We start from the raw sequence: 576,716 nt of genomic DNA on the forward strand, positions 1-576,716 counted from the left end.
CGATCAAATTGATATGTTACAATTTTCAAAATCTGAAACTATGAGCAGAAGTACTGCTTTTCATGAGTATTTACATTCAAAAATCTGGTTCCAAAAATGAGCAAAAAAATTACGCTGAAACTTGTATTATATATACTATTCACTTATGTTTTTAAATATTTTGTTTCTATCATTTTCTATTTTTTTATGTTGGGATATTGATAGATAGAAAATCGACCAGTTTCTGTAGGAGTAATTCAATTTATTTATAACACTAATAATTCTATTACATGTAAGATATTAACATGTTTTAATGATTCTTAGCGTCTGTAGTCCACTATGGTTTCTATTGTGACGTTTGCAGTGTCTTTAGTTGAACAAGTCTTTTGCTGGAATATTTCCAAATAAGTATTAGGAATAGATACTGGAAACGAGTCAGCAGAACAAAACTTCATTGTTTTCCTGAAAGAAAAATAAACTTTATGTGTATTACTCAAATCAATTAAGTAATAATATTTGTCTCTTTCATAATTCTTAGTTAACAACTAAGGGCTGCGTGAAGGAAATAAAAGAATTTTTGGTCTCTCCGAGAGACCTTTAGTACTATTCCACTGTCATTTACACATCAGCTAAGGACCAATTCCACAGTGCCGGATCAGTATGGAATTCAAAACCATTATATAATTTACGTGCGTTCGGATACTATTACTATTATTATTATTGGTGCTTCTCGGTTTAAACCAGTTTAAACTTACTGACGCCTGACGGCCGTCTCTGGCAAGTGCAAATTATTGGCAGAGTTCTTCATATTTAAACAACTTTCTGACCACATAACAGGTCTCTAAATTTTATGTTTTTTTTCCTATTTTTTCCTATTTTCACTTTTACCATGCCCACAATAGCTCAAATGATATACGCGACGCAACATAATATAAGCACTTCGTGCAATTTAATGAACATTAAGAACTAACTACAAGTCATGGCATAATCGAAACTAAGTCATTACATAATTAAGAACTGAATTAATTTTATAAAGCTAAACAAACATATGTTCATTATATACAATTATTTATTTTTTTCTTCTGCTCTGTTCCTACACAATTTCAAGTAATTTCATTCTCACATTTCTACAATTACAAGTTGCAATCAATCCGTCATGAACGGGAACTATTTTTGGCCTGTTGTTGTGAAAAAGATTTATATTTCCTTAGACCAGATATTTGATTGTATCTTATCTGTATTATTTTCTTCTAGCTGAAACGTACAATTTCCTCGAAGATCTTTTGCTATGGTTTCGTTCATTTGATTCATAATTTGTGGTCATCTCTGTCACGGCTAGATAAGGTTGTGTAGCTATCATGTTTCTATCACATATTACGTGAAATAGATCGTTGGTTACTTTTCTGTTGGAGAAATATTGATGGATACTTTCAGTCTGTTCTTGGTGGAGTTTTGAAATATCTCTGAAACCAATGCATTATTCTTTTGTGGGGCTTGTCACTTTCTTTATTGTAGCTTTTGGTTTATATCATTCAAAAGTAACTCTATGGACCATGGAACTCGGAGGTTCAATGCCGCGCTCACAAAAGCTCTCCACTAACTTCTATCCTTAGCCTAATAGATCCAGTTTCTACTTTGTATTCCTATTTCTGCGAGATTCATCTTAATATTGTCCACCCGTCTGCGTCTAGATTTTCGTAATGGTCATTTTCCAATTGGTCATCCAGTTAAGATTTTGAAAGCGTTCCTACTTTCTTCCATCTTAGCTGCATGACCTGCAACCTGGGGCTAATAGACTTGACCCTAACAATGTTCGCTAAACAGTATATATTATGTAGTACATCGTTATGAAGTTTCCACCATTCAACATTCCCGTTCCTCTTCGTCTCAAATGTTCGTCTCAGGATCTTGTTTTCAAATACTTTCAGTCCACGTTCAGAATTCTGTCATTAAAGTCCTTATTATTTATGTTAAACTAATCAAATCATCCTCTGTCCATTTGGTTAACATAAAAGAAAATATAATTAGGGATACTGCAAATGTGTTGATGGTTTTAAATTTGCTAGAATTAGTAAGCTGCGTACTAAGCATCACCTTGAGTCTTGACTGTAAAACGTTCTGCAATGCATTCTGTTCTATGCCTTAAAGCTTCGTCCTTTCTAGGTACCTGTAGTGCTCTCGTTTTTAGTATTCTATTTTGTGCTGTTCATAATTTGGAAATCCTTCGATGTTTGCTATTTTCTGTTTTAGCGATCTACTGACTTACATTTTTTATTCCTATATCCATACAGTTTTCAGAGCTAAAAGATGTTACTATTTCTAGATCTCTGTGTACTTGCTTGAAGAATTGGCGTAATGTTTTATGTCAACGATATTTTACAATTAATGCCAAATCTTACAAGATTTGTTGCATGATTTTATCTTAAATTTCAGATACCCAAGGGGTGTACAAATGTACCCCATACATATGTTTTACTGTATATTGTAAAATTCTCTCAGTTTATGTAAGGTAGAGCAATTACTGTACACGGGAATTTGAACTTTCCCATCACCTTTTAGTATAATAAGATCTTCTTAAATACAGAAATGTATTACAATAAGTACTCCCTCTAATATTTTAGGTAAGATATGAAAGGTACCCAATGACCGACCGTCTTAGGGCTTTGTAGGTTAGGTTACTCTCTTTGACAGGGCGTCATGAGAGAGGATAAGTTTGTGTGATTAGGTGTCTCTCTCGGGAATCCAATGACCGAGTGTCTAAGGGCTTAAGGATAGGTATCTCCCAATCGACCAAGCGTCGTGAGAGGGTAAGGTAAACCCAATGGCCGGGCGCCTTAGGGCTTTAGGTGGTTTGATCAACTTGCATAGATTGATGCTTGTTGAGGCGTGTTTTATCCTAAACTGTGGGCTACCTTCGGTGATCTTCGTCGTGCCGACTGCTGCGCTTGTGGGCGACTCCTCTTCGATAGTGTCGTCTGCGTTGTATTTGTTTACTGTCAACACGTGTAGTACACATATGGTTACCGCATGATATGAAGACATGCGGAACCTTACACCCCCGTGCTCTTGGCGTAGAATAAAAATAAGCCACAGGATTATTTTTGCCACTATTGGGAATCTGCATATTGGTTGCAGTATACACTAGAAAATGCACTGAAGCACTTTAACACAAAATCAAAGTTAAAAGCACTGGTCCCTTACAGAACACTGTACAGAACACTATCACACACAAAAAAATAAAGTTGAAGTTGAAGAACTAACAGTTTGTCCTCTGACTTAAGCAGGATTCGTATACATTACTTCATCTCCCTCAAAGGAGAGGCTGTTGACGCTCTGGTGGTTATAATTAATAGATATCACTACGTCACTGATGGTAATGTCCATAATATATATTGTGAAGTTCGCATGTCATATGGTGCTATTATAGAAAAGTTTTATAATATCAGTCTAGGTGTTACTAGTGGATGACGGAAAATGGATGACGGAACATACTTATATAATGGTTAAAGTCATTGCTATGAAAAACGCACTCATTCCGGAAAAAAGTCCCTCAATTGAAAATCCTGATTTTCTGAACACTCTGTATATGTAGGTTAATATGTTAGTGACAGTTATGTGATTCGCAGCGGAGAAGCGAAAAAAAAATGTCGCTGGCCTTGTGAAGTTCATTCGTTCGAGGCGGAAAGAAAGATGCTGGCTTACAATTTTGTGCATTGAATGAAATTTTACGTATACAGGCAGTCTAAATGACAGAATGCAGTGAGGTGAGGAATTATAAGAGAGAAAGAAAGACAATAGACCAATGGCCATGGGGGCGATAATTCCCCCAGTAGGCAACATTTGCCACTATATTAGAAATGTTCCCTGGGGTTCTTAGAATAAATAAATAGTTGTTGGTCAACATATAAGTGTAACACGTGGGTCCTGGGGCCCTTAACCCCCTAGCACCCGTGTATATTTACAGGCATCGATGGGATCTTTTTAAATGACCGTAGATCAGACCGTTAGTGCAACACTGGAAAAAGTTTTACCTTGATCGATTTATAAGACTGCAAGCTTTCAGTTTACGTTATGAATGGGGCACTTCTGTGTACAGAGGAAAACTAATTCAGGGATATTTAAGAAAACTTCCTCTAAAATGTCCCTTTTCGCGATTCTTTTAGTTATTATGTGGCAACACTTCAAACTACGTGAACAATAAAATGTGTTCATCTGTCTCATTTCATCTTCAACTTACACTGAAAATTTCATCTTGATCCCTCAAATAGTAGCAAAGGAAATTTTTCTTATAATTTTCACATAGTTCATAATAATAGATTTTCATGAAAGTAAGAGTATGACTTTATGTCAATGTTCCGACCGTCAGTGCAACACTGCAACAAGTTATACCTCGATCCATTTGGAAGAATGTAGACTTTCAGTTTACGTAACGGACGAGACATTTCCGCTTACAAAGGAAAAACGCTAGGGATATTTAAGAAAATTTCCCTAAAACAGACCCTTCTCGCGATTATTTTAGTTATTACGTGGCAACACTGCAAACTACATGAATAATAAAAGGGATTTAGGTGTTCTGTTTTATGTTTAAATTAAACTGAAAATTTCGCCATTGTCCATCAAATAGCAACAGAGGAGATATGTATTTTATAGTTTTCACAGGGTTCATAATAATGGATTTTCATGGAAGTACAAGTATGACTTTGTGTTAATATACAGTTATTACGTGGCAGCACTGCAAACTACGTGAATAATAAAATGTATTTGTATGTCCTAACTTATGTTCAACTTAAACTAAACTTTCGTCTTGATCCATCAAATAGCAGGAGAGGAAATATGTATTTTAAAGTCTTCAAAATTTTCATAATAATCGATTTTCATGGAGGTATGAGTATGACCTTGTGTCAATGTTCAATTTTATTTTTCTGTAGAAAACAAGTGATACAAATTAATCTAGTTGATTTTCTCATTCGTTATATTATGACAGATTCCCAGTACTGAGAAATCCCCCAGGAAGGTTTTATAGTTTGTACGTCAATGATATAATAGAAAAAAATAAAAGCAATAATTTTACTGTTTTGCGGTTACATTGTGTTCCTTTGAAAATACCTGTTCTGCAATTCTGCAATGAATACACTTCCAAACATGTCTGCTGATATGTGAAGTTATCAAACAACTCGCGAAGTTATTGCGTATGGCACGTATTCTTATTACATGTGCACACAGATAATCGCACTTAATATAGTATTTAATATGTAGTTTTTTAATTGCCGTAATATTAAATAATGTGTTATATTCTTTGTGTTCTTGTCTGTCTGTAAGTTGATGATAGTAGCACATTTCCCTTAAATCCACGAGTTCTCAGTTATTCTGAAAAAAGAATGACAAACCAAGAGAAGCCAAGCAGACAGACTACAATTGCAACAAGAAAAAGGATTATTGCTGTGAAAAATGGAAAATTCTGTGTAATACACTACGCATAAAACGAAACCGACACGAGGACTACCAATGCCATAAAAATAAAACTTCCATAAGAACTTTCAAGCCAAAGTAATGCCGCAAGAGACTGACACTGCAAAACTACACAGCTTAACATCAAATTGCATTGAAATTCCTCCAGAATACAACTGAAACAAACACGGCCCATCCCTGAGTCTACCAAAGTTTCATAATATTACCACGAGTGTTAAGTCAGTCTGCTGAATCATGTATGGCGTATAATTGTACACTCTTAATGGTTAATTCACCATCTTTGGAGCGTACTGCTATACAGTAGTATGTAGGGGACATCCTGTTTTACGAGAAGCAGTGCGTATTTGGCCAGAAATAGAGCTAAAATTGGGATCGCGAAAAAAGGGTAAGGGTGTTTTATGGGAAACTCTAGTGACATATGTCACTAGAATAGCTGAACGTGTCATTAAAGGAACACCTATTCGATAGGAAGACGAATCACTACTGTTACTAATTCAAGAAGTGAATTTCATAGCAGCCTAAATGGGGTAGAACAACTTTTGCCAGATTGTCGAGCTGAATTTCTTCATGGAAGAAACATACCTAAAGATAAATTCATTGAAGGCACAGTCCGTGCAGGTATGTCAGTAAGTGTTTTAGTTAGTGAAGCAGTTTTATTGTTACTAAGACGTTTTTAGTTCACTATGAACAAGCGTCACATCTATCGTGGTTGCCCACGTCAAAATTGCTACATGCCAAGAGCTTAGACTTACTCGATCTCATTTCTTTTATATCTATCCTTTTAGCTGCAAGTAATACAGGCTCAGGTCTTCGGAAATCCCGTGTCGCCAAAGTTTTAACGCAAGATGTTTGTTCAGCTGCTTCAGGTGTACCATGGTTAATGCCAAAAAACATGCTCCTAGATATAACCGTCAGATATCTCAGAAGCAGAACAGAATTAATAATTCTGATGAACCGTACGTGCCACTGATTTTCATATTCACAAATATTAAATTATAAACAACATTGTATGATTGTGTAGCCGAAAGCGGTGATGACCTCCAGACATCAGTCATAAAAGATTCATTTGTGTTCTCCCAAATTTCATGTGATAATTTCGGAGGATTTGCATATCACTTCCAGTTAAAAGGTTAAATATATACTGCATGAGAGTTTAGGTAAATCTGAGCTCCTGGAACGTAGCACTGCCGCCGTGGGCGCCCACGAAGGAACTCACATTAGTAGTGGAGAAATGATCGAACTGGAACGTAAGAGAACAAACCAGGTCGCGCCTGATCCGAAGTACTCGATAGTTCAGTGTCACACGATACGCCATGATCCAAGTACTTTCCCACCATGGAAAATCGAACACCCCGCAATAAGGGGGTATTCGTTCCCTTTTATGAACACTTTTTAGGGGTGTATTCGTTCTCCTTTATGAGTACTTTTTTCAACCCCTATTTTAACATAGGACAATTACATAAGACTACGAACATAGCAGATCGACACCACATTTTCCAATAGCCTATTTAATATAACACATATTACATAAGACTATGTAACATAAAAGAGCTAATAAAAGATAATGGCAGACCCCTATTTTAACATAGCAGACCCCTATTTTAACATAGCAGAAATTACGCAGAGACTAAGAACGCCGCACTCCTATGTAACAGCAAAGACTACAAACATAATAAGGGGTGTACTCGTTCCCATTTACGATCACTTTTTCCAACCCCTATTTTAACATAACACTTCGTTCTCCTTTATGAGCCAATTTTAGGGCTGCACTCTTTCTCTTTTAAGAGCACTTTTCTCAACCCCTATTTTAAAGTAGAACAAACTACATAAGACTACGAACACAGCAGATCTAATAAACGAGTATGGCATATTTTGCATCCCTATTTTAATATAGCAAAAACTACATTAGGCTATGTAACATAGGAAAGTCTACTTAGATAACAGACAATAATGGGGGTGTACTCGTTTACTTTTATAAGCACTTTTTTCCACCGCTATTTTAACACAGGAAAAATGACATAAGACTGTGTGCACAGAGACTACGAACGCATACTTTAGCAGCACTCCTATGTAACAAGCAAAGACTACCAACATATGAGAGAATAATGGTGTGTAGTCGTTCCCATATGCAGCCACTCTTGCTCGACCAAAGCTATATTCATTCCTTCTGACCAATTTCGATCCCAAGTATAGCAACACTCGACATATCTTTAACCAAATCATCAAATACCTACCACGAGCCAGTATTCACCAGATTGTCTTTACCAGGGGTGGTGTTATTATCAAGTCCGAAGATGAAAATTTTGGTACAACACTTCGTAATAAGGCGAGTTACGAAATTTTCGGAAAAGCTGCACAATTATCGAAGCTTCCAGATAGAATCAAGCAAAATCCTCCACCTCCCAGAACACCCATGATGTCGGTTGTTATTAGAGGAGTGCTACCGGAAATAACTGGTGAAGAAGTGCTTGAGGAATTAAAGGCTGAGGGAATTGAGGTGTCGAAATGTATTCGTATCAAAAATACTAATGGAGCAACATACATGATACGAGTTCTGACCACTTCCCAAGCTGCCATTGATACCTTGTTACAAGAGGGCGCGTTTATCTTTAAAAAGCGTCATAGAGTAGAACCATCTCGTACTAATCTACCTCTTCCAGTCCGGTGCGAGCGGTGTCAAGTATACAATCAACATGTGACTGCTAAATGTCCAAATGTTGCAAAATGTGGATACTGTACTGGCAATCATGAGACCAAAGACTGTCCGAATACATTAAAACCTCCTCAATGTTCTACTTGTTCAAGTGATAAACATCCAACATATAGCTATAAATGTAAAGCTAAACCGCCAGCCAATCCGGATCATCCTGAGATGACCGTCCCGCTCCGTACCACAGATTCAACCGTGCCTGTATCGCAATCTATTACATCTCCATTAATTGTTGAAAACTTTCTTCGATACATTACCCTTATACTGCAAAATATCTTTCCTTTTCAACGTCAGCTTATTCTCGATCATGTCATTGCAGCAGCATCAGCTATCTTTCAAGTCAATCTGTATGCTACTTACTCCGGACCTTATGTTCATTTTCACATCGTACCCAAAGACACAGCAGTCTAACTCCATAACGTTGTATGTGAATATGGCTCTTACAATTCTTTTTATGAACATTCGCTCCTTAGCGTCACACCGTATACTATTTGAACAGTTACTGCTCGAGGAGAATGTCGATATCTTTCTACTGAATGAGACCGCGCTCAAACCAGCCACATATATCCGCTTTCCTCGCTATAACTTTCTTCGCTGTGACTATGCAGACAATAATGCACGAGCCCAAGGCGGTGCCGCAATCGGAATACGCCATAAAATCATTCATAGAGATCACTCCATTGCACTCCATTACCAGTTTCCAGAGCACTTAGTAACAACAGTTTACCTACCAAATCTTGCACTAACTGTGGCTACAATCTACGTCCGTCCCGGTCATGTCATTCCTCTTGAGTTTTTCACATATTTGTTTCAGCAATTTCGCCACCTATTAATACTGGCTGACATTAATATCCATAGTCGTTCTGTCCGAGATAAAGAACTTTTTCTCGACCATATATCACTTAATTTACATGGACATGTTCATCATTTACCAAAACATACGCGTCCAAGCAGCCAGACGACACCTGACGTTGTTATTAGCACGGCTTCAATTGTCGATAAATGCACCATACAAATTCTTGATTGTATAGGTAGCGACCACCTTCCGATCAAAGTGCTTGTCAACAATAAAAGACAACGAGCTGAACCAAGTTTAAGAACCATCAAGATATACGACAAGGCTAACTGGGATCAGTATCGCTCTGATATAGATGTCACTCTTGCTAATTTAGCACCACCTACAACGCAATTAGACCTTGAGAACGCCGTCCATAGCATTGTAGAGGCTATAACAAGTAGCGCTGACAAACATATACCTCAATACCACGGCAAGACATATCAGCCAATGTTACCTCCACAATACTTGGCTCTCGTTCGTAAATCTCGACATTACTTTCGGGAATACGAAAGAACACGAAACCCAGAGTATTTGACACAAGCCCGTAGATGGCAACGGACGGTACATAATTATATTATTGCTCACAAACGTCTTAACTGGAGCAAAACCTGCAATCAGCTGAATACAGAATCACACCCGACGAAATATTGGAAGAAGTTTCATCTTCTAACTGGTCAGAAAGTAAGTTCCACTTATCCTCTTCTACATAACGACCAGCCTTTACATACAGACAAAGAGAAAGCAGACGTTTTCGCCACCCATCTGCAGACAGTCTTTACGCCTCCTCCAAGCATTCACCGCCGCAGTCCCAACGTTTCAGAAGAAGCAATTAACAAATTACTACAGCCTTCCGTCCATCACACTTTAGACATCAATAATCCTTTGACTAGAGACATCACTTCTGGAGATATTCATTCCGTTATTAAGCGCAAACGTAGCACTGCTCCTGGCTTCGATCAAATATCTTATAGACTTCTTAAAGAATGTTCGGCAAACTTCTTCATTTTTCTGGCCACAGTATATACCTTTATACTCCGTACTGGATACTATCCTTCCGATTGGAAGGTTTCAAAAGTTTGCATGTTTCTTAAACCGAACAAACCGCCAGATTCTGTACAATCATATCGCCCCATCCAGCTTACTTCCACCCTGGGCAAAGTCTTTGAAAAAATACTAGTACTACGTTTACACCCCTATATCTCTGAACGTCAACTCTTGCCACTTCATCAGACTGGATTTAGACCTCATTACAGTATAAATGACCAACTATTACGCTTAACCACGATCCTTACTAATCAATATAATAAATCTCTTCCATCCTGTCTTATACTGATGGATCTTGAAAAGGCATTCGACCGGATTTGGCACTACGGATTGTTTTATAAACTGATTAAGTTGGGTCTCCCTCTTTCATATATGCGAGTAATATATTCATTCATACTTAACCGTATTGCCTATGTCAGCGTAAACAAGTCCTTATCTCATCCGGTCTTCCCACACACAGGGGTGCCGCAAGGCTCTAGTTTATCGCCTCTTTTATACATCTTATATGCTTCAGATTTGCCATCTCCAGCGCCGAACACTTATCTATTCCAATATGCTGACGATACAGCCTTCCTAACATTAGGAAAAACAATGCAACAAATTAACATAGATTTGCAGGCTACGATTACAGCTTTCCTTGACTGGTGTGACAAGTGGCGATTGTCAGTTAACGAAGACAAAACTCAGACACTAGTTGTTCTCCCCTCTAAGTGTCGTAGTAAAGTTCGACGTAACTCAAATTTATTGCAGATACGGGTAGGCGAACACATTCTTCATCCTTCCAAAACAGTCACCTATTTAGGTATCGTCTTTGACAAGAAACTACGATGGACACCCCAGCTTCAAAAACTTGCTACGAAGGCTAAAAACAGACTACAACTTCTGCGACGTCTTGTTGGTCAGAACTGGGGTTTAAACTCTAAGTTACTGCTTAATACCTACAAAGCCTTCATGAGAAGTGTACTCACTTTTGGTCACCTAGCATGGTGTTCAGCCCCACAGAAATTTTATAATAGACTCGAGATTTTAGAGAGACACGCCATTCGCTTAGCATATCGGATCAAACTCCCATACCATAATACTGATCTCTATGACAAAATTGACTTTCCTCCGCTCGTTCACCACATCGCCCACTTGCGTCAAAAGTTTATAGCCAAGAATCTCCAGGATCGGAAGGATATTTTTCTAGATACACTATTTACAGACTTACAGCAAGAATCTCCATATAAATACAATTATACACCACTCCGCGTCTTACTTTCAATATACCTTCGCAGTATTCCAGCAGATCATCATCATGCCGAATTCTTCCATCATCATCTCATTCACCAGCATATTCCTCATCTTTTTCCATTATAACACTGTATCTCCACACCACTAATAAGGGCTCTCCATATGTCTCTCATCAGTCCTGAGCCGCCCCAGGACAGAAGATTAACATGCATTTGTCTATTGTAACATAACTATAATGTGTTGTGGCGTCAAGAGCACCTCATTCATCACCTTCCATTAGTTTTCAATTTCTAATATAATGTATTTAAACCATACTCCGCATATTCCTCAATATTTGCTGCTGCACTATTTATTCTCACTGTTATTACACCTAAGTTATTGTTTTGTATGTGCACCTTTGTTCACTAGTTTAATATTATTGTTGTAACATTTGTTTAATATGTTGTTATCATCATTATTATTGTTTATGTATATTTCTTTCACAGCTCATTGACCACCTATAAATTAAAGAAAGAATAAATAATGATCACAAATCCCAGGCCAAAGAGAGAGGGCGAAACCCTCTAGTGGCTGATTGTAATAAACTCCTTGATACTCGTTTGGTATATTACAAAGAATGCTTTTCCACTAATTGATGCCCCTCAACTTCTGAATAAAGAAATAAAGTATTACTTGCACCTACTCACCTCAAAAAAAAAAATGTAGTCGTTCCCTTTTATCAACCCCCTACGCAACATAGCATAGAATACATAACACTGTAAACACAGAGACTACAAACAGCACTCCTATGTAACATAGAAAAAGATTATAAACACACCTCTGACATACCGCAACCCTTATATAACATAGTAGATATTACACAAGAAAGGCTACATAGCATTAGACTATGAGTACATTTTCCAACCCTATTTAACATAGCAGAGATTTGACCAGGTACAGTAAACTGTTTTATGACACATTTTTAGGGGTGTAGTCGTTCTCTTTTATGACCACTTTTTAAAACCCCTATTTTTACATAGGAGAAATTACACAGATACTACAAACACCTACTTTTGCAACCCTCTATGTATAAAAGAGTATGGAATATTTTTTAACCACTATTTAATGTAGCACAGATTACAAAGCCTATCTAATACAGCAGAGAATACGTGTATTCGTTCCCTTCTACCAACACCTACGTAACATAGCAGAAATTACACAAGGATTACTCTGGTACTTCATATCGTTGAGTTGATTTTAGTTTAGCGTCCCTTTCAGCAGCAAGGCTATATGAGACGTGGACCTACTGATTAATGTGGAATCCGAACCACATGACGGTACTTCATGTCCCAAAAGTACTGACAATCGAGGCCGAAGTCAAAAATTTAAGCCCTAATAACTGGCAAACAAAGAAACAAATTCAGGTGTGTATTCCACATTTGTTAATACGTTACCAACTGCTACATGCCCAAAAGTGCTAACTATTGAGGTCAAAGGTCAAATGTTTAAACCCTAATAACTCGCAAACAAAGCAACATATTGAGGTGCAGTTTCCACATTTACTAACAGGTCATCAGCTACTAAATGTCTCCAAAGTACTGTCGAGGTCAAAGTTAAAATATTTAACCCCTAATAACTCGTACAGGAAGCAAAATATTGAGGTGCTGTTCCCACATTTAGTAACAGGTCATCAACTGCTACGTGTCTCAAAAGTACTGACCATCGAGGTCAAAGGTCAAATATTTAAACCAGAATAACTCGTAAACGGAGCAACTTATTCAGATGCTGTTTCTACATTTAGAAATAGGTCATCAACTACTGCATGCCCCAAAAGTATTGACCACCGATTTCAAAGGCCAAATATTAAAAAAAGAATAACTCGAAAATGGAGTAACGTATTTAGGTCCCGTTTCCACATTTAGTAATAAGTCAGCAACTACTGCAAGTACAAAAAGTACTGACCATCAATGTCAAATGTCAAATATTTAACACTTAATAACTTGTACAGACAGCGACTGGCAAATTTGTGTGACTTATTCAATATTTGTGCCAACCGGAAGAAATGAAGAATGAATAAATTTGTGTGGTTTATTTATTTTTATATTCTTGACAGGAAAATCAAACAAACGTCATTTTAACTAACTGAGAATTTTATAACTTTTGTTTTGCGCAAATAAAGAAAGGAATAAATTTGTACCAACTAGAAAAAGTGTAGAAGAACCATTTTAACTAGGTGAGTATCCTATACCATTTTCTGCTACTCAAATAAACGAAGGGATAAATTTGACCTACTCCATTTTATACGAACCAGAAATGCCATTTTGACTACCTGACTATTTTATATCGTTTTATAATATTTAAACAAAACAAAGCTAATAATTAGTACTAAGTAAAAAAGCGCGAAAAAGCACTCAGTATTTATCTACCTTTTGTGCTACTCAAATAAAATGAAAGAATAAATATGGTTGTTCTACTTTTTTGTATCAACGAGAAAACAAAACGAAGAAGGACCATTTTAGCTACCTGAGTATTATTTAAATAAACAAAGGAGTAATAATTTTGTACCAATGAGAAATGACATTTTAAGTAGCTCAGAGTGTCTATACCATTTTGTGCTATTTAAACAAAACAATAGAATTAATTTGTACTAACCACAAAAAGCGAAGACGTTTCATTTTAACTAACTCAAAATTTTATATCATTTTGTAATACTCAAATAAACGAATGAGTAAATTTGTGTGACGTATTTAGTTGCAGAAAAATGAAAGAATTAACATTTTTTGCTATTCAGAAAACGAAAAAATGAATTTGGATGGACTATTTATTTTGTACTAACTAGAAAGAAAGCAAAGTTATGCCATTTTACCTAGCTCAATGTTTCTGTACCATTTTTTACTATTTAAACAAACGAAGGAATATATTTGAGTGGTCTATCTAATTTTGTACCAACAAGAAATGCCATTTGAACTAGTTGAGTATTTTAAACCATTTTGCACCATCTAAATTAAAAAAACAAATTTGTACTAACCAGAAAAAGCTAAAAAACCTCAGACGTTATGTATAACTATTGCACTGTTCAAATAAACGAAAGAACATATTTGGGTGTCCTACTTCTATAATAACGAGAAATGCCAGTTTAAAATACTCAGCATTTTATACAATTTTGTACTATTTAAATAAACAAAGGAATATATTTATCCTAACTAGAAAAAGCGGAAAAGGACCATTTTAACCTGCTTAGAAGTTCTAAACCATTTTGTACTATTTAAACAAACGTTGCGTAATTTTTGAGTGAGCTTTTCAATTTTGCAGCAAGAAGAAAAAAACTAAGAAGGACCATTTTAACTAACTCAGAATTTTATATCCTCTTCTAATGCTCAAATAAAAGAAGAAATAAATTTGGGTGGAGTATTTAGTTTCGTGCTAAGCCAAAAAGGAAAGAATTATCATTTTGCACTAATGACATAAACAAAGGAATAAATTTGTACTGACCAGGAAAGTCGAAGAATTATCATTTTAACTAGCTGAGCATGTTATAACTTTTTATGCTACTCAAAAAAAAAGAAGCAATAAATTTGAGTGGTGTATTCAACTTTGTATCAACGAGAAATGCCATTTTAAGTAGCAAAGAATGTCTATACTTTTTCTAGTATTTACAAAAACAAAGGAATAAATTTGTACTAACGATTTTAACTAACTCAAAATTTTATATCATTTTGCAATACTCAAATAAACGAAGGAATATATTTGTGTAACCTATTCAGTTTTGTAGCAAGCAGAAAGAGGAAAGAATTAACATTTTGTACTAATCAATTAAACGAAGGAATACATTTTGGAGAATATTTGGTTTTGTACCAACCACGAAAAAAAACGAAATAGGTCCATTTTAACTAGCTCAATATTGCTGTACCATTTTAACTAACTCAAACAAACGAAGGAATAAAGTTTAGTGGCTTAAGCAAAGAAGGTCTATGTTTACTAGCTCAGCATTTTGTACCTTTTTGTGCTATTCAAATAAGCGAAGGGTTAAATTTGAGTGACCTATTCAATTTTGTATTAAGCTAAAAAAAAATGCAGAATGAATAAATTTTGTTGGCTTCTTTAATTTTGTATTAACAATTAAAAAAGCAGAGAAACCCTATTTTAAACAGCTCAGTATTTATGTACATTTTGTACTACTCAAACGAAGAAATAAATTTTGATATTCTACTTTTTGTACCAATTAGAAAAAAACAAAGGAAGAGTATATTCTACCACTCAATGTGGAAACAGCACCTCAATATGTTGCTCCGTTCACGATTTATTCGAATTTAAATATTTGACCTTTGAACTAGATGGTCAGTACTTTCCGGACAGGTAGTAGTTGATGACCTATTACTAAATGTGGAAACAGGACCTCAATACGATACTCCGTTTGCGAGTTATTCGCATTTAGAATATTTCACCTTTAACCTGTATGGTCAATACTTTTGGTGCATGTATAAGTAATGACCTGTTACTAATGACCTGTTACTATTAAGCAACACCTTAATAGTAGGCGCCGTTTGCGAGTTATTGGGGTTTAAATATTTGAACTTTGACATATATGGTCAATACTTTTGGTACATGTAGCAGTGCATGACCTATTAATATCTGCGGAAGCACCACCTCAATTTCTTGCTCCGCTAGCGAGTTATTTGGATTTAAATATTTGACGTGTGACTTGTATGGTCAGTATTTTTGGAACGTGTTGCAGTTAATGACCTATTGCTAACTGTGGAAACACCACCTCAATATGTTACTTCGTTTACGAGTTATTAAGCTTTAAACACTTGACCTTTGGCCTCGATAGTCAGTACTTCTGAGACATGTAGTAATTGATGAACTGTTACTAAATGTGAAACCGCACCTCAATATGTTGCTTCGTTTAAGAGTTATTAGGGATTAAACATTTGATCTTTGAGCTCGATAGTCAGTAATTTTGAGACTTGTATTAGTTGGTGACGTATTACTAAATGTGGAAACAATATCTCAATCCGTTGCTTCGTTTACAAGTTATTCGAGTTTAACTATTTGAACTTTGACATCGATATTCAGTACTTTAGGGACATGCAGTAGTTGATGACTAAATGTGGAAAAAGTGCCTCAGTACGTGGCTCCGTTTACGATTTATTTAGGTTTAAATATTTGAGCTTTGACCTCGATGTTCAGTACTATTTAAATATGTATTAGTTGATGACGTGTTACTAAATGTGAAACCGCACCGCAATGTGTTGCTTCGTTTAGAAGTTATTAGGGTTTAAACACTTGACCTTTCACCCTGATATAAACTACTCTTTTGTACATGTTGTAGTTGATGACCTGTTACTAAATGTAGAAATAGCACCTTAATATGTTATGATCTATTCGAATTTAAATTTTTGACTTTGGCCTCGATGGTTTAAACTTTTGGGACATGGAGTACCAGATTATTGCTTGTGTAATTTCTGCTTGTTGCATAGGTGTTGATTGAAGGGAACTAATACACATATACTCTGCTGTATTATATAGGCTTGGTAATCTGTGCTACATTAAATAGCGGTTAAAACATAGGTCATACTTTTTTATACATTGAGGGTTGCAAAGATAGGTGTTTGTAGTATCTGTGTAATTTCTCCTATGTAAAAATAGAGGTTTTAAAAAGTGGTCATAAAAGAGAACGACTACACCCCTAAAAATGTGTCATAAAACAGTTTACTGTACATGGTCAAATCTCTGCTATGTTAAATAGGGTTGGAAAATTTACTCATAGTCTAATGCTATGTAGCCTTTCTTGTGTAATATCTATTATGCTATATAATGGTTGCGGTATGTCAGAGGTGTGTTTATAATCTTTCTCTATGTTACATAGGAGTGCTGTTCTTAGTCTCTGAGTTCACAGTGTTATGTATTCTATACAATGTTACGTATGGGTTGATAAAAGGAAACGAATAGACCCCATTATTCTCCGTTATGTTAGTAGTCTTTTCTTGTTACATAGAAGTGCTGCTAAAATATGCGTTCGTAGTCTCTGTGCTCATAGCGTTATGTCATATTTGCTTATGTCAAAAGTGCTCATAAAAGTGAACGAATACACCCTGGCTATTGATTCATATTCTCTGCTGTATTAAATAGGGTGTAATCTGTGCTATGTTAAATAGTGGTTATAAATAGCCCATACTCTTTTATCAGCTCTGTTATGTTCGTAGTATTTGTGCAATATCTGATTGGATTATGTGTTTATTGTATTGAGTATTTTCTGCTATGTTAAAATAGGGGTTGAAAAATGTGCTCATAAAAGACAACGAATACACCCCCATTATTGTCAGTTATCTTAGTAGCCTTTGCTATGTTACATACTCTTATGTAATTTTTGCTCTGTTAAAATAGGGATGCAAAATATGCCATACTCTTATATGAGCTCTGCTATGTTCGTAGTCTTATGTAATTTCTGCCATGTTAACATAGGGGTTGCAAAATAAGCCATACTCCTTTATTAACTCTGCTATGTTACATAGTCTTATGTAATTCCTGCTATATTAAAATAAGTTTTGAGAAAGGTGCTCTTGAAAGAGAACGAAAACCTCCCTAAAATGGTTCATGTAAGGGAATAGAATGTTTGCTAAAATAGGGGTTGCTAATAAGCTATACTCTTTTATTAGCTCTGCTATGTTACATAGTCTCATGTAATATGTGCTATGTTAAAATAGGGGTTGAAAAAATTGGTCTTACAAGAAAGCAAGTACACCCCTTATTATGTTTGTAGTCTTGCTCTGTTACATAGGAGTGTTGCGTTCTTAGTCTCTGTGTAATTTCTGCTATGTTAAAATAAGGCTTTAAAAATCAGCTGAACTCTTTTATTAGCTCTGCTATGCTACATAGGCGTCTGTAATATGTACTGTGTTAAATAGAAGGTTTGAAAATATTTTATGGATGTGCTATGTTAGTAGTCTCTGTGTAATTTCTGCTTGTTAAAATAGGGGTTGAGAAAAGTAGTCATAAAAGGAAACGAGTACACCCCTAGAAAGTGGCCATACAAGGGAAGGAATACACCCCCATTTCAGGGTGTTCCATTTTCCATGGTCGGGCGGGACGTGGGTCATGCGTATCGTGTGACACTGGACTATCGAGTACTTCGGTTCAGGCGGGACCTGGATAGTTCTCTTATGATCCAGATCGATCATTTCTGCACTACTCACACCAGTTGGTGGTGATTAAGAACAGCTTGTAGCAACAGTAAATCTGTTTCACTAACCAAAACCCCTTTTCCTTTTTTCGTGATCCCAATTTTAGCTCTATTTCTGGCCAAATACGCACTGCTCCTCGTGAAACAGGATGTCTCCTAGATACTGCTGCATAGCAGTACGCTCCAAAGATGGTGAATTAACCATTAAGAGTGTACAATTTTCCGCCACACATGATTCAGCAGACTGACTTAACACTCGTGGTAATATTATGAAACTTTGGTAGTCTCAGGGATGGGCCGTGTTTGTTTCAGTCGTATTCTGGAGGAATTTCAATGCAATTTGATGTTAAGATGTGCAGTTTTGCAATGTCAGTCTCTTGCAGCATCACTTTGGCTTGAAAATTCTTATGGAAGTTTTATTTTTATGGCATTGGTAGTCCTCGTGTCAGTTTCGTTTTTTGCGTAGTGTATTACACAGAATTTTCCATTTTTCACAACAATAATCTTTTTCTTGTTGAAATTGTCGTCTGTCTGCCTGGCTTCTTTTTGTTTGTCATTCGTTTCCAGAATAACTGAGAACTCGTTAATTTCAGGGCGCATGTGCTATTATTATCAACTTACAGACTGACAAGAACGCAAAGAATATAACAAATTAATTAATATTACGGCATTTAAAAATCTACATATTACGTACTATATTACGTGCGATTATCTTAGTGCACATGTAATAGGAATATATGCCCTACGCAATAACTTCGAGAGTTGTTTCATAATTTCACATATCAGCAGATATTTTTGGAAGTGTATCCATTGTAGAATAGCAGAACACCAAGTATTTTCCAAGGAACATAATCTAACCGCAAAACAGTAAAATTATTGCTTTGAAATTATTTATAATATAGCACGGACTAACAAGCAATAAAAATTTCCTGAAGGATTCCTCGGTACTGGGAGTCTGACATAATATAACGAAGAAAATCAACTAGAATAATTTGTATCACTTGTTCTCTATAGAAAAACAAAATGGAACATTAACACAAAATCATACTTATACTATCATGAAAATCAATTATTATGAAAAATTTGAAGACTATAAAATACATATTTCCTCTGCTGCTTTTTGATGGATCAAGACAAAAGTTTTAGTTTGACTTGAAAATAAAACATAATACATTAATACATTTTATTGTTCACGTAGTTTTTAGTGTTCCCACGTAATAACTAAAAGAATCATGACAAGCATATTTTTAAGGAAATTTTCTTAAATATCCTTCAAGTATTTTTCCTTTGTAAGCAGAAATACCTCGTCCGCTACTTAAACTGAAAGCCCACACTCTTCCACATCGATCGAGGTATAACGTATTCCAGTGTTGCAGTGAAGGTCGGAACATTGACATAGTCATACCCCTACTTTCATGAAAATCTATTATTATAAACTCTGTAAAAACTATCAAAAAATTCATTTGCTGCTATTTGATGAATCATGATGAAATTTTCAGTGGAACATGAACATGAAATGGGACACATAAATGCATTTTATTATTCAAGTAGTTTGTAGGGTTGCCACATAATAACTAAAAGAATCGCGAGAATGGAAGCTTTTAGGGGGAAAGTTTCTTAAATATCTCTCAATTAGTTTCCTCTGTACACAGAAATGTCCTTTCATAACGTAAGCTAAAAGCGTGCAGTCTTATAAATCTATTCAGGTTAACTTTTTCCAGTGTTGCACTAACGGTCTGATCTATGGTCATTTAAAGAGATCCTATCGATGTCTGTAAATATACACGGGTGCTAAAGGTTTAAGGCCCCAAGACCCAGATGTTGCACTTATATGTTGACCAACAACTATGTTTTTGATTCCAAGGGCCCTAAGGAACATTTCTAAATTAGTGGGAAAAGTTCCGAAGAGGGGTGATTGTCATCCTCTTTGCCCTTGGTCTACAAGGAATATGTTGCAATGTAAATACTAAGGTACGTACTGGATTTGGTCACTTCAAATAGTTAGCCTTATTATGTTACATACCTTGTGTTCTGCTGTTCAATGTTTTTTCTTTTCTTTCTTTTATTTTTGTGTTGTTGAAATATGAAGGTTGTGGGGCGCGTGTCGCTGGTTCGTATCTGCAGCAATCATGTTATTATTTTGTTTTCTTCTATCCTTCTCTTTTGTTTTCCTTTCTGCTGCGTTCTTCATTATCCCGTATTACATGTGTTCTTCGCCCTCATAATATGTTTTTTTTCTATCTATAGAGATGTTCTGTTCTCTCTCCCGGAAGGTGTTGGGCATGCGAAATCTTTAGAGATTATTTAGTTGTCAAAATATTGTGGGCGGTCCGCAGTACCAGTCGGTCCATGTGATGATTCACCTGCCCGTCAAAAGGGAAAGTAAATTAATACTTTATCTCCATTGTGGAAAGTTTTTTGCTTATGTTTCTTGTCAAAATATATCTTTTGTTGCTCATAAGCCTTTAGTAAATTTTGACTTACTTTTTTCTTAATTTTACAAGTTGGTCTCTTAGGAGCTGTAGCTGGAGAGCAGTCTGTAATTGGCATTCGCCGATTGTCCTTGGTTTGTACCCGAACTTTAAAAATAAACTTGATTTCTTCGTTCCTAAATAAACGAAGCTGTTCAAAACCAAAAGTGATGTGAGATTAAAGTTTTGGCCATGTCTCATGATTTTGTTGGACAAAAAAATTAAAGAATTCTGTAGATTTATTCATGACCTCAACTAATCCCAAATTCTGGTGATTAAAAATAGGGCAGAACTTAAATTCAAAATTATATATTTCTTCTAGTTTTTTAAGTTTCTTCGCTCTGTGTACTGGGTGTTTGTTCAGATTAAGGAAAGGAAAGGCGCCTAATTTTAAAATAATTTCTTCCAATAAGAATTGTTCAATTGTATCTGCCGTGATGCTGTTAAGAGCTTTTGTCACTATATTACGAGTGTTTGTTTTGATATGCAACTAAAACGTATATTGGTTTCCCTTCTTCGTGTGGATAAGGTCTTAAAACGTCCAACATCTGTCGTTCTCCCATATTGCCTGGCGGGTGGTAAAGGAGTTTTCCTTGAATACGCCACTGGTGTGCCTTTACTTAAAGTTATTACGCGTCCCGTGGGGTTTGAGATTAATAACGTAACATCATTAATCGATATTTGCATGGTCATTGACTCCAATTCATATCGTTCTAACAATGATTGGAGTAATGATGTAAAGTGCTGCGCCATGATTTTTCTTCGGAAGTGAAACAGGAAAGTAGAAATGTGATTTTGCTGGGATCGTAATTTTACTAATTGTGAATAAATTTGCGTTTCTCTGCAAGTACAAGGAACGAGTAGTTCCTTGCGACATTTCCTCAGTTTCTTTTTTTTTCTTGGGAAAAGTAGGCGTCCTAGGTTTTCTGTATAATGATATAGAACTATGCTCTAGGTCTATTTGACAAAGAAGACTAGTGAGAATGTCGTTCCCAAAAATTGGACTGAATTCTGCATCAATAATGCGGAAATAATGGTAAAAGTTAGTGGTGCCAATTTGAAATTTAATTAGAGCTATTTCCTTCAAAGTCAGATCTTTATTTTCGATGCCCTTGATACGAGTCTTAAATGGTATTAATTTGCAATTTGGAGGTACGTCTCGTCTGGACCATAAGCTAAGACTGAATCCAGTGTCTATTATTACTGGGAAACTGCTTGAATTTACTCTAATATTAAGTAATAATTTATTATTTTCTGTCCACAGTTTAATATGTTCTCGGCGATCGTTGTAGGTTGCCTGAGTAAAAAAATTGTCCTCCGTATCATTAAAAGTTTCCGCTACTGCCTGCTCTTTTTGAATGTGATGGCTTTTTAATTGTAGTCGTTTCTCTGTGGCTCACGCCGACTTTTTTTAAATGGCCCGCGAGTCTTGAGTTTGGCCTGCGAACCCACATAGGAGTTTCCCTGGTTGGAATTTTTTTCATTATCCATACATGAAGATGCGCCGTGGTTCTTATAACATATTGCACACACAGGTATTTTATCGCCTTTTACAAAATTTTTATTTTCCCTACCAACATTATTTCCTTTGTTGGTATTCTTTGCTCCCGCTTTCTGTACGTTTCCTTGACGAAGTTCCCTTTGTTATTACGTCTAACCAGGGGTGATATCGAAACTGCACCTTGAATTGGGAGACATTCTATTTATTTCCTGATAGGACTTCTCGAGCAAGTTCCAAAACAGGTGTTCGTTTCTTGCCCGGAAGTGACCCCGCCTTTGCAGGAGCTAAAATATATAGAATATTTTGACCTATTTTCTATAGCAGATGTACATAAAGTACGTTGCTACCCCTAAAAGTTGAAACCTATGCTAAAACGCCAAAACACCTGTTTCATCATTGTAAAAGCATAATTTAACGAAGTGAAAATATTTGCCCCAGGGTCTCCACAGGGTCCCAGGTGGGGTCCGGGTCTATCTCAAAATTTGCAATTGAAAAGAGGGGCAAGTAGCATATCGTTTGAAAGCTAGTGTTAAAAGAAAAACGATAACAGAAGTCTCACAGCTCTAATCAAACTCTGTGCAAAATGGCGGAAGATTCAAAATTTGAAAACAGTCTGCAGCTAACAGTGCATGGCCACCACTAGAATTCCAAACCTGTGATACAGGTGTCAAAATTCTAAAACACGTGTTTCATTATTTGAAAAGTGCTATTTATCGAAATGATAATGTTTACCTCAGGTTTCCCGCAGGGTACCAGGTGGGGTCCAACTCAAAATTGGCAATTGTAGACAAACACCGTGCTCGTGGGTTTCCTCGGCGTTCTCCCGTTTCCTCCCACTTTCTTCATTCCACCATTTCACTTATCTCTCATCATCACCGTCTTCTTTAGCCTAACCGGCATAAGCGTAGGACGTAAAACCTACAGATTTCATTTCAAAATTGGCAATTGAAAAGAGAGGCAAGTAGTATATCGTTTGAAAGCTAGTGTTAAAAAAAACGATAACAGAAGTTTCACAGCTCAATGCAAACTCTGTGTGAAATGGCGGAAGATTCAAAATTTGAAAACACTGCATGGCCACCACTAGAATTCCAAAACTGTGATACAGGTGTCAAAATTCGAAAACATGTGTTACAGTATTGAAAACGTGCAATTTATCTAAATGAAAATGTTTGCCCCAGAGCCCTCGTAGGGTCCCACGCGGAGTCTACATCGAAGTTTTCATTTGGAAAGGCTTCAAAAAGTATATCGTTTATATGATATCGTTCTTCAACTTTCCGACGACCCGCCTGGTAGAAGCAGTCTAGAAGATACGGCTCCGTCGAATGTTGTTTGCTGAAGCTTGGCTTATGTTCTGGTCTATTTGTGAGAGCCACGTAAGTCACACGCCACTGTCGTAGCTGCCGGGACTGTATCTTTGTTATACAGGTACACAGGTGTATGAGGGCCATATGCATGACAATCACTCTACGGCGTGATATTGAGGCTTGAGTGTCTCGTGGAGGGGTGCGGCCATGCTATTGTTCATGAAGAAGTGATAAAAGCACAGTGGTTGGAGTCACCAACTGCACTGAATAAAACTCTTCTCCATGCAGTGTTCGTCGTCCGGAATCGAACATGTCGAGAAAGCTGGATCCTTTGTGTGAAAACGGAAAGACAAGTCTCTCACTGACTGGTAACTAAAATCATCAGAAAGGTCGATGTATCCACATTTGCCGAAAGCCTACTTGATCATATCTTGGAATCTGGGTGATTTCAACTGATTTAGTGTTACCCCAATCAAGTGGGAACTGGAATACCGATTTGTCATGTCTAGCTTGTCTCCAAGTCCTTCATTCCGAACATGCTTGTGGGCACGCTTTACCATCATTTTTCTGTAAACAATATATCCCACATCGAATGGCTGTCAATAGGAAGTACAGCTTGGAGTGATTGTTCCTAGATGTAAGTCAGGACACTCTTGATACAAGTCCGGATCTCTCAAGATGGCTGCGTCGTCTTTCAACAAAAGACACAAAGTTCCAACGTCTCGAACAGGATATGGCACGTATTCCTTGAATATTGCCTTTGTCATAATTCTTGACTTGTTGGTTCTGATTATGACTTCAGAGATCTGAGGGATTTTACATTGGACCCTTGATCCAAATTTCCCGGATGGTTCGCGGAGCACAATGACAGTCAGGCCCACGAGCTTTCCTGATGCCGAAATCGCTTCCTGGACTGTGTAAGAATGTATCACTTTTGATTCGCATCTTACTTGAGTTTCGACATTGTTTACTCCACGTTGAGTTAGAGTTCGTGGTGTTAGTAATTCATAATTGAATCCATTTTGATCAAGATTTACAATTTGATCAAGATTGTAGTTATCCTCTTCAATCTTCCGGCTGATTTGTTGAATGTAGCTGTCAAATTTGTTTGAACGTTCCAGTGCTTTTGTTTTGGCTGCCATTGTCATGATTTTTGTGATTTTTCTGGAACCCCAGTTCATTTCTCTCATTAGTCGGCGGATCCAGAATCGGGATAGCTTGAAACCAGTAACCCCTAGCTTCCGCGATTGTTCCAAGGCTTCCACGGCAATGCCTTCTTCAGTGATCCTGAAAAAATGCGGAGCAGCGCGTTGATTTTTCTACCATGCTTTGACAGATTCTCGGAGTTCTGCTAGTTTGATCCGCTTGGATGCCTTGTCCAGGAATAGTTTCATCTGAATGATGTCACTTGTACAGATGTCAACTCTTGCTACACGTTTCTCATCCTTGAGTTTGCGACCACTGGATGCGTTGTTATAAGCTACTACACTATCCCGCAATTTCGTTTCACTCCATGATCTCCAAAATGCGGTTTCCTGAGAAGGATTTGGGTCCAGGTAGTCGTAATCAGGATCGCCTTCGGTACCCGAAGCAGTTCCTTGTTGACTTGATGTCGTGTCCAAGGGCTGGAATTGAGTATTATCTTCGAACGTAACATAATCGTCTACGGTTATTGTAATGTCATGGAGAACAGAGTTTGTCACCATCAACTTGATGAACTTGTGAACCTTCTTTGCAATCTAGAGAATCAATTTTCTAGGTGTAAGTCAACGATATTGCAAATTGACTAACACAACTTTTCATTCAAGCTAGTCATAGGCTATAAGTCTGGGTTGCTGGCTTTCTAAATTCGTCATTGCAAACGTTCAATGTATAGAAATGAAAACGTATGTCCTGGTGTCCCTATATGCGGGCAGCGGTCAAACTACACATTTTCAAATGGGTTAAGTAGTATTTTCTTTCAAAGTTTCTCAAAACAGACAGCGTATGGAACCAATCTTTCGTCTCTACGCCAATCCTGTGCAAAATGGTGAGGTGTTAACACTACGTCTACATGCTGAATCTTAAAGTTCATGACCACCTCTTACACCTAAAGCTTTGAAACAAACGTCGAACTATGTGGTTCTTCACATCAAAACGACACTTGTAAATGCAAAACAGCCACGTGGTCTAGAGGTTTCTAGATCGTTTCTACCAGACGAGCTGTCGGTAAGTTGTAGGGGGATACCTTTCAAACGATATGCTACGTGCCCCTCTTTTCAATTGCCAATTTTGAGTTGGACCCCACCTGGGACCCTACGGGAAACCTGAGGTAAACGTTATCATTTCGATAAATGGCACTTTTCAAATAATGAAACACGCGTTTTAGAATTTTGACACCTGTATCACAATTTTGGAATTCTAGTGGTGGCCATGCACTGTTAGCTGCAGACTGTTTTCAAATTTTGAATCTTCCGCCATTTCGCACAGAGTTTGATTAGAGCTGTGAGACTTCTGTTATCGTTTTTCTTTTAACACCAGCTTTCAAACGATATGCTACTTGCCCCTCTTTTCAATTGCAAATTTTGAGTTGGACCCGGATCCCACCTGGGACCTTGTGGAGACCCTGGGGCAAATATTTTCACTTCGTTAAATTATGCTTTTACAATGACGAAACAGGTGTTTTGGCGTTTTAGCATAGGTTTCAACTTTTAGGGGTAGCAACGTACTTTATGTACACCTGCTATAGAAAATAGGACAAAATGTAATATTTTAGCCCTGCAAAGGCGGGGTCACTTCCGGGCAAAAAACGAACACCTGTTTTGGAACTTGCTCGAGATATCCTATCAGGAAATATATAGAATGTCTCCCAATTCAAGGTGCAGTTTCGATATCATCCCTGGTAAGAGTAATCTTCATGGCATTCTGTGCTACCATTAATAATAATTTGGCCACTTGTGGGCTCAGTTTGGTCCGTGTGAGGAGGTTGTAAGGGCGGGTTTTGACTTCGCTGGGGTCCGGATTTAAAACTTCAGTCCGAATGAAAGTTGACTATTTAGGGGAAATATTCTGCAATGGAGGTGCAGAAGGTAAGGATTGCGAATAGAAAGAAGCAGGTTGGGTGTTATGCAGAGTAGAAATTGGCTGTTGTGCATAGGATTGCATTAACAAACTAGGATTCGTTTGGTTACGAAAGTCAGTAAAGGAAATGTTGAGGGGCGGTTAGGTTGGCCGATTAAAGAATGAATTGGCTGTTACAATTCCACACTGTTCTTCTTTTGCATGAAATCCTCAGCCTTTTTGAATTCGAGGAGCCGATCCTGCAACTGCTGGACTGTTCTGAAGATTCCAATGCTATCTTCTGTAAAAGGTTTCTTTGTAATCCAAATGAAAGATAATGAATCTTCTATCCCTCTGAAGGCGCTGGCATTAGCTGTCTAATGGCCCTTAATTTCCTTAAGAAATATTAATCGACCGACTCATTTTCGTTCTGCTGTATTGAAAGATTTCTAAATTCTGACTTGGACGAGACAATGAAATTAATTTAGTTTTAAGTTGATCGTAATCTAAGGTGTGAAATTGATTCTGATTTTGTAGTTGTAATACGAAATCGGGAGCTACGTCCTGTAAATACATTGGGAGAATTTATTTCTTCTTTTCGGGGGTTAATGTCTGGAGTAAAGCCAAATGATCAAATAAAATGAAAAATCGATCCGGATCATCTGTACTGTGACCTGAGTATCTAGATAGATGGGGAATATCAATAGGTATTCGGGATCCTAATTCTTCCATATTACTATCCAATTCTTTAGAACGAATCGATATACAGCTTAGAGTAATGAGAGTGCTAGAACAACATGGGTATTACTTTTATATAATCCTGTCTTAATAATACTAACACACTGTACTTTAAAAGTTGCTAAGTCCGTTCTGCCGTTAAGAAAAAAGCGTCCCGTAGAAAAGTCCTTTTTAAAATGTCTGTAAATAGACGCCGACGCATCTACCATGTAAAATTATCTCAGTTTATGTAAGGTAGAGCAACGACTACACGGGAATTTGAACTTTCCCATTACCTTTTACTATAATAAGATCTTCTTATATACAGAAATGTATTACAATAAGCACTCAGTCTAATATTTTAGGTAAGATATGAAAGGAACCCAATGACCGACCGTCTTAGGGCTTTGTAGGTGACGTTACTCTCTTTGACCGGGCGTCATGAGAGAGGATAAGTTTGTATGATTAGGTGTCTCTCTCGGTGACTGGGCGTCGTGAGAGAGAAAGGGAATCCAATGACCGAGCGTCTTAGGGCTTAAGGATAGGTATCTCCGAATTGACCAAGCGTCGTGAGAAGATAAGGTAAACCCAATAAACGGGCGCCTTAGAGCTTTAGGTGGTTTGATCAACTTGGATATATTGATGCTTGTTGAGGCGTGTTTTATCCTAAAGTGTCGGCTAGCTTCGGTGATCTCCGTCTTGCAGACTGTTGGCGATTGTGGGCGACTCATCTTAGGTACTGTCGTCTGCGTGGTATTTGTTTATTGTCAACACGTGTAGTACACATATTGTTATCGCATGATATGAAGACACACCCGGGAGATGAGTTACAAGATGTTATGCTACATGCACTCGGGAGTCACTAGCATTCTTTGCATTGTGGACCGGACTGTAAAGAAACTTATTTCCTCAGTAACAATTATACTGTAAGGTTATATACTTCCGTACGTGGCAAAAACTACACTTAGGTATATTTGTAAAACCCTTGGGTATCTATGTTACCATATTTGTTTGAAGTATTTTTGTTCAACGAAACATAGAATAAAGAACAGGTAAAATTAAAGCCTATTGGAATATAGCGTTGCAATATACGAAATTAATACATTTCTATAGCGTATAAACAAATTTTGGTTTCACTAACCTAACCTCCATAAACTTAACGTACACTAACAAAATCAACATTACCTAACAAAGCACAACCCACCATAAATTAACATACCGTATGTAAGAATAATATGGCAGAGTAATAAAAATATCCCGGGCCAGTTTTACTACCTTGTGTTTCTCATTGCTGGAATTATTTTAGAGGCAAGCTTTATTTGTTGGTTTATTAAGAGATGTAGGTTTCATATATGTAGTAATCGTTTACCTAAGTACGCTATTATGAATACTATGGCAGAGGGGTAAAATATCCCGGGACAAATTTACGGGAGAGTAAATATTTAAGGAGTATAACTGAACCGTTACACAGGCCCTGATTACACACAAGTACTATTGCTTAAATATACCTTAAATATGTCAATATTTTTCTTCTTTAAATAAACAAAGAAACACGTTCGTGTTCAATACCACCACTTTCAATTTTAATATAATATAATAAAAAATAAGTTGTAATTAAATCTTCATAATATATTGCTATAGAATCATACATATACTAATAGAGTTGCATCCCCTTCATTCAATACGTACAAAGTAGTTCATATTGTATACTGTTAGCTGTCATTACTTACGCATTCATAGTTGTTATGCTTTATTTTGTGCAAGTTTATTTTAAACTTACCAAAACTTGACTTTCTAAGTGCACGTGAAAGAAGAATGCATGAGCAGAATTATTATCTGTGCAGGCGATCAATCTGTGAACCATCGCATAATATGTGCAAATTTAGCGCACTATCATTCTTCCTTCCACTGTGCGGGAGCAAGTAAAGAATTCGGGTATCACAATACTGAGCCATGTTGTAAAGTTATAAATATTACTAATATATTTTTCCATCTATTAAAATGCCACCATTGCAATTAAGAGCGATTTCTTCTTTTTTTGTTTGTCCGTCATCCCGGTTAATTAAGAGCGTTTTTTTTTGTTAAGGAGGAAGAGACAGTATGGGTTCACTAGTAGAGTTGAAGTCTATGATAAAAGGATTTTCATCCTTCTGCCTCTCAGAGGGTTACGCCCTCTCATTGGCATGCGATTCTTATACAGAAAATAGGCGCAAGGAAAGTTAGGTGATGGGCTAGGAGATATTCTTTATTAACTGCTGAAGTGGAGCATCTATTAAAAGGGTTGTGTACTCATCGTCATTTATTTTAATTAATCGTTTTACAGTTATTTTAATTTATGCTGAAATATATAATACATAGTGCAACAATACCTGTAAATTTGAATAATTATATAATGCAGAAGAGAAAAGATGAAATTAATGCAAAAGAAGAAAAGAAAACTTAAACATGTTTAATTATAAGTGACGCAAATTCAAAAATATAGAATAGGTGCAACATGTGGCCAATGAAATTATGAGGAGTGAAAATGATAAATGACATGAAGTGGTAGCACGTCAAAAACATAAATGTGTTAATCAGACAGTTGAAGGGTTATATCTTCTGTCCCGGGGCGACTCGGGACTAATGAACACAGGGGACGCTCTTGTTAATGGTGAGGATCTTCGTGCAATAATGGAAAAAGATGAGGAATGTGATCGGCAATGAAATAAATGTCGTAGATTTCTCGTTCGTCCGGAGTCAAGTGTGTGCTGTTGATATATAGAGATATAAATATGTTTAATGGTGAAAGTATGAACCAGTAGGTGGAGTCCGTGAGAGCATCGTAGAGAAGAATGTCTAAAAAGAGCGGATGACGTGTGTATATGCATGAGTTGATATATCTGATACGGAGTTCTACAAGATGTTCTGTAATTTTCGGAAACGAGATATATTCATAGGTGAGCCATGTGGGATATGGTAGCTTAAGGCGATAAGCTAGACGAATAACATGCCTCTCCAATATGCAGAGCTTTTCGTAATAAGAAGCAGAAGCATTACACCAGGCAGTATGGCCATAAGTGACGATAGGACGGAGGAACGCCTTATAGGTGTGAAGAAAGACATCCGCTTTTAAGCCCCAAGTTGTTCCAGTGAGTCGGCGTAAGAGATTCAATTGATTTTTAGCCTTAGCAGTTAGCCTCTCCAGGTGGGCGTTCCAGGTGAGCTTAGAATCGAAGACCACGCATAAGTAGATGACAGTGGGTGTAGGATGTATAAGATATCCATCGATAGTGACTCGGAGAAGAGTTGGGTTCCTGTGAACTCTGGAACGTCTTTTAGGTTGTAAGAACACTACTGCTTGTGTTTTTTCTTCGTTGATAGTTAGATGCCACTTCTTGCACTAGGTGATGAAATTATTGAGTGTAGTTTGAAGAGCAGTATTAAGTTGATGTACAGTTTTGCCAAGAGCGAGGAAAGCCGTATCGTCGGCATATTGAAAAATGAATACAGAGTGAGTAGAAGGTATGTCGGAAGCATAAAGTATATACAATAAGGGGCTAAGTGCTGATCTCTGAGGAACTCCAGTAAACGGAAATACAGGCCAAAAGAGCACATTACCAACAGTGACATAAGTAATACGATTTGTAAGAAAAGAGTGGATGAGCCTCAAATAGCACATGGGAAGATTGAACGACTGAAGTTTTTGAATTAGTCCATAATGCCAAACCTTATCAAAAGCCTTTTCTAAATCCATGAGTATAAGACACGATGAGAATGCTTTGTTATACTGGTTTGTGATGATAGTACTAAGGCTAAGCAATTGGTCATTTATTGAGAAACGTGGTCTGAAGCCTGCTTGATGAATAGGTAGTATGTTACATGCTTCCAGGTATGAATGAAGCCGGCACACGAGAATTTTCTCTAGTAGCTTACTGAATACTGATATAAGTTGGATTGGTCTATAAGAGCTGACAGAATGTATAGGCTTATTTGGTTTATGAAACATGCAAACTTTTGATACTTTCCATTCCAATGGATAGATACCAGTTTGTAGGATAAAATTGTAGATTGCGACCAGGAGGACCAGCAGGGATTGTGGAGCTTCTTCAATATGACGGTAAGAGACATTATCAATTACTGGTGCTGCATTCCTTTTCCTCTTTAGTGCGGTTTGAAGTTCAGCAGGGGTGATAGGTGCTGTAAGAGGATGCTCCGGATCAATGACATGCTCTGTGGAAGGCTGCAGAGCAGGGATGCTAGATAGGTTTATCCGTTCCGAACGTGCGGAAGCGGCAGAAGGAGTAAACACAGTCTGTAACTAAGTAGGAAAGGCGTTCGCTTTATCTTGATCCGAAAAGAGAGGTGTGCCATGGTCAATGAGAGGGTAGGTAGTTTTGGTGTTCTTTCCAGCAAGTTGATTGAAACGCTTCCAATATCTAGAAGGATGTGCGTCCTCAGATAAGTTATTACATGTTTTAATCCAATTCCAACATTTATATGCATCCAGATAGTTTTTAACTGTGCGTTGCCAGTGACGGTGGTGCCGAAGAGACTCACGGTTGCCTGTTCAATAATAGTCGCGAAAATGTTGTCGCGCTTTCTGTGCAAGTGCAAGGTAGGTAGGAGTCAATTTCGGCTTATAAGGATGTACTTGATCTTCCGGAATGTGATGCTGAGAGCTGCGTTGTATTGCAGTAATGACAGTATTGAGACAAGAAGCGAGGTCAGTGTCATTACTAGGTGGTGTTACACTAGGAAGTGTATCCTCAATTTCTTATCGGAATTCAGGCCAATGAGCCTTATCATATCTCAGGACAGAGAGAGGCGCAAGTACAGGACGATTGGAAGCCCATGTGTTAACGTTAGTTTTACTGGATGATGGTCACTAAAAATAGAGTCGAGCACCTCAAGCTGGCATTTATTGATGAGATTCAGAGATGTAATAACAACATCTGGTGTAGTTTGGAGGTCTAGTGTGCTTAGGAAGAACATGAATATAGAGCTGAAGATGGTCAGTTATATACTCTTGAAATTAATCTTTTTCTCTAGCACTCCTACTATGGATGTTAATATCTGCCATGATAACGATATTGGAAAAGGTATTCGCTATATATCGGAAATATTCTAACGGTAAAGGTTGGCGTAGTCTAATATAGATTGTACTGAAATTTATAGTTATTGATGGGAAGTATATGGAACAAAGTAGGTACTCCGGGATATTATGGAAAGCTTGTGGGGTATGTCCTAATTAAATATATTGGAGAATGTCCTATTGCGACTCCACCTTGGCCACGAGCCATGTGGTCGTAATAATCGTGACGTAATAATAGATATCCAGGAATGCGAGCTAATATATTTGATTTTAATGCGGTTTCGTTTAGAGCAAATACAGTGATATGTTCCTCGAGTAACAGAGCTTCTAACAAACGTCTGTGTTGTAAAAATGATCGTATATTAACAAAGAGGAAACTAATCTCCATAATGAAATATATATATATATATATGAGTTTATACTGCAGGTTTCAGTAACCCAACATGGAAATGAACATAATTGTTGGAATAGGTGGCATGAAGATTTATGTGAAAAATTGAGTTTGCGGCAGATAAGATATGTTGAGTAATATGGACTCTCTGAAATGGAAAGATGTTTTGAAGTACTAAACTGATAAAGCGGAGAAAATCTACTGTGAGTGGAGGTAATATGGATTGATTAGGTTGAACTGTAGGGTCTGTCGTCTTTAATGGTACAGTTAATTCCGGACGTTTAGGTGTTGGTGCTGGTTTAGCTTTGCAACGGTAGCTGTACGTAGGATGAAGCCCACTACCACATGTGTTGCATTTAAGTGGTCCTTGTAGATTAGGACAAATTTTGGTGTCATGGAGCCCGGAGCAATAGCCGCATTTCGGTTGATTAGGACAGTTTGCTGTAGTGTGGCCATTGTATATCTGACACTTTTCGCAGCGAATCGGTAATGGTCCATTAGTCTTAGATGGTTCAACAAGATGTATTCGCTTATATATAGGTGCACCAAATCGAAGGAGGTAATCAATAGTGTCCTGTCGCTGAGATAGAGAGCGTACTAGATATGTCGGACCAATATTATTTCAAATGCGTATGCATTTATCAACTGGAATTCCTTCTGGTTTAAGTTCCTCCTGAATTTCCTCATCTGTTAGATCGGGTGAAACACCTTTAATTACAACAGATAGAAAAGGTTGCTTTCTAGGTGGCGGAGATTGTTTCTGTCTTTTATCTGTTAGCTTAGTAAGTTTAGCGTTCTTACCAAAGATTTCGTAAGAAGCTTTATTGCGTATAGTTATTCCAAAGTTTGGATCTTTCGATTTTAGTATGTAGCCATTTTTGGTTTTAACTATTTGAGCTAGAGTATACCGGACCCAAGGATCATACGTCATTATTTGGAGAAAGATCATTTATGGATTGGTGTATTTAGCGTCGTAATCAGTGAGAAGGAAGTGATAAAGTTCGATATGAGCTTGTGATGAAAGATTTGGAGACACCGTAGTAGAATTTTGTTGTGGATCGACCTCGATATCCATGGAAGACATTGGTGAATGGGACCGTATACGTTTCGCAGACTGAGTAGATTCGGTAGATGGATGACGATCTTTAGATATATTTGACAAAGGCTCGTTTCCCCATGAGAAATGCCGGGAGCGAGTGGATGGCGCGCGGTGTGCCGGTTGTGTTAGAGAAGTACTTGGATTAGAATGAATAGTTTGTGGTAAGCCACTATGTCGTCCGAGTCTCGATTGTCCAAGTGAGTTGCCAGAGTCCGCCATAGTGATGAAATATCCTAGGGCCGAAGCCCAAATGAGGATGAAGGTGAAAGGAAGTATGATAAGATGAGGTTTCAAAAACCAAGCTGCCCTCCGAAAGTGAAAACTTTCGTCAATCCTCTGAGTGCAGTACGTGTGCTTTGTTCACAAATGCGTATTGCAACACTTGATCCTCGCTCGCACATTAACTCACACAAGAGAGGTTAGGCCCCTTGATTCAGTATCTGATTTAGAGCGACTGAGTTCCAACCTATAGCTTCAGCTTTCAAACCTTTGATTTACGGTTATCTGTGATTTTACGTATATAGCAAAGACAAATATTTTTAAAAGGTGACCTTCAAAGAGATCTTTTTCACTGTTTATCCTTTTAAAATATTGTTCAAAGCCTTTGCATTTTAATAAGCCTTCTCCGAAACAAATGCAAATGACTTGTACTGCCATCTCTGGAGTTTTTAAAACTATATGTTTGTGGTAAATCCTTTCGACAGTGAGATCTCGGAAACTGCACGCTCTAGAAAGATGACGTTTCAACTGATCGATTTCAAATTTTGCGTACATTGTCCAGTGTTAACTCAATATTTAAAAAAAAACATGGATATTATTTATTTATTTCATTTTTAAGGGTACACTGGAAGTGTTGAAATTAACAGGTTGACTGCCAAAGTGATTTGAGGATACTGCTCCCAGGAGGTCATAAATTTCTTCTTACCTTTGGCTCAATTATGGAGAGTCATGTCACATTTTTGTAGCGATATTTTGCTTCTCCTGAAAATGTACCAATGGGAGCCGAGCACCATATGTCATGCTCATGGTCTCACAGTAATTTGTGACAATGAGCATCTTATATGATGCTCAAGAACCTGAATAGGTTGGTAATTTGTTATATCGAGCATGAGCATCATATATGGTGCTCACGGCCCCACAGAAAAATAAGGTGAGCACCACATATGATGGTCATGCCAGTCAACCTGTTAAAAAAAATTGAAGCATCATATCCTACCTACTATACATTCCAACTCCATAAAATTGTATATAGGGGCTGCGTATATCTCAGGTGTTTGTTTCATGGCCAAATTATAATGAAAAACGAAAGATAACCATTTCTCCAGTTTAACAGTAAGTTCAATCTTTACTGTTTGGAGTGTTTTGCCCAATGAACACCATATATCACTGACATTATAATTGATTGTATGTGTAATGTATTAGCTTATTCCAAAATGTATAAAACGATAATCATGCATGTTGTTCTGTATGGTTGCGAAATATAGTCTCTTACTCGGAACGAAGAAAATAGATTGAAAGTATTTGAGAACAAGATCCTGAGACGTATATTCGGACCCAAGAGAAACGGGAATAGGGAATGGCGGAATCTTCATAACGAGTAACTAAATAATTTATACGGTTTATCCAACATTGTTAGGGTCATCAAATCTAGGAGGCTCAGGTCGGCAGGTCATGTAGCCAGGATGAAAGGACGAACGCTTTCAAGATCTTAACTAGAAAATCAACCGGAAACGACCATTAGGAAGACGTAGACGCAGATGGGAGGATAATATTAAGATGGATCTCGCAGAAATAGGAATATAAAGTAGAAACTGGGTCCAATTGGCTAAGGATAGAAGTCAGTGGAGAGATTGTGTGAACGCGGCATTGAACCTCCGGGTTCCATAGGCCATTGAGTTACTTAATTTATGTATTTGCTTATTACACACTACATGCAAAAAGAAAAAAACACAGATCATACATGAGTTAAAAACTCCAGCCGGAACTAGGCTCAAATCTAGCAACCGGCACGAGATATTGAAAAAGTAATCGAAAAAATCTCGCCTTTACGGTATCTCTTGCCGATTTTTTTTTTTTTAACCAAGACTTCTTTCACTTGTGTCTGCAAAGGATCATGTACACATGTGAGGAATAACAAGGAAATTCATGCTCACATGTGAATGATGCGCTGTGTAGAGAGCGTAGTTTCAGCTAGTACACGCACACACACACACACATATATATATATATATATATATATATATATATATATATATATATATATATATATATATATATATATATATATATATATATATAAGTACTATTAAGCTATTTCATGTTTCAATCATCACGAGTCCCCGATTACAGTGTTTTGTTGAGTATTGGTCTGTGTGAGGCCTCAAGGACAAAGTTTACTCAGACTAATCTAATTCTGTTACAATCCTAGTATCTTCTTTCCAACTTATACTTCCTTGTTCGACACGTTCTTAAAATGTAGACCATGAAGTTTAACTTTGTTTTTAAATAAACTACAGTGTGTCGCACAGAAACAAGAACATTTGAAAATTTCTACAAAGTATTTTAACAACGTTCTTATCCAGGATTATAAGTAATTAATTTCATGGCGGATGAACTCCATCTGGACCACTTACAACCTATCAATATTTTCATTAAATATAATATTTTTAAGGTAAACGCATGATTCATTGCTTTATAGTAAGAGTGCTCTTAGTCATTTCATTGATACACGATTAATAAAAGGCAAAGCCCTACCCGTTGGTGTAGTGGCTAGTGCGTGTGATTTGGCGGACATAGTCTAGTGTTCGATTCCCTGTTGTAATAGTCCGTTACATGATTGTTCTCCAGTTGTGATTTGAGAAGGTAATTTGGAAAGAAGCCTAGTTGGAAGATATTTCATTAAAAAGAAAAAGAAACAAAAAATATCATAAGAACAAACTAAAGGGGAGTAAAATTTTAAATGATTGTATATTTCTAGAAAGAATTTATTTAAAAAAAAAAAGTTCTGTTTCTATGTTTTGCATTTCATTGTGATATAAAATTCGGAAACAAAATGTAAAGAGAAATAAAGGCAATAACGCGGAGATGCTGGCAACATTGTTTATGAGTTTTGGTGACGAAGCTTCTCCTTCGCTGTTATGACTTGGTTTCTTACTTCGGTGACGTGCGAAACAGCTAGGATTGCTTCCCTTGTATAGGTGTATGTTTTGGTTTCGCTTGGTTACCAGGTTGTGTTTGATAGTGTTGAGAGTTAATGGAGAAAAATAGTGATGAAGGTGAAGTGAGTTTGTTTAAAGGCATTCATACGGCGTGAAGTTTACATATTGATATTCCTTCCGTTTGAGTGAATTTGTGATAAGTTAATTGAAGGTTAACAAAGAGGGCTTCCAAACAAGTGATTTTGGGAGGGCAGTCGCGTGGTCATTAGTACGTACACTCTAAGGACTGTCTTAAGAAATGCTTCATCTGGAATTTGTGAATTTATTACTTTTTTCATATTAGTGAAAGTTTTAAAATTTGAATTTGGCTTAATGTTTAGTGCGGAGTTGGACGGCTCACTTCATCTTGGTTTTCGATACTATAATTCAGTCTAGAGCGGAAGTTTTATGCCACTGAGATGAGGAGATTTTAGTCTTTAGATAGAAAGGAAATATACGGAAAATGAGGCGGAAAGATAAACTTGGTAAATGTACCGTATTTATTTTCATTATTTACTGTAGTGGGTTCATTAAACCTAGGGCGTTGTTTGATTGTTCTTTGGTTGTGAACTATACGTTAGAAGGCAGGTGTGAGTAGAATCAGTATCCAAGAAATTATTTTTTAAAAATCAAGTGTTTTGGCTGCAGGTTAAACAAAAAAAAAAAAAAAAACATCCCCCACACAAATTGAAATTGAATTTTGTACTTGATCTTGGACCAATTGAATTTAGAAGATCTAATTTCTTCTTGTTGTATTAGTGTAATTTTTGATAATTTCTTTCTTTAGGTACTAGTTTCTTTTTAGTTGTATATGCTTGAACGTCATTGCCTTACTTATGAAATTTTAAAATTGATATTGTTTAATAGACGTTAAGAATTTACGTTAATATTATTTTTAGACTACGAAATTTTTAGAACATTGTCGCTTGCGAAGTTCTGTAGGCATCAAAATAAATCCTTGTAGATGGAGCGATAAATTGAATTTGATTGAGAGGACTAATGATATTGGGATTCTATATAATTTATAATTTATATATATATTGCTTATATAGTACTGAAGTGTTTGTGAAGAATGGTTAATGTTGATTTTGTTATATATTGTTGCTTCAGCTAAATATATATTTAACTAACACATAAGTACACATTCAGAGCCTGGTCTAGTTATTGTTGATTTTGTTATATATTGTTGTTTCAGTTGAATATGTATTTAACTAACGCATGAATAAATATTCAGAGCCCTATTTCAATATTTGTTTGTTAGTAAGATTGTTATCAGTTAAAGAAAATTGAAATTTGTTTATTTAGTTATAATATTATGTGTGTTTACTTCTGATCCTGATAAACGATTATTGGATTATTGAAGAATTTCCAAACAGGTTTGAGCCAAGTTGTCCGTATGTCCGTAGTCCTGTCTATGGTCTGATTTCTTTTTCAGACTGAGTCTAAGGTGACAGTCAAGATACGATCAAAAAAGGTCAACTTGGGCAAAATTGCAATCTAAGGTTCCTAACCAGTAATGAAGACTAGAGCATCCCGTGAGTACTATATCCAAAACCCGATATCACACGGGCAGGGGAACATGGAAAATTGCACTTGGCTAAATGCTCCAGATTAATTCAATTGAATAAACCAACATGGATGTTACAATTACCTTAAGCGTTCTGTAATGTTGTTTTGGTACATTAATAAAGGCTAGTGCAGCGTTTCCCAACCTTTTCCAACTTGCGGCACACTACGGGCGTAACTTGAATTCTCGCGGCACACTCATAGATATTATTATTATTATTATTATTATTATTATTATTATTATTATTATTATTATTATTATTATTATTATTATTATTATTATTTGCAAATATAAAATATCATGCTAATTTTTTTTCTGTTATTACTGATCTCCTCCTCACAGAGATGAAAGCTCGGTCACTGGTTTTCCCCTGTGCTAATTCATTATGATTATTTTTTTATTCTAATTTTAAAATAGAAAAAAATTGCAATGGAATACAGGACTCAGATTTTTAAAAATACGCTTTCTTTTTCGAAAACTGTATCCAACCTTTCACTAAGAGCGAAGATCACTAAATAACGAACGAACAAACAAATGTCTTGTACTTTTAACTTTGCTGTTTTAACCAAAACCGGTGCATATTATTGCAATCACACAGCTTGCGATTGCAAAGCCCACCTGTTGAACAATGTGTTGTTCTGTCATTCACGTGCGAATGAGTGTTATACGAACGTTCACTTGCTACCGTACAAGTGCTTCCATTTCTCGCTATTAGTATGACTCTCAATTGAAGTGTAACATAGCAGCTAACTGTAGAAATGTGTACTACCCGAAATACTGTTTGCTACTCAATAATAAATGTAGAATAATATATTACAATTACAGTAATTTTTTCCATGGTAGAAATTCATAGTAATTTGAAATACAAAAATATACCTTTTTTTCCTGTCTTGCAATTTGGTTGCTATAGAACTAATAATTTTGTTTCGATTTTCTCGCGGCACATCAGCGGTCCATTCCCGGCACACCAGTGTGCCGCGGCACACCGGTTGGGAAACGCTGGGCTAGTGATACTAACGTTGTAAGCTTCTTTTAATTTTCATAATTCTTAAATTGTTTTCACACTTCTGCAATGCGATTTTCGATGGTGTGAGTGTTAAATGTTTTGACGATGGCGGTTTTTGTTTTGCATACGCTATTAACCTTGCATGAGCCTACGCATTGAAAACCCATGACTGACCTTTGTGTATCATCTGTAGGATTCTCGATCCTGACGATAGCCTCACCACGCTTCAAGAAAAGGGAGCTGAAATAGTGAACAGTGCCAGTAAGGCTCACGGTAGTAACATTGTCGCCGCTGCACGTACGGTGGTTAATGTCTCTTGTCGCAACGTTACATTGATGAGTAAGTTATTGCGAGTGCCCTAAAAACGAATACATCATCGCCGATTGAAAAACATTGTCGGATGGATCCTTTCTCAGCAACAGTGACTGCCTGTTTTGCGGAACCCCTGTCTTATTTAATGAACGTCACATGTTGAATTCATAAAATGTGCGAGTGAAAACACAAGCATAGCTTCACAATATTTTACAGTGCTGCCATGAACGAAACTATATCTGGTCATATATTGTCTGAGGTTAAATTGAGTACTTCTCATGTTATCTTCATGTAGCAGATTGCGTCTATCACAGATCATGTAATATCAACTTTCGAACAGGTAAAGTAATGTCTGGAAAATACTTCGTCAATAATTAGTCAGCGTCAAAAATGTTTTGGACTTGCCGACACACAATTATGACCGAATCCGAGCATTTCAGCGCACTTGTAGTTATGTGGAAGAGAATGGTGCTGAGCAACTAACTGTGAGAATATCATCTTTCTTTATGGCGGTGTATTGAAACGATTTGAATATCTTCATTTTTCTGTCACTTTCTAACGTGTTATTAGCCTGACTATTTATTCATTCAGGTTCTAAAGTTACTACATCTTGTTGGTCACATCCATTGGCTACATTAACAAGCCTTTCATGATATGTGATAAACAAATTAATATAAGTGGTGATGATTTGATAATTAATAACCAGGGCCCGGATCTTGTTGACAAGTCAACTTTTTTCTGTTACGCATAGGACAAGGCAACTTCAAATAAAAACGTTATCCGTCAACTCAAGGTTCTAAAAGTGCATTGTTTTAGGGTCAACTTTTGGTCACTTTTTGCCTTTTTGAAGTTTCAGGTCATTTTTTTAATATTTTAAGGTAACTTTCAGGTCACTTATGTTCCTTTTAATCTTTTTTCTTCTACATAAGAAACTCTTAAAACGAACACTGGTTAGGGATTTGAAAAATAAGAAGTTTATCTTTTCCTGCTTTCTTTCTATTGGGGTGAAAAACTGCATTTCTAAAAAGCTAATGAACACTAAGCTGTAGCTGGTTGATTAGGGGTAAAGATTGGTAGGTGTCCAAGCAGATGGCTTTGGATTATTGACCACAAAGGATGTGATCACGAGAATAACTAACAGTGGATTAGAAGACTTACGGAAATGTTAAACAGTTTTTTTTAATCTATTATTCTCATGTATTCAGTCTACATTTGCGAACTTCTATTCTTTAAGTGTGCTTCTAGTTTCAATTCGTTAGTGAATTGACGCTTACAATACGTACAATGCCGTACAATGGACTGATCAATAGACCAACTAACTGAAACAAAACTTTTGAGAATGAATGAGAAATGGTAATTAAAATCCAATAGATATTCAAAAAATGACAATTTTTTACGGAATAAACGTTTTAAAAAAACGTAAATTTTAAGGTCAATTTTTGTGAATTTTAGGGTCATTTTACAGGAATTTTAGTGTCATATTATAGGTCACTTTTTAGAAAATTTTAGGTCAACAAGATCCGGGCCCTGTTAATAACCAACATTATATAGGAACAGAATTCCTTTACAAGGATAAGAAGAAATAAATCAACAAACTATGATGATCTAAAAAGTATTCACAAACAGCAATTGAGCTTAATACTACCTAGGTACGGTATATTTCGAAACAATAATCGAAATGCAAGAAAAACTAAATATCTAGTAGAAGTAATAAAAACAATGAAATTATAAACCTATCTGGGATGTGTATGTAAAACCGAATCTTGTACCAACACCAAGACGAAAACATGAAAGTCTGGACATAGAATAAATATATACAACGAATAACCAATAGAATGCATATGTATCGATGATGTGAGGTAACAATAAATCGACTGATTGTTATTGATGGAGAAGAAAACTAGAAATAGTATTTTTTATGATTAGAATGTGGGTATAATGAATATGGATAATTTTAAAGTCTCAAGATGTGTTCCTAAAGATTTAAAACGTACAGATTATTTGTTACAGACTAAACACATTACCACAACTATTTCGGAACAATGAAATGTATCGTAAAGAATTATCGAACAAGATTTTTAAATGAAAGGAACGCCTGGGGTACACATACCGGGCTATGAATTAATTTCTGCTAGACTATGAAATTTTTGAACCATTTACCAAGCTACAGGAAAGATTAAAACTAGATAATGATATTAGACAAAGCTTGTAAAGAAAATAATATATATTGCAGACAAAAACATCCAGCTTCTAAATATATTACAGATGAGAAATTGGAAAATACAGTACGAAGAAGAGTTGTCCAAAGATGCACTTATGAGCACAAAGGTAAAATGTTTTTTTTTTTTTTTAATTTATAATTTTCTAGATTTTATATGGATTGTTCGATTTTATGGAGTGTTTTCCTTAAAAGGTTTTAGTTTTATAATAAATATAAGTGCGAAACTGAGTAGATGTACATTTGCAATTCCCAAAGAAGTATTTAAAAAAATAAACATTTATTTTAACGAAGAAACAAACAAACAGAAAGAAACTAATCTAAAGATAAGGAATGTTTTGTCTCTTTGTGCATTACAAATTAGAAATTAAACAAAACGAAAGAAAAGTGTTGAGATTCACTATGAAGGTTTTACGTTTACTATTGCAAAACTTTAAGGTTTTATAGGAGCTCAAAGTTGTGTTGCTGGATGCGCTGTTGCAATTGCTGAAGCCATAGAACACGCAATAGAATAACGAAGAATTAGAAAAAGCAAAAGAGTCATAATACGGAAGTGTGAAGCAAGTAGGTGGAAACTTCCAAAAGCTTTGAAGCCAAACAATAAATAAATCAAACTCGTAAGTAGCTTTGATTCGTCAAACAACTAAAGATAAGAAATTTTAGAGGTGTATTTAGGAGTAGTGAATTGCCTAAACAACCAAAGACTAACGAATGTTGTATTGTTAATTTTGATACTCTAAAAATTTAGGAACGGAATGTATCTGCTATTGGCTAAAAGGAACTAGAAATGTGTTTGATTTACTCGGTGGCAATCTACCTAAATCTTTCATAAAAAATCTTGATCAAAGGAATATAGAATATAGTAGCAGGCGTAAATAACATTTTCATGTAGTGGTATGTGGATACTTATCTTTGGTAGTGTTAAAGTGTTTATGAATTGAAACAGTTTTTTTTCAGAAAACATTAGCAAAACTCAATAGATATAAAGGTATTTGAAAAATATAGTTAACTCCTAAATGGTTTAAATGTTTTATGAGTTTAGCCCATAAAAAGTGGAATGGAAACATATGTTATTTCTTATAATAAATACGGCCCAGATAGGCATATAAAGTACAATTGTTTAATACTAATCAAAAACAAACAAGAATTTAAACAGAAGACATATTCATTGAGTTTGATATTGACGTTGATGAAGGATTTATATATCCTTACTTTGCAGATATATATGTAAATTTTGAAATTTGAGGAACAGATACTGATGGAGAATATGCTGCTACTAATGATAAAACACCAAATATTAAATTCAATAATTTCTTAAATTAATGTGCATGGACAAACATATATTGTAAACCCTTCTGGTTTAACTTCAACATCTGTAAATACACGTGTGATTTAAAAACCAAAGCCAAATCACTATGCTAAATATTGATGGAAAGGAATTTCTTTGGGAAGAACAGATGAAGAAATATTATTTCTGTTAAGACTTTTTCTAGGATTTGTTCTGATTTTTATATATAAAATACACATTTAAAAGAAGTGGGTCCTTTTGTATTTCGTAAAGAAAGAAAACTTCTCGAAAAGAATCCTAATATTGTCCTATGAGTTTACGTGAATATTAGAGAACTCTTGAGAAGTTCTAATAGCACGGCCTGAAGATGATATGTACAGCTTTAATTCCGTTTAAAGGTGACAGGGTAGGTTTCAGAATTGAGTATGGGCAAAATAAAATGTAGAACAAAGCAGTCCAAACAACAAGGATCTGGCCGAAAATAACATTTCTAACATATTCCGCTTTCTTCTCTCCTACCTAAGACAAGAAGCTTTATCCAGTTCCTTGATAAAGTCCTAAGTTGCCTAATGGCTAGCGTGAGTCCTTGCCAAATGTGAACTTGGATTCAATTAACAGTGACGAAACACTGAAATCTGAATGTATTACGATGACTAAAATTGTATCTTAAACTGTAGTTCAAGCCTCAAATCTATATATGGTAGAAAAGGGCGCTGACAAGAAACGTTGAGAGATTAAGTTATATTTTAATTCCTTTGTAAATTATTTGGATAGCTTCGCCTAATCTAGGAACGCAAGGCTTCCAGTCAGTTTAGAAGTCAGATTTTCTGCATCCACAGTTCAAACGTACCTATGTAAATACAATTTTACATTATCTTACTACATTACCATAAATACTTTATTTATTTGTTGATTTGAAGTTTAGAGTTGCATCCAACACCAGCGCTATACGAGGGGTGGATATAAAACAACGTGAATTTCGAGGCACTGGAGCTCCTACTGGAAATCGAACCAAACAGTAACCATAGACTTCTCCACATTAAAATAGGTCTTAATATATCGTAAAATGTATTGTATCTGCAGACAAATGTCTTAATTTGGAGAGTTCTGTAGCTCAGTTGTAGGGTGGTTACGATGGCTCTGGAGTAAGAATTGCTGCTTCCATCCCAGATCATACGAGCTTCTTGTGCACGACATCGTCTTTTTGGATTTTCTCGGACAAAAATGATTTTAGGGAGTTTTTGGAGAGAGCGTTTACCTTCGTTGTATTGAGTCCCTTTTTCGACACTTTGCCAAGTAAGTTAGTGGTCAACAACATCGTGTCCGTGATTTTCATCGGAGTACTCCCGTTTCCTTCTCCATTTCCAATCCACCAATTCTTCCAACATAATTCACTTGGTTTATTCGTCTACATTAGCCTGAAGAACATAATCGTTGAACGTTAAGCTGAAAATTATCATTTCACTTTTTCCTTTAGCCTAGAAGGAATAATTGTGGGACGTAAATCTAGAAAATTTGATTTTTGCTCCTTCATTTACTTCAGTCATTTCTCTACTACATATAAGGAAAATCGTCAGTTAAAGATAGTAACTAAAAAATACTTCACATTTTTGTCTATCAACATATTGTCACTTTACCATTCACAAAGAAACGAAAGGAGAGTGATTTATCCGATGAAAAGTAACATTTTAGAAAGTTACTATCACAAAATAAAAAATATGGAGAACGAAATCTGAAATCTCTTATCCTAAATCTTAAAGTATGGAAACTTTACAGCCAGCTGCACGTTCCTGACAGGCTAAAAAGATTCAAATATAAAAAACTATGAAAGCTTGGCCTATACTGGAATACTCTTCCAAATTTTATTGTTCTATTTATTAATTGGTAAGAGCCTAGAAGTGAAGCTCATATGCTCTACGTTACTTTGCTTCTTCGTTAAAGAAAACATCTACAGGGTGTACAATATACAATGCAACCCGGAGATTGGGATAGTAGAACTTTCAAACCTGAAATGATACACAAATAATGGTTATACCAAAATGAAGCCTTGTTCGCGCATATATTTTTAAACTAGGAACTATGGATGTTCTGTAGTTAATTTTCAGTTTGTTTAGTTGAAGTAGCTTGGAAACTATGGAGCAGGAAAAAAAAATTTCCTTGCCATCGATAACAAATCGGATGAGGCCTCTCTAAGGGACAACTAAGGAAATCTTAGTTTTCATAACTTAACACTCTGAATTGGCAACTTTGCTGATGTTTCAGTGCATCAAAAGGTGTGTTAAGGCTCTCTCTACATTATGTAATTCCCGAAAACAATGAAAAACAAACTTTGAAACTATCATGATAAAACGTTTACTTACATGCACCCGGTAACACTACTACTATCCGAAATGAGTTACCAACTCGACAGCGGATGCTGGGGTGTCCTTTTTTTTTCGTTCAAACCATGGTTCACACGTTTCCCTACTTTGGCAGCAACTTTACAAAGATTAGAAATGTTAATGTTCTCAATGGCACTGCGAATGTTTATTTCCAGGTCTTGAATAGTTCGAGAATTGTCCTTTTGTACTTCTTGCTTTAAATAGCCCCATAGAAATGAATAGCAGTGTTGCCGGGTGCATGTAAATAAAAATTTTATCATGATATTTTGAAAGTTTATTTTTCATTGTTTTCAGGAATTGTATAATCTAGACACATCCTTAACACACCTTTCGAAGCAGTGAAACATCAGCAAAGTTGTCAATTCAGAATGTTAATTTATGAAAACTACGATTTCCCTAGTTCCCACTTACAGAGGCCTCATCTAATTAGTTATCGGTGGAAACGAAAAATATTTTTTCTGTTCCATAGTTTCCAAGCTACTCCAATTAAAGAAACTGAAAATTAAAAACATAACATCCATACGTATGAGATATAAGTCAATTTACGTTTTGCAAAAAAAAAAAAAAAAAAAAAAAAAAGATTTACACTTTCGGTTACATCTGGCAACACTGTGTGCTTCCTCGTGTACTTCAATCGTTGCGTCCTAGTTTAAAATTATATGCATGAACAAGGCTTCATTTTGGTATAACCATTATTTGTGTATCACTTCAGGTTCGAAAGTTCTACTGTCCCGAACTCCGGGTTGCATTGTATATTGTACACCCTGTAAAATATAGACAACTTGCATGTATACAATTATCGTGGTGATCTACGTGCAACTGAAATTAGATTTTAATTAATTTTTCAAAATGGGAGAAAAGCTGTCTATTTTTAGATTTGAGCACTTCTACTTGTGTACTTACGTAGTATGATTTTGTGACAATTAAACTCAACCTTGAACTATACTTCTCCAATTTAATTGAAAATGGTTAATGATGATACTGAACACGAACATGCCTTGTTATTTATTATTAGGACAAATAGAAAAATAGAACTTAAAATTAGGAAAAATTTGAGACTAAAGTATAGAGAAGGCCGAAGGCTCAGTCAGAAATACTGGTATTAGTAGAACATAATAGAGAATAAAGACTACAAACAAATAATACAATATATTTTTATGTATACCTACCCGTTAGGTAACGTCACTTGTATATTTGAAAGCGTAATCTGATTACCAGTTTCTGATTCGAATTTAGGCGACATCGACACAACTCGCTCAATTGGTGTGTATGATTCTATTTCAAAAGTGACACTTTTCTCAGGTTCAAAAAGCATCTTTGGTCTGTGAAAACAAAAAATAATACGTTGGTACAACATTTGACAATTTGTTCCACTTTTAGTGTATAAACTGTTAAATAATTAAAACAGATTTACGAGGTAAAGCGATGGATATACGGTATGGAATGAAATAACTGTTTTGTATTTGTCTCCAATATTCAGTGAATAAAATGTTAATGATAATGTTTTTACTTTCCTTTTATCACCAGTATGATTCTTTCGTTTTCATAATCAGAATCAATGGAGTAACTAGATTTCACGAAAGAAATCCTTGTTCTTTCCAGAGTAAAAGATGGATAGTGTAGCAGTCAATTTGTACAGCAAGAGTCTGTTTTTTTGAATTAGAGAACATGCACTTTTCTAAGTAAGAAGTTTGGATGATTATAAACAATTCACAAATCCCTGTTTCCCGTTATGCTAATATTAATACTCTTCTGGAATATTAGATTGAAGAAATCTTATTCCCATAATATCATTAGTTCCAGAAGAGTTTCTACCCTTGGGACAACAGTTTTGTTTCTTTTTTTTTTTTTTTTTTTTTTTGGATCATTTTCCAATCTCTCTCTCTCTCTTTTAACAAACATCTAGTTCTCGTTATATAATACCCCTATCTAAATACTGGAGATTATTTAAAAGTAAAGTAGAAGCGAAAAGAAATTTCACCAACGACTTATTTCACCAACGATAGTTCCCCTTTGCCTTTTTGTTGTTACCGGTGGTTTCTGATGTACCCACGAACCAGTCGATTTCTTTCTTCCCGAATGATTGTGAAACCTGGGCCTATTTCAGCTGTTGAGGTCTTTCTAGCACTTTTACTCTTTGTACTGCTATTTCAGCTGCTGCAACTGCTTCTGTTCTTCGTGCACCTGTTGCTTTTGCCCTGTCTGCTGCTTCTTCTTCTGTTCTTGTTTATGTTTTCACTGCTGCGTCTTGCTCTTTCTGTCTAGTCACTAGCAGTGTTGAATTCAGACATTTTCACCCGGGGGGGAATGTCAACTCCTCGGGGGGAGGGCTGTTTTTCTGTATTTTTGCAAGAAAGCAGCATACAGGTATTTAACAATTCCATTCACATGCACATCTTACCTAATATTGAGACTAATTGCTGATAAATATTCAATGTGAGATTATAATTTTTAAAAAATCGTTTAATTTTATCTAAAACATTCTGGCAAAATTATTTTAATATCTAATAAAGACTGGCAAAAATATTTTAGACCAAACTTTAACTGCTATTTACAGTAGCTATTTTTGTTATTATTTCCTATATTCAGTAGTTACTGTTTGTTGCTAATGTAGAAGTTTTTAAAAAGATTTAAATTAACTCAAATATTTTTTGTCTTAAAACAAACATACATAGGAATATCTTAATAAAAGGTATCATTCTTTCTCATACTTCTGATTCTAAATCAAACATATTAGCCTTGGGTTCTGCACTGCAATAGTGTATTTTACAAAATCTTCAGTAGGATTATTGCCGTGTCGTGGAAAATCAGCGCTTGGCGCGAGAGTATACGACGGCATCCCCGTATATATGACTGAGGTCGACAGACCAGCCGCGAAAGGTGAGAAAATTTTAAAAAGTAAACCCTGCTTTTCCTTACTTTTCAGCACTTTTTATTAATTTTTTCCTTTCATTTTATACAGTATACGTGCACATGCCCACATGTGCATATGTATCTGATTCCTCTTTTTCTCTTTCCTTCTTTTCTTTTCTTTTCCCTTCCGAATATTGCGTCCCTTACTTCGGCGCCCGGGGCCGTCGCCCCGCTTGCCCCTCCCCCATGGCACGGCACTGAGCAGGATCTTCATCACCTTCAATAGCAATCTTTCACTTATATACTACTATTATATTGATAAATTCTATATAAATCTTTAACCCAGGAGGGATAACTGTTCCTCCCTGATCCCTCTGAATGACACCCTCTGAATCTCACCCTTTAACTGACTTATTTTTAATTAAAGAGAGCTGTGTTTACTTTAACAATCGTAAAACACATTTAAGTCTGTTACTTCCGATGCGAGAAATGGAATTTAGGCGCTCTATTTCAAATAATGCAAGAACTGTTCATTTTCAAGAACTGGTCTGCTGACATCAGAGATCATATGGAATGATCGAAAGATCTTCCCTATCTTTCCTTTCCTATCTCAATCTGTGCTAGTGCTACCTACTAATATATAATATAGGGCGAGAGTAAAGTACCTACTAAAATATAAACCTTTCTTCAACAGTTAACAATGTCATGTTCTGCCAAACTCGGTCATAGCGTTAAGAAATACAAGTTTTATTGACTATTTGGCAGTAGCGGAGCGTAGTCTGTACAAGCACCGGTTGCAATGTTGCAATATCAAAGGTATGTAGGCACGCGCAAGTGTTCCCCTCCCCCAGCATTCTTGAGTCTTATCCAAAAAATATTCAGGAAATATGAAGAGGAAAGTCTTTTAAGCTCTATTTGTATACATGATTAAATTGTTTCTCTAATATTGATTTAATATATAAGCTATTTCCTTTTTTTCAAACAACCATTATCAATGTACGTTTATACACTATTTATATACAAAACCTCTACACTCATGTTATTGAACACGAGATAAATCGAATATATAGTATGTGCTGTAAGCCATGAATGATGGCGTTAATCCGAAAACAAGAAAAAAAGCATGAAAAGTGCATGCACTCAGTTAAACAAAATTATTTAATTATATAAACTATGCATTATTTTGGAATGGAAGGTCTTTCTTCGATCTTTTGGGCTTCAAATTTTTATATGACTTTATTGAAATCTGAAATGCTGCTCGCCAAGTTTCTCTGAATAGAAAGCATCGCTACCGCAAATATTTTCCCCTTTATTTTCTTTAGGGTCCAGAAACACCTCTCTCCTCCGGCAATATGCATTTTGTTAGCATTTCTTTGTATAAATATACGGTACAAAAAGTCCATTTTCAGAAACGACATATTTTTGTCTGTAAACAAGCATGAAATCTAAGATGTTTTCCTTCGAAAATGAAAAAAAAAATAATTTAACATTCCAGCAAATTAGGCTAAAGAAGAGAGATGAGTATTGGAAGTGAATCATTTGACATTAATTTATGCTCTCCGCCGGAAATCGAACACGGAATCATGTGCACGAAAGACACAGAGCTAGGAATTAGACCAGTAGTAAGACATTTTCTTCTTCGAGACTCGATCGACCCCCCCAGAATAGGATTTTTTAAAAAATAAAACTTATCCCAAGAATTTTCACCTTTGTATTATAAATGTTAAATAAAATCTATTGACTTCGAACGACCTCCCCCCCAAAAAACTTTCAGCTTGGATACGTCCCTGCTACCACCAGACTTTGCGAGTTTATGTTTTGTGAATAACTTCTTTCTTCCAAGCGTCTGTATCTCTCTCACCCTATCAATTGAGTCAAGCGCTGCTAAGCGGAGGAATTCGTAACTATTACAGAAGCTGACCAGTTGCGGAAGAAAGTGCAATCGCAAGAGAGCAATACGGGAAGATAGGAGCGATGCAAGAATAAATCCACTTCCCCATGTTAAGAGATGGGAGCTCGCTGCCATATGCTCAATGTTACTGCTGCCAGTGGTAACGTTCGCTGCCACTGGAAATGTAAATCTCTCTTTCTTTCCGTTTTTTAATTGACTTTTTTCAGAAATGCATCAATACTGTTTTGCGCTCAAGATCAAAGGTGTATTTTTTACTGATACACTACTTTAATACTTAAAAATATTTTTAGTGTTAAAAAAGTGTCCGGTTGCACAACCATGCAACATATAGTACCAGCCGCCGCTGCTATTTGGTATTCTATCTTATATGTTATATGTTTAATACTTATATAGAATGGGTCTGCGTCATTTATATGTATATTGAGAGATCGGATTTTGTCTGGTCGTGCACGGAAAGAAAAGCAAATAATTGGGTGAAGTAATTTCTACATTTTGTGGCTGAAATTTTTTGAGTTTCTCAGGGGGAAAGAATTTTCTTCGGGGGGAGATTCCCCCTGGCTACCCCCTGAATTCATCCCTGGTCACTAGTCTCCTTTCATACCAAAGTAGCTTGAGGAGAGTGTAGAAAATGCATCGCTTGTTGGCACTTGTATTTTAATCGTTGACGTTGAGGCCGATACAGACTCACACGTGACCAAACAGTGACAGGAGACGCTTGATTGACGCGGTCAAGCAAATCGACTAGAAATCGTTCTTTATAAACAAGCACTTCTACAAGTAACGTTATCTATCAAAAAAAGTGTCGAACTAAAACACGAACAGTACAATTTATTCAATAAATAAACTAAACTAAGATATCTTCTCACACAGACTGGCAAATTTACATAATTTCATTTTCATTATAATATCTTGATTCCTATGAAAGATGGGTGGTTGATATTGTATTTTTGGTAGATTGCCACCTTCCAAGTTGATAGTGTCACCAACTTATATAATACAAAATCATAAAGTTTGGAAGATGGAAACACTCAGGTGTTCGAAAATAAAATAAAACACTAGCAAAGGAAAACAAGGCAAAGGGGTTAACCAAATTGCTAGTATCAAAAGAAATTAAATTAATAACAAATGATGATTATGATTATACTTATGATTATAGCAAATATACATGAGGATATTAAGACATGTAAAGATATAAAGATAATTCAAAGTCATAACCATGAAATTTATACCATAACTGTGAATAAACTAGTAGTATAACATATATATTGGGGTGTATCCAAAAACCACTTTTTTCGAAATTGATTTTGAGAAAGAGCTTTTTGTATGTCTTTACCTTAACATCACATAAACAAAAGCTTAAGGCGATTGATGAAGTCCTTCAGGCGACGACTCTCATTTTCTTTAAAAAGTGATAATTTATAGCTTTTTTCACATGTTGTTTTTTTTAAAAAGCGGTAGTATCATTTCTATTTCTTTTCTTCCTCCCTTAACAGGTAGAAAAAATTATGTTCAAAAAATCATATCGTTCACGTGACTACTTGGCTCTAAAAATACGTTAAAGTGTGTTAAAACTTGAGAAAATTCCATATTATACCAAAATTTCATGTTAATGTTTTCTTCTTGTTCTAAGGTAAATATTACAAAAAAGGCAACGAAAGGCTGTCTGAAAGTATAAGTGACTGTATCACGCAGGATAAAACATCAATAATTCACTGGCGTTGAGGAAAGAAGTGATGTAGTAATGTTAAAGGTTGATGACGTCCTTGAGGTGAAGGCTTGGGTCTCGTTTTTTAAAAAAGATATAATTTGTAGCTTTTTCATATTTTTTGAAAAGGAAACACATAATATTTGTTCAGGAATAGGAATATGTTTTCTTGCTACCTTAGCACGTAGAAAAATCTCAGTGCGATAGGCCATATCGTTCAAGTGACGACTTGACAGTAAAAATATATTAAAATGTGATAAAAGTTCAGAAAATTCGATAATATACCAAAGATTCATTTCGACGTCTTCCTCTTCCTTTACGGTAACAATTACGAAAAACAAAGACAGTGAAAAGCTTTTTTAAAAATATCAATTTTTGCATCTCGCACGTGAAATTATTAGTAATCCATTGGCGGGAGGAAGGGAGTGATGTGGTAAAGTTAAAGGTTGAAGTGTACGCAAAGCGTATACAAATGATAAATCACTTTGTGTTTGTGTTTTATTTGTCGTTTTAATGTTTTTGGCATTAAATTTTCAAGGATTTTTTTTCGGCTCTTTGCTTCTTTCCAAAATGTAGTAATTGATGTAGAAATAATCCAGAACTCACTAAGAGAAGGTGACTTAAAGCGATTTCCACCCGCCAACCCTACGCCTTTATGAAGCTGGTAGATCACTGTTTAAGTCTCACTGTCTGCTAGTGTCTAGAATACCGGGCGTAAAAATGGAACTATTGACCTTTTGGAACACAGTTTGGGAAGAACACTACAGAGATTTGTTTGTACGCTTCACGTCAATGAGTTGCCCCTTAGACATTTGTTCGAGAGCTTCCATGGATAGAACAAAGTCCAAGTACATATTCTGGACCTATTGGAAGATAACTAGAACCCTTCGATAGGTTAAATGTTAACAAAATTTCATCAAATTGCTCTTGATTAGATAGACGAGTTTCAAGATTTGAACAACTTGGTCACCGACGAACAGTTCCTGTTCGATATTTGCAGAGCAATATCAGCAGGACTGCGTTCTACAGACCTAGAAAGAAAAAACGTTGGATAGATGCACAAAGCATGGTGGTTGAGAACTGGCCCAAATCCTGCACCTTACTGCATGTTTATAGACGACACCGATATAAACAAATACAACATCACTTCAATAGCTCTCTACATTATGAAAGTTTATGCTCCTATGTGATTTCCAATTAAAAGAAAACCATGTTGCACAGATGGGTCACGACAGCTTTGGGCTGTAATTTCATTATGTCAAGTAATGGCCAACTAAGCGAAAGAAGAGTGATCGATGCAGTTATATGTAGAAATGCATACTTCAGTCATCCGGAGAACCTTCTACTTGCTTTGATTAATAACAGCGAAGCTGATAAGCGACGATTCGTGTGGCGAAGAATTTCGAAGGCTCGAACATGTAGCACTTCAGCAACTGTTCGAGAATTTGAAGTCCCAAAGAATGTGACTTACATTCCACGTCCTATGCTAACATGGTTGACTGATGAGCAGTAAATCTGACAGAGCCCTTACATACCAAGCATTTGAGCTTAGAGGAGATAAAGGGGAATATTAAGACTGGAGCAATAGCATCTGATGAAATTGTTTTCCCTTTCACACATAGAACCTGGAGAGAATGATAAAATTAGTGACTAAAGCGGCATCTTCTGTTCGTTTACCGTAGACACGACCAGATTTCGTTCTGGCTACTTTGAATTACGGTAGCACATCCCAAACTTCTCCTCAAAGTCTGATTACAAGGCTAATCAGCAGTAGACACTAGACACTATAGACAGTGACACTTAGACATTGACCTACCAGCTTGATAAAGGCACGCGGGAGGGTGGCGGAATTTTTTTTTCTGCAACCTCCTCGTGGGGAGTTCTGGGATATTCCTACAAAAGACTTGCTTCTTGAAAATCTAATGCCAAAACACATTGAAACAACAAATGAAAATCAAGCACAAAAATGAATTAGAGTTGCTTAAGCTTTGCGTACACTTCAACCTTAAGATTTTGTTTACGTGATATTAACGTAAAGACACACAAAAATATACTTACCATAATTTCGAATAAATTTCAACTAAAATTAGAGACATTTTTTTTCTTGATCCACCCCAATATACACACATATACGTACATAGATAGATAGATAGATAGAGAGAGAGAGAGAGAGAGAGATGTTACGATATAATGTTAAAACATCTGGTTGAGTCATTATGAGATAGAGTAGAAGTGCAATTATGTGTAATTTGAGATATTTGTGTATAATATAATATTAGATGTAAGTTGTATATAGTTGAGCCTTTTAGAATTCTGATCCATTATATTATCTACTTAAATGTTGTTGCACTAGAATAATTTGGGCAGTAAGATTTATATACGCATAAAAATGTGATCAAATTGGGACATCTATTCAAAGTGGTGCAGAAACCCGAATTATTCACTATTCATGTTTCAAACATTATATGTTTCTTTTATATATTGTTTATTAAACTAACAATATATATATTTAATAAACCTTACTTACGATTCTGCTACCATCTGCCTTTGAGCACCATAAAGATTAATCTTTAATACTCCCTCCGTTGGGGTGAAACCATAGTATTCGTCATCTGTTCCGGTTTGTGCTGTTATTATGTACTTCAAAGGCTCTCCTAAAGAAGAATATAATAGTTATATTAATTTTGCATAAATTCTTTGCAGTGTAAAAATATATAAAATTTCAGGTGCGTATGAAATGGACAGAATTTAACAGGATACATAATACAATCCTTGGGAGAAAATTCTGCACACGCAGAAGAAGAACTCGATGTGGTCCATAATAAATTTCGGCGTCCTGAAAAATGTATGAAAAAGGCATGTTTTATCCCATTGGTGTATAACGGCAGATGCTAAAAGAAATTGGTATTAACCTCTTAACTGGGTAAACCGCGTTTAAGCGTCACGGAGAATCTAACTTTTGTTAGGGCAACCGCTTTTTGGCGTCGCGAAAACATCTTATCTTTTTCTAGCTGTTTATGCCGCTAATGAGCGTTGCATTCTGGAGAAATTTCTTGGCATGCATTGACCACATTCTCCTCTGGGTTTTCCTGCCATCTATTGAGCATATTTTCAGTGGGTAACTTGTTAGTCATTTGTCGAGAAAAATGGCTGCCTCTACACGTTCTGCTGCTGGTTCCTCTCGTAGAAAACGAGTTCGTGATGATGATATTGCACCTCTCCTAGAAGAATTACCAATCATAAGTGAAAGTTCAAGTGGCTCCGAAGAATATCAGTCTACTGACAGTAAGAGTGAAACAAAATTCGACAACGATGTGCCGGATAGTTATGTGCAAGTACCAACACAATGGGTAGAATTCGGTAGTGCGAAGCCACCGTTTGTTTGCAACGATCAAGGAAATTCATCTAGGAGAGGTGCAATATCATCATCACGAACTCGTTTCCTACGAGAGGAACCAGCAGCAGAACTTGTAGAGGCAGCCATTTTTCACGACAAATGACTAACAAGTTGCCCACTGAAAATACATGCTCAATAGATGGCAGGAAAACCCAGAGGACAATATGCTGAATGTATGTCAAGAAGTTTCCCCGGAATGGAACGCTCATACGCGGCATAAACAGCTAGAAAAAGATAAGATCTTTCAGCGACGCCAAAAAGCGGTTGCTCCAACAAAGGTTAGATTCTCCTTGATCCTACGCAAAGCAACTACTGAAAATTGACGAACTGACATGTTTGTGATGATGATGATTATTATTATTTTTTTTATTATATAATAAGTAAATTTTATTGGCTGGTTGCTACATATATTTTACAAAATAAATAATAAGGATAATGACAGTAACAATGATGGAAAATGCAACTAGTACTTTGTATATATATATATATATATATATATATATATATATATATATATATATATATATATATATAACTTCATAACTAAAAATAGCGAATAACTCCATCCTCCACATGTTTGGAAGTAACAGGAGAAAATATCACGAAGTTGACAAAATTTAGTTTATAAAACTTTTCAGTCGAAAGTGTTCATAAATTCAGGTGCATCTCAAATAAAAACCTTCTTCCATTTTTGGAGAAGGTGAAGGAACTTAAAATGCTGACCACATTACCTCTCCGTATTGCTAATCTAATACCCTGAAATAAAAATTGTGCATTTCTTGTATCTCTCGTCTTGAGATTTAATTTCGACCCAATTTCCTTTAGGAACTCCCTAGCTTCCCGATAAAAACTCCCATAGTTTCTGTAGCAAAGGCGATGAACATATGATCTTTTAATTTTGAATATTTGGTGTGTTTTCGTTTACAGGCTGTCTCAGCAGCATTTCCTGCCTCTTTACATGGCGAAGGTAAATGAGAAGGTGCAAAAGTGTCAACACATGTAACGTCCCATACCAGTCGTTGCCCCATTTTCCAAGGGGTTAATGTTACTCCATCTGGTCGTTTCCCATAATCTCGGGACATTACAGATGGTGCTAAAATACTTGGGATATCAATACTGGCAAGAGCTAGTCTTATTATATTATTCAGTTCTCCATGACGAGAAATTCGACCTCTACTCCTAGAACAGCTTAACGTATGTAAGCCTTTGTCATCAACCTGTTCTTGACATGTACATTTGAAACTATGGCAGATATTTAAACCGAGACGTAGAGCGACACAAATTTGAAGCGTGTTGTTGTCCGAGAAAGTTCCAATATTTTTTGACGGTGTTGCCTGTAACCATGCACCAGATTCTTTTCTTTGTAAGGATTTAAAACAGGCTATATCAGATGTATTTTCAAGGACCAATTCTTTATCAATTATTGCTGTTAATATAATTTTATCCCAATTCTGTTGTGAGTCCAACACGGCAGGAGTCTCATTATTGTATATACCATTCCATATCTCCAATCCCTCCGTCAGGTGATGAATTTCCACTTTGTCAACTGGAATGTTTAGTATGTTGGAGACAAGTGACCACTCCAAAAGATGAGGACAGGAAAGCTGGAAGGCTTAAATCAGAGACTTCTCTTACGCTTAAACCTCCTAAGCGAATTGGTAAGCTTGCTTGAGTCCATTGATTTTCACTCAAAGAATAATTGATGATAGACTGAAGTGCATATTTCAGGCAATTGTCAAGCTGAAGTACTTTGGAAGGCATGGACCATGTGGGAGTGGTGCGTAAAAAGTAGCTAAGTTTCGGTATTTCCAGGCAATGTTTAAGTAGAAAAAAGGCAATATGCGCTGGTAAAGTCTTCAGACGCTGAGTTATTGTTTTTAATCTATTTAAATGCTCATCAAAATTTTCCTCATAACCATCATCAAGGAGAGGTGTTCCCAAGAGAGTTAATTCACTTTTGAGTACCGTCCGTATCCCAGGTAGCAATTCTTGAAACTATTGTGTGGGTGGCCAGACTAAAAAGCATTGGATCAGCTGGATCACCTTGTTGACAGCCAACTTGTGATAAAATTGTTCGTTCACCAAAAAATAGGATTGAAGGTTGAGCATGGTTTGGGTGCAAAACCTCGCGGCCAGAACCTCGGGGCGACAACCTCGCGGACCAAAACCTCGCCTCCTAAAACCTCGCGGCCCAAAATCTCGCCAGGCCGAAACCTCGCCTGGCCAAAACCTCGCCGCCCAAAACCTCGCGGGACAAAATCTCGCCGGGCCAAACCTCGCGCCCCAAAATATCGCCATACCCAAAATCTCGCCTGACCAAAATGTAAATGTTCCAACAGATGATAAGGATGACGGTATAAAAGACGCTGTTTCAGAAGAAGTATCACGGGTATTTGACGAAGTCCCGCGATACGATATAAAAATTCTATTTCTGTATTAGAGGATTTCAATGTGAAGGTAGGGCGACAGGATGTTTTTAAACTGGTTATAGGGAAAGAAAGTCTGCATAAGGAAAGTAATGACAACTAACGAGGCTAGTTTCGTGAACTTTGGAACATCCAAAAACTTAAAATTTTAACAAAAATCTAATAATATTTATGAAAATGAATAATATATGAGTTTTTACGACGTCCCTTGATTATGTCCTATAGGTTAAAGGAGATGTAGATGGCCAGGATGAAGGAAAAGATCGAATAAAGAAAGTGGGAGGAAACGGGAATAACCCGAGAAAGCCCACGCACACGATGTTTTGTTTTGTAATGGGGAATTGCATATTAAGAAACACATTGGGTAAATTTCAAAGAAAAGTTTCATTCGCGGCGAGGTTTTGGCCCGGAGAGATTTTGAGTTGCGAGGTTTATTCCCGGCGAGATTTTGTGCGGCAAGGTTTTGGTCCGGCGAGATTTTGTGCCGCGAGGTTTTGGGCGGCGAGGTTTTGGTCACGCGAGGTTTTGGGAGGCGAGGTTTTGGCCACGCGAGGTTTTGGCCCTGCGAGATTTTGTCCCGCGAGGTTTTGGGCGGCGAGGTTTTGACCACGCGAGGTTTTGGCCCGGCGAGATTTTGTCCCGCGAGGTTTTGGCCGGCGAGATTTTGGGCGGCGATGTTTCGGCCGCGAGATTTTGTCCGTATCCCGGTTGAGCATAACTTTGCCAAAAGAATGAATATAATTGAGGCAGTACTTCTTTAACTTGTTGGAGCATGAGATCTCTTTCTACAGAATTGAAAGCATTTTTGAAATCAATCTTGAGAAAGACGTATTTTGAATTCTTATGTGCTTGTATGTAACTGCGGGTAGCATGTATAATAGCTTCGTTTCCTTTTTTAGTCTCAAATCAAAGTTGACGAGGTTGCAAATAAGAGGAGCATTTGGCATACACAGAGAAAACTGCTGCCTTAGATGCTAAACGTCTAAATGTACATCCAACAGCTATGGGTCTAAGTCCTCCATCCTTCTTTCGAAGCGCACATAAATTTGCACCAAAAAAATATTTGCATATTTCAAGATTGACATTTCCGCTCAGTATGAGGTTTATTAACTTTGTGATCTGCTCCAGCAGATATGATGCCGCATCACCTGCTGATCTGGAAATAAGATCTTTTAAGTGTTGAGGTGACAAACCATCAATTCCTGATGCAGAACCACTAGGGAAACTACAAATGGCTTTCGACACCATTACACGATCAACTATGATTTTAGGGTCAAGGTCGTTTGGAGGATCGGGTAAACTAAAATCCCTGGAAAGAGCTGGGTGTTTGGTTTTGAGATGGATATATGTTTCCTCGTTTATTGGAGCCAAAATATCATCAGAGCTTAAGAACCTTAGGGCTCCTCTGGTATCAAAGTCAGCAATTTTTGCTTCTATTTTTTCGCTAAGTTTAGAGTGTTTTTTTTTTCCTAGACGAGATAAATAATCTGTTGACACAGTTTCATCTAAATTGCGTTTAATAATCTGGGTAATGGATTTCGCGCTGCGATCCTTAGGGATTTTTAGATGAACAAACGAAAAGGTTAACAAATTTTTCCACGAGATGAAATCATTTCTATTTATGCATGTCTCTATTATAGATGCTAATCTCTTTGCGACTGCATTTCGAGCTCCTCTTGGAATTATCTTTATTAACCGTACGGTTGACTTTAATTTTGCAAGTTCTTTAACAAAGTCTTGCGTAGTAACTTCAGATTCAGTTATCACATGTTTTCTCGCCTTGTGTATCTTCACACCTTTCCTGGTTGGAAACCTTTTTAGACACTGAGGGCATGAAATTTCATCATTTTCCATTGAAATGGAGATATCTGTTAATGAATTTACTTGACTAATATTGTTTTCCATTTCTAAGGATTTTTTAAATATTTCCGTTACACTGGATTTCATTGTTAAAATATTTCGGATTTTAACGTTCAATAGGCCTATTTCGTTCATGTTGCTTTATTTAGATAACCATTAACCCAATTTTAAAACGGATTTCACCACTTTTACCTGGGAAACATCATGCACACCTACATACAGCTCAAGCACGTCAATCAAAGGAACTTCCTCACTTTCAGACAAAAACCACACAGAGCATATTCTACGTTTTAATAATGGCAACAATTCGGTAAGTAAATTCGGTAAGTAATGATTATTATTATTTTTATGATGATTCATGTGGGTTGTATTAGAGTAGGTTATATTAAATTAATATATAGTTAAAATTTAGTACTATTATTTGTTTCAAAGACTTTACAAAGCAATATTATAATATAAGTCTTCTATTCTTAAATTAAGCTTTAAAAATTCCAAACAGGCTATTGGCTTCAGGTGACAAATTACTCGCTTAAGAGGTTAAATGTCATTGAGGAAGAAATAACTCAGTGACTTAATGTCGAAAGCCGGGTGCTCACGATGCGTCGCAAAGATTTTATCAATGTAAGGACAGGGTTTCGGAGGCAATGTGTACTTATATTTACAAACTGACATGCAAGTAGTAGACAAAACGCCGATAAGCGATGAACCCTGCAAATGTTGTTCACGACGATCCGATGTATTTAGCTATGCTATAGCAGAAGAAGAGAAAATTTGCCAGCCTACACCCGAATGCCACAATCTCTAACAACAGTATATTCGAGAGGACTGAAAATGCAATGTGAAACACTATGAAAATGTGAAACCCTATTAAATCAGTCTTACCAGCCAGACTAGCCTCAGTGACACCATTGGTTGGCAGATATGTATGCCCAAATAAAAGCTTTCTAATTGCACTCTTGGCATTGCAGATAAATTGATACTTTAATGTATACTGGGATTTAAATTTTAATGTATAATTTAATGTGTACTGACCTCACGAGTACTTACTAAAATGTCAATAAAAAGAGCGCTCCGTACAAAACTCCGGTGCCTATCACCACGCAATGATTATAGGTAGAGATTAAATAATGGTCCGGGCGAGTTTTCCCCTTCACCAATTTTATTACAAAAACTTCTAAATACAAAATGTCTTTGATCTACAAGGAATAAGTAGTGTCTTTTCTTAATGACGAGATGAAGGGATATCAAAGTTTTGCCGGGTGCTTCTTCCGCTAACGGCAGCTTCCAGAACACTACCAGGTTTGGAGGTGAGGGTATGGATAACCCCCTCAGAACACGGCAGCCTCTCGAGGTTTCAGTTGAAAATGGGATCCCTAGTTCAGTGCGACATAGGGTTTATGAAGGGTGTACTCCTAGTCCAAGGTGGCCTCAGAGCAAGTGATGGTTAGATGATCAGTTGTGCGACTGAAACCAGGTCCTTTTATAGTCTCTCTTTTATTTGTCCTCTTCGGGTCCTTTCGTGAGGTTCGTTTCCTTTCGGCTTCCTTTGGTGTCTTCCGTGTTGACTTATCGTCTGGTTAATTGTTTGTAATCAATAATACATGTTGTATTGACATGTGCTTCTGTTATAATGTGGGTATCCTTACAATATCTATCTATCTATCTATCTATCTATCTATATATATATATATATATATATATATATATATATATATATATATATATATATATATATATATATATATATATATACATAATTCAAGATGTTCAATCAAATATACTACCGTTTATATTCTGTTAATATATCTTGGACTCTAACTTACTCACATTCCATAAATAAAGTACGTGGTACTTGTTTCCGTTGCTATTAATACAATGATATTTCACGCAAACTGTGAGGAGAGACAAGAATGCAGCGTAATTAAAGAGCTTTAATTTTGTGTGGAACATATTAGGATTGGGGTCTGTGACAACACAGCAGAGCAGTAAAGAGAAAAGCAAATTTTAAGATAGTTCCTGTGTTTTATGAAAGACATCAGAGAAAAAGACTTGTTATAATATAAGCCAACATGTAGTTGTATTCGTGATAATATTACAAGATGTGAGTAAGACGGTTGATCACTAGATAGAGAACAAAAATTCAAAAATTCGTTTAGTACTACAATAAAATTAGCTGTCTTGAACTCCATAAAGCTAAAACCTTCTTACTACATAAAATCCTGTAACAGATCTGAAATAACTTATCTCATACTTTGTACGTATATCTAAATTGATGAAGCAAAACAACGCGAGTTGTCATAGATATTTTTATTAAATGAACATTATTTATACAAAATAAGGTTGAAGAAAGCTTAAATGAACATCTAGTTAACTAAATAGGTAACTATAACTACGATCTGTATTATTATGTTAGATGTATAGTGTTGAAGGATAAACATAAGGGGAGATACATAACTAAGTCTTTATATAAGGTGATTTACGTATTCGAATCCGAATATAAGTAGAAAAAACATGTTAAAGAAAAATGAACCAGTAATTCATGGTAATTATGACGGTAATGGTTTTGTGAGTTGTAGGCTTTCTCTCATGTTTGTGTTTGTTATGTGTTGAGAGACTATTGTGCATAAGTAAATGGAACAACAAGGAATTGTGGGATAATAGTTCCATAGTATAAGAGTACAAAAGCAATTTTCTGGTATAGAAGTCTTACAAATGAAAGCTGTTTCAAAAGAGGTTTCTGTTGTGTAAGGTAAAACCTTTAAACATACCCAGAGATCAAAAATCAATGAATCATATCGAAAAGCTTTAAGAGAACAAAAGCATTGGAAGTGTATATTGGTAACTACTTGATACATTATAAATTTACAGGAGAAGAAACATTAAGATTAAAATATGGGAAAGAAACACTTGTGCATGAATATTTTTATTTATTTTAACATTTAAAGAGCTTTAGAAGCATAGACACACATTCATTAATCTAAAGTCTATTAAGGAAATTCAATACAAATGTTGATATTGATTTTAAAATCTCTAAGGATCTTAATATTACATTGAAAACGTTGTTAAAGAAATTACGATAGAATTGCCGTTTTCCATGAAATAAAAACATTATATTTCGTAATGTTATAGCTACAAAGATGAAGTTTTAGATTATAAGGTAAGCAATAAAAACTTTGTAGAATTAAAACACAAATATATGCACATCACGATTATTTATCGAAATAATTCATTACAAAATAATAATTAAATATATAAAACCAGCATTAGATGAGATTGTCAAAAATGTTAATATAGGTGGAATTGATGTAAAAGAAAATATTTTGGAGTCTTAAAGGAAAGAACGTTTAAGTCTATTTACAGAAATAAACTGTAAATTGATTCTGGCAATTGGAAAATAAAAATTTCAGATATTTCGTCTTTACAATAGTAAATTTACCTAATATTTACACATTTCTATATAAAGATTAAATAATGCATACGAAATAATACGTTGGTAAATACTTCTACACATGCTTCTAAAGGAAGTTCTAATTAAGATCTTTAATTTTCACTTTAACAAGAATGATATAATGTCGTTTCAACCAGCTATGGGAAGACCTTCATTATTTCTTGTTATGTATATAAAAAGAGTTTCTCACGATTTCCTATTAAATAAAGCAAAACGATGTATTGTGTTAAGTGTAGAAAGTCTATTGACACGAATAAAGATACCAGTTAAAATAAATGCGAAGAATGAAAGAGCAACGAAGAATTACTAAGATTCTTTGACACATGAAGAATTACAAATATACATTTTATAAATGTTATCTAGAACAAGGCAAAGTATTAGAGAGAACATTATGGAAGAGTACACTAACCTCATGAGTGATCTTTGCAAGGGTGAACGTTGTTATGAAAGGTATAGGTGACCTACAATAACATGATCTTGTTAAAACAAGCAGAGAAATAATAAATAATAAAAAAGTGTCTCGATAGTAATTAAAGTTTGAAGTTAATTGCTAACTGTATTCGACGTATTCTCTTAAGTGTGCATTTGGTGTTCCTACTAAACATAAGACGTATAGATGTTACAACGCATTTGAGGTGTTATTAAAGAGTAATTATCCTAACAATATACATAAAGACAAGAGAGTTCTCTAACAAAGATTTTGAGGGGGTAACTACGAACTATATATATTACATCACTAAAGAAGCTTCTATTGCAAAATGATTTTATAGAACACTTAAACTTCAACTAAAACTTAAAGTTCAACCGTTTTAACCCTTTTAGGATTTTTGGTAAATATCGTTACCGTGGCGTAGTATTTTTTGACCGCTTATTTAGATTCTATAACATGTATTTAATCCGGGGACTTTTATTGGTGAAGTCAAGGAAGTTCCAGAAAATACTCCAGATGCGTTTTGCAACTGGACGGTCAATTTGGGGGTGCCAAATGGAGGCGGAAGGGCCTGACACTTTTTTCTTTTTCTCTTAAGGCAAATATCAAAAGTTTTTAATGCCTTTACTTTTCAAAATATCAGATTGAAAATTTGCGTACGAATTGTACATACTTTTCGGTATTTCCCAATATTTTTGAAGTCCCTACATGGAGCAGGAGTCGGGCCCGAGGGGCACATTTGTTCCGAGAGGATGATTTTTTCAGAAAAATTATTGGTTTTCCTGATTTTTCCAGTTCAGGTGTATTATACGGACATGTGAGAAGTACTGTTGGAAAGGGCTTATTATACAGAAGAAAATGGCGTTTGAACCATGACCCTAGACCAAGTAACAACGACGCAATTCATTTTATAGTATTTATATTTTATAAGGCCCAGATTGAGGACCAGATTGAGGCCCAAAAATTTCGATGTTTTCCGAATTTTTCGGTTCAGGTGTATGGTGCGAACATGTGAGTGATATCCTTGAAAAGGGCTTGTTATGCTGAAGAAAACGACATTTAAGCCATGACTCCAAGTCAAATAGTAATGACGTAGTACATTTTCAACTACATATATATATATATATATATATATATATATATATATATATATATATATATATATATATATGGGGGAGTGAAAAATGAGTTACCTTCAGTCTTTCAAAAAATTCTCCCGACATTACTTTTCAAGATTCAAGATTGCAATTTTGCACACGTATTATGAACATAACAACGTATTTTTTTTTTTAATTCAGATCCGCACGTGAACTATACCTGGGCCACAGGGGCGCAAAAATTTCGATTTTTTTGGAAAGTCTCCTGCTTTTTCTCGATTTCCCCCTTTCCGGTGTATAATAGCGGCAAGTATTCTCTATCCTGAGAAAACGAGGTATGAACCATGATCCTACAATAAATAGAAAGGAAGCAGTACTTCCTTGAGTGAAAGTTCAAACTTTACCTCAATAAATGGAAATCGTAAAAGGGTTACTAACCGAGGAAACTCCAAATAATTGTTAATGCTACTAACATTGATTAGTGACTATAACAATAGAATTCATAGAACAATTTGGGTGCAGCTTAATAAAAAGAATTAGACAATATTGGATAGGAAATTTAAGAATGAACACGCACATGCTAAACCAAATTATGTGATACGTTCGTATAAGCAAATGCACAGTTAGTCTGGGAAACGATATACATGTAATTGGTCAACATAAGTTTTTGTCTTTAATGAGGTTACACATTCTAATCTACGTACAAATATAATAATACTTAAACAACGAAGAAGTAAAAGGTATTCGATTAATATGGTATTCAATCAATATGGTTAGATAAAGCATTACAAAGGGAAGTAGGCAAAGTGTAGGTTACGAATAATACTTAAGAGTAGAGATGGAAGGGCTCGAAAAAAACCGGCTTTTTTGAAAAAAAAACTCGGTTTTTTCTGCTTCGCTTTTTTGCTTGGGAAATTTTGGGCTTTTTTCAAAATTTTGCACTAAATTGATAAAGCACACTTTGTTTCGCTTCTCTACAGCACAAGAACTCATTTGAGTAGTGGTTGATGTAGATAATGATATAGAACCTCTAAAATAAACCATGAATTTGAAAAGATTTTTTTTAAAAAAAAGCCTTAACATATTTACATTATGAATTCCAAAAGATTAACCAATTTATATAAAATAATTTTTTAACTTCTTATACACAAAAATAAGTACTTTGTGTTAAAAAAAAAGATACACAAATAACTAGCAAAAATGTATGTAGTGTTTTTACTTCAAAATATCACACTCTCTTTTTGAAACAAAAAAATAAAAACAAGAGAGAAATACATTTATATGATAATCTTAAAGGCTGCACATCAAGAGCTTGGTTTCGGGTGGTTCTGCACATTCTTGAAATTTTTAAGTTTTAACTTTCATATACATTGTATGAATATTTCGAACAAATTTTTCATTAATTGATCACATACGTAATAATGTTAAGACATATGACGTGCTTGGAATCTGCAAAATATGTAAATTGCCGAATTCTATAATGCACTGACTGTTCTTTAAGCTTGTTCAGAATCGTGAAAGTACCAAATTTTCTGTTAATGGATCATATGCGTAATAGACTGTTCATCTGACCGTGCGGTTTCCTTGACTTATAACCACCATCACGGTTTACCCAGTCCTGAAGGTTTCTGAGTTTTTAACGACAGGAATTCACCATATCATTATGAAACTAGAAAAAAAATAACTATGGAATACATTTAAGAAGATTGGAAAGAATCAATCACTGTTCCAATTCACAAGAAAGGCGACAAAACTGAATGTAATAATTATCGAGGCATTTTTCTCTTAACATTCTATTAACAAGATTGATTCCATACCAGATGAAATTATTGGAGATTATCAGTGTGGATTTAGGGAAATCGATCAACTATCGATCAGATATTTACTATTCGATAAATACTCGAAACGAAATGGGAATATATTACCCAGTACATCAGCTTTTCATTGGTTTTAAAAATGTTTACGACTCGGGTAGGAGGCAAACATTGTACAACATTCTTACAGAATTCGGAATACCGAAAAAGCTAGTTTTAAATTGAAATGTGTTTAAATGAATCCCAGAGTAAAGTCCGAGCAGAAAAATTCTTGTCCATGAGCTTCCACGTCGAGAATGGCCTGAAACAAAGAGATGCGTTGTCGCCATTATTGTTCATCTTCGTTCCGGAGTACGCTATAAGGAAAATTAAAGATAGCAACCAGACCCTAGAGCTGAATAGTATTCACCAGGTTACGGCGTATGCTGATGATGAAAATTTAATAGCGGATGATAGGAGAACAATAGAAAGAAATGCAGAGTCCTTATTAAACGCTTGCAGCGACTTGAGTTTAGAAGTAAATGCTGAGAAAACTAAATACATGGAAGTTCACCGGGATCGTATTATGGCAAATTATGTAAGCGTTAAAATATAAAATAATATTTTCGACAAAGTGGATACTCTCAAATATCTGGGATCAATATCACCAGACCAAAATCATATCCACAAAGAAATTAAATATCGACTGAAATCAGGAAATTCGTGTTATTATTCAGTTCAAAGTATTTGGTCGTCACGATTTCTGTCGAGGAATTTAAAGTTTAAAATATATAAAACGATAATCATGCCTGTTGTGTTTTATGGTTGTGAAACATGGTCGAACGGGAATGACGGGACTTCATAACGAAGAACTGCATAATTTATACGGTTTACCGAACATCGTTACCGTCACAAAGTGTAAAAGGCTCAGGGAGGGGGGCAGATCATGCAGTCAGAATGGAAGAAGATAGGAACGCTTTCAGAGATTTAACTGGAAATCCAACCGGTAAACGTCCATCAGGAAGACTTACACCGGAGATGAGAGGAAAATATGAAATTGGATCTCGCAGAAATATGAATACAAAGTAAAAACTGGATCCAGTTGCTAAGGATTGAAAAGTAAGTGGAGAGCTTTTGTGAACGCGGCATTGAATCTTCGGATTCCATAGGCCATAGAGAGAGACAGAGAGAGAATATATTGAAGTTAAGCACAACTGCACAACAACCATGAGTGAGTGGTTAGCTTTTGCGCTTCTATCGTGAAGTCCGGGATTCAACCCCGCATTCGACCATTTTGACAAAAGTTTTACTAATTGTATCTGTGAATATAGAAGTAATGTATGTACTGTGAGTTCTGGCCGACTTCCTTTCTTACCGTTTTTAAATCGTTGTTATTACTAATTACCAGCAGTGACGGATGCGAAGGGGGTTAGGGTGGGGATGTTTTACGGTTGAAGCTTGTACCCCGAAATTACAGAATTTCTAAAACAAACGAAATAATTGTTATGCCTTTACTCCTAAACTTCAAGCTCTTCTCAAATAAAAATTAGGTATTTTTAGAAAAGCTAAACATTAATAAGAAAACTCCATCCCAAAATACTTTTCTAAATAAACTACTGATTATCAGTATAAAACGGTCTTCAAGGTTGTATCCGGAAGGTAATTGCTGAATATACAAACAAAATGAAAATGTTAGTTATGCTTGTACTCAGAAACACCCAAATAAAAATTAGGAAATTTTAGAAAAAACAAACAAAGCAGAGAAACACCTCCCAAAATACTTTTCAGAATCCGCTACTGATTATTTGTATAAAATGGTATTCAAGTTTGTATCCGGAAGATTAGTGCTAAATCATTGCACAGCTTCAGTATAACAAGAATGTCGAAGTACGCTTTAACAGATATACTGACAAACGTACGCTCTGACGGATATATTGAAAAACAAAAGTTTAACATGTGCTAGAAGCTAGAGTAGGCCTACTAATCTCTAGGAAATGAAACACGGATGACTAAAAAGAAATGATGTAGAAAAGAAAGAAATGTCGATAACTCAGAAGTTAAAATAAAGTTAAATATCTTCTATAGTTGCCCTCAAATACTACATACTTTATGTTTATTTTAATTCATAAAACGTGTGTTCCATCCATCATGATGGTGAATTCCAGAGCGAAGTATAGCGTTTAGCTCATGAAATCTTATTTAACTTTAGAGTATACTATAAGAAAGCTATTTAAATAGAAAAATCATGAAATTGAAAAAAGCCAAAATTTCCAAAATTCTCGTTTTTTTTTCAAAAAAGCCGGCTTTTTATGTGCAAAAAACCATCAATTCAAAAAAGCCGGCTTTTTTGCATCTCTACTTAAGAGTTTAATTATTCACATAATTCTTGGATAGACAACAAAAATGTAGAGTTTCAGTTCTGTGGTTTGCTTTCCATGCACGTAAAGCAAAATAATTTTTTTTCTGTAATAATAGAGGGTTGAGTTTTTTTTATGTTTTCTTTGAACAAATATATTAATACTACTCTATGGAAAAATGAAATTAAATCTTTGAGTTTTACGTCCCACGTTTATGCCGGTTAGGCTAAAGGAGACGGTGATGATGAGAGATGAGTGAAATGGTGGAATGAAGAAAGTGGGAGGAAACGGGAGAACCCCGAGAAAACCCACGAGCACGGTGTTTGTCCACCACAAAGTTCACTTGGCGTTGGCTGGGATCGACCCCAGGCACCAGAGGTGAACGCTCTACCACTGAGCCACCGCGCCCCCTGCTACTCTGTGGACTGTTTGGTGACTTAAGTATGCAAAGGAGAAGAATACCTGGCTACTTGGATGTTATCTACAAGTGGTGATAAACAATTTAACACTTAATGTGAAAGTAAGTAATTTAAAGAATTAATAATAAGCACTAAGAATAACTAATAACTAAGAATAAATAAGTTAAAGTTCTTTCCATCTGCTACAATTCCTGCTGATCTATATATGGTAGCATCAACTAAAGTAATGGATAGTAAATGTGAAGAATGTTATGGAATTAGAGGCACACACGAGGAAAAACTTCAAAGCTTTGAGGGCGCAGGACAACTGGTCGTATATTTGTTGGCAATACTGTTTTGATTGTTATTTCTTATGGTTTCTCCATAACAAGTAGGGACACACCTTGCTGAGACATTCAGTTTTCGCTTGGCAAAAGTTTGAATTGTTACTGCTGCCAACTGCCAACTTCGCGCAGTTAATCAGTTTCTCAACGCAAAATGTGGGAAACCGATTAAAATTTATCATGAATAGAGGGAAGTGAATGGTGATTCATCAGTGGGCATTTACAACGTCCATAAGTGGTGTAGACAGTTTCCAGCTGTTCATACCCCAGTAAGTAAGTACGTCTACAATAAGTCTAAGTTTACTCTTAGATTCCCTGATAGAATTAAGTTTAAAAATCACCTCTGTGTATGGCTTTCACAAGTGTAAATTTCAATTCATGCTCTCAGTCCCGATTGATTTGACGTATAAGTTTGTCGATGCTTAGACCTGACGAAAGAATGAAGGCTGTGCATGAATACTTGCGTATTAGACTTAGCTTTAGAGGTTCTCTCTGTGTATGCCTTGCGCAATTCTAAATTTTAAGCCACGCTTGACAGGTGTGTCAAGAAATTTGATGTATTATTGTCAAGTCTGAAAGAAGCTTGCAACCGAGAAACAAGCAAGTTTGCTTTAGCCTTGGTTAAGTCTGCAGCCATGTAAATGTAAACTTTCAAGCCGACAGACTTATCCTTGAAGGTTTGAAATAAGATTATTAAAAGTGTAGAATGCTATTAGGGACTTATGTTTACACTGATTTGTTGACAGTTTGCAGACAAAAAGGAAACATTTTTTATTCAATTATCGCGGGTAAGAAAGTGTTGGCACTTTACTTTACCCAAGCTCAGGATTTGAGTGGATTCACAAAAACCATCCTAAGTGCTGCAAAAATATTTGCTATTCCGCCAAGGATATCTTATGAGTTTCATACTAAGGGTAAAGATTTTACTGTTCTACAAATTGAAAATTTTGTGAAGAAATATAAGGACAAGGAAGAGTATACAACAACAGGATTATAACAAATAGAAGACACAATTCCGAACATAATGAGTTGAGCTCAAGACTATAAGGAAGATATTTTATCGGAAACAAAGAATTAAAACAAGATAGTAATGTTGGGTTTAGTTAGAAAGAACGATCTATTTACTTAAAACTACTCTATGAAATGTATTAGCAAGTACCAAGTTTCGCAAGAAAGTTCAATACACAGAAGGAAAGGTAACCAAAGATGAACGGTTTGCAATAATCTTAATAACACTGTTCGGCATAACAAAAAAAAAAAAAAACAAGAAGGTTAAAGTAAAATACGAAGGCATGAAGGAAGGAAGAACAATAACATTCAATTTCCTTTTTCTAGTAGTAGATGCGAAATAAACAGACTACAGAAATAGATATATCAGAATGAAATCTCTACAAATATAAATAAAATTGAGTGTATTATTTTGATTATTTTTCAAGAATTCTCTGAAATCACTTTTATAGTAAACGTGTACTTAATACTTTTAGTTATTCTATTGTGCGCTTGTTTCTGTTGTACTAAAGAAGAAACACCTCCTCAAGTTCTCTTCCAGGAGGCAATGTACCAAGAACTGACGAAACGTTGCGACGTTCGACCGCAATGGATATACGTTAGGGATGCTGAAGAATCTCTCCAGAAACGATAGATATGTTTCTGCATACCTCTGTGGTAAAATCCAGGCGTCTAGAACCCCATGCCCCACTGGTCTCGATGGCTATTGGAGCAAAAATATTATCGAGGAGGTTGTTGTATTTCTTTTCCTTTTCTGCTTCTCCACGTCTAGCAACTTCTCCAGCATTCATAACAGTCAATGGGAGGCTTGTATGGGCAAATGTGTCCGAACATGTAAAATCCCATATTAGTAATCTGGCTCTAATCCAAGGTACTAATGCTATGCCGTCGGGTCTTTACCATCGGAAAAATAACAGCCTGACTTCTCACGTATGGAAAGAATCTCTGCCGTCGTGAGGACTCCCAAAATGACGTCATTAATGTCCGGTGTTTCTGCCAATGCTCTTCATGCATGAGAGGCCATGTACGCCGCGTTGGGTAACTTTATCCCCAGCGATGTGGCTTAAAAATAGCTGAACCTAGTCTCAGAGCTACTGCGATTCGAAAGGTTTCATTAGACATGTGAAGACCAAATTGGGAGGAAGGTTACGCATTTAACCATGCCCCAGCAAGGAAGGATGACGCAGCAAGAAGTCTGGCTTTATCCTCTGGAACAGCAACGGATTGTAAAAGAAGTTCATGGAAGTGTGCTGCTATTTGTCTGTACCAAGATGCCTGACAACCTCTTTTGCTGATTTCTGGAAGGTCCGTATCTGTTATAATTATCCATTTGCTAGAGCCTTCTTGAACTATCCCATTTGGGACCAGGTGGTAACCTTGAGGAAAGAGAGCCCCGATTAAACGAAGAGACCAATGGTAGGACGCTAAAATGGTAGGAATCCTCATCAACGGTTCGTCGAATACCAAGGCCTCCTAATCCAACAGGTAAGGATGCTTGCATCCAAGAGTCGTTACTCAAGGAGCAGTTCAAAATTTCCTCCAGACCCATTTTGAGGATATGATCATATTTCTTCAGCAGTGGAGTCTCATTCCAAGATGGAAAGCACCATAGGAAGCAGTTTAGGCCAATGACGCACGGAGAAACAAAGCTGCGTGTGCTGAAACCGAGTCAAGGCGAGACAGAAAATATTGTAATTTGGATACTTTTTTTGATAGCACAGTTGTAAATGATTCGTTTGATGAGAGCAGCACTTAGAAGATAAGCATCCTGTTTAGTTAGGAGACGTATTCCTCGGACAATTTCTCCAAATCTTCTGAATAATTGGTCGGATGTGACTTCATCTGATCCAAGAAAACCAACTTCGCATTTTGAGAAATTGAAATGTAAACCAAGAGCTGATGCTTTCTCATTTATATGTGTTAACGTTGAAAGGACTGCCTCAGGTTTGTCAGCAATAGTCCCATCGTCCAAATACCAGATGTTTAGTTCAGTATTAATTGCATGTACTAAAGAATGTATTCGTATGGCAAAAAGTGCTTGGTTATAAACTATAAATGATTAGTTGACCAATAATATGAAGCAATAAAAAATGGAATTTGAAAGATATTTTATATAACAAACTGGTTATTATGAACTGAACACTGTCTTCAATCGAAAGCCCATAATAAATTAATTTGTAGTAAAAAAGAAATTTTATTGCATTCTTTCATATTAGTTGATTTATTTAACAAAGCTTTTACAGAAAAGGACAAAAGCTAAATTGTACTATTAAAATTTATTGGTATGGAATTGAGGTGATTGTTGATAAGTGGAAAAAATATCGCAAGTACTTTCTTGGAATCTGTCATCCGTAAGTTTTGCAACGATATATGAATCATGACTCTGTGATAATTACGTCAACAGATCCAACGACGTGATGGACTGCAATAGTTCTTCGAAACTGATATACAAAGCATTTTTATTGAAATTTTGTCTCGCTCTGTATTGCTACAATGTTTACCACTTTTCTATTACTGTCACAAGTGTATTGCCTACACTTTAGCTTTATTTTGTCAGTGTAAAGTGAATATTAGGGTTACCAGGACACCTAAATTTTATTTTTGTCATCTTTTTAAGGCTTTTTGTTTCTTCTTCTACGAATACGCTGGGAATTGCACTAGTGTTACCCCATTGGAATTAGTGTTCCACAAACATCCCAATGACGAATCAATCATTTCCTTTTCGTAATTAGGGTTCACCAGGGCCCCCAAGGTGAGAGTCTGTGATTTCTTTCAAATCCCTCCTCGGTGAATAAACGTTGAAACAGCATACTTTATGAGGCCTTCGCCTATTCCTAACTATATTGATTTAGACTTAAACATGATAGCGCTGAGGACGAGCCTAAGGCTTCTCTTTTAGTTCGACTTGGAGCAGTCTCTAAGTTAGGTCGAATGGCTTCTCACTCTCACTGCCTATGATATTCACATTTATTGCATATTCTGTCAGTTTTTCATTATAGTTTTGATTTCCATCACTGAATTATGTATACAGCGTAGGGTTCTCTTCGTGTCAATAAGAGTTTTCAATTTTACTACTTGGTATATTGATGAGGAAAGATACTACAATATTCTTGTAATAAATCTTCTTAGCCCCGTAAAAGGAAGAATATTGTATTCTGCATGATAATGCAAAACCGAACTTCAGGATATTAATAATATAATATGTCTATTAACTGAAACTTGATGATACAAGTGATACAATATGACAATATGATACAAGTAACAATGATGTATGTTACTTGTAAAATTCTGCATGTTTATGCATTTGGAGATAAAACAAGTTCTGATGAACTTTTGTTTTCTTTATATTTTCACTTTGGTTTGAAATAGAATGCTATTCGAATGTCAAACTGAAAAATTTTACATTAACGTTCTATTTAAGTCGTGAAGTTGTTCCTCAGATTGCTATCTTCTATTTCTCAATTTGAATCTTCTAATCTTCTGGTGAAATTTCCCACGCCACGGTGACTCCGTTGATGCAGGGTCAAACAAATTATTATCAACTTTCTCGAGAAGGACAAAAACTACATTGCGTTGAGATGGTAACTAGTGCAGTACTTTTGTGACATTAAAATATGCTAAATAGATACATATATGGTAAATGATAGGCACCGTACTTCCTACTGAACTGCAAACAATATTTTACCGTTTATGGTCAATGATGCGTGTTGCCTATAAAGGTGGCGAAAACGTCGACATTTTCAAAATCAGGTTTACAAGTACCATCTTGAGTCACTATGTAAAAAAAATAACTTAGAGGTCGTGGTAACGTTGTGTTTAGTAAAATTGCAAATAGGATCTCATAATAAACAAGATAAACGTGTGTTTAGACAGTATGGGAAAACTACATATGAACAAGAATAATGAAGTTAATCAAAATTAAGTCTGTGTAAGAAATAATTACAGAAATGATACTCACAACAGGCATATTTGGAAACAAAACAGTGGGAGTTGTCCAATCAACTACAATAAAAATCACAAAATTCGATTGTGAAATTATCACTTTAAAAACTCTCTGGTGGCCAAACATGAGATTGGCACTGGTTATTTAAAAGTTGTAGCATTTCGTTCAGCATATTGTTATGATTTGGGGCATACTGGGTGTAAGCGATGAAATTGTCGGGTATGACGATGGCAAAAAATGTGTAGCAAGTCTAAGTTTGTATTTTTCATAGAGTTTTCCGGCACCATTTCTCCGGATACCTATGAAAGTCTATTCCGAGACTTCTGAGCTTCCTCACTTAGCATTTCTATTGGGAGAGGAGCTACGGGTATAGCATATCCTCCAAGTGTGCGAAGACTTATCTAGGTGGCAAGACGACACGATATAACGGGAATAGAAGTCAGTTTCTTAATAATGTTCGTTTCGTTTGCCAGGGAGTAGATAGTAGCAGCTAATTCTAGCAAAAATCCTTCATTCAGAAACCACAGAAAATAGTAAATTGAAAATGAAACCTTTGACATGCTAGGAAAGTTTTAAAAATCTATAAATATGTAGAAAAGCATTTATTTTGAATATAACGTTGTAAAATTACACCCAGTGTCACACGAAGTGCCTCATCGGCCTGCCATTTGCCTTAAGAGGTTGCTATTGTTCTGGTTAACAATAACAATATTTAATATCTTATAACTATCAACATACTTAAGAGTAGCAGTTCCGTCACACTACCACACACGAAGAGCATTTTTAAAGGACGGTAAATTATCCACTTTCGACAATTGTTAATATATATATATATAGAGAGAGAGAGGAGATCTGTTTTTCATCCTGCCATCACTCGTTTATATATATACTGAATATAAACGAGTGATGCCAGGATGGAAAACAGATCTCCTCTATATAGAGTGAACATTTTCCTACTAAAACACTATAGGCGTTCGTTCATGTCATAGAGTTCATTTTTGCGGTTTTGTTCAGCTGTTTTGCTATTTCGACCACTGTGTGTCGTCGTGAAATGTAGTTTAAAAGATACAACCTCAACGTTTGAACATGTGATCAACTCGGAAAGAATTTACTCGGAAATTATTATTGTATGAAACTAGGGATGGTATCGAGACGAGACGAGACGAGACTTTGTGCAGTCTCGGTCTCGTCTCGGTCGATACATAACGGTCTCGGTCTCGTCTCGAGTAAAAAATCACTGTCTCGGTCTCGGTCTCGTCTCGGTTAACAGATGCTTGTCTCAATCTCGGTCTCGTCTCGAAAGTCTCGAAATAAATAGTGTGAAATTAAAATAGTGAAAGTATTATCCTCGTATAGTCCGTCGTTTCCGCTTATTTTTTTCTTTCACTTTGACTTAGAATTATGATATGGTGTACCTTTTCATAGCTAATTTGCTAGTGCTAATTCTTTCCATGTGTGTATTCCAGGTTCATTGATCAGTGGGTATATCACCCTAAACCCTAATGGTAACCCATATTTCACTTTGAGCAATAGACTTTGTCTCATATAGCCTCAGTACTGCCTATACAATTAAACTCTATTAAATTAACTTCAGTACTATACAGTAGTTTATTTCCTTCCTTTGAATCAGAATTGTTCAATTTCTCCTAACGCATAACGCAACACACAGCAGCACGAATGTAGGTCTATTAAATCGTACCGAAATTAAAATTTTACAATTTCTCATTTATTATTTAATACATTCTGCATTGACTGTCATTTTAAAAACAGGATATAACGTTCATTATCTTAACAAATAGGGTAAATTATTACTACAATATACGTATTTTGTTTCAAATTGATGAAATGCTTTATTACCGTTTCACATCTCCGTGTTTAATTGACACTTTATAACACGAACGTCCTGAACCTTATGGTGGGAGCTACTACACTCATCTTTGCTATGTGAGGTCTCGAGTTGGATCACAAAACAAGTTAGATTCAAAGTCCGATGTTTCGCATAGTTCGCATCTCATTTTAAGTGCATTCTGCTTCTTATACAAGTTCATAAGGTCCTAATGCATTACGTAAGCACATATCCAGTGCCGTAACATAAATTAATCTTTTTCCTGAGCTCTCAACGGTGCATGTAATCTTTATTCGAGAAAACTAGTCGTGCGTTCATTACGTTGAAATTTTAAATTGATTGAAAATTACTTGCGAAACTTGAACATATATTATATAAGTATATAGGTAATTCGAGTTACATGTATCTATTTTTTCTCATTCGCCAAAACAAGTGATTCTTAACTTTCTAGTTTTCTTTTGTATTAATTTTCGTAGTTTTGCTGCAACATGATGGATTGAATAGTCAAATATATTTTTTTTCGTTCTACGACTTTCATTAAATTTTGGATCCATTTTTACCCTACCTTACCTAGTAAAAGTTATATATATTCTTAGGCATACACTGGATAAAATGGGCTTCAATCCTACTTTCTTTACACTGGATAAAGCGGCAAACCATGGTTTAGCCCCTCTCTTGATCATATACTGGTCCGCGGCTGTATATATATCTGAACTTTAGAGGTAGACTATGCTGTCACTTTTTGGTCGAAATTGAGTTAACAATACTTTTTTAATAGACTATGTTCTTTCTAGTGGTGTAATAATGTAAGTCTGAAAGCATCTTACTACTTTGTAACTACTTAGTAAGTTTCAAAAACAGTACTATAGGTCTTAGTTGAGAAACCGGTTTTTCGCTTCTCTAAAATTACGAAATTATGACTTGGTTTAGTTTACCTCCGAGGTCCAGATATAATAAAATCATCACCATTATCATAATCAACCATTATCAATCCATTGCTGGATGAAGGTCTTTTCAAGTCTTCTCCAACAACTATCTAACTTAGGCAATTCTTTTCCAGGTTACTTCTCAGTGGTGCTTGATTTCTTCACACCTTCTTGTATGCGGAGGTTTCCTAGACTGTTTTTGTCTCGTGGTATCCAGTCTAGAATTGTTTTCATCCGTTGATCATAATTTCTTCTTGCAATGCGTGCAGCACATCTTCCAGCTCATAATAAATTATTCCATTGGCACCATCAGTATTCATTTCTATATATTTGGACTACAAATAGTTCGAATTCGCTACTTTCGGAGCACAGACACGCTACTTTTTAATCTTCGATTCTGGCAACACTGGCTGAATGATTTAAATCAACACAATGTGAGGACCCCCATTTGGTCTAGCGGCTAGCACGCTGATTTCGGTTCGCGTGGTCCCGAGTTCGATTTCCGGTAGGGGTAAAGTTGAACGACCGAAGTGGTTCGGATTCCACTATAATCATTATCTCCCTGTCTCCTTTAGCCGCCCTAGCATAACTGTGGGACGTTAAACTAAAACAAAACAAAACAAAAGTGAACACTGAGTATTACTAACTGTAAGTCCTTGAATAATTGCATATAGCTATATGGTATGGATCGAGTTTGAGGTGGTCGGTGGTCAAACTAAAACAAGTGAAATGTAATTAGGGTGTAATTAGAACTTTTAATTAAGCACGGTCTTAATATAAAGTGTGCACCAGGCTTAAGGCTTACGGGGAACAACTAGTGTTACTGAAAATTTATCAGTTACATTTAAATTCAATTACAAGTTGCATTTACATGTATTGCTGGAACGAAGACATGTAAACATTATGTCATTAACATTTTAGGTTTAGCTATATATATATAGGATGGCCCATTTTAATCTTTCCACGGAGATATCTCGAAAACGGTTGAACATAAATGAACCGAACAAAACCTCAAATAGGAAATGCCATGGGGCACACCGAATGGTGTTATCGCGGCGCCTCCCGGGGCCGCCCTTCATGGGGTCCCAGGGCCAAACTTTAAAATTAAGACATGTAAACATTAAGACATTAACATTATAAGTAGCTGTGACTATGAAAAACGTCGTCTTTTGAAAGCATTCTTGCACCATAAAACAAATTACGAGAAATTCTAAAATATTTTGCAGTTTATCTACGTTATTTGCATATATTTAGAAAAAATATTTAGCAATATATTTAAGTGGGCAACACTGCTTAAAATAATGTAACTGCGACTTGTAATTAAAACCAAAGCAAAGGAAAGCAATAATCATTATAAAAATTTAATACAAATCCGTCATTTTAAGCAGTATATAATCACTACCAATGTGTTTGGATCTCTGAAATTATTTGAAATAACAATTGTTGTAAATAGCGTTATGAGCATTTAAGTCTTTTGGAAGCATCTACATGCTTCCGTTTCAGCACGTTTCAGCGCGTTTTCGAAGTAAAGTCTTTAGAAACATTTAAATTTCCGTTTCTTGTAACTTTGTTCCTTCATTCATTCGAAATATATTATTCCATGATCATAGTATTTGATGCTAAAATACAGTTGATGCGCATTGTACCGGGTATGCCATTTGAGTTATTAGAGATCTCCAAAATGTTGATGTTAATGATACTGTGTTGTCCTTTATTACACTAAATAATATATGGGCTATTGTGGTTTTGTTAAATAACTAAATTAGAAATATGTAATACTTTACGTAGCGCAATTTGAGAAAATAAAACTTTATTTTGCTTTAGCAACATTGTTTGTTTATGTAGTGGTATTGCAGAGTACTTAGAAGAATTTCCCAACTAGGTACAAAATTTCAGCATTATATATATATATATATATATATATATATATATATATATATATATATATATATATATATATATATATATCGCAGATCCTAGGGGAGGGCTATAGGGACTATAGCCCCCCTTAACGCCCAGGCATACACTGGATAAAATGGGCTTCAATCCTACTTTCTTTACACTGGATAAAGCGGCAAACCATGGTTTAGCTATATATATATAGGATGGCCCATTTTAATCTTTCCACGGAGATATCTCGAAAACGGTTGAACATAAATGAACCGAACAAAAACTCAAATAGGAAATGCCATGGGGCACACCGAATGGTGTTATCGCGGCGCCTCCCGGGGCCGCCCTTCATGGGGTCCCAGGGCCAAACTTTAAAATTTTAAATGGAAATATGGGGCGAGTAATACCTCGTTCCATAGATCTTTAAAAAGTAAAAAGCATTGTGGCGTTGTGATTTTTTATATCGGTCACCGTATTCAAGATGGCCGCCAAGACATGGTGTCTGTATCAGATAAAACGTCCAGTACCACTAGACCCCTAATATGAAAATAGTTGGAGACAAATGAACAGAATAAAACTCGTATAGGAAAGCACAGAGGGTATTTATCATTTCACGGCTGGAGTATAATGCAACGGAGAAAAAGATTATTAAAGTGTAATTGACATGATGCAAAAGAGGAAATGATAGAAAATTATCTTTCCGATCTCTGTCCGTAAGTGGGTGAAGCGGAATTGAATGGTAAAATCTCAAATGAGAACCTCACTTTTATTTGCAATAGATATGGTTTATCTGAAACACTTGTGTGTACAAATGACTGGTACTATAATGAATAAAAATAAACTGAAATAAGGTGAATATAAATAAGGTGGAATTCAAGTTTAACAACATTTTGCCCGCCCCTGATAATTTAACGCAATGCGTGCAAGATTTTTGGGACATATCTGCATCAGTATGTACCGTTTCGTTACAAAGGATGACAACTGAAATTACCGTTGAAAGTTATTCAGAATGGAACTGTGGACATCTCAGTGAAACCCGAGTTATAGAATGATAAATACCGTCTGTGATTTCCTATTCGAATATTTGTTCTGGTGTTTTCATATTAGTGATACTGGACGTTTTATCTAATGCAGGTACCATGTCTTGGTGGTAATTTTGAAAACGGTGACCCATATGAATAATATTTTGCAACAGCACTCTTTAGTTTTTAAAGATATATCGAACGAGATATCAATCATCCCATGTTTCCATTTACAATTTTGAAGTTGCGCCCTGGGCCCCCATGAAGGGTGGCCCTGGAAGCCTCCGCGACAATATCAATCGATGCGCCACATGACAGTTTCTATTTGAGTTTTTGTTCGGTTCATTTGTGTTCAACCATTTTCATATTAGTGGTACTGCATGTTTTAACTGTATCTGATAGAGGCAACATGTCTTGGCGGCCATTTTGAATACATTGCCCAATATGAAAGATCTTTTGCCACAACACTTTTTAGTTTTTCAAGGTCTATCGAATGAGGTACCACTCACCCCTTGCTTCCATTTAAAATTAAAGTTCGGCCCCGGGAACCTATGCAGGGCGGCCCTGGGGGCATCGCGACTATATATATATATATATATATATATATATATATATATATAGAGAGAGAGAGAGAGAGAGAGAGAGAGAGAGAGAGAGAGAATTCTATTGGCATCAGCAGTGGATTTTGTTTTGGGAGAGGCTTGAGGAACGAGTAAGAAACATTTGCGTTGTACGTGCAATGCCAAAAATGATCACAAATTTATTTCGAGAGGGGTTTGAGCCCGATAACTACCCCCTAAATACGCCACTGTATATCAGTCAACCGTTCTTGTATTATCTAACACAGCAACGAAAGAAATTTTGAGTGAAGGCAATTTCAGTATCTATTAATATTAATATTCGAGACGAGACCGAGACTGACCTAAGTCTTGTCTCGGTCTTGTCTCGATTTATAGAGGTCTGTCTCGGTCTCGGTCTCGTCTCGGTATTTCAAAGTCCGTCTCGGTCTCGGTCTCGTCTCGGTATATAAAAGTCCGTCTCGGTCTCGGTACCATCCCTATATGAAACCATCCAGACATAAAATTATTGACTTAGTTTGTGATCACGCAAAAGGAGAATACTATTTAAATGCTGATTACTTTTTCATCGGAACTCGAGAACTTTAATATATAAGGAGGGTACACGATAAGTTACAGACAGTCTCTTGAGTACAGCAATTGTAGTATATATATATATATATATATATATATATATATATATATATATATATATATATATATATATATATAGGGTGGTAGGTAACTCCACCGACAAACTTTGGGAGGCAATTTCTTATACGAAATGAAAGAAAAAGTTCTAATAAACATGGGCCGAAAAAGGCCTCCTTTCAGATTTATGTTCCATTGAAAATTCGCAAAATCATTTTTCAAAACTCCTTAACTTAGAAACTATAGGACCTATCCCAAGCGGTTTAAATAATCACACAGGAACTAGTATGTTCTCTATCTAAATATCCATGTTTTATCATCTTCCGTTATCGGTGAAAGGAACTGTGAAAAGGAAGCTGAAGCATAGGGATACTCCTTTAAGTACTAACGGTGCGTTCGTTTCGCTGGTACCGGTGAATACTGAAAAATGGACATTTAGGTAGAGCGTATGTATACCAGTTCCTGTGTAATTGCTCCTATAGTTTCTAAGTTACGGAGTTTTGAAAAATTATTTTTCAAATTTTCAATGGATCACAACTCCGAAAGGAGGCATTTTTCGGCCTATGTTTATTAGAACTCTTTTCTTTCTTTTCGTATAAGAAATCGCCTCCCAAACTTTGTCGGTGGTGTTAACTACCTCCCTATATATATATATATATATTATATGAGTGGTCATTAGTTTTCGTCCTCCGAGTTTTTGAGTCACTCCGGAAATCGTTGTATTTATAGATATGTACCTTTGTATCTTTGTATACGTATGTGTGTGTGTGTGTGTGTATAGATGGTGATCAACTTACATGGTTACAAGAAAATACAACTTACTTGATTAAAACCTTAAATGTGGGACAATCGTTAGCAGTAACAGCCTTGGCCGGATCTACGTAATATTGCGCCCGGGGCAAAGAAGTTTTTCTGGCGCCCCTTTTCTCGCAAGTCTAAATACTTTACTTGGAAGAAATCTTTGGTTAAAGTCTATATTTTAAACAGTTCACACTATTTGTCGTCTTTCTCCCTTTTATAACCTTAACTGAAATTTGTATACACATAGGAGCTTGAAACCAATTACGAAGCGTATCCAAAAATTATAACGTGAGAAGTATAAAAAGTCATTTTATTGCTTAGTCGAAACACAAACCGATACATTATGCAATGTTTACGTTTCATTTATATTAAATATTTATGATATTTTTAAAACTTAAATTCTGAAACCGATTCTTTCGTTGGAGCTCAGTTATTTGGAAAATAAAACACTCTGTTATACTGAAAACAAAATTCTCAAGATTTTCCCCGTAAGAAATACATAGTTGTAGAAGATGCAATTTTGATATATACTTGTATTGGGACCTATTGTGAAATGTCCTTCAGATTTTAACGCAAAGTAATATTAGTGTCGTAATAAAAATAACAAATACATAGCAATTCAAACAAGCTATAAAGGCAACCAAGAAAATTGTGTAGCTTTTTGTGGAGGTCTGTGTTCAATTGGCCCTCATACCTGAGTTGAATGCGAATGGAGAAAAGGCGAAGGTCGCTTGTTGTTGTGGGTATATACGATCTGGTTGTGGCAATTCAGTTACACTGTAAACTTGCGTAAGGACAGATTGAACATGGGACCTCCATAGAGCGTCATAAGGGCGTGTATGCTGTACGAGTACAAACAGAGGCAAAACGCCGCTGCAGCAGGGCCAAAGATATGTCAAGTGTTTGGTGAGGGTGTTGTGACTACGCGAACAATGCAGCAGTGGTTTAACAAGTTTAAGGACGGCGACAAAACACTCGAAGATGCACCAGGTACCGGAAAACCAACACATGTACAAACTGAAGATCTTCAGGGAGCAATTGAGGCGAAGAGTGGGCAGACATGTGAGAGACTGTGACTAAAATTCAGTGTCAGTGAAGAAACCATTCGGCAGCACCTCCATCAACTTGGGAAGCACTACAAGTTGGATCGATAACCCGGGACACGTCTTGAATGGGAAACACTATTACATCCACCTATTCCCCGGACATTGCATAGTCTAATTATCACCTGTTCCATTCCTTGGACAATCACCTTAGAGGATGCCAGTTCAAATTCCTAGTAGAGGTGCAAAATGCACTTGATACCTTGTTCGCTTCACGTCTCACCAAGTTCTCCCACGATGGAATCCATGGCCTTCCAGAACGTTGGTAGAAGGTCGTTGATGCTGATGGGCACTACAGTATTTTTGATCTTCCAGCTACGTCTCATGTGACGTCTTAGGTGATGTTCGAATGTGTCAGGTGAAAAGGTGACAGAACTTCCTTGGTTACCTTTATATTTAGAAACATTTTTCTATAAATTCGAACCCTTAACTTGATAACTTGTAGCTTCCGTTTTTTCTATTGTCTTAGGAAATTCTTCTTCATTGACTTACTTTATGATTCCTCCAGTGTGCGTATATTGGCTTTTCAGTTGTATGCTTGGCTTCACTTTATGTGCGGGCCTTCCACCTGTATGAAGATAACTGTGTATATTGACTTTTCTCAAGTGATATTGGCTTTATCATGCGATATTGGCGTTTCTCACGTATATATTTGCTTTCTCGTATGTATATTGGCTTTTCGCGTGTCCACATTGTCTTTTCCTTGCATGTGTATATTGGTTTTACTGTATATGTGATCCTTCCACCTGTATGTAGATAATTCTTCTAGTAATATGCTTATGTTTAAGGTAGATAGTTACTCACGTTTCACACCCATTCATATGTTACAATAAATATAGAGAACAAGTACTTTTATTTATAGTATTTATTAATAACGGTATTCTATATTCCCTTCTCGTTTTGTAACATACGCACATAAAAATAGTTTTTTGGCTTTATTTTATGCAAAGTCCTCAATAACTTTTTCATCAGATGTTGATTGAGCAACCTTGTTCTCTATAACTAATGTTGCCAAATCTGAGCCTTTTCTATCCCATGGATGATCGTAAGTGTGTTTTAATGATTTTTAGTTTACTGAAACTTTTTTCACAAATTGCCACACGGCATGGAAGGGTAAGAAAAATTCTAAGAGCCACTGAGACGTTTAGACAGACACTTTGAGTTCCATTTTCGGTAATCATGTCGAGTATATTCCTTGGGGTGGACTTCTTGAAGTCCGGCAAAAATACGCTAGCCTACTCATTAAGACTCTCAATTTATACACATTAATTCTACAGCATTCAAATTGTCTTGGTATTTCAAAGCGAGATCTGCGCACGATTTTTTCAGGTCCTCCGAAAACATTTGACACAATGAGCTTCTTCTGAGGAAGCTGAAGTCCTTGCTTACTTCTTTGAACCTATCCATTCTACTAAAGAGTTCTTCCTGTAAGAAGTCAAGAATTCTGAAGTAAGATTGTTTAAGGCGATCCTCTTCAGTAAAAAGTCTTGCTTCATCCTCTCCTGATATTCTCTTCTTCTTCAAGATACACTTTTCTCTGAACTGATCTTCCACATCTATCAAATTAACAGTAACCGTCAATTCCAACAGCCATCTATCAAATCCATAATTCTGAACCTGGAGATTGTGTTCAAAAGATCAGATAACAAATCAAGAGACCTTTGCAAAGTCAAATCCTTATTCTTAATGTTTCTTCCAGACATGTTTCTAAGGGGGCACTGCCCCCGGAGGAGACCAAAATATTACGTCTATATTATAATAATACAGTGTGAAAATAATATTTGCCCTTCCAAATACTAAGTGTGCTCCCAAAGAACATTTTTCTGAAAGAAACACTGCTCATTCTGTATTGCTTTATTAACTCCATTTATTTCATGCAAAACTGAGTCCCAAATATACTAAATTAACTCATTAGTGCCCAGAATTCCCCAGTGGTATTTTGAAAAGTTTCTTTCCACCTATTTGGTCTTAATAGTACTCTAAAATAGAAATTAGAATATTTTTGAAAAATATTTATTTTTTTCTTGTTTTTTAGGCCGGCAACGTAAATTGCCAAATGGCAGATACATATTCAAAAAAAAGGGAAAATTTTGGAAAGTTACAATTTTGAAGGAGAAAATACACTGCAAAAACATAACTATTAAAATCAAGTTAATCCTTCCTTTACAGACCTTCAATCCTTCCTTCTGGAGTCTTTGAAATCAATCCAGTTGGGTCTTTCTCCTCAAAACACATTGTAGCCAAAAACAATGCTAACCTTACGTCAATATATCATACAAAGAAAATGCGACGATGCTATGACGAAACAGACTCCAAAGTAACTTCATGGTTAAAACCTGCAACGTCAATCCATGAATTTCTGCGCTATAACGAAAAATTGCCGTGGCAACTGAAGTTGCCGAGGGGCAGTAATGGGTTAATTACAAATTTCAGATCTATGATTGATTAAGTTTTGGCAACTGATTTGACTTGTAAATTAGAGGAAGTGGTTATAATTTCATAAACTGCTGCGATAATATTTTTTTCAGCTCAGATTTCATCTGACTTTCTTCATTTCATCTACCATCCTATCATCGCTCATACGGCCTTTCAAACTTGCCAGCGTTAATGTTGCTTCAAAAATGGTACCCCTACATGATCTCAACCAGCTGCGCCCCGGGGCAAATACCCCGAATTGCCCCCCTTCCCCGTAGATCCGGCCATGGTAACACTTCTTGAATTGATCGTCTAATCGAGGCGCATAAGTCATGAAGGGTTTCTAAAGGAATAGTACTATCTTAATTCACTGCAGTAATCCCTTCCATCATTGGAGAGGATGCCGTAGAATTTTTGAAACAGATTCTGAGCTCCAGAACCGATTGCAGGTGTTCAATGATGTTGAGATCTTGAAAATTAAGCGGGCCATGGGAGTGTTTTGATTTGTCTCTTTTTCCATGAAATCGCGCCTGAACAGTTCCAGCAGTATGAATGGGTGCACTGTAATCCTGGAAATCATCGTGATCACACGATCTACATATACGCCTAAAATATCTACACAGTCACGGTCAATAATGTGTTCTGTGAAGGCACTCGTAATGCTTAGGAACTTTGTACCTCAGCATTTTAGAATTCCCATAATGTCTCATTAAAATGACGGCACACTTTGGAGCATAAGCTTATTTGCACTTACAGGTTTGTTCTTGGAGATAAGGAAGAGGATGACTCGAATCACCTTACTGGTCTTGTGGTTTGAATTATGGGTTATATAATTTGTACATTAATTAAGCCTTTTCTCCGGTTATTTGCGGTAACAGGTTGGGAATTGCATTCCTGCCGCGGATGGATGCGTTACGCAAGTCGTGTCGTACTCTGAGTGTAACTGTTTCAGGTGGTAATTGAGTTCAGCAGTCACTTTGCTCTTGACAATTCTCTTCAATGCTCGGTGACCCGTGTCTGTAAGACTTCACTTTTGTCTATGACTGTTCTTAATCGGTTTATGCTCTGTAGGTTGTAATCACATTTAATAGTGTTCTTTGCGACATATTTAATAAGCTGACAATATTAGATCCGGTTGCGTCCAGAATATCAAGCACATAGAATATGGCATGTTGAAATTCAGAGATATATATATCCTATCTGATATCAACACTCTGTCTGCTACACGCATTTGTTATAGTCCGACTAACGTATTACTGATCACTACCTAACACAACATGAACTAGGTCAAGAACCCAGACGCACGCTTCGTGTTATCACATCATAAACCTTTCGTGTTCCAAAATACTGTACTGCTATTCCAATGATTTTGACAACCATCAATACATTACACCGATACGTACATTTTAATAAATCAAAGAATTAAACGTAAGTTCAAAATTAACTTTAGATGTTTTGTAACGAATGAAAATGGAGAAATCGGACACATCGATAACACTACAGGATATTTATTTATAAATAATTTTCATTAAACTTACCGTTCGGTTTCTCATTTGGTTGCAAGGATCCATTTCCTTGATCAGGATTCCCTTCATCATTATTAGGTCCGTTATGTAATCCTAACCAGTTCTGATAGTTAACGTGAGTGGAGTCACAAAATGGTGGGGCTTGAACAGTAGGAAAATAGAATTTTAGTTGTGTTGTTGGTTGTACCGGATATTTGATGGCATCTTCCCCCATTACAGCACAATCTGTTTCTGCATAACAGCCAACACATATTCCCTAAAACATACATAAAATGAAGATTTATTCTTTAATTTCTAAAGCGAATTAAAAAGATCATTACTGCATAATATAGTTGCAGCATAATATAAGTAATTAAAAATGAACCCAAACCATGTGATATTGCTGTACATTTCACGGAAGTTATGAAAAATAAACGAATCACGGAATGAGTTATAAAGAATAGAATCGAAATAAATTGAAATATTCGTAAAATAAATCATTTATGTTCAAGCAATGTTATCTTCTCGGATATCAATACGTATCTACTTGTCAATGCAAACGAAAACTAGCGTATATGTTTGCGATATGTGATATCATATCCTGACCTTATGATATGACGTCACTGACGGAAATTTTGCTTTTTGGAATAACTTTGACGCTTATTTTACGTTGCGTTATGGTCTGCAGTTTAAAGATACGGAGTGTAAGACTGATAGGGAGTGAAGTCTTACATGATATAATTATCCCTTTTTATGGTATCCACATTAACAGAAGCAAAGGGAGTAATGTTAAGAACATATAATTATTTCAGTCTTCTTCCAATTCTCTGATTATTTGTCAATTCCTGTTTCTTACCAGAATACGTTTTACCCATTCTTTCTCCCCTTATCAAATATTTATTTATAGGATAGAAATTATTATCTTAAAGAATATTTTTAACTTTTTGATGAATTTCGGAATATTGTGTTACGTTTGATATTGTGTACTAGAAAAACGTAAGGGAAACGTAAAGGAGAAAGAATCAGGCTGAATGAAGTGAACATAGGTGCAAATAACAACACCAGGGAATACCTATAATGACAAAATAAAATGTCCATTTAAAATAGTTTTCTAAATTAATACTTTAAGAAGGAATCTTGAACTTTTAATTGATATGCATTCAATAAGAATAGCGTATCACAATGTCACAATGAGATAGAAATTAACAAAAGGACTACTATTTCACTAAATCAAATCCTAATATTTGGTATTGCATTCCATGAAGGAATTTGCCTATTTAACAGAGTACTCGTGAAGAGTTCGAATTGTGTGGTATACAGATAATTGTTAAAATATACATTTGTTAAAAGATGCAACAGCAGGTTCCGCTGTTGAATTAATGAACAAGTAGCACATACAACAGGATACTAATTGAACCTAATATAACTTTTATATCTTACTATCCTCCTCCTATCTATGGAACTTCAGCCAATAATCCTTGTTCTACTGCCTGATATAGTCGTATTTTAGTCGTCCTATATAGTCTAGTAGCTACTTTGCAGGCACTATTCATGCACGTAGCCTCGGATTCAGTTCTCTGTGGGTTAACCATTAAAATTTGATACATCTGAAACTGTATGTGAAACTCTCTAATACACACATGGCTCAGTGGTAGAGCGTTCACCTCTGGTGCTTGGGGTCCTGGGTTCGATCCCAGCCCCCGCCAAGTGAACTTTGTGGTGGACAAACACCGTGTGCGTGGGTTCTCCCGTTTCCTCCCACTTTCTTCATTCCACCATTTCATTCATCACTCATCATCACCGTCTCCTTTAGCCTACCCGGCATAACCGTGGGACGTAAAACTTAAAGATTTCATTTCATTTTTTTCTCTAATACACACACTGGTGAAAAGGGACGTCAACTTAAAAAGAAACGAGAGAGAGAGAGACGTATTTTAAATGCTCATCGGTTGGATAACTTTCCACAGTCTAGAATAACTTTGGTTGCTCAAAGGCAGGTTTCAAAACACATTATTCCTTTTAGACATAGATAGAGCACTTGATTACTTCAGTTTAAGTCTTTGCTTGTGCACAGCAACCTGAAACCATGTATCTTACTGCTGTATAGTGTAGAAAACAAAACAAAACAAAAAAAATTGACAATTTGATTCATTTTTAAAATTAAATTACTTTAAATTCATTCAAATTATTAATTCAGTTGTAGAAAGCATTTCATCTTGAGTATATATCCTCAGACGAACCTGTAGAAATCACTACATTCACTTTGTCATAGAAAATTAAATAATAAAATTAAGACTAGTGTTCTTCTCTTTCCACATAAAATTCCTTTCCACATTGCAAGTGATTCCTAGTAAAATGAAAGTTAGCGTCGACGTCCCCTTTGGATAAAACTGCAGGAGACACATCTCAATGTAGTAGTTGTGATGACTTTTTACAAGTGTAACATAGAAGAAGAGAACAGCGACTCAATTGGAAACAACTTCCCTCTAGACACCTGGATCTGAAGATGTTTAACGCCACAGAAGCAATCCACAATAAGTGTCCTGACCATTATCCAAAGATTGAGAACAACTCACTTGGCAATACTATTTATAGGCCCTGGTAGTTTTGACAGGATTCGAATCCAGATAGCAATTTGATCAATTTCATTTCTTTTTATCAATTTCTGTCAGGAAGTGGAATGATATAGTGGAAGATCCATTTGTTATTCCAGAATGACAATCTTAGCTGAAACTAGGAATATTGAGACTAGTGCTCATTCCTATTGTTTTAATAGTCCTATCTTTCCCTCCTCTTTTACCTTGTACCTAACTAGCATTTGTTTTCTAAATCGAAATCTGTTGAGTTTAATTTATGCTAAACATAACCTTTTTTAAAATAAGTTTCATGTAAGACATCAGTTCTTATCTTCTATTACATCCCTTTGTTTAAGTAATTTACAGTAAATTAGCTTTAGATCAATATTTAAGTCTAAGCTAACACAACTGATACTCGCATAGGCTCATGCCAAAGAGAGCAAAGGGATGATTTTAAGTTTTTGGCCCATCAGCACTAAGGCTAAATAAGGCTTAGATATATAACTTAACAAAAGATTTCAACGCGCTATACCCGCGGGTATAGAATCTAACGCTGGTACACCGCGGTGCACGTGTGTACGCTAACCATATAGCCACGACAGGATGTTCACCTTAAAAAAGTAATCTTATATTATAAAATATCTTGAATTTGCACCCGAATTTTTACAAAATAAATTTATTCTACGAACATGGTAGCTGAATGATGAGACAATGAACTCTGGTACGAGAAGTTCTATCTCTATTTTGATTAACATTCACACGACTTTGTATTTGACAACCACAACACCGTACCCATAAGGATTTCCTCTGAAAGGTCCTTTCCGAAGCTTCGAAATTCTAACCGAGACAAACTTACCTTTCATGCTTAATAAAGGTTACATGCAGGACCGGTAGTTCATATAGACGATTTAGGCACCCGTTTTCCTTTTTTATTTATTTTCTTTTTAGTTTTGTAGAGTTCGTAACATTAATGGAAGGAACATTTATTAGAACAAACTCTGTAAAAGTATTAAGGATGGCTACCGTATTTGATCGAAGTCAAACTGGCATTAAATTATCAGTAAATCTAGGAATGTTAAAACATTTCTTTTCTAAGGTACCAGCACATCTAGAAAGCATTGCTTACAAATACTTTCACAGTATTGCTTTAACTCCTGGGTATTGAAATCTTCCCCGTGGTAAACCACCTAATAGCACCACTGTTGTCGATAATCGCTCTGATTCTCAATGCATAATTATTACATAACTATTCGCTTTCATTAATCATCCGACTCCTTTAGCCTAAAGGGTATACTGGTTTGGCGTCGAACTATAAAGTTTACTTTCACTGATTCCTTTATCACACAGGGGTTTATATATATATTGACTGCCTACTACACCGTAGATATGTACACAATTGCAAGGTAGTAAATAAACATAAAGTTCTAGAATTCAAAGTCCATAATTGGATCAAGGGACTTCTTTGCATACTCGTTTCTGTTTAATTTTTATTGTATACAAAGACAACGGACCAAAAGTATTTGTCTCGTGAAAACTAATAGTTTAGACCCCTACATGAAAGGAATACGAAAAAGGAAGTGTCAAATATTCAAGATAAACAATCTAACTATCAAAAGTGTGGACTCTTTATAGTTCCTTTATTGGTCCTTTTAGGGTAAAAAGATGACCGATGCAACATATGAAACCAAACGTAAGTATAGAAGCACTAACTTACTTTTCTAAATTTTCAACTTGTATTTATTGAATGGAATTAATCATTGTTTAAAATCGGGCTATCAAGCAGTGAAGCTTCCGATTCTGAACATGGTAACAACAAGCGTGGCACAAGCTTTACATCAGCTAACGGAAATGAGACAGTGTTTGTAATTCTGTCTCTCTAGTCAAATCTCCATCTCGAAAAATTAGTCGCCCAACTACAGTTATATTATACTAACGTGAGGTTCAATTCAGGTCCGTGAATGAAAAGACGTACATACTATTCTGTGACATGACTGAATTTTACGACAACAGTCTACACAATTTAGAATCCTCCTTGGCATCTTCACGTTATGACTTATTTTTATTTGCATGAATTCATTACCAATGTTCGCACATTCACTGAGAACTCTGTTTATAGATTGTAAACAAATTACAAGCGACATCATTATTCATTTCTGATGATTTGCATTCCTATTCGTTTACTTTCCAGGGATCTTTAATCACAAAGACAAGAATTACCAAAATCTTTACAGTACGCTTTATTACGATACCGAACTCCAGCTACAGTGCGAGGACGAGTTTCAAGGTGATTCGTACTACCTTGTTAAAAAAAAATAGGAATTTTCCGAAATAACTTTGTTTTTCTAATGTATTATTTTTTGTGTGTATTCATGGAAGAAAGAAGTTAGTAACTAATATTTCTTTAAAATTGTATGCAAAAATAATGGGAAATAAAGATGATGTAAGCGAAAAATAGAAATCAATAGCAACTTTCGACTCCTACCAACATTGGCTGAACTAACAAATGAGAACATAGATATTCGGAATCAAGATAGACATGAAGTTTGAAACCGACATTTCACAATATTTCTGTTTTAATTTTAATGCACGTAGTACTGGAAAGTCCTTAAAAGCTAATTAAGTCAGGATTTTACATCCAAATTAAGTTGCAACATAATAATTCTCGTTATGAAAACCGAATCGGCAATGCGAATTTCAGATTAGCTTATACTTTCGATAAAATGAAAAACAACGTAAACACGGTAACCTAAGCGTTTGGCCGAGTGAGTAGCGAAGCGAGTTAGTAAATTACATGTGTTCTGCGCGGCAGTTCGAATCCCTCTAATTCCTTATTTTTTAAAAGACTTTTTAATCACTAATTACATTAGTACACACTACATGGTTGACAACTCCCATGCTAGAAACCTCAAGTTCACACGCGATAAAATAAGATTTCTGCATTACGAACCTTCATCTATTTCAACAGGTGTATTGATCTTGAGACAAAACCATCCTCGAAAGGTTTGCTCTAATGGATAATGTATTTATGACGATGCTTCCATTATCATATATATAGTTTTCTTTAAGGTAGAGTTGCATGCGCCAAAACAGTTGAAAACTTTGTCATTCTTTTAACTTTACTTCAGCTGACTTGAATTGATTTTCAGGTCCCTTTCAGTCTCGAGGCTATACGAGACGTGGACCTGCTGATTAACGTGGAATCCGAACCACATTAGCTCCCGTTGGGAATCGAACCCGAGCCTCACACTTCTAAACTTTACTTCAATTTGGATTCTAACGCTCTCAAACGGATATAAGAAGATGCAATTTCAACCCCTGAGGTTTCAATGAATGCATTTTTAGTAATTATATTAATTTTACTTTGGAAAAGGAGTAACCTCTACCCTTTTTTTTAAAATTAAAATTTCCTTGATTTATACGTAGTCAATGCTGAACACAATTTTTATTTTTTACATGGCAATAGTAGCTTTGAAGATCTCCTCTCTTCTACCTCTAGACCCGGCCATATTGTTTTTAATAAATGCCAAATTACGATTTTTATCCACAAAGAGAAGCTGTTCTAGTAATAGAGGTATCACTGAATAACAACAAATATTATGTAATAATAATAATAATAATAATAATAATAATAATAATAATAATAATGCAAGCTCTTTTCATTACTATTATTTGCATGAAACAACACAACCCTTTCTATTGGTTTCATTCCTTACTCCTTACAATTAAACTTCTTATCAAACGCACATGCGGACACGTGTTACATTTGAATGGTAGGTTGTCTATAAACACAAATTCCCAACAATTACATTGTAAATTTCTTACAACTTAAGTTATATATGCTAACAAATTGTTTTAATGTGGGCAAATTCTGAAAGATATGTTTAATTACTCCATGCCGTAAACGTCGCCAGCACCCAGTGCCCTACTTGTCGGTAAATGTCTTTCGCCGACATATCAACAAGCCGAAGGATTGTCACTAGCGGGCCACTGGTTTCAGGGGTTCGTCGAGTCGAAACTATATGTAGAGTCGGGGTGTTGAAGTTACCACCACGTAACAGTGAGGACTCTATTTTGGTCCGCGCTTTTTCGGTTCGTCTCGGAGAATCGCAAAGAGACCAACACGAACTATCACCAATTATGTGCATGTGGTTATTATTATATTTTACTTTTCCTTAACGAATTGTTCCTTAAGTGAGCTCCGTAGGTCAAGAGTAACCCCCGCCTCTACATTATGAAGTAACAAATCTTCACGTATAATTGTATGAATTTAGTAGGCTACTGTCGCCGATCATCAGAAAGTGAATATGGGAGAACTATGAAATAAAGTAAATAGACGCGCGCTATTTTGTAATAAAATTTTATGGCGAACGTATTTTATCGGATCCCAAACGATTATCGTCGAATATACACGGTTAAAGGAGTACTCTAATTGACCAAATTAAAATGACATGAACAATTTTTTTCTGTACAAGGGAGGATTTGTTTGTCGCTTCCGTGTCGAAGTCCAATAACACGCTTTTGGTAATCATAAGGTTGGTGGTACCCACCCAACCGGGGTCATTTTATTTAGCATTTTTTACTCAACTAAATGTAAAAAATGACGCATATAGGGGATTTAACATATTTTGAGGTACTAATTTTGTGATCATTGGCGTTTCGTTGTGTCTCTGTCGATGGTGGAATAATTTTATAAACCAAAATGGGGACGATAATTTTTGACGAGATGTTAGCAGCCCATCGCTGGTTAACCGACGCTTATTGCATGGGGAAGGTAACTTCTTTAACTTGAAAGAGTATGAGAGGTAATTCTTTTGTCGCATTTAGAAAAGGCAACAGAAAACATTGAAAGTAAATAAAGCATTTCTTTTTAAGATATTGAGGCAATAGTTCTTAATTATTAAAATATCATAGAAACATATGAGTGGGGAATGCGGGTAAGAAAGTGGTAGCTATGTAAAAAAACAAAATATATAACTTCGCTCTTACTAGGAATTTCTAGTAATAAGTATAACAATGAATTTAACTTGCCTGTGAGCTGTAAAATAAACAAAATACTTCAATAAAGAACTAAAATTGAAGGAAATAAACATTTCACTTCCGAGTACGGTAGTAAAGCAATGAAATGAAACTACTTTAAACTCTCTACAGTTGTTCTGATGATGGAGGATGATGAAAATAAATTATGGTGGAATAACGGGACTTTAGAGTAAGAGGTGAGCCCTCTACTACTCACCCTCCATGTTCCTTATGACTATCCCACAAATGGGAGAGAAGAATTGAAATCACATCGTGTTACGTATGGCGACATTAAAACATGGTATAATCACCATTTGTGGCAATAATATCAGACAGACGTTTCGTCATGGTTGCTACACATTGAAACACTCCATGTAATCCATGAAGCCACATGCAATCGGCTTGTAGCTTCGTAATAATATTATTACGTTCAGGTGTAAACGTAAAAAGCGTCTGACAGCCCTTCTGTTACTATCAACAGCATCTGCTATGTAACTTCTTCTTTCTTTCTTTTGCCGATCTAAAAGTAACAAAAGGACATTTTTTGTCGACAACTTCACACGCGGTTTAAGATCTAGTTGCCGTCGACAATACACTGGATATTTTATACAGAGAGATCGATAAACGCTTTTCACTGTTTCATTGTTCACGGATTGTACTGTTAGAAATACTAATATTTCTTCGCGCTAATGCGTTCATCAAAGTCAAATGTTGGCTTTCTACAAATTTGCTTCTCGTATGACTGGATATTTAAAAATAGCTTCTATTTTGATAAAGAAAAACATCATGTAGCTTTAGTCAGTATCTACCTCAATACTCTACGATGACGAGTCAACGCTGTTACATGCACCACGAGACAGCACTTGAAAAGCAAATGCTACGTTGAGTGATTTGTCGAGAGAGGCAAAACACTTTACATCGAATCTTTCTTTGTTTCGTTTTTATTGTGTTCACTCTTTATTTTTTGGCACAATGAATGAAAAAGCCAATGCATTTTTAGCTGAGATGTCCAGGAAAACTGTATTAACTAATCAGAAAATAGCAATATAGTGGCGAAATTATATAGGATAATGTGTGGTATTTTATTTTCATTCTGTTGATAGCAGTAAGGGGAAGATCGGCGGAAAACGTGCAGTTAATTGTTAGACAGAAAGTATCATAATATTACATATGTCATATTATTGTATCACAACGATTAACGATATATTTTCACTGAACATTGTACAGCACGGGAAGTAGTATTGGATGCAAAATGTGATCGTTAACTTGTATATTTCCATTACATTTAATTCCAATCGAAAGTTTTGTGATCGAGAGTTCCTGCAAAAACAGTAGTTTTTACACGAACCAGAATAAATTTTTGTTAGTAATGATGAAAATAATTTTGCATTAACTATAATCTTCGTTTTTGTTATATATATATATATATATATATATATATATATATATATATATATTCATTAATTACATTGGAAATGTGTAATGTAATTAGTGACGGAATGATCGTTGACAAGTATCTCATGAAATAAGCGTCCGTGGGCCACAGATGTTCAACTAACGACATCTCGCCAAACATTTTCGTCCAGGCAGCGACGATCCGCGGTGGAGCCACTTACGATTTGAAAATTATACTACCAGCGGCAAAGGAACAACGAAACGTCAATGAATCACAAAATTACTCCCACAAAATAAGTTACATCGCCTATATGCGTCATTCCTTTACATTAAGGTGAGACTAAACAGCACTAAAAGGGATTCCCAGGGCTGGATTCGAACTCTCAACCTTATGATTGGTAAGCGCGGGTTCTGCCGACTTCGCCACTGATACGATGAAGATTTCCTCGCTTGTAGAGAACTAAATCTTTCATGTCTTTTTAATTTGGTCAATGAAAGTACTCCTTTAACCGTGTATATTCGACGATAATCGTTTGGATCCGATAAAATGTTTTCGGCATGTAATTTTATTACAAAATGACGCGCGTCTATTTACTTTATTTCATAGTTCTCCCATATTCACTTTCTAATATCGGCGCCAGTAGTCTACTAAATTCATAAAATTATACGCACTCATCTCAACATTTGTTACTCCATGATGTAGAGCCAGGGTTTACTCTTGACCCCGGGAGCTCACTTTAGGAACAATTCGTTAAAGAAAAGTAACATATAATAATAACCATATGCACATGACTGTTGATAGTTCGTGTTGGTCCCTTCGCGATTCTCCGAAACGAACCGAAAAAGCGCGGACCAAAATGAAGTCCCTACTCTTACGTAGTGGTAACTTCAACACCCCGACTATAGATATAGTTTTGACTCGACGAACCCCTGAAACCAGTGGCACACCAGAGACAATCCTTCGGCTTGTTGCTATCTCGGCGAAAGACATTTATCGGTAAGGGGGCCACGGGTTTTGGCGATGTTTACGCCATGGAGTAATTAAAGAAATCTTTCAGAATTTGCGCATATTAAAACAATATGTTACAATATAACAGTAAAAAATTTACAATGTAATTGTTGAGAATTTGTGTTCATGCAACAGACAAATTGCAAAGAATGGAACCTACCATTCAAATGTAACAGGTGCTCGCATGTGTGTTTGATATGAAGTTCAATTGTAAGGAGTGAGGAATAAAACCAATAAAGAGGATTGTGTTGTTTCATGCAAATAATAGTAATGAAAAGAGTTTTCATTTTATTATTATTATTATTATTATTATTATTATTATTATTATTATTATTATATGTGATTTAACCAAAATTAATAGACGAATTGCTTACAAAATCCAAAAAAAGTGATGCATAATGTGTTCTTAAAAGAATCCGATATCAGGATTCGAATCAAACTTATTCGAAGCTTTAGATTTACAATCCCCTACATTTCCGATTGTACCGTACAATGTCGCAGTGGTACTGTAATAATATGTTACCTTTTAATACTTACTATAAACTCCTGAATAGATCTAGACGTTGAAGACGGAGAGAGAAGAGAAACAATAAAAACATTATAGTATTACCTAAATTGTAAAACGGTGTATTGAATAGTAACTTTAAAGTAGAACAGATAGCACCTTTTCTTATGTTTACTATTGATTTGAGAAAGAAGTAAGCAGAGATACGTGATAATTTCGTTTTTCGTAATGTCTGCTTTTATATTACTAGACTTTCGTTCAAGAATCCTACTTTCAAGCTATTCCAATGTGCTCTTCCAAGACACAGGTAAGTAGAATAAACTTCCGTCCAGTGAACCTTGACGGAGGTGCCATGAAGTATGGAAGGGCGCTGAGCTTCAAATCAAGTGTTCTAAGTTCTAATCTTGCTAGCAGCGTTTTTTAAGAATATGGTTTCTTCTATATAAAGATTGAAACATCTGCATTAAAGTCAAGTGAGAAATCTTCTGGGATATATTTGTTACCCTGAAAAGGGCTGTTTTGATTGTTCAATTAATAGAATGTCTCATGTTCCTCAGCATTAATAACCGCGTGAATCCTTCTCGACACCCTTTCAATGAGAGTCAGAAAGTAATGTTCGTTTCCAGCAGTTTTCTCCCAGGCATCATAAATTAAATTCCACGATTCTGTTTTTCTAGTGGTTAACGGATTAAGCCAGTGTTCCTTCATAATTCTTTTAACTGCCGCCCACATATTCTCGATCGGGGTCATGTCGGCACCACGCGGGGCCATCCACAACATTCACATAAGCTTTCTGCGCCTGCCAATTTTGAACTATCCGAGACACATGGACGGGTGATCTGTCACTCCATCAGGATAATGCTTTCAAACAAATGGCAGCATGATATTCCGATGAATGTGCACATACTGTTCACCTGTTAGACGTCCTTCGATCTGATGGAGTATTCCTAAGCTCTTCTACAGAAAGAAACCCCAGACTGACACCGAAACACGCCCACAGTGTCGTCTTTGGTATACATATCGTAGATCATACCTGGTTCCTCTTGGTCTCTACACGACAATTGGTTCTGAACATTCAGAGACGAACACGCATTCATCTGTGAAGATCCCACCGTTCCAATTCCGATGCCTGTTCGCCTCCCCAAATTGAAGACGCCGTCTAATATGATCCTGTGAAAGGACTTCCTTTCATGCAGCACGACGAGTATGAAGGCCCGCTGTTTTAAGCCGTCTTGTAGCAGTAGATAGAAAAGCAGGGAAATTTGATATCTGTCTCAGTAGCCGGGAGGTCATGTGTGGTCTCTGCTGTGCAAGAGCAATAAGCCAATTATCTTGCTCTTGTGTTGTAACACGTTTTCTCCCACTTCCTGGAGGTCTATCAGATTCTCCAGTTTCACGATATCGCCTTAGTCATCGTTGAGCAGTCCTTGTGGGAGCTCTAACATGTATCGCTGCTTGTGTAACGCTAAAGCCGACATTGACAAGAGCTAAAATGCGGTCCTTACGATTTTCATCCATTATATACAACAATATGGTTTGATAAGTCTCAGTTGTATCCAAATGTTTGGAATGAACCTGTGTGAATGACTGATTGCTACAAAAGATATTGACAGAATGCCAATCTTGGCACTGAACATGCCCTCAGGGGCTCAGCGAAACGTTACGTGACTTTCTACTTGTTTCTATGCTTTGTAACATAGTGCTAAAAAAAACCTCGAACAAGGTCATTGGGGGCGCGGTGGCTCAGTGGTAGAGCGTTCACCTCCGGTGCTTGGGGTCTCTGGTTCGATCCCAGCTCGCGCCGTGTGGACTGTGATGGGCAAACACAGTGCTCGTGGGTTTTCTTGTTCTGCAGTTTACTCTCACTTTCTTCATTCCACCATTTCATTCATTTGCCATCATCTCCGTCTCATTTATCCTAACCGGCATAAACGTGGGACGTAAAACAAAGATTTCATTCCGTTTATTTTTTTTCAAGGTCAGCTGTTTAGTTCTTTGTAAACCAACTGATAAGACGATTTTGGGTTTTATGCAAATCATATTTCTCAAATTGCTGTTTGATATCCCTTTATTCATTATAAAACAATATATCCAGATTCAGAGAAGCCCACAGAAATTTTAATGGAAGGTTGAAACATCTTTATCATTCAGGTCCTTTATTATTTGAAAGCTACTATTGTCACGTATAAAAATGGAAACTTTGTTCAGCATTGACTACGTATAAATCGTAAAAAAACTTTTAAATTAAAAAGAACGTAGTGGTTACACCTTTTCAAAAGTGAAATTAATATAATTACTAAAAAATGCATTCGTTGAAACACTCAGGGGTTGCAAGTAGCGGCGTAACTACAATAAAGCGAGCGAGCAGTTGCTTCAGGGAGCACAGTAAAAGGGCGCAAGAGCGAATGAAAAAGAATACGGAAAATGTTCCTTATGCAAAGAACGTTTGAAAATATTTCAAAATGTAAGCTATGACTATTAGCAGTTAATTGGCTAGCGCCGATACCGGGAGTGGATCCACGAATTATTGAAGGAGGCGCAGGTATAAAATATAAACTTGAGATATTTTTCGATATTTTGTTGGATAAATAAAAAAGTGGACTCCAGTGTTTCATAATACGTATTTATCTCTCGCACTTCTGGAGGCGGCATTGGTAAAACAATGTTGTTCAACACGAGAGAATCCAGGATTACCATGAGCTGGAAACGCATACATCATCCGCAATGAGTGGAGAACGCACTCAGAATCTTCCTTTTGAGATAAATTTTAAAACCTTTTTTCCCACAGCCTTTGAACAAGCGCTTCGTTAGAGACTACTTTATGTATTTTACTCCTCTTGGAGGGGCGCACGAGCCCCGCGCCCCCTCTGTGGATCAACACTGGGTGATACCCGGACAATCATCAGTGCAATGTTTGTCTAGCTAGCTGCCTAATGAAACATTGCCATCAGCTCACCGCTCCCCCACCCGGGAAGAAAACGACAGATAGGCTTGTTTGAAAGCTAGTTGATATTTATAAAACTATCCTGTATTCCCTATTTATATTACGAATTATAAGCAATGGTAACTTTCTACCTTTAAAGTAAAAGGTAACAGAAAAAAAAACTTTCGCTTTTTCCTTCTCAACCACCCTGCTAGAAATAATAAATAAACCTGTATACTAAAGTAATCACTCGCAATTAAATATAATTTATATCTTTTACGAGCCTTATATTTTAGAACAATTTATCGCACGCTCTCCTCCTCAAATCAGTGTGAGATGAATATATTTCATATTAAATATGTCGTGATAACTTAGGAAAAGATAAGTAAAAACTTTAGGTTTCTTACTTAAAGAATAGCATTGTATACTCTTAATATACATATGTTACACAAACACCTATTCTCTACCAAACGGAACTCAAACTCACGATTTTGTCTTTTATTCTTAAGCTAGCATCTCGTACAAGTCGACTAGACACGTCACAGTTTCTGAGAATTTAGAATGTAATGCACAATTACTTTGCCAATAAAACTATAATTAGGAATACATAAAGACGTATAAAATATTTATGGCAACCTTTTGGATATAGCCCGTTTGTTGGCAATATTTGCCTCCTTCCATTCCCGTGCCAGCTTTATGTTTTGGACTGCCACGCTACGCTAATTTCGAACACAGCATTTGACGGTGAGTCCAGCTAACACTTTCCTCATGGATGCTGGTCTAGTCATTGCGTGTCCTTTGAATCAATACGTTTAATGTAACATGAACGGACAAGACTGTATCCACAAAACGATAACAGGAATATTTTACCAGTGTACAGTAGTAGTGGATGAATGTTAAATATAAACTTGATATGTTATGGTACAATTAGGAGATTACTAATTTTATGCTACTTTCGGCAAAGGCTAAAGGCCGTCTGTATGATTAATTGCCAATAAAGAAATAAATTAATTAACTATATTTGCACAGCTACAAGTAGTCAAAAGGAATTGCAGGGATGTCAAATTATCATTTCTGTCAGCGGAAACATGTATGTTAGACAAAAGAGTACACAGAAATTAGTAAGAAATCGTATTAACCATTAAAACGAATAGCATCACTCGAAATACAAAGGATGTAAACATAAAAAAAGATACGGGTTATTTAATGTTAAATATGTTTTTCTTCGTTTCCCTCTTTCCTTTTATTTATTGTCTGTAATACGGTAAACAAACCACTGCACCACGTACAAACGTTGTGTATCTGAATGCACAATAATCACAGGGAAACGTTCACTGGTCTTCTATTTATTTTTTAAACTGCTACCAGCCAGTCAGAATCCTGTTGTGACGTTGACAACTGAGAGAGCAAGCAAAGAACTTGCAAATAAGCGGGTTTCTAATGTATGGTAAATGAGACCATTCATATAGTTTCACCTTCTTAAATGCAACTGAAGTTAACTTCACGAGTGGGGATCTTTACTACAGAAGGAAACAAAGAAAGATTACATTGTGTTCTATGATAGAGGCTCTTTAGTTCCGGCCGAGTGTATTCGTGATCTCCCATCTTCCAATTTAAACTTTGAAAACTTCGTATTTGCTCTCTTCGGATTTCTAGGATAGGGTCCTTAGGATTTTTAAGATATCGTTGAGAATTAGATACAAGTGAGTAGTCGTGTCAAGAGATTCGATGTGACACATTCGCACTGCCATTGCATCTCCACATTATGTCACTGCTTACTAAAATAACTAACTGTGTGTATTGGCATAGGACTATAACTGCATATTCCTTTATCTTTTGTATTTGTCAGTTATGAACCACAAATTCTAAGTCATGGTGTAATTAAAATGGCATCATCCATGAAACCATTATTGTTTCTTTGATAAGTTCTTGCTTAGATAAAGATTGTTTTATATTTGTTTTACAGGCAATGTTTTCTTTCAAGACCAGAGCTCAAAACTTCACTGGCGCTACAAAAAGAGTTAAACAAATAACTTAGAATTTACGTTAAATTCATTTTAGAAACAAAAATAACTTAAATAATATTACTATTGTCATAATATTCATTTGATACCTGAGTATACTCCGGTTTACTGTTACAAACTCTTCCAACGAACGCACACTTCTTTAATATTAGCGAATGCATGTAATAAGTTAGAGCTCTCAAGTGATTACATAGACGTCCACCTTGGCCATCCAAGTTTTGAAATAAATTATTGGTAAAGTCATTGGGACTTTTTGGACAGCCGGGCTGCCGGCTCCCTCCATTTGGATAGAAGTCTAGATGGCCCAGACTTTTTATTATTCCCAGTCCTGAAGAAAAACAGAGAAAGAAATATATAGTTTCTTACACAAAAAGTTAAAATTTGTAGGTAGCAGAATAATAATCTTACAGAGAAACAAATACTATATTATTACCAGTGTGTGCGTGTTGGAGTTACGTTCAGCTGCAATATCTCACAAACCTCGCTCTTTGCTTTATACAAATAACAGGATTAAAATACATAGATTAATGCATTGTCTAAAAGACACGCACTGACAAGTAAGCTTGAGACCTTGCAGAAACAAATTTCATTTATTTATGCAGTACGAAGCACAGGGTAAGACAGATTCAGAAAAAAAGTCATTAAAAGTTTTAAGTTTAAGTGAAGTACTAAGTAAAGCCTAGCAAGCCTAGCATTTCTTGAAAGATATAATGGTTTTAAGAAGTTTGTTTTGGATCATTTCCTCTACCAGACTCAAAAGAATGGGCATAGACAGAAAGTATTGGGACATTAATAAAACACTTATAGTTACTTGATTTCCTGTCTGCTTGCCATTAATACGTGGTAATCATTTGAAAGAAAACATGTGTTTTGACTACAAAAATTCACTAATATATCCTATCTTGCGAAGATATAAATCACCCTAAGCAGTCTCTTGAAGAAGTACATTCAGCTTACATAAGCCGAAACGACAATTCTTTCGTTGATTTTTTTTCTAATTCCTACCATACCGATTCAGATAATAATTTCTTCTTTCATAGCATAAAATATGTTAACGTACGAAGTATGGCTCACAAACTGTTAGTAGAACGTTGATACATCACTTACAACTCTCTTGCCCTTTTAAAGTGTAGAGTCGGAGAATACGCAATGGTTTTGAGAGAGTATGTAGCGTATGTGGAAGTTCCAGTATATCATCTGGCGTTATCAATTATATTGTCAATCACTTGCTTAACGTTTACATTTATATGGCACACATTCTGCTCTACTCTATGCAGAAACTACATTATCATTTTCTTCCAATTTATTAAAAACATTTTTTAAACAAAGATTACTATTATCCTAAATAGAGACATACACACCCCTTAAATAACAGAAAAACTCGGACATTACTAATTTTTCGGAAATAATGCAACAATCTAATAACTTAGCTTCCTATTTTGCAATGACATGCAATTGATAACCAATGTGTACATTACACATTGCGGAGCACTTGACTTCGAGCTAATTAACTTAAAGAAACAGGCGTGGGAGAGTGATTTTTTTTTTACTGGAGTCACACGTGATTTAGCACATAATAACATATTTTTCCTTGTTGATTGTTCGATCGCATAAAAATACAAGCTCCATATGCACTTTGAGAAGCATCTGAAAAACCATGAATCTGAATCTCATTTATGTCTCCTTCAACGAGTACATATGTCAAATTTTATCTGATTAATTAATGAAAGTTGCTAGTACAGTTGGGACCATTTCTTTGCTAATTCCGTCGGTATACTGTCGTCCCATTGAACCTTTTGCAACCACAATTCTTGCAAAAATAGTTAGTATGAAATGGCAACTGGTGAATTTATCCCTAATAGATCGAATATAGAGGCAATGATTGAAGCAATCTGGCGTTTAGTAATGCACTCTTGAACTTTCATTGTTAACGTCTAGCTTTCAACGAGAAATATGTCCTTCTCTGGATACCATGACAATCCTAATCTCTTGACGCCTTGGCCTTCATGGATTTGGATATTGGACGCTGCATTTCTCGAAGCTATGGCGAGATGAATTCAAATAACCTTGGATCATTCGAAGTCCATTTTCTAAGTGTGAAACCTTCTTTTCGCAGTAATTCTATCAACTGCTTCTTAGCCCAGGGAATGAAAGGAAAAAAATCCATGATTGTCATTAAAAGTTTCAGATTAGCTGAACTTTTGCCAGTTGTTAGGATCCTACTAGAGATACAATTTCCCAAAGGCCCCTCCCCCTTGTGCTTTCCGCTTCCCTCCCTTTAACATCCAATTTGCGAGGTTGCAGATTGTCGCTCATATCTCCGATATTATTAATCCGATCTTCAAACTTTTTTTTACACTTTCCTTCCCTGAATCGCGATCTAGAAAAAGTTATTCTTAACAATTTTCGCTAGGTCTAACATCTTAAGAGATATTCGTAGAAAAGTATAAGGATTTACATTTTTATATGTACTTTTTTCCGTTTTTATATTTTAACTTTTGTGTATTCGACAACTTGTAGAAAAGCTTCAAATAATAGTTGTTAGACCGCTTTTTTTGCCTTAAAACGATGTACATATTAGTATACTTAGAGGTATGGAAACGTGTAAAAGAGCACCTTAAGAGAGTGAAGTGCGTGCTTACTAGTACCACACACACTGGTACCGGACAGCCGCTCCCTGCGAATTGTTTAGTTGACTTCAATATTTCAGAATAATAATGGAGTGCTTCGAATGGTTTGCATCGTAAGTGGTGTTTTTTAAGTCATGTTTGTGCTTATTAGGACAGTCCATGGTTAATTAATAGTTTTACTGTGATAAAGTTTTCAGTAAGTAGTATAGATTTTGGACGCACCTTGTACTTAAATGTGACTTTTAAATTGAAAACTTTTTATTTATTCATTGCTCGAAGTCTATTTAATTTCATCCTTTTTTATACTTATACCCTGAGCTCTTGAAAACACGCCAGTTGTTAGAACTATACACGAATGTCAAAATAGTATACCGTAATACTTTCCAGAAGATTTGGACACACGGATGGAAGCTAGAGTCAATAAGAGAAAATGTAAAAGGTAGAAACGCTGTTCAACCACTTACCTCTTCAAAGCCTTTTGCAACAGACTATTTATTATGTTTAGTGTCGTGTTCTTAAAAAATGATTGTGGGGATTATTGTGTTGTCAGATATAAATCGTTCAGCTATGTACGAACATTCTAATGGTCTTTCATGTCAGAACGCAGCAACCATGGGTGAAGATCAAGACACAACTGATTATGAATAATAACATTTATATTTTGTATACCTTAAATATGCACAGGAATTAAGAATTGTTGATAGGATGATGTGTAAACGAAAGTCAAGAAATGAATAACGATCGTAACATGTACAAGAAACACAAAATTGTATCATTAGCTAGCGGTAGGTGAGACGTTCCTGATTCTGTGAATGCCAATTATTTTTAATAGATAATATTGTCAATTAATTCACAGGTGCCAGCTCTCAGTCTGGGACACGGCGGGTCCGTACGTAGTGAATAATGGAACAACCCTATATCATATGGGTTAGGGGCAGAAGCCCCCTGAACAAAAAGTGACAAATAAGATACACGAAATTGAGATAAATTGGAGAAATATATTCCACCAAATATGAAAAAAATTATTTACGATCATCGTTAATTAAGAACGATAGTGAATGTGGCTTGAGGCAGGGACCGTGAGTGTCAAAGCTCAGGTTGCCAACAAAGCCAGAAAAAAAAGAAAGGAACACACTTTTGGATATTACATAGTAGTTCACGCGATTTTATGCTACGGTATTTGAAGTAAACGAGGCGAGCGGGGACGCGGCAACACTGCAAAGTTTGTAATAATGGTGAGCACGCACACGTTCCCATACCTCAAAGTATATTAATATATACACTATTTTAGAGCTAAAGAAGTGGTCTACAAATTTATTTGATGCTTTACTACAAATTATCAAATAAAATCAATTTTACTACAAATTAAAAGATAAAAAATGGAAAAAGTACACATAAAAATGCAAAATTTTACATTTCCATGAATTTCTCTTAAAGTATTATACTTAGCGAAAATTGTTAAGAATAGCGTTTTCTAGATCGTGATTCAAGAAAGAAACGTGTGAAAAGAGTTTGAAGATCGGATTAATAATAACGGAGATATGAGTGATAATCGGAAACCTTACCAATCGGATGTTAAAGGGGGAGTAGAGGGTAAAGCACAATTGGGAGGGCTGGGGCTTTTGGGAATGTACACTTCTAGTTCGACTCCACGACTGGCAGAAATTCAGCTTGTCTCAAATTTTCCCCGTTGCTATTCTGGGCCTCTAGAGATTGCTTTATGTTGCTCATGACACTACAGAGATCGTCAATGTAGGTGTCTCGAAGTAATATTTCTTTTGCTACAGGGTAATTATACTCCTCTTTGTGTGCCAATTTTTTTTGACATCTTGTGGCCACAAATGAAGCACATAACATACGTCAGTGTTTTCAACTCAAAAACTTCAATAGGTTCATTTCTTGATCTTTTCTACAATATACTTTCTAATGGCGTGTCTTCTGGATGAACATTGACTATGCGATACATCTTAGCAATATCTTCAGTGAATATTACAGATGAGTTCTAAAGCGCAAAATGATAGAGAACAAATCTTGCTGTATTGTAGGACCATCTGAGAGAATGTCGTTGAAGTTTTTTCCGCCGAGGTTTTCTTCGTTGTAGAGCTGGTGGGCTTAGAAACAATATGATGTGGCAAATAGTATGCAACGCTGACATCCTCTCATCTATTCTTACCATGTGACCAAGATCTCCATGTTGTCGCATGAATTATGTATATTTAGCTTCAAAGTTCGGATGTTGGTCAAATCTTCTTTCCAATTGCTTTAATCTAACCATTGTCTGATGGTAAGAATCGCCTAAAACTGTTCGGTCTTCAAGCAAAGGCAATCGTACAATGAAACGCCGTGTTGTTAATGGAATATGGGGGTCACGTTCTTGAGGAATGTGTCTTGCCACAATTTATCCCAATTCTGTCCCCTGAGGCACTGGAAAATCACCTGCCCGTGTTTTGTGCCCGTACTTCATAATTATGTAGAATACTTCCTCACCCAAAGGAATATCCACGTCTCCAGCCATATTAAAAGTAGGATCTGCCAGAAGAGTGTCCTTGGGAATGTTCTAATAGCCACAATTCATTCTTTCTTCTGGTAGATTACTTGTAATGTGAGGGAGGTCTGCACAACTTATATTCAATGAACATGTGTTAACACATGAATGGACACGAATATCTACAGCGTACTTTGTATTAACCCATTGTGTCCCCTTGGCAACTTAAGTTGCCACGACAATTTTTCGTTATAGCGCAGAAATTCATGGATTGACGTTGCAGCTTTTAACCATGAAGTTACTTTGGAGTTTGTTTCGTCATTGCATCGTTGCATTTTCTTTGTATGATGTGTTGAATAAGGTTAGCACTCTTTTTGGCTACAATGTGTTTTGAGGAGAAAGACTCAACTGGATTGATTTCAGACTCCACAAGGAAGGATTGAAGGTCTGTAAAGGAAGGATTAACTTGATTTTAATAGTTATGTTTTCGCAGTGTATTTTCTCCCTTAAAATTGTAACTTTCCAAAATGTGCCCTGTTTTGAATATGTGTGTGCCATTTGGCAACTTAAGTTGCCGGCCTGAAAAACAAGAAAAAATTAAATATTTTCAAAAATATTCTAATTTCTATTTTAGAGTACAATTGAGACCAAATAGGCGAAAAGAAACTTTTCAAAATACCACTGGGGAATTCTGAGCACTAACGGGTTAAATATTACTTGATTTGTCCTTGAATTAGATTGTCTTATCTATACCGTTTGATGTTCGATTGTTGCACCAAATTCTCTATTACGAAATTGGTCTGACTAGCACTGGCTACAAACGCGCCAGAAAGAACCAAATTTCCCTTGTTACCCCTTACTTTTACTATTGCAGTAGATAACAACACCCTTGAGTTAGGCATAGCGTTTAATGCACAACATGACACTTGCCCTAAATTTTCACTGCAATTTGAATTGTCACTACGCTCTTGCGCCGCGGTATTGCTTGCACTTGGTAACCACACTATTTTTTGTACATCTTCATGAAATAATGTAATCTGCCTTTTGGAACACTTTTTACAACCTCTCGATTTACAATTCAATTCTTCAAGAAATGATTACCTTTCAAGCAATTCATGCATAATTATTTTTACGGATGCACTTTAATTTTTGGCTGCGTTCAGCATTCACAAAATATGAACAAGAATATAAGGGAGGCTGTCTATTACAAAGTTAACATGCGTTTAAAAATATTGATAAATAATTTTTTGATGACTAAATACTTTTTGTTTGTTCGTTTTGTACGGTACTACCCTGGTTCACACCGTCAGCACTAGTTCTCATGTTCTCAAACACCTGACATCGTTTCTCTAGAAACGAAAACAATTCTGGTAAAGCAGAAAAGTTGGAATTCGTATTTTTAAACTCCCACGATTTTCTGCTTGTTGCGTCTAATTTTGATACAAAGTGTTGGGTTAAAATTACGTGTGTGTGGTTTATGTTTGGTTCGAATGCCTGTAGCGTATTTATGTTTCTAACAACCGTGCTTATAAAAGCGCGAAGTTAACTTATATTTTCTTTATACATTGGCTTGATTTGTAGTATTTCGTGAATGAAAGAAGAAGCAATTATCTTATTATTTGAACGCCTGTCGACGAGTGATAGCCATGCTACTGACAAGTTTGTTTCGGTGAGTGGCAAATTTTCAATTAGGTTTAACGCTTCGCCCCTAAGAGAAGTTCGAAGGTACTGAAACTCCTGAACTGTTGAAATGTCTTTATTCTCGTGAATAAGAGAAATCTAAAAGTGTCCTTATGATAGCCAACTTTTACAGTTCCCGTCAAATGCAGGCAACTGTATGACCGGTAATTTAACTTGTGCGCTACCGCTAGTACTATTATTAGCAGCTGATTCTTTATTTCCATGCTTTGAAACAAGTGCTTTCATTTAAGCCAAAAAATACACATTTTCAATTTCTGCACGAGCGTTTTCTGCTTCGGCTTCTGATTCGATTTCATCAATTTCAGTATTATGTTGCTCTTCCTGCAACCTCCTTTGATATTGCCTTCATTTGGATCAAAAGCCTGAACAAAAGTGTTTGTTCTGGTTAACTGGCCTCTGTATGCAAATCTTTGTATTACAAGACGCTGGTATCATTCAGTCCTGATTATGTAAATGCTACGCAGAAATATGATATTTTTAAAAAAACTACTGACCTGCAAATGTTGATTTTTCTTTTTTACCTTGGAAATGGACTCCAGAAGCCTAATGGACTCCTGACACCTACACAACAACATAATTATTGTTCAACGTACGTTCAACGTGTGTTCAGCACCACATATAAGCCGACACAAACACATTTCTCTTCTCAACAGCACAGAACATTTCTGTGAAATCTTTATACTCTACAGGTCGGGAGGACCAATGTACAATATGAATGTGTATATTTGTAATTTCACTAAAATACAATGACAATGCTAAAAGCTACAGTCAGAGGAGCGGACTGTAAAGGTTTGATTCGTATAACACGTGAATGCAACTAAATGTAAATTCACTGTATTTAAATGATTACAACTTCAGATTACACACAAAAATAACACACGAGAACAAATATATTCAAGATCTTTTTAGCTCTAACTGTTGTAACAACGATGGCTAACTGTTCAAACTATATTGTATGAACTTCGCCCAAGGTATATGGTCCATTGTAAAACTGTATGGCCATACCTCACACACTTACACTGGCCACAGACAATTGAAAAGCGTTACCAATTTGAACACTGTTGCCAGCTGAAGGCACACACACTGTTAAATACACAAATAATCCCAAACAGAGCATGTGTAGGAAACGAAATAAATCTCTGAGTGTAAAACAAATTTTATCGAATTTACCACAACTTTCTTCATTATAGATTTAGTACAGTTCCTGTCTTTGAGTGTTGAACATCTTTCACTACTGACGGAATGATATTACATAGGACCTCATTCAATCATATATTGACGTTTCCATTTCTACTTCACCATATTTGGAATCGTATCTAAATACCACTGAAGATCTTGAAAACCAACAATGTACAGTGTGACAGGAAAGTAAATGTACACATATTTTTGAGTCTGGCATTCCTGTGCTCCAGCCATGGAGAATATGAGAATTAAATCAATCAAATGTTTACTGAGGGGCAAGAAGAAAAGTTTAATCTGAATATGTCATTGCAAAGTTACACAAGCTGTGAATACGAATAGTGCATAGCGTAAATAAAGCACGATACCAAAAGCAAAAGCCAGAAACAGCTACTAAACTGAGAGTAAAGAGTAAAAATTGTAGAAGTGGGAACATAAAATACAAATACAAGCAAATACGCCGACAACTAAAAGTTTACCAAGGAATGATGTTGGTGTAGTGGTTAAGGTGCAGGTTTACAAATACAAAGGACGTCAGTTCGAATCACCTGCAAGGATATCTTTTAAAAACCTTTGTTAATAATGTACAGCTCATGAGAGAAGGTAAAAGAAGTCATATTTAGTCTTTCGTAGCAATTATTATTCGTAATGTTTAGTACTGATAATACTTTTGGTTTTTGCGTATTGCTTTTATTGTTGACTTCATTTCGAAGGAGAATATCCGAACAAATGCCACCAAAATTTCTATTATTTTAAATGGATACGCCATTTGCAATTAGTAAAGAATAAAAATTGAACATTCCGAACAATCGAACAAATTGAACATACAATTGAAAATCAATCACATGAAGTATACACACAAAAAACCACACGCGAAAAAAAAATTAGTAAACAGCAGTCGGCTAGTGAGTAAAATGACGCAAGGGTCTGAAGGCATTGTTTTCAAAGAGAACTGTAGTCTAAAATGTAGATTACTTGTGTCATCAGCTCATTTTCGGTAAGTAGTATAGCCTCTGTGTGAATAGTTAACCGCACTATAATATTGTGTTTAGGACGTAGGAAGTATTTGGAATCAGGAAAAAGAAAAAAACGGCTCACTATTAATAAACTTTGGATAATCACAAACAATACGTGATATAATATGTGTATAGCTACGCCACGAATGCTGGATGGATGGAAATGTTTGAAAAGGATGGATGAGTGTGTCAGCATGTCCACATTGGATACATTAAGCATCTGGTCGGAAACCGATTTCCGATGCTCGATGGTTAGCAACAAATACATTATGCACTAACCTATACCATAACTCTCATTTCAGGAATAAAAAAGAGAAATTAATATTATGCTAAATTTGCGCCCAAGAACAATTGGGATGGCGAGTAACACATTTAGGGGGGTATAGAGACAATTTGCATAGTAAGTATACAATGTCTTCACAGTCATATCTTCAATAACTGTGCGACTGATAAGAGCATAAGAAATGTCTAGAATGACGGTGCGTAGGGAATGGTAAGGTTGGGACCAGTTCCGAATATAAACAGGTGAACTGGGAGTCACGTGTTGAAGACAACGCATTACATGGTACGCGGAGAAAGAGTCAGAAAAGGATGTTAACAGCTGGAACGTACGGTGCAATAGCAGACAACGACGTTGAAGAGCCACGTCTCTAATACCTAACCCTCCTACTTACTTGTTCGAACACACAGTTCTATTATGTACTTGCAGTGTCGATTGATACCACAAAAAGACAAACGGATGTTTGTTAAGTGTGTTAGCGTGTGATACAGAAAGCTGAAAAATCTGCATTATGTAGCACAATAAACTGGAGGCAAACATATCTAAGAAAGTCGCTCGCTCATGTAATGTAAGATTGCGAGCTTCGTGTTTATAAAGCAAGTTAATGGCCTTAGGAACAGCCACTCCATATGTTGTCTGAATAGATGTTTTTATATTGGTATGCCAAATAATGCCAAGAATTTTATGAGTGTTAACTACAGGGAAGAGGGAGACAAAGGCACAAGAAAATGTATCATTTAGGAAGTGTAATTTGGTATTCATGGGATGTAATCCCGCACCGGACAGTTGACTAAATATCTGAAGATTATTAAGGATAGTATCTAAATCGCGCTGGGAGTGAAAGAAAAAGCATATATCATCTATGAAACTCTGAAGTTTAATAGTAGCCGGAGGAACACATAATTTCGTCATTTCATTCCGGATCTTATGCAGAACCGGTATAACGGCAATGCTGTATAGCATGGGGGACAATTGATTCCCTGAATAAGTCCCCGGTAAATTGGAAAGACCCGCGTTAAGACTCCGCTCAGTTCAACTTTGGCAGTACGCTGGGAGTATAACGTCATAAGCATATTTAAATACACTGGCCCGAAATGAAGCCTCTTAAGAACTGTGAATAGGTACTTATGGCATAGTTTGTCGAAGGCTTGAGAAAAATCGGTACTCAAAAGCGCTGCATTTAATTTTGGACAACTTTCAAAATAAGTTACTCTGTCCCTAATATTCGATAAAACCAGATATGTAGGATGCTGCTGATTGTGGCCAAATTGTCCGGTAACTGAATGGAACTTAAAGTATTAGGTAACCAGGCTGCTAGAACTTTTGCGAGAAGTATATAATGACATCATGCGAGACTGATAGGTCTAAAATGAGTGATTTGCGTGCTCTTGGGCTGCTTAGGAATGATGACTATAATACTGTGCGTAAATGTTTGCCGACTTGTAAATTAGATCGAAAAGCATTAAAAAGTTTAGTAAAAAGAGCAATAAAAACATCTGGGAATGTCTGGTAAAATTCGTAAGGTAGGGAGTCAATGCAACTAGATTAATTCTTTTTTGTCTGGTGGAGGGCATGCTGAATTTCTGCTTCAGTAAAGGGATCATCAAGCTCTGTTTGGAGTTCAACTGGAAGAGGGTTCAAGGTATTGAAAACACCGTCGTCACTAGATGGAGCATCATGGTTGCGATATAAACCGGCAAAATAGCGCACAGAGCATGGAATAGTATTAGTTCCTTCACATAAAACACCCTTATCACCCAGTATATTATGAATAACCTGTTGCTTGCCTTTACGACGTTCAGCACTGATATGTACAAGACTCGAAGGCTCTGTGGGAGACACTTATGACACTTTTCTGTGGACAGTAAGACCGTGGAGTCTTTTGCGGTGTAATGTTAACAAAAAAGCCTTTACCTGTTTAATTTGTGGAAGTACAGGTTCACCGTTAACGAATGCCGTATGATAGTCGCTTAGAAGCTGAGAGTAGTAAATATATTGTTCACGGAACCTCTGTGACCGTTCTCTGCTGTATTTCTTACAGATTTGTTTCAAAGCTGGTTTACCCCGTTGTTTCCACCATTGGATAATATTGTTCCGTCGCAAAAGTTGCTGATTAATTTCTCTCCAGCGCTGGCGTAGCAACTGCTGGAATTCTGGCTCAGGATGCCAGTATTTAGGTGCCATAAGCTATTATGTTACAGAAGCTTTTGAAGTGGTAAGTGGATAGTCAGCCCCATGTAATCCGAAAAACAAACTGGAATCCTTTCCACGGATTGCACATGTGGAAGTAATGGCCGTGAGATATAAAAAGAATCGAGACGTGAAGATCCAGTGGATTAGAAAAACGTGTGTCCAGGATTGTGGGGATGAAAATGACGCCAGACATCACATAAATTAAATTGGTTAATCACCTGTAATAAAGTAGGGCAGAAGTTCGAAGTAGAAGTGGAATCTTGAGCGGAAACTATACTGTTATGATCTTCACCCCAAATAATCAAACGACAACTGTCAAGTAAGGCGGAGGCTACCTAGGAATTAAATAAATTATGACGTTTGCGCCATCTGTGTTAACCTGCAGGGACATACGAGTTATAAAACCGGACATTGGCTACATTTCCATAATAATCCGGCCGGTGGGATGTTTGTATAACAGTTCAAAATCTAAATCATTATGAAATATAAGTGCAGTACCGGTGCCGTTAACATTTTTGTTAGAGAAAGAGGTGTGCTGATAAAGGCCTTGAAGGTCGGTCAAGGTCACTTCCTGGGCAAAAAGTATATCAAGAGAATAACATTTAATGAAATCCAAAACAGCACTTGCTTGGTAGGAGATGTGAGGCCATTAAAATTGACCGTTCCTGTTTTAAAAGAGTACATTAAAAACTGCAAGGAAAGGTTCGGTGTGGAGTGGTAGACACACACAAAAGATCGGAAGGCACAAAAGAAACAGCAAAAAGATGCAATATTAACAAAAACGAAAATCCCAAACAGACCACTAGCATATTCTCACTGCGTAGCGGTGATATCTATAGTCTCGGGGACAACCTCCCAATCATTATTACATATAGTAGCATCTAATTGAGATACCTGTCGTAATCTAGCGCGGGTTAATCTACTGGTCGAATCATAGGTCTTCACGCTCATTTTCCCAGTATTCTCATCCAGACTGGAATGTTTCTTCTTTTTCAGTTGTTCATCAATAGTTGGTTCATTAATGTCATCACCACTTGATTTAGCGTAATTTGCGGACCACTTTCAGCCGAGTCGAGCACATCGGAGAGAGGAGGCATCATGTCAAGGAAATCACTAACAACAGGTTCAGGCCAAGTAGTTGCTGGAGTATCGAATGTCATTGACTGGGGTCTGGGACACTCAGTCTTATCATATAAGTGACGTATCTTATTTGCATCGGGGTTAACCTCAGGAAGAAAATGGCTAGCCAAACCATCGTCATGAAGCGGGACCTGTGAAGATGTTTCACTTGGTCGGGACACAGAAACTGCCTCGCAGTTGGCTGGCGGGGTAGAGACATGAAGAGTTGTCTGCGGGGTACTAGGAGCGAGCCCGCTCTTTGTCAGCAAATCCGGGAACACACTATAGTTGTGAATAGCAGGCACATCCTTCAGTTGTAAGAAAGGTCGAGCGATATAGCCCAATATAGCATTACCGGAAGGGTCACTGGACCAATTATCTAAACGGGCGCTAAATGTTCGGCGATCACACTGGGACACCAAATGCGTTTCACTGTCACACCTCGCACAAATTTTTGCCTGTGCGGGATACTTCACCCAACAGCAAAGAGAACTGAGAGTAATAAAGGAAGGGATATTCTTTTGAAAAATCATGTTCACAACTTTGTGGCCAGTACGTACTTTATAATAATGACCATCATTATAAAGTTCGCCACTAACACTAAGAATTGCACCATAAACTTGAAGCAATTGTTTCACTTGCTTATCAGAAATTTCCATAGGTACCGCGTGGATACGTACAAATTTAATTGTGTGAGAAGCCAAGTCAAGTGGAAGGTTGTAAGTACCTTCTGCATCTTCATACGTCACTTTATTGTCAAATTTATTAATGATTTGTTCACATAGCTGTTGACTAATTAATTTGATATATAAGAGTTTACATGGAAAGTCGAGTTTGATATTTCATGCTGCATCTTGTGCAGTTCAAAAGTGCTTCGTATCCACTCATGCAGCGAAATCAAATTTGGGACTTTGGAAACAGTTTGAAAACTAATGCGAAGAGTGTTAAGCCTAATATTGGCCATCGTATTTAGTCGTAATCTTGCACTTTACTTAACAAACCAGGGGGGAAAACACCCAAATCAAATGGTAAGCTCACTCTGCTGAAGTCCGAAAAGCACAGATAAAATTCGCACCAAAAACACTATCACATATGACAGAACCAACACCAAAGCGCGAGCAACACAGGATGTGTTGCCTCTACGAAAACTTAGGCGCAACTAGCCTTAAACCTCTCGACTATGATTTCTACGTTGAGTACTAGGAGGCTTGATTTTAGGTTAGGCTGGTCAATACATTTTGCAAAGAGGCCCGGTTTATCTCTGACGCAGCACGGGTGCGAGAAGGGAGAAGGTTACGAGGCACATTTGCTGATCATCACCCTCTGAGACAAAACCCATTTTCAGTTCGAAAGTTTCTCCTGGTGTGTGTCTATCTATCTGTCTCTATGTATATGACGCTTTTTGTGAATGCCATAACCACAGTAATTTTCAGCAGATTGAGACCAAACCTTGCCCAAACATTAATTGTTGAAATATTTTCAATGAGTTCGTTTTCCAGAATAATCAGATGAAAATGTTAAAAGTTTCGTTCCTCCAAAATCTTAGAAAGTTCCAAGGAAACCAAATTTCGCCCATAAATGGGTATTCACAATGTTTGAGTGACTTTTCCACTTTTCTTGAAATACTTGTGTGCAGGGACTTATCCTCTTTTATTGAAATATTACATCCGATTATTCACCTAAAGAAGGTTCACGCCCTTTCGTTATGGTCAGGCTTTTTGCTTTTTGCGGGGGGATACTTTCCTATCGCAAGACGATTGTTAGTGATGATATGGAGTTACACATTGAAAGTGAAGTAACTTGTGAAACGTGTTATTTGAAAGAATAAAGTAATAAATGTTCTTTCCCCTAACACAGAGAAATGTAAATCATGTATTTCGAGTTCGAGAGTGTGAATGGCGAAAAGTTGATTTGATTTGATTTTTAGCAAGACATTGAATTGCAAATAGTGGTAGGCAACATTAGTGATAAATAAAATAATAGTAATAATAATTATTTTTTATTATATATATATTACGAAAAGGTGTTGTTTGTGGCAACGCAATATCTTCCTCAATTCTTCATCAAACGTAGTGATTGAAACGCCATATACCCCTTACAGGCAAAATATTTACAATTTATATCGAGAGAACGGGAAATGGTGGAGTTATGGGAGCAACGTATAAGAGTATGCACTCATAGTGCTCAGAAATATATGCGATTTCACTGCAAAAAAAACAAAGGAGCATTGTGATGAGGCCACGGCGGAGCCCTCTTTAGGTAAAATGTCGATAACTTACATCGAGAGAACAGAAAGTGAAAGTGGGATGGGACCAATGTTGGACATCGTGGACCCATAAGGAGCATCGAAAAAAATATGAGGGGACTCAAGACGGCCTTACTTATTTGCACATGATAATATAAAATTATATTGTGCGAAATATACGCACGAGGTAGCTAGTAATATTCTAACTCGGATGGCCTGCGCGAAAAGCCAGCGCTTTGTCAACTCACCCACTGTGTCGTTAGGAGCTACAACCACTGCATTAACAGGTATCACTTCCGTGAGTTGTATACTATGATCACGTGTTTCATCTGTGCTGGAAACGTACATGCTATTTAATACATCAAGTATTTAGACCTACATGCTCTCCATATAATGTAATAAAAGGGGCATGCTGGGAATAAGAAACAGAACATTGCTTGCACAAAACGGAAATTATTTGCATCAGAAGATGCACAGTAACATAATTCAGAATAGTTACTGTTTAGTTCACTAAACGAAAAACGGATATAGAAATCAAACATGTCGCGTCAACGAGATCGACCAGAGTTTACGGAGACGGAAGCAGATGTGTAGTAATACAACAACTTTGTTTAAGTTAATAATACATTCTGAATCCTATAATAGATCGTATCACAACTTCACAGTGGAGCAGAGAAAGACTTACCAACCCTATCATATAGAAAGCATTACTAACCCGATCACATAGACATAAATGAAGGTAAATGTGTGTACTACAACTTGGATTTAACGAAAGCCGTTTAGAGATTCAGTGGTTTGCAGGGTTGTATGTTCACTAAAAGATAAGACACAATACAATTCTTCATACCTCAACTTCAGTAGCTAGATACAAGCAATTTCTGGTTAGATAATAAAACTGCTGTTGGATTTTAATACATGATGTATTGAACGATACAAAATGCTTTGCATTACTTGTTAGTTGTGTAAACAACTATTAGTTTAGTGTTATGTAAGGTTGTTGCAAACCAGGGATGGCCAATTCCAAAAATTTTACTTCCCGGACTCCCGAAAGTAAAACCGGAGAAATTTCGGTTGCGGAATTCGGAAAAAGTCCGATTTTGGAAAAATTCCGGAATTCAGAAAAAATCCGGAATTTAGAAATGTATGATTTCAAAAATATTCAGGAATTCAGAAAAATCCGGGATTTTTCTGAATTCCGGATTTTTTTAAATTCCGGATTATTTCCATATTCCATAATTTTCCGAAATCCGGAAAGTAAATTTTCCACTTCCGGAAAATGAATTTCTTCCGGTTAATGTATCCTGGCGGATGTAAGTCTTTAACCAGGTAATGGCGACTGTTTTGAAACAAATGCAGAGTATGAGAATGCAATCTGTCATATGTGTAGTTTCGTGTAGAGTAGAAACAAACAAGTGAACCAAAGGTTTAAGAACGACTCAAGTCATTAATATAAACTTTGCCAAAGATTATTCACTTATATCATCATATAAGAAATACGAAAAAATTTTTTATTCGAAAAAATATAACATACTGCTTTGCAAGCGGAGGCAAAGAAACCCAACCTAACCAGACTAAAGACGAATCGTTTACCGCGTAGTGATCGCGGTTCAATGTTCAAGGCGCTTGGCCAGTAATCTGGAAGTTCTTGGTTCCAATCCACGTCGGGTACTTTTTTACCTTAAGATTTTTCATGGCGATTGATCGGCGATGACATACGTTTTATTATATTCAGATATTTGAATACGCTAATGTTTTAATAGTTTAAGTATCAAATCTTTAGGAATAAGAATACTAATGATAATAAACTAATAATTATTATTGTTAACTCGTAGGAGAATAAAAGCTAGGAGCTAATTATCGCTCAGGTCACACAGCTACAAGCAGAAACGTGACATTTGGAAATAATATTTCGATTTTGTTTAATGTTGCCTACGAGATAAGGAATTTTTCATCTTGTGTCTAAAACAAACTAACATGAGAATGAACATTTTACATTCGAGACGGGACGAGGCTAACTCAAATTATCGTATCGCTTTGGAGGTGAGAATCGAGACGTGGCGAAAAGTGTCGTAAATATTTCTCGTCTTGTCTCGATTCTCGAAATAGTGTATGTCCATTCTTTAAGTAACAATTGCTCTGTAGACTGATTACTATACGTTATTTTGTTACTTTATAATTCAGAGCTCATTGAACAATGGTCTGTGTAGGTATTTTTGTATCAAAGCTTTTATAATTACATCTGCATGTCCTAAAAATTAGTTTATTATTTGCCTTATTGTTACGTGATATTCAGTTCTTTTTATTACAGTCATTTTCCTTAAAACATAGAGTAGAATACTTTCTGTATGAAACTTTAGTGGAACGCTTTAGTTTAAAATTTTGGTAGCTCTAGAGGTGTGTCTTGAAGGTACGAAATCTCTTCCCCTATATCTCTGATTTTAACTAATTTGTTCCAAATTTTAGTGCAACTTTAAAACTTTCAATATTATTATTATTATTATTATTATTATTATTATTATTATTATTATTATTATTATTATTATTATTGTTATTGTTATTATTATTATTATTATTATTATTATTATTACTGATTTTTTGTGAATTGAATGGTTCGCCGTGTTCCACACAGCTGCTGCCTAGTAGGAATTGTGCTGGATAAACACCGTGTGTGTAGGTTTTCTACGAATTCCCCTTTCTCCCACTTTCTTTATTCCAAAATTTCTTCCATTCCCATCATCGACGTCTTCTGTAGCTTAGCCGACATAACTACTATTTAAAACCAAATTTTCTTAGCGCTTCTTTGATACCAGTAGCCCTAGTTTATACATGAAATATTTCTGGAACCATTCCGTTTAACATTCAACTAGTTGTACGGACGTATGCAGAGGGTATGTCCTAATGATCCTGACACTTCTCTACAATCTCGACAATTTTGTAACTTTTGCCTAACGCTAGGGGGGATTTTATAGATTTTAATACAATCTGTCTTCATATGGAATTCATCTTCTATATTATTATTATTATTATTATTAGTAGTAGTAGTAGTAGTAGTTGTAGTATTACTGAATTTTTGAAGCCTCAATATTAGTCTAATTAAAATGCAAATAAGCATACTGAAGTTAACAAATATGAAATGTAATTTTTTGAACCCTCTACAAGGTTGAATTGCCTCATAAGAGATACTTTGGAAGGGAAAGAAGGGGAAAAAAGTGTCAGCTATTGAACAATACGACAATCGAAACTTCGGATGCCTTAACAGAAACTAAACAAAATTTGTCTTCATCACGATACATAGTGATGCCCTTTCTTTCGGTAAACGACTTTGGATTATGTATGCGTTATATTGATATTTTAACAAAATATGCATACAAATATAAAAAGAAATAGTTCCCATTTACAAATTTTGGTTGATCAGATATATGGAACGTGTTGGAAATAGCAAACGAAAATATTATTATCATTTCTAGGAAGGGTGGAAGAAGTTACAAAGAATTTCACAATGGAACAATAACGTTTCAGATACATTTATTAATCATATTTTATATATTCATGAATTGTTTGCTAAACACGCAAAGTTTCCAGAGAGTACCAATAGAGATTATAAACTGTGACGTCATGTTGTATTTCCCCGGTGAAGGAGATCGTTTCGACTCTAACTTGTACGAAGGAGATAAATTGACTACCTTTCATGTTAATATAGAACAGAAATATCAACATTGGAAATGATATTTTTTTCTTAATTTCCTTACAGTGAATTGACCTGCGGCCCCGTAAGTTACGAAACGAATGCTGAATTCACTACCCTATGACTACTGTGTTATTTAAGAATCAAGAAACTCTCATCTGTATAGCAAATTGTACATGTTTAGGATTCCAATATTTTATTAACAATGAAACACTGATTTCGGTCATGATAAAATATTATCGTCCACAGGATTCAAATTTAAATTTAAAAAGACTTAAAAACACGGAAGAACGTAAAGGAGAAAGTGGTCTTAAGAGTAATTCGAATTCTTAACCTGGAGCCTCAGACCACTCTTTTTTCTGATTCACCGAAAGTATCTCCGCAACTTATCTCTATTATATTCGGTTATTCTCGTTTTACAGCTATTTCAAGTAACCTTGAACGACAGGGACACGAACACAGATACATCGAGGACATTTAATATTTCAAAGGCTCTCCCACCGGAAATCGAAACTGAGACCCCACATACTAAAATATCTAATCGGTGGGGTACCTGCTTCGTTCCCAAGCAAGCAAGCATGAGACGGGCAAGATCTTTCTCGTTGGTTTTCTCAGTACACACCCTGTTTCTCATTCCACAAATTCGAACATCATAATTCACTTGTTTTAATCACAGTCTTCCTCAACTTCACAGACATAATAGTGAGACATTAAACGTAAAGATTATATTTCAAGCTGTTAACCCAAACGAATCCGAACTGAAAAACAGTTATATTTTCTGTTGCTCATTAACGTGTTATTACAAAAAATATATAGAAGAAAAACATGGGTAATGACAATATCATTCAAAAGTGAAACACCAGACTCATAATACCTAAAACCTGAAACGAAACCATTACATATCGTTCAGACCTTTTCCAATATATATACGGATATTCTGAAAAGTGGCAATATAGTGTCTGTTTTTTAAAAAAATGAACCTAATTATGGTTCGTTTTCTGAAATAAATTTATACATTCTATTTCATGCTTAAACTGAATCCAAATCAGTTAACCAAGTCGTGGATCAACGGAAACTTGACCCACGACCCACCGTGACCCACGAGCGACTGAACCAACACCCACCGTGACCCTCTCCTAATAACGAGTCACCATGAACCACCACCCGCCGTGAACCACTCTGAGCCGCCACCCACCGTGACCCACTCCAGACCACCACCCACCATGAACCACTGACCTACCTAAACACATTTTCATTAACTCTGATACCTGATCCACGGCCTTTTCTCTACGACCTTAAATATTTACACTTACAATAAAACCAGGTTGTGAAATTCTAACTAATCGGAGTTTAAATTTCATCGGTCAATCGCTCAAGCACCCCTCTGTTACAATAACGATCGATCTGACCTTCACGATACAAAATGGTAACTGCTTGTCATGGGTGAAATTCGATGAATTTCAATTATCATGGTCTAACTATTTCTTTGTTGAGTTATCGATAATTTTCTGTGGAAAGACGGATGGAATTTTTAAAGTCCGAAATCAAGGTAAGTAAGTTCGTTCCCTACGAAAGTAAACTTGAAGTAGACAACATCGTGCTCGTAGGTTTTCTCGGGACACCCCCGTAAATGTGTCTGAAGCGTGTCTTCTAGAAAAGTTGGAAAAAGACCAATCTGGATGCAGAAATCCGTCATTTCGCAGTTATAGGCTGCGGAAAACATAAAAAAGAACTCTAAAACTATGGGAACTACCGCAGTTGAGTCAAGACTTCACTTAGGAACAAGTATGTGCTCTATCCATACATCCATGTTTCAGAAACTTGTGGTACTTCCGCAACAATTTTTATAGAGGTAGTTGCTGAATACTTCAAATTATATGCCCGTAACCAAACTTCCTCTATAAAAATGGTTTTGTAATTACCTTAGGATTCTGAAACATGCATTTTTGGATAGCGCACACATAATTCCTAAGTGAAGTCTTGGCCCGAATACGATAGGTCCCATTCGATTGCAGCTATGGACTTTTATTTTTTTCATGTTCTCGGCAGCCTATAACTTCGAAAGGAAGCATATGTGCACCCAGGTTTGTGTATATGTTTTGTTATATTGGTGTCAGGAATAACCCCCCAAACGCTGTCTTTGTTGTTTTGAAACACCTTATATACCTGGGTATATTTATATATATATATAAAGATGTTCTAAGGTTCATGAATAATTTAAAAATTAAAAATTTCTTTACTCAAGTGCACTTTGTAATATTTCCTCTGTAAATGGAATTTTAAAAGTAAACCAGAAACAAAATAAAACACAAGTCTTATATCCCTATTGCCAAGAATAGTATGTAAATAAAATTTCCAATAAAAATCAAAATATATCATTTAAACACACTCAAGATAAAAATTTTAACAAAAAAGAAAATCATATTTTCTTTTGTGTCAATAACACGTGTACACTTGTTTTTTCTTAATTTCAAAATAACTTTCAAACTAGTATAAAAATTGGCAGTATTAAAACAATCATCATCATTCGCTCCTTCCGAATCATCTATTAACAACCACATCAAAACCGTTGGAGGTTGATCAACACAACCCGAGTACAACTATGAAAAACCTTCGCAAACTGAGAATATCCCTTGTGCACTTTATTCTCAAATAACTTTAAATGCGTAAAGACAGCACTAGATACTATGCTATAACACAATAATATCCAAAAACTATTTCCTTATCAATTCAAACTCCAAATTGTCACACTATACTACTTGTATTATATTATTGCCTTTTAATATTTCATACAAATGGTGTTGGTTTATTTTCTCGTATTTCTTAATAAATTCTTATATATATAAAATGCCACTTGTTTCAAAAAACATCCTCATCCTAGAAAATATGCAAAAGCTAAATCATAAACGTACCACATTATAGCATCATCCTAATATATAGGGCGATAATGAACTATATCGCCAAATTGTAAAAGGTGATTCCTCACATCAAAATAAAAGAAAAAGTTCATAAGGACCTATGGGCGGAAAGTGCATAATTTCAGAGCTAGGGCTGTTTAAAATCGCAACAAAGCTAAATCTCAACAGGCCCTATTTTGGATTCCAGAAACTGTTGATGGTGGTCCTTATCAGCGTAAAGGAAGTTACGCATACACAATCCAAAAATGCATATTACAGCAATTTTCAATTGATGTACAGACTATTCCGTGCAGGGTATAATTCTCAAATATCCTCTCAATAGAGTTTTCAGATATACTTTAATTCAAGGAGGGTCCAAAGAAGACAGGATGTCAGTATTGACAACAATCGACATTCAGTGCCTCGGAGGGAAGTCGAAAGTGTTAGGAACCTGCAGCCCTATTTGTGTGTGTGTGTATGTGTGTGTGTGTGTGTGTGTGTGTGTGTGTGTGTGTGTGTGTGTGTGTGTGTGTGTGTGTGTGTGTGTTCGGAATAAGGTGTGATGCGATGTATTTGGTCACGGTATATTTGACGTTTTTTTCACTTATAAGCGTGAAAGAAAAAATCGCAGCTTTCTTTCTTCCGAGTAAGAGAGACCGTGCTGTTGACGATTCTTAACCATCCCGACTTCGCGCCAAAGGATTCCGTGTTACGGCTGGCAAATCATATCGTTTACCTAATATCGACCAATCATAAAGTCAGGGCATATCTCAAAATTGGTTGATGGGATGTCTGGAAATTTCACCCTGCCGGAAATATTCATCACATCCATTGAACATTAATGAAATATGCATTTTTGGATTGTGTAGACATGACGTTCATTACGCTGATAAGGACCGCCACTCCACGATTTCTCGAATGCAAAGCAGGGCCTCTTCTAATTTCTTTTTTCGCGATTTTGGACAGACATAGCTCTGAAACTATGCAATTTTCTACACAGATCCATAGGAACTTTTTGGCTTATTCTGGTGTGAGGAGTCACCTCTTGCAGTTTGTCAACCTAGTTGATTAACACCCTATGTATATATATATATATATATATATATATATATATATATATATATATATATATATATATATATATATATATATATATATATATATATATATATATATATATGAGCGGAAAGAACGGAGTATAGGGGTTTTATCTCCAAATTTGAACTACATAATGGCAGTTGATTCCACGAGACAATAGTAACATCAAGTACCATCTAGGTACTAGACGTGTTACACCAAAGTTGGAGTAGGTCATCGGGTTGTGGGTTAAGAGCATGTGACCCACTGCGACTCTCCACCCACCGTGACCACCTCGACCCACCACCCACCGTGACCCACTGTGATCCATGTTCTACTCTGGTCCACCGACCATCTCTGCTCACTGCTTTGTAGACAGCATCTTTTAAACAGCATATTTTTCTTCACCCTCGACCGTAGCCGTAGAAACTAAAACACGTTTCTGATTATTGGCAGTTTGGGATTGTCCAACCCTTCTGGTGTATATATTGTGTATTATAGTAGCAATGGAAGAAAATTGTCACTTTGTTGGAATTGAAGAAGAAGAACATTGAAGAAACACTTGAGGTTAAATTTATATCATGGCAGTCAAGGTGGAACAGAACGATCCCCGTAGAGCTTCTAACCCACCCCTAAAAACTACAACTATTTCCACTACTCTTATTACAACTACTACTTATTGGGGTGGAGCGTTTTGAACTTTTGTCGGAAATTCGTTGACGGCTAGTGCGGAAAAGGAGCCATTAGTGGTACCGACCTTACTGTTTTTTTTTTAATGGACAAACTCTTACAATGCCCAAACGATTTTAAAGTTTTTTTTAAGTGTTTGGTTAGGCAACGCGCACAACACCAATGATAGAAAAGCTACTTGGGGTCGTTTTTAGAGTTACCTGATGGTTATAATAGAATTATTTTATTACAAGAAACTTGTAACAATGCCAGTAAAAAATTTAAAATGTTTATGCGTCTAAGTACAGCCATGTTAGCTGAGTTGTTGGAATTAATGTCCAGATTTTGCTTGGAATGCCACGTTAACGATGATTATAGGCATAACTCTAGATACAACTCGATTTGCTTTTGGCAACTCTTCGCCTCTTATGTACACCGGCAGCAAATGCCATCTAGGGCAGGCTACACAACTTCGTGGTTGCTTACTTTGACCACGCTCTTCGACCGATCCGGCTCCCTCCAGAAGATTCGCGCACCTCCCGCTTTGCCTTATTGGCTCCAAAACCTACGCCTACGTTTCTAGAATATTCTCGCTCGAAGTTCGGCGATGGTATAAATATTGCGTATTTCGGCCAACCAATCCAACAGGTCAGTTTATTCCAGCTTAAGCTTTAACGGTTTTAGATCGCTACTGTTTCTGTTAAAACAGAGAGTTTGTGCATTGTACCTAAAGTTACATTCTTCTTAATGCGGTACGATTCAGACACATTTTGTATACTTTCTTTTCCAAGTTCGGAAGCAATGGAAAGCAAGATAAAGAAAAAGCCTCATAGCAGACCAACGCGGGAAAGTGTGAAACGCGGCTTATTTGGGAATCCAAGTGAAATGAGTCAGGTGGAGTTACCCAGGTACGCTGACGTTATGCGACATTATCATTGGTTTCGAAGTGGTTTAAGTAGTGACGAAAGCTTAACTATATTACCAGTGACTGAAATTTGTAAACTAGTTGGACAAAGAGTTGATATTGCGTTTTGCAAATGTAAAACCACCGAAGATTTCAACTGTGAGAGGACACGCAAGATTCCAAAACGAGAATTCAAGTTTCTTTTGGACCAGAGAACAGCACGGAAAATGAGCATTGATAACGTTGACGTCCGAACAAGCAAATATCTGTCAAAGATGTTTTTCCGTTAAGTGAGTAGATTTAAGAGGCAGACAACAAAGAAAGGAGCTAGAAATGTTGAGCCAAGTCCATCAACTAGTGGGATTAGGCATAGGCACAGGTCAAAAATACTGGCGTCGTCAGGGGAATCCAGCGAAGCTGTTGAATCAGGAAGCACGTTGGGATCTGACTTCAAGGCGCGACCAAGTAAAAAACATAGCCTAAAGCGCATCTGTCTTCAAAATACAGCGGAGACAGCATTTAGAACTGGACATTCAGAAAGGCAGGTTGCTTTGATCGCTTCTGCCGTACTTCAAGACGCGAGACTCATAACGACAGAGGACAAAAGTTTTGTTGTTGACAGATCTAAGGTACGAAGAGGAAAATATAAACTGGGTGAAAAGACCCAGAAAGAAAAATCTCACCTAGGCCGGGTGATTACAAGTATCTACTTCGACGGAAAATATGATGAAACTCTCGTGGAAGAAAAATGAACGGTAATCTACGTAGACAAGAGGTTACAGAAAAGCATATCACAATTCTATCGGAGCCCGCTTCAGAATACTTGGGTCATGCCACAGCTAAGTCAGGCACTGACAAGGGTATTGCAAACTTTATATTGGAGCTTTTAGAGAAGAACCAGTACGACGTGTCAAGTCTTGAAGCAGGCCGCAGCGGTGGTAAAGCCACGAACACAGGATGGGATAACGGCGTGATAAGTCAGATACAAAGATTCCTAGGAAACAAACTGCAGCATCTCATTTGGCTTCTTCATATCAACGATTTGCCATTTCAACATCCGGTTACCTAATTGGATGATGAGACGACCGGACCCAGCAGATTTGGCCCCATAGGGAAAAAAATAAAGGATTGTGAACGTTGACCGATCGTCTCCTTTACGCCCATTCCCGTTGAAAAGCCAGATTATTTAAGGAGCGACCAGAATTATCTCTTTGAAATTTGTAAGGCTGTTGCTACAGGAATATGTACTACCGATCTAGCAAACAGAGAACCACGACCATTATCACATTCATGATGGCTTTCATTGGCCTGCAGGATCTTTGCTTCTACATCAGTACTGATAAACCTAGTTCAAGTTTGTGTCTACTTTGCCAGTATATTGTTAAAGCGTACGCTCTCGTCTGGTTTTCAATACGGTGAAATCCTTCATGCATTATGGGCGCCATGCATCTCTTTAGCATAGTTAAGCTATCACGTTTTCTGCCAGAAAATCTACAACACATAGTTCATCCTGTTCTACAAACAAATAGTATACTACGCTCATCATGAAAACCTGCTGATAGCGATGACAGCAGATGAAATTCTGCATATTCGAACGTTAGGCTGGAGAAGGATAAAAAAGTGCCGCAGCCAGAAGACTCCGAGATCAAGCCGCCCACGTGACTTCAGTGTTCCTAAATTAAACTTTACAGTTTAAAATTACTACGACATTATTAATTGGCCTAAATGTTTAACAGAGACGCCAATCACATGAAACACAACGGATCAGCAGCTTGAAGAAAACTTCCGAACTTCATCTACTCTAACAGCAACATTTCCTTAGCATAGTCAAGCTGTGAAACGCACAGTGAAGCTGGTGTCCGAGGCAGCGTCGAAAAAGTGCGGCCAGAACGCAAGACATATCTACGTTAGAGCCAAACTGAAGCCTAGAACAAGAATGCCCGGCTTTGAGACCAAGAAGAACTACGTGACTTAAGTTCAAATGTCAACGTATGCCTACTGGGTTGTTTGGTTTGCGAAACTGGATGTGCACCACCTCTCAGTGGTGCATTCTGGGCTATTTTGGTGCAGAGAAAAATAAGCGAAGAGTTGCGCAAAGGAAATCGTGGTATATCAAGGGCTGTGCCTATAATCATCGTTCACGTGGCATTCCAAACAACATCTGGACATTAATTCTTACAACTGAGCAAGTATGGCTGTACTTTGACTCATAAACATTTTAAAATTATTTGCTGGCATTGCTACAAGTTTCTTTTAATAAAATAATTGTATCATACCCATCAGGTAACTAATAACAACCACAAATAGCTTTTCTGTCATTGGTGTTGTGCGTTCTACCTAACCAAACACTTAAAAAACTTTAAGTCTGTTGGGGCAGGGTAAGAGGTTGTTCAAAGAATAAAAAAGAAAACCAGTAAGATCGGTGCTACTATTGGTACCTTTTCTGCACTAGCCGGTGTTTTAGTATTATTTTTTTATACCGAGTTTGAACCCAAACCAAAAGCAATTATAATTACTAGCTCATTGCGCTAGTACGCTTCCTCACGAAGACCACCAGTAACAGCTATTTGATTTTTGCTATATTTACGGTACATGGTGAGACACTGATAAATCCAACTAACTACAACCGCGTATTTAGTTTCTTTGAGTAGGGTCGAGCGAGATTTAAAAATTTGCTTCTGAAAACTGGTGAATTTGTCTACGTTTTACTTTCAAGGCATCCATTTTCCTTTTTTATTTGCTTCTGTTTACTTACCTGAATTGAGTATCTCTAGGTGAAAAAAAAACTTGATCCATTATTGGATATTGATATTTGTAATTCTAATAGGAGCAATTGGACTTATACTACTACTTGGCCTTCAAGACATACAGCCTGTTAGATTTTAGAGGAGCTAACTACTGGAAAAATACTTCTTTGAATCACTGTAATATATAAATTAGTGCTAATCATCACCACCAAATGGCAATCAATTGAAATGAAGTTTGGTATATAGTTAGGTGTTAATCCAAACTGGGATGTTACATATTGCTTTCATTATAATAATTTTCTATGGGATAGTGAAGATACGAAAAAAATAGGTATCCCCCAAGCCGTTAAACTTAAGGAGCTGAAATTCAGTATTTTAACAAATTTATTGAAATTAACATAACGTCTTCTAGCAGTTTTTTAAACTTCTCCTTCATGGGGAAGGGCGACACTTTCCATATATGGTAAATTGATTGTGGATTAGTTTGTAAAAATAATCGAAAAACGATCAATATTATTCGTAGTTGAGAGGCAAACAATACAGTGCTTCGTATCATATCCTATCGTATCGTATCGTATCGTATCATATGCTTACCATGTGCTTTTTACTATAATAATTGCTGAAGATTGTTTATTACATGGAGCGCTTACAGCACTGGGCACTCAGCCCACAAAGTTGCGAAAAAAATTGTAATGTAAGCTTCTCTAGGACATAAGATATAAAATTTGTATCGTAATGTGTTCTCTGTAATATATGACATAAAATTTGTAATGTAACCTTCTCTAGGACATAATATATAAAATTTGTAATGTAATGTCTTCTCTCTAATGTAAGACATAAAATATGTAATGTAAGTTTCTCTAGCTTGGTCTACTTACCTTGATTTGGGACTTTAAAAATTTCAACCGTTTTTCCACTGAAAAGTATGGATTATTCAATAAAGAAATAATTAGAACATTATAACTGAAATTCTTCGAAATATACCCGTGACAAACACATTACAATTTTATGCCGTAAAGGTCAGATCCATCGTTATTGTAAAAGAATGGTGCATCAGCGATTGACTGTAGAAATTCAAACTCCGTTTAGTTAGAATTTCACAACATGGTGTTATTACAAGTATAAACTCTTTAGTCATTAAAGAAGAGGCCGTAGATAACGTGTCAGAGTTGATTATGTATTTTGGTGGGTCAGATTGGGTAATGTGGGTGGTGGGTCAGAGTGGGTCAAGTCTTCATTGACTCATTACTCAGTTAATTAGTTTGGGTCCGGTTTAAGGTTGAAATAGAATATGTCCGTTTATTTCAGAAAATAAACCGTAATTTGGTTCAGTTTTGTTTGAAAACATACCGTATATATTTTGAAAATTTCTAAACGATATGTAATGGTTTCGATTTAGATTAAGGTATTATGAGTTGCTGTTTCACTTTTGAATGGAATTACGATTCCCTATGTTATATATATATATATTTGTCTGTGTGAAAAGACGTAAATGAGCAAAAAATATAACTGTTTTTCGGTTCGGATTCCTTTGGGTTAACAGTTTGAAAATGTAATCTTTATCGTTAATGTCCCACTATAATGCATGTTAGGTTGAAAAAGACGGATTAAACAAGAAGAATTATGATGTACGAATTGTTGGAATGAGAAAGTAGGAGTGTACCGAGAAAACCCACCAGTAAAATCTTGTCCGTCTCAAGCTTGCTTTAATTGGGAGCGAACCAGATACCCCGCCCATCAGATACTTTAGTAGTTGGAGTCTCAGTTTCGATTAAATGTCCTCGATGTATCTGTGTTCGTGTCCCTGTCATTCATGTTCGTTTCTGGAAATAGCTGTAAAGCGAGAAGCCGAATATAATAGAGATAACTTACGGAGATACTTTCGGTGAATCAGAAAAAAAGTGGCCTGAGGCTCCAGGTCAAGGATTCGAATTACCCTTAAGACAACTTTCTCCTTCATGTTCTCACGTGTTGTAAGTCTTTTTAAATTGAAATTTGAATTCTGTGGACTATAACATTTTATGATGACCAAAATCAGTGTTTCATAGTTATTAAAATATTGAATTCCGAAATGTATGCGATTTTCTACATAGATGAGTGTTTCTTGACTCTTACTTAACACAGCAATCTTAGGGTAGTGGATTGACTATACGTTTCGTAACTTACGTGGCCGCAGATCGATTCCCTGTGAGGAAATTTTAAAAAATGATCATTTACAATCTTGATATTTCCGACGTATCACACGGCAAAATAATCAATTCCTCTCGTTCTTACAGGTTGGGAAATACTTACAACATGACGTCACGATTATCTCGATTCGTACTTGCTGAAAACTTTGCTTGTTTAGCAAACAATTCATGAATACATATTACAGGGGGCGCGGTGGCTCAGTGGTAGAGCGTTCACCTCTGGTGCTTGGGGTCGCGGGTTCGATCCGAGCCCCCGCCAAGTGAACTTTGTGGTGGACAAACACCGCGCTCGTGGGTTTTCTCGGGGTTCTCCCGTTTCCTCCCACTTTCTTCATTCCACCATTTCACTCATCTCTCTCATTATCACCGTCTCCTTTAGTCTAACCGGCATAAGCGTGGGACGTAAAACTTAAAGATTTCATTTTCATTTCATGAATACATAAAGTATGACTAATAAATGTGTCTGAAACGTTATTGTTCCATTCTGGAATTCTTTCAAAGTTCTTCCACTCTTACTAGAAATAATAATAATATTTTCGTTTGCTATTTCCAACATGTTCCATATATCTGTTCAACTAAAATTTCTAAATAGGAACTCTTCCTTTTTATATTGTACGCATATTTTGTTAAAATGTCAATATAACGCATACACAATCCAAAGTCGTTTACCGAAAGAAAGGGCATCACTATGTATCGTGATTAAGACAAATTCTGTTTAGTTTCTGTTAAGGTATCGGAAGTTTCGATTGTCGTGTTGTTCAAGAGCTGACACGTTGCCCCCTTCTTTCCCTTTCAAAGTATCTCTTATAAGGGAGGGGGCGCGGTGGCTCAGTGGTAGAGCGTTCACCTTTGGTGCTTGGGGTCCCGGGTTCGATCCCAGCTCCCGCCAAGTGAACTTTGTGGTGGACAAACACCGTGCTCGTGGGTTTTCTCGGGGTTCTCCCGTTTCCTCCCACTTTCTTCATTCCACCATTTCACTCATCTCTCATCATCACCGTCTCCTTTAGTCTAACCGGCATAACCGTGGGACGTAAAACTCAAAGATTTCATTTCATTTCATTTTCTTATAAGGCAATTCAACCTTATAGAGGGTTCAGAAAAATACATTTCATGTTCGTTAACTTCAGTATGCTTATTTGCATTTTAATAGGACTAATATTGAGGCTTCAAAAATTCAGTAACAACAACAACAACAACAATAATAATAATAATAATAATAATAATAATAATAATAATAATAATAATAATAATATAGAAGATGAATTCCATATGAAGACAGATTGTATTAAAATCTATAAAATCGCCCCTAGCGTTAGGCAAAAGTTACAAAATTGTCGAGATTGTAGAGAAGTGTCAGGATCATCAGGACATACCTTCTGCATACGTCCCTACAACTAGCAGGATTTTAAACGCAAGGTTTCCAGGCGAATTTCGTGTAGAAAATAGGGCTACTGAACTCACAACAGCCCTAAGAAAATTTGGTTTCAAGTAATGGTTATCCCGGCTAAGCTACAGAAGATGTCGGTGAGGAGAATGAAAGAAATTTTGGAATAAAGAAAGTGGAAGGAAGCGAAACCCGGAGAAAACCTACACACACGGTGGTTGCCCAGCATAATGCCCTCTAGGCAGGAGCTGTGTAGAACAGGCTGAACCATTCAATTCACAACATTTCAGCAATAATAATAATAATAATAATAATAATAATAATAATAATAATAATAATAATAATAATAATAATAATAATAATAATAATAATAAATGGTTTAAAGCTACCCTAAAAGTAGCAAAAATTACTTAAAAATAGAGATTTCGAGGAAGGGTTTCCTTACCTTCAAGGCACACCTCTGCAACAACCCAAATTTTAAATTAAAGCATTCCAATAAAGTTTCATGTATAAAGTATTCTACTCTATGTTTTAAGGAAAATGACTGTAATAAAAATAACTGAATATCACGCAACAGTAAGGCACATATTAAACTAGTTTTTAGAATATGCTGAGGTAATTATAAATAATTTGCTGGAAAAATAGCTACACGGACCATAATTCAATGGGGTTTGAATACAAAGTAAGAAAATAGCATATAAGATTCAGTCTCCAGAGCAATTGTTACTTAAGGAATGGACATAACCAGTGGCGTATTTAGGGGGTGGCTTCCGGGCTTAAGCCCCTCCCGAAATCTTACTTAGTATAGTAAAGTAAATGAAATATCTTGCAGAATTTTCACATTTCCAGGCAAAGCCCCCCCTTTGAAAGTTAGCAAAGCCCCTCCCGAAACAAAATCGTAAATACGCCACTGGACATAACACTATTTCGAGAATCGAGACAAGACGAGAAATGTTTACAATACTTTTCGTTACGTCTCGATTCTGATCTACAAAGCGATGCGATTATTTGAGTGAGACATGTCCCCTCTCGAATGTAAAATGTTAATTCTCATGTTATTTTGTTTGTTTAAAAACGAGATGAGACATTCTTTTCTCGTGGGCAACATTAAACAAAATCGAAATATTCTTTCCAAATGTCACGCTTCTGCTTGTAATGGTATGACCTGAGCGATAACTTGATCCTAGGTTTTAATCTTCTACGAGATAATAATAATTATTATTAGTTTATTATTATCACTATTGTTATTCATGAATATTTGAAAGTTCAAGTATTGAAACAACCGAATATTCAAATATCTGAGTATAATAAAACGTCTGTCATCGCCGATCAATCGCCATCAAAAATCCTAAACTAAAAAAATAACCGACATGGATTCGAACCAAGAACTTCTAGATTACTGGCCAAGCGCCGTGACCACTGATCCTCGATCGCTACTCGGTAAACATTTCGTCTTTGGTCTGATTAGGTTGGGTTGCTTTGCCTCCGCTTGCAAAGTTTTATTTTATATTTCTTCGATTTAAAACGTCTTTCGTATTTCTTTTATGCTGATATAAGCGAATAATCTTCGACAAAGTTTATATTAATAACTTGAGTTGTTCTTAAACATTTGGTTCACAGGTTTCTTCTTCTCCACACGAAACTACAGATATGACAGATTTAATTCCCATAGTCTGCATTTGTTTCAAATCAGTCATCATTACCTGGTCAAAGATTTATGTCCGCGAGGATACATATTAACCGAGCGAAATGAATTCTCCGGAAACGGAAATTTTACTTTGCGGATTTCGGAAAATTCTGGAATTCGGTAAAATTTCGAAACTCGGAAAGAATCCGGAATTTAGAAAATTCTGGAATTCGGAAAAAATCCGGATTTTTTCGAATTCCGGAATGTTTACGAAATCATAAATTTCAAAATTACCGATTATTCCGAATTCCGGAATTTTTCCCAAATCGGATTTTTTCCGAATTCCAGAATTTTGCAAATTCCGGAATTTGCCGGTTTTACTTTCGGGAGTCTGGAAAGTAAGAATTCCGGAAATGGCCATCCCTAGTATACACACAACTTTTCAGAATACTAAACCAATCAATAGCTGTCTACAAACAAAGAAGCAATGCCAAACATTTTGTATCTTGCAATACGCGGTTTATTAAAATCGAACAGCAATTTCATTATCTAACCATAAATTGCTTGTATCTAGCTACTGGAAGCTTAGGTATGAAGAATTGCATTATGTCTTATCTTTTAGTAAATATACAACCCTGCAAACCTCTGAATGTCTAAACGGTTTTCGTTAAATTCAAGTTCTAGTACTCATATTTACATTCGTTTATGTCTATTTGATCGTGTTAATGAAGCTTCCTATATATTAATGTTAGTAAGTATTTCTCTGCTCTCCCGTGAAGTTGTCATACGATCTATTACAGGATACAGAATGAATAATCAATTTAACCAAAGTTGTTGTATTACTACACATCTGCTTCCATCTCCGTCAACTCTGGTCGGTCTCGTTGAAGCGACATGTTTGCTTTCTATACCCGTTTCTTCGTTTAGTGAACTAAACAGTAACTATTCTGAATAATGTTACTGCGCATGTCTTGTAGATAAATATATCTTCTGATACCAATAGTTTCCGTTTTGTCTAAGCAATGTTCTGTTTCTTATTCCCAGCATGCCCCTTTTATTATATTATATGGACACCATGTAGGTCTAAATACCTCATGTATTACGGAGCATGTAGGTTTAACTGCTACATATGGGTCAATTCATGCAAAGTGATCAAGAAAAAAGAAAAATTGCCGCCCTACCATCTCCAGAAAATCTAATTATTTCATGAATGTTTATCCTACATCCGAGTACTTCAAGACCACAATTAATTAATTTTTATAACAACCCATGGGGACGCAACGGCTACCGCCATTTTGCGTCTTTCCGATTTTTGGTGTTTATGTTGTTTTGAATATTTCAGCAAGTATTTGTCCTACCAAATTGAAAATTGCTGGACGTCTCCAACTCGTGCAGAGCTGACACTTTCATCTCATAACATTTTCTCGTAAAACCGCTTGAAGGGGGAGAAATCAGGGTCTGCAGTGGCAACATTTTTCAACATTGTAAACATGTTTCGGAAAAGGAAACAAAAGACTTAGAGATCTCAATTTGTGCGTGCCCGTAGTCCGGGGTCATAAGTTAATACACAAAAATTAACCGACCTCTAGCTGCTCCCAAAGACCTGAACAAAGTCGTAAGTTTGGCGAATTATGCTAATTTAGTACATTTCGCTGTCCAATATCTCCGATGGGACTGAATAAAAAAATCTGAAATTTTAGGAAACACGAAACGCGTTTTGTTGTGTGTTATGATATACTAAAACACTTACTATTCCCAAAATTTCAATTTTTTTATCCAGGCCAAGTGGAGATATTGAAAGGTGAAATATGCTAAATTGGAATAATTCCCCAATTTTACGATTTTTTCAGGCCTTTGGGAGCAGCTACAGGTCCGTAAATTTTTGTGTATTAACTTATGATCTCGGAGTATTTACACACACAAATTGAGACCTCTACGTCAGTTGTTTCCTCTTCCGAAACATGTTTCAAATATCCAAAAATGTTGCTACTGCAGACCCTGATTTCACCCCCTTCAAGTGGTTTTAGGAAAAATGTTAAGAGATCAAAGTGTTAGCTCTGCACGAGTTGGAGAGTCCAGCAATTTTCAATTTGCAATTCAACCAACGTAAACCCCAAAACTCGAGAAAAACGCAAAATGGCGCCAGCCCCTGTGTCGCATGGAATTTTGCAAAAGCTAATTAATTGTGGTTTTGAAGTACCCTGATATAGGATACACATTCATGAAAAAAATATATATTTTGGAGATGGTCGAGCAGCACTTGCTTGATCAATTAGAATGGATTGACTCAGGTAAGAACATTCTTTACTTCCAGTAAAGAAGGAACACGTAATCATAATATACAACTCACGGAAGTGATACCTGTTAATGCAGTGGTTGTGATCCCTAACGACACAGTGGGTGAGTGGACAAAGCACTGGCTTTTCACTCCGGCCACCCGAGTTCGAATCTATCTTGGCTTGATTTTTTATCTATTTCAGATATATTATTGTTTCTTTTCGCTACAGGTAGTCATTCTTCTCGTATTTTTCGTCGTCCTTCAGTTAAAGTAACTGTCTATTCTTATTCTTTCAACAAATGATGGATATTTCTTAAGTTTCATGTCAAACATGCATACGTAATGAAAAGACGCTGTTGACAAAAACAATAATAATATTAAATATTACTAGCTAACTCGTGCGTATATTTCGCACTATATAATGTTATATTACCATGTGGAAATAAGTATGGTTGGCTGGAGACCCCTCATATTATTTTCGATGCGCCTTATGGGTCCACGGTGTCCAACGTTGGTCCCATCCCATGGCCCCATGACTCCCCATGACAATGCCTCTTCATTCTTTTTGCTTTGAAATCACATATATTTCTGAGTACTATGAGTGCATACTGTCCAACGTTGCTCCCATCCATCTACCATTTTCCGGTCTCTCGATATAAATTGTAAACATTTTGCCGGTAAGGCAGATATGGCGTTTCAATAATTACGTTTGATGAAGAATTGAAAATATTGCGCTGCCACCAACAACACATTTTCGTAATATATTAAAATAATAATAATAATAATAATAACAATTATTATTATTATTATTATTATTATTATTATTATTTTACTTACTACTAATGTTGCCTATCACTATTTGCAACCAATGTGTTACTGTAAAGCAAATCAAATAACACTCCTCGCCAATCACGCTCCCCGATCTCTAAAAACATAATTTACAGTTCTCTGTATTAGGGAAAATCATTTTTATTATATTATTCATTCAAATAACACGTTTTCCAAGTTACTTCATTTTCAATGTGTCACATCATATCATCAGTAACAATCGTCTTGTTCTGATAGGAGAGTATCCCCCTTGCAAGAAACAAAAAGCCCGACCGTAGCGAAATGGCGTGAAACTTCTTTAGGTGATTAATTTAGTCCAATATTTCAATCAAAGAGGATAAGTCCCTGCACACAAATATTTCAAGAAAAGCGGAAAAGTCACTGAAACATTGTGAATACCCATTTATGGGCGAAATTTGGTTTCCTTGGAACTTTTTAAGTGTTTGAAGGAACGAAATTTTGAATATTTTTTTCTGGTTATTCTGAGTAACGAACTCATTGAAGATATTTCAACAATTAATATTTGTACCAAGTTTGGTGTCAATTCGCTGAGAATTACGGTGGTTATGGCATTCACAAAAAGCGTTATATATATACAGATAGATAGATAGACACACACAGAGAGAGAAATTTTCTAACTGAAAGTGGGTTTTGTCTCAGAAGGTGATGATCGGCAAAAGTGCCTCGCACCCTTCTTCCTTTGTCGCACCCGTGCTGCGTCAGAGCTAAACCGGGCCTCTTTGCAAACCGTATTGACCAGCCTAGCCTAAACACAAGCCTCGCAGTACTCAACGTAGAAATCATAGTCGAGAGGTTTAAGGCATGTAGTGATTGTATTTTTAATGACCATGAGTATGGGTTCAATCCCCTACCCTTCCATTTTTTAAATTTTTGCAGCTAGGTCGGAAGGTTCAATTTTTAATATTTACTAATTTCAAATGGCGTTTACATTTAAAATAAAAGGAATTTTGGTGGCATTTATTCGGATATTCTTCTCTTTCGAAATGAAGACAAGAATAAAAGCAATACGCAAAGACAAAAATATTATCAGTACTAAACATTACCAACAATAATTGCTACAAAAGACTAAATACGACCTCTTTTACCATCTCGCATGAGCTGGATGCATTATTAACAAAGATTTTTAAAAATCTCCTTGGAAGGAATTCGAATTGACGTCGTTTACATTTGTAAGCCAGCACCCTAACCACTACACCAAGATAAATGCTTGGTAAACTTTTTGTTATCGGCGTATTTACTTGTATTTGTATTTTGTGTTCCCACTTCGACAATTTTTACTCTGTTTTCTCCGGTTAGCAGCTCTTTGTAGTTTCTCCTTCGATGTCGTCCTTTATTTACACTATGCACTATTCGTATTCACAGCTTGTCCCCCTCTGCAATGACTTATTCATATTAGACTTTTCTTCTTGCCCCTCAGTAAACTTTTTTTGATTTAATTCTCATATTCTCCATGGCTGGAGCACAGGAATGCCAGACTTAAAAACTTGTGTACATTTACTTTCCTGGCAGACTGTACCATCATGTCTGTACTTCATGAGGCATTACTCTGGATCTGGAACATGTAATAATTACTTTCCTTTTCAGGATATCTGTTCTCCTTGGATGGTTCCGTCCAATTTTTAGTAACACTCTGATCCATAAGAAAATTGAAATGTGATGTGTTAATACGACATTCCAACATAACCTTCAAATAAAGTTTAAAGGTATTAGTTTTTGTAATTGTTTTAACGACTAAAGTTGAAAATTCCGATCTCAGTAGTTGATTGGGTGTTCTATGGATAAGGAAAGATTTTCAACATGAATATGAAACTGTCTAGAAAACCGCATACCAAACGTGTCTATTTAGAGCTAAAGAGCAGATTACGATACGCTTATAATACAAGAATAAAGTTAATATGAATTGCATAGGCGAAATAAATATATCGATATCAACAAGAAATATTCAGAGGTTACACAACAACCCATGGCGATTCATTTAAATTGATTTCCAAAAAAGGGTTCATGAACCGATTGGCCTTTTGTCATAAGAACACCTTAATTACTTCGGAATTGTTCACCAGTGCTCGTACTGCTTTGTTAATCAATTATTTAAAGTAAGGAAGCTGGGGTGAAGGCTAAAGTGGATCCAAATATGTTGTAAGTATCCCCATACCACGACAGAAGCACACAATGAAGCAGACGAGAAGTCAACACAGAAGACACCGAGGAAAGCCAAAAGAAGACGGACCTCACGGAAGGAGCCGAAGAGGACAAATAAAAGCGCAACTTCGAAGGGACCTGGCATCAGTCGACCAACTGATCGTATCCAAGAATGAATCCTTGAGAACCCTGGAGGCTGCTATGAAGCTAAGTGGTTACCCGTACAGAACATTATAACCTACAAACCTTGGTCATTACAGAGACATTTTATTGTTAGCACTTTTGTAAACACAAAAGACTTAATTTTATAATAAAATTGGTGAAGGGATAAAATCTCGCCCGTTGTTATTTAGTCTCTACTTATGAAGTCATTGCAATATAAAGATCATTAACACAAGGAAAACAAGGAAACAACGTATAAGAATTGAGAACTTAACATCGTAATTTAAATTGGAATGAAAACATATATTTTCGAGAACTTAAAGACAGAGTGCAGTGTTGATAAAAGTGTCTGTTACAACTCTACATGTTTTATCTTAAAGTTATTATGCTTCTCTAAAATGACCAATATTATATTTTTAATTAAAATGTGTCTGTATCCACTTAATACTAGTCTAAATATTTAATGTTACTTCTCAAAATAAATACTTGAAGGTTTGAAATCGTAGCAAATAAGTTCATTCCTACAATATGTAAGTAAAAAGCATAATTAAATGATGATGAGTTAAGATTATTTTGGCTCCACTTTAACGATGAAATATCGAAGCATGTTGTTTATTTATTTTTATTTGGCTGTAAATACTTACCACTCTACAGATGCAATTCCCTTTGAAGAAAAGAGAAATCACGAATTGGGTATACACTGAACTATAATAGAAACTGGAGCTAGTAACATCTCGGGAAGAGGAAGAGGCTGAGGAGTGAGTCCTGTACTTCAAATGGTCCACAGTTATTCGATAAAAAGTTTTAGTTCAGTTGTTTTGCCGATAGCAATGAAAATAAAAATTAAACCGATAATAATTTTGTTGAGGTGGGGAATAAACCCGACATTTAGGTGTTACGTAAAGTAGGAAAGTATGTGTTAGTCGAAATTATCCGTTTAAGTCAATACGTGATCGAAAGTTATTTAGTTAAATATTAAGGTTATTGTACAACAAATAATAACACTAATCAATAAATTTAAACCTTTTTTCTGCCATATGGACAAAAGTAGCTTATTTGAAATAAACCGATCATCCAAAATACGAAAATGACAATAAAAAGTTCCTATCATGTACGATTTTGTGTCAGAAGCGAGTTGGATTCTGGCGAAGACTAGAGCTTAACTAATTTTGTCGATATATAATGGACATTACGTCCGTAATATATTAATAAAGTAAATGTGACCTTAAAGGATGCATCCATTTTGCGGATAACACGGAATATAATAAACTAGCATTGCCTTCGCAATATTGGTCTTTCACTTCAACCCGACTAAATAAATATCTCTATTTTTGACAGTTACTTAAACTTACTTGAATAGCAGTGATACTAAACACAAGTCTACAGTATTTCTCTCTCTTTCAATGCATTTCACGTTCTGTTATGACACTTGATATATTTTCCTCAATCAGAGCTTAAAGTATTAGTTAATAGCACTTTTAACCTAATTGAAACAACAAAATAAGGTAAATTCATTAAAATGGAGACAGAGACAACTATGTGAAAATACCTGCTTTTCATGAAAAATGTTCTAGTATGAAATGAATTTAGTAATTTACTACTAAGTGAAGAGTAATGGAATATTTTCAAGTGCACATTCGTTAACAACATGAAACTGATTTACGTACTGACTAGTGTAATTAAATTAAGTTAGAACTCGGAAGCTTAAAGCGTTTCCGAATATAAGATTTGATTAATGGTAAAAGTTAAGCGAACCGTGAATCAACTAGTGTTAAGAGATAAACAAAACTGTAGAATTGTTTTTGTTTTTTTTTTTTTGTTTTGTTTTTTTTTTTTTTAGAAATAATGTTAATCACATTTAAAATGTAGTTTTTCATGTAACTTAAGTTATTTGTAGCTATACCTTAAATCTTTCTTGCGTTTGGGTAGATAAGTTGAAAACGAAAGTATTAATCGCTAAAATAGTGAAATTTTGAATTAGTGTAAAATCGGTTTTATAAATTGATAAACAATTAAAAATTAACCTTTTTTCTACATTCATTATGACCAGCTTGCTGTAGAAAAGACTATTTGCTCTTACGCATACGTGTAGAATTCTGTAAAGAACAACAAAGAATCTTAAACAAAAGGAAGTATTTTTATTGCCGACAGAATAATTTGTCCATTGTTCATTTATCAACAAACGCAACAGACCTATTGTAGATTAGTGTTTTCAATTTTAATTGTATTTCAATATGCAGGTTTTTTTGCATTTGTATTTTTCTGCTATTTCAATATGCAGTTCTCATTAGTTTCACGTCGTGCCTCTTTCATTCAAATTGATTTTTTTTTTACAACTATGCAAATGTTGAAAATGTTTATTAGACTCTTTTTGTTGTTAGTAGTATGTATAAAAATAAAAAATGCTTATCAGAACAAAATTCAAAATAACATTTTAAAATATTTTCTTGTGTTAGTTTCTAATTATATTTCTTTTCCGCTTGTCTTCGTGACCCCCAAGGTGAGAAATCCTGCTTTACAGGAGTAATAGCACATAAAATACAACTAGGAAATTTCATTTGTTCAATTTGTGTAGCAGTTAATATTTCTTATTCTTTTATTTTATTCCATTGATATTTTATATATTGTTATTTTATAATTTACTACGTTTTAATTTTGTATATATACGCTTTAATATATTGGATACACCTAATATATTAAATTTTACTCCTTTATAAAATAAATTTTAAAATATCTTTACAACGATACTGAAATCATTTCAATATTGTTGAATATACGTGAGTTAGGATCTTTATATCTGAAACATGTATTTGCGTTTTAGTAGGCTTCTTTATTAAACGTACATAAGACAAATTTGTACTGGACTCTCCCTGGTTTAGAATGTTGGCATATTTTTAGAATTTTACACAATTAAACTGTAAATTATCAGTAGATGTTGCAATTAGTATATTTTAGTTTTACACAATAAATTAGGAGTTAGCAAGTGCAAAATTCAGAAAATTATTAATTAGATTGAAGAATAATAACATCATAGCATTCCTTTATTATGCAGAAGAATACTCGCCACTTTAGTGAGTATGTTCCTCATTTGAATCTTCTTGTTCCTCTACATGTAAATTGCAGTCCACTTTCTCATTATTCTCATTACTTGTAACTATGCTCAGGAAATATGAACAAGTCACATGGTTGAGTATTTGGAATTGATAACAGATCCTCGTCTTGAATAGTCGCCATAGCAGTAAATGACAATATGAAAAAGGTCTTTCAGGCCAACGATATTCGTGATTGAAGAATGCCTTTCACTATCGCGATAGATAACCATTTAGTATCTTCCATAACCAGCACAGTACATCAATTTTAATTCATTTGTTGAACCTAATGGTTCACGTGATAAGGAGTGATTCGGAGGTATTTTTCTATTCCGTCCTCCGAGCAAAAGTAAAATTAAATATTGATTTATAAGTAATGCTAGTGCGGAACCGTTATTGATCAAATAATATCTCTTTGGAACACCGTTATATTCGGATTTATGCCCAAGCAGACAACATTTTCTAGGATTAAGCCTGCCGAAGAAAGAATCGTGGTGAGAGACAGTGAGAGGCTACTAATATCGCAGGAAGTAGAGTCTGCTCAATTGATATGGTAATGTGGATGATGAAACGATAGCACGCGCAGAAGAATTTGTGGTGAATCTCTACACCGATTCACAAAAATCTTCGATCAATGCTGTCTGCGCTGATTTAGCTGGTCACAAAAAAGCAGACAATCTTCCAGCAATGAAGTGTGCTCTAATGCTCCACATCCAGAAAGCACATCTTCAAACATACATTTGGCGGCACGCCAGCGACTCGAATATTCACTTCCTTTAAATCGAACATTTTGGTTTGCAAACTACGAATGGAAAATTGATGCTCACATAGACCGCTCAGGAGTCTATGGCTAAAGCTTGCCTAGAGTTAAAGTCTTGTACTTGTAAACATATGTGGGACACAAACAATGCAAGTGTGTGCACACTTCAGTGGAGTGCATGAAAACCTGTAATGGTAACACGTGTCATAACTTACTTATAAACACTTATGTATCAGAAAATGATTCATCTGATGAGGATTCAAAAGACTAAAGAAATATGTAATTTTGCGCAGATTTGATATGGTAATGTAGAATATTATAATAGTTTTGCTTGTTTCCCGTAATTAGTAAGTATCTAATAAAGTTCGCTCTAATATTGTCATAAATTACATACAAATAAAGTTATTGAGGTTTCCGCAAAAACATTTTTTAAAGTGACCGTTGAGAAAATACAGGCCATTGTTCAATTTAGAAATACCCTTCGGGTGTACAATGATGTTATAAATCACCCTATATAACAGCTGTAAATGGTGTTGGCCCTCACTTAAGACATCTTTACACATGTTCGTACTTTACTAATATTTTCTGCTTTTTCATTTTGGTAAGATACATATTTTTGTTAAAGAAATTAGAAATTATTTTCAACGACTGGTGGAAATACTACACACAAATAGAGTTGAAAAATCTGAATCAACCTGAATATCAACTGTAAATGGATGTTAACACTATATAAGACATGTCTACTTATCTCAGAATTTTGTGATCCTTAACGCACGGTCGTACCAAGTGACAGAAGACATAGAAATGATCATGACAGTGCATGAGAGTTCAAGGGAGAAGGGTGAGAACTGTTCTTCAAATATTGGGAAAGAAATAAGCTTTTATCTCAGAAACAAAACCTTTATTCAGTGACATGAGCCGAAATTCAGTGGTGCCATTCGGAGCATCAGCATTCGAATCAAAATGTACATTTCTTCAAACTTACCTCGCTGTACGGCTATTTTTGGAAGCAAACCAAACAATATTGGTACAATTGGAAAGATAATATAATGCTCTACAAATGTTATTAGGGATCTTTTTTTTTTAATATCTCAACTCATTGGGGAGATACAGAGCAAAAAAGAAAATATTAATCACAAACTACGTCCGTTTTTAATGTTTAAGTTAAATTTTCCGAATCCCGCTGGGTCTGTCCAAAGCATGAATAAATAAAATCGTAAAGAACACCTTAGAGATTAAACCGGAAAAAGAAATTCATTAATACAGTATCTTGATTATTTTCGGAGATATGGCCTTTTGTTTGAAACGTTCGTTTTTTAGCTTCAGTAGAAGGGGAGGGGGTGTACGGGGGGAACTTCCGCTGGTATCAAGCGACCGAAGGTCTGGAAGTGATAAGAATAGTAGACTTGATCATTTAGAACCACCGGTTCCCTTTACTCTCTCGCGTTGAACGAAACCTAATAACCACGTGTTCTGCCTCCCGACTACTTCGGCTAGCTGCGACATCATCGTTGATGACTTATTTCAATTCAACTGATAATATGGCTGTTGACTTTCAGGAATCAGATGAGTTGTTGATGTATTTTACTGTATTTTAAAGTCATGTATATTGTTTGTTAGTCATTAGAGAATAATATTCAACATTTCAAATTTTACTATATCTCACTCATAATGCTACACATAAAGAGGGGTTTTAAAATCTAGAATGTGGGTTAGAGCTTAGCAGTTCAAAATCTAGCCATTTTTGTGTAAAAGAAAATATTTCAGAAGGTAATCTAGCCTATTTTCTTGAGATGTGGTTGGCAACACTAGTTGTGAGTGTCTAATATTACTTCAAAATGCTCAAGTGTGTGTGTGCATATTATATGGGTCAGGGGTACCGCAATTGGGATAAAGAGAATGTGAAAAATTAGCATGTACAGGAACGGGAAAACTCTAATAAGAAACATACATCAAAGCGTCAAAGATTATTGTCCGGAGTACAGAGAATTATGCAACAATCTTACTTAGTTACTATATTGAATGTAACTTATGGTTTTCCGTATTTCACACTAAAACGATGTGTAAACATAAAATATAAAACTCACAATGTGCCCTTGCCACTTAGAATTCAACTGTGAAATATTTTAAAAGTTTGGGAAAAGAACATGAAATTTAGAAGTTTCAAATGGTATACATCGCGTGTAACGAATCCAACATCGTTTGTATGGGTCTCTTTCTTACTTGATTTACAAGTTGGTTCATTATTTTGAGAAATAGATTAATATTATTTTTCCAGTCTGATCAAATCATAATTGCACATTTTACAAGTATTAGTTTTAGCAGTGCTATTTTTCGTACGAAAATTTCTCACATTTTATTCGTAGTTATTTCATGGACAGAATAAAGTAATTACTCTAAAGAACAAACAAAATACTTATTAACAATACGCATAGAGAGCGTTCAGTCCAAACTTGACATTAGAAACTTTATTACGAAGGCCTAGTAAATAACTACATTTTTAATTTAAAAAAATATACCTTTGTTACACTCAATGATATTGAAGTGACCTTGATATCGTTTAAAAGTTTTCAAAATGACCTACAAATGCCAAAATATGTAATACTAGTTAATAATTACTGGCATATCAAAATTCAAGATTTAAATATAAAATAGAAAGTGTTTTTTTTAATTATTCGCACTGAATATGTGTGAAAACGTATGACTGTTATATACAAAACGCTCAATTTCATATAATATGCAGTAATTTCCTTGAATTTGGTAGAAGAACAAAGTACAAGAACAATTTATATTTACGTATATTCTGTGAGAAGTTATACCTGGTAAAAGTTTACCCTACGCGTTATGATAACGCCCCTAGTGATGGCATCATATCTATTAAATCCGCAACTGATTTAGTTGGGATTATTTAATAATGCCAGGAATCAGGATCCTACTGATGCAACAAGTTTCGATTTGTTTTTATTTTTGTCTAAGTTAAACACCAATTTCCTTGTAATAGCTGTTGTTACTTTCTGTCAAACTTAACAAATATATTGGCCAATTAAACTTTTATCTTCAACATGAAGCAATTTCTCAAGGTTCAGCAAAACATAACGTCCTAGATTTTCTCCCTTAACTTTATCATTCATGTAAAGCATATGAATACATTTTTGTATGCTTACAGCAATAAAATTGAAAATTATTGGTACATACCGGATTGTTCTTCTAGTACATCTGTATGTATTACATCAACAAATAAAGCTGAATCCTTATTTAGGACATGGGCTAAATCTGCATGTCTGTAACCTCTGAATGGTGGATCCAACCCTGCAAAAATTAATGAGATATCCTATATTTCATGAAAGTTGCAACGTTCATTTTGTATAGAGTGTCTAAAAAATATTTGTCTCAGTAAAATATGCTGAATGCAATATGATAGGGTAGGATTAATATAAGTAACGTTCAAACATCCGCAGCGAAACTTTTAAGGATATAGCTACTCGGCCGGAGCTGTTGCGGTTAAGATCAACCTCCTGTTAAGTCGAAGTCTCAATTAGCCTGGGGCCAAAATAGAATATTAAGTTTTCATAGTGCTTACCATCCATCAATCTAAGGATATAATACTATATTTTATTGCACTATATTTAATTTATGATTTTATTAGAACAGTATACTACACATGTTAGCAATGTAACGCGGGACTGTTATACATGCATTAGGGTATAATTTTATGAAATAGGAAACCGTATTGTGAAACTTACTGACTTTAGCATAAAAGAACGTAAAGCAGGCAACTAGGCATTGAATTATTCTTAGCAGAATATACAGGGTGATACAAAATTTGTCATATTATTTTGGAAAAGATTAATCACATCAAAAAAAGAAAAAAAATCATATGGACCTGTTGTCGGAAGTGCATAGGTTCGTAGTTATAGTGTGCCGAAAACGTGAAAAAATGAACTTTAAGGTCCATATTTAAAGTCCATAAAGTCCATATAATGAACTTTCAAGTCCAGTACTTTTAGTATAAGAACGATCGTAGTCGGGTCAAAACTTCGCTGAGGAACTAGTATGTTAACTATTCAAATATACATCTTTCAAAACCCTCGGTACTTGCACTCAATTTTAGAGATTTTAGAGAAGAATTTGGGAGTACTTGGCTCTCTTCACTTGGAGTCACTCTTCAGCCACCTCTCTTTAAAATTGGTGTGAAAGTACTGGGGAATTCTTGAACATTGATATTTGGATACTTCACATACTAGTTCCTCAGTGATGTCTTGACCCGACAACGATAGGTGCTATAGTAGTGGAATAACGAAGTGAACTTATTTCACGTTTGCGGCACCGCATAACTCCGAAACAATTCACCCTTGAGCGCAGGTTCGTATGAACTATTTTCTTACTTTGATGTGACAAATGTTTCCGTAATATTGCGAACACCCTGTACAAAAGCAAGTAAATTTAGCAGAGTAAATAGTTACTGTACATAGAAAGAACTCTTTATCTAGAAAACATCCTGTTTGTGTTGGAATTAATGCTAACACCTGTTTACTTCTTAACTATGACTAAGAGATACTTCGTTCAAAATTTACTGGAAAACATAACGTTATATTCTTTTCTGAAATCCGAATATACTGATTATATTTTAACCTGATAAATTTTCTATGGTAAAGTATTAAGGCAAGGATGCGTACTTTTACCTCTCCTGTACAACTTCTATATAGAAGAAGGTATGAATGAATTCTTTGATACAAATGAGAAAGGCATAAAAGTAAATGGCCAGGTTTTCAGAAAGAGTGCAGTACGAAAAGGACTTGCTGGAGGTACTTTCAAGCTCAGACGACCAACTGAAAGAAAACATGGAAAATGAAGATAAATAAGAAGAAAACCAAACTGATAAAATGCACAGGAGTTGAACAAGAAGGTGCAAACGTATGGCTAGTGCAAGAGAACATCGAAGACGTTAAGACATTAGTATATTTACGAAGTCTAATTTCCTTGCACGGAAGAAGCGATAAGGACGTAAATTCCAGAATAGCGCAGGCAAAACAAGTATTCAATAGGAAAATATGACTGCTAATATGAAGACATGTGTCGTTGGATTAGGGATGAGAGGGTGATTGTATATCGAAGTGGAAGATGGTTTAAACACTAATCAAAAGTGCTAATGACACCTATTACAAAACTGTAATAAACTTTTTCCGAATACATATACTGTGCAAGTTATATTAGTATACAGGGTGTCCACAGAGTGCGTTGCTACCCCTAGAAATCGCAAACAGGGAGACAGATGCGAAAACGGGAAAATGCGTGTTCGATCATTTTAAAAGTACAACGCATTAAAGCAAAAAGTGTTGTCCCAGGGCCACCTACAGAGTCCCAGGCGGGATCCAACTCAAAAATTACAAATGATAAAAGAGTCAAGTACCATATCGTTGGAAAGCTTTTGGAAAATAAAAGAAGGCGGAACAAGTCTCGACGCTCTAAAATTAACATGTACAAAATGGCGGCCGGTCCAATTGTCAGCAGAAACGTCATTGTAAATTCTATGGCCACCCCCATAAATCTGATATGGTGAGACAGATGTCAAAACAGGAGAATACGTGTGTCATCATTTCAAAGGTACAATGATTGAAAGTAAATATATTTGTTCCATGGCCCTCCACAGGGTTCCAGACCTTGTCTTAATGAAATTTTCCAAACGGCAAGGGGGATCAAGTAGCATATCGTTTGAAAGCTATTCTTAAATGAAAGCAGATGCAACAAGTCTGGAGAGGCTCTACTATAACACTATGCAAATAGTTCTTTCTGTAATTGGGATTTCGTTTGTTTTCACTTTAATTAATGTACGCAATGTAAAGAAAGGAAATGTCCGTACTGTGGGATTCTGCTCTTCGGGGCTCATTAATGTGTGAGGCAAGAAAGAATGAAAGAAAGGAGAAAAGAAAAGAAAAGAAAAGAAACGACAAAAAACAGAAAACGAAAAGACGGAAATTATAGATTGAAGTGCAAGATAGTTTATACAGCAATCGAAAGCACTTATTATGTTCATTAAGTAAGTAACTGTAATATTATTGGTCCGAATTTATGTACGGTGCGAGCCATATGCATGTTTAATTGTAAGGTTTTTCATTTCCACCAGATATCGCATCAGATCGCATCGAAAATGGTTTGAATATAATCTGAAATTGATTTCGTAGAGATTTGCGTTTGACAAAAGTGCTAAATCGTAGATTATTTTACCTGCGCAGTGAATAACTACTTGCATACACTTGTTTTTGGCGGGGGGCACGTTGCTCGAGGTCAAACGCCGTTGGTGCGACCGAAGGGGAAAAAGTTTAAAAGCGAAGCGCGAAAAATCAGCAATTGCATGACACTAAATACGTCATGTTTTCTGCTAGTGACATCATCTGCATGAAGCGTATCACATAACAACTCATTTCGGAACATTCGTCGCTACTACATTTTGTGCTATTGATTCAAGTAAAATGAGGCTTCTGGCAGAACATCACACAAACACCGAATGAACTACAAATATTTTACATTGCCTAGACTCTTGCAAGACAAAAATGAGAATCCAGTGGACAGTTCTGTTGAGGTTCTCGCAGCTGCTAGTTGAAATTGAAAGAATATTTACCAGTAGCGTAGCGTGGTATTCCTGAAAGGGGGATGCCAAAGTTAGTCATTTGTGCGATATAGTACTATTGCAAGCAGCAATACATAGCTATTCCGAATGGAAATATAGGGTTATACAAAATTTAGGAGCAAGCCCCCCTAATTGGAGGTCTAGTAGGGCATAGAGAAGCGAATGCGTGGATTACGTTAGAATTTAATAACCAATTGTCTCAGCTCCTTCTTGCCACTACCGTTGTGACGGGAAAACTAGGAACCACTTTAGTATGAACATTCTTTCCAGTATCGTTCCCTTCATTTCTTTCTCGTGGGCTGCTTTTTTCTCCACATACAACACGTCAATCTCGTTCTTTCAAAAAAAAATATATATCGCCCCTAGAAATTTGTCATCTTGGGTCCGGAACTCAGACGCCCGTTCGTGAATATGGGCCTGAGTGTATATATCATTTGAAGATGTAAATACAATGCACTTAAACCAACTCTGGGGGCCTGTTTCTGTATCCAGATACTGAAGTCAAGGGCGCAAATCTGTCTTCAACGTTCGTGGGATGGGTAAGACTGTTCCCATAATCCTTTCCTTTTTTTAATTATGTTCAAAATATTTATGAAGTTGAAAAATATGCTGTGGAGGATTAGGGAAGCAGAGTTGTCTATAACATCGGCAGGAGGGCACATTTTAAGGCTTATTGTGGGGGGAGTGGAGGAGAGACTCATATTATAGTAGGTGAATCGGATTTCTGAGGTAAACCTGTTGTACTCGTATATTATATACCAAATGATGTAGATGAAACAGTGGTACATATCATTATTACAACTCAGTGCCGTGAGCACATTCTGAAATTTGAATATATGCATAATAATAATTGACATGTTTCTACTTACGCATCCACAATGATCCACATTAAAATTTTAGGACATTTGTTTTATAACAATACAAATAATGACTTCCCCAAAACTATGAAAGAAAATCAATCAGGCCTATATTTGGCGCAAAAATACTCTTATCTGAGCAAAATTATGATTGCCACAATAGCATTATAGGAATTGTTACAGGAATTAAACAAGTAGTTGAAAATAGACTACTAATAATTAATGACAATGAAATATTAAAGAATACGATTCTTTTTTAAAAATGAAACAAGTCAAAGGACATCAGTTTCCTTTGTGGCAGTCGGATAGAAATCATCATCATCACAATCTCAAATCGGATTATTGGGGGGGGTGGACAAGATTGTAGGGAACATGTTCCCTTATGTCCCCGAGATTTGTGCCAGTGACTGAAGGGCCCTGGCACAATCTTTGCGAGTGACGGGGAGTGGTGGCTCTCTTGTCCTACCAGATCGGTGACCGTAATTCTACAGAATGCTTTAAATTTATGCCTGTGTCTGTAAGCTCCTTTATGATGAAGATTACAATTACGATGCATTTAGTTACGATTAAGCCATAACTATTTTAATACTATTATTTACATAACCTGCATGCTTCAAAAATGCGTTGAACTAACCATTTCCGTTTTGTTCTATTTCCTTTATATTAGGGCTCGTACGTTCTGTTCAGAAACTGTAGCTTAGTTCAAAATATATACAGTTGGAAATACTTGAATATGCCAGCGTATATCTAAAGCAAATGTTGGGTTGCAAGGGACGAGGAGGAGTGAGAAGGGAAGTATTGCGCATGCGCATTCAACAGAAAGCAGACGAAAACCCCGATGCTTTCAGTAAGCCTGCAAGCCCGAGGAAAATAGCATACGACAGGAGGAAAGACAGAAAATGTGCATCTGAGCGACGTACATGTGTAGGTTCCTCTTGTCAAAGTAAGTCGAGAGAGCGCGCCAGAAGATTGTAGTGGAAATAATTGTGATAATTACAGGCAAACAATTTATATATAATAAAATACGTACTTTTTCTTATTAACAGGGGATGCCGGGCATACCGGCGTTCCCTTACGCTACGCCGCTGATATTTAGGTTATGTAACATTTGCTTGTTTACAGTTGCAGAAATGCCACAAATGAATATTGCCAACGTGCAACCACTTGTCATCTACCAAGTTCAAAACTATAACCGTAATAAGAGAATCAAGTCATCTCCAACAAGTGAATGCGAAATTGAATTTGCGGCAACCATCAGTAACATCATGATTGACAGCTGTGAGAAGGTTGATGCAATATCTCACTCACTTGTTTTCACCGACGTTTTCATGATTGATGCAGAAATACCTAGTAATAGTCTTTCGTCATCCAGAAAGAGCTCGAGCAAAAGGACTTTATGTCCACACGAAGACCTGCGAATTTATGCTGCTCAACATGTTACAAAATATATAGTCTTTCATTCGTTTGATGCTTTGCATTGGTGAATATAAAAATTCAAGGACAACTAGGGAATTACCAGCAGAAAAATAACAGCATTTGTTATCAAACCATGCCTTGAACATCAAGAACGGCTGCAGAATTAGGCCAAACAATTGTCAATAAAAATTGGGGACCTGAAAATTTCTCCAGCATTTTTATTCAATGCTGATCAATCTGGATTCAACTCCAAGATGACAAAGACAAGATCACTTGCTTACGTTGGTGAAGATGAAGTTGAAAAATCAGTGCAGTCCAAAAGCGCAATTACTCATTCATTTACCACCCTGCCGATTATTGCAATGAATGGAACAGTGTATGGAAAAATGATGATCACCTTGGAGGAACCTAGTGGAATGTTTGGACCATCATCAAAAACAGAAAATCTAGTCCCTGGCGCTTCACCTAGTGGTATCATGGCACAAACTGCTTGTGACAAATTTGTCACAGATCTACTCGCGAAAGCCGCTTCACCGACAGAACAGAATTTTGTTTTGCTTGACCATTGGGGATCATTAGCTAATCAGGTGAGAATTGCAGAGAATCTGTCTCAAGATGTTTCACTGCATGTAGAAAACACGCCGAAGAATTGCACAAGGTTTTGTCAACCACTTGATACCTACGGCTTTGGAACTTGGGAAAATTACCTTAAAAAGCTAGAACACTTTGTCAAACTCGAGCACGGTGATTACAAAGTTTTCGAGAGAGATCACCGTATAGTTCTCATGCCCATTTTGCGTAATCAAATGAGCTCATCAAGGTATATTGACATGAACCAATATACTTTCATAAAAGCTGGATTGAAAACTAGTGTACATTCTCATTTCGATTCTCCGAGCACATTCACTTTCTATTTTTCAATCGGCACTTGTCATTGTGAGACACTTGCACATATTTGCTGTTCCCGGTACAAGATTTTCTTTGTTTCAATCATTTTATAGTTGACAATACAGACAACAAGCATAAATACCACTATTGTACATTATATGTCATGTTAACTAACCTGTACTCAAAGATGTCAAATGTTATTTCTTTTCTTTATTTCTTTATTTTTTAGACATTACAAGGTCCAAACAGCAGATACCGACAATAGGGGCATTTCCTTTCTTTACGTTGCGTGCATGAATTAAATTGAAAACAAACGAAACCCGGACTACAGAAAGAACTAAAACGCAAGATGTTTGCACAGTGTTATCGTTGAGCCTCTCCAGACTTGTTCCATCTGCTTTCATTTAACAGCAGCTTTCAAACGATATGCTACTTGATTCCCCTTGCCATTTGGACATTTTGACAAGACCCCTGGAGTGGACCATCGACAAATATTTTTACTTTCAATCACTGTACTTTTGAAATCATGACGCACGTGTTCTTCTGTTTTGATATCTGTTTCACCGTTTCAGATTTATGGAGGTGGCCATAGAATTTACAATGACGTTTTTGCTGACGTTTTGACCTGTCGCCATTTTGCACATCTTAATTTTCGAGAGTCTAAACTTGTTCCGTATTCTTTCAGTTCCCAACAACTTTCCGACGATATTCTACTTGACCCCTTTACCATTTGTAACTTTTGAGTTGGACCCCGCCTGCGACCCTGTAGGTGGCCCTGTGACAAAATATTTTGCTTTAATGCGTTGTACTTTTAAAATGATCAAACACGGGGTTTCCTGTTTTGGCATGTCTCCCCGTTTGAGATTTCTATTGGTGGCAACGGACTTTCTGAACACAATGTATATTCATATAGCTCGCACAGTATATGGATTTGAAAAAAAATTATTACAGTTTCGTAATAGGCGTCATTAGTACTTTTGATTGGTGTAGAAAAGATCTTCCACTTCGATATATAATTTCCTCTCTTCCCTTGTAAGACGATTTATTAAGACTGGTATGGTGTGTGGCCCTTTCCGGATCAGAGAGAAGGACATTGGGAGAAGCTGAAATGTAGAAGCTGGAAGCATTTGAAATGTGGTGTTGGCGCAGAATGCTGCTCATGTCATGGACCGAAAGGAAAAAGAATGAAGACGTAGTAAACAAAGTTAATGAAATACGACAAATCATGAAGATATCAGGAAAAAGAAGAAAGAGCATACTTGGCCATCTTATTCGGCAATCCGGTTGGATCACCGTGTTGATAGGGGGAAAGGGGGAATTAAATACAGGAAGATGAAGACCAGGGATAGTATCTCTAGATGCAGTTACGAAAAGGACACCTTATCAAAGTATAAAATATTTCTCCGAAGGAAAAAACGTTTTAAAATTTCCGTGTCTGCCACCTACCTATGGTTGAGGTGATGTAGTACGCTTTCTATGGAAGTCCGAGCCAGTTATAAACTAATCTACTTTCTATTGCGGATCTTTATATAAATGTTTTGGCATAGTTTATGTACGAAATTTTTGGGAAAGAGATATATCTCTGTAAGAAACAGTAATATCTCCATAAAAATTTATTGACAAAGACTAATGTTTGATTAGAATTCATGAGATTACGGAATTGCTTATAGTAGAAAAAGGAACTCAACACAAGTATGTAGACAAATTTAACAATGCAAGACAATTTAACAATATATCTGTAGAAACATAGACTATGAGAACAATAATATTGTAAATTTACAACACCTGCGGAACAATTGTTGTTATATATAAAAGAATAAGCAAAGGAACATAATTACAAGAAAAACATATATAGGTTAATTTAAAATGATTAACAATTGTCGAGAAACTTTAAAACAACATCACTTTCAAACTTTGCGAGATGATTACAGAAAAAAGATCTCCAGATCCTTACCAGAGGGTAGCGTTCCCAAAACTAATGCAACATTCCCTCTTTGTACTGCGATACTGATGCGTTGCAGTAGAAAAGAGGTTGCTCTAGCGTCTCTTGACGATAAATAAATGCGGTGTCCGAGTTCTTTTATAAAGTTAAGACCTTCGGGACCCCAGAAACCACTTAATTCGATAGCTATAGTGACAAAATTATATTTGGCAAGTATATATTTGCTGTACTTTTTGCGTTTTTCTGTTTCACGGCGAGCAGCCACGTTGCCAGCTCGTGCTGAAGAAGAATGTAGGTTTGATTGGGCCAAGGTATCGGAACAAGTAAAATCCCATAGAAGTGCTTTTCCGTTCTTCCACGGTATTAGGGTCATACCATCTGGCCTCTTACCATCTGCACGACTGCATCCCAACGGTTCGCGTATAGAAGGAACGCCTGCTGAAATTAGTGCCCTCATGATAATGTCATTCACACTGGAGTGGCTTCAATGTGTGAACGCACTATTGGCACAGGAAAGCCAGTGAAGGCCCTTCTTGTTTACGACACTTCTAGAGGCAGGGCATTTGTGTTGCTCGCAAACATCTGCTCCCAAACGCAGTGCACTGGGAAAAATTGTCATTGGGAAGATACAGTCCTAAAGAAGGTGATGGGATAGCATGAAACCAATCGCCGGCTTCAGGAGATGATGTTACTAGGAGTCTGGCCTTGTCTTCTGGGTTATCGGATGACTGAAGTAGAGAAGAAAAGTGATGATTTATAATGGGATCATCCCAAAAGGATTGCAATCCTATTTTATCAAGATCAGGGGGATCCGATCCCACGATAAATGACAGCTTAGAAATGCTGTCGTTGACATCCGAATCGGTTACAGAGCTAAGGTCTTGTTACAGAATGTTCTCGATCAATGGCTTAGCGCCATAGAATGAAGACAAAAAGGATGAAATAGCCAGGCCCATGGCGCGGCGAATGCCGAGACCTCCGTAGTTAACAGGGAGGGACGCCTGCAACCAAGAGTTATTGTTGAGTGAGCAATTCAGGATAGATTCTAGACCGGTTTTTAAGGTGTTGTCATTGCATTCCAGAAGATCAGCATCCCGTCAAGATGGAGCACAGCGAAGAAAGTATTTCAGCCTTGGCATAGACAATGAGGCGCGTAGTAGGTAAAAGGCAAAGTGTGTTGAAATCAAGGAAAGACGTGTAAAGAAGAATTCTAATTTAGAAACTTTGTCTTTTCATATTGTTCGTCTTGCTTCATTAGATAATGCTGCTCCCAGTAAGCTGGCGTTGTCTGTCGAAATTTTTTGAATCCCAGGCGCGGCTTCGTCATAAAGCTTGAAGAGGTTATTAGTCTGCTCATTGGAGACTCCGAGAAAGGTAACCTCACATTTGGAGAAATTCATTTGCAATCCGATCTGCTTAGCCTGTCTACTGATTAATGCTAATGTCTCTAGTACTGTATCCTTGTCTCCAGCTACAGTCCCGTCATCCAAATACCATATGTTCAGTTCCCAATTAATACTGTTAACGATGGATTGTAAAGTTAGTGCGAACAAACCAGGCCAAGAGGGTCGACTTGTTGTACGCCACACTGAGAGAGAATTATTTCGTCTCCTAAGTATAAGTTGCTCGGTTGCGAATAAAAGCACGAGGAGGACTCATCGATGAATTGACGGAAAACTCTTTTTTACCTGTATTAGCATAGAATCACGATTCAACTCGTTAAATGCGTTTCTAAAGCCTATCTTCAGAAACACTTTCTCCTGATGGTGTGGAAAAGAGTAGTACATATGCGCAGCGTGGACTGCTGCTTCTGCGCCATATGGGACACAAACTCCAAGTTGATGTGGAGATGGAAAATGTGTTAGAGGTTCTCTAATTCTATGGCAAATGATTTTGGCTGACAATCTCCTCCAGACATTCCCTACTACGATGGGACGATTGCCGCCACTTTTCATCCTCAAAGCTATTAGTGATGCTCCTAAGAAAATAGGTCTAATTTCCGTGGGCACATCACGCGAAATAATCAGGTGAAAAAATCACAGATGGCGTTAGTCAGGTGGCCTTTAGCTTTACAGTCTTGGGATAGTAGGAGGTCCTTTAATATTGAAGGACGGAGACTGTCCATACCTCCTGATGACCCGGAGGGAATGGATTTAAGTGCCTTCATAAACTTGTCAGCTGATACTCTAGGCGCTACAATACTGGGCTTAATGAGATCGGGAGGTTCAAAAGGGTGGCTGTGAGCCGGATGTTTCTCGTTTAATGCTTCCAATACAGTTCAATTCCGAGAAGCTATAGTATCTTCTGAGATGAGAAGCCGTACTGCGTTGCGGACATCACCGTCTACTAATTTATTCTCGACACTCTTGATGTTAAAAGTTGAATTTGCTGGTCGTAGAGTTTGAAGGATTTTTTACTGTGGTTTGGAAGGGGTCGCAGCGAGAATCAGACCAACATTGCACTCTTTGTTTAGTCCATGATGTTAAATTATTCACTTTGTCAGCTTTTGATGGAATGCACAGTGTTACGTAAGGAAAAAAGAAGAGATCCATCCAAGCTTTTGAGACGTTTGTATGTACTATCTATTGTAATACCTCGCACAGAGAGTCTGTCACTGTAGTTCTAGCCCCTCGAGGTATCCTGCGTAATATTGGGGTAGAAGACTTTAATCTTGCTTGAAGCTCATTACATTTGGAGATCATCTTTCTTCGGTAATCGACATTATCCGTGTGACTTAGGTGAAAGCGAGCATGGTTTGGTTTTATTGATTTCATAATGGCACCTGCTATTGTGAATTACTAGGCCTTTTAAACTAACACACAATTTGTTGCTAAGCTTACAGGTAGTCTCGTTAGGCCTGTTTGAAAATTCAGTGCTTTTGTTTAAAGCGGTATCATTTTGGGTTCGATTTTTTGGCTGAATTTTGATCCTGATGCGTTGCTTACGTGGGAGATATCAGTGTTTATGGAGCTGCAGTCTTTATTGATGGCATCACTAATAGCAGGTAAAGTATTCCTGATATCGTTAGAAGAATCATGATCATCATTTAATATTATATACAGATTTTCTATGAATTATGATTTCATGAATTTCATCGGAATCACTTAGAGAAAGCGCACATGTACTATTGTATTGAACATATAGTATCGGAACGAGTTCAAACGTTTTATACAATTAAATATATACTTAATGTAAATTTAAAATTACCATGTGCAGCTTACGCTCCCATGCTCGTGAGTCTGCAGAGAAGAATTGTATTTGAATGTTAGTATATTCATGAAAATAACATTGAAAAGATAATGCTTCCTTTTTCTGCTTGTATTTCTGCACTTACGAAAGATAAGTACACAGGAAAATTAGGTACAGTAGGCGTCCATTTCTTATTAACTTAAGTTACTTTATTACTTTCCATCTTTTTTATTTCTTATATTTCCTATTCTCAGTTCACACTTATTTAGCAAAAGTACCTTCACCATTTAAAAATAAATCTGAGTATAGTATTGAAGACAGAAAATTCATTTGAATATCAATAGTTTAGCAATATCAAAGTATTGATGACACAGAAAACGTGGATTAAAATTATGATAAATGACTACATGAATTGCACATTTGTCCTCAAAGCCTGAATTTTCAATATCATTATGAGCCATACTTTCAATTATTTTTTGAAACGTTTTTATACGTTTTTTATCTTCTTAAGGCTGTGTCTTAGAATTTTTCCTACGATGTAGTACAACTTTTTATAATGTAAAATGTACTACAACTGTTATAGGCGGTTTTCTTCAACGATACGATACAACAAAAGTATTATTATGTTAGTATTAATATTTAGGTACTTCAGATGTACATTATCATTTTGTCTCACTGCGTTGTTTCCTTGTAGAACCCTCCAATATTTGATTGTGTTTCGATGTTCGTGGTATTCTAGTGTCCCTAGTTTGCAACATTGCATAGGAAGAGATATAAGATATAGGAGAGAAGAGGTATAATTTTCCCTTTAGGTTTGAAATATAAATTAATCCGAGGTAGTGCTATTCGAAAATATAAAACTTTATATTTAGTTGGCAGCATTATTAATTTCTTGGTATCAAGAGTGCGCCAAACAATTGAGGAGCATCTTTTCAAAACTCGATAAAGTAAAATTTGCGAAAAGGATATATATGGGATAGATATGATTTTTATCCTACGAATCAAGCTATGAAATCAGAAGTGGCAAATATCGAAATGTGCAGTGTATATCAAATACTAAATCATGATCATTTTGTTAGAACTCGATTGGGGTACAAAAAAGCAACTCCTGTAACACAAGATGTTTTGTGCTCTATCGAGTTTTTTTTTTAAACGCTCCTAAGTTTCACCCGGCCATTATTTGCATGGTGCAAAATTTCAAGCTTTTTCGTCCGTTGGTTTAACACTAGCAAGAACATTAGAGCCCTTTTCGACTTTCAGCTCTTTATGCAAGAATAAGATGCAAGAATATTGCAAAGTGAAAAATTAAAATATGATTTGCTCTAAACAACTAATAATTTTTATTTTAGAAATTAATGTTACTTAGATTACTTTAGATATTTATCTTTCATATTAGTATTACTGACAGAAACTACCAATATTGAAATTATGTTATTAGTTTTCACATGTATGCAAGGTCGACAGAGTGGTGAGCGGGTCAAGCATAAGTGAAAGTAACACGAGAACATTCCTTGTCAGCAGGGTTACTACCTACAGAATGTGTTGCAATAATCTGCGTCCCAGAGAAAATACCATCAACACATTTTTGTTTGATCGAAGGTTGTGTGAAATGTACGAGAAGTTTAAAATAGCAATCGGTACCTTATTAATTTAATAATGTTGTGCAATATTATTTAATACTGTTTAGAGAGAATTTGATAAATTTTGTCAGATGACTGGTAATTTCTGGACAATTCAATTTTTCACCAGTAATATTTATTTAAAATTTGTAGTTCGTTCAGGGAACAATAGTTGTTACTACAAATGTATGATCCTAGGATTCCAGCGATTTTGAAACCAGAACGTTAAATGCTAAGTTTATTTGTTGTCGTGTTACAGAAAAGAAATTAAGATTTGCTGCAGGGAGTCACCACCTGAAAAATATTTAAGATCCCAACACATGTCATTTTTCACAATTGTTCAACAACTAAAGTAAAATTGTTAATTTATTTAATAGTAAATGTTCCAACACCATCCATTGCAGGGTATTCTCGAATAACATCCATCTTGTCTCTTGAACTTCCTTCTACCGTGTCGATATCTGAATTTTTGATGTCGCCACTTTCAGTACTAGAATCATTACTATCATAATCTAAACCATTGGTTATTATCATCTCTTCAACTTCTTCTAATAGCCCATCACTTATCCACTATTGATTTGATATCTTCTTCGTATGTTCAATAGCGCCCTTCCATGCATTCCGCGTAATCGTATTAAAAGCTTCGGGCACTAATCATTTTAATTGGCTTATGAGTGAAGTACCCGGATTTGACCTGGCTCCATACATATTCAATGGGATTTAAGTCCGGATGATAAGGTAGCTATTGCACTACTGTGAAACCATTTCTTTCCACGATTTGATGGATTTCAAAACTTTCTTTGGGCGGTGCTGTTATACTAACTCTAACAATTCTGATCGTCTCAAGTTTCCTTCAAACGTAATATTTTTCCGTCTCAACCACTCTTGAATATTCCTTGTTAAGCAGTTTGCTGTTAGTGCTTTATTAATCTGTTTGTTATGGCAGGGGGCATTGTCTAACAAAATAATACTTCCTGGAGACAATCCCGGAATTACTTGTATTGTAATCCATTTTGTAAAATTATTATTGTTCATTTGAATACGGTAGTCTACAGATCTAGACTTTGCGTTGTACATGGGAAGCGCACCAGGGTTAAATTCGTTCTCAACAGCAACATGAGCAACTATAAGTCTTTGACCCTCCCCCCTATCATTTGTAAAAGCTAGGTAAACGTTTAAGTCTTGCGAACACTTATGCACTGTGTAATGAGTATGGAACCAATGTCTCATCTAAGTTGAAGACAAGCTTTTCTTTCTTTCTGTATAATTCTTTCTCAGAAAACGAAATTATGCTGCCCGTTTGACTTCGATACCAGATCGTTCGAAAAGAATATTTGGGCCATTTTTACACGTTTTAAACCGGCATCCCATTGATAGAATGATATTTTTCAAAGTTTCCTTACAGCCCCTAAAATTGATCTCAATTTGCTGAATGTGTATATTTTTGAAGTGTGGCAATTTCTTTCTCTCTCTCTCTCTCTTACGTGTAATATTTCTGAAAATGTCTTCTAAGGATGCATTTATCCATGTCGTTTCTGTGTATTTTATTTTTTGGTACTATTTTTCTTCTCATAGGCATGGAAACACCTAATCCGTTCTGTTCTGCTTCTTGGCCTTCTTTTCGTACTATCCTTAAAGCTTTCTAATTTGCACAAACTGTTGCTGCCACAAGACTTGTTGCCTTTCACACTAGAATTACTGCACCATGTCTTTTTTCTGTATTTCAAAATTTAATGATATTGTATATAACAGATTTCGCCTGCCTTTGATAAACCGATTGATCATACTGGAATTTCAAATGTTTCCACGAAAAGTATGACAAGGAGTTTTCAGGTGTTTCTAATTCACCGGGTGCACCAGGGTATTCACTTTAACCTCGGCTTCATGTCTTATCTATCGCAGATATCTCCTTTTTTTCAGTAAAGAACCAGAAAGAAAAGTAAAATCATTCGGCATTCCCATTCGCTTCAACGTTGAAAATCATAATAAATTCTGAGAGGCTTATAAAAATGATACACTGCAGTACACCATTACACTTGCGTTGGTCAGAAGCGATTTTTGCGACGCTCACTATTATAAAAAAAATCAATTCTAATTCATGAATGTAACATTGGCGTTGTAAATTCTTACGGTGTCCTCCCTGAGAAATGTTCGTGGGCAAGAAAACTTTGTAACGCCTCCAGTTTTTTCAATTAGATAATAATAATAATAATAATAATAATAATAATAATAATAATAATAATAATAATAATAATAATAATAATAATAATAATAATAATAAATTCTCGAAATCAGTTAATCTCAACGATGTTATTAGTGCTAAACAAATTAAATATTTGTTTGCATTCATTATTGTAATGTTAAAGTAGGCGCAGTGCCTATCGCCTATGTAAGTGACCTAATATTACAAAAATAGATAATAAGTTTGTTTCAAGCTACCATTATGTAATGTTATATGTAAACATATTTGCATTCATAATTGTTTGTATTTACATTATTGATTACCGAATCGGTGGGTCCTTATAAAAGTAAGTGTCGAAGTGCATTTACATTTGTTGGTCTTGGTGAAGCCTCTAAAAGCGCGAGGCCCTGGGTCATCTCGCACCGCTTGCCACGCTATTCGCTCAACAAATGCATCCTAAACTTAAATAATAAATATAATAATAATAGTAATAATAATAATAATAATAATAATAATAATAATAAGAAGAAGAAGAAGAAGAAGAAGAAGAAGAAGAAGAAGAATAAAATTCTTTTTTAATATTAGACGAAAGGAAAAGTTTTTATTATTTCTGAAATAATAATTCTTTCTGTTGTTAGTATGCCGATCGTTTAAAACACATAAGATACCGAGCACTAGCAATATGTATCACCTACTATCAATCCTGCCTCACCCTCTCGATTAGTTTCTGTTTTTTTCTCTCGCTCGTTTAGTTTCCTAACGCTTTAAGCCGTTGGCAACCAGGTAAAATCACCGTTTACTAGCATGTAAAGAAGCCATACTAGCGGCTTCAGGTAAAGAGAGCCAGGGCTTTGTGGCACTGTATGATATGGGATGCAGATTAAATTATAATTGATTTTTCACATGTCTTTTTCATTTCACAATTCTGTAGTACTGATGGTTAATAATCTCTTACGTAAGTTTCCTTTTATTATCTTTAGGTAAATTAGGGGTTCTTATTTTGCCCAAAATTGAGAAAATTTTTATGTTGAAGAATTCAGGCCTGATAGGCGAGATGGGATTGAATACACGTTAACTTTTCTATCAATTGAAGTTGTGAGTTCCAACACAAGTAATAATATTTTCTGTGTAAGAATGTGACATTTTATCCCCCAACACAGAGATAAGTAGTCAATTTCTATCATAAACCTCTAACTGCGGTTTCACTTCAGTGGCGTTGAGATATATTGGAAAAAGTTTTAGGGTGCCTCGTGGTGTACTCCAACGGTCTGAAGTGATAAACTGACGGTCGTAAGGGGAAACTCATTGGAGATTCGGGTCTGAAGACCATCAGGATACGACAATAGCAATAACTCTCAAAAGTATAGCTAGTACAGTCAATTTTGCTCTGAAAAGGAGTGATGAAAGACAAAATTGCAAATGAAATTTTATGAGCGATTTTTAAACAATTGAAGGGTGTTGAAAATGTGTGCATAGTGTCTATCATTCAATTGCATCTAATAAGGTTTGGAATTGAACGTTTAACATGATATCTAACAAAATACTATATACGGTGTATTGGACGATATTGAAGCCACTATCTTCAAAATAATCAAATTTATAACTATTGGCCTGTTATTAAAAATTTATTAAATGCATCATTTTACACATTCCAGTTTATCTTAAGAGCAATGGGTGTGATCAAACCCATGAGTTTTCGACTTACCTTCTTTTAAACTCAGAAAAGATCAAATTCACAAATGTTGGACATACACTCGATGTTCAAAAAACATACAAGTTTTTAAATTTTAGATACTGAAGTCGTTTCCAGTTTTCTCATTAGAGGCGCCGTTTTGCAGTGTCTACTCTACTCTGGGGCTATTACGTACTTGTGGACGCAAGTGCAATAGGTCCCAGTAACAGGAAAGAGAGTAAGAGAGATTAAAGGTTTCACCCAAATGGAGACTTCGTTTAATACACAACACTTTTCAATATTTTTGGAAGTTCAGTTTCATCATTCATTCCTTTCACAATTTTCATTTCGACATATAAATTTCAGAGGTTATCCCTAATATAACCGTTATTTAGGGCATCCCAACTTGTGGATGGACAACATCCTGGTTTACTACATACTGCACCGGAATCCATTTGCTCCTACTGGAAACCGATAAGACGGAGATGCCATTCTCTAGAGAGGATTTCTGCCAGCAAGGGCTCATCCGCTCGACAATGTTCTCCCGTCGCATCCACCAAATTACGACCTGCTAAACGTCAGCATAAGTTAAACGGTGTGAGCTCGGAAGCATCAATGACCATTGATATTAAGCATGACCGCCAGTTTCCAAATCTACCTCCCTGGAACCGCCCAGTAAACTAGTTTATGTTGGTACAGAACTTCGACCTAAATTTTCAAATATAAAGCTTCTCTTAAAGTTAGAACAGATCATTAGATACATGTCTCGTGTTAGTATCACTCAAATAGTCAGGACTAGGGAAGGTATGAATATAAAGACGCCTCATCTAAAAGTTTTGCGTACCAAACGGGGCAAGTGCATTTTTGTGATTTTTGAATCTAAATCAACCACGACCAAGCTCAGCGATGAACGCATGAAAAAGCCTCCACCACCGCGAAAGTTACCCACACTGTGTCCCGTGATACGAGGGGTAAATCCTAGTTATACTGACGAGGAGATACTCGAAAAACACAAACTAGAAGGTCGTAATGTCATCAAATGTCTCCGGATCGAAGGTGACCATATTTTGATCTATGTGGTGCGGGTACACACACATTCTCAGCAGAATATAGATGAGTTACTAACTCGTAGCGCATACATATACAAACAACGTCATCGCTTTGAAACATCACGCACCTATTCTTCTTTACCTCTGCGCTGCAAGCGGTGTCAGGTTTCTAGTCAGCACCCTACTTCACAGTGCAGGCGATAATGTCTATTATCAAGCAAATGTACTTGAAACCGAAGTTTAACAGCTATCCATTCACAAATTATTCAGCATTGCACTATGGCGTTCTCTTTCTTGTTCTTAAACATCCGCTCTTTAAGACAGCATAAGCCGCTTTTGAAAGCGCTTACCGTATCGAATAGGTTTTCGTATGAAATTGCCTAGTTACACTCAAAATCCCTATAATAGACTTCCATTTCCGCGCATCTTGTATCATTTAGAAAAACTCCAAACAAGATATATCATCCTGCCCCTGCACAACAACCATCCACTTCTACTGCAAATTTATGAAGACCACATCCGAAGTACTTCTGCCGTTTCTGTTCTTTTTCATCACCCATCATTATTAATTACTTTATACCGCTGCGTTCTACCTCCAGACCACCCTGACAACGTTATTAGGAACTAAATCTACAGTCGCTCATCTACCTCACGTATGGCCAGCATATGCACAGTAACTCTTACTGTTGTAACAGGTCCCCTTTTATTTTTTGATGCCTAGTGCCGCTCCTAGGCGAGAAGATAATCTGCATTTGTTCAACTAACAGAATCTATGTGTTGTTGTGAGTTTCGCACTTCATTTCATCCTCTGATATGACGTTCTTTGCAGTCATCCTTACCTTATAATTATGGTTGAAGGCTATAACAACAGTTAAAGTTTGAATAAAAAAGTTTTCTTCATTTACCCACATCCCAACCACTGCTGCCTGGAAAGTATTAAATTCGAGCATCTCTTCCCTTACGGAGGGTGTAACTCTCTTCGGCTAGCTAAAAAACGTAAATTTTATATAGCAGCAATCTGCGACGACGATACAACACAAATATCAAAGCTACAGAATACAAATATCGAAGCGGAATTAACAGATTGGTGTTGCATAATTATGTCACCAGGATCTTTTATTTATGTGCTAAGGATGATCTGATTATAGGAAAGGTTTTTATATGGTAAAGTCAATATTATTGTGCTAATGCATCAATCCCCTAGCCATGCAACTTTTTATATTTACTAATTGAGAATTCTTTCAATCTCGATATTATGGAACATTTGTCACAGTCTGTATCTAAATCTGGTTATGATGCAGCAGTAACTGGGTTACTTCATCGAACGTTTTGCCCCTGGGTCCCTGCCTTCGGACCTATGTTCTCTAGCGTGGGGTCAATGATCTAGGGATACTTCCCCATCAGGATCCTGCCGCCTATAGTCGGACAATTTGTTCATGCCGACCAGATGCCGCGGTCGGATTGCCGGCGCCGGACACCGGCGTCTTTCCGCTCGATTTTCGACCGCGACGAGCAAAAAGAGATTCGTTCACCAATAGAAAACAAAGAGAGTTAGAAGGTAATTTGTTGCTTTAAAATACGAATTAGGGCTTATATTTCCCTCGTATAAAGCTTTCTCGAAACAGTCGGCAGACAGTCGGACGACGACTGCAAAAAGAAACTGCCGGCAATTTCTGGAAAAGCGACGTCGGCACGACGTCGGCGAAAGTTGCAATAACGCGTACCAGCGGCAAAGAGTCGAATTTTGGAAAATGAATAGAGTCTGTATCTTCTTTAATGATGAAGTAAAAATTGAAACTGTCCGAAGGTTTTTCTTGTGGGTGGGCACTAATTCCATAAAATATGTCTTGTGAAAACGGAGTCGGCAGAAAGTCGGCATACAGCGGACGGAACGACAGCGTCAAAGGATGGTTGTAAAGACGTCGAAACGTTGACGGCGTGCCGACCACGAAAAAGGTAAATGCATGAAAAGAAATGTAGTAAAGGGACTGCACGTAAAGGGTATATGAGAAGTAAATACTTAAAATAAATGACAAGTACGAGAGGATCCTTGACAAACATTTTGCAAGGAGACGGCAAACAGCGGACGGCGACCGCGGCAAATATTGTCGGAAAGACGCCGAAACGTTGGCGGCGTGCCGACAAGTAAAGGAGCCGAAAGAAGGTCGGCAAACAGCGGATGGACCGACCTTGAAAAGATGCTCGGACAGGCGCCGAGCCGCCTTTGCCGCTGAAGAGCCTGATTGCAGAAATCGTAGTCTGGTTGCGCTGCCTGTATGTTCGGTTCGCGTTCTTCATTTGTCACATTGTGATGCAGTGTGGGTAAAGTCCTTCAAAAAAAATTCGTTGAGATAAGTTTACAAATGGGAAAAATAATGTTTATCATAAAAATATTCATTCATTGGAACTGTACGCAGTTGCTGGTTAAGCAAATACCACGAAAACATGAAGTGACAGAGTGGTGAGTTAATTTAATATTATTCATATACATTTGCATATATTATTGCACTTATTATGCATATACATGGGGTGAGTTAATTTAATATTATGTATATACATTTCAAATTGTCATGAATTTTATATGTTGTGTTACATATGTTAATTGTTGCTGCGCATGAAAAAGATTCGGTTATAGTATGTTCCCGCGCACTGGCGTTTCTGGCATATAAAATTTTTTTTTGGGGGGGGGTATCAAAGAAAGTAATTTAAATGGTACTACCTAGCCCAACCTGTGTATTAACTTCGATTCTATTTGTTGCCTTGCTGCTTACCTTCACGAACCCCCTAAGGTATATCGGCAAGTCATTACTTTAGGCAAGGCAGTGACAATAATCAAGTCATCTGAACTGGTTCCCGCAATTATAGTTACAGTTCCCAAGAAGGAAAGACAGAAAACAAAGTGCCCTGCGGGGCTCTAACCCGCCTTCACTCGCTAACGCTCGTTCGGCAATACTATGTACTGTCAGGATATCATTGCCTTGCCCAAAGTAAAGAGTTACCGGTATATCAAGAACTCGCTTACAATTGTAGGGTCCGCGCTGGCTCAGTGGTAGAACGTTCACCTGTGATACTTGGGGTCCCGTGTTCGATCCCAGCCATCACCATGTGAACTTTGTGATGGACAAACACTGTCTGCGTGGGTTTCCTCGGGGTTCTCCCGTTTATTTACACTTTCTCCATTCCACCATTTCATTCATTACTCATCATCACCGTCTTCTTTAGCCTAACCGGCATAACCGTTGGACAAAAAACTTAAAGGTTTCACTTAATTTTTATTTACAAAACGAGGGACAGTTAAGAAACTGTAGTACATTATTTTCTTCTTGAAATTGCAAAAGTTTACATGTCTTAGTTTTTAAGATAAGTGTCTTCTAACTCAACGCCAATGTATTTCTGCACAGTGTACGAAAGCTGTATTTTATGTTTACAACTGAAGCGTTACTAGTATGAAACCATAAAAAGTGATATTGAAAAATGTATGATTACCAAAGCCCATATGTTTTCACTACCCTCGCTTACGCGTATACCCACCGTCGCTGACGCACTTGTTCCCTTCGGACACACCCCCGCGCTACCGCGCGGGCCCATCAGCGTTGCCCTGTTCTGACTCAGTTATATAGAATTCGTGCTCTTTAGTGGCCAACTAGCACCTGGTGCTAAATTATCTTAGAGAAACGTGGACAATTTCTCATAATGCTTGTGCCATGACAAGGTTTGTGTTCCTTTAGTATTCTCTAGTATTTAGTGTATCTTTAGTAACCTAATAAGATCCACTAGATTATATACTGCAGGACTTGTTTCACATGTGAGCGAAAACTTCCAAATTAAAAAAAAAAAAAACAGGAGAAATGAGGTAGTGGTTAAACGCTCTTGTGTACAGGTTTACTTGTGGCGCAATACTAAAAAAAAAAAAAAAAAAAAATGAAAAATTATAATTCTTTCACCAGTTTCTTTTTTATTGTCCCCTAGTCGGTTTCAAATGGGCGGAATATATTTTACTTGGCATAAATAAAATTCAAGGGGACCTCTAGAAGTAATTGTTGAAAAATTATAATTCTTTTACGATTTGCGTATAAATAAGGCTTCCAGATGTCTAGGATAAAAACAGCGCAAAAAAGCACAAAACAATCTGTGCTGGGTGGCCACTAAATAGCACGAATGCTATCGAACCGAGTCAGATAGGGCGAAGCTGGTGGGCCCGCGCTGGAATACGTCCGAAGGGAGCAGGCACGTCTGCGATAGTGTGTATGCGGAGAAGTGAGGGTAATGGAAGGAAGTGCGTTTTGAGAATAATACAAGTTTCAACAACACTTGTTGTTGTTTCATACTAGTAACTCTCCACTTGTAAACAAAATACAGGTTCTGCACGCTGTGCAGAAATATGATGCCGGTGTACACGGTGCAGAAATAAGCCGCCCGTGGAAAATAACATCTAATAGAGCCATTTTTCATATGCACTCATTTGTTTTATTCGTCGTAAAGCACTTGTAATGGTTTAACATTAATAAACGTAAGATACAGTTGTATTACATTGCATGTAATTAAGTTACCTGTAGAAATTCGTTCCTTATAAACATGTCTTTTCATGGAAAGTATTGAATTTTACCTGTAAATCTTCCAAAATGTAGTGCACCAAAACTACACCTCCACCAGACTGTCTTATTTTGATTTTTTGCTGGCCGCGGTGGCTCAGTGGTAGAGCGTTCATCTCTGGTGCATGGGATTCCTGGTTCAAACCCTGCTCCTGTCAAGTGAACTTTGTGGTGGACAAACACCGTGTGCGTGGGTTTTCTCGGGATTCTCCCGTTTCCTCCCACTTTCTTTATTCCACCATTTTCATTCATCTCTCATCATCACCGTCTCCTTTAGCCTAACCGGCATAACCGTGGGACGTAAAACTCAAATATTTCATTTTCATTTTCCGAGTGTTAACCTTTTCTCCTGACACTGTTTCACGATGTGTAGGTACAAAAACTTGGACATCGGAAGTTTGAAAAAATTTAACAATTTAACATTAACATCTGTAGAAAACCATTAGCGACTACTATTAAAACTTTTTTGAGGAGAAAAGCTCATCATGAACGAGGGTTTGAAAAAACCCGGGCTTTTTTGAAAAAGCCAAACCCACCTGGGCCCATTTTTTCGGGTGTTTTACGAGTTTAATTGGTTTTTTTCGGGTTTAATCGTTTTTTTTTTCGAAATATTTCAATATCTTTGGGGTAAAAGTGTTAAAATGTGATTTATATTTCAATACTGTCATTGTCACAACTTGCAACAATTTTCTACTCACTGCCGTTTTGAAAAAATGGCCGCCATTTTGATTTTTTTTTTACATTGGACCGCCGAGAAAATCTACACAGCAAATTTAGCATATCTTGTGCTTCTACCGTCAAAATTTCAACTTAAAAGACTGAAAATTGCGCTTCGTAGCGTAGATACTCGTTCATTTGACAAAATGGCCGCCATTTTGATATATTACGTTGGTATGCCGCCAAAATCTAAACAGGGAATTTAGAGTGTCTTGTGCTTGTACTCTGAAATTTTTAACTTAAAAGGCCGAAAGTTGAGTTGATTTTGTGTTTAACGTCCCTTTCAGCAGCGAGGCTATATAAGACGGGACCTACTGATTAAGGTCGAATCCGAACCACGTGAGCTCTCTCCGGGAAGCAAACCCGGGTCACCCACGCCTAAGACGCGTACACTAACCGCTCAGCCATAAAGGAGCTCGGCAGACAAACGAACAAATGTAAAGTTATAGTTTTGTGATTTTTTTTTTTATAGCGTTTCTCAAAGTTATGTTCATTCGATTGAATTCTTATTACAGATGGTTTGTGTTTTAGATATGTTACTCAAATTGACTCCTAGGAGAACATAAAATGTATTTGTTTTGAAACTTTTATCATTTTTGCCCACCTGATCGATTTTACCTGTAGTTTATTTAAGTATATGTGCATTTTATTTGTTCCACTAACAAGGTTTTATTTTAAGATGTAATATTTTGAATTCAGCCGAATACAAAATTCTCAATTGCCAATACAATAGTGTCGCAAAACCCTGACGCGTATCGAAGTTCTATTTCAAAGTAATATAATGCTATCTTCACTAAATATAATATTCTATTTTAATACATCTTTTTGTCTGGTGAGGGACTTAGGGATTTATTGTTTAACTTGCAGCTTCAAGGTAATGTTTCAAAGATTTCTCAAGAAACTCAAATTCCTACCATTGGATATACGGCAGGATTTCTTTTCTTTTCTGATTCTCGTTTGGGGTGGCGACCGTACTGTTGTAATAAAGATTAAGTAAAAGTTAACTGTTTCGACGTAATTGAATTCTTCATCAGTGACTATAGTTTTCATTACTCTTACAGGTTTTCTTGTAACATATAGCGTCTAACATATAGCGTTGAAGCCGGTTCATTGCAACAAGGTCTATTACACTGTGTAGTTTGGTTTGGTTTTGGTGTGATGAAGTATATTTTCTATTGTAATAAATATACGTGATGTGCCAACGCCGTACACATTGAAGAGTATATTTTACAAAGCATTATATTTGTTCTATTTTAGATAGTTCATTTATTTCTGGAAGCAAGGGGAAATGTTGCTCAAGAAATACAGAAGTGTTGCAATGGAAGAAGACCCACAGAGAGCAGTACCGTAGCCAGGATGTGTGTTTGGTGGGCCAAGTGCTGTTATAGGTACATATGGAACAATTCCAAACAAAAAATATATAAACATAAAAATATATAAAAAATTACAAACATCAAACTACATTGTCGGACTTCTTTGGGGGCCCGGCCTCTCTGGGCCCCCCTTCCCTACGCCACTAACGGAGAGTATTGACAAAAATCATATGTACTAACATCCTTAAAGATATTTGTGAAGAGTGGTAGGATATATATGTGGGACTACAGTTTTTTTTTTTTTTTTCCTTTTAGAACGGGTGAATTTCATTCAATCATAACATTTGTAAAACATTTCCCATTTTAATGCGGTTTATTTCAAATCACACGGGAATTATGGTCATCACTTACCTTTGAAGCGAATATTGAGAATTACGGCTTTGAAATTGATTTTTGTTTTGCCAATATTACCTTAGTCTCCTTATCCCAGTTTTTGTCGTTAAATTCTTTTTTTATTATTACTTCATCTTTTCTATGCAGTGTTGTAAAATTTTCTGTATCTCTCTATATTCTCACAATCCTGATTCTGAGCTATTTAAATTCTACATTACTATTTCATAGGTTTGAAGTTTTCTTCAATTATAAAGACAACTGTTGTTTGATATTGTTCTTCACCTTTTTTTTTTTTTTTTTTTTTTGCGTGAAATCAGTTAAGAGAGAAAGTGTAATTATATTTCTCAGAGTACAAGCTCCTTAACGGTGAGGTTCAGTACCATCGCCTCCTTTCTTTTCTATCCCATTGATTTGTAGGGGAAGTATTCTTCCTTTTCTTTGAAATGAATAAAATTTTTGATGTTCTGATTTTACTGATTTCTTCTGAATATCTATTTAAATGTCCCTTGCTTTGTCAAAATGATCTTTTAGTATATATAAGTATATTATTATTTAAATTAGATGTCATTTATGAATATTAAAAACATACAACACAGAATTTTATTTCCACAAAGTAAGAGACATTTAAATAGACCTGAAGAAAAATAATAAAAAGTAAAACCCTTAAAATCTCAAAGAAACAGAGGAAGATTTCCTCGTATATATCAATGGGCTAAAAAAGAAAAATGGCTGAGTTATTCAAGACAAAATATGGATAGCAGGAATTCTTTAGAATAATATAGTGCTTTTTTGAACATTGTAATCACTTCATATATATTTACTTTTCTGATTTTACATACTGTATGAAGGCTATCTGTGTTAAAACTCAATGTTATGGAATGCTACAAATTTCTGTTTAAAAAAAAAAGTAGTAGTACATCCGAAGGTATATTACATATAACTTCTAAATGATGATAAGGTTCATTACATAGGCTAATGTATATAAGTTAATACGATGTGCATTGTATTTTGTTAATACAATTTGGTGTGTTTTTAGTGCTAATATAGACCAGAAAAAATTGTAATCTTCCCTTCATTTATTCTCTTAAAGAATTCCTTTAAAACAAAGGATCTTTGCAAAGTATTATGTTAAAACACTTCATTTATTATGTAAATGACTTCATTAACCTTTTTTCTCTATATAATGGGTATGCACTATGAGTATACTGTACATGTGGCTGTTTCATTTACGATATAAATTATTTTCTCACATTTTTCTGTTTCATTGTATACAATTAATGTATAAATCATATAGGAACGCATTAAATGAACAATTAGTTACCTACTTAATTGTTATTTTATCTTAATATGATTTCCACTTTTAAAGTGTATTTAAATAAATATTTAAGGCATAGAGTTAGAACTGACAGCTTAGTCGTTAGAACTTGTGTTTAGTGCATTTCAGTGTTTGGTTTCTACGAATATAGTCATGGGTGTAAGCAGGCACGTAGCCAAGGGGGGGGTCTGGGGGGTCCGGACCCCCCCCTTCGAGACCAGAAATGAAAAAAATAAGGAAGGATAAAACAAAATGAAATAATAAAAAGAAGGATCAGCGTCAAAAATTAAAAAGAAAGCTACAGGAAGCTTTCGCTTACTCTTTCTTATGAGGAGATTTGTATTACTTGCAATATGGTGGCGAGGTAATCGAGGTATTCTAGAAGTGTCAGGGAATTTGAAATTTCAAGAAAAGTTATGGAATTCTCACAATTCCTGCTACTAGTCAGGGAGATTTCAAGCTTTCGAAAGCATAAGTGCCGTTGTATAACAGCGTGGACATTTTTAATCATAACTTTTCGCCATCGCATCCTTGCAGTATCAAACATGTTATTTCAAGGACAATTTTCTGTTGCTCCTTTAACCTGTCATTTGGAACTGACAGTAGTTGACGGAATAATAAAAACAAAAAATTATGTTGAAAGAAAGTTCTGTTAGCATTTGATTCAACAGAGAAAGGAACGCATATATAGTAAAACTAGTTGAATATACACATGCTTCGCACAGGGGCTGCATTTGAAAGTCAACGCCTGTGGGAGTATCACCATTGATCTCAGCGACCGCGAAAACTATGGATTTGATACTAATATCGATCATTTTGTGCTATTTTTTTTACATGTCTCGGTATCCACCCCTCGCTGACTCCCGGCCCGCATACTTGTAAGTCATCGCTAATAGAAGTGTCACCAATGATTTCAGCGACCGCGAAAACTATGGATTTGACACTAATATCGGTCATTTTGGATTACTTTTATATGCCTTGGTATCTCACCCCCCTCCGGTGGCCGCCGGCCCGGAGCCGAATAGTGTCAATTTGGAAGTTAATGCGACTGGAGTTTCACCATTGATTTCAGCGACCGCGTAAATATGACCACTAATAGCTCAAGTGGTAGAGCGTTGGCTTCGCATTCAGGAGGTCGTGGCTTCGAATCCCGCTGCCTACCATCCTTATTGAGGTTTTCCAGAGTTTCCCTCAGTCCTACCAGGCAAATGCCGGGATGGCACCTACTAAACAGGCCCTGGCCGATACCTTCCCAAATCCTTTCCATTGTTAATGTTGTTGGATATCCAATGTAAAATGGCCTCAGAGCTGTATCTGGTGATTGTTAAATAAATAAATAAATAAATAAATATCGGTCATTTTCTACTACTTTTACATGTCCCAGTAAACGCCCCCTGAGAACCCCTGGTTCGAATTTCGACAAAAAATTTAACTCTGGTCTGGAGCCTGGACCAAGGTATTCGTGACTAAAATTTGGTCAATTTGTCTGGTTCCCAAGCCGGTTCCGTTAAACGCCCCCCCCCCCTGAGACCCCACTGTTTCGAAATTAAAAAAAAAAACTCTTCGTCTTGATCTGGGGCCTGGGCCAAGGTACACCTGTCCAAAATTTGGTAACTCTCGGTCCACTCGTCTGGTCCCCAGGCCGCACACAGACAGACAGACAAACAAACACACAAACTAACTCTTTATTTTATTTATATTAGAAGATAGTTTACAAGACAGTATTCAGTATGTACTTTTTATAATAATTGAGGTCATAACGAAAGGAAAATTGTTATATTTGAATAAACAGGAGAAGGACGTAAATATTGCAAAATCTTTTTCAATACTTTTTTTTTATTATTATTTTGCTCGAAATTTCTTCATAGTTTGTTATTAAAATACTTGCCAGCATATCCTCATTTTATTGTCCTAACAAACCAATATATGTTGATAGTCAAGTAGTTTAGATTGATCGAGCTCTTGGGCCTTCAGAATTTCATGTTACTCCCCCCCCCCCCCGTTACGAAATCCTGGCTAAACGAACCAATACATGTTCCAGTAAAATAGTTTAGAGTGATCGAGCCCCTTTTGTGATGACCACAGTATTTCATGTCACGGACCCCCCCCTTCACGAAATCCTGGCTACGTGCCTGGTGTAAGCAGACAAGTGATCGCTCCGGCCACTTTTTTTTTTTTTTTTTTTTTTTTTAATACCAAAGTTACAACAAATGCAGATACATTTTGGCTTGGCTGCTTGGATACACGTCTCTGTTTTCCATATATTGACAAACTAACATGGTTACTGTCCACCTTTTTCTTGTTTACTTTAACTTTTTTTTTTTGCGTGTAGGCTCGGTTTGAATCTCTCCGCCACCACATACCTTTTATTACAGTATTTTTATTTATAATTTTTACTTCATTAATTTTTATTTAAATCTCATTTTCCATTGGGAGTGTGACCCCTGTACTTTAAAAAAATTTAGAAAATCATTGACGTTTAAAATCCTTTTCCAATAGTTGATGGGAAAACGACAACCTAAAAAGACCGTATTTCCGACGGATTGCTGCGGCTTTTTTTTTTTTTTCCGAAGAAAGCGTTTGCAACTAGCAAATTTTGATTGCATAGAACAGTGTTGTTCCTAGTGGTCGTGATAGTGAAAGATGTGCTTTCAGGGGGAAAATGTACTGACTGTTATAAGTTTTTCACATTAGGCGCACAGACATGTTAATTGAATTATTCTTAACGTTCATTATTAGCTGCTCAGTTGTTATTTTTAGTTCGCTTTTAAGCATTTGTAAGTCATTCCCAGATACTTTTCCTCTATATAGCACTTAAATCGTACTGAGAATTGTAGAAATGTACTGCGTATGTACCGAGTGCAATATTACTGGTGGGGGGGGGGGCGCGGTGGCTCAGTGGTAGAGCGTTCACCTCTGGTGTTAGGGGTCTCGGGTTCAAACCCTACTCCCGCCAAGTGAACCTTGTGGTGGACAAACACCGTATGCGTGGGTTTTCTCGGGGTTCTCCCGTTTCCTCCCACTTTCTTCATTCCACCATTTCATTCATTATTCATCATCACCGTCTCCTTTAGCCTAACCGGCATAACCGTGGGACGTAAAATTAAAGATTTCATTTCATTATTTATTACTGGTGGGAATCCGCCATGATTTTCATTGCAGTGCTACGCATCTTTTCTGCTGTCTGTCGACTGGTCGGAAAGGCAACTTTCCACCGGCGGCGCTGGCGCATTTTATGCGCCTTTCCGGTTGTTTGCCGACTGCTCGAAAGGACCTCTTTTCGATGTCAGCTTCTCAATTCTTCCACAGGCGGCATTCGACCTCTTGCCGCAATCGAAAAGTAGCCCTTTGCCGACTGGATATCAACCCTTCAGGAAGGCAAAATTTTCACCACTTTTTAGAGTAGCTTTGCCTAAGTTTGCCTCCGTGCTATGATTTCTCATGAAGGGCACAATTGCTAGTTCTGAAAGTATATAATACTTCCATGTCCCATTCAATATCTTGTTTTTTGGCTGAAAGTGCTGCAAAAAAGAAAAAAGAACAAATTTTGTACTGGGACACACAAAAAAATGCAAGTATTATACTTCAAGAACTTCCAAGGGTGCTCCTTGTCGAGAAATCATAGCATGGAGGAAGACTTAGGCAAGACTAATGTAAAAGCTGATGAAAATTTTGCCTTCCTGAAGCGTTGATTTCCAGTCGGCAAAGGGCCACTTTTCGACGGCGGCAAGAAGTCGGATGCCGCCAGTGGGAGAATCGGGAAGCTGACATCGAAAAGAGGTCCTTTCGAGCAGTCGGCAAACAGCCGGAAAGGCGCATAAAATGCGCCGGCGCCGCCGTCGAACAGTTGACTTGCCGAGTAGTCGGCAAACAGCCGGAAATGAGCATTAAATGCGCCGGCGCCGCCGTCGGAAAGTTGCCTTGCCGAGCAGTCGGCAAACAGCCGGTAATTAGCATTAAATGCGCCGGCGTCGCCGTCGAGAAGTTGACTTGCCGAGCAGTCGGCAAACAGCCGGAAATGAGCATTAAATGCGCCGGCGCCGCCGTCGGAAAGTTGCCTTGCCGAGCAGTCGGCAAACAGCCGTAAAGGTGCAGTAAATGCGCCGGCGCCGCCGTCGAAAAGAGGCCGGTATAAGGAGTCGGCAGAGGGTCGGAAAGAGGTCTTTCCGTCTGTTTTGCCGACTCTGGCGGTCGGCAACAGTCGGCAAAGAGTCGGCAGAGGTCATTATTTTTTACGATTTTCGACCGCTTGCCGCCTCGGCAAAAGGTCGGCAATTTTGAACAAGTAGATCGTCGTGCCGCCGCGGACGGGTGCCGGCTGCCTACCGGCGGCCTGCCACCGTCGACGGCGGCAATCCCTCTTGCCGACCGCGGCATCCTGATGGGGTTAGGACCACCCATCTATATTTCGGCACGGGTACCTTGGCTCACCCACTATATTTTGGCAGGTTACTTATGACCAACCCCCTTAAATTTTGGAAATTGTCAAATCTAAAATTTGGAATGGCAGCCTAGGACCAGGGAATGTACCTTTATAAGTTTCGGGAGTCCATCTTGTTCTCATTCATGGGTTAGAAATTGCCAAGAATTCAATTTTCGAAGGATTTTCACCCAATTTATCCCATTTGATCAGGTTTTATTACCTATATGGTTATATGGGGAAGTACAGGGATCCATTCTCTTTTGTAAGAAATAGGTACAATGGTGTACGCCTTTGAAAATTTGGGAGGTGTACATTGGCCCAACCCTTAATTTTGGAAATTGTCGAATTTAAAATTTTGTTACAGTAGTATAGGATTCTAATATATATATCACTATAAATTTGGATGGTCTATCACGTTCCCTTTCATGGGAAAATCGCCAAAAATTAGTACGATAACGAGGCCGGTGATTGGAAAAGGGTGTGTTGGCCCGATAAATCACGGATTTGTTTGGCACCAACAGTACGAAGCCATGCACCATTCGTACATGGTGCGTACTGTACAAGCAGGTGGTGGTAGCTGTATGGTTCGGAGATGCTTCCGTTGGTAGGGACTGGAACCATTGATGTGCATGGACCACAGGAAAGCATCCGTTATGTACCTGCATGTGTTAAGGATCACGTACAACCTACAACAGAACACTTCTACCCTCATGAAGACGGTATTTAACACGACGACAACGCACGGTGCCACCAAGCCAAAACTGCACTTTCTTGCCTTCAAGAACACTCTACGCAGCTCCAGCATATGAATTGGGCCCCTGACAAAACGCATGTTAACTCCCATAGAACATTTGTGGGATATTGTCAAGAGAGCTCTTTGCACCGTGAGTCCTGCATCGACATATGAAGGATCATTGTGGGATAATATTAGTAAATATGGTGTCAGATTATATCAGCAACTACCCGAATCTATACCGCGCCGTGTCTAGTCGTCTTTGAGCAAATGGGGGCGCAACAAAGTATTAGATAGGTGGTCGCAATTCAATGAACAATCAGTATATTTGTCTTTCAACATACAGTTACGAAACTCATTGTACGTCATGCTCAAGCAAACTAAAGAATGAACAGTGCTGTTGTTAGATTAATGTTTCTCTCCCTATCAATACAAGTTTAAGTTCTGCGTTAGAATAACTGACTGTGCTGAAATACTGACTTTTTGGCAGCTGCGGGTGCTATCGGCAGAAACTGCTCACGACTCGACAGATCATCGAAAAGAAAAAAAAATCAGAAACTTGTACTCGATCGGGGCTATGTGATTATTATTATTAAGTTATAATATTACAGTTCTTCCATGAAGATGAGTAGTGAGGATATCCTCTTTGATATGGGTTAAAATTTTTAACTTCAGGACAAGAGTAAAATGCAGGACAATCCTCCTGGTAACTCTGCCTATAGCTTACAAATCTGAGTGTGCACTTTGTTACATCTCAATCACCGAACCTCCAAAATGTAATATAGAAAACAGCATGAAAACAACTGTTAGTTCGTGTAACTCATCCCATCACAGAACAGAGGGCAACTGCAATTCAACTTGAAATGATCGGTTACTATCTTCATTACATTCTTCAGACGTATGTATACTCATGTCCAAAATTATTGTCGCATGTCTATAAATATGTTGTTGTAAAAATATAATTTGATAACGAACTTGCCCGGTATTTCTTATAATGTTAGTATGTGTATAATCTGCAAATACATGTATGTGACAAATTTCATATCAAAAGAGGTGTAAATAAGAACAATAAAACGAAAATAAATCTTTCTTCTTATAGATAAGACAAGACAGTTATAGATATGCGACAATCATTTTGGACATGAGTTCACATTAAGGACGTGCCTTGGTATCATGTTCCTTTGTACGTAACATCATATCTTTCACCAAAGGGGGTGCACGAATAGTGCGGTTGCAACCGGGTTTCGTGGATAGTGTGTCTATTATTGTACTCTTCCGCTTTCAAGCTGAACTAGACACATTGATGACACTTGGCGTTTCTTCCTTGTGTAACTTATATAGACGAAAATGACATACTAATAGTATTTCTTCGCATTTAATCTCGCTGCATCTGAAACGTGCGTAAATATTAAATTCGCTCGCGAGATAGCTTTTTGAGCAAACTACTTTTAGAACACACTCATTTTGTGTCTGCTTGATCACCAAAAAACTCACTAATTTCTCGTTCCTCATTCAGGTTATCATCACGGGTAAAAGTGAAGGGGAACGTGGGGGAATGTCGTTACCCAACCTCCGGAAATACCTATGGCGTCCCCCTCTTCCTAAAAGATTAAAATCGGCAAAAATAGGCATGGGGGACGGCGTGACGTTATGTCCCCCTCCTTTCCAGACCTACTTTTACATCTGATTATTATCATTATTGCGCATTAACATAAGCATGAAATCGATTAATAAAGGGACTACGATTTTTTACTTTACATAGACATGCAGAGTGATTATTTCACTCAAAAAATAGTTACCTGTAATTCTTCCAATGTCATTCACCTCATTGGCAACGTAGTTGGCAATGTGAGCACCCATACCTTCTCCGATTATATGAACTTGATCTGTTCTCAAATTTTCTTGATCCTATAAAATAATAGCAATTATTGTCAGATGTTTTACGTTATCATACAGGTAGAGAAAAATATGGAAACTATATGAAAGGAAAGATTAATTGAATGTACCGAAATTTGTTTTATACATAAAAAATTAAAGGTAAAGTAACTTTTACAAATTCTGTCTTATACTCGCAGTGATACGTAGTTCGCACATTCTCGTTATCGTTCACTCTGAAATTTTCCAAGTTTATCAAATGTGTACTTTGAAAACAGCACACTGGAAGCAGAAGCTCGACAAACGCGTCATAAGATCAGAGGTTACAAACATTTTACTTGTTATTTATATGCACGGAACAACTCTTCAATTTACTTGTATCAAACTGTGTTCTTGTTTCGCGTGTTCTTATTTCCAAATTGTAATTTTCAGTTTGCAGGAAAGTTTTACTAATTTAGAAGACAGTAGAATTTTAAATAATAATAGAAGCACGTATGTTGTTTAGAAAATGATTCCTTTTGCAAAAAGTTGCCTTCATTATTAACTTATTGTTTTACTAATGGAGTAAAGATAGGTAAACATTAGAATGAACATTAAGTTCTAGATAATTTAAAAATTATCTAAAAAGAACGTAGGTAATTCAGATAGTGCGAAGTTTCTTGAGAAGGGAATACGAAACACCATTCAGTAAACATAGTCTATAATTGTCCTGTGATAAGCCTACTTGAAATTAGGTCAACTTTATTTGTGAATAAGTGGTTGATCACCTGAGGCTTAAACAAAATTAACAGAAATCAACCTGAGAGATTTACGTAACTTTCTCACATTTTTTTAGAATACTGAATTATGCATGCATTAGAGAATATGAAAGTAAGCTTCATGGAATCTACCTAGATAGTGTCAGCCTAGATTATCAGGTCTTTACCGTATACAGACAAAATAACACGGGTGAAACATCGCAATGTAAAGTCTCATTATAGCAACATATATGAGTTACTGAGGTCCACATTTTATTATAATTACTTTTATTATGATAATAAATAAAACGGAAAATTCTAAAATGCTCAATTTAAGCACTAGCATCAGAAAATGGCTGTAGAAAATGAGTGGATATATAATCTTAAAATAACCTACATTCAGACATGTTTTAATAATACAATCTATTTGAATCAAATTATTTGGTCAAAGTGAACTGCAAATCTCAGCAGATGTTAAAACTTTATGCCAAAAAACCCTTAAGAATATGTCTACCGGAGGAAAACTTTTCAATTCTAGGATTTTGTCATCAATAGATGGCTGTGAATGTTATTTTTTTCACTCATATATTACAAGAAAAAGAGAAGACCCTTTCTTGTCATCCATTTCTATCCCCTCCCCTCCCTCTATATGCAACATGGCACGTGTCTACAGTAGAGAGTTAAGCTTGGCTATGGGTGAGGTTGTTTGTGTGTTCATTAACTTCTTGGATTCCTCATTTTCTACGAATTTATTCTTTCGTCACAGGGTGGTTCTGAAATGTTACTTTATACTTAATCATATGCTATACAAGGAAATAAATACAAGAAAACTAAAACTATTTATTGCCACTCGTTCACACTCTCAGCAAGAATATTGTGCAGTGTCCTGAGTGGGGGGGGGGGAATGGAGTCATTTCTCTGATGTTCTTTTCATAGTTAAGACATACGTTTAGCAGAAAGAAAATTGACTCACAGGCAAGGTTTTCCAAGTGTCATACTCCGACTTGCTTGAAACTCCTACAGTGAATAAAGGAATCAAAAGTAAGACATAATGTGTTTTTTTTCATAACTACCAACGGGGAAGGTTGAAGCGGGCAAACACTCCCCTAAACTGCGAACATAGTGCAATATCTAGTGCAATATCACACCTTTTGGCAAGGCTATAGTTAGCCATAGAACAATTAAGATTTGCATGAAACTAAAGCAGTAAATAAAGTAAGTAAAAATAGGACATACCTGTTTTTATGTCTTATGTTGTAGCTTTAATTCCTTCAGTCACTGCGGAAGTTTCAAGCAAATCTGTATTGTGCATTGCTAGTTAAGGCTTTGCTATAAGGCGTCATATTTTCATATGTTCGCAGTTTAGGGGGATGTTTGCATCCTTCATTCCTCACGTTGGTCGATATAAAAAAGCACGTAACACCTACTTTTGATTCCTTTACTCACTGTTGGAGTTGCAAGCAAATCGGAGTGTGACACTAAGAAAACCTTTCTTGTCAGTGGAAAAAGTGTTTCTTGGGACATCCGTCTTCTCATTTCTTTATTATTTCTAATTTTATCTCTATCACATGCTCGTTCCTAAGGCTCATAAGGTATAGTGTATCAACGTGGCAAATGGATAAGTACCGAATAAAATAACACATACTTTTATTCTGTAATAATAAAATCCGGGGTTCGATCCTCAGTTCGGCCTTTCTGAAGTATTCTCCCTTTGTCAACAGTTACGTCAATACTAGAGTCTTGTATCTTGTTACTAAATAATACAGTATTTTAGATTTGAAAATAGGTTTCAATTTTTTATTATGTACATTTGTACAAAATATAATATACTTTTCATAAGGTGAGTCCCATTTAAAAAAAATGCTACTTATGAATTTCAATTCTTGGCGTAAAAGAAAAACAAGTAAATAATATTGTTCAATGCTTCAGGAAGTTGAGGACTTATATGAGAGTAGGGATAGACAACGTGGCATGGATGTTGAAGTAGAAAATGAAGTAAGCAAGGAAGGTAAACTGTTTACTATTCTACACGATGAGCTTGAAGAAGCTATATCCGAGATTAAGAATGGAAAGGTAACCCGGATAGATAATATACGAATCCAATTCATTAAGAATATGGGAAGCAAGGACAAGAAATAATTGTTCCAATTGTGCATATGAATCAGGAGAGTGGCCAAAAGATTTTCTATAGACGATCATGAGAAATCGAACCCAAAGAGACGTGCAGGTTATGGAACTATTTGTCTCACATGTCAAGCAATAAAACTTTGGCTTCGAATTGTGAACAAAAGGTTGTACGGAAGGAGAAGTGAAGAAGTTAAGGAGGAAAAGTTTTTGTTCAAGAGAGGAAAGGGCATAAAATATGAAGTTTGTTTATTAAGGTAATCGGTAAAATGGAAAGAGGTATATGTGGTATTTATTCATCTAGGAAAGGCTTTTGACCTCGTGAATTGGTAATTGTTGTTGAAAGTTCCAAAGAATATTGGGTTGGAAACGAAAGATCAGAGACTCATTAGAAACTTATACATGAACCAACAAGTAAGTGTTAGAATATGAGAGAAATTGAAAGAGTGGAGTGCAATTGGAAAGAGAGTTCGGCAGAGATACTATTTCTCGCCTAGATTATGTAATATCTATCTAGAAGAGATAGTGAAAACAGCCTACAAATGGATACAGCATTTCCGTTGGAGTTAGAATGATCAGGTGTAAGGGTTTGCAAATGATATGGCGCTTGTTGCAGAATCTGCAGAGAAAATCAATAAGATGTTACAAAATTTGAGGAAGTTCTATAAGGAATAAGGGATGAAAGTAATTGTTAAAAAGGTAAAACCCATGAAGTTTGGAACTAAGGAGTCGGTGTCAAATATAGAAAATACGAAGGGAGAAAATGGAATAGGTGACTACTTTTCGATTACTGGGTAGTATTATTAGTAATGATGTGAAGTGTAAACGTGAAATAAAAGCAAGGATGAAAATTGCGAAAGAAGTCTTTGGACGACAGAAAATGCTATTTTGTGGGACATTGAACAAAGAGTTGAAAAAAGACTCATAAAGTAGAGTAGTTCGCTGTATGGGTCAAAAACATGGATATTACTCAAAAATGATGGAAAACGATTAGAAGCTTTCGAAGTGTGAGTGTGGGGAAGAATGGAGAGAGTTAGCTGGGTCGAGCGGAAAACGAATGAGAGAGTGTTAGAAATGGTAGGGGAGAACAATTTTAGATACTATTCAGAATTGGAAAGGAAGCTGGTGAGACTTTGGCTAAGAAGGAACTGTATCATGAGGGACGTTTTAGATAGCATGGTGGCAGGAATGGGGGAGAGGACGAAGAAGAGTAGAATTAATGGATCATATCAAAGCAAAGAAATCGTACGCGAATACGAACAGGTTAATGAAAGAACGTGAAGCATGGAAGCTTCTCAGTTGCAGCAAGTGATCTGCCAATAATGCCAATATACTTATGATAATGATGAGATTAGCCTTTGGGCTACCCCTGTTTTATATCCACTTATATATAAGTGATATCTATGTAAGAAAATAATTGCTAAGTCGTTGTCTTTGATTTGGATCTGACTGTTCATTCTGGTGCTATGATCCTTTCAAGCACAGGTAGAAATTAACACATTTTTACATCCACGATTGTCGTTTTCTTCATATTCAAATGTAAGAAATCATTTCCCAAATTTCTTTGATTTTCTGTCGGAACTCCTTCTCTTGTATGTACCGAAGTCTTTGTGTCAAGATTCGTCTGCCTCCACCACTTAGGTCTCATATGATTTATCATAGATTAGGGCGCTCTTTACTTCCTGGCTTAGTTTTCTTACAATATTCAAGGAATTCCCTAATTTCTTTAGAGGCCACACTTGTTTTTCGCCTCTCAACTACATATAATTTCAATAAGAACATCTCGACTAAAAGTAATAAATGTCCCTTTTTATGCAACTTCGATCCGACATTTAATTCTCGAGTCATAACTATTTTCGCATTTTTTGGCAGATTGTCGACTGGCCGTAGTGCTGAAAAGGAACATTTCGCATCAAGATTGGTCCATGCTTTATGCCTTATTTTAGTGTTATTACTTGCCCCAAAATGTGTTAATTTTCTTCCTATGCTTTCGGTTGTCGCCTAAACGTTTTACGAAGAATGAAGCCCCTGATTTTCAACGCAATTGTTCAGGATGTCTACCTCCCACCAAACACCTATGAAAGCTTTCATTTTGTTGTCATATAATTGAAATACCACGATATTATTTAACGAAAAACTTTACTCAGCGTTTTATGTGTACAATGAAGCACCAGCTCAACAAGTTACATAGCAGCAATAAAACTATTCTCGAAAGTCCAACCCACAAAAAACTAAAATGTGGGTTGGTACAATACATGCAGCGTGGCTTAACACATACGCATGTCTGGACCAAATACAATTCGACTCTGTACGCTTAACTTTGATTTGTCATAGCCAGCACCTGTAGTTCCGCACTCAGGAAAGCGTGCTGACTCAGATCAACCCGAGCTGTGATCCTAGTGCAAAAGGATCTCTAAGTTCAGCACTTTTCTAAGTTAGGGACTGCAGCTTTGTACCTTACGATCGAGTCATCGGACCAACAAAACAGTACTTCAACAAATACAGTATATAACTAGAGTGTCTACCCGTGATGTAAAAATAAATTTTTTGTAGGTAAAAAAATCGTTTTCAAATATAGCGTATACGTGTCGCAATATGCTCCCTCCAACGTAATTTTAAGAGATGTACACGCTCGACTATATTAATATTAGGTAGCTAAATGCTGTATACTTTCTTATACGCCTCCAAAGACTACGAAATACCTTGTATCTACTAAATTCCAGAAAACGGGATAAAAAATGCAAAGCCATATGAGTTTTTGTTTAAAGAGATTAAATGAAATGAAGTTTTTGACATTAAACATTAGTGAAAATCTTACTTTGAAACATGTCCTGTAGCCAAAGAGACAAGAGAGGGAGAAAGGTGATAAAATAATAAAACTTGCTTCTGAATTAGTAAACTAAATCATTTTGTATGCAGATCTGAATTTTAGAAATACATTGCTGTCTACAACACAATCAACTGTTTGAATCAGCGCACCCTCTCAATGATAATGATGACAAATATTGAATCCCAACGTCTCCTCTTAAATTGCGTATTCTGAAAAATGTGTTGTTATAAAGGGAATAAAGAAAAATGACATGAGAAACAACTGTAATACAGATATTTTTTTTACATATGTTTGACAGACCTGTAAGGCATCTATTGGCAGAAGATTTATATGATTAAATGTGCAGTTTATTTATTTATTTTGGAATATAAAAAATCAGGCCTACAAGTTCATAAGGCATTTTCTTTCCTTCCTCATGTAAATTTTACTTTAGCATAAGAATTTTCTAATTTCATGAACTGGTGCATTTTAACAAAGCTTCATTCAAATGATATAATCAATATTAATAAAGAAAGAAATCTGAATACAAACATCTTTGTATAATGAAGATAAAACTGATCAAGAACTGACCAGGATGTATGATTTCAGGAAAGAATAATGAAGATAACTTGGAAATAAAGAAATAAATAGTGATGAACATAAAAGAGAGCTTTATAAACAAATATGATAACTTGATTAAGTAACAGCATCACAATTGGAACCAAAATATATTAAGTAAACAATCATGGTCATAAGTTGAATATGCAAATCAAATCTTAGAGAAAACAGAAAAATACACGAAAAGAGAAAACATGAATTTAAAAAAAATAAAATAAATGAAAAGACAAAAAAGTTTTCTTTAAAGAGATATTCTTAAAAACCAAATACCAATTACAGGAAAAATCTGGTTCGGAATCTATTCTAAATTTCTTCCTTGAGGATAACACAAGGCTTCGAGCTTCTCCACAAGGGAGCTTTGGTGGATTATGCATACGACAAGCCATAGATTTTGTTATTCCTGCCTTCGTTTCATCATTCTATTGTTCCCGATGTTTAATACAATCATTTCTCCAACAGGATATAAGCTTCCTTATCGATACAAATTTGCTCGTCCACTTGGTCATTGCTACTTGACTCTGAATTACTCGAATTTAGTACCAGAGCAATACAACCCACATCGAAAGAACTTATTTTCAAATCACACTTCTCCTTGTTACTACAGTCTTCAGACAGCCTAGAAGACAAAGTTACACTAATTTCTGCATCATACATAGCAACAGAAGCTTGACTTAAATCTTTACCTTCGTTTTTTCTAGACTTTCATATCAGTAATGAGAGTTTTCGACTAGCAGTTGCGTTACGGTTGGAAGCATATATTTGTGAGCCTCATAAATGTCAGGCACGTAAGAATCCAGTACATAAAAAGGGGTTGCATGGACTCTCTTGGATAGAAAGTACAGAAAGATATCCACGACACTCAAGTGTCAATAAGATTATAATGAGAGCAGGTATACCGGAAATAAGATAGCCTAATGATGTAGTAGAACAGATGGTAAAAAAAAACGGATGGAATGATCTTAACACCTTGGAAATAAGCAAATCATTGATTTGAGATTTTACTTGCAGAGACACTTTTTCCCCTTCCAACCTTCCTTTCTCCTCATTCCAAACAGGCAATGTAGCCAGTCGAAAAAAAGCAGAAAAAGAAGAATATACAGTAACCTAATAGAGAAGTATCAATTTGTAACCATTGCCATTGAATCCAGTTCATCGTGGGCAAAGAAAGACACAAATTTATAATGGAAGTCGGTAAACGTATCACCCTTTTTTCCGTTGAAGATATATATAGCAAGCACCTTCCTAATTCAAAGAATAATTATGACAGCACAAAGAAGTAATGTAGCCTCTATATGAGAACCATACCACCAAATAAAATAAAATAAAAAAAAAAACACACACACGAGATATTACTGCTTAAAAACCCCTTACATTACGTTACATAATTTTTTTTCTGCTAGAAGAACAAGTTACATTTGTGTCTGACAATTAGTTTTTCTATATTATTTAAGTGCTATTAGAAAATGAAATGAAATATTTGAGTTTTATGTCCCACGGTTATGCCGGTTAGGCTAAAGGAGACGGTGTTGATGAATAATGAATGAAATGGTAGAATGAAGAAAGTGGGAGGAAACGGGAGAACCCAAGCACACGGTGTTTGTCCACCACAAATTTCACTTGGCGGGGGCTGGGATCGAGCCCGGGACCCCATGCACCAGAGGTGAACGCTCTACCACTGAGCCACCGCGGCCCCCTATGTGCTATTAGAATCTGTTTTTACATGAATAATAATTGAAAGTTTAAACATAATAATTTATTATGTCCTCAAATGATTATGTGAATATAAATAAACATTTTCAAATAAGACTCATTGTTGTGTACACTTTGTGATACTACAAGTTATTACTATTATATTACAACACATTATACATATTATTACATACATTATTACTATTATTGAAGAGCGCAATAGGTAACTTGTGATATTTGATTAGACGCTGATTTGTGTATGCATGCATTTTCTATACAAACCTCGTAAAGTCTATCGAATTACAGGAAATGTATAGATTGGTTTCTTATGAAAAACTATCCAGAAATAAGAAAGCTCTATCGCATAATTTCTTAGGATAATTCTGCAGTATTTATGTTTTTGTCTAAAAGCTCTTACAAAATTAGTATATTTTTGAACTATAATACCCATATTGTTTCCCATAAGTATAAAGTGAAATATTGTAAGGTATAAAAATCTAGAAGATTTACGTGACAATTTCCGTACGTGTAACAGGGATAATATCATATGAATATTGTATGTCTGATAATCATTAAGTTAAAGACGAACAAATATTAGTAATAAATTATAATTATTAGTAATAAATTATAAAACGAATAGTGATATAAAATGTTTGAATACTCTCAAGCAAAAGCCTAAACCAGAAAGAATGTAAAGAAAAGGAAAATATAAAATAGTAAACATGTGTCAACATAATCACTGGCAATGAAAAAGCTGAAGAAAGATGAAGAGGGTGCACTTTGTAGTGAACACAATGTGCTACAAATACTACAAATACTTCTTTAGCTTCTAAATTTTATTACACATTAATTCTGATTGGTTGGGAAATTATCAGAAAATGACCCATTTCTCAACCAAATATACCTTTGAATGCTGTAATGATCTTGAAGAGAGAAACTGATTTTGGGTTGAGGAATGCATTACTATATTTTAAAAATATGAAATACATTCATGTAATGCCTCCAGAAACCTTTCTTCGTGCCTTCAAATGCTTTCTGAATTATCAACGTACCAACCTAAATCTACTCTACGCATGCAATAAACTATACAAATTCCATTACTTGGACTCTACTATTCACTTTAATTTCAGTTTTTCTCTTTAAACTGATCGTAATATTTGTAGTTTCTCCAGTCTTCATGTTTCAGTTCTTCTGCTGAAAAAAGTGTGTACTCAACTAGTTTACGTATTTAGTTACTACCGTAGTTTCGTACTATTGCACGAACACTTTTGCCAAATACGATATCATAGAAAGAATTTTAAAAAGAATATAAGCACAGAGAATCGTCCCATTTACTTGTTCTCCACAGAAAATTAACTACGTTCCAATAGTATGCCTAATCCATTTATTTCTTGCCATGTTTACACCTGCAATTCAAGACATTTTACGTATTCTAATCTTAAAGACTCTAAAATATATTTTGCCCTCTTTGACAATTAGGTTTTGTGATCACGATAGAGCACGCGCTGTGATATTTGACATGTAATATTCACGTGCTAACTTGAAAAGCAACTTGTTAGAGTGGTAGAGGAATCTGCAATTTACCCTGTAAAATTACATGGGTTACAGAATATGCAAATAATTCTTTCACTGATAACATTAATGATATAGTTACCTGAAGATATTTGATGAGATGAGCTATTGCCAGACCAACTACTCTGGCATCAGAAACAGCATCCTCATATTTTTGACCACAGTCCCAGGAAACTAGTACAACATTAGCATTTCTCCTAGCGTACTCATTGGCAATCGTCTGAAAAATCAAAATATGCACTTATTAGGAAAGTGTATGAGCTCACTGATACAAACTTAATCATCCAGTACATAAATGTAATAGCTATTAGAAAAGCACATTAGATTATTAGTTGTGTCCCTCTTATTACCCCTTTCTACAGTTTGCAACAAGATTGCTACAAATGTAATTCTCGTTTTTGTTATACTTTTCCTAATGTATCTTGTAAGAGTACTCTAGCTATCGAAGAATTCATAAAACTAACAAAGTCTATTTATGCTTGATAAATTATTTTGCACGCGTACAGAAACTCGTCTCACCTTACCATAAGGAGTATTCTGGTAGACTCTGATCAGCTGATTACGCACATGGAATATTCTGGCGCGCAGGGTTCTTTTCCCTAGTTGTGGGACATAAAATTTTGTTTTGGATTAAAAGCTAAAGAGTTACACCTTTTCCCTTCAAGTTAAAACTTGTTAGTTAGGGAAGTATTTCTTCTTTCATGTCTTAAAGCAATGTTCATGCCCAAACTTTTTTGCAATGTGTCCATTTTCCTTCAACTTGATTACAAAAAGCAGTATTGGTTTTAAGGATTTAGTAATGCGAACATAGGAGATGGGGTTGCATGGGCAAAACCGCTTCTTACCCTACAACGGTCGGGCGGAAAAGAGTTTCATAAACGGTCGGTCTGGTTCTAAGAAACCCAAGAAAATAAAACTGCATAATTAATTTGTAAACGATATGTTTTAAACAAAAACATACTTTATGTAATTACTGGTATTTCTACAACAGAAAAAAACATTTCTGCTCAAAACTAGTGTTTTTACTTATTTTTAAAAGTATTTGTAATTGTTTGCGTATTTTTTAGTAAATGATATGAGATTTTCTAGAGAATTATTTAAAAAAAGGTATACGTGCTTAAATGTTATAGGTAAGTAATGTTGTAAAGAACACTTATACGTTTATTTAATGTAACCTAAGGCATCACCTATGTTAAAATGTACTGAATGTCAGGGGGCATTTTTTTTAGTTTTCATACTCTGCATATTTTACAAACTGTTCAGTAGCATTTAGTTTTGCTGTCTTTGAATCTCTTTCATATCCCATTCTTTCCCGTCTCCAGAGGAGCTGGTTTGTCCGCCTAGATGTCAGAAAATCTTGCTACAAGAAGCCGAGATTCACGTGAGCGATTTGAATGCGTTGCGCGTTGCGTCATGTAGGACCATGGCAAAGATTTCCCTAACTTCTTGAGATAATCCCATCTTGCCATTTTTATGTGACTTTCCCTGGGAGTGAGGTAGCCATTCAGTGCGTCAATGTTCATGACTGTTTAAAGAAAAGACAGAGTAGCCAACGCCTGGTTCATCTTGCGCCTGTGTATTCACCACACTTAGCATCAACAACATCTACATAATTTTTGGTTTTCTTGTCAAATGTTATTATGCTAAGTTTCTTCTTTCCACCGGTTTCTTACTCAATTTCTTCATCATTATGCAACTATCATAGTCATTATATAATTCAAAATTAAGATCTGAATAGGAATCAACCAGTTCACTTTCATCATCATATAAAATTCTATGAATTTCACTCACAGTAACGGTTTCACGTTCCATTATGTTCTAAAGTTGCTTAAAATTCCAACTGAAATGTTCGTATATACATTCTTAAAGAATGTCGAATGGGTAATCACAATTAGAAAAAAAGTAAACTTCTTACAAGATTCTTGAAACTTAGAAATAAGTAAAAAAGTTTGTAAACAGAACGCTGCAGCCTAGCTGTTGCGCACCTAATCCTACATTTCCCCACTCCCTTCTCCGCGACGATGATGTTTTGCAGTGTTGCAATCTGCAAGGAGAGGAATGGTCTGAGGATTTTCTACGACATTTGAAAAAATGAAATCTTTGAGTTTTACGTCCCACGATAATGCCGGTTAGGCTAAAGGAGACGGTGATGATGAATAATGAATGAAATGGTGGAATGAAGAAAGTGGGAGGAAACGGGAGAACCCCGAGAAAACCCACGCACACGGTGTTTGTCCACCACAAAGTTCAGTTGGCGGGGGCTGGGATCGAACCCGGGACCCTAAACACCAGAGGTGAACGCTCTACCACTGAGCCACCGCGGCCCCCTCTACGACATTTGAGTGTAAATGCTGTATATTGACTGTGCCAGTTCGTACCAATGAAAAAATAATAACAAAAAGAGAAATTTTCCTTTCAGAAGGCGTGAAGGGATCGCCCCGTCGGAAAGCGTCACTGCTTACAGTGTATCCATGAGATAGTCTGCACGGGCCCGGCCCGTGAATTAATAATATGAGGCCCGACCCGAGTAAGAAATATGTTTTAGCATTTAGCCCGACCCTATGTGATAATCAAATGAGCCCGAAATAAGCCCGAATTACAAAAACTTAACAATTAAGGCAAAATTGTATTTTTTATTTGCAACAATTAGATGTTTAATTTTGCAGTTTAAAAGCTTTCATGATTCAGAGACAACAAGGAAATAAAGGTTATCCTTTACATTTAGTTAACTATGAATTCTCTCTCTATATAAAAAAAAGTCATTATATAAATTCTCATTTAATATAAACTGACATTGTTTTGAAGAAAAAAACCAAGACACGTTGTTCCCAATGCTCTTGTTCCTTTAATTCAGTGTAAGAAGCAGTATTTTCACTCAGACAAGCTAAGCATATTTATTTCTGTTACTTTTAGTTTTTTTCTCTATTACACAGCTTTTCTCTCAATTGCACAGTGATTTTAAGTGTGGGCGTCTTAAGTTACAAATTTAGGTGTGCGTTAAAAGTTCTCCAGAAAATATCGTTGTATTATGCCCGAAAAAGTCCCGAGAAATATGATTGTTTATTTAAAAATTTACGTCCCGGACCCGGCCCTAGGCCCGAGCTCGTGCAGACCTCTACCATGAGGTTGCTTACCTACTAAAAAAAGTAAGATTCGGACTTTAAACATTTTAGCAGGTGATATTTGTTGTAACATAAGTTTGCTGAGTTAGTATCACTGGAACTTTCAAAGCCAGACAAGTGGATGGAAGAGTAGTGGGGAGGATGGCGGAATACGAAGTGCTCCGCAGCGATCTGCGCATCTTGGTTTGAAACTTGTCGAGTTATAGCAAGAAAAGTTACATGAACGGTCGGGCTGCGTCTGACAGGCCTACGAGAGGTTTAGACTCTACTAAAAGCAACCTAACAATAAATCAAACTGGTTTGCGACACTAGTGTCTCTTGTCGGGCGTTTTAGGAAGGTATGCGAAGTTACAGCTTAAACCGCTAACGTTAAGTTGAAAATTTTATTTAGAATATAAGTAGATAGGTCTCACAGACCCGGCCCGACCTTTCTAGGGCAAAGGGATCATTCTGCTTAAGCACGACATCAATAGTGCCGCGAACATACAACATGGACCGCTGATGATAATAATGATATGATGATATAAGTCATCGATCTACTTATATCAAAACATAGGCTATAATAATGCGTGGCAAGCGTGCAAAGAAGCGTGTAATTAGGAATGTATCCACTCAATTCTGAAACATAGCGAAGGCTCTGTTATTCTGTGGGATGCAATATTTCCGTTTCAGTTAGTTCTCTGGTTCTGGTTTTACTGGTCTTCTGTGTCTTACAGGACGCGTCAATTACGATATCTCTTATTGTTCTTGATCTATGAAAGCAGTACTCAAACAGGAAATAATAATAAATTCCAACCACTTCCTTTATTGGTAGAGAGTTGCGGGTTGTGACGATATGCTCTCTTAAGGCAGTAAATCCATTGTAGAAAACTGCTTGACGGTATTTAATTTCATTTTTTATCCGTAGCCATAAATTTTGAAACCGGAAAGGGCTCATTTGAATAACTTCGGGTTTGCCAAGATAAATAATGCAGAAGACAGAACCTATTCCTAAGACAATGAATCGATTCCAGGAAACCGCATCTCAATATCTCTCATAACTTTTTGCTCTGTGGAAACCGTTATTTAAGCCGGAAGTAATTTTATATTTGAACCTCTTCTAATTTTGGTAGAATATTCGGCGTAGTCCTGGTATATTGCCCTGACGCACTGAATCGTTTACAGAAAACTGCTTCTTGATATTTGCTACCATTTTTTGTTCTTTGACGGTAAACGTTGAAACAGGAAATAACTAAGTTGAACTGTTTCTGGTATGAATAGAGTAAACGAAGGAGATACACCTATTGTTGGGACGCTGAATCGTTTGCGAAGTTCCCCATTCCGATATGCCTTATCCTTTTTTGCTCTGCTTCCTGTCAACAAACAGAGGGATAAAGCTTTTCTCTAAGACTGCCGACACTTATGTGTAATATAGTTTGGAATTCTAGTATCTCCGTAATGATAAGCCATATCAAGTTGCAATAAACAGCGTTATGAGTTATACGTCTCTAACTTTCATTTTATTACTGACTATGGAAGACTTCCACCTGTAAAATAGGTTTTGCATAACCTGGAGAAATATTTAGATAGCCCCGACGAAGATGTAACAGATTCCAAAATTGTGCCTGCTAATGAGCATAAATAATGAAGTTATGGCACAAGATTTGACAAAAGTAAACCCGGATGTTGACAACATCTTAAGATAAACTGAAATCACTTCAAATATATTTAAGTAATCTATGAGAAATTTTAGTGACATATGTATAATACAGAAGATATGAAAAAGTAAAATATTGTATGCTATAAGTGACAGTCTTCCCTGAAATGTACTTTTAAAAAAATTAGCATTAAGTTATGTTGTTACGTTTATGACATGACTGCAGAGCGTTAAACAAAGATGTTTCCAATGCCTAGCAGTGTAACAATCTCTGAGTTGTTTCAAGAGGTTCATTCTTGCAGCTTTTATTTATAGATTGCAAAATACATAAAACATACAATGTTTGCTGGTGAGAGTTGCTCCAAAAACGACTATCGTAGCCTCAAGTACAAAATTACGTATACATACTGAATAATGAGGTCGAAATATAAGATTATATTTAAATAATTTTGTAAAGAACATTCCGACTGGAATATTTTCCAATCTTATACAAAATATTTCTCATATCAAAAGACTGTGAAGATATCCGATTGCTCCGCATCAGTTTCTTGATTTATTACAAATTACAAGAATGCTTAAAATACGGTATCTATTGAAATTCATTAAATTCGCTATTTCAATTTTAAAAATCACTTTATCTTGGTTAGAATCACGTAGAAAGAGCACTTGTTTAAATTATTGAATCGTTTTCATTAGCTTAAAATAAATAAGGAGATAAAACAATATACTAAATACTCTTATCCATTGTAATCATATTACTTTCATCCAAACGTCATTTCTGACCGGACACAGGTCTCTGAAGGTTATAGTGTGAAGATGTCACCATCTCCCTAAACAAATCCGATCAAGTGAAGAAGTATCGTGGTGGAATGTAGTGTGAATTTATGCATCGTGAACATCACCATGCGAATCAATTTTGGAGTTGGAGCTTGTCTTCATGCTGAAAGACCATCCTGGATTTCGGATTATAATCATTGCCTCTAACATAAGCTTCCTTTATGTTGACCAAGTCAAGACCAAACTTCCGATGTTGGACTCTAGAGAAGACCATTGTCGTTGCCACAGACAATTTCACAAGCTGTAGAGTTAGGCACCAGAAAGCTACATTTCTTTCATAATGTTTGCATTTGAAAGTCTTCAGGCCAATTATATCACCACTTCACTAACTTCTACATTATACAAGGACTACTGAGAACCAGTGCATAACAATGAAATAATGTGCTTAAACATGTCCTTCCTTTCAGTTACGTTGCCCATATCTTATATATAATCTAGTCTGTTTTCTTATTTTGTAACAGTTGCGTCTCAATTGTGTATCCTTAAGCATAACTGATCAAACAAAATTAATTTCCGTTACTTGGGAGATTTGTCAGCTTTCATTCCCTTTCATTCCTTTATTTAGAGACTACTTCTGAGCTATAGCATCTGCAAACTCCCTGCAGCATAATATTTAAGGCACACAAACCATGTTATATAACAGTATTTATAGACGAACAAAATAATAATCAAAGAATTAGGTCATGGAGAGAGTAACATGAAAATAACTCAAATGAGCTTACTTGAATAATTCCCATTGTGGTCTGGTGATTAGTACAGCAAATTTATACAGGACAGAGCCGATCCAATGTTTTTTGCTTATTTTATTTTTCAAACAACACTTTCATTTCCTTCTGAAGATTGGCTTGCCATAGAAGGGAATACCTCGTCTGTGGTCAGAGGTATTTTCAAGTCTGTAAATCGTGAAACGTGTAGAATAGTGCAGGCTGTAACATACTATGAGCTGAAGTAGGAAAACGGATAACAAGAAAAAGAACAAGAGGATAATATATTAAGACCTGACTACGGTGATACAGTGCTTCCTTAGTACATGATGCTTGCAATAATACACTCAGGACATATGCAATATACATGTGGACTTCGATTATAGATACGGCAATTTTTATTATATCCGTCTATGGGTTCGATGCGTTAGTGTACAGCTAGGAGTGGTGAGTAGGTATTACGTGGGAAACCGGAACCTGTTCCATGAGTTCATGGACAATTGGATATGCCAAATGGATTCATATTGTAATATATCGTTCACGTAGATGATAAAGTTGCAGCAAAAGGGCTGGAAACTGCCCACGACGATAGATTTCTTTTCTACGTTTGGGGTAAAACATTAACGAACAGTAGAAAATTTCATACGCATGTGAAATATTGTCAATTTCTAACATCACACAAATAGTTTGAATGTGATTGCTTTGCTTCATTGTTGTACATAAATGACACAAACAGAAATTAGAAGTGGGATTCATTACAATATGAAATGTATTTTAAGTGCATCAGAAACTATATTCCTATGTTCTGCTTTTCGGTCACTTTCTGGTATGAACTTATACTTCACACTCTTGAATTTCTTCACTCTTTCATTTCTAAAAGTACTACGTAACGTTTCCAAGTATTATGAATTTGCCATTTCAACACTAATGTAAAGTTCTTTCTGTGGGTACTTACGTAACACGTAGCTAAAACATTATTTGATTTATGTTAGCATTTGACGATATCTCACATTTGTATGACACTTTCTGCCATTCTCCAATGTCTTCTCCAAATAGCATAATCTAACAGAGAAAGATACGGAGGGTAATTTTTTTACATCTTATGTATCGTGTAAGAAGTCGCTTAGCTAAACACTTGACCAGGCTCTGCCGTTCTTTCCTTTTTGGGTTGTTCCTAATTTGTGGTGCGCATTATATTTTATTCTCGATCTGAGAGTCTTTGTATCAAGTTTTATTTAATATGTCTCGGAATACTCATTAAGCTTGGATCTAATTTTCAATAAAATGCTTCAATCCTTATATGTTGCTCTTTGACACCTAATCACTTTGTAAAAACAAACGACATCTGAAAGTAAATAAAAGTAGGACCACTTGGTTCCATATCCTATGGTTCCAATTTTCATTAATATGAGACTCACACAATTATTGTATTAGTTATTCTAAACTGATAATAAAATAGAGGGGTTGGAAATCGATCAGACGAAAAGATGTTTATGTTTTGTTACTTTGTCAATCTACTTACACTGTTTCAAACATTTTTGTTGTTTTTTTCGATATGTGCTAGTGTAATCTTGAAATGAAATGAATTTCTAGTATTAGGTGCCAGGATTATGCCTTGTATGCTAAAGGAGAGAGATGCGTAATAGAAGTAAATGAATATGTGTGTAATAAGAATTGCGGATAAAACGGAATCAGCGAGGAAGAATGCACATGACCTGTGTTCTCTTCCACAAACTGACACGACTTGGGATTGAGTTAAAGATGTACACTCTACCAAGAAGCCACAGTACGAAATCCTCATCGCAGAAGCTAATAGAAAATAACATTCTATTTAATCCCAACAGATCAGATATTAACAAAATGTGTGTAGAGAAACCTACATTTTCAAAACGACATTTTAGTTTCTAGAGCTAACAAGTAGACCTCACCACTTCGCCGTTGCGTTAGCAAAAGGAAACAACTACTGTCCTAGAGTAGGGTTGAATATAAGATATTGACAAAAATTTTAGCTGCTAATGAGCACTAGAAATATGGGAAAACGAAATAGAAACACGAATGTGGGAAAGCCAAGTACAATATAATTTGATAGTTGCAAGACCGATATTTTTTCGAAATACATGGAGGAACAATAGTTATGACTTCAACTATGTAAATCGAGTTAGGAGGGATGTTTTTACGGCATTCCAGATCATGGCCGCCATCTTAAAATCCGCCATATTGGATTGACGTCAACTTTTTCAAATGGAAAGAGGGCCATGTGAGGTATCAAACAACAATGATTTTTTCCACCCAATCTCATACACTAATTAGTTTGTCCATATCTGGAACGGTTTACAACTTACAGTTCTTTCAATGTGGAAAAATTCGTTGTTTGTAGCATATAACAGATAAGTACAGTGGCAATGAACATAGCTCCAGAGACAGCATTCTTACAGAACAAAATCACGGCAATGCAAAAAATGAAAGTCCTCAGCATTCATAAAGTGGTTCTGATCTCGCCACTGTGTGTGTGCGTTTGTAGATTCAAACTGAAACTATAAGCAGTTGGGGCAGCACGATGAAGAGAATAGCAATATGGGTTGTCAATGGCATTCCTGGTCGTAGTAGCTACGGTATAATGTAGAAGCTTACGTGCATCGTGTACCATTCTACAGCGACAAACTCTTTGTAAGGAGACAAGTGCAGAAAATATATTATTCTCGATGTGTGTTCTACCCGTGAACCTGGAAGTGCTTGAGAAATAGTTATTTCGTTTATTGCATTAAACCTGTAATTCTGTGAGGTGCGTGCGTGTGTGTGTGTTAGGGAGAGTGTGTGCAAGCAACAATTATAGTCTGAAAAACGACACACCATGGCGTTAAATAAGGAAAACATTGCTATGTACCTCCTGCAGCAGTTACAGACATTACGGTTCAAGCACAATGCAACAAATATATCAGAACAGGAAAGAGTAATCGCAGATGACATAATTAGATTCCTAGAGGATTAAGACTTGGAATTCGAAATGGAATACAATCTGGATATTCTAGAGGTGGCACATCATGAGATAAACAATCAAGAAGCTAGTGTGGAAGCGGAACGGTATGTGAATTGCTATTGGTCGAATACAGGGAGCAGGAATTCACTTATGCTGGATACCTGAGAATTATTTAATAATGAAGAGGTGCGAAGTACAATAGTTCCACCTGGGAAATCAGTGGAAGTGTGACAAATTCCAAAAGGTACCACCGGCATATTTCAACCTTTGAATGTATTTTTTTTAGACAATACAAAACATTGGCGTACTATATGTGATTATGCAATAAAGGACGAACATTTCCATTCAAAACTGCATGACAGAGATACTATTGTCACTCTGCATTCCATTGTGTACAATCAATTTCAGTCTCCTCGCTTCACAGGAATGATTCAATAAGCATTTTGTAAATCAGTATATATTGATGAGCCGATCGAATGATTCGAAGTGCCGAAGAAGCACATTTTCAATATTCCCGGCATTAACTTTTGTGATATTTCTGATGCTTCATTTTTCATTAGGTGCTCATGGTACTCTGCAAAATTCTGTCTTGACCATTTTATGAATGCTGAGGACTTTCATTTCTTGCATTGCCGTAATTTTGTCTAGTAAGAATGCTATCTCTGGAGCTATATTCATTGTCACTATTGTTATCTGTTATAACGAATTTTTCCACATTGAAAGACTTGTAAGTTGTAAACCGTTCCAGATATGGACAAACTAATTAGTGTACGAGATTGGGTGGAAAAAATCATTGTTGTTTGATACCTCACATGGCCCTCTTTCCATTTGAAAAAGTTGACGTCAATCCAATATGGCGGATTTCAAGATGGCGGCCATGATCTGGAATGCCGTAAAAACATCCCTCCTAGCTCGATTTACATAGTTGAAGTCATAACTATTGTTCCTCCATGTATTTCGAAAAAATATCGGTCTTGCAACTATCAAATTGTATTGTACTTGGCTTTCCCACATTCGTGTTTCTATTTCGTTTTCCCATATTTCTAGTGCTCATTAGCAGCTAAAATTTTTGTCAATATCTTATATTCAACCCTACTCTAGGATAGTAGTTGTTTCCTTTTGCTAACGCAACGGCGAAGTGGTGAGGTCTACTTGTAAGTATTCCAGTTAAATGGCAAGGTTAGTAGGGGGCAAGTCCCCCTTCCATCACATATAGCCTTAGCGTTAGAAGACGAATGTTAAAATCTAACCACACCAAATATTGAATGCCTAAATTGTGTCTATTGGAAGTAAGTGATTTACAGGCAAAAGAATTGAAGTAAAATGAAAGGCGAAATATACCACGAAAAAAATGAAGAAACTCTGCTCACAATGAACATAAAACATCTTGTTGTTCAAGTCTTCAACGTGATGCAGTAGTTATGGTATAGACGTTCCAACATGGGCGAAAGACGCCAATGTTTTTCAAAACAAGGTTCGGTGATTATCAAAAAAGTATCCAGAACAGATGAGAATGATGCCGCATGATTTAAAGATGTAACTGTTTCTGTATATATTTACCGTTATCATATCGCGGTGCAAGTTGAAACAAGGATACTGACATTGAACAGTTTTAGAAGCAGTAAATATGTAGTACCTCATGCTCCCGTACGTTATGAGGATAAGACAGCCCCAATTATCATGTACTAGATGTAAAATTAATGGGTATTATAGAGGAAACAAGGAAGACCTCTGACCAATATACAGTTAGGAAAAATTGTAAGTTTATTAAATATAATTTTCTAAGTGTCTCTGAGATTTTTTTAAAAAAATATGAGCTTCGTGAAATCGAATCTCAACCACACATTTTCAAAAACATACTGTTCTTATTAAAGACAAGATATTATGTGTTCAATCCACTAATCAATCTTATGTTCTTATGGTGAAGAATTTCCATATTAGTTATTATTCGAGTCATTAATGGATACAAACGAAATATATTGATGTCAATCACACTTGACAAAGTAGCATCATTGAATTCACGTGTAAACATGTTTCTCACAACCAAATCTTCAACTTCTTTATTTCAAAATGGGTATATTAATATACGATAGCTTGAAGTAGAATTTTTAGTTAAAAACAAATGAAATCTGTTGTCATAATGAAGAAGTCATTTAATCCACATGTAAGGTTGTTAGAAAAATAATCACACTGCTGAACAAGACTGTACATATTTAATATAAAAACACATATTAAATATGATTGTGTGTGAGTAAGGTTGTTGTACTAAGTAATCAATATTTATATTATTTACATTCGAATATAAAATAATCAAATCCTGACAGAATGAAGTTTCAACATCGATAAGACAAACATAATACACTATCATTGATTAAAATTATGAATCTGCAGAAACTTTATTTTCTGATTAAACACTTCTCATGAATAATGACAACAACAACACTAATAATAATAATAATAATAATAATAATAATAATAATAATAATAATAATAATAATAATAATAATAATAATAATAATAATAATAATAATTATTATTATTATTATTATTATTATTATTATTATTATTATTATTATATACCTCGCAATGCATTAAGTTATCTGTCTTTCACACTGTACCATATAATCCTGCATGCTATTCACTATGATAATAGTACATATCCAATCATATTGTGTTTTCTTTACAAGTCAATTGTGGCGTTCATGAAAGTCGACTAACTAAATATAATTTCTTTTAATCGCTTGATTGGTGTTTAATATCAGCTTACAGTAGTGATTCCAAACCAGAAGGGATCTATTGATAAAAGTGAAGTACAGCCATGGCATAATAACCCTTTAGCAGATAAAACACAAAAACTCGTGCTGCAACCTATTATCTCGTCTAAGGTGATTGAATGGCACAAAGAAAATTGGCAACGTAGAATAACAGGAAGTTTCTCAGAAATTAAAACAGACATTTATACTTGTTAATATACATCACACATCGCTTTATCTACGTTCTCATCTTTTTATTTTAATATTAGATACGCAGTCATTATCACATTTATGTGTAAATTACTATTCTCGCTAGTCAATTGAATGCAAATGTTTGCTACATATAGGCCTAAACGGATAGGGAAGAGGCATGCACATATTAAACGTAATGTTAAAGTCTTTTATACTGCAGCGTTCTTAAACATTGTAATTAAAATAAACTCATACATTGTCAGCGACATTTCCCAGCCATAATCTCTCTTTGCTTTTCTACAACGAAATACACATAACAGACAACATCGTTCATGTAGCGAACTCTCAACTTTGATCAGAAATTGGAAATGAGAGAGTGGCTTCATTTAATATTTATTTGATCTATTCTTCACCTGCACTTTCTTTGCCTCTCTTCTCAGTTGAAAACACCGGTGCTGGAATAGTGATGGTTGTTAAAGTTGTGAAAAATTAGTGATCGTCGTATGTCTTTCTCCTTCAGAGGTGGCCTTGTACAATCCGCGGCAAAAAACCTGCAACATGAGGATGTAAGTTTATTGTGAAACTACGCCTTACAGCACAGGGAATGAACATAACGTCTAAGTGGAACGAATCACGGCAGGATAAACCTTGGCCTCCTCCCGTGCACACTTATTTTGGAGCAAAAGACTTTGTCATTTCACAATAAACTTATATGTTCATGTTGCAGGTTTTTTGCCGCGGATTGTACCAATCTTCTCCTGCATGTGAGTCCTATGTTATTATTTTATGTATTGAATTTTAGAAGATAAGAGAAACAGAATAAAACATTTTAAAAACCCTCGTCATTCCTTTTATGTTTTTTAAAAAAGATTTCACTTGCTTTCATTAATGAGTGTTGTATTATTCTTAATTCCAATCATTCGTTTTCCTTCGTGTTATTTATCTATTCGAGGCATCTGTGTTTTCGGCGGAAATGAAGAGTTTTCTCTTGGCTATATGATTCCATTCAATTCCCGGAAGAAATAAAGTTATCAAATTAATTATATTAATAGTATTTTATTTAACTCTTAGGTTCTTTGCTATTAATCGAAGTAAATTTGATTCCTCCACTTTATATTTTTGTGTTATGCTCAGCATAATCGCTCGTAATGCGACGTAGTTGTCCGATGGAAACGAGTTGTGTGAGATATTTTGGAGAATTAGAATTTGGATAGTCTTGGTTGCTAAAGTCAATCATAGTACTTTTTCTACTCAGATACAGTCCAAGATAGCAGTTGGGTAAGATAATTAACCGATATTTCTAAAAAGGTAAGCATTATAACAATTTTATGTATGTGAAATTGCCTATGTTTATGGAAAATTTTCTTCTAGCTGTGTGGTTTTCTCGTAGATTTATTCCTAATATTTTGATAACGATCGTTAATGCCTGTCGTTTAATTAAAATCGTAGTACATTGACCAAATTACCCATTAAATTGATGCTCAGATTCCTAATGCTTGATTTCAGCTATCGAAGGAAAAGAGGATTACATTGGAGTTGGGAATATTATTTAAATACTAAATTAAAAATATTACATTTACACTTGTTCTCTTATACACGTATAGTTGTGTGGCGGGAATGATACAAGGTCGCTCAATATATGAGTGGACGACTTAACAGTTGAAATTAACTTGAAATAAGTAATCATAATTGTGTAATTAGCAATGAAGTTGTAAAATATGATTTATCTGGAGCTTAAGGCAAATGTAGGACATCCTCCCAAAAGGAATTGGTAATAATATTGTTTGAATTATTTAATATTATATTGTTACTTTCCTACTTAGATTTGGAATTATAGGAGTATCTTCTAGCTTTCCAATTTCTTTAGAATAAAAAAGAAATAGTTGTTATTATGACAAAATAATTGATATTATGATTATGTTATTCAAACAGATTTGCATATAAGATTCTAGTCGGTTGGCTATTTTTCCCATATGCATGCTATTTAAAAATAATATTTTTGAATGATTTTTAAAATATATCTTTATTGTTGTTTATTATTTTTATAATAAAGTTGTCATAATTGAAAAGGATTGTTGTGTTATTGTTAGTTTCTGTTATGCATACGTATGTCTGCTTTTTTCTATTGACTTATTTGGTTAATAATGTTCTTATGCCATTCACTGAGGAAGAGTGTTGCTGATTTGGTATTTACAAGGTAAGAGTTTTAAATAGGTTTGAGCTGAACTAATTGTGCATTAATTGTTTTGGATGACCTTTGCCCAAAGCGCTCTATCGAGAAAGATTGAGTTTTGATTGTTTATTTTTTACTGTCCATAACCTTTACGGGTGCGTTGCAAACTTTATTCTTGGTTTACTAGTGGTCACATGAACAAATTCATAGCAAATTGCTGAATAAACGTAATTTCAACATGCGTGTGGATTGTAATTATACTTGGTAATTCGATAATCCAGAGAACAAAGTTCTAAGCATCACAATGTTTGTTATAGCAATCAAGAGAGCTATCTTGTTTATCGCCTCCCCTGTTTGTGATGAGCTGTATATTGATGATATGTTTATTTTTTGCATCTCCAGATATTCTGATATTACTCGTCATCCTAAAATTGCATTAACTCGTGTTATATACTGATCGAAAAAGAGAGAACATAAAGTTCAATGAACATACTTCTGCGGCTAATAAATTTGCCTTGTTCATCCATACTTGTACCTCAGTTCCTTGTTTTGACTGTTGATCATCGATTAACATTGGCACAGCACAGTTATTATTAAGTACTACTTTCTCCGATCTGTGAATTTCCTACTACTAATATCCCACCGACCCGAAGTACTACTCATAGTGTTCTACAGAGATTGTATCCTAGTCTAGGTCACGCCTAGATAGACTATGATTGTATCTCTAAATCGTAAGTCCCTTCTCTGCTTGGAAAATTCGACATTTTCATCATCTTGGCATTCAGTTGGCTATTACAGCTGTATATATTAGTGATTCGGTAAGCCTTCGGTAGAAGCGAATGAACCACCGTTTGCCAGTAGCCATTACAGGCTTCTCAGTTATTATAGGGTCCATATGGGTTCTAATTCAGACAACCTCAGCATCTTCCCTTTACAAAGCTAGAGCTATTAGACCCACGACAATATTCATTATGACGTCGTGCTAAAAACACTCACTGTGTATTAGTAATTAGTGCAGTTTTCCCGAAGATTCTAGCGTGGTATCGTACTTTACACTGTAATGTCATGTTTTGCTATTTACTGTGTGACAGTAACTGCCATTGTGAAAACTATATTATCCGACTCTGTATTCGCCTATTTTTTGTAGGTTGATGTGTATACTCAGACCTCAGAAGACTTTCAGGACTGTCTAAGCATTTTAATCAGGGTTTGACATATAACGACCTCTTATGTGACGGTACTCTCACTTTCGTTCGTGAGATTGAAACAATTCTTTTACGGGCACCGATACTTTTGCTTTTTGCTTTTCCAGTTGGTTTGGGTACAAATCCTCGCGGCCAGAACCTCACGGACCAAAACCTCGCCTGGTCAAAAACTCGCCTCCCAAACCCTCGCCGGCCAAAATCTCGCCTGGCCAAAACCTCGCCTTGCCAAAACCTCGCGCCCCAAAATATCGCCATACCCTAAATCTCGCCTGACCAAAATGTAAATGTTCCAACAGATGATACGGATTTCGGTATAAAAGACGCTTTTTCAGAAGAAGTATCACGGGTATTTGTCCAAGTCCGCGATACCATATGAAAATTCTATTTCTGTATTAGAGGATTTCAATGTTAAGGTAGGGCGACAGGATGTTTTTAAACTTTTTATAGGGAAATAAAGTCTGCATAAGGAAAGTAATGACAACTAACGGGGTTAGTTTTGTGAACTTTGGAACATCCAAAAACTTAAAATTTTAACAAAAATCTAATAATATTTATGAAAGTATGAATAATATATGAGTTTTTACGACGTCCCTTGATTATGTCCTGTAGGTTAAAGGAGACGTAGATGACCAGGATGAAGGAAATGATCGAATAAAGAAAGTGGGAGGAAACTGGAATAACCCGAGAAAGCCCGCGCACACGATGTTTTGTATATTATTACTATTATTTGTAATGTGGAATTTCATATTAAGAAACTCGTTGGGTAAATTTTAAAGAAAAGTTTCATTCGCGGCGAGGTTTTGGCCACGCGATGTTTTGGGTGGCAAGGTTTTGCCCCGGCGAGATTTTGGGCGGCGAGGTTTTGGCAACGCGAGGTTTTGGCCCGGCGAGATTTTGTCCCGCGAGGTTTTGGGCGGCGAGGTTTTGGCCACGCGAGGTTTTAGGCGGCGAGGTTTTGGCCCGGCGAGATTTTGTCCCGCGAGGTTTTGGCCGGCGAGATTTTGGGTGGCTATGTTTCGGCCGCGAGATTTTGTCCGTATCCCTTTCCAGTTATATGTGAGCAACTCGGGCAAACATAATAGTATGTCATATTTTCCAAGTTTTGAGTAAACTGGAAAAAAGGATGAACACCCACGCAATGTAATGAAACGACACATGCCAAATAAGTTTATCCTGGCATCTGTAGACACATTTACGAAGTTAAACTACCTACATACTCTTCCATGCTTCAATTCCAACCCATTCCAATTAATAACTCAATTTCAAAGTAAGTGATGCTTGCCATTAGGTTAGCCCAAGCCCGTTGTATTTCTAATAGTGCTAATTTCTAGTTATATTATTATTTTTTATCCTCCTATCTTTTGCAAAAATGTTAATTTAATATTTAATATCTAGGATTCATCTACACCTATCCCTTATCCTAATAGGAACAAATACTCTCACTCCTTACTTCATCATTAAACTATCAATTAAAATGAACTCAATGGTAGATAGGATTCTTGGCAGCATGAATTCCAATACACAGCAAAGTATACATAAATTTGTGATTCTACTGGAACATAGCATCTTAATGTACGTTGAACCGAGATTTGATAGTTTTAATTCTTTTTAATTTTAATTAATTTAATTATGCAAATAAAAGGCAGTACTTACATTAAACTGGTTTTCCACCATCTGTTTGAACCCCTCTCCTGCTCTTCCTACGTAACCTTGAACTAGGAACTTCAGCGGCAGTGACCAATTTACATTTCTAAGATATTGGCGACTTGGTTTCAATTCAACCTGAAAATAGTGTTAGTTAGTTACTTCTCGATTTCTTGATTGTATTACGAATTTAGTTGTATGATATGTAAATTGTACTGCTGGTATTTTGTTTACAGTAAATCTCTATGTAATTCTGCAGTTATGTATTAATTCTAAAATTATAATTACTAGTGTAATTAACATATTTATGGGTTTGTATACTTTACATTCATACCATGATGCAACGTCATACACAGTATATCCGTTTTTTTTATAAAAGAATATATAAAACAGAAAGTTTACATATAACCTGCATTTTTTAAATTTATGAAACAGTAGTCTCAGACAACCTACTATAATGTGGTGAAATGGCAAGCTAGGTAATAGAAAATATGGATAGGCCGGGTTTGTATAATTACACATTTTCTGTCCTACTCATGCCACTAAAACACACATTTATTGAAAGATTTAAAGGTGTTAGTACAGAACAGTACTTTATAAATATATGTTATTCATTGTAAGCACATTAAAAAGTATTATATAAAACAGCTGAAGTCTAAGAATAAAACTCTTTGATATATGACTGTATCTCTTCTTCAAAGCGCGTCTCTATGGTAGGCGTTAGGAGTCCAGTAGATTCTTCAAGAAAATTCTCATTTTATTACAGTTTTTATCTTTTTCGTTTTTGGAACCTGGCCGGATAGTCGAAATTTTATTGAAATTTACATCTGTATAAAAACTACTGTATTATTTCTTTTATAAAATGCTCTTTGAATTGCATACATATAAATGATGGTGTGGGGAAAATGATGGTGTATCATACTTTCTAATTTTCGAATAAACTAGAAAATAAGACGTAAAATGCCCAATGGAATGATATATTTGAATAAAGCATCTCCTGCTATCTCCAGGCACATTCCTGAAATAAATCTACCTACATACTGTTCTATGGTCAATCTCAACCTACTCGGACTAATAACTCAATTTCACCAGAAATAAAAGTTAGAAATGTGACATACCATTACTTTCGCCTGAGCCGCACACATATGTTTACCATCCAATGAATTTTACAATTTTATGATCCTCCACATTAGAATACAATTTACAGACTTCAATATTTTATGTATCATTTTGCAATAAATTATGTCCTGTCTTGACCGCAGATTGATATTATATTTTGAAGGAGTTATTACATAAATTATTCGTCAGAACCTAACTCGTATATACTATAAATAAGACACATTGCTGAGCAGAAAAGATTTCTTAAGATCAAACGTACGAGTATAAGTAAAAAAATCAATCCAACACATTATCTAGGTAATTCAGATAGTTACAGATTGGTTCAGATATTTAATATCATCAAATTCCCAGATCGGTGTTCTTTGTGTTGAATGGCTTGATGATGCCTGAGGTACTGAAATAATGTTAAAAGTGTATTTATATATTCCTGCAAATTTTTAGAAAATCCCATAATGAAGTGTTCTTCGAATGGAATAATTCCTCAGACATTGAAATAATATGATGGATTATATGATGCATAAGTGTATTTGCATCTCCCTTCCAATTTCGAGAAAGTCATAATGAAAACACTTTTAAGTTGAATTGTTTCAACATATTAACCATCTTCGTATTTTGGACATTTTCCTTTCTTATGTCATTTCTGTATCTATGGAATCAGACTTTATCCTCCGCGGAACTCGTATGGGTACACACTATAAGTCTTGTGTCTTAAAACGTCATTATTATTAAGTATTATGCCTATTGGCAGGTCTTGGGATTAATGAGGTTTCTCTTTTTTCTTCTTCTTAATTTTCAATTTGGGACTCGAAATGTTTCTTTCACGTTTCTCCATTTTCAGCTCCCTCCATAAAACTCGCAATATTTCTTTCTAATTTTCAAGTAATCGATCAGTTGTGTTCTTTTTCTCCCCACTTCTCGCTTTCCTTCCATGTTTTCTTCAATGGTGGTATGAAGAAGATAATGTCTTCGCAAAACCTCATGCTGTAAATTAATGTTGATAGTAGAAAAATCAGTTAGTTTCTATGTGTTCTGTCAACAAAGATACAACTTGAAAATTAACCGAGACTGCAATTCTTTTTAAATTCTAACTCTGACAGCAATTACATAATGAATTACCATTGTCACAATATTTTCCTAAATAATAAAGCCATTGAAAAATATGAAAAAGCAGCCGTTTCATTCTGATCTCTGCCCACAACCATAAATAACTACTTAGGTATTTGGCCTAAAGAATTCGGTTTGGATACATACCCTTTGAATGTATCCAGCATCCTGACAAATTTAGAGCTATAAAGGAACAATGAGAAGTTTGTTGCTTTTTCTGAAGGTCTGTGTTCAATTGTCCCTCACACCGTGAGTTCAATGCGAATCGAGATAAGGTGAAGGTCGTTGCTGATGTAGGTATATCCAACATGCTACCTGGTTGTGGCAATTCAGTTACACCGTTGATTTGCGAAAGGAAAGACTGAACATCGGACCTCCATGGAGTGTCATAAGGGTGTGTATGCTCTACGAGTTCAAGCTGGGGGGATATGTCAGGCCTTTTGTGAGGGTATCCTAATTATGCGGAAAGTACAGCGGTGGTTTAATAAATTTGAGGGCGGTGACGAAACTCTCGAAGACGCAGCATGTACTGCCAGAAGACAAACACATGTACGAAAAGAAAATCTTCAGTTAGCAATTGAGGCGAACAGTAGCCAGACATGTGTGGAACTGGGACTACAATTCAGTGTGAGTGAAGAAGCCACTCGGCCGCACCTCCATCAACTTGGAAAGCACTTCAATTTGGGTTGATGTGTCCCATATGATTTGACTCCCATCCAGAAGGCAACGCGAGCAGACACGTGTGTTTCTTTCCTGTCTTGTCTAAAGAAATGGCCATTTCTAGACAGGGTGTTGACATGTGATGAGAAGTGGTTCCTGTATGAAATTGAACGGTTCCGTCGTCATTGGTTAGCATCCCATGAACCGGTTCCGAAACAGCCAAAACCAGCACTGCACCAGAGGGAGGTCCTCCTGTTTGTTTGGTGGACTGCTCGCTGCATCATGCATCGGGGACTCCTACCAGTAGGTCAGAGCATCAATATAACTATGTAATGTCAGCAATTGAGCCATGTTCAAGAAAATCTAAAAACTCTGGATCTGGCGCTTCTGAATCGCAATGGGGTCCTCGTGTTACAGGACGACGCTAAGCCCGAACTTGCTAGGGTGACCCGGGACTACATTCTACGCGTTGGATAGGAAACGCTATTGCATCCACCATACTCCGCAAAAATTTCATTTCCGATTATCCCGTGTTGCAATTCTTTGGACAATCACCTTAGAAGACGCAAGTTCAAATCTTTAGTAGAGGTGCAAAATGCAGTTGATACCTTCTTCACTTCACGGCCAAACAAGATCTACCCCTGATGGAATTCATGGCCTTCCAGAACGTTCGCAGAAAGTCGTCGATGCTGATGAGGGTTTATGTTTGTTTTTGCAGGTACGTCTTAGGTGACATATCGATGTTCGAAGGTGGTGGGTGAGAAAACTACAGAACTTTCTTTGTTCACCTTTATGTATCACTACGAGAAAGGTCATCCCACCGAATTGACTCGAGAAAGATATGGTGTTCTGAAAGGAACTAACAGTTCTCAAGTAGTCAAGTTGGCGGAAATCATAGTGATTGACATGGCAACTTGGACTCAGCCTCAGGCATTGTCAGAATGACTTAAACGCCTGTAGGGTAGAAGACCACGGGAAATCGCCACTCTGTTTTTCCTAGATCCGAGACAATATATGTACGACGGTCTTTCCCATTTCAAAATTTAGTTGCAATTGTGAAATATCGCCTATTCAGATCTATGAAAAGGTTTGTTTGGGATGGACTGTGGGACGACAAGCAAAAGTAAAAGTTGGTGATATGTTAAAGGGTGGTAAATTAGAAATTTTAAATAAGAAACTAAACAAACTAATCTATACTTCGTAGATTTTTTTAAAGTCAACTGGGTAGCTAATGGAGAATTGAGGAGTGACGAATGTAGAACTTTTACAAGCGCCTGAAAGAAGTAGAGGAAAATTTTAAGAAAAAAGAAGAAATTATATAGAAGGAGAAGATGGGTAAACACGTAATTGTAATTCAAGAATTTACATGCATCTGTGGAAGATGGACGGGCGGTACTGTTGAAGGCAAGAATCGTTTGGGTGAAAATGTTAAATGGGAGAGGAACTGATCAACAGAATTCAGTAGTATAATATTTGTAAGCACTTGCATTTGTAAGCATTTGTAAGCACAGTAGTATAATATTTCTACCAGCACTAAAGAAAATTCCGACCAGATGGCCAAGAACATCAAATAGACTATCATCTAATTCAGAACATGTATACGGACTAGCTTGAAGGAAAGACCCTTCCTGGGGCTGGAATTTTCTCTCATCACAACCTTGTGCTGGCAGGTAAATAAATATGCCCAGAAGGAAACTAGGCAAAAAAAGTAGAAAAATGAAAAGTTGTAAAACGATGAAATAAGACGTCTTTTCGTATAATGATTTAAGAAAACTAAACAAATGAGCAAAGAATAGGCGTATGTAGCATAATAAACTATACATACTAAACAAATGAGCAAAGAATAGGCGTATGTAGCATAACAAACTATACATACAGTAGCTTGCAGAAGAAGTAGTAGGTTAGAGCGAAAACAAAACTTGAAGGAAACCATAGTTTACAGAATAGATATTGCAGAAAATGAGGGAAAGGTTGGTGTGGAATCGGGTTGATGCAGGAAAGCGCAATACGGTGTACACCAAGCTAAACAACGAGTTACAAAAGGAAACAGAAAGAGCAATGAAAGAGTTTTACAAAAGAAAATAGGATATAGAAGAATTACAAAGAATCGAAAAACACAAGAGAATGCGCAAGGAACTGAAATCGACGGAACTTCGCATGAAACATGGAGTGTATTTCAATGACTGTAGAAAATATCGAAAGATGCGAATATATTCAGTGTGAGGAGTGGTCTTAGAAAAATATCAAGAATATGTTGAGAACCTGTATGAGAGTACGAATAAAACACTGGACCTAGAGGCTGAAGTAGAAAATGATAAAATAAATTGTATTCTTCAGGTTGAATTTGGAAAGATATACATGAGATAAGAAAGGAAAGACAAAAAGAATAGATAACATATCAAGAAAATAAATAAAAGATGTTGAAAGCAAGGATAAGAAAGGGCTGATGCTACTGAAATATATCCTGAATATATCCAAAATATATCCTGAAGACGGTCATGATATATTTGCCTAAGAACTGAAACCGAGAGAGATGTGAGACTATATTACTATTAGTCCTGCTCCAAATAGTGTGCTCACAACACTGAACAGAAGATTATATACAAGAACAAATGAAAGAGTTGAGGAGAAACAGTTCGGGTTTAGCAGAAGTAAGGGCATAAGACATACAATTGTACTATTAAAGGTAATAAGTAAAATATTTATAGAAAAATGGAAAACATGTTGTATTTATAGATCTAGGAAGGACCTTTGACCGCGTACACTTGTACTTATAGTTGGAAATTCGGTTTGGATAGAAAGATAGAAGGCTCGTTATAAACTTCTATAGGTCCCAACAAGTAAAGGTTAGAATATCGGAGGGAAATACAAAGAACAGAGCAATTGCAAGGGGAATTCTGTAGGGAAGTTGCCTCTCGCCAACATTGTTTAATATTTGTTTAGAAGAGATAATGAAAAACACATTACATAACAAAGATGTTATTTTGGCATGGAATTGAATGATAAGGCGTATAAGGATTGTACATGATATGACACTTGTTCCTTAATCTGATACGGTAATCAATATTATATTACAAAACTTGAAGGACTGTTAGCAATATGGTACAAAAATGTTAGAAATACAAAACGCATGATGTCTTGAACTAAGCAATTCGTCTCAAATATAGAAGTACGAGGGGAGAAAATAGAACAGGTGGCTAGTTTTTCATACGTGAGTGGTATTATTAGTGATGATATTAAGGGTAAACGTGACATAAAGGAACGGTCTATTTTCATGGAACTTGAATAAAGAGTATAAAAAAGATTCATAAAATGCTTCGTGTGGAGTACTGTATTATATAGGACAGATAAACAGACATTACTCTAAAGTAATGGAAATTGAATGGGACCTTTAGAAATATGGGTCGAGAAGAATGGAGAGAAATAGCCAGGTAAAAGAGAAACGAATGGGAGGATTTTAGAAATTCTGCGCGAAAAAAGAACCATTTTTTAAAATTATTTAAAAGAGAAAGAAAAACTGAATGGGATATTGGCTAAAACGGAAATGTAGCATGAGGGACATATTAGAGTTTAAGTTGGCAGGGAAGAGAGGAAGAGAGCGAAGGAGGACACAATTCATGGATAGTATCAAAATAGAAAAATCGGATGTGGAAACGAGTAAGTTAGGTGCAGATTGTGGAACTTGTAAGGTTCTCAGTTGCAACATGTCACCTGTCAATAATGAAATGATAACTATGATGATGATTTTGACAATGGTAAGCAGAAGATCGCTTGGAATTACAGGATCATTATATATCATCGCTTGGAATCATTATATATATATGATCATAAACGTTCTTGCTGTTTTTGTATATATATATATATATATATATATATATATATATATATATATATATATATATATATATATATATATATACGTATACTCCAGTTAGTATGGGCGTCCTTTCAGTACACTTGTCGACCGCCCTCATTAGTATCCCAGCACGGGCCTGAATGGGCCTGGGTAGGTAAATAAAAATTGGGTACATATCCGGTAAATACCTAAAATTTATTTTTCTACCCAAAAATGTGTATTTATTACAAACTGCAAGAGTATATTGGAAGAAGGCACAGTGGGTTTTAAAATAGCAGAATAAAATCTTCTAAATACAAATGTGGTATATATATGTGTAGAGAGAGAGAGACAGACAGACAGACAGACTGACGAAAGATAGTATGGGTGCCATTTTATATCAAAATCATCACGAAATTGTTTTAGTATTAACGTAAATAGCTAATTTGTGGAAACATCGAATCGAAATCCTGTTTACTAGAGAAAAACTTTTTAGTTCCTGTAATAACACTTCTCTCAAATAAAGAGAAGCTAAATATACCAACAACTTAATATAGCTCTATGGCCTATGGACATAGAAGGTTGAGTGCCGTGTTTACAAAAGCTCTCCATTGATTTCTGTCCTTAGCCAATTGTACCTAGTTTCTACTTTATATTTCAATCTCAGCGAGAACCATTTTAATATTGTCATCCCATCTGCGCCTCGGTCTTCCTAATTGTCGTTTTCCTATTTAGATTTCCAGTTAGAACTTCGAAAGCGTTTCTAATTTCTTCCACTCTGGCTACATGACCTGCGCATTTGAGCCTCCTAGACTTGATGACCCTAATAAAGTTTGGTAAACATACAAATTATGCACTTCCTCGTTATGAAGTTTCCGCCATTCTCCATTCCCGTTCCTCTTGGAGTCCGAATATTGGTCTAAGAATCTTGTTTACAAATACTTTCAGTCTACGAGTTTCCCTCAGAGTCACTGAACATTTTTCGCAACCATACAGCACAACAAGCATGATAATCGTTTTGTATTTTAAGCTACAAATTCCCCAACAGAATTTGCCACAACCAAAGATTTTTAACTGAATAATAACACGAAATCCCTGCTTTAAATTGACATCAAATTTCTTAGTGATTATAGTTTTGGTCTGTTAATAATGATCCCAGATATGTAAAGGTATCCACTTTGTCGAAAGTAAATATTATTTAGTATTTTAATGCATCCATAAAATACAGTATTACGATCCCGACAAACTTTCGTGTATTTAGTTTTCTCTGCATTTATTTCTAACCCCATATCCCTGCAAGCGTTAATTAAGATTTATGCATTCCTTTCTATTGTTCTATCATCCCCTATTAATTTTACATCATCAGCGTACGCCATAACCTGGTAAATACAATTCAGCTCCAGGATCTGAATGATGTTTTGATTTTCCTTAAAGTGTTCTCCAGAAAAAAGTTAATTAATAATGGTGACAACGCATCTCCTTGTTTCAGGCCATTCTCGACATGAAACCTCGTAGACAAAAATTTTACTGCCCGGACTTTACTTTGGGATTCATTTAACATATCTTAATTCATCTACTTTTATCGGTATTCCAAATTCTGTAAGCATATACAATGTTTCCCTCCTACCATAGTCTATGACAGGATATTGTATTCCCATTTCTTTTCAAGTATTAGTCGAATAGTAAATATCTGGTCGATAGTTGATCGATTTTACCTACATCCCCTTTGATAATCTCCACTAAATTCATCTGCGTATGGAGTCAATCTTGCTAATGGAATGTTTAAGAGGATTTATTTGATTTTGACAGAAGAGAAATGTCTCAACAATTATTATAATCAGTTTTGTTGCTTTTCTTCTGAACTGGGACATGATTGATTCTTTTCACTCATGTGGTAAATCCTCCTTGTTCCAGATAAGGAGAATGAGTTTGTGTATCTTGTTCTATTTATTTTTCGCCTCCAGCTAGAACTAACTCAGCCAGAATTTGTTAGTTAAATCGTCAAAGAAATCTTTCCATCTATTTAATATGCTATTCTGATCAGTGAGAACTGTTCATTGGCTTTCTTTAATGTATAAGCACGACGCTGATAGCCTTTCTTAAGTTCGTTGCTGCATTTATACATGTCCAGAATGTTTTGGTTTTTACTATTATCTTCAAGTTATTTTATCTTTCAAAACTCGCGTTTCTTTGTTTTAAAAGTTTTGGAAGTTTTCCGTCAGATGACAATGAAATTTTATGTGGTTATTTCGTTCGGATTTTGTAGCCAACGCTGTTTCTTCTGTTTTCTCTTCTCTGCTACTTTAGTGCATTCCTGGTTGAACCATGGTTTATTCCTACGTATTTCTGCGTGCCCCAATATTTGTTTGCTGAAATTTTAATGAGTTCTGTCATTTCAACCAAGTATCCTGAACACTAGTGCCCTCCGAACCTTCTAAAACCGAGAATCTATTCCACAATTCAATCTGGCTCCCTCCTCACCTAACTCTCCTTTAATTTATTTAAATTAGACAACTCCGTTTTCAGATATTGAATATTTCCTTTATTCAACGAGTCTATCTCTTATTATCGCCGTTACCAGGTGTAATCATTATCACAATCAGATCCTCTAAACGACCGAACATCAGTTGTGCTAGACTGTTTTCTTCTGTCTACTAAAGCGTGATCAGTTTGATTATGTGTTTTTCCGTCTGATGATGTCCAAGTATATTTATGAATGTCGCGATGTGGAATAAGGTTTCTTTATGCTGGAAAGTTTACGAGTCTAACGCCGTTGCCACAACCTTTCTTATGCAGACATTTATTTTTTATAATCGATTTGAAAATACCCTCTCGTCCTACCTTCGTATTCAAACCGCCTATTGCGGAATTTTCGTATGGTATCGCGGGAGATGATCAAATACCCGTTCCATTCTTTCGTAAAAACTGTATTTTTATATAGTCATCCTTCTTTTCTGTTGGGGCATGTGCATCACCGACCCTTAAGAAAAGCAAAAGAAAATCTATCATTAACAAATTCAACCCATGTAATTGCTCATATTATTCCTTTGTGAACGAAAAGTCCTGTTCCTAGTTGGTAATTTTTAATTTGTACCCCGTAAAAGGACGTAAAATTTCCTGACTTGATTTCTTCATTTCCTTCTCGTCTAACTTCCTGATATCCCACTACGTAAATCCCCTATTTCTAAATACATTCGTTTCAATTTTAACGCGCCTTTCCTATAGAGACTTCTAATATTCCATGTTCCAAATCTCATGTCAATTTTACTTTGCTGAGTTCGTGCCAAGTTATCAGTTCTGATCCGAGGATTCTGCGAATATATCTGAACAAGCCTCTTTTTACAGGATGAGATTGCTAGCCCCATACCAAATCTCCAAGCTGGAGGACTACCCCTTGTCGTCTGTCCGCGACTGCTTACTCAAGTATGTTCGCAGCTAACCTCTAAATCTAGAGGCCTTCGCGATCTACAACCTGAGGGCGTGACGTGGTGACAGGAAGACATTTCACGGAAATTAATATAGCTATATTTTAGAAATACAGTAGGTACTGATTATCTGAACACTGCTTTAAAACACATAGGAACAATCAATATTCTGGACATATGGATGCATATTAAGACTGTGAAAGCTTCGATGTCATGTAAATCGTAAATTAGACACTAGTGTCAATTTCATGAATGCATCATACGTTTGACTATCCGAACTGTATTGATGTATCACATTGTTTCGTTACATAGCTACATAACTTCATAATATTTTTGTAAGTGATTATGCTCTTTAAATGTTTTCTGCCAATAACAACTGTATGAATTTATAATAAAAAAACAGAAATACAGAAGAATAAAATTTTAGAAAAATATAATGTGATATTTCGCAGGGCATCTTATGTAAAGAGCGCCTAACATCCTTCACAGGTTCTTTATTAATAGTCATTAATTGAATTTATTAAAGAAACCTGGTACACAGGATAACTAGAACCACTTATCTATAATATGATGTTTCGTAGGGCGCCTTATGTAAAGGGTGCACTGTACCTTTCACGGGTTCTTTACCAATAAAAGTGTAAGAATTTATTACTAAAAACTTGTACCTTTATTTATACTGTGATGTTTCGAAGGGCGCACCGGGACACGTCCGGTGTCACGGAGGGCCAGCACGTGTGAGAAACGACGCCTTCCTAGTGATGCGTAAATTCCTGGAAAGATATTTTTCAGGAATATTCCCTGGGAAAATTCCCGGGAAGATTCCCAAAAATGGGAATATTCCGGGAATTTATGCAGAAACACAAAGAAAAGTGAATTTTATTATTATATTACGATTTCAAAGGCAAATTAGTTTCTTATCACGGTATATTATTACTGTTATTTCCAGGGGATTCTTCAAAATGTATATTCTGAACGGTATTATGTTATTATATTGATATTTTATTATATTTAGAGAGTACGCATAAATGTATATTTACTTACAGTTCTATGCAAGTAAGTATGTGGAAAAAATGGTATAGTAAGTACACATACTTTTACACAGCTAAACAGTTTAAATTTATATGTAAGTAGATTTTCTAAACTTGACTTTAGTATTGATATTATAAACATATTAAATTTTAAACGTTATAAACAAATTAAGTTGGGTAACTGTTAGAAGACACATGTCTCACCATGTCTTAGAATACACATTTGCGCACACATATTTACGTTCACAATATTATGCAAGACACTGACCTAGTTTTTTAATTTAGCACGTAACATTGCCACACACGACCTTTCTTCCTACCTATTTGTCGAAATTTCATGCGCTAATTCACATGTAAGAGAAAAACGAGCATCTTTTCAGAAATTCGAGTCAGAGACAGGAGACAGACCGACGTCTATTACTAACGGTGGTTTGGGGTATATTGATCGTACTTCATCTCTATTTCTACATAATTTCTATATTACTTTACAAAATGTTTCCTTTTCATCATTTGTAAATTAGTACTTTGCTGCTTTCTAGTGCAAATGGAAATGGAACTTAAAATATAATATTACTAGCAGCGTTCACCCCGCTTCGCGGGGGTCACCCCGGAACGCAATAAACTTTGTTACTTAGATAATTTTTACTTTTTCGCTTTCAAGTGATATGATAAAAACCATAGAAGATTGCAGTAAATGTTAACATTATATCGCCTGTCATTTATGTTAACCCGCCGAGTGACACGGTCATGTGGGTTGCATATAAATACGGTTAGATTTAGCTATGATGAGCTAACAAAGGATTTCTACGTTATGGACACTTGAATGGTCAATTATCTCAAGACACTGGTAATTGAAAATTAAAGTGATATGATAAAAACCATCTAGGGTCCAAATCTTAATAACCCCCCAAAAATGAAAGAAATTGGTTCAGCCGTATTAGCGTGATGAGCTAACAAAGGATTTGTACGTTCTCTTTTATATATATAGATTAGTTATATAAAGTACTATCAACAATTTTATTTTTTAAATCTCCAAATTATTTAAAACCTAGAAGTAAATAATAATAAATTAAAATAAAGTAATTAGACACATGATTCTTATAATTTGGAAGGTGAACTAAAGAAATGGAAATAAATTCCTTCCCGGGAATTTATATCCAGGGAAAAATCCCGGGAATATTCCCATTTTTTATTTTCCTTCCCAACGGGAATATTCCCACTGCCCATCACTACGCCTTCCCGCTCCCTGTTACGTGTAAGCAGCGGGGTTGTGTGTCTTCATACGGGGAAAATCGTAAGGACCTGACGGAGTTGAAATTCTGCATGTCTTCGACTACAAACTTATGTGCATATAATGGATCTTTTTCGCTCGTTGTTGAATGTGTCTGACGAATGGAGTTTCTGTGAACATTTACGACTAAATTTAATATTGACAGTTTTGAGTAGGGTTTAAACTTAATATATTTGACAATATTGTTGTTCTTTTAAATTGAATTACAAGAAAAACGTGTTTTCAATTAAATAACCTTAACGTGAACTTAATTGGCGTAGGAATTAAACTCAGTATAAAGGCTGGCTTGTTGGACCCATTTGGAACCAAATTATGATTTTTCTGATTTCTTTCACTTTATGAAGCTAATTTAGTTTTTATTGCGTAAGTATCATGAAAATATAACATGATTTTTCCTGTGCATCAGATATGACTTACGCCCTGTCCTATAAATAGGACGCTGGTCCTTTCTGATATACTAGAGAGGACATATTTTTAACTAATTGCATTCTATTGTTTTAGTGAAGCAATTGAAATTTTTATCGCTAAGTGCCTCAAGGCATTGAGTGATCACGGCCGGTCTATCCGAGCACGAAGTCTTCCTGATTTTATATATATATATATATATATATATATATATATATATATATATATATATATATATATATATATATATATATATATATATATAATGTGTGTGTGTGTGGTTTCAATTAACGTTTATTTCCGAAAATTATACAAAATAGGATATGTGGCACACAACTAAACAGAACATACAAATACCAGTATTTAGAACATCCAACAGTTATGTTTAAAGCACAGGTAATTGCAATTTTGTAATTTCGATCTACCTGTGCTAGTTTGTTACACGTGTTTGAATTTGATTCAAGTTTATTTTTCTCTACCTTCGTGGTATTTCACGAAACGCTTTTAAACATAATGTGACATTACAGTTTTCAAAGTATGGTAATGGTTTTGTAGTGCATTCATTATCATGGCAAATTTACGTCTTTTTTTCGATAATGAAGTAACCCCTTCCAGCGAGGCGTACATCATTGAATACATTTGAACAAGTGATCACCAAGTTTGATATAATTTGACAGAAATGTTGCTTCTAAATGTCAGAAGATCCATATTGGACTGAGTTTGTTTCGTAAACATATAAGTTTACGATCTTCACGTTAATAATTTGGGTAAATATCACCCATTGTCTGTTATATCAATATGTAGCAAATTGAGATGGTCGATACCGCTCATCTGGTTGCTATAACGTGAGGAGCTCAATTCTAATATGTTCATGATGTAGTGGGCTCCACCTCTTCGTTAGCGAAACAGAATGTATGCTTTCAAAATTTGTGCCAATTACAACACGTCGATTGTCATGCCATTTGGCAATATGATTTTACCTCCTAGTCGAATCTGTATTCATGTGAACTCCGTGCATATTTACTCAACTCTTTTGAATCAGTCAGTGGATACTGAGACACACAATTGCTTTGCAGAGTAACGGTTGCTCTGAATCCTAATTCACGAAGTTGAATTAGCAGATATCTACTTACGAAGAAATACTCAAAATATAGCACAAGATTTTTCGGATCATTTACGATGTGTGGTATATTGAGAACCACTCTGGAATCTAAAGAAAAATTTTCTCTATCATTATGTATATTGTCACGAGCACTCTCCTTTTATCTTCATATCATTTCCATAACAGAGATCAAATTTTTATAACAAGTTTTATAACCGCACAACAGAAAATGATGATCGTTCTTTATCTCCACACCATAAAGAACTGTCTCCCTCATTATAGTTGTATTGCATTGTGTCTCTGTTGAAAATACAATAGAATATCTCTGTGATTTGTTTACAACATTTCTCTTTCAGTTCGCTCAAGTTTCGGTCAGTTTGTACACGAAATTGGGGAAGCTTTGTGTATGATGCGTCCATTTTTCTCCAAATTTGAACATTATTATAGAGCAATTTTCTTTTTCTACCTCTTATTTCTGTACTGTAGCTATACTAAAGCTTAAATATAAATTGCATTCAATTGAAAAAAGCAAAAAATTGATGTTTTCAGGTGTTGAACAATGAATGTTAAGCGTAAGAACGCGAAAAAATAAAGGGCGTTGGTCTATCTATATATTCGCTTTTATTACTTGGTAATATATTGCTTTGGACCAGCGTCCTTTTTATATGACACTAATATGTCAACATCTATAGCACCGAAAGTTATAACAAAACTAAAATAACTTTCCTACAGTCTGATTGCCGCATACCTATTGCTACCTGATACATATAAACCAAATGCATTGTTTGCATTAAAAACAAAATAATAACGTTCCCCGTACCATACCCAAATAAAGTAATTCACACAGGTAAATTTAAGCGTCCATCTTTTACAGAAGGGAAGGAAAAAATGTGTCAAAAATTTACAGTGAATCAGGACATGTCTCCAATTGCTCCCTGTAATTAGCAAAACTCGAGAACTTTATTCTTCTTTGTTATAAAAAATAAAATATCAAGTGTCCTAAAAGTTTGCATGTGTTAAAAGATTACTTTACTTTATTGTTTTGATAAAGTTGTTAGCTATTTATTTACACGTCTTCAAAAGATATTTGCGTGCGTGACTTTTCAAAGTCCCTTAAAATTGTGAGTTTGGCAAAAGCGCATTGGGAGTGATAGGAGGGGAAGTAATGACAAAACAAAGACTTACGAACACAGCTCACAGTTTTCCCTTTAAAATTCTCACTTCCTCTTTTGTTACTTTATGTAATGATACTTTTAGAACGAAACAGTAATTTAGCAAATGTAGAAACTTTTTGTTAAAGAAAACACCTACGCTCTTCGTCGGCGATTACGGAAAACGAAGTGTTGTTAAGGAGTTCGTTAACTATCAATACAACTAGAGTAGCGTTTTTCAGTTGTTACAATAGACATGTGTGTTGTGTAGTCTTTTTGTGAAGATGCATTACTTTTGAACCTGGTTCGAATCCCACTAGCTGATTTTATTTTTTAAACTTCTCTCTATTCTTGTAGTGTTTTGTTATGTTTTATGTTTTACACGGCAGTGATTGACAACTTTGTAACTAAGCCAAGTTGTACAAACATGAAGCCTTTTCTACTGTATTTCCTAATGTAAGAAAAACTTCCCTGGTGCAAATCACTTTTACAGCGTAAATCTAAAAAAAAAAAAAAAAAAAAAAAAAAAAAAAAAAAACGGAGTTCTAGTATTCAGATAAATTACTACCAGCAATAACAATGTCTCCATCAATACTAGAACGTAGTTCATTATTCCCAAAATATAATATCCTCACTTTTATTGCTCTGCCCAAACTGAACGATTAAAACATATTTTTTCTGTCTACACTGATTGCAATGTAGAAATACGAAAATAGATAGCTAAACACTAGTTTCTTTATTTAGATTCAGTATGGTATGAATAAATTATATTTCTACCTTTACATTAATAGGAAAGTGGAAGCTATAGAAATCTATATAACTACTAATTTCAATTCTGATCTTCTTGGATCAAAAATTTCAGTATACAAAAGAATACTGTCATGTGGATTCAGCGTCTGAAGGACAGATTCCACCTTCGGCCCTCTATTCCACCCGGAATCATAGATCTGTCACTTTCGGTTTTAATACCAAAACCCATAATTTGAAAATGTACTGTTGTTTCATAATATGGAACGGAATTTATTTGTTCATTGAAGGTGAAAATGTTGAACCGAATAATAGTGTAAGCTGTCAGTTAGTAACACTAGTAGGATTATAAAATATTAAACTGTATAAGGGATTTCTAAGAAATCAACTAATTATAACGATTACCACTACTACTGTTTCTATTTCCGCCCTGTAGTGTGTATTTTACCCAAGAGGACTTAACCTTGAAAGGATATTTTGCCGCGGTTGTCGTTGTCTTCTTTTTAATAAATCCTACACCAATTTATATTTATAAATGTCTTTGTAATTTCATTTGGAATAAAAATTAGTCACCCTATTGAAATGTTTTTTTAAGTATGCTCCTAGGTATTATTAGCATTCTCCTCCTCCTTCTTCTTCTTCTTCTTTTTCTTCTTCTTCTTCTTCTTCTTATTATTATTATTATTATTATTATTATTATTATTATTATTATTATTATTATTATTATTATTATTATTATTATTATTATTATTATTATTAAGTAGGAAACAAAAAAACTTTGAGGATACTAAAATTCGGGAGACATTTTATTTCTTGGCAGTTCGTTCTTACACCTATGAACTTTATATTGGTACATCAGAACAATTTTAGACTGGTTTTCGCAGCAATCTCACATTTTTTTTTTCATTTAAACGCCTTAATAGTTGTTAATTGTATACTCCAGTCATGTATCACCCTTTGCTAGAAAGTCTTTCATAAGAATGCCCTCAGAGTTCTATAAAACCCGGGCCATCACCTTAGTCTCAACGATTACATACGATTATTTTGGGACCGGAGATTAGGTATGTATCTTACTGCCTTCAAACCAGTTTTATTTGAGGCTCAAAGTGGTGAATGTAAGTAATATCTTTAATTACGAAATTATTAAAACCTACATGTATCCACTTTATGAAGCTCAATTATGTGATCACAAGCGAGCACTCACTGATTGACATACGTATAACAAGATCGACTTTTGAGATCATATCCTTCTAGTACAGATACTCAGTAACAGCTCGATTTTTCGTCCGCTGTTCCTTAAGCATGTCTATCCACAGAACAATTCTGTCAATTTGCGGGGCTCGAAGCAAAGGTAAATTGTACGACCAATGATCTAAGTGAGAATTCTGTATTTATCATGAATATATATGTTGTGCTAGCTTGAACTATCTATATCAATTACGGTGTATTTCGCTACATATTTAACTCAAACAGACAGTGATAATAATAACGTAAACTTAATAACATTACAATATTCGTACATTTTAAACAGCATTTGCTACCTCTTACATGGCATCAGATCAATTTCGAATTATAACAAAATTGATATAGGGTCTCAGTATCGTAAGAATATATTCTATTTCCGTCTTTATCTATAGAAAAACTGAAAGCTCTACAACTTCGGATTTCACTTTTAATCCTCTTGGATCATAAAACTGTAGTAGATCGAGAAAATTCTTTCGTATAAATTCAGCGTCTGAAGTACAGGTTCAGTCCTACCTTATCTCTCTATTGCAAACGGGAACTATAGATCAACCACTTGTATTTTTAATATTAAAACCGATACTTTCGAAATCTGCCTTTGTTTCCCAATACGCAAAGCAATCCACTTGTTCATTAAAAAAATTAACTGAACAATAATTGAAATTGTCAGTTAATAGTGCTAGTAGGACTTTAAAATATTTACTTTTACACGTATAACTAATTTCTTAAAAAAAAGTGAATTATTTTGTTCAATTACCTCTAGTTGTGTTTTTATAATCACACTGAATTGTTTATTTGACCCAAGAGAGCCTAACCTTCAGATAAAGGAATTTCTGATCATAGTCCTCGAAATATTCTTTTTAAATAAATTGTACACTAATTCATGTTTCTGTATTTCTTTGTTATTTCACTTGAATCCATTCAAATGTTGTTGCTTCTTGTATGATGTTAGATATTTATAATTATTATAATTTGTTTTCAAAACTAATTTCCCCAGCCGAAGCAAATGCAATAGACTATTGTTACATGATATTAAGATTAGTAATCAACATTGGCGCCCGAAGAAAATTTTACAGGGGGAGGGGCATCCCTTTGGTTTCTATATTACGTCTGGTATTTAATATACGTGGTTTTCTATATCACGTATACATTTTCGTGAACTAGGGACGGCTCCCTGCTTCCTTTGAGTGCCCATAGTAATCAGCCTTGTTGCATTCAGTTCAATAATGATTTTAGCCATCGCTTTACTCTTAACGTAACATGAGTTATCGGCGAAGTCCTTTGTGGAAACCCTCTAATATGCAGTATTTTATTAAACTGAATATAGGACAGCCAGATTTAGAGTTCAATAGTCTAGAGATGCAATAGATTTAGAGTTCAGTAGATATCCAAAAAATCCGTCAAGGATCGCAAACGATTTCGTTTGGTGCCAACCTAGAAATAACGAAAGTTCTTTTTTTTACTATATTAGATATTTCTAAAGAGTCCTTGGTCAGTGTATGAAGAATGAACTTAACATAGGCTTCCTTGGCAAATGTACTAAAATTCTGCCACTGTGCGAAAGTCAGAACATATTTCTACAGAGTATACAGTATTGATTGGTTTGACTTAAATTTTTAAAAATAAGTAAAAAGTATTAACAACTTCTTTGCGTCAAAAATATTAATTATTAGTTTATAATCACATAAGTAAATAATTCGCGGAGTCTATTGACTTGTATCAAGAAGCAGCAGAGAATACAGGTACAAAGTTCACGATCTACTCATATAAACTGAACCAGGTGAATGACTGTGGGACTAAAACGTGAAAAAGAACGGAAAAGGATTAAGAAGGAATTGGAAATTGAACTGTTTAGCATAAAGTCCGAGTACTTATAAACGAAGGAGGATCACTGTGGAAAATGAATAAATTTCCCAGGGAAGATCAATTCACCCATATACGACCAGACATCACATATTATATTTATGCCATTACAAATCACTCCTTCGCACTGTGTACCCGTGCAACTACTACTTCATAACGTATAGTTGTACTTAGTTTGACGGGCACGGATACACACGTGTAACCACGTAAAGAAGTGTTTTCTGTGTCTTGTGATTTTCTCAATTAATATTGAAACCAAATGTGGTGGTAGATTTCTACCACTTCGGTTGTAGGAGAGAGATTAGACTGAAAACGGAACATATTCTTGGGACGCTTCACTGATTGCAGAAAACAACTTCTTCTCATCTGTGACCGCTTTTACTCTATAGCGATGACTGCACAATTTTCTGCTGGACAATTAAAACCGGAAGTGAAGAACTTTCTGCTACAGGAAATCGCTTGTTGCTATCTATTACGGGTTTCTAATTCTATAGCGAACAATATTAAAGCCGAAAGTATATCTGAAACTTCCGATTTCAATAGGATTAAGGCAATTTCCTATTCCGCAGACGCTAGCTCGATTTTTAAATAAAACGCTTATAGCTATCTGTTATCATTTTTGGTCTTTGTAGGTCAATACTGAAACTGGAAGTTGTAGTGGACTTTTATTGCTTCCGGTTTTAAGACAGAGTAAAGATTATAGATTAAATATAATCTTGGGACATTTAATCAACAGCAGCCAACAGCTTCTCCATATACACACATGTTACCGTTTTTGATTTATAGTGATTAACGTAAAAATCGATAATTGTTCATTTTTGTTACCTATTTGATTTTTGCCTAAGTAGTCGAACTCGATTCCAAACTTTTGACTTACTACTTACTAAACAAATTTGATGGTAATATATCAGACAATCCTTAAGATGTTTTCATCTAGTAGACGGACGGAGACATTGACTGTGTAAATATATAACGAAATTTTCATAAATGAATCTTTTCAACAAGATTGTTTCTAATTGTAATACTTTCGCCTACAAAATAAAAGTTGTACCCTGTTTCTCTCCTCCTAAAGATTCAAAAGGATTCTACAAGGTGGACACCCCATCAGGAAGTCGAGGTCGGAAAGAGTGATTGTCGCCATCGACGGTGGCAGGCCGCTGGAGGCAGCCGGCACCCGTCCGCGGCGGCACGACGATCTACTTGTTCAAGGTTGCTGACATTTTGCCGAGGCGGCAAGTGGACGAAAATCGTAAAATAAAATGCCCTTTGCCGACTCTTTCAGACCGTCAGAGGCCTCTTTCTGACCGTCTACGGACACCTTATGCCGGCCTCCGTTTTACGGCGGCGCCGACGCACTTGATGCTCATTTCCGGCTCTTTGCTGACTGCTCGGCAGGCAACTGCTAGTCGCGGTCGAAAATCGCGCGGAAAGACTCTTTATCGCGCCTTTATAAAGTTTCTTCTTCAAGTGAGCCACATATTTGTCAGGGAGAAATCCCTAGCATTCTCCCGTCAATACACATAATGTAAGAACAAACGCTTTAACACCTTAGTAACAATTTATTAGCATCTATGAAACTTTAGAAAAAGAAAAATTACTTCAATTATTCATTTTCTTGGTGTTTAAGGAATTCTCGGACACAAACGGTAATCAGTTGGCGCCTCTCTAAAGTGTGACTTCTTCTGAAGAAATTAGAAGGAAATTAATTCTAAAATCAGAAAATGTAAACTAAGAAGAGCAGAAAAGTTTGTTTAATAAATTAACAAAATCGCCCAGTGGGATTCAAACTTGGTTCAAAAGTTTTGAGTTGCAATGGAAAGAAGGAACAATCACCCACGACTACAGAAACACACTGTAGAAGTATCGTTCCGTTGTATTGACAGAGATGAAACTCCTTAAAATCCTATTTGTTTTTTCATGATTTTCTTTCGGTCAAAAGCTTGCGTATTTTCTTTAACACAACGACATTTTCTGTATTTACCAAGGCATTATTATGTTCTGAAAGTAACTTTACATTAAGTAATGAAAAAATGTCAATATTTCAAACAACAAACAAGAAGGTGTGTTGGTAAGGCTTCACTACTCTTTCTTCCTTATTACTTCCCCTCCTACAGCTTCCAGCGCGCGGTTACCAAACTTCCAATTTTTAAAAACTTAGCAAAATTCACGCACGCAAATATATTTTGGAGAAATGTGCATTAAAAAGAAAAAAACTAACAGCATTTGATTTACTGTCTTAAATGGGCTTTTCTTGTTGGAACTTGTTCTTTTCTACCTCATTGCATCTGTGCGCGTGAGATAACAATAACTTACCTGATATTTGGCAATTTAAATTTATCGTTATTAAAATTGTGCTAATTAATTATAATAAAAACAGTTTTAAACTTAAGCAAAGTTAACAGACTTCTTTAGATTGGCAGCCTTTAAATGGAATTTACTATTGATTAAAGTCAAGAAGTGAATCTTTAGTATAAAGAGGGAATAATTATTAGCCTTTTGCATTTTCGTAAAAATGTAAAACCTTACTGAAATGTGAATAAAAAATATAGTCTATAAATAACTAATTTAGGAATGATAAAGTTTAAAATTAAATTTAAAATTCTGTTCTTTTGTTAAAGTGTTTTTAGAAAACCGTCATTTCTAATATTTAATTAATTTTGAGATAAAGTCGTAGTAATTAAAGCAATATTAAACTAAATTGAATGAGTGTTGTGTGTAAGTCTTTGTCATGGTTCGCAATTCTTAAACATCTGAGAATGAAGTAGTTACCTTTTGGAAATTAGTAAGTGCGAATTTTGGTTTTCTAGTAGACGTCAGTTTGATGTAATTTACATTGCAGTGAAATTTTGTGTGAATGTGTCCTAATAAAAATTAAATCAAAACATATTGTATTAACGATTGTCTTTCGGAATTTGAATATAATTGATTCTAAAATGATTTCAATTAATAAAATCAGCAGTACATTACCAACTTGCAATTTGATCTTTGCATTTCTAAGCTTTTTTGATTGTAGGAAAGGTCTCTTAATTGATTCTAAGAAAATCTCCTTTCCTTCTACGAAGCCTTTTGACATAATAAAAATTGTTTTGGAAAATAAATGTTCTTTGATTCTCATTTCAAGGCATTTCTAATTATATATTTCAAATTTAGGCTATTTCTGCAGTGCACAAAAGTGATTGTGTTTAATGAAGGGTATTATAATTTTTAATGTTGTTTCATTTTCAGAATATAAATTATCTACTTTATATTTGAATCTTGAGGCATGCTTTTAATGTAAGATCGTTAGCATTTGATGTTTTAATTCCGTATAACAAGATGTGAGGAGAAATAAGGTATTTTACAATGATAAACTTTTTGTTTGATTTCATAATTCGAAAATATAACCGACCCTGTGTTTTCCTCATATTTGCGACAATTGCCTTTTATGATTAAAAGAACCTTCAAATTTTACCATAGAAACAGAATTTTCAGTATGAAGTTCCACTAGATACGTGTGATATATTAAATAGGTAGACTGGTGTTTTCCTCGGACTGATTCTAAGCGTATGGATATCCTCCAAATTACATGCAAGATAACAAATCGAATACCAGAGTGTGTGTTGATTGTGAAGTTTATGAATCTTTATCAGAGGGTAAGCGCTTTTTGGGGATACCCTTCAATTTAATACTGTATATCCACATGTTAATATTACTTAGAACTAAACAAGTTCACACTTTTTTCCAATCTCTCGTTAAACAACAGATATATCGCGAATCAACTTTGTCATCAAAGTACGTACTATGGATCAAAGTAATTAAAGTTAGGTTTATTATAATTATGAATTTTATTTTAATTAACTTATTTGGAATAAAAACGTCAGCAACTTACCGTAGCTTTTGCTCCAGGAGTTTGAAGAGAAAATTTTATCTTTATTAGGTCAAATTTTCTGGGGAAATTGATCCTTAACCAACTGTCTTCCCATGTTGGAACACACATATTATCAAGTTCATCATAACAACGCTTCTTGTTTAAGTCTCCTTGTAGGCCTAAGAGAGATCCAGCTGTGTCCATTCCAGCTAAGTGAATGAAAATAATATGTTTATGGGTATTGTAATACAGATATAGGTTAGCATAATTTTGCCCATGTCTCGCGAATAAATATAAAAATAATTTTATATATATGTTCCCCGTGTTATTAAATATCACGTCTTATACTTCGATATGTTTTATTAGTGCTCTTTACAAATAAGTATTTTGAAATAACACAAGTCTTTTAGATGCGAAATATTCTTCTTTTGTTTCTTTAAAGGAACTTCTAAAAGGTAAACAAGCTTCACATAGCGATCAATTCTTAAAATTTCTGTTACCTCAAAAAAAAGTAGCAGTAGACCACGCTAGCCTTATTTAACCTCAGCCAATCAGAGCCGACTTCGGAGCACGTAAATCACTCACAGACCCCTGAGCACGTCGTATAATGTGACATGTCTCTGACTTTTATTTTGGGCGCGGAGATACTATTACTCACCAAAATTTGGTAGAGATGCATAGACCTGTCCCCGTAAACTTCAGAATGTTGGGAAAGTAAATCTCTTGAGGTGTCTATCAATCCTAAATACGTACCTAACTTGTTCATTTGAATGAGTAAAAAATTGCCAAAATTTGGGATTTTTTTTTTTTTTTGTTATTTTGCTGAATGATTTATGTTTATGGATCTATTGAGGGGTCCCTTATTCTATTTCGTGGGTATTGTGGAGCAAATACGTACCTAATGAGACGGCACTGTGGCTCGGTGGTAGAGTGGTTACCTCTGGTGTGTAGGGTCCCTGATTCAAACCTTGGTGAAGTAAGTTTGTGGTGGGCAAAGTCGTATCCGTGGATTTCCTCAGGTACTTCTGTTTCCTCCAACATTCTCATTCCACTAATACTTCTCGACTCATATAATAAGTCTCGACTCTTAATGATAAGCTTGTGCAGAATGGCGGTGGGTTAAAATGTCATTGAAAAGTCTATGCCCACTCCTATTAATCTAAAACGGTGAGACAGATGTAAAAGAAAAACAAAACACTTGTGTTGATATTTTGATCCACAGCCATTTTCAATAAGCTTATCATCAACAGTCGAGACTTGTTTCATCTTTCACATAACGTCAGCTTTCATACAATACTCAACTTTAAACCCTTCCCCATTTCAACATTTTGGGTTGGACTCCGCCTGGGACCCCGTGAGGGACCCTGGAGCATTTTTTTACTTTGAAGTAGAGATGCAAAAAAGCCGGCTTTTTTGAATCGATGTTTTTTTTCACATAAAAAGCCGGCTTTTTTGGGAAAAAAAAACGAGAATTTTGGAAATTTTGGCTTCTTTCATTTTCATGATTTTTCTATCTAAATAGCTTTCTTATAGTATATTCTATACTTAGATAAGAATTTCATGACCTAAATGCCATATTTCGCTCTAAAATTCACCATCAAGATGGATGGAGCTCATGTTTTACGAATTAAAGCTAACATGAAGAATGTAGTATTTGAGGGCAATTTTAGAGGCTATTTAACTTTATTTTAACTTTTGAGTTATCGATATTTTTTCTTCTCGATATCATTTCAGTTTGTCGTCTGTTTCATTTCTAAGAGCTTAGTACTCTAGCTTCTAACGCAGAAGTTAAACTTACGTTTTTCTATATATCCGTCAAAGCGTACGTTTTTCAATATATCCGTCTAACCGTACTTCCACATTTCTGTTATACTGTAGCTGTGCAACGATTTAGCAATAATTTTCCGGATACAACCTTGAATACTAATTTATACAAATAATCAGTAGCGGATTTAGAAACGTACTTTGGGACGGGTTTCTCTGATTGTTTCATTTTCTAAAATCTCCTAATTTTATTTGGGAGGAGCTTGAAGTTTATGAGTACAGGCATAACTAATACTGTATTTCGTTTGGTTTATATATTTAGCGATAATCTTCCGGATACAACCTTGAAGATCATTTTATACTGAGAATCAGTGGCGGATTTAGAAAAGTATTTTGGGAGGTTTTTTTTCTTACTAATGTTTAGTTTTTCTAAACATTCGTAATTTTTATTTGACGGCAGCTTAAAGTTTATGAGTAAAGGCATAACTAATAGATATTTCGTTTGTTTTAGACATTCCGTAGTTTTGGGGAACAGGCTTCAGTCCGGAAGACCGATCCCCCTCCTAACCCTCGCAAAACCGTCACTGCTAGTAATTAGTAATAATAACCATTAGAAACAATAAGAAATGAAGTCAGCCAACTCACAGTACACGCACTATTTCTACTTCATAGATGGAATGAAGAAAAGTTTTTTCAGAATGGTCAAATGCTGAGTTGAATTCCGGACTTCTCGATAGAAGCGCAAAAGCTCCAGTCAATCATGTTTGTTGTGCAGTTGTATTTATCTTAACTTAAATATATTCCGTAGTCCTTTTTTTGTGTGTGTTGGTGGGGTGGGGAGAGTTCCATAATGATATGAAGGGTGTGAGCCAAGAACATGGTAACTAACAAATTTTCAATTGCTGAGTTACGCAGCATCAGATAGGCAGCAACGCATACCGCTTCGTTTAATCCCTCATGTATAGACTTATGTGAAAAATCAGCTTTCGACTTTCAAAATGGATTGTGCAGCAGAAAATTTCTAATTTCTTAAAATAGTAAAATTATGGGTTACCATGTTCTTATCTCACACCCTTCATGTTCAATCCCTCTTGTTAAAAATACAGAAAACTTGAGGACTGAATAAACCGTGATGGTGCTTATATAAAACTGTAGAATTTCAAGAATATACAAAACCAAAAGCTCTAGGTGTGCAGCCTTTAAGTGTATCATATAAATCTAAGTATTTTTCTTGTTTTATTTTAATTTTATTTTGTTCCAAAAAGAGGGTATGGAATATTTTGAAGTAAAAATACTACATAGAATTTTGCTACTTATTTGAGTATTTTTTTAAAAGTAGTATTTACTTTTAGGGTTGGCTGGTTTACACCAGCTGTTTTTCTTCTTTTTTTAAAAATAAACAACTGGTTTAATCCGAAAAAAAAAATAAAAGGTACGAAAAATGCGAATCGTGTGAACTTCATGGTGACGTTTCCATACATCAAACCATCTGCTTTAGTTTTATTTCCTTTTCACCTTTTAATCAAGGTGTCCCATGTTCAATTCTCTGTCGAACCACAACCATTCTTTCATGCTTAAACAAAGTAGCGGTTCGGATGTCACTTTAAGAGAAAGTCTTCTCCTTGATAACCTCGGTATTGCGTAAGGATGTTAAGCCTGAACATACGAAACGAAACTAAATTGTATATTTCTGCATGCCTGAATGCCTGTTGTTTTATAAAGAAGCCAAGGTTGCTTAAATATACTGATATAAATTGACAAAATTTGTCGATTACCTACGTAGCTTCCAACATTAGCTTGGATTGTACTTTCAATGATATGTACGCACTAAATTTGTAATTTAATACCTCAGTTTTAGCGTACTGATTATGATACGTCGACCTTTAAATTTTACATGCAAAGCAATAACAGGATTTTTTCCGTTATTGTTTTACATTTAGAGTAATGACGGGATTTTCCCGATGGCTATGGCGGGAGTTACTCAATTTAAGAAATTTACTGACCGGATTTCTTTAAGCTTATGTGACCTCTTCCAGCATAACCCCGTTGTTGCATAATAACACAAAGGCGAAACAAACTTATTTCTGTCAATATGTAATATAAGTACATAAAGCAAAATATCTAAACCCCAAAAAACCTGGTTTAAACCAAAAAAGCCTAATTTAAACTCCCCCAAAAAACGGGTTTTTGGCATTTTCAAAAACAGCCATGGCTCTTGCCAACCCTGTATGTAGGAGGTTAAAAAAAATCTTATTATATACATTGGTTAATCCTTTGGAATTCATAATGTAAATATGTTGGGAAGTAAAATTGTTTGAAATATCTTTTCGAAATTCATGGTTTATTTTCGAGGTTTTATATTATTATCGGCATCAACCACTAATTAAATGACTTTTTGTGTTGTAGAGAAGCGAAACAAAATCTGGTTTATCAATTTAAAGCAGAATTTTCAAAAAAGCCCAAAATTTCCCAAGCAAAAAAGCGAAGCAGAAAAAACCGAGTTTTTTTTTCCAAAAAAGCCGGTTTTTTCCGAGCCCTTGCATCTCTACTTTGAAGTATTATAGTTTTGAAATAATGACGTATCCGTGTTTTTGTTTTTACACCTATCCCACCGTTTCAGATCCATACGAGTGGCCATAAACTTTGCAATGAAGATTCTGTTGATATTTTGATCCACCTCTATTTCGGAGAGAGTCGAGACTTGATTTATCTTCATTTATTTAACAGCAACTTTCATACGATATGAAAGTTGACTCTCTTTCCATTAAGAAAATGATTTTGACCCCGTCTGGGACTCTGCGGGGGACCCTGGGCCTATTTATTTTACTTCAATACGTTGTACTTTTGAAATGATGATAGATATGTTTTTCTGTTTTCATATCTGTCTCACCGTTTCAGATTTTTCGGGTTTGCAACGGACTATTAACAGTTCGAAGATTTTTAATAAAAACGAGTAAAGTGCTGCCCCCAAGCGGAATGAATCAGACCTCCCCAATTTTGGCAACCGGTTTTGATCTTACCTTGGCCCAAGCTTTCAGCAAATATATACATCACCCCCACTTTGTGGATTCAGGTTCGAGTACATCTCGGGTTAATATACTGTTAAAAATACTTTCTTAAATTTGAGAAACGGTTCCTCATCTGTGCACCGAGACAATATTTTCTTAGAAATGAGATTAGATCATTCTCATTTATAAGGAAAGTAACAGTATATTTTCTCGTTTCGCTTTATACAACCTCATCTACTTTTCTTCATATATCATTAATGAGAGTTTTAAACTCTTGTTTCTAAGAAAAGATATTCTCGGTGCACATATAAGAAACGGTTTCTCAGATTTAAGAGAATATTTTTAACAGTGTAGTCTCACGACATAGATAAAGTGTTAAACATACATCCATATGCTCTGAGATATGTTTTTACACTCTAGTTTCTCTCGCTAGAAAACATTTATTTAAGGCTTTATGATTTTCTCTGTCACGTAATGTCGTCGTTCTATAGTGTAGTCTAGATTGTGGCTCTATCTGGTGAAAATTAGTGAAAGAGAAATTATGATTCTTAGGTTTTACTGTGTGACATAATGCCAGTGAGCGTTATTAGTGTAGAAGTTTAGGTTTGAAAGAAAGTGGCTGCTTTCAGATTATTTATAACTTGCATCAACTATCCCGCTTCATTGGGTTAAATTAAGAGAAAATAGTAATATTCCATTAGTCAGTCACTTTTTACTATTACTAAAGTGCCCTCTGATATCGGTCATTTTGAATGATTTTTATATTTTTCTCCCCTTGTTGCGTGGGTCAATGGTGGCCTGTGACAATAGCCAAATACACTGACAAGGTACATTCGCGAAGTGTCCCCTCGGAATTCATCTAAATTTGATTTAAATGCAAAGTCCTCCGCGGCCCAAAGTGTATTGTACTAATTTTAGCGGCCCATACGGGTAATTTGCATATTTATGGGCCTTCATATATCTGGAATTCATACACTACTCTAACGCTTGGTCACAAAATTAGACCAGAGTTTTTAGTTTCTTTAGATGTAACTGAACATGAATGTGGGCAAATGCAAAACAAATTGGATCATGTACTGCTTCCCTGACATGTGTTATCCGCACCAGCCACCATCCTGAATCCGCCATATTGGATTCAGCTTTCGGTTTTTGAAACGGGAATAGGTGCATGTGATACATCAAATTCATATAAAAATTTTCTCAGAAATTCATTGGTGTAGTGTGTTTTACGGTAGCTTGTACCATTTGCAAGATATTGCATGTTAAATGTGAGGGACTTCGCAAATTCAACCATTAAAAAGTTGTGCCGGACCCGTATGTAGATGTGACCTTTTACGTCGTTTATTGTTGATGAAATGTTGTCTGAACGTACATACATACAGACACACAGATGTAAATAGGATAGGCCTATGGTAGATCTTCGCCAAAATCTAGTAGTATCTAGATTTACATTAGGCATTTTGTTCGTAATACAGTACTTCCTTGTTATAGTATAACATGGAAGTAATAACAATCATCGATATATCTGTGTTCGTGCCTCTGTCATATTTGGATTTAGTAGAATATCAAAGAAATGATTATGGAGAGCAATATCCCGGTTGAGACAAACTTAAACTATTCTTGACCTGTAAAGGTTCCAAACTAGTTTTCTTGTGTAATTTTTAAAAAAAAAATTTGTGTAAAGTATTTCGAGCTACAATTTTATTTCTTATAATGCATCTTTATGAACATTTCATTTTCTGTAAACATTTCATCTGCACCGCTATAATATAACAATTTTTGGAACTAAGAACAATACAAATGATTGTATCATTGAAATGATATCAGTTCGTTGTTCAGATAGATTTCCACTTCACTAAACACAGCATGTAGAAAACCTTTTACAGGTACATATGTTTTATGTTTTGCGGGAAATAAGGAACCACCTGACCTCACAATTTGTGCCTAAGTGCAAACTTACGCTTATATTAAAATATTATAATCATCAGTGCTTTCCGTATTAAAGGTTATATTGGTGAGTTCTAATCTATTGGCCTAATTTGGTTTTAGTCAATTATAGAATTATCAAGGATACATGTGTGTAATCATAACATTGAAAAAAGTAAATTCAATTTTTTACATTCATAAAATTATATGTGCAAAAGCGATAGTTTCTTCTTGTTTAAATTAACCGTAAATGTCTAGTGCTAGTGATAATGTCGCTCTCCTTTAATGAGTTAATTTACGTCTTTAATGAATTATTTAAGGGAACTGAAGTTAATAATGATCTTTTGAAAGTAATCCAAAGTCAGAACAACTGCCACCCTTTTTCTTATGACATCCATTTCCCAACATGGTTGTCTAATTATTTTTGTTATTTTGTATACGTTCATCGAATAATTCTTCAAGCAGTTGATTTGACACTACTACATTACTAATCATATTTCACCACACTTCAATATTCTTTCACACAGTTTCACTAATGGAAACACCGAAACCAAGTAATCTACCAACAAAAGTACCAATTTTATATTCATTTTGATAAGGATTTCCTACCTAGGGATTTTCTATTTCCGGGAGCGTTTGCTTCTGCTACTATTGTAAACAACATTCACTCATAATTGCGAAGGTGGAAGTGAAGTTTAGTGGAGACTCTTCCGAATGTAAATGGAACACGGTGACTTTAAAGCCCTTAAATTGATTCATATATGTTCAGAATTAATTTTCTCCATCGTACATAATGTGCTGGATTAAATATTTGTATCGCGCACTTCACCATGCTAAAATTTAAAATAGATTTGTAACTTATTTTAAATATGATTGGTTTTGTGATGTAGAAAGTAGTTAAACATTTTTGGAGGCATGTTGAATGGAAACTTTTTGTTTGTTTTGTGAATTTTAAATAATTTTTATATATGAAATTATTGAATGGTTTTAATATTTATTTAGTTTTTTTTAAGAAATAATTTAAATTAAAGTTAGTTTTGGGGGTGTAGAAAATGTAGTTTAGAATTGATTAGAAATATGGGATTAGAAACTTAAAGATAAAATTTGATAATATAGAAATAATTTAGAATAATAATTTAATGATTTGATGTTAAATAGTTGAATAATTATAGAGTATGATATGGATTGGTATGATTTAAAGATTAGAGAAGATAGCGTATAATTATTTATTTTTGGTAATGGTGATAAGTAGAAGTTTTGATGGATAGTATAACGGAGTAGAAAATTAATGATGAATAAATTGATTTGCAAAATTTTAATATTAAAATAAAATTTTTAATATTTTAAAAAAATAATAATATTTATATAAATTTTATTATATTGACATTTATATATACTTTTTTGTATTTTTTAATTTTAAAAATGATATCCAATTATTTACACTATAAAAATTAAAACATTTTAATTTACTTATTAAATTATAATTTTTAAAAAATATTTAAACTACCTCCATTTTATATATTACTTACTTTATACACATTTTAAAATTTAATTAAATATTTTATTTAATTACACATTGTAATACATAATAATATGATGTATATTTTCCTTGTTGTATGTCCTCACAAATATTTCTTTTTAAATGTCAAAATTGAATTAACACTTAGTGATAATTGCAGACACATTGATTATAATGATTTCTTATTAAACACACACTGCTTTTTTCAATGCTAAGAAATGAATAAGTTTGTTGTTTTTTGATACGAATTATTTGCGAGAATCATCACAATCTTCCATACTTTAGTACTCACTGGTGGCTTATACTATAGTTGATTATTTTAACTATGAATGATCAACATAAAGTATTAGAAATGAATGTACACTAATGCTATACCCTAATTCTGATGAAACTGTACACGACCTTGTAATTTTGTAATATAAGAAAACTAGTACTGGGAAAGGTGAGTTCAAATATAATTCTTCTTTATCGGAGATACTGGTATTCACGAATTAAAGGTGGGATAATAACTTTGAATTCGACGAGATACTCAATTCTGCGTTTTTTATTATTATTATGCACTATTATATTTATTATGATCACCAGCGGTATAGACTCTGGTTGTAATTCTTCTCTCTATTAAATATCATCAATGGGTGAGTGATTTAAATATTCTAGTGGGTGAACAGGTCATATCCTCTATACAGCAACTTTTGCTTTAGAGATTTCCAAGGTTCGGTTCTCATGATATCCCTTGTCAAAGACATATGTTGTTTTACTAATACTTACAGTATCACCAACGGATAAATCTGCTCTTCCTGTGAACGGTGACGCTTCTTGTAATATTCATTATCCCACACCTCGACTAAAAATTTTGAGATACTTTTGCTGGATCCCATTTAATATGAGAATGTCGGAATTCATCATGCTCTATTAAAAGTAATAAAAATACCTTCACATAGTGGAACGCATGATATTTTGTAAAATATTTTCATGTGAGATGTTACAACGTCTGATTAACTCTTTTTGTGATATTTTTTTTTAAAATATGCATATCTTGTCTTCATATACCATTCGTGATTCTTCTCAGTATACCTTTGCTCTATCTTATTCTTATTCTTTCCCTTATGATTATGTAAAGTAACTCGTTTCTTTTCCCATAAAATCGTTTCAAAACCACTGATTAGATCAACACTACTTTTTTTGAATATAGCAATACAGCTGACCTATACTAACTAAATACATCAATCACTCTGAGTATACAGCGATTATCATTACAAATTTAGAACTAGATACTTTAAGTCACATTACCACTGACAATCTGCTGGTATTATCTTCTTCTTCTAAATATTTTTCCCTAGTTAGCTGGGATTGATTTTCAGATCGCAATCTTTCCTTTGTTTTATTTTCTGTCATATCCAATGTGAAATAACTCTCTCTATATACCGTTCTTCACATAATTTCTCCACGTCTTGTTTGGCTGGACTCGCACTCGTTTTCTAGTCAGCACTATAGTATCCTCTCTTTGGCCCACGTATTTGGAAAGTCTTCTTGCACGTCCACACCATCGAAGTCTACTTTCTGATAGAATTACCTTTGCTGTGAGTCAGATCATTTCATTCTTAATTTTGTCTATCTGCGTCACTCTACGTACATATGCACTACATCATTTACATCGCCGCAACACTCAATTTATGTGGGGGGCGCGGTGGTTCAGTGGTAGAACGTTCACCTCCGGTGCTTGGGGTCCCTGGTTCAATCCCTGCTCGCGCCGTGTGGACTTCGTGATGGACAAACACCATACTCGTGGGTTTTCTCGGGGTTATCCTGTTTCCTCCCACTTTCCTCATTCCACCATTTCATTCATTTCTCATCATCACGTCTCCTTTAGCCTAATCGACATAATCGTGAGACATGAAACTCAAAGATTTCATTTCATTTCATTTCATTTACTCAATTTATGTTCCTCCCTTTTCGTCGACCAACATTACATTCTGTATAATATGACTGGTCTCACTACTGTTTGTAAACTTCTCCTTGTAAGGTGGTTCCATATCCCACGGTCAGATGACAATAATTATTCTTCTTTATTTTACCTAAAGGCTACTAATTCCAGTGTTTACATCTTTTTATATTTCTGTTAATGTGCTTTCATGCATGACGAGCTCCCTCCCTTTCTGACTGTAGGGTTATGTCAATCAATGTCACGTTTTCTCACAAATCTAATATTGGATTAGGCTTAAGTTAGAACTGTTTGGAAAAGTTTTCTAATATGGTAGCAGTCCAATTTTGAGTCATTCTAATATTGGCGCAGTTACATTTTCATAATTAACTATACTCCGGGCTAGTAATAGCCCTCCATGGATTGTAGTGGCAGTAGGTTTTGTACTTCTTTCTATCTGTTAAGTAATATCATCATTATTTTAAAATCGTATAGCTAAGGAGAACTGATAAGATTGTTTCTGTTTGTTATCTGTCGCTCCTTCAAGAGCATAGTGATGTCTCAAGAGAACATGAAGGTCTGTCCAGGCATTAAGCTTACATACTGACAATGCAAACATAATGATGAGCGCCATTATCGGTAACATTTAGTTATTAGGTAGAATGGCTTGATATAGAACCAGAAAACAGTATGTAGGTAGTTAGAGCCCTAAAATATAACAGCAGACAGCAGGCGAAGCTTGTTTGGTATATGTCATTGCATTGAATTGCATGAGAATGTTCAACGCTCTTTTCCAGTTTACTCAAATTTAGAAAATGTGACATAGTATTATGTTTCTCCGAACCGCTGACATTTATTCAGCGCAAAAGGACAAAATATGTTCATGACTACTTTCATTAAATTTGATCGGTTCAGCATATCCTTTTAATTTTCTTGAAAGATATGAGAGAAATTTGAAGTGAGACCAATACCTCTGGAACTGTAGCATGTGGCTCACGTCACTTCAAAACAAGGAAATTTTTTTCGTAACCTGGCATCATGCACAAATAAATCAACGAGCAACACTCATCCTAACTTATATTAAACTTTGTGTTGGTCTGATACTTATAATTAATCTCATTCCGTTCAGCTTTCCATTAACTTTGCATTTCGTGGCCACCATCTGTAGAACTAAACGCTTATTTTCCGGCTGAAAAGTATTTGTGCTAAGAGTACCAAAGTTACATTTTATGTTTACAAGTGTAGAGTCAGTACTGTGAAACGATTATAAGCACTAAACGAACACTACTTCTGTGAAACCAACATTAAGGTACTTATAAACGCAACACGAATTCTAACTTACTGCGTTAATCTTACGTAACTTACTCCATTTAACCTACCTTCTAACCTAACCTAAACCAACAACGCTATTAACGCTAACCTGCTCTATCCTAGCAGACGTTCGAGACTATTCTACTAACGTAACTTAATCAACCGTACTATGCTATACTACATCCTAGCACATGTTGGTGCTTTTTATTTTCATAAAATTCGTTTTCCTGCCTCATCTGTTAGCACCCATATTATTAACCTGTGCGTATTTATCTCCACATGTGCCAAGAAAATAACAGTCAGGATCCCTTAGTAAACTATTCAAAGCAAGAAAACTAGGAATTTCTCCCTAATTTGACGAAGTATTATAAACCTTCACATAGGTCCTAATTGAACATGGTACGTTGTTAAATCTGCAATAAAGTTGTCTTAAGGAGTGTGCACACTGAACCACTTCAAAGCAGGGGCGGATTCAAAGGGGGCGATCGCAATCGCCCCCCCCCCTTCAAGTGGAAATTTTCTTGTTTTATATATATAAATAAAATCCATCCCAGAGTTTGGAGCCCTTAAAAGTAACATTATGACAACCCACCGCCCGCCCCAGAAGTCGGTCCTGGATCAAAGCACTTTTATTGCAGCTAGGTGATAATCTAGAAGATATAGTGTAATTAAATGATTTTAATGAGGATTTTTGACATGTTTTCAACTTATAGCTTTAACATTACTATATTGAATTGCTCAAAAACTGATCAATTAAGTTTTCGAAAGTTAAGACTAGAGTAAATTGTTTTATTATGCACAAAAAGATTTTTTTACAAAATTAAATTATGAGTGTTATTATTACTATTAAATTCTTGACCTTACTTGTAATTAAAAGAATGGGAGATCCTGGTTAGATCTATCGATGTTCCGTAGATCAGTAGATAAAATAGGATAGTTCTGGAGTGCGAGAGCATTTTTTAAAAACAAAATTATTTCTACGCTCTTTCATTAGCTGATGTTCAGTCATGTGAGCTTCGAACCAATGAGAGTTCGGAATATGAATGCAAAGAATTAAAGAAGAGAAAACTAGGTTCACCGCTCACTGATTGGCTGATTTTGAGTCCTGAGATTTTTTAAACCGATTCTTCCAGCGTCCGCTTCCCCCAAAATAACCTTAAAACCCTCTTCTTCCAACACCATATTACGAATCACTCTGTTTCTTCTCTAATTTATACAACGTTCAAGTGTCTAAACTGTACAGTCCAATGCTCCATATACAGCGTTTGACCGACAACTTTCTTGGTCAAAATTATGTTCGATAGCTTTCAGTCATATTTTCGTCTTAATAACTCTTTGAAGATGGTAATTCTTGATCTCATCTCTTTGATGTTCTAAGCGTCCCTCTTCCAAATACTTTCCAGACATTTGAAACGATTTACCCCTTCAAGTTCTCTTTATTCTACTCTATCTCGTGAGGGCGTACATAAACGGGATATTCTCATGGTTTTCTTGTTCAGGATCTGCCCTCCAATCTTCAAATCTCCAATTAATGCTTCCTTCATTAAACATTCACAGTAAATGTTGAATAATTGGGGTGACATACTTTATCTTTATCTTGCTATCTTCACATTATTAATTTCTCCTTCATTCAAGCGCAACTTGATGGTTGTCCTATCAGGTTGAAAATGAATCATCACTTTCACCAGTTGAACGAGGTTTCTTTGTGTATATTCAGAACTTTGGTCCAATTGAATCGATCGAAAACATTTTGCCAGTCGATGAAACACAAACACAATTCTTTCTTTACGTCAAGAACTCCTTCTGATATAATTCTTATCAACCCAAAAGCATCTCTGGTGTTTTTTACTTCCCATAATCCAAATTGATATTTCTATAACACCTCTTCTATCTTGCGTTCCAGCCGATATCTCACTATGTGTGGAATAATCTTTCCAGTGCGGGAAATACGGCTAATGGTTTTGTGATCGCTGCACTTCCTTGATTGCTTTCTCTAGGGTAAAGTAACCAACATGAAACATCATGAAATTCTTTAGCCATTCTCCTTTCAGGTAGATCTTGTTACTAAGCGAACTCAGTACTTACAATACATTGTCTCCTAATCCATTTAGAAAATTTGCTGGTATGTCGTAGTCTCCAGTGGCCTTTCTTCTTCACATATCTTTGATGGCATGTACTACTATATTTTTCAAGTTTACTGGGAGGGTTTTCTTCCTCATCCATTTCTTTCTCTTATTCGATCGCAATGTCTTTGGTGTGATTCATCTAGTCATTCAAATATTTTATGTATTGCTCCCAAATTCTAAATATCCTTTGTTGGTTACTAACTACATGACATTGTTGATCTTCAATTCCAAAAGTACATATATTTCAAGCCAATCAAACGCTTTATCTTTTAATTCTTTACCTGCTCTATGCCTAATTTCTGTATCCATATATAGCAATACCATGCTCTTTAGAAGCCTGACCTATTTTATTAATTTCCCAATCACCTTTGCTTAATCTTTCATCGAGACAAGTGCCTAGACCACAAAATTGAACCAGGATTGTGAATTACTAAAGGAGCTTATAAATGATACCATTAAATAAACCATTATCTTTATATGAGGCCCCTAGTATCAAAATTCGTCACATCCATTTCGATTAGTTTCGAGTAATCTCGCAAAACGTACAGTGAAGTATACACGCGTACACACGCGTACAAAGTCCTATATTTGAACTAGTTTTTTAGTATGAAATATTAAGCTTTTAAACAAAATTCTGTTCCTTAGAATTCCTTGAGATCAAACATATAACAACCGATATATAACTCAATTTCGGTTAAAAAATAAAATACATTTGGCGGCTTTTGATACTAGATGCCACATATATATAATCTAAACAAATTTCAATTGGTAGTATGTTACAAAGTTCAATTAGATACCCAATTCCTGTAGGATTAGGCAATAAAAGCAAACATTTGGGTGACAATCATATCCATAATAATTAAAATTTCGTTTTGGAAATTTCGATTCGCAGACATTTCTTCTCCGGCAATTACAAGAACCGACACACAACTTTCCTGACATCATCCATCCATGTAAATTCCTTTTAAACGCATATGTGTTCTATAATTCCTGTACCAATACTTTTCTACTAGTTTCTTGTGTGTTCTTTAGTTCACGTCAAACAGGTTTCATTATGTTTCAATATTCTTCACTGGATGAGGATTTAACTCCTAGTCTTGGATCGTTATTCTTGTATAATACCTACGTAATTTTTGTTGTAAATTTAAAACAAATAGGAAACTGTTTAAGCTTCTTCCTTAATGGCGTAAAGTCTACAACTCTTTTACTTTCTCTTCGAACTGAATTTCAAAAAAATGTGTACTTATATCAAACATACAGCCATTACCATAGCCCCACGCTTGTTTAATGTCATTTTTATTACGAGGTGTTGAATGCAGCTTTTCCATGTGTACGCTGTGTAAACACTTCATTTCAAGCCTAAGTTCTTTCTCTGTATTACACAGACCCAGCTCAATTTTGTTATTCACATTTATTATCAACGCTGCAAGTTTAGCATTGCAATCAATGTCTGATTTGTCTTCACATTCATTAAATCAGTCGCTGTAATAAAATTCTTGAATATTTCACAACTCCATCGTCCTGAATAAATTTATATCGGCACATTTACTAGGTAAGATAACTAAAGTGCTATGTTCATATCGTTTGTATTGAGATCGTTGAGTCGCTTCTTAATATTTGCTATTAGCTCACCATAAGTCTTTGCACGATCATCAAGATTTTTGAACTCTTATTTAAATTTTGAAACAAATTCATTCACTTGTTGCACCGAAACAAACTTTGAATGTAGTTGAATGGTCTCTTTTAGTTCATTTCGAAGTTCCGTTCAGACAATTTGTGTTGCGGTTAGGTCTTTAGTGTGTGTAATAAACACTATTTCGAAAATTGTTTCCACTTGTGTCTTTAATGTGTACAAATGTCAGGAGAATAATTACCTGCATCTTCAATGGCATTCTTGGGGTTTGTAATACTGAATCGTATTTCTTGTATTTTTGAAATGTAGCTAATATCTTATTGTTTTTCCAACAGAAGCCAAACGTTCTCTTATTTCTTCAAGATATCTCGTTGTTTCCAATAGTGTTTAAATTTTCTCGCAGAGTTACTAAGTAACTTTGTTTTGGCACCCTTTTAAGTAGAACCTCTGTTTGTATGGTGGCTGAAATATATTGCAACGAACTCTTCAACACGTTTATTAAGTTTAGCTAAGGAAATCTTTTATCTTTCGATTTCATGCGGAGTCCAATGAATAATGTCTCCAAGTCTGTCTTTCTTCAAATTTCGGAATTTTAATTAAACAGTAGTAGCTGACTATTATCTTTTCGAAGTATTTTAAATTCTTCTTTGAAAGGATTCATACTGGCTTGAAGACTTGTATTCAACTAATTCGCCCCATTCGTTTATTGCTGTCTGTAAGAAACTGATCAATGTTTTAAACATGTTGTGGTTACTAATTAGCGAGTCAATTCTCTCGCGGAGGATTGCAATAAATTTTTGAACTTCTGCACTGGAAATAAGTTGGCCTTTCAGAGAGACTAACTCTTTTTAAAAATTCACAATGATGGTACTAATCTCGGCTATACATTTTGAAAGCTAAGCTTATTCATCTCTGTCACGGTTGTGAGTTCATGTTGAGTTTCTTAAATGCATCTAGTAATGTTTCTTGTGCTGAAATAATCTGTTTAATTTTATTGCTGCTGGGAGTATTACTCAGAAGAGATAATTAAACTTTTCGGTCTTGTAAGAAAGTGTTCATCTAGAAATGTTAACTGGTAGGTATTTGCGGGGATCAAAGCATTTGACGATCAAGTACCCGATAACGTGTGCAGATAAACTGATCCGTTGGCATGGTGTGGTATTTATGTATACAAATGAAAACTAAAACAATTATGTAGGAATTGAAGAAAGGACTGAAAGTATTTTAGATATAAGTACTATCACTTCTCCATAAACAAATGGAAAAATACTCATACAACCCAACCCAAGAATATTGATTCGTTTACATACAAAAGATGATACACAACAATAGTCAAGTTCTAAAATAGTTGCGTCCATTAACTTCAATATATCATGACTATTCATATTTCATGAAAAAACATGAAAACATTGTTTCTTTGATAGCAGAAATCTTTGATTAATAATCTTTTATCAATAATGTGGATAGATTTGAGGAAAGATTTTACTTATGAATTTTTGTATCACACTAAATCGCTTTGGTACAGAATGGTTATGAGGGGAATTGGTGTGGAAGCTTTTCCCTCATATCTATTCCGTATATCAATACAAAACTTGGTATAATATTTTATATTCCGCTATAGTATTTGTCAAAATACATTTGGATTGTGTTCTTTGACCCAGGGCTACAGCAGAGGTGTCCGAAGTTGATAGGCAGGATTTCTGGAAAAATTTTCCTGACATTCTCCCAATTTTCCCTGTTTAAATATGTTATGGGTCCCAATACATAGCACCTCTGGAGAACTTGTTTCATACTGACAAGAATGAACTACACTGGTCGGCAAAATGAAACTTTTTTCGCTCCCACGAACGAAAATAGGTGATTCCTATAGGTTTCGATCTCCTGAGTTCGAATCCGTAACCCGTTTTTCTCCAAAACGTACCAGTTTTCAGGGAGGAGGGAGGTGTTTGAGTATCCGGCCAAAGATGCTATTCTCCACCCATAATAATTTGCACGTTATAATTTCAATATCAATATAAATTATGCAGATAAAATTGCATAAAAAGTTAAAGTTTAACACTTACGTGTCACTTGGTTTTCCTACTCCTCTTGTAATTAGTACAGCGTGTCTCGCGTGTCACATTCCAACAGAAGTCTGCCAACATATTCACACTCCATTTACCACTGTAGCGCCTCTTCATGATAGCTATTTGCTGGTGAAACCTTTCCCCGTGTTCGTCAGAGCTTTCCCCCAAGTTGTACATTTCAGGGAAGAAGTCCAGGTGGCAATGCAAGAAGTGTAACGTTAGCTACATATTACACCGCATGTTACGAAATGAAGTAATTAACCTGCCCACAATATCTTTGTAATCAGGTGACTTATGATTCCATAGAAAGTTACTGCACACTTTTCGAAAGGCCTCCCAAGCCTCACTTTCGACTTCATTAAGCTTAGAAGAAAATTTAGTATCCTTAAAAACGTCTCTGATTTGAGGTCCCGTAAAAACACCTTCTTTCACCTTGGCCCCGCTGAGTCTTGGGAATAGTTTTCTGAGATGATTAAATGCTTCACCATCCCGGTTCAGATGAACACCTTCGTGACGAAGACCTTCATGAGCCTTAATTTGATATGAAGGGATGGTAAGAATATTTTCTCCGGATCCACAAGACGTTCATTAGCCACGTTCACCTCCCCTGGGACCAGCTGCTTCGTTGGCGGCCATTTTGTGATGATGTACTGATCTCTGGCTCGACTATCCGAATGACACAAGCAGCAGTGCTTTGTGGAACCTCCCTGTAAACCGATTAGGATGGCAATAACCTTAAGGTCAGCGCATACAGACAACTGGAACTGTTCGTACTTTATTTTCGGCAATAGGTTTCGCATGTTCTCGCATGTTTCTTTCATCTGTACAGCATGAGAAATAGGGATGGCTGGCTTTTCATTGCCATTGTGTAGTAACACTGCCTTGAGACTTATCCTAGACGAATCTACGAATAGCCTCCAATCTTCAGTGTTGTAGTTCAACTTCAGTTGTCCCATAAGCGATGGATGGAATGTCACTGCAATACACCAAATCACCACCCTTTCTAAAATTAGGAACTAGGCTCACCTCTCTTTCCCTATACATCGATATATTCACATCTTGGTTTAGTAGATTCCATTGTTGAAGTCGTGATGCAAGCAACAGGGCCTTAGTCTTGGGAAGGTTTAAGTCTCTGATCAGATCATTCATCTTTTTCTGACTTATCATATGTGGTTCATTAGTGTCAGGCACTGGAGCGTAATTGGGATCTGACTGTGTACTCGAAGATTGTGCAACATCCTCACAAGCAGCAGGTTCTTCATCGGACGAAACACTGCACAGGGTGTATGAGTCTGGTGGTACGGGTACAGGCAGACAAACATCATGTTTCACAGGTCTCCTCGCGGAATCCAAGTTAGGATACTGTATTTTATGCTTCATGTTTTTTGAGAAACCTTTTATATTAGTCAGGCAGAAGTAACAGTCTCAAACATGATCACGAGGTTCGCGCTAAGCCATAGGTACGGCGAACGGCATCGATTGATGTGTACCTTTTAACCAGTCAGTGAGAGTACGCGCACAGGAGTTACAACTTTGTTTCGGAGCCCAAACGCGATCCTGGTCGCCAGGTACAGATGGTAGGCTGTCTTCAGGAACAGTGACAATGGCCTACTTCGTCCCTTGAAAATCACTTCCCCCACTATGTAGCAGAATAAATCTGTCGAATTGTTGCAAGTTCTCGGCATGTTCGTTTAACACAAACGTCAATATTTCACCCAGAAATATTTTTCACCTACGGTATACGCAGACACAGCGTAACACTACCTTCTAACACAAAGATCAACTCGAAACTGAAATATTTGTTTCACACGACAACGTGGTGTATGCCTTGGCGCCTTTTTTCAACAATCTGTCTGTCGTCTAGATAAAAGGGAGCCGATGAATGATCGCAAGTTGATTACGAAACCTTTCTCCGTCAATAACACTTAGGCTTCAGTGTATGCAGTGGGGAACGACAATAAATCTTTGCAACCCAAGGGGAGGGGGTACGTTTCCGGGGGGTCGTGAGCTAGAGAAAAGAATGTTCCTGGGATGTAGTCTAGTAAAAGGTCTTGGATTAAGATGAAAATTCAGAATTATGAACTCCAAACACGGAAAACACATATTAAATACGAAAAATACGATTTTTCTGTGAATTATGGAAACAGCACCCCGCCAAAAAAAACTTACATGCTGGAACTTTCTCCATGAGATATTCGTAATCAGCTTCTCGAAATCTGTCCGAACACCCTTTCACCCTCGTGGGAGAATTTTAATGCCGACCAGTGCTAGAAATCATGACTTTCCGATGAACAGTGTTGATGCAATAGCTATTTCACTACGAGTCAATTTTGTTTATACTAACAGGGTTAATGGGCCCCAAGACTTACTCCATTGTCCATTGCACCTAGTTTTTTGTGTATGAACAAATCTTTGTTATGTTTATCGAAAGGACTAGGTTTGACTCGGATATCCAGATGACAGGTTCATGTCCGTTCCTTGTTAGTATTTAGGTTTTGCATTGTATTATCTGCTTAAAAAATTAATTGTAGTCTTTTGACATTATAGTAGTTCCAGTAAAACTTGTATTTAGCATATAATTGAAATTTTTTAAGAGCAAGTAAAATAATATTAAATGTTATCTACTTACCATGAATAACGTTTTCTGCAACTTGAAAAGCTTCACCTATCAAAGGAATTTTTTTAAAAAATTTTAGGCCTGGCGTATCTTCCTGTTGCGCTTTAGCTTCTGATGCTCCAAATTCTACCAAAAATGCTAAGAAAATAATCAAATGCATCTTCCTTCGAAGCATCCTGTGCAAATGACAGTAGCTGGAGACTCCTTCGGCTAGTGAAGAAAAAAAACAGTTTGTCACCTTTAAGAATTTGTTAATAGAGAAGGTACTGAAATATGGAGAATAGAGGAAAGTCATAATTTAGCATATATTAATTTTAAAATGCATATATTTTTTCTTACGCTAAAATGTTGATTACCGCATAAAACGAAAGGCTAAGTATGTTCAGCCGAATATACGTTTTTAAAAATGAAATTACTGTTCTACAGGGTGTATGAAATATTCCCTATATTAGACTACAAAATTTTAATATAAAACTAGTTCTAAATCATGCATTCACGGATAGATGGATAGAAAAGCCAGGAAAGTCTTACTCAGTAGGAGATTTTTTGGTATCATAATTAGTATATTCAGTTAGGCACCAGTACAATAGCAAATGTTACATAACAAAATCAAAAATAATAATAATCTGTTTACATAAAAAGCACTGCTCAATCGGCAGATGAACTAATGGATCTAACTACGATACTCACCAATACATACAATGCCCCAGACAAAAGCTAAAAATGTTGTGCATATTCTGTCTCATACAACAGGGGTGCTCAGAAGTTATTGTAAACTGAAATGTATTATTCGATCAGCAAGAATGCTTTTATTCCTGTTATCCTACCATTTTCTCGACTAATGTTTGAAGCATTCGTACTCAGTTTGTCTCAACCAACAAAACAAAATACTTTGGCTTTGTTGAGTTGAGTGTGGTGTTCTGTGACACATATGCCACACATGAACAGTACAAAAGGAACAGCGGATACTCAAAAAAAGTCTTTCATGATCATGTGTCGGATACTTGCACATTCTATTTCTGTCATCAACCACTTCTTACACTAGCTCGATAACGACAATGACTCGTGTCATGCATTGATCATTCGAATTCAACGATAGAGAAAAATATACTGTTTTGAGTTATGATCATTACTCCACTTAATAAATTTACGTGTATTCTTTTGGTGGAAATACCATAACACAATGAAGTACTCTTTTGGGTCTCAATAATGCATAATATAGTTACATATTCTGGCTTAGAGGGTGAATACTAGTTCCATGTTCTACTTTCTTCGCTTTCCTATTGTACCTTCTAAGCATTTATGCACCCAGGTATTGTGCATCATGTGCAAAAATCGTTCAGAAAACATACTGCAGACTTCCAGCACCTACCATCGCTGCCATTCTTACCGGACCACATCTCTTATTATTCATCTATTCATTTTAATGGTGTGACAACAATTGGATGGCTTCAGTAGAACAATGCATACATTAAGCCTACTTTTTACGGATCTTGTTTAGTCACACCGGCGGACGAATGTCGAGAAGTTATTAAATTTTCCAATAGAAGAACTACATAATATTAGATACATAAATACAGAATCTGCCTGTATACTGTCGGTATGTAATCTATGTTACATTTGATCCTAACAAAACGATATGCTTCATACTTTAAACTGCGATAAGATTTGTGTTTTTGGTTGCAGAGTCAAAAAATCATTCCCAATCCTGGAAGTTTTTTTTTAGTTCTTTTGCATCCTTACATTTGTCACCACTCTACCTCAAAGTGTATTATTTTACGATATATCAAACTTGAGCTTTTACTTTGAGGTTATTATAATTTAAATATATACCCACTTAATTTTGTTCTTATGCCACAATTTTATGATTGCTACGTACGATACTTGTAACAAGAAACTGTATAAAAGTTATATAGACTTGGCTGAACACACATGCAATTATTTACAAGAGCATTGCTCTCCTCCATTTAGAAATACACACGTGCTGTACATTACATATATGCTCTACAAACTCAGGCCGATGGTACATATCTTTCATGGTGGTTTCAATCATAGAGCTTCTAAATATCATAATATAGTCCCCTATACCTAGGTAGATGCGAAAGTAACTTTCACCGTTGAAACCTTGTCTATAGTGCAGAGTGTACAGCAATTAAATTTCCTCCTAAGAAACTCACATCCTCGTTACCCTTTAAGGAGATCTGGCTTACCACGCACACCTGACTTCTAAACGATCATACTATATGCAAATTTCAATAATTTTTCAACTCGGTTCTCAGACAGTGGATTTGTCTTCATATTCACATTTCGAAAGCTTAGAGTCGTTTTTCATCACTTTTGGGTATTGTACTTGTTTATAACCCATATAGTACAATAGTGAACACAAAACATTTTATGAGTTCTTTTCTTTTTCGATTGTATGAGCTAGATAAAAGCCATAATATCAATTCTGCCTCTCCTAAGCAGTTAATTCGTAGTCCTAATATATTTTTAAAAAATACAAATTATTCACTATTTAAATTAAAGCTTTCTTTATTAACTTTAGTTCTTCTTTCCTTGGTTCCTTCTCATTTCATTTCATTTGGGTGCCTCTCGAGGAATCTTCTTCATAATTCTAGATTGGTTCCTTCTCAAAGGAAATAAACTATGCTAAAGTTTAACGATCACCATTTTTTTCTTCTAGAAGTTCAGGTTGATTATGGTTAAGTGTAAATTGCAGAAGGTGGTTTGATAACAGATAAGACAATATTTTCCTCTCTTGCTGCGTGTTTTTCGCGAGAGTGTTCTATCTCGCGCAGAGAGGATTATTGCAGAGGGGATTCGGGGATTTCAATATGTAGAGGGTTAGGGTAGTACTGCGAAAATATTAGCAACCCTTACTGAAAACGATATGAAGAATTTTATAGCTCCAGGGGGAGTTGAATTCCGTTCCAGATTACCCTGAAATAACCGCTATTTCCAACGTTGGCTCTCGTTAAACATTTTGAATCGACGTGTAGATGCGGCAACTGGCCGCTCGTATCATGCCCTGCCACTTCGTAGTTTCGCTTATCTCAAGAGTTTCATCTGATAAATGGCTCGAGTAGCACTTTTATTAGCCACATTGAATTAGGACGTACATAAATACCGAAGACGTCACGAAGGTCCAAGTTCAGTTTGTTAATATGCTTGTTGGATCAATGTGACCACCGCTAGTACTTTCGTACTTGACCTAGTACCTTTTATAATATTTTAGTGTTCTAGTACGTTCACTAACAAATCTAATATTTTTCTCTCCCTCTTCTTTCATTATAAATGCATTTGGGAGAAAAAAGGAATTTCGTGAAAATTTTGCAATGTACAAATATTTCAATGTTCCTGCTATCTTTTTTCTTACTTTTTTCAACAGTGGTATTTAAAAGAGTGGGAGTGGTTCCGTCCGATTGCCTGCTGCAAGTAATAAATGACCATAGTATACAATATTACCTATTTGATAATCCGTTTAAACAGTACGCTATTAAGGAATTAAAACTCAATTTTCTCAAGAAGCTCATTTTATGATATTTCGTGTGTTATTTTAGTGGTTTTACAGTGAGTTCTAATACAACAATTAAACAGTGATTCCACCAGAATTTTTAGTTTGGGGGTGTAAAGTCAAAATTGGGAGCTTGTAAGTTGTTTGCACGGTTTGTATCAAATTTTGACTCTAAAAATATTTAAAATGTTCTTTCAAGAATCTGGGTATCACTTCCCCATCCACAGGGGAGAGGGATGCCGGAAACCTTCTAAGATATTAGTATCGCAAAATGTCATAAATACGGTGAAACGCGAGCAGATAATATTTTAGTACTTTTTCCCTAGATCTAGTACTTTTCTCTGCATAGGTTAGTACGAAATATTTTAGCTGGGTGGTCACACTGTGTTGCATTCGTTTCCTTCACTGTTTTGGGTGTTGTGCGTGTATGTGTGTGTGTGTGTGTGTGTGTGAGAGAGAGAGAGAGAGAGAGAGAGAGAGAGAGTTGAGTTGATTTTAGTTTAGCGTCCCTTTTAGCAGCGAGGCTATATGAGACGTGGACCTACTGATTAACGTGGAATCCGAACCACATGAGCTCCCGCCGGGAATTGAACCCGGCTCTCCCACGCCAAAGGCGCGTACGCTAACCGCTTAGCCACGAGGGAGCTCTAAGAGAGAGAGAGAGAGAGAATTATAAATGCCTTTAAGTATTAAATACGTTGTATTATAATTCTTGACTTATGTTCACTTTTTACGCGGTAAAATATATTATCCTTAAATAATCCTAGTCCAAGTAAGATTTTTTATTTGAGAAGAAAGCAGTACACATGAATTTTATTAGTCTACAATTTCAACACTATTGTTAGATCATTTATAAGTTGATCGTGCGCACAATAAAGACACTGGCTTTTGGAAAAATCGTGCACTTCGTAATGCAACACCTTGTTTTGTTTCTAAATTTACATACAAATCATGGGTTACAGTCATTTGACGCTGATAATTTAGAAGTTTTGGTCTGGTTACATTTATCATAGAGGTACTAGAAATATATATTTTAATGTGATTGTCGGATTTACTTTAAATTACACGTTTCAGTTCGTCTTCCTGTGCATCCGAAAGAACATCTGGTTTAGAAGTTTCTTGTGACAAATAACAGTACTATATACAGGTAAAACGGACTCGGTGCAATTGTGCTATAAACGCCCGCTAACTTTTGCTCTATTATCATTAGTAGCTGGCATAGTTCGAGCAAGTAATGTGAATTGCGCTTTCAAGTTCACTTAACACATTTTTTAACTTAACTTTTGTACATTCAAGTAGCAGAATTTCATATATCTAACAGTATTCCTATCACTATCTGGTTTTATGTTTCAAAGTTATTCCTGTGTTTAACCTTAAAAAAAAATTGATTTCCTATTTTAATTTCATCGGAATGAATCATTGTACGACCATCCGAGTACAATGGTATTAATTGTCGCCCTTTCTATACCCCATCTCGCGCACAATGTTTATTATTTCTGCGCAAAGATGTTTCTTAGTGTAATTGTTTAAGTGAAGTGCCTGTGGCGTATAATTTCCTATCCAACACACTTATATCTACAACACAAATTTTTGAAAGTGTTTTGATATTTTATACACTTTATTGTTCACACGTTCCATTTTTTTTATTCACACATGACCAACTGGACAAATCATATATATGTAGCATAGCATTAATACAATCAGTGTACGTAATAAGGCCTGAAGTCGCCGCTTTAGGCATAGTAAAAATTCACTTGCTTCATTTCTTGAAATATTATTACTACCAACAATAAAAAAAAGTCGCACATAGCTTCCGACTCCGAAACAATTCCTTCCCTTATTTTATGTAAAGATGTACGTGATTTTGCAATACTTATCATTTCACAGCTATTAGCGTTTTTGAGATGCACCGGTGCCACAGGGATTTTTTACCCCTGGAAACTTTTACCCCCTGGAGAGTTTTACCCCCTTGTCGGTTTCTGGTAATTTCAAAGGAAAAGTCAGAAGTCACCTTAAAAATTCATATCATTAAATGTGATCTCTCAGTGTATGCACTCACTTTGGTCAAGATGGCTTTAAATCCAAAGATTTGGTAGGGGGTTAAAAATTTCCTAGAAAATTATTACCTTCCTGTCGGTTTCTGGTTACTTCAAAGACAAACTCAAATGTTACATTATAAATTCATTGCACTCCGTAGTATCTCTTAACAGACACAATCACTTTGGGCAAGATGGCTTTAAATCCAAAGATTTGGTAGGGGGTAAAAATTTCCTAGAAAATTATTACCTCCCTGTTGGTTTCTGGTTACTTCAAAGACAAACTCAAATGTTACATTATAAATTGATACCATTCCGTAGTATCTTTTAACAGACACATTCACTTTGGGCAAGATGGCTTTAAATCCGAAGATTTGGTAGGGGGGTAAAAATTTCCTAGGAAATTATTACCTCCCTGTCGGTTATTGGTTACTTCAAAGACAAATTCAAATCTTACATTATAAATTGATACCACTCCGTAGAATCTCTTAACAGACATACTCACTTTGGGTAATATGGCTTTAAATCCGAAGATTTTGAAGTGGGTAAAAATATCCTAGGATATTATACCCTATGTCTGTTTTTGGTTACTCTAAAGTAGTGCTCTCAAACGGGTCGTGTCGAACCTACCCGACCCGACCTGAGTCGGTCGGGTCTTGTCACGGGTCGAGTCGGGTCAGGTCAATTCGTGTCGGGTTGTCGAGTCGGGTCAGTCGGGTCAGCTCGGATCGGGTTTCGGGTGGGGTCAATCGGGTCAGCTAGGGTCAGGTCACTCATGTCGAGTTATCGGATCGGGCCAGTCGGGTCAATTCGGGTCGGGTTGTCGGGTCGAGTCAGTCGGGTCGGTTCGCTTAGGTCAACAGTGTTTAGGTTGAGCTTAAACTCGGCTGGAGTCGAAAACTGCTGTTTTTCACTAGCTGCCTAATTAAAAATAGCAATTTTCAATTGATTTTATAGAAACCAAAAATCTATTTTGAACACTTGCAGCTAGTGCTTTTATGGTAAATGGTTATTTTTGTAATTCTGTGTACTTTAATTTTTAAATGTGGAAGATTGATTTTACCAATCGACTGTAATATTAATATCTACGCCAATATGGAGTCTGGATTTAGAACAAAACTAGGATTTGTTTGAGTAAGGCCAAAAGAAAGATTGGATATGGACGACCAAGCCCAAGCAGGGCTGCGGTGGCTCAGTGGTAGAGAATTCATCTCTGGTGCATGGTGTCCATGGTTCGATCCCAGCTTGTGCTAAGTAGGCTTTGTGGTGGAGAAAGGCCGTGTAGTGGGTTTTCTCGGGGTTCTCCTTTTTTCCTCCCACTTTGTTCATTCGACCATTTCATTCATTTCTCATGGTCACCATATCTCTTAGCCTCGGTGCAGAATCGAGGGACCTTAAACAGAATATTTCATTTTATTTCACCAAGCCTAAGGACATCGATACAAGAACAAGGTAAAGATTGGATATGCAAGACGAATTGCATAGTAATCTTGCTCTTGGCCTTGTTTTGGTTATCACCAAGTAGCGATGAGCGTATTTTCTTTCTTTCCGTATAGTATGAAAGACCATAATCAAAATCACACTTGGTCTTCATTTGTACCGATGAGGCGAGAATTCTTGGCTCTTGTATAGCATGAAAGACCACCAAGACTACGAAATGCAGGACCAAGACTTGACTGCAAGACAAAGAATAAGACGCAGTATTGATGACCAACACCCAGGGAGCGAATTGTTTGAATTTCATTTGTTGGGCTGAAAGTGATGAAATAAAATTAGTACTTTATTATTAAATATCATCCTGTATTCTTAAATTTTAAATTACAAAATTCATATTATGTATCTTCTTCCGTGCAAATATATAAACTGTAAAATACGTTTTAATAACCGAGAAAGAAAAATCAAAGTGACACGGGTCCCGGAATCATAAGAACCTATTTTGGAATGAAAGTTGAAGGTTTGGAAAAAGTCACAGGTGTTCTCCTGTTTCCTCAACCCTTATCATTGTAGCTAAACGATTTCCTTTTGTCTCCGCCAAGAGACTCTTGCTACTGCCTTCCGAGAAGACCCCCTGCCGTTCGAGCAGGTGAGAACACTGACCTTGAATAAAAATTTCGTCACATAGAACTAAAGCAAGAAAAAAAATAAATTTCTCCCACGTCGGACATTGGTATCAGTTATAAAAAGAAATAACCAAACCTCAAAAGTGCCAAATATTCATTAAGATGCATATACAAATCCCCCGCTTGATCTAGCTAGTGGTTAACGTGTAAGACTTCGGTACACGTAGTCCGGGTTTAATTCCCAATGGGAGTGCATTTTGACGTTCACCCAGTGTCGTGACCATAGTGCTCTCAAACGGATCGGGTTGACCCGACCCGACTCGGATTGGGTCAGCTCGGGTCGGGTTACGGGTTTGGTCGGGTCGGGTTGTCGGGTCGGACCCGACCCGTTGAGAGCACTACTCTAAAGACATCAAATGTTGCATTATAAATTATTACCATTCTGTGTTGTTCGTTAACGGAGGCATTCACTTTGGTCAATATGACTTTATGTCCGAAAATTTGATAGTGGGTAATGTTTTCCTGAGATATTTATACCGCCCGTCGGTTATTTGTTTACTTCAAAGACAGTATTAAATGTTCTATTATAAATTGATGCTACTCCGTGTTATTTCTTAACAGACGCAATCATTCTGGTCAAGATTGCTTTATGTCCAAAAATTTGGCTTCATGACCAAAAACTTGATAGTCGGTAATGTTTTCCTACGAAATAATTGCTTTTCCAATTTTGCACGTGATTTGCTGTTTGACGAGGGTGTCTTAAGAAAAAAAAATGAAATGAAATCTTTTAGTTTTACGTCCTACGCCTATGCCGGTTAGGATAAAGGAGACAGTGATTATGAGAAATGAATGAAATGGTGGAATGAAGAAAGTGGGAGGAAACGGTGGAACCCCGAGAATACCCACAAGCACGGTGTTTGTCCACCACAAACTCCCACGGCGCGAGCTGGGATCGAACCAGTGATCCCAAGCACCGGAGGTGAACACTCTAACACTGAGCCACCGCGTCCCCCAGGTGTCTTAAGATGTTTGCAGTGTCAAAGTGCTAATTTCTATTAATTGTTTTCTTATTATATCAATGAAATTTGTATAACCTGCTCTTCAAGAGGAAGAATTCAAATCTTTCATATTAGTGGCCTAGTATAAAAGGAGGAAGAAATTTTCCTCCGAAACACTGCACTATTAAAAAATATTTCATAGTTTCGTTCGTGAAAGCAGCTCTTGACTTGTTCTACTAGTAGTCGAGATTTAAGGATTTAGTAGCGTCGAAAGGAAAATATTGATTTTGAAACTCGTTTTGACTCTTTTGACAGTGTGGAACACGTGGGAAGAAAAATATATAAAGAATAAACAATCTTTCGAAACAAAGGTAAGTAAATCTAACTTTAAATTTTGTTATTTGCAGCTGAGAAAACAGACTTTGATTCCAAAATATTACCTAGTTTGCAGTGTAAAATATTAGATATTAGTTGCCTTATAATCTTGATAACTGCTATTACACAGTTTATAACAGAAATAATTGAAAACATAAAACACACCTTTCAATTAAAAACAACGTTGTTGCAATTTATTCCTCTCTCTCTCCCTATATACACATGGTAGACAATTTATCATGATCATCCGCTACAACGGGTTTAGACAGAAATTCACAACAGTTTTGCCAACCAAATATAAGTTTATATTTTATCAAATGGCACAACGTCAGTTTATTACATATTTCTAACCATGTCAAATGTAAACTTGAAATACTACTTTTATTAATCAGTGTTACAAGCTAAAGATATTATGGTATCACAAACATCCGAAGTTTGGAAGCCTCTAACGCAGACCAGCACAACTGAGATGCACCGGATAATATAGTTCGAAAGAACTTTAGCGCTGAATATCATGGTCATGGTATGACGTTTTTCAAATGAATATAAACGAAGTTACAGGGGTTGAAAATTTTGAATTTTTTGAAAGTCTTTATTTAAAAAAAAATCTTAGGTAAATATTATATCTAGTTACATGTGTTGTTTGCAATGAACGTTCAAATTATTTTACCGTTTACAACACTTCGATTTCTCAAACCGTACCGGAGATATAATAAACATTGATAAAGTTGTCAACAGTGTTGAAAATGGCGTAGCTAGCTAGTGCGAACTAGCCACCAGAACAACGTACAAGGCTTGTAAAAAGAAGATTCTCAAGTCGTATGTACAACCGCTGAAGTTGGAATTTTAAAGCTTGGGCAGTACATGGGATCTGAGACGTGATATATCACAGAGAAAGGATTTTTGGAATTTCAAAGCGGAAGCGAAGAATACATGTGAAAATTATCTTACAAAAACGTGTACATTTTCGGACTATATTAAACCCCAGCCATCAAATTTGGTATTTCAACATCTCATTTATAATAAAAATAAGTTTTAGCTTTCTTTATATATTATCTCCCTATTAACTCTTGAAAATAAAACCATCCTTCATCGTCCCCAAAGTGAGTGCGTCTGCTAAGACATAAATCGCTATAACATCAATTTATAATGTAAAAATTAGACCTTATCCTTGAAGTAGCACAGAACCAATACAAGAGTATAAATCCTTATAAAATTTCTGATATAAAGACATCTTACCGACAGTCAGTGCGTCTGTTAAGAGGTAACAGGGTATAATATCAATTTATAAAGTAGCATTACATTTTTTATTTGAAATAACCAAGAACGCACAAGGTGATATAAATTCCCTAAGAAAATATTACCCCCTCTCAAATTTTCGGATACAAAGCAATCTTCGACAAAGGGAGTGCGTCTGTTAAGACATAACACGAAATAATATAAATTTATAATGTAACATTCCAATTGGTCTTGATGTAACCAAAACAAATTACCCCCTACCAAATCTTCGGATTTAAAGCCATCTTGCCCAAAGTGATTGTGCTTGTTAAGACATACTACGGAGTGGTATCAATTTATAATGTAACATTTGAGTTTGTCTTTGAAGTAACCAGAAACCGACAGGAAGGTAATAATTTTCTAGGAAATTTTTACCCCCTACCAAATCTTCGGATTCAAAGACATCTTGCCCAAAGTGATTGTGTCTGTTAAGAGATACTACGGAGTGGTATCAATTTATAATGTAATATTTGAGTTTGTCTTTGAAGTAACCAGAAACCGACAGGGAGGTAATAATTTCCTAGGAATTTTTTACCCCCTACCAAATCTTTGGATTTAAAACCATCTTGCCCAAAGTGATTGTGTCTGTTAAGAGATACTATGGAGTGGTATCAATTTATAATGTAACATTTGAGTTTGTCTTTGAAGTAACCAGAAACCGACAGGGAGGTAATATTTTCCTAGGAAATTTTTACCCCCTACCAAATCTTCGGATTCAAAGCCATCTTACCCAAAGTAATTGTGTCTGTTAAGAGATACTACGGAGTGCAATGAATTTATAATGTAGCATTTGAGTTTGTCTTTGAAGTAACCAAAAACCGACAGGGAGGTAATAATTACATAGGATATTTTTACCCCCCAACCAAATCTTTGGATTTAAAGCCATCTTGACCAAAGTGAGTGCATACACTGAGAGATCACATTTAATGATATGAATTTTTAAATTGACTTTTGATTTTTCCTTTGAAATTACCAGAAACCGACCAGGGGGTAAAAGTTTCCAGGCGGTAAAAGTTTCCAGGGGTAAAAAATCCCTGTGACACCGGTATGTTTTTAATTGACTATTCACGTAAAGAGGTAATTTCGTTATCTCCTTGCTTTTACTGTATGTCTGCCTCTGAGACGTTTTCTTCACACTTACGGTATCAGAAACTGAAGTTGGTTATTTTGACACTTTCTTAGTACTTATCTATCTATTCACTCACAGCATCAAATCTCTTTTCAAAAAACATAACCGTCTCTATTGTATTCCCGGTAGTGATTTTCTTCGAATTACACATATTTGTATTTTTTTATTACCGTACATATATTACCTTCTTCACTGTTTCAAATGTGCTTATTTTGCGTAGGTGTCAGAGCCTTACTAATTATTCCTTGTGCGACTTCTCGAAATTTACCTGTTTTCCTTCCACTTGTATTTGCGCATCATACCTTTAAAGAAGAATACATATTTAAGTCTCATCTTTCTTTCAATCAGTTTCGACTTTCCAATCTTCTTCATAAAATTTGTTGGAGAGGGATCACGCACTATACAACATTAATAATTCAGCAAAATCTTTTATAGTTTCTGTAGAAATAATTAATCTCCATTTAGTAGATCCCATAGTCTTTTAGGCACGCTACTTCGTTTACTATTAGGGATTAATTAACTCTGGAATCATACAAGTTTATTGAACACTATGTGTTTGCATTGATCTTCTCAACATGATGACTCTTTCTGAGACTACCATGCCTTCACCCTTGTAAAATACATTCGTAAAGGCTCTTAACTTGATATGACTTTGCACGTGCAAATAGTGGCGTTTTAAATTTCAGAAAATTTGTAAGTCATCCTTTTAAAACTTAATTCTGAAATTTTACATCCAGATTCAGAAGTACTGCAGAAAAATATTTTAATTTGAAACTTTTTATTTATTGTAGATATTTCTGAGCATCTATGACGTATGAGGGATGACGTCCCTCAATGAGAGTACTATCTGCGAAAGGAGGGGAGAAAGAAATGGGGACGGATGGACGGGGCCTGGGACCTGTATGTTAGTACCAACCCAGATTTGTTTGGTGTGAATGAGGAAGAACTTGATTAATGATGGCTGGTTTCAGAAAGCCATGACACTCTCTGAACCAAGTGTCTTCGCAGTTAAGCAAACCCGGGACCTCTCACACCATAGTCGAGAATATTAAAGACTGCATTAGTCGGGGATTACTCAAACATTTAAAAAATGTTCCGTAACCCTAACCCTAAAAATGAAATTGTAAATTTGATGAAAACTTAACTCTGTTCACAGAAGATCTCAAGTCGAGCGTTTACGAGGTTGAAAGAAGTTGACTTTATCAAAACATTAAATACTGAGTAAATCCTCAAAAATATTCACCAGTAATAATAATGAACTCAAGCAGCAGACCAAAAGTATTCTATGTACTAAATGTACATAGAATACTTTAGTATGTACTAAATTTTATTTCAGAATTAAAATGCACAAGAGAATACGAAACTTTGTTTTCAAATATTTGTTCCGTACGGTCATCTTTGTCGCTAGAACCACAATGAAAATTGGCCTCTAGTGTAAAGTTATTCTGTTCGTACCTTCCACGACAAACGGATAACCTAATGAAAGTGTTTAAAATAAAATAGTTTTGTTCTAATTTGGCTATGAATCAGACTTAAAACTTCAACATTTCATATTAAGCATTCCAATTCCAATTTCTTGCGAAAATTGAAAATTTCTGCATTTAATAAATAATTTTGGATTTATTTGTAGTATTATTAACCCGGTGGCACCGGGGCCAAGTCTCACAGACCAGTGTCACCTGTCTTTGTAGCCTGTTACTAGTAGCTGGCCGTTAATTCTATTTGGGGATTCAAATGGAAAATTTTATTTTTCAGTGGACACTTCTGAACATGATTTATTACCTTGTGATAACATATTGAAACTTTTGAACTTTTTACTAAATAATAACTGTAACTGTACCATATTATTCATAAATCTTCAATTTTTATAAAGATACACTAAAATGAAACATTTGTATTGAAGTTCGCAATATACATGTTTCATATGCGTAATACAAAATAAAATTATCAACAAAAATTACTAGGTAAAGATTTAAAATTTAACAAAGGGGTAGGCACCAGTGCTCAAGTCGCATTAACAGGTACCAATACCGCCGGGTTAAGAATGAAATTAAATAAAATTTCCAATTAAATATCTCACACTTATACTTTGTAGGCTAAAGAAGAGGGATTATGAATACACATGAATTATTAAAGAAGAATTAGTGAGAAGGGAATGTGAGAAGATATAGAAGAACCTCGCGTAAATCCACGTACCCAGAGATGCACATATCTTGAGATCAATATCCCTAATGGTTTTCAATTTTTTATTAAATTTATATTTCTCAACTTAAGAATTAGTAAATAACTGGTGTCCTACATATTAGATCTATTTCACAATTATATATTCTATATCACTTTTAAGGCAAAGGAGTTATATTAGAAGGTACGAAAAAATGAACTTACAAAATATTTCTTGCCATATTCTAAATCTATAGTCTTTTTTTTTAATATAATCTTCCTTTTTTCAAAATGATTATCTGATTTCTAAGTAAAAAAGACATTAAATTTGACACATGAGATATCATATCTCATATTCTTTTGTTCAGAGTAGAGTCATAGAGAACAGTAGGAATTAACATTCTAATTTGTGTTTAGTAACTTCTGATGCGTTTTTTAAAACATATTTCATGACAGCTATTAAGCTGCAAATACGATAGTTCAACTCTCGTACTACTCCATGACATATCAGTATGTGAGTGATTGTCCATACCTTCCTTTAGCTACTTTTGATTATTTTTTTTTCTAACATAACCACTCAGTACATTGTCCTCTCCATACATGGAAACTTCTTTAATTTTATATAAAGGGAAATCTGACTACGTCCAGAAACAAATTTGGGTTCACATATAAGGTAATATATTTGTTAGCACAGAAACAAGAACATAGAGGAGAACGAAGAGGTTGTCCGTGTTTGTTAGTGTCTTTGTATTATTAAAAGGGTGAATTTATTTAACCTACTAGTGACACATTCAATACAGTTTTTAATAAATGACGAGCTAAATTTTACATATGAAGAAAAAGAAAGAAGTATTGATTTGACCGACAAATCGTAATATTTACTACCGTTCCTTATTTAAGCACTTAATACTGTTCCACTTAGATCTTTATTAACCGGTATAATCATGGCAGCCCGCAAGGAAAGGAAAGAGAGGCAATTGGCCTTCTTGAATTTCTAAACAGGTTCCGTTCTTCGAAATATATGTCAAAACGTATCATAATTGTTTACTCACGCATTACACTATATATTGTTAAGCCTAATACAATCACGCAATGTGTGTAAATATGCTGTTACATGGAGCGTTATGAGCACCAAGGTATGTATATTCGCCACTTTTCTTGTGTTTCAACCTTTCGTTACTCTCCCTCTTGAAATAAACACTTCAGGCCTTTTCTGTATGTAATTGTTCTATATTGGCAACAGTTTAACAGTTTGGAACGAAGTCGGGTAGGGCTTCGAGAAGGTATTTGCTACGTTATTACCTGGTGGAGCTTAGAAGTAACATTTCAAGCCCTGATGAAAAATGGCAGACTATTTCTATATTTGTTTGAAATTTAAGATTTTAATGTGAATTTTCGTTGCTGATTATAATTTCAGAATATTTTAAAATTATATTTCAAATATCATCTGGAGTTCAAATATTTTCACTTAAATCTATTTCAGTATAATACAGCACATGTAATATAATTAGAATGCTAATCTTATATATACTTAAAATATTGTGTTTTATTTATTTTTTGGGATGTAATCACATAATATATGACATGACAAAATAATTTTACTACAACGAAAGAAGCTGTGTTAAAAAATGTATGTTAAATAATTAAACAAAAACTCATTTCATTAGTTTAGTCTTCCTTAACACTGCAAAAATATTCCTGCTAAAACTATGCCCAATCTTAGCTGTAACTCTGAGTTTCCAACGTATGTGATGTCAACTAAGAGGATAAAAAGTTAAGACAAAAGTTAGAGATACTACTTACTGTCCATGTTTTCCAAAGAAGTGGGAAAAATATGAATACTAACACCTAAATATATTAGATCATCACAATTGTAAAATGTTACTTTGTGTTTCTGCTGTCCACACAATAGTATTCGATATTAATTTTCTGGAAACAAAATTACGAGTCGTGACGGCTACAAAACAATGTGTGGCAATGTGTAATTAAGTAAGACGGGCGTTAATTGCCCATTCTCTGCTTATACCGCTTATACTAGTAATATGCATGTTAATATGGAAAATCTCTCAAAACATCTTAATGTTGATTACGAACGAGCATCGACTTTATTGCAATGGACATTCTTTGAGATGATATTTCAGCATTGAATGAACTGTTTATTATACACATATCCATAAACATTCAATTATCTTTCTTCACATACTTGCTCACAGTTCATTGAGATTTCACCTAAGCATTATAAAGAGTCTGTGCAAAAGTCGACCGTTAATAAGAAGATATGATGATAGTTTGTAACTAAACAAGTTATTTATACCTTTCCTCACGACATAAACCAGAAACAAACAAGTATATTATCTGAAGTAAACTTCATGAAGACATTTGAGTCATAGTCAACAGAAAATTAAAATTGTTTCTATTCTAAAGAGGGTTACAATGACTTACAAAAACAGTATTAAATATTTTTACTGATTTATAAGTTTTCCATGTCTTCGTTGAAACAATTACATTTACGTATTCCATTTCTTACATATAACACATGCTAATATGTTATACCCACAAATAAGATAAACAAAGAATTTCTCAATTAACTCCTCCTAAATTTATTTACTACTCAAGATTAATCACAGTTTAGGTACATCGTAGATATGTACAGGGGACGACAAAAAAATCTAAAAACACTTCATACAGGGCACGTAAGTTTTCCCCTCCACTGTACAGCATGTGTTAAGGTTGCCGATCCTTTTTTTTTTCAATGTGTCATGTGGAACTTTCTCTTCCGTCAGCAGTAACTAGTTTACCTGTGAGTGTCGTGGTGTGAAAGTGGTGCGGAAAAATGGATGACCTGACAGACTTCCAAAGAGGCATGGTCGTATTTGCCCGTCTGGTTGGAGCTTCAGCGGCAACAGTGGCAAATATTGAGGGAGTATCGAAAGGAACTGTGTCCAATGTTACGAAGGCATAGACAATTCATGGGCAAGCGACGTCTACAAAGCACAACAATGTCGAAAGACAATCCTGTCAGATAGGACCGGAGGGTATTAAAACGGATTGCAGCAGCTAAAAAGACCACTGCAATGAAAATTACGTCTGAACTCAATTCCGGCTTGGGCCAGGGTGAACTTTGTGGTGGACAAACACCGTATGCGTGGGTTTTCTCGGGGTTCTCCCGTTTCCTCCCACTTTCTTCATTCCACCATTTCATTCATTACTCATCATCACCGTCTCCTTTAGCCTAACCGGCATAACTGTGGGACGTAAAACTCAAAGGTTTCATTTCATTTTTTCATTCCGGCGTATAGAGCCCGGTTTAATCGAAAACAGTGCAACGGGAACTTCATAAAATGAAAATTCATGGCAGGGCCGTGATAGCCAAACCCCTGGACAACACCGTCGCAGGCCTATGATACAGACTGTCTGTCCCAACTGTAAAGCATGGGAGTGGTTCTGTTACAGTATGAGCAGTGATATGGTAGTTTTCTGCAGGTACTATAATAGCCCTGAATGGAATGATGAATGCTAAGGCGTATAAGATCATTTTAAGGACCAGGTTCTACCCATAGCCCAAATATTGTTCTCTGATGGTGATGTCATCTACCAAGATGATTTGGCACCCTGTCACGCTGCAAAAACGGTGAAATCATGGTTGGAGAAGCATGACCAGGAGCTATCACACCTCTCCTGGATCCCACAATTACCAGATCCTAACGTCCTTGAGCCATTGTGGTCTGAGTTGGAAAGGTGAGTTCGGTCTCATTACCCTTCACCAGCACCCGTTACGCAACTGGAGCATGTTTTGGAGGGACATTGGTACAAAATTTCACACACCACGATTCAGGAGCTGTATACGTCCATTCCACGACGGATCCAAGATGTATTGGGCGCTAAAGAAGGCCACACACCATACTAGGTATGATTTTCACACTTTTGCAAACGTTTTAGATTTTTTGTCCTATCCCTGTATGTTCAATTTACGCAAAAAAATTAAATTAGGTTACCTGTGTTTTATAATTCGTTTACTAAATGTTTTTTTACAGTTACTTGTTTAATATTCTTCACACTAGCTTTTAATTCTTCTTGAAGAAGTGCTCAAATAAAATCATCATCTACCAGAAATGATATTAAAAATTACCTCTACAGTCCCGATTTTTTTAAAGGATGAAAAATTATTTTTGCTAATTTTTCGTGTATTTTGGGATAGAATAACCAGAATAACGCATCATTTGTGAAAAATTTGCTTTTTGATGGATTTTATTGGTTAGTCCTCATTTGAGTACTTTGGGTCTCACTATAAGTATAGTAACAACTAGTTCAATTTAATGTGTTTTTTGTTTGAATTACTTTAAACAAGGTCTTAATTCTTATTCTAATTATAGTTGAGAACAAATCGCTAGAACACTCATGCATGAAACAGTTTGGTTACTTTAAAGCATAATTTTGGTAACAATAATTGTTTTCAAAGCAAAGGAAAATAATATTACTATTCTTTTACATTTTAAACTGCCTGAACAACCTTGAAAATAAATTGTTTGTATAATTGACTCTAAAAGAATGTGACATGTATTTAAGAAGCAACTATTACACTTTACATGAACATTTTCGAAGCATTTTCTGTTTTGAAGGCAAAGATAAACGTTACAATTTTTGCATTTTACTCGTGATCTTCCTGAACAACCTTCAAAGCGTCACCGATGTTGTTTCTATTTTCGAGACAATGCTCTATTCCATCGTATTTGTTACCTGTTACTGCTATGACAGAAGGTCGCTTAGCTTTCTGTAGTACCCCACATTTGGTGAGCTTGATCGTGGTCTGCCTACCCTTGGAGATACGGCATTAGAGGAAAAAGGTAGGCATTACAGGGAGAGGATGTGCAATAGTTGATCTGAATTCCAACAAGTCCAATACCGTATCTTTCTTCGAGATGCCAGCAGATTTACAGTCTTTTTTTGTATAAAATCCAGTTATTTATTTCTCTGTTTGTGCATGGACTGACAACTGGTTGATCATTTTCTTCTACTTCAATATTACCAGTTTTTTCTTCTTCAGTGTCTGGACGAAATTCTTCTCCGGGGTCTTCTACTGATAGTTCTAGATCGCTATTTTCTAAGTGTTCTACAACTTCTTCTGGTTGCAGACGTGGATTTGAAGGAACTTGGTCTGAAATATTGTATGTAAATTATGAGACAGATTTACAGTCTTTTTTGTATAAAATCCAGTTATTCATTTCTCTGTTTGTCTTTGGATTGACAACTGGTCGATCATTTTCTTCTACTTCAATATTACCAGATTTTTCTTCTTCAGTCTCTGGACGAAATTCTTCTCCAGGGTCCTCTACTGATAGTTCTAGATCGCTATTTTCTAAGTGTTCTACAACTTCAGGTTGCAGACGTGCATTTGAAGGAACTTGATCTGAAATATTGTATGTAAATTATGAGACTGATCTGCGCTGTAATACGGAAACATCAACGAATGAAATATACTACATTCAACTTCTCTAATCCTTCTAGTATATTCCAAAAATGTATGAATTAAATTTTGATCTAACATACGAGAAATCGGTATGCTATTACCAAACAAATTTATTGTCAGATATCCAACACATTATTCCCAAACAACAAATTTATTTCCATTGCAATTGAAGCGGCAGAAAAAGTAAATATACAAGAAGCAGTCAATCCAACGAAGTGCTTGTATAGACTCAGAATCTTTGTTTGAATACAATAAACATGGAAACAATGCATGTACTTTTTGAGAACTCCTCACATGCCTCTAGAATACAGACCCAAAGTACTCATTTAGGAACCTACATTTCATGGCTCGTAGTGACTATTCAGAATAACTTGTAAATTGTGACATTCAATAACATCAATTAGGAGATATACATATTGTTTTCAAATACATATGAAGTAAAAGTTGCTAAGTACATACCTCTTTTCATGACACAATCTTCCGAGCTCTTTGAACATTCAGTCATATTGATATGAGACATCACTCCTCCCTTTCGTTGCCATCCACTGAAGAAAAGAACTTTAGAAACGATACAACAAAGGTTTCTAAGTAGAGCAAGATCGAAAAGTATGATGTATCCTCGTCGCCAAACGTGCCTTTACATCGCCGTGACGGGTATGTGACCATGCAGTACTATAAGGAAGGGATGGTTGCATAAGAAATTGAAATTAATTTTGAATAGTTTTTATTTTGACTAGGGAAATAACGTAGGTATAGGTAGTAAGGGCATAGATTTAAAGCATCAGTGCACTGTCATCTCTGAAAAGATTTGTATTCTCAGTTTTTCAAATTATTGTCTTATATGTTAAGTTAAAAACTGCTAACAACTGCTACTAGCGCCATTCACTTTCAGGAATTTACTACGACATGTTCGGGCTTGAATTATTTCATTCGCCTCACTGTAATTATTTTAAAATGGAAACTGATTACGCTGAATATGAATATGTTTCGTTGTAGTAAAGCAAGGGCCGTAATAAATGTAGATAAGGTTCCTATTATTATATAGAACACATAAGTATGTATTCCGTGTATTGAATAATATAATACAGTAACAAGGCAACATCATAATCACTACCGCCTGCAGGATTTTTTCCAACGGGAACGGGAATGACCGATATAGAGTTTTTTCGTTTTATTCCCTATATATATTAAGTTAACACTGATACTATTTATCATTGATAGCGTATATCGTCTTTCGCCGCTGAGCGTATTAATCAGAACATTCATCTCCAGATATGCTGTCGAAAAGAAAAATAAATTGATATGAACAGTGATGTGATTAATTTTACTGCGCCCTGGATCGATCTATCTTCGATTTACTCATACTCCCCCAGGCCCCCTGCCCCAGGTATTTCAGCTGCTGCGTTATATATATGGTTCCATGTCAGAAGGGGCCGACAAAAGGGCAAAGACCGAAAGGCCAGAGTCAAAATGAACCGCGACAAAAGAACCCGAGTCAAAACGGCCCTGCTTCAAACGGGCCCGGGTTGAAAGGGGCCCCGCTACAAAAAAGCCAGACCACAATGGCCCCGCAACAAAAGTGCTCGAGTCAAAAGGTTTCTTCAACAAAAGGGCAGGAGTCAGAAGGGCCCGAATCAAAACGACCCCCATCAAAAGGGCCGGGTCAAAAGGGTCCCATGACAAAAGGGCCCGAGTAAAAAGGGACTTGCCTGAAACGAGCCCGGCTGAAAGAGCACTGTTACAAACGAGCCCGAGTTAAACGGCCCGGGCTAAAATGCCTCCACAACAAAAGGGCCCGAGTCAAAAGGGGCAGAATCAAAACGACCCTCATAAAAAGAGCCAGGGTCAAAAGGGACCCACGACAAAATAACCCAAGTCAAAAGGCTCCGGGTCAAAAAGGGGCATCGTTGTAAAATGGCCCGAGCCAAACGGCCCGGCGTCAAAATCGCCCGGTTCAAAAGGTCTCCGCAAAAATGGGCACGAGTCAAAGAGCCTTTCATCAAAAGGACCGAGTCAAAAGGGTCCCACGACAAAAGGGCTCGATCCCAAGGGACCTGCGTCAAACGGGCCAGGGTGAAAATGGGTCCCGCTACAAAAGGACCGGAGTGAAATGGCCCCACGTCAAAAGGTTTCCGCAACAAAATGCCCGAGGCAAAATGGGCCGAAACGAAACGCCCCACATGTAAATGGCCAGGATCAAAAGAGCCCTAGTCAAAACTTTCCCACGTCAAATGGGCCCGGGTGAAAAGGTCTCCGCAACAAAAAGGCAGAAATCAGAAGTGGCCCCTCTAGAAAGGGCACGAGTCAAAACGGACCCGCGAAAAAAGGGCTTGATTCAAACTTATCCGCAAGAAAAGGGCAGGAGTGAAAAGGGCAGGAGTGAAAAGGGCCCCGTCAAAAGGGCCCACGACAAAAGAGCCTGAGTCGAAACAGACCTGCCTGAAATGAACACGGGTCAAAAGGTGCCCCGCTACAAGAGGGCCCGAGTCAAAACTTCTGCGCAACAAAAGGGTTTGAGTCAAAAAGACCCGAATCAAAACACTCCTCATTTAAAGGGCCCGTGTCAAAAGGTTCCCATGCCAAAGAGGCTCGAGTCTCAAGGGCTCTGCGTAAAACGGGCCCAAGTGAAAAGTGGCCCCGCTACAAAAGTACCCGAGTCAAACGGCCCCCTGTCAAAAGGGCCTGGGTCAAAAGGTCTACACAGCAAAAGGGCCCGAGTAAATGCGGCCCAATCAAAACGCTCCTCATTTAAAGAGCCTGGGTCAAAAGAGTCCCCGCTACTAAATGCCAGAGTCAAAACAGCCCCGCGTCGAAAGGGCCCAGGTAAAAGGTCTCCGCGACAAAATGCCCCTGCGTTATAAGAGCCCGGGTGAAAAGGGATCCGAGACAAAAGGAGCCGAGTCATAAGGACGCTGCGTCAAAACGGCACGGGTCCAAATGGTTCTGCGACAAAAGTGCCAGTCAACAAGAAACTGCGTCAAACGGACCCTGATCAAAAGGGACACCACTACAATAGAGCACGGGTCAAAAGGGCCAGGTTTCAACTGGGCCCGAGTCAAAAGGGCCCCACGTCAAAAAGGCACAAGTCAGAAAGACCCCGCGTCAAAAGGGCCCGGTAAATACGGTTCCATGACTAAAAAGCTTGAGATCAAAGCAAGAGTGGAGATCAGTCATGCACAAGAGGATTGTGTCCCCTTAGTAAGTTGAAGTATTAGTTTTGTTTGCTTGTTGATTGTTTTGGAAAAATCACTATCGCTTAAGTCGTTCTCCATGAAAGTTTGCTTGCACTCTCGTCATAGGCGGACTGGGTGTTTTAGGGCCTAGGCGGCGGTTACCATGGAGGGCCGTCAGACTATAACACCAATTTCTAAAATAACGTACAATCAGTGGCGCAACCAGCTATGAACTCGGGGGCTCATGCCCTCTCCGAAACAAACCTGGTCTATCTTATACAGCAGGGCTGCAGACAAATTTTGGTGAAATTTCAAAATACATCAATGCATATATGAATATTGAATTAAGTCAAATCACTGTACGAAAGGAGAAATACCCAGTGAAAACACATACATTAATTTCTTAGAGTAATAAATGTTAGTAAAGAGTGCGTCAAGATGTTCAAAATAATTATTATAGCGCAAATTTTAAAACTTGTAACCGTTAATAATAGGGAATTCGTGAATTGGAATTTTCATTTTAAGGTTTTTAGCTTGCTAATAATAAGGATAACTAAATTGCTTGTAATGAGGAGATTCAAAATTTCGATTTTGTCCACATCAAATGGTGCAGCACGTCGTTTGCAGACTACTGTCCTGGATATTCTTGGCCCCTCCCGAAATAAAATTCTGGTTGTGCCACTGCGTACAATGAACATCTGCGATGAGCCATCGCGTTATGCAGTTGTAAATTCGTTGTTACTTGATAGTTTTTGCAAACTATAATTTATCATTGGTCATTGGAAATTTGATGTTACAGCAAGCACAGGATTTCCAGAAACATAAACTTTCAAGAGAATCTTTTATAATTCTTATTGTTTTGCCACACGGGGTATCTAAAAAGTCCACTGACATGGATAACTCTGTTATTATCAGAGTTACAACAAAATGTAAGAGGAGAAACCGCCTACAAATATGTTTTTAATAGACAGTAACACTATTAATTTATGTTGTGGGTCCGGGTAAATGGTAACGTTGCATTTTCATGTAACATTCGGCGCATATAGAGTGTACAGCCCAAACGGCTTGTCCGATTTGAAAACTTCTTTCACTTTAGATTGAAAACATCATATTTGGAGACCGTTTCCCCGCCTATATTTTGCTTTAACTCTGATAATAAGAGAGTTACCGTATGTTATGGGACTTTTGAGACACTATATAGTAGCTGAAACACTAAACAAATAATAGCGAATAACTTTTACTATGGAATGAACAGGACAGCTTACTAAAAATTGTAACACTAAACGACTAATAATAACTTTTGACTGTGGAATGAACACGACAGTTTTACTGAAAATGATAAACACTGCTCAACCACTAAACAACTGGTAATTTTAAAAAAGTTAAGATTCTTTGCAGTTCAGCTTATGAATTGCGGAGTTCCTGAATAACTTCGTTCACAGACACTAAACATGTCTCTTTCCATATTCATTAGTAAGAATGTGTCCAAAATGTCTTCACACAAACTAGTTCTGAAATTTGTTTACTCTAACTATGAGAAGCACCTTCCACATGTCACTTGTGTGCACGTTAGAGACAACGCATGTTTGTATACAATGTATAAATTATTAAAGCAACTAGACTGACAGAAATTGGTACAAAATTTTCCCTGAACATGACAAACAATTTTTATACAAGGTGTTTGCATCATCATGATCACTCTTACCGTGAATCCCGTCCAAAGATGTTCCATCTCCCATAGTATGCTCAGATGCATAATCATCATCATCTTCTACGGATTCAGGGGCATCATTCTCTTCAGGATCATCAAAAACCAGAACGTTTTGTGACAGTGAAATAACCAACAGAGAACTGCTGGAGCTCTTTGTATATTTTCTCCTGTTTTATATTTAGTTTTTTTTTCGCAAGAACTCTGAAAGCTCTTGCAGTTACACCGTTCTTCTTGATTTCTGAAAAGTGCTTGGGTTCCAGTATTTGGAGTTCTTTTGGCTGCTGAAATCTATCACTGACACATGTAACAGCCGTATTCAAAATTTTCTTTGAAGTTTTTTATTCTGAATAAATCATTTTCACTTATATTTAAGTTCTTTTCCAGTTCATCTGCTCTCATGGCATTTTCTTCTTCTTTAAGATTCTGATGTGCAGAAAGTGTTTTTCCATTGCTATCTCTAGACCAGATTGCGCAAGCTGTTGATTTATTTTCACACAAAATATTTTTGTATTTTCGTAAAGCATTAAACAGGCATATTTTGCCTCTATTTTCTTCTGAAGCTGCTGATGCAAATTGTCTAGAAGTCTCCAGGTTGTGAGATAATCCAATCCGTGAGACTGCAGGTATTTTGAAACAGGCTCCGTCTCTGTAAATAAGTACTGAAACACAGAAGTCCTCATTACAGTGTTAAATTCGGTCCACTTATTCTGCAAAGTGTAGCTTAAAATTTTGATTTTGCATTAAAACTCTTGTCCTGTATATCATCATTGAGTAACAATAAAAATGAAAGAAAGTCGTCCTCGTCTTGGCTTCATGTTTCGTAGCGAAACTCGTTAGCGTCCACTACTGCATTCAGTGCCTTGTTTCTGCTCCATCATCATTTTGTACCAACTTGTTGAACTTTTCGTAGTCAGTCATGTCCCTCGTGGCTTGCATCAATCATTTTCTTACAAACATCCTTTTTTGTAGTATTCAGACAGAACACGGCACTGGTTTCAAATAAATTTGCAGCTTCAGGGATCTACTCAGTCGAATTTGTCATATCCAAATTAAGAGCATAAGCCATGCATTTGGTGTAAATGATTTCAGGATTATCCTTCTCAAGTAATGCTTTAACTCCTTAATCGCATCCACTGAAGTTAGCAGCTCCATCAAAAGAGCAACGTACAATATCAGACATCAAAACATTTTTGTCACAAAGTACTCTTTTGATTTCATTATAAGTTACTTGTCTTGTAGTGTCACTGTTTACCACTGGCTTCTCTGGCATATACAATTTGGGAAGGACATCAAAGAAAGTTATTTAAGTGGTACTATCTAGCCGAACCTGTTTATTGTCTTTAATTCCATTTGTTACATTTCCGCTTACCTTCACGGACCCCGTGAGGCATATCAAGAACTCTGTTATAATTGTTACACAGCCTGAATATTATATGACAAATAAATATAATTATTATTATTTATATGTTATTCTGTCGTCAGTAAATAAATTAAATGAAAACAAAATATTGAATATTTTGTACTTCAAAATATTTGGGGACCTGTCCCCCTCGTGCCCCGCCAGAGACGCCCAAGCTGTTTACGACAACTGTTAACAGCCGCTCAAATACTTGACCGTTTATAACGTAGAGAATTACTATAGCCAGCTGATTAAGCACTGAAACATCTTGGATAGAATCAACCATTATGTTGAAAATGACCGCTTTCTTGGCGTCATCCACTGTTTTCTCCTGTTATTATGTAATTTTTGATAGAAAATAAATTTTTAAAAATGCACTGTTTTTCCATTTTTATCAAATATAGACCTACAAGATGTATTAACATCCATAAAGAACTAACCAGCCTGTGGTTAAATATGAACCCAGCTACAAACCAGGCACCAGTCTTCAACCTTGAAAGGGCCACAACTACCCAACATTATGAAAAAAGGTCCCAGGTCCCAACAGCTTAACATGATGAAACACATGCCTAGGACCGCAACTGCTCAATGAACTGAAAGAAGGACCCCAACTGCCTAATATAATGAATAAAGAACCAAGGGCCCCAACTTCTCAATGTATTGAAAGAAGGCCCCAACTGTATAATATATTGAAAGAAGGGCCCAAGGCCCCAGGTACAAACTAAATCACAGTTTCTGATAATAAAAGACCATAGTGAAAGATGGACCTAGCCACAAATCTAGTCACAAAAGGACCCTATTGAAAAAGATAACTTACTGATCGATAGAAGGATAGAAGAGGAGTGTGTGTTGGTAGCATAATAACACTGAGCTACCGAATTATTTAGCTCTCTTTTTTTTAGCTTCTCTTTCTCTTTCTTTATTCTTTCATCATTGTTTTCTTAGAGAGCCTAGGCCGCGATTGCGACCTAAGGGCCCTGGCCAGTCCGCCCCTAACTACCGTCTTTCTGAGTTTGTATTCTCGTGACATAGCCCAATCAAACTTTATCTATTGCTGACTTTTCCCTTTCTTCTAAATTTCCATTTCTATTCCTGGATCAAAGTATAAAAATACATATTAATGTGAAAAATATTCTGTCGAAAACATTAGTTTAATTTTTGTGTGAGAAGACATGTGTGGATCTGTATACAGGGTTACTGAAAAGTATTGGGACAGAACAATAATAACGACATGTCAATTGCATTGATTTGGAGTGTGGTCACCATGGAAGGCATCTTGAATTTCGCCATATTGCATATCACACAATATTGTTTCAAATGTAAAAGGTTATGATTTTACACTTCAACTTAGACTTGAATATTCCCACAAATGAGAATGTGAATTCATTTTTGACACTTCATCTGTTTGAGACAGGGTGTGCTATGTTTTACATAGGTATCAAATAGGGAAAGTATTATGACAGGGCTGTAACAAAGAGACGCATAGACGGAGGAAAAGCAAATGTTACAATTTGGCATTGGTGTATAAACTGCGTTAAATGATTTAGTGCACATCATGGCAGCCATCTTGAACTCCGAATATTGTATACCACACAATATTTTTAAATAGAAAGAGGTATGTGTTGAGTTTTGATTTAGAGTTTAACGTCCCGTTCAGCAGCAATGATATATGAAAAGAAGTATGTGTGTCACATAAATTGATGCTAGAATCTTCGTACAAACTACATTCATCGTCCGTTTCAAAAGCATCGGAGTCTACATTGTTTATTATTTCCATAATTTATCCGGACGAAAATACGCCACTATCATAAGAACCACGACTTGTCGCGGTAGTATTCATTAGAGATAGCCTTTTTCAAAAAAATCTGTTTTTCGATTTTCGGAAATTTCATTTCTCGTCTTTTCGTTCGTTTTTCGAAAAAATCGTTTTTTTTTTCGAAAAAAAATCGTTTTTCGAAAAAAAATCATTTTCCCTTAACACGTTAAATGTTTTCCCACTCGAGACCCTGTGCATCAAAGGAATACGCGCTAACTACTAGACCAGTGGCAGGGCTTGAAATCTTTTCTTGGAATTATGAAATTATATATTTAAAAGAAACATTTGTCGCTTCCTAGTACCTCTCTCGTTCTATGAATATATATATATATATATATATATATATATATATATATATATATATATATTGGAACCAGAGATATAGTAAGTATTTATCACTTTCGATTGCATTAAACTTAGAGAAGGAAACTCCCATTGTGGCACAGAATCCATATTAAAAACTGCTTCCGGCTATCGTCTTTTATTTACTATGAAATCGGAAATGGTAGTTTCTCACTATTTCCGGTTTACATAGAGGGATAGCGATCGATATGGCAATCTTCGAATCCTGGATTCATATATATAAACATATCTAATTATATATTATTATTTTGCTCTATGGTGATCACTATTGAAATTAGAAGTGGTAGTAAATTTCTACCACAGGATAAAACTTGAAAATAGTCTATTGCGAAGGTACTGAATTCATGCTTCTCGCTATCACCATGCTTGCTCTATGGTGATCAATAGTGAAACCGGGAGTTGTGATCAGGGGCGGATCCAGGACAGACTTCTGGGGGAAGGGTTGTAAAGGGGTTGTCGGGATAGTCTTTTATCCCGAGCCCGTTTGACGCAGGGCCTTTTGACTCGGGTCCTTTTGTTGCGGAGATCTTTTCACTCGGGCTCTTCTGACATAGGCCGGTTTGACTCGCGTCCTTTTGTAGCAGTGCCCCTTTCGACTCGGGCCCGTTTGACGCAGGGCCCTTTTGATTCGGGTCTTTCTGTCTCTGCCCTTTTATCTGATCCTTCTGACATGGAACCATATATATAACGCAGCAGCTGAAATACCTGTGGCAGGGGGCCTGGGGGAGTATGAGTAAATCGATGATCAACCGATCCAGGGCGCAGTAAACTTAGTCACACCACTGTTCATATCTATTTCTTTCTATTCTCTCAACATCATGTCTGGAGATGAATGTTCTGACTAATAGGCTACAGTGGCGAAAGACGATATACGCTATCAATGATAAATGTTATGACTGTTAACTTAATATATATAGGGAATAAAACGAAAAACTCTATATCGGATATCCCCCCCCCGTTGGAAAAAATCCTGCGGGCGTTAGTGATTTTATGATGTTGCTTAGTTACTGTATTATATTGTTCTATACACGGAATAAATACTTATGTGTTTTATATAATAAGAGAACATTATTTACATTTATTACGGCCCTTGCTTTACGAGAAACATATTCGCGTTCAGCGAAATCACTTTCCATTCTCAAATAATTACAGTGAGGTGAATGAAATAATTCACGCACAGATTTAGGACTTAGAATAGTGTCTTGCGAACATGTCGTAGTAAATCCCTGAAGAGTGAAAAGCGCTAGTAGCAGTAATTAGCTCAGTCGTTTCCTATAGTCCTTTAGTGAATTACATAAATCTTACAGATGTTGTATCTCTGTCCTTCTCCTCTCTATACATCATGTCTGCAGATTAATGTATGGACAAATAGGCTACAGAGGCAATTTTAAAATGTAAGATGATCTCCGCTATCAGTGACAGATGTTGTGATGTTTAACTTAACATATAAGGCAATAGTACGAATCTTTTCAGAGATGACAGTGCACTGATGCTTCAAATCTGTGCCTTTACTCCCTATACCTACGTTATTTCCTTAGTCAAAATAAAAACTTTTCAAAATTAATCACAAATTCTTATGCAACCAACCCTTCCTTAGAGTACTGCGCTATCACATACCCCTCACGGCGATGTAAAGGCACTTTTGGTGACGAGGATACCTATATTTATGAACGAGCACTAATGAAAAAAGAGATATGTAGTCAATTGAAAACACTGGGACTGCAGAGGCTAAACGTATTTTAAAGTAACTTGATTGACTAAAATGCTATTCTTATCCTTTAATGATATTTAATTCCTAAATGTATGTCTGAAATTATATCTTGTTTTAAATACCGCCTTTGCCAATAAGTGTCAACAGCAAAAACATCCTTTTACTTCAAAAATGCCATAACGTGTACTAATATGAAAATGTCAAATTTTGAAACTGAAGAAAATATTAGATATGTTTGAGAGCCTTTTTAAATTTGATTTTTCAATAGTAATTTGCGAAGCATATCTAAAAGTGTTCATTGCAATTTATACTTTTTGTAGCATTTTCAACACTAGCGGATATGCATATCATTATTTACTTATTTTTCAGTTTTCCTTGAATATGAATCAATGAGAATAAAATACTTTTATGAACAACATATACATATAATAATGAAGAAGAAACAATGGCGATACGCTTTTTTAAATACTAACTTTGTCATTCTGCAAATTGCCAAAAATTTTAGCTTCGTTTTGAATGTGTCTGTAAAGAACATTTATCGAAGTGCTGAATCTATAATACCTTCAAGAAAGGAAAATTAAGATTAAGCAACTCAGAAATTGATCCTTCACTTTTGTAACAGAAGCACAATAACTGGACTTAACCCAATTCTTAATTTTACAATTATTAGTGCACTCAAATCCTACCAGCAACATTTCTGTGCTAATGCAAAGAAATAACTATTAGATGTCCCATTTATGAGCTACTTACAAGCTTCAAACAGTAGTAGGACAGGAAAGAGGGTTCCAAAGTAAGTTCTGTGTTTTTGGTACTTAATAGATGATTCCATAAACGTAAAATGAGGTCTTGCATTTCTAAAGCCATTAAGATGCTTTATTCCCATCTGTTATAAAGTGTCAAAATACATACGGTCTCTTTGCATCAACTCTACGGCGAGTTTCGATTTATATTTTTTATAATCTATACTTCATTAGTATATATTACTCAGAAGCAAATAGGGGCCGAAAGGAAGGCAGTTTTCGAGAAGAGATACATCACTACTATAAATGTCACAAAAATAGCTCAGGTCGATAATAAATTACGATCCTAGATATGTCACATTTCTATGATTTTTGTAGCAAACTGCGATACGATAACAGTTAAATAAAGTGCCTGTATATACACTCATATGCAGAAGCTAAGAATAATCCGATTTGTAGGATGTATCACACGGAAAAAATAGAGAACTAACCATCAGCCCGTTACCATTAGGTGGGAGATGGAATTTTTGGTGGTAAGAGAATGAAAATGCTGTAAGAAAGGACATATAATTGGTAAAAGGAACAAAGAGCACATATGCGTGAAAATTATTAAGTGTACCCATGTAGTATTCCACTAAAAATGAGTTGCACACAGGGACACCAGTAGTGTGTCTGATCTCCCTACTGTAACACATGCACCATATGATTGCATTACCAGTTTTGCCCCATATATTACCTTTGCCTCCCCTTCCCCTATAACTGCATTTTGGTAACAATATTGGTTTCCACAGGCCAAAGCTGGTAATATATATCGAGAATTGATTTTCCAAAATAAATTAATGTCGAAAGAATGGGCTTCATCTCTGCTTACCCTATACTCAAACCAAATGTATTAGAATTGTACTACTTAACAGGTTTTAACTCTTATTATTCGTCAATTACAGCCGGAATATGTTTCAATATCTGCATAGTTAGGACGTGTACTTAGTTTTACAACTGCGAATCGAAGCCCACTTGTCTTTTTTAAATAATAATAATAATAAGTTCACCAACCTTCTGTTTGAACCACACTGTTGAGATTACGGTGGATAGAACTTACACCATGCATATAGATATCTCGTCTTATTATGACATTGTTTCACATTTTAACCATATGAGCCCTGAATGCTCTAGTTGTTCCTTTATTTCTCGAGCCCCACACTTGTATTCTGATATTTCATACATGCTCAATCGGATTGAGATCGGGTGATTTCAAGGTCCAGTCAGTGATCTCTCCAGATAGTTTTTAAATCATTTTTGTAGCTTTGAATCTACGGATACTGCTATTATCCTGCATCTAACGTTCCCGTACACTGAGAAGCATGCAGCTCTCCAGAACGCCCACGTGTATATCAGATGTCATGCGGCATAATTGTCTGATAGATCCGCAAATTCAGCAACAAACATAAAATCGTAAAGCGCCACACTATTCTGGTACACATTCACAGAATATAGTGTGCTTGGACGATTATCAGTAGACCAATATTTCGTTTGTACTGAAATATTTTATTCATCGGACCAAATAACGGTACGAGAAATCCTGTGTAGTATACACGACACTTGGCCTAATTTACTCTGATTGACTGAGGTGTGCCACGTGGTATGACGTCATATTTGTCAATGCCCTGTTGAGTTTGGCAAGGGTACTTTGTCTCACACTCTAAATTCCGCGAGAAGTACATAGGACCACCACCCTTAAATTTTAAAAGTTGCCAAATTGTAAACTCTGGTATGATAGTAGAGAACCGAGGTATATACTTCTGTAAGTTTGGGTTGACCATCTTGCTCCTTTTGATTGGTAAAAATTGCAAGGAATTCAAATTTCGGAGATTTTGTACTTCCCCTGTGATATGTAACTTATATGGTTATATAGATGCATATAGTGGTCCATTCCCTTTTGTCAGACACAGTGTTCGATTTGTATTGGGGATGCCCGGGATTTCCCCCTCTCGAAAAATCATCCCGGTTTCTGGTTTAGCTAATGTCATCCCAACCAGGGAGTGTGGTTTTCCCCTCTCTGTACATACTTCCTTTATCATTGTAAATATTTAAAATCGCACTTTTAGAGTATTCGGTTTTCTAAGTTTGGATGACGCTTCTTCTGTCCCACTTCTCTTTTCTTCTTTCCCTTACACGAGGCTGTATTTGTTGTATTAGCTACTCGCATAAAGCACCGTTTTGTGGAGTTTTATACGAATCTTGCAAGAAAACAAAACCAAAGATGTGTGTGTGTGTTTTTTTTAAGGTCTGTAGTGCATTTGCAAGGTCCCTTTTCTTTTTGTCAGCAAAGGTGAAGAGGAAGATTTGATATTTAAGCTTACCATTGAAACGCAGAGCACCCGACATCAATACACCAATAATGCGTTTGTTCTTCCGCCGACAAGAAAAGAAACAATTGAGGTACTAGCAAAAGCACAAGTGGACCAGAGTTTTCCCTCTTTTGTCGTGCATCACATTAGAGAAGGAAGAAATGTTTATTGCTTTTGTGGTCAACATATGTTTGAAATTTTGGATCCTACAGTCTCCCCAACCAAAGGTAAGAATGAATACAAGTCTGTGTTGTCATCTACAGTAGTCTACTAGATTACTTAGTAGACATTCAACTTAAAATACTGTACATTCGCGCTTGCGGGGTCAATGCCATATTTGTTTTTTGTCTGTGGCTGTCGCCGTGACAGATCCGTTTAGGATATCAAGTTTTATTGCTCGTTGGGCGTAGGAAAACATAGATGCTTTCCTCTATCGATCGTAGCCACATAGGGGCCGGCGTTAAATTGACAACAATACACCACTTCGGTTAATTTGGATTTTCAAACAATCGAAGAGTTATATAGGTTCCATTTGGCCTTAAAGAAAAAGAAAATAAATAGGCAGGGCAAGGTCTTTAGAGTTGTTCGCAGCAAGTTAAATGTAGATGAGCCCTCTAGTGTTCTTTCGTGTTGAGTTGATGGTAGCTGTGCGTTCGTTTTTGCGCGGAGTGCATTTTATACCGGTGTAAACTGACTACTTACTTATATCGATCAATATTCTGGTAGTTTCTTATATTTATTTTTTTTTAAATGAAATCATAAACCTATGCGTGTGTATTATTTTTGGACATTAAGAAAGCTGTGGAAATAATATCGATATCAACGGCAGAATGTGAACTGGGTTACGTGCTATGAATCAAACGTTGAATAATCTGAGCAATCGTATACAGATTCTAACACTTAGGAAGCTCCTTTTTGTATCTATAAATGGTCCACATTTGCGTTTCTTTAATGCCAAAAATATGCAACAATGTTGATAAAATTGAAGCGTCACAGTGCTACAGACAATCCTACCGGGAAAGCAAGGCATGTCGAAGAATGTTCACATGAATCTCGCCTTTTCAATTAAAACGTAAGTAATGTTTGTTCTTTATAAGAAGACAACTTTAGTTTGTTGTATGTAGGTACTTTTTGCATTAATCTATTTTTATTACATTTTCTGTTATTGTTTTCTTACTTTTGATAATTGAATGTTTTGTTTAGCTAGATTTTGAATTTGAACACAAAATATTACTCTGATTAGAGGAGGCTTCAGGAAATGTTTGTGGAAATCTCACAACTTTGTAGCCCCACTGTTCCTAATGTATATGCAAATGCACTACACATTCTGATCCACCTATCCACTAATGAATCGAACCCTGGTCAGACATCTTTACATTTACACACCAATGTAATTTTGGGAAAGGTGTATCAATCTTGAATTTGGACATTGTCAACAAAGAACAATGATTGGTAAATGTTCCCTAGGACCTAATATATGCTGCTGTAAATTTGGATTGTATATCTTGTCTCCTTTTGGATATAACATTTACAAAAATTCAAAATTGGAATATTTTGACATACTTTGTTCCTTTGATGTGGTTTTGTTACGTTATATACTATAGTTGTGAGTAGGAATTCACTATCTTTTGTAAGTGCATCCCTTGCACCACTGTTAATTATGGGAGGGGTATATTAGGCTACCTAATGAGTTTGGGAATTTCCAAAAAATAAAGTTCGGTAATTGTTCTCTAGGATTCACTGTAGACTTGGGTGGTCCTACTTTCCCCTTCTGCGGATAAAAAGAATTATCAAATATTCAAAATTTGGAGGCTATTGACCTACTATTTTCTCTTTGATGAGAATTTAACACATGAAGTGGTTACATGGATAAGTATAGGGGTCCATTCTCTCTCATAAAACATTAGTACGTTGATGATATTTTCTCAAAATTAGAGAGGTGCTGTTGGCCCACTCCTTAAATTTAGTAACTGCCAAAACAACAAAACTTGATAAATAGGCCCAAATATACATTTCTGTAAATTTCATTGGTCTTGCTTTTCCCGTCCTATGAGTGAAATATTACCAACAATATAAACGTAAGCAGTACATCGTACCATGTGATAGGTTATTGGCCTACTATATCTGCTTCGTTACCTTTTGTTACGTTATGTTGTCAAATGGTTGAATACAAGGGTCTATTCTCTCTTATAGGACATGGGTACTCTAATGCTCCCTTCTTAAAATTTGAGAGAATACATAGGACCAGCCTTTAAATTTAGGAACTGGCAAAAATAATACTTGCTAAATATAATCTAGAACACTGATATATAATTCTGTAAATTCGAGTAAGCCTGTTAGCTCTTCTATGGAAAAATTATTATTAAATATTAGTAATGTTACGTGTTCTCTACTTTCTAATTTACATTTTTTATTAGGTTCTACTACAACATGGTGTGGTAGTATATGGTGTATATGGTTGAGTGCAGGGGCCTATTCTCTTTCCTTGGTCGTAGGTACATTGATGTATTCCCCTTAACAGCTGACTTACATACTACTCGGAGTCTTCTTTTTTGCTTGCAGAATATGCCGATATGAAAATGTTCTTCCTGTTTATCAGCAACACCAACGAGCAACAGTTTTTCAGGATGGCAAAAGTAAAAGTTATTTAAGAGGATGGGGAAATATGATATGGTCCTCAGGAGAAAGTTTTTGATATAGGGATACCATGAAGTAGTAATTCTTTGCACCAACTTGACAGTATGGATGGAATATAGAACGATATAGGAGCATAGAAGTATAAAGCGAATCATACCAAATGTTTCATTTCCTCTGATAGAGATTCGCCTGAAATGTACCATCGAAGTAGTAGTTTAGCTTTAGTTAGCCATCGTGCATCGCTTAAGAGACCTGGTTGTGTAGATTGCAAGTATTGCAGACTACTAGGATCTCAATTTTGCGCCCCTTGCTCAATTAATACCCATATCTTTAGTAAATACAGCTCATCAGAACTTAGATCTTTCGTTAATGGCTCAGGAACATCAATTACAGAGCCTGAAACAGGTTGAAACATAGTAATGGTTTGGTGTGAGGATCAAATAACAGCAGTTTGGTAATAGGTTCTTCATGTGTCGCTTCACCAGTTGTTCTGCCATCAAGCACACAAATTATTCTACCAAAGTATCTGTGTCATCTGATCGATGTTGAACTCACTGTCAAGGATGTATCAGCTGTTTGAACTGGGGTCTTTGGTCATTCTTCTCAACATGGTGCAATACTACAAACCAAACATTCTAGAACCGAAATACCTTTTGTACAGACAAAGTCTATGTATGTGAGTTTGTTCTGCCAGTTGCTTTAGCATGTAAGAATTTGAGAATACTTACTCTTCACTTACATTGTGGTTGTAATTGAAAAGAGAACAAAAGCAAACTAACGTTGTTATCTACAAACGAATTTGGAATGAATTACTTTTAACACATTTTAGTGTGTAAGTGGATAGAGCTCCTATTTCACGTTGTCTTAAATCTGTACCACTATGGTACTGCAGGTAGTAGTTCAGAATGCGTACACAATGTGTACTCTACATCTGGCTGTAATTGACGTAAAAATCCATCTGTTGAAAATAAAATTGGCCCTAATTGCCAGTACTTAAATACAAAATTCTTTTGTTTCTCACTTTCAGGAGGCAACGGAGCACCAATTTCACCATGTTTCGTCACCCCACTAAAATGTTACATAAATTCAACGTTTATATACGTATATATACGTATGTATAATACTTTTGTTCCTTGTTTAAATTTGACTGCTTGATACCTATCTCTAATTTCAAATTTTGAATTTGTAACAGGATACGTAATTGTTGTAACCTATTCATATACACCAATAACTTCACACTTTGAACCTTGGAACTGTTTTTCCGAATCATAGTCTAAGGTCATTGATAGAGAAGTTATTGTTGGTGGAATCTGAGTGGTATGAATAGGGTAGAAGGGGGAATTTAGAGGTATGTTTTTCCAACCTTTTTTCCTCACAGGCTATAGACGTCTTTCTAGTTTTTAAGAACTGATTGTATGTTGCAGGTTCTTGTGCACCTACAGTGGTCGTGGTAAACTTTCGGCATCGTTACTTTTGATGTTGCAACATCTTTATTGTTGTTGATCTGAACTGGGTGCAAAACGATTAAAACCATTGCCGGTGCACATAAACCCGTAAGGGTGATTGAGCGTAAATGAAGAAAGCTCAAGCCTTTATTTGATGTATATAACTTGTATTTCACTTAAAAACTAATAGTTTTATGTAGCCTAGAAAAAAATATACCTTGGTTTACGCAGAATAAGGAGTAACTTATTTGTAAATCTCAAAGATATTTGAATGACTTTTCAAGCCTTACAGTTATTGTTTATAGCATAATATATTGTCATGTCAATTTAACCCAAAATGTATCACACACGAAAAAACCTATAAGCCGTCAAAACTTTGGGCGAAAACATAAAAATAAATGTAATAAACCCAAGATAACAGGCCCTGTTATTCAAACAATTATCATCATCATCATCATAGGTATTCTGCCTTTATTGCCAGGTCACTTGTCGCAGCTGAGAAGCTTCCATGCTCCACGGTCCTCCGCTAACCTATTCGTCTTCGCGTATGATCTTTCTGTTTTAATATCATCCATTAATTGTAGTCTCCTTCGCCCCCTCCCTCTCTCTCCCGCCACCATGCCCTCTAGGACGTCCCACATGATTCAATCTTTTCTTAGACAATGTCCCAACCAGTTTCTCTTCCTCTTCCTAATATCTAAAAGTGTTCTTTTCTCACCCACCATTTCTAACACTCTCTCATTCGTTTTCCGCTCGACCCAATTAATTCTTTCCATTTTTCTCCACACCCACATTTCGAAGGCTTCCATTCGATTTTCGTCACCTTTACGTAATGTCCACGTTTCCGCCCCATACAGTACAACCATCCACACGAAGCATTTTATGAGTCTTTTTCTTAACTCTTTATTCAAGGTCCCACAAAACAGACTTTTCTTCCTCCTAAAGGCTTCTTTTGCCATTTGTATATTTCCTTTTATTTCACGTTCGCATTTCATGTCATTACTAAAAATACTACCCAGGTATCAAAAACTATTCACTTGTTCTATTTTCTCCCCTCCTACTTTTATATTTGACACATACTCCTTCGTTCCAATCACCATGGCTTTTGTCTTTCTAACATTTATTTTCATCCCATATTCTACAAAGCCCTTTCTCATTTTTTCTAACATTTTATTGATTTTCTTTACAGATTCTGCAAGAAGCGCCATATCGTCTGCAAATCTTATGCATCCAGTCGTTCTACCTCCTGCCGAAATGCCATCATCATCATGTAGGCTCTTTTTCACTACCTCTTCTAAATAAACATTAAATAGTGTTGGCGAGAGACAGCATCCTTGTCGAACTCCCCTTCCAATTGCACTCTCTTCCGTCAGTTCTTCCCCTATCCTAACACTTACTTGTTGGTTCATGTATAAGTTTCTTATGAGTCTTCTATCTTTCCATTCCAACCCTATCTTTGTTAGAACTCCTAAGAAGAATTCCCAATTCACGCGGTCAAAAGCCTTTTCTAGATCAATAAATACAACATACACCTCTTTCCCTTCTTCTATAAATCTTTCACCGATCGCCCTTAATAATCCAATAGCATCTCTTGTGCCCTTGCCTCTTCTGAACCCGAACTGCTCCTCCTCAACATCTTTATTTGTTCTTCCATATAACCTTCTGTTCAGTATTCGGATCAGAATTTTAGCTGCATGAGATATGAGACTAATAGTTCTATAATCCTCACATCTCTTTGGGTTCGATTTCTTAGCCATCGGTATCATGATCGTTTTCAGAGTCTTTTCGCCATTCTCCTAATTCATAAATTTCATTGCATAGTCGCAACAATTCATTCTTTCCCTTGTCTCCTATATTTTTAATGAATTCGATTGGTATGTTATCTATTCCTGTTGCCTTTCCATTCCTAATCTCAGATATAGCCTTTTCAAACTCATCCCGAAGAATACTAAATCCTTTATCATCCTCGCCTACTTCATTTTCTACTTCAACACAAAGGCTACACGGTCTATCCCGATTTTCATATAAGTCTTCAACGTATTCTTTCTACCTTCCTATGACTTCATTTCTCTCGCTGACTACCTTCCCATTCTTATTTTCTACTGCCATCATAATACCCCCTTGTTTCCTCCGAAATTCCATAGATTTCACCTCCTTGTACATTTCCTCATATTTCCCAACTCTTTCTAATTCTTCTATGTCCTCGCATTTTCTTTTGTAAAACTCTTCCCTCGATCTGTCTCTTTCTCTTCGTAATTCATTATTTAACTTTCTGTACACTTTTCTGCCCTCTTCTGTATCAACCTGTTTCCACATCTTCCTCTCCCTCATTTTCTGCAACATCTGCTCTGTAACCCATGGTTTTTAGCAGTTTTGTGTTCGCGCTAACCTACATTTAATATGTTCCCACCGTGCGTTACTACCTGCGCCTATCCTTTCCTCGTTTGAACATTTTTCTTCGAATTTTCCAACGAAAAGATTTCTTATTTCCTCGTTTTTCAGCTTTTCAGTATTCAACACTTTGTTACCTACTTTTCTACTGCCTACATTTTTCAGTTGAATATCTACTTCGGCCAGCACAAGATTATGATCAGAGAAAATATCAGCCCCGGGAAGGGTCTTCGCGTTCTTTAAGCTATTCCGATACCTGTCCTGAATCATAACATAATCTATCTGATATCTTTCGCCGTCTATTGGTGATTTCCATCTATATCTTCTTCTCTTGTGCTGATTGAACTAAGTGTTCCCAATTACTAGTGAATTCTGTCTACAGAAATTTACTAGTCAATCTCCCCTTTCATTTCTTTCGCCTAAACCATATTTGCCTACGATACTACCTTCCTATTTTTCTCCCGTAACTGCATTGGAATCTCCCATTATGCATGCACCCTTCTTCTCCCTATCTATAATTTCTTCTATTTTCTCATAATTTTCCTCTACTTTTCATTTGCATGCGAAGTCGTCAGTGCATATATCTGTATCACCACTAGATTCTTCGTTTTCCCTTTTAAGTTTTAACATCATAACTCTATCATCAATAAATTCTACTTTCACTACCTTCTCCTTTAAGCGCTTTCCAAGGATTATTCCTACGCCATTATGACCGCCATATTCATTACCTGAGTAAAACATTCAGTATCCTTCGCTGTTAAACACCCTATTATCTTCCCGTACTAACTTCACAAACGCCTACCAAATCTAAATTATTTTGTTTCATTTCTTCTTTAAGATTTTCTAATTTTCCTTCCTGTAACATAGTACGTACGTTCCATGTCCTATCCTAAACCTTTTTCTCTTCCCTGTCTTTTTTTCTCTGTCTGTCTTCCCCTCATTATTACTTTCTCGTCCAATAGTCCTTCCCAAGCCATCCCGTCCCGGAGATCCGAATGGGGGGATATTTTACCTCCGGAACTACATTTTGGCCTGCGAAAGACCATTGTCATATGTTCTATTTTTGCCGCCAGTAAACTAGGGAAAATAGAGTGGTGGTTTCCCGTTGCCTTTCACCCCACAGTATCCCAGCCGTTAAAGTCACTCTGACCACGCCTGGGACTAATGTCCAAGTTGCCGTACCAATCACTATGATTTCCGCCAACTTGGCTACTGGAGAACTGCTGCCTTCTCCCAGAACACTCTTCGTCTGACTACTCCATTTAGACCAATACGGTAGGGGTGGCCCTTCTGGTAGTGAACTACCACCGACACAGTTCTAAATTTCCAAACAAATATAGGAGAAGATAATAAGACTAACACTAAATAATTATAAACTCTGGATTGATAAACAGCTTATATCTACAGCATCAGCACTATTGGCATATGCAACGGCCATTGGATGCCTATGTTGAATAGAATAGCTTAATAAGCACAATTCACTATAAAGAAAAAATGTATAAAACAAAAGACAAAGATAACACAGCATTTAAATGAATTCTAACCAACAAATATTCACCTAATGCTTTCCGCCCATTTACCCCTACACTATGCGCCCAATTACCCCCGGAGGTAATTAGGAGGTACTAATTTTAACAAAATTTTAACTGCCTCACAGTGACAACTCAAGACTTCTTCTCTTCACGGCAGCTTCCTTACGATGTTTTTAAGAAGCAATAAAAGATCCGGCTCAAAGCATTAACAGATGCGCGATTTAAAGTGACTCAAACCGAAACACACAGAAACCTGAAACTCGGTTTCAAATATGTTATTTGTCAATAAAATTCGTTTCTTGTTTATTTGTGCCATTATTACGCCGTCTCAAGATTCATCGAAGCTTTTTTTCTTATCAACATCTACCCACTCAATATTTGGGAGTAATTAAATTTCATAAAAATATATTGAAATGCAAAATATATATTTTTAAACAGTTTTCAGCCCAATTACCCCCACCACCCAATTCCCCCTTCTACCCTAGGTATGGTATAATGTTATTAAAGTATTAGATTATTTTATTATTTTTTCTCCATCTCTTTTTCACAACTTATTTCTTCGTTTGAAAATTTTTGTCCCTCAGTATTGTAGTTACGAATCACAGTCTAAGCTCTTCGATTAAAAATTTTAGGACTTGAAACCTGATGTTATTATTAAAACGTTTTGATGTTCAACAATTTCACCCATTAAGCCTTAGGATTTGCAGTCATGACAAACAGTCAAAATCGCACATATACCTGAGTAATTGAAAACAGCTTATTTGTTAATCGAATAGTTGAAAACTGGATGAAGTTTGACGGTCAAATGTGAAACGTTTTACGTACTATAATATTTTTACTTGTCAATGTTTGTTTCGCTGAAGGGTGTAGTTGAAATTTAAAACTGAAACCTTTAGTAGTACCTTATATGTAACTGTTAAAAAAAAACGATAATACGGAAAAATAACATACTTTGTACTTACAACGTAAAATGTAAGATCGTTGTTGGAAAGTTATTTTTAATGTAATGTGATTGGTTAATCATTATAAAGTATTTGTTTACATATTTCTTGAAAGCTTTCTTTCAAATTTTAGTTTGAAAATATTGGAACCCTAATATTACAGTTACTACTCATAGCCTAAAGTCGTTGGTATTAACTTATTCTTGATGGGATCTGATTGATTTATTACTTCCGAATCTATATTTAAATTTTTCAAATGTTTCGAATATTTTGCTCAAAATGTACAAAATCACAATTTTGAATTTCAATATTTAGTTTGAAAGTTTGGTTTAAGAATTTCAGTTTGAAACTTTTTAGTTTGAATACAACGCATTGAATAGTCTTAATACCACGCATATCTATTGCTATCCAACGTTGCAACGTGTCGTCGGTTCTTGGCACCTTACCACATGGAAAAGAACTAGATGAGATATTTCTTCTCTAACACAGCGGACAATACTGAACATTTGTACAACTGGACAACGTGCTATGCAAGTAGGGTATAGTGTCATTGGATGGCGTGGAAAGGCAGGCAGTGGCACTGAATGTGATGCCGTTGATAGATGGTTTTCTACACCTTCCTTTGGTTCGACTATCGAAATATGTTTCCTGTTGACTTAGTTATTTTTTCTTAATTGTTTCATAAATTTATTTAATAAAAAAAACTTTTTTTGGATATTTACAAATGCAAAAAAAAATATGTTAAAATATGTCATGCGTTGAAAGCAAAATATTGTCCCTGATATTATGATTTATACATTTGGAGGTTACGTTAAGTGTCAAAATATATTTAGCTTATTTATTATCGGATATTAAATTTAAAAAAAATAAATATTAAAATATAAGTATTAAACAATATATAATATTAAATAAATGGATATAAATTTTAGCTTGAAAATTCCAGTACGCAATTTTTTAATTTGAAAATTCCAGTATGAAACTTCTGCATTAAAATGTTTAGTTTGAAGATTTTAGTTTCATTTTTCTACTTTGAAAATATTGTTTTCAAGCTTTTAGTTTAAAAATTTTGTTCTGCAAACACTAACAGCGTGAAGACTTTTTTTCGTATTGCTCTGGATGACACTGAAAAGTTCAAGTCCAGATCAATGTAAATAGCAGAAATAAAGAGTTTCTGCTGATGACTTAGGAAATTAGCTTTATCGACGTCTTTGCTTGTTGTTCTAGTTGCCCTGGTTTCCGCTAATTGCTCAACTCTTGTTCACTTCCTTACTGATACTGTTGAACCCAGTAACGTACACACGTTCTGCCTGCTCAATTCTTTTAGTTACTTCAAACACATCATGACAACCATTTTATCACACTCGGATTAAGCATTGCCATGTAGCTTCTGAAGCGAACAGCAAGCTGTCTGCCATAAAGGACTTGATTGTATTAATTCTAAACATATCAATGTATTAAAATAATATGTGTTTCATCGCTATCAGGAACATGAATGCGCAATACTTATAACTAAATGCAGTAAGCCCGTTGATTGGGGTATTGATAACATCGAAAGAAGAAAAGTTCCTGCCAGTCTTGCGAAACTGTTTCTCCCTTTCTCTCTATTTTAAAACTTTACGTACACGATAGGTGTCACCTTAATGACATGTAGGAATAAACGGAACTTTTACACGTGTCCTCAGGTCCTCATTTGATGACATTGAACCGAAGCAGAAAAGCAAAGTAGAAGATCGTGATGTTAGACAAGAAACACGGAAAACTAAAATCTAAAAATGTTGATCTTTCTCATAACAAAGCACTAAACATTGTTCGGCGTAAGCTCTAAACTACGATAAACAAAGCCACGTGAAACTAAATCTCGCTGATTTGCTGTTGTTCTACCGACGCTTGTACTCCTCCGCAAAATCGTTCATGTGATTGGGTTATTACTTTTACTATGAAGTTCCATATAAAACTGCTACATTATTATAAATGACAAAAAAATAATACGGATTATCTAATAATACTGCAATCGAGTGTGGCCAATAAAACAATAGAAATAAACACTAAGCATGCGCAGTAATTATGGCGCCAACTCAACTGTGGTCGGGTGTTCTGCTTTTAAAGCCTGAAAAATGGCTGGCATGAATCCCGGTTCCGCGTGTGTTGTGGAGAAACATCAACAAGGCAAACCTTTACTCACTAAGCAAAAATTGTTTACCAGCGAAATTCAAATACTTTTTTATAATCTTTCGAGTTTTTTTCGTTCTTTCCCGCTGCTGCTGTAAGTATCTGGGCAACACGATACAGTATTGTATAACATTAAAGGATAACTCATTTATTATTAGTTAAAAAGAAAACCTTCTAAGTAAACCTCGTACAAAGGCAGTTTTGAGAAATTTCTCTTCGCAAACAGACAAAGGTGTATATATGTGTGTGCGTCTTTCCGACGCAGAAACTCCTTTCGCTTCTACAAATATGGTTATAAAATTTACTCCCTCTGCATTCCTAACCACAGTGCTTCATGGTTATTTTTAACTATTACGTTATCCATGGTGTGGCGTTGGTGGTTGGAGCACCCTTGTGAGGAGGGACTGGCAACAGTGATTTCATTCGACAACTACAACAGGATGCAGAAGGAAAGCTGAGGAAAATAATCCGTACCCTGAATTGTGAAATATATATGTTAATTACTACAAATAACTTTAAACAATGAAATCCGAAGTGAAAAGTTAAAGAAGAAAAAGTGCTGGAACAATGTGATTTTGGTGATAAGAAGATAAAAGGAACTTTCATGCACAGATAAGTTTGAACCTAAAGGGATTTTCCCTTTTAGAAGATGTTTGAACGCGAACCGCGGTAATTAATAAAAGGGCCTACAGCAAAAAATTTAATCGTACGATTAGAACATTAATAATTATATAAATGTTAACAATGTTCAGTTGAATTATATACATAAATTTCCAGATATGCATGAAATCTTGCCTTTTCTTTGATCACCCGTATGCATGAGAATGAAGCGTTCTAAGTAAACTAGTGACTATATATTTTAAATAATTAGTGTTAACGTGGTAAATACAGCTCAATATAGTGCCCTTACACTGATTTACACGAGCACGTTTTAGTCTCCGAATTCTGGGAAAGTAGGTTGGAAGTGATGGGTATGACAGATTAACTTTGTGGGTGCCACTAGGTGTATCTGCGCACGGGTCCGGTATGCAATAAAAACGGTAATATTGCATAGTGGATCCGAGCGGGGTGTAGCTGGGAGGATCCGCAAAGCGAACAACAGTGCAAGGCTATTAAAACAGCAAAGTTTCTAACCACTGAAACAAAAGCATTGTAGTATCACTTGCACACCCACTTATATTTTAACTATAAAGTAGCGGAACGCATCAGCGTGTTATAAACGAAATACCGCCACAAAATGTTCTTTCCGAACATGGATGAGCAAGCATTAAGCACAGTACCGCTACAAAATGACGCCCGAACAGGGACGAGTAAGTATTGAACCCAGGACCGCTACAAAATGGCGCCCGTTAACGGAAATAATAATCTTTAGTTACATATATCGTGTTTATGTGTAACTTCGTGTGCGTTAAATATTGAGTTGGATTAGTATGCACTAACGGTATTTTTAGTATTAGTGTTATTTTTTCATAATTGTGTGTATTTAAATTGTCAACATGTCTGAGAGTGAAAACCTCAATTTATAAACATTGCTTCAGGCAATTAAAAAATTGTCATTGAATGTATATCAAATATTTGAAAAATTTAACACAGATTTGACAGAAAAATTTGAAAGATCAAACGCAGATTTTACAGAAAAATTTGAAAGATCTAACGCGGAATTACACGATAGGTTAGATAGAATTACAGAAGAAAATAAAGTCGGTTTCATTTATATTAATAAGAAAGTTACGGAAGAGATAGAGAATTTACGTTCCGACTTTGAGGAAAAGTTGCAAATTGAGGTAGGTAAAGTAAAACGTTCTTGCGAAGAAAATTTTGCGAAGTACACAGAACAAATACAATTCGAAATCAATAAACATGACGTAGAATTAGAGTCTGTTGTCGAAAAGTTAAACGTTACGGAACAACGAAACGAAGAATTTTCAAAATGTATAAACGCTTTTGATGACTCTTTAATTGTGCTTAGTCAAAGACAAAATAAGTGTGAAATCAGAATAGGTACATTGAATGGTCAACTTGAATCTTTAGAAAGTCGGGTAGATCGTGAACTCGTTGAAAAGACGGATAAGTGTGAAAATTGGATGTCAAAACTTCAGGATGTAGTTGAATCTAGTATTACTCCATGCGAAACTATGGTAATATCGCATAAATCAGTGGAAGAAACTCAGGTTGACATTAGTAGCAGAGTTGAGGCTATTGTTAACGATGTAGAACAAATAAAACAATCTCTTGTAGAAAGTCAGGTAAAAAACTTCCCACATTCTCATCACGTTTTTCCGAACGTTCGAGTTAAAAAAGAAAAAATAGACGATCACACCGACAAAGATACGCGTAGAGGTACTTCAATGTATTCTGATTCTGGTAGTAGTACTCTTGAATCTAGTAGTTCTAATGAGGAAGGTAAATCACGTTCTTTTCAAAATCGGCGGAAAAGAAAAAAAACAGAATTAGATAGGAAAGCTTCTGTGAATCTTAGATTTAGAGATTTAGAAGGATTTGAAAAATTTTCAGGCCATGAGAACGAACTTACCGCGACTGCATTTTGAAAACGTTCCAAGATCAGGCTTCAATTATGAATATTCCAAGTAGCCAATACTTAGATATTATAAAGTTTTTACTTACGGGATCCGCGTACAATTGGTATATTAACAATTGTTCCTTTTTTGATACGTGCAAAAAGTTCAAGAAGAAATTTAAGGCTGAATTTGAGAACGAACAAGTGCAAGCAAGTAAGTTAATGGTGCTTCAAAATAAACCGTATGATCTGAAAACAGATGGAAGAATATACATCTTTGTCTTTTATAGATGCAATAAAATACAGGAAATCAACCCTGATATTAGAGAACCATTTGCTATTAGTATGGTGCTGAATTTAATTCCTCCATATTTCAGACGTCAACTCACTACTCTGACCACATTAACTTTGTCAACCGTGTTACAAGTTATTCAGAAATTGGAAGCCATTCCTAGATCTGATACTAGAGGGGGATCTAACTATAAGTTTGCGAAAATTAATCACGTGACATCCACTAATAGTAATTTCAATGAGAATCAGAAGAAACGTAAGAATAATGGAAACGGTTATAAATTTCCACGTGAAAATACTCAGCAAAATAAAAATAACAAGCGTAAACGTGGATTTAAGAAACATAAACACTATAATAATGATGAAGTGCATTCTGATGCGCATTCTTGCAGTTGTAGCCAGGAAATCCCTCCTAGAGTGAATTCCCCAGTGGGTAATCAGTTTTATCAGTCCTCATATGGGAACAATCAACATGTAAATACGAATGGTAATGTTAGAGTGCATTCTCCTAATGGCCAAATGCCTGGAAATTCACCTGGTTTTCCAAATTTTGTAAATCAAGGAAATTTTAGGTCTCCAAGACCTCCTTTCGTAAATTCTACTCCTTTTAATTCAAACGGACAAGTTCGTTTTCCGCACCCAAACTAAATTCTCCCTGTGTGGAGGGTGCTCATCACAGGGAAGTTAGTAAAAGTTTTGGTAATAACGTAAATGCACTCACTAATGGTTGTCATACTGTATATGTTATTATTGAAAGGAAACTTTTAAATGTTGTACAATGGGACAGTGATGGAAGTTCATCCGAGGATGAAGGGGAAAGTAATAGAAATTGTAAACAAATTGTTTCGTCACAGGCTACTGCAGAAATAAAGGTAAAAATATTTAATGAAGAATTTTACGCTTTGTGCAACTCTGGAGCATCTGCTAGCCTGCTCAGCTTTAAATTGTGGAAATCTATTTTTGCCATTATTTCTAATGCTCAATTAAAAACCTCTTCCCGTATAGTACTTGTTGATTATTCTGGTATGTAAAAGGTGAAATTATCCTCTGTTTAGAAATAGGGCCTTCGATCTATGACGTAAGGTTTCTGGTTGTAAATTACTTAAATTGTTCTTGTTTGTTAGGCCCAGATTTTCTTACTTTAGCAAATGCAAAAATAGATTTTGCTGAGAAAATTGTTTTGTTAGGCCACGGCCAGAATGTCGTTAGGGTATCTATGAAAAAGGGAATTGAGAGAGTCGATTGTAATTCGCCTTCTTCTCGGAATAGTAACCAAGTTAAAATTTTGACAAGGCAAAAGGGAGAAGGTCAGGAGTTTGAGTCAGTAAACAATGTAAAAATCACTAATCTTAATGATTCAGAAATTTCTTGTGAAAGTGAGTCTGAAGAAATTAGCCACCCTTTAGAAAGTAAATGTCCCGAAATAAAGAATTTGCTTAAGCAAAAACAGCAATGTATGACTGTATGGTTAAATGAAATTAATGAAAGAGAGAAAATATATGAGCATTTACGTGAAAGATACAAAAATCCAGTTGTAAATAATGAATCTTTGAAAGAATTAAATTTCGATTTAGTACAGGAATCAAAATTTTTGTATGAGTTGTATGGAAAACAGATTAGCGATATTGAAAATGAAATAAAAGAATCTCATGGTATGTACAAAATCAAACCAATCCAGGAACTGTAGTAGAAAATAATAGTCCAGAAACTGAACATTTTCCTTCTGTAGATGACATTAAAGAAAAAGTAAATAAAATTGTTGATTTTGATGACCAACAAAAACAACAGCTTTATAATTTGTTAATTAAACATAGATATGTGTTCAGTGATGTGCCAGGTAAATGTAATCGTTTCAAATACACTAAGTTGACTCTGACAAACCTATAGTTAAGAGACAATATCCCTTACCATTTAAATTTAAAGATAACATAGAAAAACAAATAAAAGAATGGCCTGAAAACGGAGTTGTAGAAGAATGTGTGTCTATTCACGCTCATCCGTTGTTATGTGTAGCAAAAAAGAATACACCAAAACTGCGTACTGTAGTCGATTTGACTTCCTTGAATAAACATGTAAAACTTAAACAGTTAAAAGTAAACAAGATTGATGACCTATTATTAAAATTTCAAGGTGTTCAATTCGTTAGTTGTCTTGATTTTGTTGGATCCTACTTGCAAGTCAGTTTCTCTGATAAATGTAGACCTTACACAGATTTTTACTGGAACGGCAAAATGTACCAATTTACACGTGTTCCTTTTGGATACTTAAATGGGTCTGTAGCTTTTATGAGTTGTTTACAAACAGTGTTAGGTTCCGGATTTTATGATCAACTGGTCTGTTATGTCGATGACGTCTCAGTACCGACAATGTCTTTCGAAGAACAAATTTGTTTGTTAGATGAAATATTTACTAAAGTACATGAAGCAGGAATGACGTTGAATCGTAAAAAATGTTCATTTTGTAACACAAAATTTAATTTTTTGGGTTTCAATGTAAATTCTCAAGGCATAAGAAAAGATCCATCATACGTACAATGTATAAAGGATCTTCCACGCCCTAGAAATTTGAAAGAATTACAACGAGTACTTGGTTTGTTTCAATGGTGTTCTAAATTTGTTAGTAACTTTGCACATAAAGCTGAACATTTGTTTGCTCTTTTGAGAAAGAAAAAAGTGGATATGGGATGATGAGTGTGAAAGTAGTTTTCAACAATTGAAACATGATTTAGCTCAAGAAGTGTTGTTAGCTCATCCTCGTTTAGATCATGATTTTTGTATCATTACAGATTGTAGTTCAGTGGCTTTAGGGAATATTTTGTTTCAGCAAATTAATGGCGAACGCCATATTCTTGGGTTTCATAGTAGAACTTTAAAACAAGCTGAAAAAAATTACACAACGACTGAAAAAGAGGCTTTATCGATTGTTGTTGCTTTAAGAAAATGGGGTCAATTGTTGTATGGTAGACATATAAAAATTTACACTGATCACCATTCTTTAGTATACCTCCATAACATAAGAAATTGGAATTCACGTTTAGCGAGATGGAGTATTGAAATTCAAGGATTTGAGGTAGAAATAATTTATATCAAGGCTAAAGATAATCAAGCGAGTGATGCTCTCTCACGGATAATATTACAAACAAAAGTTGAACAACATGAAATTAATAAATTTGAGGTTTTGCCGTCATGTTTTGGAAATCTTAGTGTCGAAGAATTGAGAATCAAACAACAAGAACATCCAGAGTATAAAAAAATAATTAAGTTTTTGCGTAATCCTAATGACCCGTATGTAAGAGTGAAAAATAGAAACATTGAAAGTTTTTATAAGTTAAGCAATGATGTTTTGTTGAATAGAAATTATCATTTTCCAGACTCTTGGAAAATTTGTATACCTCCTTCCATGGTTCCCAAAATTGTTAAGTACTTTCATGAACAAGGTCATTTTGGTGCTGAAAAAACAATTGCATTTATTAAAAAAGTGTGTTTTTGGAAGTCATTGAGAAGAGACGTTATTGATTTTATAAGTGACTGTATGGATTGTAAATTGACAAAAGCTGAAACATCACCTCCGGCTAAACCTTTGCAGACTGTAGCAGTAAAAAACATACGAGATATGCTTTCTATTGACATTTTAGGGCCGTATCCAGCTTCTCAAAATGGAAACAAGTTTGCTTTTTCAGTGTTAGATGTTTTTAGTAGATATTATGTAATGTTTCCTATGAGAAATGCAACCGCAAGATGTATTTTAAAATGTCTAGAACAATATTATTTTCCACTTTTGGGCGTTCCATTGTCAGTCTTAGTAGATAATGGTAGTTGTTTTGTTTCTAATAAATTCAAGGAAAAAATGAAAGAATATGGGATTAAAATCCATTATGTTAGTCCGTATCATCCAAAGAGTTCTGTTTTGGAGAAAATCCATAGGGAAACTAATCGTTTGTTTAAATTGTTGTGCAATGATAACCATGTTACATGGGAGAAGTATATTCCCCAAATTGTTATTTTACTAAACTATTCTGTGTGTAGCAGTTTAGGAGTAAGTTCAGCAAGTCATCATCTCAATGTAAAACCGCAATATTCTGTGTTTTGGCATTTTGGAATAGTTATAAATGATGAATATGATGAAAATGAACCTCTAAATTGGGAAAATAGACTTATAATGGCCGATTTTCGTAGAAAAGAAAACATTAGAAAAAGAAATGAAAAATATAATAAAACACAAGAAGGTAAATATGTTATAAAAGAAAACGATTTGGTTTCTCTGCTTCAAGGTCATCTTAGTTCAGCTGTAGATAAGAAAATTAGCAAATTTTTTCTTCTGTACAAGGGACCTTTACTTTGTAAACAAAAGCTTACAGATAAGGTGTTTGAACTGATGGACCCACTTACTGGTGAATCCTTAGGAACTCATTCAATAGATCGTATGAAAGTTTGGAAACCCACTTCAAAAACTAAACAACTTTGGTTAGAATTTGCCAAAAAAATATGTACATGAAAAAGAATTAGAGTCCATAACTCCAAATTGTCTAAATGTAGATTCGTGTGAACCTTAAACAACAATTCATGTGAATTTTAATGATGTTGTAAAAGTAGATTTATCTGTATTTAACCGTAGCAAGAGTCGGAACGAAAATATCGAAAAGTTAGTGAAAAGATTGACAGAATTTGATAAATATTTTAAATATTTAACAGACGAACTTAATTGTTCTAGTTATGCTTTGTCGTTTACACTAAACCATCTTGTAAATCCTAAACTTAGTAAGTATATACAATTCGATATGTTTATATATCGTTATGGCGTTAGTAGGCGTCCGTGACCTACTATGTGACTTCCGGACGGCCGAAGCCTTTTATTAAATAAGGAATAATATGCCAAGTGGCTTGCCCTGGCATGAGATGAGGTTCCCTCCCATTTTGGGTAATGTTATATTTGTTTAAAGCCCGGAGTAGGCTATTTTCGTATTGTGCCCCTGTATATTCTTTTTAACATTAACCTTTTATTCTATATTTTAAACCTCGTCTCGGAGACGGGAAACAAATAACTATAACAATTATGTGGGTGATATCTTCCAAATTTAGGAGGGCAGGCACTATAAAAGTGTAATGGTCTGACAAACCATCCACTGCTGAGCCCATTCCCGGTTAATGTCTAACCGGAATGTAATAAATGTAGAGTATTATAATTAATTAGTGTTGTTGTAGTTGTAAGTGTGATGATGCATTTAATATTTTGAAAATGTTTACTTGTCTTTTTATTGCAATTTGATTTATATCTGATAGTTTCGTGTTGTATTAGTACCATGCTATTGATTCTTATGTTGATCAAAGTTAATCGTGAATATCTCGAAATATGATATTGTTTTATTGATAAAAGGTTCATTCAGTTACGAATTTTATTGTTTCAAATGGTGTATTGAAATAATTTCGTTTTATGAATATCATAGAAAAGTATTATTCATTGTGTAAAAAAAACTAATTACAATTCAGTTAGATGTTATATAAGTAATTGTGTTATGTAATAGTGTTAAGTATTTTGTAATACATTAATAATTATTTTTAGTGTTTGAGTTAGTGCATACTAAATAGTAATACATCATGTTAAATAATACTAAATATTATTGAATAGAATTAAACAAAAAGTAATAGTATGTTAAATTTGTGATTTCATGCTGTGCAGGAAATAATGTGAATGAAAATTATTAGTGAATATTGATGTGTTTACTATTATACTCGTTTTAAGAAAAAAAGAAAAGAAAGAAAAGACATTGAGACTTTTAATGGTCCTCGTAAGTTCCGAAAACCGTTTTAAAATGGCCCTTGCGTTTTTAATCGTATTTCCGAGTGAACTTTAAAAACTTGTAACATAACCCGAAGTTAAAGACTCGAGATTAACCCTTTTAAAACCAAGGAATAAATTATTTTTAAGAATTGTTTAACTATCTCGTACACTAGAGCAGTGAAGTGATCACTGTTGCAGGGTTCTGTTTGTTTTTCAGTTCCTTCAAAATAAACGTCTTGTCGAGCGCCAATATAACATTAAAGGATAACTCATTTATTATTAGTTAAAAAGAAAATCTTCTAAGTAAACTTCGTATAAAGGCAGTTCTGAGAAATTTCTCTTCGCAAACAGACAAAGGTGTATATATGTGTGTGCGTCTTTGCGACGCAGAAACTCCTTTCGCTTCTACAAATATGGTTATAAAATTTACTTCCTCTGCATTCCTAACCACAGTGCTTCATGGTTATTTTTAACTATTACGTTATCCATGGTGTGGCGTTGGTGGTTGGAGCACCCTTGTAAGGAGGGATTGGCAACAGTGATTTCATTCGACAACTACAACAGGATGCAGAAGGAAAGCTGAGGAAAATAATCTGCACCCTGAATTGTGAAATATATATATGTTAATTACTACAAATAACTTTAAATAATGAAATCCGAAGTGAAAAGTTAAAGTGCTGGAACAATGTGATTTTGGTGATAAAAGGAGATAAAAGGAACTTTCATGCACAGATAAGTTTGAACCTAAAGGGATTTTCCCCTTTAGAAGATGTTTGAACGCGAACCGCGGTAATTAATAAAAGGGCCTACAGCAAAAAATTTAATCGTACGATTAGAACATTAATAATTATATAAATGTTAACAATGTTCAGTTGAATTATATACATAAATTTCCAGATATGCATGAAATCTTGCATTTTCTTTGATCACCCGTATGCATGAGAATGAAGCGTTCTAAGTAAACTAGTGACTATATGTTTTAAATAATTAGTGTTAACGTGATAAATACAGCTCAATATAGTGCCCTTACACTGATTTACACGAGCACGTTTTACTCTCCGAATTCTGGGAAAGTGGGTTGGAAGTGATGGGTGTGACAGAATAACTTTGTGGGTGCCACTAGGTATATCTGCGCACGGGTTCGGTATGCAATAAAAACGGTAATATTGCATAGTGGATCCAAGCGGGGTGTAGCTGGGGGGGGATCCGCAAGGTGAACAACAGTGCAAGGCTATTAAAACAGCAAAGTTCCTAACCACTGAAACAAAAGCATTGTAGTATCACTTGCCCACCCACTTATATTTTAACTATAAAGTAGCGGAACGCATCAGCGTGTTATAAACGAAATACCGCCACAAAATGGTTTTTCCGAACATGGATGAGCAAGCATTAAACCCAGTACCGCTACAATTGCCAAAATGCACGCGTATAAGTTGCTCCTCCCCGTGGGGAGTGGGAGTGATACATCACTAGCCAATCGTACTTGTGACAAGCGGAAGGATACAAATATTTTGTTTATCGGAATTTAGAGCTTATGCTGAACAATGTATAAAAAGTTTACTTTTGTCCATCAACAACCAATGGACACTTCTTACGTACTAAGAAACGGGGAAGCAAATATAAGTAGCAAGAGGTTATGGCAGGAAAGAGTTGGAAATATTTGTAATGGCAAAGTTTACAAAAATTGGTTGAGAAAGTAGTCTGCATAACGCTCAAGAGTCTATTGTGTAGAGAAAGAAAAATGTTACGAAAGCGCTCTCATAGATTTAGATGGCATAGATAAGGTACCTTTTGAAAAATCTAAAAGCTAAGATATTATTTCATTGGTTGAGGTCAACGCGGATCGAATCCGTGGACGTTAAATAGCATTGCTCAACAATATTTTGGGTGTTCACTGTTTCGTTATTAAGCAAACAATCAAGACGGTCTATACAAAATATTTGTATAATCTGGTGGTACAAGAGTAACAGAAAAGAAGAGCAGTAATAAGCAGGAGTGTTGTCAGGGTTTAATCTTCCCTTTGTGCAAGAAACAGAAATGAATTGTTCATAAGCCACTTGTTACAACAAGGCAGTTCGGTTACCAATCTTATCGGTACTTGGGTAATGTCCCACACAGCAATGAAATATTTTCAAAACGTTTCTAAAACGTGCCATCATTTTCCTTCAGAAAATGTATCCTACTTCCCTTAAGGAAGTATATTCCATATGTTGTTGAAAACATTTTCCACATAATACTGAAAATATTCTCTGAATACACTCAAAAACGTTGTAGAAATATTTTATACGCCGTTAGAAAAGTTTTCCTAAAAATGTACGATTTCCAAACATTACTGAGAAAGTATTTGAAACGTTTTATACAATGTTAACGGAATGGTTTTTAAAATGTTTCTCATGGAATATTTTAAAATTATTTACCAATAACGCAGACAATATTTTCCTACATATGCCAAAATATTTTCTTTACATGACAAAATATATTTAGTGAATATTTTTTGTACATCACAGAAAATATTTAAAGAATAGTTTCTGTGCATGACAAAATATTTAGGGAATATTTTCTGTACATGACAAAATATTTACAGAATATTTTCTGTACATGATAGAACCCGAAGCCCATAGGCCAATTCGGTTACTACTGCAGATACGAAAACAAGGTAAGATACAGAAGGAAATTTTTAAAATGCAGAAAGTTTTGTTTTTATATTAGTATACCGCCCAATAGTAACGAAAAGTACAACGCTGCCACTGTTGGACAACACCGAATGAAAGAAAGTGTGGTTTGAAATTATTTGGACCAAAGGGAACGGAAAGACACAATGAAAAATATTGTGCAAGACCCAATTTCGCATCCTTCGTATCTGCTCCCCCCCCCCAACACCGTGGTTGCTACGCCTCTGGCGTGAATGTTGCATTTGCATGTTTATCCTTCACTGTGTCTCCTTTCAATTCTTCTCGGTGTAGCTAATTTCAAACCACACATTCTTTCATTCGTGTAGCCCGACATGATGTATGGTAACGCATTTTCTTTATTGAGCGGTACACTAGTACAAAAACAAAAGTGTTGCTGGAATTTAAAAGAGTCCTTACATATCTTACCGTGTTTCCATACCTGCAATAGTAACCGAGTTGGCCTATGGGCTCCGGACTTTTGCGTCACTCTGCATATACGGTATAACGGCTTCTTGCTGGGAACAAATAGTGGGTTGAAAACAAGGCGGCCAGGCTGTGACATAGCAGCTGGAAGAAAACATAAGATTCTTCTGTACAATTTTACCTGCTTAGACGTCTTTGCCTCACTCTGTCTTCATGACGAGGAACCATTGCGGCCCACAGACTCAGACCAAAAAAAAAATAAAAATAAAAAAATAAATAAATAGATAGATAAATAACTAAAAACAAAATAAAAATAAAATACTACTACTACTACTACTACTACTACTACTACTAATAATAATAATAATAATAATAATAATAATAATAATAATAATAATAATAATAATAATAATTATTATTATTATTATTATTATTATTATTATTATTATTATTATTATTATTATTATTATTATTATTATTATAAACAGTGTAAATTATAACTACATAATGTTAACTTGCTCTCATAATTTTAAGCATTTTTTTTTTAACTCAAAATCTTATTTACACACAAAATGTTTCTTGGTGTTTCACTGGTACTACTGGTATGTGGACACGCCGTGCATATATGTTGGGGTATCTTATGTGACTTACGACATTCAAACTGCACATCAGTGTGTTCACAATCGTCGCCTGCCAGTTTTGAAAGCGGCTGTATTGGATTTTTGTTTTAATACGAAAAGGATTGAAGTTTAGACATCCATTTCAAGAAACAATTGTTGGCAATCATTTTCCTATCTTAAAAATAATAAATCCAATATAGCCGCTTTGTAAACTGGCACGCGATGATTGTGAAGGCTCTAATTTGCAGTCTGAACCTCGCAACATCACATAAGACACCCCAACATACATAGACGGAATGGCCACATACCAGTAGTAGCAGTGGAACACCCAGAAGCATTCTGTGTGTAAATAATATTTTGAGTTAATAATAATAATAATAATAATATTAAAAGCAGCTTAAAATTATGAGAGCAAGCTAACATTATGTAATTATAATTTACACTGTACACTATAATAAATATACAACTATATAAGTTTATATCGGTTAGTAGTTAAATAAAAATATAAATATACACTATTCTGGCATTATTTATTTAAATACTCTTCAGCAGCATCTTCATGCTGCTCGTATTATTTGTTTCTATACATTAAGAACAATCTTCTCAAATATCAGAAATTCACATTTTAACTTGTAAACACTTGTTCTAGAAAATTATGTCACTGACACTAATTAAAAAAAATCAACAACAATATTTATGTATGTTGCTGAAAATATGTTCTACAAATCTACGGCGCAGGGGGAATAGATCTTTTCACGAAATGTCACTTTTTGCAACTTTCAAGAAATATCACATTGTTGAATAATCAGAAAACGTATTTGCTTCTTTATAATGTCACTTTTAATTACCACATCTAACTATAAATTCGACGCTGCGAATTGTCAGTTAAAGTTCTGTGGAACTGCAGCTGAATTCTTAACTGATCTTCTTGTTCGTCTCTGTATGACATGTTGAAGCCAAATCCCAATAATCTACGCGATCTCATCGTTAGTTACGTTACTCTTGTGTTACACAGTTTCTGAAAATAAAAATAATAGGCAGCGTTTAATAACATAATAACAGCAGGGAATGATTAAAGATCAATTATTACATCTTAAACTTACAAAAATATTTAAAATGCTTGTGTAGGACCTACAGCAGCTTGTGAAGACAATATTGTGTTACAAAAGTAACATCCTGAAGAAAATGTAAATGGCAAGGAAGACAACAGCTACAGCTGAAAGTGACATACCTTAGACTGTAGCTTAATTACGGACGTTGTAACATGTTGAAGCGGTCACACATTTATTTTTAAAAAGTATAGCATCTTATAAATATAAAAACCTAATATTAAAAAAAAATAATAATTTGAAAACATGTGGCAGCATTTGAGTTGATGAAGAACTAGCGTCTCATTCCGAATGCTCTGATCTCAAATCTGGACCCGATCATCCTTTTTCCCTCAGTCGTACCAGGTGAATGCCGAGGTGGTTACTAAGGCCTTGATGACCGCTACCTTGCTTGATTTCTTTCCCCACGGAGCAGGCCATACATATTACTTTGCTTTATACAAATGAATAATTTTGATAACGTTGCATTGCAAAGAATACAAAAAATCGCGAATATAGGAATGAATCATGAAATGCTCAAGAAAACTACCAACATGACGGAACAATTCAGTAAAATGATGAAATGAAAGGTAAGGGGAAAAAACAAGGAATGTCCATGTGTGTGCTTTATTGGGTACTTTGTCCTATGTGATGGTGACTTTTGGTACTATTTGCCTGTATATATATATATGCATTCGTAGATATAAAAATATCTATGTAAAAACAGGCAAAAGATTTGATTAAGCCTATGCATTTTTACGAGGTTTTCAATATTAAAACACCGTTTTCTCAAAAATACAATTTTGTGACATTCCTTCTATTTTCCCCTTACCCTTCAAATATACTTTATACATGTTCAACTCTCTCTTCCACGGACACTTAAATGGAACGTGTCACTTGAAGATGGGAAAATTGCGCATTTTGCTAAAATAAGGATTTTCAAAGTGTTTTAAATGTTATAACAGCGCTTGTAGTACATGCTTTTGGGAAATAAAGTTAACAGGAAGATGATTCTGAGAAGTATTCATGGCACAATAGTATGTATTTAAAGCGAAGAAAAAATAAAAAGGGCGCCAGAAAGGTTTTGTTTTTTTACAAGAATTTAAACAAACTTCCTCTTCAAATGACAACTTCTATGATTCTTCCCACTCTGAATCTAAGGTACGGCTTTTTTAATGCATTCAGTGCATTCAGAACTTTATAAAGGTCTTACGTTGAAAAAAAATGGAATCTTTAAGTTTAACGTCCCACGGTTATGCGGTTAGGCTAAAGGAAATGGTGATAATGAGAAATGAGTGAAATGGTGGAATGAAGAAAGTGGGAGGAAACGGGAGAACCCACGAGCACGGTGTTTGCCACCACAAAGTCCACACGGCGCGAGCTGGGATCGAACCAGGGACCCCAAGCACTGGAGGTGAACGCTCTACCACTGAGCCACCGCGCCCCCGGGTCTTACGTTGAATGTTGTATATCTTAGCGCGAAAGCAACTAATTCGCCCAAGGAAAGTCCAAAATCTAATAAGAACCACTTTCAATCACTTGATCACCTTAATTGCACCAATAATATACCAACGAAAAGCTCAAAAACCCAGGTGGGTTTTTCCGGGCTGGGCCCAATTGGGCAAACCCTGAACACAATACAATACACACACACACACATATATATATATATATATATATATATATATATATATATATATATATATATATATATATATATACACGCAAATCGCAAAAGAATAGTTGTAATCTTTCGGCAAATCTAGTCTGATGGCCCCCTTTAATTTTATGTATGCCAGGTGAAATATTTACATGTCGCCAGCCGCAAACCATTTAAGAGACAATAAGAAAATTAGCGAAAGAATTATAATTTTTCAACAATTATTTCGAGCGGCACGCCAATAGTAAACCTGCAGGCAGAAATAGGTAATACTCAAGCAGAATGTTTTACCAAATTTTGACGCATTTCTTGCATCTTCCGGTTTCTTTTTGCAGAACATGCACCAAACGAAAAGAAATCCTTAAGTTTAATATCCCATGGTCATGCCGGTTAGGCTAAAGGAGACGGTGATAATGAGAAATGAAGAAAGTGGGAGGAAACGGGAGAACCCCGAGAAAATCCACGAGAAAGTCCACACGGCGCGAGCTGGGATCGAACCAGGGACCCCAAGCACCGGAGGTAAACGCTCTATCACTGAGCATCCGCGCCCCCCTATGTACTAAATGAGGAGCTCTAAAAGAAAAAGCGAAACAACTTCTGTTAGGTGGCCAGTAAAAAAGCACGCATGGTATCTGAGTCAGGGCAGAAACACAGCAGGGGGGGCCCGAGCGACAGCGTAGCGAGCAGGCACGTCAGCGACAAGGCAGGGGGGTACGCATAAACGAGGATAGTGCAAAAACATTTACAATATTTGTAATTATTCTTATCTTCAAAAACACTTAATTTCGATCCTTAAAAAACAAAATACATTTCACAGCTAATACACGAGTGTTACACCGCCTTTCTTTCTTACCTTTACGACAGAAAATAGTGTATGTAGGGCTATTGCCTCTGTTCTGAATTTTTCTTCTTGAACAAATCTTTTCGACACTTTGCGCAGTTGATTTTACGCGCTTCACCATACCATGACTCTGTAGAAACTTTATAATCCTTCTCTCTTTATTACACAATTCTTAAAGAAAAAAAAAGTTTACATTACGGCCATCGCAGATGTTCACAACTGACGTATGAACCGGAAATTCCCGCCGCTTACTTCTACCCTATTTGCGTTCAAAATCCATTTCAATAAGCTGTGCAATGATAGAAATAACTTACATTAACACTCTCATTCCTTCACGAAAAATATTTCACATCATATTTTCTCTATAAATTTTGTTCTCGGCGTAAGCGTCTGCTGAAGAGAACCCAAGAATTATTATGACCCAGTGGTGTATTTAAGGGGGGCTTCCGGGCTTAAGCCCCTTGAAATTGTACTTACTATATTAAAGTAAATGAATTATCTTGGAGAACAAAGTTAGCGAAGCCCTTCTCCCCTGAAAAAAATTGTAAATACGTCATTAAAATGGTAATATACGCGCAATTATCCCGTCACCAAAATAGAAATGTACGTGTCTACTCCCTTCGGAAGCATCCCCTCAGCCCCCCGCCTTCACCCTCCCTGACTCGGTTAGATGCCATTCGTGCTTTTTAGTAGCCTCGTAACACAGATTGGTTTGTATTTTTTGGACTTCTAATCCACACATCAGGAATCAGTATAAATACTCAAATCGTAAAAGAATTGTAATTTTTTGACAATTAATTCTGACGGTCCCCTTGAATTTATAAGTGAAAAATTTATACGTCGCTTGGCGAAAATCATTAAATAGACAACAAGAAGGAAAGTAGCGAAAGAATTATATTTCACTAAGTATTTCGAGCAGTGCTTCTTCCAGACTTGTCTTTGGGAGGGCAGTGGCTTCCGGAGCAGACCAAAATAATACGTTTATAATAATAACTAGAATAGCACGAGCAATGCCCCCGGAACATTACTTTTGAAAGAAACACTGCTTTCGAGTGGCACACCAGAAGTAAAACTGCACGCAGAATTATTATAACCTGTCATAAAAATGGTAATGTACGCATCTTTTTAAACTCTTTACTTTGAGCAAGGCAGTGATATGTCAGTACATAGTATTGCCGAATGAGCATTAGCGAGTAAAGGCGGGTTAGAGCCCCGCGGGTTGTTTTCTCTTTCCTTCTTGGGAACTGTAACTGCAGAAACCGGTTCAGATCAATTGGTCATTGTCACTGCCTTGCCTAAAGTAAAGACTTGCCCGCATATTTTCCCTTTGGAAGCATCCCCTCGCTCCTGCTGACCTCCAACTTCGCAATGCTCTGACTCAGACAGTATTGGTGCGGGAAGCTTCTAGAACACAGGTCCCCCATATAGGTTAATAGATGTTTCTTTTCTGTACCAAAGTAAAATATTTAATTCACATAGTATTGCCGAGCGAGCGTTAGCAAGTGAAGGCGGGTTAGAGCCCCGCAGGGCACGTTGATATCTGTCTTTATTACAGGTAAATGGGAAGAGGAACCTGTGTTCTACGACCCTGCCTATTGGTGCTTTTTAGTGGCCACGTAGTACAGGCTAATTTATATTTTTTGCACTGTAGTTTTTACGTCATACATCCGGATACGTATATATATACGCAAATCATAAAAGAATAACTATACTTTTTCGACAATTACTTCTGACCCTCCTTTTGAATTTTATCTATTCCATGTGATGTATTTCAAATCGCCTAGCGCAAATCTTTAGGAGACAATAAGGCTTGTGTATAGCCCGCTCCCCCCAGTTCTTCGTCACCGGAACTGGAAGAGTCAGTACTACTACTACTTATATCGAGAAAAGAACCCAACCAACCCCTGCGGGGCTTCTAACCCGTTCCTACTACTATTGCTACTATTACTACTACCGCTACTAAAGCTACTACTACTACTTATACTAAAGCTTCCTTACCGCAAAATTTACATCTTAAATCTTTATAACATGCGATTCCGATTCATTATGAACTAGTATGAATCGTTAGAATCACTATGATTCGTTAAAAGTCACTGGGGGGAGCGGGCTATACTCAATCCGACAAAAAAAAAAAATTATTAAAATAATCTATTTTTCAGCAATTATTTCGACTGGTGAGCCAAAAGTAAACCTTCACGGTATTTTATGTATAGAGATGAAAAATAGAAATCTAGCATCCCATACCTTTATTAATTTGTAAACATAAATTTCTCGATAATACATAGTATACATGAGAACCCCCTGATCTGCGTTTCTTCTGTGTTCTATTATCATTTCTACATGAAATACCATAAATTTTCTACGTAGTGCAATATAAAAAGTACCCATTTGCGGAAAAGTCTTCTTTTAGGCCATAAGTGTTGTGTTTGGTAGTTAAACTCAGCTGATTATTTCCGTAAGTTCCCATATATCTTCTTCAGTTAAAGGAATATTACGAGCAATATACATAATCATCGTCTTCAATATTACTTTTTCTATATAAAGATATCTTCTTCAACATGATTGAATATACAGAGATTTATTTTATTTTATTTATTTATTTTTTAAATATTCCTTCTTGTCTTGACTTGTGAATTCAACATAGCGCGCAAGGAATGCTGGTACCTTTGATAAACAAATGAAGGTTGATGTAGCGATGCTAATTAGCAATCACACACTGGATATCATAAATTTCAAATTTTTAACAATGGTGCTGCTATAGTTAGTATAATGATTGGTAATAATGCTACTACGATACTCTCGTGAGAGAATTTATTCAACATTCGATAAAATATTCTGGAAATAATTCTAAAATATTGCATCAAAATATTTCATTTAAGTTACAGGACAAGATAACAAACACATTTCCATACAAAATTAATAGGAGTTTTAAAAATATTTCTTATATTACGAACAAATTTATTTTTAAAATTTTCGAAATATTTTACAAATTATATTTCATATGTTTTCTTGTAACAATAGAAAAGAATGCAAATGACATGTTGGAAAACATTTTATTCTGTTTATAGGCCTATTCTGTTTCCTTTATCATGTATGTAAAACATTTTTTGTGTTAGTTAGAAAACATTTTCTCTCTCAGCTAGAGGTAAAAGTACGGGGGGACGCCGCCCCCACCTCGAGAAAATATATACGGCGCGCCGCGGCGTCTACCCAGTTCCTAAAAAAAATTACAATGGGCAAAGATAGGCAGGGTGAACGGCGTGACGTCATCCGCTACCTACCGTCCTCCAACCTTTTCAGATCCACTTTTACCCCTGCTCTCAACATTGAAAACATATTACATTACATTCAACACAATATTTCTATTACAATTTGTGAACATTTTCCATACATTATTTTCCTACTAACGTTCTAAAAATGCACATCCTGTTCAGTGGCATATTTATGATTTTGTTTCGTGGAGGGAATCTTTGCTAACTTTATTCCTGAAAATGTGAAAATTGTGCAGGATATTTCATTTACTTTAATATAGTAAAACAATTTCGGGGGAGGCTTAAGCCCGGAAAGCTTATTTAACGCCACTGCTTCTCGTAGTTAATTAAATGTTCTCCAAACACATTTTAAAAAATAGTTCCGGCAAATATTTGGGATACTTCTGATATAACAAGGAATATGTTTTCTCCAGTAACGGAAGAGTATATTCTGAAAACATGTAAAAATGTTTCTATAATAGACCTATATGAGAAAATGTTGTTCACTAAAGAAACAAAATATCTTCCAAAACACAATGGAAAACATTTTCTATTCATTTTTAATGTTTTCTTTTACCTGTTTTAAAGTTTTATATTCAAAATTCCATAAAATATTCTGGAAATAATACTAAAATATCATACGAAAATATTTAATTTAAGTTATAGGAGAAGATTACCAAATTACTTTTGTAAAAAGTAAGTAAACCTTTTTAAAACATTTCTGAAAAATATTTCTTATATTACGAAATAATTTATTTTTAAAATATTCTAAATGTTTTTAAAAATATATATATTTAATACGTTTTCTCGTAAAAATAGAAAATATTACAAATAACGTATTAGAAAACATTTTTTAAATGTGTGGAATATATTTCGTTTGATTGCTTTCCGTATCATATATGGAAAACATTTTTAGTATCATTTCGAAAATATTTCCCTTCTCAACAGTGAAAACATATTAAATTAGATCCAAAACAATATTTCTAATATATTTTGTGAATATTTTCCTGGTTTTACTTTCCGGCAAGCATTCTCAAAATGTACTCCAGGTAATTTTTAAAATGTTTTACAAACATTTTTGGGAAAATATTTTCGGGAAATATTCGGAATACATTGGGGAAACCAGCATGGAAATCTTCAGAGAAGGAAAACCTTTTGGAAACCAAGGAAAATATTTTCTTTTGATTGAGGAAATATTCCTTGCTGTGTGGGGTTATTACTGCAAATGGGATTGATAAAGATGTAATTCCAGGATTTACTGATTTTAGTGATGTCTTAAAAATCGTTTCGAATGTGTTCGTTCTTCAGACATATGAAAGAACGTTAGGACATAAATGTGTTCAGTGTTGATAGCTAATTCAAATTCTAATAGCTTGATAATAAATATTTCAGTGAAAATAAGAGTAACCCTTGCTGTGCAAATTTGCACAGGGATTTATCTTCTTTACGACCAACCCATTTAATCAATTTCTGTTCAAAATTACATATTCATATTGCAAAAACAATACGAGAAGGCGATAAAATATTTTCTATATATGTACATTTAGCATTTTAAAAATAAGTCCTATGTCTACATTGTATCTCTACATTGAAACCCGAAGTGGTACAAATATATCACTTCAGTTTGCCTATTGACGGTCATAGAGGAAAAATGATCACCCAATGAGAAACGATTTGAGATAGACTCAATGTCCCAGGAATTAATCACATGGCCATCTTTATCCCCCTGTTCAAACTAAAAGTGGTGAAAATGCACTATGTTCATTTTCAATAGTGACCCTATAAATGAGAAACCGTAAGTAATATATATAAAGAGCATTTAAATGTAAATTTACTACTTTAATAAACGTATGAGGACTTGACATTGTAACTGCTCCAAATTTTTGCTTGATATATTTTTTCGCGTCAACGCAAATTCTGTGTTAGTGTATTTTGTGACGTTCATTTGAATTCGTACAATTCATATGGTGTATGCCTTCCGTTAATTGTGCAGCCACCTGGTGGTACTGAAAGAAAGAGAGTAGAAGAAAAGGAAGAAGAAAGTAGAGAGAACTCCAGACGCAAAAAGCTGAAGTTTGGTGTGTAAATGTGTGTGTGCGAAGAATGACTCGACAAAAAAATTTTGAACGAAGTCGAGCCTCAACGCCAGATTCATTTTAAAAGTATATGAATTGCGCTATGTTTTAGAAAAGCTATAAGTGTATCCAAAAGTTTATAAATAATCTGTAAAAATAGTAATACAGATATTAGTGTTTTGACAAATATCTCGTAAAATTTTAGTAAAGTAAATCTACCCCTTGTAGTACTTTATAACAAGAGGGGGTTGTGAACGAGAGTGAGTCGAACAAAGGACTCGGCGAGGTGTACCTTAACAGAATGGACGTCCAAGACACCAATTAATATAAAGGTTTATTTATTAATCCAATTTCTTCGACTAAACCCATAATATAATGCAGTCATCAGAGACTTTAGATTTGTGATCACAAACGATAGTGCACTTTCACGAACTAAGACTGTTCTTGTGAGAAATTTCAAAGCATATCTACGAACCAACTATGAAATTGGGGAAGGTAAATTGTAAAATATATACTATGTTACAGGTACGTCCAATTATTCATAATAAATGGCACTGAAAATGTTTATGTTTTTTTGTTCTTTTTTCAGGCTGCATGACAAGGCGAAAACATGGTTGTTGAATTACTTGTAATCGATCTGCAAAAGTAGGTGATGCTCTCACCTAATTTCTTTATCACGCCTCAGGTCTCCTCTTAGGTGATTCCGTCCGAATCTGGACCGTTACGGTAAGGAGCAGTTAGTGTCTGATGAAGACAACGTTACGTTGTTGAAACTGTTACACTGGAATTTAGTTTTTAATAAACAAGTGTATATACTCTGGTCAGAAGTGTTTATTATTTCTTTAGTGAGTTCCAGAGTCGTGATGGATAGAGTTGAAGGTGAACCGTGCCTTCCTGGACTTTTAGACGATTGTAGAAGGAACGAGCTTTCTGAACCTACAAGTAATATAGTGCAAAGCTATATTATTTGGAGGTAAAGAGTAGTGAGTTCTCTACGGTAACCGTCTAAAGATGGTGCGTACCGGGCTGCGCGAAGCTGTACCGTAATAACATATGCCCTTGTTAAATTCGTATATTTCATCTGGATGCACATCCGACTGAAAAATCTGCTTTTCATTTCTAGTTTTATTTCTCGCTTGGTATTTTGCTATAAAAATACGTTGCTGCACTAGAAATCGAACTCCAAACTTCATATTGTCATTTAGGAGGTATTACAGAAAATTACTTCCCCATCTGTTGATTAGTATTTCTTTTCGGAAAATCACTTACATAGGATTTTAATTTAATATGTGTTAATTTACCGTCTAGTGACACTTTAACTGTTTCATTCCAATAACTTTGTCTAAATCATTACAAGTACAATTAACATTGTCAGTGCTTTGAGGGCCAAAAGGTACCTGTGAACTGTTAAACATTGACAATTTGACTATATTTCTAATGTTTGAGAAAATTATCATATAGCTGTGAAATGTGGCAGTTAACTGTCTCTATTGTTACGTCATGCAACAACAGCCCCACACGATAAGACGCCTTATGCGTCCTTTGGCTGTGAGCTAAGATAACGATAGCGTCGAAATTTTAAGAAAGAAAATAATTTGCATGACATTGCGCGTTGAAGATGAAAGCATCTTTTATATAATTCCTAAGAACGTGCACTAGAGCCGACAATTAAAGTGTTCTTAGTCTTATAATTTTGAACGATTTCAAAGTGATGAAATATGAACAATATATGGAATAACACCGTCGATATGTGAAAATTAGGTACGTTTGCTTAAATTTGTTAAAACTATTCATTAAATATAGAAATAATGAAGAGTATATTCGAATCAAATTTTCTGAAATCACTATCAAACTTTATTATCAGGGAAGATATAACATTTTAATGGATTTTTTAAATTAATAATGTACAGGGTGCTCCATAAGTCTTAGTACAGTCGATTATTTCGGAAACAATCATGATTAAAGCAAATCTGACTACCGGAGGGCGGACTTGGGTAAAGGAGTTACCGATTGATGCAAACATGGTGAATAGCGGCCATCTTGATAGCCGCAACCTTGGATCTAGGTTATGTTTTTCAAATAGGAACGTAGGCATGTGACACATCAATTAACACTGTTTTTTGCAGGGGAATGTTAGCAGAAATGCTTTCTCATGTTGCCCGTCCATTGCAACACATAACCGGAGTCTCTTAATCCAGTCCTCTTGAACCCGTACAAACACAGCGGGGGTGATCAACATATAAATACTAGTTCAGGTATACCATTCGTGAGACGGACGGGCCAATGTATTTCCAAGTCTATGTAGTGTTAATAATATCGCCATGATAAGAGGTTTTGGATTTTCTAAAAAAAGATAGAACCCAAATTACTTGGAGAATCCAAACTCTACTTCGTTTAGAAGGTTTTACTTCAAGAAACTCCGTAAATAACTACAACACCCAATCATATGCATGGTATTCAATAAACAAAATAGATCATAATACTGTTCACAGTAATTTTCTATCTCCAACGGTTCCTCGTACATGATTAACTTCTTAAATATTTGCCAAGTTACTTAAAATTATATGTTTTCGATAACTTATTTTAATTATAACTACAAAAAGCCAGTGATATAATGTTATAGAAGCAAAAGAAAATCAAAATCATTTTAAAAAGTTTCCACAAATATACCATTTAGCAGTACATTAATCTCTACTCACGTATTCAATATTTCTGGAAAGATTTGAAATCTCAAATTGCTGTAAACCTCGTTATGATATTTACTCCAGTGATCTTTATAACCAGGAAACCCTCTGTGTAGATATGACAATTATCTAAATACTTTTTCGAAACAAAGCATTTTTAAGACATTCAAATTTTCAATCTCTGCTAACTTTCTACGTATTCATTCGAAATACATATCATGATCATCGAATCCGACAGATGTGTATTTCCGGATGTGCATGTGAATTAACGGGTGTATGTTCATCTCGCTTGCATTTTGGTTGCTTTAGTAGTGTCCAAAGTTTTGATGTTAGTGATATTGTAGCGCTTTTAGTTTATAACACTGAATAATTAATGTAGTATTATGTTATTGTTTAGCATGTTAAATTAGAATATATAATAGCTGGAGGTTAATAAGTACGACCACCCAAATTTACAGAATTATATATTCGAGTTCTAGAGAGCATATATTATATGTTATCTTTAACCACTCCCGAATTTAACAGTGAACCAATATCATCAATATACATATCTAATATGAAAGAGAATAGATTTCTGAACTCGTCCATATACGCATTAGAATATTAGTGCCTCATAAAAGAGTATAAATTAGGTCAATAACTTCACAAACTTATATTTTGGATAATTTCCTATGCGTAAAAGGAAACGAAATGGACCAAATAAGCTTAGAGGGGTACGTACCCGAGTTCAACATTATCATTGGCTATTTCCAAAATTTAAGGAGGGTGGTCTATGAACTCCTCGAAAAATTTGACTTTTGGGACCAAGATATCTCTGATATAATTAAGAAGACAGTGACCAATATGATCAGATATCAATTGATCAGATCACGCGACGTCCCTCGGCCAATCAGCTACTACTGGAACATCAACCAGGGAATACAAAATTTGTCTCGTATTATTAAGAGAATATTCGAGGTAAATTTATATAGACTGAACATATGGTGACAAGTTAGGCCTAGTGTGATAGTATGTCCAGGGCCGGATCTTGAATCCTGCGAACTACGCGTTCGCAGGAGGCGGCAAGTGAAAAGAGCGCAAAACTGGAAAATGAATTTTGTTTTAAATGTCAATATTTATTAGAGAAAATATTGTGATGAAAAATTTTCCAAATAGCTTCAAATAAGTATGATACAGACTGAGATACAGATAAAATACATCAAAAGGACAGTATGTCTAATCTTTGCGAGGTTGGCTGTGAAATACCCCTTTACAATTGAAATGGACTCATACATCACTGGGGCCTATGACACACTCACAAGTGATGCTAGTTTGAGGAAAATTTCCCGCGGAGTAGGGAGATTTAGGAAAGATTTTTTAAGAGAAAAAAAGTGATATTTTTCGAATATGAGATAAAATGTAGGGAAATTTAACTTTTCAATAGATATTATACTAAGCACTACGGCAGTACGACTGAAGACAGCGGCATTCTTTCCACAATGCCGCCATATGCACAAAATACAACAGACTTCATTCCTCTCCCAACAACACTTCTGCCACCTTGCTAGAGAATATCACTGCCAAATGTATTTAAAATTTGAATGGACCATCAAACAAAAGGAAGTCGTACGTATTGGTGTACATGTTGCTTGTCGATTGGCCAATAGTATCACAGTGGAAAGAAATGCCTTTAAGGGTGCTTGCCCTGTTATAAACAGTGTCCCCGCATAACATTTCGGTTGAACGATTACAGTTAAGGGTTGAAAAAAGTCAGCGTAAATGAAATGCACAGTATCGAAGTTCAATACTAGTTTTTTGTTGTCCATTGGTTCAGGGAAGGGAGTGAATACTAATATAAAACGGGCGATACAAGTGGGAATTTTCATGATTTCTTAGGGAAATTTTAACTTCAGTTCCTAATATCAGTGGCTCATAATCGCTGCCCGTTGCTTAATAATAATAATAATAATAATAATAATAATAATAATAATAATAATAATAATAATAATAATAATAATAATAATAAACTTTTACTTTACGTGCTGAGAACAGCTAAAACACTGCAAAATTACAGTTCTGTCTTACTCTACACTATTTTAGCACTATAATTTATAGTACTATTGATAAAATTATGATTACCTACTTAATATAATACTAAAAATACTGGCAGTGTAGTCTATGTCAATTAATAAAAACAATGACAAGTCTAAAATTAAAAGTAAAAATAAAAACTACTAAGTTACATTAAAAATTCTCTAATAATGTCTAATAGTAATCTATGATCAACTGAATCAAAAGCTTCACTCATGTCAATGTTATAACATCAATTTGTGATCTCCTTTTCATTGCATAGTAGGCAAAATCTGTTATTTCATAGAGGTTGGTTACAACTGATTTCTCTTTGTAAAAGCTATGCTACGATTCTTGCGATATACTTTTTACATTATAAAACAAATGTTTGTGAATGATGGTTTCAAAAATTTTAGAGAATGTTTAGAGAAAATGTAGAGTATATGTTGAATAAGGTTATTGGTCTGCAGTTGCTTGGATTTAACTTATCATTCCTCTTGTAAACCGGCACCACATACACTTGCTTCCATTTAGATGGGAATGACTGTGTTCTTAATGAGGTATTGTATATTTTTGACAAAACTGAAGGTATTTCTTTCGAGCATGCTTTAAGGATATAATTAAGAAAGTTCCCAGGTCCTAATGGCCGAAGTTTATCTATTACTTCAGCAACATTGTTCCCATATTGCTGGTATTTTATATTATTGCTGTTCAAATTACTAACTGAAGCACAATCTAGTGTATTAACTTTTAAATTAAAATTATTATAAAATACTTCTTTAAAAACTTTAGCAATTCGCTTTACTCATGTGACAGTAATCTGCTTTACTCCCTTGAACAAAATTCTATTTGGTACATTTTTGTCTTGGAGTTTTTAAAAATTAATCCAAAAATACACTTTGTTGCTACAAATACTATTTTCCAACTCCTCAAAATAACATTTCTTAAGTTTATTGTATATTCTTTTAACACTTTTTCTTAAAGCAGAATTTTTTTATAAACGACTAAATTACCAGTTGTTTTTTTTAAATAGAAAATATTTTGCTTTTTTATTAATTTATGCTTTTAATTATTTAGTAATCCAAGGAGCTTTATATTTCCTCTTTTTCGGTACATTTGCTTTCAGTATATTTTCCTAACAATCATTCACGAATACCGTACTGCTATTTACGTTTCCTGAAAACTTATCGACTTTCATCTCATTTTTAATGTCCTCGTATAACTGGTAGAACTTTACCCTTATATAGTCATATATCTCACCTTGAGCTTGAGTATTATCTACATTCAAGAAATTTAACTTTTTGTCAATCTGCCATTCGAATACGAAAAGAAGATGAAATCTATCTACTTTAACTAATGGATTCACGTCAAACCATATTGAACATTCAGTAATATTAGTGAAAACAAGATCTAATGCATTATACGCAGGCCCGTATATAGTTAAGTGCTATTCTGCGGTCAAGCACAGGGCGGCAGAATTTAGGAGCGGCAAAAGTTTGGATTTTTTAAAGATTTACAATAAAGTAATACAAAGTAGTGACCCGCAGAGTCCAGCGCTAGCGTGAGAAAATATAGTAATGTGTTTAATTCGCTCTAGTTACAGTAGTTACTAATTATCTAGTTTATCTGATTATTTTTTAAAGAAAATCATCCTCTCCCATCCCCATTCCAACGAGTGAGAGAGGAAACATCATGGAAACTGATACCGTTAAACTCAGCTACCTCGAAAACTATGAATTCAACACTGATATCTGTCGTTTTCTAGTACTTTTAAAATCTCGCTCCCTCCCTGGGGAGTGGAGTATGACCATGAAGTTGAATCGGGATAAAAGTGTCACTATTCATCTCAGCCACCCCAGAAACTATGAACTCTAATATTACTCATTTTTCGATTATTTTTGAATACCCCCATGTTATTCTTAAGTGGACTCTGCACCCTTATATCTCACAAGTAACATAGGGACCTAGAACAGGTCATTGGGATCATTTCTCTGAAACCTTTAAAACATATTACAATATTATGTTTCTATCTATTATAGTTGTCGAGTTGAAAAGCGCTACAGACACAGCTTAAGAATTAAGAGAATTCTTTTTGTCCGGACAGTAAATTAAAACCTACATGAATAAATTACATCCCAGTATTGAGAGAATGTCCCCAATGGATGAGTGATTAATCTCGTTGCCTTGTAATCATAGGGTCCCCGGTTTCTATTACCAATGGGGACACAAGAGGTTCGGATCCCAACTAAATCTGTAGGTCTCGTGGCAATGTTAAACTATCATGGGTTCACCTCGCCCAGGAACCTTCGAGTCAAACACCTATCTTCGGGCAAAACACGATATTATAATACTCATTGAGAGAATTTGGCCATTTAAAACTACATTGTAATTTTGTAACTTGTCATACCTAAACTGCTATTTAACAAGAGCTGGTATGTTTGCAGAATCACTGTTTTTTCCTTGTTTGAAACATAAGAATATGCGGGCAAATTATTTATAGCACAGGGGCGCACACTATATAAATACGGGCCTGATTATACGGTAAGTGAAAGTCATATAGTTAATTATACTGCTTTAAGCTAAACATAGACTCTAACTCTAACATCTCAGCTTTTGTTTTTAGATAGGAATGGATAGTTTTTACGATTCCATTACGCCAATCAATGTCTGTAGAACTGAAATCCCCAAGAAGCATCATATTCAAGTTTTACTCAATTAATAACGTATTCAGCCAACCACAATAATTTAAAAATTCTTTGAGTGGAAAATTAGGTAGAAGATAATGCAAACCTTTTCGCACTGGGGGATTATTCAGTATACATAACTTTGAACAATCACACCTAGGCTCGGAAACGGTACCTGTACTATGCCATACATTAATATTTTATTTACTAACATAATCACACCTTCACCTGTACTTTTATTTGTCAGTTAAAGGTTTCTATCTTTACGTATAACATTATCTTACTTAGTAATTCATTCAAAATTAATTTTGTCATGTTTAAACCAATTCCCGGATATGCATATTAAGTCATAATCAGTGCAATTAACTTCGTCAATATAACCTAAATAAAATCTTAATGCTCACTTCGTTAATGTCTATTAGTCCATTTGTTATTCGTCAACGTTTTCGTTTTATCCTGAGCGGTTTCGTTTATTATTATTATTATTATTATTATTTGTGATATATGATATGAGTTTACAATGATATTTTGTTTTTCATGTAATAAAACTTTATGGTTTACAAACACCGTGTGGGTGGGTTTTCTTGGAGTTCTCCCGTTTCCTCCTACTTTCTTCATTCCACCGTTTCATTCATTTCTCATTCACCGTCTCGTTTAGCCTAGCCATGGAACGTAAAAGTTAAAGACTTCATTTCATTTCATGTAATAGTAATGGGCAATGATAAAAACCCATTTTATCGGAAAAGGAAACTAGGAAACTTGAAAGATGAGTGGCAAACAAAGTCTCTAAAAGGTTTGTTTCGACTTTTGAGAATGATAATCATACAAACGTTGAGGTGAGTTTGTTGTCAATACCAGTTACTGTTAACGAAGCATTTGCAAGTCGACAAACTTTTCAAACTGTAAGTTTAGTTTACTTCACTGCAGTAATTTAATTGTTAAATTAAAATGGAATGGATACGGCCTCTTTGGTTACGGGTCTAAGTTAATTTTTACTTATTTCGAAATTTGTTTCAATACTATTAGTTTTCATGCAGTATATGTGTATATAACACGAAAGAGTAACTGTAATCAAAATCGTAACTGTAATCCAAAGGTCATTAGGGCTATAAGTAACACATTTTTCCCAAAACTCTCACTGTCAATCACAGCAGCAAACTCATATGCTCGTTGCATTATACGAGTGTAAAAATTATTAACAATCCATTCTCTTGTATTAAATTTATATATAGATGGAACGATATTTTTAAACATTTGGTAATAGTCCTAATGCGAAGTAGAGTTTTGATTATTAGTTACTTGTGTTCAGGGGACTCCAAAGAGAGAGGGAGAAGAGTGTCCGCAAATCTTCAAACCCCAAAGAGAAATGTTGTGTGCGCCACTCCTTGTATTTACATTGTGTTACGCATTGCCTGATTTCGAACGTCTATGGCGGAAAGAGATATGAAAGAACTGAATTGTTTTATAGGTGCAAGAAGCCCTGAAAGGATTTTTGCGGGGGCGGGGCCTGATTTTGAAGTTCCGCCACATAATTGAAGACAAATATCAATTCAGGGACACACTTTTGATATTTGTTGTGTATTAAACAAGTTCAGCTAAAATTAAAGAATTATTTGAGATGAACTATAGCTCAAGACAGATTAAATGGACTGGGTCTGATGGCCATTAAAAATGACATAATCAATGAAATGTCTACAGAAGCTTTAAGAAGATATTTTGCCCAATTGAAAGCCAGAAAAGTATCTTTACAATATGAACTTTTCATAAACAAAGAAACCAAAAAATTAAGCTAATTACCATAATCGTATCACTAGACACTATTATATAAATATAGTTTTAATGAAGCATAAGAGCATACCGGTTTCTCAGAATCAAACCTGTGTTAATGTTAGACTTGAAGCTCGTGACTTTTATTCTGTTTCGACTTTTATGTTTCAATTCTACTTGTCAAAATGTATCTTAAATAAATATCTTAGTTGTGTCTTCTGCTTATTTAATAAAATACGCTATTAATTATTAAAATTGGAACTTTGTTCAGTTTTCATTCACAGTCAATTAGTGATAATTTCGCCATTTGTCGTTAATATTCTCAGGGAGACTACAGATATTGAAAAAGATTGCAACTGTAACAATTACTTGATTTTTTTCTTGATCAATTAGAACTTTCTAACATATAACTCTTTTATTATCACTGAAGTAGGGGCACCTAAATATTGTTTGCTTACACTTAAGAAATGTATAGAACCGGCTCTAAATGTCGACATAGTCTTCTCAACTCTGGTTTGGTGGAAAGCATGATAACTTCCCATAAACTTTCCTTTCATTCTTACTTCATTTGATTCCTTGTATTAATGCCCTTATCAACACGTAAGTGTACTGTAGTGTGTTCGTATTATCGTCCAAATGCTGAATTTAATCTTACTACATGAAATGTCTATTCTATTCTATTCTATTCATCTCCCTCGCGGGAGATTTTATAATTAAAAGTCACAGCACTAAGGCCAAGTTGACTGCTTCACTAGAATTGTTTTAAATATTTTTGTTGTTATTATAATTGTAGAAGATGGCCCGTTCCAAAATGGACGAATTGGCCTGTTTTAAATAGTTTTGTTTCCACACTAGTTTGTGAATTAACAAGGAAGGCAGAAGCGTAGAACATACAAAAAATTATGTAAATCACTATAAAAATTGTAATGCACTAAATTATGTCCAAAATTGAAATTGTTGTTAAAAATGAAGTTGAAATAATTGAAGAGCATGTCGCTCCATTGTGTAAAACATTCTACGCCATCTTGCAACTGATGAAATGTCTCTTAACGTTATTTAATAATAATCACAAGTAAGAAACCTTTGTTAAATGAAGATGAAATCTTAAATGTGCATTGCCATAGTTTCACTGTCTTTTAAAATTTTACAATAAGATTTTCAAGATCACTTAAATTTTTGGGCAGTTCATTGTAATTAATTTGTAAAACATCGTATGTTATAAAAGGGTAATGTAAAGTAGAATCAACCTGAATATTGTATCATTTATTTATAGTCTTAAATATACAAATATTGGTCTTTTAGTAATACAGTGAAAACAATTCTCAGAACCCAGGATCAACAAACGAATCAAGGAGGCGTCATTTTCATAGTTCTCACCTTAATCGTCAGTTTTAGATTTAATCCAATCTACATATCTGTGTACAGGTGTGTATAACATTGGATACCGGTCTACTCCACATACTTTAGCAGGATGAAACCTGGAAGTAATACCAACAAGATGGCCATTGCAAGTCAAAGGACTTCCAGAATCTCCCTGAAAAAAAAATAGTGGGTTCTGTAAATTAGAGAATTAATTATTATAAATTACTTTTCAGATTGTGAGGATAAACAACCACCACTACAGCATTGTTTATTTTCATGCATCATGATATAATTGTGTATCATAGAAAGTACTGCACAAAACAGAATCTGTCCACTTGAAATTAGGTTTGAAAGAGGGCTGTGTCTTAGAAATTGAAACCAGTATAATTTTTGCATTGGTTTTCTATAAATTCAGGATTTGGTCTGTCCAGCTACTCGTATAAATAGTTTTGTTAGTTCCATAAATCAATATCTGTCATTACCATAACTTTGAAATTCTGAAAGTGATCTACTGTTAATATTGATATTTAAAAATGTATTTTTAATATTGAATGAAATGCTTGGCTCCCAATATACATACTTCAATTACAAAAAATCTACGACGGCTGCAAGTTACAAATCTATCTCTGTACATAGATTGTGTACAAAAGCATATCCATCCCATTCTTAGCGTATGGAGAAATAAGAATCTTATTACACCAATTACAACTGCGAAAACATAATGTTTCTAGTCTATTCAATATTTATTCAATGGTAGTTGAAGTTGCAATGTCACCCGGTCATTCTCATTAGACTAAAGGAAATGTGCTAAATGAATTGAATGATAAAGAAATTAGTTGGATGAAAAGTGCGACTGGAAGGAAGGTAAAATCGTAAGATTACCCATATATGTGTTGTTCACTACAAGACTCATATAACGGAATCCAGGATAAAACCATACATATAAAACACTCCACTTTTTATGTATTTGAGAACTTTATATACAATTTCAAAAGTTTGTTCTATGAGATCTCCCATAAGTTTTCACACGTTCCCTCTTATTGTTTTAGAAGCCATTATGGGAAGGTGTGGATCAACGGTAGAGCGAGTACCTCTGGTGTGTAGGGTCGTTGTTCGATTCCAACTCGGTTCTGTGGATTTTGCGTTCGATAAACACTATATTCGTGGGTTTTCTTTGGGTCATTCCTTTCCTCTAACTTTCTTTATTCCACCATTACGAGTATTATAATCAGTCTCTCATAGCCTCGGACACATTATGTGATCTTAAATTCAGAAAAATATGTTTTATCTTAACTCTTTAAATTAGCTTTTTAATTGCGAGTCGTAAAATTCATATTGTGAGTCAGCACGCAATGGAAGAATTTGTAGATTTTTTGTTGCAAACGTTTCTTCTTAAGAAATGCATATCTCATGCTCTGCATTATACAACTATAAGAAACATTTAACAACGCAAAATTAAGTGTTCAGCATAAATTAGAAGTTTAGAACTAAAACGTGTGGTCATTGTGTGAGATAGCTAAAAAGCCGACTAAACGATACGTTTTAGAATCAGGAAAGCCCTTCATTGTTCATTACTGTTAAGTTCAAAATTTCACATGTGAATTAACAGCAAAGAACTATTGGAATGTAGTTTTTATATTTCTATATTACAATGTCGCTTTGGTGTACCTCGCATTAATCTTGATCAACTCAAACCCACGCTGATCCTATGGTTCAGACATGTCTACAGGATTGCTACGCTAGTTCTTTTAGTTCACTTCGCAAATGCTCCAGTGTCGTGGTGCGATATTCATGAGGTCTCAATTTTTAGAATGTTTATTGTCGTGCTCGCCATTAATGAGCAATAAATTAACTTACAGTGTATATCCGGATTAACGCGCTCGTAGAAAGCATAAATCAGATATGAATGAGAACGAACCTCAACTTGCAGACGGTGGATAGAACAAGTATCGTGATTTCTGTCATTTCTAACTTCTTGGAGTAAACATAGATGTCACGATAGTACTTAGAGATTTTAACCATCCTGATGAAACTAAGAACCTATCCATTTTTATTAATTAGAAAGTTAATAATTATAGTACCAAACTTGTTGAAGATAGAGGGATACTACGTAATGGCACTGTTTTCTAGTAGAAGCGGCAGACGAAAACAAATTCAGTATCTATTGAAATTGAAAAATATTAAATCATTTCGCTCCTCAGTAATGCCTAATCATCTACTTTACGTCAGTCAGGAAGTTATTTCATATTGAGATCTTTGAAATGTTAGAGAAGAGCAAATTAAATTCCAGTTATGGCGAACATGTGGACGCAGCACGTTTAAAAGCAAGAAATAAGATGAGCATCTTAATACGCAGTTACTGATATGGACCACCGGAACTGTCAATGACTGCTGGTTATGTATACTTTCCGGGACTGTCACTGGTGTAAACTTTGAGTCTACATACTCCACCAAAATTAATCAAGGATGGATACTACCATATGTAAGTCCATCCCCATATCTCTAGTTATTTTCACTGTCTTAAGTGTGGCATTTCAGGAACACTAGCCCATCTTGAAACCCGGTATCTGCTCTGAGTGCGTACTACAGTGGCGCAAACTTTTCTGCATTGCAAATCATGGTGCGGACAAACTACCGACTGTAAATCTTACCCTGTGAACTGCAAGGGTGAACATTGGGTATTATGGAAGGACCATCTAGATTTTCCTCGAGAGAAACATATCTGGAAGCTCATGGATTTGAAGAACATATACACTGCCGAATTAAAGGCAACATTACAAACTCGCTCCCTGTCCTACTTGTCTTCATTACTGCTATCGGTTAACTCTGTCTCAATGGGCATCTGATGTTAATCCCAATCTGAGTTTGCTATATTTAGGAAATACAAACCGAAGCCCTCGGCTACTGCTTCTCAAAACCCCACATGTTATTGATAGTGGTGCCCTCAAGTTAACGCCACCAGAAACAATACCTCCCCATACTTTGTTCGCAATAAACTAACACGGTACACAGTGGACCAAAAGTAGGTATACAGACCAGCATTGATCAACTATGACATTTTAATTTATTACGATAATGAATTTGTTTGTTTTGGTTTGTTACGCGCTTAAGGTATAAATGAAAAGAAATTGAGAACAGATAAGAAAGAAACTAAGTCTATACCTGTATGGATAACAATAAGTGAATGATATAACGGTCATGACCGATCAGTACAGGACTGTATACCTACTTTTGGGCCACTCCGTATATGTTTCTCTTCTTAACAATAGCATTTTATTTCAATGTGAGCCGAAACCTCAGGCAAATTCACTGAAATCTTATATAACGTGAGACTAAGTAAATGATAATAGCTAGACGGTAAACGGTTCACGTAGAAGATTCATCTTAAAAGTTATTATTTTCAGGTATGGTTCTTCTTTGATGGAGAACTAATGGTTTTAAGAGTCACATTAAGAAATTCAACAACCAGATTTCTGACCAATCATCAGTAGCTTTGTTTCATGGAAACTAATTTTCAAACTATAGAGTCATCTACTTTATTTAGTTATACAATTTATAGATTTCATAAACACATTGATTGTTGTACTATTAGAGACATCGTCACCGCTGTATTAAATAATTTTCATTATCGATACATTAATAGATTGAAAGCAAATGTTCTAGGAAATATCTTCACTTGCTTGACCACCATGTTCTCATTATGCATCCCTCGTTCTAAAGTCTTGCTACAGCTGAAAAAAGGTCAGTACACTGCCTTCAACTCTACTGTCACTGTGTGGTCCACCCAAAGTTATGAACGTGACATTCATGAATCTACATTTATTGATTAAAGTAGGATATAGGTCTTCACCGATTATAATCCAATTAAGAGTTTCACTAGGCCCAGTATAAATGTATGTATCGGTACCACCTTGTGTAGTGTACTTCTTGCAATTTACTTGTCATGGAGAGATTATCCAGATCTCCGTAGACGTTATTGTTTCCCTATTATAATTATAATCTATTAACAACCGATTTATCTCCTTCAGCTTCAAGTATGGTGATTTACCATCGTTTCTCGAGTTTAGAAAACTTGAACTGCTGATACATTTTCTACAGAACGCAATTTGAGCAAACTATTATTGATGTTGCTGTTACAGAATCCGTAAAATTCAATTGTGGTCTACAAAAGTCCGTAACGAAATCCTGGTTCCTCATGATGTTTTTGCCCCTTTCTGTCTTTATCAAACTACCAAAAACCTTCAAAAACCTTCGTGTCCGCTCCCTCTTTAAACTTTCTTAGCGCCAAGGCTGAACGAATTTTCTTGTCCCCCATTAATCTGATAACTTTGTCACATTGCGTCGGGTTTTCATTTGTCATATTACGAGTCCTAGTATGGCTGCTTTCACGGTAGATAGGGTTCTGGAGACTAACTTCATGACAATAACCAACATTCTGGACCGACGGTATCTCTCTGATTCTATACTTATATCAAGTGAAAAAGCGAATTTTTCGTAACGAAAACAATCTTTATTCCATAACTGTAGTTTGAGTCTAATTTACTACCATTATACAATAATGTCATTGGAATGTTACGCAATCGATTTTGCGATGATGAACTTCCATTATTGCAGTTGTTTAATTATGCTCAGAAGCAATTTTCAGCTAGAGTTACATGATATTCTGGTCATGTAAATCTTGAAATTAGAGAAAGTCTTATTTTGTGCCAGGATTGCACTCATTTTTTGTATCCGCAACCAGTTTAAGCATATAGTGCGCTCGGCGTAGAACCTGGCGTCAAACTCTTCCTTGAGCAAATTTAATTGTGGCTTTTAATCTTTTTGACTTAATACGGATATCTTGTTCATCTAGAAAGACGGGTTTAAGAAGCTTCTTCATGTTGAGCATCCCTTGAGTTGGAGATGTGTGTATTGGAACAACCTTAGACTGTGATCTTCATGGCCGTATGGAATATTTCATTTTAAAAATCTGGACAAACGTCTTTCTTCAGTGCAAGATTCTCAGAAATATTTCTACAAAAGATGTGTTCCCCGTGATTAGTGTTATATTGTTTACTGTCCGCACTAACATTGCTTCTTTTTTCGCAGATTTACACTCATGTCTAGCGTTTACATTATGTTGACGACTTTGTTATTTATTGTCTTCGCGGTATTTCTTGAACTTCTTCAACTTACGTTAAACATCCTCCTTGGTAATCAAAGCAGGTAGACTTTTAAGTTTGTAGTCTAAATGTCAGTGTAGACTCTTCTGTTGCCTTCTCTCTTGACTCTTTTGCATGGATCGTCTTGTTTGTACTTGTCTCTAATATGATAGTACTATCCAATTTCTGGTTTTGGCCTATTAACATCTATCGTGGACACCGATTATTAGTACTTATGACTCCGACCTCAAAGTTGAAAGATATGGTCTCATACAAAGCACCGAGATGAATTGGTCTTGGCGTGCTTTGGTATTGAAAAGTCATCTCATATAATCTTATTTTAACGCGTAAAGACAACTGTCGTAATGTTAAGATTGTATCGATAAGATTGTATGTACATTCAAATACTGTAGAGTGTCTCCGCTACTCTGATCTCAGAGAACGTTTAGGACTGTCTAAATTGCTTAATCATATTCTAGTTCAAAATCCGTGTTTTGGTTTAATTCGAGCAATTAAATAGACATCATTATCTGAGTCTTTTCTGTTTGTCAGTAGCTTTTATTGTCTATTTTTATTGTGTATTACTCTTTTTGTTTGTAATTTTTCTTGTTATATCCACTCTGTTTTGATATATATTATTTTAGTTTTATTTTGATCTATGTTTTAAAGTTTATTGCTTCTTTGTGCTATTCCAGAATTTCGTTCATCTTGTGTTAAAGTGCTTGAGAAGTCACGTTTTGAACATTGGTTTTATTTTTGAAGTTATTTTCTGAGAAGCCTGTATCATCCTTAGTCTTAGTCTTAGTCCTCCCATCTGCGCCTAGATATTCTTAATAGTCGTTTTCCGATTGGTCTTCCAGTCAAGACTTTGAAAGCGTTTCTACTTTCTTCCATTCTAGCTACACGACCTGCCCACCTAAGCCTCCTAGACTTGGTGACCGTAACAATGTCTGGTGAACCGTATAAATTATGTAGTTCCTCGTTATGAAATTTCCGACATTCCCCATTCGCGTTCTCTAGGATCCGAATAACCGTCTCAGGATCTGATTCTCAAATACTTTCAATCCATGTTCTTTCAGAGTAAGCAACCATGTTTCGCAACTATATAGAACAGCAGACATGATTATCGTTTTATATATTTTAAGTTTCAAATTCCTCGGCAGAATTCGCGAAGACAAGAGATTTTGAACTGAATAATAACATGAATTCCCTGCTTTTAGTCGACATTTAATTTCTTCGCGAATATGATTTTCGTCTGTTAATATTGATCCTAGATATTTGAAATAATCCACTTTATCAAAATAATTATTTACTATTTTAACGCATCTAAAATTTATAGTCCCGCCACACTTCCATGTATTTAGTTTTCTCTGCATTTACTTCTAAACCCATGTCCTTGCAAGCCTTTAATAAGACTTCTGCATTTCTTTCTATTGTTCTCCTGTCATCCCCTATTAAATTTACATCATCCGCATATGACATAACCTGGTGAATACCGTTCAACTGTAGGCCCTGGTTGTTCCCTTTGATTTTCCTTATTGTGTATTCCAGAACAAAGTGGAATAATAATAGTGACAACGCTTCTCCTTTTTTCAGGCCATTTTCGACGTGAAAGCTCGTGGACAAAAATGTTCTTACCCGGACTTTACTTTGGGATTCATTTAAACATATCTTAATCTAATTAGCTTTCTCGGTATTCCAAGTTCTGTAAGAACGTTGTATAATGTTTCTCTCCTAACCGAGTCATAAGCCTTTCTAAAATCAATAAATAATTTATGTGCCGGGTATTGTATCCCCACTTCTTTTCGAGTATTTGACGAATGGTAAATATTTGGTCGATAGTTGATCGATTTCGCCTAAATCTGCACTGATAATCTCCAATAATTTCATCTGCGTAGGAGGTCAATCTTGCTAATAGAATATTTGAAAGAATTTTATAGGAAGTTGACAGAAGAGAAATGCCTCGATAATTATTACAGTCAGTTTTGACGCCTTTCTTGTGAATTGAAACAATGATTGATTCTCTCCACTCTTGCGGTAATTCTTCCTTGTTCCAGATAGGGAGAATGAGTTTGTGTATTTTGTTCAACAATTTTTCGCCTCAAGCTAGAATGAACTCAGCCGAAATTCCATCTACACCCGGAGATGTGTGTTTCTTTAATTTCTTTATAGCGGTTTCTATTTCTATTCGGTTAGGTTTCACCATTAACAATGTGACCCTGTGGAACGAATTCCCGAAGTATAATACCTTTGAAATCGTAAAAACAAATCAGCATTGTCTTCTGATGTGACTTTTGGAAACTGGATTGTTTCGCTTTCCGAGAACCTGGGGACTTCCACGTACGTAGCAAGTTGGTGCTTTCTTTGAGGGTCGTACTTGAAGAAGCTAATTTTGTCACCAGTTACAATCGATTCCAGTTCTGTACTGTTCTGTCTGACTGTTTTAATCTGGTTCTTGCAACGTTCAACATGAACATGTTTCTGGTCATCAGTTACGGTGTGCGGTTCAAACAGAGCACAGACTTCCAATTCTTTAAACTCCTTGTCAAATTTTTGTAAATCATGTTTTTCGTCGTATTTAATTACTCTGCCATTATCTCACAGTTGAATTCGCATCATGAGCGATAATTTCACTCACTTGTTCTACCAACGAATAACGATTTTTCTTTTTCGGTGTGCCTGGTTTTGAGTCGTCTTCCAAGGATTCAGGACCATCTCGGAATATACCACTCAAACACAGGTATACGTGATAAACACTCATCACTGTACACTTGTTTTATCATTTCCGTGTAAATGTTTTACCTAGTTTGAAACAAAATTTAAAATTGGCTCTTCACTCCATCACGTTTTCCTGGTGAGTTGACACCAGATACACTCGCCTTTCTTGCTATAACTTGACATTCCATTAATCGGTTCTCATGATTGTGGCGTCGTGGAATTCGTTCCATAGTCGTTTAGTTGAGCAGATATCCAGCTTTCCGTTATGTGCTTCAATAGATGGAGCTAATGGTTATCTGTAAAGAAAAAAGTTCTGTTACTTTTCCGACATACTGTGAATGACAACAATACACTGTAACAAATTCCACATTGACGCCCAGGAGGGTTATGCTGTGCGTAGTGGAATTGAAAGGAGATAGTGCATTACAAGCTGCTGTCATCGAGAAGAACGATAGACTCAGCCTATATTTTCTATAATTGCCGCAAGTACACATAGTAATTCAACCCTAGACAACGGAATGCGTGTTGTATGCCTCACTGACAAATCCAGACTGCATACATCTTCAATGATATATCAGTCGTTGAGTGCATTTGGCTGGGAGAATTTAATGCATTCAATGTGTGGCCTGGACATGGCAGCGACAGATTATCATTTATTTGGGTGTCTACAGAGCTCTTCAATGGTGTTATTTTTAAAACAGGACTATGAACACTACGTGACACAATTTCTTTTATCATAAACCTCAGAAGTAATATAAGCTGGATTTACGTATTGCCGAAAAATTAGCAGAATATTATCCAGCAAAATAATGGGTATATGGCTTCATAATATTGTTTTCAAATAACTATAAATATCCTAATTTTTACCATCTAAGGCTCAAAACATTTTAGACAGCCTGATGTGTATACATACTCTTGTATAGACTGCTGGATGAAGATTTATACAACTCTTCTATACAACCATACACACGAAAAGATAGAGTACTCAACGTTATCAGCATATATAGACAAAATGATGCATATACTTTGCAATCATTTAGTCATATGGTAGGTTGATAACTCAAAATCAGAAGACAGATGCGTGCGACATTATCTTGATGGAGCCCACAAGATAAAGATCTGTACCAGAAATTGAGTTGGCACAGGCGTTACTAGTTTCCACGTAAAAGAATGTGAAGAGGAAAACAGGACTTAGCGAGTTTCCATTAAAAAAATATCGTCCTTATTATTGATTGACTTGTTTTTCTGTACCGGTAGTTATTTGGTATTAAAATGGCTGTATCTTTGTCCAAAGTAAAGTGCGTATCGCCAGTGATATTGCTTATGACCGTTGAACGCAAGTATTATCACAACAAATTGTTTCTTCGTTATTATGTTTCAGTATAGCAAATTACAATCTACTATAGCCTACATGTGGCAGATGTTTTGAACTTACTGGCTTAATTGAATAATTTATATTATCTTTGTTTACTTACCGGGCAAACAGCTTTTTTCTCACTGCTCGGTAATACACAAATATCTCCAGATTGAGCAGCAGGCCCTTCCCACAGAACAAGGCAGTCTTCCAGGCTGATAACTTTCACTTCAAGCTTTAATAAACAAGAAGACACACGACCTTCTTCCTAAAATATTGAAGAATAAAACAGATGAAAGTGATTATTATGAAGTTCATTTAATATTAGAAGACAAAATCTTACACTAGCTTTAAACTGTAAGGAAAGATGAATAGAAATATATAGAAGTATATAAAAATCAAATAAGTGAAGAAATTGTACTAGCTTAGCTTTAATTCTAACTTATGTACATGATGTTTGATATGTTATTGTATTGTTCTGATTCTAATATTTAAAAATTGTAACGTATATTAACCATGTTAATTAGTTATTTATTATCCGTATTTGTTTAATTAATCGTTATCCATAAATTGGAAATTGCTATTGTTAATTGTATTTTATTATTTCGTAACTATCGTTATTAATTTGTCAAGAATTAAATTATTAAAGCAATTGTACCTTTCCTCTGAAGAAATTGTACATATAATATTATAAATACTCATTGTATTAAACAATATTTAAAGGAATATAATATTGAAATTTGTAAAATTACAATTAAATCTCCTTATATAATTAATAAGTATAGAAAATCATTATATGTGAAAATAAAATGTAATAATATATACAGTATAATAATAACAACGTATGAGAACGTAAAATCGTACTATTATTCGAAGATAATTATCTTGATTCTTCACCGTCCCATTCACCGTTCGTTGCTGCAATGTTCGTCAATCGTTCATTCGCTTAATGCCTTGTTACTGTCTCTCCAATGACCATATTTCCAGAAAGACAAGATAATGTATGCGCTAAAACAAATCGGATTTTGTTCTACTGCATTCGAGATGTTTATAATATGTTCTAGTTATAAACCATTAAAAGTGAATGTTGTACTCAGATGTTAGTTTTGCTCGAATTGAATCACAAACGTTTCTTTTCTGAATTACGTATATAGGTCTGCTGATCATAATAGTGTATTGGGACTACGCTAATCTTTTTCTTCTTTCCATTTTCAGAAATTGAGTAAACCGAGGGACTTTTATACTAGATTTCCTTCACGAACAGAATATGTGAAATACTCTACGAGATCTTTTAACAAAATGGTGGGTAAACTATCTCACACAATATGTTTTTTGCAACTCGTTTTGTCATAGTATGTACCAAACAAAGTCCTAGTAATTCCCACAGAAAATCCCCTTTTTCACATAATGAAAGCTAATCAGTAAGTTGATTATTATTTCTTACTTTGTTTTTCGTTTACAATTTATCCCATGTTTTAATTTTTAAATGAAACCAAATGAATCTTATTCATGTTTATTTGCATTTCTCTCGAATCCCTGATTGTTGGGGACTTCACAAACTCTACAATTGCTTTCGACCTATTTATTAACAATTCAGGTTATAAATGCTTAGAGAAACATGAATTTCGAAAGTTCTAATCGTCAAATATATGCCATCTCTACTTCTCCAAATGGATGCCTGCCTGAAAGGAGTATTAGAGTCTATTGTAAATATATCCATGAATCAAACAGAATGGACACAAGCTAGTCTTCCAATTCGTTTCGGAGGTTTGAACATCCGCAGAGTCTCCGACCTCAGTCTTCCAGCTTTTGTTTCCTCTTGTTATGGGGTGAGTCCACTCATTTCCAACATTCTTAACATTCCCGTAGATGATGTGGCCATTCGTCACTTGGCAGAGGCAATTGACGTATGGAAGTTCTTACATGGAAAAGATATACCATCTACATTGGAAGTACAGAAAGGCTGAGATAAAATAATCTTAAAAGCAATCATTAAACAAGAGCTATTCTTGGATAATGTATTTGATATAGCTCGCTTTAAGGCCTTGCAGGAAAAAGAATCTGGCGCATGGTTGCAATCAATTCCATCGAGGAATATTGGAACTTTCATGGATAACAATTATTTTCGTCTTTGTATTGCTCTACGCTTTGGCATGAACATGTGTAAAAAAAAAATTACATGCATTTGTCGGGAGCAAGTCAATGAAAAGTGTTTGCATCCATTGAGCTGTCCCAAAAGCGCAGGCAGAGTGTCCCGTCACGTTGGATTAAATGATATCCTAAAGCGTGCTTCGGCCAGCATAGACGTGCCTTCAATTTTAGAACCATCAGGTTTATCAAGGGATGATGGGAAAAGACCAGATGGCATCACGTTAATGCCCTGGGAAAAAGGGCAATGTCTAGTATGGGATGCCCCTTGTGTTGATTCTTTTGCAGCTACTCATATCGTATCAACATCTAAGGAAGCTGGAAGTGCGACAAAAACAGCGTGCACACGAAAACATTTAAAATATACATGCTTAAAAGAAAACCATATTTTCATTCCCTTTGCTGTTGAAGAATGGATATTTTCAGCAAAGAGGCAAGGAATCTTGTGACACAAATTGGTTCACAGTTGGTTGTGAAAACAGGGGATCCGCGGAGCAAACAATTTTTAATACAGAGACTCAGTTTAGCCGCAAACAATTTTTAATACAGAGACTCACTTTAGCAATTCAGCGGGGAAACGCAACTTGTATTTTAAAATCATACCCCTCTGCTCCTATTATGGAAGAACTTTTTAATCTTAAATAGTTGTAGGGGACTTGAGGACGAAGATTGGCCTAGGTACCAAGAACATAAATTCTTTTAATCCAAATGATGTTCACTAGAATGAAGAGTAAGGTGTCATAAGATGGTGAAAGGGGATAGTAATGGTGAGATGTGAATTGAAACGCCATGGAGACCTCTCTTACTTAAAAGGAAAATACAGCCACGGATTCATGCTTTTGGTAAAATATGCCAACAAAGCAGCTTCTGACAAAATCGATAAAAAACAACTTATATTATTATTATAAGTAATATCTTTAAACACATTTTTTATTGTGGATCTGTTAAAAGAATTTAATTTTTTTATATATTTCTTAATCAGGTAAGATATAAACAACTTATGTAAATATTAAATATTCATTGCTCGAATAAAATAGTACTAACAACTAAAAAATAATAAAAAAATCGGAAATATATATTTGAGTTCAACGTATGACTTTCTGCAATGTACTCGTCAAGTTACAAAGTATCACTTTTCGTTAGGGCTTCGACAAACAAACTGTTCATCTTAACTATTTGAAAACATTGAAATAGAAAGATAGAAGTAAAGTTTATCACATTTAATTTTAAGTTGTACGTAATTTATTTATTTGAAACATCTGTCTTAAAAATAATCGGACTTGTGGCGCTAACAATTTAATTCTTTGCGAAACTACAAATTATATGGTGTCACCTACAAATATATAACCTTAATCCAACTTCTCCACCTACTTCTTTCACGCCTCTATCAACTATTTGAACGATTTCGCTTGGAGGTCCTGAGCTCCGTCACTGTGATCTTCTTTATGGACTCCATGCCTTCAAAATTATTCCCCTAAGTAATTTCTTTCATATTCGGGAACAAAAGATAATAAGATCTGAAGACTAGGGGAATATTTTACGACAGTGATTTTCTTCTCGCCTAGTAACTACCAAATTTAAGAGCATTGTTGAAATACGGCAATCCCACGATTTCTTCTACACACGTCTAGTCTCTTTTCGTGCCCTCAGTGAAGCAAATGCTGAAAAATTATCTTTGTAGTTGTCCGATTTGGTCTTCTGGCCATGTAATAACCACTCAGTGTAAACGATGCCCTGCACATCGAAGAAAATGATCATCACGATTTTGACTGTCTTCCTTTATTCACTGTCGGTGACGGAGAGCTTGTGTATGGATCTTCTATCATACTCAAATACTCACGTCTTACTACGAATGATGATTCAAGGAACTAAGTGTGAATTCATTTAGAAACATACAATGATCTCCTAACACTGCATGTGAAACTCCTTCTGAACATCCTTCAGAACCCTTAGAACCATTTTCCGATGGTTCTAATCTTCCCTGATGATCTTGCAAACACTGTCTTTCTTCATGCTCGGCTGATAGGTAATAATTTGAACAGTCAATCCATTATCACAACACAATTTTCTTATCCGTTCCATGTTAACGTCAATCATACTTGTTGAACTCTTCCCGCTCGTAGGCCATCTTTAACTTCGTCCACAACTTTCTTAACCTATTAGGCCACTCAAAACCATTGTATGTGACACGAAGTTCTCTTCATGCACTTGCAGAGGCATTGCGAAATACTATTGATGAAGTTCTCCCCATTTCAGAATCTTCAGGTTGGCTACTCCATGTTCCTCACTTCTCACAGCTGAACAATTTGCAAATATAACATTAAAAACATGAATGTCGCAGACAACTTATATTACACTCATACACTACCAAATACCATATTACATGATTGAACAATGAGAATATTCCCATGTCGCCCATAATCCACATAAAAGATCAATTCTAGATATTTTCAGACAAACCTTTATATTCTTAACATTTCGTGGAAAATTTAAACCAAATATACAAAACAGTGGCAACTTAATGGAAATTAATTTTTGAAGTACAAAAAGAGGACATGAATTAAAATGCAAGAAGAAACACATTTTTTCTAGCGTCACTTATATTGTAAGCATAAAAGTGTTCTTACGTACCAATAATAAAAAGAAACGTTTTTTGCAAATTGAATACATAATACTTACTGCTTTATAGAAGGTAGCATTGCTATTTTGTCGTACACAGTAACATTGGAGATAGCATTATAATGTTACTTGGATTTGCAAGGTTGCATTTTCACATTATAGCCTCTTAAAATATTCAGTGTTACATCATGAAACATAATAACGAAAATATTGAATTTGGAAACACAAGATTATGGATTGTATGATTTGAAAAGTCTCGATAACCACTATTTTATTAACTTCACAGGAGAGTCAAAACAAAGCATCAACTTTTTTCAAGTTATTCGTCTGACAAAATTTTTTTTTCTTAAATATTTCCGGAGTAACCATGCTGTTCCCTTTAATATATTGTAATCATTTAATTCCCAATTCTACGAACCTAAATCGCAGAAAGTCGAAAATAAAAAACATTGAGTTATCAAGTTGTTTCTTTGTTCCTTTATTTAACGCCTTCGAAAAGAAATAAAATTGTGACAATCATTTTGCCGAGTGATTTACTTAATTTATAGTGTTGATCATTTCTTTCGTCCTTTGACAACAAAGACCCGAGTTTGATTCCAGGTGGAAGCTCATGTGTTCTGATCCCACATTACACGTCTTGTATAACCTCGCTGCTGGACGAGACGCTAAATTCAAGTCAATACAAGTCAATCCCCTTTTCTCGTGGGTTCATTATTGATTATATTGATTATTGACATCTTTAATATCAATAAATTATTCATTGTCAATATTTTAAAAGTATCAAATTACATAACTTACCGACTTTCCCCATCCCATTGCTGTACATTTCATCCCTGGAACAGTTTTAAAATCTTTAGGAGGCAGCGAAATGGGTGACAAGTAATTGGACAGCGTAAATGGAGAACGCAGCTGTAAGATAAATTCTTGTATTAACACAAAGGAAATCTTCATCCATGAGAAAAAAATATTTCAGAATGTGGAATTGGGGCCCTCAATATATAAAGAACTAAAGTCCATTTTGGGAATTTTCTACATGTTCCAAATTTATCATCTATATTTGAGCTGTTTGCATTGCTAAGGAGATTTACATCCTGATATTGTAAAGAATTTATCAGTTGAAATAAATTTTGGAAAATGGTAAGCCAATGTTTCTCGGGGTGGGTTTATAAAGGTGTCACTTTAATTAAAGTATTATCCTAAGGGAATAAGCGGTAACTAATACGAATTTTTATTATATTACCATTGAAGTGTGTATCATAAAGAAGAAAGGATTTACAATACTTCCCATAAGTGCATTCTCTCTGTGCGTAAAACACACAATTAATCTAGTTTTCTTGTAAAACTTATAGTTATTTGATGCTGAATTATACAAGATCGAATAAATAAATTACTCGATGATTCTATAATTTAACAGTACATTTGCTAGCTGCTAGGATCCTTTCTATTTGTGTGTGATGATGCAAGAGAATAAAGCATGGAGATTGTGAAATAAATAGAGTTCGAAATTTAAACATATTTACACGTTTTATGATCTGTAGATGGCAGAAAAGAATTCTCCGATGTCTGTTTCTCAGTCCGTTGGTCAGTTTGAATATTCTTTTCAACTATTTCGAGTTGCCTGGAGGTTTAATATATATGTATGAAAGTTTAAACGTAAGTTCTGCAGAAGATTCTCCAAGGAATGAGATCGAACTTTCTTCCTACCCTAAAAATAATGCTAGTTTACTGAAAGATGAAAATAAACAAATAAAAATAATTCGAGTTCCTCAATTCATATCTAACGATTTTGATTATTTTATATACTATCTTTGGGCTAGCTGAGGAATTCCCAAACTTCCGAACTATCTCGGTCTATGGCCTCCCACCTCATGATTCAGCCTTTGCTTCCATCCTTCGCACGCCAATAATGCTTTTATGCCATTGCTTTTTGGAAAAAATTAAAAACCGCTTTACCATTTGAATATCCATTTCACTCAAAGTCAAATGATAAAAGCTATACCAATCTAAGTGTTGTACTCAAAAATTAAATTTCAAATAGTTTACCCCTTTCCCTGATTATGAGACTGATTTCTTCAAAATGATTTTTATGTATTGATAAAAAAATAAATTACGTCTCTTCTCTCGTTAAAAGCGAAATGTCTGGAAACGCTGTGGCAAAATTTTCAGAAACGGCAAAGGAGTCTTGACATACGACCAGCTTGTTAAAACAAATGCAAACTTCATTTTTTGGCGGACTTTCCAGAACCGTTGTGGCATATGCCTTGTTTCGAGTAAGGAATTTACATATCAAGTTTCATGTCCCGAATATATATCCAATTTTAAGGAATCTCGAAATACGACCATCTTGTTAAAGTCATTGCAAATCTCATTTTTTGGCGAAATTTCCACAAACTTTATAACATATGCCTTGTTTTTGAATAAGGAATTTATATATGAACTATCATGTCTCGAATATATCTCCAATCTTAAGGGAACTCGAGATCAGACTATCTTGTTAAAACAACTACAAACCTCATTTTTTAGAGAAATTTTCATAAACGTTCTAACATATGCCCTTTGTTTGAATAAGGAATTTACACATCAAGTTTCATGTTCCGAACATATCTCTAATCTTAAGGAAACTCGACATATGACCATCTTCTTAGAACAATTCCAAACCTCGTTTTCTTTGCGGGATTTCCAGAAACGTTGTCGGATATGCCTTGCTTCGAGTAAGGAATTTACATATCAAGTTTCATGTCCCGAACATATCTCTAATCTTAAGGAATCTCAAGATACGAGCATCTTGTTAAAACAATTACAAACATCATTTTTGGAGGTATTTCCAGAAACATTGCGGCATATGCCCTTGTTTCGATTAAGGAATTTACATATCAAGTTTCATGTCCGATCATATCTCTAAGCTCAAGGAATCTCGAGATACAACCTTCTTGTTAGAACAATTGCAAACCTCATTTTTTTTTCTGGATTTCCAGAAACCTTCTGGCATATGACTTGTTTCGAGTAAAGGATTTACATATCAAGTTTCATGCCCCGAACATATCTCTAATCTTAAGGAATTTTGAGATACGACCATCTTGTTAAAACAATTCCAAACCGCAATTTCTTTTTGTTCTCTTTTAAAGAAAACATAAAAAAATGAAATGTATCTTTGATTTTTTCAAATGAAAAGTCTAAAAATCAAATTTGATATTTGCTTCTTTAAAATATTTCAAAATATAACTACCTCAGTTAAAAACTTTCAACCCTAACTTTATTCCCGTTCTATCGAAAACATTTTTAAAATGCTGAAATATGTCTAATTATTTTAAATAAAAAGTCGAACTACCAAATTTAATGTCTTTTACCTTAAATGTTTTCGAGATATTGTCCTCTTACTTTAACAATTGAACTCCCACAATATTTTTTCCTGATTATTTCCCTTATAGGAGAATTATCAGAAAACTCTGAGAGATGTGTCTAATTATTTTAAATGGGAAATCCATATACCGAACTTAATGTCTTTCCTTTTATGGATATTTTATTATAATAATTGCCTACTCCATTCCCTCCATTTTCCCGTCGAATTTACAGAACTCCTTCCTTAGTACTGAATCATGTTAAAAACAGGGCTTGCTAACTTAACATAATTGTAACGTAACTAAATAGATGGAAGGAAATAATATATTTGTTATCACAATACGTTACGTACAATTGTAACTTTATATATTTGTTATGGAATAATAATGTTACTATACTTATCAGATAACTAGTATAACGAATGTAGTAACGAATTACAAGAAACTAACTACTTTCTGTTACCACTAAATAACTTTATGAAAGATTGATAGAAATATAGTATATTGCAATAACGTTATTATTTCATAGGTTAATCCCATAGCTTGCTAACTTAGCTTAACATTAATATAACGAATAAGATGGAAGTAGAGCCAAGTATAGAAATATATTTGTTAAATTTTTCGTTATGTACCAATTGTAACTTTATATATATTGTTACGAAACAATAATGTCACTATACCTATCAGATAACTATATAGTAACGAATTCCAGGAACAAACTACATCATGTTATCAGTAAGTAACCTTATGAAAGGATTGATAGGAATATAGTATATTGTAATAACATTATTTCATAGGTTATTCCCAAGGCTTGCTAATTTAACTTAACGTTAACATAACAAAAAGATAGAAGTAGAGTCAAGTATAGAAATATATTTGTTACTTTTTTGGTTACGTACCATTTATAACTTTCATATTTGTTATAAAACAGTAATGTTACTATACTTTTCAGATGACTATATAGTGACGAATTAGAAGAACAAAATACTTTGTGTTACCACTAAATAACGTTAAGAAAAGATCGACTGAATAGTATATTTCGATAACGTTATTATTGTACAGATTATTCCCAGGACTTTCTAACGTAACGATAACATAACTATAAATATTAATTAATTACCGTAAGATGGGTTACTTTGCATCTCAGGAGTAACTTTGGAGAAAATATGGAAAGTGCTGCACAGTCCTCTCACGATAAAATTATGAACTGTAAAGAGAAATTTTCAACTGCAACCAAAAGATAGAACATCTCTCAGTATTTTGGCTATAATATTGGCGGTTAGCATGAGTTCTAATTACCCGGAGGATTTGTTGTTGTAGAGGTTGATGGTTAGCAGTCATTGTAAAGGACAACAAAATTTGAAACATATCACCTACAAGAATTTCCATCAAACGTAAGTCAGTTTCGTAGAATACTACTGTGTATAATGGGACTTTGAAACAATAGTTGAAATTGAAGTGTGAAATGTTTTAAAGTTATAAAAGAAGATAAAACTGGAAGAAGACGGTTTCAACCTCTAATCGGGGTTACTCTGCACCGTTTAGATAGGAAATTACTATTGATAGTACTGCCTTCTAATTTTAGGTAAATTTCCTATTTAGGTAGATGCCGGAATGAATTTCTTGTTGGAAAATAAATTACGAACAGTGGTGGATCCAAAAAAATTGTTTGAGAGGGGTTTCACTCAGAAAAGATCAGTTTATTTAGAAATCATTAGATTTTTTGGAGGCTTTAAATTTATACGCATAGGAATTACTAACATTATATATTTTTTAAAAGAAATCATTCTTGGACATAAAGAGCAAACAAGGCAAATCAGTTGACGGCGATTTTTTTTCTGTTCCTGAGTTGGCATTTCTGTGGAATATATGCTAACCTATCAGAATGTGGTTCTCGTGCCGTTACCAGAAAATACATAATTTTCTTTACAAATACTGATAATTCATACTAAGTAGTGATACCGGTACCATCATTCTAATATCAATATTTGTAGACTGCATACGGTTTTGTGTTGAAAATGAAATGTATAAACAATACTGAAGGGAAAATATTGCACAGAAACTTTATGTTCGTATGTTGAACATACGTTTTTGTATGTTGCACGAAGTATCCCCACCTATGGGAGAACTTTGGACCAAAGTTTATATTTCAATAACTAGGATCATACTGAATGTTTACTAATGCACTTGAAGGAATGTTTCCTATATATATGTAGCTATTGTATGTTTAAATTACAGTGTTCTAAATCATTACGTTTGTACATTTCATACGATTTTCTTTAAAATTCCTTAAATCTGGTGCTAAGTACAACTGATACAACTGATTTGAACATTTGTGTCGTTCTATGCATTATAAACATATGGTGAATTAATATTTTATGGCTACTTTATTGGTTAAAGAAAAAAACAAAACAAAGTTGACTCGAGCAAGAATCCAACCCGGGACCATTTGCACGTGATTTGCAATTGCTCCTAACTCTGCCACACCGTCACTTGATAACTTTACGCGTCGTATCATATACGCGCGAGTCGGAATCTTTAAGACGCATTTCTTCACTATTTCTGGCTATTGTGCTCTCCCAGTTCTTAATATTAACATTTTGAATGTGCACTACTACCTTGCCAAGGATATTCTCGAAGTTCATTCACCAAAGTTTTTTTTCCTCTTGTAAAAAATGGTCACCTGGCACCCGCTGGCGAACTTGAACACTATTTAGATAAAGATCAAGTATGTCTGAATGAAAACAAAATTCAGGTGTAAATACACACGAGGAGAAGTATGGGGATTGAAGGGAAGTTTAGAAATGAAATTTAATGAAAAAACAACTTTTAATGTAACCGCAATTAGTCAGCACCAATTGAGAACGCAACTAAACACTTCGGACATGCATAAGGAATAGTCGATCCGTTAAGATAAATAATCTGTTAACCCTATGAACACCAAAGAGGGTGGCTCTGAGGCCCACAGCCATTAGTTTTTAATGGAAGCTAAAATACCTTGCTGTTCCTAAGGTATCATGTCTTCAAACCTTATAAAAAGGTTGTTTTTTTTTTTCATTTTCGCACATCACACTCTGTTTTTCAATGACTTCCAAAGCTAAACCTAAAGCCGCTATTACTTTTTTCCTCGTGTTCACTTCCACCAGAAATGTTATATTTAGGCATAGTTGGCCATCCTCTAAATTGTATCGAAATTTTGTTAAATTTCCAGTGGACATCAGCTAACCATTTTCTTCCAGGTACAAAATGTATTCAAATATTCATTTCAAACGGTTCCTTCGATTTCCCGCGATAATTGGACAATCACAATGTCACTTTTATATATTGACCGCGTATTTAGAACTTACCTCCTTTCCCCCGCAAAAGCGGAGTTTTAAGTACAACGGAAGATGGGCTCGCATATTTTAAAATAAGGTGTTTATGTCCATCTCTTCCTCGTACGATATATTTGTTAATGAATTATAGTAACCCGACTGGACCAAATGCTAAATACAGTATATTAAAAAGATAATTTCAAGTGCTTCATTCGTTTTGCTGTGATGACAAGACATAACCTCGACGTCATCATTCTTAAATATTGAGCAAAAAATGATACAAATTGCCTCTATTCTCACTTAATACCGAAATTTTAAAACACGGTCGAACACGTGCACACTCGCTTTAAATAAAGGTTTTATATATAAAGTTTCATCTCACAAACGTTAAATATTCTAATTTTTACATAAATTTTTAACACCTCTCATCTGTTAGGGTACGCAATTTAATAAAAGTGGCGTGACAACAACCCAGTCCCAGGTAAGTGTTAAGTATGTTAATAAAATTCTTTTCAAACGGTTCAGCCATTTCTCATTATGGTAGACAACGTAGTTTCATCTATATACTATGTAGATCTAGATTAATAGTATTGTTACTGGCTTGTTATTTATTAATTAAGTTATTTATTGATATAAAAAATGAGATGTTATATTTAATATTAAGCAATACCTAACATTTTCCATGTTATCAACAGCCAAGTAGCGAATTTTGTGTTCAACATTTATATACGTTGAATTTAATTTGTCACGCTAGTAGCAAATTAAGCATGAGTGCTAAAACATTGTTAAAGTTTCAGTTCTCAAAAGATTTTCTTTCCTGTCTTTTTTATTATTTTGTCAATAGCTAACAAAACTCTGGCACCTGACTTCTCCTCCGCATGTATAGTCTTTAACATTTGTTCCCATATACTTTTCTCAACGTTTAAGTCCTTTAGGCTAAAGAGACGGATGATTAATGAGAATAAATTCTAGTTAAAGCAACAATTTTAACTGACCCTTAACGGGAATCGAATACGAGACCAAAAGAACTCCAAAAACGTACGCTCTAGCCACTAGACCAGTAAAGCGTAGATGTTTTACTAACAGCATCATACAAACTTTCAATGTGTATGACGACGTTTCGTCGTCTTCAGATCTGTTCCGGTCATACCGGAACCAGTCACACTCGTGTCCCAATTCACAAAAATCTTAACCAGTTTAATCACTCCTTCCCAAAACCAGTATAATAATAGGGCCTGTTCTAACCGCAACGGTGGTGTTAGACCCCAATTGACTGTGGTCAGATACTTTTTTCTAAAACGGAGTTCGAATATCGGCGGCAGCTCATGTGTCTTGGATTCCACGTTAAGCGTAGGTCCATGTCCCATATAACCTCGCTGCTGAATGGGACGCTAAAATCAAATGAACTACTACAACTAATAACAGACATTGTACAGAGAGCTCTGCAGATCATTTTCTTCACAATATTTTTTCGTACCAAACAGAACAAATATATATGTGTAATAGCAAGCATTCTCTATAACCTTCCGAAGTATTCAAACACCTAAAAAAAACAAAAAAAAAAAGATGTAGGAACTTACCCCAAAAATAGGTTCTACCAAGCAAAGTAGGCTATTTTTGGCATTATTCAATTTGATCAGTTGCTGCATTTGGTAATGAAATTTCGACGTTACGTGTTTTTCCTTAAATATATGCAAAGTAAAAAAATATATTTTGACCAAAATCCGGCGTTAGATACGATAATTTATTTTAAAAACTTGAAAACAGGAACTGGATCACGGAATTGCTCCCTGTATTTATCGCTAGTTTAATCACATTGTAACGACAATATTATAACATGGGACGTCTAACTTGTATTGCTTCTTCAAGGTTTAAACTTCTTAACATATTTCAGGTTCACATGCTGCAATGCTGAAAAAGAATTCTCCTCTAATTTTTGTTCTGAAGGGACGAATTATACTGACCTTCACATTTCTTAAAATTCATTAATAATAATAATAATAATAATAATAATAATAATAATAATAATAATAATAATAATAATAATAATAATAATAATAATAATAATAATAATAATAATGTTGCGATAAATAAATAAAAGTCTTGAACTTAAATTTTGACTAAAAGTTGTGAAAATCAGTTTAATTCGGTCCATGAAAGATTTTTAAAAAGTTTCCTACATTTCCTGATATTTTAGCCTGTCAAACCCTTTTTAGAACAGCTTATTATTAAAGGCAGGGAGATAACACCTTCTTTGTGAAAGAAAACGCTTACAAATTTGGATTAACAGTAAATAGAAGCTTTAATTATAATGATAAAAAGAAAAAAGTTCAAAAACAAATCAGTTATAACAAGAATTAACAAGCAATTTTGAACTTCTCAAAACAGATATTTAAGAGTAGAGCGTGAGACTTTAGCATAAAAAATGATTAATTAAATTAATTTACACCGTTTTCTTTTTCTTGCCCTATAGCTTGAATACCTCGACGGAACAACAAAATTTCTGAAATTGGCATTATATATATATATATATATATATATATATATATATATATATATATATATATATATATGAAGCAATGATATTGATATCCATAGCGTGTTGTAAAGATCTCAAGTGTCTAATTATTATGTATAAAACAATCTTCTGCTACAAAGTGCCGATAAATAATTAATTTAAAAAATTTGCATTCACCAATAGCTATTTGTATGATTCGTCATACTCGAAAGATAATGAATTTCCATTAAGTGATCTTTTCTTTTTATTTCAATTTTAGTCGTGACGTGGGATTTTGACTTTAAGTAGTGAAGATTAGAATGGCCATATTAAATGAAAATAAGCGAAATAAGTTAAATATATCATGACTTTGAACGAAAAGTTACTGAGAAATTTATAAAGTTGAACAGCTTAATAAAGAAAATAATGAAATTAAGCCAGCTTTCCGCTTCTAGTTTCTCTCAACTATTACTTAATACATATTCATGCTTGAATCTACACTTTTAGGATTACATATAAAATAAAGCAATAGAAGTATATAACGAGATACTTTGTATCGATTCATAATTGCATATATCTCGGGCAGAAAGTGCTTTTACACAAGCACTATACATATTACAATGTTAATTAAAAAAATAAAAGAAGAATGTTCTAAGATAATGAATATATACTATTGTTTTGTTGGTTGCTATGTCGTTTTTTGTTTTCTCACTTAACATGTTTGATTGCAAGACAGTTTGTGTGAATATACGTTAAAAGGGAATCAAAGAATAAATTATTTAATATTTATCATGGACTTGTAATTTCATTAGAAAGGTGATCATCTTAGTGAATATAACATCAGAAGATATTTTAAGGTATAAACGAGTATTGCCACTAGAGATATACTTATATTAACTGTTCTGGGGTTGATGGCTACCTTTGGTGAGTCGTTATAAAATTTTTGGTTTACCTAACCCGGGATTTTTGTAAATTCATATCCCGAAGTTTAAAGTAAGGGTGAATTTACCATAATAAAAAGGTTCATGAATACTAACTCAACTATTCTTAGAAGTGGCAGAGTAATCATAAGAAAAGTCATGATTGGTGAGACAGTACAGAATGAAACTGTTGACGGTGTTAATAATGAGCAGAATATAGCTCCCATTACACCTGGAATGTTGACACTAGAAGATAGAATTCTAATAGCATTACAGCGACAGGAACAACGACTGGAACAAAGCCGAAAGGATGATTTAGAAGCCATGAAACAAAATTTAGCTCAGATGTCCGAAGAATTAAAACAAACGGTACAGCAAAAATCTGAAGAATCTAGTAGACAGTATGAAGAATTGAGTAGACGATTAGAACAAATAGATCAAAAGTCAGAAGAAACGAAACAATCTGTAATCCAAGCTGCGAGAGACATCACGTTACAATTTGATGAGAAGCTAAAAAGATTATCTGAAGATTGCAAGGATAACTACAATCATGTAATCCAAGAAGTCAATATTGTAAAAAAAGATTTTGAAGTAATGGAATCTTCTGTTCGTCAGCAAAAGATTCAGGTGACAGATAATTCTAACCAAATACGTGCAAATACACAATTGATATCTACCATACAGGAGGAAATTAAGACGTTACAGATTAAAGAGAAAACAAAAAACGACATAGCAACCAACAAAACAATAGTATATATTCATTATGTTAGAACATTCTTCTTTTATTTTTTTTTAACATTATAATATGTATAGTGCTTGTGTAAAAGCACTTTCTGCCCGAGATATATGCAATTATCAATCGATACAAAGTATCTCGTTATAAGTACAAGACACATAAATGTACGTAAATACTAGTAAAATAATTATATATGCAAATACGAGCAAAATCATACATTTACCAATTACATTTACCAATTTGCTTGTCGTACGTTTACCAATTATATCAGATACAGAAAATAGACCAATATATGTATATAAATACAGTCATGCAAACAAATAATATGATTACTATTTAGACACAATAAATAATGCAATGACGTCTGATTTAACTAACTTTGCTAAGTATTATATACATATGATAGTTTCCGTGTTTTTCCATGTTGTGGTATAGGAGTGATCGTCCATGTGCGGGAACTTTGGTCTCTATATTGGTCTGACACATCAAGATGATCAGTTAATTATGGCTTTACTCAGCCTAATTCCAATGTTATCCATCTATATACGTATTCGAACATAATATCATGCTCGGTTTATCTTCGCACTTGGTTCTGTATAAATAGCAATAAAGACCTATTAGACAATGACGTCTAATATCATTCTCCTACCAAGTATATTTTTGAATTCCTAAGATTACATTCTCGAACATAAAATCATCGATGTTCGGCTTCTACTGATTCTACTGATATACAAACATGTTTAATCTGGCCTAATTTGAACTTATCGAATACCTGCATAAATGTATATGATATTTGTTGAACAATGATATAAAACAATACGATATGAACTTGCCAATAGCAAATAAATACATAGAAGTTTTCTCTAAACTGAGATACAAGGAGTACATATCAATGACTGTTTTGGGATACTTCAAAAAAGTACATAATAGATATGGCACATATATATTCTAATTTGAAAATACTCAGAACCTTCCTGATTAAATTATGCAATTAATTTCCATTGTTTTATGCATTATAAATATATGATGAACTAATATTTTACTTGTGGTTACGAATGGCTACTTTGATGGTTAAAGCAAAACTAAATAAATAAATAAATAAGACAGTTGCCTCGAGTCAAAACCGAAGCTGGGACCCTTCACACGTGAGTAGTAGATGCTCCTCACTCTGCCACGTCGTCACTTGGTAACTTAGCGCGTAGTATCATATATGTTTCGAGTTGGAAACTTTAAGACGCTTTTTTTCACTATTTCTGACTATTGTGCTCTCCCAGTTTGTAATATTAACACTTTAAATGTGCACTCATACCTCGCCAAAGGTGGCATCAAAATTCATTTGCCAAAGTCTGCTGTCTCCTTGTTAGAGAATTATATTAACCTCTTTATTTTTCTCCTGTCTTCTTTATCTCTATTCTCAATTGTCTGTGTGTTTGAAACAAAGCATAATTACAGATGGGCATCTACTAGCAACATTTTAAAAATATTAGATTATAATAATTTTTGTTAGAAAGTAGAAGGAGAGTAGAAGTGATTAGAACCCGCGACCTCTGACTCGTAAACCGAAACACTACATATTGTGCCACGAAGCCAACATGAAATACGAGCCACAATGAATTTACAGTGTATGTGGATATAATAAGGTCTGCAATGGAAAATAACAAAACATTTTAAATGCAATGGAAAAGAACAAAACTTAACACTCGCCTTCCAGCTCGATGTCATTACACATTCTTTCTACAATATTTGTCATCTAATATTTCTTGACATTTGTGAACCTACATCAGTAAAGAGAATTGCTTGCATTACGGAAAGGTACTATAAACATTCGTACTGCCAACAGTACGAAATGAACATTCAGAAAATAAGAAGTGAATTCCTTAACAATACGCTAAGAACCCGACTGCTAGAGAGTTATTTTGAAAAGTGTTGGTGTAATGCGTTGAAAATGTATGCCTTATGCTCGTCTTGTCCTATTTCTTGTTATTGCTATTCTCCTAAGCACGTTTCGGATCACGCCACCAACAGTTGCTACCTGCATCTTTATTGTCTGTGTCACAAGCTGCCATAGCTATATACAAAATGCAAATACTATGCAAATCTGTGATACTTGTCTCCACGAACAAGAAAGCTTGTCACCATGAGCGTCAGCAGAAAATTTTTAAGGGGAGGGCAAAGGTTTGTGTCATGTTTGGCAGTACTGTTATTTGCAAGGTTATATTTAGTGGATGCTTTGTACGGAACTAAGCCCCAATCATTCCTGTAAGCTTTACTGCAAACAGTATTAGACTATATAATACCGTATTGGTTTGAGATCTGTTAGTAATGTATTGTATAGGATCTCACAGGTGCATTGTCTCCAAAGAACAGGACATTAGTAAGAAAATATATTTTACATAATCACATAAGAATGCAAACACATTCATTTGAAAATGTGTCCATCTTGTAATATCTTTGTATATTCTTCCATATATCTTTAGAGTGTAACAAGATGAACTCAGCATCAAAATCCAGACATTTTATCTCTTAGTACAATGATAATAAATGAAACGAAATTTAAAGAAAATAACCTTAGCTATGGCCGGTTGACACACCCTGCGCGGAAGTTTATATACGAAACACGAAGAAGTCGATTAACTAATTTTGGTATTTATTTTATTTTTATTTACAAACATAATTCTAGATACAGCTGAACGCCAATTTACACTGGAATATCTAACAAATCTAAGAGATGATAACATAAGATAATAATAATAATAATAATAATAATAATAATAATTAGCAATAATAAGTAATAACAAGGAAGGTTGACACTAGCTGACTAGAATGTATCCATTAAAATGACGTCGTAGTGCAGACTTATATGCAGTTTCAAAATTAAATAAATCTACGAGTGTATGTGATGTTTCATTGTATAACTTAGTAAGCATGTAAAACAGAGACCGCTGAACTGTTAACAGTCTAGGTAGCATTAAATGAAAACGATGTGTGTAACGAGTTTGTCTGAATGGAATTCTGAAGTACAGTTCTGAGAGTAACGTTTAGGATCTGAAGTGGCCATGTGTGGGTTTGTAGAGATATTTCAGGTTACTGATTTTATGACGAGTGTCAGGTAGTTGAATATTTAGTGTTCGTAACAGTTCGTGCTTTGTCATCGCACGTGTGCGAGGTACTCTGAAGCATACTATTGCCAGGAAGAAGATTAGAAATCAGTTCAGCCGGGATAGGTTTGTAGAAGCTGCCATTGTCCAGACAGGTGAACAATATTCCAGTTATTGCCTTGTACAACATTGCTAAGGAAGAGAGGTTCCTTATCTCTGTTAATCTATACAAAAGTCCTAGAAGATGTATCGATTGTTTACTGATATCATTTGTATGTTCTTCATGGCTATTGACTCTAGTGATAGGTGAACCATTTATGTTGTATGAGGTGTGCACAATATTTTCTTTAGCGAAAATTTTATGGATCTACTCTTATCGGGATTTACTTTTAAGCGCCATGTTTTACACCAAGAGGAATAAATATTTATGTCATTTTGAAATACTTCGGAATCTTCTGTACTGTTGACTTCCCTGAAGGTCTTACAGTCTTAAAGTTATTAAATGTGTCAAAGAAAGCTAACTCGACTAATATCTTCATTGACAGATATTGTTTATTGTGCATGTCAAAAATCACATTTAGGTTCCAAAACTCAGAGGGGAGTAAATGCTCTCCCCTGCGGGCGACCATGCTTGTCACATTTAAAGATTTTAAAATGAAAACATCTGGAAGCGGTAAGGATGAGAACGAGCCGAGTTAGAGGTAATTTGCCCAATTCGAGTTGCGAGACATTCACTCTTTTTGAGGTGAAGTTTGCAGTCGAAACGAGTTTGATATTTAGCTCGTTGGTGCAGCTTGTTTTCACTGGTTTTCAAATCACCACCTGATTATTTATAAAAAGAAAGCTATGAGAAACGTAAGCAGTAATGTGGAACAGTTTTAATGTTGTTCACGAGAGGGGACAATTCTAGCATCTCATCTAATGTTCATAACGAGAGGAGAATAAATTCTTATGACAAGACAGCCTAGTCAAAACTTGTCTTGTGTGCATAAATATCAGTATTTACTTACTATCAAGGTAGAGACGTCGCCGCCTGCCATCACAGAAAAGACATTAAAGTCCTTTACCATCCTTTGTACTCTCGCGCTTCATATTCTTCCACAGTACTTAAAACTACACAAGGAATTAGTTTCGCTTTCAATTAAATTAACTTTAGTTTGAGAAAATTTTTCGGTTCGAGCCAAGTTCCAAATAAAAATCGCTCCAACTTGCTTATGCTCATCCCTAGAAAGCAGAGTCAATAATCACACGAGCCGTATATCTTCAAATTCTGCCGCACAAGAATACAGATGAATAGGCATATACTTTCAAATTCAGTTTGTACATGTCGAAAAATAAACAATATTTTCATTCCCTTCCTACTTTTACGTATCTACTACTGCATTCTACTCAACTGAAATGATTTTTGTTTAAAAATAATTATTCATTTTTCAATAATTGTAAATGTATAAGTTCAATAATTCACCATGAATAGAGTCAACCAGAACTGTTATTCTAATGAAGAAATAACAACATAAAATGTGAAAGCTCTGTTAATAAACTATCGAGATTTAAAATGAAATGAAATATTTGAGTTTTACGTCCTGTTCTTATACCATGCAGACTAAGGGATACGGTGATGATGAGAAATAAATAAAATGGCTTATTGAGTAAAGTGGACGTAAACAGGAGAACTCTGAGCAAACCAACGCAGACGGTGTTTGTCCACCACAAAGTACACTTGCCGAGAGCTAAGATCAAACCAGGGACCCTATGTACCAGAGGTGAACGCTCTACCACTGAGCCACCGCGACCCTGTCGATATTTGAGAGTCGAAAAACTACAGTTTCGGGTACTGATTACCTCGAAACTCCTGAAGCCAGAATTAGCCCGGGACAGGGGACATATTTACGGCAATCTCAGCAAAATGTACTAGTCTTTTAGTCTGAGAGAAAAAAGGAATGAAATCTCTCATTTATAGTTCTATTAGTCTTGTAGCTCTGAATCTGTGGTAAAAGTACTGATAGAAATAAGGACAAGGAATTGTGATTATTTTGTAGAACATTCCACTTTAATATCGCAGGAATTTCATCTTCCGGTTTGTTTAGTTATGAAAAATTATAGAATATATTACTATACTATGTAAAACATGTATACTGTCGCTGATTTGTGATGGCAATCAGAAACAGAAATAAAAGGTAAATTACAGTAATAATTTCTATTAACAAGATACAGTAATGTTTTTGGCTAAATTACATAATTCAAAAGCTTATTACCAAAGACCCCATTGTCTTCGCTTTTAGATATTCTGTTTCACGAACTAGGAATGACCAACACAGGCAAAGGATATCCTAGTATCCACGAAAAGAGTATCCCCAGGGTAACTCTCATACCGGGATGAAGAAAGGCTATGAAGAATGAAAGAGGATGTCCACAGGATATCCATGGTTTGTGGGGAAGTACAACTACTTTTATTTTAACAAATGTTTGGCTTAAAACTTTTGTTCAGGTTCTCCCATTCTCCCTCAACCTTGGGTACGGAAATTGAAGAACATATTTAGATTTTGATTGTTGATTCCAGTATAATTCAAGCATCATTTCTCAGATCTAGGCCTGTGCCATATCTCGATATATCGATATTGACACATATCGATATCCGACATCGCAAATATATCGATATCGATATTTCAATATCCTAAATTTTCGATATCGATATTCGGGGGCTAGTTATAGAGTCCCTAAGACTTGCGATGGATGAAAAATAAAAGTTTATTTTTACAATAATGTAATGAAATAAAACTTAAGTTTTACAGTAACATGTTCTAATGACAATTTCTTTATTAGCGAAAATTGCAATGTAACAAATCCAGTTGAAAATTTGCAATATTATATAATGTGGTTTCTTAGCCGCCAGAACTTTTCTGTTCCCAGAGAAGACAAACAAAGAAGCACCTGTCAAAACCAACCAAAACCTGTCAAAACTTTTACTTACAATTTATCATAGAATTTACCTAGTTTTTTTTTGGAAAAACGAGACAAACTGCTTTCTCTGATATCTATTTCCCACCATTCATTTTGTTTGAACTGCCTAAGTAACACCATTTTGTACGTTTTTATGTCACCCATTGCCCTCACGATAATAAAACCGTTATTCTTAACAATTTATTGTATTCTCTTTTTAAGAGTTTACCACAGTGGTATATTTCTAACAAACTTGAGGCTTGGTGCAACGCCTTTCTAATTCTCAACCACCTTAACGACCCTGATTTTTGGGTTACCTACTATTGGATGAAAGGGAAAATTGCAGATGGAAATGCACTTTTGGAGTCGTCCATTCTTACCAAACTCGGCATAACATGATAGCTAATTAGGTTAGTAATGGTATTTTTAAATAAAATTCAAAGTTAAATCCGGGTAGGAATATACAGTACTTGTCTACGAGCTTTCACGTACAGAATGGAATAAAAGAAGGAGATGCACTGTCGCCATTATTATTCAATTTTGTTCTCAAATATGCTATAAGGAAAATTAAAGGTAGCAACAAGGCTTCACCAAGTTATGGCTTATGCTGATAATGTCAATCTAATAGGATATGATGTGACGAAAATTGAAAGAAATGCGTAGATTTTATTAAGCGTCTGCTGAAACATAAGCTTAGAAGTAAATAAGAAAAAACTAAATACACGAAAATTCGCCCTGAACGCAATACTCTAAATAATGGATGAGTTAAAATATCAAACAATACTATCGACAAAGTGGACACCTTGTAATATCTAAGATGTACATTAACAGACCAGAATATATCCGCGAAGAAATTAAATCTCGATTGAAATAAGGGAATTCGTGATATTATTCAGTCCAAACTCTCTTCAGTCCTTAGATAGAGGTTTTCGTGGCTGCGATGTACGAATTCAATGTGAAAAGTACAAAATGCAATATGACGCATCCAATATGGTGGACAAAAAGTGCAAAAGTACAGACAGCCTGTGCTCCGTCTCGATCTCGTCTCGATTTGGACAAGCACATTAGAGACGAGACCGAGACGAGATCGAGATTACTCTCGGTGTCAGCACAGTCCCTACTACGGAGAGTTAACATTTGTCATACATATTGCTCACAAGTGTACACGGGAACCGGTCAAACCCCCACAGCCAAAACCCCCACACTCAAGAAATGTCAAAACGCCCACACAAACGGTCATAACCCCCACACAATTGGACAAATCTCCCAAACGCACGAACGGTCAAAACCCCCACAGCCAAAACCCCCACCCACAAGAAATGTCAAAACGCCCACACGATCGGTCATAACCCCCATACAAATGGACAAATCTCCCAAATACACGAACGGTCATAACCCCCACAGCCAAAACCCCCATACTGGTAGTCGGTCATAACCTCCAACGGTCATAACTCCCACACAAATGGACAAAACAGCCACACATAGCAACGGTCACAATCCCCACATAAATGGACAAAACCCCCACACAAATGGACAAAACTCCCACATGCAGAAATAGTCACAACTGCCATTGCCCTTGTACTTTTTAATAACATTTTTATTCCACTTAAACTGATGTTGCAACTATTCTTCTTGGGCGTCATAAAGAGCTGCAACAAAGACGTGAAATGACGATCATTTCAGAGTGTGGGGGATTTGTCCGATTTTGTGGGAGTTTTGTCCATTTATGTGGGGATTATGACCGTTGCTATGTGTGGCTGTTTTGTCCATTTGTGTGGGGGTTATGACCGATTGTGTGGGTGTTTTGACATTTCTTGAGTGTGGGGGTTTTGGCTGTGGGGGCTTTGACCGTTCGTGCGTTTGGGAGATTTGTCCATTTGTGTGGGGGTTATGACCGATCGTGTGGGCGTTTTGACATTTCTTGAGTGTGGGGGTTTTGGCTGTGGGGGTTTTGACCGTTCGTGCGTTTGGGAGATTTGTCCATTTGTGTGGGGGTTATGACCGATCGTGTGGGCGTTTTGACATTTCTTGAGTGTGGGGGTTTTGGCTGTGGGGGTTTTGGCTGTGGGGGTTTTGACCTAGACCCGTGTACACGACATAATCTGACCGGAAAGACAGTTATGGAAGAATAACGATGTTTTAAACGCGCAATTTTCACTGTCATTATTCGGATCTTCAGATGATATCTGCAAATAATCGCAACGTACCCTACAGGCGCCACTCAAACGAGGTGTTACAGATGCAAAGTGTGCTCGGTGCCAGCTTTTTAACGATATATAACACATCTCGATCTCTTCGGAGGCGAGAGAGGGAGTTGGTAGTAAAATAATTATTGTGTATGATTGCAATCTGTTCGTATCATAAAGCTTTAATGTGCGCTATAAAACCTACCCTGCATTCTGTGCCTCAAATTTGGCATGATTGTATAGCAAAACACGTTCCCTTTTTATTATAAAACATCACCTGCCCTAAGTTGGCCCCTTATGTACTATAGGTATTTTTCTAGTACATGTGTAAGAATAACATATGCCCGTTCTCTACATATTTTTTTTTTAATTTTTCGTCCGCCACATTGGATACGTCATATTGCTTTTTGTACTTTTAACACTGAACTCGTGTTCAGCGACCACGAAAAGCTCTACCTATCCGCTTTCAGTTCCATAGCAGTGTTTTGCATTTTTCCGCCATATTGGATCCGCCATTTTGAATTTTACACTTTTGGTATCCCATTCATACATAGCAACGTGGAATATCTCTATATACCTAATTTAAGATTAATAACATGTTTCTTTGTAATTTGTGTCCCCCATGTTGGATCCGCCATTTTGATTTGTAAACATTTGATGTCAGATTCGTATTCAGCAACCTTTTAAACCTATAAATGCAACGTCTCAAAACAATTACGTCATAACTTCGAATTTTCTGGTATTTCCGAGCGTGCCTGGTTCTGATCTTCAAATGTTCGCCCTGCCCCCTACAGGCCCCATTCAAGTGAGATATTTCACATATGAGGTGTACTCGGTGTAATCTTTCTTACGATGGTGTATAACACATGCAGATCCCCGAGTACCACTTCATGTACTTCCCTAGTTAGAAATCTTTCCGGATATATATTACAAATGAATTGAGCTCTACAATTTTCTAGAAGGTTGAAAATGGAATCCAATTCGGTGTCACTATAAAGAGGGAAAGAAAGCATTTTCTAAATTTTCTCGTCTCATTAATGTTGTTTGTGATAACATTACGGGAAAACGGCTGAGCCGTTTGAAATGAATTTTGAAACATAGTTAATAGCGTAGGTAGGCCATCTCCTGCTAGATTTTACCATGATGAAAAGGCGGGTATCAAAAGTGGATAGCGGGTTGGAAATTTATGCGAAAAATATCCTACAGGATTATATCTTTACACTTTCATTGAAATACATATCCTAAGAGGAGAAGGGGTTCAGATACTTTTACTTTCCATAAAACAGTTCTCCACGTAGTACTAAATGGATACACATAACACAACAGTTACTATATTATAAATAAATACTAGTATTTCAGCTAGTTTTCCATGACTGTATTATATATATGTACAGTTCAAATCTTAGTCATCAGTAATGTCAATCTAATTCTAGATATAAACTTTTCCTACTTGTGCTCACGATATTAGCTAATTACTTATTCGTGCTATTGTAATTGATTTCTCAATTTGCAGAGTAGGCGTCAGCTAAGCTATCAGTAAAAGTTCTTGCCACCCAATCAGAAGTTCAGGATTCGAATCCTGTGATCGATCCTTCTAACTCAAGTTGCAGTTTTTTCTCAGTTCTTTCATGTGTTGTAAAATGGGCCTTAGCCTTCTTTTCTCTCATTCTTCTCCCCTTTTCGTTGGTGGTTTTAATTTTTCTAGTGGCCATGGCAACCTCAATTTGATGTCTTCACTCCATAGATATGGCAACTTGAATTGCATATCTTCTCTGTATATTGCTTTTCAACTTCTTTGTTCGTGTCTCACATATTGTTTCTTTGCTTGGGAGCGGGGAAATTACAGCCATCTTTTAATAAAAATAAATTTGAACGATTATCTGTACTCATATATTAGTCAACTTGTATACTTTGACCATCTTCTCAAAAGTCATGGATGTTATATTTTTGTCCGCCAGCAATTTACATACAGTATATAGATATAAAATGATATTAGTGTAGCCAGGGTGCTCACTCCTCTCAAGGCTTCAATTAGTACAGTAGTGTTGAAAAACAATTTGATTCCGCGTACATGAAGCATGTTCCATTTGTGATCCTGATGTTACGACGTTGTTATTATTATGATTATTCAGTGGCGTATTCAGGGGGTGGCTTCCGGGAATAAGCCCCCCCCCCCGAAATCTTACTTAGTATAGTAAAGTAAATGAAACATCTTGCAGAATTTTCACATTTCCAGGCAAAGCCCCCCCGAAAGTTAGCAAAGCGCCTCCCGAAACAAAATCGTAAATACGCCACTGTTATTATTATTATTAATAATAATAATAATAATAATAATAATAATAATAATAATAATAATAATAATAATAATAATAATAATAATAATAATTTGGTATAATTTATCAAAACAAGCAAGTATTATACAGTCATGTTTAAAAAAATATATTTATCATCTTTCGTAACTGTTTTCTGTAGAATGTTCATCATAATACATCATTCGCGAGGGTATATAGAAGACACTACAAAAAAGAAAGTAGGTATTTTAAGTTTCTAAGAAAAAACAATTCTGAGCTCCGTTTTACCTTATACCTATATACACTACATCCAGAGCGTGAAATTTCCCGTCTGCGCATTTTTTTCGAGCACAGATCTAATTTATGCCAATACATACCGTGAAACTAAAGTATTTGGTCGCCAATGGACAGAAAATTAGCAGCCATATCTATGCTTATGATTATAACCCCCTTCACAGCCTACCAAGTATAGCCTACAGAAAATATAATGTTAAGTCCCTTGCATTACTGAATTACTTTCGATTTTATTCATTTGTTGATGTGAGTTGAATGCCCGTTTCACTACTAAGGCTGAAAAGATGAAACATACTAGTTAAAGTGGGAGTCGAACCACATTCGGTTTATTTTATACTCAGCAAGTATCGATCCAAAGATCCAACCTGTAGTCGTACATAAAGAAAGAGCGTTTTTAGCTACTTGGACATAAATGAACACAATACATTTCTACCTTAGCATGCGATATGTGTTACCGTCGACAAAAGCTAATAGCGTATTTCATTGCTTACATTATTTTGTATTCTTGATGACTTACAATGCCTTAAAATACTTTTCTGTTTTATTCTCGCAATGTTTATCTCCGTATTTGCATGAACAACGCACGTAAGGCCAGAGGTGTGTTTTGCTCAGTCACAGTTGCAAAATCCAAATTAAGATTTAAGGCGCCACTTGTGTATTTTCTCTGTACAAAAGAAAAGAAAAGTAAAATAAAATCTTTGAGTTTTACGTCCCACGATTATGCCGGTTAGGCTAAAGGAGACAGTGATTATGAGAAATGAGGGAAGTGGTGCAATGAAGAAAATGGGAAGAAACGGGAGAACCCCGCGAAAACCGACGAGCACGGTGTTTGTCCACCACAAAGTCTACACTGCGCGAGTTGGAATCGAACCAGGGACCCCAAGCACCGGATGTGAACGCTCTACCACTGAGCCACCGCGCCCCCACAAAAGAAAAGAGAGAAGGAAACATTTTACATCTCTTTCTTTCTCAATTATTATTTTATTTTCATATTTTTTAAAAGACTAACTTACTTTTCCACCGATATTTTCGGCACCGTAAATAATTTGAAAGTTTCTATATTTTCCGGTAATTCAATATCTTTTTCGATGTTTCCATATTGTTTCGATTATTCGATGTTTTGATGTATCGATGAAGCTTCGACATTTTGTCGATTTCGATTTCGATGTTCAAATCTGGACATCGTACAGTCCTAACTTCAACTAACCATATCAAATTCTAAGATACATAGCTACTCACCTTGTATATGGCTATGTCGTTGTATAAAGCTGCTTCTGAGAAATTGTCATGGAAATACAATGCCCCAACGTCTCTTCTTTGTTCACAGGCTGAGCGTTGTGCCTCCACCGTGGTAATTGTTCCACCAACCACTGTAATATTAATCACATCTAGAAAAGGACTATACCTGTAAGGGAAATTATGCAGTGTTGGATTGACGTTATAGACCACACCTCTTCAAAAAGCTTACCCACCGCATCATATCCTGAGAATCAAAGATGCCTTACCATCCATCGCCTTGCAGAGTATATGACAACTCTTCAGGTTGCCGTATAGGAAGGCAGGTTGCATAAGAATCTGTCATTGAGTTGTTAATTTGACTAGAGAAATAAGGATGACAGCATAAATCCTGTTTTGGTTCTTGGTAGTAGCTCATGTGGTTGGTATTCTACATTAAACTCTATGCCCACGCCTTACGTAGAATTAGTTCTGAAAGAAACGGTAAAGTCCTAAGCAATCAGCCAACCGATTTAAAAACGTGAATATCCCATGTGAAGGAAATATCAAGCAAATATGTAAAATATTTTATACTAGTGGAGTACACAGAATTGCATGCAGGATGTGTTCAAATATCCAAGTTTACATTGATATTTTAAACAATAATCACACTTAAATGTGCATTACTCTATTTTGTACCTAGGTATTTTAAATTACGCACTTACAAGTCACTATTTTCAATAAAACTCAATTTCGGAAAGACAATTATTAAGTTTAGTTATTATTTACCTTTTAAGTAATAAATTATGGTATTGCTTTGAAAACAGATAGTCCCTTTTGACTAAATGTACTATGAGGGTCATCCAGAAAATAAAGACGTTCCTCTCACCATTTACATTATATCAGTCGGAAATCTACAGTTTAACGTGTAATTCAAACCACATAAGCTAATACCAGGAATGAAGTTTGGGACGTATGCTGCCCATATAGCCACAAGGCAGCAAGAATCGACATCGACTGAAATAACACAATAACCAGGAATGACTCCAAAGTTGAACCTGGAATCTGGTAATAATCAATATATTTCCTGAAAGGGTTTCTCGAGTTACAAAACAAGTTTCAGTTCTTTGCCCGGAAATGACCCCACCCCATCACGGTTGAAAGTATGTAAAACAACTATACCTATATGTCCTATAAAGGTAACCAAGGAAGTTCTGTTGTTTTGTAGAGATCTGTGTTCAATTGGCCCTCACACCGAGGTTTGAATGCAAATGAAGATAAGGCGAAGCGCGGTTGTTGGTGTGGGTATATCCAACATAATACTTGGTTGTGGCAGTTCAGTTACACCGTGAACTTGCGTAAGGACAGAGTGAACATGAGATCTCAGCAGAGGGTCATAAGAGCGTGTTTGCTGTACGAGTTCAAACTGCGGTCAAATGCCGCTACAGCAGGGCGAAAGATATGACAGGTCTTTCGTGAGGGTGCCGTGACTACGCGGACAGTGCAGCGGTGGTTTAACAAGTTTAAAGACTGTGACGAAACACTCAAAGATGCACCACGTGCCTCAAGACCAACACATGTACAAAGCAACAATTGAGGAAAACAGTGGCCAGACATGTCAGGAACTGGGACTACAATTCAGTGTGACTGGAAAAACCATTCGGCAGCACCTACGTCAACTTGAGAAACACTACAAGTTGCGTCGATGGATCCCACACGATTTGACTCCGGGTCAGAAGGCAACGCAAGCAGAAATCTGTGTTTCTTTCTTCTCTCGTCTGAGGAAGGAGCTATTTCTGGACAGGGTATTGACATGCGATGAGAAGTGGGTCGTGTATGAATCTCCACGGCGTCGTCATCATTGGTTAACATCCTATGAACCGTTTCCAAAACAGTCTGCAGCAGAAGAAGGTCATCCTGTGTGTTTGGTGGACTGCTCGCGGCATCGTGCATCCGGAACTGTTACCAGGTGGTCAGAGCATCAATGCAACTATGTACTGTTAATAGTTGATCTGTATTCAAGAAAAACTCAAAATCTGGAGGCAGCACTTCTGAATCGCAAAGGGACCCTCCTGTTACAGGACAATTCTAAGTCCCACGTGGCTAGGTTGACCCGGGACACACGGGCCTTGCATTGGGAAACACTATTGCATCTGCCATACTCCCTGGACATTACACCATCCGATTGTCACCTGTTCCGTTCCTTTGACAATTAACTTAAAGGAGGCCAGTTCAAATCCCTAGTAGAGGTCAAATTGCATTTGATACCTTTTTCGCTTCACGACCCACCAAGTTCTACTGTGATGGAATTCATGGCCCTTCCAGAACGTTGGCAGAAGGACGTCAATGCTGATGGGCACTATATTTGATCTTCCAGATACGTCTTAGGTGACATCTAAGGTTGTAGGTAAAAAAAACGACAGATCTTTCTTGGTTACCTTTATATATATCAAAGTGATCTGCATGACGAGTAAATTAGAAATATAATATACACTACTCATTTCTATCCTATAGTAATGAGTAAATCAAAAACATATTGTTTCACTATAAATATCCTATATTAATGGGACTATAAAGTGGAGAAAAGCATATCCATAATATCCAGTCAACAATAAGTCATTTGGTATTACAACTAATGTAACTCATTGTTATGACTAAATGTGACACATTCGGTGTACGTATTTCGATTTCTACATTTTCCTCGATTTCACCTATATAGTTTGCCAGATCAGTACGTTCATTATATATTCGTCAATTGCTCATCTAGACGAGTTGTTTGATATGTCACACGGTACAAAAATGTTCAATAGATTTTGAGTTACTAATGAGGGAAAGCTAGACGTGGTGGTAAAGAGAACTACCATCATCACCACTAACATCAAGAAATGTGTTTTTGGATGTTCGTAAACGATTTATTAAGACCTGGTGTGGAGCGTGGCGCTTACGGATCAGAAGCGTGGACATTGAAAAGCTGAAATATCCAAGCTGGAAGCATTTAAAATGTGGTGTTGGCAAAGAATGATGCGCATATTATGGACCGAAAGGAAAAGGAACGAAGACGTACTAAAGTAATCTAATGAAGGACGACAGATCATGAAGGTAATAGGAAAAAGAAGAAACAATATGCTTGGTCATCTTATTCGGCACTCCGATTGCATCACCGTGCTGATAGAGGGAAAGACAGAAGAAAATGCAGGAAGAGGAAGACCAAGGATAGAATATCTAGATGCAGTTACGAAGAAGAGGCCTTATCAAAGTATGAAACTGATTTCCCAAGGGAGGAAAAAGTTTTAAAATTTCCATGTTGCCCACCAACCTATGGTTGAGGTGAACAAGAAGTCGGGGTGGTAATTTAAACTCATTTACTCGATCCGAACAGCTGTATCTTTGTAGCTGTATAAACCCGATTAGTCACACTTAAGGGTTTAAGACCTCTAGCAACGACAGGGCCTGGATAATGAGAAGGAAGAAGGCTCCTGCTGGATGTTGTTTGTGGCTACGTACGAGGGGGGACCCAAAAGAAACCGGATTGAAAGAGCGCTGCCGTTCCTAGGCGTAGTAGAGAGTTCTCCTGCTGGGTGGGTCTAGTAGAGACCTTCAAAGATCAGTTGGCCAAGCGGTGTCTGCGTAGATTAACGTTTGATCGTATTATTGTTTTTCTCGCAACTGTTCTCGTTTGCCGCCTGCAAAATTGCTATGGCAGATTCAAAGGAACAAGGTGTGTGTTTGCTTCCTACTTGGAAAATCGGAAACGAAAACGTACCAAATACTTCAACAGGCTTTCAAGAAGGATACTATGAACCGCACACAATTTTATGAATGGTTTGGGCGCTTTAAGTGTGGTGAGATGAGTGTTGAAGATCATGCTCGTTCTGGGTGCTCTTCATCATTTCGAAACGACGAAAACATCCAACAAATCTGTCCCAAAATCAGCGAGCTTCGTCGTTTCATGATCGATGATATTTCAAAACAGGCAGGAGTGAGTTGGAGCTCACACAGGATCTGCTCACACAATCATTCGTCTGTATTTGAGCCAGGACTTGAAAAATCAGATTGAAAGTGATTCAAACCTTTTGACCAACATGATGACATTTTCCGAGAATTAAACAAAATCTAAAAGGAAAATGTTTTGATGGTGTAGAGGTTGTAAAAAGAACTTCGCAGAGTGCATTGGACGATATAAAAGTTCCAGAGTTCCAAAGGTGCTTCAAAAAGTGGGAAAGAAGATGGGAGAAATGAATCGCATTTAATGGAGAGTACTTTGAAGGGGACTGAAAGAATTTTGTAAAAAATGTAATAAATTATTTTTTTAGAACGAAAGTCCGGTATCTTTTGGGTCCTCCCTCGTATGAAAGTCGTATAACTCATACCTCACGGTCCTGGCAGGATAGTACTGCCAGGACTTGGCCTTTGTTTTAAGGTGCAAGGGCCACGTAACTCACAATATCTCACACTCACTCTACGGCGTGATAGTGATGTTCACTTATTTTATTTTCTGTCTTCAGGTACTTTATTTTATGACTTCGGAGAAAACTGAAAATTACCGTTGATTCAGAAGTAGGTTCGTGTTATATTGATTTTTGCAATTTTCTAAAAAAATTCTGTAGTTTACAAAATTACAAAATTCTACACGAAAAGATTCGGAGAGGTTCTTTTTTTATTATTATTTTGTAGAATCAATCATATGAAAGATACACGCTGAATTATGTCCAAACGGAAATAGGGTGGCATTTCTCACTTCAAACTGCAAAATATTTTGAAAAATGACTATCGGATGGGAAATTGTTCGAAATAAAAAGCTTTTTGATAAAGAAGATTCTCTGTGATGAAAAAAACAAAGCCCGCTATCTCTCTCTTGGGAGTTTCTTGGGGCAACTTAGAAAACTGAAATTTGAACTCCTAATTTTTATTGCAGATTCAAATTCTATAAGGAAAATAAATAAACTTTATTTGAAGTATTTTTGTCGATTCGGAGAGATGGCGGTGTAATTAGTGAAAACTAGTTTCGTTAAGGTTTTCTACAGTTGAGATATCGTAGACTAGGAAAATTGAAAACAAAACAAAATTGGAAAATTTTGACCAAGTTGAATATATGTTGACATTTATTTTGAGATCCTAACCGTATCCTGAAAACTGTTCTTTATTTACATTAGTTTTGGGGTGTATTTCGGGTGATAATTCTATGTTTTTGCAAATAGCTCGAAAATTACCAATTTTTAGAGGAATATTCTTTGAGAAAATTGTAGTTATAAAAGTATATATAAAATGATTCTTATACCTTATTTCGTAGAATCAATCATTTTTGAGTAAAAACTGCGGTAAAGTTGCATTATTTGCTTTGTTTATTATTTCCGCTATCACATACTCTTTTCTCACATAGCCGCAGATGTAGAGTACTGGCTAGATTCCTATGAGAGTTCAAACACCATAAATATAATTTCTATCGTTTAGTGCTACGCGTACGTAGAAACTTTTAACTATTTATCAACAGTAGTATATTTCCAATATTCTTATGCAGTAGAAAATCATGTATAAATTAATGGCAAAAGAAGTTGCAGGAAGGAATAATATTTACGCACAATATGTGAGAAAAAAGAATTGAGTAGAATAAATAACGACGAGGAACGCCTTCCTCTGAATTTTTAGTCATCTGACGTGCATTTTCTTTCTCAGATTTGGGTTAAACTTCATTGGGGCCGTCAGAAATCAGCCCAAACTAAGGATTTGGGACTAATCTCGTCAATTTGGATATGTTGTTCTCTCTCCTTTCCATCCCTCATGCAGATGATTACAGAACATGAGATTAAATGGCATCCGAAGTGTCTATATTAACCACAGAGATTCCAAAACTATGGATTCGATACTAATATTGACTGCTCTCTCGTTTTACGTTACACTACTCCCAATCTTCTTGGTATTACGTGTGTATTACCTAAGCAATATGTACTAGCGAATTCTAAGTCATAATACATGTCTCCACTTATTTTTAAAACTGAGTTTACGAACGGAGATTTGTCTTCCAGCCCATCAGAAGCTCATGATATACTTTCTTTTTTGGAATAATTCTTAAGCTATCTCTTTCACAATGAGCGGTCTCCTTCTTCCATAGGGTACCAACAGAAAATTCTAAATAGCCTACAATCTTTATGATACAATTACTTAGAAGAGTGGCATGCAAACGGGATGGTTTTGAATACGGGACAATCAAACAGTATTATATATATACAGAGGTGGACAAAAATATCTAAAATGTTTGCGAAAATGTGTAAATCATACCTAGTATGGTGTGGTTCCTACTTTTGCGTTCAAAACAGCTTGTATCCGACGTGGAATGGCGGTATACAGTTCCTGAATCGTGGTGTGTGGAATTTTGTACCATTGTTCCTCCAAAGCATGCTCCAGTTCCTTAAGAGGGTAATGATACCGAACACGCTTTTCTAACTCAGACTAAAATGGCTCAATGATGTTCAGAACGGTGATTGTGGGACTCAGGGGAGGTGTGATAGCTCCTGGTCATGCCCCTCAAACCATGATTTCACCGTTTTTGCAGCGTGACAGGGTGCCAAATCATCTTGGTAGATGCCATCACCATCACGGGACAACATTTGGGTCATGGATAGAACCTGCTCCCCCAAAATGGCCTCACACGTCTTAGCATTAATCATTCCATGCAGGGCTATGATGGAACCTGCAGAAAACCACGATATCATTGCCCATACTGTAACAGAACCACCCCCATGCTTTACAGTTGGGAGCAGACAGTTTGTATCATAGGCCTGCGACGGTGTTCTCCATACGTAAACACGACCGGTTGTTGGAAACAAGGTGAAGATCGATTCATCGGACCGCATTACGTGTTTCCACTGCTCATGAGTTTACGCCTTGTGGTCCTTGCACCACTGGATACCCCTCTTAGCATTTACTGCTGTGACCAGGGGTTTGCCGATAGCGGCCCTGCCATGAGGTTTCATTTTATGAAGTTCCCGTCGCACTGTTTTCGTTGAAACCGGGTCCTGTAGGCCGGAATTGAGTTCAGACGTAATTTTCATTGCAGTGGTCTTCTCCGGTTCCTATCTGACAGGATTATCTTTCTACCACTGGTGTGCTTTGCAGACGTCGTTTGCCCATGAATTTTGTATGCCCTTGTGACATTGGACACAGTGCCTTTTGATACCCCCACAATGTTCGCAACTGTTTCTACTGAAGCTTCAACCAGACGGGCAACAACGATCATGCCTCTTTGGAAGTCTGTCAGGTCGCCCATTTTACCGCACCACTTTCACACCACGACACTCACAGGTGAGCTGGTTACTGCTGACGGAAGAGGAAGGTCCACATGACACATAGAAAAAAAAAACAAAAAACGATCGGCAACCGCAACAGGTGTTTTACAGTGGAGGGCCAAACTTACGTGTCCTGTATGAAGTGCTTTTAGATTTTTTGCCCACCCTTGTATATTATATATATATATATATATATATAAGAGACAATTTCTTCCAGTTTGTAATAGATAAATTTACTTAGAAATGTATCACGCAGTGTTTATTTGAATGCCAGACAAAGAAACAAACAAACACTCATTTCATACATAGGAAAAATCGACTCTTTAACTTGAAGGCCCCTCTTCCCAACTTAGAATTTGAAAACAAACTTAAATAACGTACCATCTCTTCCGGACTATGGTCCTTCCGTTAAAGTTATTTGGAAGTATGTCAAGCAAACGCCTTGGATTTTATGCTGGACAAAAAAAAAAAATCGTTCTTATATTCGTATATATAATATTGCAGTTCTGTGTTGAATCGTTGTTCAGACATAATTCACTCTATATTTCTGAAACCATTGACTCTACGGAAAAAATTTCTGAAACTTTTGTCTAGAATTTTATGAAGAATCATTTTTCTCGTGGCATCTTTTTCTGAACAATTTTATAATTTTACAGATAATTGTAAAACACACACACAAAAAGAAACACTGTCAGCCCCACAAGAAAACAAACCTATTTCTCAAATTAATTGTGCTTTTGAAGATATGCTGTTGACCTCAAAATAAAGTTTCGCAGAAACCCAGCTTGTTTAATTTTCTTCGAAGATAAAATCTAATTTCATTGTGCTATTTTTGATTTATACATATGGAAATCAATGTTTATATACAAGTAATAGTATGCTGCAGATAATATTTGCAATAATTTGATAACAGAATAACATCTGATAAGATTTGAGAAAATGTTTCGTACGTAGCTCGAAATCGCGATAGGTCTGCTCTTTACAGTAAAGTTTCAAATCTCAGCATTCTGGAGTACAGATTCCCTTCAAATGTTCTTGTAACAGCGTTAAAATTAATGAGAGTTCGCCAGTAATTACTTTTCTTACTTATAATTTAATTGTTTTGCGATATTATTAAACAAATATATGGGAAATAAAAATGTCAGCACTGTTTTATCCTATTGAAACCTTCAAACATTTTGCATAAAGAAAATGTAGATATTGTCAATAAAGCACCATTTCCAGGATACGCGACAATTCTTTTCACATAGTAGTACAATACTGATCTCCAATTTGCAGAAATTTTGTACAGTACAACCCCTCAAATAAGAACTAATTGGGGCTGAAGCCTGTTCGGATTTCGGGGGGTTCGGATTATCCGGGAAATAATATTACGTACTTATTTCATCACTGAATTGGCGGTAAAACAACGACTGAGGTTAGACAGGGTGGCCCAGTGGTCGAAAGGGCAGTGACTTTGACTGGTACACTCATGTCCAAAATGATTGTCGCATCTATAACTGTCTTCTTGTAAGAATATAATTAAATAGTGATTTTGAATATGCATTAAGTCAAAAAATGCTAAAACCTTAAAAAAACTAAATTTGTGTGATTAAACCTTTTTTTTTCATTTTCCAGCTGTAGTTATTTTTTTCTCCTGAAAACGTGTTCGGATTTGCCGGGTTTTCGGATTTCCGGGGTTCGGATTTGACGGGTTGTACTGTATTATTCGAGTCCTCGATTATTTGAGGAGAGTCAGCCGTACTATCAAAGAACTACTGTAAATATCCTAAGGGATAACTAGGAGATTTACTTTTTTTTTACCAAGAATAGTGTATCTACCTAATCCCTGAAGTTAAGAACATGAAACTCTGAATATAGACATAGCATTAAAAATAAATTAGCATATTGTCAGTAGTTTTGAGAATTTCAAACGTAAAGGTAGAAATGGGTAATTTGTATGATAGTAAAACAGTGCTCACTCCCACAATAATTTTCTCGTAAGTCAAAACAAATTTCAAACTGTTGGAAACATTTAATCTGTAGTAATTATAGTTAACTAGCAGCGTTCACCCCGCTTCGCTGCGGTCACCCCGGAACGCAATAAACTTTGTTACTTAGATAATTTTTACTTTTTCGCTTTCAAGTGATATGATAAAAACCATAGAAGATTGCAGTAAATGTTAACATTATATCGCCTGTCATTTATGTTAACCCGCCCCGCTTCGCTGCGGTCACCCCCGAACGCAATAAACTTTGTTACTTAGATAATTTTTACTTTTTCGCTTTCAAGTGATTTATAGCGCCTGTCAGTTATGTTAACCCGCCGAGTCACAGGGTCATGCGGGTTGCATATAAATACGTTTATTTTTATACCTATGATGAACTAATAACAAAGGATTTGTACGTATGGACACCTGAATGGTCAATTATCTCAAGACACTGGTAATTGAAAATTAAAGTGATATGATAAAAACCATCTAGGGTCCAAATCCTAACAACCCCCCAAAAATGAAAGAAATCGGTTCAGCCGTATTAGCGTGATGAGCGGACAAAGGATTTTGTGCGTTCTCTTTTATATATATAGATAGGTATTTAAAAACGGTTTTGTTATTTTATACAAATAGTTTATACCATGTATATACAAATAAATTCACAATTTCAAAAAACAGGAAAAGTGATCAAATTTCTGAAGACACAAAGATGCTTTTATAGCTATACAAAACTATTATTCTACTCTTCCGATTGGTTCTCACCTTGTATATCTTCCTACATAAGCTTTCCATACTTCACGTCTTCTCATCTGTCCATGACAAATATAAAATCCCACACATATACTTTCTGTGTAGTCTGGTAAAGCTAAATTGCGAATTGTCATTTTATGTGGTTCTTTGATCATAATGTTATAGTTTATTTATGTTACTAACTTGCTCTTTACGCCTTCAAGAGTGAAGCCATGGTGTTAAAAGTTCACACCTTTCTCTACAAAATGTCAAATGTAATGATTTACTTAAGTTCAAGATTTAAAATTTAGAATTTATACTCTGCACTCAAAATAACAATATACTTGCGTCAGCGATTTCATAAATTATGCTCATTATTCTGAAAATAGGAAATGCAAAGTCTAAGTTGTGGAATTCGGTATATAAACTCTGAAGTAGAAGTAATGGAATACAAAGTTCCAAATTTTCGAAAATGCTCGTCCGACATTCAAACTCAGGTTGTAGATTTCATCATCACAAAAAGGCGATCGAATGTTGTTAATGAATTATCTAACACAGCATTATTTTGTAACCCGGTTTCTCTAATGAGACTTTCATTAGAATACTATCGTAAGAGAGAGATAGGTGTTTAAAATATCTTCCAAAACTATAGTGTCTCAGGAGGTCCTTAAGTTAAGGAGACGAAAATGGATTTACACAAACTCTTTATTAAAAGCAATTGAATAAATAGATGATATAAACTTTATATCTTCTTCTTTCTCTTCTCTCTACCTCATCTCTGGGAACGAATGTTCCAAAAAATAGGCTGCAGAGCTGACTTTCAAAGTAAAAATATCTACAGACTCACTAACACACATTGTGGTGTGCACCTTAACGTATCAGGTAAGGAATCCAGAAACTGCTAAACCGGATTTGTTCATAGATAATATTGCGCTCATGCTATAAATCTGAGTCTTAAGGAGTTTGACCTATTTCTTACTTCTCTTGTCAAATTAACAACTCTGTAACCGATTGTCATACAACCTGCCTTCCTATATATATGATCGGTCACATCTGGAAGTCGATGGGTCGTAAGGTAATTTTTGACCGTGAGTATACATTTGTAAAAATATGCTTAATAAAGATAGAATCTGGATAATACTTTACGTATGTGTATTGAGAAATAATTCTCAGAACCAAGTAGCAGGAATTTTAAGGGACGTTTGATTTTTGTTTGTAAAGCGAATAAAGTAGTTTGCTACACAAACAGAATGTCCAAAGGATTATCATTATGAATGAATTTTTACATTGCTGCCTCATCACTAAATGTTTAGATCGTTTTCCTAAATATATACCCTCGCCAATTTTCTTCGTAAAAAATGGGTACCTTATATCCAAAAAACACACATTTCGTAAGGCATGTTCATGCATTAGATAATGCGAATTGCTGTAATTTAGACTATCGTTTTTTCGCCATTATTGGCAATTTACTTGCTGTAAATTTAGAAGCTTTACTGCATTATTATTCTTATCTGATATGATCATTTTTACAGAACTAAACTTTGAAACAGCCTCTATTAATTGGGTTTAGAGTCACTTAGAATCAAAAGATTCACATAAGTTCTCAAGTGGAATTACATGAATACTTAAGATAAGAGCATGGCCGACATTTTAGACAGCCCATGATTTTTTTTCTTTATTGTATCTTTAGAAATATACATTTAAGTTAAACAATTACTACCGAGAATTATCTTCATATAACGTCGAAAAAGTTTTTAAAAGTGCACCGAATTCTATCAATTCCAACCGTTGGTGATTTTAAAGACACATCCTGACAACTTCTCTATTGTAAATTGAGCACAAAAGTTTCATCACTTGAAATGCTATTTGATACCTTTCAGAGCTAAATTACCTTGATAAGAACAAAATATTTCATAATAATAACAATTCTACTAGAAACATATATTTCAATTTTGCATATTCTCAATAACGTGCAAATTTGTTGATCTTCAATCTCGTGTAGTATTTTATTTTTCATCCTACAGAAAAATGTTATATATGGTTGTAACGGATTCAAAGTAATTCCCCAAAAATAATAAATGTGGCCGCCATTTTACAAGATGGCGGCCGGAGCACAAGTTGGATTCTCAAGGACGTTTAGTATTTCCATTATTATAAACTAATGCCAAGTCTCTACTTCCTTCTAATTTGTTAGGTCGATTCGAGTTTTTTGGCCTAAAATTCCTGGGGTAGTATAACTATATACTGTTGATGCATAAGTTGCAATACGTTGGAATTACCAATCTGTATCCAGAAACATACATCCTTCACATAATGAGATTTTTTTAAAAATCTTCGGAACCGAGTTTTTTTGGTTGTCTGTTGGTCTTTCTCTAATCTATTAGAGAAAGAACTCCTTATCCATTTCAGTATCATAATCAACTCGGAATCCGTACGAATTTCTTTTTAATTTGTGCTTCTAAAGGTGGATCCACCATGATAAAAGCAACGTAATCCTTTGAAATGACTTTCTTACTAGTAGCTATAGAAAATGAAATGAAATCTTTGAGTTTTACGTCCCACGGGTAGTAGCTATAGAAGACGAGCATGATAGACAATCAGTCACTTTAGTGTTTTCAAGTTTTAATATTGTAGTTTTAATTTGCTAGGAGCAAGGGTCACCTACGAAAATGTAGGCAAATATGAATTCAATTTTGGGTTTACGAGTTTAACGAGCTCATATATCTTTTAATATATTTTATTAATCTCTTCCACTCCTGCTAGTTATTTGTATACTACATTGTGCAGCGTTTATTACAAACGTACATACTTACGCATAATCACAATGAGACGCTGTAAGAACCCACTCCTTGCCAATCAATGCTCCACCACAGTTGTGTAATGAACTGTTGGTCGGTCTTGTAGAAACCTTTAAAGAAATAATGTTTTTTTTAGATAATAAAAGTAGGTATATAGAAACTACGAGACACACACACACACTTTCAAAAGTACTTTGGGGCTGCAGTGGTTTAGTAGTGGATGGGGACCTCTGGTGCATGGTGTACCTCGTTTAATCTCAGCTCGCGCCGAGTAAACTTTATGGTGGATAAAATATCGTGTACGTAGGTTTTCTCGAGGCTCTCCCATTTCTACCACTTTCTTTATTTCAACATTTTATTCACTATCACCATATCCCTGAGCGTAATACATAAGTGGTAGTTTAAATGTTTTCTAAAGAACATCTACCAATATTGTAAACAACGGATTGCACTTACTATTTCAGGAAAACGTTCAGAAATTGTGGAAGAATTGAATTTCAAATTTTGAATAAAGTGCTGTACAATGTCTGGAAAATAGAATTTAAACGACATTTAAGAATCCTGAAGATTTTTCAAGAAATATTATACTTGTATTTGAAACAAGAATCAAATTATCAAGTACACAACTATAAATAGTGCTACAAAATACGAACTCCGATGAATTGCCTAAAGGTTGGGATCCAATTTTACTGTTGATTACAAACAAGATACCATAGAGTATAAACCTTTCGCATCTTCTCTTTCTTCCTGTCAGTCAGTGAATAGTTAAACGGCTTAAAGTTGTGAAATCATAGTTTTTGTCTCAACATAACACCAACAGTACTGGCAGATTTTAAGTCATTCACTTAGTAAGGGCATAAACAATTTATGAATATGTGGTAAAATTCAATTTCTTTAGGGATTGTGTTGAAGAAATAGAAACCGCGACAAGTGATTTCTAACGCAAATTGATTCCTCAAAACAAATTGAATAAAATCTCCAACACGTTGATGTAACTGAAGCAAGAATCAATGATTTTGTTTAGAACATATCAAGTGTATAAACCTTCAACACTGTGTCCCCACGCATTCATGACCTTCTTCATAGATGAAGCGATTCTAGAAAGGCACTTATCGCTATCTGTTACTCTTTTTACCACTTTCGGTTTGAATACATGATAAATGGAGGAGATAGACCGAACAATTTGAAAGAAACCGTTTCTCGATATCATTTACCGTTTTTGTTCCATGGAAGTCTGTGTTTAAACCGGAAGTAAATTTCAATCACATCTGCTTATGGCAGAGTGTTGCAGATGGTGATGGTATGTTTCTTCAGACGCTGGGACGATTGCAAAAAAGAAAGAAAGAAAGAAAAAGAAAAAAAGTATTGACACCAACTACAAGTATTACTGGTCCATAACGAAGAACGTTGAAACCGAAAGGTTGTTTTTTTACTACTTTTCGTTTTAATATATAGTCAACGGAGGTAAAGAACCTATTTTTGGACCCTGAACTGATTTCAAAATCCACTTATTGTTGTATATTACTGTCTTTGTTCTCTAGCGACCAAAGTTCACACCAAAAATGAACTTCCGGTTAGGAAATAAAGTTAGTCTAGGACATGAAATATTAAGACTATTCATGTCTTTAGATTGATTATCTTAACAAAAAGAACACTGGCCAAAGCTTAAAACACACTTTATTTTAAATTATAATAACGGTTTCGGATATATATATATATATATATATCTGTATTTTCATTTATTTTCGATATTGTCTGAAGAAGGATATGTTAGATATCCGAAACCGTTATTATAATTTAAAATAAAGCGTGTTTTAAGCTTTGGTCAGTGTTTCTTTTGTTAAGATATGAAATATATTCGTTGAACGATGAAACAATTGCAAGAAGCCATATTTCGATATTTTATCGTTTTTACTCTATATAGATTAGTATTGAAACCGTAAATAGCAGTAAATTTCAAGCATTTCCGGTTTTGGGAGTGTTGCAAATGGTCATGATATATTTCCCTGAGATGTCGAATCGATTTTCAAAATATAGTTTGTCGCTATCTATTACCCTTTTCCTCTTAGTGCAAAGTAGTTGAAACCTGAAATGGTTAATTTCTACCACTTCGGGTAGAGAGTTAACGTAGGAAATGGTACATATTCTTGGACCTTCAATCGATTCTAGGGAACCCTTTTCAATATCTCTTACCAATTTTTTGTCTGATAACCATCGAAAGACAGATGAACGAACATATTCGTTCTATAAGACTTGCGACACTTATGCATACCATAGTTTGGAAGCTTAATAATAATATTAACTAATTTACTAACTGACTCTTGACATATGGAACTCCAAAGGTCAATGCCGCATTCACATAAGCTCTGTATTGACTAGGGATGGCCATTTCCGGTAAAAGAGTTTTCCGGTTTCCTGAAATCACACTTTCCGTTTTCCGTTTTTCCAGAAAAATTTCCGTCTTCCGTTTCTCCGGAAAAATTTCCGTCTTCCGTTTTCCGGAAAATTTTTCGTCTTCCGATTTTCCCGGAAAATTTTCCGTCTTTCCTTTCTAATTTTCCAGTCTCCGCAAGATTTATATTCCGTTTTCCGTTTTCCCTGAAAATGTGGTCATCCCTAGTCTGTAGGAAGTTCAACCTTTTTAAGAGTTCTGTTATATTTATATACTATGGCGTACTATCGTCTTTGACCGCTTATTTAGGTTCTATAATAGGCATTTAAGCCTGGATTTTTTTATTTTTCAAGTCAAGGATTTACCAAAGAATACCACAGATGCATTTTGGAACCAGATGGTCAACTTGGCGGCGCCTGGGGAGAAAGGGCGTCAGTTTTTTTCTTAAGGCAAATTTCAAAACTTTTTCACGCTTTTAGTTTCCAAGATATAAGATTGAAGCTTTGCATAAGGATTGTGTGTACCTTTGGGTATTTATCAATTTGTTTTAGATCCCTACGTGAAACCAAGCCCGGGCCCGAGGAGCACAAGTGTTACGAAGGGGTGATTTTCAGAAAAATTCCGTTTTTTTTTTCGATTTTTCCGGTTAAGGTTTTTGATACGGACACGTGGTACCGTTGGTAAGTATGCTCTATCGTGAAAAAAAAGGGTATGAACCATGATCCTTCGATAAATAGTAAGGAAGCAGTAGCTCTTTGAGTGAAAATCTAAAATTTACCTCAGAAAGTGGAAATCCTTAAAGGGTTATACTTCTTGCAATCTGACGCCTTTGTTACATTTCTATCTCATAATACATTGTTAAGAGCTCTTCTTTGTTCTACCAGTCTCTCAAGCATTCCATGTATGCTGTTCCACCGAGTTGTAACTTGCTGTATAAGTAAATGTACTGCCAATCCTAATAACCTTTACTGTTCTTCCAGTTCTGACGTTGCCAACGTACTATGTTTAATGTGGGAAACAATCCGACTAGCAACACATAACATTTTCTCTATTTTTTCTATTGCAAGACCCTTATTTATAGAGAATTATAGAGTCTGAACAAAACAACATATGCTTGCATACGGAAGTTCTCGTACCGCACTTGTGATATTACTAGCATTGACAAATGGGGAACAAACTGTCAAAGATTTGGGTGTAATATACGATAACAAACTATCGTTTAAGCATCATATAAATCAAATTGTAAATGACGCAAACAGAAATCCTGGATTCCTTTTGAGAACGGGAAGGGAATTTAATAAGTCGAATGCTTTACTGAAATTATATTTTTCAGTTTTTAGATCAAAATTACAATATGCGTCTATTATATGGAACCACCACACGAAGAAAGAGTCTATTAGAATAGAAAGAGTTCAAAATAAATTTCTGCGGTTTCTGGTGTACAAGAAAACAGGCTTCTTCCCCAGATATTTGAAAACAATACTTCTCTTTATGAAAATTTTAACACAATGTCTCTCAATCAAAGAAGAGTGTTAAATGACATGATATTCTTGAACAAAATATTAAATAGCATATTAAATAGTAAGGATTTGGTCTCTGCCTTTCATCTCAGAGTTCCCAATGGAAACATACGTGTGGGCAATGGGAATTTCTTTTACTGTAAGAAATCTCGAACAAATGTAACAAAACAGTCACCAACGTGGAGGATGGGTGCAGTGTACAACAAACTGAGTAAATGTAAAAAGTTCTGGATATACACGGTATGAGTCAGAATAGATTTCGCAAATATATTACAGCTATTCTATGTAACTCTGATATGTACACTGTAATTGGGTAGAATTACATATTGTGTTCTTAAATAAACAAATAAATAAATAAAATAGACAATTGCATGTATTTTATCTGAAATGTTCCACTATTCTGCAACATGTGCTAAGTGCTGAGTTACGTTTACCCTTGTGTGCCTCACTTCTATTTCAATGATTTGAAGGACTAAACTTATTAAAGTTATATGGAAGCATATAGTGGGCTCAGATTGTAATATACTTTCCGTAGCATGCGAAGTCCAGCTACCTGCTGTCAAAGCAATCGGTTCCGCAACAACATTTCCCCTTAGAAAACAAGGCCTCAATGCGGCGAGTCAGTTTGCCTGGATGGTGACTGGTAACTTGGTTCTATTTCATTCATAAATTCAAGAAACCGAACTGCTTCAACGAAAGGCAAAGGAAGAACATCCTTTGGTACCTTATTACTTATTTTACTATGAAGCACCTCTGCTCTGGCGGGAGAACAAGGTTTAGGGTCTCTGAGATAAGACAGAATTCTTTTCTGTTTCTTACGTACTACTATGCTCCCTTCTTTGTAAAACATTTTTCCAGGGATCTTTCTGTTACTTTAGATGCATTTGAGCTTGCACCAGGTAAAGCGATAATCTGAGATATAGAGATAGAAGCACCTAGATTATCATCTACGTTTCTGAAATAAAAAGAAATAAATAAACACTTTGATTGCATTAGGAGTTGACAATTTAGTAACAAAACATGAATGTAGAATAATAAGTAAAACTTTCAAATGTATACAAAAACATAGATGATAAGTCAGCATTGAGAATTGATGTATCGATCGATGACTAGGCGGAATTCTCCTTCAGTTTAATAGAAATTGGCGGAAAAAGTTATGAAGAGAATTATGTGGAGTAGTTCATTATATGAATACCTGGCGCTAGTTTCAAGTAGTGCTACATACTGTAGTATATATAGTCAATAGTACCGTTATTTGGAATTCATTACGCTTATAGTTGCAAAAGGGTAACACTAGGGTACAGAGTAAAATTGAATTACATCGGTAGAATTGAATTTATCTTATGGGTTTAAAAAGTCTATGGCACAGGTCGGGTGTAACTGAGTAATAAACTTACAGAAAAAAAGCAGTCGGGACGGTAGGGCGCTCAAATCGAACATCGGTCTTCTGAATGTTAATCCGTTGTTCTAACGCCTGAGCTCAGTTGAAATACGTAGTGTACTCCCGCCCATGAAATAATACAAGACTACTGTGTATGGATTCTATAGAATCAGGGCGCCGATTTCTTTGTAATTTTGGGGATCCATTCAGATGAAGAAGGCGTATATGAGGGTTTTAAGACAAATTTAATTCAAATTATGAAAAATATTGTATATTTATAAATACAATGTTGGGTCCACATGAACTTTGGGGGGCTGCCCCCGGCCCCCAAGGATCGGTGACCTTGACAGATCACAGTGATCATGATAAGCAATGAAGAAATGGTTGGAATATAAACATACTAGTTGCACTAATAACACACTACCAGCTCTTCTTACCAGGGGTCTGCCATCAGGCACACGCATAATCGGGGATTCCCCGAAACACACACATGATCGGAATTTCCTGGTGCAAATGAATGATCCGCAAGCCCTCACGTAAACAAAAAAGTACATGATTAAGCAAGTGTACAAATAAATGTAGCAGGAAGGAATGTTTCATCGCTGATTTACTCAACCTTTAATCTCCTATCCACTGCTAAGTTTGAGTTGCGTTTCTATAGCACTAGATGGTGAAGAGCATTGCCTCATTTACTTGTTTTCGCGTAGCATTTTTCGTTATTTTTCTTAATGTAAGACGACCAATGTCACTATCCCAAGTGAACATTCCCATTTTCCAGAAAATTTTCCGTCTTCCGCTTTTCCGGAAAATTTTTCGTCTTCCGTTTTCCGGAAAATTTTCCGTCTTCCGCTTTTTCGAAAAATTTTCCGTCTTCCATTTACCGGAAAATTTTCTGTCTTCCGTTTTCAATTTTCCGGTTTCCAGAAAAAATATTATCCATTTCCCGTTTTTCCGGAAAATGTGGCCATCCCTAGTATTGACTTGTATCCTTAGCAAACTGGATCGAGTTTCTACTCTGTATTGCTATTTCTGCGAGATTCATCTTGATATTCCTTCCCATCTGCGTTTAGGTATTATTAGTGATCGTTTTCCAATTTCCAATTTAGTATTGCCAGTCAAAACTTTGAAAGTATTCTTAGTTTCTTCCGTTCTGGATACACGACATGCTCATCTAAGCCTGCTAGATTTGATAAACCTAACAATGTTTGGTAAATAGTTTAAATTATACAATTCCTGGTTATGAAGTTTCCACCATTCCCGTTCCTCTCGGTTCTCAGGATTTTATTCTCAAAATTACTTTTCGTCTACTTTCTTCTATCAGAGTGAGCGACCATGTTTAGGAACTATACATCACAACAGGCATGATTATCGTTTTATATATTTTAAGCTTCACATTTCTCGTCAGATTTCATGACGACAAAGGATTTTAAGTTGAATATAATAATAATAATAATAATAATAATAATAATAATAATAATAATAATAATAATAATAATAATAATAATATCTGAAGTTAACCATACATACATATTGAATACACATAGTTTTTGAGAAAGCAAAGCTTTAGTATGTGCTTATCAAGTCAGTCGTTTATATATTGTATTGTTGCCAACACTTTCACAATCAGACATTTAAGAAATAAATGATAAGTGTCAAATGAATACGTACCATGAAAGGAAATTCCTTAGGTGTTGCCAAGACGCCGCCAAATATTCTGGTGTCTTTTCTACTTGGCCTACACACTTGATCACATGGAAGAAGAGATTTGGAAGTATCTTGAAATATAGATACATAGAATTAAATTACATGATTTTCTTAATAATAGTATAATTTAAGAAAACGTACTAAAAATACAACTCTTATATATATATATATATATATATATATATATATATATATATATTATAGATGCATATTAAGAGATTATAAGATTTTATAAGGTGATTGGAATAACACTATAAGTTAAAGTCAAATCTAAGTTGAGAAATTACAACGATGTTAAATTGTGACATGTATGGCACGTGTTATTGTTTGTTATTGTCTGTCTGCTAGTGTAACCAGTTACACATGGCTATGTTTATCTTTTGATACTCGTGAAATCCTGGCGAGACGCTCGCGCAGGATTATGTAAATAGAAATTAAGAAAATGAATGTAAGCTTGAAAGATGTTACGATACCATTTGTTAACATAGACACAATTCGGATATGGGATAATATTCAGATTCGCAGAGATTGATAGTCTGGAATTCGGTCACAATGTAACACGGCCTGCAACGAAAGTTTGACCAATAGCTGAGGTAATCAAAGTCGAATCATGAAATGACGAATTCCATCGTCTACGGAAGAGAACAAAAACCCAGATCTGAATGGAATCAGGATCAGAAGGTGATGATCAGACCTCAGGATAAGACATCAGTGATCAGAAGTCTATGAGCGGACATCGGAGTCAGAAGTCGATTTCTTAGTTCAAGTTACGAGTACTACGAACGATCATCTGTTGATGGTTGGCCATTAGTCGGCTAGCTGTGACAAAGCCGAGTTGCCGATACCAACGTCGACCAGAGAGAAGCCCAGCAATGGATATTCGTCGTTCAGGAAGCCTAAGCAACCATAGGTATGTGTACCTCAGTTATAGGTGTTACTTGCGATCGAACCTCCAGATATTTGAAGTACTGTGATCTGAACGATTAAGTCATATCCACTAGTTACACATACTTACACTATTACATTTTACTGTTCAAATACATGAAATTCTAAATGAAGTAGAGTGTTTCTGTAATACACTAAATAATCCTCTCGCTAGTAATTCTACTTGCTCAAACCTACTCATTTCAGACAACGGGTAGCAGCAACTTCTTTACGTCAACAAGCAATCATCCCCGAATTCAATAGGCACGACGTGGGGAGGTTGTTATATATATATATATATATATATATATATATATATATATATATATATATATACTTTTAGATATTATTAGGAAGAGGAAGAGTAGCTGGTTGGGACATTGCCTAAGAAGAGATTGTATCATGAGGGACGTCCTAGAGGGTATGGTGGCGGGGGCGAAGGAGACTACAATTAATGGATGATATTAAAACATAAAGATCATACGCGAAAACGAAGAGGTTAGCGGAGGACCGTGGAGCATGGAAGCTTCTTAGCTGCGACAAGTGACCTGCCAATAAAGGCAGAATACCTATGAATGAATGAATGAATAGATATACTTTACATTTCCTTTTTGCTGAAGTTTCACTTGTCTGTATTCCACTTAATTAACTTGTTTCGTAATCAAATAAACGAACCACTCATAAATCTTTTGCTTTTGCAGAGCAGAAAGTGTAAGCTAGACAGTCGGATACATTGAAGCAATTTATTTTTTATGATAAAATTTAGGAAGAAAACACTATGGGAGTCTTTGGATACTTGTACTCACAGTACTTCTTGCTTGTATGATACACACGTCAAACTATACAGAGCCACTTGAAAAAATATACGAATAAGAAGGGCGCTGATGAGAAGATAACAGTCGGAGGACTTATCTTATAATTAACTCAAATGAGAGTTATATAAACAAGTTTACTTAGTTCAAATAACTATATATATCCGCGTATCAAATAATATACGGATAAATTATGCGGTACATATGGTAGGTTATTTTTTTTAAACTAACTCAAATCTTTGCGCTGATTTTTGAAACTATTAACGATAGTCCTACATGTAAATCAATTAAAAGTATGGATGGATCATTTGGAGGGAAGAACCCAACCCCCAATGAAAATTTCGGGGGTCTAACAGGGCGTGAGCTCCTAGTTCATTCAGCTAATGATTCATACGTAATACTACTTCGAAAGAAGAAATTGTTGATTTCATTATTCGTTAAATAATTTTTGAAAATGCTAACTATTGGTAATTTATTTGTAATGGAGAACTTATCCATATTAAAGTATGTATATTTCCCGTTAACTTGCAAATATAACTTAGGCGTTCATGATTTGTATAATATTTGTAAAATTTTACACACTGAGACACAAAAAGAAAAGGGGAGAATATAGTGTCAATAAACAACAACTTAAAATGCACGAAATTAACGGATATAATGAAATATAGAACCAGTGATAGAATTAACTCTGCAACTCGTTTCCTTCATTCATTTTGTTGCTTTATTTTCAAGATCACTGAATTTCTCCACTAGAGATTATCTTCCATTTAGCAGCATCCAACTGGAGCTCAGGCTTGTAAATGAAACATTTTAAAAACGGTTAACAGGGAACGCGGGAATCGAACAAGGGCCGCCAGGTTAGAAAACTACAACTCTAGCCACTAAAATTTTATTGTACGTAACTGCCTAATGCATAACTAGCAAACAACGGAATTAGTCCTTGCAGAAAAATTAACCTAGAACATCATTAACAATAAGGTAATTCAACTTAATCAATACATAATAAAAAGAAGTAATAAGAATCATAATAATAAAAATAATAATAAAAGAAAAAGAAAAAAGAAAAATAATATAAATAATAATAATAGTGCGACTATACTCATTCGAAAGTAAGCGAACAGTTTATTGAAAGGCCACTTCTAAAAACCGGCTTAAATATAGCCGGTCCAGCTCCGGGGAGTAGAGCTTTCGACGTGTACGTCTCAGAAAGTCAAAATAAGTGCATGTATCCAACAAGAGCACATAGGACTGGAAATATGTAAGAGTGCATGCAACAAGAAAGAGCACTGCCTGATGTTTAGTGGAGGGAAAAAGCTAAAATCAGGAAATAACAAGTGCCCCCTGTAAACTGAGAGGGAGGACGGCGAGTAATACTTCCTAACAATTCCTGTAAACCATGCCAAACAGGGGAGCACCAATGCATTCTGTATAATGTCCTCTTGCTTGCAGTTATCACACGACGCATTAGGGACACGTTGAATATCAAATAAGCGCACGCGAGTAGGAATAAACTGATGTACAACCTGGAACCAGGTTACTTGCAAGTACGAAGGTATTGGTACGAAGGAGCTGAGATATTAACCCAAACTTGCTTCCAAATGACTTGTGGTAAATGATATACTACACGCTGCCGGGTCTGAGAATAAGTTACCGTTAGGAGAGCACGATATAACGAACGTGAGGTTTATGATCATCCCTGAATAGGTCCAATAGCGGATGAGTGTCTGAACAAACGCCGGACACTGGGCTGCAAATTGGATAAAGGGGGGATTCAAAGGATGCTCATAATTCGGCCAGAAACAACTGATCCAGTTATGAGTGAAAGAAACTGCAGAAGTGAGCGCAGTATAGGAATCTAACACGTACAAAGTTTGGCATTTTAAGCGGATATTAACTAATCCTTACCCACCAAGGGAACGTGGCAGATAAAGCGCGGTAAGCGAAATACGGAAATAAAAACCGCGCCAGATATGCCAAAGAAACAACGATTCGAACCGTTTGGCGTATACCTCCGGTAATGGGTAAACTCGCGCCCGGTACCATAGTTTGGTTGCAACAAAAATATTGATAAATTGAATACGGTGTAATAAATGGAGCCAACGAAAACGCTGGCAATAAAGCAGACAGCGTACCTGTGTTAAAACTGGGGACCAAATCTCGTCATACTGCGGGGTAGGGTGTGACGTGAAGGGAATACCTAAGACTGTTAAGGAAGTGACATGCGCCAGACACGGGGTACCAGGAGCGTTCACAGATAACTCAAAGCCATTAAACTGTAACACGTAAGATTTCCTGTCGTTATAATGAAGGCCAGAGTAACGAGAATATCGGTGTAACACAGGAAAAACTCCCTGGCGAGCAGCAGGATCCACTCAGGTAACGGTCAGATCATCGGCAAACCCAAAGATGTTTTGGCCGCGAAAAAGAGATGGTCCAGAAGGAGATAACTTGCCAAACGATTAAGGAGCGGGTCTAAGACTAAAGCGAATATCGTGGTGGAGAGACAGCACCCCTGACGCAAGCCACGCTGTAACGAAATAACGGGGCATAAATAGCCATTAATTTGAATACGGAAATTCGCTGTAGCGTAAAGGTTGGAAATTACTTGACGGAAAGCCAACGGAAAGCCCCACGCTTCAAGTGTTAAGCGAAGAAAACCATGACCCACGCTTTCATATGTCTTAGCCAGAACGACTACTAGGATTCCTGCGGGAACCTGACGAGAATGGAAATATGCGAAAAAATTCTGGAGAGAGCGAAGGGTGTATGCCTGAAAAGCGCCGCCTGAAAAAGAACTGATATATCGTTGAATAATAGGACGTACTCTGGCTGTAAGAACCTTCGTGAATAATTTAAGGTCTACTGGTAATAAGAAAAGGAGTCGGCAATCAGTAACCACGCGTGCAGTAGAGGATTTCGGGATGAGCGCAACGATAGCCGTATTATGGGGAAAAAATTCCTCCGACAACAAAGAGTTAAAGATCGATACAAGACTCGGACTGAGAATAGGCCAATACCGTCGGTGAAAGGAAATGCTCAAACCATCAGCCCCTGGTGCGCTGAGACTCTTGGCACGTCCAGGAACAGAAGATATTTCATTCTCTGTAATTGGACGCATCATATCATGACCGTCACATGCCGTCAGCTTGCGGGGTTTTGCGGAAAAAAATTCTGGTGATGAAGTATAATCCATAGGCTGAGCACTCGCAATTAAGTTATCGCACTGAGTGAATTCCTGTAATATTTTAAGAGAATCTGTAGTAGTAGTTCCATCCGCCAAAACAAGGGAGTCGATGAAGGTCGAACGCCGTTGTCGTAACAGTAGGTCCACGTGATACAGGGTAGAGGTTTTCTCCGGAAAACAAAGATAGAAGTCCTTTGAAAAATAAGCTTGAAGAGAGGCGTGAGAGTCAATCTGTCGCATCCGACATTTAAGGACAGAATACTGACGTGATTGACAAGTGACGGTCGTGCGGTCCAAAGTTCACAAAGAGCACGGTAAAAAAAGTCGTGTAACTTAATGTCCTGTCCATGTGCGAGTTTGCCACGCTATTGAAAGAAACTACGTATTTTATGTTTACAATAAAGAAGCCACCATGCTTCGACAGTCTGAAATATTGTGGCATTCTACGCCACTACTCAAAATGCGTGAAACAGCATCCACCACTTCCTCGCGTGACATCACTTCATTATTAATGTTCTAAAAGGAAGGGCCACGTGCAGCAGGAATAAAAAAAGGAGCTTAAAAGCTATTTCTATTGCTGCGTGATCTGACATGGGTACGAGTAAAGTTAAGACGTGTAGCACTACAGTACATAAAGGGGCCGTAACATAGGCTCGGTCGAATCTCCTCTTGGTCGTGATGCCACAGAATGTCATAGCATGCGTAGAATTAGATGTAATCAGCGCATGTAGAATTAGATGTAATCAGATGTAATCTTGTAACTTCAGAGCGCGCACTAGCTCCACTGGAAGCTAGACATGGAAGAATGACAAGGAGGTAAAGGGGTGAGAGAATCACGAGTATCTATCACCGCATTAACATCACCAACCAAGAAACATTGGTTTACACCCGGAGAAAACAAAGACGGAATGGTTGTAGCATAAAACTCTTCCCTTTCTCGTATAATGAGGTAGCTCGAATGCCCATACAAACAAATGACACAAATATTTTGAATCTAACAGCGATTGGGTCTACTTCAGATGACAACACCACTCTATAATAGGTTAATCCCTTCCTCACTAAAATAGCATCGCGTTATTATCGCGAAGAAATTGAAAGGAAGGGAAAGTCAGTTTTGTGATACAACAGACTTCCGGGCGACGCCTCTCAATAAATTGTTTAAAGAGTTCCGTATTTTGCGCAGAACTAATCCGATTAATGTGAAGCGATAAAATTGTGAAAGAGTTTATCGCTGACATACCTACATTCAACAAGAAAAAACAAGCATAAAAATACTTACGTGAGTAAGACTGGGCTGCACCCTTGAAAAGACCGTGTATATGAATGAACAACATATGATACAGGTAGCCTGCCCACTAGTAAGCAAAAGAGGAACAAACAATAGAAATTGCATGAATCGGTCATAAACAACAAAAACGCTCTCGTAGCATAAGGTTGAAGGACACTCACGTCTTCACTCGCTGCAGTTCCGAATCAGAAATAGCACGTTCTTGTGAGCGCGCGTAACATGATACTGCACGGTTCGTCCCTTTAACAACAGAAAGAGATACACTCTGGTCTTTTTTCCTAGTAGATGACCTTAATACTCTTTTTCGTTTTTGTCGCGAAGCGGGATCTGGGTCAGCAGCCACAACACCTCTAGGTAGTGGAGGAGGAATGAATGTATCAGGAGCAGAGAGACGGGATCACTCGATATTACAAGAAGATCTTGAAAGATAAATTAGCACCTTATCGCTTACTTTCCAGTGGCTTATCTTGTAGAAGCAGCGGGAGTGAGGTCGTTATAGATGCATCCAACACCGGCCTCGATTTTTTCAATTACACTGGAACAACTTGATTTCGGGGTAACTCAGGAAACTCACACATATCGGCAAAACGGTTTTCCCCCGAGTGTCCAGGGGCGTGATCCAGGGGCATCAGCCAAACGCTCCAAAGTTCCAGAAGAATGGATTGAACGTTGCAATTTCCCTAATTCGGTCATGTGCACAGAAACAGGGTTAGGTTTCACACTCAAAGGGCTGGGTTTTTCTTTAAAGGACAGGTAGAGATCGTGTGAAATTGACTTTGGCAGAAAAAACAAGTAATCGGTTGACCGTCATACGAAACACTCACTTTATAGCCCTGCACTATTAGGCGAGATGAGATATTTTTATGAAGTGCCATATGTATAATACGGACGCCACTGCCAATCACAGTAGGGAAGGGGCAGCCCAAAATTGCTGTTCCGCGCGTCGCACTTTTCCATAAGCACTAAAATGCTCGAAATTGTAAAGGTGTTTCAAGGGGAAAATCAAAAACACGCACCATTTTAACTGGGTCTTCAGCCGGCAAAATCCTCACAATGCTCGAATTTCCATCAGCGTGAAAACACAACAGACTCAGGAACTGTCGGTGAAAACTTTCATACTCCTTTAAGTTCTTGAACTTAATGTAAATACTGTAGAACTCTTCATGTAACTGAAGGGTACAAATTTTATCGAAAAAGCAAGGAAATGTCTCATTTAACCACTGGTAGACCTGGCTCGAATTTGGACGAGAACTGAGATTTCTCTTATCAAACCTAAATTTGTATTGCAGATCTTTTTATATAACATTGTACTTTGAAATAATGAAGCACTAATTCACAGTAAACTCACAAGGATAGGCACCAAACAGCCCAAGCAATATATTCCACAGAAAACTGCAAAGCGCACAACACTGCAGGTGTGGGAAGAAAATAAACTACACTACCAGCACACACTGCGATATGACCACTCATCCAAAGCGTTACTTCTTCCGGCTCACCTAAATAAAGAGTCTTTTGTATTCGTTCAAAACAGTAGCTTATTAAAAGATTCATTGGCATAACACAGGAATATGTAATTGACTCGGAGGGCAGTATATCACTGTATTCACTAAATTATCAACATTACAGATTTTTTAAAAACAAAATACAAAACTCCTTTATTTTAAATCAAATACGGCGGGTGTGTTATACTCATAACTAAGCTGAAGACAAATCAATTACTGCGTAGTAATCGTGCTTAAGTGGTTCGACCAGTAACCTGAAAGTAGTCGAATCAAATCGGATCCACGAACGACCAGCACATTTTTTTTTACTTTTGAATTTTTTATGGTGACTGATCGTTTTATTTTTATTTTCTTCTGATATTTGAATACTCGGATCTTTCAATACTTGAACTATCAAATCTTCAGGAATAAAGATAGTAATAATAATAATAATTAATATTATCTCGTAGAAGATTAAACGTTAACAGCTTATTATTGCTCAGGGCATAACATTACAACCAGATAAGGAACACTTGGCAAGAATATTTCGGTTTTATTTAGTGTTAAGTGTTAAACGGAATTTCTCATCTCGTTTATGATACAAAATGAACAAAATTGAGACGAGAGTTAATATTTTACAATTTAAGACGGGACAAGGCTAACTCAAATTATTGTCTCGCTTTGGAGATGGAAATCGAGAGGAGACGAAAAGTATTGTAAACATTTCTCGTTTTATCTCGATTCTCAAAATACTGTATGTCCATTCTTTAAGTAACAATTGCTTTGTAGACTGAATCTTATATGCTATTTTGTTACTTTGTATTTCGCAGCTCATTGAGTTTATTATGGCCTGTGTAAGTATTTTTGTAGCAAAGCTTTTATAATTACTTCTACATATCCTAAAAGTTGGTTTATTATATCCCTTACTGTTCAATGATATTAAGTTATTTTTATTACCGTTATCTTCCTCAAAACGTACAGTAAAATATTTTCTACATGAAACTTCAGTGGAACGCTTTGGTTTACAATTTTGGTAGTTGCAGAGGTGTGTCCTGGAGGTCCAGACCCCCTCCGGAAATCCCGATTTATCTGTAAGTTTTGCCTAATTTTAGGGCAAAATTTTAATATAATAATAATAATAATAATAATAATAATAATAATAATAATACAGAAAATTTAAGACCTCAATATTACGTCCTATTGCAATGTAAATAAGTTTACTGAAGTTGATAGGAAAAGAAAAAGAAAGGATAAGAGACAGTGATGGAGAAAAGATAAGAACGATTAGTGTCCGAAAGAAAATTAGGTGTCAGCTCCTGGACAACGTTAATATCGAAACTTCGAATACCTAAACAGAAATTAAGTAGAATTTATCAACACCACGATACATAGTGACATAACACGCTTTCTTTGGCTGAAAGACTTTCGATTATGTATGCGTTATATTGATATTTTAAGAAAATATACATACCAATATAAGAATAGTTCCTATTTACAAATTCTGGTTGAACGGATATATGGAACGTGTTGGAAATGGCGAACGAAAATATTATTATTTCTAGCAGTAGTCGTAATAGTGGAAGACGTTCGGAATAATTGCTCGGAAACAATATCGTTTCAGACACATTTATGAATCATACTAGGCCCTATTGGTAAACACGTAACATTTTCCACCACAGTACGAATCATGGTTGTAGACAGACATGTGACGTCAATTTGCTAGTATTTCCCCTGTGAAGAAAGTAGTCTCCACTCTAACTTGTAAGATCGAAAGAAATTCAACATTTTTCATTTTATTACACATCAGAAGTATGAATATTATAGTTCATAAAAACAACTTACCGCAGCGAAAATCAAACGCGGAACCACTGAATTACGAAACGAATGCTCACGCCACTACGCTAAGACTTCTCTGTTAAGTAAGAGTCAAAAAACACTCGTTTATGAAGCAGATTGCACACGTTTACGATAACGACGAAACACACTAATTTGTGTCATGATAAAATACCATAGTAGAGAGATTTCAAATTTAAATTAAAAAACAAAAATAGACAATTAGTGCCTCAGAGCACCTTCTTTTCTGATTCACCAAAAGTATCTCCGTATCTTGCTATTATTGCAATTACAAATATCAATATCCAAAAATATCTGAAGTTCTTTTTTCACTTACAAGGAGAAAGCAGAGTTTGGTAAATTAACATCGGGGAAATTTTTTGCAACGCGATTGTAAACATTTAAAGTGTTCGTATTACAAACTGGGAGAGCGCAATGGCCTAATATTGCATTGAAAAAGCGTTTTAAAGTTTTCGACTCGCCGCGTATGTCGTAGGTTGCGCAAATTTATTAAGTGATGGCGAGGTGTCAGAAGCATTTGTGACTCACGTTCCATGGGTTACGGGTTCGGTTCCCGCTGGTGTCAACTTATTTTTTCTTGTTTTTTGCTTCAACCAATAAAGCAGCCACTGTAGCTACAAGTAAAATGTTAATTCTCCATATCTTTATAATGAATAAAAACAATAGAAATGTTCAAATCACTTGTAAAATATTTCAATATTTCATGATAACTGGCAACAAAATATAATCTATTTCGTAAATATATTGATATAACGAGTTATATTATGGTTACCACAGTCGTTGTGTAAAAACTGATCTTATGGTTCGTGTCTACATTTCCTGACAGTGTGTGTATTACTAGCACTGCCCAAATGGCACGGGGGATGAAGGGGACATGTCCCCTCCAATCTTGGAAATGAGCGATTGTGCCTCCAATAATCCGATTTGACGTGTGTTTTTGGGGAGAAATGTGATGAATTGTGTCCGATTGCCACAAAGGAAAATGTGATGAAATTGATACCCCCAGAATAAGCCTCAAATCTGTCCGCCTCACAAATGTTGACGACAACTCTGCTCCCCTGATCCTCCACAGTATTGTTTTTCAACATCATAAATATTTTGAACATCGCTTTAAAAAATATGGGAACGGTCTTACCCGTCCTCCCCTCCAATATTGGTGACAGATTTTCGCTGCTTAATAGAAGTGGAATAAGGGGTAATCTCCTTTGGTTATACTAACATTCATCGAGACTATCGTCTATGTTAAGTTTCCTCATAATACCAGTTAGGCCTACATTGTTACAACGTAATATGTCACTTCCACTGAAAATACTGTTTAGGGATTCTGACGTGTTTAAAACACGAACATTTTTAGATCTTCAGAATAAGCTCCCCAGCAGTTCCGCGCCACTTTTGACAAACCCAGGTAATTTAATTCAGGTTGAGTATCATATGGTGATTAGATAATGATATTTTGGTTTAGTGAAGTTAGGATCGGTGGAAGACGATGAATCTGCAGCAGAATATGACAATGTGGGTCAACATTGTTGGCCATTTGCTCTTCATCGGGTGAAACACTGGAGTAAGGTACGGGAAGTTGTGGAACCTTTAGTTCTTCAGAGTATGCCACAGTGACGAACATTTCAAGGAATATTTGAATAAGTAGCAGTCCACTTTTTTCTTTTTTGGATAGACCTTTAATTAGAAGACCCATGCAAAAATAGCAGTTTGAAGTATAATCTGTCGGTTCTTTCCATATCATTGCAACTGCAAATGGCACGCATTGCTTTTTTCCGTGTAGCAAGTTCTGCAAATTTGCAGAACAAGTATTACTACATATATATGGTGCTCACTTTTTGCCCACATCTCTCACTTTACAAGCAAAGTACAAGTGATAGGCTTTCTTTATGATAGGAGCGAAATTTCAGTTTTGCTTCACTTTATATAAAAAAAAACAACAGTTTGCTTACACGTTCCTCCTTAGTATAGTCATAGAACGATAAATAATAATAATAATAATAATAATAATAATAATAATAACAACAACAGCACCCACCCACCTACCCATATCTCACCACGACTAGATCCAATATGGCAAATTATAACTGCAAAAGAACGTTACACAACATGTTTTCTCTGGCAAACTCTTCAATACAAACTATACCGTGAAGTTGTTGATATTTCTTTGTTAGCGATGAAGTGCGAGTAATATGGATAGCCAGAGGGAGCATACATAACTCCCACAGCCAAAACTCCCACACTCAGAAAATGTCAAAACGCCCACACAATCGGTCATAACTCCCACATAAATGGACAAATCTCCCAAATGCACGAAGAGTCATAACTCCCACAACCAAAACTCCCAGACAGGTAAGCGGTCATAACCCCCAACGGTGATAATTCCCACACATAGCAACGGTCACAATCCTCACATAAATGGACAAATCTGTCACACAAATGGACAGAACTTCCACACGCAAAAAATTGTCACAACCGCCACACAAATGAACAGAACTCCCACAGCCAAAACTCCCACACTCAAGAAATGTCAAAACGACCACACAATCGGTCATAATTCCCACACAAATGGACAAATGTCCCAAATGCATGACCGATCAAAACACCCTTGTACTTCTTTTTATTTTTTTCAGCGTGTAAACCTTACAAGACGTGCAGCCAGGATAATTTCAAACTGTGGGAGATTTGTCCGATTGTGTGGGAGTTTTGTTCATTTGTGTGGCGGTTTTGACAATTTCTGCATGTGGGTGTTTTTTTTTTTTTTCATTTGTGTGAGAGTTATAACCGATTCAGTGGGCGTTTTGATATTTCTTTCGTGTGGGAGTTTTGGCTGTGGGAGTTAAGACCGTTTGTGCATTTGGGAGATTTGCACGTTTTTGTGGGAATTATGACCAATTGTGTAGGCGTTTTCACATTTCTTAAGTGTATGAGTTTTGGCTGTGGGAGTTTTCACCGTCCGTGCATTTGGGAGATTTGTCCATTTCTGTGAGAATTTTGACCGATTGTGTGGGCGTTTTGACATTTCTTGACTGTGGGAGTTCTGGCTGTGGGAATTTTGACCTAGACCAGGCCTGCCCATGAATTGGCTCCCGGAGCCGAAGCGTGAGCGACAACGAGCGGAGATAAGAACAGGTGAGCACAGGTGTTGGTAGCTCCGCCCCTTCCACTGCATCCGATAAGTGTTGCCAACCACACATGATGGTAAAAAACCTACGGCCAAGCCTGGTCACAAATTCGCACGATGTTGAAGCATTGAGCAGACGCAAGCGTGAAATGTGGGGATTGGAGGAAATTCATAACGAGGAATTGCATAGTATATACCGCTCACTTAACATTGTTAGGGTCATTAAGTGTAGAAGGCTCAGGTCGCCATCCCGTGTAGCCAGAATGGAAGAAATTAGAAACGCTTTCATAATTTTAACTGAAAACCCAATTGGAAGAAGACCACTAGGAAGACCTAGACGTAGATGGGAAGACAATATTAAGATGGATCTTGCAGAAATAAGAGTACAGAGTAGAAACTGGATCCAGTTGGCTAAGGACAGAAGTTAGTGGAAATATGTTGTAAACGCCGCATTGAACCTTCGGGTTCCATAGACCATAGAGTTAGTTAGATATTATTATCTAAAAGAAATGTTCAAATGTTGTTAAGAGACAATTACACAGAAGAACTGAGTTCCGACCAAACACTAATTTGCCGGAAGGAAATTCCAGTGCAGTCCAGCCCACTTTAAGCGTTATCCGTGCAATCCACGTTTCATGTTCAAGACATTGGGAATAATTGTTCGTATCATTCAGTTGGAACGTTCCCTTCCAAGTTTACACTGTTACAGTAGGCCTACAACATCGTGACTTTCAAAACCAGTCAGTAACTATCGAAGAAAGACAAGCGTGTAGCTTCAGTCGTTGATATGATTTAACATTCTTTTTCACTTTTAACAAGCTACCGGCAAGCAACCAGCCAGGGACAATATATTTTTCCTTATTAAAAAGACACTCCTTGTTTAAAAAAAAAACTAATGGTACCCACTAATGGTCACTCTTAAAAATGGAAAATCTCTTCGGCTCTCTTAATATTTTGTTTCATTCTTTGCGATCAAAGTAACATTAAAAGTGGAAAAAATGAAATGAAATCTTTGGGTTTTACGTCCCACGGTTATACCGGTTAGGCTAAAGGAGACGGTGATGATGAGTAATGAATGAAATGATAGAATGAAGAAAGTGGGAGGAAATGGGAGAACCCCGAGAAAACCCACGCACACGGTGTTTGTCCACCGCAAAGTTCACTTGGCGGGGGCTGGGATCGAACCCGGGACCCCAAGCACCAGATATGAACGTTCTACCACTGAGCCACCGCGGCCCCACTTTAAAAGTGGAGTAAGAAATACTATTCTTCCTATTGATAGTGTAATAGTGGCTTCTAATCTCCACAACCAACCCCTTGCTAAGCCTATTCGTACACACATACATGCATAAGCTAATTTTCTGGAGATAATACTTAGATAATTACAAACAAGTGCTACAGTATTTTTTTTTTCGTATCAACAGATTATCTCTTTTCCTATAAAGCGAAGCAACATACCCACACTCGGATTAAAAACTTGATAATATATATATATATATATATATATATATATATATATATATATATATATATATATATATATTGAAAACTGGTTTTCCATTGGGCAAACTGGCAAATTTTTATAAATGTAAGCGATGGTTTGGTTCCACCACATCCTTCTTTAACAAAAGGAAAGAAAAAAGAAGAAAAGGAACGAACATAGTTTATCATTTGATTGCTGTTACCAGTTTGTGTTGTCTATAGTTAACGGTTACCACATTGTAAAAAACACTATACACTAAATGGCAATCAGTTACCATACATACTTTTTTTTTATTTGGTAAGCTAGTGATTACCGCCAAGGTTGACAACACTTCCGCTCCTCTAAGGACAAAACCCGAAGATTCACGAAGCACGAACAACGGTATTTGCTCGTAGAATGCTCGTGAGCGTTCACGAGGAGAGTTTCCACTATCTGCTCGCCGTGTCCAGGGCTGACCTAGACCCTAGCCAGAGACTACGCAGAAATTTATTCCTGAGGGGTCCTAAGCTTTTCGGGGGTCCAAATACAATTTGAAGCAAATTATATTAAAATTTGTAAAATTGCACCTGAAATCAGACTAAATTTACAAACAAGTTGGGGTGTTAAGACCAGCAGGACCTACCCCTGCGTATGTCCCTGAGGATAGCAATGAATCTAACCGTCAAACAACGGAAGTTTGTTGAAATAAGTAAACAGCTCCTGTTGCAACAAACCCTTAATTTGCCCAGCAGAGCACATTGGGTGATAACGTATTTCTTTGAAACCAGAACCAATCTTCAAAAACTAATTTCATATTCGTTATTAGCACCCTAAAATTAGTAAGAATTGGTTAGTTTTATCTCCGAAGGATTTTCATTGCTGACCCGTAGTTGGTAATATATATATAGTGTGCCCTTTAAATAAACCTTAAATTCTGTTACTTTTCTTATTCTTTGTGTTATTAGCAACGTCGTACACATTTGAAAAACGTGCATCGTATCTTTCGCTAAGCCGTTTCCCTAGTGAGTGGCGCAGACCTTTTCCACTTTACCGACAGGTGGCATATTTGTGGATTCCAATCATTTCAGATATCCTCTTATCTGATTTTCCGATACAGATACGTTATCACGAGTCATCGCCTACATATAGCACAAAGTAAACACCAGATGCTGTGGCCCTCGTAGCCGAGTGTAATCGATTTTGGCGTGGTTTGGAAACCTGTCTAAGGAAGTTTTCTTTATTATTTCTAAATTTTTATAACACTTCTTTCGTTAAAATAAGATTAAAAATAATATTCAAATAGTGATTTTACGATTATTTTTTTAAAAATTCATTAAACTTCTTTCATTAAAATAAGTTTGCCTTTGTACTATACAGATCCATAGCAAAAGTAGTAGTAGTAATAATAATAGTAGTAGTAGTAGTAATAGTAGTAGTAGTAGTAGTAGTAGTAGTAGTAGTTGTTGTTGTTGTTGTTGTTGTTGTAGTACCAGTATTAGTATTAGTAATAGTACTCACATTAGCATTAGTATTATTAGTAGTAATAGTGGTAGTAAGAACGGGTTAGAAGCCCAGCAGGGGTTGGTTGGGTTCTGTTCTCGACATCAAATTGGCAAGAATACTGAAACGTTTGGGATCGGCAAAAATTCCGATCGTTAACGTACAAACATGGTAGTCTTTGTTTTAAGCGCACGAGTAGCAGACCGAAATTCAATCGCAAATTTCGACTAGTTAGAATCGTCGCATTAGCGAAAGGAAATGTTCCCCATAATCAGCTAGCTTTGACGTTTTTTTAGAACAATAAAACAAATCAGTTGAAATGTCCATTGAGAACTCAGAGTCTATTCACTAAATTATCAACATTGCAGTTTTTTTAAAAACAAAAAACAGAACTCCTTTATTTTGAATCAAATACGGTCTATTATACTCGTACCAAATTTCATATAAGTCCCCACGTTCAGGGATTTGCATATCAAAACTCATAACTATGAAAACATTTATGATCACTCCATCCCAATCATTTCACAGATTCAACCTGTTGTATATAAGTTATTAGGACGTAAAGTCGAATGTATTATACCAAAAGACTTTTATAGATTGCAAGACCTGTAACGTCCAAATATCCACCACAAACTCATAGTCGTACCAACATTAACAAAAGCGAGTGTGGAACAAAAAATCACTTAATACAAAATTCAAGAGACACACTGTGAAGGCATGTGAAATGGTCGAGCGGTTTGAGTTAATAATCTCTCAGACAGAAGTTTATTTGTTCAAACCCTGTAAGTAGAATTCGTCTTTTTTATAGTGTGTTCCTATTTTCATCAGAGGACTGAGAACATTTCTTTGAATAAGTCTTTGGCAACTACTTTTCTTTCAAATTCTATTAAAACGGAACATTATATGAATTTCAAATCTAAAATCCATAGCTGAAAACAAAATATTAAGTATTTTCAATATTTCATTATTATCCTTTGATTTGTAATGAAAAACTATTTATATGCATTGGTTATTTCAGAAGATTCTTCCCGGGGGATTGTCAATATATGGAGGACGGAAAACAACTAAAACAGCTATTAGTCCACTTTGAGGATGATCGAAGATATGGCTTCGAAGGTACACATTTTTATGTCGACAGTATCTCAAATTCTCCCTCAGGTTATCCCTGAAATCATCACTGTTTCAAATGTTTTCTTAACAAATAGAATATTACATTCATTTCTCGTTCCATGTTTTGAATGGCAAAATCGTAACTTAAAGAGAATTATAACACGTACAAGAATAAAGAATTAAAGAAATAATGAAGTAAATATTATCGTGTAAGTTATCGATTTCTAATCGGATTAAACCTCGAATATTCGTGTGAATTGCACTTTAAAGCAAATCCTCTCTCTATATAATTCTTACTGGAAAGGCATGTTTAACTCCAATTACTTAATCAAAATTTTTAATAATATATTTTTATTGTAATATTTTTACTATTCAATGTTGTATACACTTCATTTCCCAAGGAAACTCTCGCAAATGTATGGCGGACTAGTGAATATTATCAAATAAATTATCATTTAGTTTACGTAAATGCTGCATCGCCTCATTTTAAACTTCGTACTTCAACTAATAATAATAATAATAATAATAATAATAATAATAATAATAATAATAATAATAATAATAATAATAATAATAATAATAATAATAATAATAATAATAATAATAACATCATAGTCGTTATCTTTATCAGAATTACTGGCTTAGTCAATAAATGAATTCCACGACGTCGCTATTCGAAGTTCTATTTAATCGAATCCGATGGAAACACAAAGATAAACTTCGAGAACAGGTAAAATACAAATCTTACTTTGATGGAACTCGAACTAACCTTTAACAGTGATTTATGCGCAAGCGCTTAGACCATTTTTTTCTTTTGTTTAAGTTAACAGATTCACCCAACGTATCTCAGTAACTTGTCTCTATTCTCCATTCGGTATACACATTTTACAGTTATTTCCAATAACCATGAACGACAGGGACACAAAAACAAAAACATTAAAGACGGTTAAAATTCTCCGAGCGGGAATCGAACTCGGGACGCCGTACACCAAAGGCACACGTGCTAGCCACTTTTTTCTTTAAAGTTTCCTGAGCCACTGAACGTGCCTCAGCAACTTACTTGACCTAACTACACTTGACTTGCTTTACTCGGTTAACTGACTTTACCTAGGAACGACAAGGACACGAACACAGAAACATCGAGGACAAATAAAATCACAAAGGCTCTCCCACCGGGAATCGAACCTGGGACCCCGTACACCAAGGGCGCACGTGCTAGCCACTAGACCAGCGGGAAGGGCAACCACTAGACTGGCAGGGAGAACGTATTTTGTAGTGTCTGAAGTTTAAGCTTATTTTACCGTCATAATATGTCTATTGATCGTATGTTTATGTTCACCGTATTTGTTACTTTGACGAATGATGTATGTTGCTGATATAGGTTCTATTACATAAATATTATATAAAGTATAATTATTCATGATTTGTCATGGAAATTCACTGGTGAATGCACAATAGACAAATAATGCAATTGGAAAGAGAGTTCGATAGGGATTATATCTTTCGCCGACATTATTTAATATCTATCTAGTAGAGATAACGAAGAGGAGACTACATAATGGAGATATTATTTCGTTAGGAGGTAAAATGATGAGGTGTATACGGTTTGGGGATGATATGGCTGTTGTCGGAGAATATAAAAAGGAAGTCAATAAGACGCTGAAAACTCGAAAAGAGTTTGTGAAGAATATAGGATGAAAATAAATGTTAGAAAGACCAAATCCGTGGTGATTGGAACGAAGTGATTGGTGTCAAATATAGAAGTAGCAGCGTAGAAAACACAACAGGTGACTAGTTTTGTCTGACAAGTAAAACTTCCCAAGTGTAACACTCCGATTTTGATCAACTTTGCAAGGTAGATACTACACATAAAATAAACGAATATGTGTTTTTTTTTTTTTATTTTCTCAGAAAAACGGTTTTAGAGGCAAAAGCCCCCACCCAAAATTTTGAATGCTGACGCCAACAAATCAAGAAGAAGTGCACCGAATTGGATGAAATTGTGCACAGATACTGTAGACCTGTTTAATATTCTCCTAAAAACGGTTGGGTGGGGCACGGAACCCTCTAAAAATTTGATCATGAAATATCAGAAATGCTAATAATAATATGTCAGAAGTGCTTAAAGGACATGAAGAACTAGAACGTAATTTTGTTGTGACAATACGCAAAAAATTTAACGAATATGGATTTATTATTTTTTGCGGACCAACGGTTTTGGGGGCAAAAGATCTCATTCAAAATTTTGAAATTTGACACTCTAAAGGCAATAGAAAGTGAACCGAAGTCAATGAAACTGTGCACAGATATTGTAGACGTGAAATGAGGGAATACTGTTTCGAATTTTCTTTTAAAAAAAGAGTTGGGCGGGACACAGACCTTCTAAAGCGTTGATTACGAAATATCAAAAGTATAATCCGGAGGGGCCTTGGCCCTAATAGTGTTATGGGGGCCAAGGCCCCCTCCGCAAAAAGTAAATTTAACAGTTGTAGCGCAGGAAGTAGTGGACCGAAGCAAATGAAATTGTGTGTAGGTATTGCATATGTTAAATATAACGTCTCTCGTGTTTCCCAAGTGTCCGCATCCGATTTACTTCAAATTTGGCACATCAGCAGTAAATAGGAAATAAATCGACACGTCTTTCTGTTTATGCGGAAAAAAATTATAAGGGTTAAAGGTGTCTCCCGAAATACTGCAAAATACGCTATACTGTTTGTGGCATAAGGACACATGTTGAACACGAAAGGTCTTATTTTACATATATAATATCTACACACAGTTTCATTCACTTCGGTCCACTTCTTCTTGCCTTTCGCATGTCAACTTTCAGAATTTTGGGTGGGAGCTTTTGCCCTCTAAAACCGTTTTTCCGCAGAAAATAAAAAACACATATTCGTTTATGTGTAGTATCTACTTGCCAAAATTCCATCAAAATCGGAATCTTACACTCGGGAACATTACATGTTAGACATGTAGAGTTTAAATCAGGCCGCAGTGGCTCAGTGGTAGAGCGTACACTTATCGTGCATTCGATCTCAGCTCGCGCCAAGTGAACTTTGTGGTTGACAAACACCTGTGCGTGGGTTTTCTCGGGGTTCTCCCAGCTTTTAATTCCAGCCTTTCATTTATTTCTGATCATCACCATCTCTTTTAACCTAGCTGACATATCTGTGGGAAATAAAATTCAAAGATTTCATTTCATTGTAGAGTTTAACGTCCCTTTGAGCAGCTAGGATAAATGAGACAGAACCTACTGAATAACGTGGAATCCGAACCACATGAGCTCCCACCGGGGATGGAAGACCAACTCAGAACGTAACAAGTAGTGACTATTTTAATGAATAAATGTATCATATAAATATCTCTTCAAGTCTGATAGTGAAATGTTGTTATTATTATTATTATTTTATTATTATTATTATTATTATTATTATTATTATTATTATTATTATTATTATTATTATTATTATTATTATTATTATTATTATTATTATTATTATTATTTTACGTATTTCTTGAGATGGAAACTATAGTTGCAGTATTGTAGAAGGAATTATGCCGAATTGATAATGCTTATAAGAATTGCTAGTTTTCTACGGGAGTAGATCTACTCTTCCCACTGGGAAAGCAGTAATTACGTAAATTCCTTTTCCACTCTACAAAGAAAGCACTGATTAGCATATAGCACTAGAAAAGGATTAAATATGTAGATGAGGAACAATATGTAAAAAGTTTACTTTCCTGTTTAAAATTTAATTAGGAAAGTAAAATTTTTACATGTTGTTTTTTTCTGTAAAACAGATGATAGTTTGGCTTTAGTGGATGAACGTTAAAAAAAAGTAATGGAACGAATTAATTTCTTTATACGACAAATAGTTGTCGTTTCTAAAGAGAGCAGAAACAGAGCAGGTAAACATAAATCGAAACCTCTGCTGAGCTAATACTCACACAACAGTGTGTTAACATTTTGATTTTGTTTTATGCCTAGAGACATTTACAAAGTCAGTACAATATTGTCTGTTAACTGTAAAAATTGCCTGAAGGAAAGTGAAACGGAATCCTAAACAGTTGTGCAGTGCTCACTTTAAGTCAACAACGTATATCAAATAGGGAGTTTCTTCTGGCTGTTACCAAATAAAATATAACTTTATGAGCTGTTGGAGCAACCAATTACACATACTGATAGAAATAGAAGATACTGCTAGAAGTAAAAGAGATTGAAATGCTTTAGTAAAGTAAAAATATGCTTCGTACCTACCGAATCCCGACTATGAATAATTATGACCGCAGCGAGATTCCTACACGGAGTCCATACTTTCGTAGTAGTCCACGACTTCACCATGTGATCAGCGACTATTTGCTTGCTTTTTCTGGTATATCAATGCATTTCGAGCACAACTTAGGAACATGAACATTGAAGTGAAATTATTAGAATGATGGGATTGACAGTTCGAACTCTCCACTATTCCATCCCTAGTTGAGCATTACAATATTACACAAACTCTACTTTATATACAACCATTATTATACATTACATTTTCATAAACTTGCTCTTATGATAACAATACCGATTTTCTAATTGAATTCAATTTATAGATAATTGTTTAGTAGAGTTGATTTTGAGCTTAGCGTCATTTTCAGCAGCGAGGGTATATGAGACGAGACCTACTGATTAACGTGGAATCCGAACCACATGAGATCCCACCGGAATCGAAGCAGGGCCTCCCACACCAAAGGTATAGATCAGCGTTTCCCAACCGGTGTGCCGCGGCACACTGGTGTGCCGCGAATGGACCGCTGGTGTGCCGCGAGGAAATCGAAACAAAATTATTAATTCTATAGCAACCAAATTGTAAGACAATAAAAAATGTATATTTTTGTATTTCACATTACTATGAATTTCTACCATGGAAAAAATTACTGTAATTGTAATATAGTATTCTACATGTATTACTGTGCAGCAGACAGTATTTCGTCTCGTACACATTTCCACGGTTAGCTGCTATGTTACGCTTCAATTGAGAGTCATACTAACACCGAGAAATGGAAGCACTTGTACGGTACGCGTCAAGTGAACGTTCGTAGAACACTCATTCGCACGTGAATGACAGAACAACACTTTGTTCAACAGGTGTGTTTTTAATTCGACGCATCGCAAGGTGTGTGATTGCAATAATATGCACCGGTTTTGGTTAAAACAGCAAAGTTAAAAGTACAAGACATTTGTTCGTTCGTTATTTAATGATCTTCGTTCTTAGTGAAAGGTTGAATACAGTTTTCGAAAAAGAAAGCGTATTTTTAAAAACCTGAGTCCTATATTTCATTGTAATTGTTTTCTATCTTAAAATTAGAATAAAAAATAAGCATAATGAACTAGCATAGGGGAAAACCAGTGATCGAGCTTTCATCTCTGTGAGAAGATCAGTAATCACACACACACACACACACATATATATATATATATATATATATACCATGGTATTTCATATTTGAAAATAATAATAATATCTATGAGTGTGCCGCGAGAATTCAACTTACACCCGTAGTGTGCCGCAAGTTGAAAAAGGTTGGGAAACGCTGGTATAGATAATTGTCTTATATAGCAGCTAATATCGACTCTGTCGTGGACAAACACCGTGCTCGTGGGTTTCTCAGGATTCTTCCGTTTAATCACACTTACTTCATTCCACCACTTCAATCACTTCTCATCATCACCGTCTCCTTTAGACTAACCGGCATAATCGTGGGACGCAAAACTAAAGATTTCGTTTCATGTTTCTTGCTATAAAGCATAAAATAATTAAACATTTGATGTAAATAAATGAGAAACCTAAGATACTGCTGATTACTGAAATTGCGATTTAATTCAATTTTGAGCATTATACATCTATATGATTGTTCAAGTTGCTTTATAAAGATGCAGATTATGAATTATACTAATCTTTCCAATGAAATTAAATTAAATCTTTAAGTTAGACGTCCCATGTATATGTCAACTAGGTAAAGATGGCGGTAGTGATGAGAAATGAATGAAAATTGTGAAACGAAGAAAGTGGGAGGTAAACAGGGGAACCCTGATAAAACCCACGCACACACGCTGTTTCTCCACCACAAATCTCACTTTGTGCAGGCTGGGATCAAACCAAGAACCCCATGCACCAGAGGTGAACGCTCTACCACTAAGTCACCGCGGTCCTATGAAAAATACAAGCATATTTATTCTGCTCCCTCCCTCCCTCTCTCTCTCTCTCTCTCTCTCTCGATATATATATACAACAGGAGCATGAATAATTTTCATTTTGGACGTATGGTTTCAAGTTTATATTTAACTCAGAACTATGTTCTTAATGAGTTGAGTTGATTTGGAGTTTAACGTCCCTTTGAACAGCAAGACTATATGAGACGTGGACGTATAGATTAACGTAAAAACCGAACCACGTGAACTTCCGCCGGGTGGTGGTGATGATGATTTTGAAGCAGATTTCATTTATGCCACACATAAACTTCGGAAGACAGTGCCCCATATTTAGGAATGTTTTGAAGTCATCAATCATAGGCTAAAGTGTGGACGTCTACTTCTATTTGAAAACATAACACTTTTTACCAGGTTGGCAACATTGTCAACCCAGTAAGCTCAAATATTGATTAGTTTCATTCTCTATGTTAGTATAAAAGTATTTGCACAGGCATAATTCCACTTGATTGTATTATTCCTGTAATACTGAACATTTCCATTTACTTTCCCATAGTGAGGCAATGTAGGAACTCGACCTGTTCCATATTCCTGAGTTTTGACAATCAATTTGACTATAAACAAGCTACTGTTTTGAGTGAACAGAAAATACTCTTTCATCCTCAAAATGGCACTGAAACACCGACTTGAGCAAATTTTGTCACAAGATTTCACTGATGAGACAAAACATTTCTGTAACCATGAAAAAGCTTTGTCATAATCAATGAAAAATGAACATTTGTCAGTATGGAAAACCTGCTAGCACCAGTAGTATTGTAGATTCTGTTATCTCTCTACGTATACGATATTATCATGTTATGTATCCTATTTGTATTATTATTATTATTATTATTATTATTATTATTATTATTATTATTATTATTATTATTATTATTATTATTATTACTTACTCGTACTACATTAAAGATTTCATGAACCATGTCTGTTGTAAGGTATTTTCTTCTAACAAGAATAACATATTAAAAATAACTTTAATAAACTAAATTACTAACTGAATTCCCTAACAGAAAATTTCAATTATTGCTGGTACGTACATATTTGTGGAAGTGAGAAATTTGAACGCTATATTTGGTAGTGAAATGATAACTTACTTTTATATTTTAGTTTTTCATGGAAAATTCATGTAAGAAAACTTGTGATATAAAGTATTTTAAAAAGATATGATAGATTCAAATGGTGATTACACCTAAAAGTGTTTCTATCGGGTGGTCCTATGTTTCATTGTTTTCACGAACCACTTGTTTTGCGTTTCGAAATATATTATTATTATTATTATTATTATTATTATTATTATTATTATTATTATTATTATTATTATTATTATTATTATTATTATTATTATTTAGAAAAATATTTTGCTTACAGGAGAAATCACTGCATATTTTCGGCTTACAGGCTAGTAGCTGACGGAGTAAGAATCAGCTACCTTCAGCAATTTATAATGTTTATACTTTCTTCATTAAAATGCACACTTCTAGGAAGCTGTAATGGGAAACTAAACCAAGATTCAAAATAATCTGGACTATATCGGGCCTGTTATTATCTTATTCTACCTATTTTAACCATTTTAAATTAAAGGATAATAAAATATTAATAATAATAATAATAATAATAATAATAATAATAATAATAATAATAATAATAATAATAATAATAATAATAATAATAATAATAATAATAATAAATAATTTATTAACTGTGTGCTTAAACAAGATTACATTAATTATTATATCATCGCTAGACAGCAGAGAAAGTCCTTTGTATAGCCAAAATTATCAAAATATAGTGCAGTATAAAGAATTAAAACAGATCCTTAACACAATGGAAAAATATTCAAACTTTCTAGACTCAGTATATTTTTTTAAGTAGATACTTCTTCATGCTTGTACTTTCAAAGAACAAAACTAATATTATACGACTTTTGCCTAGCTATTTTAGTACAATTTAAGACGTCGGTGCAAGAAGGGAACTGTTCCAATTTAACATTTGTTCAGGATTGAAACAAAATATTGTTAAAAATAATCTTACTGTCTTTTCGCGTTTGAATTCTTTTCTATAAAGACAGGTGTTCTTGTAGTGATAAAACTTTTCTTTGCAAAAAATTACAGACGCGAAAATACAATAACTTGATCTTTAAGAATGTTTATTTCAACCCTTAACAAATGTAATATTGGAGCTGTCTTCTTCCACCGAGGTCTTCAATTAAATTCCAAGTATTGTGTGAAATATTTGATATCAACGATAAATAAAAGTTTGCTATCTTCGGTTAATTGAAAATCTCAAATACCATCACAATTAACACACAATTGTTTATAGAGGCTTCGATCAGATACCAAGAGTAGATAAGTGGATAATTCTATTTAACAATTTCTGAATAAGGATTTAGGGATTAAGGATTTAGATTTCTGGGCTTTCAGCATCTAAGGACATTTTAGCCCGTCACGCTTGAGAGATGAGGTCCCTCGGCGAGTTTACCATCCGGAGAAATGGAAGGAAGGAAGCGGCCTGAGACCTGTAAGTAAGGCACCACCCCGGCATCTGCTTGGTGTGAATGAGGAAAACCTAGGAAAACCTAATTGAGGGTAGCTAGCTTGAAAAAGCGTTTTATATTTTTTCGACCGAGTGCCCCCACCGGGAATCGGACCAGGGACCGCTCGCACCGAAAGCGAGAGGATTAGCAACTACGCTACCTGGGGCGACATTTCTGAATAAGTTTCATAGCGTTAATCATCAATATAGTAATGCCATACTTATTACTTTTTATTGAACTTGTAGAGATCAAAGAAATGTCAGAAAAAAGATATTTTCTAAAAAATCAAAAGTACTGATTACTTGTCATAACTACAGTTTAATATAATAGTAATAATGACCGGAAATTCAACGATAAATAAGTCAAGTACAATTTAATATTTTCTCATACTTAGAAATCAAAAGCGTTAATACATTTCCAAGAACTTAAGTTAAAACTGTTTCTGCACTAACTTTAAAATTGGAGCATGAAATATACTCAAAACATAACTGTTGTGTTTATTTTTGTCTAGTAAACCAAATATCATAGCACAATAAGTTTTAATAACCAAAATAATATTTATAATAAAATGCAGAATTAAAATTGTCATATTTACCCTTCTTAGAGGCAATTATATCAACCATGAATATCAAAAGGCTGAGGATAATCTCAACTAAATCCATTGCTCTTTATTACGTGAGGAAGAAGAGCAACACAATTTAGAAGTCAGATCTGCAGACATTGTTAATTGTTAACTTCCTCAAGTTACATTCTAAGACAGAAGCTAAGGTGTTCATAAACTTAGTATTTTTTATCTCTGGTAAGATACGACTTTACCCTCTGTAATAAAATTCTGGAATTATTGTACATGTTTATACTTGGTTAAATGAAAGATCATACTAAGAGAATAATACAAATCACATGAGAGAAAAATGTTGAAAACAATTGCGTAGTAGTTTTTTACGATATTGACTTAGCAATAGAAATGAGACTAACATGATGTTTGGTTCAGCACCATATATATGTTGTTCATATTTTTTTGTATCTTAAGACATTATTGTTTTATTTTCCCGAAATCGACGAAATTTAAGAATGTTTAGTGAAAGATGTGTATGATGCGTAGGAAGGATGAAATTTAAGGATGTGTAGGAGTCTTCTGTCCACTTCAGGTAAGAAGGATAAAATATATTGACTTGAAGTGAGTTATGACTCTATTATTTTATACCATGCGGTACATAGTAGAACATTTCTAAAGGTAACTTTCATTTTAAAGTATACTCAGTGAGTCATAAATTTGTCAGTCCCATACTCATTCGAATATTGTTCTTATTTCTTGGAAGTGCCAAGCATATTGATAGGTTAATATGCCCGGAGTACATGTCAGTCGTCATGTAGACAATGCCACAGCTACTGTTTGCGCACTACGTTCAAATTGAGTTGCTCAAAGAGAGAGCTCAATCAAATGTCAATTCCTGTACTGTTAGTGCATAATGGGATGAGCATTGAGGAAGTTATATAGGAAATTTGTTCTGGAAGAGGGAGCAATTGTAAATCTTCATACAACTGAAAAATTATTTACTAGTTTCCAACCAAGTGATATGAGCATTTCAAATTAACCTTGGGTTGCGAGACTAATTAGCTTGAACAGGGATGTTCTGGAGTAGACTAGACTACCGATCCACGCGTAAATAGACGTTAATTGATAATACAGATAATTATACCGCAAATCTCTGTGTGTCCTCACCGTCATAAATTGGGATACTTTTGGAGACAGTCTTGATTTATACCCTACGGGCTAACACTGAAACTACTCACGTTTTCCTTTCAAGTGCTGAAAAATTCTCGTGACGACACATTTAGGCATCGGATCGTCAGCGATGATGAGAAATGTATGATTCTGTGATATTCTGTAAGTGGTCATCTGTAGTTATGAAAAGCTATTAACTCTCCATATGCGATAATTTGAAATAAAGATCAATATGATGGAAGATCGTATGTTCTGTTAGCTTGGTACAGATTGTCGTGCTATGGGTGTAAATCTTTATGCTAAAGAATTATAGGAGGTTCATTATAATATAAAACAGAAACCTGAGACATAGATCAGCAGGAAGAAAGTTCTGTTTCAGATCGTTAATGGCCCTTGCACTATTACGTGTAATTGCCCAGGAACTCTAGGAATTCAAATTGACATATAGAAGTGACCTCGGAGCATCACATTATTATAGGCTTCGCTATTTTGTTATAAGGATGACGGTTTGGAAAAGTTCATATGTAAAGTGATGTGCAACTAAATGCCCCGAATGTTATCGCCGCGAAATTGTGGAGCTGTCCTCAACAACTGTAATGTTTGCGGGCCAAGTTTTCTCAGCTTTCATTGCCTAAGACTACTGCAGAGTCGTTTACATTTCTGCCGTGACAAGACAAAACTACTGCACACTTTACTAAAGTATAGCCTGCCACAAAGCCGGCCAATGTAAAGCTTATCTTTCCTCCTGTAAATCGTGAATAGCAGCTCACTAATGAAGAAGATAAAGAATGGAACCTGATCAAGATTTTAACGTCACTTTTCACAGAAAGAGTTTCATGGACATTTTTTAAAATAGAACAACGTCGTATAATGTTGTCAGAATTAGGATGACAAGTCATTGGAAATTCTTTACTCATATTGTATGTTGAATATTAAGCAGGGTGGAAAAAAATCATGATTTTTTTTTTTCAAAAAATCATTTTCGTTGATTTTTTTGATTTAAATCGATTTTTTTGATTTAAATCAAATCTTTTTCTTCGTATAATACAAGTCGCGAACTGAAGAAAAAGCATTACGAATTAGTATTAAATGTTAATTATGTCATTTAAGTGAAAGTATTGGGTTTTAATTTTGAATTAATTCCCAATCGTTAACCTATTTCAATCCCAAACAATGTTTCTTAAGCATTAAGGAAAAAGTACAGCAATGTATATCAACATGACACTTTTTTTTTCACGAAAGTTACTGATATTTGGCAGGGGCATATTTTTAAACCAGCTAGCGGCACGAAATACATATAAAGTAGCTAAATTTCACCTAAAATTAACTTACTCACTCTATGACCTATGGAACCCGGAGGTTCATTGCCATGTTCACAAAAGCTCTCCACTAACTTCTATCCTTAGTCAACTGGATCCAGTTTTTACTTTGTATTCCAATTTCTGCGAGATGCAACTTAATATTGTCCTCACATCTGCACCTAGGCCTTCCTAATGGTCGCTTTCCGATTGGACTTCCAGTTAAAACTTTGAAAGCGTTCCTACTTTCTTCCATTCTCGCTACATGTCCTGCTCGCCTGAGCCTCCAAGATTTGATGACCCTAACAATATTTGGCGAATGGTATAAATTATGCAGTTCCTCATCATGAAGTTTTCGCCATTCCTCATTTCCGTTCCTTTTGGTTCCGAATATTCGTTTCAGGATTTTATTCTCAATTACTTTCAGTCTGCGTTCTTCCCTCATCGTAAGGGACCATGTTTCACAACCATACAGCACAACAGGCATAATTATCGTTTTATATATTTTAAAGCTTCAAATTCCTCGACACAATTCGCGACGATAAGAGATTTTGAACTGAATAATAACACGAATTCCCTGCAGGAATTCCAAAATAAAAAATATCAAGATAACCAGTTCCAGAAGAAGAAACACTTGTGATTGTTAAAACTATGCTTTATGTGACGTGAAAAACAGTTCCAATGTGAGTTGTCCGTGCATTTAAAACATCTATACATAGCAGGCACCATTTTATACTTTTCTGTTGGCTATTTTATTTCCCTTGACAATTTTTCCTGCACAGGCGCAGCAAATTTTCTGCGATCACATCGCAGATCGCGGCATGTTCTGCAATGGGGTCAAGTATCCACTTTATCAAAAGTATTATTCGATATTTTAACGCATCCAAAATTTGTCGTACTACGATCACGAAAAACTTCTATGTATTTAGTACATAAATTTCGCCCCAAATTATTATTATTATTTTTTTTTTGTTTTGTTTCGGAGAGGGGATCTGACCCCTCTAAATACGCCCCTATTATCTGGAAACAAACAAATAGACGTGGACACAAGAGAGTTTTCATCTTAAATGTCCATGGTGATTTCCCCGTTGGAATAGAAATTTTAAAATCCTGTGTTACAAAGAGAAGAAAGCAGGGTTCGCCCATAAACCGTTCAAACGGGATTTTCCCTGATCGTTCCCTACATGATACTCGTTTTCATACTGTGCTTACATACATTTGAGTCTCATTGTATTATGAATATTATCTTCCATAACCGAAATAACAGAAGAGAAACGGGATTTTACTTACTTTTACTTTAAATTAATTCATTTCAGAGTTTGATTTAAATCAACAATTTTTATTTAAAAAATCAAGTGATTTAAATCTTGATTAAAATCGTGATTTAAATCAGACTGATTTAAATCAATCCACCCTGATATTAAGTGTGAAAAAATATTATAAATCAGCAGGAAATATTGAGTCATGGAGATTGTGATCTGTCCCACACGTTATTACAAAGATTTATCGAAGCTTGTTAGATCAAATAACTCGCATAATGAAACAACAAAATTATACATTTCTTACGATTCAGCAAATAATGTGTGTTTTAGTATGAAATTCCTATAATCAAATCAAGATATCTGTGCAGTACTTACTACGTGCTAATTTAATGTTGGGAATTGAACCGTAAAGTGACATTAAAGATACCCAAAAAGAACAATATTCACTAAATGAACGCCTTCGTTTGACAACCAATGTACGTAAATTGTGACATCATAGAATCTATCGTCGTTGGGGACACAATGATTCGATTACTATGCGTGGTTAACACAGATTTTGAGAATTATACATTTGGAAATCATCCTGTTCAAATATTTAATCGTGCAAGTTATGTCCCAGTGAAGAACAAGATTTTTGAACACTTATAAATCAATATAAAGGACAGTATAGGTCATCGTATGCCATTCAGTTTTGGGACAGTGTGCACTAAACTTCACTTCTGTCTTCGTCGTCATGACTGATCCTTATTTAGAATATTGTCAGAAGCAGAACTATGTGGAAGATAAAAAGCCTACGTAGGAAGCCCATTTCAAACAGCAATTGGTAGCTTTGCTTGTGGATTGGTTCTTTCAGTGTTAGCATTAGTGAAACAAGTAAACATGATTAGTGATTTAGTGATGTGAAACAATCTACTTGAACAAGCAAAATCAAATTGACCAGAAAAAGTCAAAAATAAGTTGGAAATCAGTTTAGAAAGGACGAAATAAGAGGAAAGGCATCCACGTTTTTCAGATTGAATTTGACTTCAATCCTTCAAAGAGATGTAAATTAACACATAATTAGAAGAGGTTATTATCATCATCACCGGATACTGTTGACTAAGAAAGAGTAATGGCCTTTTTACACCATCAATTTTCTGAATCTGTGAAAAGTTAATGAGACATTTTCTCAACGCTGCCAACAGACACAAGTGTCGTGCGCCATCGTGGTATTGGTTACAAACCAATTAGTTCAATAACTGAAAATTCACTAGTAGACTATATATTGATTTACCACATACATTACTCCACATTCAAGCACAAATTTTGATCAGATAATTCTTTATTCATTGCAACAGATAAACCACAGCACTTGTAAGTATTATGGTTAGTGAAGTACAAATCTACCTGAACAACAAACTGATGTCATTTCCTTCACATAATCATTCGCAGTGCTCTCACCTTGAGAAACTGTTAAATTATAACGATGCCGTTAAAAAAAATACAACATGAACAGTGCGAGGGAAGGTTTTCAAGAATAGTATAAACTGAAAAAACATAGTGTGAAAATTGGCATGTTTGGTCATCTTCATTAGGATATTTTCACTCAAGGCAAATTTCTAATTCACAGAGTTGGAATTATGTGTAGAACTCATTCCTACAAAAACAAAGGTTTGTCTTATCGTTATTGAAAGTGCCGTTAGTGCGAATATATATATCTTACATGCAACATTACAAGTAAAAAAAATCACTATTTGTCCCAGTGTTAAGTTGGCTCACAGTAATATTCTATAATCAATACCTACAAAATATTTAATAACAATAGGTGAAAGGATCTGTACTATTCTATAAGACATACAATCGAGAACTATTGATAACTTGTTTATGGGAACATTTTGTCAAAAGAAGTATTGCAGGATTTTCAACCAACTATGAAGCAAGTGGGGAAAACATCAGTAATCCATTTGAATTTAATCTTTAGTTTATTAGTTTTATCACATTGCAACTATGCAGATGGAAAATCTCTAATATTACAGCCACTACATCACAGCTTTAACGAAAATGTTTACACTTCGTCACACCACACCTTGTTCTCAAAATCTGGAATACATTTTACCAATACTGGGAATGTAGTTTCAAGTAATGATTACAAAGATGGATATAAACTCTTCGTGTTGACCTTACACTTGATTCTTCTGCTGGAAATTCTAATTTTTGGATTTTACAAAGACATGGAGACTTCTCATTAGTATTTGAAATTGACCATCAACATAACATTATCCTGGATTTTTAAATATGTATGTATGTACTCATTATTTGTTACTTTTATTCACGATGTCGAACATGTTAGTGCTAATCAGTTCCTTGTACAAAACTCTTTAGTTTAGGAACCACTTTAGAGGAGTGTTTACTTACAATAAATTGTCTTTATATACTTATCTTCTATTGGCAATTTTGTTAAGCCAGATCTACCCTCAAATTGAGATTCTTGAGTTGATTTTAGTTTAGCGTCCCGTTCAGCAGCGAGGCTATATGAGACGTGGACCTACTGATTAACGTGGAATCCGAACCACATGAGCTCCCGCCGGGAATCGAACCCGGGTCTCCCACGCCAAAGGCGCGTACGCTAACCGCTTAGCCACGAAGGAACTCCCAAATTGAGATTCTCACTGGATTGTAATTTATATTGATAGCAAAGGCCATGGCGAGTATTTTGATAGTTTAGTATTCCTCCTTACGTACCACAATATACTGCATTCTTTAAAGTGCATAGCATTTATTACAAATATAATAATATACAAATTCATACTTTAGGTTCAACCAAGGATGTTATAAATAGAGGATCTCCACGTAGGTATCTTCATCCTATTAAATGGGTCAAGCCAAAAAGCAACCGAGTATCGACATGTCTGATTGGCTACTCTTGTTTCTATCATCGTCTGATTGGCTATTTTCGTTTCCGCCATGATTGTTGGCTCAAAACATTGCGATCGTATTGGGCGGAGTGGGCACAGTAGGAGTGGCGAAACTGTGACGTAAGGCTTCAAGATTTTGTTGTAAGGGCACATCCTCTATTTTATAAGATCCTTGGGTTCAACAGTATGTGGATGTTATGCTTATTATTATCTATGTTGCTAACTCTAAGGGAAATTACTTAAAGACTTGCAATTTATCTTCACAACAGTGACACAAGTTATCCTTCAATTTACATTACAAGTAATTTCATGATACATTTTATTATCTTTCTTTCAGCAACACTACAGGTAAAAGTTGTCAAGAACATAGATAATCTATTAATTTGTTTGGATTAATTTGTTATATTATTTTGAATTATAGAAACTTAATTTAATCTTGTTTGTTTATAAAAGACATGTGCAGATGAAACACTATGTGTATATTTCAGATTGTACGCATACTATTCTGACAACAAAAGTTTGTAATGCTATGTAACTAATTTGTCAACAGTTTCATCCAACAATGAGGACATCAGAAAAAGTGACATTGTTTCGTGTCATCATGATTAAATTGAGATTAGGAGAATTTGGTTGAATAAGATCTTTTTAGATCTGGAACGCACGTGGATGAAAATCTGTCCGAGTGCTGAAACCGTCTGCCGTGTCGTGACAAAACGCTGTAACTTTGGCGAAGAAGTTTCGCGAAAATGAGCCTTAAAGTTTTCATCCGAAAATGTGATCTGTATCGTGTAGAAATAGTGTATCTTGACTTTGGAAACACGTGGTTACATGTAATATTACGTAAATGCATGTTGTGTGATTAAATTTGGTGAAAATTGATTGGTTGACCATTATTGCCTAGTTACACTGGTTCTACACGATACAGATCACATTTTCGGATGAAAACTTTAAGGCTCATTTTCGCAAAACTTCTTCGCCAAAGTTACAGCGTTTTGTCACGACACGGCAGCCGTATCACTGGAACGTCAGCAGTTTGGGTTGTATAAAAGCTTTTGTTTTTATTCACTGAGATTATTATCATTATTGTTTGGAAAAGAATTGGAAGTATTATTGTTTGGAAGAGTATTGGAAGCATTATTGTTTAGAGTATTGCTTGGAGAATGGAATAGTATTGTTTGGAGAATCGTCAGAATACAAATCGAATTATCAACGATAAAGTACAACCAACTGTTGTCTCTGGAATACGGATATTCAGTGCTTGGCTCGAACATCATCACCATCAGGTATGTGTCACAACGAGATTCTGTGCTAATCCAATTTATTATACATGATTCATACACTAAACAACAATCTCCTGAGTTCACATTACACTTACAACACTTTGAACACAAATGTTTAACAAATTTGTCAAATACACATGTTTAGAATAGAAGTTTCTGTTATCATTTTGACAGGGCTCTGGTTGGCCCTCAATTAATACAACCAGTGGTGAATCATCCCCAATTACCTCTCACAGAATGCCAGTAAACACAGTAATAAACCAAAGTTAATTAATGTTAACTAGATCAATCTGGGGAGCTCAGAGTTATCTACTTAGTCTACATTGACATTTGACATTTTATTCAATTTAAGTGAAGAGTAACCCAGGTTGGCATTAGAAAGTGCATATCCTTTCTAAACAATTGCCTATTGTTATTTTCACAGAACATAATATGGAATCATAGAACTCAATGCAATGCTACACAACTTGGAGACAAATCACCACCACTGGAAGGATGAAAACATTGAATCACAAGTTTTCACATGGATTTCTGAAGATGTTTTAAGCTTAAAGTCATAACATCAATAATATTCACAGGAAATTATATTTTCAATAAAATTAATTGTGAACACAAAAATCTCTAATAGTGTGTCATCCACAAATTAGACTTTTAATTTCAGATTCCATTTGCTGACAAGAACATCACTTTACAATACCAAGCTTTAATTATGAATTCAAGGTGTCAGCAAAATAAGCCAACAATATGGAGAAGTCCCGATGACATACATTAACTACAAAGATTATTACCATCTATATACAAAATTTTCTGTAAATACTATTTATCACCAAAAATATTTTTACAAATCATATAGCTTGAAAAATCAACTCTTATGAACAAGAACTTTTTTTTAATTTTGCGAACAATTACATACAAAATTTTCTCAAAATACCGTGTATCATAAAATTATTTTTTTAAATAATATAACCAAGAAAATCAACCTTATATTTCATTTCTCTCAATGTGTTTATCTAAATTATTATACAAAATATTATAGTTTGAAACTTTTTACGCAAAACGAATATTTTAGTTTTAAATATTTTCAACGAAGTATTTGGGAACAAATTTTAGTTTGTAATTTTTATACAAAAGTAATATCAAAATTTTACACATTTTTTAATGATTTTTTTTAGAAATTCAGTTAAAAATATTAGATTAATTAAATTTTTAAAACTTTCAGACAAAGAATTCTATTTGAAAGTTTTACATAGTTATTTGAAGATTTTTTGATACACAAGAATTTAGGTTTAAGAAATTACTAAAATAATTACAAATGTGACAAGAGAATCGTGATTGTTTACAAAAGTGGAAATTAGCAAAAAATTTGTTTAAGAAAATTAAATTTTAGTCTGATAACTTTTGCATATGTTTTTTACAAACACAGTCCGGCCCCCAAAAAAATATCCCCACTGTGAATATTTACTTTAAACGTATATTTTATATCAGATTTTCAAACAAATTTATTTCTTATCATGGGTTTTAGGTTAAATGGGTATTGTAAATAATTCCTAATATACTTAGGAATAACTCTATTGATATTGCCTCTAATTTTATTGATTTTGTTAGAGAAAGATGTCAGGAAACAGGTTGGCCTGTCTTGTTTAACATGTGGTAATATTCAATAAGTTAAAATTACAGAAAGATTTCATTCCAAAATTTTAAAGTTAGTGACACAATCGAATTGGAGATGACATTCGCGTCTTTTTAGTTTACAAAAATATCCCCTAGGTGTCTCTGCTAATCACCATTTCCTGGTCTTTTCCGCTAATCACGACTTCTTGCTAGAACACTTTCCCGCCATTCTCAGTCAGCTGTTGTTGCGGAAGCAGAGCATTGGAAGTATGGACTGAAGGTTTAGTGTGATGATTTTTCAGTGAACTATTGTTCGATTTTGAATTTCACAGTGCTGTAGAAGTGTATTTGTGTAATTTAATATTATTTTCACTCGAAATTATCACCGTTTACATTATGGGAAAGGCGAAAGACCTGTTTCCTCGGAAGCAAGGAAAAATTTTAGCATGGAATTCGGAAGGGATATCTAACAGGGAAATTGCTAGAAGGCTACTCATTGATCATAAAACAGTTGGTAATATTTGAAACGTTAGGCAGAAGCCGGAATATCAAGTTTAAGATATAGATGTGGGCGTAAAAAGAAGACAAACGACCCACTCTGTAGGACAATCAAAAGGACTGCTAAGCAAGATAGGAAATCAAGTTCCAGGCAGATTGCTATTAAGATAAGTGAGGAAGTAGGGGAGTCAGTTTCACATCAAACAGTGCTCCGACGGCTTTCTGACATGAACAGAAGAAAAGTCATGTAAGGAAGCCACTAATGTCACGCAAAAACATTACGGACAGAAAGCGATTCGTAGAAATGTTCGAAAACTGGACAGCCGAAGATTTGAAGAAAGTAATTTTCTCAGATGATAAGAAATTTTGTGTTTATGGGAACGATGGCCGTGTGAAATTGTGGATGGAGCCTGGAGAGAAGTTGCAGAAAGAATGCATCAAAGAAACAAAAAAGTTTAGTGATAGTGTTATGCTGTAGGGAGTGATGTGTTCAAAGGGAGTGGGAAAATTAAAAGTGTGCGTTGGTTCAATTGATATCCAGAGATTATGGTGGCCTGCCAATTCACCGGACCTAAATCCTATTGAAAATTGGTGGGTCATTATGTCGTCTAAGAAAATATTGTATTACAAATAAAAGGGAATTAATTGAAAAAAAAATGTTCATGTGTGTTATCATGAAATCGAGCCAGGCACTTGTGACAATCTTGTTGCGTCAATGCCGAAACGAGTACAGGCACTGAAACAAGCTAAAGGCCATCCCACAAAATACTGAAATCGATGTCAGATGTGTAAAAAATTTTGAAAATACGTTGTAAAATAAATTGCGAAACACATCGTGCACAATCATGTTCAATAGTTTCTCATTATAGTAGCAAAACTTGTTTTTCAGCAGAACATTCAAGTGGGGATATTTTTTTTTTTTTTTGGACCGGACTGTAACACATAGAATAATTTAAATGGAAACTTTTATATGAAAGAAATCCTTTAAAATATACAGAAAGTACTTAGTTTACATATTTTGTTTCTAAACAATACAAGTCTAACATTAGAATCATGTTAGGAAATCTGAGGGCTTAGAACACAAGAGTTTTGAAAACACTTTGCACTAAATACTTAACTACCCTCATACTTACCACAATTTGAGTTAAAAATCGAGCACAATTTCTAATGAAAAACATTTAAACTGTTAACTTTAAAGTCATTATAGATAACAACCCATTGTTCTTTCATTCAGTTGGTGTGATTAATCAATAATATTTATAATATCAATCATTGTAATAATCAATCAATCAAATGTTCATAATTGTGGAAAAAAGAATTTTTTTTATTTTTCTTAGTCATAAAATGTAACAAAGGCTTTTTCTTACCTTCCAACCTGAAATAAGAAGAATATTACAATATTGTTTGGATTTGATATTTTACCCGTCTTTATATAAACAATTTTCTGATTCAACTGGACTATTGCAAAAGTTGTGGTTAAAAGTAAACCACTCGTACAATCAACTGCGAGCTAATAGTAGTCATTATGGCATAAAATATATTTGAAAAATTAGGAAGAAAGAAGGATATGACAAATAACTACGGGGTACGTGTCTGATCCTCAGTAGTTATACAAGAGAGTGAGCTACCTTCCATAAGTCCTGTGTGCTTATGCACACATACATAAACATGCGGTCGCAAGCACCCGTCTTTCAACATGAGAAGTACAAGTCTGGCCTATCTTATATTCGTTCAAAAGAGTCATAGGCGTACGTAACTATCTCTTAATAGCCAAAAAAAGAATTAACTACCCCTCTATAGGACCGAAACATCACTCATAGAGAACATAAGGTCAAAAATGTCGAAATCTTATATATCTGACAAAGTTTCACCCATCCAAAGGAATGCGCTAGGACCATCCAGAGGTATATATGTAGGACATAAACGCTAATAACATTAGGGCCAATAATCATGTGCTACCCTGTAAGGGTCATAAATCCGGGGTCACATTACCCCATGAAGTCTTATCATGTGACCAGGCCAGACTGAAGTAAGGTGACCATTTCACGCCAATTTCCTGGAATCTGATTTGCTGATGGTAATTTCGAACGTACGCAATATCTGTACTTCTACAGATTCCTTTATTTTCCTGTATCTTAAAGTAAGTTTACCTAATGTAAGAACAATTTCACATTAAAGTCAATATTTCTCCAGTTAAAGAATTTGATTTGATATTACTTCAATACTTCATTTCAATTTTTCGAACTTATATATTCATTTTGTCCTTGTATTTTATTATATTTCTTCCAAGTAATTTTTACAACAAATGTAGCAATACATAACTCTTCTTTATACATTATTTTCTAATTTTGCTTGTTTAGCGGATTAGAGGCTGCAGCTATTCATGAAAATACGATTTTCACTTTCTTTAATGTAATTTCCTTTGTTTACCACAATATAATAAAAGTTTTATAAAGGGCTGAGAAAAAAATCTTCTCTATAAGGAAACTAAAAATTTCAAAACCATAAAGGATCCGGTAATTGCTTTTATTATTAATTTTTGTGGAAAGTACACATAGTGCTGCTGAAATCAACATGTTTTGAATGAAACGTTATAGTGGGTCAGCTTAGCACAGAATTTCAAGAGAACGGGGACATGCTGGATAAAAAACATCAAAATGTCATCAGGCAATGTACAGGGATCCAGCTCTGATTTTCTGACCGGCGCCAAGCAATATAACCATTCTTTGAATTACAAATAATATTTTGGTGAAATGATCTATGTAAAAAAAATACAAAAATATAAAAAAGTGGTATTCCAAAACTTGTGGTATTTAACCAAAATACTTCTCTTTTTGAGTTTTTTCAGCATGGTTTATGACTATCTGATACATTATGAAGGCTTAAAATGAAATAAAATAATTCCACTCACTACACTATTAAAGAGCAAAGCAAATTATGAAGGTCAGTTCAGAGAGTTATACTGGAATAATGTTCTACTGCTGACAAACATGGAAAGAGAAATGTTCAGCTACATAGTTCGGTGCACCTCCAACGCGCCTTCTTGCATGAGCATCGCCCTCCACATGTGGCACTTTTGCAAGCAGATTTGATCAGTTTAATGCAGGCCTTGGATGCACCAGGCAGGTTAGACCACACAGGATGTCAGGTCTTCGTTGCGCGATGTAGAGACCACCCAAAGGCCTCCGGGGTTGGAGGCTTTTGCTCACTCTGATCACTGCTTGCCCAAATTCCTGCTTGGTAGACACCACGCAGTGTATCCTGTAGAAGTGCTTCTTGTGTTGGGGGAATGTTCTCCATTGTTCTGTTCTTCTGGGGAAGAGTTCCCTACGTGCTTCATTCACAGACTCCTAGATAATTGTCTTGTTGTACATGATCACGGTGAAGGCTCAAGTAACTGAAATTCCTTGCAGGTCAGTGTCACAGTCATGAAAGGTTGCTTCATAATGTTATTGAAAGCCTCTGACCCTTCCCTGTAGGCATCCCATGCCGATTTCTTCTCATTTCCATAAAAAGCCGAGGTTGTATCACAGCCTGTGAAACTGTGAAATATAGGCAGTGCTATTAATTTCTCTTTTCCCAGAGCATGGCACATGGTATTAATATCCAGGAATATAAAGTCCTTTCCAATTCGAAAAGCTACCCAGATGGTTGCCATTGCCGTTGGTAGGTCTGGAAATGACAACATCTGTATCGACAGTTCGTACCAAACAAGTAGTGCATCCCGTGTCAAATGCATCTTTCAGATGAGTCCTGGTAACTGTCTCTTCATGGTCACATGTTGGCATGAAGTGGTCTGTAACTCTGTTCATTACATATGTGCCCGATGTAATGAGACCTCCTCCTCATCTGGTCAGTCATTGGAACCAACTTTGGCTGAGTGGAACTTGAAAAGCTCCTCCTCGTTTCTTGGATCCTGAAGGAAGTTATGCCAGTTGGTAGGTACCTTATTTGGACCACTGACCTTTTTCCGGACACCTTTGTTTCCAGTCTTCTCCCTGGAGTTCAATCTTCATGATTGTGTCCCAGTACTGGAAAGTTGGACTCTTTGTTGTCATACTTTGTTTCCAGTCTTCTCCTGTCCTGTATTTCGTTGCTGGACAAGCAAATGTTTGTAGATAGGCATCATGCTGCAGCTTAGACAAAGCAATAGCATTTACTTTGTGTGCATGCCTCGTTCCCTTTACGTGAGATACCTTGAGGAATGATTCAGCTGTGCCAACAGAGGTTATTCCTGCTTGGGGTATTGCTGTTCCCCATCCAGATCCATCTAGATAGTCTCCAAGTGTCTTCCACACTGCCATCTCCAGATGTAGTTCCCCAAACATGACAACATTCTTATCTTCACCGTGCGTTTTAGACCAATGCCACTGAATGAACTTATCGAGAACATATAGCGTAGCATCCAAAGCTATCACTGGAATCTGCCCAGGATTTAGGAATTGTGTAGACTCACGGACGACATCCATTCCATGCTTTATCATTGCAGGTGTGGCTGAATTCTCAATGAAAAGAGATAGAAGTTTTATGATGGAAACTTCCACTTCTTGAGTTGGACATGGTAGGCAGCCCAGGCTATACAATCTCCCTTTACCAATTATTCTTTTGCCAAGAGCTGACTAGCATGTTCCAACCATTTCTTTTCTTGGTCGTATATTTTCCTCAAATCGATTTGCACGGATTTTATATCACATGTCAGCTTGGGAACAGTCAGCAATGCTTTGGGAAGTGCCACAGCTAGAACATTTGTGAAGCTGTGTGGTAGCTAGTGGATCTTTTCCCCTCTTGACATCAATGTTATTCCTTCTTGGATCTGTCCTCTATTTGATGTAGTTGGTGACTGGAAGAGATTGATGTTTGTGCCATGAAGGAACTTTTGGCAGTTGTGCTTGAGGGGTTGTAATCAAGTTTGGCTAAGGTCCCCACAGTGAATAAACCTTTGCGTAGCTGAACAGGACATACATATCATTTTATCATCATATTTTCACAGACAGCAGTGGCAATTCCATTCTCTACTTGCAGGACCCTGTCATAGCTGACACTGAAGCCCAGTTCATTCATCTTAGTGACCAGTTGTCTGGATCTTGTTTATGTGTGTAAACTGTTGCCGATGTAGAGTGAAATAGGTGACTCACACTTTAATGAATGACGCGGTTTTATAACTTTGGTTCCTTGTTTGCCACTTCGGTCCCTATGGTTAAAATTGTTTGTCTTTTTGCAGTTGAAAAGGATGATTTGTGAAGCTCTGAGACAAGCTTGTGAATCTGTAGTCTTCTGGTATTTTAGATCAGTTCCTTTTAGCAACATTATGATGAGGGATTTGAGTTGGGGCGGAACAGATTTCTGCTGACATTCACTGAGAAAGTTCCCATCGAAACTGAAACCACTTGAGCTGAAGATTTCATTTCGTACAATCGTAGCAGTCTTAGATAAAATCAGAGCATCTCTTTCAAATTCCGGCTTCAGAGTTTGCTGCATTCCTTGTTGAAACACAAGAATCGTTTGTTTTCCATTATTTTGCTCTTGTGCATGGGGTAAAAGATTCAAAACTTGTTCCTTAAAGCGACCCTTGTTCATCTCACTGATAATACCAAAGTCTGAAGGACGTTTCTCATAGAGGTGTCTCAGTGAGGCAAATTTGAAGCAGAACGTGAACTCTTCTACCTCGGTTTCAATATGTGTGAGGAGTTCTACAAAGGCTCGAGCCTTGTGCTTCTTCACATTGACAGTTTCATCACTAGCACATTCTGTTTGTCTTACTAGAGAGTGATGACGATTCCGAAAACCAACTAGACAAATCAGATTATACTTTGCCTCCAAAGCAATAAGATCACAACCTCCTTCAATTCTGTCCATTATCTCTATATCTTGCAGTTCCCTGACCATAAGCTTTACACTATCATCTGTGCCTAGAGTTCTGAATTTATGCAGGATATTCCATCTTCCTTAATGCAAAATATACAGCTGGCCTTGTCAAGTTAGTGGCATTGTGGCCGGCACGGCCTTCAGGGGTATCATCTCTTTCCCCTCTTTCTTGCTCTTTCCAGTCTGCTTTTATTTAACTTTGAATGCCATGATTTGTGTCACTGCGCAATTTTTAATTAGGTCATCCACTGTCATATAACTGGTGAATTTCAGCGCCACTGGTAATGTTTTCAGCTTCCTGAATTGAGCTACATTTTCTAGGGATGACGTGTATTCCACTGGTACTGATGAGACAACTCCATGAACACTCAAGGGGCAGCGCAGGGATTCAGTTGTAGTTTGCATTTCATTCATTTCTCATAATCACCGTCTCCTTTAGTCTAACCGGCATAACCATGGGACGTAAAACTCAAAGATTTCATTTCATTTTTTTCAGTTGTAGTTTGTTGGCAAATTATACACTTTGTCCATAACACCTTCATGAAATTCAATTCACCATACCTGCAATAGAAGGAAAATTGCAATATTAGTATAAGCACGTGCAAATATAATTGCAATCAAATAACAAATTATAAAGTTGCACCATCCAGGCATCTTGCTGTCCTGATCACTTGTCGCCGGTCCTAGAATTAAAGTTTGGATGCTGAGGAATAACTGGAAAAAAATTGGTGCTTTTTTTCAGCATGTCCCCTTGCACCACCTAAGCTACCTCACTATTACTCAAATGTGCCCTACAGTACTGAAAGCGCGAAAGGAATGCGAAGTGCATGCAGCGTAGCTACTGCCGACTCTTCATTTTTATACTCTCAACAAAAGCACGACATTCTCACGACTATGCCATGATATGCATTGAAAAGGGCACTATTCCACTTTTCAACAAGATTCTCCCCATACAAACCTAAACCCTCCGATAATCAGAAGTTTGGTGTGCTGCGCGAAAAGATCCCAATTTGGGAGAGGCATAGCATTGACTAATCAGCATGTTCAGTCATATACAGTAACGGGTAGCATGCTGTCGAACAACCATACAAATGGTCTTTTCAGAGTACACAATTATGTGTCAGAGAAGATCGAGCCTTTTTGTCGAGTATTTTAAAAAATGGCTTGTTACCGGTACCAATGCAGTGTGCATGATGTTCGGTTAAAAGAATGTTAATTTGAAACGGCATCCTGTGTGTACTCCAGGAATAAAATAAATTAATAAATAAACAAATGTAAAATTCTGTAGAACTACCATTTTTGATTTTAATTTATTACCTCCCCAAATAAGAGTACTTTTGTCTGGCGCACTCTATAGTTAAATAATATTTAGTCGCTTTAAAGAAGATATGTTTCAGGGACACGTTGTAAAGTTGTTGAATGAACACGAATTTTCGAAAATTAAGTTCGTAACACAAAGACTGACACACCCTAATAACGACAATCCTCTGTATACGTTCTTAGCGCGGAAAAATAACAGGTAAACAGGCAACACGAAAGTTATAAAATGATTGTTAGACAAATATCACTAGATATATCGTGCTGATCAAATTTATGAGCTGTGAACATGAACTGGCGAAAGCGTATATTTTCATTATGTATTGTATTTTCAACCAAAAGCGTAAAACAATGATAAACAGTGTCTCTAGTCACAATCCATTTTATTATACGTTATCATTTCGTCAACTTTTTTATTTTCTTTTTTCCTTCATTTTTTGTTCTCTCAATTGATAACAGAAGATCACAGCACAATACTCAATTCTGTATCTCCCATTTTTCTGTGGCGTATGGTGATTGTTTTATAGTGATTTCGTATATGCAGCATCTTTAATAAGAACAAACGTAAAAGAAGTTTATGGGAAGAAGAATATGAAATTGCCATTTACTGACCACTTCCATGGTTTGAAATACATTGTTCAATGTATCTGTTGAAGATCTTTTATACATTATATCTAAGCATGTCAGCACTTTGATTGAATGATTCTTCGATCTTTTCGGCGCAGACAAAGCTATCAAATGAAATACGAATGATGAAATACGTTGAGTTTATGACTCATTAAACTTTAGAAAGAGTATGAAAAAACTTCCGCTAGGCTCCGGTAATTTTTAACAATAAAGTCGGACACCCTGATGATGCATTAGTATAGTGCAGGATTTTCATACAGTATATAGAGTCCGGAATTGTTCTTATTTGAATTCAACAGGGCTTTGTGTGTTTTATCTCGGAATAATTGCTCCTTCACTTTGTTCTACCTAAATTTCCTTCTTTTGTTACTCTCTTTTACTTACGAGAAGCCAAATAGTTTAACCTCAAAGTAGAAGATCCCTTTCAGTCTATACAACCCATGTATAAATGCTACATCATGTTTGATTTGATGTACAACTATATTTAAAATTACGCTCATATCCATATACTAAAGATACTTTCTATGTTAGTTTGTTAGTGAGACAGGTTAGTAGTGATACAGCAAAATATACACAATAAGAGAAAAAATAACTCTAATTAAAAATGAAAAGCGAATAACGTAAACGAACAATAACTTATTGTTCTTGCCACCGTTGAGTAGAATTTGAAACCGAGAACATCAGATTGTAGAAATTTTGAAAGCTTTGTAGTTCTTTGCAGAATACATGTTCGTTTCTTCAAATAGTGGCATTATCTGCATAGTGGCATTATACGCATAATTCGCATACGCACAAAAGTTGGAATTTTATACATAACTTAATGAGAAGTCAAGGCGATATATATATATATATATATATATATATATATATATATATATATATATATATATATATATATATATATATATATATATATATATATATATAGATATATATATATAACTTGAAAACTTCAAACTTATTTAGGTTTCAAAAAGAGTTTTCACATAATAACTTTATATACTTATTTATACGCACTTCCAGCCAAAACAGACAAGTCTTCCTTTATAATATCTACTTTACATAAATATTGCCAAAGCAACAGATAAATATCAAAATCGCCATAGCAACAGGTAAATAACGGAAGTCAATATACAAACTTGGAATTATCAACAAACAAATCGATATTCATTAGTAGGTTTCAAGCTTTCTTTTTCTTTCTCTTCTAGTTCTATATTTCAAAGAATTTTCGTCTTTAACCTGGTTATATACAAAATGTACACAAACATTTTCGTTGCATAAACGGTTCTCGAACTAATGGGAATTGTTAATTTGAGCAGCCCTGTAAAAGTTTACAAAGAATTCTGGATCGTAATATAAGAATAGGATTATTATAGGAAATTAGAATAGGATTATTATTAGAATAGGATTAGAATAGGATTATTATTATAAGAATAGGATTATAAGAATAGGAAAATAAATATAACGCTTAAGCTATTCGTATTCTTGTTCGGGCGCAAAGAATATGGAAAAGTTTTTTTTTGAACATCTTAAACAAGTCAATACTAATAAACATAAATTAACGTAAACTAAAATTCATTGGGCAGAAAATTCTCTTAATCAAAAGTAATTACATAACGAAGTCATTATCATGTAAACAAGTATCCTCTACATTATAATCTAACATCCAATAACAATTATGAATAGAAATATATTGTCATGTATTTACATAATTAAAAACTTTAGGAATAGTTTTAATTTCAGAAGTCAACTAAAGGGATTTAAATTATTATTAAAAGGTATATACAACTGTTATGATAGCCATGAGAATAGGTGGCTTATGTGGTTTCAACCCATTCCACGCCATACACATCTAGCTTCAGCTTCAAGTATTGTTACATAAATGTTGGATTAGGTTACATTCTTGTCTATAACTTCACATACTGTTGAGTTCATTATTTCTGTGTGTGTCATCTTGAATATTTATATTACCTCTAAAACAGTTACGAAATCTAGAATTACGGTTGAATTGAACCTATTGTACTGATTAATTCTGAAATTTCTGAAATTATCATTTCTATTAAAACTAGATTCGTTTGAATTACTATTATTATTATAAGGAAACCTGTTACCTCTCACATTACGACTATTGTCTTCCTTGACATCAATGTTTTGTATAAGTAAGTGGTTAGATTGGTTTCTCTTTGTACTATTATTATTGCGATGAAACATAAAATTACAACATCTTGCACTATGACTTTTATCTTCCTTAATATCAATGTTTGGAATTGGTATATAGTAACCTTGACTTCTATTATTACGATTTTGTATCATCATTTGCTTATCGAAATTCTATACTATCATTAGCAAGTGATTGAGATTAATGCATTGGGAAGAAATTAATGTGTTTTAATTTGAAAGATAGTAATATATGAATAGATGCTATAATACGCGACTACTGTTGATATGAATTTTTGAGTTTTAGGTCATTGTATGCAGAGATGACAAAATCAGTAAGGCTTTTGTCCACTTTCGGATAGCTAGCATGAAATAATTCTCAAAATTCTCTATCAGGGCATTTTTGAAATCTGTATATCCACGTAAATTTTTGCAAATAGCATTAGACCATACGGAGCGAGGAGCTAGCAACACATGTATTAAGATTTTGAGGAAATAGATTTGTTTATACCTATTAGTTCGCATTCTTCTTTGAATGTTTCTAGTAATACACTTGCTGGAATATCATCAGCTTGTCCACTAAATTTGGTTAATGACCTTATATCATTAAATTATATTTTAATATAAAAGCAATTACTATCTTTTGACTTTACATATCTAAAGTTTCTACGTTTTACGTGTGTAGAACAGTGCTCGTCTCTGTCCTCTTCATTTTCACTTCCAATATTAGAGATTACATCTTCGCTTACAAGAATTTAAGGTGACATTCCAATTTCAAATCCACTTCTGAGAACTGCTGTCGCCTGAGGTTCGGAAGGGGATACAATACGAAGTATCTCTTGAATATCTTCCCTAACAATGGAATCATTAGGGGATACCAATTTGTTCTTTATGCTCAAAACTTCCTTTTGACGTTCCGAAATTTGTGCCGAATTAACTTCGATTTTTTTTCAATACTGTCGAATTTACTTTCAAACTTTGAACATTTTTTTTTTAAATTTTGCATTATGGGACATTTCAAACTGTTCCATTTTAGTACTGTGTTCTCGTTCAAACTGCTCCACGGGATTTATATGTGCCACTGATCGACTTTTGAGACTGTTCCAATTGTACTAATCTCGAATTTTGTTGCTCTTCTACCTATCCTAATTTATAACTCAACAACTCTCGCATTGGTGAATAAAATTTTAAATCCCCATGTTAGGAATTGAGTTGCTTTCAGGTACTTGTTCATCGCTCCGCACATGTGGAACGGATTCAAAATGTCTTATATTTGGTGTCTTGTACTCGTTAACAATATATACTTTCTTTTGGTAGACTTACTTTTTCTTGTTCAGTGCTACCAAAAGATTTCTTCCTGGGTGATAAACAGCATTATAAAACGAATTTGCCCTAAATAGTTTTATATATTTATTTATATATACTTTCAGTTAAACATGTCTTCCGTTATAATATATATTTTATAAGGATATTTACAAGGATATTTATAAGGATTTATAAGGATAAATATCAAGATCACCATAGCAACAGGTAAATAGCAAAAGCCAATATACAAACTTTTAACTATCAACAAACAAATCGATATTCATTAGTACATTTCAAAATAACTCTTTTTCTTCTACTTACTGCGATATTTAAAAAAATACAAACGTTATATAAACATTATCGTTGCAGTTCAGTAGAAAATATTAGTATTTCGATTCAACTTGTCTGTGATATCATTTGAATTAAGGGCCAGATTGATAATTTTTTGTGAACGACAAACTTTAAGAGGTTTCAGATTTAAGTCACTTGACACTTAAGTACTTGTTATTTTGCCTATGCTGAAATTTTGAACTTAGAACTCTTATATAACAAATACATTTTCAAACTGACGATGTTTTTCTTTTCCGTTCTTTAAGTTGTGGAGGTCGCTTACTGCCAAGATCAGATATATAAGCAGTTCTCTGGGTACAAGTTCAAGGAAAGAAATGATGTTCCGGTTTTCGAAAATAGTTCTACTATGTAATAAGTTTCATTTCCATAATGTAGTTTTCACTGTCCTGAAAAGAAATTCTAAACACTTGACGATTATATTTTCATTTGAAGATGTAAGCAAATATTACCTCGGAAACGAAAAATGTACAGACGGTTCGGTAATTAAGAACTGAATAACAGTTTAACAACATACATATAATAATTCATCATGTTCATATAAATGATTCATCAGGGGCATCGCATTATTCACTATCTCTTACGTAATTGACGACTAAGGACTTAATTTGTTTTGGAATACGTTGATAGTTACCCAAAGAATCATATCTAAGGAGTGAAAATAAGATATAACTAAGTTGTATTTGAAATAGTTCATGCACTTAATATTTGTATTTCTTTATTGTTTTCTATGTATTTACTTATTTATTAGATTAAATTGATTTCGAACAGTTACTGGCTAGTAGTTACGCTTTAAAGCACTTGGGAGTAATACGAGTTTGACAGCAGAACTATAATTCTGCTAATACTGTAAAGAAAGCACGAGATCCATAGGTGCAAATAATGAAACATGACTTTAAAATATCAGAAATATCATACATTTATTACTTGAAATTTGGTTTTGTGCTGAGAAGCAAGTTGCTAACTTTGATACGTGGGAGTTTAAATATCGCAGCTAGCTTGCATATATACGGGTTTGCTTACTGCAATAAAGTTTTACTCAATTTATTCTACATTTGATAGTTTTATTTTCAACCTGACTAATAAATATTACAAAAGAATCCAGTTCGTAAGATTAAAAATTATTCTAGATTGCCACTACCAGAACCTAAATAAAATGTTTTAAAAGTTTTTCTTTTGATTTTTTTTTATTTTTTAATATTTCATCAATTAAATGATAACAGATATTATAGAAAGTAAATGTATTTATATTATAAGTTGGATACAGTGATGAAATTCTACTTTATTCCTATAAATTGTACTGTTGTTATATTTTGTTCACTCTGAATTAATAAAATTCATAACTTATACCTTTCTTTCATTTTATTTTCTTTTTTAATGAGACATTGAACCAGTTTCTGATGCTGTAGGCCTCTTGGAACGCTGCACTATACTATATTCACTGCTTACGGCTTAGTAATGGTTATTGGCTTAATATCCCGGAAGCACATCCTGTCTGAAGCTATTTTATTCTGCCACAAATTTCAGTTCACTTACTCTTCTTTCACACAGTCACTGAATCTTACTGAGTACGCAATTGCATCTTATTTCAAGACGTATGTTTTCTTAGAAGATAAAAATTACTACTGTTTGTGGAAATGGCAAATAGTGAACTGTATAGCGAAGCTAATTTATTAAACTTTTAATAAAAACAAGTCCTTGAGCGGCGATTTTTCCTCCAGTTTCATTTTAGCCATTTCCCCCTCCCCCAAAAAAAGTATTAGAGAGAATATTAGAGGAATTCTAGGAGTTATCTGAAGTAAAATTATCGGTGAAATATTTGTCATGAAAATGGTAACTAACGAAAATATCAGAACAAAAAGTTTCAATCAAAACATACAGTTTCAACACAGAAAGCGCATCTGAAAGGTACATGACCTTACTGGAAGATCAATGTGCCTCGTCTACAGGAAATTGACATTAATAATTGAAGTTGCCAATAATAATTGATAGCTTTTGTTCGCCCGGAATAGATTATTCATTTGTGTACTCTACAGGCCCTCTACGAAAAGCAATATGCTGGAGAGGCGGTTGCGTAGTCAGTACCACATCTGTCTACCAACTTGGACATCCAGGTTGAATTCCAGATGTGAGCTGTAAGTTTTTATTCCTATATCTTTGTTTGATTGCGGATCTGATATTCACTCAGCCTCTTTAGTATGAAAAACTTTGAAATCACTGTTACTATTATGGTAAAGGTGGAGGATGAAGATGTTAACTACAAGAATTGCAGTCTAAGAGGTGTTTCCAATTGGCTGAGATTATGATAATTATAACCAGAACAGAGCCAACTGTCGAGCAAGGAAAGGAAGAAACGAGATAGGTGTGATCGATAAAACTCGTGTTGTCAGGGTATCGTTAGTCGTGAAAATTAAAATAGTGAATGTAAAAAGTCACGACGATGAATTAAATACCAATAAATATGGGCTTCCATTAAGGCTAGGTTTGCTTCTTTCTGTATGAATTAAGGGTAATACCAAGTGTAAACAGGGAATTTCCGAGCATTCAGTTGATAATGACTGGAATGTGAAGGATATAAAAATTCATACCCTCATTTCTTTTCATTCATCATCTCGTTGCTATCTGAAAGAAAAAATATGTTCAATACATAACAAATGAGTTATAGTGTTTCATCTTCCTACACTTGAAGTTAAAAAATGGCGTGTAAATAAGTTGAATTTTTATACGACTACAAGAAAATTAAATAAAAGGACGGACCAACACATTCAACTTTCCCGCTTCTATTCTTTATACTAAATCATGTTATGCAACGTAAAACTTTAATAGGAAATAGAAACCATATTATACGACATTTTCAGGAAACTTCATGCAAATAAATCCCACTACAAAATAAAACTCTCTTTTTTTCGATTTTTCATAAGTGAATACTAATGGGATTTGTTAGGGTAACTAGAGAGATATTGGTTTATCTAATATCAACAAAATTTCATGAATTACGAAAATTATCAAAGAAAAATGCTGACTTAAGATAAAACTACTCTTTGTGGATGTTTCCATAGGGAATAATTTATTCACCAATATACAGTTATGAATGAAATATTTACTTATCAAGATGAAGTAAATCACCTGTGAATTGTTTTTGAGGACATCGCCCGGAAAACCTCAACATCAGAAATAAAATACCTCTAGTGAGCCGTAGGACAAATGAGTTATGTCATATTATCAGTGTTTAAATAAAAGATTTGCTTATGAACTGTGAACAAAACTACCTGAATCATTTAAAAAAATATTTCCTGAAAATACTACTACCTCTTGTAGGTTTGTTCACAACAAATGAGTTATACAATGACAGACTATTAATGCAATACGTAGTTACGAAAGATAAAGTAATCTGAGTGTTTCGAAAAAATCGTCCGAAAAAGACTCATCGTCACCAATAAACTACTACATGTAGATTCTTCCCAGAAAAATGGTTTATGCCACACTACAGAGCTCTTAATGCAATGATGGTATATGAAATACAAAGAATATCGCTAGAGCCATTTTCGAGAAAATTGCATTTTTTATTTTCACCCGTCAGTAAACTTCCTTTATTTTGGAGTATGAAGAAAATTCAATAATCTCTCTTAGATAACCTTAAAATTAAAATTTGGCGCGGATTTGTTGAACAATATAAGCTCTAGGTGAGTGAACATTATAACACTATCGTTATATGTACTATTCAAGCAACCCTCCTATACGGAATAGGATTTCTTAGAACTATCGCGCACCGAGACAAAATTCTTGGAATTGAAATGCTGCGAAGTTTCTCGCTCACAAGTTTCTATGTGCGTGTGTGGTTGACCGCCTACTTTTCTCTCCGTATGGCTTAATATGGTAAAGGAATTTGGTTCAGCTTAGTTTCTACGAAAGCTGAATTGCAGGGCTAATGGCAGCAGATGACTATATACAAAATGTGCATATTTTCTATTTATTATGGACTATTAATATTATCATGTGTATAAATGTGATTAATGTGTTTTCAATAATCCAATAAGTACTCAATCATCTCTTATTAGTGAAGCAGTTACCTAAAAACTGAATGTTTTATGGGAACTCTCTTTCATTCTTATAAGTATTCATACGCCTTTTATTGAGCGAGAATATAATAGCAATGACTGGGCGCGGAGAGCGGAACATGAACTACGATAGAGAATAGAGTGTATTACACTCCACTCCAGTTTTATTCATTTAACAAATCTTCTAAAACAAAAATTCTCGATGAAACGCTTCGTCACTAATTCTGCAACTAAGATAAGTCAAAGTTCAATAGTCAATAAAATGTACAGAATGATGTAATATAGAAGTTTGTGTTAATTACGACGGAACCAGCGTGTAGAATGAGTGAACATTCCAACTAATGGTGCATCAGATTCTCAACTCCAGTGAACAGTATTTATGCCTACGTCATCGATGATTCGACTTTCGTTATCGTAAATATGCACGGATATATCGGTATTCGGTCGTCAGCGCAATACGGGGCGGTATTATTACAATTTGAAAAGTATTTTAGTGTTTGTAAAATGTACGTAAAAGTGTGCATGCTGCATAATAATATTTTGTATTAGAGGATAAGTATTGTGCACGTATTTGTTTTATCATGTTTACATTTCAGCAGTGCAACAGGTTGGTATTATTTTATACAAAATACAAGAAAAAGAAATACATGTCTCACCCAACGTTTCCCGAACACTAACCGTGCACTGGGTAACCGCAAATGGAACGATCAGCTGATTCAGCTGAGGTGGAAGCAGGGAATTATCACGAACACGGCATATACCAAAAGTCCATGGTTCGTATGCCGAGTTTAACCAGTTTTGTTCTCAGTTGGTTAATGTTTACTTGTGGGTTGTATCATTTAGTTTAAGACTCTGTTTTCTTTCATGAATCAGTACAAGGACGTTCAGGGATCAAACCCGATACCATTAAATCTGTTTCTACAAACGGTACCCACAGGAACGAACCCAAATACCCTCATAACATATTACTTTATTATGAGCTAACGGATACTCAAAAACATCTTTTCGGTATAGCTGCCATGAAACATGTAAAACCATTGAAATCTCGAACTTCATTTCTTTCACGAACATTATATTTCCTTTTCTCCTGCTTCATAAAACGTTTAGTCAGTCAGACACGAGTAAGTTTGCGGCAAACAATTAAGAATTATAGTCTTGCAACGTAAAAAATTACTTTTCGCACAAGTTATATTTTATTTTTCGTCACAGTAACTTATGTAAAATTTAATCGATGAACTGAAGGGGCACAGAATGATCGTTAATAATAATAATAATAATAATATAGAATTACAATAACAATTGAAGACTGCATGGAAAAAAGGAGAGAAGTCAGTTTTTTATAACTTGACACAATTGCCCTGTTTTCCACTAACTTACCACCTTCTTTCCTTGTAGGTGAAATCTTTAGCATTAAATTTCTTATTTACTAACATTTCAGGTTACTAATTCTGCTATTAACACATTTTGGACCATTTCTTGACTTTCCTCCCTTTTTCACTTGTGGTCTTCAATTATCAAAGCTATTGGTTGTAATTTGACGAAGTAAATTATTTCACGGGATGGGTCCGACGCTTGTTAGTTACGACACAACCAAGCTTCAAGTCCTCATGTAAAGGAGACATATTAAAGAACTAGTTACGTATGTAATCATATTTTACTTTAAAATATCTCGAAACCTAACTAATATTCCAGGACGTCTTTATGCAATTTAAACAATTATAAAACAACATCTGTCATCCTTTCTTCTTCCTAGGCTGCGAAACACTATTGGAGCTTCATGTTAACCACAAGAATGTTTCCAGACATTTTCTTCATTCAGAAAGGTCTATTTGACCTATTCCTGAGTAGAAAAAGGAAGTGATGAGTAACTCAACTAATGGTCGTCTCTTCACATATGCCGTAGTATCAGAACTAATCTTACATGAAAGTTTTTCAACTAGCTAACAGCTATTATGTAATCGCAAATAAGTGGGCTGCGTAGGCAACTAATTACCACATCGGATTCCTACCAAGCATCGATGTGGTAATCCCCGCAAATCTGAATCTTTTATATTCTACAATTTGAATTTCAATTCTCACTCTGTTTGATATGCAAGATCTTCTCCTGGAGAGACGGACGAGAAGTTGGGCCATGAATGCGGACAAAGATTTACGAACCTATTGCGTTCAATCAGTCAGGATTTGATATTGTCAGTTAATTTCAACCATTGTCTAATGCAGATATGATCAGGATTTTTTCTTTTCACATACAGAACGTACTGAAACAATATATTACGCACACAAAGAATTATAATACAAATAACATATAATCACTCATTGGACAATACATTCCAAAAAATAGATATTACCTAGGTAATATAAAAATGAACTTTCTTATTACAGCAAACCGACAACAAAAGACTTTTTCAGTGTTCTAGAGGCTTACCAATTGCCACCAGATGGTAGATTGGGTTACGTATATTAAGGCGTTCATGATGGTTGCAAAAGTACTGAATCCGACCTAACGGGGTTATAGCAGTCAAGAAAGATACTTTTGCGCCTAACTGTACAGTAAATAGTATGAAGGAAATGTACCTTATAAGTTTTGAGCGGCTAGAGGAAGTGACACCATATCTTGAATAGAGGCATAGATAGAAGTGTACTATTGCTGTATAGTACCGTCATGGCGGCTATCTTGAAGGCCGATATCTTGGATTCAGGTACAAAATTTCTAATAGAAAGCTGGTCATGTGACATAGCTTGTCATTACACACACACACTGGATATTTCCAACTTATCTACAATAAATTAATAGTTATTACCTTCATAATATATATTTATGAAGTGAGAAGAAGAATTGTCTTTCCAAACTTACGAAGTACCTTTGTCTCATATTTTACACTGTAAAATCATTCAAAGTGTGAGATCGCTTGACGTACCATTTAATATTATTCAATTGAATTAATTTCGCTCATGGGTTACTTTGGTCTGATACAAAACCATTTAAGAGGGTGAGGTTTAAATAAATTCAGAAGTCGAAAAGTAACAACCACCCTTATATCTAGCATATTAGCATTAAGTTTATTTCACTTTCTTATATTGCATGTGAAACATGAATGGATCCCTGAAAATTTTAGTAATTCCATTAATGCCCGTCCCTGAAGAAAGAAAACCTTCGCTAAGCTGTTGTTTCACTTATTCGAGTTTAACGTCCTTTTTTACCAGTGACATAATATGAACTACTAAACGTTATCAATTATATTACGTAATATTTGTGTCCCTAGACAACTTGACTGAGAAGTATACCTTTAACATTAAAATGAATGTTAACATTGAGATAGCCACATATACCACGGACAATTATTATTTCCTTTGTTGAAGATAGCATATGTCCAAAGTCAGTAAACAATTTGTAAGCGTAATAGCAGTGATCCATGTCAACACGGTAACTAATTGAATAGTTAAGTACTTTACTGTAGTCTACTTACAGAACGTTAACTTACGATTAGTAACAAGTAGATGAAGTTAAGTGCTACATGTAACCATAAATAGCTAGAATGTTCTAATAAAATCGGAAGAAATGAGTCACTCTTTAATTAAGGATTATGCTAAGTAAATGGCGCAAGTGAGAATTTCCAAAAGTTATTTATCTTTAAAAATCGTGTTTGTTTATCTATATAAATCACAATTTTAAGTTAGATTTCTCCTGTGTTTTACTATAATTTACCTTAAAGTTCGTTGAAACTATGTTCGAAAACTTTTCAAACACATGAGACAAAAGATGGACGGAAAGATAATGACACACACCACAGTTAACTTTTACAATTTTATGCATCACTAGCAATTGCCTCTTCGCTGGGATAATTTAAGAAAAAAAGTAATATCTTCCGTTAATCAGTCACTTTTTACTGTTACTAAAGGGCTCTCTAATATTCGTCATTTTTGATGATGTTATGTATCTTCCCCTTCCCCATGTTGTGAAGCTGCAGGTGATGTTATTATTTTTTTAACAACAACTGGTTCTATAGATAGATAGATAGATAGATAGATAGATAGATAGATAGATAGATAGATAGATAGATAGATAGATAGATAGATAGATAGATAGATAAATAGATAGATACAGATTGCCAGAAAAGTAATGGTAAAAAATGAAACCACAGATTCCTGGTACCAAAGCAAACAAAAACGTTTGTATGACATACAGTCCGGAAATGGACGGGGGCGAAGCTAGACAGTTCCGAAAATGGGCGGAAATGAATTTCACACCTGCCTACCGGAATAATGATATGAGCTAGGAAATGGGTTCGGAAATACATAAAACTCATATCAGCTTGAACTGCTAAACGCATGTTATATAACTCCACTAGAGATTCTTCATACGTCATGTGGGAATTCACTGAATATGTGTATTGTAAGCATCTACAGCCACTCTCATTATCTCTGAGTATACAGCATTCCACTTACCCTTAGAAATGTAAGAATTGCCAGGTGGATGAGATTAAAATCACTCTCTGTAGAACTGGATATTTTCCATAAGTTTTGAATTTCAACATGTTAATTTTATCGGATGTACATTTTATTCCCCTGATAAAGCATCCTTTAATTCCCATACTGTTCTTGCGGTTAATACAACCATGCTAGATACGCTTTGCTTTCACCGCCATTTTCCTGTCATCTATGTATCACAACTTCGTACTGCATTTTGTCTATCTTCATTGCACCGTTGCATTAGCCGTTCCGGAAGATCATTCCGTTAATCCTCAGATGATGTATGGGGAATTCCTTGCACATTTATGTCAAACATTTGAACATGCGTTTAATAGATCAAGTCGATATGATATTTATGTATTTCTGACCCGTTTTCCTAGCTCCGATCATTATCCCAGTAGCCAGGTGTGAAGTTCCTTTCCCCCACATTATGAGCTGTAAGCTCCACCCGTGTTCATTTTAGGACTGTATATTATACAAACATTTTTACTTGTTTTGGTGCCAGGAATTTGTGATTTCATTTTCCACCATTACTTTTGAGGCACCCACCATTACACTATTACAATATATATGTAAAGAGAGAGAGGGGGGAAAGAATAGATGAATAGATGTAACTCTATTAAGAAAAAAAACCTTACAAGGTACACCAAAGCAAATCCTTTACTGCATACCACAAGTGATAAGTAGAGGTCTACACAGCATTCTAATACGAAGTTGTAAAGAAATTAGGCAGCACTGTGAATATATTGGAAACGGATTGTTCGACATATTCGACATTAGATGGATCGGAAGTATTGGAAAGACCTTAATCCAGCAATGGATCGACAATTGTTGATAATGGTATGTATGCGCTTCAAATATAAATAACCCCCACCATTACATTTATGGGAACCCAGTTCTAAATCTTGATATTGAGCATTTGAGTTTAAGAAATAAACGCTTCTACCTTGTTCTGGGAGATTCATGTTTAACTCTATAACTGTGGAAACTTATAAAAACAAAGATAGTTCATCTAAAATTTACAGTTCCTGGGTATAACTGGGTAAAAATTTATTGTTATGTCTGGGTATAACAAAACGGTTCTGCAAACTGCGAACTCCAAATATTTTAACAACCGGTTATAGAGAACTGATTGAATGGCACCACTGGAAGAACGACATCGGAAGTATCACTCTTCAACTCAGTGACCCTGAAAACCATGGGTTCGACAATAATATAAGTCATTTTTAATCATTTTTACATATCTCCTTCCTTCTCCAAGTTGCACTGTGAATTTGGATATAAACGGGATTAGAAGTGACACTGTTTATCTTAGCAACCTGTAATATGCCATTACAGTCTGATGAGATTATGTTTTTAATAGGAGGGTGCCCGAAATTTTTTGCACCGACTGTACCTGACGTTTAACAAAAAATTTCTGGCTGTTCATATAATTCGTAATATTGTTTGTTATTCTGTTTCAAATTAACATGGAAAATCGTAAAAAATTCATTGGGAATTATAGTTTTGGGAATCAATATCTTTATTTATATTTTAAATTAGTTATAAGTCTTGTATATGGATATGTAAATGGATTATTACAATTCTTACGGTGTCAGTGCTATCCGAAAATATAGATCCACTATTGGACGGAACTTTTCAGATCAAATAACCAATCTAAAATTCGACAGAATTTTCAGGACCACCCTTCACCTCTCTTTTAGATACCTAGGTCCCTCTAAAAACTACTTTAATCCAGATTTTACCAAATTTTATTCGTTTCAAAGCCCCACCGCCAAAAATGCTTTGTTTTGATTGGATGATTTACCCACGCTATGATATTAGGGCGCAATTATTCCATTCCATGCCGGGAAGTGTTACTGAAGACACTAGATTCTGATCGTCTAGCTTAAAAAGTCGAAAAGGAGCTAGAAAAGCTGCAAACAAGGTAATATTTGGGATTTTATTAACATCTAAAGTCACTGGAAGTCTTGAGGAGCCATGAACTATTAAATTTCATAGTAAAACTGGACTAAAAGCTGAAATAGTAAGTGCAATATAGTGACGCCATGATTTCATCTGCGGATCGCTATGGACAGGATTCAGAAGTAGTGTGATTTTTGTTTTTTTTTTCTTTTCCTAAAACCGGTTCTGAAGATCAGTGTTTTCCCCTGATATTTTCACCTTCCAATTTTCCTGCTAATTGAGGGTTACAAGACCTGTCCATATATATAGATTTGTTTATGTAGGTAGCGAGTGATTTTTTTTTAAAACATACATGGCGGTATTTAATTTCGTTGTAGTTAGTATAGTAATCACAATGCACGTGTAAATTTACAGTAAGGGCTCCTATCTGACTCCCAAATTGGGAGTACGGCTTCCAGCAGGATGAGTTGAACATGTAGTTTGTTCCGGGTTCCTGCCCCTTCAGGGCAGGGGTCCTATTGTTAGTCAATACTTCGATATGTCCCCTCGGGGCTTTAATTAAACACTTAAGAATGTGATTTAGTGAATACAAGGGCCAGTTGGCCCTGTTCCTTTCTTTCCCTTTTCTTTCGTTTCCTTTCGAGCCGATTTAAAATGGTAAAATATGAATGTTTTCTGTGTATATTTATTAGCATAACATGTATTAATGATAGTGATGATTGGTGTGTATTGGCATGATGTGTCTTGTAGTTTAAGTAGTATGTGTATATTTGTAATGTAGTATCAGTGGTAGTGGTAGTTAAGTGATGAAAGAGTGTGTGAGATAATTAAATATGGACAGTGTAGTATTTACTATGCGATAAATTTTTATTATTCCGTCATTAAGTGAACTCATACACAGTATTTAAAAGTGAACGTAATATAGTACAATAATTCCGTGTACAAGGTCACATTCAGTTGTTCAAGGGTTGATTATATCGTCGCTAGCCCCTAGTGTCAAAAGTCAGTACTAACCGCCATTCGCATGTCGATGTGCTTAGTGATTTAGTTTTCGTAAAATTGACTTTTCTTTTCGAAATAAAACCTAGAAGGTATAATTCACAGCCCATAGGGATGTACAGTTAGGTCAATTGATCCAAAATTAATATATCCTGAAAATTTCAACATTCTGCTTAGTCTAGAAATCGAAATATTTAAGTAAATAAACAGTAAGTAAATTTTTAACAGAAGTCGGGCGATATGATGCTAGTTCTTCGCTTTGAAATTATATTAAATGTTCATTTTTCCTTTGTGGCTGCAGAATTTCATTGTTGCTGCAGAATTTCATAAACATTAAATATTATCGCGGATAGTTCTATTTTCAGTGAACATACGTAGGATTTTTTTTTCGTTCTTAATAAAGCTACCAGGTATTACATAGTATTGTGTGTGTGGTGAAAGAGTCTTGAGTTCGAGTGAGGTTGTCGTGCGGTGATCGGAATGGGAAATGTTTGTAGTGATTATAGATTTTAAAGTGTTATGATGAAATGTGTATATAGGCTGGGCGTAGATAGAGGAAACAGGGTGTTTGTAAAATATAGCGTCGTAGTAAATGAAAAGAATGATGATATGAATATAATATGAATATTAATACGAATATGAATATGAAAGTATATGAATATTGTAGTAAATGAATATAGAAGATAGGACACCCATATAGTTAAATATATAGTAGCCCAGTGAATACTTCGCCACGTGTGGATATATATATATATATATATATATATATATATTGAATAGATACGTGTAGCTACAAACATCTCGGGTTCTGACCCCTGCACCATAATATCACGCGGACCGGAGGGCGATATATAGTCGGACTATGGTAATACTTTGTAGTTTAATGGGTTATAGTAATAATCAACCATAGTAATACCATCTGATAGAATGGGTAGCATCATATAATCGCTGACTAGACATATTGAATAATAAATTATGAAAAGACAGTAGTAGTTATACAACAGGGCTGTAGTGAATTAAATTTTCTGGTCGGTTTTAAAAATAGAATATCCTGCTCCGTGAGATTTTTTTTCTTCACGTCACCTACTCGGGCTAGCTTACAATGTTCATGGAGGCGACAGCTCTGACAGGGTTACAGAATCAAAACAATTAATTATTGAAATTTATTATACCGTACCCGGGCATCGACCTCTCCCCCCTTGAATATTTTCGTTTTCTTTTCTTAGTTTTCAAACTAGATAGTGATAGAAATTAATCGATGCCTCAGAATTTAGCGCATTCTGCGAAGGGGAGCTATCGGTGAAGTTTGGCAATAGAAATCACCGATCCAAAATTCAGTTTATTTAATTTTTTTTTTATTTTGGCAAATCATTAATTAGGGATATCTTAGCTATTACTTTTACTCTAGTTTCATTACTGTCCTAGAACCTCCTTAGTTCTTCTGAGGGGTCGAATTTTTTTTTCTTACTTAGAGATTTCAAAATTGGGGACGTAGTTACCTGGTCCCTTCCCCCTCTCCTTTTATCCTGCTGGTCTGGGCCGGATACAGGGATCGGATTTCAATCTTACAAGCAAATTCTTGTGGGATTGGGATCTGATGGACACAGAACTTGCATCCTTGGCAGCAGGACCTCCCTCCTAGTTTACGTATTTAAGTAAACCACCCTCTTTCGGCATATGTGAATATTTTGGCTATGAGTTGTTATATATTTAAATTCGATCACTCTTCTGTGTAGTGAGTAGTACTTTAATCTTTCTCCTTTCGTTGGCGCCGCTTTCTCTCCCTTGTCTCTTCCTTCTTACTTCGAGATTTTTTTTTAATTCTTCAACCTTCCGCCCCCCCCCCCCGATTTCGAACTTGTTGCTTACGATTTATTTAACGTACAACTCTGATCTGAAATTACCAGCTGAGACGTTGCAAGACACGATTCATGGATAGAGTAGATAGTGATTGGGTCCTCCATCACATTTTGACCTATCGCCGAAATGAACAAAGACTTCGTAGTTGACGACACTTCGATTACGTTCTTTCACCGTCGTCCCTCCTAAGTTTTTTTTAAATCCATTGGTCACTTTCCTTTCTGTTTTGGTTTTCGATTACCTTCTAGTTAACCTGGGCCCAGAAATTGTATTTTGGTTTATCTAGTTATATCTTTAGGAATGCTCTGTGTTACGTGCCTGCCTCCCAAAGTTTTTTTTTATTATTTAAGCACGAATTGATTATATAAAAGTTAAAAATTTATAGACGCGCGGTATCAGATAAAAAATTCAATTCTTTTCCAAATGTAATGTTGGAAGTCATTTGTTTTCTTGGACAATGTTGCAACCTTTTCAAAAATTATTGTTGGGGTGATTAATTTAAATGTGTGCGCATTTATTATAAATATATATATATAGAGAGAGAAATGAATACGTCGAAATGTAAATGTACTTAGTATGTGAATATGATTTTATAGTAAAAGTATGATATTAAATGTATTATATGAATATATGTAAGAGCGCTCGTGTCTGTCCCCCTAAACGTGTATTGGTTGCTATAGTTTACCAGTAAGTTTTCCGACGTATATAAGAATGTAGATTTTGTCAAGAATACCGCCGTGCACTCAAGTAATTTTCCTTTTCTTCTGAATAAATGTAATTGATAACCTCTGTAATTATGTAATGGCATGTATTGAAAAGTAACGGCAGGTCTAAACGTAACCCACATCATAACGAATATTATCCCTGAACTACTAACCTAAAACCATTGTGGAAAGTGCACCTTCAATCCTTCTCACCTGCATATGTATCCTATGACTTGACCAGTTTTTTTTTCTATCCTCAATTTGAACCATCACACTCCGTACTCCTGTGGAAGATGATTTTAAATCCGAACCATGTATAAATATATACGAAAGTGATCCTAAGAAAAGGTCTCATGACGTGTCCCAGTGTTGATTAAATAACTTGAAATTATTCAATTAATAAATTTGTGAATGGACTGTCTAAGAGGAGAAACATCCCCTGGCGAAAGTGATTTTTGAAATCCCTAGATGGGTATAAACGTAGCAGTGTGCAATTGCAGATATAAACTGTTAAGAGTTTCAAACCAAATATAGTCGATGAATGGTTTTTGTAAACCATTTATATATATATATATATATATATATATATATATATATATATATATATATATATATATATATATATATATATATATACAAACTAAGCTAAATGGAGCGAAATGTTCTGGACACTACGAGTAGTGCGTGATTTGTGATTTGAACGCTCAAAATTATTAATATTTTATTGCTCAATGTGAGGTAGAGACTCATATGAGTTCTGATACACCTAAAAGTTTTTTTTTTCTTTTCTTTCCTCTTTGTCCAATTTTTTTTTTAAGTGAAATAAGTGTCTCCTTTGCGTATGTCGCAAATCATAATTTTGCTTTAGCATGCCCAAGATATGATACATGTAATTATTTTTTTTCTTTCCATTTGTCAATATGATTGAATATATAAAAATTTACTAAAATATAACACTATGTACTCTATTAATATATAACCAAGAATTTGTGCTTTTAATATTTTCTTCATAATTATTTGTTTTGTCTTTTCTTTTCACTATGAATGTAATAAACTATTTGTACCCTTGTAGCTAGTTGATTTTCCTTTAAATATATATACACTGTCCTGAGTGAGTGAGCGTGTGAATGCATGATAGATTTAATTTAAGTAATTTTAGTGATATCATTTGTCATATTAACATCTGTAATATATGTGTCATGTTTTAATAGATGTGTTAAGGTAAATAACCTAGGTCATGAAGGACCGCTACTAATGGTTTAAATCGGCTCTAGGAGTGAAACAAAAATAGCAGGATGAGCCTAAATACGACATCTTTCTTCCAGAAAGTTGAGACTCTTATCGATACGATACATAAATTTATATTGAGTTTATAAGTTTGATTTTTTTTTTCTTGGCTAATTCATATGTGTGGTCGATCCTAGAGAACAAATTTCAGATGCTCGATGGTTATCAATCACCGGTTGGAATAACAGTACAAAGAATGATTTCACTTTTCTCATTTCCAGGTCTAGGTCTGGGCAACCCCACGATCGTGGTGCCTGGAGCTAGGTCTGGGTGGTATGAGGGAACATGTGTCTATTCCGAAGCATTCCAAAATTGATTAGTCGTTAATAACATTTAGAATGATTCATCTTTCAACGACTTTCCCGACCTTTTACTATATTTCCGGAATTGTCCAGTAATCTGTTTCTTATTAAAATACCCTATTTCTTTTCTTTCTTCTTTTCCTACCTCCTTCTTTTACCCTTCTACTTTCTTCTCTTTCTTTCCTATTTCTAAATGAAAGAAAACGGAGTCACAATTGAGAGTAGTCGCTATTGGCACGGTCAATAAGTTGTTTAGATGAGTTTTTCTTCGGGAGTCCGATATGGGATAATTAACAATAACAAGAAAGTTTATTGGAATTTACTTTATTGGAAAATAATCTGGATTTCAATCAGTAGGTGATGTTTCGCAATCGCCCTCGTTCAAAGAGATTTAATTTTAGCGACTCCTCTCCAGTACACTTTTGCTTTTTTCTTCGTTTACATATATATATATATATATATATATATATATATATATATATATATATATATATATATATATTTACGTTTTCTTTCAAACCCCGAAAACATTGGATTCGACACTAATATCGGTCATTTTCGATCATTTTTAAATGTCTCTCTCCCTCCTTCTTTCTTACGTTGCACCGTCAAAGTGATATGGCAAAACCAATTTCAGGTCCAAACCTTATCTATGTTGAAAATTTGATCAAGATCGGTCGGATGGTTCAAGAATGATGAACTCAGAAAGACAGTCACTTTCATTTATACATATATTATGATGTAGCAAAAAAATCAAGTTTTCGAGTATCGTATTCCAATAGAGCTCAAAAGTTGCGTACTTGGGTGCTAATCAATGGAAAAATAACGAAAATGATCATACTTTGGATCTTCAGTTCGCGCAAACGGCCTAAAATTTGAAGAAAAATGGTTTTAAAAAACACCAAATTTTACTTTTACGCAAGAAATACACTTTTTTCATCCATATAGCACCCAAATACTTTAGTTTAGTTCTGTGAGGTCATGTTTGTTAATAATTCGTTAGTGTGATGATTTTATACATTTTACTTTCATAATGATTTTGTATCTCTTCGCCCATTTTTCAACGTTTTTTTTTTTTTTTGCCCAAGAACTCAGCACAAGGAGGTGGCTGCAATTCGAGTTCCACCCACACCCTACACAATTCTCCAATCAATTAGGTTGTGCTATATTATGTTGATTCAGTCAAGGATGTTATCTTAAATTCAGATTTTTTTGTCAAATTTTGGCATTGTGAGTATTGAGAACAAAGTTGCTCTAATGTAACCTTTTCTGTTTTCTTGTCTTCATACTTTTCCTGCAGACTCTGTAACAAGTTTGACACATCTTTCGACTTTCTGAGAACGGTCTGGAAACAGTGGCGGCTAATGTTAGTGTTGTAGCGTTGCGTAACGACCAAAGTATTTCAAGAAAAATATTATTATCAATAGTAGTAAAGAACAGAAAAAATACTTCTTAGTACTCGCATATATACACTTTAAATAACATATTTTTTTACTTCTCTAATTGTCCGTTCCGTTAATCCGTTTTAAAAAGCGAAAAATAATCCGTCACAGTGTCTCCTAATTTATATTGTGTTGCAGCGAGCACACAACGACCAGATTCCTTCAGCGCGGCAATTGGAGCAAATGTTAAGTCTCCTTTCCCCTATCTCAGAAGTTAAAGGGACTGGTCGTTACAGTACTTCTGCAACACAGCACGGTTTCCAGTGAACGAGAAGGTATTTCGCGCTAAATAAGATTTCTGAATTTTATTTCACTAGCAATTAACAAATGAAGTTTGTTTTTATGCATTCATATTTTTAAATTATGGTACCATATTGAAGCAAATCAATATAATGACAATTAAAAAAGTGATTGCAGAAATACGAACCAAGAAAGATAATATCTAGTAGAGCAGAAAACAAATGAAAGTAGACCCGCATTTACAAGTTAATTCTCAGCTCACATTGATAATGAAGGCTTCTTCTACAGTAATTTGTGAATCAAATATTAATAAGTTAGTATGTAGAATCGCTCTCCTCCCTCTGTGGGTGGTATTTTAGTACATACATATTTCTTTTATAAAATAAGTATATTTTATACTCTTGATAATTTCCATATAAAACTGTATGATGGGGAACGCCACATTGAATTTGGGACTAGTTAGCAATGCTCAGGGGCGCGGTCACGAGGGGGTTCCACCGGGTCCGGACCTCCCAAAAATTTCGAACTTGACTAACATTTGTAGGTTTCCTAACGAACTATACTTGTTTAACAGAGCAATGATTGATGTAGGCTAAATGTTTTATTTTACGCCTCATCATGTACTCTTTCTTTTCTTATAAAAATAATCGTTCTAACATGTTTCTAAAAATATATGTGACAGTAATTACTTAGTGTCTTTTCGGATGCAGTATGAGACAGTTTCCATTTTACGTAGACGTATCGGATCTCCCTCAAATACTTCGGAGCCCTCTCAGCTAACATTTCTTGGCGTAGAACTAGCAATGCTGTTTATTTTGGTGTTCTTTGATTTTTGGCTTCTGTTACATGCTGATCCTTCATCTGGCGGGTTTCGAGGTTTTCTTTCCAGAACATATGACATTGATAAGCATTGTTTCGCCTCATGTGGAAGTATATTGTGTTCATCGTGCATTGCGTAACAAACAAGACGGATGATTTGAAATGTAGTTTTTTTTTTCTTTTACGCGCATGTGTGTTTGTTGATGTATGGATACATCAACAAACAGTCACAGACATTCGGAATTCATATACCAGTACCTCTTTTGTATCATCTGTTTTGGTTTTTAATTATTAGATTTAATTTTATTGTGTGTGCTTTAATTCTGTAAATAACCTACAAATTCTGATTGAATTGTATATCATGACTTCTGTAAATAACTTACAAAAAACATTGACCAGCTTTCAACTGAGGAAAAACTTGCAATTAAGGCTTAGACAAAACAAGCAAAGGGCAATTCAGGAGAGTGTTCGAAAAAAATCCAGTTTAAATTTACAGGATATCTTATGGCAGTAATGTTGTTTGCACTAGGTACATTTCCTCAATTTATTTTAAATTTTCCTGGATAAACTGTGAATAAAGTGTGTTCAATGTACATTTTTTTATAACACTAACCTCTGCTACGAACTCTCTTCAGTCAACGCTGAAGAGAAATTCGGATCACTGTCAGGGACTGAGTTTGCTAGAATGAATCATTTGCAATAATCTAGAAAAAATATTTAGTAAATCTACAAAGCTTCTGAAATTAATATTAACAGTACCTATGGCGTCAGCAAAATAAGAAAAGCTTTTCTCCACATGGAAAAGAATTGACACTTTCAAGGAATTGAATGTCCCAAGAGAGGTTATCACCATTGGTTATGCTTTCCATCGAAAAAGACCTGACAGTAAGAATACCAGAGTTCAACCAGCATGTATTAGACAGGTTTGCTCTAATCAAAGAGAGGAGAGTGAACTTACTAATTAATTAAGGTGATTAATCGGATAAAATGTTCTGCATTTTTTATTTTTTAAAAACAGGATTTTATTTAATGTAACATGTCACATAGCAGTTGAATATAAAGTTATGCTGATTAGTCAATGAGTCTACTTTATATCTTCTGTCTCCGATCGTTCATACTGCAACACTCGAAACCACAATCCACCGGCCACCACTGTCTGGAAAACTTAAGAATTCAAACTCATCAGCAGATTTGTCATGCATAAGTGATAAAACAGTTTATGTTGTCAAGCCTTCGGACACTGTAGGAGGCGACAGCTTACATTTTCTCCAATCTATCAGGTCATAGTAGTCCGTGACATCATCATTTATTGAAGGTATCATAAAAGTTTTAACAGCAATTCAGACAGGGGTGTGTGCTCCAGATGTGGCTTATAAGGGAGGGATCCTGGACCTTTGAATTACCTCCGATGGCTAACATGTGCAAACCGGGTCTTATGGTTGTACGTTTCTCAAACAAATCCTACAAATCAAAGTGCTTATAAAGTACATTATAAAAATATACGCTCCTGTTTGGTTCGACAAAAAGAGCTATCAATCAGTGAAATATGGACATAAACATATTTTGAAGGTAGTTCAAACAGTTAAACATTAACAAAACATTAAAAGAATCATCGATCCTCTGATTTAGAGAAGCACGTTCTTCTGTCATCCAGAGAATGTTGCTTGACAGTGTATGAGAAAAAACACATACGAGAATTGGGTTACAGGAGAATGCTAGAGACAAGAAATCAATACCTGAAGGGAAAATCTGTTGGGGGCACCTTTTCTACGGCACCTTCAATAAATTTTGATGCCACGGACTACTATCAGCTGATAGAATGGAGAAAATGTAAGCTGTCGCACCCTCTAGTGCTCGAAAGCTTGACAACATAAACTTATCACTTATGCATGACAAATCTGCTTGAGAGATTGACTTCTTAAATTTTCCATGCCATACTCAGGAAGTTGGAAGTTGTGTCCAACTTGTCACAGATTCTCCAGGAAAAGTGTGCGGACAAGAAACGAGAAATGGCTACATTAGAACAACTTTGCTCTCAATACTCACAATGCCAAAATTAGATTTTTAAATATCTGAATTCAAGACAACATCCTTGATTAAATCAACATAATTTAGCACACCCTAATTGATTGGAGACTTGTGTAAGGTGTAGCTGTAACTCGAATTGCAGCCACCTCCTCGTGGTAAGTTCTGGGCCATTTCAAGGGAAAAGAATGTTGAGAAATGGGCGAAGAGCTGAAAAATCATTATGAAAATAAAATGCACAAAATTACTCACATAATGAATTATTAACAGACAAGACCTCACACAACTAAAATAAAGTACTTGGACGCTATAATAACGAAACAAAAAAGTAATCTGTATATTTGTTTTGTAAAGGTAAAGTTTGGTGTTTTTGTCATTCTTTTAAACTTTATGTTGTTTGCGCGAACTAAAGATCCAAAGTGTGATTATTTTCGTTATTTTCCCATTGATTAGCACGCAAGTACGCCACTTTTGAGCCCTATTAGAATTTCGACACAAAAATGTGATTTTTTTCACATAAAGGTAAATTTTAGTACTGTTTGTTATTTTTTAAAACTTTTGGGCTGTTTGCGCGAACTTAAAATCGAAAATGAGATTTTGTCGTTATTTCTCCATTAATTAGCATGCGAATACGCAACTTTTTAGCTCTATTAGAATTCGATATTGGAAAATTTATTTTTTTCGCTCAACCCTTATATATATATAACCCGCGCCCCTCCACCTCTCCTAGGTTTCATAATCAAAGTTAAATTATACAAAACTTTCCTATTTTGAACTTCACCAATGCATGAAATTTGATGATGTCGGTTGGATAGTTCAAGAGTTAAGTCAGAAACCTAGTCACTTTTATTTTTATTTATATTGATTTTTGTACATCTCACCCATCCATCCCCCCACCTTCCTCCGTGAGAGTGAAATGATTTAAAGAAAAAAAAAACATCCCGTGGTTGAGCTTAATCTATGTTAAAAATTTGATCGAGATTGTTCGTTTGGTTCAAGAATTATTTATTTTTATTTATTTTTTATAACTCCCTTCCTCCGCCGCCTCTAAGCTCCACTATCAAAGTGAATAGAGGCCTGAGCCTCATCAATGCTGAAAATTTGGTCGAGATCGGTTGGGTGGTTCAAGAGATTAGGGGTTACATCAATTTTATAACATAGATTTGATGCAATCCAAATGTATCTCCACAACCTCCTTAATCATTAGAGTAGCCAAGTTAAAGAAACGTTTCCTATTTTGAAAGGTATCTTATCATCTTGGAGTAAGAATATGTATCGGAATTAAATGATATATATAAAGAACACAGTAGAAATTCTATTTGCGTGGATAAAAGTTTCACTACTGGTATTACACAGAGATCTACAATTTAGAGTAATCCAGTTGTGAGCAAAACTAAAAAGTGCCTATGTAAATACGTATAATAGTAATATAACAGTTGCTTGTTGTACACTATGAAAGCAAGCAAACGAAATATTTTAATTATGCTGAAAGTTTTCAACACATTGTCTTTTAAAAAATTCATCACTAACCAGTAATGCAACTACCTATGAGTTAGGGGCCCAGGCCTCTCCCTAATCTAACCTGGCCTATCTTATAGAGCAATGCTGCAGACAAAGTTTTGTGAAATTCTCAAAAATAAGTCATTATTGCTTATCATTTGTTCAGTATCCTTTAAAATATGCAAACTGACATACACACTCACATGCGTGATGGCTACTCTTAATATGTGTTGAAACATGAGACATCACGTGTGAAATATCGTCTTAATGATAGTGAATCTGTAAGGCATTGGCATGGTAATAATAAGGATAACTAAATTTCTTGTGATGGAAAACTTCAGACTTACAATTTTGTCCATATCAGATTGTGCAGCACGTCGCTTGCAGACTACTATGCTAGGTAGTTTTGGCCCGTCTTGAAATAAAATTCTAATGCTACTGTCACTAACCAATAAGAGTGATTCTTCATTCCTGTTTTCAAGAAAAACTAGTCTCGAAATATTTTTTAAACTCATAGGAGTACTAATCTTCTAATACCTGACTGATGTTACCCTAGTGCAATAAGCTCTTCCAAAGTCATACTATTTTATCGTATTAGATGTATATTTGTATGTGAGGGAAGAAGAGACCTACACTATACGTGTTATTTACAATATCTGGACATAAATCGTTTAAGCTCTTAAAGGATCCTCATATTGAGATCTTAAAAATGAAGTCCAATATTACCAAAAAGTGAACTTATTTACTTGTACCCTGAACATACCATATAACATTTTTAGATTGAAGAAAGATACACGACAGAAAATGCAATAAAATGTGATAAATTTTATGAAATTTATCTTAGAAGAAACTAATACACAAATACCGGTTATATATTACATTCGAATATATTTATAAACTTTGTGGTGAGTATTTTAACCCCTTGACTTTGACTTATTTCAATCCGACCAGTAGTGTGGATGATTCGAAATTCTCGAAGAAAACATGTACTGAAATCGAATAAACTTTATGAAAGTTATGATGGTAGTTTTCTTTGTTATAAAACCATCATATCACATTTTTTATTTCAGGAATTCCAAGTCGCGAGTGAATCCAGAGTTAACGAATCCACTGCCACATAAATTACACTGGAAGATCTTATCTATCAAACCAAGCAATTTCATCATAGAGAGAAAAGTATAATCACTATTGTTAATATTTAATTACTGCATATAAAGCAATTATTGATGAAATGCATCAAACGAGATAGGCATTAATGAAATTCAATGATTATGAGCTACCATCTAAAGATTTATTGCAGTGATATTTTAACAGATTGCGTCAAAAAAAAAATACGTTTCTACTGCTAACGAAATAAGAGTAATTAACAAGTCGGAAATATCTCGGTAACATAGTACGCAACTTTTAAGAGAGAAATAGCATTTCTATCTAATATACAATTACTATAATAATACTTATATCAATTTTAAAGTAAATACGAACTACAAATTGTCTCTTGTATCTCCTCTATTATGACACTGCTTGTATAAAGAGAAATAACTACAGAAAACCAAATATGACTTGACCTTTAAGTTTACTTAACGATAAGAACTTGAAAGTTATTGAGACCAAATCGTTCATCCATGAGCGTTTACGGTTGTTAAAACTTTTGAGCGTTCAAGTATTAAGAATGTGATTTAAAAAAATTCTAAATTACCGCCGCTAAAGTTGCTTGATTTCCATGTAATATGGAACATACTTTCATTCAGATTGCGAAACCATCCTCACTGTTTACTCTTAAGTTCAGTCAAAAGTCAAAAGACGAACTTAACTTCTCCTCAATTACATATATATATTTACATCGGGATCATAGCCCAACACCGTGGAAAGACGGGAGAGTTCGTGGAAATGAATGGTTCCTAATCAAAAATTATGGATTTTTCCGATTGCAGCAACAGTTTAGGTTCCATACCACTAATGCGTCCTATGGTAAATAAAAAACAACGTTTGTATTTCATACTTGTGTAGCATTACGTTGCTTTCGACAGCATGCTGAACTGGCAATGTTACATTTTTTATTTAACAATGGCAAAGTACCAGTGCGAAACCAAAACGGTTTGGAGAAATTCCACCACTTTAGTTTTAATATGCACTACATATATGTGTGTGTGTGTGTCTGTGAGATTATTCCATAATAACTTTGCTTTAAAATATATACAAAAAATATTCAATTTTAATTCAAAATAGCGCATGTTTTCTTTGAGGTTTCCGAATTATACGCTCCCATGGAGTTAAAATTAGTTAAAATTGAGGGTGCATTTGCCCTACCCCCATTTAAAAATGATGATCCACAAAACCTTTCGTAATGTGAAGTAACTATGTATTGGACATGGAGTGACGATGATATAATTGTATAAACTTTAATTTAATTCACTAAATTCGATTATTTTATTAACAAAAGAAACATGAACTTTTGAAAACTCATTGAAAGAAAACTTTGATCAGGACTGTACATTTTCAGACATCTGTTGTAAACACATTTTTGTCAATAAACTCAACTAGCTTCCTTCTTTCCTTTCCGCATACCTTTAAGCTTAGCCAGATACTTCTCGATTCATTGGACACTTAGGTCATCATTCTTGAGCTGAACAAAACCACGAGGAACACAACAACAAGGGGTATTCGTCACGAAATTGAGGAAGGTGCAGGATCATCGGAGACAAGCAAATCCCACTATTGGAGGACGACCGACTCCATGTTTAAAGAATACCATTCTGCCGGTTCATCGCCGCAGATACTTTTGTCAGTTGAGATTAGTGGAATGAAAATGTAAAAGAACATCCTAAGACGCATTATTGTAGAGACGCATCATGGAGAGAGTTCGACGCCCCTAGCAGTCCAGCAGGATTGAGTTCCAGTTGTTGGCTGTTACCAGAACATCGAGGTTCCTTCATGGCAAACCCTTCATCATTCCAGATGACCAGGACGACGCCAGCTTCGTTGGAATTACCAGGCTAGTGCTCATTCCTATTTCTTAGGTACATCCTTTCTCTTTCTCACCTGTTTCCCATAACTAGTCATTTTTCAAAATTAGAAACATTTGAATTTTATTTAAATTCAACCATAATTTAGTTGTTAAGTACCATGTTGTGCATCAGTTCCATCCCCAATTGTTACATTATTCTATGAATATTTTTAGAGATTATTCTTTCTACAACTGATGACACAGCACCGGCAAAGTAACTAATTTGTTTAATTTTGATCCACTTTTTATTAGATTTCTCGATTACTATTTTTTATGATTCGACATACTTGGTCTCATACAGAAATTAAGAAATTATATCTTGAACCTTTGCCTTCTTATACAAGTTAGTTTACTGTAGAAAGCTGTGATAAATACACACCAGCTAAACAGAAAAGCTTTAAAAAAAGATCCACTTTACTATTTGCATTGATCACAAGGAGGAGAAAAGTATATGTGGGTTCTTCCCGATAGTAGCTCTGCATTTGGTGCAAAACAACGCTAACTTCGATTTTGAAAAAGATAAACATTGAAAATTTCGTATTTGCTGTAGTCCTGGTACTGCATAATATTGATTGCGATTAATATTGTAACCAAGCTTCGAACTACAGGGCTATCAACAAGTTAAATTTTGAAGACAAACTACTAACAAACGATGTAACGTCCTTACTTCAAGAAATCTCATTAAGTTTCGGTCACAATTGTCTTATAAGAGCAAAATTAATATTGTATAGTATGAGTATTGTTCTACAAATCTAATTAAATTATTGACAGTACGAAAGTAAATGTTAAATGTTTAGTACTTTGAATATTACTTAGTAAACGAAAACTTAGTTTATACTTCAAAAGTGGGCAGCGACTTAATTTAAACCAAATTTAAAGCTTTTAACTCGTCAATATTGGAAAACATTATGCAGATGCGTTTATGAACTAAAGATATTTCGCTTCATAATAATAATATTCGGAATAAGCATGGAATGAACTTAATATAACTGTTGTCAGTAGAATTGAGAAATGTAGGCATTGTAATATATATAAATTTCACAATGCCGTGCAACACATATTCCTCCCTACTCTAGTCAGATCAACCCAGATACTTGGGTAGAATCATTAACTAACCTGGAAAAAGGGATAATAGGGATTGCTTACAAATGTCTCTATTTCTGTGATTCTGAATCCAGAAGGAAAAGAAATTAGTTTAGAGAACTAGACACGAAAAAGAATAAAAATACGTCTGTTTTCTACGAGCTGTTTCTGATTCGAACTACATTTGTGTCTTTTGGCAGCAGAATTAGTATTTCCATCAACAACTGGACGCATTCCAGGAACAGCAATATAATATTTTCTCTTAGGTTGTCATCTTATACTATGATAGCACACCGTTTGCCTATTTTTACTTTTATGAATGTATCTTTCTCTTTGGAACGAAGACTGCTTCAAAAATGGTTTTGAAAGAATTTAAAATTATATCTGATGTAATAGCTAAGATATTACGTAAAATAATATACATTAGATTTGCATTTACTAATAAAAATGTACTATTAAAATCTGAGACAGAATAGCTTTTCTAGAAAGAAAGTAAAGAAATAAAAATAACATTTTTAAAAGCACAACTGTCTTACAGCGCCAGCCGATTTTTGCTTCGGAGTAAAATATGTTATACAGATGAGAATAACTGCATGAGTAGTAAAAGATATTACAAATTTGCATACAAATATGCCTAATACTTATCAAAATATGGAATCATGTGTGCAAATTTTTGAATATATACGCCAGGAAAATCTATTTTCCTAGATGAGAAATACAGTTCAATTTTTCAAAATAAGTTCCTTTGTGGTTCAATTGTCACATTCTCGCCTTTCATGTGTGCCACCCATTTCGATTCTGGTGGGTATACACAGCGGCGCAAATCTGTCTTCAACATTGCCGTTCCCATATATATATATATATATATATATATATATATATATATATATATATATATATATATATTAGAAATGTTCAAAATATTTATGAAGGGAGCAGAGTTGTCTTCAACATTGAGAGGCGGGCACATCTGAGACTTATTCTAGGGAAGACATGAACTTCATCTCACTTTTCTTTGGACAATCGGATACAAACCATCATATTTCTCCACAAATAGTACATTTCAAAAAGGATTATTGAAGGGAACAGTCCCCCCAGTTCCCAGATTGGAGGGGGACTGAGATTTGCGACAGTGGGTATACACTTAGTTTAAATTCCATGTTAATTTGCATTTCCACTCTCATGTTTTCAAATAGAACATTAAGCAAAAAAACAAACCTTCAAAGTAGTTTTGCACTGTTCAGGTTTTTAATTCATACTAGTTCAAAAACAAAAATTAAGATTCTTGTTATGGACTTGTTTTAAATATGACTTGGAATTCACTGCTAATAAATATGTATAGTAATAAGAACAGTAAATGACAAGCTGCTTAGCACCTTAGAGACGAACTTTAGCATAAGATTTTTTCTCAAGCATGTAGCGTTCACATCTTATCCGAGGAATCATGTTGTAGCACATACACAAATGTTCCTTCAGATCTTCAACGACAGCGTGGAAATTTCGCAACGGAAAAGATGTTAAAGTTTTGTAGTATTTCTAGGTCGCCACCGCGTCTTAACTCTCTTAAACTATTTCATAAGAATGAGCGCATAAAAGTAACTTCATGGATAATGCCTTTATAAAAGTAAAGTTCCAAAGTAAGGCTGAAATACAATAGATATTACATAACCAATGACAATAGCAATTGATCATCAAATATTGAAATATAATAGGAAAGAAACAGTTTTAGGAGAAAGTGACGTTACACTTGAACTTTGCAGAAGAAATCCAGAGATTAAATGTAGGCATCCGGTTTTCTTCTTTCACAAATTCATATTTCGATAGCATTATTGTTTCAATTTGAATTTAAGCATTATGATGTACGTATTTCCTAAATGTAGCGAAGTTACGCTGAATTCATAAATTTTTCTAGTAAAGCTTTCAACAGTTGCAATTAGACTAAGTTCTTTCTGATAGTGCAAAGTGCAATTCATTGTTATTCGGTTTATGTATGTATTTTATAATTTAGCTTAAATTTCGAACATTTATTTGTATTCTTTGGTAAGTGAGTAATATTTAATATTGAAAATATTACTGCTTTCAAATATCATGCGAAGATAAAGCTGTTAATTTGCTAAATTATCATACCTAGGTAGTTGTAGTGTAAAACTCGAATATCTTTAAATAATGACATGAATCACACACTTTGTCTTTTAGAAGCCAAACATAACGCATTTCTCTCTATACAACTAGTTCTGACATCTTCGCAACAGGCGAGTGCATAATTTAAATAAAAATTCCTTTAAATAATAATTCCCTTTAATTATTTGAACAATTTGCCATACGCATTAATTCAAAATATGTATTCACTATACATGACATATCCACTGTATAATTACCAATACTATGTCTAATTTTATTTAGCAATCACGTATACTGTTTTCCTATTACGGACAGACTATTATTATACCCTACTGTGAGAAAGAGTTTTGAAATTATTACATAGGACATGATTTTATTTAACACATTAGAATTATAAAGGCTGTTATGCCACAATAAGCACTAAAGTACTTCTAGTTAATCTTACTATCTTCGCTGACGCGTGCATTATCGTGATGTACAGAATAACATGAATCTGTTTCGGCATTAAATAAGCAGAATATAAATCAAGCATTTTAATTTGTATAATATTCCAATATAGACAAGAAACTGGTAATTTTGATTATTGAATGAAGTATAAGTTTAGTAGAGGCTCCATTTAACACTTATATGCATTGGCGGCGATTGGACGTTAAAAATGGATGAGTATACATGATCTGATTATTTGTATATTTTAGTTAGTTTTTCTGGTTGTTACTAACACTTTGTTTGAGGAAAGGCTGCATAGCTAATAGGATAATATCTTTTTCAGTTAAACTACCGTATATTGTATTTCATATTTTATTAAGTAAATTAAAGAGCAACACAAGTAGGTACTAGCCTTTTGTACTCTTAAACAATAAAAGTGTAAAAGGAGATTTGATTCCTTGCTTATGAACATCTTAATATTTGTTTGGAAAATTGCGTGATCATATTATTTAATAAATTTGCAAAACAAATAAATAGAAAACATAATACTAATCGTAGTAATGAATAATGAGGCTTGTTTTGTAGAAGTTATATTGAAACTGGGGCAATTAAAACGCAATTTCCGTAGCTTTAACTCCACGGGAAGACAAATAACCAATACGTACTTACGCAACAGCAAAAATTATATGGCACCATTTTTTTTCTTTGAACTAGTAATACATACAAAAACTTTACATTTTCAAATGAAACTTGAAAAAAGTGCCCCCTCTTGCCCACCTAATCGCCGCCACTGCTTATATGTGATCAGATTAGCAAAATTCTACTCTATGTCTGGACGATTAGATAGAATTGCTATTCGTATTAACAAACCTTTTTGAGTGAGGATTCAAGTCTCATAAGGATCGAGTCCAGAGAGGTTCGACTTTTAGAATAATATCTAGTCTGCCTACTAAATACCGTAGAATTCGGATGGATAACTTTGTTTGCTTTTTGAACTCACTATTTCATTGATCTTGAACACAGATCATTTTGTCTTAAATGAAAAACGGTTTTCTTCTGTTTATCTCGTTACTCTATTAAGAGCATCCTCTTTCATTGTGAGTATTCTGTACTCAGAAATCACGAGTAGGTCTTCGGACAATGCTTTAAATAGTTTGGGGTTAATTTGAGCAGCTCGTAAGTAAACGCATGCAATTTATCCGCGCTACACGCGTGACTATTTTTAGAAGGATTAAGCATTTAGAGGCTAGAGTAGTTATACTCCTGTAAAATAATAAATTTAAGTACGAGTGCTATTAGCCTAAAAATGGAGTTAGCGCACTGGCCTTGTTGTCGGGGAGTATAGAGGGCAATCTGACAAACGCTTTCATCTTTAGTAGACAGTAAAGTTTTGCCGAAATACCTGTTTCTACAAGAAATAAACTGATAGGGAAAGCATATATTTGAAAGTTTTACTAAACAGAAATTCCTGAATTCGGGATTATTCTTTTTACAAGACTGATTTATATTCATTCGCCTAGACGCATGTTTAGAATTTTTATCACATTATTTGTGTCAAAAATTTGTTCATGTTGTTTCTTTCTTATCTTTTATTGCTTCTTTCTTCAGTTATCATGCATTCTAAAGTTTTATCTGTAATTCTTCAATTTATTGAAATAACATTTCATATACTTTTAAAGAATGTAAGATTGTCACAGTAAGAGTGCAGATGAGCTTTAATTTCTTATCATATCCATATGAGAAGTTATATTTTAATTGTCTTTGTGAAACGTCCGTTACACTTGTCAAAATAACCAAAAACATATATATTTTCATTTAGTTTGTCTAACAAGAAGGTTGCAAAAGCCTGTCGCATTGTTCCCAGTATACAATAATCTCCCGAATTTGCTAGTATATTCTAAATAAGTAAAAACATAGATGTACCCAGGGCCGCCCACAGGGGGAATGTATGGCGCAAGCTGCGCCATTGACAAAAATTTTGGGGGGGATTTTATTCTACTTTCGAACTAGCAATTTTACTGTCGGAATAGCATTAAAACACGATTTTGAGAAGGTAATTTTCAAAAATTTTCCGGGCTGAACCCCCCGTACCCCCTGCTTCGATACTCGATGAATCAAGTACCGCGCAAGTAGCCGTATGAAAGGGAAGGTTGGTTCGTTTTAAGAGAGAAGGGCCGCCCACAGGAGGGATGAATGGCGCAAGTTGTGCCATCGAGAAAAAAATTTGGGGGAATAAAAAAAATTGGGGAAGAATTTTACTCTAATGTCGAATAAGTAATTTTGCTGTCGTCAGAATAACATTGGAACACGATGCGATTTTTTTTTTTTAATCTCGAGAATGAATCCCCCTACCCCCTGCTTAGAAACTCTATGAATGAAGTACCGCGCAAGTTGCTATATGAAAGGATGGCTGGTCGGTTTATCGTTTTGTGTAGGTAATTTACCCATTTTCTGCTGGGAGCATGGATGGTACTCTAAGCCCGGTTCTTGTCAGTGATTTGTGTGAGTATTATGGCATCGAGTGTGAAGAACTTTGTGAAGAAGTTAATGTGTTTAGTAAATTGTACAAAGTAAGCTACCCGACCATTGATTTGGCCGATGTACTTTGCTCGAGTGACGGGAGTCAGAGTGAAAATAATGAAGACGACTTCCAAGATTCTTGTGAGGACAAATCTGATGGTGTAAGTAATGACGATAAAATGGCCAAACAAAGATCACTGGATCAGTGGGTGAAGAAAGGATTCATTAGGCCTTACAGGTGTTTGTTGAATATGTCTGGTTTTCCATACCTAACAATATTATACCAGATACTTCTGTCATTACCAGCAACGAGTTGCTCAGCAGAGAGGATTATGAGTAAAGTAAAGATGTAAAAAATCGACTAAGAAGCAGCATGGGAGATGTATGGCTCTCCGACATGCTTGTCCTTTCTTCCGAAAAAGACATTTTAGAATGCATTCCCAACAGCGATATTGTAGACAAATTTGCTTTGTCGAGTGAGCAAAGAAAAAAAATATTACTCTAGAAAGGACATCAAGGGTAGGTTAATGTCATCACCACAACCAGTAATAATTTAACCCTTAAGAGATCTTGGGTTTTTGGGCTGTTTTTTAGACTTTCAGTCAAGCAGCTACTGCATCGTCACTATTTATCCTAGGATCATGGTTCATACCTCATTCTCTTCAGAATAGAGCTGGCTTTGAAATGATACCACTTGCATGCTCATACCATATACCAGGAGCGGGAAAAATGATGTCAAAGGGAAAATTTTGGAGGGAATTTTTTCTCGCACTTTGGGCCCCTCTGGAGCGGCCCTGTGTGAACGTAGCCATCTAAAAAAATCTGATAAATAGTACTTGGTATACTGAATGTGTGTGCCAAATTTCAAGTTTCTATCTTAAATACCAAGGGCGGGAGAAATTTTATCAGGAATTCCCACCATGCCCCAAATTACCGTAAAACACCATGATCTCAGGTAAAAAAAATTCCTGAGACATCCCTAATTACCCTAGGGTCATGTTTTGCACATCATTCTCTTCAGAATAGAACTGCCTTTCAGGCGGTATGACTCGCGTGTCTCCATCATGTATCTAAGGCAGGAAAATGAGGAAAAACGGGATTTTTTGGATCTAAATATCCTTTTTTCAACTTTTAGCCCCCCTGTACCCCCCTGTTTTAACGCAGAGATCTGAAAAAAATCTGGTAAATACTACTCGGTGGGCTGAATGTTTATGCACAATTCCAATTTTCCAGGTGCAAAAGTAAGCCCGCCAAAAAAAAATATACCGACAATGTCCCATATTCCCGTATACAGAGGGAAATTTTTAAACATTCCCTGAGACATTCCTAATCACCCTAGGGTCATGTTTCGCCCATCATTCTCTTCAGAATAGAACTGCCTTTCAGGCAGTACCATTCACTTGTCCCCATCATGTATCTAAGGCGGGAAAATCCCGTAAGAGGGATTTTTTGGTAAAAATTTCCCTTTTTCAACGTTTGGCCCCTCTGTACCCCCCTGTTTTAACGCAGAAATCTGAAAAAATCTGGTAAATACTACTCGGTGGACTGAATGTTTGTGCACAATTTCAATCTTCTAGGTGCAAAAATAAGCCCGCAAAAAATAATGGCAAAAATGTCCAAAATTCCCCTATACAGAAGTATATTTTGATAAAAATTCCCTGACACTTCCCTAATTACCCTAGGGCCATGTGTCGCACATTATTCTCTTCAGAATAGAACTGCCTTTTAGGCGGTACCATTCACTTGTCTCCATCATGTATCTAAGGCGAAAAAATGAGGAAAAACGGGATTTTGGGGTAAAAATATCCCTTTTTTCAACTTTTTGATCCTCTGGATCCCCCCCTGTTTTAACGCAGAAATCTGAAAAAATCATCTGGTAAATAGTACTCGGTGGACTGCATGTTTGTGCAAAATTTCAATCTTCTACGTGCAAAAATAAGCCCGCCAAAAATACTTTACATAAACCCCCCCCCAAAAAAAAAGTATTACACGAAAATACAAATTTTAGACTTATGACGTCACCACCTCCTATGTCTCGACGCAGGAAGGTCTGAAACCATACGTAATGTCTTCTACAATGCCTCTGGACTTGAAAAACAAAACAAAACAAAACAAAAGAACCCGGACGAAAAAGCTCAAATAGAAGAGAAATAACGCAATGTACCATGAAAAACGCATATGGTACAAATTGTACCAAAAGTTCCAAAAAGGGTTAATCCAACAAAATCGTTCCTGTAAAAAAAAAAGGTATGATCGGCCTTAAAAAGAAGTGAAATCACAAAAATGAGCGCCAAGTTCTGGTGAACAACAGTTACAAACACTCAAGGAATCACTTTCAAATTTAGATTTGAAACTTGCCTGAAAATTATAAAGTAGTTTGACATAATTGTGAGCTAGTGGTAACCATACAGATAACAGCCAAGTTTCAAATCTAAATTTGAAGTGACCCAGCGAGTGTTTGTAACTGTTGTCCACCAGAACTTGGCGCCTATTTTTGTGATTTCAATTCTTTTTAAGGCCACTCGTACTTGGTTCTTTTACAGGAATGTTTTTTGTTGGATATCACTTCTTTGTGTAGGCTAATTTCGAGGATGACATTTTCTTTTGGTATCAAACTCAATAACTTGTAACTTGCATCTTACTTTTTATGTACAAGGGGATTATATCAATATTTTGTAAAGAAAAAAATAATAATACTAATTGTAAAAAAAGAATACCTGTGCCATACACAGTGTGTAGAAGTTTTTATACCCTTCAATATCCTTATAGAACATATTTAGTATTGTACACTACCAAGACTACTAATAAAAGTAATGCCATTTTTATAATTACTACTGCCCCTACTACTACTACAAGCATTCTATAATACTACTACAGGAAATAAAAACAACAACAAAAATAACAATTACTAGTACTATAGAAACTACTGCTACACTGGGCAATTGTTTTTAGAGGACTTGAGTTTTGAGGAGGGAAGAGATTATTAGTTTTGGGGGGAGTGCGCCATCACCTTTGGGGGGGATGGGCACCCCTGGATGTACCTATCAATATCATAATGGTAGAATGCGGAGTTCTTTTACCCGTTGCCACCCACCATTTATTATGTTTAAATGCTACTGAAGTGTGTTTTTAATAAAGTAATAATGTGTGTGAATTAAATAATGTAAAAGTGTTATCTCCAAGTAATGTGCGTTCCTGTCTCCATATCATGGCGCATCCTCAGGTTGCGGATCGAGGAGAAGGCCTCTAGATATAGAGGTTAGCTGCGAATATACTGAATAAGCAGTCGACAGACGACAAGGGGTGGTCTTCCAGCTCGGGGGTTTGGGTGAGACTAACAATCTCATACTGTAAAAAAGGCACTTGTTCAGAAACATTCACAGAAGCCTCGGACCAGAACAGATAAGTTGTCACGACCTCAGCAAAGATAAATGGACATGAGATTTGGAACATGGAATATTAGAAGTCTTTATAGGGCAGGCGCGCTAAAATCAGTAACGAGTGAGTTAGAGAAATACAGGATGGACCTAGTAGGAGTTCAGGAAGTTAGGTGGGAAGGAAATAGATCTGTGAATTCCGGAAATTTTACGTTCTTTTACGGGGAAGGAAATAAAAAGCACCAATTTGGAACAGGGTTTTTCATTCGCAAACGAATAATATCAGCAATTAAGCGGGTTGAATTTGTTACTGACAGACTTCTTTTATTACCCTTAAAGGTCGGTGATGTGATATTATTGTTTTAAATGCACATGTCCCAACAGAAGATAATGATGACGATATAAAAGACAGTTTTTACGAAGAAGTGGAACGGACATTTGACCAACTACCGCGCTACCATATGAAAATTCTATTAGGAGATTTTAATGCGAAGGTAGGACGATAGGAAATTTTCAAAACCGATTATAGGGAAGAAAATCTGCGTAAGGAAAGAAATAACAACGGTGTTAGAGTAGTGAACTTCGCAACATCCAAAAACCTTATAGTGAAGAGTACAAAATTCCCACATCGCGACATTCATAAATCAACTTAGACCTCACTAGACGGAAAAGCACATAATCATATCGATCACGTTTTCGTAGTTAGAAGAAGATAGACAATTCAGGGTAATGAATGATCGATCGTTTAGAGGGGCTGATTGTGACACTGATCACTACGTGGTAACAGCGATAGTAAGAGATTATCGTTGAATAAAGGAAATATTCATTGTCTGAAAACGGATAAATTTAATTTAAAGACATTAGAAGGGAACCAGGTAAGAGAGGAATACCAAATTGAAGTTTCGAATAAATTCTAGCTTTTAGAAGATTCGGAGTGCACTAGTCTTCAGAATACTTGAATTGAAATTAGAGATGACATTACAATTTCAGGAAAAGAAAAATTAGGACACGCGGAAATACCATGGTTCGACCAGGAATGCATTCAACTGGCGAAGAAGAGCAAACAGGCAAAATAACGTTGGCCACAAAATCCGAATAAAATAAATAAACAAAATTTCGTAGGCATCAGGCGGGAAACTTTCAAAACTTTTATGACAAAGAAACACGATTTTCTGAAAGCTAAAATTAAGGAACTTGAAGATAAATGGAACAACGAATTTAATGCCTCATGCCTATATCTTAAAGAAAACTGACGGAACAGTTCTTACTGACAAACAAAGAATCTTAAATAGATGGAAAGATTTCTTTGACGAATTGCTTAACATGCTGCCAAAAACTAATGTGGTAAGAAAGGGAAATACACACCGCAGAACCGAATATCCCAGAACCTAAGCCTAATAGAAGTAGAAATCGCAATAAATAAATTAAAGAAACACAAAACTCCGGGTGTTGGCGAAATTCCGGCTCAGTTAATTTTAGCTGGAGGAGAAAACTTGTTGAATAAGATACAAAAATACTCGTTCTTACAGGATTTGGAATACCTAAAAAGCTAATTAGATTAGTTAAGATATGTTCAAACGAATCTCAAAGTAAGTCCGATTAGGAAAATTTTTGTCCACAGGCTTTCACGTCGAGAATGGCCTGAAACAAGGAGATGCGCTGTTCCCATTATTATTCAACTTTGTTCTGGAATACACTATAAGGAAAATCAAATATAGAAACCAGGCCCTAGAGTTGAATGGGGTTCACCAGGTTATGGCGTATGCTGATTATGTAAATTTAATAGGGGATGATAGGAGAACAATAGAAAGAAATGCGTAAGTCTTATTAAACCAGGGATGCAAATAAACACTCGCCCACTCGCCCGTGGTGAGTGGTTCATCGGTGCGGGCGAGTATTTAACATCATACCGAAGATAAGTAAGTGATTTCTATTGTGAGATGTGAGCTAGTAACTTTTTTCTAGGGCTAGTAAAATTTTGTTGCATATTTGCATCCCTGTATTAAACGCTTAGAGGGACATGGGTTTAGAAGCAAATGCAGAGAAAATTAAATACATGGAAGTTCGTTGGAATCGTAATACGGCAATTTATGCAGGAGAATGGAAGGAAGTAGAAACGCTTTCAAAGTGTTAACTGGAAGACCAACCGGAAAACGACCATTAGGAAGACCTAGGCGCAGATCGGAGGACCATATTAAGATGGATCTCGCAGAAATAGGAATCCAAAGTAAAAACTGGATCCAATTGGCTAAGAATAGAGGTCAGTAGAGAGCTTTTTTTAACGCGGCATTGAACCTCCGGGTTCCATAGGTCATAGAGGTAGTTAGAGTTTTTAGTTTAAAAGTGTTATCTAGAAAATCGAAATGGAAAATGTATCTAGATAAATTAAATAAAAATGTATATTGTGAATATATACGGTTTAGGAACATATTATTTTGGAAATAGAGCATCTTAATTATTAAATGTTATATCAAAGTATATGAATGAAATGTTGTCATATAGTGTAAACACGTGTTTGTGTTTATGTGTTTACGTCAATAATTTGTAAATGCGTTGAATGTTATGTTTTGTTACGGCATGACGCTAAGTCGTCAGTTTGTATGTTATTGTGATTTGTAATGTTTTGGTTGAAGAATTGAAATGTCATCAAGATGTAATGCTGTAACAGTGACACACTTTGACTGTGGCATAACCGTCAAGTTTGCAGAAATTTGTTGGTCTGAGAATTTGATCACGATGTAATTCGGGTGAAACCAATGTTTTACCAATAGCTGAGATATACAAAAAGTCAACAACGTGAATTCCAGAATGTCTGGAAACTGAGTATAAAAACCTATGGTCCGAAAGGATTTGGATCAGAAGTGGATCATCAGAAGTTGAGTATCAACAGAGAGAACCACTTGTACTCGTATCACAGTAGTCATTCAACTGTGAGTCCAGTCTAGGAGTAGATCTAGGGAGATCCAACATTATCCAGTACAACCATTAACTGGGATTATGGTTGAACAATAGTTGGCGAACATAGACTATTGGCAGCACGAGCTATTCATCGTTTTGAGAACTTCAACATCAGTCCAGGCGTCATCTACTAGAAGGTATGTGTATCTCAGCTATGTTCGAGTTATTCGTGATTGACTTCTTAGATGCTTAAGATATGTGATCTGACGCGTTATACACAGTCTACGTTAACAACATTAACACATGATATTTCATAGAATACAAATATCTAAATGAAAGTTAACTTTATGTGGTTTTCTTCTGTTCCCACTTCGTACCTACTCATTACAGATGGTGAGTAGTAGCGATCTTCAACCGTCACACATTGATTTATCCCCATGCAATTTAGGCACGACGGTTGGAGGTTGTTATGGTGGAGAGTTGCTGGTTTTGTAACGGTCCTAGTGTAGCTCCCACCATGTTATGGTGGAAATGTTTCCGTTCAAGTCCCGAATAGTTTTAAGAGTAGGTCTCACTATTGTTATGGTTCAAGTCCCGGTTTAAAATATTTATAGATTAAGTAATTTAGTATGGTAAAATTTTGTAGTGTTAACGTTCACCAATTGAATACGAGATTTAGTTGATCTGGAAAGGCTTAGGCATTGACTCTAGTAGATTAAGTAATCAGGTTAACCCGCACCACCCTCCCACACTTCGTAGTCAAAGATATAAGTTGTATTAAGTATATATTGATAAATGAACGAAAATACTGTGTTGACGAGGGCGCAGAAAGCAAATAAAGGAATTAGTATTGAAGTACATAATTTATTTGGTGTAAGGACACCTGAACGACGAAATAATTCTAGTAGTCAGGACAACGCCGCGAGTCCCAAAATTATTTTAAGTAAGGAACCGGTGTTCAATTTCCCTAGTAGTCCGGTAACTAAATCCGTGTCGGAAGATTTTCCATCCATTATAAATTTAGATCAGAATTTAGTAAATAGTAACAGTAAGGACGTTAAAATGGCTTCTAATATTACTTTTTACGAGGACATAAATAAGCTACCAAAGTTTGATTTGAAGAACGATAGTGACATCGTTTCTTTCTTTGATGAGTTCGACGATGCTTGTCAGATGGCAGGTATCGCCGAAAACAAAAGAAAGGAGTTGATACCTAACATTTTTAAAGGAGTAGGGAGACAATGGATAATATTGTTCCTGAAACGGAAAAATACAGCGGAAATACAATACAAGGATTTACAGGCCGAAATCGTTGAAGAATTTACCAAATTGAATGTGACGCTCGATATCGAAGACAGAATTAAGGAACGTTTGCAACAAGAAGACGAGGCTGTCATAAACTATGTCTATGACATGCTCGTTCTTTGCGAACGGTTAGACTCAAACATGACGGACATAAAGAAAATTGGAATAATAGTTGGTGTATTACATCCATATTATATGGAGAAAGTAGGGACGATAGCCTACTCTAGTTTAGATAAGTTCGTTGACGATCTACAAAAGATCGAAAAAAACAAATGTAAGATCGCGAAGCGCGTGAAAAGAGAAACTGGAAAAGTTACGATTAAAGACCTAGTCAAAAAGATCAGGGAACAAGTCGTAGATGAAGGAAGTGAGTCCGAGTTGGATCACGTGGTTGTAAGGAAAAGTAAGGAAGAACACAAAATTAAACAAGAGCCGCAAAGTCTAACGCAGATCGCGGAATTAGAGAAAAAGATCGATAAATTGCAACTCGCATTGTCAGCAAAAACGCAAGAAGAAGAGAAACACGATAATCAAGGAAGAAAACAAGGGAAGAATCAAAATTTTAGAAACAATCGGCAATATAGAGGTAATAATCGGAATAATTATCGCGGAAATAAAAACAAGTATTGGTCAAATAATAATAATAGAGGTCAAAATAGTAATAGAGGAAAAAATGGTTTTCACAACAAACGTGGTAATCGAGGTGGATACTGGCGAAATAATCGTGGACGTGGTCAACAGGGAAACTGGCAAGGCAGTTGTCAGAATTCTTGTTGTCAACAATCCCATTATTTTGATAATCATAATCAGCAAAGATTTGTGCAAGTTGTACCAGCACAAGTGAATGGTACAACATACTACCAAACCGCAGGTCCTAGTCATTTAAATTGAATACATCTGTAAATGGGCGAGGCGCATTTACAGGGAACAGAAACGTAAGAACACGAGAAGTAATTGCCTCAGTAAATTTGGAAAACAATATGGTATATTTACCATTAGAAGTAGAAAATAGACAAATTAAAGCTTTACTTGACAGTGGGTCACAAATTTCGATTATTAATGATAAATTAGTGCCACCAAGTGCGCGAATTATTCCACGACAAACAAAGATTAAGGGTATTACGCAAAATACACTCGTAATTAATAAATTAGCTGTAATTAAATTTAAAATATCGAATCAAACATTTCGTCAAGAGTTTAGAATAATAATGGATTTTCCATACCAAATGTTAATCGGGAACGATTTCTTGCGAACACAGAATTGTCAAATAGACTACGGAAATAGTAAAATCTTAGTTCAAATGTTCGGGAGACCGGCTAGAAATTGTAGAAATGATCAGGAAACAAGAACAGTTTCCGATAATATCGCGATTAGTATAAAGACAAGTTTGAAATGGGTCTTAGGACATAGAGTTAAGTTGTTACTAAGAACTAGGACGACTGTTGAAGTCAACCTAGTCAACTCTTGGGCAAATAACGAGTACCTATTAGAGCCTGATAAGTTATTAGAAAGACAGTACAATGTATTTATACCTAGAGCGATATTGTCAAAAGAAAATCGGAGTCTAGAAATAATTAATCCGTCGAACAAGACAATAATGTTAACAAGGAATTTGAAAGTTGGAGATGCAGAAGGATGTGTTAGTGAGTCGGAATTGAAACAGGAAGGATTAACGGATGATGAAATTGAAGAGGTGTTAGATGCACGGAAAAATTATGAAAAAACAAGGTTAAAATTTGGCGAGAAGACTCAACCAGAAATCAAAAAGAAATTGGAAAAGCTGTGTTATGATTATGCAGATGTTTTTGCGTGGAGAGAAAATGAGTTAGGTAGAGTTAAAGGCGTAGAACATAAAATAGAATTGGAAACGGAAGTTCCTTTTAGAAGGCAACAGTATCCGATGAGAGACAAGGTTAAAGAGCAAATAAACATCCTGCTCGAACAGAACTTTATCGAGGAGAGTAATAGCTCTTACAATTCACCCATGCTATTCGTCAAAAAGCCTAATGGAGCGATCAGAGCATGTCTCGACTGTCGGTGTTAAATAAACACGTAAAATTCCATTCCGTGGCGTTGCCGCCCATACATCAGATTCTAACATGTATGGGGGGTCATAAATTCTTTAGCGTACTTGACATCAAAAGTGCTTACCACACTGTATCGATTTCTAAGGAATCAAGAAAGTACACGGCGTTTAACATTCCTGGCGTCGGTGCTTACCAATATTCCAAATTACCGATGGGATACATCCAATCGCCAGCCATATATACGAATATCATGGCTATGACATTAGCTAACGTTCATCCGGAAGCGGTGTCATATTACATGGACGACATATTCCTTTATGTAAACAATCAAGAAAAGATGGTGTCGGTATTACATTCAGTTTTTCAAAGACTAAGAAAGTATGGCTTAAAATTGTCGGTAGAAAAGTGTCACTTTATGGAGGAAAAAGTAATGGCATTAGGTCACATTGTAAGCGAGGCCGGATATGAAGTAAGCCCAAAAGTGATTCAGGCAATAAAAGCTTGTAAGCCACCCACAAGCGCAAAAGAACTTAAGTCATTCCTTGGGTTGACGAACTACGTACGAAAGTTTTGTAAAGACTACGCAGTAATGTCAGCAAGTTTTCAACAGTTGTTGAGGAAAAATCACAAATTTGTATGGACCGAGGAACATCAAAATAGCTTTGAAGAATCAAAAGATGCATTGATGAATGCACCTTTATTAGCACCATTCCGAGAAAATCTAGAGACGAGAGTGTATACTGATGCGTCGACGAAGTCAATAGGAGCTGTGCTTATGCAAAAGCAAGTAAATGGAGAATGGACCCCAATTGCATATTATAGTAGGGTGTTAAGACCGAATGAAGCTAGAAGACACATAGTAGAGTTAGAAATTTTGGCCATGGTGAGTGCCTTTAAAGCATTGAACTACTATCTGTATAATAAAGAGTTCGAGTTGTACACTGATTGTAGATGTATTAAATATTTACAAACAACGCCAAAATTATCACCAAAGTTGTTGAGATATAGTTTAGAAATGGCACAATACCAGTATACGCCGGTGCATTGTCCAGGTGAGAAGAACCCGAGCGATGTATTGTCAAGAAACACCGATATTCAACCCACCGATGAAGACATTGATTTGGATGCGTTACCAGTAAAGACCGAAGATCTCGAAGTAAACATCACTTTCGATGAAGACGTAGACGTAGCTGAATTGCAGAGGAAAGATTCTTTCTTCGGACCAATTATGAATGCTATTGAACATCCTGAGGTAGCAGACGAGAAAGCGGAAAGACAAGCACGCTGGTATGTAGTAAAAGATGGGAAACTTTTCAGAACACAAAAGATGGCAAATGGAAAGAAATTTCTATTGTGCATTCCTTTTTCATTAAGGGAACAAGTATTTAAAAACCTTCATTGTTCGATTTATGGAGGAGGACACTACTCCTATACTAAATGCTATAATCGGGCATTAAAATCTATTTATTTCCCGAATATGAAAAAGTTTTTTCAGGAGAAAGTCAGCCAGTGTATCAGTTGTCAGATTCAGAAGCGTAAAGCTGGTAGGACACCATTGCATCCACAGACGTACCCGAGTTATATGCCATTCCAGCATGTAACTATGGATGAGATTGGGCCATTTAAAAGATCTAAAAACCATCGGAATAAATATGTGATTGTATTCGTAGATAGTGCTACACGTTATGTAATTGCTAAAGCAGTTCCCGCTATAACTTCCGAGATTATAGCAGAAGTGATTTTTGAAGAGCTAATCACGAAGCATGGCATTCCTGAGATTCTAGCCATGGACCGGCATAGTACACATCGAAGCCGAGTAATGGAAGAAATGGCAGAGCGTTTTGGTATGAAGTTAAACTTCGCCAATACGGATGCTTACTATAACATAGGAACATCTGAAAGAGCTATAGGATCCATACAGCAGGTTATGAAGCACTATATAAACCGTGAATTCACAAATTGGGACGAAATCTTACCTTGCATAATATTTACCATGAAAACGCAGATTCATGACGGAACGAAACACTCGCCATATTATTTGCTTACAGGGTGTGAACCCAGAACGTTCTTGGAACAAGATCTGGACATTCCTTGTGAGTATGTAGAAAATGAGGAGCGAATAAGAACTGTCAAAGAAGCAAGGAAGGTAGCGTACCAAAATTTCCAAAAACGGTTTAAGTCTCAAAAGAAGCAGATCGAGAAGAAGTTTTCTCAACCTAACTTTGACATTGGTCAAAAAGTTTGGATACGTGAGATGCCAAGAGCAGGCATTCCAGCTTGTTTTGGGAAAAGATTCAACACTCGTGGAGTTATAATGCAGAAAATGAAGAGTAATTCATATAAAGTAAAATATGAGACGAAGAAAGGGCAAGAGAAGATTGATACAATTGATATTAGGCGTTTAAAACCATTTATTTGCGCGAATGATGAAGATTCTGATAGGCAAGATAATGATTCGGATTTAGACAGTGATGTCTAAAAAGAAAAAAACAACGCGCGAGAAAACCAAAGGTTTTATGACTCAAAGACTACATCACAAAAAGTTAAAAGTTTTTTTGCGACGACAAAACACGAATAAGATTAAGTATATAAGTTTGTTTTTGTTTGTTAGGGATCTGTAAACAAAATGTTTTTATCAGTGAAACAGCGTGGTGGACCGCTGTTTATCAACAAAAGTCCGTGTCCCGAAATCAAAGGAAATTTTGGTTTCCATCTGAAAAATCCCTTAACTGATAAATATGTATTGTTTACAGAATTTAGAGTGATTAGGAAAATAGAGAATTTTTTAAAAAATTAGAGATATGTAGTAAATTTGGTTGAATTGTTAAATAATCCAAGGTACACATACAACGTAAATTAAATAAATAAAAACATAAGTATTAACTAAATAAAAGACGTAGAAAATAATTAAAATAAATAAATTAAATTCAGGTAGTAATTCTAAGTTTCAATTATTTGCAGTTAACATCATGTTCAAGATTTTCATTTTTCAAATACTATTGATTGGTATTGGCATAGCAGAGGAGGAACAACAACAGATAACATTAACGGGAATTGGATTAGCTTTGACGCAGAATGCATATGCTGTACATGCTACGAATATGGTGTTTACTACTGTAAAGATGCATTTGAACTTTCAAGAATCTGTGCCAGTACATGATAAGTGTACTGATGCATACGAAATTCTTAACGACTATGCTGTAAAAGAAAAAGAATTCAGACAAAACATAGTAAATTCACTACCGTCTCATTTTGTCTATGAAAATGGAAAAACTAGGTGTAATAATAATCATAGAAATAAAAGATTTATATTTTCGTGGTTACTGGGATTATCGTCTATTGGTCTATCGACATATAACCTAATACATAATCAACAGTTGTCTCATTCTATTGATAAATTAAATAAACACGAAAATTTATTAACAAGTGAAATTAAAAATCTAAAAGAATCGCTTAATAATGAAATTTCTGTAGTCCATGGAGTTGCAGTAAAAGTGCAACATGTATTGCAAGATTTTAAAAATAAAATTCAAGAGCTATATTGTTATTTACATCAATCCCAACGCAAGATAATGGCAAATTTGTTTGCTCATCTTGTACAGGAGAGAGTAAATAAAATAGTAAATAATATATTAAATAATCAATTAACATATCATATATTATCTAATGCTGATGTTAAAAGGTTAATAAGTCTTCATGATGTGTTGAAGAATACTATTTATAGGTCAGACATTGGGATGTTTTACCAAATGTCTAGCGTATATTTAGTAAAATATCATTACGAAGAAAATAATATTGATTTAATATTAAAAACTCCGATAATATATGATACTAGTATTTCAATCATGTATGACATAATATCTATGGGCTACTTAATAAATAATACCAGAATATTTTATGAATTACCGGAAGCAGTTTACTTGGCGGAAGGTAAATATCATTCATTAGATAAAAATAAGTGCGAATTTAAAAGTTTTCTGTATTTATGTAAGAGCATAATTATGGATAATGAGGCAAAGTGTCTGAATAATATTATTTTAAATAATTCTTTGGAAGGATGCCAGCAGAATTCGGAGAAATTTTTGGGGAATGTGATATTCAGATATACACACGCAGGTGTGATGTATTCTTCTGTTGAAAAGGAAGCGTACATGACAAAAGTGGGTGTACATCAAGAAGTTACTTCCACAAAACTTGATCAAACTAAATCTAAATCAAGTTTCATAAAGTATGATGAATTTGATAACATAATAATAGGAGAGCTGGTAATTCCGACTAAGCGGATAACTCAAGTTCAAAATAAACATATTAAATTGATTGGAAATTGGACGGAGAGACAAGTAAATTTTTCATTGCATACGCAGGACTTAAATAGTTTAACCGAAAAATTATTAAAATTAAAAGTCGATACATCAATCCCAGAACTACGTCTAAAAACAGATTATATCATATATGTAATATTTGGAATAATAATAGCATTAATTTCGACGACGTTATTGTTATTAGTATTGTATTGTAAGCTTTATAAATCAATTCGGCAGTATAAAGTTCAAAATCAAGAATAATAATAATAATAATAATAATAATAATAATTATCATAATAATAATCATCATCAATAAGTATTAATGAAGTAAGCATAGTATGTAAATCGATGTTGTACGTGCCTTGGGTTGTAAAAAAAAGTTTTTACATTTTCGGATATGAAGAAGAATGGTATTTATTTGAAAAAAAGAAAGTCTAAGTTGCAATAAAAACCTGAAAAGGAATATTTGATTAGCATATGGTAACATGTAGAAATACTTACCTACAGCATGAGGTAGTTGCGAGTCGAAAAGCCTAGGTTATGTGATCCTAGACGAAACTAGGATTGGTCTATTCGATTTGGTGAAACGAATAAGTTGTTGAATAAGAATGGTTACGCAGTACTAATACGGCAAAACTCTTTGTTTTGGTAGAAAAAGAAAAGCAATAGACAATAAGCATAGTAAATAGATCATCATAGATGAAAATAGATACGAGCATGTAAATAGATAATAGCTAGGTTATATAACAGCATAATATTAGTGAAATGAGTTGCTCAAAGCTATGGAAAAAAACAAAAAGAGAAAAAGTAGAAAGAATTTTCTATTAGTAAAAGCTAGACAAATAGACAAATAGTAGATATTATAGATGCTAGTGATATAAACTAGTTAAGTAAGCTTACGAATCAAGAATAGAAGTCGTAAAAAGTATGAAAAAGTATGAAAAAGTCGTTAAAAGAAGTAAATAGTTTGAATAGAAAAGTAAGAAAAATAATAGATAATAGACGAGAAATAGTCAAAATAGAATACAGTCATAATGCATCATGCCTATAATTGTTATTGAGTTGTATGTAAACAAGTTATTTTTAGTCAAAATTCATTTTCTAAATTCAAGTTTTTAAAAAAAATAAGAGTAAAATTATTGATTCATTATTGTTATAGAATAATCAATTGGCATATCGATTATTATTATAATAATAAGTTAAAGTATTCAGTTCATTAGTTACTTCAATATTCATGTGTATAGAAGCAACAGCTTGTAGCATTTCAGTTCACTGCAAGTTACTACTCACGAGAGGATGCAATCGCTTCTCTCGCGAGAGAGAAGAATCCGTTGTTAGGGGTGGAGCTTCTAAGCAAGATGGCTGACCCATAGCTACAAGCCACGCCTACTCATGAGGAGTTACTCTTATTCACGACAATTACGATGCAATATGAATGATTTCTAAGTAAATAGAACGTTGTAATGTTAAAGAATGATGGAATAAACATCAATAAAGATAGTAGTACCTACATGTAACAGTAAAATCAGTAGTAAAGTGTATTTAAGTTCATAAATATGCATGAAAATGTAGGATTTTACGACTTTAAAAAAATGAGAAATACGGTGTTAAACGAATTAAAATGTAACGAGGATAGCATTTTAGTATCCGAATAGGTTACATAACTATTAGAACACTAGTCATTATTTAGAATATGCATCAATTATGCATTTTATAGGGAATAATGAACAGATTTAGAACATTGATACTAGGCCTATGGTAAAAGTACGTAATATTTTTACGAAAGAGAACCATAGACAAAGATTTAGTAATATTAGTTTTTAAGATAAATAAAAACGGGATTTCACAACTAGTTATTTATATTTACGGGCAATATGGAGAAGAAGCTTATGGTAGTTACTATTGCATTAACAACTTTAACAGTGTTAGTACTAGCGACGTTTATAGTTATAGTATATATAGTTATTAAATTACGTAAATTTAGTAGGAAGAAAGAACAGATAGGAAATATAGAGAATAAAAATAAGGTATATGAAGATATTAATCACATAAAGCACTACGAATCAATTTCAATATATGCACTAGTTAATAAAAATCACACTAGAAAACACACTAGTAACACAGAAAATAATTCAGATCACTATCAAAAGCACAAGGAGGTAGCACAAAATAACTCAGATATAGTTGGTACACAAGAGACGTTCCACAACACCAAAACTCAGAGTGATGCACTACAAATCACGGAATTATCTAATTTCGAGACGGAAAAAAAGGATAGACATTTATCCACGAACTCGAGAAGTGAAAAACTTTATGTAAGACCGTGTGATATTTTAATTTTGTGAACAATTTTCCAAATTTTAACGAAAAGTGCGGACACGTTTTCATGGTCAACTGTAAGTATCGAAGCGACGCGACGAACAGAAAGATACGTGGAACTTTTCTCAATGTCATTGCCAAAAACTTTGCTGAGCAATCAATCTACGGAAAGGAAGTTACGCAGAGTTGCTAACTCTACGAATAGAAAAGATACTAATAGTGAAGTAATTGATATTTTTCGAATTTTAATTGTGTTGTAAAAATCATGCAACGAGAAGAGACGTTGTTTCTGAATATATTAGTGTATCATGACGAGATAAAGAGTGTATAATAAAGTGTGTTATGTTCATTAAAAACATCAGTGGTGTAGACACTGATACTAGTGAAACAAGTGCAGAGGTAACAAACACTGTTTTGGACTTTGCTACTAAAAGCAACGGAAAGTTTTCGAGAACGAGAGAACAAAAAGTATATGTATATGTGTTTCAGAGCACAGGAAGTGCTAGACAGTTACATGTAGTTATGTGTATAATCCAATAGATGGCAGGAGCCGATACTTTTATAAAAACTCTCGACAAGATGTTTTTTTAAAAAACAAGAATGAATGTAAATAAATAAACGATGTTTACAGATTTTTTTTAAAATATGATAAATAGTTAAATTAATATGCATATATATATACAGGGTGTTGGATAAATTTTTGTATTTTATACCAAGGATTTTGTCAATTTCTAGAAATAAATTTATTCGAGAACGCAGTTCCCTCATTTTGAAGGGGGGGCATGTGAATATATACGGCTTAGGAACATATTATTTTGGAAATAGAGCATCTTAATTATTAAATGTTATATCAAAGTATATGAATGAAATGTTGTCATATAGTGTAAACACGTGTTTGTGTTTATGTGTTTACGTCAATAATTTGTAAATGCGTTGAATGTTATGTTTTGTTACGGCTAGACGCTAAGTCGTCAGTTTGTATGTTATTGTGATTTGTAATGTTTTGGTTGAAGAATTGAAATGTCATCAAGATGTAATGCTGTAACAGTGACACACTTTGACTGTGGCATAACCGTCAAGTTTGCAGAAATTTGTTGGTCTGAGAATTTGATCACGATGTAATTCGGGTGAAACCAATGTTTTACCAATAGCTGAGATATACAAAAAGTCAACAACGTGAATTCCAGAATGTCTGGAAACTGAGTATAAAAACCTATGGTCCGAAAGGATTTGGATCAGAAGTGGATCATCAGAAGTTGAGTATCAACAGAGAGAACCACTTGTACTCGTATCACAGTAGTCATTCAACTGAGTCCAGTCTAGGAGTAGATCTAGGGAGATCCAACATTATCCAGTACAACCATTAACTGGGATTATGGTTGAACAATAGTTGGCGAACATAGACTATTGGCAGCACGAGCTATTCATCGTTTTGAGAACTTCAACATCAGTCCAGGCGTCATCTACTAGAAGGTATGTGTATCTCAGCTATGTTCGAGTTATTCGTGATTGACTTCTTAGATGCTTAAGATATGTGATCTGACGCGTTATACACAGTCTACGTTAACAACATTAACACATGATATTTCATAGAGTGCAAATATCTAAATGAAAGTTAACTTTATGTGGTTTTCTTCTGTTCCCACTTCGTACCTACTCATTACAGATGGTGAGTAGTAGCGATCTTCAACCGTCACACATTGATTTATCCCCATGCAATTTAGGCACGACGGTGGAGGTTGTTAATATGTTATTCCTGATTTTGATAAGTGTAACTGATGTAAATACTTTGGGAGTAGAGAAGTAAATTAGTTTTTATCTAAATTATATCTTTTTAATTTTATTTCTACTTTAATTGTCTATGAATAGAATTGAATTAAGTGTACCCTTTTCAACACTGGACTGTTTTTTTTTTTTTTTTTTGTTATTTGTTATATCTGATTTAGCAATCGAGTGCTTTCATTTTCTGGTTGATTTATGTGAGTATATTCTTTATAGTAAAAATATTTCTGAACACCCTAAATTGGATCCACCTGAGCATGTCCTAGCAGTAGCCATATTATTTTATGAGTAATTAAAGCTCATCTGCACTCTTACTGTGACAATCTTACATGTTTGTTGGATTTTCAGTTCTCTAAAAGTAAATGAAATGTTATTTCAATTAATTTCGCTTTATTTAGATAGAATGCATGACAATTGAAGAAAGAAACAAGCATACAATTTAATTAGGGTGTTCACAGGTACATACCACAGCTAGGCATGAGATACTGTTGCTTGGATTTTGTCCGCCTGCCTTGTCCGAATTTAGCTTGCATTTTCTCCTCTTGGATATTGTCCGCTTGGATTTTGTCCGCGCCTCCTAAAACTTACGTGGCGCAAAGGCCCAGAAGCTGTAGGTTCAGAGAATGTTTTATATATGATACTTCAAAATAAGTAATTATACACCATCAGAGGCTCTAGCAACTTTAAATTCTTGTGGAAATTTGCCGAATCTTTATCACCGATACTGTCTCTTATAACTTCATTATTTTACTGATGTAAACTCTATCCCTGGTTTAAGCAACACGGTGTAACACGATTATCTTTTCTCATTTTTCCTTATTTTCAGCTATCTTTAACCTGACTTAGAAAAAAAGAGAATTCTTGCCCTTCGCCCTGCCTGTCCCTGTTTTAGAATAAGTATAGAAAACATTTCTTTACACACATAATAGCCAAGTAAAATTAGGTTTAGAAAAAATTCGAACTAGATGGATTTTTGTGGATGCTTTTATATTAATGTTCTCAACATACTTTTCAGCTATTCTAATTCTGAAAAGTATCTTTAGTTCGATCTTCTTTTGTTTGTTTGTTTGTTTTGGAGGTGAACGAGCAGAGTTCTAGTTATTTCCAATTATCTCGAAAATTATCAATATTTTGAGAAAAAATGTAGTTTGCAAAATTCTACAATAATAAAGCCCTTAGATTTGTTTTCGTTCAATCAATCGTTTTAAAATAGAGACTGAAGTATGTCTAAACAGAAACAACACACTACACTAACATAATATATATATAAGAAGGAATGTTTGTTTTTCTTTATTCATCTAAGCCGTTTGTTAAAAATTCTTCTAAATAGCTTGTAAGTGAGACGTATAGCACTTCTAAGTAAGGCCAAGGAGACCCAATGGGAAAAGTGCTTTATCTTATTTACAAAAATGAATATTCATTTGTCTGATTGCCCGGTATACAAATCAACATCATTTGCTTGACATACTCCTAAGTAACTATCAATGAGACTTTTTCTGGCGGGTATTTAATTTTTTATGCATGCGCAATGGGAGTGGAAGAATACTCAAAGGGGAATGCTGTGTGTGATTTATCCTTTCTACACCCACAGGAGGAAGAATGAATTATTTTTTTTAAAAGATAAATCCACACTGTTTGCATGGGATCATTTTAAGTAACTGTATCCAAGAGACCAAAGTCTGAAGGAAACCGTAGGCTATTTGAAATTGTGTTATGTATACCCTAACGGAAAAGGAAGGGATGTAAATGGGAAGAGATTGGTTACGAGTTGTGTAAAAATGGAGAATTTCACAAATTCCTCATTCTACGAAGATAAAACTTGGTTTGCTAACTTGCTTTTGAAATAAGTGGATGTATATACACATGAGTTCAGCTAATATATCCCTTGATATTATATCCTCACAGCATATGTGTAAGTGCTGTGTAGATAAGATCACCTAGCACCGAGGGGAACAGAAAATAAAAATAATCGAAAACAACCGATATTAGTTTCGAATCCGTAATTTTTGGGGTCATGAACAATAAAATATCCAAAATGACAGAGATTAGCATAGAATCCATAGTTTTCGGGATTCTATGCTAATTGGTGACTAGAGTATTTAAGCTGATTCGTGACGGTCTCAATGACATTTACACCCAAGTTTAGTAAAGAAAATGTGTCTATGCCGGTCAGGAAATTGATGGTGGCAACCCCAAGGGCATTCCTCGTTGTAAATTCTTCTACTTAAGAAATCTTACAAGGGCATGGCCCCAACCTGACAAGTTCGAGTTGGACGGAATTTCGTATAAACACTGATTGGAGGTCAGTGAATAGCATGGGAATAATCATTCAATTCGCTTTCACGTTACGAGATATAGGATTATGCAAAAGTAAGATAACATAGAAGCATTCTGTAATACATAGGTATAGAACGATGAAAGCCCAAGACTGGATACAAAAATGAATATGCAGAATCTCTTGACGAGAATGAGGAATGGCGTCGCACAAACATCTCCCTTTCAGAAAGGGAGTTCCGCATGAAAATGAAAGGGGAAACAGTACTCGATGTTGAGACCCTAAAAAGAAGCACGAGCAGTGACGACGCCAGCTTTAAGTTCTTAGGGGGCCAAAGGAGGGACAGATACATTTTCGGGGGGCGGCTATTTGCCATACCAAAAATGACATATTTATTTCGTTTGACTTATTTTACATTACATTGTGTATTTCGTTGCTGTTTTTATATTAGACCTATATGATTGTAAATTAAAGTTATTTCAAGTAAAATTTGTAACTAACAAATAAGTAACATCTGCACATGAAATATTTTTCAATGAAACTTTTGAAGCCTAAACATAAATTGAATTACTTTCGCGTATGCTACAAGCAACACATTCCTCTAGTACTATATGCTACATCTCTCTCTCTCTCTCTCTCTCTATATATATATATATATATATATATATATATATATATATATATATATATATATATATATATATATATAGAGAGAGAGAGAGAGAGAGAGAGAGAGAGAGAGAGAGAATTTACGAGGAGCTGCTGGAAATGTCGTAGTCCAATCCAGAAGGAGTGTAGGTACTAGGTAGAAAAATGAAACCGTAGTTTAGAAAAACATATCTCTGTACGTACAAATACAAATTATTATATTAATAATAACATTCTTATTGTTTCTCAGGCCTCTGAAGTGATTATGTGTGCCCAAACAGCGAATTTCACGAACATCCAGATCCGAACTGTTATAACATTTATGTTCCACCAAGGAAAGTCGCCGAAGTATATTAATTAGGAAATCAGTGAAACACCACGGGACTCTCCTCCGTTATATACAGTGGTGATGAAGTAAGTGGCTTAGTATAAACGTGGCGATTTTTCAACAAATTATGCTTTACATCCAGGATGATTAAAAGCAGACTCTTCCCGAAATCATGGATGCAATTTGTGACATTATTCTTGAAAATTGCAGCATTTCAGTCAGTGGTGGATATAGCCCGGGGCCAGAGGGCCTAGGCCACCTCAGTTTTTGAATGACAAAAATAGACACACTTATTATAGTCTGAAATCTGGCTGCACCCCGCTTTCTCAGTTCTGGGCATTTCTTTGGAATTCGTCGGTAGCATAATTCAGAATGGCTTGGGTATGCGCAAGTTCTCGGCATAATGTGTTCTCAAAAAATCTGTCAGGAGAATGAAACAGTGGCGGAATTAAGAGAAGTCTTCTTCCAATTTGACTGTAATGCTGATCAATTTCGCTCACGAATAGTAACCATAGATGAAATATGGTTGTACCACTATGATCCTGAAACGAAACAACAGTCAATGGAGTAGTATCACTCATTTCTTCCTCGCCCCAAGAAGTTCAAGACACAGAAGTAGATTGAGAAACTGTTTGCAACATTCTTCTAGGATAAGTATGGAGTCGTACTCATAGACTACCTCCGCAACGGTCAGATATTTAATCCAGAATCTCTACATTACTTACAAAACTGAAAGAAAAATTCACCGCCGCGGAAAATGAAAAGAAGAGAATTCTGTTCCTTCAGGAGAATACACCTGTCCATCAAGCCCCTGCGAACACAACTGACATTGCATAATCTAGGATTTCAATGTCTAGATCATTATTCTTATTCCGCAGATTTAGCTCCGTCTAACTATTACGTGTACTTATTTCCCAAATTTAAATAACACTTGAAAGGACGCCATTTTAGATCTGATAGAGGAGGATACGGACAAAATCTCGCGGCCGAAACATCGCCGCCCAAAATCTCGCCTGCCAAAACCTCGCGGGACAAAATCTCGCTGGGCCAAAACCTCGCCCCCCAAAACATCGCGTGGCCAAAACATCGCCACGAATGAAATTTTTCTTTAAAATTTACCGAATGAGTTTCTTAATATGCAATTTCACAGTACAAATAATAATAATAATAATAATAATAATAATAATAATAATAATAATAATAATAATAATAATAATAAGAAGAAGAAGAAGAAGAAGAAGAAGAAGAAGATACAAAACATCGTGTGCGTGGGCTTTCTCAGGTTATTCCCGTTTCCTCCCACTTTATTTATTCAAACATTTCCTTCGTCCTGGTCATCTACGTCTCCTTTAACCTACAGGACATATTCAAGGGACGTCGTAAAAACTCATATATTATTTCATACTTTCATAAATATTATTAGATTTTTGTTAAAATTTTAAGTTTTTGGATGTTCCAAAGTTCACAAAACTAACCCCGCTATTTGTCATTACTTTCCTTTTGCAGACTTTCTTTCCCTATAACCAGTTTAAAAACATCCTGTCGCCCTACCTTCACATTGAAATCCTCTAATACAGAAATACAATTTTCATATGGTATCGCGGGACTTGGTCAAATACCCGTGATACTTCTTCTGAAACAGCGTCCTGTATACCGCCATCCTTATCATCTGTTGGAACATTTACATTTTGGTCAGGCGAGATTTTGGGTATGACGATATTTTGGGGCGCGAGGTTTTGGAAGACGAGGTTTTGGCAAGGCGAGGTTTTGGCCCCGCGAGGTTTTGGCCCCGCGAGATTTTGGCCCGCGACGTTTCGGGCGGCGAGGTTTTGGCCAGGCGAGATTTTGTCTCGCGAGGTTTTGGGCGGCGAAGTTTTGGCCAGGCGAGATTTTGTCCTGCGAGGTTTTGGGCGGCGAGGTTTTGGCCAGGCGAGGTTTCGGCCCGGCGAGATTTTGGGCCGCGAGGTTTCGGGAAGCGAGGTTTTGGTCCGCGAGGTTTTGTACCCAACCCGATAGGGGTAGTGCTACAAACAGTGGTGCGAGGAAATCTTCAGATTTTTTAACTTTTCTGCAGAAACTGGACCACTGTACAAGGTCGTATATTGACTCTCGGGGGAAGTGTAGAAGTAAAACTTCACCATTCCACGTGCACTCCTTCTAGGTTGGGCTACGAATTTTTCAGCAGTTCCTAGTCAATATGGTAGACGTCACGTCAGTACTTTGAAACAAAATAAGTAAGGGAGCACGTATAAACCAATTACTAACTAAAGATCAGCACTCTGACAATAAGTTTTATTGGGAATCAATTTAATTCCATAAATTTATTATTATCATTTTCAGGAAGGGAAAACACAACTCTTTTTATCCCCATCAAAAAATTAAGCCCTGGTAGTTGCAAACTAAGCTGTTATAAGCACATTCTCTGAATATTGAAAGCTGAGAATGTTTCAGAAAAAAGAAATATAGAACCTTTAAATAAAACAAAGTATGAAACTGAAAACTTCAAATCTGGATAATACAAACAAGTTACGTAACTGGTTTTACCTATCCTTTGTTTCCAATCGAAGTTGATCCAATGAGAAGAAAACAAGTCGACCAAATCTACTATTGTTCGCTAGGCACAATAATTAAAAATCATAAGAAAGAAGTATAACTAAAATTTACCTAAAAGGCGCTAAATTAGAAAACAGAAATATGCGTGCATACCCAGACGCTCAAAGAAGAAAGCTTGAGGACTAATCTGCCACATAGTAAATGCATGGAAAGTAAACTACAATTTTACAATGAGATTGGTTACGATACTACATGTAGAATGTTTAAATATTGTAGGAGTCTGGGGGGGCAGTCTAGGTGGCAGTCAGGGGGGGCAGAAGTAGCTACTAGGGGGGCGCTCGCCCCCCTTGCCCCCCCTCTGGCGTCGTCACTGAGCACGAGTCGTTGAGAAATGCACCATTTACCAGTTACAGTAGCACAGTGGAAGGTCAACATTAGAACGGAGACCGAGTGCCAGCGACTGTAAAGTAAACAGTAATGGACAAAGTTTAGAAAAACAAACACCCCAACTCACATGTTCGCGTACGGCAGGCCGTGCCCTGCTTGTCAATTTCGCGTGCTGAGCATGTCAGTCTATAAGTCGGCATACACATTCAAATCGGCATACAGGATGGTCCAACTCGAACTCGGATTCCATAGTTCTCTTATTTTGTATTCTGTTTTGCATCACCCTGTATATCTCATAAAGGACGCAAAAGTAAATCGAATGACTATTCCCGCGTTATTCACCGACCTCTAATTAGCTTCTGCACGAAATTTCGTCCAACTCGGACTCGTCAGGTTGAGATCATTCCCTAGTTAGTCAAACTAGTTTACACCTAGTACAGCGCCATCTATCATGAATTGAGAAAGATATTTTGAATAAAATGTATGTATTTTTTTTTTCTCGTAGAATCCGAATCTGCAATAAAAATGTCTTTCAAGATCTCAAAGTTGCTCCCATCACATGTTATGGGGAGCAGGAGTAAGTTAATTTTATCACAAGTGAATTTCCCTCTCCAAAAAAGTATTTCTTTTAATTTAGAACATTTTCTTTCCGGCTGATACTTATTTTTCCAGATACTTTGCAAAGTCAAGTGACAAACTGTCTCTTCCAATTTTTATTCAGACATAATTCAGTCTTTATCTTTGAAACGATTGGTTCCACGAAGAAAAACTGCAAGAAGTTTTTCCTGTATAGAATTTTATAAGGTACAATTTTCCTTATATCTATTTTCTTCGAGAAAAATATAATTAGGAGAGCCGGGTTCGATTCCCAGTGGAAGCTCACGTCTTTCGGATTCCACGTTAATCAGTATGTCCCGTATCATAGCCTCGCTGCTGAAAGGGGCGTTAAACTGAAAATCAACTCAAGTCAAAAATATAATTTTCGAGAAAATTGCAAAAGGTTAGATTTCCCCCTTTCTCTCCCTAAAAAATAGCAAATTTTCACGGCTCATTCAAGAGTACCTTTCAGAATATGCTGAGTACAGCGAAATTTTTGAAGCCAACTTGTTCGGAATTTTTTGAAAGTTTGTCCTTTTCGTCTATAATTTGTCTGGGCTGTAAATATATTTTATACTTTGGTAGTTATTGCGTTCCTGGTTCCAGAAGACAAATTGTATATATTTAGAAAATATTAAGGGTCTTCCATGCTGGTCTAATGATTAGCTTGCGTGCCTTTGGTGGATCAAATCACAAATCCGTTTCCCGATGGCACACTCTTGAAATTTGTATACATTATGGCTGTTTTGAGTACTGCCTTAAATAGCCCAAGGCTCATAGAGCATTTGGTCTGAGAGGGAACTTCCACCAACAAATTACGCGTAGATATTAAGGAAATATAAAAGAAACTATTTTCTGCTATTTGAAATAATAATAATAATAATAATAATAATAATAATAATAATAATAATAATAATAATAATAATAATAATAACTTCATTCTTTGGTCCCTTTTTTGAGAGTGATCCCCGTATTGTGGGATCAACTGGGTTGACCCGTGTAGAGATTATGCTTAGAAGTCGTGGTTTGAAAATGTTTATTTTACTTTCAAGAATAAAATTATGTAAACAGAAATCAAAAAGCAAAAATAATGCACAATATAATAGTAGCAGCATATTATAAGTGTAAAATTAGGGCCATTATCAGCATTGTTTATTTTGTACTAATTGCTAGAAAGTTCAATGACATTCTAACACATATTAAATATTATATATTGTAGTGACTCGAATCGTTCCAGAATGATTCATTACTTCTTAATTCAGACACAATCTATTTCTAGCTAATGCTCTATGACCAACGTCATTGTTCCATATGTTCTGATTTTCTCAAACAAACAAAAAAAAATGGCTAACTCTCACTGGCGTCAAACTGATTCACGTGCATATTTTGTCTCCTTATGACGTCAATCAATTCGAATAACGAAGAAAGATTGTAAATTACACAGTCTTGGTTTCAATGAAAGGCAATGCTTAACGTGTATTTAATTTACGAGGGAGGATCAAATGAAAACCTTAAAAGTGCAATAAATGTTAGAATGTAACAATGAAAAGAAAATTTTACCTCTTGTGTTTCAACGTAGTCCCCTTGACGTTCAATGCAAGTATTCCACTGTTTCGGAAGTGCATGGATACCTCGGTGGAAGAATTCTTTTAATCGAGATTGTAGCCACTCCTACACCGCATTTTTCACATCTTCATCACTATTGAAATGTTTGCCGCCCATCGCTTCTTTGAGTGGTCCAAACAAATGAAAGTCACTGGGGGCAAGGTTTGGTGAATAGGGTGGATGAATGAGACATTCAAATATTATGTCATCAATAGTCTCAATGGTCAAATGGGCACTATGCGGTCGGGCGTTGCCATGCTGTAGGAGTACTCTTCAGGACAAAAGTCCTCGCCGTTTACGCTTGATTGCTGGGTGAAGTTGATTTTTCAGCATGTTTGAATACGAGGCACTGGTTACTGTCACTCCTCCTTCCATGTACTGTTATGAAGTTATTCCATTAGAATCCCAGAGAAGAGTGAGCATGACCTTTCCTGCTGATGGTTGAGTGCAGATTTTTTTTTTTTTTTTCGGCGAAGAGCTATGCCGGACGCCATTCCTTGCTCGCTTTCTTGGTTTCTGGTTGATGATAGTGAAACTAGGTCTCGCCGCCTGTAAAAATCCTGTCCAGAAATGCATCACTCTCGGCGTTGAAACGACGCAAAAGTTCTTCACATGCGTCGACGCGACGATCTTTCAATTCAGCAGTCAACTGACGTGGGACCCATCTTGCTGATACCTTATTGAAATGCAGAACATTATGCACGATGTGTTGAGCTGAACCAAAGTTCATCTTCATTATTGTTGCGATTTCTTTCAGGGTAATATGTCTGTTTTCCTTTACAAGCTGTTCCACTAGCGCAATGTTGTCGTCGGTCACTACATCCTGTCCCGGTCGAGGAGCATCCTCCACAGACGTTATGCCACTTTTAAACTTCCTACACCACTCATATACTTGCTGCAGAGACAAAGACGAATCACTATACTTTGCTGCCATTCTGGGATGAATTTAAATTGGTTTCACATTTTCACTACTCAAAAACCGGATCACCGAACGCTGTTCTAATGCGGTGCATGTGGACAGTGGATTGATCATCTTGAAACTGCTCCTGTGCTGACGCTTGTTTGACTAGAATCTTCTGTCACCTACTGAAGAAAGAGAATGCTGTTAGATACAATATTGCCAACTTACAAAGCAATAGCACAACATTTCAAATTTATAATAAACTTGTAAGGTTTTCATTTGATCCTCCCTCGTACTTTCGGCACTCAACAATTCAAAAGATTCCCAGTGTGGCACATGTTACCCGATTTTCACATTAGAAAGAATAAAGTGAATTAATCTGATAGTGGCCTAGTTTGTAGAAGCAATTATGATACCTTTAGACTTCCAAACTACGCTATGCATAAGTGTTATTGAACGGCTTTTTCCGTCCGTCTGTCTACATTTATCAAAGCAAAAACGGTAGGAGATACCCCGAAGTGGTTCCTTGCAATCGATTAAGCGACCCAGGAAGGGATTCAATCTCCTCTGTTAAACTTTTATTCAAACCGGAAGTAGTTCTAATGAGCCATTTGCTGTTTCAACGTTTACCACCATAGAACTAAAATGGTAACAGATACCGAGAAGTGGTATGTTTCCAAACGATTCAGGATCTCAAGACAGATATCATCATTATAAACAACATTCTTCCAAAACAAGAAGTGGTTCAAAATTATTATTACTTCCAGTTTCAATACTGATTTCAGTAGAGCAATAACGGTAAAAGATATCAGGAAGTGGATTTGTTGCAATCGATTCAGCATCCTAAGAATAAGTTCTATTTTTTCCGTTAACTCTCTCTACTCGAACCGATGAAAATCATTCAAATTAATCATTTCCGATTTTAGCATTTATCGTAATAGAAGAGAAACGGTAATAGATAACGGCAAACTTCTTTGCAATCAATACAGCGTCTAAAAATTTTATATATATACGGGATGTCTCAAAAGTCCCCTGACATAGGATAACTTATTATCAGAGTTACAACATAATGTAAGAGGGTAAACCGTCTCCAAATATGTTTTGAATCTAAAGTGAAGGATTTTTTTTTTTTTAAATCGGACTATCCGTATGGGCTGTATACTCTTTATGCGCCCAATGTTAGATGAAAATCAACATTGCCATTTACCTGAATCCGCAACGTAAAGTAAATTAGGGCATGTTTGAAATAGAGGCTACCATCGACACGGTAGTGTAAAACACAGTTACTTTATTCACTTATGTTGTGAGTTCAGGCAAATGGCAACGTTGAGTTTTCCCACACATTGGGCGCATAAAGAATGTACATCCCAAACGGCTAGTCCGATTTAAAAAAGTCTTTAACTGTAGATCGAAAACATCATATTTGGAAACGGTTTCTCCTCTTATATTTTGGTGTAGCTGTGATAATAACAGAGTTCCCTATGTCAGGGGACTTTTGAGACACCCTGTATATTATCCAACATTCTATCGAAACCAGAAGTGGTTGCATTTACTAGTACTTCTGGTTTCAATACTGATTTTCACAGAGCAAACATTATGACATTTCGAGAAGAGGTTTACCGCAATCGATTCAGAGCCTGAAGAATAAGTTCTATATTCTTCTCTTAACTGTCTATTCAAGTCGTTTCCTTGGGGTATCTGCCATGGTGGCTCAGTAGTACAGCATTTACCTTTGGTGCATCGGGTCCTTGATTCGCTCCCAGTTCGTGTCAGATGAGTTTTGTGGTAAACAAACACCATGTGCATTGGTTTTCTCGGGTTTCTCCTGTTTCCTCCCACTTTTCATTGCACCATTTCATTAATTTCTCGTCCTCACCGTCTCCTTTACCCTAGCCGGCATAATCATGGGACGTAAAACTCAAAGATTTCATTTCATTTTCGTCATAAAACAAATGTTTTTTTTTTTTTCAAATGGATTCAGGAACAGGTTCTATCTTAGATCTTATTCCTCTATTACAACCTGTAGTTCAAATTTGAGTATACTAGTTCAAATTTGAGAATTACATTCAATAATTTGGAAGTATACAGTAGTTTCCACTGTGAAACAAAACTCAAACTGTTTAATATGTCTATCTGTATTTATTAATGTTTCTTCTTCCATGATGACTATTCTGTTCAGTGTTGTTTCTTGTATTTATTTTAGGTTTATGATGGCTACTATCCCAACAGTGTTCCGAATGTTTAGAAGGATCGTATACATCATAATGTTCATAATCTTCTTAACTGTTATTTCATTGTGTTCTTCCTCGTTTTGTTTTGATGGTCTTTAAATATCGTGTTGTCGCATCGTTCTTTGTTTGGTGTTCTTTGTTATTTGTGCATCTTATTCTTTCATGTTGCATCTTGCGTCTTGTTCTGTCAACATCCTATAAAATACTCTCAAATCTCCTATTAGAAAGCTTGACTCCACACGGAGATGAAATTATTGGAGATTATCCGTGTGGATTTAGGCGAAATCTATCAACTATCGACCAAATACTAACCATTCCACAAATACTCGAAAAGAAGTGGGAATACAATATCCTTGTGCATCAATTATTTATTGATTTCTAGAAAGGCCTTTGACTCGGTTAGGAGGGAAACATTTTAAGACATTCTTACAGAATTCGGGATATCGAAAAAGCTAATTAGAATAGTTAAGATGTGTTTAAATGAATTCCAAGGTAAAGTCCAAGTAGGAAAATTCTTGTTCACGAGCTTTCAAGTCGAGAACAGCCTGAAACAAGGAAATACGTTATCGTCATTGTTATTGAACTTTGTTCTGGAGTACGCAATAAGGAAAATCAAAGATACCAATCAGGGCCTAGAGCTGGAATGGTATTCACCAAGTTATGACTATGCTGATGATGTAAGTATAATAAGAGATGATAGAACAATAGAAAGAAATGCAGATGCCTTATTAAACGCTTGGGGGAGATATGAGTTTAGAAGTAAATGGAGAGAAAACTAAATGCACGGAAGTAAGCTGGAATTTTACTGCAAATTATGGATGCCTCGAAATATCAAATAATACTTTGACAAAGAAGATATTCTCAAATATCTAGGATCTATTTTAACATACTAAACCATATTCGCGAACAAATTAAATGTCGACTGAAAGCAGGAAATTCGTGCTATTATTCAGTTCAAAATATTTTGTCGTCACGAATTATGTCAAGCAATGTGAAATTTAAAATACATATACGGTAATCATGCTTGTTGTGTTGTATGATTGAGAAACATGGTCTCTTATTCTGAGATTGAACGTATTTAAGATAAATCCTGACAGTGAGATAAGTATTCGGACCCAAGAGGAACGAAACTAGAGAATACGAAGGCTTCATAATGATGAGCTGCATAATTTATATGTTTACAAACATTGTTCGGGACATCAAGTCCAGGAGGCTCAAGTGGGCAGATCAGGAAGCCTGAATGGAAGGAAGTAAGAAGACTTCGAAAGCTTTAAGTGGAAATGCAATCGGGAAACGACAATTAGTAAGAGCTAGGCTCAAATGGGAGGGCAATATTAAGTTGGATCTCACAGAAATAGGAATAGAAAGTAGTTGGATCCAGTTGGCTAAGGACAGAAGTCAATGGAGAGCTTTTGTGACTGTGTCATTCAATCTATGGGTTCCACAGGCAATAGAGTTAATACTAGGATGCCACATTTCCCGTCCACAGCATAAACAATATTAGTCCATGGGCTCATGTGGTTTGTGCATCTTAGGGCAGGTAGGAACAGTATTCTGCCCATGCTCGTGAATCAGCCATACATACATACATTCGATGTTCATTCCTTTAGATGTTAAAATTTTCACTTGATGATGCGATCGTCAACGAGAGAAGAAAAAAAGTATGACTGCGAAGATATATACTCATCCTGAATTATATAAACGAAATGTGATTAAGACCGCGAGAGTAACAGAAACTTTTTATTTTAATAACGCCGAAAAATCCATTCGTGCTGTGAAGATTGGCCCTGATTGCTGGTAATTGATACAAGTGTTATGTTGCAATGTGCTGTTGTTCTGTGAACAATGAAATAATATAAATAGTAGGTTGATCTTGGTTGGTCAAAGAGTGGATATTTTCCCATATCATGCGAGCAATGCCTGCCTTTTATAAGTGATACCTAATCCACTGTTCTGTAGGAATCTGTGCTTTTAAAGGCATCGGCGCAAATCTGTCTTCAACATTGAAGGGGGACACGTAAGACCGTTTTCATATACAGGGTGGGCCATTTTAATTAATCCACGGAAATATCTGAAAAATGATAAAACATAGAAGAAATGTTTCAAGTACACGTTATATATTGCTAAGGGGGAAACCCAATTCCGCCAAAAGTACCCCTCTCCGCCCCCCGTAAATGGAGGTAACGGGGGGTAACTTTGAAATGTCAAATGGGAACATGGGTCGAGTAATACCTCGTTCGAAAGGTCTTGAAAAACTAAGTAACGCTGTACCAAAAGATGTTCCATATTGTGCACCGGTTTCAAAATGGCCGCCATAATATGGTTCGGAAACTCCAGTACCCGTAGTGTGAAAACCATGGAAGGTAAATGAATGGAACAAAATTGAAATACGTAAATATCATAGGGCATATCGAACGGTGTGGTCCCTGTGATCCCAGTGGCGTCCCTAAAAGGGTCTTGGGGGCTAACTTCAAAATTTCAAATTGTAACATGAGTCGAGTGGTACCTCGTTCGATAAATCTTGCAAAATCTAACATATTGCAGGAGAAAACGATTGATGTGAAATGGCAGTGATCTCAAAAGGCCGCCGAAACATAGTATCCGTGTCAGAGAAAAGGTTTAGTACCCGTAGTATGAAAGCGATTGGAGATAAATCAACAAAAGAAAAACTGGAGTAGCTAACTGACGTAAGGCACATCGAGAGGTGTTGTCGGGGTGACCCCAAGGGCCAACTGAAAGGTATCCGGGGCCAACTTGAAAATTTCAAATAGCAGCTTGAAGCGAGTAACATCACGTTACATAGACAAATTAATATTAAACAGCTTCTGTAAGAAAATTTTCGACATGAGACACCGTTTTCAAAATGATCGCAAAGACATGGTGACTGTGTCTAAGAAAACGTCTAGTGCCCATAGTATGAATACGGTTAGACATAAATGAAAATAACGAAAATGAAATAGGAAAACCACGGAGTCGTTCCAAGGCTCGAGAATAATACAACAGAGATAAAAAATATTAGAGTAAAATTGCCAATCCAAGTCCTGCAAAATAATCTCTCCCTGCGCTCTGTATGTGAGTGGGGTGGAAAGTAAAGTGAAAGTTCAAACGAGAACTCTACTTTAATTCGTAAATTAAGGCTAACCTTACAAATAGGTATGGTGTGGTTGAAACATTTGTTTGTAAGGATGACGCTGTAGTGACTAAAAAAAGAGAAACTTTTATGCAATGCGTGCTGGTTATTCAGAAAGCATTTCGGTGATATACGTACACACCGTTTCGTCCCTCAAGCTCACAATATGACATGAATGCTAATAGTTAATCAAAATGTAACTGTGGCCATCCGCGTTAACTTAGTGCACCAATTCTCTATGCATGAAGTCTGCCTTCCAAACAGCATTGGGTAGGTCAAGCGTACGCCCGAACCGTTGTCCGGTCGGACATTGAAATTTTGAAGTTAGCCCACAAGACCCCTTGAGGGAGGCCACTGGAATCACAGGGATTACATCATTCGATATGTCCTATGATATTTACGTATTTCAATTTTGTTCCATTCATTTACCTTCCATGGTTTTCATACTACGGGTACTGGAGTTTCCGAACCATATCATGGTGGCCATTTTGAAACTGGTGCACAATATGAAACATCTTTTGGTACAGCGTTACTTAGTTTTCCAAGACCTTTCGAACGAGGTATTACTCGACCCATGTTCCCATTTGACATTTCAAAGTTACCCCCCGTTACCCCCATTTACGGGGGGCGGGGAGGGGTACTTTTGGCGGAATTGGTTTTCCCCCTTAGCAATATATAACGTGTACTTCAAAAATTTCTTCTGTGTTTTATCATTTTTCAGATATTTCCGTGGATTAATTAAAATGGCCCACCCTGTATATATTTTTAAGTGATGTTCAAAATATTTATGAAGTTGAAAAAAAATGCTGTGGAGGATCAAGGGAGCAGAGTTGTCTTCAACATTGGGAAGCGGGCAGATTTGAGGCAGGGGCGCCGGAACCGGGGGGGAGCAAGGGGGCAGCTCCCCCTAAAACTTTTGGAGGGGGCAAAATACTCGTTTTGCCCCCTCACTTTCAGACTGTAAAAACATCACAAAACGGTGATTATATGAACTAAATTTTGCTTTCTATGGTAATGTGAAAAAAATTCTCTATTCCTGATTCATCTTTCTCTTGGAGACATGGGACCGGGCGCTTTTTCTGACCCCATGTTAGACAAAAAGATTTAGGGAAAAGAATTGAAAATTCTTATTTCCATTCTCATACATCCTCAACACACTGTAAATTCTTTAAAAGTTGTTTAAGTAATCGTAAGTCTGCAATGTGAAACGAGTCGTTGAGCGAGATTTTAAAGTTTAAAAATATAACAGTTTAAATAAGTAGTAGGACATTTAAATACATTTTCTATAAAGGGAAATTAATGTTCTTATAAACACTATGCAGAGCGCAGTAAGTTTTATAGTAAGGAGCAAAAATGTATGAGGTAGGATTAATAATTCAGAGCACATGAAAAATGCGAAGTCCATTGTCGTTCCGTTCGTTTAAGATATAAGTGCAGAAACAGAACACCTATTTCAGCTCTACTTTCCGACCAAGTTCGTAAACAACAAGAATAACGAAGACAGTCGCTGCTTGTAATAATTAGTAGTCTTAGATATTTATCTCACAGTGGTCAAGCAATCAGTGGACATTTGCATAGTACGGATAATTTGATGTCGCTCCTGGATGAAAGAAAAATGGGTGTGCCTGTTCTAAGCCAATGGATTAATCGACAGGATAACTGGCTTAGTACCGATTGAAATAATGAAATTTTGAAGATTATGGCACATGCAGTACAGACAGACTTGGTAGCAGAAGTTAAAGAATTTCAATTTTATGCAATCATAGCCGACTCCACGACTGATATTTCAAATAAAGATCAGATATGTCTGTGTGCACTGTGTTGACTCTGACTCATCAAATTCAAAAAAAATATTTATGGGAATGATTACCCCACATGGCACAAAATCGGAAACATTAGAATTCGCGATCAAAGATATTCTAACGAGACTTAACCGGAATGCAGAAGATATCCGTGGTCAGTGTTAAGATGGTGCAGCTAATATGTAAGGACGAGTGAATGGTGCGCAGATGATGATTTTGACTCAACATCGGAAAGCTGTATACATTCATTGCAGTAATCATGCATTAGATCTTCCATTTCAGGAAGTAGCACGAAAATGCTAATCTTTGTGTGACGTACCGGCCATAGTGAATGACGTTTGTATCATTAACCTAGATTCTGCAAAACGAAAGACAACAAATGCCGACATCGTTCTTGAATCCTGTAAAATTGACAACGAAAGTCATCCTAAACATTTGCTGCCTCTTTGTCCTACTCGCTGCTATGTTAGATGAAAATCTCTAATCAGATTTCAATCTACTACAAACAAATTCAAATCACGTTGATAAAAATCATCAGTTATACAAGTGGTCCAGATGATGGTCAAAAAGAAATACTAACAGGGTATTTGAAAAGAATGAACAAATTCGGAAGGATATATTTTCCTGATAGTCAGTATATGTGCTTTTGTACCTTGCCAACAATTGACAAAAGTGCTTCAAAATTCTGAAGCTTCTGCTTCTAGAGCTAAAAGAGCAACAGCGATTCTAGAGGATACCATGAAAAACCTACGAACGAACAGTGCATTTGAAAACATCTATAAGGAAGCAAAGGAAAATGCAGACAGACTACACTTAAAATTGCCCACTTCATCAAGATCAAAGAGAACACCAATTAGGTTGGAGCAGACTGATAATCCTTCTATAGCAGCTACCCTAGAACCTGTATCAGTTCTTCGAAAAAGTACATCGCAATCATTGACTATTTGTTGAATGAAGTACAGCGTCGTTTCAATCATCCAGGCCTCAAACAACTCATGTAACTCGAGAAGATGCTTTGTGAAGATGCTGTATGTTGTGAGCATCTCTCAAGAGATTATTTGAGGCAGGGATTGGGAGTTCATGCGTCGGATTTTAACCTGGATAGATTATGCGCTCAGCTCTCACTGCTTCCACCTACTTCGATGACGACCACCAGCATATTAAAAACTATTAGTCCTGAAACCCGAACTGTTCGCATCCTTCTCGACCAAACTGTTCGTCTAGAGACTCTCGTTCTCACTTTGCCAACTTCTTCAGCATCTTGCAAAAGATCATTCAGCTCTTTGCGTCGTCTAAAGATATATTTGAGGACTTCCATGACGTAGAAAAGATTCTCTCATCTGCTGTTGTATGTGCATAACGAGCACATTTGTGTGTGAATTTAAACACCATTGCAAGATAATTCATGTCAAAGACAAGCGAAAGGAAAGCCACTTTTGGTCAATTTTGAAAAGAAATAAATTTAGAATCAAGTAAGTGAAAATGTTAAGCGTTATATAACCAATTCTTTATATTAAAAATAGCACCTAAAATTCAATATAAATTTGAATTATTCCTTATTAATTGTGTAGTACTTTGTTAGTGTGAAGTGAAGTGAATATAATGACATTACGAGGAGAGGTGAATGTAATAACAAACTGAATATACTGAAGTAAGTGTAGTAAAAAGATACAGGTAACTCTGGATAACTAGTGTAATTGAATTTTCTATATAAATTTCATGATGTCTTCAGTGAAAATTCCATTTTTCCATTTCTGGCACGTAAGTAGAAAAAAAATATATGATTTCTTATTTTTTACTTGATTATGTAGCCTGTTTTATCATGTTCAAGTTACTTTCTACTACAAAGTACTAAAAAGTTTGTAGTTCTAAATAGGAATTTCTAATATTACAGTGTACTGCAACAACAGAACTGGATTTTAAACATATAATTATAATTTTCTGGTTTCCAAGTGATTTAAGTAGCTTTAAAGATTCTTTAATAATGACCGCGTGGTCATTTCCAATACAGTTAAAAATATGTACCGGTATATAAAATGGTAAAAATTGTACTTACAAACATTGTAAGCAGTACAATTTTTACAATTTTATATGTTTTTAATTGTGATTTCAGTGCTTGAAAATTTCTGCATCAAACCAACTCCAGCACAAAACTGACACTAGATTAATTAATCTAAGGATGTATTTTCTAAACCAAGACGCTTCTCATAAATGGAAATCTCACTCCCACGAAACTGTTTACAGCTGTATTGTATTTTATTATTATTATTATTATTATTATTATTATTATTATTATTATTATTATTATTATTATTATTATTATTATTATTATTATTATTATTATTATTATTATTAAACCAAATCAAATTATTCTTACATGACGAACATATATTCATATTATCTTATCTATGTTACATTCCCGTGTCTATTTTCAAGACAGCAGTTTGCCCCTCCAGCTGAAAAATACTTCCGACGCCACTGATTTGAGGTTTATTCTGGGGGGAGGGGAGGAGATGAGACTCACATTACGGTAGATAAATCTGATTTCTGAGGTGAACCGGTTGTATATTATATCAGGCGGGGACAGCAAAGGCTTACTTTCTCCCCGTTTCCTAGGGATTTGTGCCTGTATCTACAGCTGAGACAATTTTCCAGCATGAGGAGAGGGACATATCCTCCTCTGCCACTTATTGCAATTTGTGTCCAAGTAGCGGTAGTGGAATTACTCTATAACCTTACAGGCACCCACTAAGGAAATGGGTGGATTAGCATTTGGACGCCTAATCAGAACCTGTAGTCCATGACGAGAATTGGGCTTTATAACTCGTCAATCTAAATTATCTAAATTCTACAACAATTTTACCTTTTCGGTGATAATTATTTTTGGCAAATATAAACTAAACCTTGTTATATTAAAGAAGTTAATGGAAATGAATTTGATCATGAAAAAAATGTTAAAATATGTATGCAGTACGAAGATAATTATGAAATGTATAGACAAATAGTGAAAATGAAATCTTTGAGTTTTACGTCCCACGCTTATGACGGTTAGGCTAAAAAAGACGGTGAAGATGAGAAATGAATGAAATGGTGGAATGAAGAAAGTGGGAGGAAACGGGAGAACCCCGAGAAAACCCACGCACACGGTGTTTGTCCGCCACAAAGTTCACTTGGTGGGGACTGGGATCGAACCCGAGACCCGAAGCACCAGAGGTGAACGCTCTACCACTGAGCCACCGCGGCCCCTATAGACAAATAGTATAACCATGTAATAGAAATACTAGATTGAGACTAAACTACCGGCTTAGACATATATGAACTTGAATAAGACTTGTTGAAAAAAGACAATATATATTTATAGACTAGTGTCCAGTTTTATAAAGTTGCTATTGTTATAGTACAGACGTGCAAGGATTTGATTGCATTCGCACGTATGGACAAGTCACATTAGTTCTTTGTAAGAAAATGGTTATTTCAAGCACAGACCATTATTAGCTTTGGAGCTGTTATCAATTACCCTCCATTTGAAAGTGTATCGCACACGTTTCAGGGGAAAATATCTTCATTTTTTTATAACGTCCTCTTCTATTTTTTTTCTTATGATGTAATCGTCTAACGATGTTTCGTTAACAGCTCATATGGGAAGGTACCGATTTATGACTATAAGGGAAAGGGAATTCTAGAATTTATTGTAGGAGTCACTCAATTCCTAAGAGTGTCAGTAAAGATCAGCGCTTACTGTAAAACTCCAGCTATGATATAGCGACTCTGTTGTGCCTGCTGACTTCAGAGGTCAACACACTAACCTGCTTTTACTTTAATTTTATCGGACTTGACTTTGCGCTGTGAGATTGAAGAAAAGTGTCAAATTTACAGTACAAAGAGGCACATTTGAAATATGAAATTTCACTTTATAACGAAAATGAAAAGAAAAAGAAAATAAATTTAATAGAAATGTCTAATGATATATAATATGTAGATATTGATGAAAATTTAGATAAATAATGTTACATTTTATCAGATACAAATATTAGTGATCTTATACATATATTTAGATCATTTTAGCTAATTAATATCATGTTTAAAGAATGTTTAATTAGTATTGTTTATGTCATTTGAAGTCATTATAGTTGTTATATCCATATATCTTGATGGTAATTTTCGTACAGTCTTAATAAGATACAATATTTTCATTCTTGTTATATAGAACTTTAGTCAATTAAAAGTGTTAATGATGACATACCTTACTTATATTAACATGTTTAATGGGCGCCGAAATATATCCATATATTAGATAGTTAATAGTTTAACGTTAGGAAATTAATAACACTATTTGTCGACAACATTTATGCTATTACTATGTTATAGTTTAGGTATGAAATATAATCTTTTTCAGTCGATTTGTTTTTCTTGTTCTTTTATATCTTGATTTGTGTCTAGTATTTTAGGTTTCGATGAATCTATAAATCTTCATCAGTTCGAATAGCATACGTTAGAGCGTACATATATGTCGTTAAAAAATGGAAATACGTTTTGCTTATTACATTTTGAAAACGAGTAGACAGATATTCTTACATAAACAATTTTTTTCAGTAGTCAATAATTTGATAATTCTTGTCAATGTTATACAATTTTTATAGTTAAAGATATATTTCTACTTTCCATTTTTGATTTTTATACAAATGCTAGGTCATGATTGACGATTTTGTGAAAAATATATATATGTGGTTTACTGAAAAAGGCGAATAGGAATGCCTGAAAATATTTCGTTTAATAGTTATTGAAGTATTGTCGATTTAGATGTTTCGTTTCTTTGAAACTTATACATTTTAATTTCATTAATTCATTATTTAGTTGTGTATTGAAAAAAGAAAATGAATATTAAGCATCAGTTTTTAATGAATCAAAAGATATTATGTATTAGTAGTATTATTGCGTACATATGTTTGATTATTATTTGTACGTATATTCTTCATATAACTTTTAGTCTATAATAAATGTCGTTTAATATAAATCATGCAAAAAGAATAAGAAGTCAAGTAATATTAATAGTCAAGGACGAGAAAAGAAATAATAATAGGAAAATTTAGTTGAATTTCGTAGGATCATCATTTCATTTAGTTTTCTACTTTGAGTTGATTTCCTTTATTGGATAAAGGGAACACGAAACCAAGATTGAAAAAAACATAATAAAGAAGAAAGGTAACGGAGACTTTTAAGGAAATATTTTTAATATTATTATTATTAAAGTTAAAGGAATTTTGGAATAAAACTAACTATTCAATAACCATTTAATGTCTATTAGCAAAATGCTAGTACGTTATGGAGGTTCTCCTTCAGAGGACAACATGGCCAGAGATATATGAATATGAATCTCTAGGTTTCAGCCATAACATAGAAAACAGAGGATTTCTTTTTGGGAAATCAACATGCCCACCTCAGTGAGGTTTCAGCTGTTTCTAATATATATTATTAATGTGAACTAATTTTTTTGAAATAACGTAGTTTTAAAAAAGTTAAAAGGGAAGAATAAGTAAATCAAATGGAATAAACGAGCAGTCATTACAACGAGTCAGTTAACGAAATGACAGCATATTAATTGCTTGATGATGCTAAGAACTTTTGGTAAGTGTCGAAAATTCGAAAATTTAAGTCCTTCCATTATTTTAATGACCATCTGATCTAGTCGAAACTATATAGTCATGTGTTTTAAATCAATATCAGTAGCCGAGATTTATGATGTGTATAACAGTAATAAAGGAAGAAAATGAATGTGTTTGTGGAAAGGAAAAAGTTAAGAAAGATCATATAAAGCAAAACGGCGGTTGAATGATATGTATTCATGGATGGGTTAAAAGAATTATTGCGTATATGCCCCATTGACGATGTATGTCCAGGATGAATGTGTTGTGGAATGGTTAATAATATTAAGCTATGCTCAGATAGCAGTAGCGAATAAATGTCTTTGTGAAGCCAATGAATCCCGAGGTAGATATTATGCCCTCGATGTAGTTAGACGAATTCCGAGGTGGACGTTGTGCTATTAATGTAATTGTATGTGTGAATGGTATAAAGGTTTTCAAAAGAAATGTTTGTTGCGAATATTTTCTGGATACCCATATGAATGATGTAGTTCATGAAGCCTTGTGTAGATGCTGTTGAATAATTTAAAAAATTGTGTTTCAGATTAATCTCGAAGTAACTAGATCCCATGACAATAAAAATGAAATTATGCTGTAATATGAAATGAACGGTGATTTTTTGTTATGAATTTCATTGAAAGTAGTAATGATGAAAATGTTTGAATATGAATAGTTTTAAAACTTTAGAAAAACGAAATCTGTTTAATAAAATGCTCGCGATGACTCTTGTTTCAATTATATTTTTTGTTTGAAGCAATAGATAAATGAGAAAATGTTTTCCTGTCTTGTGAGATGTATTATATGAAATTTATTTTGGTTATTTAATGTAAAATTTATGCTATTTTCGTAAAGTAATGCACAAATCATGCGATTCCGTTCCGTTCCCGAACCAAAAAAAAAAAAAATATTTATATCCGTTCGTTTACGTAAAGTTCCTTGGAATTCTAAAAACGTTTGATTTTTGTTCGTTAATTACTTGCACCAACAAGGTTACTTATATCATATACAGGGTTTTCATAAAGTCTGGACGGATTTAATTTGCTTATAATTTTCATAAAAATGCTCATAATGAAATCAAATAAAGTGCAAACGGTAGCGGAAGGATTAAATTTTTGTTGGCAACACTGTTAGATAAGCGGCAACTCTTAACACGTTGAGAGAGGGAGAGGGAGGGCAAGGGTCAGTTTCTTATGTTCTGTGGTACGCAATGTGTTCTGTAGTACGCAGAGCTAAAATCACCAATTCTGGTGTCGAAAGTTCACCAAAGAGTTCAAAAAGCCGGCACCGACTGAGAGTGCAATCCGAAAGTGGCATGCTAAGTTCTTGGAGACAGGAAGCGTCCTGGACCGTCCTCGAAGTGGGAGGCCGCCAACATTCCAGCGCCGCCTACGCGAATGTGTGGACGTAAATGGCGCCCAGTTGGAGGTGTGGCGGTGAATGAACTGAGCTGGTGCAGATTACAGGTAAAAATTTAATCCTTCCGCTACCGTTTGCACTTTATTTGATTTCAATATGAGCATTTTTATGTAAATTATAAGCGAATTAAATCCGTCCATACTTTATAAAAACCCTGTATATGTCGTAGTACTTTGTAATATTATTGTATACTTTGTCATTGTTATTATTTTGAAAATTTGAAGAATGGGTAAATCATGAAAAAGTATACATAGGAATACTAAGTGAGAAATAATGACAAAAGAAAAAAGAAGAAAACACACACACACACACACACACACACATATATATATATATATATATATATATATATATATATATATATATATATATATATATATATATATATATTGTCAATACACTCGTATTGAACGGAACGATTAGAATTAGAATTTGATAAATAATTGGATAAAGATTATTAAAAATAAAATGTAGGTTAAGTTTATGAGAACATGAAGAACATTTCAAAATTATGTCAGACGCATTGTTTTGTTTAGTTGAATGTAGTAAGAATAAAAACAGACACTAGTAGAATGTAGCAATATTATGCTAACAAAGACAATAAGCAATAAAATGCAATGCAATTTCGGATATGTCAAAACAGTCACATTGCAGATGTAGGTGTCTGGAGATTTCGATCACTTGATGACATTGCAGAAACACAAGTTTCGGCAATGAGATAGGTAAACACCCCGTGTAACGTGGGTTCCTGTCACCACGGCATGGCGCGTCCTCAGGTTGCGGATCGAGGAGAAGGCCTCTAAAGTTCATTCAACGAACCTTCTGATCCTGATGTAAACATTGTAGAATGGTGTTACTCCGCCAGTCATCGGATGATTGGCTATCGGTCACCGCTTCTTTCGAGAAGCACGTGCTTGTAACCTGTCGGCGTTTTGCATATTCCCCGCACGGAGCCATATTGTAAGCTGTGATTCGCGCATAAGGTGAGCCAAACCCAGTTTCTACGCATGCGTATTCTCTTTTATTGCATTAATTCAATTTAGTTCTTACATACAATGTTGTTTCTGTTATTTAACTGTAAGGAAATTGCATTTCTGATAATGTGCCTTATAAGCAACAAAAACATTGAAAAACAGCTTACTTGACAATGGACTATTTTCTTCTGCCGCATGGATGCGGCAAGGCTCTTTAACCAATAAAATTAAACAATCACCACGTGTATTTGTTTACATGAGGTACTGAACGTTCCTTGAATGAACTATAGATATAGAGGTTAGCTGCGAATATACTGAATAAGCAGTCGCGGACAGACGACTAGGAGTGGTCCTCCAGCTTGGGGGTTTGGGTAAGGCTAACACCCTCATCCTGTAAAAAAAGATACTTGTTCCGAAACATTCACAAAAGCCTCGGACAAGGACTGATAACTTGGCACGACATCAGCAAAAGAAAATGGACATGAGATTTGGAACATGGAATATTAGAAGTCTTTATAGGGCAGGCGCGTTAAAATCTGTAACGAGTGAGTTAGAGAAATACAGGATGGACTTAGTAGGAGTTCAGAAAGTTAGGTGGGAAGGAAATGGATCTGCGAATTTCGGAAATTTTACGTTCTTTTACGGGGAAGGAAATAAAAATCACCAGTTAGGAACAGGGTTTTTTGTTCACAAACGAATATTACCAGCAATTAAACGGGTTGAATTTGTTACTGACAGACTTTCTTTTATTACACTTAAGGGACGGTGGTGTGATATTATTGTTTTAAATGTACATGCTCCAACTGAAGATAAGGGTGACGATATAAAAGATAGTTTTTACGAAGAAGTGGAACGGATATTTGACCAACTCCCGCGATACCATATGAAGATTCTATTAGGGGATTTCAATGCGAAGGTAGGACGAGAGGATATTTTCAAACCGATTATAGGGAACGAAAGTTTGCATAAGGAAAGTAATGACAACGGAGTTAGACTCGTGAACTTTGCAACATCCAAAAACCTAATCGTGAAGAGTACAAAATTCCCACATCGCGACGTTCATAAATACACTTGGACATCACCAGATGGAAAAACACATAATCAAATTGATCACGTTTTAGTAGATAGAAGAAGACAATCTAGCATAATTGACGTCCGGTCGTTTAGAGGGGCTGATTGTGACACTGATCACTACCTGGTAGTACCGATAATACGGGAGAGATTATCGTTGAATAAAGATAATATTCAAAGACCGAAAACGGAAAGATTTAATTTAAAGAAATTAGAAGAGAGCCAGGTAAAAGAGGAATGCCAGATTGAAGTTTCGAATAGATTCGCGGTTTTAGAAGACTCGGAGTGCACTAGTGTTGAGGATACTTGGATTGAAATTAGAGATAGCATTAAAAGTTCAGCAATAGAAAAATTGGGAAACGCGGAAATACGTAGGAACAAACCATGGTTCGACCAAGAATGCATTAAACTAGCAGAGAAGAGAAAACAGGCAAAATTACGGTGGCTACAAAATCCGAATGAAACAACTACACAAAATTTCGCAGATATCAGGCGGGAAACTTCCAAAACTTTTAGAACAAAGAAACGGGATTTTTTGAAAGCTAAAATTAAGGAACTTGAAGATAATAGTAAAAATAAAAATATTCGGGATATGTATAAGGGGATCTGCGAATTTAAGAAAGGCTATCAACCTCGTGCTTATATATTAAAGAAATCTGACGGAACAGTTCTTACCGATACGGATAGCCTCTTAAATAGATGGAAAGATTTCTTTGACGATTTGCTGAACACGCAACCAAAAACTAATGTGCGTGGAGAAAAGGAGATACACGCCGCAGAACCGTATATTCCAGAACGCAATCGAATAGAAGTGGAAGCCGCTCTAAAGAAATTGAAGAAACATAAATCTCCGGGTGTAGATGAAATTCCGGCTGAGTTAATTTTAGCTGGAGGCGAAAAATTGTGGAACAAGATACACAAACTCATTCTCCTTATCTGGAACAAGGAAGAATTGCCACAAGAGTGGAAAGAATCAATCATTGTTCCAATTCACAAGAAAGGCGACAAAACTGACTGTAATAATTATCGAGGCATTTCTCTTCTGTCAACATCCTATAAAATCCTTTCAAATATTCTGTTATCAAGATTGACCCCATACGCAGATGAAATTATTGGAGATTATCAGTGCGGATTTAGACGAAATCGATCAACTATCGACCAAATATTTACCATTCGCCAAATACTCGAAAAGAAGTGGGAATACAATACCCCGGTACATCAACTATTTATTGATTTTAGAAAGGCTTACGACTCGGTTAGGAGAGAAACATTATACAACGTTCTTACAGAACTTGGAATACCGAGAGAGCTAATTAGATTAATTAAGATATGTTTAAGTGAATCCCAAAGTAAAGTCCGGGTAGGAAAATTTTTGTCCACGAGCTTCCACGTCGAAAATGGCCTGAAACAAGGAGATGCGTTGTCGCCATTATTATTTAACTTTGTGCTGGAATACGCTATAAGGAAAATCAAAGATAGCAACCAGGGCCTAGAGTTGAACGGCATTCACCAGGTTATGGCATATGCTGATGATGTAAATTTAATAGGGGATGATAGGAGAACAGTAGAAATAAATGCAGAGATCTTATTAAACGCTTGCAGGGACATGGGTTTAGAAGTAAATGCAGAGAAAACTAAATACATGGAAGTGCGTCGGGACCGTAATACGGCAAATTGTGGAGGCGTTAAAATATTAAATAATGCTTTTGATAAAGAGGATACTTTCAAATATTTAGGATCAATATTAACAGACGAAAATCATATTCACGAAGAAATTAAATGTCGACTAAAAGCAGGGAATTCGTGTTACTATTCGGTTCAAAATCTCTTGTCGTCGCGAATTCTGTCGAGGAATTTGAAGCTTAAAATATATAAAACGATAATCATGCCTGTTGTTCTGTATGGTTGTGAAACATGGTCGCTTACTCTGAGGGAAGAACATAGACTGAAAGTATTTGAGAACAGGATCCTGAGAAGAATATTCGGACCCAAGAGGAACGAGAATGGGGAATGGCGGAAGCTTCATAACGAGGAACTACATAGTTTATACGGTTTACCCAACATTGTTAGGGTCGTCAAGTGTAGGAGGCTTAGGTGGGCAGGTCATGTAGCTAGAATGGAAGAAAGTAGAAACGCTTTCAAAGTCTTGACTGGTAGACCCATAGGAAAACGACCATTAGGAAGACCTAGGCGCAGATGGGAGGACAATATTAAGATGGATCTCGCAGAGATAGGAATACAAAGTAGAAACTGGATGCAATTAGCTAAGGATAGAAGTCAGTGGAGAGCTTTTGTGAACGCGGCACTGAACCTTCGGGTTCCATAGGCCATAGAGTTAGTTAGCTAGTTAGTTAGATAGGTAAACACCGAAAAGATGTCGATGGATGATGTAGCAGTTTCATCAGTCAAGAAAGGAGAATAAAAGGCCATTTTTTAAGGAATCAGGGCAGTGGAGTAGGAGTCAAGAGTCAGTCATTTGAGACCCGTCGCCGACCAACGGTGTTTAGTTGAGAAGTTGGTGTTTCAAATGAGACGACAATAGTCTCCGAGAGAAGTTAACATTCATCATTATTATAACGGTCGATGGCAGTACCAAGTTTGAGGTCTGACCATCGGTAATCTACCGACTCCATCCAGGCCATCATACAACGGAGGACGAGCTCTACGTTATCCAGAGGAGAGAACGAACAACACCCAAAGGTACGTTTTCCTATCTAGACATGTTGTCAAGTGGGGAAATAACCAGAGTTTATTAGATTGTGATCTGACCCATGTGTTCATACCCTCTACAGACACACACATTGTACACCCGACAATGATCAGTAAAATCTGAATACATGAATTTCAATAGTTAAACACCTGAGTTACCATTAGGATTTTTCCCCGTTCTAGTTTATATGTTTAAGTCTAAGATTTCCTGGGCATTTCGGATAATGTCCAGAGGACAATCTTCCTGCGTCAAGGAGCTACGCAATTCCAAAGTTTAAGGCATGAAGCAGGGAGATTGGCAACATATATATATATATATATATATATATATATATATATATATATATATATATATATATATATATATATATATATATATATATATAAGTGGCTTTAAATGTAAGTGGCTAAACATGCAGGTGAAAAGACCAGCTGGCTAAGTGAATAGAAAAAGAAAGTAATGGATAAGGCGTGCAATATTAGTGAATGATGACATCAATAGTTATTTATAAAAAGTACAATGTGAATAATTTTCCTCACAAATACGTATATACCTATATATCGGGTGTTGCAAAATAAGTGTTACAACTCTTGGGAGGTGACTCCTGCCACTGAGACAAGAAAAAAAGTTCTCTTCAACTTTCTGCTATCGGACATAGTTTCAGATCTACAGGGTGCCGAAAGCGTGGGAAAATGACTTCTGGACGCCAATAGTTCGGAAACTATCCAACATAAAGAAGGCGGGTAAAAAAATCACTGAAGAAGTCATACCTGCTCTATTGAATTTTGCATGTTTCACAAGCCTACTGTGCACGCGCAAGGAATTCCCCAAAGGAACGTAGGGAGTCCCGGATAATCTGCCAAATGAAACTTGGTCTAAATGGATATGAATTGATAGGCTTTCTACCAGGTAACAATAATTCGTTTGTATTAAGTCGATATCTGGAACAAATACAAAATGGCGGACACCTTCATGCCCGTTGTGTGTGGTTGCATAATCGCCAGGTACGAATGCTGGCCAACAGTGACGTTCTGAGTATTAATTTTAGAGAATTTGTACTCAAATGCTCTAGAAAGACAGAGCATAACAGATGAAGCAGGGTGATTCACATGTGTGGAAACACTTAACGAAAAATGCCCAGAAATGCACTCATACTCAGTAAACGTGAGTTCAAATCGTTCGAAACGTAAGGATTAGCGTCAAGAACATGAAAGCCATTGCAAATTCACTAATAATATTCCTTCAAACCGGTGCAATATGATGTGCACGGTTGCATACCAATAAGGATGCAACAACTGAGGCCAAGTTCAAATTGTGCAATTGGACTCACTAAGAAACTGGGTAAACTAAAGGAATGTCACTAGTGGGATCGCATGCTCGATATTGAAATGTGGTCAATGTGTAAGTTGATATCAACATGTAGCTAATGGACGAATGTCAACATGTCGAACTACTGCTGGGACACCGTCTCACATGCGAAAACTAGGAAAATAACGTTGTACATTCTGCTATTACATCTGGTGCACCTTTTGGTAGAACGTAACTAGAACACGATTGTATCAATGTCCCCCTTTGTTTGGGACATTATCCCACAGTCGACACATATGAAAAGAAATCTCTTAATGCATGGTTCAAATTCTGATAGAGCGTGAAAATAACAAACCTGTATCATGTCCCTTCTGAGACATATGACGTACTCGAAATATAGGAAAATACCTCCAGAAATTCCTTACACACAGTGCACATGCCAACACAAAGACGAAAATGAACCGATTTGGCACATTTAACACTACAGCTGGAACACCATACATATGGAAAACAAAACAACATGAGAAAGAGGAAGAGACGTCTTAAAGCTCTGATTGTTTACAACTGTGCAGTAGGAGTAACAAAATGAAACACACAAGTATGTCGGGAGACTGTACAAGAGGGCTTGCCAAACAAAGTGGGTACTCCTCAAAGAAATAAATACAGAGAAAGTGAGGCTCCTTCAAACCTCAGGGCTAGAGCGCTTGCTTTTGCTTGCGTGGTCGCAGTTTTCAATCCTACTGGGAGCCCACGGCCTCAGATTCAAGACCCGAGTAGTTATTTTCCTATTTTTCGCACGTGGGACGATGTCCCAGCAGTAGTGGGACATGCTGACATTTGTTCATTAGCTACATGTTGATATCAACACACATTGGTCACATTTCAATATCGAGCATGCGATCCCACTAGTGACATTCCTTTAGTTTACCCAGTTTCTTAGTGAGTCCAATTGCACAATTTGAACTTGGCCTCAGTTGTTGCATCCTTATTGGTATGCAACCGTGCACATCATATTGCACCGGTTTGAAGGAATGTTATTAGTGAATTTGCAATGGCTTTCATGTTCTTGACGCTAATCCTTACGTTTCGAACGATTTGAACTCACGTTTACTGAGTATGAGTGCATTTCTGGGCATTTTTCGTTAAGTGTTTCCACACATGTGAATCACCCTGCTTCATCTGTTATGCTCTGTCTTTCTAGAGCATTTGAGTACAAATTCTCTAAAATTAATACTCAGAACGTCACTGTTGGCCAGCATTCGTACCTGGCGATTATGCAACCACACACAACGGGCATGAAGGTGTCCGCCATTTTGTATTTGTTCCAGATATCGACTTAATACAAACGAATTATTGTTACCTGGTAGAAAGCCTATCAATTCATATCCATTTAGACCAAGTTTCATTTGGCAGATTATCCGGGACTCCCTACGTTCCTTTGGGGAATTCCTTGCGCGTGCACAGTAGGCTTGTGAAACATGCAAAATTCAATAGAGCAGGTATGACTTCTTCAGTGAATTTTTTACCCGCCCTCTTTATGTTGGATAGTTTCCGAGCTATTGGCGTCCGAAAGTCATTTTCCCACGCTTTCGGCACCTTGTAGATCTGAAACTATGTCCGATAGCAGAAAGTTGAAGAGAACTTTTTTTCTTGTCTCAGTGGCAGGAGTCACCTTCGAAGAGTTGTAACACTTAGTTTGCAACACCCGATATATATTTTCAGTGCTTCCAATCCATCATTATTATTTCTCAAAAGTGTTACACTGGCGTATCCCCCAACAAGCTAGCGTTGGAAGTGTTGCATCCCAATCTTCATCAACGTAATTAAAGTAAACTATATACAGGGTGTGCTTAAATTCATGGACATCCAGTAAAGGTCCAGGATTCTTTGACAATATTGCCAGTACAATATTACCAATTCTCTGTGGACGCCATTTGCTATCAATAGCGGGACGCTCATCGAAGCAAAAAAATTAAAACGTTTATTTTATTAAGTTTTCCAACTAATTCTAGTGAAAAGGACGCTAGTTGGCAACAATGAATTCAGTCTTATCGTCAATCCCCGACTTGGGGACGACAAAATTAACTTTTTTTTCTATATGTGTGTGTGCGTAGAACAATAACTCTTTGTTCGAAAAGTTGCTGAGAGACTTTTTCTACTTCAGTTCCCATGAGAACGAAAATCAGCAAGTCACCCCAAGTGTCTAAGTGACATCTAAACTAATTTCTGATTGGATAATTTTTGGTCATCAAGCAATAGTGGACAATGTTGCTAGTCACGTGGCCCACAGTGACCAGAAGAAGCACAAGTTAGTCTGGCGACGAACATCGAAACTCTCATCACGGGAGAGAATCGGGCGAAATAATTGGGGCGATATAGGCTGATGTCCCCATAACGCAGTGGTTATGTGAAGAATAACCGTACAAACAATCAGCAAATAATTGGGAGTTAATCATTTTAATCGGATGGCAGGTTGTGCCTAACATTTGTGATCAGAAAAAGAAAGCACATCCATTGGTCAGTGAACGGAAGACGCTCGGTAGTGATCTTTAAGTGCAGAGAAATTTTTATACGGAGGGCACCAAAAACCGAAGTACCCTTGGTTTGAACTGTAAGTAAAACACCAAATTTGTTCTGTGGCAGCGGCAGGAATATTCCAAGTGAAAATTATTTATCGCAAAAGTTACATTCCTTTAACGACGTTAAAACCTGATATTCAGTAAATAGCCAGCACGCCAACTACGTATTTGTAAAAAAAAAAAAAGTTGTTACACACTTTTCTTTATGAATAAGCCACTTGCATTAAAAGAAATTAAAAATATACATATTTCTTTGGTCGACCTTGGAGTATTAGAAAAAGGGAGACAAATTAGCTAGGTTAATAGGATCTGTTTAATGTTTGGCAAGGCCGCATAATCTGTTTGCATTGTAAAGACAGTGTTGATATATTTTTGTGTAGTGTTTTTATGTGCCCATAACATCATATAAACTGAAATTACTGTAGAGACGTGTAACGTAGATATTTTGATAGTGGAAATATGATCATTTAAATATATAAGTAACTATCGTAATCATTTAACACTAAACTTAACAGTCCTTCATAACGCGAGGACGTAGGTTGCGGTACGTTCTTTCTAATAATTTGCAGGAGCAGTGAGCTATCCCTCGCAACAATTCCAAAAGGTAAAAAGATAACTTATAGTGTTAATCATCACACACAGATAGCTCGAACACGATCGACCACCTTGCGTACCAACTTTCACTCAAATCCTCCCAAGTTTGAGTGACAGTTGGCAAAGCATGTTATGTATCCCGGTGGAGGAAGATGATTGGGAGACTTACAATGTATATTGGTTATTGCGTACAAGGATAAATAGAAGGACCTTCCACACCAGCGATAACAACTACATTCAACTTTGTAGCTACATTTAATTCACAAGCTGTTATTGTATTTGCTTCAAGGTTGAAGATCTGGAATGCATTAACTAAGTGTAACTAAAAGAAAAAAATAACAAAAATGGTCGAGATTTGAACTCAGGAACACCAGCGTAGAAACCCTGTTCACTAACTCCTCATCTAATAAGCCGTGACGTAAACATAACTATTTTTAAGTTATAAATACTCATTCAAATGACACCATTATGAGAATGTGTAATAAATTTTTTGCTCTTTTTCTCTTCCAAAACGTGACATTTAAGACAATTTGTTTCATTTTCCATTAGAAATTCGAAAAAGATGATTTGTGTTTGAGTATATTGCCTTCTCTATCAGACATTTCTACCCAACACAACTCAATTCACACAACAGTAACAAACTCATACTGCCTTAGAAAATGTTCCTAAAAAGGAAAATTGCATCATGCACCCTGAATGATGGCGTAACTAACTGAAGCGCGGTGCGGGAGGCTCAGGCAGAAGAGGGCCCACCTAATTGTCGTAATTCCTCTTTGTAGGTTTTTATATAATTTCACGCTTTTCCCCCAATGTCTAAAATGGACACTCTTTCAGTCTAGAAGAAAAGGAAGTTGTAAAGGAACTGTACATTGTAAAATCTACTCAAAGCATTTATCACCTCTTTGCTGCAACAACTTTAACGGACAGTAATAAAGGAAAATATTGCGTGAGATTTCAACTTAGAATGAATTAGCTAAAGTTTTATTCTTAGATAACTATCATTGCTAGTAGTGTTCCGTATTTGTTTAGACCCGTACTCATTTATAACCGTATCTCACTTTTCCTGTGACGAGAAAAGCATCTAAGCGAGCATTCAGTGAACTACACGCCATTAAAAGCTATATTCATAGCACAATGGTGCAGATGACGTTGAGCTCTTTGGCAATCTTGAGCATGGAAAACGAAAAAAAGCCGCCACATTGATATTGAAAAAGTAGTCAACGAATTTATCTTGGAAAAAGATCGCATGCACAGTTGTTTTTCAGATTGTAATTTATACGTATACTTAAGTTGGTTGAAATTCCTGCATAGTTAGGGGTTAGACACTGAAACTATCCCCAATAAAGGAGGAAGGTGATATGTAAAAGTAGTTAAATACGAACGATATTAGTGTGGAATTCATAGTTTTCGGGGTCACAAAGATGAATAGTGACACTGTTGATTATGCTTAAGTACGACTTAAGCCTTGGTTGGCATGGAGGTGAGAGTGTTGAAGATGACAGGCAAAAGGAATCGAAAACGTTCTATACTTGTGTCGAATGCATAGTTTTCGGGATCACTGACATAAATAGTGCCATTCCAGATGTAGTATCTGTCCAAGGTCGGCCTCGTTGGCATGAGGGTCAGAGGGAAGAACCAATGAAGATTACCAAACAGTTCCTTTGGCATGAGTTTCGATACACTGCGAGTGAAAAGTGGTAATGCACAGATACTGGTGCCACATCCGGACTTATCATAGATGTGACTTCTGGGGAATTGTCGTTGTATTATCACCTGATCACTAGCTAAAATCGTCACTGCTTTGCAGGGGCACAGGCAGGAATTAGTTTCAGGAATAGAAAGATTTTGAAGGTTTTCAAATTCAATATGACGACTTATTGTACTAAAATGTCTAACATCATCTCTAAAAATAGGTAAACTTTACAGATAAGTAGTGATATGGGAGGGTGGGGGGTTCAGAACATTATGTGCATGTTCCTACTGCTCTGAGTGGTCATAAGCTTCTCTTCAAACGTATAAGACATACTATGTATATAAGAAATGTAGAACAGAATAAAATATAATTAGAAAATGTAACTATAACGAAGAGGTAGAAAATAATTACAAACTAAAATTAAAAGATTTTTTTTTACAACAATCAAACTTGAAAGGAAAAATATATTTATAAAGCTATCTTCCACTTATGCAAGGCTACAAACAAGTGAGGAGCGCTTATCTGGTTCCACTATTCATCTCTTCGAACAAGAAAACTATGAATTCGACACCAATATCTTTCGTATTCTATTACTTTTTTACATGTCATCTCTTCTCCTCCTAGGGATGGTTTCAGTGTCTTACACCCCACAATAAATTGTTCAGATGGTAATTTACACACATAGGCTACTAAATTCGTTTTACTTTTCTCAAGGAGTCCACGTTGCATCGTACGGTTTACTGTACTTTTTTCTGAGTCAAACTTCCTAAATGTATATATATATTACAGTAACAATGGAGTTTTAATTATCGCCCGACTGTCGTCATTGTGCAAACATTCATCATGATTTGACGTAAAGAAACAAATTACAAAAAGGTATTACGATCTAATATCAATATTGAAACATCGTAAGTTAAAGAAAAGCATGTAATAACAAATATCATATTTGAATATAATTTCGTCTTAAACTAGCTGTGACTTCAATAACTTCAAAATTGTACACTATAAGTGTGCCTAGAAGAAAAGGTCAGTATGAATGGGCGGGACTCGAACCTAAGACCATCCAATTAGGAATCCCTTACATTAAACATTCAATGTAACAGACAACGACGCAAACTTTATCATATAGTTCTATCAACTTATAAATTATTCATTGCAGCTTTAGAAAATTCAAGAATGCTAATAAAACTCCAACTGACCAAAGCAGTATATATATTTTAAGAGTATATATTTGTGTTACAGTTTCTGGCTATGTCACATAGCCTTCCTCAGACACATTATCTGGGGAAGGGGAAGGGTATGTTACAAAACCGAAACTGTAACACAAAAATATAATCTTAATATTAAATATATATATATGATGCTTTGGTCACTTTCATTAGCAAAGTTCTATCAAAGATAACTTAAAGAACAAAATAAGAATAAATTTTACTGACTTAAAAGGTGTTCCTGAACCAGGAGAAGTTCATTACAAACCCTATAACTAAGCTACAAGAGGTCTGCAACTCATCTGAACGACGCATCCACCGAGCCAACGTTTAGTATATCCCATTCTAGTAGGTAAGGGAAAAGTATGTGACAGGCTACGTAGAGTTCTCCGTGGCTGAGTGGATAAAGTCATGAATCTATAACTAAAAGGTTCGTGGTTGAAACCCGACTCGAAAGGTACAGTTTTTTAAAAAATTCTCAATTCTCCAGATCTTAAGATCTTTCTATCCTTTCGTAATTACCTGACGCTCTAGAAAGAATTCTCCATCTTAATTCAACAACTGCCTAATATGATCCTCGCAGTTCGGAACCTTTCCTTCTTCTGTTTCACAAAGTCACAATTTTCATCATAATACGGATGCTGTTCAATCATTTTTTCTCCAATTCTAAACTTATATATGTAAATCATTCCTTTCTGCCTCCATATTTGAATCTCTCCCCCCTTCCTCTCTCTCAATATTGTCCATGAACTCATATGGCATGGGATCAAACCTTCAACTCTTGAAACCAAATGTAAGCGCTCTAGCAATGCGCTATCGTATCTATATAGGTTTCTTGTTAAAAGTAGCGTCATTTTAGATTTTGCCCGGGTCCGGGGGGAGGCGAGGCGGAAATTCTCTGCCGACATAATAGTCTCATTTTTTTATTACTAAAAAATTAAATGAAATCTTTAAGTTTTGCGTCCCACGATTATGTGGAGTAGGATAAAGGAAATGGTGACGATAAGCAATGAAGGAAATGGGGGAATGAAAACGTGGGTGGAAAAAGGGAGAACCGACGCTCATGGTGTTTGTCCACCACACAGTTTACTTGGCACGATCTGGGATCGAACTTTTTTTTATTATATTACTACACATTTTATCAAACAATATGTATTTCTCAAGCTCAGGGGAGGGGGCAATTACACCCTTCTGTCCTGCCAAATGACGCCAACTGCAAAATTTGCTTGCAATTACTGATAAGAAATAAATAACACTCATTTCTGTCAGTAGTTTTTAGAGCTCTGCGCTCGTATTACACACTTTGGGAAGCACAAAACCTACTGCCATGATTAACAACTCCCATAGAATTCACAAGGAGCCTGTTCCTAGGTTGTTGTGATATGCATCGTTTGAAGAAGAGAAAGAATGCAAATAAGGGTGTTGTTAGGTTTTGTTTTATTCAGGCTGTAGAAAGGCATTTCAGAACAAACGAATGAAAGAGACAGTTTTAGAGCGATAAACCTTGTAAACTGGTTCCTGTTTTCTCCGTTTGAATGGAAAGAGTATATTACGTCACACACCGCTTTAGACTAGGAGAGGTGGAGGAGGGGGTGAGTTGGGTTGAATACTGGAACCTGAAGTAACTAGTCAATGAGAAATGTATTTCGGAATGCATAAGCACACGGCGCAAGAGTTTGATTCTAAGTTGGACCTTTTGCAACATGTTATATGCTTGGAACTGGACCACACTGGCAGTTTCAGCCCCTTTTGTGAAAAATTTGGTACAAGTCTACCGAATTCAGCAACATTTAACAAATACTTGTCACATTTTCAAAAGTGTCAGTAAGACTTTTTCCACATCTGTGTGTTATGTGTATGTGTACTGTCTTACTGCACATAAGGTGTATTGTTATGTGTTTTCTGTATGTATGTTGCACTACTTAGAAATAATAGATACTATTGTGGCAAAATTATTAATAATGTGTTGTGATGTCTTTTAGGGAAGGTTCTAGGATCCTGAACCGGGTTTACACTTTTTACAAATGTCAGTTCACTTACCTTATATTCTTCTTACCGTCTATTATCCTCTTTCTGTCATGAAGTAAGCGAGAATAAGGTTCAATAATGTATATTTTAATATTTTATTATAGTCTACTGTTCATACACGAACTCGGAAGTGATTGATTTGCTCCTCGCTTTATATATTTTTTTGAAATATGCCCATAATACTGTTTTGGTTATTGGTTACTTTGAAATAGAGGCGCGTTTGGTTTCCTTACAATATATGCCGAAGATGATAACTGCTGTTCCTTTTAATTTGCGACCTCTGTTATTCATCCTACGTGGGGGGAAAGTTTCATCTACTTCCACGGTTGTTTGGGATCCTCCTATTTGGATGTTTTAAAAAGTTATTTTTAAAAGGAACACTTTCTTGATTTAGGGTCTTGGAAGAGGGGTGAGAGTGTTCTAGAACTTTATATCTTTTAGTTTCGTATTATACAGTCATGTATTACACTTGTATAAAATAATGAATTCAGCCCTTTTAGTTTCAATTTGCTACTACTTTTCAGCCCACTCCGAACCTAGGACTGTGGCAACACTGGCATCCATCACAGTAGTAGCTTTCCGTAGAAGGTTGAATGTGCTAAACTGATTGATGGTCTTGTGAAATACCTATTCTCACTACGAAATTCAACGCGTTTACGTGCGCCTTTCCTACAGAAAAAAAAAACTTACAATACAGTAGAGCGTCGATTATCCGAAGTAATTGGGGGACATGGGTGTTCGGAAAACTGGTTTGTTCGGATAATCGAACTGTACATGTTTATTTGCCAAAAAGAAGTACTGTACAGTAAATTTATTCATAAAAAGAAGTGTGCTGATTGATGAAACACAGCGACTGGCGGCTTGGCCGGTCAGCAGCACCTTATGAAGGCCCCATTAGAAGCAATGTTCCGCCAGCGGTGGCTCAGTGCGGCGACTACTGTGGGAAACTTGGTTTGGGAGTGAGGGGGATGATGGACGGTAGGGTGGGAGAGTAACAGGTGCGAGCGAGTACACAGTTCGGTTAAGCGGTCGTTCGGTTGACCGACGTTCGGATAATCGACACTCTACTGTATTAAGTTACCAATAAATATTTTGAAATTACCAAATATTGGAAAACAGAAGGATTTTTCTTTTTCAGATCAACGTAAGGACTTTTAATGAGGTTCATTGGCCTTCTACTCACGTAATGGTCAGCGAATAATGTAGTAGACATTATTGAAAACCGTTTATTATAATCTTATCGAACACATTATTGTAGTGTTGTACCCTACAGATTACAACAGTTTTGTATTCAATTTGTCTCTAGCTTATTATTTTATTCCATTAATAAAACTTTGTGTTTAATTTTATAAAACAAAGGAATGTTCAACCATTATCAAGATCTTATTTTATAATGTATCAAACACGCTTGCCTCATTTTTCTTGCAAAATAGGACAGCCTGTAGTATCAAACTGCATCAGTATCCCCATCTTGCAATAACAATGTAAGTTCGTTAACTTAAACATGGTGCTGTAATGCACTGTGCAAGTGCTATTACCAGGATTCTTACTGTCATGTCCCAAATTGATAATGAACAGTTTTGTTCCCTTCTCCTATAAAATCTGCTTTTGGAACTTATGTTGTTTATGCACCATGTACCGACTCAACTGAAATGTCTCTGTAAAGATTTTTCCAAGTTGTAGTAAAATTTCACACACACACACACATTATTCTTGAAGCCCTTCCATTGTTCCTTTGCCACCAATTCGACGACCAGTTCGTACACGTAGCTTCCCACTTCAGCGGCTTTAAGTCGACAACTAGCGGTCATAGAAAAACGAAGCAAATGGCAGTTTGTTGTCAAATCCTGCCGCTAGGTACACTAGTTGCCGCAGCGCACTTCCTGTGCCGTTGACGCGCTGTTTCAAAAATTCGCTCTTTTTTGAACGCACCTCGTATGTATGTGATTAATAGGATATTGATTTTGAGTCTATAAGGAAAATAGTTTTTCAAATTTAGGAACTTGATGGCACCGGATAATATCCCCAATGTATAATATCTCTTAAAATGCTTCAGGATAAAGGTTTCATCTCTGCTGTGTAGAGTTCCTGGTTCAGTCCCAATTTGCATCAAGTGAGCTTTGTGGTAGATGAACACCGTGTGCACGGCCGGTTTTACCACTAGATCCGGGACTAGGGATACATGTTGGGCAAAATTTAATAAGCAACACGTAAAAAAAAAAAAAAAAAAAAAAAACTAAAGTTGAATAATAATAATAATAATAATAATAATAATAATAATAATAATAATAATAATAATAATAATAATAATAATAATAATAATAATAATGAATTGTCCTTTAATGTACGATATTCCTTGAAATGTACTTAAATAGCACAAAAACAGTCTAACCACTTCTGAGGGTTTTGTTCTTTATTCTTCAATTTCTTCACAAAATTTGAGAAGAAATAACAAAAAATGCAAACAACCTAATATCTAAATATGGTTGTTTCTGTCTTCTTGAGCCGTCTCTGCATTACCGTCACTAAAGAAGCTAAGGGGCAGATCCATTAACATTTCAAGTTGACAGTTCTTGGTTATTTCAGAGAGTTTGTTCTTGACATTGAAATCACCAACATCATTTTCCTTCCATCTTAGAGCTAGTTTTCTACATAGTGTTTATCTGCATAAGAGCTTTTACTCGCATTCATGAAATGAAGATGATATTCTTTCGGTTTTACGTCTCACAGTTATGTCGTATAGGCTAAAGGAAATGGTGATGAGAATTAACGAAATGATAGAATGAAGAAAATGAGAGGAAACGGAAAAATCTCCCGTTAATGAAACGGAGATGGAATATTTTCAGTTTTTGAATTACATTTAAGGAATGTATTTCCATCTGCCTTCGTAATAGCTTTAATCGGTTGCATGCTACTAGTTAGTGTTTTTGGTTCGCAGTTGGGCTCGTATCACATAGCCGGTCGGCCATCCTCTGATTCGAAGTCCAATTTTTTAGATGTTTAATAACGACAATTAGTCCAGATAATTATGTATTACTCTAAAACTGTTCCCTGTTCACAAACTAGCTTCTGTATGGTTCCAGAATTACCTTAAAATACCTTAAAATAGAAAAACCTTAAAATTCCTATTTTTGTTTAGTAGGTTGAATTTGGCCGATGTGAGTCATTTGGGAAGGGCAGTGGGGCCTATTGTTGTCCTCCTCAGTTTAAAAATCCATGCTTTTTAATCGATTGTGTACAAATATAGAAATAAATAAACGAAACTCCTATGTCAGTAGAGCGACTTGCTCTCCCGGGCAAAATCTGAAACAACGCTAATGATTTCACCTCATGCTAATATTAATCATAACAAACAAATCATCTTGTTTATACTGTATTTTTTTTTTTTTATTTCCGATTATTAAGTTTTCTTGAAATCAGTGGGGAGGGGAGATTGTGCACCGACAAAGAGTTTCACATTTGTATTAGCATATTAATGTACTTGTTTTGATTTTTTATAAAAAGCCTACGTGTCTCAAATTCAGGGGGCAATTGCCCTTCCCAAATGACGTCTGTTCTTAGAGTGACGTGCAAATAATTAACAATGAGCGCTCACTCTCGCAATAGAGAAAACACCTGTAACAATTTAAGGAAAGATTGGTTGGCAATTCTGATCATCAACTATGAGAATTATGTCTTAGTTTATAGAAATCTGGTGAATTTTGATATTTTCCAACCGACATTGTCGTCGGTGTGTGGTGCAGAGCCCCAAAGATGGATGGATAACACCACACGCGCAGGATGTTTAGGGTCCTAGATAGGAATCCTAGGGGAAAGAGACCTTTGGGTAGGGCGAGAAGCAAATTGGAGGATAATATAAAGCTGGATTTTAGGAAGTGACTATAAGGTTCAGTCACTCAATGGAGAAATTTTGTTTCTTCGATGATGAACTGATGAGCCTTCGAGTTACATAAGCCATATGTAGGCCTATATAAATAAGAGAATTGTGATTTGAGTTACCTGATTATAAGGTATTAAGAGTAAGAGTATTCCTTACATGCTTCGAGTTATTGTTCATAATGAAAATCTGTTCTAATAGTGAAAAGATGTTTATACTGCCGAGAATTAGATGTGTATACTTTCTATTTGACGTAGTTTACACGGTGGGAACTATACGTCATGTCTTCATTTCGCAATACGAAAGATAAAAATGTGGATCAGAGAATCAGGACATTTTAGGCCTTTGTGTACTACATTGCTCAGACCTTGCGTCACACTCAATCGTATAAATATTTATTCGCTTCCAGTTGATTTTATTCCTGCCGCAGACGTTGTTTTGGTTCTTTTAGCATAGCTAATTCTTTACACTGGAGGGTTACGTCACCAAGAGCAGCAATTTGAGTTCCTTTCCTTTTTTCTCTCTCTTAAATTAAAGGAGAGAGAGAGAGAAAAGGAATTGTAGAGAGGAGGTGATGGCACCGTCATTCGTTGTGGAATCCGGCCGCTGAACCAAAAATAGCATCAACGGAGTTGGTACAAAGCACTTAGTGCCTGTGGACGCTCAGAGAGAAGTTAGTCGGAAGTGCTCCCGTGGACCGATTTCTCACGCTGTGAATTCGCCAAGGCCTCTTGCGTTCAGTTCGTTCGTTCAAGAATCTTCAAGTGATATGAGGTCAACGGTCTTTGCATTATTCGTTTATTAGTCGCCTGAACTGTGTTTAACATAAATTGAATTCGCTCTAATTAACGACTTTTACGGATATATCGAAGTACCAAATTTAAATACAGGTAAGAAATATAAATCAGGAAGCGCTAGTTTGTTTCCACGATTAGATTTTAACGTTTCCCAATCTTTTGTGCTTGTACAAACTCGCACCAGGGAAATCTTTTCCCATTTTTCCCACTTCTTAATTATTCGAACTACTTTCAAGTAAGCTTTCCAAATTGTTACCCCTTTGCAAGAGTAAGAAACTGGCTTCACTACATTTGCTCTACCTGCTTGGTTGCCCTGGAAAACTGCATTAGTCAAATGTTCAGAATCTGATTGGCTATCATCGGGCTGAATACACAGACAAGACATAATTTCCCAGCAATATATACATTTTCAAACTATGCAGTGTCAAATATTAACCTGGATGACAATAAACATGGGTAGAATTGAACATTTTCAACCAAATTCGTGCATAATTATCTGGTGGGTATACCGCACCGTACCGCCCTATCTCCTTAAATAAGAGTCCAAGACTGTAAGTTTGGCGAAAACTAAACGAAGGGTAAAATTTAAGAAACATACTGCATCTATAGTTGACATAATTCCACAAAATCGAAACAGAAACATTAACAACTTAACATAAAAATTAAAAAACAAAGGAAATAAGTATATTGTTGAAATAAAAGAAAAAACTCCTTACAGTGTAGCATCATACCCTTCTATTGTGTATTATATAGGCCCTAGAGCAAGTTTGATTCATGAGGAAAGGGGAATACATAGCTCATAAACGGACATGAGGCTTGCACAAACAGTGGTAACAGCCTACTAAGTAGCCCTGTTCTTAGTTTATAGTGTTTGATCCCAAAACTATTCAGAAGCAATTCAATTTTGAAAGAAATTGTCAGAACTTGAATTGTGCTACTTTTTATATCTAAGAATTTACAGAACATAAGTAAGAAAAGTATATCCCGTATAGGAAATATTCGTACTTTTGCTTCAGACGGAATGGATACAGACTATACATTAATATTCAAATGTGTTTAGGAATATGAATCAACCTAATTATAAGTGCCCCCTTGCTACAGAAAAATATTTGTATTTCTTTCAGAAAGGTTACTATTTATATATATATGGTGGCAAAATAAAGCAGCTTTCGTGACAACATTCTTCACGGGACAGAAACTCATTCTGTGTGTATAGTAAGACTTAAATTTATAATAAATAATTACTGAGTGAAACCTGTTATTCAATGCAGCAATTGATCTGGAAGATCTAGAAGAGAAAACAAAGCAGGATTCGCACATTCATTTATGCTGGTAACTGCACTATTTCTGATAGAAACTGGTCTTGGGGGTAAAACTATTTTTTCAACAGTTATTCTGAAATGTGTTTCCTTAAAAATCTTCGTTACCAATCACTTTTCTATCTCTAATGTTTGATTTTCAGTTAATCATTAGTCAGGTTCTTCTTTACTCGGGCAACTATCATAATAAAAAAGCATATTAGATAGTGCAAAGTACTTGCTTAAGATTAAGGCAGGTTTTAAGCTAGTCGTATGCTTTTATTAAAAAGTTTCTTTAAACAGTTATATCACTCTAATAATGCTTGAGAGCTCCCTCGTGGCTAAGCGGTTAATCTATGCGCCTTTGGTGTGGGAGACCAGGATTCGATTCCCGGTGGAAGCTCATGTGGTTCGGATCCTACGTTAAGCTGTAATTACACGTCTTATATAGCCTCGCTGCTGAAAAGGAAGCTAAATTGAAATGAAATCCCAATCTAATAATGGTTAGTGATTGTTGTAATCACATTATCAGATTGTGAAGTTCCCGCATTCCTACACATTTATTGCAGTACAAAAGCAAATGTCAGTTTGTGTCTGGTCGCTTCAGGCAATAACTACTGAATCAATAAAAAATTACGCTTGACCTGGTTCTCAACGATATTCCCAAAGTCTTTATAACATTAAAGTGATTAAAATTTATATTCTAAAGGGGAAGTGGGGTGTCATAATTTGTTCCAAAAATTGACCTCAGGACCCCATGAAGTTAAGGAAATGAAACTCGGTATATAAACTCTTCATTAAAAGTGAACAAAGCGTTTTTGAAAATTTTGCCTTTAAGGGAGAGGAGGGGGTATTTTCTGTAACTGCTCTCTTTACATTGAAATTGCCGTTTATCTTGCTGTCAATCACTCATAACGCATCATGCGTAACTATTCAACGAATTACCTAAGTAAAATGGCACATAGCGTGATTATGAACCTTAGGGCGTCATAATTTACACGAATAATATTGTATGCCATGAGTCCGTTAAGTTAGGAAGATGAAATTCGGTATGTAACGCTCCATATTTTTCGGGAAAGCTAAGATAGTGTCAGTCTATCCGTTTAAATCTAAAGTTCTCCTCAACCAGCATGGGCGTCAGGGTTGGGGTAGGAAGTGGATAACACGTAAAAATAATCAAAAACGATCGATATTATCATCCAATCCAAAGTTTTCGGGATTGCTGAGATGAATACAGACACTCCACTTCGGAAGAGGAGTATAGGGTGGGAAGGGAGTGATGTTACGTATTTTTTGTCACTACACCTTCACGACATTCTAAGGAAGAGGAAGTGATTTAAATACTTTTCGTAAACGTATTCTCCCCGTGTGAGGAACGGACACTCACATAGTTTACAGTAATCACAAGTTTCTTAATAATGGTGTCACTTCTCTGTCTTCTTATCTAAGATCTTAACAAACTGGATATCCATCAAGAGTGTTTTTCCATTACTTCTCTTACACTTTTGTTAATAATCCGCTAGTTCTATTTTTGTAGAAGAATGAACGATCAGGTCATATGTCATTCTACTACACTTGGTGAATAACCTTCTAAAAACTTAATTCGAGTAAAACATAAACCATTATGCAGTCGCTTTCAGATTTGTATTAAGAGCTTGACTTACATGTGGTGTTATTTACGTATTTAGTTACACGTAAGTCAAGTGACTAACAGTTTATATCGAAAAAGGCCAACCTCGATATTTTAGCAGGATTGTCCAAACACTTTTGGAGAAATCAAGTTAAGTGACTCAAATTCTCTCTCATATTGATTTCTTTTATTGTATTTGGACAACCTTACGAAAAAGTCGAGATTGACTTTTTTCAATATAAATCGTAATTAATTTCAGTTATGTATTACTAAATACGGATGTTAGCATCAGGCGTTAGTCAAGCTGTTAATATAACGCTTGAAATGAGTTTGCAAAGGGCCCAGAGAGTTCATATATTTAAACATTCATTATTATTAAACTAAGATTAGTTCACCCTTTAATTACATTTGAAATACATATTGGTTACATATGAATTACTGTTACTAACTTGTAAACTTCCGACAATAGCTTCACTTTATTAATGTCTCCCAGTAAGTTAGTATTGGGGATATTTTCTATATTAAATGATTTATTTCTCCAGAATTTCGCACTCTGGAACAAAACATTTACAGTAGTTTCCTTTCTGTGAATCTACTGATGCTTGCCAGAAAGTTATTGCCAGAAGTTTCCATTGATAACTGCAGTACCTTTTTGTGCAATTAGATGATATGACATTTCAATAAAACATTGGTTGATCAAGTGTTAATTAGTATATTTGAATTGAGCCTGTATGTGCGAATTATCGCACATAGGCACGTTAATCGTTCAATGTGAATTATGTTTATATTTATTTGATTATTTTCACGTTGTATTTTTGTCATAGAGTTGGGATGCCAACGTGGAGGACTCCTAAGCCAGCGTGCACCATTGCCGAGCTATCAGAACTTATAGTAAAACCTTCTGGAGGCTATTACGCACTTCCCTCTGACCCATGGAATGAGGTTTATCCAGGGATTTTGGTTGGAGACAGGTACTGTGAAAGACGAAATTATGATCTAGAATGTTCATCATGATTTTGAAGAAGGTGATATAAAGTTCTTACGGATACTTCGTTTTATTTAACTATTTTCGCTATATATTCACCTTTACCATAGAAAGAAGTCATCTTTAGCCATTAAATTGTGTTTTCAGGTAGAGATTCACCAAGTTTAATCCCCTTACGAACCCATTTTCTTGATTTTCGACTCGGGGGTGATTTAAGGGATGTCACAACTTATACATGTTTGTTTCTAGTTGTTCCCAAAACAGCATCTTGCCTGTATGAAATCAACTTCAAATATTGGGTATACAGGCTTACATAACAGGACAGGTTTAAGGTGTTGCGATGTTTTGTTTCACGATTATAGACGAAAAATGTGAAATTTACCGTGAGAAAATACAGCGCAGCACGTGTTACTCCGAACACGAGGAATCGTGGAGTTTGAGGTTTTTAACACTTCCGACGTCCCGCCAAATCATTATGTGTCCACTACTGTCACGTTTACCTTTTGCCTACTTTAGGCCCATCTTAAAATCAGAGCGTATCTGAGAATTATATTGAGAGCATGTCTGGGAATTATACCCTATATACCCATTGCTCTTTGATTAAATAGGCATTTTTATTGGGTATCGTGTATGCCTTTCTTTACACTGATATGGGCTGCTACTCCACAATTTCTCGAATTCGAAATAGCACGTGTTGATATTTAGTTTTTCCACGATTTTGAATAGCTCTAGCTGTGAAACTATGCACTTTCCTCAGAAACGTTTTGAACTTTTACTCTTATTTGGACCTGAAGAATCCCCTCTTATAATATGTCGGTATAGTTCAGTGACATAGTCGGTATAGTTCAGTCGATATAGACAATCTTCCTGGAACTACTGTTACGTGTGAAAGCAATGTCAAAGGTATCATAGATATAAGTAATAGTTTAACTGAACAAGGTATACAAATGAACGTTTTGTTATATGGACGAATATACTATTAACTCGTTCAAGCCAACGTTTGTAAATAATATGCACTTTGCATGTTATATTTATGTACTTAGTTTATACAATAAATTAGTTTTAGAGATGATTATAGCTATCTCATATCTAAAAGAAATGTTACTGATGCTGAATGCTTGAACATCAAACAGTTTTAATATATTGTTCTCGCATTAAAACGGTATCAGCAATAAATTTCAAAGCTTGAATTTAATAATTACCGTTCAAGTTTGAAGTAGATCAGAAACCCTTATGTCTAGATAAAGATTGTTTTTATTATTAACGGAAAAGATTAGGATAGTTCATATTAAACTTAATCAGCAAAAATCATTCACTCTGATTGTAGCACCTAAGACATAGGCCTACGTGTATTGTCATAATGTGGTTATTGTCATTTCCCTCTTTCAAATATGTAATAATATTTTTGGAAAGTAGTGAGTTCTATGTTAAACTTGCAGGTATTGACTATTATAATTAGTCAATACTAACTAATACACACACTCATGCTTCAACATTTCGTACACATTTCTCTGTTCAAGGAAAAGACACGACCATGTGTTGCAACAGCAATACTAGAAATAACTGCAGAATTAAGTAAGCACAAGCGTTGATGTCACCTATGTGTCAGCATAATTTAAGTTACGATATGTATTGACTAATTATAATTAGGACCGGATTAAGGGGGAGGGTCTTAGGGGGGCTATAGCTTCGGGTCTCCAGGCGGGCAGGCTGGTCTACTCTGGTCAAAATCTCAATTGGCTGTTTAAAAAGAATCATAAAGATACAATCATTATCATAAAATAAAATATGACCAAAAATATGAAACAAATTCCCTTAACTTTCCTATTGTACTTTCACAGAAATGTATTAGGTGAAACAGCATAGGCCACATATTCTTTCTAGCTCCGGGCCTCCAGATGGGTTAATCCAACCCTGATTATAATGAATCAATAAAGAAGTAGTGAAGGAATTTTTGATTTAAGTAAAAGCCATCGATCGACGGAGATGTATTGAGATATAGGAAGAAAGTGTAGAGTCATTTCATAATACAAAAGAGTAATATTATTGTCACAAGACAAGTACTTAATTTCCTGTCATTAAAGTTTGGATTTAGAAACAAGAAAGGAATCGGTTAAAACATTCATAATTTGGTTCACAAACTTATATGCAAAATCTGAGCCATAGTTATATGTATACTAAAGAGTATTTAATTATTTTAAACATTAAATGTGGAAAGAATAATTACTAAAACCAAATACTTGTAGGCCTATAATAAAATTTAATTTAAAATGCAGGTTGTTGTTAATCAAAGACAAAATCATCAAAGCATTTCTGAAGATTTTTTTTTTCCAATTTATATAACATTGGATATATAGTAAAACCTGTATTCAACAGACCCTTTATTAAACGAAAGTTTGTGTTAAACGAAAATATTTCACGGTCCCGTGAATATACTGGCGAAAATCGTGTTAAATTTCCTTAAACGGAAATTGTATTACGCGGACAACGGAAATGGAAATATGCCTCTTGACGGAAAATTTCAAGTTTCGGATGCAGCATTTAGAAAGTTTTTAGACATCTTATGAGAGATTATATACACAGTATTTTTAGCAAAACAGACAGTAATGTGCAAACCGAAGCAGACAAGACGGATATAATACTTTAATTGAGAATTATACGGAAACACTGAAAGGAGAAGAGGAGGTGGAGGAAGAGAAATAAGGCATTGACTTGGAAGGAGAGTGTAGGCTAAAGACTTATCAAGATTCTGTCAAAAGTTAAAAGGAACTCTAACACTTGCCTTAACGTCGAAATCACTCTGATGTGCTTAGTATGGTTTCCCAGGCTAACTTCTTTGTGCACAGTTGACCAGACAAGCAGTAGTGTATACAGAAAACCCTCCTTGACTATTGAGAAAATTAAGTTAACGTGTGTACAGTATTTTTTGTTCATTATTAGTTTTGCCTGTATTAATTCGTAGTGGAAACAATTACTGTAAATTGACTAGGGTACATACAGCATCTTCTTTTATCTTAGTATGTCAAGTATATGAATGCTTTTTTTTTTTTTTTTTTTTTTTGCATAAATCTATCTTCGTTAAACGGAAATCTATCTTTAACGGAAATTTTTATAGTTCCGTTCGATTTTGCTAAAGACAGATTTTACTGTAGTTCTAAGTAGTGATTCGAAGATCAGAGTCGAGTGACTTCCGAAAAATTTCTATTGGCATTTTCTTAGAAGATTATCTTCCAGTTAAGATAGTAACTTATTATAATGCAGTCTCTTTGTTACTTATTCTACTAAATCGACCATGGAAGTTTAAATTCAGCTAACAAATAAGTCCCCCCCCCCCCTTGAAGCCTTAATGAAGAGACAAGGAACTATGAAAATGGATAAAAGAGAGACAGACTCTGTATATACGTATATTCTTAGTTGTTGGTTGTGTAACAAACAAAGAGATGCTGTGTGATATGTGTCCAGTTGTGCGCGTGTGTTGGATGTTTGCTAAGATTTGTGGTTATAAATAACTCTGTCAGTTTTTCTGGCATTCATTCAGAAATACGCAAGTGACTCATGCTCCAACATTTCGTACACACTTCTCTGTTCAAGGAAAAGACACGACCATGTGTTGCAACAGCAATACTAGAAATAACTGCAGAATGAAGTAAGCACAAGCGTTGATGTCACCTATGTGTCAGCATAATTTAAGTTACGATATGTTCTGAGAAATTTATATCAGCAGAACGTAAATTTTCTGCACGACTCTGTAAGCATCATATTTTCACAGAAGTTTATATAAAAATTGATATCTGATAGAAAAATACACAAACCTAAATAATAGACGTCTTGATACAACTTCTATAATTACAAAATAGTGCGTGTGCACGTTTATTTTAAAGTTGAGCAAACTTCGCCACTTTTAAGTTTAAGAATTGTCAAAATACTAGTAATTCTCCTCTTCTTCACTTTAAGGTAGATTGGTGCTTTCCTTTTAAAATTTGAAAAGTAAAAAGATTGTAAAATTGTAGACCTAGAGAGGTAAAATGAAATAAAAGTAAAAGACAGATAAGAAATGAAAGAAAAAAAAGAAAGAAGAAAGAAAGAAAGTTGTTTGCTTTAAATTTTTGTAGCTTTTGTTCTACTAGCTTGAAATCCATAATTTTCAAGCCAGGTTTAATTTTGAAGTTTATTTTGTTCATTTATTTCACCTTCCCTCCTGCTAGTGTTTTATATAATTTCATATATAGGCACGGATCCAAGCGGGGACTACATAGGCGCTATAGCTCACCCCTTGAGGCTCAGATATTTACTGGATAATATACACTGGATAAAATGACCTTAGATACTGCTTTACACTGGATAAAGCCGCAAACTATGGTTTAGCCTCCCTTGATCGTATCCTGGATCTGACATATGTATAATTTTAAATATAAGTGCTATTTAATGACATTGAAGAACCTATCTTCGTACGTTTCCGAAACCTCAAATTGAAATGCTTAGTTTGTAACCAGTAGAGTTTCTAGGAATTTAGCTTTCTTAGGATTATATCTAAAGAGGTGGCCCCCTCTGCCGTAGTCGCTAACGCTCTCGCCTTTGGTGCCAACGGCCCTGGGTTCGATTCCCGGTGGGGAGACTCAGCCGAAAAAGTATAACAGCTTTTTCAGGCTAACCATCTTGAGTGATTCCTTTCCTGGATTTTCCTCATTCACACCACGCAAATGTCGAGATGGTACGTGACACAATGGTCCCAGCGCGTACCTTCCCTTTCTCTGGATAGTGTACTCGCCCAGGGACGTCATCGCCGACTCCGTGACGAGCTAAATGATCTTAAATGCCGACAGCCCAGAAATATAACTCCTAATTCCTCATTCATCTAACGGATTCTCGACTTCTTTGAAATTCGGTTACGACCAGTTTTCTTGTTTTATATAACGTAATTATTAGCTCTGTATTTCTTATTATTAGCCTATTATTATTATTATTATTATTATTATTATTATTATTAGTAGTAGTAGTAGTAGTAGTAGTAGTAGTAGGAGGAGGAGGAGGAGGAGGAGGAGGAGGAGGAGTAGAAGTAGTAGTAGGGTTATTTCGACAGTTTTCAAATTCTTTATACAATACTATTGAACAAAATAAATGTCCAAATACGATATACAAAGAAATATATACAGCCGTATATACATTGTAGACATCATTGAGCTAATCAAACTTATAATGTCGGAATAGAAGCGACATATATAGTTTCCGAGAAAGATAATTTTTTAAAGCCTAAAAATTAGTGCTGTACTTGAACCACGCCACTGGAGCATATTTTTATTAACCTCTTCGTTACGGGAAGAAGATAATACATAGCAAAGTTAATGAAATAAAACCACTGTTAATTCTTAAACTTCAATTTCTGTTGAAATAAAATATTATCCAAAGATTATATAGCCTATATTTAGAAGTAAATCCAGATAATACGAATTATTAATTAACCTTTGAATTAACTCGTAACCTCGCTAGACTATTATCTTCGTTGGTAATCTTGGCTAATCCTAGTTAATGATGTTCCTAAGACAATATTTTTTTTAAATTATTGTGAATTTCAAGAGTAGTATTAAATAATAAATTTTGTTGTTCTTTAAATATGCACTAGCATTAGAACCTAATTTTTCTTCAATGTTAAAATTTAAGTAACACATTATTGTTTCATTTTGTCACCAGGCACACAGCTCTCTGCACACATGAGTTGAGGTCGTTAGGCATTACTCATGTATTGAATGCTGCTCAGGGCAACCACAAGAACAGTGGTTATGGTGGATACGTGAACACCAACAATTCCTATTACAGCCGAGCAGGCATCATATTTAAAGGCATTCCAGGCGTCGACCTTCTTTCATTTGATCTCAGCAGGTATTTCCAGGAGGCGGCGGAATTCATCGATGATGCTCTCAAGGCCAAAGGTAATTAATATTAATATCTGTTTTAGGACTCCAGAAACAGACCCAAGTTTTATAGAATAACATAGGAAACACGTTACAGACTTTCTATTTCAAGTAAGCCCTCGGAAAATATGTGAAATATACTTCAGCTCCAGCCCCGCCGCTCTCTCACGGAGGAAACCTTCCCTTTGCTTTGGAGAAAGAAGTCCTCTGTTGCCAATTTGTCATTCAATAATTTGGTCTTGACGAGTGAAGATCGAAAGTTACTCAGAATGGCTAACAAGGCAGTGCACAGGGAAGCCAGTCAATCTGGCAACTCCGTCCATATCCAACTATTGAAGGATCTTGTCCCTCCTCTCTAGAGGGTGATACGGAAAAACATACATCGACAGCAGCGCCAGCAGGGTCACACTTGAAATAGAAAGTCTCCGTACCTGCAATGAAAACTGTCTAATTGGAAAGCAAAGCTGTATTTTTAGCAAAAATAATAATCAAACTTTTCATCGTCTAATGTACTAGACAATTTTATTAGGGTAAAGTTATTACTGCGTAGAATACGAAGACTGCTGGAAACGTTTTTGCGATCAATATGAAAATAAGACGTAAAATTCTCGAAATACTTCATTGTTTTTCAAACTATTCACTTTTAAGATTGATACACCTTTGCATATGCTCAAATCAATTTTGAAAGTATTTTCTTCCACTCACAAGGAAACATCTTATATTGATAGTAGGATTGTCGAATCAAACAATGTGCAATCGATAGAGGAGTGAAAAAAAAGTGAGAAATCCGAAGTTCTAAGGGCCGACACCCAAAAACCGAGGAGATTACAGAGGAAAGAAGATCTAGAATCAGGTGAAGATAGCAATGCAAAAGATACACTGACATACAAAGAACTTCAAAATGATTAAAGTAATCAAAATGACATTTATACAACAGTATAGTAAGCAACTATTGTACCCACAGACATGCTCAATAACATCATATGTAATTCAGTGTTGCCAACTGAGCACAAAGTGAAGATTTGTTAAAGGGCACGGAACACAAATTATAACATGTATAAAATCTAATTATGTGCAGAGCCATACTTATACCATACTTATGGAACCATATCCATAGTTATAAATCAGGTGAGTAAAATCAATGAGTAATTAATTCGACTTTTTTTTTTTTTTTTTTTTGCTAAAAGAATCAAGAGTTTGGTGTGCTGAGTAAGGACCAGCATTGTTGTGGTGAAGAATGATGCTATTATTTGGGTTTGTTTTATGCAATTGATTGATAACTTCTGGCAAACGTATTATTGTATTATGTATAACTCAGCATTTACAGCCCTTCGATCTTCAAGAACTATGGTGCCATGTTCGATATGACCGAAGAAGCAAGCACACTAAGCACTCCTCGAACGAACGATCTCGTTGGTTTCAGCTCACTTTAAAACACCAAACAGTGGATTGCTGTTTAATTTTGCGTGTACGAATAAATACACGTTTCTTTCCCTGCAACCATATAGACACCAAATTTGAATTCTTTCTTTTTTGCGGTGGCTCAGTGGTAGAGCGTTCACCTGTGGTGCTTGGGGTCCCGGGTTCAAACCCTGCTCCCGCCAAGTGAACTTTGTGGTGGACAAACACCGTGTGCGTGGGTTTTCTCAGGGTTCTCCCGTTTCTTCCTACTTTCTTTATTCCACCATTTCATTCATTACTCATCATCACCGTCTCCTTTAGCCTAACCGGCATAAGCGTGGGACGTAAAACTCAAACATTTCATTTCATTTTTCTTTCTTTTTGTTTTAACATTTATCGACACAAATTGGCACGAGCCTGTTTCTCAGCTTGGGTCAAGTTGTGTGGGATCCAACGGTTTCAAAGTTTCCGTACATTTAGGTAACTATGCAAAATCGTATGTATTGGTTTGATGTCAATCTTCAAGGATTCCTAAATCTCACGCAAATGTCAATGTCTTTTAATCACTTCCCACAGGCCATCAGCATTACCGGATGGACGACCTTCACGACTTCATTACTGAAAAATGTGCAAGTACACTGGAATTCGGGAAACCAACTGTGAGCAACCCTATTAGATGATGCTTTATCCCTAAAAGGCCAATAAAAGTCGCTCAATACATTCTTTTGCATCATAAAAATTTCATTGCCCAAAATGTTCACAAGAAATTTTCATTTTTCATTCAAAAAACTTCTTGAAACTGATGTAAAAAATAAATGAATAGCCTTACATAAACAATCAAATATAAATTGAACATAGAATCGTCCATTTTTGCGATTTACAATAGTAGAACACTAGTGCGAGTATTAGTAGCAGTTTGTAGAAAAAATGCAGAAACTTTTCAAGCAGCTCTCATATCATCACTTTTTTTCTCTTTTGCATTAATCGGTATCGTCTTGTATTCCCTGTATGTTTCATGTGAATTTATTTTTGGAAACTTTAAAACGCGTAAATCACTTATCTCTTGTTATCATGAAATTTTGCAAAAATAAGGTGTTATTAGAATTCATAGCAAATATAATCTACTAAGTATTGCACTATACCATGTGCATGTGAGCTACCTTGGCAAAGATATTGGATTCATAAAAATTAACGTTACTTAACTAAATAATTTGTAGTAATGCGTATATTTCAATTATTGCCTCAAATATTAGTCAACTCATTAGCTTCTTCAGTTGAAAAAAAAATGTTGCCAGTTTCGGACAAATTCAATACGGTACCTTTCAGTAAAATTTCAAAACTAGAGACAATTTTTGAAGTGTGTTTTTTTTTTCTACACCACAAAAGACATCATTTGAAAACTTGCTTCCGACTATTATGATAATGATAACAGTGAAGAAAGTAGAAAATGTTATACTTACTAAACAATGTTGTGAAAAAGCTAATTTTCATCATTAAAACATTGATTTTTCTGTACCTTTTTGTTATTGTATTAAGACTTCGAAAACATCGAAACTTATTAAATGTGTTGTACTGGTCTATAAAAGATACACTTGTATTCTTGTTGTAGTAACGGTAATCATAATTAATTTTCAAAGAAACCCTAACTTTATTTCACGGGTGTTGAATTGAAATTATCCATTACAACAACTGAAGGTGTAATATCACTTGTTCCAAAATATGCAAACTAACAAATATTTCATTGTCTTGAAAATTAAATATCATTGTATTTAATTAATTAAATTCTGAGTTAGTGAATTCTTATTTAAATTTATATAGTACTTGTGAACTTCAATTGTGAATCTGACGTGAGCAGCAAAATAGCTAATTTTGTTCTAACAGGGATCTCTTCGCAGTTGCCTTCTTGCTTGCACGTACACAAACGTGTGACTCACTTAAACTCTATACGAGTTCAGATTACTTGTAAAACATTTCTGGCAGAACTTTGTCTTTTCTCTGTCTCACCTGCATTCAGACGAGCTGGCACTTGTTTTCACACCTACGCCAAAGAGCTAATTTCGTCCCTCACTTTCCCTACAAGCTTTAAGTTATTTTAGATAATTTCAGGGCCGTCATTAAAGAGGGCACGAGGGACAGTTGCCTATTATCTGAGTTTTAAAAACGTATTTTTTTAAATAAGTTTCATACTAATATAAAAACATAGAAATTTTGTGTCGGTAGACAATCAGGCTCCCCCTACACCTGCCAAAGTCTGAAATGACCCTACTGAATAATATAGTAATGTAGTGTCATACTACCAAATGCAAGTTTTCTATACTGAACACCTACATTGCCTCATGTACACCTATGTCCAAAATGGTTGTCGCATATCTATAACTGTCTTCTTGTTAGAATATAATTTGATAATGATTTTGCAGGGCACTTGTAACAGTGATATTATGTGTATAATCGGGAAATGTATATTTGTGGTAAATTTCATAGGAAAACAATTAAAATACGAAAACTAGAATGAGTAAAAGAAAATGTTGTTAATTGGACAAGAAAGTTTTATTTTCGTTTTATTGTTCTTATTTTCTGCTCTTTTCACATGAAATTTGCCACATACATGTCTTTGCCCATTATACACATACTAACATTATAAGAAATACCGGGAAAATTCGTTATCACATTATATTCCTACATCAATATATTTATAGATATCCTACAATAATTTTGGACATGAGTGTACATTATTTAAAGTATGATTCTGTCATATCTGCCTCATTAGACTCCCAAACTATGCTATGCGTGTCAGAAGTCTTATACAACGAATTTTTCCGTCCGTCCGTCTGTCGACAGATATCAGAGGAAAAATCGTAAGAGATATCCATACGCGATTTTCTCAGTCGATTCAGAATCCCAAGGATCTCCTACATTAAGTCTCTATATCAAACCGGAAGTAGTTCAAAGTAGTCATTTCAGGGTTTAACGAGAAGTGGTTTATCGCTAACGATTCAGCAACCTAGAAAACCTAGAACTACCCAGGACCATCAAGCCCATCGAAACCGAAAGTGGTTCAAATTTAATACAACTTCCGATTCCAATACGGATTTCAACAGAGCAGAAATAGTAAATGATATCGAGATACATTTTTGTAATCGATTCAGCGTACCAAGAACAGGTTCCATCTTCTCTATTCAAATCGGAAGTGGTTCAAATTATACTTTTTGGTTTCAAACTTAATGGCCATAGAAAGAAAACGGAAACAGATAGTGAGAACGATTTCTTTGGTAAACGATTCAGGTTCTCAAAGCAACGTACCATGACAATCCCGAATACTCTGCCAAAAGAGAAAGTAGTTAAAATTTACTACTGCTTCCGGTTTCGTTACTGATTTCCATTGAACAAAAATGGTAAGAGATATCAAGATGCAGTTTTTTGCAATTGATTGAGTTTCGCAAGAGAAGATACTACTTGTTCCCTTAATCCTCTATTGAATTAGAAGGTGGTTAAAATTAACCAATTTCAGTGTTAACATCTATCGCCATAGGACGAAAATGGTCATGTATAGCAACAAGCGGTTTTCTGCAGTTGATTCAGAGTGTCAAGAAAACATATCACAACCCGCAACACACTATCATAACTGGAAGTTGTTGCAATTTTCTAGTACTTCCGGTTTCAATACTGGCACTGATTTGTAAATTCAAAAACGATAAGAGATATCGAGTTTCTTGCAAATGTTTCAGCTTCCCAAGAGTAGGTTCTATCTGCTCCTTTAAATCTATACTGAACCCGGAAGTGATTCAAATGAATCATTTCCGGTTTCAATATTTATCGCTATAAAAGAAAAATGGTAATAAACAGTTACAAGCTGCTTTTTGCAATCGACTCAAGATTTCAAGAGAACGTACTATCATAATCCGCAACACTATCAACATCGCAAGTGGATTTAAATTGTTACTACTTCTAGTTTCAATAAGATTTCCGTAGAGCAAAAATGATAAATATCGAGATGTAGTTTTCTTTGCAATATATTCAGCTTCGCAAAAGTAGGTTCTATCTCTACCTTAACCCTATATTGAATTCGGAAATGATTAAAATTAACAACTTCTCGTTTTAACATTTATCCCCATAGAACCAAAACAACAATTGCTTTTTGATGTGAGTCCTGCGTCTAACGTATATATTATATCTTTGATGTTATTACTCTATTGTAACCAAGGGAGATACGGTGATTCAGTAACAGCACTTAACTCTAGTGTGTGGGGTTTTTGGTTCGATCCCCGACCAAGTATATGTGATGGGCCACATACTGTCCGTGGATTTTCTCCAGGTACTCCAGTTTCCTCCCAAATTCTCATTCCACTAATTCTTCCATAATCGTTCACTTCCTTTAATCATTGTTTCCCTTGGCCTAAAAGTGCATAATCGTCGGATTAAACTGAAATATTTCATTTTATTTTTTTCTAATGTAACCAGGAGTTTATAATTCTACTATTTGAAGTTTGAGTATTGAATTCGCATAGTTTAGAAGTCTTAAGCTTTATCCTGTGAAACGATACGCACTTGTTATGAAAGCACATATACTAAAATAATCTCATTTAAAACTCATGTTCAGTAAATTGCTTTCTCTCATGCAATCTTTAATCCTAACTTGAGCCAAGGACAATAGCGTATTCGTAAAAATATGTTGAATGTAAAGCACCATATTACTTATATCACATTGCATCGTTTCAAAATATGAACTAAACGCCTAAATAAAATGAAAGAATTCTTACTTATTTAAACTCGTATGAAGATTCGTGTCAGATAGAGTAAATATAAATGACCCTATGTTATTTTAAACGCGCTATTACTTTTTCAATATGTAAGTATAAAATCACTTATAACTCTCAAATTCATAAATGTTCATGTAATGTAGGAAAAACAACACATGTGTGTGTGTGTGTGTGTGTCTGTGTGTTGTTTTTCCTACATTACATATTGGAAAAGTAATAGCGCGTTTAAAATAACATAGGGTTATTTACTCTATCTGACACGAATCAGATAGAGTCGTGTCAGATAGAATCTATCTGATACTACACAAAATATATATAATTTGGCGATAAGCGATATATTGAAATTCTTTACGCAGATTATTGAATCCCTCAGAGTACCACTGTTCATAACTGAGATTCTCCTCTTCACTTATTACAACATGAACTTTTTTTTAAAAAAAAAAAAATCTTAATTATGCCTTTCAGTGATCAATACGAACATTGAAATATTATGGTATTATGCTACTTTGATAAACTTGATTGTCTTTTATAAATGTTCTATATGATTGACAATGTCATTTTTGTTTAGGTAAAGTCTTAGTCCACTGCCAACAAGGGATCAGTCGGTCGGCGACGCTTGTGCTAGCCTTCCTGATGCTCAAACGTGGAATGACTGTACAAGAGGCAACCAAAGTTGTCAGGTAAGAATAATAGGATAAACTATAATCTAGTACACGAACGATATTTCCAGTAACCAACTTACTTACATTGTTTACTGCCACGTTGTTTAATTTGTTTACTATAAACGTTACAATTTGTTACCAGTGAAACCTCAAGATTTACATGTTTGGGTTCAGGATATTGCTTAAAAGCCGAAATCTCTCTCTTTTTTTGTTTTTTTTTTAAGTTAGTTTCCTTTCACCATGTCACACTACGGTAGACTTCCATAGTATGGGAATTCAATACTTAAACTTCAAGGAAAACGTCTGTAAATACTGTTTACAATAGATTAATAGGATCCAAGATAGAACCTGTTCTCGGATGCTGAATCCATATCAAAAATCCATTACTTTTATAGCTAACTGTTTTTGTTCTATGGTGATAACGGTTGCAACCAGAGATGGTTAATTTGAACCAATTTTGGATTGAATAGACGGTTAAGGGAAGAGATACAGCCTACTTTTGGGAAGCTGAATTGATTACAAAAATTGCATGTCGATATACGAGGTGTGTTAGAAAAGTAATGAGACTGATTTTGTACTAAAGTTTTTATGTTTTTCAAACAACAATGTTATCCCCTTCAAAGTAGTTCCCTTGGGCAGATATACACCGGCAGAGTCGTTATTCCCACTCTTGGTAGCAGCGCTGCACGTTTTCAACTGATATGGCTTTTAACTGGTTGGTCACAGTCTTTTGAATGTCCAAAATGACGTCCTTTTAAGACATGTTTCAATTTCGGGAAAAGGAAAAAGACACAAGGACTCAAATCAGGTGAATAGGGGGGTTGAGGAACAACAGTAATGCGTTTTGAGGTCAAATATTCACTGATGGAAATGGCCGTGTGACACGGGGCATTGTCATAATGAAGCATCCACTTCTCTGCAATGTCTGGTCTCATACGAATCACTCTTTTCCTGAGCCTTTAAAGGACACGTTTATAAAACACTTGGTTGACAGTTTGTCCTGGTGGAACAAATTCTTTGTGTACGATACCCTTACTGTCAAAAAAAAAAAAAAAAAAAATTAGCATCGTCTTCATCTTTGATTTGCTCATTCCACATTTCTTCGGCCGAGGAGATAACGAAATGTGCCACTCTTCGCTTTGCCGTTTTGTTTCAGGATCGTACTCAAATATCCAGTATTCATCACCTGTGATCACACAATTGAAGAATTCTTGGTCATTGGCAATCCTCTCAAGAAGATCAACGCACATGTTTCTTCGATTGTCCTTCTGTTCAGTTGTGAGGTTTTTCGGCAACATTTCAACACAAATCCTTCGCATGTTCAAATCGTCTGTCAAAATTCGATGTATGGTGAAAGTGTTTAAATTTAACTGTTCACTCATCATCCTTATTATCAAACGACCGTCTGATCTCACAAGAGCCCTCACACGATCAACGTTTTCGCCAGTTTTTGAAGTTGAAGGTCTCCCTAAGCGAGGTTCATCTTCAACGTGTTCTCGGCCTTCCAAAAACGATTTGTGCCAGCACAAAACTTGTGTTCTTGATAAGCAATGTTCCTCATCGGCCTGTTTCAACTTTTCAAAAGTCACACTCGCGGATTCACCAAGTTTAACACAAAACTTTATTGCACAACGTTGCTCTAAATTCCGATGCTACATTTCTGTAACAGACAATAAAAACACAACTTCACTGATGGCGCTGTCAAGAATAATGTGTTAGCTCTACGGATTAGAGACCTGCACGGGCCGAATTTTTCGGCCTGTCGCAATCCAGCCCAAATGTACCTAGCCCCGAAACAGCTCGGGCCCGAAAAGTTTGGGAGATTTTCGGCCCGAGTCCGGCCCAGCCCTATAAGTTTTTTAAACTTCTTGACCCAAGCGACCCGGACCGGATAAATTTTAAAAGTTTTTGGCCCGACCCCGGCCCGAAAATTACCACTGACCGGGTAATTTTTACAAATTTTAGCTCGAGCCCCAATCCTTCTCAAAATATAGTATTAAACTTGACCTAATCCTCAGAAACATTTTCTAAACTTTGGTTCACAACCTGACGCTTGCCTTCCGAATGGTACCATTCCCTCCTAGAACTTCGCCTGTCATCGAGAGAACAAAATCTCCATTTCCTGTAATAACAATCTAACTTAATTGATTTTTAGCATAAAGTGAAGTTGGCAATATTGTTTAGAGACAGGAAAAACTTTCCCAGCCCTTATTTTCATATTTTGTGTTCAGTGAAGGTCAAGGTCAGAGCTCAATTTAACGCGCAATGCCTGCAATCCTCTATAGTGAAAGTGGAGCCGCTAAGGAACACAAACTGTAAATAACTATTGCATTCTTAGTAACATTTTTCACGGGCACAGTTCTTCAACATTAGGCTTTATTCCAATTATCGTTTAACGAAAGTCAATTATTATTATTAAAGAATTGCAATTAATTGGCCCCAGCCCGACCCGACCTGAAGATAAATCAGTGTCGGCCCGCCCAAGCCCGGCCCATGCAGGTCTCTAGTACGGAGTTGTAACTCGGACTGAGGAGGGAAGCCTTATTTGCACACCCGAAATCGAAAAGAACCGATCTTCGTCGACACTGAAATTTGCGATGTTGGCAAGTGTACTGTTAATACCATCGCAACCACAGCTAAGCCCACAGTGAGTGATCTTTTTACTTAATGAGAGAAGCATTTTCCAATATACAAAACGAAATAATTAATTTCCCCGAAATAACCGAGAAGATGCTTGGGCCATGGCAGTTAAAATACTATATTTCAAAAGGTGCTTGGTAAGTGATTTCAATCATTTTAATTGGAAAAAGGATCTACAAATTTTGATGTGAATTGTAGTAAACACACTCATAGCATGCAATTTATGTCTTGAGGTTGAGAAGTTTCTTTAATGCACTTTAGCATTATCCCATATGTTAATTTATTGAAGACATTATGAGACAAGCGCTATTATTATTACATAATTATATTATTATTATTATTAAAAAGCACTTTTACACCAATTTAAAATTACAAGAGTAAAATGTACTAAAGGGGTTATACAGTGTTGGACAAAAAAGGGGACACCCGGTCTTATTCTCCCCGGGATTATTAGAATTTTGTGTGAAGTATTGAGTCATTGACATTTATTTGTAGTACTAGCTCTTCTTCAACTAAATGTCATTGTTTTCCTTCTTAGATTTCCTTGTTCTTGGTGGGCATGGATCAAAAATTGCGGTTGTCCCTTTTTTGTCCAAGACTGTACTATTTAGAAAATTACCAAGCCTATACTTCATAAATCCGTCTTAAGTGAGACAGAATACCCTGTTCGTATAAACGTTATATATATATATATATATATATATATATATATATATATATATATATATATATATATATATATATATATATATATATATATATATATATAACTAGGATGTAGATAACTGATCCACCATACCCGGAACATTGAAAATTTTATTATAAGTGCCAAAAATTGAACAAAATACCAATCCTAAGTTAACATCGGGGCAAAGGTTCCGCAGATGTGAATCAGGAAAATACTGACTTAGGTTACGTACGTAAAGTTAGGTTATTTTCTTTCGAAGTAGTAGACGCTTATACTTAAGAAAAACAAATTCCGTCTGCTCCTGTACCGTTTTACACTCATTCAGTTTGCTCTTGCCAGTCAATAGGTTAGCCCAGAATTGGACAATAAAAGATATGATATTAAACAATCAAGTGATTTTTTAGTAAAGGCCACTATTTTTCACGGATGTACTTGTAGGCATGTAAAAAAACATTTAACTACGGCATTCTTTTTTTTTTTTTTTTTTTTTTAACTTTTGACTAGTTTCGGCTCACGACTGCGATACCTTTACCAATGTCGGTGTTGGATAAGTCATCTACACCCTTGCCATAATAAGCGATTATAGAGGAAGGTTACCAAAGAGCACGCACTTAATATTCATCTTCAAAAAGCTCCGAAAGTAATGAAGCATAAATTATATAAATTGTACATAATTTTATTTGAAGTTTCGGCTACATCGTAAGAAATCGAAAACTTTAAACTAGATGTAGAAATGGTGATATACGTTAAAAAGTTAAAAAACCGAAATGCGTACTCTTAAGGACCAGTGCCCCAAAGAGTGCGTTTTGCTGTCCCTAAGAGGGCGCATTCAACACCTATCATACTTGAATCCCAAACCTCTTCGTAAGACGAACACTGCTCATGTCACCATCGTTCACAATTAATGCACTGAATCCAGTCTTCGTCAATTGGTTCTTCATTCAATTTGTGACACATTGCGCATGAAGTTTTGGTTGATCTCAGCTGCAGTTTTCTTTCTTGAAGTAGATAGTTCATCGGGATGATCAAAGAATTTTCTCTTTGACTTAACATTTCCTTTGACTCGTTTGCTCTGAAGAAACTTGAGAAATAGTAAAAATTTCAGATCGACATTTGGTACGTGCAATTTGTCGCAAACTTTTTGATTTCGGAAGAGGAATGATGTATTTAGGATGAACAGACGTGCTTGTTGTTGCGGCTTCTGTAGGTCTAAAACGTTTCCTTTCTCCATGGTGTAACGAAATTATAAGACTTCAGTTAAAAAAAAAAAAAAAAAAACACATGTTCTGAAAAATGTTCTTAACTAACGATGTAAAAATAAAAAGGATTTTAAACTTTAATTTACCCTAAGCTTTGCTTCCAATTGTTCGTAATTTTATTCAAAATGTTAATTACTACTAATAAACACTACATTATGTAACTACAGGTGATTCTAAACTATTTTGCTTTTGCTTCCAACATTTTCTTTATTACACGTCCATGTGGTTTTAAAAATTATGTTATGAACGTACACGAAATTTAAAATATTAAAGAAAATCTTCGTTCAGTTTCACCCACAAATTATGATTTTTATGAGTAAAATTAATGACGATTTTTAAAATTCTTAGTTCGTGGTTTCATTACATTATCCCACCAACTGGAAAAAAATCCTGAGCAACACCTTTAGTCTCTCTCTCTCTTTTTTTTTAAAAAAAATTCATTTCAATCGTAATCGAAGCCATATTTCGCTCAGCATCTTCCTCCAGAACACTTCCAGAATCTTCATTTTGATTATTTCCTCACTTCTTAGGACATCATCATCATACTATGAAAGGCAATAGCAAACTACCATGAACCAAAGGCCTACCTTCGGGCAGAACACCACATCATCATTGTAATTTAAGAAATTTTGTGAATTTAAAATACTTCTTATAGATGATGTACAGTTGGTGCTTGAATCGAAGTCATACAATTGCAAATAATTCTACAATCCATTCAAACATCAGATTACACTCCGAGAGTAACTGATGAGAAGAACCACATAGTCTGTAATATGAATGCCGCCACCCACACACACACTCAAAGAAATTCTCCCAAAGAGTACGCGCGCGTTCTTTGGTAACTCACTAACACGCGCATCCTTTTGTAGCTCACTAACGCGCACTCTTTGGGAAACAGCAGTCGACTCGAGTAAAATTCATCCATGTGGCTGCACATGCAAGATCCCCGAAACAAAGCCATGTTAAGCAATTCTATCTGCATTCATGTTTTCTGCCATACAACAAGGGTACTGTAGTTAGTTGCTATATCAGAATAATTTCTTAACTAAGAGTACTAAAATATTACATCAAGAATTCAGAAAAGATATTTTTAGTTGTATTTTCTGTTTGCAGTGAAACGTTAACTTCGCTTTTCTTCGTATCAACTTTCACACAAACACATCAAACAGCGTAGCAATAATAATTCTGTGTGTTACCAGTTCAGCGTAATTGGCACTTCGCGCTCTTAGGGCGTGCGTACTCTTTGGTAACCCTCCTCTATAACCGGAATCTCACAATAAACTTCCCCTTGTATTTAAGGGCAATGCTCAAACAAACCATTTACAAATTTTACTTTAAGTAAAACATTGTCAAGATATTGACTTCGGGTTAGGTAAACTTAAACCAATTTCCTTCAGAAATAGTAAATTAAAAACACTTATGATACGAGGAATGATATTTCTAGATTTTGTCTTTTTTTAAAGAATTAACTAAATTCCTAAAGTGCCACGCACGGTTCTGTTCACTTGTACTGAAAGCATACGTGCGGAAATTGAAATATATTTATATAGTTACCAAGATTACGAAACTGTATTTAAAAGTGGAAGAAAATATAATCTCGTATTATTTTACATTGCTGGAGGTAGTAGTACTAGAAAGGTTTAAAAATGTATCGATTTTATTCTACGTAACAGCAGACTTCAATCTCGCTCTCTGAAACACAAGCTGTAATGGAGACTGACGCTAGGTTTTCCGTTTCATAATGTCTTTTAAATTATACCTATATCGAGATCTCTATGAAGTGCATTCAAGGTACATGCAGCACAAATTAAATTCTTTTTTACTACAATTCACAAGCAAAGTGTGTGAGTCTTAGCATATAAATGATTGAAATCACGCAATTAAACAAATCGCGCCCCTGGAATAATACTGTCGTAACTCGAAATGGCCCAGGTTACAGCTTAATCAAAAAAAAAAAAATGTTTTTGATAAGAATACTGAATAGTTTCCTCGGTTTTCAAAGAATTACGCTTAAACTTATAGCCTAATTCTAAGAAGGACGGAAACTATCACAAACAAACCGTCTGTTTGGTTGGTTTGTAACGAGGTATATTTCGAGTTACGATAGTATTATTCTGGGGTTTCGATTTGTTACCCTCCCTGTTGCTTTAGATAGATCAGTTCCCATTCTAAACTATTCCGCCGTTTGTTGGATATTAATAAACACTATTTTGTTTCAAACATTCTTTCCGGGAAGCGTTGGCTTATTTGATCCACTATATGTATAACTGGCCTCAGTAAAATTGATGTGTTAGTTTCAGAAATAGGGTTGGTGAAGTTTTCCTCCGAAAACATATTTTATTTCGGGTAAAACAAAACAAAAACAAAAAAACAATAAAACCCACTTCAAAACCTATAGATCAGACTACAACAAAGATCTTACTTTGATTCGAGCATTTTCTCATAAAGCCGGTACCTATACCGTGTATAGTTTGCAGTACATGTACAACTCGCCATCTATTCAAGTAAAGAAATGTAGAGCGTAGACCCTCTATGCTTATCTCAACACGTCCATTCAAAACAGATCTATATAAAAGGGCCATCTTGTGGTGAAAATTAAAGCTCTATAGAAATACGTTACGTTAAGCCGAGTTCATTTTTTTTTTTAATCGTCTGGCGACGTTTTTGTCCGATTTGTCACAACCAATAGCTCACAATCCCCGAAGTACGTTTACACAAGTAGAAAGCTCTTACAGGAGAAAAAACTCAATATAATTAGCTTTTAATTGAAATTATCTCGTTTTCTTGTACATTTTTGCCCCTTTAGAGGAGGGTTTCATCCCCTCCCTTTTGTTCGATTTTATTGCCCAACGAACCTGACCTGTACTTTGAACCAATAAACAATCTGTGAAAGTTCCATTTGAAACGGTTAATGCGTTCGAAAGTTATCGTGAGACATACAGACAGACAACACACATGTCGAGTAAGTCGGATCTGGACCTCCTCTTTGCTTCGGTCAAAAAGCAGCAAGCAAACCCTTGCATTGTGAAATCTTAATTCTAAGTGTCAATGGTTGATATTTAGAGTGATAATGAATTTTGTTAGTTACTTACATTGTATTTACGAGTCACCATTACGCAGTGTTGGGTTAGGTACTCATTTTCTGTACCTAGGTACAGGTACTGCCCAATAGTTTTTTTCCTTCATTCATAAAATAATACGTGATGAATTACAGGTTGTGTACATCACAATAAAATAGAAGGTTTATTTAAGCGAACTTAAATTCTTTAATATTCTTTAACAACGCTAGAGCTGCTTGTTTTTAACCAGTAACCGTTTTCTCCAAATAACATTTAACTAGTTATACGCATTGTAACACCAAACTACTGTATAATAAAATTCGAGAATAAGTCATTATTTTAAATATTCTTTTCTATATAAATGAACTGACTCTTCAATGTGACCGAGGAGTTCATTTTTCCTCGACCTCACTCAACCTCACGCTCATGGTAGGAATGGAATTCGACCTCACGTTCATTCAAACTCACCTGAACTCAAGATCACTCGACCTCACGCTCACAATAAGAAATGGAATTCGAACTCACTCGAACCTCACTCTCAAGCTGTGAAGTTGAAGTTGATATTTCATATGTGTAAAAGTTCTTGCAGTCTTTAATATCTTCTATACCTTCTAAGTAAGGAGGTATCGGTACTTGAAGGTCCTTCTCCATAATTCAAGTTTACGTGGTTGCGATGGTATTAACAGTACACTTGGCAACATCGGAAATTTCAGTGTCGACGAAGATCGATTCTTTTCGATTTCGATACATACACCAGGCGGTGTGCAAATAAGGCTTCCCGACTGAGGAAGTGGAAGGGATAAAGAAACCGGTCAAGCACAGGCCGGTAGACACAACGTTGCCAGATCGCCCGCAGTGTTGCCAGTCTCATTGTGTTTCTCACACACCTTGTATCTTACTGTTTCTGCTCTCTGGAAATCAGTATTGAAACCGAAAGTAATATTAAATTTTCGGTTCTGGTAAAGTGCTCTGAGTAATCATGGTACCTTGCCTTAAGACGTTGAATCGTTTGTAAGAAAACACTTAATTTTTGTCATAATATCCAGTGAGTGCCTTTAGTTAGACCTATGTCGATTTTGGGGTTTGGTTTCTAGACATGTCATTCTTCAAATTTATAAATAAATTGATCTCTGTTTGTCAATCGTACTAAAGTTTATAAATTGTATATTATGGAAGAGTAAAGATTCTATGTTTCAAAAATGTAGCTCCAATTTAGGGTCATAAATAAGGTAGTCTAATTACTTGAGAAAAGGTACATTTATTCTAACGATAGGAAACTGAAACATGCGTTATTTTTCCACATAATCTTCCTGCACTTTAAAGCACTTTTCCCAAGTTTTTTTTTTTTACTCCGTCGGTTGCACCTGTACCCAAGTTTGCACCGCATCAATGACTTCTGCATCGGTTGCAAATCTTCTTTCCCCTGAGCGCTTCCTTCAATAGTTCAAACATATGAAAATCACTTGGAGTCAGGCAAATCACTTGGCGATTTCGTCCACTGTGATTCGTCTCTTTTCCATCACCATACCCTGAATGACTTTCAAATTGTCCCCAGTCGTTGATGTCGATGCCCTGTCTGATTTTTCCTCGTCACATAAAGAAATTCTTGGTTGTTTGAAACTCTCTATCCATTCGTAGATCTTGCATCGCGATAAACATCTGTCATGATACTGCGCTCGCACTCAACGAATAATTTCCGCAGGTTTAATATCTCCGCAAACCAAAAGCGAATCACTGCTCTCATTTCCTCCTTGGTGCAGATCGACAATGGAGCTGCATGTTTAACGGTTTGAACGGTCTGCTACACTCCAACGACTAACGCGGGAATAAGAGTGACACGTTGCATAGAAGTGTTGCATACGACACTAATTCAACGCTGATTGCTAGCAGTGTTACCAAAACCCTAGTGCGGGAAATTTCAAGTCTCTTTACTTTTTGATTTCCCCTCGTATATATATATATATATATATATATATATATATATATATATATATATATATATATATATATATATATAATGTGTGTGTGTGTATTAGTAATATGAAAGAGCGAGAAATGAATGTGTAAGACTCGTAAAACAAGGATAAACATGACAATATCTAACCTTTGCCTAATAAATAGATTAAAACTTGGAAGGAAAATGGAGCAGGGTTGTCACGTGACACCTAACACTGTATATGTAATTCATGAAAGTCACTGTCAAGGATGAAGGAAGCGTTGAGCGAGTGGCTGCCAATAGCACACAGATTTGTAGGTGGCGGAAGAATGTTGGAACTGTTCCCAAATCAACAACTTTCAATCATCAGTCGTTTTGACGTATTAATTCCGTTAACTGTCTTCTTCTACGCTTACCACTAATAACAATAGTACAAATCTTCGGTTCCAAAAAGAGTGAAGCACCGACTGAATTTTAGGCACAATTCCAAATATTTCGCGCTTGGACTATTATGAAATCAGTTATATTCACGTTCTGTGCAACGTGAACTCCTTCACAAGTTTTCCTTTGTTTCTTCACGACTTACATGTTTCTTATAATTCCTGCAATATTATTAGCATTTAACGCGAAGAATATTATCCTAAATTTAGATACATATACGAATTGATAGATCTTATTACTCTCAATGAAGTGATACGCAGGAGTGTAAAAGCTATGTCTACTTTTCCAAAAAATGCAGAAAACCCAATTAATTCATCATCACCATACATATTCTGCCATTTTTGACATGTCACTGGCCGGACCTCAGAGGCTTCCATGCTCTACGGTTTTTCACTAACCTCTTCGTCTTCATGAAGACTTTTCTGTTTTGATATCGTCCATCGATTGTATCCTCCTTAACCCCCTCTCTCTCTTTCCTATCACCATACCCTCTTACACATCCCTTATGATACAGTTCCTTCTAAGCCAAAGTCCCAACCAGTTTCTCATCCTCTTCTTAATAATATCTAAACGTGTTCTTTTCTCACTACCATTTCTAACACCTTCTCATTCCTTTTCCGCTCGAACCACCTAATTTTCTCCATCTTTTGCACATCCACATTTCGAAAGATTCTAGTTGTTTTTCATCATTTTCTCGTAATATTCATGTTTCTGACTCATACAGTACAATACAGCAGACGAAGCATTTTATGAATCTTTTTCTCAATGTTTTGTCTCTTCCTCTTAAAGGCTCCTTTCGCAATTCCTATTCTAGCTTTTATTTCATTTTCACACTTCATATCATCACTCATAATAAATATTGCAAGTCACTTTTTTCTATTTTGTCCTCTCTTACTTGTATATTTGACACCGACTGCTTTGTTCCAATTACCACGGCTTTTGTCTTTCTCACATTTATTTTCATCACATATTCGTCACAGCTCTTTCTCGAGCTTTCTAACATCTTATTGATTTTCTTTTCAGATTCCACAACATGCGCGATATTATCTTCAAATCGGATACACTTAATCATTCTACCTCCTACTGAAATGGCGTCTTCACTTTATAGGCTCTTTTTCACTGTTTTAGATAGATATTAAATACCGGTATTGTTTGCCAGAGATACCACTTTCGAACTTCCTTTCCAATTTCACTCTTTTCTGCCATTTCCTCTCCTGTTTTAACACTTATTATTGGTTCATATATAAGTTCCTTATGAGTAGGGCAACCAATTTTATGTTTTATACAGTTGACATCAATGCAACATACTTCAGAATTCAAACAAATTGCACTCAAAATGTCAACATGAATAGAGAATACAAATATTTGAAAACAAAAGTCTTATTTTCTTGTGTCCAACCTTCTTCGCCCCGTTATCGTCGATGGTGTCAGTGTTCCTGTTAGCTCCCTTATTAAAAGCAAGCCTCAAGCGAGCTTCAAGATTTTCTTCCGTAACGAAGAGCTGAGTGGATTTAAAATCCAGTTTAGAGTGGAGAAGCTGCCTTCAAACACTAGAAGAAAGCATGGTTAATGCTTTGATGGCCAAAGTACTCATCAATTTGGCATTTTATCCAGGTGTTTTCTCCAAAACAAAAAGGGAGAAACGGAAGTAATTTCGTCTTGAAGAATTGCATGATACATGCATAATTCTTCCAAAGGTATATCCACCTGAGAGAGGTGCTTCAATTCTTTCGGTATACCTTCTGCAAACATATTTGGATTTGCGCGAGTAGGATCCAGACACTGAACATGTTTCCGAAATTTGGTAGCAACGTGATGTCCACTCGTATAACATTCAAGCTTTTTGCACTGCACTCCAGAAGTTTCAAGAATTCTTGAACTCATGAAAGAATAAGCCACACTTGACTTGTATCCACACTATAAGCTTCTGAAACTTTTATCTGCTTACAGACAGCACATCTTCCTCTTCTATCCACTTCCGCAATGTGCTGAAATTTTCCTGCCTGGAGCCAAGTTCCCAACGGGTAATTACTGGCACTGGAGGCAAATTGGTGATCTTTTCTGCTTCCCAAAAGAGGTTCAACAGCCTTTACCGACTGGCTGGTGTTTCAGATTATTTCTAATCTCTTCCGCACATAAGTGAATGACATGTGCCCAGCAAGTGTAATGCATTAGTCTAGTAGCAACTGCAGCTAAGCGCATAGCATTGTTTTTCATGTACGGGGCATTATCAGATATTACAACTACAAACTGCCTTCGATTAACACAAATATCACTTAATATCTCAAGTACAGTGTCTACTATCACATCTGCGTTGCACCGTTTTCGAAACCTGATGAAACCATTCAGCAAATTCACCAAGTGGACAGACAAGTACATTTACAACTTTACTGTTTTTAATATCAGTAGTTTCGTCAACGACCACAGAAACATACGTACTTTCCTTCACACTTCGATTTTGCTTCTTTCAGATCATCATCTGCACAATTATATTCATATTTTCTTAATGTACTATGTTACAATATTAATAGATGATTGAATCCAATTTTTGAGGTCTTTATTTCTAAAAACATAAGGAGGGATATCAGCTGCTAGAAATGCTGTAACCATATTTTATGCTCTCTTTGGTTGGTGCCCATGCACTGCAACAATTGAAGAAGAATGATGACCAAACTATTGCCGCTGCTTAAGGACTCACCCTCATTTTGTGCAGTTTTCTTTAAGCAGTGTTTCGAAGAAGAAACTCGTAGATGCACAGCAGACATCTCAATGAATTCAGAACAAAGAGTACAAAATAGATTACCGCCTTTAGTCAGTTGAGAATTCTCTTACTCTCTGAGAAGCATATACTTTTGATTTTGACATCTTGGAATAAGCACAACCAATCTTGCCTGCCTTTTAACACAAGGTGAGGAAACAAAAAAATCCTTCTGAGCGGAAGGTACGAAGAGAGGAGGAATTCGAACTTTCCATTGTTACGCGTAAAGGCAATTGACAGTTGATTTCCATTGTTTACAACATTGATAACAGCCTTTGTTGATAACCTTTTCTTTAGCACAAAATATACTAACATATTTTTCTTTGTTGTACACATACACAGGGTTCTTGAATAAAAAGCATTAAGCATTATGCTTTATGCCTTATTTCTGTAAATTATGCTTTATTATACTTATAAGATTCGCAAATTTGGATATGTAAAGTGATCAAAATCACAGATATGGTACCAACCATAGGTGGAAAATCTCATTATGCTTTTACTACTTTTCTATGCTTTATGGTTACCCTTCTTATAAGACTTTGATTTTTCCATTCCAAAATAATAATAATAATAATAATAATAATAATAATAATAATAATAATAATAATAATAATAAGGGAAAGAGAGTGTATAATGTAGTACAAATGTAAAATAATGTCTCTGTGATTCATTGATAAATAGACGAAACAACAAAGAAATGTGTTTTCTCATTCTGTGTTCTAAGATCCTTGCTTCAAATCCAATATTTGCTAATTTCGCTGTTAGCATTATAAAGGCAAAGGGGTAAGAGCTGAGAATTAGTAACATAAATTGATGTAAAATAAACTAATGAAAGAAATGGAAATGCATAGAAATATTTATCTGTACAATATGCAAATCTAGTTTTCTAGTGATTTGTGTCCAACAACTTGACATATAAATTAACTAGCCTATTTTAGTAAATAGGAAAGTAGAGTAAGATTTTTTTGTTGTTGTTATTTACATTATTCATGTAATCTCTTCTGAGGCGGTACCATTTATTGTAAAATGGTTACTAGAGATGAAATAGTAACGTTATTAACTTTTAATTTGAGTTTTGTAAATTTTAAAAAGTAGGAAATTAGTGTTATTAAATGATTTTATGTTAATAGATTTATGATTCAATAAGTTATTCCTTTATTAAAAATACTATTTGAATGTAGCTTGTATTTGTATAGTTAGAAATAAAATAAATGAATTTTGGACAATTGGTAGGGTAAATTATAAAGAAAGGATTGTAGTAGAAGTTATTTTTGTATTGAGTTAAAGATGTATTTGGTTTATGCGTTTTATGTTGTTAAATTGGTATTTTATTTTAAGAAGCGAGCGAAGTTTTATTGTATGTTAGGGTAATTAGTTTGTTAATGAGCACGCGTAATTTTTAAAGAAATTTTATTGTTGAATTTTTGAATTTTTTTCATCTCCAGGGTTTTGTTAGTTTTTTATATTATTATTTCTGGGGTTTGGTTTAGCCTTTTTTAGCACGCGTAATTTTTATCCTTTTTTGTTTTTAAAAATTAAATGGTGTGTTTAAACTAGCACCTTCTGCATTTGTGACGAAAATAGATGTTATATATGGTGGTTAGCAGGTTGAAATTTTAAGCAAAACGTGTTCGGAAGTTAATTTCATTTGCGGGCAAGAATTTTGGTAGTATTTGTTTTTTGAGTTTAAGCAAAAAGCGTGTAAATGACATTTAACTAAAAACACGGAAGGTACATGACTTCAAGGTGGGTTATGCAACACGTGGATCGTCTCTCTCTCTCTTTGTCTCATCAATTTCTTTCAACTTCGTAATTGCTCATATTGATGACGTGGTTCATTTCTGTTCATGTGATGGCTTGAAAGCCCTTACATAAATTATTAATGGAAATATCAAGAATATTTGTAAGGAAATTAGCTTTGTATTCAGTATGTAGAAAGAGCACTTTCTGAGAAAAGGATATTGTGAAATAATTATTTTAGTAATGGAATTGTTCGTTTTCTATAGAAGGCAACAGACGTTCCAAAGTTCATTGGTGCCCGGTAAATCACATTCTTCCTTTAACTGGTAAATTTTTAGAGTCAATTCGTAAATTTGATTATAGTTTTCTTTCAAATAACGAAAAAATCTTTGTAACTTCTAGATCACAGAGCTAGAAACGAAAATACATTAATTAAAGCAATGTATGAGCAACATTTCAGTATTTGCTAGCTACTCAATACTTAAGTATGTATATTGTAATGTCTTTTTGGTAGAGACAACAATAGTTCGAGATTTAACCATTTACCAAATTTATTTATAAATTTTACAAAACTTCTTTGTAAGTACAAAGAGGACAAATCAGAGTTTTTCCTTATTACTAGTAAAGGTGAAGGAAGGAAATACTTTTGCACGGGAACCCTTTAATTCATGGCAGCCTCCAGGGTGTCTGTACTGACTTTAGGATAAGCTACTCTTGGTAACCTTCTTAACTCATTTCAGCCTCCCGAGGTTTAGGTTATAGTTGGGAATCCCCTTAGCTCATGGAAGCCTCCAGGGATTTAGGCAAGGTAATACTCCTTCGTACAGGGCGACCTCAGGAGCGAGTGTAGGTTATGCAATCAGTGATCAACTGATATTTCGGTTTTCTTCAGGTCCACTTTTATAGGTGATTTCTCGGTAACTCGTTCCTCCCCGGGTTCCGTCGTGCTGCTTCGGTCTTCCTGTTTATTTTATATATATCGTCTGTTTGTATTGATCATTTTAAACAATAGCACATGCTATATAGATGTAAAATGTGCTCATACTAAAAGGTGGGATATCCTTACAATACTTATGGTTACCGTGACAAGCTTAATATCTTGCATGATTTCATCTCTCCATCTACAAAGTTTCATTCCTAGGAATGCTTTGTCCAATTTGAAGCAAACTTGATGTAACTGCTATTTATGGTTTTCCGAAATTTTGTTGTGATGGTTCGAAGCAAATGACCTAAAATCCTATGTCTTTTTACTTTCAGGTCGAAAAGAGAGATAATTCCAAATGATGGATTTTTGCGGCAGTTATGCGACCTCAATGAAACTCTCTTAAACCAGAGGAGAGGAAGGTCATAAACAATATGTTCAACTGTCTCTACAACTAATTACAAACGTGGAAATCAGGTGAAGAAGACTTCAAAGTATCTTCAAAGACACAAAGACTTAGAAAAGAATGTAAATGAAAATGTTACACATGAAACTAACAAATACGTGTCTAGAAATACCAAGTTGTTTTCTACAAAAGTCCCTGGTATTTTGCGTGATTTTAGTACAAACATTTGAATCAACATTTGCCTAGCAAATTAAATACATATCATTTATTGTCTCGTTATATGGTTGTATTTTGATGTTATAAATATTAAAATGTGCAACAGATAATACTGTAAGTATGTTCATAATTAAATGTTCATTTGCATGGAGAAGAATTGTTGATTTTGTAATGGTAAATTTAATGAAAAATAATACCTTTAATATTAATATTGTATATAATAAAGTGAAACCATTATCATTTGTCATATTCATTTATATATATAAAAAAAATCCCTTTTCGTGGTTTTAAAAAGTGCAATTTATGACGGAAAATACTGCCTGCAATAATCCCTAAGTCAGGCCCGAAACCAGCCACAGAGATTTGGGTGTGTGTGAAAATGTTAGGGGGGGGGGCAAGTCATTAAAAGTTCTCTTACAAATATCTAAATTGTACCTTTTGTATTAATAATAGCATTTTGTATTGAGGTCTGGAAGGGCCACGAAAAGTTTAGGGGACCAGGCCCCACTAGCCCCCTCTGGTTGCGGGCCAGCCTCAAGTTGACTGAATTACTCTTCCTTATAGGCAACACAACACCCACATCACCCAAAGGCTATGAGAATGCAAGAGCTTTAAACTAATGATAGATCACTAGCAGGCAAGGAAGTGGGTATCTAACTTGAAGTGAACTCCAGAAATGATAGGATTAGTTTATAATGTATAGTATTTATATGTGAATTAACCCTTTGGGGACTTACGGTACAAATCTGTACCATGGAGTAGTGAATATTACACTATTGAACAGAGATTTTTTTTATTGGTCAAGTCAAACATGCACCAAAGAACACTCCACATGCAATTTTGAACCGAATGGTCAACTTTCGGCGCCAAGTGTGGGTGGAGAGGAATGACTTTTTTTTTCTTAAAGCATATTTTTAAAAAATCACCCTTAGCTTTCAAGATATCAGATTGAAAATTTACATAGTATTGTGCCCACTTGTGTGTATTTCTATTTTTTTCTTTTTACATCTCTACGTAAACCCGGTCCCGAGACCGAAAAGCGCAAATGTTCCGATAAGTTTTTTTTTTTTTTTTTTTGAATATCTGGTTTCTCCCAAATGTCTGGGTTCAGGTATGTGATACGGATATGTGAGTGGTACCGTTGGAAAGGACGCGTAGTACTAAAGAAAATGACGTTTGAACCATGATGCCAGGCCAAATAATAATGTTGTAGGAAAGTTTTAGAATATATATATATATATATATATATATATATATATATATATATATATATATATATATATATATATATATATATATAGGGTGGCCCAAAAGTAGGTATACGGTTCTGTGTTGTTCAAGTACGTCACTTTATTTAAATAATGAATTATTTACTCTGGTCTGTTCCGTGTTTAACGTATAAGTAAAAATATACTAGAAACAAATAATAAGGAAACTAAGTCAAATAGCTATATGGATAAAAATAAGTAAATGATGTAAAATGACATGAGTCGATGAATATGAGATTGTATACCTACTTTTGGGCTACCTTGTACATATATATTTTCAGTTTTTGGGCCACCTGTCACCTTCAGATTTTCAATTTTTTTGCCCTCCGTTTTCAAGATATTAGATTGAAAATTTGCACACTTATTGTGTACATAACAACGTATTTTCAAGAGATTTTCAGATCCCAACGTAAACCCAGGTACAGGCCGGATGGGCGCAAATATATTGAACATTAAAAAAAAAAAAAAATTAACGGTTTTCCTCGATTTTCCCGTTTTTGTTGTATAATAAAGACAAGCAAGTGGTACCGTTGGAAAAGATGCTCTATTCGAGAAAAAAAAAAGAGGTATGAATCATGATCTTACGATAAATAGTAAGGAAACAGTAGCTGTTTGAGTGAATGTCTAAAATTTATCTCAAAAAGTGGAAATCCCACAATGGTCATTTCCTTATTTAATTACTCTACTTAACTACATAACGGTTTCCTCATTTAACAGTTTTTTTGTAAGTATAAATCAATCTATAGTATGAAAATTAAAGAGTTTTTTTTTTTCTTAATAGCATAGATCTTTACACAGCAGGGATCACTGGATTATAGAAATATAGAATGGACGTCTCGGATTTGTTGAAAAGCTTGAAGCCTACTCTCCTTAAAGAAGAGTAACAAGCATACAAAGATAGAAAGAGCTATATTTAATGTTTGCGGAAGTCGAATCGGCATTTTTCAATGTGGACCTATTTTGTAAATGGCCAACGAGTACATTACTCTGTTCTAATTATATTTCAGATAAAGTTATCCTTTCTAATACATGAAAGAATAAATATATTCTAGGCATAATAATTATATTATTATTATTTATATGTACTTTCTTTTGGGTAGTAATAAACGAGCCATTTGACTAGAAATATTGCTACTGTTTCTCCGCGTTCCTTTCTATATCCTGGGCTTTGCAGAAAGTTCCTTTCTAATTTGTGTGTATCTAGTACCTACCTCCTCTGTATCTTCTTCAAGGCTTTCCTTCGATTTCGATTGTTTCAAATACCGTCATACTTATAACATTTTTCGCACTGGTTTGTTTACTTATCAACATAAAGTAATGAAAAACAGAGCTACGTAGTCGAATTAGTTCTACTTAATAGTGATACTAAATATGGGGCAGCGGTAGATTCACCTTTGGGGCGGGGGTCCCTGATTCGATTCCAGCTCGCGCCGAATGAAATTTCTGGTGAACAAATACCGTGCGTGGTTTTTTTTAGATTCTCCCCTTAGTTTATTAATTCCATCATTCCATTCATTGTTCATCATCATCACCGTCTCCTTTAGCCTAGCCAGCGTAATCGTCGGACGTAAAACTGAAAGATTTAATTTCTTTATATATACTGTGTATGTATGTAGTGTGCAAAGTACCCTCGGGTCAGTGTTACTTTCAAACATTCGTTTTAAATGTTTCGAACGGATCAAAATATTTATCCACCAATACGATATGAAACCTCATTTGAGAAGAACTTACGAAAGCAGAGCCTCGCCTCATCATCGTCGTAGCACTGTCCCTTCATCAGCAGGGGTAATTCTTTCCATTACTGACACTTCAGCTACTAAAAATTTACATACGAAACTAGTACATCGGCGCAAATCTGTCTTCAACATTGGGGGGACGTGTAAGACCGTTCCCATTATATATATATATAAGCGATATTCAAAATATTTATGAAGTTGAAAAACAATGCTGTGAAGGATCATGGGAGCAGAATTCTCTTCAGTGGCGTATTTAGGAGGCTATCGGGATCAACACCCCCCCCCCCCCCCGACGAAATAAATTTGTTAGTTTTTCGCATTCCACGTACAACAATTATCCTTCTTACCATCTCTAAGAATGTCATTGACTTTCCATTTTCTTATGCTCTTTTTCAGAAATAATACTGTATTTGTCATTTCATTCCATATAACAACTGCGTCCTTTTGTTCTTTCTTTCGTCCTTTCTACTTTTCGGTTTCTTTTTCTTAACATTACTTTCTTTCATTTTGCCTATCATACTTTATCGACCGTTGTCAGTTGTGATTCAAGTCTGCCGTCATCAGTAACACAAAAAGTAAAAGGAGTTGATAAGAGAAACTGGTATTCCACACCAACTTGCGTGGATATCAACATGACAGGACTTTGGTTATTATAAAAAAGAAAAAATTATATCGTTTAGTTATTTTTAAAAGAATGAAATATTTGAATTAAAGAAAATCAAAACGGGGGAATAATTAGCCCGGGAAATTAGGAAGGCCAAGAGGATGCTTCCTTTTTCTTGTATGAATAGAATAAAGGGTTAGATTCACTCCTAAATTTTGTATCATAACATATAGGATTTATCGGTCTGCAATTCTTGCCAATATAACTTCAATTTATGCATAAACTAAAATATATTTAATTCTCAAACTCAGATGGACAATTGTCTACTTCCTTCCTTGTGTTGGGCATAGCCCCTCGAAACAAAATCCTAAATACGCCTTATTCTAGAGAAGGGAGATGAAACTCATATTACGGTAGATGAATCTGATCAACTGTTGTAGAGAATATTATATATTAGGCGTTGTAGATGAAGAAGTACTACATATCTGTATTACAAATCACTGCCGTGAACACATTCTGAAATCTGAATACATGCATATTTATAATTGGTATGTTTCTAGTTAGGCATTCATAAAGATCCACGTTAAAATTGTTGTATAATAATATAATAATATAAATAATGACTTCCCCAAAACTATGAAGAAAGAATATCAATCATGTATGACGCAACAATACTCTTCGAGCAAAATGATGATAATCTCAATAACATTACAGGAATCGTTACAGAAACTGACGCATGTCATATACTCTTTAGTTAACACATGTAACCTTAAGATTATGGAGAAAAATATTCCAGCAATTGAATTCTTTTCTTTGCTTACGAAGTATCCTCTCTCAAAAGAAAAATTGGGACACGAGGAAATACATAGGAACAAACCACGGTTCGAATTAGCAGAGAAGAGAAAAGTCAAAATTACGGTGGCTACAAAATCCGAATGAAATAACTACACAAAATTTCGTAGACATCTGGCGGGAAACTTCCAAAACTTTTAGAACAAAGAAACGCGATTTTTTGAAAGCTAAAATTTAGGAACTTGAAGATAATAGTAAAAATAAAAACATTCGGGACATGTATAAAGGGATCAACAAATTTAAGGGAGGCTATCAACCTTGTGCTTATATTAAAGAAAGTTTTCACTGATACAGATAGCATTTTAAATAGATGGAAAGATTTCTTTGACGATTTGCTTAACACGCAGTCAAAAACTAATGTGCGTGGAGAAAGGGAGATACTCACCGCAGATCCGTATATTCCAGAACCCAACCGAATAGAAGTAGAAATCGCTATAAAGAAATTAAAGAAACACTAATCTCCGGGTATAAACGAAATTCCGGCTGAGTTAATTATATCTGGAGGCGAAAAATTGTGGAAGAAGATACACAAAATCATTCTCCTTATCTACAACAGGAAGAATTGCCACAAGAGTAGAAAGAATCAATCATTGTTCCAATCCACAAGAAAGACGACAAAACTGACTGTTATAATTATCGAGGCATCTCACTTCTGTCAACATCCTATAAAATCCTTTCAAACATTCTATTAGCAAGATTGATCCCATACGCAGATGAAGTCATTGGAGATTATCAGTGTGGATTTAGACGAAATCGATCAACTATCGTTCAAATATTTACCATTCCCCAAATATTCGAAAAGAAGTGGGAATACAATACCCCGGTACATCAACTATTTATTGATTTTAGGAAGGTGTACGACTCAGTTAGGAGAGAAACATTATACAACGTTCTTACAGAATTTCGAATACCGAAAAAGCTAATTAGATCAATTAAGGCATGTTTAAATGAATCCCAAAGTAAAGTCCGGGTAGGAAAATTTTTGTCCACGAGCTTTCACGTCGAGAATGGCCTGAAACAAGGAGATGCGTTGTCGCCATTATTATTCAACTTTGTCCTGGAATACGCTATAAGGAAAATCAATGATAGCAACCAGGGCCTAGATCTGAACGGTGTTCACTAGGTAATGAGTACGCTGATTATGTAAATTTAATAGATGATAGGGGAACAATAGAAAGAAATGGAGAGGTCTTATTGAACGTTTGCAGGGACATGAGTTTAGAAGTAAATGCAGAGAAAACTAAATACATGGAAGTGCGTCGGGGCCGTAATACGGCAAAGAGTGAATACTTTCAAATATTTAGGATCAATATTAACAGACGAAAATCCTATTCACGAAGAAATTAAATGTCGACTAAAAACAGGGAAGTCGTGTTATTATTCAGTTCAAAATCTCTTGTCGTCGTGAATTCTGTCGAGGAATTTGAAGCTTAAAATATATAAAACGATAATCATATCTGTTGTTCTGTATGGTTTCAAAACATGGTCGCTTACTCTGAGGGAAGAACATAGACTGAAAGTATTTGAGAACAAGATGCTCAGACGAATATTCGAACCCAAGAGGAACGGGAGTGGGGAATAGCGGAAACTTCATAACTAGGAACTACGTGAATTATACGGCTTATCAAACATTGCTAGGATCAACAAGTCTAGGAGGTTTAGGTGGGCAAGACATATAGCCAGGATGGAAGAAAGTAGGAACGCTTTCAAAGTGTTAGCGGTAAGATCAATCGGAAAACAACCATTAGGAAGACCTAGGCGCAGATGGGAAGACAATATTAAGATGGATGCTGCAAAAATAAGAATACAAAGTAGAAACTGGATCGAGTTGGCTAAGGATACAAGTCAGTGGAGAGCTTTTGTAAACGTGGCATTGAACTTCCGGGTTCCATAGGTTATAGAGTTAGTTAACTTACGAAGCATGAGTAGATGCCTAGGCTGATACTACAAATAGATTAAATGCGCATTTACTGAAAAGATGGGTTCTACTGACATTGGATAGTCTGTATACTCTTCGCGTGCTAGGGCCTAGGAGAGAGGAGGAGATAAGATTTCATATCAGGTTACGTCACGCACAGTCGAACGCCTTCATTTTCATTAAAAATGGAAAAGCCAAGAGAAATAAATTTCATCTCACTTTCCTTTGTGGCAGTCGGACACAAATCATCACACTTATCTGCAAAAAGCCGTTTTCAAATCGAATTATTGGGAGAGCCTCCAGTTGCAATGTTGGAGGGGACATATCTCCCCATTTCCCCGGAATTTGTGCCCGTACCTACAGCTGAGACAACTTTCCAGCATGAGGAGAGGGGCATATCCTCCTCTGGCATTTATTGCAATTTGTGCCCAAGTAGCGGAAGTGGAATTAATATATATTGATGAGACTACTAAACGCACTACAGCACGAAGTTCAGGTTGAAATACTACAGAATACAATTCTTTTTTTTAAAAAAAAATGGAAAAGCCAAGAGAAATCAATTTCATCTTACGTTTCTTTGTGGCAGTCAGACACAAATCATCACACTTATCCCAAAAAGCACTTTTTAAGTCAGATTATTGGGGGGGACAGTCCCCCTAGGTCCAAGATTGGGGGGACATGTCCTCCTCGTCCCCCCGGGATTTGCGCCAGTGAACTATGACATTAGTTACAAGTTATCTAAGCTTAAATAAGCCACAGAAATCAGAAGTGTTTGCACTGTACTCTATGAACAAACACGGAATTGTCTCTTGGGTGATTCATAGCCAAAACTTTAATAGGGCCAAGTTCACGTTACCCATCAAGGTTTGGGATGCTGTAGCTCTGTTCCTTGAATAGCCTAAACGCTAGAATGAGATGTGTTCAGTGGCTCATCAAGAGTATTACGTAAGGAACAAATCAACTAAATTTAAGGTAATAGTGAAGGTATGTGTATTTGAACACATAATGAAACATTTTATTTCGGACTTTGGGACATTTTATTTTAAAATTCTATGCAGTAAAAAGCATCATCGTTTATTTAATGTTGAATCACTTTTCGTTTGTTTTTTCTAAGTTCATTTACTTTCCCTACAAGGAAGATTCTTTGCTGTCTGTTTATTCCTTCTAAACATGTAATTTCTTAATCAATAAAAACGACAGATTGTTTCCCTGTCAGCATTCCTATCATCACCTCACCTTTGGTTAATCTATGAGGACTCACTTTTCATCGAAACGGAAGAAATAGTCAACGACCAAGGATCTTAACCCGGAAAGAACATCGAACAAAAACCACAGAGAGACTTTTGGAAGAGGTAGTCCGGTTTAGATTGGAGACGAGTCAACATGTAGGGACACGAGCTACATTTCCGAGTTCATGAGAAGTTTAGCTTCCTCTAACCTAGAGAGCACCTTGTCTTAACTAACGTCATAGCTATCAACTATGGTGGATAAATTGTCAAAGAGCAATTTCGATTTTGATTAAATTTACTGCCTTCGCAACGGTAGTTTCCCTGCCCGGGTTTCGCAGACCCTTAACTCACGACTACCTGGACGCCCAGAAGACCAGAGAGAAAGGATAGACGGATATCAATCCACTGAAAGAATCGTAGAGGAGGAAACACGGAGACCTCCAAGTAAGTGCAAGTAGATTAACCAATCCTAAAAGTTACTCCCTTCTCACCCTTTTCAACCCCTTTGACATCAGAATCTGTTTCTTTTGAATATGCTTGATTTTATTTGGATGCAACCCAGGTCAGATCCTGTACTTTATTTCTACCAGATTCAACGTTTACAAAATCCTGGGAGCAACTCGTCAGTTCTGACATGCCCAATCACACAATTAATTAGCATATTATCTGAGCTTTCAGACTGACAAGGGGCGACTGCACATTATAATCAATATTCATAAACTACTCTGGGTTTGAGTACTCAGAGTTTAACAGTTCATTGTAACGATCATCCCTTTGCTTCTCATCTGTCGTTTGGAATCGTGGGTCGTAAAGAGCAATTCAGGTAGTCCTGAACTCCTAAAGTTTACACATGCATCGCAATACAACACATTATCTGAGTAACGAAAATTTAATTACTCAGAAAGACAAGAGGGGGCGCGGTGGCTCAGTGGTAGAGCGTTCACCTCCGGTGCTTGGGGTCCCTGGTTCGATCCCAGCTCGCGCCGTGTGGACTTTGTGGTGGACAAACACCGTGCTCGTGGGTTTTCTCGGGGTTCTCCCGTTTCCTCCCACTTTCTTCATTCCACCATTTCACTCATCTCTCATTATCACCGTCTCCTTTAGCCTAACCGGCATAACCGTGGGACGTAAAACCTAAAGATTTCATTTCATTTTCAGAAAGACAAGAATATGAGAACCAATACTCAAAACTTTCCACATATCTAGTACACCACCACCATTAAAAAATGAAAAATGAAAAGGTAAATACATTTCACAACTTTCTTTGAAATACTATTTCTTGCACTTAATAAATGTATATTTTCTTGCACTTGCATTGCACTTATAATATTTCAGAATTCCACTTTCCACACTTTTTTATTGGGAAAAAAGGAAGAAGCAGCTGCAACATAGTTGTTTCCTTAGTGACGATTTAGGAATTAGTGCTGTCGAAATCGGTTTTTGAAAAACCGAAAACCGATTTTTGATAAAGTGAAATTTCATAAAACCGAAATGTCGGTTTTAAAAACATCTTTTCGGTTTCGGTTTTGAAAAGCGGTTTTCTCAAAACGAAAACCGCAAATGTCACAAAAATTCGACAGCACTAATATTAAGTAACAAGGAGAAAAAAGCAAATAATATTTCCCCAGTTCGGCTCACAGTTGCCAAATGGAGGGAAATTTCCCTCGGCGTAGGAAAAAAGTGCTCAAAATTTGCTGAGTGGAAAGAGTGTATTTTTTCTTAAAATGTCATAAAGTATAGGAAATTATTGGGAGGTAAAAAGATACAGAATAAAACATGATCGGTATTTCCTTCACATAAACTATTGCAGGTGTCTGGAACTTGCGATAAGAAACCCGTCAACACATGCAAAACCACAACATTCACATTTATCGGAGTGGCAACAAATCAACAATAAAATTGTGTATTGCGATCTATATTTTCTTTCTTTCTTTTCTTTTTTTAAGAAAAGAAAGGGAGGTAGTGCTTTTTTGTTAACAAAAGAAAGAGTGGTAGTACTATTTTTAAAAAGCAAGGGGAAAGAGTAATAATAATATAAAAGATCTCAGTTTAAGTGGATGAGATTTCAAATTGAATTTCATGAGTTCCATGTTTAGTGATCTTAAATAGGGATAAACCTTATTTTCTATTTAGATTAGTGGTGTCATTTTACCCGATTTTAGTGGGTACCACCCGATTTTCAGGTTCTATATTCGTCCCCCGCTTAAACATATCTTAATCACAAAAAAACACTTGCTTTTTGGGATTGGAGAAAAGTCTAAGACGACTTAGTTGATAAAGTGTTGGTATATTCAACGTAAACCGCTACATGTCTGACAATCTCAATCGCGATTGAGTTAAATTTGGACTCGCGCTCAGACTCACGCTGTGGGCTATCTGAGCAGTGCGCGTGTGCAGGGATATTTGCTAATAAGAGATCTGCTCTAATGCACAATGTTTTTTTGTGTAGTTCAGGTGTTTTTAATGGATTGGAGGTTCTATACGAATGAATATTCGTTTGTAGATGCGACAAACATGCTTGAATTATTCATGCCTTCATAAGCTACTAAAATACTGAACGACAATTTCAAGTGTAACTCTAAAGACTCTTATAGAAGCGAATTTACGTTTGGTATCCAGGGCAGAACTCGGTTTGAAGCAAAATGTACACTCTGGAAAACTCAGTTTCGTTTGAAAAGTAGGCTGCAGGGAAGCAAACTGGACCCCCCCCTGATTTTTATATATTTTGTAAATTAAACCACGAGGAAAACGAATCTGAAGGAATTTTGACATTCCGAATTTCGGAACTCGATATATTCGAACATAAAGTGACCACTGAAGTAACCGGACTCATCTGATTTTTATATATTTTGTAAACTAGATCACGAGGAACACGAATCTGAAGGAGTTTTGACATTCCGACTTCCGGAACTCGAGATATTAAAACTTAAAATTTAATATAGACGCCATGTATCTATATGAAAAAAAAAACACAATATTCTCTATACGAAACATAGTATGTCCTGTGAGATATATATATAAAGATAACTAAGAAAGTTTTGTCGCTTTTGTGGATGTCTGTGTTCAATTGGCCCTCACACCGTGAGTTGAATGCGAATGGAGATAAGGCGAAGGTCAGTTGTTGGTGTGGGTATATCCAACAGTCTACCTGGCTGTGGGAGTTCAGTTACAACGTGAACTTGCGTAAGGACAGAGTGAATATGGAACCTCCAAAGATCGTCATAAGGGCGTGTATGCTGTACGAGTTCAAACTTGGGTCAAACCCACTGCAGCGAGGCGGAAGATATCTCAGGCCTTTTGTGAGGGTGTCGTGATTACGCAGACAGTGCAAGGGTGGTTTAGCAAGTTTAAGGACGATGACGAAACACTCACGAAAGACGCACCACGTGCCGGAAGATCAACACATGTACAAAATAAAGATTTTCGGATAGCAACAGTGGACACATGGGTGGAACTGGGGCTAACATTCAATGTGAGTGGAGAAACCATTCGGCAGCACCTTCATCAACTTGGGAAGAACAAGTTGGGTCTATGGGTCCCACATGATTTGACTCCGGGCCAGAAGGCTACGCGAGCAGACATCTGTGTTTCTTTGCTGTCTTCTCTGAGAAAGGAGCCATTTCTGGACAGAATGTTAACATATGATGAGAAATGGGTCCTGTACGAAGCTCCAAGGCGTCGTCATCATTGGTTAAAATCCCATGAATAGGTTCCAAAACAGCTGAAACCAGTAATGCAGCAGAAAGTCTTCCTGTGTGTTTGGTAGACTGCTCGCGACATCGTGCATCAGGAACTGCTACCGGCTGGTCAGAGCAGAACATCAATGCAACTGCCTACTGTCAGCAGTTGAGCCGTGTTTAAGAAAAGTCAAAACCCTGCAGCCAGGACTTCTCAATCGCTAAGGGGTTCCCCCTTTACGAGACAACGCTAAGCCCCACATGGCTAGAATGACCCGGGACACCATCCTACGCCTTGGATGGGAAATGCCATTGCAACCGCTATACTCCCCGGACATTGCACCGTCAGATTATCACCTGTTCCATTCCTTGAACACTCACCTTAGAGGACTCCAGTTTAAATCCCTAGTAGAGGTGCAAAATGCACTTGATACCTTCTTCGCTTCATGGCAAACCAAGTTCTACCACGAAGGAACCCATGCCCATCCCGAACGTTAGCAGAAGGTCGTTGATACTGATGGGTACTACTTTTGATCTTCCAGGTACGTGATAGGTGACACATCGATGCTCTATGGTGATAGGTCAAAAAGCGACAGAACGTTCTTCGTTAATTTTATACATAATATATAAAAATACTGTATAAGTTCTAGTATCTAGAGTTCGAAAAGTCGGAATGTAAAAATTCCTTCAGATTATTGCTCATTTTGGTCTAGTTTACAAAATATATAAAAACCAGTTCGGGCCAGTTTGCTTCCGTGGTCATTTTATGTTCGAATATCTCGAGTTCCGAAATTCGGAATGTCAAAATTCCTTCAGATTCGTGTTCTTCGTAGTCTACTTTACAAAACATATGAAAATCAGGTGGGGTCCAGTTTGCTTCCCTGCAGCCGAAACGTACATTGGAAGTGTCATCAAAGAAATAATTTTAAAAAAGTGCGAAGGATCCCAGGTCAGTATTTGTAACTTACAAGTTCACATCAGTACCTACGGTTTAGAACCTCCTCATTTTTCTGATTTTAAAACATGGCAACCCTAATTCAGCTGTGACTTGTGCGTACAACCAATGAACTATCTCTTTCGCACAGTACTGCACATATTACCATAATACTCTTATAGCAAATAAAAAAAAAGTTAAAACGCACATATAAATCAATACTATTGTCTCCATTGATGGATGCTTTTACAATGGTAAAAGGTGTAATTAAAAACAGCAAACATTGTTTCTGCTTTGAAAAGGACAAACATGGTTTCACTTATAAATCTGCAAGCACGGTTTCGGGCGGCTTTCGCTTTCGAAAAGAGGTTTTGCGGTTTCGGTTTCGATTTCCGCCTTTGCGGTTTCGGTCTCGAAAATCGCCTTTGCGGTTTCGGTTTTGAAAACCGCTTTTGCGGTTTCGGTTTTGAAAGCCGCACTTGCGGTTTTCTGTTTTCAGAAAACCCGTTTTCTCAAAAACCGAAAACCGCAAATATCAAAAATTCGACAGCACTAGTAGGAATCCACGTTTGATATTGTCGTAGATGACAATAGATAAGATTCTTTGTAATAATTTTTATTTTTCACATAAGAGAACTCAAACTCCACGATTTAGGGAAATTGTAATAGTGTAGTATTCAACATCGTATGTAAATACTTGTCAGACAAAAGGAAAAGTCTTCATAACTCGTACAATGAAGTTTCAGCGTGCACCCGGTATCTATTAATTAGCAATCTATACACACGAGCAAAAGTGCATTCACACTTCCATTTTTACATATCCTACCAAGTTATACAACTAACAATACTGTTAAGATTAGCTGGTTGAGAACAACATAAGGCGTTCTACAAATGCGATAGTTTGTTCGAATCATGTCAGTGTCCGAAGCAGCAAAAAAAAGTATAAAAAAATATCCATGCCTCTGCGACGCATAAAAAATCGGCAGAATACGCCTCTTAGTATCTACAGACCGTTTGATATCATGAGAAAGTCACAAAAAGATCCCATTAAAACTTACACATACCAAGGAAAAATCAATGTTGGTCAAACATTCATTTTATTTTACATGTTAAAGTATTTTGTAAAATCTTTGAATGTTTTACATTATTCGTTTCAACCTTACCTTCACTTTTGTTCCTCATCAGTTTTACTATCTCTAGTAAAACTTAATCAAAAAAACATGAGGTCAAGGTGTTTTGACTTCCATTTTGTTTTGCGAGAATATTTTTATCACAAAAACCAAAGTAGTTTTTATTCTTTAAAATGTATTATTATTTTTTCATTTACACATTAAAGCTAACAAGAATATTTTATGAAGTTATATTAATAGTTTCCAGTGTGTTCGGAAAATGAAAGAAAAAAGAAAAAGGAAAAGAAAACAGATAAACATTCTAGGAAAGTAAAAACAAGATATGCAATGTGTGTCAGTTGAATTTGCATAAACCATTGCATCAGTAGAAAACATGTCACATGTTTCAAATATGACAAATAGTCATATTTTGTGTGCAAATGGTATGTGTTTGTCTAATTTAATCCCCAATTAATGATCCAAGCATGTTTTTATTAAAATCATACGATATCAAAAGAATACGAGTTCTCTCTTATAATACGCCGTAATATATCATTCATTATCCCTTATTATATTCTAAGTAATCGAGAACTGTAATTTCGTAAAGAAGAATAAACAAAAATGAAATAAAACATAATCAAATATGAGTATCGATGAGTGTTTCGGATAATATTTCAATTGGAGATATCTCCACTCTCTATTTCTCTCGATTAACATGTGCATGTTTCTTGCATCTCATCTCTGGTTGGAGAACATTGAGTAAAGGCAGGTCATCATACACCTTGCACCAACAAATTAAATTTAAAAGTATTAAATTGAGTTACAATGGATTTGAACCCGCAACCCCAATTCTTCTAACCTATTGCCTAACACACCTCGGCTATTCTTTTACTACTCTTGTAATCACCGAACTTTATAGTAGTGTTATGAAATGGTGGTCAGAGTGAGAAAAATGGAAACAAAAGTTTGTTTTATTAAAAATAGAAATAAACACAGAAACTTCCAGTTTTGCCGGATGAAGGCTTAAGTAGCCAAGTCTCGGTTAGGACAACGCTTTTCCAGAAATCTTGAGTGTGACACAATATTTTCTTCTACCATAGAAACCTCTGTGTCTTGGTATGTATTCAACTAATTACGCCGAAATCTAAACGGAGCGTTTTGAGCGGTAAAATAATACATCTGTCAAAAAGATTTTTGTCGCGGATCAACATTCGTTAACCCTTCTTCTAATCGATGTTGAAATGAAATGAAAATGTCTTTATTGAAGCGGGCGAGGTTCAGCCATGGCTGCTCTACCACCTAACCCTTGTCAAAAGAATACAATATTAAACATTACACATCAAAAGGAACAGAAAAAAAAACTTTAAAAAATACAAGTAAAAGAATAAATCAGAAAATAAACAAGTGACATATGCAATAAAAAGTATCGATATTGTTGGATTTAGCTAAGCTGTTACATAAAACTGTACATGTCGTAAGTGCCAGAGGCCAGTCGCTGGGATTTCATCAAATGTGATTTTAATGAATTTCGAAATGAATTAAATGACTTTATTTCCGTGAGAGCTTTTGGTATCGCATTCCATACTCTCGGACCTGCTCTAGAAAATGATCCTTGCACTATCTTCAGTTTAAGTCTTTGTACATTGAATTTCTCACTGTTACGCGTAACGTGAGAGTGAATTTGTGACCGCTTTGTAAATTTACAATATAAATATTGTGGGGATTGAGTTTTAAGGATTTTATATATCAGACAACTATAGCGTAGGTATCTTCTTCTCGACATTGTTAAAATGTCGTTTCTATTTAGCACTGGTAGGATATGTTCCGATTTCTTTAAGTTAAAGGCAAACCTAATGCACGAGTTCTGTATTTTCTGTATAGTTTTAGAATTGTAAACAGAGAGAGATGGTCCATATACAGCGTCACAGTAGTCTAATAACGGTAAAACAAGAACTTGCATGAGATATAATTTCATAGACTGAGATAGAAAATATTTGGCTTTGTAAAGTCGACGTAATAAAGTAATAGCTTTATTACACTGAGTAGATATATGATTATTATAGTTTAGTTCCTTATCCATTATGAGTCCTAAGCTTTTCACATGGGTAGAGTAAGAAATATAAGTGTCCATAATTTTTATTTTTAGATCCGATGCCTTGATTTTACTCAACTGTTGTGAGGTTCCTATAATCGTAAATGTACACTTACTTGGGTTGATGGCAAGACCGTTATCAGTACACCATTCAGATACAGAGGTCAAATCTCTATTAACAAGTTCTACAGTTTGTTCAATATTTTGTGGTGATGACATAATGCAAAGTTGTGTGTCATCCGCGTAGCAATGCACAGTAGAGTATTTAATGGAATCTATGAGGTCAGCAATATAAATAGAAAATAAAAGGGGACCCAAGATTGATCCTTGAGGTAGTCCTTTGTTTATAACGAGTGCCGTAGATAAGGGATTTTGAGCTGTCCTAAGATATACTTGTTGCTTCCTGCCTAGTAAGTAGCTTTCAATCCAGTTTATGACGGTATCAGAAAATTTATAATACCTTAGTTTAGCCAACAACAGGTTATGATTAACTAGATCGAAGGCCTTGGTTAGGTCTAAGAGGACTATGATTGCAACTTGAAAGTTATCAACTGCGTTTAATATCCCATCTGTTACCTCGAGCATCGCACTGATAGTACTATGATGCTTACGAAAACCGGATTGAATAATAGGGATAATATTATTATGATTTACATAGTCGTATAATTGCTGGTTTACTAATTTTTCTACGATCTTTGACATTATTGGTAAGATACTAATTGGACGTAGCTCGTTTAAGGAAGTTACGCGGGGTTTCTTTGGTAGCGGTACCACTTTTGCTGTTTTCCAGGCAGTAGGAAAGCAGCCGTTAACTAGTGAATAATTAATTATTTTCGTTAGAGGTGATAGTATGAATGGCAACGCTAATTTGATCATTTTAGTGCTTATTGCATCAAGGCCAGCTGAGTTAGATTTTATGCTGTGTACCGCCTTTCTCACATCGGATTCATTTATTGGGTTAAATAAAAATGTTGTCTGTAGCTGTGGATGTTTTTTAGACAGAAATTTCTTAGTTTGATTGTCAACTCTCTCAGAATTAATAGGAGGCAAACCAGGAAGACTGACGAAATGATCATTAATAACATTTGGATCATTGATTTCACTGGAAAGTGCTACATCATTGTTCCTGTTACAAAGACCCAGCTCTTGTATTACTTTCCATTTGTCTTTAACTGCAGTGCAGTTTTTAATACGATAAGAGAAGTAAGCAATTTTTTCTTGTCGAACCACTGACGTTTTAAAGTTCCTAAGCCTTTTAAACTCTTCCCAATCTTGTTGGGTTTTGGTACGCTTGAACTTGAGATGTGCTCGATCACGCAATTTCATTAATAGCTTGGTATTACTTGAGAGATATGGGAGTTTAGTTTTAGAAAGCTTGATCTTTTTAATAGGAGCATGTACATCGAATATATGTGTTAATGCGTCCTGTACAAAGGAAACCTTACCGTCTATTGTTTCAAATGACTCAATGTTTTCCCAGTGTATGTATTGAGCATCGCTAAAGAAAAGATTTTCATCAAAACTACCATAATCTCGACAGCTAAGAATTTCAGGTTTCGGGCTAGGCGGTTTATTAATATCAAGAACCATGTATATAACACAGTGATCAGAATTTCCAATAGGGGGACTAACACCATGCAACGCCAGTCTGTCTCTGTTATCAGTAACAATAACATCTAACAAAGATTCACTTGTTTCAGTTATCCTAGTAGGCTCATTAATTATTTGAATAAGATTTAACCTATTTAATATTGAGTTTAAATATACCGTTTCAGGTTTGTTTATGCAAGTTTGGTCACAGTTCAGGTCGCCAATTAAATACAGAGAATCGACCTGTGGATAGAGCTCGATGACAATATCTTCAATAATTGATAGTGAAGTATACGATATATTGGGTGATCTGTATAATGCAGCAAAACCTATTGAATAAGAGTTTATTTTTACAGTAAAGTTAAGAAATTCTATGTTTGGTCTCTCTAATCCGTCACCAGAGCTGGATGCAAAAGTCATAAGTTCTAGGTTTTTAAGATAATATACTACTATCCCCCCCACCCCTGCCCGTGTCTTGTCGTAAAACGGAATACCCTTGTACATCAATTTGTTCAGTATTAACAGATTTATCTAACCATGATTCAGTTACAATAAATATAGCACATTCATTCGTAGCGATAAGAGATCTTACTTCATCAATTTTCGGAAGAAGTGAGAACATTAGCATGCATAACGGTAAATTTTCTTTTGACATCTGCAGGTATTGTGCATACCACAGCACGGTTTCTGTTAATAACAGAGAGGTCAAGAATATGAGAATGTCCAGTAGAGTTACCCATAGTCGTACTCATAGTTACATTTATGACATACGGTACGTATTATGTATATTATAATATCTAACCCAGTGATTATCCTCCTGGCACTTACCTCAGATATGAGACAGAAGTTTGTAGGATATTTTGAAATTCTTACAATTTCCCGAGAATTCATACTTAGTAAGCTTAAGACACAATAAAACAATTTAAACGATATTACATAGTAAGAACGTAAAAAGCAGTAATGAGACATTTTGTGAGTATCTATAGTACAGTTGCAGTCAGGCTGCAAATGAACAAGGGCTTCCATCGGTGGCTTAGATTGAGAAAAGGGGCACAGATCATGGAAACCACAAGCAACAACACTATAACATTTTAGATACAATGCAACACACTCACTAAATAAAGAATATAAGCACACAACGTATAAGATATTCACTATATATGAAACACGCTCCAGTTTATTGTCCATTTTCGAGCAAACATTTTCGTAATAATGTTTTAAGCATGATTGTCTGCACATAATGAATATTAAAGAGTAAGTTATTTTGCACAGAAAGTTGCTGGTAATAAAAGCAGTCAAAACGAGATAATGTACAAAGGGGGAGTCAGTTTTTACACACAGAGGTAGTACTTCTGCCTTGCACTTTATAAGAAGGACGGCACTAACCATTGGTTAAAAAAATATTAGTGAAATAAAAATATAATAATAATAGAAAGAAACATAAAAGCACTTCCCAGTTTTGTTCTTCTGTGTAATTACACCGACTGAAGTTATTTAGCTGTGGTTATGAAATGCTTTACCTTGTCTTTTATGATGACGATTTTCCCATCCTGTGTATATACGTCCCTTGTACCGAAATTCGTTGTCGCCATCTTAAGGAGTTGTAATCTTGACTGGCACAGATCTTCTGTTATGGTGATCAACGCTGGATTTTAGTTTCCTTTTGTTTCTGAAGACCAAAGCTCTGCTTCTGTAGCTCGTGAACTTAATAATAGGCCTTGTTTTGCCACGAACTTTAGGACCAATTCTATGAGATCTGCAGATATCCGTAGGCTCAAGTTTAATTCCTAGTTTAGTCTCGAAGACTGACAAGGAAACGTTATCTGTATTTTCTTGTTCTTTTTCAGGCACTCCGAAAATTCTTATACTATTTCTCCTTTGGTATTGTTCAAGTTCAACTACACTTTCTTCCAGAGAAGCGATTCTATTTTCTTTTTCCTTCAACTTGGATTTCAGCTCTGACACTGATGCCTTCATTTCTTCTACTACTTCTGTATTAAAATCGATAGTTTCTTTTAGTTTCTGCACCACAACTTTCGTTACTGTCTCAATAATAGCTTCTACAATCACATTTGTTACTTCCGGTGTTTGTACTGCTGCCTTCACTTCACTACAAATTTGTTTCATAAAGTCTTCTTTTGATGGACTTGACGCCTTTGTATCGCGTGGAGTTGTTGAGCCTTTAGGTGGCATTTTGTAAATAGGTATTAATAACAACAAAAAGAAAGAAACAAAACCTTAGTACACTGCACTTCACTACTTTAAGATTATTATTTGTTAAAAAAAAATCAGTCAGTTTTTCCTAAGAGCGCTTCATAAACTGATATTAACTGGGAGCTTCACGCACGCAACTACTTAACGTCCGCCATCTTTTTCATATGTTATGAGCAATCAGTCCATACACTAGACAACCACTTCGTAATTTGATTATGTTTAACAAAGCTTTTCAAATAGTGAATGTGAATAAAATAGATATTTACATTTATTTTACTGTTGCAATTCACACAACAAGCGTAAAATATAAAAAAGAATTCAGAAAACAATCTTCATAGCTTAGCACTTAACGTCAATACAACAAAAGTATTACAACTAGTCCCAGATATTACTTTGTTACATAAATTTCTGTTGTGTATTGTTGGGTGAGTCATATGTTCTTGAGACTTCGTGCTAGTAAGATCGTCTCTCGCTCGCTGACCGTTTGTGTTATAACACACGTCAAGTTACAGTTTGTGTACTGTGTTAATTCTCAGTGAGATATTTACGTTTTTCTTAGTGTTTCGGATCTGCATGTATATATATTCTTTTCGAAGTGATTTTTGTGGTCGTGGTACGACAAAAATTCAACATGAGTTGTTTGCGTGAGAATACCTTACGTATCAATTTTGGTCAAGTAAGTCAAAAGCCTTCTTCAATTTTTATCCATGAATAGATACCAAACACATTCAAATTAACAATTGATCAAATTCATACTATAGAACTGGACTACATAAGGAAACAACTGTATATTAAGTTAGTCAACAAGGTACTGTGTGAACGAATTCTCGCTTCAACTAATGGTGAAGCTAAATACACAAATGCGATAGTGACAAGGTTCATTTACTTCCTATTGATCTCCCTGACAACAGTATCACAGTCATTAAAGTGTCTTTGTGACCCATGGAACTTAGTAACCAACAGTTAACTCGAGTTTTTTCTCGTTATGGTGAAAAACAGTCAATCATAGACGAAGAGTATTCTGCGGACCATGTCTATGTCACCTGTACTGGACGTAAATTAATTAAAATGAAGCTTAAGCAAAATATTCCTTCATTTATTACAGTGTGTGGTTTAAGGCTATTTTGTAGTTACTCAGGACAAATCTCAACTTGCGCGTTGTGGACCATTTTGTTCAAGAGTGCCCCCGCAAAAAAGTTCCGCAATTCAAAGTTAATTCACAAGTTAGAAGCTTCCAACCGCCAGCGCTCCGTATACCTCATAATCTTCCACACGAAAAAGATTCTTTGCATACTGATAACTACACGGAATTTCCTCTGCTTACTTCTGCTCGCTCTGGTGCTTCTTCAAGTCATGATCTTCCAGCAGTTGAAATATCCCACGATCTTGACATTCGCCCTGACCCACCTATGGAAGGAGTTCGTTCTACTGACCCGGAAGTTCTTGCTCCTTTGGAACCTACTGCAGTACCCTGAACTAATTCTGATCCCAAGGCCCAGGAAATTATCCAGGAAGGACAACTTGCTCAGATAGGTGACCAACCGTCAGTTCAGGATTTAAAAGTTGATCCGAGTGCTCCCATGGACCATGATAATCAATCTGACGTGCACTTTGTAGCAGACTCAAAGATCACCCTTGACAGGAATGTACTACCCCTTACCAGTGACTGCTAATGAATCTGATCTCAGTGCCCCTGCATACGAAAAACGTAAACTTTCCAAACTAAAGACAAATGTTAGTGGAGTTCCAAACATTCTAAAGGAGGCCGTACTTCCGATGTTACCCAAGTTTCAGATGCATGAACCCGGACCACTTTGAAAAAGTTGAAAGCTGGTACCCCCGTTGGGGACGACTTAAAATTATCTTCCTTGTTAGATTGTGGTATATATTTCAGCCATTTATGCAGTGTTTACCATTTCGCTTCACTCTATTTTTGTTTATGTTTTTCTTTATGTATAGTTTTAGTTTCGCCATCATTAACTTAAATGGATTTACATCTCATGTTAAACAAGAAGCGTTTAGAGACTTTATATACAAAGCAGATATTGATGTGTTGTTCGCTCAAGAAGTGGCCCTTCAAGATTACTGTTCTCTCAAATCATACATGATATTCTTGTTTTATGGAGAATGGGCTAGGTGCAGCTATCATCTATCGTAGTGATCTAGAGTTTAATGCCGTTACTGATCACAAAAATGAACGAATCTCCGTTTGGATGCTTTAATGTATCAAATTGTGTAATATTTATGCGCCGTCTGGGTCTCACAAAAAGCGAGAGAGAGACAGAATTTCTTCAATACTGATTGTGCACAGGCTTCATTTAATGGTATCAACCCTTGTATATTAGGTGGAGGTTATAATTCCATTTTACAGTCTATTGTCCAGACTCCAAATTTTAACTTCTCTTCTGAACTCCAGCGTATAGTAGACACATATATTCTAGTTGATGTGTGGCATCACTTTCGACCCACTGACCCGGGTCACTCATTCATACGTCATAATCATCCAGTAGCTTGGACCGTTTTTACGTAAGTCGCTCACTTGTCGTACAAGTACGAGATGTTACCCTCGAATGTGTCTATTTTAGCGATCACCATGCTCTTATTATGAGAATAACCCTACCAGTGTCAACATTTTTGAGAAGTAGTCCTCTTTGGGATTTTAACACTTCTATACTTAAGGACCCTGAATATCAGCATTTAATTCGAGAGGAATGGAGGATCTTGTATCCGTTAATATCATCCTCTCAGGGCAAACTTATGTATTTTTCGGACAGGCGAGTTAAACCCAGATTTCGATCCATAAGTAAGTAAGCAATATTGTATCCAAAGGAACCAGGCATATAATACTCAATACAACTATTACTCGCGCCTACTCAAAGAACACATGCAAGAACAATTGCGAGGCCGCCTGATCAAGCCTCAAATACCCATCTATTGTCATTGCATAAACAACGAATGCGTGGTTTTTTGTCCCGGCCGATGACACAGAACAGGTTAGCATTGTGCAAATTGAAACAGAACAACACAGAGGCAAACAAAAGTTGATCTCATCCATTGAGGGTAAGGATGGCCAAATTTATGAAAGTTTGCAGGTACTTGCCCAATTTGTTCAGCATTTAAAAAACTGTATTCAGAACCTCAGGTAACGAATGTGGATGAATCTCTTTTAGACTTTATCCCTTCAATCCGAGATGTTAATGATCGAGAGTATCTAAACAGTCCCTTTACTATCGATGATGTTCAGACCTCCACTAGATTAGGATAACGTGGCAAATCTACTGGACAGACCAAACTCAATGGAATCAAAATTTACCACGCTTCTATTTCAGTCGCGAGCTACTTAGATGATGTACACTTCTATGTGAACAGTATTTCCACCCTCGATGATATTTAGTCTTTTAGACGCGTACCAAAGCATTTCATGAGCAAGATTAAATAACAAAAAAGAAAAAACAAAGCTT

The 576,716-nt window shown here is 35.6% G+C and overlaps 4 protein-coding genes across 4 annotated transcripts; 1 reads left to right on the forward strand and 3 right to left on the reverse strand.

Annotated features, from left to right (window-relative positions):
- Positions 1-226: 226 nt before the first annotated feature.
- On the reverse strand, positions 227-266,188 carry LOC145669127 (inactive pancreatic lipase-related protein 1-like). The gene is made up of 12 exons (XM_081737472.1): positions 266,095-266,188; positions 250,754-250,951; positions 230,872-231,059; positions 208,041-208,169; positions 190,871-191,008; positions 181,164-181,272; positions 147,632-147,745; positions 103,222-103,460; positions 87,718-87,961; positions 54,995-55,121; positions 47,167-47,319; positions 227-441 (listed from the first exon to the last, which is right to left on the reverse strand). Exons 1-12 carry the CDS (start codon positions 266,099-266,101, stop codon positions 300-302), a joined length of 1,788 nt encoding a protein of 595 aa, XP_081593598.1. The 5' UTR covers positions 266,102-266,188; the 3' UTR covers positions 227-299.
- A 59,648-nt stretch (positions 266,189-325,836) lies between these two features.
- On the reverse strand, positions 325,837-476,269 carry LOC145668019 (coagulation factor XI-like). Its single transcript, XM_081735484.1, has 7 exons — positions 475,372-476,269; positions 382,451-382,557; positions 375,505-375,599; positions 362,731-362,896; positions 340,676-340,786; positions 335,232-335,378; positions 325,837-326,069 (listed from the first exon to the last, which is right to left on the reverse strand). The coding sequence occupies exons 2-7, from the start codon at positions 382,451-382,453 to the stop codon at positions 325,914-325,916; spliced, it is 678 nt and encodes a 225-aa protein (XP_081591610.1). The 5' UTR covers positions 382,454-382,557; positions 475,372-476,269; the 3' UTR covers positions 325,837-325,913.
- An 11,630-nt stretch (positions 476,270-487,899) lies between these two features.
- LOC145667499 (protein GVQW3-like) lies at positions 487,900-488,298 on the reverse strand. Its single transcript, XM_081734976.1, has one exon. It carries the CDS (start codon positions 488,296-488,298, stop codon positions 487,900-487,902), a length of 399 nt encoding a protein of 132 aa, XP_081591102.1.
- A 32,708-nt stretch (positions 488,299-521,006) lies between these two features.
- On the forward strand, positions 521,007-554,272 carry LOC145668020 (dual specificity protein phosphatase 3-like). The gene is made up of 5 exons (XM_081735485.1): positions 521,007-521,418; positions 525,078-525,224; positions 530,927-531,165; positions 537,874-537,985; positions 553,746-554,272. Exons 2-5 carry the CDS (start codon positions 525,085-525,087, stop codon positions 553,837-553,839), a joined length of 585 nt encoding a protein of 194 aa, XP_081591611.1. The 5' UTR covers positions 521,007-521,418; positions 525,078-525,084; the 3' UTR covers positions 553,840-554,272.
- Positions 554,273-576,716: the final 22,444 nt, after the last annotated feature.

The sequence above is a fragment of the Thermobia domestica genome, chromosome 13 (genome assembly GCF_964235325.1).
Source record: "Thermobia domestica chromosome 13, izTheDome1.hap1.1, whole genome shotgun sequence".
NCBI lineage: Eukaryota > Metazoa > Arthropoda > Insecta > Zygentoma > Lepismatidae > Thermobia > Thermobia domestica.

Coding starts and splice junctions, on each gene's coding strand:
- LOC145668020 (XM_081735485.1), top strand. CDS start 525,085: ATGCCAACGTGGAGGACTCCTAAGCCAGCGTGCACCATTGCCGAGCTA. Junction 525,225..530,926: donor GGGATTTTGGTTGGAGACAG/GTACTGTGAAAG, acceptor TTTTGTCACCAG/GCACACAGCTCTCTGCACAC. Junction 537,986..553,745: donor GAGGCAACCAAAGTTGTCAG/GTAAGAATAATA, acceptor TTTTACTTTCAG/GTCGAAAAGAGAGATAATTC.
- LOC145667499 (XM_081734976.1), bottom strand. CDS start 488,298: ATGGCAGCAAAGTATAGTGATTCGTCTTTGTCTCTGCAGCAAGTATAT.
- LOC145669127 (XM_081737472.1), bottom strand. Junction 208,170..230,871: donor CTCCTGGAGCAAAAGCTACG/GTAAGTTGCTGA, acceptor CACTATTTTCAG/GTTGAATTGAAACCAAGTCG. Junction 55,122..87,717: donor ACCAAATGAGAAACCGAACG/GTAAGTTTAATG, acceptor ATTCTTCTTTAG/GAGAGCCTTTGAAGTACATA.
- LOC145668019 (XM_081735484.1), bottom strand. Junction 335,379..340,675: donor CAATGGGATGGGGAAAGTCG/GTAAGTTATGTA, acceptor TCAATATTTTAG/GAAGAAGGTCGTGTGTCTTC. Junction 326,070..335,231: donor AGAAAAAAGCTGTTTGCCCG/GTAAGTAAACAA, acceptor TTTTTTTTTCAG/GGAGATTCTGGAAGTCCTTT.